Source organism: Hermetia illucens, chromosome 1, assembly GCF_905115235.1.
Source record: "Hermetia illucens chromosome 1, iHerIll2.2.curated.20191125, whole genome shotgun sequence".
Lineage (NCBI taxonomy): Eukaryota > Metazoa > Arthropoda > Insecta > Diptera > Stratiomyidae > Hermetia > Hermetia illucens.
The window spans coordinates 39612840-40144945 of NC_051849.1; the positions used below are offsets into that span (position 1 = coordinate 39612840).

The 532106-nt window shown below is 41.9% G+C and overlaps 11 protein-coding genes and 1 long non-coding RNA gene across 37 annotated transcripts; 6 read left to right on the top strand and 6 right to left on the bottom strand.

The window, feature by feature from the left end:
* Positions 1 to 784: 784 nt before the first annotated feature.
* Positions 785 to 39719, bottom strand: LOC119661704 (oxysterol-binding protein-related protein 9). Its single transcript, XM_038071155.1, has 16 exons — positions 39475 to 39719; positions 24549 to 24677; positions 24266 to 24475; positions 24130 to 24207; positions 23910 to 24060; positions 23590 to 23688; positions 23413 to 23533; positions 2517 to 2885; positions 2304 to 2455; positions 2138 to 2239; positions 1905 to 2079; positions 1712 to 1847; positions 1555 to 1647; positions 1378 to 1496; positions 1215 to 1320; positions 785 to 1151 (listed from the first exon to the last, which is right to left on the bottom strand). The coding sequence occupies exons 1-16, from the start codon at positions 39583 to 39585 to the stop codon at positions 1065 to 1067; spliced, it is 2238 nt and encodes a 745-aa protein (XP_037927083.1). The 5' UTR covers positions 39586 to 39719; the 3' UTR covers positions 785 to 1064.
* Positions 39720 to 51058: 11339 nt separating this feature from the next.
* LOC119646229 (putative fatty acyl-CoA reductase CG5065) lies at positions 51059 to 98791 on the bottom strand. 3 transcript variants are annotated; one of them, XM_038046619.1, is made up of 10 exons: positions 98618 to 98791; positions 98388 to 98485; positions 74454 to 74580; positions 74251 to 74344; positions 52594 to 52757; positions 52440 to 52530; positions 52236 to 52381; positions 51632 to 52177; positions 51313 to 51570; positions 51059 to 51186 (listed from the first exon to the last, which is right to left on the bottom strand). In XM_038046619.1, exons 3-10 carry the CDS (start codon positions 74552 to 74554, stop codon positions 51090 to 51092), a joined length of 1497 nt encoding a protein of 498 aa, XP_037902547.1. In that variant the 5' UTR covers positions 74555 to 74580; positions 98388 to 98485; positions 98618 to 98791; the 3' UTR covers positions 51059 to 51089. The 3 variants fall into 3 exon arrangements, with proteins under 3 accessions (XP_037902547.1, XP_037902546.1, XP_037902545.1); XM_038046618.1 differs by having other exon boundaries at positions 98546 to 98791; XM_038046617.1 differs by having other exon boundaries at positions 98388 to 98791.
* A 14349-nt stretch (positions 98792 to 113140) lies between these two features.
* On the top strand, positions 113141 to 132418 carry LOC119647158 (FMRFamide-related peptides). The gene is made up of 2 exons (XM_038047965.1): positions 113141 to 113214; positions 131132 to 132418. Exon 2 carries the CDS (start codon positions 131153 to 131155, stop codon positions 132074 to 132076), a length of 924 nt encoding a protein of 307 aa, XP_037903893.1. The 5' UTR covers positions 113141 to 113214; positions 131132 to 131152; the 3' UTR covers positions 132077 to 132418.
* Positions 132419 to 164659: 32241 nt separating this feature from the next.
* Positions 164660 to 369410, bottom strand: LOC119646894 (myocyte-specific enhancer factor 2). Of its 20 annotated transcripts, none has more exons than XM_038047545.1 (12): positions 368656 to 369410; positions 327773 to 327839; positions 274788 to 274813; positions 194801 to 194859; positions 185472 to 185851; positions 180998 to 181201; positions 180030 to 180321; positions 179873 to 179983; positions 172799 to 172932; positions 172506 to 172693; positions 172129 to 172457; positions 164660 to 167321 (listed from the first exon to the last, which is right to left on the bottom strand). In XM_038047545.1, exons 5-12 carry the CDS (start codon positions 185523 to 185525, stop codon positions 167188 to 167190), a joined length of 1446 nt encoding a protein of 481 aa, XP_037903473.1. In that variant the 5' UTR covers positions 185526 to 185851; positions 194801 to 194859; positions 274788 to 274813; positions 327773 to 327839; positions 368656 to 369410; the 3' UTR covers positions 164660 to 167187. The 20 variants fall into 20 exon arrangements, with proteins under 20 accessions (XP_037903473.1, XP_037903476.1, XP_037903471.1 ...); XM_038047548.1 differs by having other exon boundaries at positions 179873 to 179971; positions 368656 to 369409; XM_038047543.1 differs by having other exon boundaries at positions 179852 to 179971; positions 368656 to 369408.
* Positions 369411 to 369497: 87 nt separating this feature from the next.
* LOC119646896 lies at positions 369498 to 370571 on the top strand. Its single transcript, XM_038047553.1, has 3 exons — positions 369498 to 369813; positions 369866 to 370103; positions 370156 to 370571. The coding sequence occupies exons 2-3, from the start codon at positions 370089 to 370091 to the stop codon at positions 370477 to 370479; spliced, it is 339 nt and encodes a 112-aa protein (XP_037903481.1). The 5' UTR covers positions 369498 to 369813; positions 369866 to 370088; the 3' UTR covers positions 370480 to 370571.
* Positions 370572 to 375980: 5409 nt separating this feature from the next.
* Positions 375981 to 378831, top strand: LOC119658748 (electron transfer flavoprotein-ubiquinone oxidoreductase, mitochondrial). The gene is made up of 7 exons (XM_038066432.1): positions 375981 to 376292; positions 376474 to 376584; positions 376653 to 376765; positions 376875 to 377446; positions 377498 to 377856; positions 377914 to 378004; positions 378063 to 378831. Exons 1-7 carry the CDS (start codon positions 376265 to 376267, stop codon positions 378598 to 378600), a joined length of 1812 nt encoding a protein of 603 aa, XP_037922360.1. The 5' UTR covers positions 375981 to 376264; the 3' UTR covers positions 378601 to 378831.
* Positions 378832 to 389590: 10759 nt separating this feature from the next.
* LOC119647105 (p53 and DNA damage-regulated protein 1) lies at positions 389591 to 390366 on the bottom strand. 2 transcript variants are annotated; one of them, XM_038047883.1, is made up of 3 exons: positions 390185 to 390366; positions 389880 to 390114; positions 389591 to 389816 (listed from the first exon to the last, which is right to left on the bottom strand). In XM_038047883.1, the coding sequence occupies exons 1-3, from the start codon at positions 390218 to 390220 to the stop codon at positions 389647 to 389649; spliced, it is 441 nt and encodes a 146-aa protein (XP_037903811.1). In that variant the 5' UTR covers positions 390221 to 390366; the 3' UTR covers positions 389591 to 389646. The 2 variants fall into 2 exon arrangements, with proteins under 2 accessions (XP_037903811.1, XP_037903812.1); XM_038047884.1 differs by having other exon boundaries at positions 389593 to 389816; positions 390227 to 390366.
* Positions 390367 to 390441: 75 nt separating this feature from the next.
* Positions 390442 to 399574, top strand: LOC119647104 (protein RRNAD1). The gene is made up of 6 exons (XM_038047882.1): positions 390442 to 390652; positions 397931 to 398122; positions 398178 to 398440; positions 398511 to 399080; positions 399134 to 399321; positions 399379 to 399574. Exons 1-6 carry the CDS (start codon positions 390560 to 390562, stop codon positions 399456 to 399458), a joined length of 1386 nt encoding a protein of 461 aa, XP_037903810.1. The 5' UTR covers positions 390442 to 390559; the 3' UTR covers positions 399459 to 399574.
* Positions 399575 to 400810: 1236 nt separating this feature from the next.
* LOC119661517 lies at positions 400811 to 401492 on the top strand. The gene is made up of 2 exons (XR_005250588.1): positions 400811 to 401085; positions 401248 to 401492. It is a non-coding gene; the product is annotated as an uncharacterized LOC119661517 (long non-coding RNA).
* Positions 401493 to 404337: 2845 nt separating this feature from the next.
* LOC119661513 (peptidyl-alpha-hydroxyglycine alpha-amidating lyase 1) lies at positions 404338 to 416374 on the bottom strand. Of its 4 annotated transcripts, XM_038070889.1 has the most exons (7): positions 415982 to 416374; positions 406504 to 406660; positions 406207 to 406447; positions 405647 to 406146; positions 405258 to 405586; positions 405173 to 405193; positions 404453 to 404652 (listed from the first exon to the last, which is right to left on the bottom strand). In XM_038070889.1, the coding sequence occupies exons 1-7, from the start codon at positions 416063 to 416065 to the stop codon at positions 404596 to 404598; spliced, it is 1389 nt and encodes a 462-aa protein (XP_037926817.1). In that variant the 5' UTR covers positions 416066 to 416374; the 3' UTR covers positions 404453 to 404595. The 4 variants fall into 4 exon arrangements, with proteins under 4 accessions (XP_037926814.1, XP_037926817.1, XP_037926815.1 ...); XM_038070886.1 differs by having other exon boundaries at positions 404338 to 404652; positions 405173 to 405586; XM_038070887.1 differs by having other exon boundaries at positions 404468 to 404652; positions 405173 to 405586; positions 415991 to 416374.
* Positions 416375 to 431024: 14650 nt separating this feature from the next.
* On the bottom strand, positions 431025 to 432219 carry LOC119647164 (serine/threonine-protein kinase Tor-like). The gene is made up of 2 exons (XM_038047969.1): positions 432200 to 432219; positions 431025 to 432003 (listed from the first exon to the last, which is right to left on the bottom strand). Exons 1-2 carry the CDS (start codon positions 432217 to 432219, stop codon positions 431025 to 431027), a joined length of 999 nt encoding a protein of 332 aa, XP_037903897.1.
* A 6902-nt stretch (positions 432220 to 439121) lies between these two features.
* On the top strand, positions 439122 to 526620 carry LOC119653915. The gene is made up of 17 exons (XM_038059075.1): positions 439122 to 439193; positions 485128 to 485189; positions 497631 to 497823; positions 503040 to 503375; positions 503442 to 503675; positions 504101 to 504181; positions 504297 to 504396; positions 504454 to 504572; positions 504641 to 504749; positions 511756 to 512472; positions 512656 to 513282; positions 513660 to 513766; positions 513827 to 514048; positions 514109 to 514199; positions 514262 to 514585; positions 522333 to 522481; positions 525061 to 526620. The coding sequence occupies exons 1-17, from the start codon at positions 439122 to 439124 to the stop codon at positions 525166 to 525168; spliced, it is 3651 nt and encodes a 1216-aa protein (XP_037915003.1). The 3' UTR covers positions 525169 to 526620.
* The last annotated feature ends 5486 nt before the right edge of the window (positions 526621 to 532106 follow it).

The window sequence follows — 532106 nt, forward strand, 5'->3', positions numbered from 1 at the left end:
GTGAAGAGCTTCATAAATTGTAGACAACGATGCAAATAAAAGCGGAGAGGTCACACTTTGACATTGATAATGAACGAGAGTAAGGATTTCCCCGTGCTCAAAATTTTCTTGGGGGGGCTGGAATTTCCTTACGACCCTGATATTGGTATATTTATTGTTCGTTATGCGATGCAGTGGAAATTCATGTCACTAATAACATTGAGGGCAGCTAAAACTATTCTACACTGAAAATCTCCGGTGAGAATTGAGCTAGGTAGCGAAAGATGTAAAGCAACGGCTTGCAGATGAAGTTGATTTACACTTTCTTGCCGAGAGGTTCCAGCAACCATAATTCGTATGAGGCTATCAGTTTTAAAATTCAATGAGGACATAAGTGCTTCGCTTGCGAAAGATGGAAGGGAGGTATACATTAAAAACTTTGCATATGGTAATATTGTATTACAGTTTCCTTTTGAATGCAATTCAAAATTATTAAAATAATTGAAAAGTGATTCAGTCACGTTTCCTAGTAAAATACAATTCATAAAAGCAAATGATATAAAAGTGTTTAAGTAATTATATAAAATATCATAGCAAGCCCACAAAACAATAACGTATGCACGCGTGCATGACCACCTGCATTACTTTACAGTTCAAAAAACCTCGCATTTTTTGGCTTCGCAAATTTTTCTTTAATAATGTCTTTTATATAATCATTTATTATAGTAATTTCAATACTGACGGGTAGTTGAAAGTAAAAAATATCGTTTTCAATAAAAATATAGCGATTGAAATGTTGATTTTCATTGATGTGTAGTTGTTTGACTGATTTGAAAAAATTAAGTGTATTTTTGTGATATTTTTAGAAGTTCTCTTTTTTAAAGTATACTTTAGGTAGTAGTAGATTGCTTAGTTTCATAAAGTTGCACGATGCCGTTGTTCTCCATCGTCCTACTTGGTGACGCTAACTTCGTCTTTTGTGCACTTAACTGAATTACGTTTTATTTTATAGTTCACCAGAACTTGAAAGGGGTGGCTTGTATCTATGTGTGTACTTTCTATGGTTTGCGTGAAGTCTGGGATCACTATCTTTTGTTTTGTTTTTCCTGAACATATAATCTTTGTGATAGCGGGTTAACGTAGATCCACGCATCACCTAATGGCTTGAAATACTGAAACAGAACAAGAAGCAAAATATTAGACTTGACTATTGAATGATGAGAAGTTTAATGTACCTTTGTATCCCAATCACTACCAGCCTCCTTTCGAGCTTTGTTCTCGTCTCGCTGCCTCTGTTCTACTTCGTACTTAGCGTTCGTTGCACGATCAATATCATTCAATCTGTAGCGGAAAAACACATTAGATTCACGAAATGTTATCCTCCCTAACTAGAATTACTTTAGGCCTGCGGTTACTTCTTTCCACACTTTTCTGGACTCGAGATCAGCTTGCTCTGATATGGGCCGCACATGCTTTTTGAAAATTGGAATACTATTTACATCAACAAAGACTCCATTCTATGGGAAGCAAATATTATTATCCACACAACGTATTTGTTTACCCATTTTTTCTTACCGGATTACTGGAATCATGCCACTTTGCCTCCATAACACCACTCCATTCACCACTTATTGTCACAAAAGGTTTTTTCTCGTTAGGCGCGAATACCTATAAAACAAGTGATTTGGAACCATCGTATTTCTGTTGAGAAAGGGATATATCAAAACATTACCTCTGCTGATATTTTATTGCGTTTTCCACCGTAGAATGGCTTTGTCAAGAATTCTATCTCAGCATGGTAGCCCGTTTGTGGTGATTGTATTGTCACTGTTCCTCCTAATTCTATCCACGGTACAGTAAGTATCGATCTAGAGTAGAATTACGTTAGCACTCCAAAAGACGTCCTACTTCATGCAGAGCCTTACCTTGCATAGCCATTTGGAAAAGTAAGTATATACTCCTCGTTTAAGTCACATAACGTTACAATACCCTGACCAATGTTATGCACTCCAATAGACAAACCCAGAAACTTTGATTTGGTCCACACATGAGCGGAAAAGCTAATTTTCTTGTTAACATGCTCAGCATAAAAGGCAGAAACTAGAAAACAATTGCATTGAAGACCAAGTAAAAAAATTCAAGCAAAAGAGTATTTTACTTGGGGGGTGATGCGAAACTTGTTCAGCAAGAAACGTTAGCTGGTCTTTCTTACACCACGGTACGGGTCCATCTGGGACTTGATCGGTATCCAAATTTTTCCCTTTAAAACAAATCATAGTTTTCGTTCTGAGCAGGAATTGTTTATACTGGTTCGTGTTGCTTACCTGGCGTTTCCCAGTAACATTGGAATATTTCACCTAAAATTGGATTGTAGGGTTTCTTTGCTACGGTACTCTTTCGTCCCGCATGATATGCACTTACATACCAGCGGCACACTTGAATCATTCGTTCTCGTGGATCATCACAGTCGGCAATTCTGCCAAAACGGAAATATTTACTTTTAGATGCTGATTCAGCCCGAAAACTAGAAGACTTACTTCAAAAATAGATCCGGATGCGCAAAGTAATCAGCGTACATTTCCAGAAGTGATCGTCTTTCTAAGATAAATGTTGGCAGCACGACTTTGGTTAAATCCATTCCAATTTTCACTTGGGAGAGGAGATGCGTTACTACGGAACCATGGGATTCCATACTAAGATCCGTATCGTCCTCATCTTCGTACAGGGCATCGTAATCGAGGCTCCCATCACTTCGGAACGGTATTGAGTTGCGAGGCTTTGGACGGCCTGCAAGAGTTTGGGCTGATGATGCGTCATCCGGAAGTTGTTCTGATGAATGCGGTATGATAGGCGGTGTATTTTGAGGTTGATCGATCGATTCGGTTCCAACAAGTGTTCGATTATTACTGAAATGAGAGAAAACCAGTTCAATGAAGTCAGCCATATACGATTGAATATTGTTGACATATTAGCAGGTTTCTTGTTTCGGATGATGTTGGACCGGACAAAATGGAAAGCAACTTGCTCTCACGCTTTATGGTCCACGGACTCCTCGTTTGGGGCATAGCACCCAAGAATACAAAATATAGAGACTAACGGTTTCGTCCTGGATAGAGGCAACTAATCAGGCGCTGCCTCACCTCTGCCCTGGGAGCAGCGTGACCGAAAGTCGCAACTGGCGGAAAACACTCCTTTTTATATAATTGCAAAACACGACAAGAATGCGAATTATGTCCAAGCTTAAGCCGCATAGTTTGAGCCTAAGCTAGATTTTTGTTTGGGATATGAGGGAATTCGAGTCCACATCTAATTGATGTTAGACCGGACCTGTTGCTACTTTCGGTCACGCTGCTCCCAGGGCAGAGGCCAGGTAGCGTCTGAGAAACAGCAAGTTGCTCTCCCTTCGGTTCGGTCCAATATAAAATAGATGTGGACTAAGGACCCCTCATATCCCAAATAAAAGCTTATAGCTTTGGCGTAGCTTAAGCTTAAATTATTGGGGTTTAAATATAAGACGCACCCTTGCCATGTTTCGCGATTATATAAAAAGGAACGTTTACCACCTGTTGTCACTTTCGATCACGATGCTTCCAGGGCAGAGGTGAAACAGTGTCCCATGAGTTACCTCGGCCCCTGTCGAAACCGTTAATCATCTTTATATTAGCAGGTGACTTGAGGAAAAAAAAGGGAAACTATACCTACATAATAACAAGTCGGCAAACCGGAAGCTGGACTCTTCAGGTATAAAAGGTTTTGTGTATTTCTTATATAAAGACATTTGAGTGTGCATTTGTTCCATTGGTATGTAGCACGTAATATATGCAAATATTATGTGCGAGTATCTACTTTCGGGTGATATTGACATTCATAGTTTGAAATTTGTAAAGAAACGACAACTTTGACCTGTTATAACTTTGTTACTAATAGTGCGAACCCTACCAAACCTGGTGGGATCATGCTCTATGTTATAGCCTGTATTACTGCAGGATGAACTTAAGGGGGGTTTTGCAGCCAATTACTAAAAATTATAGAAATACTATTATTAACTTTATTTGAAGAGATATCGGTATGGAAGGTATTTCGGAGCTTGGGCATTATAGAGTGGAAGCCACACTTTTTCAGATTTTTCGGTTGGGTATTTTCTGAGAATGCCCGTTAAATAAATGATCACTTTCGACCCCCGCACTCCCCACTTTTCCAACAAATGTCAAAACTAGGACCGGCTTCGAAAAGTACTAGCCGAGACCTTTCATTTAATACACCACATGACTATTTTTGGTGATTTTGCATGTATGGGGACCCCACCCCCCCTTAAATTCGAAGTAAAAGGATGTAACTCACTGTATGCGTGAGCGTTCATAGTTCCCACTTTTCCACCAAATTTGGTGTCAATCGCTATTGCCGTCTTTGAGAAAAACACGTGTGACAGACAGACAATAAACCGATTTTAAGGGTTTTTTTTACACAAAACCTTAAAGATGATTGCCAGAATTAATAATTTTGTTTCGAAATGGGAAAGATTTACACATATTAATATTATCTCAGCCGGATGAATGAATCTGGGCTATGGCGCATCAGTCCCTAGAAGTCGACACCGGGATCGACTGTTGCGCACCGAATAATGAAGCCCCTTGTTTTGCGGGGGCAAATCGCTTCCTAATGTCATCCCAGCACCATCGGCTGGGCAGGTAATCAAAATGCTACCTATAATAAATGACAATAACCTGCCTGCTAAACAATATTTCGTAAGATGTTATCGAAATATTTACCCTAATTACCATCCGATAGATAAAACGTTATTTCCTCATAACAACCGACGCGACATGAGGGACCGTGGAAGGAATGTTGAAAGATTTAAAAGGAAGCCTTTCTGCGATACAGCCTGGCGACGTGGTATTGCTCAGTTGCCGCATCCAATCCGGTACTGATGGGGCAATTCTCTGCCGTGCAATCAGACGAGAAAACGGGAACTACTCTTGCCTTAGCGCTCAATAAACAATGAATGCAAGCGAGCGGACGATCGACTCGTCCGATAAGTGAAGAAGAGCTTCAATGTCCAACTATTCTAGTCTTAACAAGGTTGCTTCTGAAACATGTGGATAAGCATCGTCTTGTAAGAGTATTGGTCTATCTCTATTCACCAGCCTTAGTGGTTTAATTGCGAATTTTTTCACCATTTCTGTCAATATACCTCTGATGTAGTGGATTGTTTCATAAAGATGTAATGCGTAACACCAGGGTTGGATCACCAAACACAAACAGGCACCATCCTTCCTTTGGTGAATATTTTGTTTTGGAGTGTGATCTGGTGCTTCATCCTTATTCAACGTTTACGATTACCGGATGTGATCCATTTTCGGCACACATAACAATGCAATTTAAATGCAAAGAATTTGCTTGTGTTGCTTGGATAAATTATGGGATATCAAACTGCCTGACATTTTTACCTTGTCGATCTGTTTTAATTGTTCATTATGGTTGGAATAGATACATGGGGGGCTTCGCGGGAGGAAAAAGACGACAAAAGCTATGATAGCAGAAATAGTGATAGTGTAAAACAGAAGCGAAGCGGTAACTACGAAATGACCTTGGCCTTGTTTCTGTTAAATTTGTGCTATTTTGTGGAAAACGAAACCCTATTAAAATCGGTTCACTGTCTGTTGTATGCACTTTTCTCAGAATTGGGTATACCAAACACATGAAAATTGATAGAAAGGTTGCAACTGTGAACTCGCACGCATGTAATGAGTGATATCTTTCTATGTTGAGTTGAAGCCGGAGGGGGTGACCATACATGCACTTGGATCTTCATTATTACCAATGATAAAGAGCTACATGCCACGAAAAGCAACCTGCCTAGGTTTTTTACCCAGTTGATCATCATCATACCTAGAGAACTAAATTCAAAATTGAATGTTGTCTTCATAAGATACACTTTGTTCATAAACGATAGAAAGAATGATTTTTTTTGGAACAAACAGAGAGACATCAGAAAATGCAATTGGCATTCGCAGAAAATTATAAAACCTGGGCTAAAAATGACGAAGGCTATATGGACAGATGTGACCAAAATAACGCTCTTTGAATCGGACGGCCGCGAATGCGCGTAGAGGAATTGTGGAGCGAAAATACAACCATATCAGGTAGAGTCCACAGTGACGTTTGCATGGGGCTCAATTCTGGTACATAGTCCTGGTATATAGTACCATACCAGAATTGAGAATCAGGAAGAGGAGCTACGAAATTGGAGAAGATGGAAGGGAGAATGACTGCGGACTCTTACATTAAGGTTCTACAGAATCATTTGTTTGGCACTATGGAAGATATGAGCTTTAATGCTTCCAACACTGTCTTTCAATAGGACAATGTTCCACAGCGCACAAGAAAATGACCACTAAATGGCGTGCGAAAGAAAATTCACACAACACCACCACCTAATCTAACCTAACACTTCTGGAGTGTTCTAAAATGGTTGGCCATATGGGAGTCGAGGATACTGACTGAATCGTGACCAAATGTGCAGGATGCATGCAACACAATGCTGTAGGAAATTTGTGAACACCCTAGTTTGTAGTATGAATATGAGAATCCAGGACGTACTAGATGTCAGATGAGTATATACATAATATTAGCTTTAATTTTTCCATAAAGTCATGTAAAGTCACAAAATTGATCACGTTGGAATGTTACATAACTATTAATAATAATAATAACTCCGCCGTAGCCGGTCCCAAGCCCGGTTATGAAAGGAGGAATGGATAGCTTCAGTCTGAATGGTTGTACGCCACCGCAGGGTCTCAGGGGGTAGGTGAGGAAAGTGCAGGAATTCTGCAGTCTGGCAGATTAGTCGCTGAGGAAGCTATCACCACACTTGGCAACTAGGGATAAAATGCACCACCAAAAATGAGAACAAGGAGAAATTTGAGGTCTGGTACGGATAACCGGCGGGAGTCGTCCGACTTGGTGACTGGGTCGGGCTCCCGTAATGTACCACATAGCGTCGAAACTGCTAGCCGTGGTGCGCTTTATAATTCGCAGCGACACAATGCTGCACTACAGGTAAACACCATGCTGCACTACAGGTAATAGTTTCAGTACTCGCCGAAGCACTCTTTTCCACTGTCCAGCTGGGATTTCCGCTGAGGTTCGGGACGAATTTCAAAGAGCGTGTATAGAATTCTCGGAAATGAATCCTTTGCACAGACCAGGTAATACGGCTCTATGCATCTCCAGCGACTCCAAGAATTCTATCTCAAATCAATGATAAGATTGCATCTCGAATGTGTGCTGATATGTCGCTGCTGCAACTACAATCACTTGTGTATTGTGGTGCAGTTGCGGCTATCAGATTGCACGATCAGAAGGTTCGCTTTCGCGTCATTGGTTTGAGTGACCGAAGAGATCCACTATGGAAAATTTGTCTGGAACGTCGGCGGGACTCACTAAGGCAGGACATTGCTAGGCTGACTTAACTCAGCTCTGGCAATGCCAGCAGACGGGTGAGAAATTAAGTGCAGAAGGTTTACAGGAACTATGCCATTCCCAGTGAGACACCTGTAATTGAAATTCTGGACACACTAAAGCAGAAACTTTCTGTCATATGCTGTCGGTTACGACGGTATGGCGGAAGTCACTCCAGACATGTCCAGAATGCAACATACGCGAAGAACCAGCTTAGCTTTTTCAATTTTTCCATGAATTCCAGCAGAGCGTCTAGACAGCACAGTTTTCGTTGACGGAAGCGAAAGAATACTGGGGTGGACTTTGGGGGTTACCCGACGTAGGCACCCGTCCTGCCAAAAGGTCTGGCATGAATTTTGCAGATATTACTGACAAAGAAGTTCGACGAGTCATAAACAGCTCGAAGAACTGGGGGAGCCCAGGTCTGGATCGGGTGCAGAATTCTGGTACAAAAAGTTCGACTCGGTAGTTGTAGGATAAGCCTGGAAGCCAAAGAAACCTCTTTAGTTGCTATATCGATTATGCCAACGCTTTCGATAGCATCTCGCATACCTGGCTAATCGATGTCCTGCATCTGTATCGCATTGATACGAAACTAATATAGTTTTTGGCGACAGCCATGGAAGGGTCGCATATCACCTTATCAGTGCGTTCATCTGAGGGTGCTAATACCTCAGAGCCCATCCATATGCGGAGGGCATCATCCAGGGGGATTCATTGAGTCCCGTTTGGTTTTGTTTGACACTGAACCCCCTTTCATGGCTACTGAATGATGATGCTAGGTGGAACTGCGGATCAACCCAGCCATAGTACCATTCACTAGGTGGCGTAAGCTTGACCACCTGAGAGTCATAACATTACATGATATAGAGGTGAAACGAGAAACAGAGGTCAAATATTTGAGAATTACGCTAGATCAAAAATTATTCTGGAAGTCGGAAAGCCACGACGTTGTAGATCCATAGCAAGAAAAAAAGGGGGTTGCAGCCCGAAGATACTACTTTGGATATATACTGCAATAGTAAGGCCAATGATTACCTATGGAACGGTAATCTGGGCAGAAAGAACCGAACTCAGCACACAAGCCAGGGAGTTACATAAGCTCTAAAGGCTGGCTTGCGTGTGTAGCAGTGGGGCAATGAGGACATGCCAAACCGCATCCCTGGAGGTCCTTCTGGGATTAAACCCTCTCCATTTTCACATACAGATGCAGGCAAGGAAGGCAACATTCAGGATGGCTGGTAGTATGAGTGAGGCGGGGAGCTGCCTAAATCGAAGGAAGATTGATATTCTTTCTAGGCGGTAAACATGACAACGAGGATTCACTTCGATAAGAAGTTTGAAACACGTTAGAGTAACAAGACAAACTGGGAGAGCGTGGCTGTGACATACGGCTTAAACCAGCAACTGATTACTTAGTACACTGACGGATCCCCCACAGCAGAGGGAGCGGGTGCCGGTGTCATTGCTCCAAGGAAAAAGTACTTTGAGCCAATGGACAGGTACACTAGCATATTCCAGGCGGAAATATACGCCATAGACAAATGTGCCTCCTTCAATCTCCAAAGGAACTATAGGGGGTAGAATATAGCTATTCTCACCGATACCCAAGCAGCGATCAAGGCACTTAGGTCCAACCAGGTGAACTCTAAACTGGTGTGGGAATGCCTTGAGAGACTGAATACACTCGGCTCGTCCAACAAGGTCTGGATATTTTGGGTTGGTTTGGTTTGGTCATACTGGGTTGGAAGGCAACGAGGCAGTGGACGAACTAGCCAAGAAGGGAGCAGGGACGCCTTTACACGGGACAGAACTCTTCTGTTGAATCGGAAACGGTTTCATGGCTATGAATCTAAGAAATGAAGAGGAACGGTTGAGAGAACTATACTGGGCGGGCCTACCAGGGATGAAGCAGTCCAGAGTGCTTATTGGGGGATACGAACCCATGCGCACAAAGGATTGCTTAAACCTCATCAAAAAGAATCTCCGAATCATAGTGGAAATTCTCACTGGTCATTGTCGACTGAACTAGGTGAGAGTTAGCTAGGGATATCTACGGACACTGTCTGCAGGTTTTTTGAGGAGTATGACGAAACCGGTATACACGTCTTGGGACAGTGTCCGGCAACTGTGAAAAGTAGGTCGAGGCATCTGGGTAGAACACTTAATACCAGATGCAAGCTGAAAGATCTAGAAGTAGGGAACATACTAAAGTTCCTGACGATTATAGGCCTGCTTGAGATACTATGATCAATAGGTATCAGTAAAAGGGGCACAATAGTTCTTTAAGGACGCGGTGCGACCTTCCTTTAACAGAATAATAATAATCCATATTGGATAAGGGTCTTGAAGCGTGATAGAGGACTTCATTTAAAACCGTAAAGGCATACTACAGTAATCTGACTCAGATACTCATTCACAGCTGAGTGGACTGGTATCCGACATCGAGTGACGATAGCAAATTTCCCTGCCACGTGTGAGATATGAACGGCGACCTTCCGTTACAGCCCAGCGCTCTAACCACCACCATCCGGACATATAACTACTAAATTTTGAAGAAGATTTTTTTTTTTAATTTTCCTGCTTTTGTTCCTTTCTAATTTATAGTTTAAATATCAAAACGTCTGAGTTTTTAGTAACGTTTTATTCATTAGAAATCGTCACAATCAAATTGCATCAATTGTGCTACGAATTGCAAATCAGTTTAACAACCAAGAAGGCAGTAGATGACGGACTATTTATGCTAAAACGCTTACATTGCAGCTAGAAACTAGAATAATTTAAGAATATAAGCAATTTAGGCTTGAACAAGTATACTTTGACCATGATAAACTTTATTTCATGAAAATCCTGCAGAGGGATGATAAATAAATATTGAACAGCTATTGTTGCAACGGCGACAAATCCTATTCTGCAAAAAATCCAATATGTTCATGTACACGTAAAAGGACAAAACGAATGTCTAAAATGCATAACGCTAGACTGAACCAATGGCACCCCGCCAGCTGTGAGACTATAAAAGTTTACAGAAAGTCAGTCAACGTAGGCAACAAGGACAACTGACGAATATGGACGTGGGATTGTAATAAATTTAAAGTAGAACAGCAAGAGCCTTTCCTATAAATTATAGTCGATGACCGATATATGTGTGTTTACATATGTACATATCAATCGCTCTAAGTGGGCTATGTTCGATCAATACCTGAAATAATGCTCTTCCAGCTACAACTTGCAAAATATAGATGAAAGAAATCTCATAAGATACGAATATAAGTATTTACATTCCAGAACATTTGGTAATTTAAAATCCCCGAAGTATGCTAAACCCCCAAGGATTCACCGCCGAATATGCAAATTAGGAATATAAAGGGAATGTTTGTTACCTTGCCCACTGCGGATGGAGCTTTTCCATGAGAGTCCGCAAAAAAGACATCCAGATGGAATTATGTACCACATGTTACCCAATTTACATATGTACACGAACACGGTCCTTGAATAACTATTTGACTTGCCTTTGACCTTTCAATTATATGGAGCTTGCGATTGTAAATATTATCAACGATTTAACAGGAAAGAGGAAAATTCGGGCGCAAAAAATCCCGCCCTCACTCAAGGCAATTTTCCACTCTGCATGGTCATAAAAACGTGTGGACTTTCATTCCGCTAAAATGAAGTTGCTCGCTTCGCAGGCAAATATTGGCTGTAAGATTTGTTTGCTCCAGTCAGGAGTTAATGGGACTATTTCGAAAAGTCAATAAAAAGTCTGCAATGAATAATACATAATTGCGGTCAATGGTAATTTACATCTCGGCCATGCCTGGGGGACTTGATTTCATGAAAAATTCATCATTCCGGAATCAATTCTTCCATTGAAGCAACCTAAATGCTGGGCATGAGGCGACTCTTACGAATTTCTTAGCGAACACTATGTGATACTAGGCAAGAACTCTCTCAACCTACCTTATACTATTAGACCTCTGAAAAATCCATTTGGCCGAAAACGATTTGAACATATTATATCCTAAATATTTGTACTACCCGACGATGTTGATAAATATTACAAACAACGGCAGCGAAACGTAAACTTTTCCGATTTTCCGGTGATTTTCAAATGGTGTTTTCTATGAAAAACTTTTCGTAAACAGAGAACACATCCGTCCCGCATTATAGGAAAATATTGACGATTTGTGAACTAAAGCGAATACGAATCGTGCTTCTGCGGAAGCGTGTGAAAGTGAGTCTCCGAAAATCTCGAGGAAGCTGTGTAGCACAATGGAAACTCTTGACGGCACTTTGTGAGAAAATTGAGACGAGTGTACTACACGGCGGACGGCGAATAGTCAGCCACCAATGCTTCCGTGACATGGAAAGGAGAGCGTCCACGGCGCAGGTCCACAGAACATCTCGAGGAGGGGGTTAAAATGTGTCGAAATCGGAATAAGAGATGTGCATTTATGCCTTTTGTGTGGCCGTAAAAGCGAATAGGATATAATACGGAGCTAAGACTATGCTGCGGGGTCTATATAATTTTTCATATGATGGAGATTGCTCTTGGCGACTTGATAATCCGTCAGAATATACAATCTACATATGCTATGAATAGGGGGATGATCGATGCTACAAGTACAGCTGGAATTAGTGGTACAGCCCGCACGACTTAACACACGACAGTGTGAAAATTATGAAAGCAAAGGCGACAAATTAAGTTCTGGTATCGGTTTATGCTAGATGTTTACTTTAATTTCATATCGCGCTCCACTTATGATCTTTTCAGTTGGAGAAAACCCTACACCTATCCAATGTCCTTGACTGCGAAAGTGGTCTTGGGAGCCATTTTTGGCGCCTTGTTGTGTGCCAATTCTGCATTGGCGTTACTTTCTCAAGGTCGGGTATTACTGCTTCGCAACACTTTTGTTGATTGCAAGAGGGAGAAGAACTAAAATGGTTTATTTCACGATATCCTCACCAAATAGTGAAGTGAACGATGTCCATTAAAATCGATGTTTCATGAACTGTGACTATTACAACTGAGCTTGAAATATTTCTGGCTCTTGAAGTGTCTGATACTTGGGGGTTTTGTTCATTCTAGTGTCCTAAACAACCCAAAATGACTCCAGTTCCGCAGTAGGCGAGGGGAATCGTCTTTTATTTAGTTTCTGGGGTGAAAAATAATGCATGCCCATGCCCATACCTTATACAAGGCGACCCATAAGTTAACTCCATTCTTTTATTCGCCCATGAATATTTCTTGAAATAAAGTTAGCAGTATATTTAGTATTTATGTGTCCGGATAGCTGAGTGGTTAGAGCGCAAGGCTGTCGTACGGAAGGTCGCGGTTCAAATCTCATTGGTGGCAGTGAAATTTGTATCGTGATTTGACGTCGGATACCAGTCGACTCAGCTGTGAATGAGTACCTGAGTCAAATCAGGGTAATAATCTCGGGCGAGCGCAATGCTGACCACATTGCCTCCTAGTGTACCGTTATGGTCTTGAATGAAGTGCTCTAACACACTTCAAGGCCCTGATCCAACATGGATTGTTGCGCCAACGATTATTATTATTATTATTATTAGTATATTTTCTATGATATTTAAAAAGGGTATTACAATAACTATTTTCGCTATTTATGTTTATAAATATTGAAAGATTCGGAAGCAAAGGGATATAGAGTAACTCCGTCATGTTACCATATTTACATGACATGCTGGTTCCAAGCCCAGGTAGAGGAGAAGGGTTTGCGATAATGTATCTAGTAATATTCCCAGTAAAAAAAAGTATAACTGGAGCTATTCCATCAAAGTAAATCCTATCGGATTTTTGCAGGTGTAACGCAGAAAAAGACGTCAACTACAGCCGACATGGCAAGGCGGGCGCCGCCTATGCCGAAAAATGTGCAAAATTCTTGACACGAGTGCGGGATATTCTCGCATATCAGAGAAAGGTCAGCAATTTTTTTTAACATTACCCTATGGAAAAGAGAGTTTGGAATGCCATTTATTGTTGATAACATTCTTAGGTAACTTGGCTACTTAGACTTCAAAGCTATCAACAAAAGATTTTTTGAGATTCGAATACATTTTTTTTTTGTATCGATTTGTCAAAGCCCTACATCATTGCACCACGAATTGAGTACATCTACTGTGTTAATGGCAATGATAGTATTTCGTTTATCCGCAGCGAATCGCGACCTATAGACGGCAGAAATATTTGAACCAGATATCAAAACAAGAATCTGTTGATCCCAAACTTTCCCGCAAACGCAAGAGTTGGAGTTTAACACATTGGTTCAGTAAGTTCTTCAATCATACTGGGGGAGGCTCCAATATGAAAGGAAAAAGAAAAAGGATTAGAATTCTCTCAAAATATTCCCTTCTTGTCTTCAGAGGAGACAAAAGGGATGACCGTCCTGGGGGTTTAACGCGGTTTTGGATACGGATTGATTTGGCGAATCAGAGTAGAGAGTTTCTCCTCTTCAATTAATGGTGCTGACTTGCGTATTAAAGGTTCTTGAGCTGCTGGGATGTGTAGCATATTTTCTAGAATAACTTAGTAATCTTCTCTTTTATAAATAGGATTTTCAGGGTCCGGTGTCTGCTTGAGTTTCTAACGTACCACGGGGCGAAAATAATTGCTCTCACAATCCTAGACAATGCTCTTTAAAGAATTTCGATGTTGAATATGGGAGCAAATCTCTCTGTCCTTTGACTGAGGGCTTGATATATCGTTAAGTTAAACTTTTGACCGCGCGATGGTTGGAGGGTGTAAAACGTTAGCCTCTCACCTCGTTGCTCTAGGTTCGAATCTTAGTTGTCCTGGATGTCTTTGTTTGTTCCGCTGCTGTGAGCGATCAAAGATTGGATCAATGACCTATAGCCTATTAAGCAGTGACCAGCAAACTCGATGCTAAACTGGTAGTCATGTTCGTTTAGTGAGGATTTTTTGCTTGGTGAAGCATTTCCTGCGGTTAAATACGAGTCAAGGATCTTATAGACTTTCGTCGGTAGCGTTTGCTAGATTGTGGAGGTGAGATCGTCATGCGACACCTCCACAATATCAATCACAATTTCTTTCATTCTTTTTTCCGTAGCATTGTATATCTCGGAATTAACCGATGGATGAAACTGATGGGGCTTTTGCCTTTTTGTAATTGTGTTTATAGGTCGTATTTATTTTAAAACGAACAGGGCAGGTCTCAGGTTTCTAGGCACACGAATGTAAAGTGTTGGATTTTCACCTTCCTTTGAGATCACCGTTATTTCCGACAATCTCCCATAAGCCAAGACATAAGATGCAATTGAGTCTCAGTTGGATGATGGAAAATTTTGGCCGTCATTGATGATTGTCCATAAAAACGTCGATATCCGCCTTCAATCAACAGGATAATCGCTTTGTGTGAATCCTCATACCTTGCACGTTTGAAATAAATCGATTGGGGTGTATTTTTAGAAATCGAAAGTGATAGTTCACCTTACATTAGCTGTAATTGGGGTTGGAAAATGTATCACTTCTTGCCTAGCTGCCGTCCAACGATCGGATTCAAGTAGGATTGGCCTACTGAGTTTCTTCATCACTCTCTTGGGGGGAATAGTTCGTGATGGAAAAATACATTAGATTTTCAAGGAAGTTTTCGGATCTTTATAGTTATCCCTTCCCAATGTCTCGTGTAGCCTTTCCGAATTCCGTGATCTAAACTATTGCTGTTCACGGGTCAGGCTTCGTTTCTTTCTTATAAGCTCGTCGATTCTTTATGAACACTTCAAAGAGTCCTTATAGACTTTCAACATTCGTTCATAAATTTTCTTTGCCTTTAAACGTTCTAAAAATAAAAATTCAATCGCTGCATGATACTTGATTTTTTCCATAGTAAAAATTACTGTGACACGTCGATACTAAATTGTTTGTAAGCAAAGAATGAATTGACAAATTGAAATTAAACTTCACATACGTTCATATGGAGAATGTACCAACATAACAAAAACAAGTCGGGAAACCGGAAGCTGGACGCTTCAGGTACGAAAAGTTTTGTGTATTTCTTAGTACGTAGCACGTAATATATCCATATATTATGTGAGAGTATCCACTTTCGGGTGATGTTGACATTCATAGTCTTCAATTTTCAAAGAAGCAACCAATTTGAGGTATTATAACTTTGTTAGTAATAGTCGATTTCCACCAAACTTGGTAAGATCATGCTCTATATTACAGCCTATATCACTGCAAAATTTCATGGTACTAGGATGAACTTAAGGGGGGTTTCTAACCAATTACAAAAAATTGCAGTAATATACTATTATTAACTTTATTTAAACAGATATCGGCATGAAAGGTATTTCGGAGCCCAGTCGCCATATAGTGGCAGCCTCCTGATTTTTTTCAGATTTTTCGGTTTGGTAGTTTCTGAGAATGGCCCCCTTAAAGAAGTGATCACTTTCAACCGCCCGCGTTCCCGACCCTTCCAACGAATGTCAAAACTAATATCGGCTTTGAAAAGTACTGACTATATTTGATGAAAAAAAATTTTACACCCCCCTTTTGCATGTATGGGGACCCCCCCTTAAATTCGATGTAAAAGGATGTAATTCACTGTATGCGTGAGCGTTCACAGTTCCCACCTTCTTACCAAAGTTGGTGTCAATCGCTATAACCGTCTCCGAGAAAAATGCGTGTGACGGACAGACAGACAAACAGACAGTAAACCGATTTTAATAAGGTTTTGTGTTTACACAAAACCTTAAAAATTGGGCTAGTGGTACCGTCCTCTCTTATTGAACCGCGAAACTTATTGAACAACCTAGTAATTAAGGGGGTTTTCTGGTCAACTTTAAAAAGGTGGTAATATGCTATTACTAAGATTATTTGAGTACATATCGGAAAATTTTTGGGTTGGGTAGTTTACGAGTATAGGTCCTGTCTAATTTTAATTTTGCACATTTTGACCCCTTGCTCCTTATTTTGAAATCAACTTCAGAACTACTAGTGAAAGTACTAATTAAGACCTTTCATTTCAAGAAAAATGCCTTCGACCGACAAACACATATGTATGAATGGTGTGCAGTGTTCCTGTAGCACGTCTAGTGTGCGAATCCATGCAACAAGTTACAAACAATAGTGGAAATTGTAATATCATTCAGATCGGCACCTTCTACAATTGATTTTGCATTTAGCTTTTTTTTAAACAAATGCACGTGCATTCACACCATCACACAAGGGGAAGTCAATACTTCTAGGTGAAAATGTGCAGAATGCATCTGCGATTTTGCCTGAAAAGCTCCACCCACTGGACGTCATTTTTTCTGTCCCGTAAAATATCAACTTTTGTGTATAGTCTCCTTGCTGCCGCGGCAACATTATATGTAGATTGGATGATATTTGATGTGAAAGAATTGTCAAAAGTTCTTTTTATATACATTATTTTGATGCGGTCGAATAAGTTGACTCCAGAATTTGCAGATACAAAGATTCAACACTTAAAATTTAAATAAACAGCATCAACAAGGAACACTCTATCGTTTGGATCGTGTTCTTCAAGGTGTTTTTATGAAGCAGAAGAAAAAAATTTTCTTTTCAACTTGCACTCTCGTTTCGAAGGACCATTTTGTCCCCTTGTCAATAATTGCTGGTAGCACACAAACGAGAAAAATATACATACAATTCTGATGAATAATCGTAATAGCTCTTTCGAATCTTGATATTTCTACAGAACCATCTTAACATCACCGGTCGAAATTTTCAGACATACAAATGATTTTTTGTTTAAATGATCATATTCGAGGTTTCTAAATGGGACTTGTTCGTAACTTTCTCCATAGGGTATTGCGTACAAATTTATCCTTAAAATGTATCAAATACTAAAATTTGGCGTTAACTTTATTTGACAGTATTTGTAAATTGTCGCAAATATTGGCCTACTGAATAAACACACATTGCAAGTTATATTTTCGGCTGTGTAATTTGATTAACTCTTGGGGACCCAGGCAAAAACAGACGAATATCCTCAGGTGGCGTTTGATTCCACTTCGTTTTTCAATGACTTCTTTGGTTTTTTTTTTGTTTTTTTTTTTCCAACAAATAATGATTACCGAATGAAATCATTTTTTTATCATAAAGTAGGGAAATGGAGCTATAATTCCGTTCGTGTTTTTTCCTATTAGATTTTCAATGAGGCTTCAGATTAGTAATTGCAAGTGAGTCTACATCAGCGAACCAGTAAAAAACGAAGACAAATGTTCTTGACCGACCAGGAATCGAATTTGAGGCAATGAAGTCGAAAGACTTAATCAACCCGGCATCGCATCATCAAATCTAAAGTAGATTTTCCCGTGGTACTAAATAAAACTATTGAATTCGGAGTTGAAAACATGTTACGTAACTGCTGCCCTGAGGTTCCCTCCCATTCTTGACGTCCTCAGGCCATTATTTCAGAGGATATCACTATGAAGGGTTTGCGGGGTCAAGGAGGAAGAGAGAGGGAGGAAACTTCAAAGACCGCGCCTCGATTAATATCTGAAGTATTATAGAAGAAACTATGATCGGGATTGTGATCCGTCGTGGATCTTCCCTCTCGATCGCGGCACTCGGGTCCGGAGACTCTCGTTTTTTTTTTATATTTTTCAGTTTTACCTTGTTAGGTTATTAGTTAGGCCCTCGCGAACTCCTCCGGTTTTTGTCTATTTTGAAATCCGGTGCGGACCCACGGATCAGTATAGGCACGTTAATTTTGTATTAATGACACGTGAGGGATCAAAGCGCTCAAAGGACACTCCCCCCCCAACATTCTCGCGCCTGGCTAACACAGAGGCGTCCAAGAACGTGTCGACCGAGCACTTTGATAGAGCTTCAGTCTTTGCGGGCGGACCTTTCGCAAACTTTTTTTAGGTTTCTGGGGTAGCTCTTCCCTCTCGGTCGTTCTCGGCCACTTAGGATGACCGTCTGGTCCTCCTATTCCGTTAACTTCATTACAAATTTTCGAGCCAATTTTCTATGACTGTGCCAATGACTGATCTTATGCACATCGACATCCTCTTGTTCGTTACTTCCTTTCATACCGGCGGTGACTTCCTCTGTTTTCTTTTCTCCAATCCGACTCTTCTACACTAGCACTTCAGCATCACGAAAACCTCTACATCTTATAGCCAAGTCGCCATCGGTAAGTCTACACTTGTGATCTCTCCTTTGACGAGTTGTGTCCGCTATATATTACAATGTATAGAATCCTATGGTATCTTATTTTGAAGATTTCTCGTGTTATGCTAGAGAATCCTCTTTGAAAATGTTTACTTCATTTCAGCCAATTTATCTCGTTACAGTTGGCAGAGGATAATGCATTTAAAAATCTGGTAAAAAAAATGACACGGTATTTATCAGAACTTACCATATCTCTTGCCAAATTCACAAAAAGAAAGTCGCTCAAACCTCCATAAAGGCGATCTGATGCTACACCATCGCCGTTGGCTTTAATCGTTGCTCCGACCGTTTTTCTGCCACCACATTGTAAGCCATATCATAGGATATCGAAGTTCTCGTATATGTGCTCGATGTTTTCTCTGTTCTTCGTTGGTGTACAAGTTTAAATCATCTGTTTGCTCACAGATGGCGTCAGTGAGCATATCAAGCTGTTATGAGCACATCATGTATTTTTTGTTTAGTACGTTATTTGTCAACAATTGTCAATCTATATCATCAGCAATTTCATGCAAAAACATATTTTTCTCTTCAATAATCATGTCCGGTTTTGTTCCCGTAAAAAAAGCCATATTTTTCTCTTCAATAATCATGTCCGGTTTTGTTCCCGGAAAAAAGCATTTGCGGGAAGCTCTACTTTTTTGCTTCAATTTGAACAAATCAGCTGTTGAATTGCATCGAATGCTTGTGGAGGCCTACGATGACAATGCTCTATCGGAAACAACGTGCCAAGACTGGCTCCGTCGGTTCAAAGATGGCGATTTCGATCTGAGCGACAAAGGGCGTGATAATCGGCCCAGGAATTGGAGGCTCCTTTGGAGGAGGACGATACTCAAACGCAAAAAATGCTCGCCAAGTAGTCAGGTGTTTATCAACAAGCCGTTTCCATGCGTCTACGTGTAATGAATTGAACGATAGGCAGATGGAGCGGCGCCAAAACACATACGAAATCTTGTTTGCCAGAGACAAAAGAAAGATGTTTTTGCATCGGAATGTGACTGGCGACGAAAAGTTTATTTCGAGGATCCTAAACGAAAAAAATCGTGGATTGATGCCGGCCAACCAGCGGCATCTTCTGCAAGACCAAATCGCTTCGGACGGAAGAAGATGATGTGTGTGTGTGGGGTCAGCGGGGTATTGTCTACTATGAACTGTTGAAACCTGGTGAAACTGTCGATGCCCACCTTTATCACTAACAACTCATCAAATTCCATCGTGTTGTCAATGAAAAACGACCGGAATATTGGCAAAGACATGAAAAGCTGATTTTTCACCTTGATAGTGTTCCGTCGCACACGTCGAAAAAAGTTCGAAACTACTTATAGACGCTCAACTGGGAGATACTACCCCACCCTGCTTATTCACCAGACCTGGCCCCATCCGACTATCATCTGTTTTCATCGATGGACCACTCGTTCGCTGAGCAGCACTTCGATTCTTACGCGGACGTCCGAAAATGGCTTGATGGGTGGTTTGTCTCGAAAGGTCAACAATCAACATGGTATCCATAAATTACCCAAGAAATGGGCCAGTATTTTGAAAAATGCTTTTTCTGGTTCCTATAAAAAAATTGATTTCTTCAAAAAAAAAAAACAGTGGATTTAAGTTTGTACATCTGGTAGCTTTTTAGAGTTGCCCTCGGGGGGCTACTTTCGTTTGCTACTATCGTTCCGTGTTCGGAGATCCTAGCAAATCACCAGTGATTTATTATTTTACTGGAAAACGACAGCAAGTTGCATAGTCACACATTGACAACATTCCCCATTTTCCTAATACTTCGCATTTTTATTATTTTCATCACCCCACTTTCAATTTCCTGCATCTTGACTCCTCCTCTATACATTTTCGAAATCAGAAATAATTTTTTATTTTTTTTAATAGTTTGGGTCACATGCCCATGGCAGGTACCATTAAATGGATTTTTCCTGACGGAGCAGACAATGGAGAAACATTTATGTTATGAACCTAAAATACCGTGCCTTTGTGAAGAATTTGAGTTTTGCAGCGGTGGACTATTAGAAGACATATGAATTGATTGGTCGACATAGTTTCTTTATTATTTCAATTCTTCAGCATTTCATGTACATTTTGTTATTATAATTTATGACGGTTTAAGCTCAGTGAATACAGTGAAATCCCGATAATTTTACATTCGTACGTAATTTTCTTTATTTTGTACTTCCCATAATTGGTAATTCCAATATTTCGTACCAAATCCAGTCTTTTGACAATACAAATTATCGGGATTCTACTGTATTATCTTGTTAGTTCTTAGTTAATATTATGAGTGCAACTAGCTAATTCCTTGGTTTGAGGATCCCTTTTCCCTGTTCCTCCTAGGACCCAGTGGAATTCACATTTCATAAAGATGCACCATTAATTACTATGGCTACCGTTTAAAATAACATTTTCCGAATGCCAACTTCAGTTTTCTTGAGCCAAATGCAGACGATTTTTTTTTCGTTTTTTTCATTTCGCATTGTATTCGTTTACGAAATTTCAGTTTTTGGTGCGGTATTAATGTACAACGCAATACTTCAGTAGAGCTGCACTTAAGCTACTTCTTGAGTTATGTTTAGGTTTTAGGATAGTTCGGCCATCGTTGCTGACCATAATAAACCTAGATGATCACTTTAATTACCCCTACTTCACTGAGGTTAGCAGAAAGGTACGATACGTACGTATATCCGTGATGTTTCTAGCGATAATAAATGAAACCATGGACGTCGTTTTCTTTCGGTAGTTTATTTATGATTTTTAATTGCAAATGTGATATCGAGTGATTAACTCCCTACACTTTGAGAGAATCCTATGGGAGTGAAGCCTCGCCTCCTCTTTGAAATGGTGTGTAAACCCAAGCTTAGTGTGTGGCTTTCGGCTATACAACATATTCACCGAGCAAACTTCTTCGACTTTTAGAATTTTCTAGCAGAAATGCACTTGGACACCCGTCTTTCGCGACTTCTGTAGAACTGTGCATAGATATAAGGTGAAGTGCATCACTATTTTAGGCCAAGCTTTTGAGTTTTTTTGTTATCTCAGGTTCTTTGCCATTTTAAATCAGCAAATCTAGCGACCTTTTCTAACTGCTGTCGGCGCTGCAGGTGAAAATGAGCCTATGTAAACCCTCCGAATGTCTTGCCATAAACAAAATCTTCCTTTTTTCTTTTTCGTCGGCCTTTGTCCCGTTCGGTCGGCTCGTCGTGATCGGATTCGCCATTTGGCCCTATCATATGCCTGATCTGGATGCAATCTCGAGGCTTTTAAATCTTCATCCAGCGTATCAAGCTACCGTTGTTTCGGCCGGCCTTTTGATCGCTTACCATCGACTTCGATGCTCAGTCCAATCTTGGTAAGTGAATTCTCGACACCGCGAATTACGTGACCATATCACCGAATACGCCTCTCTCTCAGTTTTTCCACGATCGGTGCGACTCCATATCGATCGCGGATATCCTTATTTCGAATGTGATCAAAACATGTCACACCAATAGTCCACCGCAACATCTTCATCTCCATTACCGCAAGACGTCGTTCATTGTTTTTTATAGTCGGTCAATACTCAGAAACATAGACAGCGACAGAACGGGTGACATTAGGCTAAATTTTATATTTGAGACGTTCGTTGATACGTCGATCACAAAGAACACCAGTTATGGAACGCCACATCATCCAGGTTGCGTTAATGCGTGAAGCAATTTCATAGTGAAGTTCTCTATTGGCTGATAGCGTTGACCCGAACTATTTAAATCGCTCAGTTCTGTGCAGATCACTGCCGCTGACAGTGATTGTGCCTATTTCATGGGGATCGGTCGTCGAAAATTTAGTTTTATTCTGATTCAATTTGAGACCGCGTTGCATGAGGCGATCATCCTATTTTTCGGCAAGTTGCTCCAGATCATTTTTGCTATTGGATGGTAAGAAAACATCATCTGCATAAAGCAGTGTATAGGGCGCTGGACGTTGGATGTCCCGTGTGACGGTGACCATAACAAGAACAAAGAGGAGTAGTGAGAGGGCGCTTCATTGATGAACACCTATAGAGACACGAAGCGGTTTTGATACACCAGCTACACTTCGAACTTTACTTTTCGGATCGTGGTAGAGCAATTGAACCCAGCGCACGAGTTTTTCTGGCACGAAGTGTTGTCGTAAAGCATACCAGATGAGTTCGTGTGGCGCACGGTCAAACGCTTTTCTAGACCCTGAAATGCAATGAAAAGAGAACGATACTTCTCACGGTGTTTGTCCATGAGTAACCGCGTTGCGTGTATTGCGTTAGTAGCTCAACAGTTTTTGACAAATCCGGCTTGATTCACGATTATTTCAACGATTTTGGCAATACGGCTGTTAAGAATGCATTAAAAAATCTTCATGGTATGGGATAGTAATTCGATCAGATGGTAATTTGAACATTCTGTTAGACTACCTTTCTTTTTCCATATTGGAACTTTCTTGCCAGTCAGATCACCATAAACAAAATATTTTTTATAATCATTCATTTCACATATGCTTGTATAGTTAAATGCGTGTACTATCATCTCCATCTTATACGCTTTCTAATTGTTCAGGCCTCTATTTGATATCCATCAATATTGAAACTTCTGTCAATTATTTATGCGCCTTTATCTGATGTGAAAGCTACTGTGGTTAATCAAATAACTTGTAATCAATGAAACGAGAAGTTAGCCCATTTGCCTCGGTATACGTTCTCGTTCCCCATTACTTTTGCGATGGGCATATGGGTAATTTAAAGTAGTGAAACTTCTATTATAATAAATATTACTTACGCGACCGGCGAACTTCCTTGACTAACGAAGAGATCATCATTTGCATCGTAAAAGTCTTCTTCGCCTTCTGAACTTGAGTATGATGTTTCGGGAACTATCAATGACATAGCATTCGCTGATCCTATGAACAGAATGATGTACATCAAATCAAACAATTACGTAAAAATCCAAACTCACCCGCTATTGGTAAACCTTTTCTGCTTCCTTCTAAACATTCCGAGCCCAGCTCAACCAGAGAATTGGGAATAATCGGTGCAATTTGTGGCGAAGTTAAAACTGTAGAGAGCAATGGTTTCTTTTAACATAAATTCCAGAATTTGATGAAGATTTGAATGCGAACTTTTCAAAAACGGTCTACATTTCTATTTTGTTAGTTTCTGGGTAGATTTAAAGTATAATTTGGTACTCCTAGCCATAACTAACTTTCATTGAATTCGAACGACCTAACTTAGTGCTATTACTTTAAATAACTAATCAAAATTTTATTAAAATCTTACCTTCATCCTCATCGTCTTCATCAGCGCTTTTATCTGCTTTATTATCTGAACTTTTGATACTTGGCCCTTGATAGAAACCATTGATTGGATGCGCTGTATTTTTGGCAATTTGTAACAAAACTATCGAGTGTTTGATATGATCCAACATTGACTAGAAAAACAAACAAAAAATTCGCTCCACATACTGAACTTATGACTTTTGTTCCCACAAAGCACTCACATTTGCATTATCCTGAATTGGTTTACACTTTGCTCTCTCATCTGGATCTTCCATTTCTAGAATTTTATTTTCAACTTTCTGAAATTGACGAGAACTTAGGGCTTGAATGAAAAATATAAATAGAAAGTTGGATTACACTCGTTTGTTCGATCATGAGTTGTAGATATGCATCAGCTTCGCTTACACGTCTGTCTAGTAATTCTAAATGAATAGAACGTTTTGATGAATTTTGTTGCATTGCACAACTACTACTTTGGCCATCCCATGCACGATTTCTCGTTACGTGACGTCTAATTGTATCTTCAAGTCTACGTACCCACTTCTCGCGTTCGTCGCTATCGCGAGCCTGCACAGAGTTTGAAATTATTATTAGAATTATGCTTTCGTTTGGTTATTCTCTTGAAATTATTAAGACATACTTGGAAGTGAAATGTTTTGTGATCAACTGTGATTGTGAATGTGTTATCTTCTTGATCCTCTATTCCTATTACGGCACCTTTCAGTCTGACACAACCACGACGGACACCTTTCATCATTTTTTCTTTGGACTGAAATTAAAAGTAGAAATTTAAATGAATTCAAAGAGTACTTCATGACTTGGAATTCGAGCAGGTTCACAGTACTATTGTGCGTTTTGGGCAATCAATTTACAAATTCCGAATTTTCATATGTCATTGTGGAAATAAATCATACGCTTGCAGAGAATCACACAAGATAGCTATCAGATACTCGTTTTTCTCCTTTAAAAGCTTCATGTAATCTGAATTTCGATACTTTTTCCTGAGTTTAGTAAATTAAATTTTAAAGATTTCCGCTTGCAGGTTCCAACGAATTTCAATATATTTTTAATGTGCTTCATCTTGAGTCTAAGGAATCCAGACAGCTCTGTGCTTCATCTTGAGTCTAAGGAATCCAGACAGCTCTTTGTGCGAAGCAAGCAGAGGTCGGAGTTTTGACGCCAAATCATCATCATCAACGGCGCAACAACCGGTATCCGGTCTAGGCCTGCCTTAATAAGGAACTTCAGACATCCCGGTTTTGCGCCGAGGTCCACCAATTCGATATCCCTAAAAGCTGTCTGGCGTCCTGGCCCACGCCATCGCTCCATCTTAGGCAGGGTCTGCATCGTCTTCTTTTTCTACCATAGATATTGCCCTTATAGACTTTCCGGGTGGGATCATTGACGCCAAATAACAGTGCCAATAGGTATTATTATTATTATTCAGTTAAGGGAAAGTCACACCGCGTCCTTAAAGAACTATTGTGCCCCTTTTGCTGTTTATAGTGTACCCATTGATCATACTATCTCAAGCAAGCCTATAACCGTCAGCTACTTTAGTATGTTCCCTACTTCCAGATCTTTCAACTTTGCATCTGGTATTAAGTTTTCTCCCAGATGCCTCGACCTACTTTGCACAAGTGCCGGACGCTGTCCCAGGACGTGTATAGAGGTTTCGTCATACTCCTCACAAAACCTGCAGGCAGTGTCCGTGGATATCTCTAGCTTCCCTAGGTGATAGTTTAGCCGACAGTGACCAGTGAGAATTCCCACTATGATTCGAAGGTTTTTTTGGTAAGGTTTAAGCAATCCTTTGTGCGCATGGGTTCGTATTCCCCAATAAGCACCCTGGATTGCTCCATCCTTGGTAGGCCCGCCCAGTATAGTTACCTCAACCGTTCCTCTTCATTTCTTAGAGTCATAACCATGAAACCGTTTCCGATTCCACAGAAGGGTTTTGGCCCGTGTAAAGGCGCCATTGCTCCCTTCTTGGCTAGTTCGTTCGCTGCCTCGTTGCCCTCCAACCCAGCATGGCCTGGAACCCAAAGTATCCAGACCTTGTTGGACGACCCGAGTGTATTCAGTCTCTCAAGGCATTCCCATACCAGTTTAGAGTTCACCTGGTTGTACCTAAGTTCCTAGATCGCTGCTTGGCTATTGGTGAGAATAGCTGTTCTGTTCCCTGTAGTTCCTTTGGAGATTAAAGGAGGCACATTTGTCTATGGCATATATTTCCGCCTGGAATATGCTAGTGTACCTGCCCATTGGCTCAAAGTACATTTTCCTTGGACCAATGACATCGGCACTCGCTCCCTCTGCTGTGAGGGATCCGTACACTGACGGATCAGTTGCTGGTTTAAGCCGTATGTCGCAGCCACGCTCTCCCAGTTTGCCTTGTTACTCCAAACTTCTTACCGAAGTGAAATCTTGTTGTCATGTTATCCGTTGGTATCAGTAATTCGGGATACCGCCTAGAAAGAATATCAATCTTCCTTCGGTTTAGGCAGCTCTCCGTCTCACGGATACTCCCGGACATTCTGAATATAGCCCTCCTTGCCTGCATCTGTAAGTGCAAATAGACAGGGGTTAATCTCAGAAGAACCTCCTGGGATGCCGTTGGGCATGTCCTCATTGCCCCACTGATACGCACGCAAGCCAGTCTTTGGAGCTTATGTAATTCCCTAGCTTGTGTGCTGAGTTCGGTTCTTTCTGCCCAGGTTACCGCTCCATAGGTAATCATTGGCCTTACTATTGCCGTATATATCCAAAGTAGTATCTTCAGGCTGCAACCCCATTTTTTTTGCTGCTATGGATCTACAAGCCATCAGAGCCCTCGTGGCTTTCCGACATGTGTCTTCCAGAGTAATTTTTGGTCTAGCGTAATTCCCAAATATTTGACTTCTGTTTCTCTTTTCACCTCCACATCATGTAATCTTGTGGCTCTCAGGTGATCAAGCTTATGCCTCCTAGTGAATGGTACTATGGTGATTTTGGCTGGGTTGATCCGCCAATAGGTAAGCGCATTGGTCTATTTCTCCAAAGAAGCTATAGGAAGTAGAACATTGCAATCCTACTTGCAGACAGGCGGCCATCAAGTTGTTCAAATCCAACCAAATGAACTCCAAAGTTATCTAGGAACCTTCTGACAAGTTAAATACGCTCGGCTTATACATTATTCTAAACTGGACGCCCTGGGTGCTAGGTTATATTAGGAAAGAATGCGATGAAGCGACAGACGAATTAGCAAAAAAGGAGCAGAAATGTCGCTTTATAGACCAACATCATTTTGTAGGATTGGGTAGGGTTTTTTGTAGATTATGTGGGAGAGGCAATGGTGCATAGTAGCGAAATAAACTGGAAGCATATTAATACCATACGAACGGCTAAAACATCTAGAAATAGGCCAGATTCTAAAATGTTCGTTAGTTATAGGACTGATCGATAGAGTTGTGACAGACACAATAGAACCATTATGCGTTTTGAGCTGGGGTTTAAATACATACCCAAGGTCTGTCTTGTTGTTCTAACAGGCGACTAAAAGGAATAAAGATTTATGGACTAGCAACCTAAAAATTTTGAAACTTTTCCGCTACTGAGACGGCAACAACGCCTCGGATAAGAATTGACCTAACACTACGCCCCGCCCCTTAACTATTAACAAAGTTTTACGATTGGCTTCTGGAACCCAGAATATTCACTTTCTCCAATTTGAGCGAGCATTCCGACGATATAAGCTGGGCATTTTGGGCCTAAGTCAAGTAAGATGGTGGGATTCTTTAGAGTTCTATTCTTCTTCTCGCAGCGTTGTGGCTTTGTACTCTAGGAAGCCTAGTGGTAGTAGATGCAAATCTGGACTATAGCTGATGGCTACCTCAAAGCGCGCTCTCATGATTAGGAATCCGTTTTCCGACAGGATCTTGACTGTGGGATTCAAGTCCAAGTTAACGAGCACCATAATTGGGTGGTGCTACGCAACAATATAGGGGATAAGGATGCTATTTATAGCGATTGCACGTAGTTCAGCTTCGTTAGGGTGATATTGTGATCGTTATTGATGTATAACATGTGATGAGAAGACATGGTCTTAGTAACCGTAGCAACAATGGTGAAACGTTTGTAGGTTTCTGCCTGCCATTTTCATCGCCCCAACACCGGTCAACATTGCTTGAGTACAGGGGCTGCCACATTGGGTTCCGTGTGCTTGGTAACGAATATCTAATTAGATCGATCATATCGTGATCAGCAAGATATTTAGGACTTTTCTTTTGAATAGCCGTAAAAAGGGGTGTTGGTTTCGAACTCGAAAAGCACCTTCGCTTGAGAGTAGCTATTACGTCTGCTCGCAAGGGAGGGTCAGTCCCTCAATATGGGCCGTATCTACGATCCGGCTGTCTTCCAGCAGTGATCAAATTTTTCCTGCTGCGCGAATGACACAAACTGTAAGTATTTCGCGGCAGGATATTGATACTACGCTTTAATCAAAAATGTCTTTACCTTTGACGCCCTAAAAGTCGTTACAAGACCTGCACTTGGAGGCTGATTGATGAACGTACGAAGCGGAAAGTTCTGTTTATGATTATGAGCGGACGTGAGTTCTTTTGTCGAAGTAAAGCACGAGAAGTACAGAGTAGCGTACACCATGATGAAAGGAATTGTGGTTAGAGAAGCCGAAGCTGCTGCAAATACCCACGGTTCTGCTACCGTAGATCGCATCATGAAAGAGCTTGAAGGTTTTCGTAATCCTTAGGTTTCGTAGGTTTCTCATCCACGATGATGGACAGTTGAAGATGTAGAAGCAGCACTTCACCACGATTCGCAATTGTATAACATTTGCTGAAATTCCACTCCATGTAGCATGCGTGATATGGCAATCTGAGGATTAGGACACCCGTCTTGATTGCGACAAGTGGAGGCTTATTTCTATTTGTTTTTATCCTAGCACTAATCAAGGAACACCTTGAAAACTTGATTGAAAGAAATTGTTTATGCTCTGTATCCTGCTACTGACCGCATTAGCACCTTTCGATTCATTACGAAGGAATGGACGTAATTTCGATCACCGCTTCATCTGCTCCCCATCGATTCTGGGAAAACTTTTTACAACATGAACAGAAATTTATATGGAATGCTCTATGCAGGGGGGCTATTTCGGAGGTAATATTTCAGAGGAATTTGGAGTTGACGTCAGGGTAGCATCTTATCACCGATGCTTCATCTCCTCGTAATCAGCGACGTTCTTCAGGCTGGCTTAGCTGGGGGACTAGAGAGTTTAATGCACGGTGTGATATTTCCTCGAACTCTTCGACCACGCTAATGACATTTGCTTACTCTCCCATCGAGTCGTGGACCTTTGCCAAAAGACTCTAAATTTGAAGCAGGCAAGCAGCAAGAAAATAAACAGCAACAAAACCAAGGTCCTCAGTCTGACTGGGCAGGAAGGATACACCTTCCTATTGGCATTAATGGACAGTCCTCGTGTGGTTGTGACGTAATTATTTCGGAAAGTAATTTTATTGCATCTATTTTTTTTGTAATATATGAAGGTAACTTCTAGAGAAGTTGTTTGTTACCATATGGCTACATCGGTATTTGAAGGTGCTTGCAAGTGTAGTCAATTATTGTGACGATTTAGATTGCAGATATGAGTCGGCAGGGATTAATTGACGAGGAAATACGGATGGAGATTTTTGGTGATGAGTCCGAAGAAGAATCTGACTGCGTGGAAGAAGATATGCATTCGATGTAGGTGTCGGCAATCCGCAATAGTATTGAGAGGGAAATATCGGGCAGTGATGATGCTATTGGAGACGTCGAGCGACATATTATAGAAATCGGTTTGTTTATTTTGATAATTTATTTAGATGGGAATGGTTTAAACATTTTTTGATTTCAGAAAGTCCTTCGCGAAAGGATTTGCTTGTCGATGATAAGGTAGAAAAAGAGGCTGGACCGTCAGGATATGAATTTCGTGCTAATCGTAGGAATACACGCTGCCGATAGCGTTTCCTACAACCAGTCCCATTTTCAACGCGATCTTAGGATCTTAGTCGAGTTGGCAACACCACTGCATTACTGAGCGATTTTTCGACCAAGAAATTTTCGCAATTTTAATTTTGCAGAGAAACCTCTACTCGATTCAGAAAGACTTAGGGAAAGATTTGAATATGAGAGTAAAAAAAGGGCATTTATTGGAATCAAGACTGAGGAGCATTGTGAAGGTTCCTTCAAACAAAATGTACTGGGCTCATTCAACCAGAATTGCAACTATGGCGGATATAATGGGCAGGAATAGATTCGAAACCATCGAATCGAACTTCCATTTGAATGACAATACCCAAATGAAACCAAAGACAGATCCAGATCAAGACAAGCTGTTTAAAGTTCGTCCGTTTGTAGAAAAATGCAAAACAAATTTTGCGAAAATCCCACCGAAAGAGCATAAATCGATCAATGGAAGTGTTGATTCCATCGAAAAGCCGTACTTCCAATATCCATTACATAAAAAGTAAACCTCATAAATGGGGAATTAAAATGTTTGCTCGTTGTGGATCAGATGGGACCAAGTATGATTTTGAGATTTATACCGGGAACAATCAAGGAAAAGTAAGATTTGGGAATCAGTGGCGATATTGTCATCAAACTTTGTTCCCGGTAAAAATTTCAAAATTTAGACAGACAATTGGTTTTCCTTCTTCAAGCTTGCAGTCGCTTTGAAAGAAAAAGGATTCTTAACCGTTGGTTCAGTACGACCTAACCAAAAGTGATGCTGTAATGAAGAAAAAGGGTCGTGGTGCCCGTGATTACAGGACCGAAGCAAACCAAAATATATTGGCTGTAAAATGGTACGACAACAAAGCCGTGCATTTGATTTCAACATTTGTTGGCATCGAACCTATGGATACCGTTCGGAGGTGGTCATCCTTCCAAAAGGAATATATTCAGATTCAGCAACAACGGACGGTGGAAGAGTACAACAAAAACTTGGGCGACATGCTAGCAGCACTGTACCGTACGCACTGTACTGGATATAGGAACCAAACGCTATTACATAAGGATATTTTTCGCATTGCTAGACGATTGGCTTATTTATCGGTGTGTTTAAAGGAAAATTGAAAATACTCTTATCTACTGCTCGTTCCTTCGCACACCAGAAGAGCTTCGTCTTAGCACATGAAGAGGTTCATCGAGGGAGCAAAGTCCTTTAGTCGTGCTTGCTCCAAAAAGAGTTTTAGTTCCTCCAATTGAAGATGTACGTTATGATAACATCGGAAATTATACAATTTCCAACTGGAAAAAAGAAGTCGTTGTAAAAATTACAAAAATTAAGTACCTCTTTCGAAAATTAAACCCGTGAAATGTAATGTAGATCTCTGTGTATCAAACAAAAAAGACTGCTTTCTAAATTATTATGTAAAACAGTAATATTAACCACTTCAAAAATGATTCTATAAATATTTTTTTCTCTTGAAATCCCGTTGTAACCATATGGCTACATATCCTTTCCTCCTAGAGAATTAAATTCCAATACTTGGGATAGAAAGGGTTAACAGCACTCATTCATTTCATTCATTTTTGGGAGCGGGCAGAGAGAAAATGAAAGGATACTGATTGCAGGCTCAGCATTCATACTAGTGGATGCGAGGCGCCCTAGTTGAACACCACAACACCACGCTTGAGCCCACAAGGAGCTCTGCTAGCGATTTGGATAGAACTGCAACCACCATGAAACTCTCACAAAGGATTAACCAGAAATAACCGGACTGAGAGCACATCTTCCAGAAATTCTCCTAAAGCATATGTGTTCAGAGGCTCATCCCATGGTACCAGATACCCTCTACCGAAGCTGCGTGTCAAAAGCAGCGTCAGGTCTAATCGTTCTCCTCGAGTACATGGGGAGTGAAACTGGCAGTGGATAGGTAACATATGGAAAGAGGCGAGACTACACCATCAAATGGAATTCACTATCCCAGGATGGCCGGCGAATAGGTCTCCCTCCAAGGACATGGAGTAGAATAGCGAAGGAAGAAGCAAATTTTTCAGATTGTCGTGGGGTAAGCTGAAGAATGTTGCCAGGGACCGACAGCGATGGCCCGCAGGTGTGATTGATGCACTAACATGGGGATTTATGATAAACATTTATAATTTATAGTGAACAAAAATATTACCGATAGATTTGTTTACAAGTGAACGTGCTTTAAATAATTTCTTATCACTTTGTGTTTGTACCCGTTTTCTTTATGCCCCGCTGTTGTAAGCTTATCATTTGCACAGCATTAAGTGAGATAACGGAACTGAAACTTGATTTCAATCAAATCAAATAAGAAAAACATAACAATACGAAAAAAAGACTTGATTAATTAATGAAATTTATGAGGAGCGGCGGATAAGTTCATAGCGATGATTCGTAATCTCCCTGCCTATAACACTCATTGTTGGCATAAATAACGGCTTCTTTTTTGTTTGGTTCATTAACAGTTATCCCTGGAACAAGCCAGAAAACGTATGTCAACAGAAACTCGAAATTTGGTAATTGTGAACTTCGTGGTTTCTGGGGGATTCTGCACCTTTATATACACTGGCGAAAACGTTAGCTCGGCTATTTTTTGAATACAAGTCGGGAAACCGGCAGCTGAAGAGCTTCAGGTATAAAAGGTTTTGTATATTTCTTTTATAAAAACATTTGAGTAGACATATGTCACATTAGTACCTAGCACATAAAATATGTATATATTATGTGAGAATATCCAGAATATCTTTGTTATTAATAGTGCGATTTCCACTAGGTAGGATCAGGGTCTATGCTATAGCCTACATTGCTGCAAAATTTCATGATTCTAGGATGAACTTAAGAGGGGTTTTGCAGTCAATTACAAAAATTATAATAATATATTATTAACTTTGTTTGAAGAGATATCGGTATGGAGGGTATAGGGATTGGATTGGACATTGTCAAATGTCAAAACTAGAACCGGCTTAGGAAAGTACTCATCGAGACCTTTCATTTGATAGCTCACATGACTATAGTTGTTGAAAAAAATTTACACCCCCCTTTTGCATGTATGCGGACCACTCCCCCTTAAATTGCGCGACTTCGAAATATAGTCTGGATTTTGTATAGATACATCACTGTGATTTTTTTTCAGTTTTTTCGGTTGGATAGGTTCTGAAAACGGGACCTATTTTACTTTTGGGACACACATTTTGAGTCCTCACTCCCTTGCTTTTCATCTAATACTAATACTTCACCTAATACAGATACTAATTGTGAGCCCTTTCATTTGATAGCCCACATTACCATATTCTGCCATGAAAGAATATGGCCGACAAAATTATTAAGGCTGACCCTGACCAATATGTGAGACTAGATAAAAGCGATAGGACCACTCTCAAGACCTTTCACTGTCAACAACAGTCTATGACAAGGGGATGCTCTAAATATCGTACATCCTTTTTAACCTGGCCTTGGAAAATTTGATCTGCGACGCTGATGTGAATCCCTGAGACTACCCTCTCCATGTCCACTCAACTGCAACACGCTCATGGCTATAATGGGAAGGACATTCCGAAATGTGCAAACTGTTTTGATCCAGATCGAGCAGGCAGAGATTAAGGCAAGCCGAAGTAATATACATGATGTCAGCGTCAGTGTGGAGAAGCGATACCAGACACCCAAGAGTGCGGCAACCACGAAGCCGAAAAAACAGAAATATCTTAAGTACACATCAACATCTGCTTGAGTACACAACATCTGTTCCCGTGCCTTGGCTTCGGCAATAGTCGCGGCTCCGCCACCCAAATTATTTTAAGTTTATGCGTCGCAACTATAGTCGTCGCCGACAAAAAGTGTTGATTAATCGCGCACGACCAAGGAGATAGCATGGATACGCCAGCAAGCACGAATCCATACTACCGCGCAGCGTTGTCCGAGCTGCTGAATCGAGCGGCGTTGAAGGAGGTTTCGCAGGAGACAATCCAATCCGCATTGTGATTTTATCTATCGAGTCCAACGAAAAATCCGTGGCTTCCTTGGACTTACAGGCATTCGGAGCACCGCTTGCTCGTTTCTTGTGGATTGTCCACGTCGACAAACGAGAGTTTTATTCAATCTCACCCACTTGGCTTCTGCAGTGTGCGTAAAGTTCTACGATTCGAGATGTGAGCGTCCTAATTGGGTCATCGAAACTTGGCGTAGAAATTCCAATATGTATTGTTCGGAAAACACGATTACGCATCTGCCTTGTTCGTTTGCTATATAACGACCTAGTTGGGCGCTCCTCGCATACCCCTACTCCAAGCAGGTTCAGTGTCCGACCATTGAATTGAATATTGAAATCAAATCCCGGAAATTAGATCACCCGCCTTTGACCCCGTGCTAGAAGATCAGGCGGAAAATTGGGTTGCTCTGCAATCAGCGACGATGAGAAGACAACGACCGTAGATGCTCCCCTGCGACCAGGGTTCATAGATTAAGCACAGTTATAGTTTAAATTTCACTTTTTTCTGCTATTTCATTCATTTACTATATCATTATTGATGTAAAATATGTTAGGCGGAAAGATTCGGTGCTACCTTTCTTTTGACCGGGTTCGTGGTCTAGGTTGTTTTTGCGTCCGTATTCTTTCAGTTTCTCTTGATGTGACGTCAGGCCGCTGCTAGGGATGCCGAGTCGATGGAAAATCGGAGTACTTGGAGTTCCCCCTCCCTATTAAGGCAGGCTTAGATGGCTATCGGTTGTTGCACCTTTAATCATCATCCTGGCCCTTATTTCTAGGCTTTTGGGAGGTAACCACGTGCGAGACTGGAAGCCCCAAGACGATAATAAAAAGAACAGACTTTTATGGTATACTAGGGAAAGAAATTATGGGAATCAGGCGAGATGGAAAAGAGGCAAGGAAAATTTCCTTTGTGAAGAAAAGGCGCTTAACTCGCAACTTAGACGAAGAAGTCAAGTATGATATAACTCATCATCATCATCAACGCGCAACAACCAGTATCCGATCTAGGCCTGCCTTAATAAAAAACTCCAGATATCCCGGTTTTACGCTGAGGTTCACCAATTCGATATCCATAAAAGCTGTCAGTCGTCCTGGCCTACTCCATCGTCTTTTTTTTCGACCATAGATAGACGCTTATAAAGTTTTCGTGCTGAATCATCCAAACCCACCGCAACCGAGCCGGATTTTATCCACAACCTGACGGTCATGGTATCGCTCATAGGTGGCTCATAGGCTACGGAATGTAGCGAGCTGAAAATTCTTCGGAGGAGTAATCTCTCGAACGCGGCCAAGAGTTTTTTTTTCTTGCCAAGAACCCAAGTCTCCGATGAATACATGAGGACTGTCAAGATCGTTGTCTTTGACATTATAATGAGACGTTTCGAGCGGAGAAGTTTTTGTAAGCTAAAATAGACTCTGTTGGCAGCCAACAACCATGCGCAGATTTCATCATCATGGCTGTGATTTTCGATCCCAGATAGGAGAAATTTTCAACGGTCTCAAAGTTCTAGTCTCCTATTTTCATTGTTTTCGTTTGACCAGCGCGATTCGATGTTGTTCGTACTTTCGGTTTTGGCGCCGCCGTTGCCACCATGTAGTTCATCTTGCTTTCATTAATGTGCAGCCCAAGATCTGGATGAAGGTAGACTGTACATCTCGGGTAGTTCTTTGCATAATGTCAATATCGTAAGCGTAGGCCATAGTTGGGTGGACTTGAAGAGGATGATGCCTCTTGCATTAACATCTGCATCGCGGATCACCTTTTCCAGGACTAGGTTAAAGAGGACATATGATAGGGCATCCCCTTGTTTCAGACCGTTGTTGATGTCGAATTGTCTCGAGAGTGCTCCTACTACTTTTATCTGGCTTCGCACTTGGGTCAGGGTCAGCGAGATATCTTATAGATGCTGCACTGCGTGATATCTCCTTTTTTACTACTCTCCAAGTATACCTGGAGAGTAGTAAAAAAAACCAGTTCAGGGAATGATTTTCTCTCTAACCGGCAACCATAAAAGAAATTCAAGTACTTTCCAAAAATTCACTTGCGAAGATGGGGGCGGCAATGGTCCTTTTTATTAAGGTTTTGTGTAAAACAAAGCCTTATTAAAATTGATTCACTGTCCGTCTGTCACATGCACTTTTCTGCAAAACGGCTAAACCGATCCGAACGAAATTTTGTAACCATCAAATCCCACGCATACAGTGAGTGACATAAATTTAGGTGGAGTTTGAAGGGGGGCTCCCCATACATGTAAAGGGGGGATATAAACATTTTTTTCATCGAATATATTCGTATAAGATGAAAGGTCACATAAAAGGTCTCGATTAATACTTTGCGAAACTGATATTAGTCTTGGCGTGAATTGCAAAGTGCGCGAGTGAGGAGTCAAAATGTATGCACTTGTGTGAGACAGGACTCATTTTCGGAAACTACCCAATCAAAAAATCCGAAAAAATCAAGAAAGTGCGCTTAGATAAAATCTAGGCCTCAAAATATGTCTCATTCCGATATCTGCTCAAAAAACTTACTTATAGTATGTTACCAACTTTTCGAGCTTTACTAAAAAACCCCCTTTAGTTTATCCTACGAGTACCGGGATAGAGGACAGTCTCGTGCAAACACATGCCACGTTTTATGGAAATCCGACTGATTGTGTAAAACAAAACCTTACTAAAATCGGTTTACTGTTTGTCTGTATCAAATGAAAGGTCTCGGTTAGTACTTTCCGAAGCTTATCTTAATTCATTCAGCATTCGTTGGAAAAGCTTCGAGTTCGGGGTCGAAAGTGATCATTTATTTAACGGGGCCATTCTCCGAAATTTCCCAACCGAAACCAAGAGGCCGCCAATATATGGTGGCTAGGTTTCCATACCGATAATAGTATATTACTATAATTTTCAGTAATTGGCTGCAGGACCCTCCTTAAGTTCATCCAAGCACCACGAAGCAATGTAGGTTATAATATAGAGCTTGATCGTACCAAATTTGGTGGAAATCGCACTATTACTAACAAAGTTATGTCAACTTTGTAACGTAGCGTTGTAACTTCTTTGGAAATTCAGGATTTTGAATGGCAATATCACCCGAAAGTGGATATTCTCACATAATATATCAATATATTACGTGTTAGGTACTAATGGAAGAAATTCACACTCAAATGTCTTTACAAAAGAAATACACAAAACCTCTCATACCTGAAGCGTCCAGCTTCCGGTTTCCCGACTTGTTTATATCTGTTGTAGGTTAAATTCTTTGCATTTGCTAATAATATTAAATTCAGAGTGTGAACCGTATGAGGTTGACCCATTATCAATACACGGCTTTCCATCAAATGATTTATATAAATCGCTTTCTAGAAAATAGAGGGGAATGGGATTTTTAGCTATGTGACACGGAGCTGTCATGCACTCGTCGCTCCTCACATCTTATTCTTTCTCTTCAGCCTTTATCCCGTTCACAAGCGGGGTCGGCTCGTCGAACGATTTCACCATTTTATTTTATCAAATGCCTGATTTGGATGTAATTGCGAGTCTTGAATCCCCAGCCAGTGTATCAAGCCACCGTTGTTTCGGCCGGCATTTTGGTCGCTTACCACTGATTTCGATGTTCAGACTGATCTTGGCAAGCAAATTCTCGTTAGCGTGAATTACGTGACCATACCATTGAAATTGCCTCACTCGCAGTTTTTCCACGATGGAAGCAACCCCATATCGATCGCGGATATCCCCATTTTGGATGTGATCAAAGCGTTTCCCGCCGCTAGTCCAATGCAGCATCTTCGTCTCCATTACTGCAAAACGCCGGTCATTGTCTTTTATAGTCAGCCAACACTCAGAACTATAGAGAACGGCAGACGGATGACATTGCGGTAAATTTTAGATTTGAGACATTCGCTGATACGTGGATCTCAAAGAACACCAGTTGTGGAATGCCCCTCCATCCAGGTTGCGTTAATGCATGAAGCAATTTCATTACACAATTCTCCATTGACTGATAGCATTGACTCTAGATATTTAAATTGCTCAGTTTTGGACAGCTTACTGCCATTGACAGAACTGAGCGATTTAAATGCCTCGAGTCTTCTCACATAGGGAAACACAAAACCTTCTATACCTGAAGTGTCAAGCTTCCGGTTTCGCGACTTGTTTGAGAATGTTCAAAGGTAACATCGAGCTTTGCCAGCCATGAAGGTGTAATGCCATAAAAGTAATAGAAACCAATCCACCTGCTTCCAAATGTGGGTCACTATTCGGCTGGTCTTAGCAATTCCATTCCAATTAACGACGTAGCCCTGGATAAATTATTCCAATTTTTAGCAGAGATCTACCAACTGCACGATGCAGTCCTTCAATTCTATTTCTATTAAAGCTTCTTGGATGGTCTTAGCGTGGATTTTATTTATCACTTCTGGAGTGAATCTTTTTTTATACAAAGGAGGAAAGTGCTCAAATTATTATTGCTTGATCAGAGAATTGCATGCATGGCTAGACGCCCTAAATTCCAAACTTGGAAGCCAGGCAGTAAACCAGGGCAACAAACGACCTAGGATTTAACCTTTGGACGCTGATAAGATGGTGTTGGTCGTCAAGAGAAGCCCCGGTATACAAAGTTGCACGCCAAGTCTGGTGCACTTTGCATTGCGCTAATTCCCAGTGAAAATGCTTTTTCGCAGCTGCAACAATTCGAACCCCATTGAAGACTAATATGGAATAAATTATTTGACGAGTGGATAACTTGTAATTTGCTTTATCATGACGGCTAATTAATCTGAATCGGTTGATTAGTACGACACACTTCCAAGTGATTCACTTGATGCTATTATGATTTCAGAGGAAGGGGCGCGGGCAGTCAAATGACGGACGGCAAACGACAGGAAGGCATCATTGTGTAATCAAGTCCAATGAAAGGGCGAATGCCGTCTTCGTGCCAAATGGCCCATTTGTCTAATGCGGTGAGAAAATGCGCTAACGTTCTCTCCCTGACCTTCCCAAGACTACCCACCCCACTGGGCCTGCACAGAATGATCACCGTAGCTAGGAGGAGAGTTCAATAAGGCGCGTTACTCATTTAGGAGTGCTAAATTTAGGCTTATGAGTGACCATTCAAACGGGGCGCGGAGTTATCAGGCCGGAGCCGCGGCTTATTTGTCTAGACACGTACCAGACGGGGGAGGAAGTGTTCGAACGGATACAATGACAGTGTTCAAGGGGTTAAATTTGCAGTGATGTAACACAGCTCCATGACCGTTGCCGTGCAGAGTTGGTCAACGGAAGAATCTTCTTCCGAACAAATGTTTGCTTATACCTGGCAGGTGACAGTCGCACTACAACCTTCAGGTGAAATGTCAGAACGGCGCAGAGTAGCTGCCGCGGTTCGGGATTTATCTAATCTTTGTTTGAACACGAACCACATGACCAGCTTTCTTTAAATCTTCGGGGTCTGGCTCATCCATTTAAGCTGCACAGCGGTCGGGGGGGAGTCGCCAAAAATCATTGAGGACAGTCGACGACCGGTGACTTCATCATGCAAATAAGCGGAGCCAGGGCGGCCCTGGCCCCAACGACACTCACTGTGTAGTACGAGAGGAGTCCAGCGTTCTCGTCCAGCACAAACCAGCGATACTGCCACCCCTTCATCACGTTCGTCCACTTGTTTAACGTTCCTTCGAGCATTGTAGACATTTCGAACTGCGCCAGACTCTCTAACTTGGCGAAAATTTAACGCGAAACACGAAAATTTACCGCCCGAAACACCAAAACCACAACACGGCCAAAAAGGTCTCCGAGCGGAACTAAATTTTGAAGTAATGCAATGCGAAGTTGTCGATAAATCCAATTGGGTTCGGAATGATATGACAATGGAACATTTGACATTTCATGGTGGGTTTTATGAACTACAAGAATGTGGAACAAAGGCAAAGGTTTAAGGAATAGATGTTGAACGGATTGAGTCCACACTTATGACTGTGCGTCTTAGATACATTTTACAATGGTCTGGGCGTGAGCCAACGAAATAAGAATGTGGCGATGATGCAGATTCTCCAGTAAATAATAACCGCGGAACGCTAGCTAAAGTAGAACAGCAATTAATTTTATTTACATAACATGCTGCTCTCAAGTTCAGATAAAGGAATTATGTGTAGGTCCTAAATTATATCTGCGCTATCTGAAAGAAGTCCTGGAACAGGGAGAGACCCTAAGAAGGCTCAGGATACAAATAAGCCTTCAATAGCGAACTCGAGAAGATTACTAAAGACTTTATCTTCGGCCAGGGGGTCAAGCAGTGCACTGCAGGATAGACTGATGCGGAACATAGCTCCCTGAGGCCAACCTATCTTTCTCTAAGGATGAACTGTCTCTCCTCTGGGACGGTGTGTGCCTTTTCAGGGGCCAAGCCTCTCGTCTACCAAGACCGTTAGTGAGCGGTGATAGCCACACCCTGTACGAGGTGACCCTACTATTAACAAAACGCTACGGATCTAGACTCCAGATCCAGATCCAGGGTGTCATGCGAACCGTGCCCATTGGATAGTTTGCAGTCGGGGGTAACTGACTGTATTCAAACGGAGCCTCACTGATATCTGGTCGCCTCAGTGAGTAAGTTAGATCTTACCGTGTTACGGGGGGCTATGGCACGGCGGACCAAAAACAAAAACCAAAAAAGCCGGGCCCCGTACCGCACCAAAACTGGTTAATCAGGCGGAGGCACGTCTCCGAATTACTGAAAGCCAGAGGACTACACTCAAGAAGGGAGAAGTTGGGACGTCAGGCAGTGGATCCAAGGTGAGCATTGGTATACTGCGTGGACTACAGCCAACGAACACCACTGCTCAAAGAGCAGGGACCAGCAAAAGCACGTCTGAGATAAATATAACAGACGTCAGGAAGGAGACAGGTCTCAGTGGCGCCGGGGTTAAATGGTACCTGCGCTATCTGAAGGAAGGCCTGAAACCAGAAGAGGCCCTTAAGAAGGCTCAGGACAGACCTAAGCCATCTCTACCGGAGCCGAGAAAGCGGGGAGCAGCAGAGATCAGCCCGCATGAAGGGAATGCTTCCAAAAAACCCAGACCTGAACCCACGGGAGGAGAAAACCCCGGCAGGTCAGGAGTGAAGGCAGGACCCAGGAAGCCCGACATTAGCTATGCCAATGCGGTCAAGGGCATTCGACTGGCCATACTGCCAAAAAGGTTTCCCGAACAAATAGTCACTCGGGAGGAACAGGAAATCATTGAGGAACTTGTCGTCAAGCAGATGATCAAGGGTTGGACGTCGAAACTGGTGTTCACCGGGATATGCTTTCGACCAGGCCTTATACCTGTGGACTGCGCGACGGAAGGTACCGCAGAATGGGTTAGAACCATAATTCCTAGATTGCCAGGCTGGGAAGGGGTGGAACTGTCAACATGTGCTGGAGATGATATACCAGGAGCCCATATGGTGACAGTTTTTCTCCCAAAGGCTGCGGCAATAGTAACAGAAGACCTTATGAGACTCCTAATTGCTCAGAACGAAGATCTCCATACTCGACTATGGAGAGTCTTCAGAAGCAAGGTGGAGGGAAAGGGTAAACTCCTCACGATCGGGGTAGATGACCGATCCCTGGAGGCAATTAAAGGTCGGAGTTGTCATATCAACTACCGATTTGGCAACATACCCGTGCATGTGCACAAGGAAAAGCCAAGGAAAAAGACCCCGGAGGAGGCATCGGGTCCCTGAAGAAGTCGCGGAAGCCATAGAGGCGGAAAGAACTGGATCAACCAGGGAAATAGACCTGCTGCCCAGTGAAGAGCAGAAGCTGGACGACCTAGACCTAGGACTCCTAGGGCTCGGGGTGGACAGCGACGCGCAGGAAAGCGCCATGTCGGAGGAGGAGGGTGACACTCCGACAGTGGAGAAGAGCTCCAAACAATAACGGAGCCAATGGCCAGCACTAAGATAGCCCAGATAAACCTCCACCATGCGAGAGCTGCATCTGCAGTGATTGCAAGGGCAAATTCCAAGGAGAACATTGGAATAGTGCTGGCTCCGGAGTCCTGGGTGTACCGGGGGCAGATTCGCGGTCTGCAAGGAGGAGACATGTAGGTAATTTGGGACTCCTCTTGTGAAAAACCAAGAGCTTGCATAATTCTCAAACGTAATTTAAAATACATATGTCTTTCAGAGTTTTTAACCGGGGACCTTGTGGCTATCCAAGTCTCATTGGAAGCCGGGAGGAGCACTTGAGAGGTAGATGTAGCATCGGGATACTTCCCAGGAGACGAGAGCCGGGTTCCACCGGAACAAGTCGCAAAGCTGACGGAGTATTGCGAGGAGAGGGTGTTACCACTTCTTCTCGGCTGCGATGCCAACGCCCACCACGAAGTGTGGGGAAGCAGCGACACTAATCGTAGAGGTGAGTACCTTCTCGAATTTATTCTTAGTAATAAGTTAGAAATATACAACGTAGGGAACACTCCAACATTTGTGACCAGCACCAGACAAGAGGTACTAGATATAACTCTAGGAAATACCCTAATGAACGGGATGGTCAGCAATTGGAGGGTGTCGGATGAACCCTCAATGTCTGATCACAGGATAATCAGATTCGACATTGAGGGTAACTCCGAAATAAAAAGAATAATAAGGAATCCCAAGAGAACGGATTGGGAATTCTACGCAACGCACTTGAGCAACAACATTGCCCACCTTCAAGGGGGCGGTGACATCAGGAGCGAACTGGAACTAGAAACAGTGGTGGAAAACCTCAAAACAGTTCTCATTGACGCATATGGGACCAGGTGTCCAACTAAGCCAGTTAAGTCATCAAGGGATATACCATGGTGGAATAGGAACCTGGCCAGAATAAGAACGGAGGTATGAAAACTCTTTAACCGGGGAAAACGAACCGGGGACTGGCGGAGGTATAAAAATGCACTGACTGCGTATAGCAACGCGATCAGGGAAGCGAAACGGAACAGCTTTAGGGAATTCTGTGAAGGGATTGAACAGATCACAGAAGCAACCAGGCTGCACAAGGCTGTAGCAAAGACGGGGGAATATTCTTTGTCTGCTTGAAAAAGGAAGATGGGACATTCACCGAGAATGAGGAGGACAGGGTACACCTGCTTCTCAGAACTCATTTCCCGGGGTCCTACCCCTCGGCGGCAGGCGACAATAATCTGCCTGACACCCCAACAACGAATAAAAGGGGAAGGAAAGAGAGCTGGAAACTAGCAAAAGAGGTATGCTCAGAAGCTTGGCTAAGATGGGCAGTGGGAACTTTTCAACCAACGAAATCTCCCGGAGTAGATGGCATTTTCCCAGCACTTATCCAGAGAGGCCTAGGAATTATCTTAGAGTCTCTTCTGAGGGTGGTAAGGGGGAGCATAGCACTGGGTTACATACCAAGGGCATGGAGACGGGCAAAAGTGGTCTTTATTCCGAAGGCGGGTAAAAAGGATCCTTTTCACCCTAAATCTTTCAGACCAATCTGCCTAACATCGTTCGTACTCAAAACGGTGGAGAAGGTCATAGAAAACTATATTAGAACTAACGTTCTAAAGCGTAATCCCCTACATCACTGTCAACACGCTTACCGGGCAGGAAGGTCAACTCAAACTGCTCTGTATCAGCTGACAGAGGTACTACGGGACGCCATAGAAACAAAAGAAATTGCACTGTGCGCGTTTTTGGATATCGAAGGAGCATTCGATAACACATCGCACACAGAGATACAGGATGCCCTGAGCCGCAAAGGAGTGGGAAACACCCTGGCACTCTGGATGGGCAAAATGCTAGAAAGCAGACAAATAGAGGTACAAACAGGTACAAATTCTATTATCATGAACACCACTCAAGGCTGTCCACAGGGTGGAGTACTATCGCCGCTGATGTGGAGTATGGTAGTGGATGAACTCCTGGACGTGTTAACTAATACTGGAATACAAGTCCAGGGCTACGCGGACGACATTGTTCTAATCTGTAGGGGCAAATATGAAGATACCCTATGTGATAGAATCCAAACTGGATTAAGGGTTACTAGTGCCTGGTGCAGGAAGGTGGGACTGCGGATCAACCCAACCAAAACCACCATAGTACCATTCACTAGGAGGCGTAAGCTGGATCACCTGAAAGCCATAACATTACATGATATGGAGGTGAAACGAAAAACAGAGGTCAAATATTTGGGAATCACGCTAGACCAAAAATTACTCTGGAAGACACATATCGGAAACACTTGTCGAAAAGCCACGAGGGCTCTGATGACTTGCAGATCCATAGCAGGAAAAAAATGGGTAGCCCGAAGATACTACTTTGGATATATACTGCAATAGTAAGACCAATGATTACCTATGGAGCGGTAATCTGAGCAGAAAGAACCCAACTCAGCACACAAGCCAGGGAATTACATAAGCTCCAAAGGCTGGCTTGCGTGTGTATCAGTGGGGCAATGAGGACAAGCCCAACGGCATCCCTGGAGGTCCTTCTGGGATTAACCCCTCTCCATCTGCACATACAGATGCAGGCAAGGAGATCAATATGCAGGATGGCCGGTAGTATGAGTGAGGCGAGGAGCTGCCTAAATCGAAGGAAGATTGATATCCTTTCTAGGCGGTATCCCGAATTACTGATACCGAGGGACAACATGACAACGAGGTTTCACTTCGATAAGAAGTTTGAAACACGTTGGAGTAACAAGGCAAACTGGGAGAGCGTGGCTGCGACATACGGCTTAAACCAGCAACAGCAAAGGAACTACAGGGGGCAGAACATAGCTATTCTCACCGATAGCCAAGCAGCAATCAAGGCACTTAGGTCCAACCAGGTGAAAGGGAATGCCTTGAGAGACTGAATACACTCGGCTCGTCCAACAAAGTCTGGATACTTTGGGTCCCAGGCCATGCTGGGTTGGAAGGCAATGAGGCAGCGGATGAACTAGCCAAGAAGGGAGCAGGGATGCCTTTACACGGGCCAGAACCCTTCTGTGGAATCGGAAACGGTTTCATGGCTATGAATCTAAGAAACGAAGAGAAACGGTTGAGGGAACTATATTGGACGGGCCTACCAGGAATGGAGCAGTCCAGGGTGCTTATTGGGGGATACGAACCAATGCGCACAAAGGATTGCTTAAACCTCACCAAAAAGAACCTCCGAATCATAGTGGGAATTCTCACTGGTCATTGCCGGCTGAACTATCACCTAAGGAAGCTAGGGATATCTACGGACACTGCCTGCAGGTTCTGTGAGGAGGAGGACGAAACCTTTATGCACGTCCGGCACTTGTGCAAAGTAGGTCGATACATCTGGGAGAACACTTAATACCAGATGCAAAGCTGAAACTTCTGGAAGTGGGGAACATACTAAAGTTCCTAACGGTTACAGGCCTGCTTGAGACACTATGATCAACAGGTACACTATAACCAGTAAAAGGGGCACAATAGTTCTTCAAGGACGCAGTGCGACTTTCCCTTAACAGAATAATAATAATAATCGTCGGCCAGAACGATACCAGCAACTTCGGCTCATACCGTAACACAAAAAATGACTGCCTACAATTCAGTGGTACACCGGCTCTGCATATACCCCTTAAACAAGGATGGCTTCCATGAAGAAAGGTTGTTCATACTTGATACAGCAATCAAGAATGGTTATACCGCCGAAAACTGATTAAGAAAAAGCAAAACCAGACATGGAAGAACCAACACTCAACATTCTTCGAACAAGAAAGCATTCTAGTCGATATAAAATCGGTTAGCATACCATTGTCCAAATACTTTTATAGAATAAAATCCTTCCTAGGTAAATACAATATAAAAGTGGTCGGCTTCAGCAGAAACGCAACACTTCAAAGACAATTAGGGAGCGAAAAGGACCCATTAACGGAGGAGGAAAAAAGTGGAATTTACAAAATCAGCTGCAATGTTTGCGAGATGGTCTACATTGGCCTAACAAAACGCCTCATCACGACTAGGTTCCAAGAACACTTAAAGGAAGTAGAGAAGGGAGAAAGACGAGGAATCAACACGGTGCGTTCATCGCACGAGACCAAATCTGGAGCTGGTACGATAAGTGAATAAGCCACACACCTTGGACGCATGGGAGAGCTTGGAAATATTGCGAAAGGATGCACCAAAATTGATGAACACAGATGGAGTAGCTTAAGTACTGAGGAAGAGAGTAAGTAGCTCCCGAAATACGTATTTACTAACTATTAAAATATATTCTAGTAGGAGAAAGCTACCTAGTTTTATTTTAATTTAGAAGAACTACAAACATCGGAATTATAACTATTTTTCACTATATCTTTCCAAAGCTACAATGACGAAGCCGGGTAGCTTGTGAACCTGTTAATTGCCTAAAATGAGGGTCTTCATATAAGGTTATGGAGAGAGCGGAGAGCAAAGACCAACTCTTTACAATGGGGTTCGATGATCTATCACTGGAGGCTATCAAAAGTACAAGTGTCGCATCAGATTCGGCAATGTTCCGGTGGATGTACACAAGCAGAAATTGAAGAAGAATACTTCTGAGGACACATTAGATGAAAAGCCTACCGAGATCTCCGAAGGAATGGTGGAGGTTATGAAAATAGAGAGGGAAAGACCGAGTAAAAAAGTGGACTTGGTGCCTGTTGAGGAGGCAAAGAGACGACCTACTCTTAGATTTCCTAAGATTCAAGGCGAGGTACAGGAAAGTGTCATTTCGAGGGTGGAGGACGATATCCGGATATTGGAGAGGAGCTCCATGTAATAACGGGGTTGGTAAGCAAAATACCGTTCTTGTTATTAACGCAACATAAGTATTTGATATTCTGTGTGCGTTCACTTCGGCTTTTGGCAAGTCGATACAGATCTCTTTCACCATCCCAAGTGTCCACTTTATCGCAAATATTTTTGTAATGGTCCGCTCGGGTGATAGCGACCGAGAAACTTATGGTAGAGGCGCTTCTTTTCACTGATCTTCATGTCAACATCGTCGAGACAAGTATCTCGCTTACCTGGCTTGGTGACCCCGAAGGTTGCAGAGGCCGCTTTGTGGATCTTGTCTTTCATTTGGTTAGGATGCCAACAAGCAGACACGTATTTGTTTCGTTCGAATTAACTTACTTACGTCATGCATTAAGAACCGTTGCCCATTTCTCGACAGAATCGGGGCCTGTCCTGCCGCGTCGACTGAGGTGGATGCCCTAGCATTTTTGCGAGGCTTATTACCCGATCCGATTATCTTGTTTCTAACGACATTGGATGCATTTTCTTGGTCGGCCTGTCGCGGGACCTGTCACCAAGAGAGATCAGGTAGGATTTAGTATAGTAGCATAACTCCAACTATACTTTATTTATCTTTTTCCCTGATCTCAGTATTTTATTTTTGCGTTACTGAGGATAGTACAAAGTACGTTGCCTCAAACCCTCCTCCTGGGACCAATATACTATGTTAATGCTCTCTAATTCGGCACACAATCTAACCTATCCTTACCACGCGCATGGTAGTCGGTTTAACTGCCAATAATTGCGGTACGTGCCCCCACACAGATCTCCTCCTTTTGCTTTTTGCGGGCCACCGTCGTCCATTACTTAAGTTTATGACTTGCCGATTCTTCCACTTTTGTCGATGTTGAGGCCGTAATCAAGGAACTTTCGCCGACTCAGCTTCCCCTGGTAAAGGAACTTTCTTCTTCTCTTTTATGTGTTCTCCCAGTGAAGGAAATCCTGTTCCAGTCCAGTGCTGCCTTTTACGTTTGTCTTTTTAACCAGTAGCATTAATGACGATTTTGGGACTATCCGCATTTTTTTCCAAGCCTAACGAGGAATCTCGACCGCTGAGCTCTTATGAAAAGGATCCGGTGTGGATCTCACTTCCACTACACTATTATTTCTTGTAGTATTAGATGCCACAGTAGCCAAGTTTTCCACTGCTAAGCCACGGCGGTCACTGTGTCTTGACAGCCTGGAGCCTAAATATAGAACGATGTATGGTTGGGCGTTCTTATATCTAACCGTTCTACCAAATTTCATGTTAATTGGTCTAATCGTTTCTGAGAAAAGTTCATGTGGTATACAGACAGACAGATAGACAATGAACCAATTTTAATAAAGCTTTGTTTTATATAAAAACTTTAAAAAGCTTTTCAAGGTCTTTTCATTCAATGAGAAAACTGGAGAGGAACTGTTAGAGAATCTGCATAACTATTACGGCCGTCAAGCCCATGGGAGAGGGTCAAAGGAATCATTTTTCACACGAGACAGAGACAGTTTACTGCTAATGTTTTTTTCTTTGCTGCTATCTGACAACGGTATATCTCCAAGCTTTCAATAAACCATATTTCATAATCATCACCAACGGCATAACAACCGGTATCCAGTCTAGGCCTGCCTCAATAAGGAACACCAGGCACCGAGGTCCACCAATTCGATATCCTTAAAAGCTGTCTGACGTCCTGACCTACGTTATCGCTCCATCTCAGGTAGGGTCTGTCTCGTCTTTTTTTTCTTCCATAGATATTGCCCCTATAGACTTTCCGGGCTGGATCATCCTCATCCATATGGATTTCATCGTCATAGCTGTGATTTTCGACCCTAGATAGGAGAAATTTTCAACGGTCTCAAAGTTGTAGTCTCCCATCTTCATTGTTTTCGTTTGAACAGTGGGATTCGATGTTGTTCGTTCTTTCCATTTTGGCGCTGATGTAGCCATCGTGAACTTCGTCTTGCCTTCATTAATTTGCAGCTCAAGATCTCGCGCCGATTACTGCCTGCTCGATCTGGATGAAGGCAGACTGCACATCTCGGGTTGTTCTTCCCATGATGTCAATACCGTCAGCGTATTTCAGTAGTAGGGTGGAGTTGAAGAGGATTATGCCTCTCCTTTCTCCAGGGTCAGGTTAAAGAGGACGCATGATAGGGTATCCCTTTGTCTTAGACCGTTGTTGATGTTGAATGGTCTCGAGAGTGATCCTGCTGCTTTTATTTGGCCTCGCACATTGGTCAGGGTTAGCCAAGTCAGTCTTATTAACTTCGTTGGGATACCAAATTCGCTCATGGCCGCGTACAATTTTACCCTGGCTATGCTCTCATAGGCGGCTTTAAAATCGATGAAAAGGTGGTACAACTGATGACCATATTTCAACAGTTTTTCCATCGCTTACCGCAGATAGAAAATCTGATCTGTTGCTGGAGTGAAGCCTCTTTTTTATGGGCCAATGATGTTCTGGGCATATGGGACTATCCGGTTTAGCAAGATAGCTGAGAATATCTTATAAATGGTACTCAGCAATGTGATATGTCTATAATTACTTCACTGCGTGATATCTCCCTTACTATGTATGCCCGTTGCCAGTCGTCAGGCATTGATTCATTCATCAGTTGATGAACTCTTGGTATAGTAGGTTGCCTCCATATTTAATCAATTCGGGTGTAATTCTATCGGCTCCTGGCGACTTATGGTTTTTAAGCCGGTAGATTGCACGGACTGGTTCTTCTAGGCTTAATGTTGGCAGCATTTGTCCGTCGTTTTCAGTTGGTGCAGTTGTTAAGCAGTTCATTCAAATACTGAACCCATCTGTCGGAAATCAGATTTTCCTCTTTGCCTTGGCAGAATGAATATCGAAGTGTATAAGGTTAGTAAAACTTCCGCGCCTGGTGCGGTTGCTCCCTGTACTTTTCCAGTTCAGACTTGTTGGTTCTACCAGGCCTCCTTTTCCGACGGAGTTCGTGATAAGTATCTGCGCGTGTTCGTGTTCTTTGAGAATGCAACATTACTCGGTATGCGTTCCGTTGCTAGCTCACATTCATCGTCAAACCAGCCGTTCTGACTTTTCTTGCGGCTGGGGCCAAGTATGTTTGTGGCTCTATTAATATTTATTTGTTGATGCTTCATCTCCAGGACATCTGTTAGCTGCGGTTATTGCGGCATCCAGTTCCCCCTTATAGGTGTTGCGGAGGGCTGTGTTGTGAATGCCTTCAGTATTTGCTCTAGCCTGATTGCCAGAGGAGATTATAGGTGGTGTCGTAATTCGCGCCCGGAGCACCATGCCAATGAGATAGTGATCTGACTCTATAGTGGCCCCTTATATGTTCTGACATTCATCAAGGCTGAGAGGTGACGGTGTTCGATCAACACGTGATCAATCCAACCAGGTACATCCAACAACCATTTCGTGCGATACTGTTAACTAAATAATCCGCAGTCCGTTATCATTGGTATCCCTATGTAAGATATGGGAGCTGACGTATCGCCTGAATACGGGTTCCGTCACTACTTGACTGTCGAAATCTTCCAGTATAATTTTAATATCATACTTGGGACAGGTTTCGAGGGCCCGCTCAACTGCCTCGTAGAAGGTATCCTTCTCCGACTTTGCAGTCTTCTCTGTAGGGGCGTGCCGTCTGCCGTCCATCGCATCTCTTGCAATGCTGTTACATCGGCCTTATATTGGGACAGGATATCGGTTAGCTGGTCAGCAGCATTCGGTCTGTACAGGGAGCGCATGTGCCATGAGAAAATGCGCAAATCGTTATTCCGTTGTCGTTGCCGGGTTTGTCGTTTTGAAATCCATCCTGTCCTAGGCTCCTTCCGTGGCTGCGCAACTTTGTTTTCCCGTGTAGGGTTTTCAGTCCTACCCAACCCCAAACCTGGAGGACCAGTTGGTACATTTTGTCCCGTTTTTAGGCGCGAGAGGCTCGCCTTCTTCCCTCCCCCTTTTGTAATTTTTCATGAAGAAAGAACTCCCAGCGATCACAACGTGGAGGTGGAGATAGGGTTTGGTAGTAGAGCTGTTGGTGTTGGTTTTATGCGCCATCGTGGGTATCGATCCACATTTCGTCCTGGGACCTATATTACCCTTTGACCACCAACGACAAATGATATTTGCATCGCGTTATCAGGATAGTTTGCCTAAGACAATATTATGCCGGCATACCCGCGGCCATGGTAATCAGAAGATGGAAGTAGCTGTGGATTCTAACAATTCCATTGCGTGTTATGCTATACCGTAAAAACAACTATCGCAGATAAGGAAGAGCTATGCAGCGCAGTGAAGGAGTGGAAGCTGTTTAGGTATTGTGGCGGGCTTAAAGTCCTATGTACAGAAAATCAAACACATAGTTAATAAATTTAAATAAAAACATGTATTTTCACGATAAATACAAAACAGCACCAAATTAAAATAACACACTCCTTTCCGAAATTTATTGCAAATTCTTTTGGCTTTAATTATTGAAGAACATCCTATACAAGAAACATCCTAAATAATAGAGAAGGATTCCAAGGAAGACTGTTTTAACTACTCTATCTACGCAGTACATGCTGAAAATAGGAAATATAGAGGTTAGAAGCCATATAAGGATGAAAAATAGGTATAAGGACTAAGCTTTATCATTACATTTTGAATTTTATTGAGAGCAAAAAGGAAGGAAGCTGATCTCTACTTACACTTTCATATGTTTCCTCGCTTGAGGGATGGTGTCGTCAGGTTCATTCAGGATGTAGCGCCGAGCGCACAGCGTACAAGCTTCGAAATATTCTACTAAATCTACATCAATTTTTTCAATGATATATTTGTGTCGCTCTGTGTCGTTCATCATCCTTCTCAGCTCCAAAACTGATGAGTTATCGAAGTCCCACTGGTTGTTAGCATAGTATTCGAACACTTCGAATCCTTTTTGAATACGTCGATGAACACGACATAGACTAGAAGAAAAAGGTAATTTTATTATCGAGTTTAACGGTTGGGTAGTTAATTGTAGCTTACACTGGAGGATATCTCAAACACCAAAGCAATGTGTCAATGAGCATCGCTGGTATCCAATGGTACAAGATGGTGCACACATAGTGGACGAATCGGTTGGATTTCATTGAGCCACCAGGATACCAAACAACTCCGTTTAGGGGCAGGCGATTTTCTATAACCCATCTACCTAGTTCGATAACCTCCTGCCAGGATACTTTTATTTCGTTCGAGCTCGTCAAATGCCGTACTCTTATGTCGAAGTTCTTCGTGGTGAGGAATTGCCAAGTGACGCAAAGCATGGCATTCACAGCAATATCGACGGGAAGGTAATCTCCATAGCCACTAGAATTACAGTACATTGTTCGAATTACACCCTTTCCAGCTCCAATCAGAAGTCCTGTGGGACCGTTGATGTTATCTGTCCAGCCTGGAAGAGGTGTCTTCCAGATAGGGATAACAATTGATGGTCTCAAGATCACTGATGGCAGACTATCAAAGGTTTCTACGACCAATGCTTCTGCCAAGGACTTTGTGTAGGCGTAGGTGTTTGGAATGTCGCCTAGTACTCTGTGGGAAGAAGCGGGTGGTTTATTATGCACACATTGAAATGAATGGTTCTCGGTACTTTTTCTGAATTGAAGCTACGACATCATCACTCATCCATTCCATTGCAGCTATAACCTTGTGAGGATCAGCTGGGGGAGCGTAGGGTTGCTCCACTAGATGTTTTATGTGTAAGTGACAGTAGGCTGTCGATACATACGTGAATAACTAGACCAAAGAAGAGGCAAATTATTAAACTATTCAATCGCTATGGTCTGTAACTTACCTCCAACCTCTTACATTCTTTGGCAAGTTGAAGAATGAGCTTCGTACCTCGAACGTTGAGAAAAACGGCTTTTTTCAACTCTTCGTCAAACCTAATTAGGGACAGAAGATAAGCTAAGAAATAAAATTTTGCTGAATCTGAAAATTAATATTACCGAATAGTTGCAGCACAATGGTAGATTACTGAAACGTTATCTCGAATAATTTGTTTGTCATCCTCAGACATGCCTAAATCTGGAATAGTTACATCTCCGCATAATGCTTCGCACACGTTCAATATCGATTCTGCGCCACGTTGCTTTTTGACTGTATCGAAAAGCTTGGGAAGAAAAAGTTCTTTATTTTAATATAATGGAACAAAAATGCCATCTGAACTAGGAATTTCACATTATTGGCCTGGGTCAGAGGAGAAAGTTATCCTTTTGTTTTAGTCTCTATTCTAGGCTAACGAAAGAGTTTGGAACCCGGCTAGTGGCAGGGTCATAGGAAAAAAACCTGGGCCCTAGATGAAAACTATCCGTTCTTTCTTGAAATTGACCAATCAATCTAATTTTGTTAGTTTCTTTATTTTGACCGCGGGAAGATCTTTTCGTCTTTAATCCCTTTTTCGAGAAGTTGTTTGACTTTCTTCCTGGGAACGCGACTGAGCACCGATTTATGTCATTTATCAATGTTGAACATATCCTAAGTCCTAAGCAGAGGGGTAATTGCTCCGGTCTCGAACTACAACATCATCTAAAATCGCCTTTGACAATCAGGTGAGAAGGAACACTCAAACCATTCACAACACAGTCCTCCGTAACACCTATAAGGGGGAAATGGATGCCGCAATATCCGTAGCTAACAGATATCCTTAGTCAATGATGTTCAAAACCACCTGAAGTTGATCATCATTGATATGGCCACAAACATACTTGGCCCCAACCAAAAGAAAAGTTAGAACGGCTGGTTTGACGATGATGAATGAATGAAACATACACAGCAATGTTGCTTTCTCAAAGAACACGGGCCTCTGTGCGTCCCCGTGCTCTTTGAGAACTATCACAAACTCCGCGGAATGGAGGACGAAGACTTATACACCTCGATGCTCATCCTGCCGACATAAAGAGGGTAATCTGATTTTTGTTGGGATAGCTGCCTGGTTAGGGCACAAGGCTGTTGTACGAAAAGTCGCGTTTCAAATCTCACTGGTGGCAGTGAATGAGTAAAATCAGGGTAATAATCTCGGGCGAACGTAATGCTGACCACATTGCTTCCTACAGTGAACTGTAGTGCACCGTTACGGTCTTGAACGAAGTGCTCTAAAACATTTCATTCAATGATTATTATTATTATTAATATGATTTTCGATGTAGTGGAGTGATATGTATTTTGATGAACTGCTCAACAACCAAAATATCGGCGAGTTGGAAGTCCCGCCAACTGACGACGACGGACAAATGCTGGCACCACCAAGCATAGAGGAAAAAGTCCACATTCCCACGCAACATCCTCTTTAAGTCCACCCAAGTACTGGCCTATGCTGACGATATTGACATCAAGGGAAGAACAACCCGAGATGTACAGTCTACCTTCATTCAGATCGAGCAGGCGGCGCGAAATCTTGGCCTGCACTTAATGAAGGCAAGAAGAAGTACATGGTGGCAAAAACCAAGGAACGAACAACATCAAGTCGCACTGATGAAACGAGAATAATAAAGATAGAGACCATAACTTTGAGACAGTTGAAAATTTCTCCCATCTAGGGTAGAAAATCACAACCGATAACAGCTACGACGATGAAATCTGGGCACGGTTGTTAGCAATCAACAGAGCCTATTTCAGTTTACAAAAACTGTTTCGTTCGAAACGTCTCACCATAGGGCCAAAGTTCTTACTGTACAAGACTATGATCTTACCAGTCCTTATGTATTCCTCGGATACCTGGGTTCTTAGCAAAAAAAAAAATGCGATCGCTTAGCCGCGTTCGAGAGAAGAATTCTCCGGAGAATTTTTGGTCCCCTACATGGCGATGGACGATACCATGACTGTCAGGTTGTGGATAAAAGCTAGGTCAACAGGCTGCGGTGCGCGGGTCACTTAATCCGTATGGATGAGGATGATCCAGCCCGGAAAGTCTATAAAGGCAAAGGCATCTATGGTAGAAAAAGAAGACGAGACCGACCTTACCTGGGATGGGGCGATGGCATAGGTCAGGACGCCAGACAGCTTTTAGGGATACCGAAGGACAAAACCCGGGTGTCTGGAGTTCCTTGCTAAGCAGGCCTAGACCGAATACCGGTTATTATGCCGTTGATGATGATGAAAACGATGCTTTGTATGTAAAGGCACACATAGGCCACATGTTCCCACCACATTTGCGAGTAAATTGGGTGTGACAGACCGACGGACGGAATCGATTTTAATAAGGTTTTGTTTCACATAAAACTTTAAAAATTAAAAGTAAAGTAGAAAAAATTATTTCCGGAAGGCATTATAGGAAGCTCCGAACGAAATTTCTCCTTATGTGATTCAATATACGTCTATTGTAATGCATTGTTGGCTTACATTAAAATTTGATTGGTGTTTAATTAGAATCGGTTCATTTTTCTTGAACCCCCCCCCCCCCCAAATTTTTTTTGTTCCGCTCGGTTAAATTCGTTTTCTTTGTCTTTCTTGGGTTATGGAAATAAATTATATAGAAATAAATATTTTCGTCTTTTCATTTTATCGTCTCATACGTGTTTAGATGCGGGTTCTTGAAACTTCCTCTCTCCTAAAACAATTTTTCGCAGTGTACCAACAATATTGGCAATGGCATCACGCTACATACATGAGCATGACACAAAATGAAAAAAGAGCAGAGGTGAAATTCTTTTCTTTTTGCTTGAACTGAGGTACTATTTAGTACCTTTTGTCGCATTTTTTAATACCATAATTTTTCCGCTTCCAAAAACACTGAATACTCTACCCAGGAGAGTCATTTTAGAGAAACTTATACCTTTATAATAGCTCAAAGTTTCACGTGTTGCACCGAAGTAAAATCTCCAAAGAAGTTGAAGTTCAAAGTGAAGGTTGTATCTTGTCACCGACATTCTTTCTTCCCATTTCTGGTTTCTCGTTTTTACACTCCTTTGGCTGGAGGACATACAGGGTTCCAACGGAGTATGCCGTCTTTCCTCAAACACTTTTATTATGATGATGACATATGCTTGCTTTTTTATCAAGTCATGAACCTTGGCAAAATTGTTTTGGAATTGGAAAAGGAGGCAAACGGAGTCGAACTGAAGACAAACACCAACAAAACCAAGGTTCTTTGTCGGACGGATTATTGCACTCTTCCTACTTGCATTAATAGGTAGAACATAGAGGGCGTCGGACAATCTGTATACCTGGGTAGGCAGTTAATTTGATGTTGACCGACTCATTAACAACACTAAATTCGTTTCCGCTATTTTGTCCGAAATTTGAGAATCTAGTTATCTCAATAGCAACATCAAGTTGAGACTACACCAAGGGGATGTTTTCCCTGCACTATATGGGAGTAGTATACAGAAAGTGACGGTCACTGCTATTCAAATGCTTCAAGCTTTCATCGATTGGTATCTGCGTCGTGTCATTGGGGTATTCTGGCCTAAGGCAATAGGTAATGAAGAACTTGGTCAAGGGGACGGGCCACATAACCGTTGACGTTTCGGTCAGAAAGCGGAAGTAGCAACAGACACACATCAAGGAAGGACAACAACCATGGAACTTACTATCACGGGATAGCCGACGAGTGGGTTACCCTGGATGTTCTCCAAATGCCCGAAAATGGAACTTGGCCCAAACTCTGGGCAAGGTAACGATCATGTATATAATTTAGTGATAGCAAAGAATGTTTTCACCAAAATTGCAACACCGTAGCTTCTTGGTGTTGAATCGCCATCAGTTGCTATTGAAACTTAGCTGACTGGACGAAGCGTTTTGCGAATGTCAGGGAACTCATACATGAAGAGTTTGACAGACAGGCTTGCTAAGGGTGTTACTTCAAAATGGCGGAACCGGATCCAGCGTTTGGCATCAGGCTATCCATAGCATTTTGATTGTCCTTTAAGAAGTGGGATATGTGGTGCGCCATTTTGATGCCAAAAACTCCTAAGACAATGATTGCTGCGGTAAGAATAAGGGGACAGAGTCCAGTTGGCTCAGGCCTTCAGAGGCAGCACGTAGCATTTACGAAAGAGAGGAGCTCTCCCACCCTGCAGCTGTAGATTTCCATGAGGCCCTCAAAAAATGGTTTACATCGTGTCCGCAGCCTGGCTCTAGCTAGAGCTGAGTAGTCGCAAAGGAAGTGCTTGAGTGTTTCTTCCCCTTCTCCGCGGCTTCGTTAATGCGAATTGTAGGGTAAGCCGAGTCTAGTGGCATGGTACCCTATAAGCTAGGGCCTCGTGTAGACCGCTGTAATCTTGTATGTATTCGCACGCGTGTGACACAAGAGCTCCTTGATTTGACGCAGATGGTGAGCCTTCGCCATCTAGAGTTCTGCCGGATACAGACTGTGCCTGTCGAAGGATTGCCAAGAGTAGAGTCCCGCCTGGCCAGTCCGTTAGTGTGTTCATTCTCCCCTATATTCCTATAACTGGGAACCCAGAGAAAGGTGACCACGAACGTGTCGCCCATACTAATCGGCGCATTTCGGTACTGCCCGTTGAGTACAACGTCTTAATAACCGCTTGGTTGTCGGTCAGAATGGGTATGTTACGCTTGGGGGTCAGATCATGCCTGAGCCATCGACAGGCTTCCAGTATCTCCAGTACTTCCGCTTTGAATACACTGATGAATCCTGGGAGACCATAGGACTCGGATACATTGTGTGTACCCATGGATTTTAACGGATTACTGTTAATCTGAGTGAAATTATGTGGTGTTTCCAACGATTAATTAATTCAAGTAATAAAAACTTGTTGTTTCTTTTTCGTTGGTGCGGATATCGGTATTTGCAAGAATAAATATCCACACCAACGAAAAAGAAACAACAAGTTTCTATTACTTCAATGGATTACTGTTTCTTAAACTATCTCATGGAAAACATTGGAGTGGTAATCTCGAATATATGTAGCCAATATGAGGGAGAGGACCAGACCGTCCTGCAATTCGAATGCAGCTCCCCAGTCTGCTCAGGCTTCAAACCAAAATGCCTTGGTCACTCTCTGCATCTGAAGGATGTTCTCCGATTCACAAAAGCCTCCGATCACTATAAGGCGGGAGGCAGTTGAGTAGGCAACTTTAGGGGATACTTCAATAGGCGTAACAAAAGACATGAATACTGTGCGAGGGTATCTTGTTAGTTGTAAGGTGAGCAACCATTACAGAACCCTGTTAAGGAAACTACTTTCAACGACGTACCTAAGTGCAGGTGGATTAAATGTTAATTTCCGTCAATTTTACAACTGTGAAGTGTAGTCTACTTTCTGGATTCACAAAAGTAATGCCTTGGAAGTCTCTGAGGGCAAGTCAAGCAGTAAATTAGAAAAAATGTTTTTCGGGGGGTCATCCTGTGTGTCGGATCCGCGAAATCGAATTTTTTTTATATATATAGTGTAGAATATATGGACAAAGAAATTTTTTTGACATTCGGAGTTGTTCGGAAATTATAGTGTTAAACACGTGATAAGTCGCATGTCAAATTTATGTCGATCGCCGTAATAAAGCTCGTATTTATTGGTCCGACCGACGTTAGAATGACTTCGCTAAATGGACAAGAATTGAAGCCAAGGCAATACCTGTGTTTCTTGAAAAAACCTAAGGTTTATTGACTAAGTATAGTAGAGTAATGGTCAGTTAAGGTTTTATGGCTAAAAATCACATTTTACGTTTTAAATGCGTTTTTCTCGAAACTGCATATTGAAAATCGGCTGCCATCCTAGTTCAAAATCCATCCAACGAATTTCTTTGAAATTTTCCCAAATTGTTCAGAACATATTTCTACGGTCCTCAAACTAGGATGATTGCAATTGATTCAGTAGTTTTTTTTTATTCATTGCAGAGGCCGTGAAAAAACACCAAAATTCACAAAAAAAGTTTAACAAGGCACCAAAAATTTAGCTTTTAATATTTTTTAATAATCCTAGTTCGCGGACTGTAGTTAAGTCTGTACGTTAAAATGCCGTTTACTTTTTTTCTTTAAGATAATCGCAGCGCTCTCTAGTGTGACGGCAGAAAAACACCTTTTTTTGGAGATGGGTATATAAATTGCTCTGTATTTCAATAACGAAGTATGCAATCGGGCTGGAAAAAAAAATTACTACGGATACTCAAGATATTAATAAATCTATGGTGAAAAATTTGTATGTGTATCTTTATCCAGTTCTTCACAAAAAATTTCTAAAAAAAGCCAAAAAATGGCCTTCACACGGGATTAATCCCCTCAAGGTTTTGTGTAGAACAAAACCTTATTAAAATCGATTCACTGTCTGTCTCTCTGTCGCACGCACTTTTCTCCAAAACGGCTTCACCGATTCGAACGAAATTTGGTGGATAGATGGGAACTATGAAATCCCACGCATACAGCGAGTGATATTAATTTAGGTGGAGTTTAAAGGGGGCTCATACATGCTAAGGGGGGATTTTAAAAAAAATTACACCGGATGTAGTCGTGTAGAGTATCACATGAAAGGTATTGATTAGTGAATTGCAAAGCGCGCGAGTAAGGAGCTGAAATGTACGCACTTAAAGTGAGACAGGACTCGCCCTTTTTTTATATCTGTTGTAGGTTAAATTCTTCGCATTTGCTAATAATCTTAAACTCAGAGTGTGAAACGTATGAGGTTGACTATTATCAATACTGTGCTTTCCATTAAATGATTTATTTAAATCGCTTTCTAAAAACTAGAGGGCAATGGAATTTTTAACTATGTGACACGGAGGTGTCATGCATTCGTCGCTCCTCACATTTTTTTCTTCAGCCTTTGTGCCATTCAGAAACGGGGTCATTTTATTTTATCAAACACCTGATCTGGATGTGATCGCGAGGCTTTTAAGTACCCATCCAGCGTATCTAGACACGGTTCTTTCGACCGGAGTTTTGATCGGTTACCGTTGACTTTGATGTTCAGGCCACTATTGGCACGTGAATTCTCGTTAGCGCGAATTGCGTGACCATACCATCGAAAACGCCTCACTTGCAGTTTTTTCACGATCGGTGCAAACCCATATCGATCGCGGATATTCTCATTTCAGACGTGATCAAAACGTGTCACGTCACTAGTGCAATGCAACATCTTCGTCCCCATTAAAGCAACACGCCGTTCATTGTCTTTTATAGTCGGCCAACACTCAAAACTATAGAGAGGGGCAGACGGACAACATTGAAGTAAATTTTAAATTTGGGACGTTCGCTGATACGTCGATCACAAAGAACACCAGTTGTGGAATGCCACCTCATCCAGGTTGCGTTAATGCGTGAAGCAATTTCATTACGCAGTTCCCAATTGGGTGATAGAATTGACTCGAGATATTTAAATCGCTGAGTTCTGGCAATGGCAGTAACTAGCCCAGAACTGAGCGATTTAAATATCTCGGCTCAATGCTATCAGCCAATGGAGAATTACGTTATGCCCCTCACATAGGGAAACACAAAAATCTTTATACCTGTAGCGTCAAGCTTCCGGTTTCCCGACTTGTTTATTTCTCAATACACTCGACAGATCTGCATACTAAAACGATGTGCCCTGGTCTCAGGTACGACCTTTTGAACAGTTTACTAGAAAACAATAAATAATTAACCCAATCAAGCATATAAGTATCCACCTGGCCACGTATTTAAGTAATCCCCCTATAATTGATTTATTCATTCGAGGTTGCAATGCAATTTTCGCTACTTTGCTAATAAGTGTAAAAATGCAGCAGCATATCATGATCGTTCTGCTTTATGAATCGCTTAATGAGTACCTCGTTGATGTACTTACGTATGAAAGGTACAAAAGTTCAACCGAATAATGGAACTGGAAATTATTGCGCGTACAATTAAATTTATTAGGTTTATCTTAAGTTGTGGTGAATTTTTAAATATTGAATATGAGGTCAATCCTTTCTTCCAAATGGCACTTGCGGGGAACTTCTTCAAGATGCTGCTCAATACCCAGCGTTGGGACTACTGGTATATCCACACTTTTCATGAATTGAAGATATCTGACACGGGACTATGTACTTTCATTTTCAATAATTACTTATCTGAAATTGGTTTTTCTAGTTTCGTGCACTTGGGCAAAATCCAGCCATATCATCAACGAGCACACTAAGCAAGTGCCGATAGTGGATACTTAGCTTCTCAGAATGGTCGTGCGGTACCAACCATTTGGAGAGTTCATGCAGCTCATTCAATTACCTTTCGATTTTGATGATAGGTTGCAACTTTCCTAACACCTCCAATTCCCTGGTTAGTCATGTTATTAAAATCTCAAAATTAATCTTCTCGGAGTTCATCTAAAAGACATAAATCATTTAGTATTGCGACTTTGCAATGTATCTTCTTTCGCAAGAATTTGTTCATGAACCACTTTGGCTTCTGTGGTCGTTTGAGGCTGGATTTCTTTAGCATGGACGCACTTACAACCGGTTCAAACATGGCTCTTAATTTTGGAAATTTTTTATTGACGCAGTAAAGCAAACATGTGCCATAATTTCGAAATTTACATACTTGTATGGGTTTTCTTTGAAATTAAGTCGAATGTTTCTTCCCGTAGTTAGTTAAAGTTGTAAGTTTGGGCAATTACTCAAGCAGATCATGGTACGCATGAATGCACTTGAAGCTCCACGTTTGTCCTATAAAATTGAAGTTACTTTTTTTGTAAACGCAGTAAATGAAGCTAAGCTTATAAATTGCTTTAGATATATTTAGAAAAGGATCCGCCCTCAGAATTTAATTATTTTCGCGTATTTTGTACAGGTCGTCGTAGATGCAGGAATAAGCCTTGCATAGTTTAAGACAGAGAAATTTAAGAGGAAACTTTTTCTTTATTAGGAAAGTGACCCCTGTAATTTACGTATAGTTACGAATCGTTTTGTCTTTTATTAAACATGCCTTGCTGAACATTTTGTTTTTTTATGAAGTTTAGCGTAATCAAAATATTTGGTAAAGTGATCAAATTTGCACTTTTTTGTGATTTTTTTGCTTTTACTTCTTTCGTCTGTCAAATATGCTGTATTTAGTGCTAAATAAAATGAGAAAGATTTTAAACGATCGCTTCACTTGCTTTTCAGAGAGGTATACGAAGTGGGTGATACTATAAAGATATGGTTGCCTTTTAAGGGGGTCATCCCCTGTGTCGGGTTGGAGAAATCGATTTTTTTTTTGAATGAATTATATCTATATATTGTGGAGAATATGTGGGCGAAGGGATTTTCCGATATTCCGAGTCGTTCAGAAATTACAGTGTTAAATAGGTAGGGAGTTTGCAGCCGCAGCTAGAGTACTCGATGAGAAAGAGCATCGAATCTTTTTTTAGCTGTTAGTCTTTTACCTGAGCCTTATAAATTCTAACACAGGTATAAATATAAAAAGATGGAAAACCAATCAATTGTCTAAACTTATTTGCTGTTTGGAATAAAAAGGATAATCCAGTCTAGAGTGAGCACTGAAAGGCGTTCAAGTTATACTCAGTTATATTTTGTTGTAAGTATTGTGCTGTTTGTGTGTTCAGTGATTTTTTTAAATGGATCGTACGAAGGGAGATCGCTTTAACGTTCAACGTCTTGCTCGCACTAGAAAACGAGTATTTCATGGGGATCGATAGTTATCAGAGAAGGAAAAGGACTTCGCATCAACATCAGCAAAGAAACTTTTAGCAAGCACGAACATGGATGTTCCAATTGCGATAAGTTTTGTATATTGTATATTGGATTTTGCTGGAGTTTTCTCCGGTATTTCTGCAAATTTCTACAAATAATAAAATATACGTAGTAGTAAACAAGTCGGGAAACCGGAAGCTTGGCGCTTCAGGTATAAAAGGTTTTGTGTTTCCCTATGTGAGGAGCATAACGTAGTTCTCCATTGACTTATAGCATTGACCCGAGATATTGAAATCGTTCAGTTCTGGGCAGGTTACTGCCACTGCCAGAACTGAGCGAATAAAATATCTCCAAGGGCAGGTTACCGACATTGCCAAAACTCAGCGATTTAAATATCTCGAGGGGCAGGTTACTGCCATTGCCAGAACTCAGCGATTTAAATATCTCGAGTCAATGCTATCTGGCAATGGAGAACTGCGTAATGAAATTATTTCACACATTAACGCAACCTGGATGAAGTGACATTCTCCAACTAGTGTTCTTTGTGATCGACTTATCAGCACACGTCCCAAATTTAAAATTTACTCCAATGCCGTCCGTCTGCCGCTCTCTATAGTTCTGAGTATTGGCCGACTATAAAGGTCAATGAACAGCGTCTTGCGGTAATGGGGACGAAGATATTGCATTGCACTGGTGGCATGACACGTCTTGATTACGTCTGAAATGAGAATACCCGCGATCGAACGGGTTTGCACCGATCGTGGAAAAACTGCAAGAGAGGCGTTTTCGATTGTGTGGTCACGTAATTCACACTAACGAGAATTCAACAACCAGTATTGGTCACAACATCGAAAGCAATGGTAAGCAACCACAAAGCCGGCCAAAACAATGGTGGCTTCATATGCTGGATGGGGATTTAAAGGTCTCAAGATTAGGCATTTGATAAAATAAAATGACGAAACCGATCACCACAGGCCGACCCCGCTTGTGAACTGATGGCTGAACAAAAAGAAAAAAGATGTGAGGAGCGACGAATGCATGGCAGCTCCGTGTAATATAGCTAAAAATTCCATTGCCCTCTATTTTCTAGAAAGCGATTTAAATAAATCATTTGATGGAAAGTCCTGTGTTGATAATGGTCAACCTCATACGCCTCACACCCTGAGTTTAATATTATTAGCAAATGCCAACAATTTAACCAACATCAAATATAAACAAGTCGGAATACCGGAAGCTCGTGCTTCGGGTATAAAGGTTTTGTGTTCATCTTATCTAAGAAATTTCAACGCACATTTTTCTATCCGTATACAGCTACAAAACTACGAGACATACGTACATATTACAGCCGTAGATGTTACGCTCACCCTAAACAAACAAACTGCCTATTTCCGAATACTGTACGCTTATAGGCACGTATATAAATGGATCGTACCCATATTTCCGATTTACTTCTTATATCTATCTGAATTAGGCTCTACCCGCAAAGTTCATTAGCACGCATATACTATATACCTACATACACACATGTCTCGTTGGAATAATTGATATTCATATACAAATGATTAAAGAACTAAAACAAAATAATTCTTTTCTACCCAATTCATACGAACTTACTTCGTATGGTATTCACGAATTGATATATGATGATTACGTCATCAGGTTGTAGAGTGCACGAAATTCACAAAAAATTGTAAAGTTTTACCTCCTATAACTTTGTTAATAATGGTTGGATTTTCCTCAAACTTGACCAAATTGTGCATTATATTCTTCATTATACCCATGCCAAATTTTGTACTTCTGGGACGAACATAAGGGGGGTGCCGGGTAAATTTCTAAAATGTGGAAATATACTATTATTAACTTTATTTGTGCAGATATCGGAACCGGATATATTTTGAGGCCTAGATTTCGTAGAGATGCACTATTGAGATTTTTTTCAGATTTTTCGGTTGGATAGGTTCTGAGAACGAGACCTGTTACACTTTTTGGGGGTCATATTTTGAGCCCTCACTCCCCTATGTTTCACCTAATATTAAATATTGAACCAGTTTCGAAAAGTACTAATTGAGACCTTTCATTTGATACCCCACATGGCCACATTTTATGAAAAAAAATTTTGCACCCTCCTTTCACATGTATGGGGAGCCCCCCTTAAACTTAACACAAAATGGCGGCAGTTGCTGCATGTAAAGGGAACGGCAGATCACATACTCCCACCAATTTTCGTGACAATCGGTCCAGCCGTTTCCGAATAAATCGGCTGTGACAGACAGACAGACAGACAGACAGGCAGACGGACAGACAGACAGACAGACAGACAGACAGACAGACAGACAGACAGACGGACAGACAGACATCGAATCGATTCTAATAAGGTTTTGTTTCACACAAAACCTTAAAAAGGGCTAGGGAGAATTAGATTCTTCTTGAATGGAATTTTAATATTGCACTCGAATTTCAATTATTCTCGTTAATTATGACGTCAGCATCTTATTTGTATGGCTTAGGATGCTGTTAATTAGCACGAAATTGATAAGTTTGAACTGCTATAACTTTCCCACTAATAGTTGGATTTTCATGAAACCTGGCATGTGTATGCACGAGGCTGTCCTCTATGTCGGTGCAAAATTTAGTACACTTAGCATGAACTTAAGGGGAGTTTTTTAATCTATTTCTAAAAGTTGGTAATATACTATTAGTAAATTTTTTGAGCAGAAACCGGAATAGGACATCTCTCGAAGATTAGATTTCACATAAGTGTTTTACACAAAATCTTAAAAAGTGCTGCAGATAAGTAGATTCTTCATAAATGCGACTTTAATATTTCAGGCGAATGTCAATTATTCCGGGTAATTATGACGTCAGCATTTGATTTGCATGGCTTTGGAAGCAGTAAATTCGCGCGAAATTGCTAAGTTTGAACTGCTATAACTTTGGCGTTAATTACCTGATTTCCATGAAATTTAGCACATATATACGAAATATTGTCCCCTATGCTGGTAAAAAATTTGGAAGTCTTAGGATGAATTTAAGGGGGTTTTTCAGTAAATTTCTAAAAAGTAGTAATATACTATTAGTAAGTTTATTTGGGCAGATATTGAAATGGGACATATTTTGAGGCCTAGATTTTATCTAGGCCCACCACCCCGATTTTTTTTCGGATTTTTAGGTTGGGTAGTTTCCGAAAATGAGTCCTGTCTCACTTCAAATGCGTACATTTTGACTTCTTACTCACGCACTTTGCAATTTATGCCAAAACTAATGTCAGTTTCGGAAAGTACAAATCGAGACCTTTCATTTGATACCCTACACAACTATATCCGGGGAAAAAAAATTTTGATTCCCCCTTTGCATGTATGGGGAGCCCCCCTTTAAACTCCACCTAAATTTATGCCACTCGCTGTATGCGTGGGATTTCATAGTTCCCATCTGTCCACCAAATTTCGGTCGGATCGGTTTAGCCATTTTGGAGAAAAATGCGTGTGACAGACAGACAGACAGACAGACAGACAGACATTGAATCGATTTTAATAAGGTTTTGTTTTACACAAAACCTTAAAAAGGAATACGTAGGACATGTCGAGAAAAGAATGGGAAAACAGCTTAGAAATGCAAAAAGGAATCACAAAGGCATTGGTGGAAAAGGAGCTTGAAAACTTACTGATAAGGTTATTACGACCTCACTATATTTTTTGGGCTAGCTATTCGTCGACATGCAAATTCGATAGAAGGAATGAAGCAAGAAATTTGGTCAACTTTCTTCCTTAAATTTTCCACAGACGAAAATCCTCAGCATCAAAATTGTCCAGCAGGCGAGGACAGTTGGTGCAAATGGCGCAAAGCGGAAGCTAAAGGAGAACTGGATAGTTTCCACCACGGGAAGGCACCTTTGACTGAAGAAGTTCAAACAGTCATGAAACCAATCTACGAAGATTTCTCACGAGATTATCTCTTCAACAGATGTTTAAGAGCAGAGACCCAGAATAACAATGAGTCGTTAAATGCATTGATCTCGACTTTCGCTCCTAAACACCTTCATTCTGGGGCGAAGGTCACAGAAATAGCCACTTTTCTGGCTGTAATTATTTTTAATGAAGGATTCAATGGCATTCTCAAAATCCTAGTGACAATGGGCTGTCAAGTTGTCAGGTTTATGCCGACCGCCGTAATGAAACGCGAATTTGGCGGTCCGAACGACGGTCGACTGACCTCGCTAAAAGAGCCAGAATTGAAACCAGAGAGCAACAATCGGCCTTACGAGACTTTTTTGAAGAAACGAACGAGGTATAGCATAATGTAATGGTGAGTTAAAATTTTACTGTTGATAATTACATTTAAATTTTATAATGCGTTTTTCTCGAAACTGCATCTTGAAAATCGGCTGCCACCATAGCCCAAAATATATCTAACCAAATTCTTTGAAATTTTCGCGACTTCTTTAATACATATTTCTACGATCTGCAAACTAGGATAATTGCAATCGGACGGGTCGTTTTTTTTATTCATCAAAAAAGCCGTAAAAAACACCAAAGCCCACCAAAAATTTACCTTTTAATATTTTCTAATTATCCTAGTTTGCGGATCGTGGAATATTGTCCACATTAAAATGCCGTTTAGTTTTTTTCCTCAGATGAGCACAGCGCCCTCCAACGTGGCAGCAGAAAAACACTTTTTTGGAGATGGGTGCATAAATTGACACGTATTCCGAAAACTAGCTACGATATCAAGCTGAAAAATTTATCACATATACTAGAGATATCAATAAACATATGGTGAGTCAAGTATGGTCAAGTATGGTATCAATTTCAAATCATCGTCAAATATCTAACAATTTATTTAAAAAAAAAATTTCCAGTATCCCAATTGCCCTAGAATCCCATCTAATTATCCGAATACATAAATTGCAATGTTGATAAACTGCTCAACTACTAGAACGCCGGCAAGTTGGAGGTCCCGCCACTGTCACCACCATGTATAGAAGAAGCAGTCCGTGCAATAAGTCGCCAGGAGCCGATGGCATTACAGCCGAATTGGAGACGACCAATTACACCAAGCGGGTTATCAACTTACGCTGCCTCCAAATTGCTCAACTTTACCAACTATGTCGGCAAGAAATGCACATCATTTACACTGACTTTGCTAAAGCCTTTGACACTGTAAATCTCAAAATGTTTCTATCTAAACTTTTATCTCTAAGCGTCCCCATACCACTTGTTTTCTGGCTTGCCTCTTATCTTTCCAACCAATCCTGCCGCATTTCTTTTGACGGCTGCACATCCCACTATTTCTCTTTTTCCTTTGGCATCCCGCAGGGATCTATTCTGGTTCCTTTACTACTTTTATTTTTTATCAACAACTCCTAGGGCGGATAGCCCCATACGCCCAGAACATCATTGACCCAAACCAAAGAGGCTTCACTCCCGAGACTATTCGACATCAACAACCGTCTAAGAAAAAGGGATGTCATATCCTGCGTCGTCTTTAATCTGGTCCTGGAAAAAGTGGTCCGTAATGCTGAGGTAAATGCGAGAGGCACCATCCTCTTTAAGTGCATCCTGGCCTATGCTGGCGATATCGACATCATGGGAAGAACGATCCGAGACGTACAAACTGCCTTCATCTAGACCGAGCAGGCAGCGCCAGATCTTGGACTTCACATCAATGAAGACAAGACGAAATATATGGTGACAACGTTAGCACCAAAAGCGAAAGAACCAGAAAGAACAACTAGTCAAACGAGAATAATAATGATAGGAGACTACAACTTTGAGACCATTGATAACTTCTCCTATCTAGGGTTGAAAATCAAAACCGATAACAACTACGATGATTGATATTTATTTGCATAAACCTCATTTTTTTATTGCAGTGAACACCTTCTTGAATTCTGGACATTAACCACTTCCAGCAACATGCCAGTTATCCCTTCCTCCTTTTCCTTCGCACAATAGGCATTTGGCGTTTCATTGCACTCCTTGGCAATATGTCCTTTTCCGCCACACCTTCTGCATCGATCAATGCCGCTGGTGCATGACTTCGCGAAGTGCCCAACCATCAGGCACTTTAAGCACCTCTTTCATGAAACCTGCTTTCGCAGGCGGCAGACAACCCATCCAATTCGACCCTTTCCGGTCGACAATAATTTCTGCGCTGCCTCGACTGGTAGCCGCATTGTGGCCGTTTGAGTGTCACCATAGGTTTTTTTCAAGCTCACGAAGGCTTCTTCTTCTAATTCCTCCAGATTAAATTGTTCTTTTAACGCAGTGCATATTTCTTCTCTGGATGTCACTTCGTCAAGATCCTTGCGATGTATATATATCTCATGCTAAGAGGTTAGATATTGTCTTCTATTTGTAGTCAAGCCTAAAATTGATAGACCAGTAGCTTACTCCAAACTACAATTTGTATTTTACAGTTTTAGGTCGGGGTCAGATTTAATCTTTTTTAGAATCTCTGCGTAAGGAAAATTGCTGGAGATAACGATTGCCTCTGGGCGAGCTTGCTTCTCTGCTTTGTTCTTCGCCTTATTATTAACGACCTTCGTCCATCCATCATTTTCGTTCCCCTTAGGTTTCCCTTCAATTGCTGACGCTCGCTTTTTGGCTTGGCTTTTTCGTGAGACTCTTTTCCTCGTCCTGCGACCTATTACAGAGGATCCTAATGGCTCTCACCATGTTTTTAATAGCTTGGCGCACGTTGTGCTTGTTCGTTGAATTCGGACAGCTTAATTATTTTTGCTCCAAGTTGTTTGAAAGGTTCAGGGTTTTGTTCTCTATGAGTCTTGGCCGGATTACACCTTCTAAACGCACCTTTCCCGTAACATTTAACGTGCTTTCATGTTTTTTATATTTTTCCGTCTTTAGCATTGGTGGAGATCGAAGAATTGAGGGGCTCCTCTTGAATGGGTCAATTTCTTGGCCTCGGAGTGGCTCCTGTGGACGTCCCTCTTGGACAAATGCGGTGGGTGTGGAAACTCGTCGGGCAACGACCCCCTTTCAACCCATCATTTTTTGCTTTCGTTTTCGAGTTTCCAATGTTCGTGGCAAGGTTTTCCTTCGCTTGAACTCCTCCTTCTCTAACTCTAAATTACTTTTAGCATTAGATGTCACGGTGGCCAAGTTGTCCGCTCGAGTGATATTGACAGCTGGGAGCCTGCTTGCTTAATCTCAAAAGCTGCCGGTACTGGGGCTCTGAGCCCTGCACCGTAAGTTTCCTCCTTCTCTCTTCTTCCATGTTGGTTTTATCTTCTGGGTATCCTTTCCATAGGCATGCACCAGAGAAGAGCAAACACTAGCCCATGCACAGTCAAAAAAGAGAAGTATATGAACACATATTTACACATCAATAGAAATGCCCAAATTTGCTAACCGGGGAGATCTGGTCACTCTTCACAAGTAGGTTCAGCCACAGGAGAATACTTTATACTAGATACCAAGTTGAAACACTTGTAAGTTGTGAATATAATAAGGTTTCTATCGGTTATAGGATTAAACGACATACCATAGTTTATAGGTGTACTATAACCAGTAATGGGGTACAATAGTTCTTTTATGGTTTTTTTTCTAATTTACTTTCTGTGTCCTTTTGCTAGCAGATATTAAACAAAATCTCTGTCCATCATTTTCCGGTTGTCAAGTATGTGCAAATACTTGTAACAAAATTATAGAAATAGCGAGGAAACACTAAGTAAGGAAAAAGGAACTAACAGCTCACAAATGGGAAATAATTTCCAGAATGCTAAGTTATCTGCTTGATCTTGGAACGGACCAAATGGAAAGTAACTTACTCTTACTCATTTCAGGCATAGCATCCCAGTATCCAAAAATAATAATAATCCGCCGTAGCCGGTCCCAAGCCTGGTTGTGAAAGGAGGAGGGATGGATAGCTTCGGTCTGAATGGCTGTACGCCACCGCAGCGGGTAGGTGACGAAAGTGCAGGAACTTTGCAGTCTTGCAGATTACTCACTGAGGAAGCTATCTCCACACCTGGCGGTTAGGTATAAAATGCAAATCCATATATGAGAAGAAGAAGAAATTGAAGGTCCGGTACGGATAACCGGCGGGAGTCGTCTGACTTGATGACTGAGTCGGGCTCCCGTAATGGACAGCATGACGTTGAAACCGCTAGTCGGGGGGGGGGGGGGGGGTTCCATGTCTAGGCGCCACCACGATCAGGAGCATTGCTCCGCCTGCTGCAGCTGTTTCGCCACAATCTGTGGCGACCACATCAGCAGGTTCGCGTAGGCAGTAGATGAAGTGGACTGAAGAAATGAACCTCTTCATCATCCGCTCCTACTACGAAATAACGGCGGGGGCGGTTACAACATTTTGCCGCCCCTTGTTGCACCAGAGATTAATCGAGCGTTTCCCGCAATTCGCGCACGTGACTGTGCAACGAATCGCAGACCAGTGCCGCTTTATTACTCACAGCGACACACTTCCGGACACCAACAGGGAGCGTGTTCGACTTGAGGTCATCGAGGAAACTGGTGACCGAGAGTCGATGGGGGCAGAGGCGGTGGCATCAACGACACCACGCCGCACTGCAGGCAACAGGTTCAGTACTCGCCGAAGCACTCTTCTCCATCGTCGCTGAGGTTTCCGCTGACGTTCGGCACGAATTCCAAAGAGCGTGTATAGAATTCTCGGATATGGATCCTTTGCATAGACCGGGTATTCCCAGGCTCTATGCATCTCCAGCAACTCCGGGAATTCTACCTCAAATCAGTGATGAGATTGCATCTCGGCTGTGTGCTGATATGTCGCTGCTGCAACTACAATCACCTGTGTATTGTGGTGCAGTTGCGGCTATCAGATTGCACAGTCAGAAGATTCGCTTTCGTGTTATTGGTTTGAGTGACTAAAAAGATGCACCATGGAAAATTCGTCTGGAACGGCGGCGAGACTCACTAAGACAGGACATTGTTAGACTGATTCAGATCAGCATTGACAATGCCAGCAGACGGGTGAAGAATAAAGTGCAGAGGGTTTATCGGAACTATGCCGACCCCAGTGAAACACCTGTAGTTGAAATTCAGGGCACACTAAAACAGAAACGTTCTGTCATATGCAGTCGGTTACGACGGTATGGTGAAAGTCATTCCAGACGTGCCCAGAATGCAACACCACGGAGCGGAGCTTTTCGGATCTCACAACGAATCCCAACAAAGCGTCCAGACGGTACAGTTTTCGGTGACAGAAGCGAAACAGTATTGGGGTGGACTTTGGGGGTTACCCGCCCAGCATGCTGAGTGGATAACCGCTAAATGCACCCGCCATGCTAATACGCCTGGCATGGATTTTGCGGATGTTACCGAAGAGGATGATGAAAGAACGAGTGGAGAACGACCAGTGCAGAATGTGTGGTTCGGCGTTAGAGACGTTGGATCATCTCATTTCTGGCTGTACTGTTACGGCACCGGTGCAATACATCACCAGGCATAATGCTGTATGTAAGGTTATCCATCGAAACATTGCATACAAGCATGGGCTGATCACGGGAACACGTCCGGTTTACCGATATGAGCCGCAAGCAATATTTGATAGTTCTGCTTACAGCATGTATTGGGACCGGCAAGTTCTAATAGATCGCCATACTTTACATAACAAGCCTGACCTACTGTTAGTTGACAAGACCGGTCGCTACCCCCATAATAGCAACATCGAACGGAAATACGGGGAAAAGAAGGTGAATTATGAGCCACTGGCTTGGGAAATCAAAGAAATTCGAAAGTGCAGGAACTTTGCAGTCTTGCAGATTACTCACTGAGGAAGCTATCTCCACACCTGGCGGTTAGGTATAAAATGCAAATCCATATATGAGAAGAAGAAGAAATCTCGCGCGGGTGGATGTAGTTCCCATACTATTGTCAGCTACAGGTATTGTAACTAAATCCTTCACGGCTTCCCTTGATGTCCTGGGACTTTCGCACAGTCTGGTTCAAACGATGTTGCGGGGAGTTCTCGACGGATTCTCCCATTGACTTACCACCGGGCACCACCACCAGCGCCCCTTTAGTTTTTAAGTAGGTAGGATCGTCCGAACCTAAATGCTTGGCACTTAGTGCTAGTATTAGGGGTTTGAAGTGTGTTAGAGCACTTCATTCAAGACCGTAACGGTACACTACAGTACACTGTAGGAGGCAATGTGATCAGCATTGCGCTCGCCTGAGATTATCACCCTGACATGACTAAGGTGCTGATTCATTGCAACCTTCCGCTACGGTAGCCCAGCGCTCTAACCACTTGAGCTGTCCGGAAACTCTAGTATCCAAAAATAGAAAGAATAATTAACGGTTTTGTCCAGGGAAGAGGTAACTCATCAGTTTTTCCCATTTTGCGTCAATGACCCCACGAACTCTATACTATAATAGTTTTCAGTCTTCATCCTCTCAAGCTAGTGATCACGAATTGGCTCCTTTTTCGTGCCCCTTTCTGGCTAATATAATAGATATGTGCCGACATTTTAGGTTTCTGAAAATTTTCCCTATTTTTCGCCAGTTCTCGAGTATTCATTTTCACCAAGATGAGAAAACATTCAACAAATCATCATCATTGATACATTCATTCCTTGATTTTAGATAGTTAATTTTCTGGAGATCAGAAGTAATTTTATTGCCTTGTAAACAGATACTTAGAAAAGGCCTCACAAGGGGTTTCAGCAATTATTTTTAAAAATAGCTGAAGAGGTTTATAAATTATAAAATGTTAGATCACTTATCTTTCACCACAGGTGGAAAACACCAATATCGTATCTGCATTGATTTATTAATATTCATTTAAGATTTTCAGTCAAATGCATAATAAGTTAATTTTCTAATGGTGGATAGGTGAAGGGTCTGAATGAGCTTTTATGCTCTGCAAATGGCAATAAATTTTTCTTCCGTGTGAACAGAATGATTTATTGCTAATAAAATCACTTTACATAAAAACGCCAGACATGTACATAAATTTTCGATATTGGAATTATGGATATGCGCCTCTAGCTTTGATCACAATTACTTTATTTTAATTGGAACTTGCAATCTCGTGACTCATTTCTGATCGCAGTTTCAGACCATCTTATATAGTGCAACCGTTTTTTATGGAATCGTAAATTTTGGATGCAGTAAGAAAAGTCTCACCTGACCACTTTTTGCTTTGGCAATTGGATTCGATTGCTGATGATTAGGTGTCTTCTACCTTTTGAGAGACCTCCATTTGAATGTGGGCATGTAACCTGTCCGCGGGCAGTTTTTGGTACCTTTCTCACCCAACGGTCGAACTATTAGTTCAGTCGGTCAAGCGCAAATCGGCTCGCGCGATGTCTGCAATCAATTTCAAACTTGTAACCTCTTTTCATACCACCTGAAGGGCAATAGGTCAAGATGATGGTAAAATTGAGATTTAAAAAGCAATCCTATGTATGTGCAGACAATTGGTGAAAAACGGCCGGGCCAGTCTGCTGCCACCAACCGTGACTTGCTCAAATATTTCGAAAACGTTCTTTTTTGTGTAGCTTATAAAGCAGACGCAGCAATAAAGCGGAAATTCTGACTCCTCGTGTGTACCAAGACTTGCACTTACTTTGTAACTAAATTTAGGCAAACAGCGCACTGTAAACTATCTTTAACTGCTCAAATTATAGGCATTGGGGAATATACAGGTTTGGGTAATAGCCGTGTATCGCATGTGTAGAGCACTGGTCCGAGGAACTATTAAGTGCTTGGTGGGCTACTTTGAAAAGAAAGAAAAAATAATGCCAGGAGGTTAGTGGGTAAATAGAAGCTCCACAGAGAATCTAGTCCGGAGAGGAACTGTGAGGTGAATGTCTACGAAATCTTCCTAATTTCTAATTACGAATACTTTTAACGCTTTCTAAATTTGAATGGATGGTTGATTGATGATGGTATTCCCCAAAGTAATGACTAGAATGATTTCTCTACCTTCTCTTCAATTATAGTGGACCCAACAAAAAAAGCTTCCAGCTTGACTATCTAATCTCCCAGCGTATAGGCACTTAATCAATTACAATCACGTCTGAGAGAAAGCAGATGGAAATGTTAATTTTTCATGGGACTTACCACATTATCAAACATCTCTTTAATCCTTATTTGCGGGTCTTTCCCTTTCTTGTTTCTCACGAGCAGGTAAATTTTCTTAATTTCTGGACAGCATCTATAATTGTAATATACGAGTATATCAGGGAAAGATTAGTCTGTGTTTGGGTGTTATGTGACTGATTCCTGGCTTGATGATTGTGCAGGTTGTCACGCCAGTCACGCACCTGAGTAATTTCTCAACGAGCACTTTCCCGAGGAAGCCAGTGCCGCCGGTGATGAAAAGACTTCGTCCAGCATAGCTTTTCGCAATTCTATCCTCCTCCATGGTGACTGTTTGATGGGAAAGCGTATCTGAAAAAAAAATGATGCGTTTTAATCTGATGTTATTTACCACTAAATTCAGTATAATCTAAGATACGTTATTCTGTCACGTGCTATGGAAGCTTGACTAGCTGCCTAGATTTTTTGAGCAGCAATTGGTAGAAACTCTTTAAACGACAAAAAATAACCACTCCAAGCCGAATATGATAAATCTAATGAATATGAACAGTAACCAGGCAAAAAAGCCTAGAAAACTCCAATAATCGCTCAAGCATAATTTTCAAAATTTACTCATATCATAGTTGGACGCAGATGCGTGAAAATTATACTTTTAGAAACACACGCTTTCAACGCAAGTATTGACTGTGTGCGGCGTGAATACATGCAGTGGAATTTGTTAAAAATTGAAAATTTAAAAACAGACGGACAGCCTGGGGCCAAATTTGGTGATATGTAAATTAAATTAAATTTTTGAAAGTTTCTCTCTTATTATCTCCATAATGGTGGTATGTAATGAAAGCAGTATCGTAGTCATATTCAGATAAATACGCCTGTGAGGTATTAAAAAAAATACGGTTTGAATTTTAAATTGTAACTGAAGTTCTTGTAGATAAAATGATATCCAAGTCAGCTTCTACTGGATTTGTAAGTCATTACCCTTTTAATGAAAGTTCAGCAGACATTTGGAATTAAAGTCAACCTCGGGGCGTTGGATAAAAATTAATTTTACTGATTTATAATTTCGAACTGAATCGGTAAATAATGCAAAAAGGCTACGTAAGGAAAGCGCAAGACTGAATTTTTGGTTAATATTCACATAGAAGTTCAATCACATTAACTAATCTAATGAGGTTCTATATAGACGATTTGCTAGGGTTATTTGATTTGAGAACTGAGCTGAACCTGAATGTTCAGTCAGGAGGAGCTCCGTTCAAATTGTTATATGTACCTATATCACTAGACACCCTGTCGACCCTTTTACGGTTTGAAATAAACTAAGGAACATCTGCATAATAGACATCGTTATCGAAGTCATTGTCATCATGGGAGATCGCATGGTCTATCGAGTGGGGAGGCAAGGTTTCTAATAATAAGGGGCTGGTATTGCAGGAATCCTTTTCTTCGCTGGACATTGTGCTTGCTTATACCCGAAGTTCTTATATCTTCCGTAAAGGATAGATAGGCTCAGTAGTAGAATTACCTTCGTAAACAGCGCGTTAATGAGGGATATTACGAGAACACTACATATCAAGCCATACATCATCAACAGTAATCTAGGCCTGCCTTAATAAGGAACTTAAGGCATTCTAGCAATTCAATAACCCTTAAAGTTGCCTGGCGTCCTGGCCTACGTCATTGCCCCATCTCAGGCAGGGTCTTCCTTTTCTACCATAGATATTGGCTTTATAAACTTTTCGGTTTGGGGCACCCTCTTCCATACGGATTAAGTGACACGTCTACCACAACCTATTGATTTGGATTTCAACCACAACCAGACGGTGATCGTATAGCTTATAGATTCGCCGTTATGTAGGCTATGGGATCGTCTATCTTCCTGTAGGGAGCTAAAAATTCTTCGGAGAATTATTTTCTAGAACGCGGTCAAGAGTTGCTAAGAACCCAAGTCTCCGAGGAATACATGAGAACTGGCAAGATTATTATTGTGTACAGTAAGAGCTTTGATCCTATGGTGAGACGCTTCTAATGAAACAGTTTTTGTAAGCTGAAGTAGGCTCTGTTGGCTGCCAACAAGCGTGCGTAAATTTCATCCAGGTAGCTGTTATCGGTTTTATGAATTCTAGTCTCCTACTTAATTGTCCTCTTTTGACCAGTACCATGTGATGTTGTCACCATACATTCGTCTTGTCTTCATTGATGTACAACCCAATAATCCTGGCCTGGCTGAAGGTGGTTTGTACATCTCGGGTCGTTCTCCCCATGATGTCGATATCGTCAGCGTAGGCCAGTATTTGGGTGGACCTAAAAAAATAGTGCCGCATGCATCTACCTCAGCATCACGGATCACTTTCTCCAGGGCCAGGTTAAAAAGGGTGCACGATAGAGGATCTCTTTGTCTTAGGCCATTAATAATAATCATCATCATTGTTGACGCAACAATCCATATTGGACCAGGGCCTTGAAGTATGTTAGAGCACTTCGTTCAAGACCGTAACAGTACATCACAGTACACTGTAGGAGGCAATGTGGTCAGCATTGCGCTCGCCCGAGATTATTACCCTGATTCGATTCACAACTGAGTTGGCTGGTATCCGACGTCAAACCACGATACAAATCCCACTGCTTCCAGTGAGATTTGAACCGCGAACTTCCGTACGACAGCCTTGTGTTCTAACCACTTACCTATCCGGACACTAGGTCGTTGTTGATGTTAAATGAGCTCACACATTGGTCAGGGTCAGCCTAGTCAGTCTTACCAATTTTGTGGGGATAGCGAATTCTTTAATGCCCGTGTAAAGTTTTACCATGGCTATGCTATCATAGGCAGCCCTGGAGTCGATGAAAAAATAGTGCAACTGATGGCCATATTCCAACAGTTTTTCCGTCGCTTGCTGCAGAGAGAAATCTGATCTGTTCCTGATTTCCCTGGAGTGAAGCCTCTTTGGTGTGGGTCAGTAATGTTCTGGGCGTATGGGGCTATCCGACCTAGCAAGATAGCGGAGAATATCTTATAGATAACACTCAGCAATGTGGTATTTCTATAATTACTGCACTGCGTGATATCTCCCTTTTTATGTGTATGCATTATCCAGTTTGAATCTGTGCATGTATTTGAGCCATTTTCTGTGCATTGTCAATCTGGAAATCTATAACATGAAGCCTTGGACGCAGAAAATGGATGATCTACAACCAAAGCTTGATATTCGAAAGTAGTTTGTAGATCTAGGGGTATTTTTTGATTTTTCCCATCGCTGTTTTCACCGACTTATCAACTTCTTTCTTTTCCAGGATGTCTCTCGATATTATTCCAATAATGGCTTGCGCAACGTTTTATCCTGAAACAGTCCAGTCCACTTCGTATGGACGAGGATGCTCCAACTTGAAATACTTTTAAGGATGATATCTATTGTAAAAGAAGAAGACGTGCTAGACTCTGTTTTAGATGGAATGATGATGAACTGCCCAACAACCAAAATATTGATGGGTTGAAGGTCCTGCCAACTGAAGACGATGGACAAATGCTGCCACTACTAAGCATGAAAGAAACAGTCCACGCAATCCACCGGATGAAAAACCATAAGTCGCCAGGAGACGATAGAATTACTGCCGAATTGGTTAAGTATGACCAACTACACCAAGCGGTTTATCAACTTATGCTCAAGATGTGGGACATAGAATCAATGCCTGATGATTGGTAACGAGGCATTATCTATTCCATACAAAAAAGGGAGGTATCTCGTTGCTGAGCATCATCTATAAGATATTTTCCGCTATCTTATTAGGTCGGATAGCCCCATATGCCTAAAACATCAAAGGCCCATGACAAAGAGGCTTCACTCCAGGAAAATCAACAAACAGATCAGATTTTCTCTCTGCGGCAAGCGATGGAAAAGCTGCTGGAATATAGCCATCAGTTGCACCTTTTCATCGACTTCAAGGCCATATATGACCTTCATCTAGATCGAGCAGGCGGCGCGAGATCTCGGGCTGCACATTAACGAAGGCAAGACGAAGAACATGGTGGTAATATCAGCGCCAAAGAACAAAGAACCACAACATCGAATCACACTGGTCAAGCGAAAACAATAAAGATAGGAGACTAGAACTTTGAGACCGTTAAAAATTTCTCCTATCTAAGGTTGAAAATGACAACGGATAACAGCTATGACGGTGAAATTCGCCCAAGTCTGTTGGCAGCTTACAGAGCCTATTTCAGCTTACAAAAACGGTTCCGCTAAACACTCGAAATGTCTCACCATAGGGTCAAACCTCTTACTGTACAAGGCTATGATTTTGCCAAACCTTATGTATTCCTCGGAGATCTGGATTTTTAGTAAAAAAAATTGTGAACTCTTGGCCGCGTTCGAGAGAAGAATCCTCCGGAGAATTTTTGGCACCTTACATGAGGATGGACGATTCCGTAGTCTACATAACGACGAAATCTATGGATGGGTCACTTGATCTGTATGGGAGAGGATGATCCAGCCCGGAAAGTCTATAAGAGCAAAAAGAAGTCGTGGCAGACCCTACCCGAGATGGAGAGATGGCGTAAGTTTGGACGCCAGGCAGCTTTTAGGGATATCGAACTGGTGGACTTCTGTGCAAAACCATGGTGTCTGTAGTTCCTCAGGAAGGCAGGCCTGGAGCAGATACCCGTTGTTACGCCGTTGATGGTGATGATGACGATATAGGCTAAAATGTCAGACAGACTTAGATGGGACACCGGCTGTTGTGCCTTTGGCGATTATAATACAATGCGACTTTCTAAACTGACATTACGCAAAATAGTAAGTAGCTGACTATCTTAATATAACTAGTTTAGGAGTATATCGTCCTTGTCAGCGCGATACTGGTGGTTGATGTTTCAGTCTTGCTTAAAGTCAAAACGTGCCAAAAACGATGCATCAAGCACACCTACGCACTATCGTTGTCGATTCCTGGTAATGTATTTTATTCCCATGCAACTGGTGAAAGTATGGAGTTTTCGAGTAACAGTGGCGATCACTTTTACTGTGCTGTTCCTATTAGCAGCACACAGAGAATGTTGGAGCGGAACAGCCTCAACTTGAATGAATTTTTAGATTTTGGACAAAATAGCGAAGGTGGATTTAACGCCGTTAATGCGTCGAGCAATATTAATATTGGTACCACCTTTGGTGGAAAATATGCCTGCTTTATATAAGAATCGTTGGGGACCTTCGATACTACACTTGTTCAAATATTAAGAGTGAGACACTTGCCAGACTGATAATTTTGGTTTTGTTTGTATTTGTGTTCAGCTCGACTTTATTTGCCTCCTCTTAATCGAGAAGCATTTGGCCAATAACTATGGCTCGATCAGGAAGTATTATATTTGACGAAAGATGATGTGGTAAATTGAAGCTTTCTATGTCCTCCGGACAAAGCAGAATAGAGAACATCATCGTTTGTTACCGATTAATTGCTTTAGCGTTTTCCATATAATATTTAAAGAGCATATGGGTCTGTAATACGTTTTCCAGTTTTAGGTATCGGAACCAGAAATTCCGACTCTCCCATAAAGCATAAAAAAACACGGGGCTAAAGTTATGATGGCTCCTCTATTATCCTCTTAGCTTTAATTCTTTCGTTGTGTGCCTCTAATACCGGATTCCTAAGAGAATTCTAGATCTATAGATAATCAGCCCTTTCTTCCTCCTCTTTTTAAGCCTGAGCAATTTAAAAGTGTACTGCATACCTCCAGCATTCGACATCATCCTCGCTTAGACCATACTGGATGTTGGGTGGATCAGATATTACCCGCTTCTACACTCCCCCGTGGTACTTAAAAAATTTATGAGACCCACGAGAATTATTCGCCTGAAGGTTTACCAGCTTTAGCTGCCAAGATGAGCTTCTTTCACTTCTTTCAAGTTCTTGGCAATGCATGCTCTGTACAATTTAGTTAACGTGCCCGGCCTTGTCTTTACTGTTAGCTTGAAGGCCATATTAAGTGCCGTTTCTTTCCGGGCCTGAAATTTTATTTTCTCATATCCTACTGCAAAGTTCCAGTAGCTCTTCTCTGATTACTACGGCTATTATTATAATGCCCAAAGTTTCCTATGGTATTCACGGTCTTTCTCTCACTGAGGGAATAATCCCTGAATGATGCTAAGATGAACCCATCTTATTCCGTCTGAGCATATGTTCGGCCAACGGGCCAAGCAAAGGTTAGGCAGTTCACTATGTCACCAATAGTTAGATTTTTTGAAGATTGAATCGCATTTTATTCTGTAGAATGTTCATTCTGCGTGGGTTCCTGGCTTAACCACACCTTTTCAAAAGTGTGCAATATGGGAAGAGCTTGACGGTTTTTTTTGTGCCTCTTTATTTTCCCTGTGTTGATTTTCACCCTAGATCTTACTCATTCATTATTTGTACATCTTCCTAAATATGCGATAACAATACTGCATCCCTACATTTCATTTTCTCCTATTAACTTGCAGGTGTTCTAGCCTTCTCTTACAATTAAATTAAAAACTACCAGAAACCATCGATTCTTTTAACAACAATTCCTAAGTGAAAAGAAGTCATTACTATATGGCCAATTCTGTTTTATCCAATACCTTGAATGGTATTCTCGCTTGAATTAGCGATATTACTCCCATCCCGCCATTAGGCTTTATTCTCAGGATTATTATAGTGACCCGGTATCTAACTGGTATCTCTTTATGTCAGGTCAAGCGAGAGGGATAGTGCTATTCTGTACTCCTGAAAACTTAGTTCAATATCTCAAGGAAACCGAATGTACAGTTCTATAAGTAATAAATCAAGAATCTTGAGTTCCGATAACCCCATAAATCTTTGGACGTGTAGTCCACGATGTAACAAAAGGAATTCCACCACTACGTTGGTCAGAGAAGTAGAAGTTTATGTACCTTGAACATTGAACGCTTCGAACAATTTGCCTATTTTGGTTGCATTACGAACTCGATGTACCAGCGCTCGTCATATTCGCTATTTTGTCTAACAAAATTTCGAATGTTGTTAATTCGATTGCCACTTGCCACCACCGGTGTTCTCCGTGGCGGAGTAGGCTTGGATGAGGTCGAAAAAATAATGGAATTGAATTTGAAAAACGAATTTAGTGAGATGTCAATTTTAAGAAAAAGAGTATACACAAAGTTTTTAGTTCCTCTTCCATTTTTTAAATAATAAAGTTATTTAAATAAAGTTTTATGATTGATTTCCTTCTGCGGGGGTTAAACCCGCAACAAGCAACAAGTTTGTAGACATTATAAAAGGATTGGCGAAATCTAGAAGCGTGGTCCGATCGAAACCATATTTATCGCTACCAAGCTGTACTCCTGAAGAAAAGGTTTGACGAATCGAGTTGCATTTAAGTCTTCCGGAAAGCTCAAGATTTCCCCGAGCGAATTGCATTGAAGTCTTGCGGAAAGCTCAATATTTCTTCGAGCGAGTTGCATTGAAGTCTTGCGGAAAGTTCAAGATTTCCTCGAGCGAGTTGCATTGAAGACTTACGGAAAGCTCAAGATTCTCTCGAAAACTTCACAGTTCAAAAGGAGTGTAGACTTCTTGGCTAAATCTCGTAGGTGTTAGTAATTCGTTATGTCCCATTTAAAAAACAATGGTAACTAAATATGTATGTGATTTCAAGCAGATTAAACAGAGGAACAAAATGAGAAGATACTCATAACAACTCCGAGGTTTCTAGATTCCATCTGCTATTTTACAACAGCAAATAATGTCATCTTCAAATCGGTTTTTAAGGACTCCCTTGAGTTGTTCGAAAAAATCTTTTTTCTTTTTATATTGAATCCTTGTAGGTGTTAAAGATGTTGTTAAGTATGACTAAAATGTAATTGTCAAACCAATCGAATATGTTACATAAATATTATTAAATATCAGGCAATAAAACTTGGTAATGCTAGTGGGGAAATAGAGAAGAGATTGAATTATTTATTTGAAAATACTTTTCAAAATCATACATAAGCACGTAATCGTATAATAAATAGTCTAAATGTGTATAATTTTCGGAGCCAGGTTACATACATATACATACATAGACAATTGGATCTACTAAATATGCTTTTCTACTATTTTTCATAATATTTGGAAATATTTCAGGTGGGCGAAGAAACTAGTTTCGTTATAGTAAAAAATGTGTTATAGTGGAAAGTTATTCAGAATTGAATTGATATAGTATATTTTAGGTGAAATGAATCGCAAACTTTTTTTTTCATTCAGCTAAGCGTTTGAGGGTCACTAGTATTCAAATTGCTGCATTTCCGATGTTGAGTATCAGTGATGATGCAATAGACAGGTAGACATTTATTTTTGTTACTATTTGGTTTTAAATGGTAACATTATTTAATTAATTCAATTTTCAAAGTGATTATGCGAAGAAATGAAAAGGCAAAGATCATTTCCCAACCCAGATTCATTTCTTCACGACCAATCTTACTTCTGTTTTAGAATTGACATTAGTAGGTACATATGTACTTGACTGACCCTATTGCTTGGTGAGCTGTATTATATTCACTAAGCCTCATTGGTGTTTTCGGTAGCCATTTAAGGTCTTGATTGCCTTTCAGTGGGGATGGCTTCTCTGGAGAACTCTAGTTAGAATTTGAATTTAGGTAAGAGTTCAAACCGGGAGAGAACATAGATGGGGCACGGGCAGGGCTTCTTGAGAAGCAGGGTATGGTCAAGGGAGTCAAAAGCTCTAAATTGTATGCATATCTTCTCTTTTATCTAGGGATTTAGTGATAATTTTGGTAAACTTTAAAGATTTGTTTACGGTCGAGCATCTTCTTTGGAATGCATGTTACCCGTTCGTAATGAAATGTCTCCAACAAGACATACTGATAAGGGCAGGTAGTTAATGAAGCTTCCCCTTTTCTGTGTAGAAACATGATATTCCTTCCATTTGTTGGGAAAGGTACCTGCAGATAAACTCTTGTTAAAAAGTAACATTTATAAAATGTTAATTTGGCAATGGAAGGAGCAGTCGAGGAACGGGAAGTTCGGACATGAGATCAGAAGGACTTAAAGGCGTTCCTGTTGTGAACAAAAGTAAGGCTTTAAAGTTGACTTTATGGTGAACTACGCAACTTAAACCACGTGGTGGGATGAAAGCAAGGAAGAAGTTCTTCCAAGAAATCATAAAATGCCAAGACAGCCTAAATTTTGAAGGACTACAGTCCAATCAAATGAAAAAAGAAACTTATTTAGGGCTAGCAAATCAGCTCTGTAGAAGCTGATTTTCGAAATTTTGCACCGCGGTTGCACGATGGATCGACCTCAAGAGGCATCGATTTTAAGTTGAGCCAAATCCATGGTGAGGGAAAAACTAGATCCAAGAAATGGTTATTATGATTGTGATGGATTTTAAATAGTATCATTCAGGGAGACAGTTGACATCGAGCATTCCGGATGGGGTGGATATCCGCAAATCTAGTAGCTTAGTTCCGAGATGGTCCCTTTTTTTGGAGTATAATGCAAATGGAAGAAAGTGTACCGCGGCAAGTACCCCAACCTAGGTTCCACATACCTCAAAAAGTCCTCAGTTGATGTCTTGAAAGCTAGTCTCGGTAGGAATACTTATTTGGGGGCATGACAACGCGATGGGCTTCTTCATTTGGAGTGCACCAATGAGTATATTTTTTTTATATGGTTTCAGCAGACAATCCCAGTTTTTAGTTCTGGCCGCCGTTCCGAGTTCATCATCCTGAACACCAAGCTGAATAGGACAGAGCATATCTAATGTTAGATGTGGCTAACGAAAAAGTAGAGAATATCATTCGCACGATTCGCACTGTTCTGGTGAACAGAACCCAGGTTTTGATTTCGATCACTGGAGGGTAAAGTTCATGAATGCCAAGAAGGATCAATCCACGAATGTGAAGGATTTCAGCTTGGTGTTCGAACCGGACCAAAAGTGTTTTAAGGTGGTCAGGAACGTTATCATATGATGTTCTACTTTTTTCTGGGAAGATGGAATTTCAATCATATTAGGAAATTGTAAAGTATCATTTAGGTTTGAATAGCGAAGAATAGTTATCGTATTCGACTCAAAAAAAAACAGTGCAAAATGCAAACATTTCAGTATTGTGGTTCGCACTGGCGAAGGTATTACAAGCTAACTTCTACCTGTTCTTTAACCTTTAACCTTCTCCTACACCTTTAACAGAACAAGTGGAACAACCAGAGCTGTGACATGAACTGAACTGGCTCGATGCCAGTTTATGCAATGTGATCTGTGCTGATGGGACACCGCGAACCAGAGGAGATGTAAATCGAAAAGTAAAGAATGGCTTGGGCTAAGAAAGGAGATCATTTGCAGGCGATGACATAGGCTCTGCTGTACTATCTAATGCAGAAATTCTCAGCGGTCATCTATGATGAATGATCTACAAGACTGAGAGCCTGTGTAGTGTTGTTAAAATTGTTAACAGTACCCATGGTGAGGCAACTCTGCACCCAGGACCTAGTTGTAGTTATCTGACAATACCAGGTTAATGGCAAGAGGGCAAACGTGATAATTTTGAAAACGCTACTAAATCCCTAAGTTCTTGGGTTAGCGAAAAACGCAGGGTATTATAAGGTAAGTACACACCTTATAATACTTTTCGTTCTCCACTTACCCAAGAACTTAGGCATTTGGTAGCGTTTGTAAAATCGAGTGGCCTTGAACTCCTAACGGGTTGTAAAGCGAAATCTTAACATATTTGTTAGGGAAGTAGTAAAAGTCTAGAGGAACGATGCTGTCTTTGTTGTCTTTTTTTTGTTTTCACCTGGTCTCATTACTGTAAACGTGAGGTGCATCCCAAAGTTCATCGATTCTAGAAGAAGTGAAGTAATTGACCTAATAATCAGCACTTCAAAAATATAAGGAATCACATATACACCCCAAACGACATATAATTTCATGATCCACAAGATGGTTATAACGCCGCTCAACGAGGAGAGAAAACAAAGGGGAACGAACTACATCCTCTAAACATCCAAAACCAAGTCGGGAAACTTGAGGCTGGACTTTATTTCAACAGATATTGGTATGGAGAGTATTTTGAAGCCAAGGCACCATAAAGTGGTAGATATTTGATTTTTTCAATTTGGTAGGTTCTGAGAACGGTCCCTTGAAAGAAATTACCAGTCTTTAGCCCGCGCTCTTCCCCTTGTGAATTTAATGTCAAAACCGGGAACAGTTTTGCAAAATACTAATCGAGATCTTCTATTTATTGTGCCACATAACTATACTTTAAATATGGAGGCGACCAGTGTGTGTGTGTGCTCAACGTATGGGACAGCGAATCAATACCTGACGATTGGCAACGAGGCATTATCTGTCTCATACATAAAAAGGGAGATATCACACAGTGCAGCAATTATAGAGGTATCACGTTGCTGAGTACCATTTATAAGGTCGGATCTACTAGGTCGGATAGCCCCATACGCACAGAACATCATTGGCCCATACCAAAGAGGCTTCACTCTAGGCAAATCAGTAACAGATCAGATTTTCTCTCTGCGGCAAGCGATGGAAAAACTATTGGAATATGGACAACAGTTGCACCATCTGTTCATCAACTTTAAAGCCGCCTAAAACTCTACATGGCCATGAGAGAATTCGGTAGCCTGACGAAATTAATAAGACTGACTAGGTTGACCCTAACCAATGTTGGGAAAGTTGGGTTCTTAGCAAGAAAAATTGCGAACTCTTGGCCGCGTTCGAGAGAAGAATCCTCCGGGGAATTTTTGGCCCCCTACATGAGGATGGACGATTCCATAGCCTATACAATGACGAAATCTATGAGCGATACCATGACCGTCCAGTTGTGGATAAAATCCGGCTCAATGGGTTACGGTGGGCGGGTCACTTAATCCGTATGGATGAGGATGATCCCACCCGGAAAGTCTATAAGGGCAATATCTATGGTAGAAAAAGAAGACGAGGCAGACCCTGCCTAAGATGGAGCGATGACATAGGTCCGGACGCTACACAGCTTTTAGGGATATCGAATTGGTGGACCTCGGCGCAAAACCGGGATGTCTGGAGTTCCCTATTAAGGCAGGCCTAGACCGGATACCGGTTGTTGCGCCGTTGATGATGATGATGACATAACTATACTCGTTGAAAAAAAAAAGTGACATCCCCCTTTTGCATGTATGAGAACCGCGCTTCAAATTCCATGTAGCACCATGTAAGGTAATGTATGCGTGAGCGTCCACACTTCCCACTCATCCGCCAAATTGGGTTTCAACAAGTATAACTGTTTCCGACAATTTTTTGTTTTACACAAAACCTTAACAATGGGTAGAACGGAGACATCATCGTGAATCGGGTCCAGATGAAGCTGTGCCAGAATTCAAGGTAACAACATTCCTCGAGAAGGCAAACAAAGAACCAAGAAAATGGGTAACATCAATCTATTCAGCCCTGACGCATAACATCAAAAGGCGGCTGCATAAACGTGGATTCCATCTTAACCAGTAGATTCTATTTACTGAGGACTCGAATACAATCGGTTAAGGACAAAAGGAAGAACACCGAAAAGAGTGGTGTATCCAGTCCAGACTGTAGAATGATTTCATTCAGACCAAACGATTAGCCCACACTCGGATAATAGAATGCAAAAAAAAGGAGTATCAGCAAAAACCCACACATAAAATCCGCGGTTGCCAAACGTATATAGAATGAGAACACCACTTGACCTTGAATAACGCCCAGATCATAAAAGGAATAAAAGATGGAAACAGCTAGACCCGTATGAAACCCTCTACAGATATCTCGAAAATTTCCTAGGAAAAAGATTGAAAATGTGAATTTCAGGAGAGAAAACACTGAAGAAGGGGGTAGTTTGTTCCCGGAATACGGTTATAATTTTTTTCACCAATTTTTTAACCAATAAACAAAATAATCTCCCCAACCCGAATAATTTTATTCGAGATAATTAGACACTGGTGGATGTTAGACGAAGTCTTACCGTCAGACCATCGCTACTTAAAATTTAGTATGACTACTATCGGCGAACAAACCGTAATATAAAGAAAGAATCTTAGGAAAATTAATAGGGCGAAGTTCAATGAACTTCTTGGCAATAAAATGCGGCTCCTTTGGCGTTAGAAGTTCAATGGGAAACCCTGAATTGTACACTTTTAGAGTATTACGAACAGAGTTGCCTTATTACTAAAGGTAAATAAGGAAAACCGGTTCCGTCCTGGTACCGAGAACCGCAAAACAAATCTCCGGAAGACTAGTAAACCACTTCTGGGTCGTGCTTATAATAACAATAAAACTGAAGACTTCAGGACGCTCCAATAGAGAGAGAGAGGCTCGTAAGAGGTTCGAAACAAGACCTCTTTAAAACATTCTGTCAGGAACTGGAAGACGAAAGAGGAACTTCGAGGTTATAGAGAGACTTTAAGTGGATGAGTTGACTGAGCTGGACCTTCATAGAACACCGAATGATAATTTCATAAATTCTAGAGCTGAGTCAGTGCAGACTCTCTTGGAAGTATACTATCTGGGAAGATAGATAACCGAAGTGGGAGAGAGAGGCCCTTCAAATGGGTTGTTAGAGGAATTGAAAAACTGCGAGAGCGGTTGTTATTTACTAGTGAAAAACAAGAGCTATTATCCTATCTTTTGAGCACTTTGAGGATCTGGCATGGATGGCCAAAGGAGGGCATAGAATACCTAGAGGAGGGAGGGTATAGGATACCTAGAACAACTTCTTATTTTTCTAGTATGTCTTGCTCTGGGCTACTTGTTAAGGCTGTTTTCATACTAAAGCGGTTGAAAAAAACTTCAGACAAATCTGTCTAACATCATTCTCGTTGAAATATCTGAAGAGACTGCTAGAGCGAGAAGGCACTAAGGTCGCATCTATTTAATGACAACTAATATGTTAACCGGGGTGTAAGTGTTGTGAATCGAGTCGAAGATGGAGGATGTAACTCTGAAAGGTGAATGTTCTTGGGTATTGAACGGGCTTTTGACTGTACGCCTTTCAAATTTTATGATGCCGCCAGAAAGCATGCTACGTTAACGCAGAGATTGTTCTGTGCTGAATTAGGCGTTAAACGACCTGACGACAGAGGAGAGGAAAAGCTTCCCCTCTGCTATTTCCATTTTTATGGAATATGGTGATCGGCTCACTGCTATGTGAATTGGTAAATCTGCTAAACCATTCCCGAGTTTATGGGGATGACGTGGCTGGTTGATCAAGCCCTTGAAACAGTGTAAAAATATAATGGCAAAGAATCAGATGCTTTCAGTAAGAATTGAAGTATTTTTGCTCGATGCTGTGGCTAATGATCCATGGGTAGAGTTGTTAATAGAGAACTATCTTTCTTCCTGTTTACATGCGTGACTATACCGTGACGGTAATAAGAGAATAATTCATCTTTTTATACAGGAGTCGTTTTCTTGTGCACAGTCCTTTTACATATATGCCAAGAAAAGCGTGAAACTGGTCTTAATTTTCTGTTTGTTGTTAGGAAAAATTCGATATTAGTGGCTATATGTTTTCCAGTTTCTACTTTTACACGGCTGTAATGTCCAATGCCGATTTGATTTCAAAACGTTATTACAGGTTTTAAAGTAAACTCGGAATCTAGCAGAAATGTTTGCTACACACGCTTTGCAGCGAACCTGATTGATTCCATTTGAAAGTAAGTCCTCCGTGTGATCATTGTAACAGTGAACGCATCTAAAATGCGAGAATTGCAAGCATTTGATATATACATTCCATGACTGCTTTTCCATGGTGGAATCCAAAGGGGCTCTTAGAGAGATCTTCAAAATCATTGGGAATCGGGAATCATCCGGAAGCTGGAAGCTGCAGATCCGTGTAGGAGCGATCCAGTTCCTCTATGGACTGCCTACATTTTTTAATTATCACTTGTTCTTTTCTATGACCCTTTCGTGTGAACCTTAAATATCCACACTACCCACATTGCCCTGAAAACGATTCTGTTACATAATTACGAAATATAGTAGTTACAAGTGAAAAGTGGCTGAGCATTTGCTTACGTTTCGAAACTTGCGGCCGCCCGGCCGTTACGGCTTGAGCTCGTGAACAACGAAATTAAACTCGTTTCTAGATAAAACTGAAAGTTGATGATAGTGGATAGTTAACTTACTACACATTTGTATACACAGGAAAATTATTCTTGTACTTGAAAATTCAAGACATTTGGAATAAAGTAGTAATAATAGTTTTGTTGTTTGGATACGCAACGAAAGTCAAATTTGGGGGAAATTAAGCACCTTTTGTGCTTTACTTGATTGTGTGTATGAAGATAGGCCGAGCGTGCAGCAACTTTGACTTGCGAAAAGGGGGTTATTTAGGTTTCTCCATGTTTTATTAGAATTTTTGTGAGGGGCTGAGAAGTCTTCGGTAATCTACTTCCACTATGGTACTACGGATAGATTTCGGTTTTTGGCCTCCCGAAAGATAAGCCTCCCTTCGTCATAGTTATCCGACTGGGCCCTTCAATTTGAAAAACTTAGCAACGGGGTGAACAAGGGACATATAGTAGCTCTCAACCGCCTTGTTGGCTTGCCCCAATATTCGCTTAACAATTTGTCACTTAAAGGCGTTTACTCTGCACCCTCAAGTTAGTGACTGCATACAAAATAGTAGCATTCGAGTGAGGTAAATAAGTACCTAATTCGTTCTACAAATGTAAATCTGCGAAGCGAGATAAAACCCTTCTGGTCTTGGCGCTGATAAGGGGTGACCAATCATGTCATCGTTCCCACGGTTTCTTTGGGATAACAGATATAATAATCTATATCGATGGGCAAGTTATGGAAAGCATGATGTATTCATCTTCAAAATGTGGCAGTTTCAGGTAACTATCCGATTGCGAATCTGCATGATATCCCACACAAGTTGAAAGGCTCTAATGTCCTCACAATCTAATAACAATTTTCGTGCACGAATAACCAGTTTTCTTGAATCAATAGATGCTTGAAACAATCCTTTTGTTGAAAACCTTATTAAAATCAGTTCACTGTCTGTCCGTCTGTTGGTCTGTCACATTCACTTTTCTCATACCGATTGACACGAAATTTGGTGATAAGGTGGGAGCTGGGAACTCCGACACATGCAGTGAATTACTACACGTTGATCTTAAGGGGAGTCCTCATATATTAGGTATATAGCCCTGTGGGGTATCAGATGAAAAGTCTCGATTATTACTTTTCGAATCAGCTTTAGCATTAGCTGCAAATGGGAGGAGTGCGGGGGTCCGAAAAGGGACAATTACTTCAAGGACCAGCTCTTGGAAACTACCCAACCGAAAAATGTGGAAGGAAATTATGGGGTCCGTGCACATGGTATCTAGGCCTTTACGTTACGATATTAGCTCAAATAAAGTTAATAATAGTACATTTTTATAATAATAATAATCGTTGGCGCAACAATGCAATTGGATCAGGGCTTCAAGTGTGTTAGAGCACTTCATTCAAGACCGTAACGGTACACTATAGGATTACAGTATCCTATAGGAGGCAATGTGGTCAACATTGCGCTCGCCCCAGATTATTACCCTGATTTGACTCAGGTACTCATTTACAGCTGAGTTGATTGGTATCCGACGTCAAATCACGATAGAAATAGCACTGCCACCAGTGAGATTTGAACCGCGACCTTCCATACGATAGCCTTGTGCTCTCACCACTCAGCTATCCGGACACCTTTTTATAGACCCCCAAAATTTTGAGGAAGCAGATTTGATGGTAAAGGGCTTTTGACTTGCAAACCGTCTAAACACGCCCCAACAGAGTTTGGATTCCAAGACGGAACTAAACAACTGTTAAATTGAACTTGGAAAGGGGGGTTAATAGCTTCTACTTTTCACGTGAATTCATCATTCGCAACTTGCAAGAGTCCTTCGTAACGACATCTGCGTTCTGTAAGACAATCGATGATGTGGTGCCAAATATTACGAAGAAATACAGAAAAACAGTTCCGGCACTTTGGCAGACTACGGTGCAATGTTGCCAGAATTGCTGCTTCTGAGAGTTTACACGACATCATTGACAAAGTCGTTACCACACTGATCACATAACTGATTTTTTAACCGCCTATACGACGCAGCCAAGTCCACACGTCCGTCCCCTCATTACTCCTTTTTGTTTTTGCCCCACTCTTAAACATTGTTGACATGGACATCCAGCGCCCTACACACTGATTTATGCCCAAAGTTATTGAAGGATCTTACTACAATAAATCTGATCTCGAGCAACGTGTACAAAAGTGAAATGATTACCTAAATCTCCCTAAGTCTCAAATCTAAAATCCACCGCAGCGCAATTTCCTTTGTTGCCCTCTATGGTTCTGAATGTTGACCCTCCATCAAAGACAATGAAAACCACCTCGCGGCAAACAACAACAAGGTGTTGCCCTGGATAAACTGCATAACACTCTATGACCATACACATAAATTCACATTCCACACCCTAAGGCGTATCGTGGGGAAGCTGATTAGAATTTGTTAGCCAAAATATCGTAGTCAGCGGAAAAGGATACAAATGCCGATCGAAGCAACAATCGCTTGATAGTGGTTTGAGAACCCCTCAACTTCATTTGGACCAAGCTTGCTTTTCCCGGTCTTGGAGAACCTGATCTTACTTAACTGATCCCGCTATCAGTTGGGGACAACTCTTCAATACGATCCTCAAATGATCTGAGATAGAGTAACAACAACAATCCAAGTTCTCACGAACACATCCGAATACGATTTCTGGGAAATACAAAACATTTACTTTTAAATAAATACGGCCTCCATGGGAAAATATTTATTTTCCTGTATGCAAGGTCACTGAAATGATTTGAAGATACTAAGAAAACTGCACAACTAAAAAAATGAATGGAAGCTACTGGTGTTCCTTTGAGCAGTGATATTTTGGTTGGTATGATTCCACGACTACTTGACGTTGAACCCTAACTTGCAGGAATCATTGTTAACAAACTCTTTCAAATCCTTCCTTTCTTTCCACACCTTTGGCAAATTCAATAGAAAGGAACTCCACTTTCGCAGTGAAAACGATGGAACGTCGATTCGATGTTAAGATAAACATCAGAGAACGGATCGGATTTCTATGATCAACCTAAATTCCCCAGCATTTTCACAAACTCTGATATCGTCATGTTCGGTGCTATCTATCCAAACATTGTATCCCAAACATCGTAATGGAAATCCTTATATTGTTTCCAGGTGGTAGAAGCTGGTTCTATGATACTACCCGGTAGATAGTGATAACTACAAGCTTCATCTTCCGTGTAGGGTAAACAGTGAGATTTTCATGCGCTTCGCTAGATAGTTCCCATCACCGTATTTCTGATACAACTTTGATTTCGTCATAAGTCCTGCGTGACACTTAAGGGGGTTACCCCGGGTGTCGGATTCGAGGAATCGAGGAATTTTTATCGCCGGAATGAAACCCGAATTTACCGGCTTGCATGATGTATAGCAGATTAATGGTCAGTTAAGATTTTATGGTTAACAATCACAATTTAATTTTCAATCGGATGCCACCATAGCCCAAAATCTATCCAAGAAAACCTTATTAAAATCGGTTTACTGTCTGTCTTTCTGTCCGTCACACGCATTTTCCTCGGAGACGGTTATAGCAATTGACACCAAATTTGGTAGAAAAGTGGGAACTGTGAACGCTCATACATACAGTGATTTTCATCCTTTTACGTTGAATTTAGGGGGGGGGGGGGGGGTCCCCATACATGCAAAAGGGGGGTGTAAAATGTTTTTACATCAAATATAGTCAAGTGGTGTATCAAATTAAAGGTCTCGGTTAGTACTTTTCGAAGCCGATCTTAGTTTTGACATTTGTTGGAAAGGTGGGGAGCGCGGGGGGTTGAAAGTGGTCATTTCTTTAAGGGGGCCATTTTCAGAAACTACCAAATCGAAAAATCTGAAAAAAATCAGGATGCTACCGCTATATGGTGCCTGGGCTCCGAAATACCTTCTATACCGATATCTGTTCAAATAAAGTTAATAACAGTATATTACTATAGCTTTTTGTAATTGGCTAGAAGCCCCCCTTAAATTCATCCTAGCAACACGAAATTTTGGTGGAAATGGCACTATTACAAACAAAGTTATAATACGTCAAAGTTGTTATTTCTTTGAAAATTGAAGACTATAAATGTCAATATCACCCGAAAGTGGATACTCTCACATAATATAGTATATGGATATATTACATGCTACGTACTAAGAAATGCACAAAATCTTTCGTACCTGAAGCGTCCAGTTTCCGGTTTCCCGACTTGTTAATACATTAAAGAAGTCGTGAAAAAAAACTCCAAATCTTACAAAAAAAGTTTAACAAGGCACCAAAATTTACCTTTCAATATTTTTTTAATAATTCTAGTTTGCGAACCGTGGTACAGTCCACGTTAAAATGCCGTTTATTTTTTTTTTAAGATGAACAAAGCACCCTCAAACGTGGTACCCGAAAACATCTTTTTTGGAGATGAATATATAAGTTGCTTTGTACTTTAATAATGAACTATGATATCGGGCTGGCAAACTGTTATTAATAAATATATGGTGAAAAATTTGCATTTGCATCTTTATTCAGTTCTTCACAAATAATTTCTCAAAAAGGCAAAAATGAACGGCCTTCACACGGGATGACCCCCTTAAAGAACCATTTCATCGATACTTGTCTTGCATAACCTATACACCACAGTACATCTAATAGGTAGTATCCACACTCAATGGTGTCGGGCCCTTTATGTCCGATTTCTACACACGCTCTAGTGGTAGTTTCATGTTGAGAGTTGTGCAGGTTCTTCCCTTTCAGTGATCTTTTCAAGTAGATTGCATTCGACTGCAAATATCAGGTGGCTTATGTAAATGGCACCGTGTTGACCAAATGAAGCCATGGTATTCTCCTCTCTTGTTTTTTAAGCGGGGGAGATGAAATTTCAGTACTCACTTCTTATTCGTGAGCGAGGCCCGAAATTGGATTACAAAGCTGAGATTGCGTGACTAATACCTCAACCATTTCGTCTATTCTGTAATTCTCGCACGTGAGTTTGCTGCTAGTCGGAGGCTAGTATCGCTTTATTACTCACAATGACACAATCCCGGCCATCATCAGGGAGCGTGTTCGGCTTGAAGTTATTGCGGAAACTGGTGACCAAGAATCCATGGGGGCATCAACAACACCACCACTGCACGCAACAGTTTCACTATTCGCCGAAGCACTCTTCCCCACTGTCTAGGTGAGGTTTCCGCTGAGGTTTGGGTTGAATTCCAAAGAGCGTGTATAGGATTCTCGGAAATGGATCCTTTGCATAGACCAGGTATTCCCAGGCTCTACGCATCTCCAGCAACTCCGAGAATTCTACCTCAAATCAAGATTTCATCCGGATTGTGCGCTGATATGTCGCTACTGCAACTGCAAACACTTGTGTATTGTGGTGCAGTTACGGCTGTCAGATTGCACTGTCAGAAGATCTGCTTTCGCGTTATTGGTTTAGCCGAAGAGATCCACCATGGAAAATTCGTCTGGAACGTCGGCGTGACTCATTAAGGTAGAACATTCCTAGGCTGACTTAAATCAGTGCTGGCAGTATCACTATACGGGTGAAGAATACAGTGCAGAGGGTTTGCAGGAACTATGCCATCCCCAGACATCAGAAACTTTCTGTCGTATGCAGTCGATTACGATGGTATGGCGAAAGTCACTCCAGACGTGTCCAGAATGCACCATACGCGGGGAATCAACGGAGCTTTTTCAGATCTCTTAACAAATCCAAATAGAGCGTCCAGACAGCACAGTTTTCGGTGACGGAAGCGAAAGAAAACTGGGGTGGGCTTTGGGGGTTACCCGCCCAGCATGCTGAGTGTATCACCGCCGAAGGCACCCACCCTGCCAATACACCTGGCACGAATTTTGCGGATGTTACCGAAGAGGAAGTTCGACGAGCCATAAACAGCTTGAAGAATTGGAGGGGTTCGGGTCTGGACCGGGTGCAGAACTTCTGGTACAAAAAGTTCACCAGTATACATGGTCGGTTGGCACACAGCATAAATTAGGTCATTAGTTGGCCGGAGGAATTTCCACCCTTCCTCACTGTGCGGATTACCTACCTTATTCCTAAAAAGGTCACGGTGCAGGACCCCGCAGATACAAGACCGATTACTTGCTTACCAACCCTCTACAAATTCATAACATCCGAGGGGTTATTGCGCACCTCGAGACCAACAACATTCAGTCCAAGGAGCAGAAGGGCAGCCGAGTCGGGTCAAGGGGTTGCAAATAGCAACTCATTGTCGGCTCTGTAGATGTAGAACAAGTAACATGGGCCAAAGAATTATTTTTAGGTGTTATATCGACTATGCCAAGGCTATTGACAGCGTCTGGCACATCTGACTAATCGATGTCCTACGTCTGTATTGTTTTTGGCGACAGTCATGGACGTTAGAATTCTGTTACGAATAGTGGGTATGTTCAGCCGCGATTTTCCGATGTAATTTGGATTAGACAAGTGTCGTATCCAAGCCATCCGCAAAGGTCGTCACGCAGCATTGGTAACCTTCACATGTGAGCTATGACCGGGATAGCCTTCTATGAATAGCTAGGAATTCTGGAAGGAACCCATTTTCGAGTTGGTTATGTAAAGGATGCTGGTACTGAAATCGCACTTTTCGGGAAAGAATACAATAAGTGCAATGAATGCATTCACTATTCCGTCACTAGCTTACGCATTCGAAATATTACCATAGGCGAAAATCGATCTGGCAAGCGTTCAGTGTTGGATACGGACTACTATATCCAAATTCCAAATGCATGGTCCTAATTCTGCGGTGAAGTGGGTGGACCTGCCTCGTGACATCGGAGGCAGGGGCATGGTTGGCTTGCGGTACAACATCGCTGTGTATTTATTTTTACAGTAAAGAGCAGGCGAGTTCTTTGCATGGGGCTGTTTGCAAGGCAGACTGTGGGCTGACTCCACTTAGAATCTTTCAATCATTTGGGTCAATCATCTGTTCGACAAATGGTTGCCAAAGACAATTCACGTTTTTACCGTACGTTGCCTACGACTTCCATTCATCGATTCGGTGAAGTCAGACCAAGAGCGTATGTAAGGCAATTCACCAAAACCTTGCATACAAGCATGGGCTGATCATGGGAAAATGTCCGGGTTATTGATAAGAACCGCAGCCTGCTTACAACACATATGAAGACCGGCCAGTTCTAAGTGATCACCCTATACCACACAGCAACTTTGACGTGCTGTTAGTTGACAAGACGAGTCGCTCTGCGTGTATTATTGATGTTGACAATCCTCATAATAGCAACATTGAACGGAGAGCCCTTTTATCGTTTATGTAGGTAGGATCGTCCGAGCCTAAATGCTTGGCACTTAGTGCTAATATTAGGTAAATTTCGGCATTTGTCGAGACTGTGACAACTTGGAAATAATAATGTGTTGATCGATGTACAAATACTTACGCAAACATAAAGTAAAATACAGGGAAAGTCGGGAAGGCCAAACAATTTTAATAGCCACACATTGAAATAAAATTAATTTAGATGTAGCTAAATATAAATCCATATTAAAAAAAAGAAAAGTTATATTTTTTACCTAACCTACCTTTCCAACTATCTGTAATTACTTTATGTGTTACACCGGAAAATCCCAGTTAATTACTCAAGAGAATGTGATGCCGTGCGATTATCTTAGATACATAGATAGCTTTTGGCGATTGTTTTATTATTTTATGATTTCTTGAATATTTGGAGTCTCCCTATTATTTTCTGGGTCTTTTTGAGTTATCCCTTCCCGAAATTCTTAATGTGGCAACGGTAAAGTGAGTAGATGTTACAAGCTGATATTTGGTAATTGTCTTGGCTGGCCTTCCATGGAATTTATTTAATTATTTACTCCCAATAAAAATACGGTTCCATTTGCAAAATAGAAGTAAATATCGAAAATTCACAGTTCGCGGTCACTATTTCCATTTATTCCAAATATAATTTGCATTAATTGCTAGACAACGATGTGCATTACCAATTAAGAGCTTGTTTGAGACGAAATTGTTTATTTTTTCCACTGGAAGTTACACAATTGCGGAATAGGATTGTTTGTTGATTGTCTGCACCTTGCACCCGAACTCTTCAAGGTGACCTAAACTTCGTAGCGAATCAGTAGAGCAAAAAATCGGTCACGAAGGAAAAGCTGCAGATTCAGATTATGACCATATATGTATGTAAGTATAGCGCCAGGAAATTTTAACCCGCCTTGCTTTCTATTTGTACCTCGCATCAAATATCTGCATAGCAATTGCTGGCTTGCCAGACAAGTGTGTTGTCCACCTTTCACGACTTCCTTCCTGATATAGTTTTCACAGAGATACAATGTTGGAATACCAGCAAATTGCCTTGAAATTCACGATGTGCAGCTAGTCAGACTCGCTCTCGGAACAAGCTTAATCGTCCATTTCGATTGGGACTATCGACTGCATACTGATAGCAATGATAGTCGCTCGATCTGACTTTTCTAATTGCAATCTGCTTCTCCAACAGACCGCGAAGCGAGTGCCGATACTGCTTTGCGCCGACATCTATTGAGGTTACGGAGGTTCTTCTAAAAACGCGATCCACAGTTCAAACCGCCATGGCTAAGTAATTGCAATTTGCATTAAATTGCTAAAATATTAACGGTAGCACCGCAAGATTGGCTGACGGCAACAAAAAGATATAATCCAATATTTGAAGACTGTCTGGGGTCTGTGAATTATGGCACTAATCCGCGGTTTAATGGCTCACAGGTAGTAAGCCACCGATGTAATGAATAGTCAGAAATTGTCGCGTAATTCTGGGAACTTCTATTTTTTGCTGGCCCCATCGCGGCAAGCTGTGGTAAATTACTGCTTTCTTTCAGAAGCACCGTGCATGTGAGTATGCTACTTACTATGTTATATTCAAGATGAAATGGAGATAGACACGCAAGACACTAAGGTCTAAAGATTAAGTTGCGGTACTCGACTAGGCTGTAATCGTTGGGCATTGTGAAATTAGGTTTAGCATATCAACTGGTATTTCCTAATAAGACCGTCCGGGTTGTCTGGGCTCGGAGTCTACACTACCATGTATGTGCGAACTGAGGAAATTCGATGTTTACCTGCTTTGACTGAATTGAATTCGCCGACGGATGTGAAGCCCTGCAGTTCAGAGATGATGAACACACTAAGTCACAGCCTCTTCACGGTTTTCAAAAACCTTTCAAGAGGACAATTAATTAAAATTGCGAATTTATGAATTTATTGGCCTGTTAGCTACTTTCACTTATACAGATCTTTCTTCACAGGCTTCTTGCGCGTCGCACTTCACTGGTTATAAAACAGTTACTACCTTGTACTGCCGGACGACTTTGAAGCGTAGCCTATCTGAAACGCGTGAATATAGAGGGAACCGCGGAACCTGTGTGGCTTTCTTACCGTTTCTATTCGAGATGTGGATATTCGCGAGTACAGAATGCTACTAGCGGTCCACACCTGGATCCACGGCTTAAGAGCAGCACTAGACTCGCAACTTCGGCCTCAACTCCCAGGCTAGCGTCTTTGGGAAGGTGAAGACTTTTTGGCTGGAATCCACGTGGAGGACTGGTCTTCCAATGGCTTCCACGAGGCTGCTTCGCATGGTCTCAGATGTACACTGGTTGCGTGACCAGTTAGTGTTGGATTGGAATCGCTCCTATTAAAGAAATTTTAATCAATTTGGTTTTTTGATTGTTTTATGGTCACCATAAAAAAGAATCGGTTTCTCTCTCAATAAAAAATTGCAACAAATTATACAAAAATCGCAGCACACGATATAAGACCAGAGTGCATGCATGTATGAATTTTTTGTGGCTGATTTCCGTGTATAGAAAGTCATTTATAGCTGAAAAGAGTATGGAGATCTTTATATTTGAATGTATACATTTGTACAATTTGATAATTCACCTTTAATAGTGTGAGAAATACCATATATTAGCAGTTTTTTGGCAATGCATAGTAAAAGTAATGAAGCAGTAATGAGTGGCAGTTAACATGTTCTTTTGGACGTGAAAATCCCCAACAGTACGACCAGGGTAAATAATCATCTTAAGCCCCATTTAACTCTCTTCAGGGAAATAAGGGCTGAGTTTACTCTGAACAATTTCAACCCCTATTTGAAAAGGAGAAATAAAAATGAACTACTACGTGTATAGTCTGAATGGCCGAGAAACATCTAAATATCTTCCGGAGTAGATGAGAACAAAATCCATGATAAACTCGCAATGAATTAATATTTTACGTCACGATGACTGGTCTAATTTTTGGAGAAATTTGGTTCGACCTCTAAAAATATGTTTTTTATAAAATCTTCTTTTTCTTCAGCGTCTGTCCCGTTCACAAGCGGGGTCGGCTCGTTGTGATCGGTTTCGCCATTTGGCTCTATCGAATGCCTGATCTGGGTGCAATCTCGAGGTTTTTAAATCCCCATCCAGCGTATCAAGCCACCGTTGTTTAGGCCTGTCTTTTGGTCGTTTACCATCGACTGCGATGTTCAGACCAATCTTGGCAAGTGAATTTTCGTTAGCACGAATTGCGTGACCATACCATCGAAGACGCCTCTCTCGCAACTTTTCCACGATCGGTACAACTCCATAACGATCGCGGATATCCTCATTTCGGATGTGATCAAAACGTTTCATGCCACTAGTCCAACGTAACATCTTCGTCTCCATTACCGCAACACGCCGTTCATTGTCTTTTATATTTGGCCAACACTCAGAACCATAGAGAGCGACAGGACGGACATTACGGTAAATTTTCGATTTGAGACGTTCGTTGATACGTCGATCACAAAGAACACAAGTTGTCGAACGCCACTTCATCCAGGTTGCGTTAATGCGTCAAGCAATTTCATAACGCAGTTCTCCATTGGCTGATAGTGTTGACCCGAGGTATTTAAATCGCTCAGTTCTGGGCAGATCACTGCCGCTGACAGTGATTGTGCCTATTTCATGGGGATCGGTCGTCAACAATTCAGTTTTGTTTAGATTCAATCAATGGTTGGTCGAGATCATTTTTGCTATCAGATGCTAGGAAAACATCATCTGCATAAAGCAGTGTATAGGGCGCTGAACGTTGGATATCCCGTGTGACGGTGTCCATAACAGGAACAAAGAGGAGTGGTGAGAGGGCGCTTCCTTGATGAACACCAACAGAGACACGAAGCGGTTTCGATACACCCGCCATACTTCGAACTTTACTTTTCGGATCATGGTAGAGCAATTGAACCCAGCGCACGAGTTCTTCTGGCACGAAGTGTTGTCGTAAATCATACAAGATGAGTTCTGGCACACGGTCAAACCCTTTCTCTAGATCCAGAAATGCAATGTAAAGGGGGCGATGCTTCTCACGGTGTTTCTCCATGAGTAATCGCGTAGCGTGTATTGCGTCAGTAGTTCCGCAGTTTTTGACAAATCTGGCTTGATTTACGGTTATTTCAACGATTTCGCGAATATGATTGTCAAGAATGTGTTCAAAAATCTTCATGGTATGGGAAATACTGAGAGTTTATACTGAGTGCAGGCTCAGCATTCATACCAGTGGATGCGAGGCCTATCTAACACCTCTGCCGCAACTAAGGAGTACGGCACCCGAGTTGTACAGCGCAACTCCACTAGGGGGCCAACCACAAATAACCGGGCCGAGAATACATTCTCCAGGAATTCTCCTGGAGCATATGCTCTCAGAGGGCCATCCCGATTCCCATGGTACCAGATAACCTCCGGTGAGGATTCGTGGCAGAGCCACTTCAGATGAGTCCCTTGCAGACTCGGGTCTGATCGCTCTCCTCGAGTACGTGGGGACGGAAAGTTGCGCTGACAGGTGGAACTGCTCGAAATGTCGGCAAGGATTGTGGAAGTGGAGGATGAGCAAATTCTTCAGTTGAAATCTGTTCGAAGTATTCTCGCCACCTATCCGTTGCGGCTCGACGGTCAGTAAGCAACAGAAGTGTTCCATATCCTGTGTACGTTCGTTACGGCTTCTAGCAAGTCGATACAGATCTCTCTCGCCATCCCGAGTGTCCAGTTTATTGTAAAGATTTTTGTAATGGTTCGCTCGGGTGATAGCGACCGCTTTCTTTGCTTCCCGGTTGTCATTCTTATAAATTTACCAATTAGCAGGCGTTTTATCGTCGAGAAATTTATGGTAGAGACGTTTCTTTTCACGGACCTTAATTTCAACATCATCATTCCAAAGCCAAGTATCTCGGTTGATGTACCGCTTACTCGGTTGGTGATCCCGAGGGTTGCAGCGGCCACTTTGTGGATCGTGTCTTTCATTTGGTTCCATGATTCTTCCACATTCGTAATGGTCGGCAATCGTATGAGTGAGATCGTTTCTTCTCACCAAATCGCCATCATTTGATGCGCCGCGAGCTAGTGCGTTCCTCACGCTGTTTTATCGGTGGCTTAATTCGCAGGACGGCAATCAACGGTCGATGTTGCGGTGCGACGGTCTCATAAGGAATGACTTTGCAATCAGTGACGGTGGTAAAATGTCGGCGTCTTATGAGAATATAATTAATTTGCGTTTTACTGTTCCCACTATAAAGTGTAGGAAGATGAGACACTCGTTTGATGAACCATATATTCATAAGTACAAGGTCATGGGTGTCCGCAAAATCGATTATACGCTCGCCACCCTCATTGCGCGCTCCGAACCCCTTTCCCCCATGGCATCTGTTACCGTCTGCCTTTTCACCCACATTACCATTAAGGTCGCCGGCAATAATAATATAGTCATGTTTTTTATAACATAAAAATTCGGTTCATGGGGTGCAAATGGACCCCACCGCCCGCATTTTTGCTCTAATATTTATGTTTGTAAGGTTCTGTGTGAAACAAAATAATAATAATAAGTCAGCTCACACTAGCTTGGTCGCTTTTCGTCTCTACGCGGCGTACGTAACCACGCTTTTCTCATCTTCTCTGCCTTTCGCAGTTTGTTCTAGATAGATGCGATCATAGATTGACCGCATTCAAATCCTCTTGACGTTCTACCATTCTCTGTACCAGATTTTCTGGTACCAGCACCTCTCCTAAAGTCTCCTCTGAACTCCTCCTTTCTTCCACAAATCCTTGAAAGTGGAAGAATACATGGTCTGGGTCCTCTAGAACTCCATCGGAGTTCGGGTGAGGTGTCCATTTTACACCTGTGCAGATACTGGTGATATCCTCCGTGTCCCGTAAGAAACTGGGTGAGATTAATCTCATCGTGTCCTCCAATCACTCCTTGATGGTAGGGATGAGCCTTTGAGTCCACCGACCCTTTCCCCAGAGTTCCCAGCGCTCTTGCCATCTATTTATGAATCTATCTGACACTGTAGACGACAGTCAGTTTGTTAGCGTTAACTGAAATCCGCGACGCCTCTCTCCAAACTGGGTTCGCATAGAGCATGGTTGAGGTCACGACCCTGGCTATAAGCAACCTAGAGGTATACCGTGGCCCACCCACGTTCGGCATCATCCTTGCCAGGACCATACTTGCAGTGAATTTGTCGCAAACATACTGCACGTTTTGCCCATAACTGAGTTTTCTGTCTATCACCACTCTCAAGTATTTGATGGTCGGTTTGGAAGTGATGATATGATTCCTGATTCTAATACACGCATAATTTCTCTTCCGGCGCTTAGTGATAAGGACCGCTTCCGTTTTTTCTTCCGTAAGTGTCAGACCAGAGCTTTCTAGCCAACTTTTAACAGCACTAATTGCCCCGCCTGAGTATAATTCAGCATCTTCAAGATGCTTTGCAACAACAACCAGCGCTATGTCGTCAGCGTAACCTACCACCGTGGTTTCCACCGGAAGTGAAAGATCGTTGGACATGATGTTCTACAGCAGACGGGGAACGCCTGCGGAAGCAACATATCCTGGGGTCCGTCATCGGTGTCATATCAGAGTCACCTTTCAGCTAAATAACCATCGACGATAGCAACGAGATAGATGGAAATACCAACTTTCCCTAGGGATTTCCGTATTCGATTGCAATTGACCGAATTGAATGCATTTTTCACGTCCAGGATTACTACCACTACTGCATCTTCGGCCAAACCAGTAACCAACTTGATGGCATCAATGGTTGATCTAGCTTTAGAGAACTCATACTGCAGATCTGAAAGGCCTTCTTGGCTCTCAACAGTTGGGAGTAATTTATTATAGATTACCCATCTAACATTTTCCCCACAGTGACTAGAAGACATATGGGTTTGTATGAGGATGTTTCACCTCAAGGTTTACCAGACTTAAGCAAAAGTAACAATTTCTTCCGTTTCCATGCCGCTGAAAATATCCCTCTGGACATGCACGCTTCGAACAATTCAGCGAAAATGTCCAGCAGCTCATCTCTGCTGGCTGGCGGAATTGCCGTCATATTCAGAGGTCGCTGGAATGTGTTGGTGCCCTCCACTTGTTGGGGGAGCAACCCACGGATGATTTTCAGCAAAGAGGGTGGGACACGTGATCTCCTGAGATGAACCGCCTCTGAATCGTTCTATAGGTACTCTCCCACGGGTTTACGTTCGCTTCTTAGCAGAATCACTTAAAGCATTTCTTCTTGCTTCGCTGGATGGTGAACTTGAGGGTTTTGCGGGCTGCCTTATGGGCGCACTCTTTTTACCCCAGAGCGATTCTACTTACCGCCTTCAGAGCCGCTCTTCTGGCTCCATAGCAGTCTGATCGAAGGGTGGCCAGTTCATCATTCCAACAATAGTTTGGTCTTCTATTGGGGAATGAGCACCTCCTAGGTATGGATGCGTCATATGCTTTGGCGATGCATTGGACCACATGGACGTCTGCTTTATCAGGTTGGATTTTTTCAGCTCGAATATGAGATCCCCTTTCTGGGTTCTTCGGATTCTGTTCGCATTTCCACTCAGATCTTTTAGGTCGGGATCAGCTTTGCCCTTTCGTAGTATCTCTGCGTAGGACAGATTTCTCTTAGTGGAGAGATTCTTTTGAGTTTTTTGTTGATAACTTTATTCGAACTTGCTCCATGGTATCGATCATTAGCCCAGCTGATCATTACAGCTTTGAAACGACCTTGTGATTACTAACTCAGATTTTTACGGTATTATTTTACCTACGATTGGTAATAAGGACCACCTTCACCTTCTCATCCCACAGGTCCAGTTTAACCATTCGCAACTATGCTTTGATATCATGAAAGGTTTCGCATCTATGAAGCTCCACGTCCTCAGGATGTATCGCAGCTATTACAAACCAACAATGTTATCTTCTCCTCCAATATGAAGCCTTGGCGAACACCTGCTGTCACAAAATGTTATTTCGGCCCGTAATCCATCTTGTAGTAAAGAAGTCTCCTCAAGAGGTAACTTTCGATTATCCGAGGTAAGCAACCAGCGACACCTACTTAGTCGAAATAAAGCCATTGTTGACATTCTTGATGTTTACCAAAATTTTGGTATCCTATTGATTGCCGAAGGAGCTCGAAAGTGTGCTATTATTAGCGATTAATTGACATTGAAAATGGGGAATGCATCCCCATTCCATTCCGTGGGAGAAATCAAAGTAATCAGACCCAACCAGATGGGGGAGGGGATGGTTCCCCTGTCCTTCGGCCCTTTCCATGTGGAAATTGTGGCGACAAGGACATAGTGCCAAGAAGTGCGATATGACCTCAAATCCGTGTTCTGCGAAGGAGAGGAAGTTTTACATTATGTATTATTGCCAGCGCCAGGTACTCAAATGGCGGCGCAATGGTTGAGGGGATAGAGTGTTCGTCTTTCAATCTCGTTGCTCTATATTAGAATCCCAGCCGCCATGGATATATCTGTTCGGCTTGTGTTTGTCTCGCTGCTGTGTGCTTATCAGTTTCACAACGTTAAATGTGATGATAATGAAACTGAAGCATAGTCTCATTGAAGAATGAAGAGGCAAAAAAACAGGGTCGATAAAGAGACAGTGTGGATGCCCTATTCTTCACTAAGAGTGCATAGGAAACACTGATTATTCAAAAATACGATAAGTGTTAACTGGAACTCGACGTATACCTTTGAAGAGAGGCTCAGGATTTCCATTTTGTATGGATCGCGAATTACACTAGCGAAGCTCTTCCAAGTCTTATATTGACTGAATTCCAACTTGTCTTCCTATGCCAGTAACCGAGAATTATACAAACAAGTATTGAAAATGACAGGCCCGGATCAGTTGTTAGACTGACTTTTAATAGTGATACGCAGAGGTATAGCATGGCGTAGTAATTTAATGAGTATTACCTCCACAGCATCCACCACGCAATTTTATTTCAGCTAGGGAAACACTTCCTATTCGGAATGGGAAGTCGTCAACAAAAGAGGGGGAGATATGGGTCCATCAGGCACCGGCAGAGATAGAGCTTTCTACAGATTAAAATGCATTGAATCAATGCTGAGGCGCATATAACATATCTTAGCAGGAAAATAGGATTTTAAAATAAAAGATCCGGAAGGTTGTTAGGATTCTATAAGATATCTTTTTAAAAACATGTTGAGTCAGAAGGGAGCTGTTTGTTTTTAGAGTTCAGGTTAGGATATATTCCATTGCAGGCTATCGGAAATTTGCAGGGAGCTTTCCAAAAGGCAGCGCGAATTAGACGGGCGATATCTGCCATCCCTCCTCCCCTCTCGCGTTTTGCGAAGTCCTTCTATTCGGAACACAATCCTTGCATCTTCTATCACTTTTATTGTGATGATTAGATTACAGATTCATCTTGTTGGCGCAGCTAGACTACAACTACAAATTTGTTTGAGATGTAGATAGTTTCTGAATGATGATCATTGTCTGATATGGATTAAGCTTATCAGAAGGATTCTTTTAAATCTGTGATAACGATGTGCGGATTGGTGGAGATATTTCCATTTTTGTTTGCTTGCACACATTAAACATTATTTTGAATAAACTTCTCTATCGCAATATGAATCAACAATGTTCGATTTTTTGAATCCTTTTGAAAGTCGTTCATGAAACTAATACAAAAAACTTCGAGGCAACCAAAAGTCACTTTTATTATCCATTTCTCGTCAAGTAATTTGTTTATTGGTTAAAAGATACTCGAACAGGACATTTCTTTCCAGTCACTTCATCTATTTATTTTTGGAGGTAGGTACAACATCCGGTATTCCTTTGAAGAATTTTAATTGACATTCCTGAATTTTCAGTTCGGTTATTTTCAGAAAGTTAACAACTTAACGTTCTAATTCGGCGGTGAGTTGGTCAACTGTATATGTTGGTGATTTGGTGAGAGTTTATTTGTTCTTTCAACTGAATTTTCATTTAGTTGTTCTCTGAGTTAGCATTTTTTTTTCAACTGTAATTCTTGACTGTAATCGTATGGCAAAGAAGGACATAATGTAGTAAATACTCCTTGAATTGCATTATTAGCAATATACCGAGGTTTAAGTAAATAATAGAACAGTGAAGATGAGCATCCTGTCAGATTTGAAATTTTTTGACTATGTTTGAAGACTTCTTAAATTTGAAAAGGGGCGGAATACTTTTATAACAGAATCACAAAAACAAGAAATATCGTATTTATGAGTTCGTCGTTATCTTGAAAAATGTCTGGTCCGGATTAAGATTTTTTCAATGAATATGGGATTGGATATGGGATATCAAACAAAAGGTTGGTTGGTTGCTGTGAGTATGACGTAAATATTGTGAACAAATCTGGTACTGCCTTCCTGGTTCGAGCTGGCATCATAAGGCTTTATTTTCGGTGCTCTTCATCACTTACTTTACTCCAGTCATTATGGAGTAAGTCCCCGAAAGTCCCGTCGGAAAGCAGAAGGTTGGAGCACTACCCCTGCTACATTTTGATAGGGCAACACTAACAATAAAATCGAAAAGAGACTCACTTTCGTTGTTGGTTTTCAATTTTCCCCATAATATGTGTCTTTCGTTGACATTGCCGATTAACAGGTTGGCTTTGCCTGTTGCAAAGAAATTTAAATGCTTTGGCTCCTCCACCAATACCAGTCAGTCAATGCATCCGAGGAAACCTACAAGTCCTTTTCTCCTACCGATTCCGGTATAACCACGGTTAAATAACCGGAAAATAGGTTATCTCAGTGGCAGACTTGGACGAGGCTGCACTGTTGAGTAACAGTTGTTCTCTTATTTATTGATGACGTTGATCGGTTTCCGTAACATTAACATAACATAACATCTTATTTCTTGTGTTAACGCGATCAACTTTCTTCTGCTTAGCTACAGTGGGCTGTGTTCTGTTCGCTTTCGAGACTTTTTTTTTATTGAATTCACTAACAATCGTCTGGTACTTGGTCTCCTTCTTTCTATCCCACTTATTGGCTATAATATGGACCGTTCTCTAGTACCTCCTCTTGAAAAGGACTCCAGTGGAGACCCACTTCTCCAGGGGTTTCCCGCCGGGCCTCACATTTACCAGCTTTAGCATAGGTGCTGCGGTTGGTACCCGCAGCCGCTAAGCCGGCTCCACACGTTCGCCGCTTGCCGCAAGCTCCAAACTTTCACAAATGTTTATCTTAATTTCAGGTATCAAAGATTGTCATCGTTACTCTAGCCATAGACGTGCAACCAAGTTGTTGGTTACAGCGAGACTACACGTCTGTAGGTAAGTTGCGGTTACCCCAACCTGATCGGAAATCCGCAACTGGTCCCTGGATGCGCAATCTCGCTATAATCGCAACTTACCCACAGACGTGGAATCTCACTACACCATCTTGGTTGCACGTTTGCTAGTAACTTATTAAACTGGCTTCACATGTTTGCCGCCTGCCGGAAACTCCACAAACATCCGAGGTAAGCTACAACTCGCTGCCAAGTGCAATGTAGAATGGATGTAGGTCGTTTCATGTCGGCACACACACGCGCACACATTCCAGGAAGATTAGTACATCCTTACTACACCGGTCACACATTTCACTAAATAACATCCAAGCACATGGTTTACAGGATGGCCGCTTTAATATATGGTATAGTTGCTCTGGTGGTCAAAGGGTAGTATAGGTCCCAGGGCGAAACGTGGATTGGTACCCACGATGCAGCATAAAACCTGGGAAACGCCTGCTGAACCAACACCAACAGCTCTACTACTAAACCCTATCTCCACCTCCAGGTGGTGACCGCTGGGAGCTCTTTCTTAACGAAAAGCTATAATACATACGGAGAAGGATGAAGGCGAGTCTCCCGCGCCTAAAAACGAGATAAAATGTACCAACTGGTCCTCCAGGTTGGGGGTTGGGTAGGGCTGACAACCCTACACGGAAAACTGGAATTACGAAGCCACAACACACACACAACGATGAACCCGGCAACGACAACGGAATAACGATTTGCGCATTTTCTCATGGAACGTACGCTCCCTGTACAGACCGAATGTTGCTGAGCAGCTAACCGATACTCTGTCCCAATATAGGGCTGATGTAACAGCGTTCATTTTGAGAATGATGGGGTCCGCACAACTTAATGCTGGACCGGACCAAATGGGGAGCAACTTACTCCCTCTTTCCTGGTCCACGGACCCCTCGCTTAGGGCTTGCACCCAAACTTTCCAAAAAAGCAAGCGATGGCGGCTTTACAGTTTCTTATCAGGGCAGAGGCAAATCGTCAGACGCTGCCTCACCTCTGCCCTGGGAGCAGCATGACCGTAACGGCTCGCAGATGTTGAGTGCTCCTTTATATAATTCATAGAACACGACAGTGTTACAAGAGATGCGATGGACAAGGACCAGTTTCCTGGAGAAGAGTCGCTACAACATATATTATAGCGGCCATCCAGTAAACTCTATGCTCGGAGTAGATTTCTTAGTCAGCCAAAAAATGAAACCTGCTGTTATTGGCTTTGAAAACATAAGCGAACGGTTATGCACTCTGCGCTTGCGAGGCAAGTTTAGAAATATAAGGAGACTGCAGAGTCGGAGAAGGATACCTTCTACGAGGCAGTTGGGCGGACTCTCGAAGCCTGCCTCATGTATGTTATCAAAATCATACTTGGAGATTTCTACAGTCAAGTAGAGACGGAGCCCGTATTAAGGTGATACGTCGGCTTCCATAGTGTACATAGCGATACCAATGATAACCGATTGCGCTTTATCTAGTTAGTAGTATCATACGAAATGGTTGTTGGAAGTACTTGGTTTGCGCGGAAAGCAGTTCACAAACATACATGGGCCTCTCCAGACAGGACCACTTTCAACCAAATTGACCACGTGCTAATTGAACGCCGCCACCTCTCAGCCTTGATGAATGTCAGAACATATAGGGGTGAATACTGAAGCCATCCACAACACAGCCCTCCGCGACACCTATAAGAGGGAAATGGATGCCGTAATAACCGCAGTCAAGCATCAACAAATGATCTTCACAATCACCTGAAGAACGTTATCATTGATACGGCTACAAAGATACTTGGCCCCAGCCGCAAAAAAAGTCGGAATGGCTGGTTTAACGATGAATGTAAGCTAGCAACGGAACAGAAGAATGCTGCATGCCGAGTAATGTTGCATTCTCAAAGAACGCGGGCAGAGACTTTTCACGAACTCCGTCGAACGGAGAAGCAACTTCACAGACGGAAAAAGGAACCCTGGGAGACCAACAAGTCTGTGAACTAGAAAAGTACGGGGAGCAACCGCACCAGGCGCGCAAATTTTTCCAACAAGTCAACAGGATGAAGCCTTATACACCTCGATGCTCATCCTGCCGAGACAAAGAGAGATATCTGATTTCCGACAGAATGGGCATATTGGAGTGATGGGTTGAGTACTTTGATGAGCTACTGAACAACCAGAACATCGGCGAGTTGGAGGTCCCGCCAACTGAAGACGACGGACAAATACTGCCACCACCAAGTTTAGGAGAAACAGTCCGTGCAATTCATCGGCTAAAAAATCATAAGTCGCCAGGAGCCGCTGGAATTACAGCCGAATTGGTTAAATATGGAGGCGACCAGTTACACCAAGTGGTTCATCAACTTGTGCTCAAGGTATGGGACAGCGAATCAATGCCTGACGATTGGCAACGAGGCTTTATCTGCGCCGTAAATAAAATGGGAGGTATCACGCAGTGCAGCAATTATAGAGGTATTAAATTGCTGAGTACTATCTATAAGATATTCTCCTCTATCTTGCTAGGTCGGATAGCCCCATACGATCAGAACATCATTGGCCCATACCAAAGAGGCTTCACTCCAGGGAAATCAGCAACAGATCAGATTTTCTCTCTGCGCGAGCTATGGAAAAACTCTTTGAATATGGAGAGAATTCGGTATTCCGGTGAAATTGGTCAGTCTGACTAGGCTGACCCTGACCAATGTGCGATGCTAGATAAAAGCAGCAGGATCACTCTCGAGACGATTCCACATCAACTTTGTCTAAAACAAGGGCACGCCCTCTCATGCGTCCTCTTTAATGTGGTGCTGGCAAAATGATCCGCGATACTGAGGTGAATGTAAGAGGCACCATCCTCCTTAAGTCCACCCAACTACTGGCCTATGCTGACGATATCGACATCATGGGAAGAACCACCCGAGACCTAAAAACTGCCTTCATCCAGATTGAGTAGGCGGCGCGAGATCTTGGGCTGCACATTAATGGAAGCAAAGTGAAATATATGATGGCAACGTCGGTACTAAAAACCAGCCAACCAAGAACATCGAATCGCACTGGTTAGACGAGAATAATAAAGTTAAGAGATTACAACTTTGAAACCGTTGATAAAAACTCCTAACTAGGGTCGAAAATCACAACGGATAATAGCTATGAAGATGAACCCCGGCATGGTTGTTGGCAGTCAACAGAATCTATTTCAACTTACAAAAACTGTTTCGCTGGAAACGTCTCACCAAAGGATCAAAGCTTTTAGTGTACAAGATAACAATCTTGCCAGTTCCTTTATATTTCTCGGAGACTTGGGTTCTTAGCAAGAAAACTTGCGAACTCTTGGCCGCGTTCGAGAGAAGAATCCTCTGAAGAATTTTTGGTCCATTACATGAGGATGCACAATTCCGCAACCTGCATAACGACGAAATCTGTGAACGATACCATGACCTTCTGGTTGTGGATAAAATCCGGATCAACATAGTGTGGTGAACGGGTCACTTAATCCGTATGGATGAGGGTGATCCAGCCTGGAAAGTGTATAAGGGCAATATCGATGGTAGAAAAGTAAGACGAGACAGAGCTTGCCTGAGCTTTTAAGGATTTGGAATTGGTGAACCTCGACGCAAAACCCGGATGTTTGTAGTTCCTTATTAAGGCAGGCGTAGACCGGATATCGGTTGTTGTGCTGTTGATGATGCACGGATTGAGCGAAATCTATAAAATATCCTTTGTCATATTGATTGACCGCTCACTTCGAGTTGGTTGTGTGTTCCTATCGTGATCTCGTTGCCTTGTTTGGAATCCTAGTTCGCTATGGATCTTTCTGTTCTGCTGCTAAAGTCTTATCACATACGCAGCACTGAGAAACTGAAACCCAGACTCCTTGGAATTGAAAGATCAAAAAACAAAATATAACAATACGAAAGGAGAGCCCCTGAATGTCCTATGCTCCTGAATTGTAGGAGAAATACATTTATGAGCGTATATTCTCTTCGAACATTCACGGTATTTATTTAACCTGTTTACTTATGACATTTAGAGTTAAATATTCTCGTGGAAATAAAAACTTTTACTATGGAATACCAAAAGGAAAGTGTTAAAAGTATCCAATTTCTATATTAAAAAATATTCAGAACTTATAATTACACTTGATCAAAAAGAATTCACCTGAATTATCCAAACATATAGGATTATGTTACGGCATCACTTTGAGTCATAACATTTCATATTTCCAAAGTACTTCAACATTCATTTCAACTTCATATTTGCGAGTTTATCTCCAAAGTAAAAATCGAAATATCTTTTGAAATCGAGACCGTACTTTGATGTATTCGCAGACATTTGTTTAACGACCCTTCCCATGACATGCAGTAGTCATCGTCTATCAATCTTCGAATTTAACAATTTTGAATGTAGTGAGGTAGTGAAAAGGTGTTCTCAATTAAGATACTATTTTTGGGGGTATCTTCTCGCTCAAATTTCAATGTAAATATACTTCCGGAATCAGTTTGAAAGTTAACATATGCTTGCATGCCGCAGTGTAAATTATCATTCAATCTTTTAAGTTATCAATGGAAGTATTTTTCCATGTCTTTTCCTTTCGTATTTCCATTTCCTGGCCACTTCCTCAAGCAACGTCTTCCACCGACTTCAAATTTCCCGTCAAATAACATGCAGGCGCCTGCTATAGCGCCAGGGATAAGATTACACACAGAATTTTCTACATGTTTAACTCGGTCTCAAATTCGAATCCATCATTTACGTAAGTTCATCTTAATCCTATAATTAACCAAGAGTCACCGAAGATTACAAACAAGCTAATATCTGACGCCTTGAAACCGTTACAAGAACAACGTCAACAGGACACCGTGATTTATGCCCAATGCCCACAATCAAACCGCTCGCCCAATGGTAGAACTATCCTTGGCCCAAGTAGAATTAATCGCACGCGCAAATATCCAACATTGCTTTCTTCGCGAACCCACCTCTCGCCATTGTTAAGTCCTGTAGGATATGGACTTGTTGCCCTTTTACTACTGCTTCCTTTCTGTGTGCGCTTTCTACACATTGTAACGGTTCGTATAATATAATATTTGTTACTCCCACGAAATTTTCACTGTCACATGCCTGCGTAAGGGACATGCTTGTGGTAGTTGGCCTGCTCGAAGGAGGCGGCAGGATAAGACGTCGCTATCACTCATATCCTTCTTGGGATGAATATATAAGACATGAACGCAGCGCGAAAAGGCATTGTCAGACGTTGCGAATCAACAGGCAAGGAGCCTCCTAGTCAGTAGCAGCGTCCAAGGAAACTAGCTTCTAGTCCTTCGAAAAAGTACGAAATTTATAATGCATTTAGTATCGTAATTTGAAAGTGTTTTAATAAAAAAGGAAATTGCAAAGTTTTTGCAAATTTCAGTTCAAACTCTGTGCCGTTAACTTGAAAATCCTCTTTTTGTCAAATTTTATAACTTCTGGTGAGTGAGAAGTGAAATTCTTGTTCAGTTTATTTGTGAAGTGCACTTTCCTGCTCTATTAAAGTGATCCATGATTTGCAAGTCATTGGGTACAATTTTGCTGTTTCCTTTCAAGTGGATTTCGCACCTACGATTCCTACTATTCACCTCAAAAGATTAACATACATAAATCCCAAGGAGTATGATTAATGGATGCGTAACTATGAAGCGTTCACAAATATGCCGTGTGATATAGTTCAACAGAATTTTGTAATACCTTTGGAATTTCGGTTTGTAATTTCGGGAGTTGATAATTCTCGAAAAATTGGCTCAATTTAAAATCTATGTCCTTTTTATCTATCTTATTCCTTATAGATATTAAAAAGTATAATATTTCGGCAATATTTATGCCAATCAGAACAAATTCTGCATTCTGCCAAAATGCCACTGACGCTGCCTCAATTTTGAGAAAGGACTAAAATATTTTCTACAATTTTTGATTTTTAGATAGACTTCGATATTTAAAAAATATTTTTTTCCATAATTTCCAAAATTGACAAAATGTTGTAAACTTACAGCATAATGAAAGTAACTGTTAATAGAGCAGGATATCCTTTGATCCTAAGCATAGGGTTGAGATGCGGTGTGGGGGTGAAACACGATGTGGCCAGTGTTCTAGATTTTGAGGAGTTTTTCCTAAATTCCGAAGAAATAGACGATGAAATACGATAAACTTTAAAATCCATTGGACTCCACCATATGGAGGGAATTCAAAACTCATACCCATGAGTTCTCCTTGTATCCTTGAAGTTTATAACACGAAGATTCTTGTATTGTTTCAGTAATTGAACAGAAGATAAGCAAGATCGCATGCAAAAGTTTTATTGGGAATGTACTATAGTTCGTCTGGGACTTTTCCTCAACAGCCTTTTCAATGAAAGGAAATTCAGGACAAATTCGTAAATGCTTGTGGCTCCTTCAATTTCCTTTTGTTTCAGCTTATTCCAGCTCTATATTCACGTTCACCATACTGTTCAATTCTTGCACGTATATACCATATATTACTCCGCTATTTAGGATCTAAACTTTAATTTAAGGTCTTCCTTCTTATGTATTCATGTAGGTTACAGTTTAAATCTTTAAACAATTGTGTTCAGTCGCGTTTATCTGTGTTGTCTTCGCACTTCGGGATAAGGCTATGAATTAACACTTCAATCACTTTGTCGTTATGTTGCTTTGTAGCTGTAATATGTGCTCAGTTTGTAATACATACTGAAGTCTTTGTTTATCGTAAAATAAGTCCTTATCAAATTGTTCATAGAATTCATACCTTTCCATAGTTAGACAGAGTTGATATTCAAGTTAAAGCTGCCCATGGTTATTATAACATTGGATACCAAAACCTGCCAATCACGGGTCTACTATAAATCTACTCAGTATTTTCCACATATCTTAACAGCTTTTGATTCAAACCGAGACTGGATGATGTAAGTAAAGCCACTCACGAATTTCAGAAAAGAAGGAATGAATCCGCCGAGACCAATAGTAGCCTTGAGATATTATTATATTTATAGTTTCATAGTAAATTGTCGAAAAAAAAATCCCTAATCCTTGGATAACTGATAAAAAGTTGCAGTCGTCCGTCAGTAACTAAGGGCAGCTTCGAAAAGGTAACCATTGATGCCTCATTCCATACCTCTATATTCGTATTGATTTATGGGATAGAATCACTTTGCCCGGAATTCGAATTCCGGTCGTCATGGATGTTTGTGTTCGGCTTTGTGCTGACCGTGGTGACCCATTGTACTCGACGCTCTCGTCTATCGTAATATCTTGGGTTTGTTAATGTAGCATGCTATCTGTCATTATGGGAAGCTTGTTGCCATTTTATGAAGACAGATTTAGCCAATGCTACTGATACTCCAATTTTTGGTTCCGGTCTTGACATGGAGGAGATTGAACCCTCTTTTGTTGAAGCATTCGAGATTTCATTTCCCTCTACTCTACAGTGACCAAGTACCCAGAGATAGAATTGAAACATTTTCTGCATTCCTGAACAATTTTTGAGGTGATCAAAGTACTACTTAACGTCCTCACTGTAAAATGGATACCACTGTAGGTAAAATTTTATCCCCAATCATCATCGAATGGTTGGTTTTCAAGAGCGTGCTTTTCAATTTGCCGAAATTTAATATAGGTTTGCAGCCAGCATCGATGTTATCCACTTACCACTCCCTGGGACTTTTCTGTTTAAAATGTACTGGGCTCCCTGGGGGTATACTCATGAGTACATGGGGAAGAGGTATACAACAGATATATCGCTACCATCATCCACTGAATGGAACCTTGCGCTTCCACCACTCCTACGTATCATCGCAAACGCTGCTGATTTAATGTGCTTCAACTCCCTCCAGATCCACCGGAGAAATCCACATTTCTTTTCTATTGTTCTGTTTCAAGTGCTACCCATTCGTCGACAATTCTGTCATAGCGAATTGGCTATGCCTTGCAATGAAATTGTCGCTGTTTTTTAAAATATGATTTATCCACTGCCACTTCTATCTTTTAGTTAACAGGTTTACCGGCACCTGGTCCTTACTTCGACACAGTTGACATGGTAACGAATGTTTGGAGCTTTTTAATTATAGTGGTTCTATTTCCATATGCTGCTCCTGTAAAGTATCACAGAGAGAACGTCGTTGAGAAACAATCTCAACTTGATGTTGATATTTACGTATCTGAAAGCGGATCTAGCACTATTAATACGTCCAGTAGCATCAAGTTCGGTGCCAGCAGAAACGACGCTGCTAAAGCACATAAATAGATCGACCTCTTAAAGCTTTTCCTATTAATACAAATGGCCTGTTAAAGCCTTTTAGGACTTCTGGATAAAGCAGCTTGGAGACCTTTGCCGGTGACGAGAAGCGATAGTATCGGCGACAGCTTTCAGCATTGCTACACCACACTTTGCACTTTTAGATTAGAGCAAGATTTTCCCCTGAACGCAACACTTGATATTTTAGCTATTGTATGGCACTCTGACAACAGCTGCGTTGAGTACTCCAGATATACTCCCTGTTAACACTGTCCAAAATCTTGCCGAAGTAAACGAAAAGCAGGTAAAGTGGGAATCTGAACTGCCTACACTATTCCATAATGGTCCACCATGGTCAGTGCAAGAGCGATCAAGCTTTCGAGTTGTTCTTTAATACACTCATTGCGACCACAGGAAGCACGCAAAAACCTTTTGTAGGAATCTTGACGATGATCCCCTAATTTCACTGATTGGGGAAACGCTTCAATTTCCAGGATTTCCGGATAAGTGGAAAAAGCGGCTCTGCCAGAACTACAGTGGACACGGGCAAGGAATAATTATTTGAGGAGAGCATCAAGCCCTGCACTGATGGCGGAGGTGATTTCATTTCTGTTTGGTGAAGGAGTCAATATCTGCATGTTACGGTGATTACCCATATTTATCTCAAGTGGTAGAACTTTGCTGGATCCTATACGACTGAGAAAGGTGGTGAAATATTCCTTCTAAGTTAAGAAAAGAACTAGGTGTTTTCCTTATGCTTTAAATATTTTTATTTTCCTTCCGCATACAATTGTTTCGGAGACCACGTGCCTCCTTCCTCAGTGCTAGTAACTAATTGTTTCTTCTACCTATCGACCTGACCGCCATCGTGGATATTGAGCACATTCAGAAGACAATGTCTGAATTTACTGTTGATGATGATGTGGTCGATTTGATTAGATGTTCGTTGTCGGTCAATTGACTTTATGGTAGCATTCGTGTTCGAAAAAAATGTACCGCCACTGATGTCAAAAACCTTGCCTTCGCATCACATCTTCCAACGCACCTTACCTCAAACCTCCCATCATGATCACAGTATCATCATTAGCAAGCCTCTCCTCGACCGCATTGAGTTGCTCTTCTGTATCAGGAATCTACGTTGGGGCGCAACATTGTATTATTGAGATATTCTTTATTCTGGATCAGAATCCTACAAATGATATTCCTTCTAATATTATGGTACGTTTTTCCATTTGAAGATGTTCAATGCTTTTTCAGGGCTTTGTATTAAAGTTCAATTTTCACTGCCTTTCATATTCACTTGTAAATCACTGCGTGTCCATGCATCCTTTTACAAAATCTCAACCCTTTTAGGACCAGCTGGCGGAGGATGAAACCAAAGTGACTTTCCGGTGGTAGAAAGAAAATGTTAATCCTGAGTATAAGATAACTAAAGGTTATTGTCAATATGCCAATGAAATGCTTCAAAACTTTTGGAAATCATTTTAACATTATATACATCTACGTAAAGGAAGGCTCGTTCGCAAGTTGTCCTCAAGTAGTATCGTAGAGTAGAGTAGAGAAATTTCGGTTAAATTTTAGGACTCATTTGATGTAAGCCTTAAAACAGTGCACTAAACTCGAAATCGACACCCTAAATCAACATTTAAGAGACTCACTTGTTTTCAAACCGCAAACTGCTTACCGTTCTATCATCGCCTTACATCACAGAACACATTTTCCTGGCACCCACGTAAGTAAGTGTTACATGCAACTCCTTGCAGACAGCTGAGTTCTATGTATTTTCATTCCCTGTGTCGCAATCATAAACCAGTTCCAATGTCCATCTAGTTGTCCATATGGCAGCAACAGCACAACCAGCTGAAAGCAAATTGAAACATTTACTATAAAAATTAAGAATTAGTGAATTAATAAAGTGGATGGCGGCAATACAATGCGAATTAAAATAGAAAATATATAGAAAATATTGCAAGCGTTAATTTTACTATAGTTTGCAGTTCAGGTCAGGTTTTATTTAGATTTACGCTTGGTGTTTTGTGGGAGTTTCACCTTGGCTGCTGTTTGTTTTTTTAATAACTCTGAATAGCTCTTCGAGTTTCGTTTTATTTTTCAATTAGCCAGTGCCCAAGGATGGGGAGGTGTTATATACGGCTCGCGCCCACTGATATGAATATTGTACCTGCACTTGGTGCCAGAAGTTAACCGAGCATTTCTTCTTTCCTATTTCTATTCCTTTCATAGAATTGAAGGTTGCCTTCTGGGAAAGAATTGATTGAAAGCCAACATTGTCTTTATGTTAGCCTTGATATGATAAATTTTGTAGTGTTTTTCTTCGATAGCGCTGCTGCCTGAATTGAGCTCTGGCCTCCCGGATGCATCGCCTTCAATTATCTCGATGCAAAGACCGCGTCCTCCAGTTAAAAAATCTTATTGATTTGCAATCTGCGTCCACTAAGTCCTCCCAACGTTTCCTCCGCTTCCCTTTTAGTCGGCTACCATCGGCTCTACCTTCCAGCATTCTCGGGAATCTTTCTTTCGGTGTGGCAAGCCCATTGCAATTTCCGAACTTTAACTAGTGTTGATGCTGGTGGCTCGTCAAATAATTCATACGAATCATGATTGTATCTGATTCGCCTGGCATCTCCTTCCGTTAAGGCTCCGAAAATGTTTCGGATGACTTTTTTCTGGAAGATATCGATCTGCTTTTCTGACATTTGCGTCAAGGTGCACGTCTCGCATCCATACAGCAGCACGAGACGAATTAATACCTTGTAGATGCCTAGTTTATTGCGTCTGCTTTGTGTTTGATCCACTTGTTCGAAATGATTGTCGCCCATTGCAATGTTCTGTATACCAGCAGCCGCCTTTCGACTTTGGATCATGTATTTCGTGTTGGATTCATTGACCCTGAGCCCCACTTCACTCGATGCTGGCTCGAACACTTCCTTCGCACGAAGCATCGATTGGGCAAGAATATCCACGTCGTCTGCGTACCTCACCAGTTGAGCGATATCAACTGCGTTCACTTTCCTGACGTTTCCGTTGCTTAAGTCTTGACACTATAGGAAACCTTTGTGTCAGTTCATTTTGAATTTTTACCTGGCCTTCGTTATTAATATTGTGGCTTTCACTAGCTTCAGTGGGATTTTTAGCTCAATCATTATTCTGTACAGAGCATTACGGTTTGCACTATCGTACGCCTGACAGAAGTCAACGAACATTTGGTGCATATCGATTTCATATTCCCAGTACTTTTCAAGCACCTGCTTAACTGCGAATATCTGGTCCGTCGTCGATCATCCGTGTTTGAAGCCACCTTGGTATTCCCCGATGATTTTGTCTGTATACTCTCTCAGTCATCATTCGAATACATTCGTCAGCGCCTTATAGCACGTGCACAACAATGAGGCTCCCCTGTAGTTTTCGTAATGCAGACGATCACCCTTTTTGTACACTGGACAAATTACACTTTTCCTCCAATCGTCAGGTATTTGTTCAGTTGTCCAGATTCTGCTGATTAGTTTGTAGACTCGACTGGTGATCTCTGTTCCCCCTTCTTTTAAGAGTTCGACTTATGCTACTTTCACGTTATCCACTGCTGCTGGTTGATGAAAGACGGATAGGTAATATATATCGATTTGTGTGATGCTCCAAAATAGTGGGCGCATAACAGCGGTACCCGTGGAGACAAAATATGCCTTGAGTCCTTCACAAAGACCCATCTTTCCTCCGAATAGTGTCCGAAGAAGTTAAGTGCCATTCGTCGTTAGTCACTTCCCAATTTAGTTACGGTTGGCCAAATTTAGTACATTCTAATATCCAAACATTTTCATCCAAGCCGGTAAACAATTTTATAATTCAAAAAAGAGATCATTCCACGGAAATTAGAATGACAATCTGAAAACCATCCAGATCATCAACCATCAGCACTTTCTCGATAGTGTTTAAAAGATGTATGGCTCAATAAGCTGATAGCTCATCTACAGGTTTACCAACGTCTAAGCTAACATACGTTTTCGATATTCCCATAATTCTGGGAAAATCTCCTCTGCTATATTCTGCATAATTTGGCAAACATATCCACCGGGGTAGCTTACTATCCCACGAGAAGCTAATTTTAGGTAGGGAGCGTGCATCGTCTAAACATTGAGTCTCATTTTGTCCTGTAAAAAGTCCTTTCCTCATTTTTGATGCTATATGGTTTACCGGCACATCTACAAAATTTGCGGAAATGTCACTTTCCCTTGGTGAAATACCTTTTTCTACCCTTGCAAGTTTCCTACTGGTTTCCACCCTACCTGGAATAAAATTGCTTCGGAATAGTCCTCGTTAAAGTGCTATGCACCCACGCTGTACCTACGAATGTCAGTCCCACAACTGAAACAAATTTTCCTTTGCGGTACGTATTTTACTCACTTCTGTTGGCGAACATCATGTTCAACTGCGGAAGTTTAAATAAAATTGAATAAACTACGCTTCCCTGGGTTTTTCCTCGTCATCAGAAACCGTGAGCGTCGGAGAGTAGGCTAAGCATGTTTTTCAACTCTGTCAAAAGAAGACTTGGAGGAGGGATAAACACAAAAGTTACCCCTTGCAATGCCGTATGGTTTGGCCGCCGGCAATTCCATCATTACAAAAATTCCTGTAAGGTTCACTTCGGAAATGGTCTGGGAATGAAAATCTTGAGTGACTCTCCAGAGGCTTGAGTTAAACTAATTTCGTTTTTCGGTTCCATTTAACACCTGCCTCATCTCTGAATATTTGACGCTAGCAGCTATGTGGCTATTATGTAAATTCTTTTCCACCGGTACACCATGGATTTGAGGTCGTGTCCCATATCTTGGCAATGTGCCTGTTATCATCACAACTTTCGCTTTGAAGGACTTTAGAAAGAAAACTTGGGCCCAGAGTGAATAGGACTGTCCTTTCACCATCCGTAGATGATGATGGTGAACAACCGGTATCCGGGCTAGGCCTGCCTTAATGAGGAACTCCAGGTATCCCAGTTTTGCGCCGAAGTCTACCAATTCGATATCCCTAAAAACTGTCTGGCGTCTTAACAAAATTTCTGTGAATTTCAAACACCCTTAGAATTTGTTATACTTTAGCTCCACTCATCTATTCAGGCAAGGTGTGTTCGTCAAAGGAAACAGTAAATGTTCCTTTTAAATCCATAAATTGAAAGTTGAGAAATTAGTTCAGGAATCAACTTTCACCTTATATTTGCTCCTTTCATAATGTATAAGTCTAAAATGACTTCGTCCAAGATGTTTCTGGTCAAAGTCTCGTTAGTGACGGAAATGGAAGATTGCGAGGTGATCAAAAGTGACGGGCTACAAAGTCGCATGAAAACGGTATAATGCCTTGCAATCCTGTATTTCCACATTTTCCATTATTATTCTCATAGCACGTGACTCTAAGCTGAATCCTGACCAAAAGCCGTCATTGTTTGGTGTCATCTTGTAAGGGCAATGACTCTTCCTTATTCATGGGAAAGTGGGCCTTATATGTTATTCATGAGTTTAGCTTTAAGTGAGATATTCATACATTCCAGGTGTACACATACAAGATAAATCCTTTTCTTTTAAATTTCTAATCATCAGCTCCTGGATCCACTACTAGGACTCCTCTTACGCCCTACAAACAGAAGTTTCAAGACCAACTAGTGCATCGACTTTGCAAACATTTCAATGCTCAAAAGTTTATGAGCTTAAAAACCTTATTATTCATCATCGTAAAATGATAAGTACACGTAATTCATCTGACAATTCTTGGAGATAATCCGTGTCCAGCCATTAAGTCCGTCACTCCGCTGATAATCGTATTTGTGCTCATATGGCCGCAGAGCGAGAACAATGGTGGCGTGGCGTAGGTCAAATTTAAGTCGCCTTTTGTTAAACTTTTCACAATTTCCATCTTCCTGCTTCCGAACCGCACATTTCCTTCATTTCCGTCACGAAAAGATACACATCCTTGCGAAAGAAGTTAAGTTACGCGTCTCGTCGCAATCGACCATAAATTCCAGATTATGGCGTGATATACGTACTTTTGAGTAACGGTCGTGCGGAGGAGGCGGGATTGTCCCCCTATACCGTGTAAGCCACGTATATGTAATTGTAATGAAACAGGATATTGTCTCATTAGATGGAAGACCATATGTCCGCGAGGAAAATATAAGCAACGCATCGCTTTCATAGCGTGCCTTCGGTTATCCTCTAAGTCTGAGACAAACACTTTGAATATGATCCTTTGAGGCGATGAATGGTGTTAGGAGGGCAGACCGGCTTCTATTAAAATGTGTAATCGCTGAAAGTTGACTCCTAATAACACTCTTAACGCCTCAGGGTAAGTGGCATTGATTGTAATTATTTTGAAGTAAAGTTTTCTGCCCCGAAGACCACAAGAAGTTGTTACTTGTCCTTCCATGGAATCCTTCTCAGTTCGACCATGTAAAATCAGACCGCCAACAAATCGCACTTCTATAGCCAAATAGGGCGTAGCGGGGGAGGGATATAAATCAAATGTTCTCGGGGAGCTTTCACCGGATGTTTAAAATTTGAAAATTGCGTAAAATTACAGGTTAGACGACAGCGTCTCTAACTTCCTCCGTTTTCTTGGAAGCGAGAAAAGTAAAATATGTAGTGGGGATTTGCCTTGCACCTCGTAGAAGTTTAAAGAGATTTTCCAACGGAAATCGGCGAGGCAGCACAACAGGTCCACATTGTCTATTAAATGGACATAAATATGTTTGCGGCGTTTATTAGTCTCGCCCAGGTAGGAGCTCACCGGGTAGACACAAAACACCCGGCAGGGGAACAGTCTGCATGTCCTGTTTCAAATTTTTTTAATTACATTGCTCTGTGTACGTTGGACTTTTGTTTATTGGACTTGCTTTATTGTTGGATGAATATCCGCGCTGCAGAGCAAGGACTTATTAGCTGACATTTTTAGAAAATACCATAATCCACTTATTTGTCTGCATGTTGAACTTCGTCTCTTGAGTATTTGAATTTAAATTTTTTTAAACGTATTTCTATATGTGGATGTAAAGAATGTTTGATATTAAAACCGACTTTCTGGGATGGGTAATATAATGCTTCCAGAACTTTAAACTACGTAAAACCCTGCAAATAATGAAAAGGAGAAAGTCACACCTCGAATCTTTTTGGATTATAGAAGATACCTGAAATAAAAGTTTGTTTTTAAGGTTTTGTTTGTAAAACAAAACCTTATTAAAATCAGTTCAATGTCTGTATGTCTGTCTGTCTGTCTGTTTGTCTGTCTGTTTGTCTTTTTTTTTTCATCGTTGGAAGGTGGAAAGGTTCAAAACCTACTGCTGGCTCCTGCCATGCAGTTATGTGAGACTCCTACTCACTAAAACTACCTCCTTCTTCTTCGACTCTCCCCACGGGACTGCTATAAGCATTGCATCGTGAGGCTGGATCAGTTCTTAACTGCGGCGCATTATTGTTTGCTCCCTTTCTTGCTTTCTTCGCAGTTCTTCATGCCTTAGCTATTGATGAATCATTTTCAGCTCAATTGCCACTTTATTCCAAGCCTCCGTTGATCCCAACATAAACTCCGCTATATTTACAGGTGTTAAGCGCCTGTCTGCGATTGCCTCCAGCCTAGTTCGGTGTGCTGTAAACCTTGGGCACTCAAATACAACAAGCTCCGCGTTCTCAGCCACGTTACCACATCTTGGGCAGCATGTGGTTCGTCGTGTCCAAATCGATATAGATAAGCCCGATAACCTCCATGTCCACTTAAAAACTGTGTTAGCTCGTAGCTTAGTTCCCCGTGATTCCTTTCCATCCATCTTCGGATGTGTGGAATGATACGGTAGGTCCAACGGCCAGTTTGTGCCTCATTCCATCTCTTTTGCCATTTTGCGATGGATTCCTGCCGTGCTAGTTGCCGTCGAAGTACAATAGACTCCCCGATTGCATACATTTTGTCGTAGAGACGTCGATCTTCATCCGCCAAGATGTCTATGGGGATTGTCCCTGCCCGTACATATGCTGCTTCTCCTGATGTCGTTCGATAAGCACTTCATACCCGGAATGCACTTAGTCGATACGCCATTCCTAGTTTTCCGCAGTTTGATTTGTTTTCCAGAACGGTTGCCCAAACTGGAGCTGCGTAGAGTAGCACGGAACTAACTACCCTTGAAATAAGACTACGTCGACTTTGTCTTGGTCCACCAATGTTCGGCAGTATTCTCGAGATCGTTACAGCGATGGAAGATGCTTTAGTTTCAGCGCACTCAATGTGTTTTTTAAAGTTGAGTCTTTTGTCAATCATTACTCCCAAATATTTAAGCGACTCTTGAGAGTAAATTGTTTTTTCACCAACTTTAATTTTCACGGTCGTGTCTTTCCTTCTTTTGCTGATTAGCACTAGTTCGGTTTTATGTTCAACAAGTGATAAACCGGACTTTTTCAACCAGGAATTGATCTCCTATATCGCTTCATTTGCATAGATTTCGATCTCGTCTAAGCGTTTTGCCACTAATATTACCCCGATATCGTTTGCAAAGCCAATAGTTGTCACGCCGTTAGGAAGGCGTAGCGTCAGTAATCCATTGTACATAAATAACTACAGTAAGGGACCTAAGACAGACTCCTGTGGTACGTTGCACGTCATTGGGAGTAATTTCTCTCCATCCTCCGAGTCGCAATATAATCTTCTTCCAAGAAGAAATGCAACAATGATGCGTACAATGTACTTTGGAGCCTGTAGTTTAGTTCTTAGGCTGGCTTCGGAATAAGTATCAACTTTTGCAGTTTCCATTGCTCCGGGAATTCTTCTTCTCTAAGGCATGCCGTAAAAACTTTGGCAAACATACCTGGTGCTGACCTGGCTGCCACTTTCAGGGCGATATTCGGGATTCCATCTGGCCCTGGGGTCTTATTTTCAGCGAATTTCCTTGCTGCATCAAAAATTTCCTCTTCTAGCACTTCAGGAATTTCGTCTGTCTGTCTGTCACAGGCACTTTTCTCAGAAACGACTATACGGATTGACACGAAATTTGGTGAGAAGGTGGGACCTATGAACCCTCAGACATGCAGTGAGTAACATCCTCCTACGTTGACATTTAAGGGGGTCCCCATACATGTAAAAGGATGGTGTAAAAATTTTTTTCATCAAATATAGTCATATGGGATATCAAATGAAAGGTCTCAATTAGTACTTCTCGAAGCCGGTCTTAGTTTTAAGATTTGTTGAAAAGGCAGGGAGTGGGAGGGGTGCAAAGTGATGATTTCTTTAACGAACCCATTCTCATTAACTACCCAACCGAAAAATCTGAAAAAAATCATGAAGCTGCCTCTATACGGTGCTCAGGCCTCAAAATACTCTCCATATAGATATCTGTTTAAATTAAGTTAATAATAGTACATCATCATATTTTTGGGAAAATTGAGTAAAACCCCCCTTAATTTTATCTCAGAGTTATAAAAGTTGGTAGTGGTATAAAATATAATATGAAGTAATTTCTCTTTTGCTTGGAGGAACAGTCCGTATCTACATGTTACGCTGACTAACCATTTCACCCACAAGAGGAGGTACTTCACCGGATGTGAGAACCGCGGTGAAGTGTTCTTTCGACCTTTTCAGCCGCTTATCATCGTGAATAACGAGTCAACCCTAAACGTCCTTGACAGGACCATCGAAAGATTTACGACTACGTGCAAGTTGTTTCGTTATGCAGAATACACTTCTGAAATCATTGCGTTCTGCGGTATCTTGCGATTTCTTCACCAACGCAATAGCAATTTCCCTATTGTCACGGCGCGTACTACGTTGAACTTCTCAGGATTTTGCTCGGTATCAGAGTTTGAACGCGCCAGGCCCACCATCATTCGTAGCGGTCAACAGAGCCTTCAATCTCTTTCGTTCATAGATTCGTTTCCACGATTCTGCAGTCAGCCACATCCCTTCGGGATATGGCCCACTACCTGCGTGGAACCCGAGAAAAGAACATTTTTGATGGTGGCCCAATGCTCGTAGACATTCACAGGCGGGTTACTCAATATACTTGCGTCCGATCAACACGTTGTGCTGAGCTCTATCTAGAAACGGTCAATGTTGAAGTTGCCGATCATGGCTCTCCAAACCTGCGAAGGCGAGCGAACGTAACCGGTCATCAGATGACAACCCTTTTTGAGGCCGATGTCAGCGCCTCTCTTGTTACACACATCCTAAATATGCTACTCATCATCATCAACGGCGCAACAACCAGTATCTGGTCTAGACCTGCCTTAATAAGGAACTCCAGACATCCCGGTTTTGCGCCGAGGTCCACCAATTCGATATCCCTACTCTTTGTCAAATTGCCAAGAATGACAATTCTTCCGGTATTACGACGTGTTTATCGCTTCCTGCAGATGGTGCCTTAATTGTTTAAATGGCTGCCTTTGGAAGTATAACCTTGTTCTCGATCATTGACGTTTTTTTGAAATTGCAGGAATTTAGCTCTGAATATCTTTATTTCGTCATTCCACCAGCAACACGACGAGTCTCGTCTGCGTTGACAGCACGCTGAATTAGCTGTTTGGACAGCTTTTCTACTAATTTTTGATTTATGCTGGTGGAATTTAGTACCATTTCAAACGCAGCTTTTTCAAAAGACATGAAATTCTGCTATTCACCGCCTGATGATCGCTAAGTGTGATTTTCTCAATAACCACAATGCATCACTAAGTGGAAGTGATAGGTCACCATTTTGAGTCCTTATAGTTTCAGACATCAATTTGAAAAATTCCCTCTAATTTCAGGTTGGTTTTGACACTTTGCAATATATTTAAATACGGCATTTCGCCCCTTTCGGTTCCGTTTGTAACATTTGTTTCTTAGGTGCATTCTCCCTTCTCGTTTTCGCTGTGACTTCCTGTTTTTTTTTCACATTTGGTGGTTTCGGAATTTTCAAACCCTTTTCGAAGGGATTCTTTTCATTTCCCGATTTCACTTTGCCAGTTTTGGTGCTTCCGGCAAGCCTTTATAGGAATGAGCTCAGATCCAGTTCAGTACTAATCATATTATTAGCTTAATGGTGCCGAAGCACTAAGCATTCTTTGAGGTCTGCCAGAATTTTAGAACCTCTATATAAAATCTATGACTCAAAATACATCTCATACTGTATAAATAAAGTTAATGATATCATTTACTAAATTTTTGGTTTTTACCGGAAAGATCTCCTTAAATTCATCCTTCATCCCGTAATCTTTTAGTATGGTGTTCCTGCCCATTCGAAATTGAGGTTTTTTCGAGTATTTTGAAGGGAAGCTGAATATTCTTTGATGGTTTGAAGTGACTGCTTAGTGAAGCAGAACATACTTAGCGTAAGTAGGCGTCGTTGTAATAGCATCACTCTTAAAGATCGTTATAATTGTATGAAGGCAAAGGAACTAGAGTCATACCTGGCGTGTTCAATTTCTCAGATTCAGTCCATGGAGTTTCCAAAATATATCAATTCCCTTGTCCTAATGTTCCAGCTAGAGCTGGATAATCGCAAAGAAAGTATTTAAGCTCTTGTCATTCTCTCCGAAGTCTCGAAAATGCGTACTATAAAGTTTGACGAGTTAAGCGGCATGGTCAATGGCCAATAAGGATTGGCCATGCCTCGTACAGAACGCTATGATCCTGTGCCCGATGGGGTGGCTAAGATTTATGTACTCAGATGTGTGAACTTTGTTGTAGGTGGGCTATTGGTAGTAACCCTGTCATATCTATAAACTAGCAAGTAATATGAATAGATTCCACTCTTCACAGTACAGTACGTCTACTTTGAGTGAACCACCTAGACTGTTCAATTCGTGCCTCTAGTGGCTTATTAGCTAGAAGGGTTCTTGGCTTTAATGCCAGCTGATGATGCCGGTAGAAATAGCTATATTTTTTATGGGAAAGCAATGGGATTCGAATGTGCTGTGTGCTTCTAAGGAATCTCCAAATCTGCAAAGAGCAACTTATAATCAGGTACCATTCACCGATATGAACCGCAGGTAGTGCTTGATAGTTCTGCTAGGCCCGCAAGTTGTAATTGATGGTCACATTCCTTACACCAAGCCTGATGTTCTATTAGTTGACAAAATGGGTCGCTATACATACATTGTCGAGGCTTGCATCCCTCATAATAGCAGCATTGAATGAAAAAAAAACCTACTGGTTTGGGACAGCAAATAAATCTGACGTGTTAAGAGAGTGATTGCTAGTTACAGGTATTCCAGCTAAATCCCTCATAGCTTTTTAAATGTCCTGGGACTCTCGCAAACCTTGCTACTATCCTGCAAACCTGCTCAGTATTCCGAAGGGTTTCGACCGGTCTTCCCATTAATCTACCACAATCATTACCACCAATCTAACTGCTTAGCATTCACTATTGTGCCCCAAAAAGTAAGACCAATTTTTATTTATTTCAAAACACATTTATTTATTCCCTCAAATCGCCTTCAAAATAATCCTCTCCGGACACAATATACTCACGCAAACGTTTTTTTTTAATCCTCGAAACAAGAATTTAAGAATTCGAAACGATATTCTCGTAGGGGTCGTTTCAGTTTCGGGAATAGCCAAATGTCACACTGTGTTAAATCAGGTGAATACGATGGTTGTCAAACGATATGGAAGTTGCGAAGAACGAGTCCAGTAATAATCCGTTTTATGGCCGGTTAAAAGTCAGACAATGTCTCTTCACAAATCTTAACGAGTTTTTTTCCATGAAAATGAGTTGTTTTGGCACTATTTGTGTTTCATGTCCAAAATGGTATTGACAACCTTTCGAAATACTAACAGCAACAGCAAGGTCTCCAGCAGTCGACGATTGACAAGTTCTTTGATTTTCTTGACGTATTGTTCATCGGTAGAGGTTGATGATCTTCCAAAAGGCTCTTAGTCTTCAACACTTTCACGACCTTCTTTAAACTGTTTATGCCACTTGAAAATATTCCTTTGAGACAAAGCATGGTCCCCGAAGTCTATCTTTATAACCCTAGATGTTTTCGCACCCGGCATTTCATTCCATAGACAAAATTTAATGTAACTTCCAAGCGGAAAACAAAAAGTAATGAATGATTTCACACGAAATTTGTCAAAGATGTCAATCACAATGTTGTCAACTCCAACAAAAAAAAAGACTTTTGATGTGCGGTTTGCCCGCGCAATTTAAATTGACAATTAGTGTTATTTTTTGAACACAGTAGTAGTGCTGATGTTAAGTAAATTTCCGCCGAGATTGTGACAATACGAAAATAATAATAATAGCTGTGGCCAGTATCCTGATTTAAGGAACCTGAGTAAAGGAGGTACAAGACAGCGATAACAAGGTTTTGTTAGACAAGGATGCATGCTAATAGCAGTTGCGGGGGATGAAATCCCGGGATCGATGGTTTAGTAGTGAATGACATCGAGTTGGTTTTATCTGGATTTATGCATCCTGCAGCGAACGAATACATTTTTCATAAAGTCAAAATCAGTGTGCTAATGAACCAAAATATTTTTGAACCAATATAATCACATCATCTGTACACGCTACAGCCTTCATTCTTATCCTGGTTGGTTTCCTTAAAATTCCACGCATGATGAGAAGGTGGAGCTTAGAGGTATTTAATAAATCCAGGCAAAGAAACCATATCTTCCCTTGAATAGGAAAAAAAGAGGACTCTATGGAGGAAGAATTTCATAGTAAAAATAAAATCCATATTCGGCTTAAATGACAAAGTTAGATACCGTGAAGGACATAATCTAGATACGATTGAAATTAATATTCATGTTTTTTTTTTACTGTAAATATTTTTATTTTCTTTCCGCATACAATTGTTTCGGAGACCACGCGCCTCCTTCATAAGTACCAGTACCTAATAATATTAGGTACTAGCACTGATGAATATGAAATGATAATATTATTAAGTACTAGCACTGATCAAGGAGGCACGTGGTACCTAATAAAATTAGGTACTAGCACTGACAAAGGAGGCACCTGGTCTCCGAAACAATTGTATGCGGAAGGAAAATAAAAATATTTACAGTATAAGGAACAATATCTAGTTCTTTTCTTAATTTATAGATACAATTGCCATCACAACGGGGTGTTTAATTTAAAGTGTAAAAGTGACATGTGTTTAGAAAAGACGCTCTCCATAAAATTTTTAGAAAAAAAGCAATGCTACCCAGTTAACAATTGAACAATTGATCCTTGGGTGATTGTAATTGCCTTTCGCTTTTTCATAGTGATTCACTTTTTATAAAATATATGATTGAGTTAGATAATTGGCCTTATATAGACCCAAAAAGACGGACACTTCAAGGATGTAAAAAAAGTAATTTCCAGGATTAGTTTCCTCTATTCCCCTCATTCTGAGCCCCCTTATTCTTCAGATAAATTGTTTGCATTTCCAATCCTAGTCACTTTATCCTTTTCACATTTACACCATATCTTTTTCATATTCGTACGGTCTTTATGTGCATAGTCATGCATCCATTCTTAAGATACGAACACAAGCAATTTTGATATAAAAATGTCTCATGATCTTACGGAATGACTATTTGTAAGATGTCCCTGAATTTCGTATCTTCAATTTGTCTGCCAGAAAAGACCAAGCAATTGGTGCTCGCTAGGTTGGCTGTGCAACACCTAAAATGGATTGAAAACCATTTCCTCTGCCTGAAACTTTAAGATTTTCGAATTCAAGATGAAGTTTATGTAGGCTTATCATTTTCACAGTATTCAGTGCGATGATAGTGAAAATGAAGTTAATTTAAAATGAAATAGGAAGACAAGAGTAATAAAGAAAATGTATGTGCCGCACACTTCACAAAAGACTGAACAGGAGACTGATAATAGCATGTACCTTACGGCAATTAGTATGTGATAAGATATCTGTCGAAAAGTTTATTTTATTCAACTTGTGAAGCTCATGTGTCTTTAACGATATCATATTAGAAAACTTATAGTTCTAATCTCAGCATTTTCCTTTTTTTTACAGACTAGCCACATTAGCATCAAAATGTCGTTCCTCCTAATCCTTCTTTTGAGTATATTTCGACTCAGAACCTTGCGCTGTGAAATCCCTGACACCCCAGGAGTGCTAGTGAACTCCGTAGATGACAACGAGCAACCCGCAGAACTAGAAATAACCTCACCGAAACCGTATGACAAATTTTTGCCAGATCTAATTTCGTCCATCAACATTGACTACACAAACAACGCATTGATCCTTCACTTCCGGAAAGCAGGACAGTTCGGCGACGAGAAGAAAAAGTTGGACAAAAACTTCATGCGTTTCGGACGATCAGACTCGGCCCTGATGCGATTTGGGAAGCGACAAGTTGAATTCCTCGATGCTGACCCAGACTACCAAGGAAGAGGTGGGGACAATGGAGCCAGAGATTCTAGGGGTGACAACTTTATGAGATTCGGTAGAGCAAATGGTGATGGTGGAAATTTAATGAGATTTGGACGACAATCTCCTCAGGCTTCAGATCGGACTGATCGCGGCTCAGACGCAAGCATGTTTCGTTTTGGGCGTGGTTCCGACAACTCATTAATGCGGTTTGGACGAGCTGACCATGACTTTATGCGATTCGGAAGGAACAATGGAATGATGCGATTCGGACGCTCCGACAGTTTCATGAGGTTGGGCAGGGCATCCGTTGATGACAAGTTCAGGCAAGCCAACGCTATTGATCCCTACATCTCCCGATATGGACGCAATGATAAAAACTTCATGCGCTTCGGAAAATTGGATCAGAACTTCATGCGATTTGGCAAACGTAGTAACCAAGCAGATGGCGAGAGCGCAGAGCACAAGAAGTCAATTTCAAAATCCGAACCTAATTACTTAGACAACCTATGGAAGACTGACGAATTCACCACGGCCGATTCAAAACTGGACAACGCAGTACAGGACAAGCTGTTTGCATCGCAGTAGGAACGCATTCTGAAACTAACTGAACTTGGCAGGCTTCGAACTATTCAAATAAATGTTTAACGCTCTTATGTGAATGTCAAATGGAACTTTAAATATAAATAAGGATATGTTTAATGTAAATAGTCTCAAATAACTAACCCAATGGAACCTTTTGTATTCTCACAATGGCTGGAGTGAGAATATGCAACGTTTCATATGATCGGAGTAAGAAGTATAATAAATAATTATGTAATACATACGTGAATCCAATATGTTGTGAACATATATATATATATCCAATTTTTTGCAAATAATTGGGCTTTTAATTTTATACAGCAAATAAATTATATCTTCTTGAATGCACTTCTATGTTTTCTAAAGAATGAGGTAAACCAATTAGTCCTCATAACGATCGATATTGCCTTGCACTCATCTAGGAGAAGTTATTAGGAAAGTGTAATTTGCATTGGTGACATTTCGGTAGCTAAGATTGGCCTGAACATCCGAATTGATCGGCACCGACTCAAAGACCTACCGAAACAGTGATGGCCCAGATGTTAATTTGTCCTCTCCACTCCAACTGGATCCAGCCTAGCACAAAAGAAGTGGCGATTTTGATCCAGACAAGACGACTCTGCTGTCAAACGGTTGCAGCATAGATTGGGGAGATGTTAAAGTTGAATTATTAATCAAAGCCGATACCAAAGTCCCACAAGGGGACCAAACACACATAACTGAGCTATAAAGAGATAGTCGGAACGCCCACTCGTTCCTCTTACCTTAGCAGTCTGCAGGTTATGCTCGATATTCATACAAGTGAACTTAAAGGAGCTCTCTCCCGTGACTTGAGGAATCAACTATATGTAATATTACTTATAAAAAGTGAAATAAACTCGAGCCATCAACTCTTCATCGGTCCAGAAGATGCGGTGGACAGGGATCGGTATCTCGGACAAGAGCAACTATACCATATATTTAAGCGGCCATCCTGCAAACCATGTGCTTGGAGTAGGTTTCTTAATCAGGCACAAAATGAAACAAACAGTTATCAACTTTGAAAACATGAAAAAAGGGGTATCGACTCTGCACTTGCTAGGCAAATTTTTAAACATAAGCATCATTCACGCGCCTACAGAAATGACTGGAGAATAGGAGAAGGATACCTTCTAAGAGGCAAATAAAGAACCCTCAAAGCTTGCTCCAGGTATGATGTCAAAGTCATACCTGGAGCTTTTAACAGCTAAGCCGGGGTGAAGCTTGTAGTGAGGCAAGACTCCAGTTAGCATCGCTTGCATAAAACGAGCTATTCAGGTGGTAGTATTGTCACAATAAATGGTTGTTGGTTTGGGCGAAAGGAGGTCCACAAACGAACGTGGGTGGCTCTAGACGGGACCACTGTCTACCAGATTGACTACATGTTAATCTAACCCTGTTAACTTTCAGCCTCGATAGTAGCCGGGTAATATATACTAGGTTCACTATCTCGTTGGAATGATGTTCTGGGCTCAAATAACAACTCACTTTCAAATTTCTTCTAACAATCAAGTCAGAGTAAACGCTAAAATAATCCATAGCAAAGTCCTCCGTAACACATAAAGGGGGGGGGGGGGGGGGGGGATGAAATTTTGATACATGAACTTCACAACCATCGGGAGGACGTTATGATTGGTGCAGTCACAAATATATCTGGTCCTAATCGCACAAGAAAACGGAAACACAAGTTCGATGATGATTGGAAGCTAACCATCAAACGAAAGAATATTAAATATAATAACTGGCAATACAGGAATATCAAATAATGCAAACAAGTACAAAGACTTACCATGAATTACGTTGAGCGGAGAAGTGGCTTTATAGACGGAAAAACGAAGCCTCGAAACTGTTGTCTGCAGTGCAGCATGGTGTTGCTAATCTTTGTCACCAATTTCCGCGATGACCTCAAGTCTAACACGCTCCCTTATATGGCCTGGATTGTGTCGCTGCGAGGAATAAGACGGTACTGGTCTGCAACTCGCTGCACAGTCACATGCGCGAATTGGGGGAAACGCTCGACGATTCTGTGATGCAACAAGGGACAGTAAGATGTTGTATCTTCCCCCGCCGTTATTTCGTAATAGGAGCCGATAATAAAAAGGTTCATTTTCTCAGTACATTTCGTCCGTTGCCTACGCGAACCTGCTGAAATTGTCGCTACAGATTATGACAAAACAACTGCAGCAGGCGAAGCAATGCTCCTGACCGTCATGGCGCCTAGACGTCGAACCGCCCCATGACTAGCGGTTTCGACGCCATGCTGTCCTTTACGGGAGCCCGACCCAATCATCAAGTCAGACGACTCCCACCGGTTATTCGTACCGGACTTTTTTTCTGCTCATTAGATGGATTTGCATTTTATACCTAACTGTCTGGTGTGGTGATACCTACCTTAGTGAGTAATCTGTAAGATTGCAAAGCTCCTGCACTTTCCTCACCTACCCCCTGAGACGCTGGCGTACAGCCATTCAGACAGAAGCTATCCACCGCGATTCTTTAATTTATAGCATAATATTATTGGATCCCTCTGCCCAAAAATGGAATGATCGCCTCATGCCACACGGTCTCAGATTGAATCTAAACAAAACTGAATTTTCGACGACGGATCCCCATGAAACAGGCACAATCACTGTCGGTGGGAATGACCTGCCCAGAACTAAGCGATTTAAATACTTGGAATCAACGCTATCAGCCAATGGAGAACTGCATTATGAAATTGCTTCACGCATTAACGTAACCTGGATGAAGTGGCGTTCCACAACTGGTGCTCTTTGTGATCGACGAATCAACGAACCTCTCGAATCAAAAATTTACCCCAATGTCATCCATCCTGTTGCTCTCTATGTTTCTGAGTGTTGGCCGACTATAAAAGACAACGAACGGCGTCTATTCATTGGTAAACGATCAAAAGGCAGGCCGAAACAACGGTGGCTTGATGCATTGAATGGTGATTTAAAAGCCTCGAGATTGTACCCAGATCAGGCATTCGATAGAGCCAAATGAGGAAACCAATCACGACGAACCGACCCCACTTGTGAAGGGCACAAAGACTGAAGAAAAAGAAGAATCAAGGGGGTCTAATTCAATTGACCTGGTCCTCTGGGTTAAGGGTTAGGAGGCATGAGCTTACAACCCGCCATCAGAAAAAGGATAACAGCCTCGGATAGAATTGATACCACGGAAACCATCACGCAAAAGATCGCCTGACTACGCTCTTGGATCCTCGAGTGGTAGATCACTAAATAAATCCGGTGCTGTCAAAGACCTATTGCAGCAAGTATAAGTCCAGGGTCCTAGCAGTCCAGGAAACCAATTAGAATGGTTGCGAGATAACCGACAAGAGATCAAATACAATCTTCAAAAGTGGTAAGCTATCAGGGAAACATGAGCTTGGAGACAAATTTTACGATAGCCTGGAAAGACTGTCTATACGACTCATTACCCCCGGATAACGTCAAGATATTTCTTGGTGATTTCAATGCCTAGATCACGACTCTGACCACTCTAGGGGAAAGAACATCTACAGATGCTGAATTTCTAAAACACGCGGAATAAAAAAACAATTCACTTTGAAAATTTGAAACGAGAATGGCAAAACTGCTGGAACGAGTAGGCCCTATTATTCAAAATCTCACGTGGACAGATGACACCTGGTATAAGCTAAAACGCGAAAGAATTATCATAGTTGAATATGAATCCCGATGGCAGAGAAATGATTGTTTTTATGTTGAGAAGGAAGCGCTAGACAAGAAAAACGAAGCATACAGACAACATATAGAACGAAAGATAAAGACGAAGAGAGAAAATTACGTAAATCTCCGAGGAATCAAGGGAATTTGACAACTTAGAAAATGTAGCCAACTTTATATACCAACTTAGGTGTATAACTGACGACAGATTAAAATGAAAATGACCAAATAAAATACCGAAATCAGCTCGCAAACAAGTGCATACACAGAAAGCAAAGCTTTGAGTATACAAGACGAAATAAGACCTGTGCTATGCTGCGGATGTGAAACATGGACCTTAACACAAACTTCCGAAAAACTTTTCTATACTTTCGAGAGGAGGGTTCTGAGGCGAATAATACTATTATAGCTAAACGAGAGGACGACCAAGGGCGAATCAGATACCATCAGTTGTACTAAATAATTGACGATCTTGAAGTCTCTAAATTAATCAAACATCATAACTTGCAATCGCCTGACGTATGAACGACACTCCTACACACCTAAAAGGAAATTCGAAGGGAGAAGAGTGGAACGAAAACCGATGGGAAAAACCCGAGGGGGCTGGACAGATTTTGTTGACAAAATTAGCGCATCACTGCTTGGATTTCGAAATTGGAGAACGCGATCGATGGATCGAGATGGTTGGAAGAAGGACATCTTGAATGGCAAGGCCCGAAATGGGTTGAAGAGCCTCGACGACGGCAAGGAACTAGACGAGGTCATCTCTAAGGCAGAAACCTGTAGGTCTTTAGTAGAACAGTTCCGTCACTGTGAAATGTGATGGAGACTTCGAGTGTATATTGTGTGATGAAATGGATGTTCCATAGTGGGCATTATGAGGGAAGCGGCAGGCGCTCTATATTTAAGAAGATGTTAAATACAGAGAGAAAATGACATTGATTCTAATGAGTTTCAATTGGAATTCAAATTAATTATACCAATAAAAATAAAGTCAGCCTAGTCTAGGATACATGAAGACAGAGACCAAAAGCCACTACTGGTGATTCCTCAACCGTGCTGTACAGAATGGGGAAGTCCACTAACGAATGCAACACGCCGCTTTTTGGAACCCTTCTCGCAACTTTTATTGTCATAAATGAATGAAATCGAATACTATACTCAAAGCGATTGACAGCCAAACGTATCCGATCTGTGAATAAAATGGACAAATAAACACTTATAAAAGTTTGTCTGAACAAGAATACCATACCAGACACACCCTCGAAGAGGGGTGCGAGGTACACAATGCATCGTGACAATGCCGAAATGGTATACATTTCCCAGCACCATAAATCTAGATGAATATTCTTGGAAATTTGATGGATGAAATTACTGTCTTTGATAAGAAAATAAGTCGGGAAACCGGAGGCTGGACGCTTCAGGTATGAAATGTTTTGTGCATTTCTTTTATATAATAAAAACATTTTAGTCGACATTTGTTCGATTAGAAGCTTGTAACGAACTAAGGGAATTGCGATGGTCAAACGAGTGGCCGAAGACGACCTAGAGGGAAAAGCTATCCCAAAAACTTAAAAAGTTGGCGAAATTGACCGTGAAAGTCCGCCCGCAGATACTGAAGCTCTATCGAAGCGCTCGATCGACACGTGCTTGTACGCCTCTGTACTAGCCAGGCTGGGGAATGTAGGAGGGGTCCTTTGAGCGTTGCAATGAGAAGAAAAGAAAAGCAATAAAATAATATATAAATAAAAATAATAAAATAAAAACGGTAATAAAGAATGAAAAAAATATAAATGAAATGAATAAATATATAAAAATAAAATAAATAAAAATATAAAAGAAGAAGAAAAAGAACGGGTGGAGAACGACCAGTGCAGAATGTGTGGTTCGGCGTTAGAGACGTTGGACCATCTCATTTCTGGCTGTACTGTTATGGCACCGCTGCAATACATCACCAGGCATAATGCTGTATGTAAGGTTATCCATCAAAACCTTGCATACAAGCATGGGCTGATCACGGGGACATGTCCGGTTTACCGATATGAGCCGCAAGCAGTACTTGATAGTTCTGCTTACAGCATGTATTGGGACCGGCAAGTTCTGACTGATCGCCATACCACACACAACAAGCTTGACGTACTGTTAGTTGACAAGACGGGTCGCTCCGCGTATATTATTGATGTTGCTATCCCTCATAATAGCAACATTGAACGGAAATACGTGGAGAAGAAGGTGAACTATGAGCCATTGGCTCGGGAAATCAAATAAATTTGGCGTCTCGAGCGGGTGGTTGTAGTTCCCATAATATTGTCAGCTACAGGTATAACTCGGAAAAGAAAGATTCTCCCACTGACCTACCACCGGCTACCACCACCAGTGCCCCTTTAGTTTTTAAGTAGGTAGGATCGTCCGAGCCTAAATGCTTGGCACTTAGTGTCAGTATTAGGTAAAATCCGGCATCTGCCGAGATTGTGATAACTCGGAAAAGAAAGAAGAAAAATAAATAAAAATAGATAAGAAAAATTAAAATCTTACGGATTCACCCAGAACTCTGCGTGATCCCGTTCTTGTGTTCCTACAAATGATTGTTGAAAATGCATTTTTGTTATCTTAAATACTACAAATCAGATTACTGATAATACTACACTTCCTTTTAAAATGCCGAGGTATTTACAACCAACCCTTCCCTCTTTTCACTAGCCTCTCCCTTCGTTTTCTCATTTTCGCACCTTCTTAGATATTGCTGAACATCTTCTTTGAATTTTATCACCGGATTTTCTTTTGAGATTATTATTAGAGTCAAGTAAATGCTTTGGCGTGACGAACGATAATTTTTTAAAGCGACCACAAGACACGTTTTCAAATTTGGAGTTCGTTTCCCGCTTCATTGTGTCACCGCTAGAAATCAGAGAGCTTGACTTCACTTACCAATCCGAAATAAATATCTGTTTTTACAGAAATATAGCGGTTTCGATCCGCCCGGAAAATGTTCACGGAATCTTACCATTTTTTGCACCTCGTCGTGAAGTTATCTCTCAATAAAATCTCGCGATTTCGTTCCACTTCACTTTCAAGTGTGATTTCTCGCGGTGAAAATCCTCCTCCTTGTTTTGTCCGCGCAAAGAACAGCACAAATGTCAAATCACAGTCACTTCTAGCAAGTACAAAATAAGAACCTTCTTCACCCCTGCCCATCAGCTGTTTCTAGATCAGCCGCGGTCCCGCTAAACCGGGTCGTGAACTTCTAGAGACCATGTTGCCAGCAAGAGCAGTAGCGCTGACGGATGCGGCAGATCACTCCCCTCTGTCACGATCAATTCGCCCGAATGCATTCAATAATGAGCAATATGCGGCGAAATTTCAGGCAATTGCACACTATAGAATGCATTATTTGATCAAATTAATACCGAAAAAGACGAATGAAATCCCGCTTCCGTCGTAAAGCAGCGGCCACTACAACCTAGCACGTAATATATGCATATCATCATCAACGGCGCAACAACCGGTATTCGGTCTAGGCCTGCCTTAATAAGGAACTCCAGACATCCCGGTTTTGCGCCGAGGTCCACCAATTCGATATCCCTAAAAGCTGTCTGGCGTACTGACCTACGCCATCGCTCCATCTTAGGCAGGGTCTGCCTCGTCTTCTTTTCCTACCATAGATATTGCCTTTATAGACTTTCCGGGTGGGATCATCCTCATCCTACGGATTAAGTGACCCGCCCACCGTAACCTATTGAGCCGAATTTTATCCACAACCGGACGGTCATGGTATCGCTCATAGATTTCGTCGTTATGTAGGCTACGGAATCGTCCATCCTCATGTAGGGGGCCAAAAATTTTTCGGAGGATTCTTCTCTCGAACGCGGACAAGAGTTCGCAATTTTTCTTGCTAAGAACCCAAGTCTCCGAGGAATACATGAGGACTGGCAAGATCATTGTCTTGTACAGTAAGAGCTTTGACCCTATGGTGAGACGTTTCGAGCGGAACAGTTTTTGTAAACTGAAATAGGCTCTGTTGGCTGACAACAACCGTGCGCGGATTTCCTCATCGTAGCTGTTATCGGTTGTGATTTTCGACCCTAGATAGGAGATAATTAATATATGCATATATAATGTGAAATGTCTACTTTCAAAAGGTACTGACATTAAAAGTCTTGAATTTGCACAGAAGCGGCAATTTTAACCTATTTTAACTTTGTTAGTAATAGCGCGATATCCGCCATACTTGGTAGAATTATACTCTATGTTGTAGTTTATATTGCTGTATAATTTTGTGATTCTAGAATGAACTTAAGGGGCGTTTTGCAATCTATTGCTAAAAATTATAGCAATATACTATTATTAACTTTATTTGAACAGATATCGGTGAGGAGGGTATTTCGGAGCCTAGGCACCATATAGTGGCAGCCTCTTGGTTTTTTTTTCAGATTTTTGGGTTGGGTGGTTTCTGAGAATGGGCCCGTGAAAGAAATGATCACTGTCGACCTCCCGCACTACCCACCTTCCCAACAAATGTCAAAAATAACATCGACTTCGTACTAATCGAGACCTTTCAAATGATACCTTACATGTTTATATTTGATGGGAAAAAATGTACACCTCCTTGTGTGTATGGAGACCCCCCTTAAATTCCACGTAGAATGATGTAACTCACTGTATACGTGAGCGTTCGCAGTTTCCACCTTTTCAACAAATTTGGTGTCAATCGATGTAATTGTTTCCGAGAAAAATGAGTGTGACAGACAGACAGACAAACAGCAAACCTATTTTAATAAAATTTTGTTTTACACAAAACCTTAAAAAGAGAACACCAAGTTGATTTATTTTAAATATCTTGTATATATTTATATATATTCTGTTCCACATATAAGTACTGTTTATTCCATAACAGTTTCCATTTACTATTTTTCATTATTTTACATGGCATAACATAACATTGACCATTCAGTATCTAGTTTTGTGTACATATCCAGTTTTTCACATATTTTCCTTCTTCACTTACAACTTATTTAACAGTCGATATCTTTTTCTTATTTTAAAATCCAGCTTGTGGAGGATGATGTCCTTAGTATTGATGGAGTTTCACTGTGAGATCAAAGGAGTTTTTATCGTTTGCAAGGTTTGTTTAGGATTTTATCTTTTCAAATCTACAAATCCGTGGACACCGAAGCAAGAACTACATACTATAGCTGAAAGCATGCAGTCATATTTGTTAGTTTTCCCTTCATCAGTTACCCAAGGACATCTCCAAATTGTTTCTTATGAGATCCATTGTACAATTATTATGGCAACTTCTTTTTGAAGACATTTAATCAATTTATGTGGCGCAACGTAATTAGACTATTTTCTCCCTTCTCTTACCCTTAATAATAACATGAACATAACACCAACACTGTCAAGTATATTTATCTATGTATCCTTTAAATTAGTTTTCTCCTGAAATTAGGAATCGTACAAATATTACATTTTCACACGATTAATGGGTTCGTCATTTCTGGTAGACACAAACTTGCTGGATGAGGGTGGGGGCACAGAAAACAGACAGGTAGGCAGGTAGGTAACAACAATTTTTTTCTTCCACTTTATATTACAACAACAATCACTTAAACAACTAAATTTTCCTTTTAGCGGTAAAATATATATTGAGTGTGTGTATCTAATCGTAGTCATTGTATGCTAGTAGTTTTATGTATAGTTGATGCACGACAGCAAGTCGGTTCAGGTAACCCACATAAAATTTAAACAATCAACTTTTATCTGGTGAAAACATTAAAATTAGATGTACATGTACGAGTACGTCTATGTTACAGAGCCTAGAAATTAATACCAATTCACACTGAACATGGTTTCCTTAACGTTAAAGCAACTCCCTTCAATCGTTGAATAAAAAATATATTCGTACCCCAATTGGTATCCGCCATTCCAAAATGTATCTACTAACAGTTGCGTACCTGCGTCTATACCGATTTTTAGTCATTTTTTACATTTATCTAATAATTGTGCTTTGTTACAGAATTGTAAATACTATTAGGTGACTTTGCTTCAAAATTTCTCCTTTCATCTTCCCTTTTTTATTTACAAAGTGAAAGTCTGTATTGTACAATAATTGAGGTCATGCTTTTGAGTAGTAAATATTTTCGGTTAGGGTGCCACCTCGGCTGTGTCAGTTGGCTCCTTATTTAGAGCCTTCTGAGTCATCTCAAGATTGCTTTTGTGATAAAACAAATGCAGACTAGATCAAAAGTGTGGCAAATTTTTACTAAACAGTCGCAGGAACTTCGATATCCTTACAGAGTTAATCGAGAAGATCGGAGTAATGAATTTGGGGGCCTTCCATAATTCGTATTCTGGGTTGGGTATTTTGCGGTGCAAAGTCCACTTGCACACTTAAACTTGGGTATCTAGCAGATCCTTTAACATAGTTTACGAGGAAGAAAGGAGGATTCAGGCTTGCTTGGAATGCAAAACGCTCTACAGTAAAGGGACCAACGGGACTAAGATAATAATAACCAGAACAAAATACTCACGGAGTTGTTTGACAAAAACGACCGAACGTGAAGATGCTCAAAAAGGAGTGCACTGCAGGATAGACTAACGCGGAACATAGCTCCCTGAGGCCAACCTATCTCTCTCTGAGGATGAGCTGTCTCTCCTCTGGGACGGTACGTGGCTTTTCAGGGGCCAACCCTTCCGTCTACCAAGACTGTTAGTGAGTGGTGATAGCCACACGCCGTACGAGGTAACCCTACTATTAATAAAACGCTACGGATCTAGACTGGGGAATCAAAAAACACATCCTCCAATCCAGGGTGTCATGCGAACCGTGCCCATTGGATAGTTTGTAGTCGGGGGTAACTGGCTGTATTCGAACGGAGCCTCATTGATACCTGGCCGCCTCAGTGAATAAGTTAGACCTTACTGTGCTACGGGGGGCTATGGCACGGCAGACCTTCTAATACCCATGCTCGTGTGAATGAAATGGGTACAAGCAACAAAGAAAAAAACGAAAATCAATAAAGCGGGGCCCTGTAGCGCACACAAACTGGTTAATCAGGCGGAGGCACATCTCCGAAATACTAAGAGCCAGGTGATTACACCCAAGAAGGGAGAAGTTGGGACGTCAAGCAGTGGATTCAACGTTAACATTGGTATACTGCGTGGACATCAACTAACGAACGCCACTCCAAAAGCACTGCGCTATTTGAAGGAAGGCCTGAAACTAGAAGAGGCCCTTAAGAAGGCTCGGGATAGACCTAAGCCATCTCTACCGGAGCCGAGAAAGCGGGTAGCAGCAGAGACCAACCCACATGAAAGGAATGCTCCAAAAAATCCAAACCTGAACACAAGGGGGGAGAAAAGCCGGGCAGGTCAAGGGTGACTCAGGAAGCCCGCCATTAGCCATGCTAGTGCGGTCAAGGGCATTCGACTTGTCACACTGCCAAAAATGTTTCCCGAGCAAATACTCACTCGGATACGCTTTCGACCAGGCCTTATACTGGTGGACTGTGCGACGGAAGACAGTGCAAAGTGGATTAGAACCATAGTTCCCAAATTGCCATGCTGGGAAGGAGTAGAACTATCAACATGTGCTGGGGATGATATACCAGGAGCCCACATGGTGAGAGTTTTTCTCCCAAAAGCCGCGACAATTGAAACGGAACACCTTACGGACCTCCTAATCGCTCAGAATGAGAATCTCCATATCCGACTATGGAAAGTCTTCAGAAGCAAGGTGGAGGGCAAAGGTAAACTTCTCACGATCGGGATAGATGACCGATCTCTGGAGGCAATCAAACGTCGGAGTTGCCATATCAACTATCGATTTGACAACATACCCGTGCATATGCACAGGGAAAAGCCGAGAAAAGATACCTCGGAGGAGACAGCGGGTTAAAAACATATCGAGGCCCCCAAGGAATCTCGAAAGCCATAGAGGTGGAAAGGACTGGATCAACCAGGGAAGTAGATCTGCTGCCCAGTGAAGAACGGAAGCTGGACGACCTGAGCCCTAGGCTCAGGGGGGCAGTGATGCGCAGGAAAGCGCCATGTCGGAAGAGGGGGGCGATACTCCGATAGTAGAGAAGAGCCCCAAATAATAACGGACCCAATGGCCAGCACTAAAATAGTCGAGATAAACCTCCACCATCCGAAAGCTGCATCTGCGATAATTACAAGGGCAAGTTCCAAGGGGAACATTGGAATAGTGCTGGTTCAGCAGTTCTGGGTGTACCGAGGGCAGATTCGCGGTCTGCAAGGAGCAAACATGCAGGTAATTTGGGACTCATCTTATGAAAAACCAAAAGCTTGCATAATTTTTAATTGAGAGTATATATGTCTTTCAGAGTTCCTGACCGGAGACCTTATGGCTATCCAAGTCTCATTAGAAGCTGGGAGGAACACTCGAGAGGCAGTAGTGCTACCGGGATACTTCCAAGGAGACGAAATCCGGGTTCCATCGGAATAAGTCGCAAAACTGGTGAAGTGTTGTGAGAAGAGAGCGTTACCACTTCTCCTCGGATGCGATACCAACGCCCATCACGAATTCTGGGGAAGCAGTGGTACCAATCGAACAGGTGAGTACCTTCTTGAATTATTCTTAGCATAGTTATATAACTTAGGGAACACTCCAACATTTGTGACCAGCACTAGACAGGAGGTACTAGACATAACTCTAGGAAATATTCTAATGGACGGAATGGTCAGGAATTGGAGAGTGTCGGATGATTCCTCTATGTCTGATCACAGGATAATCAGATTTGACATTGAGGGTACAAAATAAAAAAAATAATAAGGAATCCCAGGAGAATGGATTGGGAATACTACGCAACGGACTTAAGCAACAACATTGCCCACCTTCCAGGGGACGGTGCCATCAGGAGTGAACTGGAACTAGAAACAGTGGTGGAAAACCTCAACACAGTCGTCATTGACGCATATGAGGCTAGCTGTCCTGCTAAAACAATTAAGTCATCAAGGGATGTATCATGGTGGAACAGGAACCTGGCCAGAATGAGAACAAAGGTACAAAAACTCTTCAACCGAAAACTCTTCGATCGCTGCTGTGGAAGTTGCGGGAAAATCAGAATTGGTTGGGTGATCTGTAGGATACGAATCCGGCTCGAAGCAAATACCTGCAATAAAAAGGAGAGTTACGTTGTATGCAGGAATTGTGGCGCGTCTGGTGGGAGCGTTGCACACACTGTGAGCTCGGGGGGGTGTTCAGTCTTCAAAGCAGAACTGAAAAGAGCTAGGACGGGATCAACATAATCCGCATCCTGGCGATAAATATGCACCGGAGTGCAACCGCTCACTAGTTGCTGGCGCAGTTCGCTGCGGAGACCAAAACTGATCTAGCGCTCATCAGTGAGCAGTACCGAAACAAGAATCCAGATTCATAGCATTCCGACATATCAGGTGTTGCTGCCATCTGGGTTCTTGTTCAGGGTCGGAAGAACGGTTTTGTCTGGGTTCGGTGTTTGGAGTTAACGTTTTTCAGTGTCTATCTAACGCCGAACGAGACGATGTCGGACTTTCAACGCAGACTTGATGCGCTGGAAGACGCTATCTTGGGCACTGACTTACTGCCTGACTTCTATGGGATGGGATTCGTCGGCAGCTCTATTTAATCACGGTGGATCTCTCTCCAGACAACATTGATGCTGAGAGGCGCTGACAAGTGGAATCGTAGTCGTGATGTGCATTACGTTCTAATTCTTCTCATTGCAAAGAAGATAGAGCTCGACCAGTGAAGGGGCCGGATGGTGGGGAGCTCCTTAAAACGACAGTTCCTTTCCCCTCTTTCCTCCCGTTTGGTGAAAAACTTTCCCTTTTTTTTCGTGCTTGTCATTGCCTAATTAGGTTGACCATAGTGAGATCAGCAGTGGATTTAGGAACTATCTTGTTCTTCGGTAATATGCGCAATAAAAGGGGGAGTTATGTGTTTTGTCTGTATTCACTTGTAGGGGCACAGAGCTTCGGTGATTCAAATTCAATACGGACCACCCCCGTGGTCTAACTGGACAAAATCGACTTGCTACACCAAGATATTTTAAGCGCGATTTTAAGCGCGAATCAAATCTCGGTCACGTTCTAAATGGGTGCCAGAGGATGGGTAAACACGGAAATGTGAAGGTAGATGGGCGAACGGAAAGAATTATACTTCTATGGTTGACGAATGATAATTACGAATTCCGATATGCAGCGCCCCCTCTTGACTCCTTTATGGAGTATAGGACATTCACACAATTTTTTTTCGTGTTGTTATTATTTTTCAATGATTTTGTGTTTCAGTTTCGTTATCATCACACTTGATGCTATGCCAGTGATAAGCCTACAGCAGCGGGACAAAAAATGAACATCCAGACGGACCAGGATTCGAACCCAGGGCAACAAGATCGAGAGATAATCAACTAATCCAACTATCGCGGCGGCGTGTAGTTTGCAGGGTAAGAAAGATTGAAACAGGAAGAGACATAACTAAGAAACAAGTTAAATAAGATTATTTGAAAAGTATTGAGGAATTAGAGGTGTGGAAGCAGTTAAATATTAACAAGACTAATTTAAAACGATTGAAACTGGCTTTTGCAAAAATGGAAGTCAGTACAAGCGATTTGACCATTAAATACAGAAGGTTGATAATAGTCATCGAGACTGACATAGGGGGGTGTATAAGGAGATTGATGAAAGCAACCCAGGTTGTAGAGACAGAGACAAGATAGGACTTAGATTTCTAATTAGGTTGAGCTAATGAAGATAGAATAGGATTTCGTGAAAGTTAATAAAAGTGGATAGGAGAGGGCAAGCGGATTTATTAACAAAGTTGAAACTCGTATTTCAGTAACCCAAACGAAATGGTGTTGAAAGGCCCGCGCAAATAAATACGAATGCCAAAATTCGATTTTTGACCCCTTATGTTTTTGTAGAAAAGGCTTGAGCTAAGAAAGTACACTCATATAGGTCGGCGTTACAAAATTGACCAGCAGTTTGTTGTTTTGATAAGGCTTAAGGTCGTCTTGGGGTATACAGTAGAATCCCAATAATTCGTATGGTCAAGAGACTGATGATTTGGTATCTGGATTACCAATTAACGGTAGTGAAAAACAAAAAAAAATTAACTCCGGAGAACGGCAAATTTGTACGAATAAGCCGGAAATACGAGCATATTACAATGTTACTCAATGATGCTTTGTGTGCATGGGATGTGATATCACGCCGGTACCAATATATATGACCTAAAAGTAGATACATTTTCTTTCTTTTGTTTTGCTTAGCTCTGTGTGTAAGTGAAGAATTCCCATAGTTAAAAGTTAGAAGGTGTATCATCACACACTCTAAATCATTTTTTCCAGTATAAGCCAACCATTAGAACAGGGTATCATAATGCTAACAGATTCGCAAGCATTAGTCGGAATTGGCACTCGACAGTGACCACCGCCAAGTATAGTGTGATCTATCAAACGATACATTACAGAGCTGATGATTAGCGTTTTCTGATAGTTTCTTCTGATGTGTTATTACGTTAGTACGGACATTACAAAACATTATCTATCACAAGAGAAATATCACTTCGCTACGGGATGGTGGTATTATGATGTTGAATGTCGTCGAGGCGTTAAGTGATGATGCGATATTAAGTGATGTTTCCATGCACTGGGATAGTAAAGTGATATTACACTTCTAGGTGATATCACTTAAGGAATATTATATACATCAGCTACCTAACTCTAATCGGAACTTTTCAAGGGCTGAAAAAAGACTTCACACATTAAAAAAGTAACCTAGGAAAATCGGTTAATCTGTGAAATCAATGGGTACAGGGAGCAGTCATACCAGGTGTCGAAATTTTACCAACGAGAATACAAAACGTAGCAGTGTACACCATGTTGCTTCGCCTATACCATGATAAAGAGGGAATCTGATGTACACTATATTAGAGGACGGCTAGAATATTTTGAAGAATTGTTTAATAGTCAACGTGATGAGTTTGAGATTCCGCCGATTAAATAATATAACAATATTGCTATCAACCATAGACAATTCGACAAAAGACTTAGCCTTTCATCGGGAATTTCCATGTAGGTGCAATTCTGTAAGGATATTTTTTAAGTAACTAACTAACTGAATGAGATAAACAGGCATATTTGCCGGTTGAAGACTATGAAGTCTCGAGGGTGTCAGGTGGTAACTTATCTTCCAAAGCTGATGTAAGGGTGGCTGTCATTTTTTATATCAATACGTTTGCAGGCTTGGCAGGATCAGGTGCTTGAATTTACTAAATAAATTCAGGACTAAGTAATAAGCCACACATTTTGGATTTACTGAATTTCTGAGTACTTATGATGACCTTTATAATAGTCGGATTCAGCTCGTCTACTCGCTCCATTAGTACTATGACTCTTGTACTTTTATAGCAAAACTTTCTCTGCATATCCGCGAAACCTTTACTACTCAAAATAGACTCTCGTTTTTAATTCAAACCACTTTGGTCGCTAATTTCATTAAACATCATTAGAGACATTATATATTACTGATGGTCCCAAGACCTTCTTACACCTTGAGAATTCTACGTTACTTTTACTTTGAACGAAACAAAATCTAAAAAAGACAAATTTTGAAAAAAAGATATGGCATTATAGCAAATTTATCGATAGAGTAAGTCATGATTAATTTCTTCGATTCAACTTTAGAAGAGGAGAAACCAAACAAAACATCGAAGGCACGCCCATGGAAAGTAAAATTATAATTTTGCAAAATTAAACTTCAAGTACTAGATTAACAAAAGTATCTACTGATTTCATAAGACATTTTTTAACTTCGTTATTCCCCGTTATCAAGAGGCAACTAACCCTGTGTGTGCAAAAGTACTTTTGAGCTAAAATGCAGTGAAAATGCTCGCTTATAGTTTAACGCTCAGTTTTATAATGATTTATCTAAGTTTTTTGTTTTAATAATATTCGGAACCTTCTATTGGATAGAGTGCCCACAATAATGCGTAAATACACATGCATCAATAATTTATTTTCATAATTCCAAAGCTTTCTGTCCGACACCAACAGATCGGTATACATTCTTGGATTTTTGTCCCCAAGCTGTTATACAAAATACGTTTACTACATCTCTTTGAATGTTTGTATATGTGTAGATGATTTCAATATATATTTATTTATCTATGCCATTGATTTTCATGTATATATATATTTCTATTATTTTTATATCAATCATACAATGTTTTACACATTTTACTTAAATTTTTTTTCTTCGGTATTTTTTCTCTATTCCATTTACATTGAGAGGCACTGTGTTTAAGGCATCTACAGAGTGGAGGTAATTAACATTTACAATTTTATTGTAATTATTAGTGATTATATTAAAAGTTGGAAAAAAAATAAAACGGCAGAGTTGAATCTATTATAATCTATGTAACCACATGGAAGATGCTGCAATAAACATCGGAAAAAGATACTTTTAAAAGTTTCTTGAGATGAATTGGGAGGCTGCAACCCTTAATATTTCTCTTGGCATCCTTGCATTTGTTGTCGTTTTACCATCTTTAGCGACTAATTTATTTTATCCTATTTATCATATTTCAGCGTATATATTGTAGTATTTGATGCGTATTTTAAGGGGGGAAACCAAATTAAAATTTTCCAAAAATCGTTTTTTTTAAATCACATAAGATCTCAAATTGCACTGTCGCATAAGCAAGGCAAAGAGTTTGTATGATGCAGGCATTGCAGATTAAACCTAAAACAAGTTTATCTATATTCTTTCAGTACCTTTCGGTACTGATCAAATTTCAAGTCAGCCTGACCGATATTTCGAACAATTTTTGTTCGATCGAATTAAAATTTTTATTTTAAATTTTCAATGCAATTTTTATTAACAACTTTTGAGAAATTTTTCAATATTTTTTATTATTAATTTTTGTGTGAAAACCACGTCTTTTTTTTGAAAAAGCCAATTAAAAAAACTACTGCAAACTGTCGAAGCTGCTATGATACCTAATCGATTTTTTTCGTTTCAATGCCGTATCTCTGAAATTGTTGCAGTTATGGGTCGGCCTATGAGCTAAGGAACAAGACGGCTCTAAGAGAACGCTAAGAAATCGCCATATTGTTCTAAATGATAAAATTGACAAATCCTGTCCAATACGTCCAATACTCTAATAAACACCTTTTCACCAAATGTTTAAAACTTGTTTTTATTTTTTTTTCAATCCCAAAGTTTTCTCTATTTTTCGGCTTTTACAGTGGTTTACCCCCTTAAGTACGGTATGTATTCAAGCCAAATTGCTAAAATCTTTAATTCTTTATTCAGGAGGATTTCAAAACCACACAGGTAAACTAATAAAAACTATGTTTGGAAAACACCAGCACCCACAAAGTAGTTTTAAAAGGGTATGAGAGACGTTTCTTCACTGATTAGAGAAGAGAGAAATAAGGAAAATACATTTTGAGATAAAATATTCCAAAAGTCCAGCAAAAGATGCATCTAAAATAATTTTCCCAAATTAGCCTATAAAATAAAATTTTAATATTTAATGAAAATACTTTGTTGCTTTGGTTGCGGAAAACATTAATATTAAGAAAGGCTCACTAAAATTTCGACATCAAGGTACTTTCAGGGGAACAATGGGGCATTGAAAGAACGGCAGGCAGATGAAAGTGTGTGACCTTAGTAGAGACATTTGCTGATAGAATCTTCGTATCGGATCTTCGAACTAATTAATACTCGACTTGGAAGCTAGTAAGCGTATGGAATACCTTTAAAATAGGTTCCTTGCCGATTACCTTCCTTGGGGTAGCGAAGCGGCTCAGTAAGAAAGATCCTCTGGGTCTTCTGGAAATAAGAAACGAAACCTCAAGCTAGACAGTTACCGAACTCCAACACTAGGTTGAATGGTAATAGGAATTAAGACGTGTTCGCTATCGATGAACTCTGGGTACCAGGCAACCCCAGTTTCAACTAGCCTTGCCTCTGAAAAAGGGGCCTTACCGAGATATTCAATTGGTAATCAATTCAATTGTTATCCAGTCCTTAACGAGCGAATCAAAACTGACCCTAAGGCAGAAAACTGCCTACAGATAAACCGTCTTCCTCAACAACCCTTCGGGTTGTACCAAGATTGAGGAGAAAGGATCGTCCAGGACATCTGCTGAGGGCAAACCGAAACAGCATCGATCTTCTAACAATTACAACCCGTCAGCCTGAATGGCAGCAAAGGAGGTTCGACCAGCAATAGCTAAAACTTTATTTATCTATCTATCTATCAAAAAACATTGAAAGGGTCTTGTTTGATGAGCCTAATCCATAGTGAGCGGTGCAAACAGCTCTGGAATAAACTGTCTCTGACTTTAAGGACTACATCATCGTCAGGCATCAAGCTTTGCGTTGAGTCAGTAGATTTATATGTATATGGGTAAAATGTTGCAACTAAACTGGACTGACGAAAGTGCCAACGATTGGCTCAGACACTAATGCTCTTTCCTCAACGATGTGTGCGAGGGGATGAGAGAGCTGAGCTGACATCATTCAACGAGTCATTTCCCTGGCTTCTAGATAAGGAGTAGTAACACTAAGACTCTAGAACTAGTTGGTGTTTTGAATAACATCAACACCGCCATCCAGAAGCTGCTAGACAGCAGGGGAGAAAGCTGATAGGCAAAGATGATCCCTTAATATCGCCATCTCAGAGCTAGATATTAAGGTAGTTTGGGACTGTTGGGTCTATTATGAGCTTAGAATCGATACGTTGAAAGCTCCTAACGCCAGCGAAAGAGAAGTGCAACGTATGGAAACCATATGTAAAGCGTAGATGGGGTGCAATATTTTCCAAATAAATTTTCAGCATTATATGATGACCATCCTAATCAGTCGGGTCGCCAGATCTGTTGCCGCAAGACCTTTATGTACCTCATACAAGAATCATGGGTTGTTGGCGGGCAAAACTTTCATTATACTGATCTATTGCATGCCAATGAAAATGCTAGACCCCGCTCCTGCACGGTGTATTCAAAAGGCTATCATGACTAACGTCCTATGTGATGGCGACACCACAACAGTCAAATGGATCATGAAAAGTCAGCAGGAAGATACGGAGAGAGAGAGGATAAGAGTGAAGGATGGAGCTAATAAAACGATGCCTGTTAACGGCTATCACCAGATTGGCCAACGTGCAAACTAGCGCTAAGCGTCCAAGTTATGATCCCTGAAAGATGAATCAAATCCATTACAAAAATTTAGAAAAAATTCAGCTCTCCAAGGAATGGTTATGCACCGTGGTGGAACTCGGATTTCCCTTGCTCTGAAGTGTGATTCAGCTGCTGGCTGCACTTCCCGGGCAACATCGTAAATCAGATAGTCATATGCAGTCAGCAATCCAGAGATCAGACATTAGCGTTCAAAACAGTGCCATTTGAGTAAGTAAAATGGGCATTTAACTCTTGCCATAAAAACGAATCTGGAAACCGAGACGACATCATTCCTGTTGTAGTAATAGAGAGAATAGACACCCTGGGTTTGCATATTCGAAACTTACACCGCACATGCTTGGCAAACACCTATCTTCCAATTATCTGGGATAACGTGAAGGTAATATTTATTCTCAAACCAGGAAAACCTTTTCATTTCTAGGTAATGTAGGCAGCATACCTATCAGAAAGAATAATTCATAGAGGCAGAACTCCACGAGATTATGGCAAACATTGAGCATCCGCTTGTACGATTGACAGAACTTTGATAACAGCAGGAAGCTGCTAGCGTAGCTCCTAAGGTTTGGTTACCTAAGCCGTCAAAACTGTGCTATCTGCGAAACTCGAAGCTATTCTAAATCGTGATCCGATTGGGTGGGGTGAAGCAAACTGTCAAGTGCCCGAGATGTGTCAGCCCGTGCTCGTTCACGGCTTCTAAAAACTAAATTTGTTGAGAGATCCGGCGTTGGCTACCCAGAACACAGCTCCACGCCGGTTAACAATTTCCGATCCTTTGAGTAAGCGCTATTACCTGATCGACACAGGCGCAGACGTCTCAGTTCTCCCGGCATCGTGGAATCACAAACTGATTCCGCATCAACTCAAACTAGCGGCGGCAAATTTTTCAACCATATATACTTACGACTTGAGGCAAATGGACGTAAGTTGGGGACTTCGACGAACGTTCTCGTGGCATTTCTTAGTAGCGGAAATCAGTAGTCCCATATTAGGCGCAGACTTTCTAGGCCATTATGGGTTGCTAGTGGATCTGCAGAATAGGCCTCTTATAGATCCAATCCCGTAACTTCGTTCAGGTCTTCAGGAAAAGTTGCCACCTGCTCTACTGTCAGTCTTTCGATCATTTTTGAAGAGGTAGCCGACTCTCGCATTGTCCCCTGCAGCTTAACGTTTGTACCGTATGTAGTAAAGGAGCGAAAAAAATGTTGAGCGAATGAGGTCTATGTCTACTTGGTTCAATTCCTGAGTGGATACGGTATCTCAGACGCTGCCTCAACTCTGCCCTGGGAGCAGCGTGACCGAAGTGGTAACAATGTGGCATTTACCCCCTCATATATCATAAATTCAAAAACACGACTTGTGTGTGAAATATAACGAGGACAAAAACCGCCTAGCAAAACTCAGGCCTAAGCCGGTCGGAGCTCAAATAAAAATCCAACTTTTTGTGTTAATTGTTCGGATCAGAAAACGCGTGGTAAAAGCGGTGCAATGAAAAAACTAGCTACTAACGCCAGCCCTAATTGAACGGAGATTAACGCATAAAGTTTCATGCAAAGCGGGAGTGCTTGAAGCCCACACATTGGGAATATATTAGAAATAGCATTCTGAAATTGGACTTGCCAAAGGAGCCTATATACAGGACGAGCAAATCCAGTTGCAAAGGGACACGGAATTTGATTGAGTACTTTTCGGATAGAAGAGAGGTAGGTAAGTGAGTGACCTGTAACATATGTAGTTAATGTACTGTGTGGGTTTATCGATGTTGCCTAGATGGTTTTCTTGTGTGTTTCCCTATTATATGCCAGCAAGAAATGGATGCGCCTGAAAGATTAATCTTGAATGCATCTACTTATTTCCTCCTCACTTCCTAGGAGAGCAAACATGGATCAATTGCCGAGAATGTTGCGGGTATTTGCTTCCACTAACCTTCCTATAGAGAAATTGTGAAGCATCATTCCCTCAGTGGTACCATTAAGATCCATTACCATTAATCCCAAATGGATCTTTAAGGAAGCTCTACATTTGGTTCCCGTTGCAATGTGTCAAAAGTAACAGCTGTGCAATGTGTCAAAGGTAGAATAGATTTTGGTTGTGCACGAGTAACTAATTTTCTGTGTTCCATTTGAGTGGCCAAAAAGTTATTTTTATAGGATTTCACACTTCGCTTGTTTCTATTATTATGGCAGATCCTGCCACGTATTAGTAGTAGCTCGCAGCCATGTGTTCTCAACCAGGTATGCGGAAACCAATGCACAGCATCACATACACGACACACCAGCCCTTATCAATGGAATTTTTGTCGCGCAACTCCCATCGCGGTCGAAAATATACAATGATCTTCCATCAACATAGAATTTCAAAGAATACGCTGGGAGTTGAATCTCCTGTATATAGTCTTCTTCGACCGGCCCTTTGAAGTAACTCCAGAATGTTAGTTCTCCGAGAAAAGTGTGGAGCAGTTTAGCCGGAAGGATTCCGGAGTTCATAAGGGATTTCCCCCATTTAAGAAACAAAGACAGATCGACAGACAGTAAATCGGTGTTAACTAATTTAAAAAAAAAACTATACCCAGGAGAGCAAAGTTGTCATCAACAAGGCACCAATTCAGTCAAACCAGTGCTAGAGCAACAAGACTTGGGCAATGAATCAGGTAGACAACTGCCTGGTAAGCCAAGAAACAGATGGGCACATATATTTAACACTACATGATTCCTAGAAACATAACAAAGTTCATGAGGTTTTCTGGTAACTCGGTTTCCTGCTGGCATCGGTCACCTCGCAGTCATTTCTGGACGAGTTGATGGATTTATTGTTAGGGGCTATTTTCAGTCTAGAAAGTATTATACCATATGGAATTAAAATTTAAAAAAAAAATAGTATTTTTCCCTGTTTATACAGACAGAGGTTAATAAATGCCAAGAGAAAATTATCCATTCAGTCCCAATTTCCACAAGTTCATAATTTTCAAATTCCATACAAATTCTGGATGTTTAATAATTTTCAAAATTGCCAGTTAAAGTTCAAAATATTATTCTAGCTGCCTTCATTACCCCGTGTCTCTGATAAAATTCATTTAATTACAATTAAAACTCTTCGCCTTTCAGCATTAATAGGGACACTGTCGTGTACACTTCGTCAGATGATTCTATGAAATATAAGTAAACGTAACAAATTCTAAATGAAATTCATCAAACGGGAAATGTTTAATTGACTTAAAAACTCTTAACAAGATTCCAAAAAATATCTAATATTTGCACTTCGTTTCGAATAATCTTTTTCTATGTTTTAGTTCGTTTTTTTTACGAGAGGAAAGTACACATTTCTTCGATAGGGCACTAGGAGGCATAAAATAATTTTCTGTTTAGGATTTTTTTTTTTGAAAACCATTGTGCACAGCTTTGCGTGGCATTAGTTCAATGTTGTGTCTGTTAATCCTACATTCCTACATTCATATGTACATATCTTGTTTGTACAGGTGATAGCAGATTATACCTAATAAAGTGTAGTTCCATATTTTTAACAACTGCACACTCCGTTTTGAGTAAAATATTGGACTGTACGTTTACTGAAGAGCGCCTGCAGCTAATATACATATATTCATTCACATTCAACAGCTATCTATTTACCTATGTACACTTTCTTATGTAAATTAATTACACCGTATTACACAAACCAGCAACGGTTCTGTAATGTGTTTGGCAAACTTCAAGCAATCAATATCTGGGCGAAAGTCTAGTTTGTTTTTTATTTACTTTACAAATTTGTAGCAAGCAGTTGTGCTAGCCAAAAGCGTATTCTTTTCTCCGCTAATCCTTAGATTTACGTCTTTAACGCCCTCAAAAACATTTTCATGAAGGTCTGTGAAAGCCAATTTATTGTTTTTCCTATTAAAATATCAAGCACTGGTTGCGAAGTTCTTAACATGGCCCATAAGGACGATGGATAAAAATTGCCTATCTACATACCAAAATATGGATTTATTCACGAGTATGCATTTAGAATTTATTCAAATCATAATTCCAACGAAATCCCAGGAAGATCTATAGGAAAGCAACAGCGCCAACTCGAATTAGAAGTTTCAGACAATTCCTATCAAAAAATGGGGACACATTTTACACACATTTGCAACTGTGTACAAAATCTACAATCTACCTAATTGTGATGGTCACCGTTAATAAGGACGAAAGTAACGCGCTAGAGCTCCAAAACTGAGGTGAAACCAATGCAATATATCGTTCACCGTGACAAAACGAAACCTTCCATTAAGCTACTCAAGAAAATAGAAATTGCCGCAAAAAATAATGAAGGGTATATCGGATCATAAAGGAAACTGCAAATGGTTGCAAGTACTTCTATAGTTCAGTCAGAAACGTTACCATTTAAAGTACAAAGCGAAGTCCTCAGGGTTCCAATCAACCACCACCACTTTTTCCTTTGCTTATCTGTAACGACCTTAATCCTGTTTTGACCTTGATGAGAATAGCGGAAAAGGTTCAATGAACCAAGCCATATTTCTTCAAACACAACGACAACGCTAAAGTTAATTAAAAACCCTTTTTTATCCTGTTGTATAGTCTGCAAATTTATCAAGGTAGTATAGCCGTAAGTTCTGCCAGTCCGTTCATGTCGGGAGAAATTGTAGGTCGCACGAAATGGTAACACTGCGAAATGAGAGTACCTACATATCTCAGGTTCCGCAAGCCAGTAGTTCGTTTGATCCGTCACGATGAAGTTCGAAAATCGAGAGAAAATAACGATTATTGCATTGAACACGTGTGGTTCGAGGCCAAAAAAAATCTGTAAGTTGTTAAAGAAATTACCGTTGACCGAACAATTCGTATTTTGTACATTAGCAAGGTACAGAGATACAGCTGGCTCAATATACGACTGCCGAACGTTGTGAACGCTGCTTGCGTAGGCATTCGTCGGAATTTTATACGTCACCAGAAGCGACTAGGAGCCGAAGTGGGCGTGACTACGCGCAGTATCAGCCATATTTTATGCGAAGACCTTCAGTTTTGGCGTGTACAGGCGATGAACTAGCCATTTATAAACTCGACTGAAAGAAATGCGATTAACTCAATGCACTCCTGAAAAGTTTTTCCGGAAAAAAACATCACTTTATCGACGAGAAAATCTTCACAATCGAGGAAAAGGTTAATAAACAAAAAACCCACAGTTTTTAAGACGCGAAGGAGAAAATACCGGGAGTTGAACGAGGTCGGCACCCCACTAGCGTCATGGTCTGGTCGAGAGTTTTTCACCATGTTGTTACCGACATTCACTTGGTTTAGCTAGCGTAAAAACGGATTTCAGAGTATACCAAACCTGGTTGGAAGAAGTCGTTAAACTCCTAAACCATACCTTAATCGCCGGATGGAATTGATGCTTTTAACATTCAGTGCCGGTGCACAAAACCAAGCGAATAATCCAACAATGATTGACAGAAAAGGTTCCCGATTACCCCTTCGCAAATTATCCCGATTTAAATCCTGTGGATCTATCGGCTGTGAACGAGCTTGAGGAGATTCCTTGCGCACGTCGATATTCAACTTTGAGTGGTTTAAAGCTGAGTATAGTGAAGGTTGTCCGAGAATTGCTGCTTCGTATTGTCCGAGAAGTTGTCGTAGTTAGACCACAGAGACGTCAATCAACTTGTATATAGTAATGCGGGAGGCGGTCGTTTTAAATGATTTTTTAATGAAATGTCTATACATTAGATTGTTGCACATGAAATGGCCGATTTGGCAATCAAGTGAAGTTAGTTGCGATTTTCCTTTATCAACCCACCACCAGTCGGCGCTGTTGGTGTCGGATAATGAAATATAAATACTCCTACATTTAACCAAAGAATTATTGCAGTTTTGACCATCGTTGTGATAACAGTGAATAAACAGGAAAGAAGGATCGAAAAGAGCCAAGAACGTATACTTCTTCTGTATGAGTTGAAACTCGGTCATAAACCAGTGGAGGAGGCTATTTATAAACTCGACATTAATAGCGCATTTGGCGCTGATACGGCAAGCGAACGAACCACACGATGGTGGTTCGAAAAATTCCGGTCAGGCGACGTAAACCTTCAAAGTGAGCCACGTGAACATCCTGGACAATCGATTTACAACGACTAGCTGCGCTTGCTAGTCGAATCCGACACACGTCAGTCTGTGAGAGACATTGCAGAAAAACTGGACGTATAGTCTTCGACAGTATCCGGGCAATTGCAACAACTTGGAAATGTGAAAAAACTCGACAAATGGGTTCCGCATGCCCTCACGGAGGAGAACATGGCGGATCGAAAGGAAATTTGCAGTTCTTTACTCTACCGCAACAGAACCGATCCCTTTTTGCACAGAATAGTGACATGTGATGAAAAGTGGATATTAAACGACAATCATCGCCGATCAGTACAATGGCTAGATGCTGATGAGCCACCGAAGCATATGCCGAAACCGAGCCTCCATCCGAAGAAGGTAATGGTGACTGTTTGGTGGTCTACAGCTGGGGTTATCCACTATTCTTTTTTGGCACCTGAAACAACGATAAATGCACAGAAATACTATGCCAAACTTGAGGAAATGCACCAAAAATTGAGTATTCAACGGCGGAAATTAGTCAACAGTGATAGTGTGATACTCCTTCACGACAATGCATGACCTCATGTATCGAGAACAACGGTTCAAAAGTTGAACAAAATTGCAGTATGAGAATTTGCCTCATCCACCATATTCACTGGACCTTTCGCCAACCGACTATCACTTTTTTAAGCATTTTTATCATTTTTTGGCGGAAAAACAATTTAGGAATGAAGAGGCCATCAAAATTGCCTTCGACGAGTTTATCAACACTCGAAAATTGAACTTTTACGAAACTGGGGTACATGCTCTTTTATCTCGCTGGGAGAAGTGTTTTGAATCGACTGGCTCCTATTTTGATTAAATAAATAAATTTTTGTAAGCTTTACAGTCGTTTCAAATTTTCGTACCAAATCGGCCATTCCATGTGCAACAACCTAACATTTTGTCTTTTCTGAATTAATTTGGTTCGTGGCAAATAAACATTTGTTTGACTCGCAGAACTTATGGCTATATTACATACTTCAATACTCACACCTAATTGAGGCATGTGGAAAGTCGCTATCGGTGTTATGCACTTGCAAGTCCTCAACACTCGACAACACTTGCATCTGTCCTGTCGTTGGGATATTCTGGCCAACAAAGACTATAACGGTAAATTATATCGACATAAGGGAATGCAATAAATTATGTTGAGTTTCTAGGGAAGGGCGAATCAAATGAATGTGAGCATCCTTATAGTGCCATGCATTTGTATAATAGGTCGAGAGGGAGCATTTTCTATTCAAGTTGAAGTCAAAGCAAAGTAGTTTAAAAGTACCATTGCAAATATGTGTGTGGTATAGATTAAATTAAAGAGCGGATAAGGACCTATAATGAAACTGGAATGCTGGGTTGACACCCACTGCATGAACCCTTCTTTAAAGAGCAGATCACCTCAAGACCATAACAGGCATACTGTAAAGACTTCGTCCTGGCAGTCGAACAATTTTTGTACAAAGATTCAGGCTGTCGACAATCCCAACAGTGTAAAGGGGACCTTAAAATATGATCTGGAGGACATACTCATTTCGTCTGCACTTAAATTCAGAAAGTTCTGGGATAATGCAAAAAACGTTATCGGCTCAATATGTGTTCCTTTCATCTTTCTTCCATCATTCTTCATTCCGCTTAAAAAATATCCTATTCATTCGGCTAGAGAATATATAGCTCTATGGTAACTACTGAAATCCTACCAAACCTAGGTGTAGGATTATCGCGGCCATTCGATTCTTCTGACACACCCATATTAGCTCTAGTATCAATCTATTGCTCATTGCCTGCAAAGGAAGTGAACATGAGCAACAAAATACTATGCCTTTGTAGAGTCGAGATAGTCAGGTTCATTCACGTTACTCAGAAGAAATCAGACGGCTTGAATGAAGGACCAACAAGGGAGAGCTATTCCAAAAACCTAAATAAGTTAACGAAATTGACTGTGAAGGTCTGGCCACAAATATTGATGTTAACTCTTCCATCAACACGCACTTGCTTGTTTCTTTGCTAGTCAAGCTTGCGAATGTATGGGGCGAGGGGTTATTTGAGCACTTCAGTTCCTCACGTGTCGGCACCGGACTCTGAAAATCCAACAAACATAGGACATTCCGAGATCCTAAAACCGGTTCGACATGCTTGGCATTACAATTTTCGCCTTGCTCGATGTTTGACCTATCCACTACTACTTCGCTTTGTATATTCCATTGGCCATAGTGGGTTCGAACACATGGGGCACCACAGACAGTGGGCAACGATTGTTGTTTATTATTTTATTTTATTTTTGAACTGAATCAACTCACATCATCTACTTGATGGCCCTAAATCGCCACTAGCCAGCCTAATGGTGAACTAACATGACCGGCGCCGATGATGACCCTGCATGAGACAGACTGAAGATTAAGAATTTGTTGTACGTGAATTGAGGTTGGTAGTACAAACTCAGTCAAGGCGGACTTTTAACAAGTCCTTGATCTTGGCTCAAAACACAAACGCCTCTAAGGATTTCAGTTCTCCCTATTTACATATATAACCACGGAGATCGCCTGCAACTGCCGGAGGTACCAGCGTGTATCTATCCGATGCTTCATTGATTCCACTTAATTTTTGACGAATTCTTGTGGAATCGCCTTTCATCCTTCTTTAATGGCTTCTTCCAACTCCTGTGCATTTGCTCGAGTGGCAAAGAAAAACGTTATTAGAATTGTTTCAACGTCTGTCTGTCTGCCTGCCCGTCTGTCACACGAGATTTACTCCGTGAGTAAACACCCGGCCCTGAAGATGGGAACAAGTTGTCCCCGAAATATCGAGATATGTCAAATAAAAACCACAACTAGCGAAATAGACGGTGTCGCGTTTTAATCCTTTAATCTTTTCTCTAGAAACACCGTGACCACATATTGACTACCTAGGTAATAAGGCAAGATTACACTTAAATAAAGAAGAAAAGTTGCTTGACGAGAGCAGAATAGTCTTAAGCAAAATGAAAGGGGTCACCATTGTCCTGGGATAGAGCGATACCGAAAGTGAAACAGCTGGGTGGGGAAAAGGACTACTGTTTCCAATCGGCCTGGTGGCAGGTTGCGACCTCTCTCAGTGTGCCCCACATCGCTCTGCCACAGTCCAACGAAAAATATCCATGTACGCTAAAAATGGAGATGAAATAACTTCTGAAATACATCACATTTCATTGTCCAACAAAGCTATTGGAAGACCGCTGAAGAGAAGTTGAGGAAAAACAAACAGTAAGTGTAATGCCTATCAGCACAAAACGTGGTACCCGCGCCCGGCCAAAAAAAAACGAGATAAAAAAGACGAGGACGACGGAGAACTGCTGTGAAGGATGCCCCAAGAGAAATTACGTGGTTGATTTTGGGGTTCGTTGTGCGGAAAATTCCTGTTTTAGTGTTTACCATAAACCGAAAGAGCCTATGGCCGCTTTTAGGGATAGCTAGGCACATTAGCTAACTTCGACGCGTGATAAATAAACGAACCCAGCAGCATAAAAATATACACAAATGCAACAGCAACAACCTAATTTGGACCCACCACAGCAAAGTTCAAGTCAACTACCATAGCAATAGCGGAAAAAATGGAAAAAACAGACCACGAAGAGAGAGAACTTTTCATCAACCCGAACGATGGAAAATCTTTTTCCAGAAATCCGGAATAGCATCAAAGGTAGATGTCAAATCTACTCGGTGTATTCTCGTTGAACTTAGGTCAGGACTGATAAGAAGAACAAGTTGCCACTCTGAACCAACCTCCTCCATCATCAGCAAGAGGTAGAGAAAGCCATCAAATGGGATTACCCAATTGTCACCAATCTCAAGGTAGGAATGTCATCTGACAATACCAGAGAACAAAAACTGGCCACAGTCTACCAAACCTAGAAGCCAAGCAATTCCTCCATGGCAGAAATAGGAAGATGGTGTGGCTCATTTTCTGGATACGAAGAATGGAGGTTCTGTATGGACTATGGACACATTGGCTGAATAAGTAAAGGGCAGGACAGAAGGACTTCATATTACAAGCGAGCGAGCACATATGGCCAAAATTTAGGCGTTTAAGCGTTTTAAGAATGCTGTGCTCTCCGACAAGAACATGAAAAGAAGGTATGACGATGCTAGGTCTTCAAAGAAAAGCTGCAGAAAGTGTAAAGTTTCGATTCCTACCTCCAGTGAAATGGTTTTGGCGTTGCTTGTGACGAAAACTCTTTTTTTAGTGTTTACCTTAAACCAAACGAGCCTATGCCGATGCCAGAGTCTTTATGTGAGACATCATTTAACCAAACTCACGGAGAACTCGAGTCTTAGCAATAGTCCGAAGACGGGATTCTTTGCATAAATGTTGATAGCATTCCAACATTCTGATATCCTGTTGGCTAGGGCACTATCACCGGCTTGACCTTTACTACAGAAACCTTAGTGCAGTGTAACTATGGAGAGTACTGGAGGATTACATGGCTAGTGATGAATAGTGAGTATATTGCCTTGAAATTAGCCCCACCCAATTTCATGTCAAGCGAATATTTGTTAGGTGGAATGTTCACGATGAGCTAGTGAGTGATATTGATAGAAATCCATTGGGCCCCATTGTTGCAAGCTTATCCCTTGTACAGAATTAATTATGATAGTAATGAAACTGAAGCACAATTTCATTGCAAATCAGTAGAGACCGTGTGGATGCTCTATACTCCCATAAGAATATGAACAGGAGACATGTATACATAAATTAGGCCTCAAGTATAAGTTAGACACCGAAAAACTCGGGGCTCACTGATCAGCCTGTTCTCTAGAACCAGTTAAGATGCTGACAATCGTGCAGGAATTTCCCCTGTCTACGCTATCTGAATCGGCCCTATCAACAAGGAGAGACTTACTTCAGACTACCTATTCTTCACGTTAAAGAACATAATAGCTAGAAGAAGGGTCTTGTCCACGAAGGTTATATTTAGGAATAAACCAGACTTGCTATTCAGCGCGTTCAACTCATATTTGGCAACGAAAAGGTTTTTCTCTTTCGCAGGGACCAAAGCATTGGAAGAGTTATTGGGAGAACTGAATCTAGTTGTCGCAATGCCTTCCGATTCTCAGTTCCCCATGCATCTGTTTAGTAGAAGATATGATGTTATCTTGAAACAAAGAGAAACCTGGGGCGAACCAGAAGAATGCGTGTCAGGATATACTGACGTCTTCAACACCGATGGCTAAAAGGCAGAAAATGGTTCTGGAGCAGGAGTCTACCTCTCGAATAAAAACGAGAAGTGGGCTTTTCCTTTGGGACAATACACAACGGTCTTTCAGGCTGAAGTGTATGATCTTAAAGGCTGCAACCTGGATGATTGACGAGCAGTTGAAGGGCAGGCGCTTTGCAATCTGCAGCGGTAGTCGAGCTGCTTTGTGGGCGTTGAGTAGTACTTTGATCACTTCAAAAATCATCCAGGAATGTAGAAACCGATTGAATTCTGTTTCTAGATTCAATACAGTGGATTTACTCTGGGTACCTGGTTATTATGGTGTAGAGGGAAATGAAATCTCGGATGTCTTAGCAAAAGAGGCTTCAACTTTCCCCATGCCCGGACCGGAACCAGCGATTGGGGTGTCGGTAGCATTGGCTGATGTTGCTATCAAAAACTGTGAACGTGCTTCCCATAATGACAGGTGGCGAAGCCTTAATGCTGCTAGACAAACCAAACTCTTCCTGTCAGAACCAAACAAACATACTGCAAAGTTTATCCCGAAAAGCAGGAAGACTTGCAAAAGTATTGTTGGCATTCTGATTGGCCATAATTCACTAGCTGGGCATATGCTCAGAATAGGAATTATCCAAGATGATACGTGTCCATCCTGTAATAAGGAAGCGGAGTCCACGGAACATTTTCTATGTGAGTGCTGAAGTGCTCCAACTGCAGCGGATAGCATCACATCCACTAACGGAAATCCTGCGATACATAAACGAATCCGGGATATTCCGTTAGACGGGGGGAATCGAGTACAATGGACCACTAAGGTCTGAGTGCTCAGAAACTCTGCTTCTCACCCACCTCAAACACACACATACACACACAAATCAAGCGATCAATCGAGCTATACGAGTTGGTTTGATCAAGACCGAGGAGCAGATTTGGAGCGCAAGGCTGTAACCGAAATATTTGCGATTGGCTTGCTAATGGCGAATGTTGGAAGCAATGTATACAATAGGGGTCGGTTGCTAATGAGCGCTGTTCAGTTCGTTCTTCTTCGCGGTGCCCTTAATAAGCAAGTGTATTACAAGTGCCTAACGCAACTTCAACGATTGGTCTGTATGCTGTGGAGTAGATATATATATATGTATCTCGGAAATGAGTAGGGAGATAAGGAAGCGAACATTCGTAAGGAGAGCACTCTCAGTGCATGGGATAAATCTTGTGAGAGTGGACCGCACAACTCGTCAGAGGGTTGAGACTCTGGTTTAGCCGGAAGCGAAGTAGTCTATCTCAGAACAAATAAAATATTTTGACACAAACTTACCCCTTTTAGAGGAAAAAAGAAGGAAAACCAACTGATTGTAAAGAGAAAATCAAAATGAAAATTTCAACAAAACGTTTTTTTGCATTTTTATATCGAATAAAAATTCACTTAAAACAAACGACTATCATTTTATGTCAAATACAATCTAATATTGAGTATCAATTTAATAATAATTAATATTATTACAATTAAAATTAAGAAATGAAACGTAAAAGAAAACAAATCAAAAGGCAAACAGTGAATAGTGACTACAAAACGTTATTACAAAAAATAACTAACTAATTAAAACAAATTACAAAAAGAAATCTTTGCGACGACCAGAAAATACAATTTTACTGCACTAGAAATATTCATTAAGCTAATTATTTGAAAATCATGTACTTCTAACATTCTATTTGTATTCTCGTTCCACACGCAAGGGCTACAAATCGCATTTTGGTCAACCATTTCAAGCATTTTTTTTATTCATCTCTTCTAAATATAACACGCACGCGATTTCGAAAAAATCGCTTTGCGATCAGAACAAGCACATCCATCGTAAATATGTGTGAGAGTTGTAGAGCAAAAAGTAAATTAAATAAATGAAAATATATAAGAAACACACGTCCTATATTTGAAAATTTCAGCTTAGAGAATAGGGAACTGTCGCGACAGAGAAAATCCATTATCGTGGACCGGATCGGCTTCAACAGGAATTAGCAAAGCACAGTGAAAGGAAAAGCATTTGAGGGGTTTAAAATAATCGCCCTGGAAGGAGAAAGGAGCGGCTACTCTCTCTCTCGGCAAGTCACCCAATACCAGATGAAATTGAGTTCCTTATAACTTTGGTTTTAAATTCCGGGGAACTTTTTTTGGAATTCCGCCTGCTCATCCGATCCTTTATTGCACTAAGTTATAGTGGCCCTAAAAGCCTAATTTATTTTCAATTTTTACTCCTCTTGAATACCGAAAAAATCTGGAAGCCGAGCAAAGGGGGAGTGGATTTTGAGAAAAAACTTCTGAAGACTCGTATTCATCTGTGTTGCTAGCAGTGGATTCTTGTGACAATTTGAGGTTCAGGTTTACATTTGAACTGAGGCATCCCTTACTGCAGTGAGCAATCTCTACTAGACTGTTCCGAATCTACTTCAACTGTTGAGAAGGCGTACAGGTACGCGTAGGTAAGGTCATCCAAGCCTTTTAACTTTCTGATGCATTTCAATGGTGGAAAAATCAAAACCAGATTAAAATAAAGCACATTTTCCCTCGTTCAATGGTATCAAACCCTATCTACTGTGTGTTCTCGCTATGGACCTAAAGTACTCTACGCTCCTGCGCTTGCGACAAATGTCAGATCTTGTATTCGTCATTTCAGTGCTTGTATCTATGTAGAATCGTTTCTATCAAATATAGAAATATATCTCTATCTCTTTATATATTTTTAATATACAATCTGAAAACTATAGTTTGCTTTAAGCATAAAATGGCTCAGAGTTTTTTTCAGATCATTTGATCGATTGTTATTTTATCAATAATTTTTCACTACGTATTTTTGCATCCTTTGCTTGTATTATCTCTAAAAATAACGTTTCTTCTGGCGTCTACTGCATGTAAATAGCTTTTTGTTTGGTTTTGTAATTTTACTCGTTTTCTTCAAATCGCATTTGAAAAGCTATGACACTAAATGGCACTTTAGTGGCGTGAACTTGTGTGTGTGTGGTTGGTCTTTGTAAATAGTGTTTTCCTTACGAACGAACCTCGCTTCCTATTTATTGTAGTGTAGATTGTTTCCTTTCGCCTTCTCTCCGACATAAATATCGACCATTTCGCTAAACGTGTTTCTGCTTCCTCTACTTTCTCCAAAAGTTTTTACAGATTAGTCGTCGACCAGAGGACCAGAGGACGACTCTGCATAAAGTTTGAACACCTTCGCAACTGAATTGATCAATTTTTAAAACGCTTAGTCGTCGTGTCCTTGTTTCACGTTTCAAATTTACTTTACAAAATTCTACCTAAGTAAGTTGTAATAGGGTTTAATATCAATATTACCATATATTCTTTGTAAAATTATGACTTTCGACGAGTTAATTGCACTGTTTTACTTATATCCTTCTGCACTTCCTCCCTTATCGCTTCTACTATGCATTTACGCTAGATTTTTAACATTTACCAAAGAATAATTTTATGTCAGCTTAAAGCCTAAATGTATCCTGAATTTATAACTAAAAGAATCCTTCCATTGCATCCTGGATTGTTGAATTATCCTAATATTTACAATTTTGCAAAACGGTTTATCCTTTTGCCTTAACCACTGCGATTTGCCTAAACTTAGCTAGTTCACTAGATATTACGTTAAGATATGACACGTTTGTTTTGTTTTTACAAATCAACACACCCCACTGTCCTTGCACTCAGCTTGCATCCTTGCATCGAACCTATAATACATCTTCAGTTCACGTGAGTATTGAGGCTACGTCCTTAGCCCTTGCTGTTATATGCGGTGTATCTGCTGCTACTGTGTTGGAGATAGTTTGCTGCTGAAGTTGCTGATAGAGACGATTTCGACCCATTGTAGTTGAAGAAATTGTTGTATTTGGAAATCGGCTATGTAGACCAACCCTCAGAGATGCGTGGCCTCTTGTGAGGCTGGTTCGGCGAATCGTAGTCGGGAAGTTGGGAACTAGATGAATGCCGCAGATCGCTGACTGGTGATGGGACATTTGTCGGCGTCACGGTACCTGAAACAAGAAAAAGGAAATAGCAAAATTATTGTCAAGTTAGATTCCTAATCGATTAAAAAGATAAACGTTGGACCAAGGAAAAATCCTTTAAATTTGTTTTAGATAGATTGGCGTCAGATTGCTTCAGGTGTACGCTATTTTGACCTACTATAACTTTGTTAATAATGGTGGTATTTCCACTAAATGTGACGGGTGTATCAAAACCGTTTCGTGCCTCTGTCGGTGTTCATCAAGGAAGTGCCCTCTCATCAGGAACATCACCTCTTTGTTCTGGTTACGGACACTGCCATCCAGGACATCCACCGTCCAGAGCCCTATACACTGCTTTATGCAGATGATGTTTTCCAAACGTCTAATACTAAAAATGATCTCAAGGAACTTGTCCGAAAATGGAATGATAGCTTCATGCAACACCATCGCAGATTGAATTTAAATAAAATTGAATTTTTGTCGACGGGTCCCCATGAAACATGCACCATCACTGCCAGTGGCAGTGACCTGCCCAGAACAGATCGATTTAAATCTTGGGTCAATGCTCTCGGTCAATGACGAATGCGTTATGAAATTGCTTCACCCATTAGTTCAACCTGGATGAAGTCGTGTTCCACGAGTGGTGTTCTTTCTGATCGACGTAACAACGAATGTCTCAAATCTGAAATTTACTGCAGCGTTGTCCGCCCAATCGCTCTCTATGGTTCTGAGTGTTGGCCGACTATAAAATGCTATGTTGAACTAATCACGTAACACGTCATGATCACATTCGAAATGAAAATATCCGCGATCGATATAGATTGCACCGATCGTGGAAAAATGACGAGAGAGGTGTCTTCGATGGTATGGTCACGTAATTCGTACTAACGAGAATTCACAACCGAAGTTTCGAAACCATAACAGGAGCCTCGGACTGGACTGATAACTCAACGACGAACCCAGCAACGACAATGGAATAACGATTTGCGTATTTTCTCATAGAACGTCCACTCCCTGTACAGAGACACCCTGTCCCAATATAGGGCTGAGGTAACAGCGTTACAGGAGATGCGTTGGACAGGGACCGGTTTCCTGGAGAAGAGCCGCTACACCATATATTATAGCGGTCATCCAGTAAACCATGTGCTCGGAGTAGGTTTCTTAGTCAGCCAAAAAATGAAACCTGCTGTTATCGCCTTTGAAAACAAAAGCGAACGGCTATGCACTCTGCACTTGCGAGGCAAGTTTAGAAACATAAGCCTCATTAACGTTCACCCCCCTATAGAGGAGACTGCACAGTCGGAGAAGGATACCTTCTACGAGGCAGTAGAAAGAACCCTCGCAGCCTGTCCCTGATATGATATCAAAATCGTACTTGGGGATTTTAACAGCTAAGTAGGGAAGGAGCCCGTATTTAGGCGATACGTTGGCTCCCATAGCTTACACCAAAATACAAATGATAACGGATTATTCAATTAGCAGGGTCACACGAAATGGTTGTTGGAAGTACCTGGTTTGCGCGGAAAGCGGTCCACAAACATACGTGGGCCTCTCCAGACGGGACCACTTTCAACCAAATTGACCACGTGTTGATCGAACGCCGCCACCTCTCAGCCTTGATGAATGTCAGAACATATAGGGGGGCCAATATAGACTCGGATCAGTATCTCGTTGGTATGGTGCTCCGAGTTTGAATAGCAACACCGCCCAGAATCCCCTCTGACAATCAGGTGAGAGTTAAAACTGAAGCCAACCGCAACACAACCCTCCGCGACACCTATAAGAAGGAAATGGATGCCGCAATGACCGGAGTCAACAGAGGACCTGGAGATGAAGCATCAACAAATGCTCTTCACAACCACCTGAAGAACGTTATCATGGATACGGCCACAAACATACTTGGCTCCAGCCGCAAAAGGAGTCGGAACGGCTGGTTTGACGATGAATGTAAACTAGCAATGGAACGGAACAATACCGCATACCGAGTAATGTTGCATTCCCAAAGGACGCGGGCACGTGCGGAAATTGATCACGAACTCCGGCGAGCGGAGAAGCGACTTTACAGACGGGAAAAGGAAGCCTGGGAGAAGCAACAGGGCCGTGAACTAGAAAAGTACAGGGAACAACCGCACCAGGCGCGGAAGTTTCACCAACAAGTCAGCAGGATGAAGCCTTACACATCACAATGCTCACCCTGCCAAGACAGAGAGAGAAATTTGATTTCCGACAGAATGGGCATATTAGAGCGATGGGTTGAGTACTTTGATGAGCTACTAAACAACCAGAACATCGGCGAGTTGGAGGTCCCGCCAACTGAAGACGACGGATAAATACTGCCACCACCAAGTATAGGAGAAACAGTCCATGCAATTCATCGGCTCGAAAATCATAAGTCGCCAGGAGCCGATGAAATTACATCCGAATTGATTAAATATGGAGGCGACCAGTTACACCAAGTCGTTCATCAACTTGTGCTCAAGGTGTGGGACAACGAATCAATGCCTGACGATTGGCATAAGATATTCTCCGCTATCTTGCTAGCCCAGATAGCCCCATATGCCAAGAACATCATTGGCCCATACCAAAGAGGCTTCACTCCAGGCAAATCAGCAACAGATCAAAGATTGGAAAGTGTCGTTGGCACATGGCCGAAATTTTCAAGTGCGGTGTGGCGAAAATCGATATTTCGCACGAAAACAAAAGAAAAATCACAAGATCTGGTGCGACGAGATCGTCGATGAATATAAAAAAAATCCTAAATTCGCAACCACTTGATCTCGAACCGGACCAAATGAAGAGCAACTTACTACCACTATTTTTGGTCCACAGACTCCTGTTTTTGGGCTTACTACCCAAGGTTCAAACACTAAAAAGGGCGGCTTACGGTTTCGTACCTGGGCAGAGGCAACTCAACAGACGCTGGGAGCAGTGCTTCCGATGCGGTGCAATTGGTGCAAATTATATCGAACGTAAAACCGCGCACATTCAGACCAGGTTAGAAAAAATATTTGCTTAGGGATTGAGGAGTCCTCCCCTTTTTATAGTTCGCAAAACAACACCTGCGAACCGCTTCGATCACGTTGTTCAAAGGGCAAAAGTAAAGCAGCGTCTGATGAGTTGCCTCTGCCTGGCTATGAAGCCGTAAGCCGTCTTCGTCTACTTTTAGTTATGAATATAATTTATATGTTTTTGAATTTATATAAGCCTTGTAGCACCTACGCGGACATCTTTGACAAACAGAAAGCATACACAGCAGCATACAATTTACAGGCGAAAATGGTTCAAGGCGCCGAAACAGATTTAAATCCCTGATAGACAGAAGAAGTTACGCTCCTGATCTGTTTACATTGCTTTGAACATAATGATTTCGGTCCTCCGCCGCCCTGAACAGAGGCAGCAGAAAAAATAAATGAACGATGGATATCTTCCCATAGCTAGAGAAACCAAAAGTTCTAGAGATTTGTTTTTTCCTAATCGAATCCTTAAATTCACAGTTGGGTTAGGTATATAGTGATGTAAAATGTTGGAGGCTTCGCTGAAAAAATTGAGAGGGGAAAGCAATAGGCGACTCAAGTGGCCACCTGACGACCTCTCCAAGGGGATCAAACCGACAAAGGACTGCATCCTTACCAGAAACTTCTTTTCTCATTGCGATTGAAGCTTAGTCTTTGATAATAGCAATCGTCCTTTCAGGATTTCTTGTCGTTTCGTGAGCTATCTTAATTCGTGAACGGCCGTCACCGAGAAATAAAGGGTAACTTATTGGGCAGTACGGGAGAAGATCCCTTCCCGTTTCCTAGGGAATCCTAGCCATTCTACTATCCCAACCGCCCTCCCCCAACTAACTACCAAATTGAAGCTTTGTTAGTAAAAAGTCAGGGGCTTTGCCCAATACAATAGCTAAAACCCTTGGGAAGCATTCTCTCTCCAGTGGATCCTGTCCGTTATTAAGTGGATGCAAGCGCACGTGAAAATTTTACTGCGGTTGTGGTGACTCGAGGTCGCACCAGTTGTTCCCCTATTGAAGTCAGCAAAGTCGTTGTGGTTTGTGGAAAGGTCATTTCATATGGCTTGGATTAGCGAGCAGCCGAAGAAGTTTAGCTTCGCAATTTTTTCCTGCAAACGTTACTGCACTGGTTATCGATATGCGCTAACACAATTTCACCGGAATAGTACTGAAAGTCTGTTGAATGACGGGCAGTGAAGAGGTAGTCAAGCTTGTCTCACCCCTGTAATAATTGTGATATTTTGTGGTTTTTCCATCAGCCTATCTAGCAAAGGACGCATCCTTCTTCTCATGCAGTTATCCTCGAGTCCTTCAAAATACCATCTGAATACTGTGCAATATTGACCGAATAACATAGAGCAAGAGTTCAATACAAGCTGTTCAATAAAACGCATTTTTCAAGGGTAGCTTTTAATGAAGTGGAAGCGACGAACCGGCAGCGACAGGACAAACATAAAGAAGAAAGGAAACCTTCCATTTAAAAATCCACGTAACTGGATAAAATAGGGAAATGGAGGAGCTAGTTAGTTGACGCTAATCTACATAAATCTCAAAAATCAAATGCTACCGTGCTGTAGTTTTTCAGTACATAGCTTGGTTTGCATATTCAGAAAGGGTGACGACACCATCTGCAATGCTGAAGGTTCTTTTGTGAGGATAACCAGTTTGCCACAGACGCTTTGAAAAGTGGATATTCTGTTCATGATATAATTATTTTTCTAGGAAGTAATCTGACCATTGGACTGTTTCCACTCTCATTTAGTTTTCAGATTTCAGTTGATTACTCTAAGGGCCTTAATTCTCAAAAGTAATCCGAAAGTTTCTTACCTGGTGTCGGTGTCAAATGACCCGTAGAAGACGGTCTTGAATTCATCACAAGATGCTGTGAGTGCAACACTCCCAAATTAGCTGGACTCGATTGATTGCTCACTGATATTACGGCTGCCGTATTCAATGTTGTCCCAGAAAGTCCACCACTCGATGCTTGACTTAACATTGAACTAGAATGCGAATGATGCCCAGTACTTCCATGATGATCGCGAGGCGGAGATACCGGCTCCGATTTCACCTTAACTGATATAGGTGACGTTGATGGCGGGGGTGTGCTATTTGAAATGGTTAAATGTGATAGACCGCTATAGGAAGAAATGAAAGAGCTTAAGTATACTATTAGCTGGCTCCAGTATAAGTCAAATATGTATTACCCCGAATGTGGCACTGATGATAAGCTATGATGTGTGTTCCACGGTGGCAGACCTATTACATCTGATGATCCCATTGAAAAGTCTTGTGGAGCAAATGAACTTAAGGAATAATTGCTTAACCCAGGTATGGGTGTTTGTAGAGTAACCACAGGCGTGTTAAGTGTTGACTGGTTTTGCCGATGTTGCTGCTGAAATAAATTCAATTATTTTTTTCTCCTTCTATCTTAAAACACAAGTTGCAGATCGCAATCTTTAATCTGCTTGAAACAACGGACGAATAGTGTTATACTTACATCCGAGTAACTGATGTCATCTCCTGATAAGTTTGCTTGCATTGCTGTCGGAATTACGACCCTTAAATTAGCGCTTCGCCCACTTTGTCCACCTGGTGAATGTTGCTTGTGGGACACATGCGATATATGGGAGGCTGAAGTAGATACAAAACGTGTGAAAAGGCTCCCCTGAGGATTTTATATGAGAGGGGGAAAACATACAGGGGCACAGAAATCTTTTACGAAATCGAAATCTTAGAAAACAGTTAAGAAAATATTTTGTTTAGCTTTTCTTCTTTAATAAAGCATTCTCGTTAGAAACAATATGGAAAAAACACACTCTTCCAATGTAAGTAAAAAATGGTATTTATATACTTGAAAAACAAATTATTTGTCGAATCAAATAAATATTATTTTCAGAAAAGGGTGTCCCTTAGCTAAGCAAGGAAAATATCTAAAAATGTTCTAGTCTTTGTGAAGCGGCAACAGACTGACTATCAGAACGCTTTAAAGATGTAAAAGTCCTTTGAAATTCAAAAGGACAAGGAATCAACTTACGGCAAAATATAAAAGTTATGAAATAATGACTTTTGACTCCTTCTTTGTCTTTAGCCTTTGCCTCATTCTTCAGCGGGATCGGTTCGTCTAGCTCAAGTCCGCCATTTCCCTTGGTCATAGGCTTGGCTCGAGTGGAGACGAGAGGCGCTCAAATTGCCATCGCCGCTTTGTTCTACTTTTATGTCATTTCCCATTATCTTAGCAAGTGAGTTCTCGTCAGCGCGGATGATATGATCATCCCATCAAAGATGTTCATGCATCTTCATCATACAGGTAGCGCTGATGCGTGAAGCAATTTCATGGTACAGTTCACGATTGAACATCGATCCGAGATACTTAAATCGCCCAGTTCCCGGTAGGTCATTATCCATGACAATGATAGTTACGATTTCATTGGAATCGATCCTCAAAAAACTCTTTTATTCAGTTTCAGATCCTGTTGTATGAGGCGATCTCTTGGACAAGCTTTTTAACATCAGTTTTGATTATGATGCGCTGAGTATCCACTACCAGTGTCGAGACCAGAAAGCTTTTCAAGATCTTTGCCATATCGGAGCATTGCCCATGCAAAAAAAAACATCTCCATGAAATGTACTGCAAATTATAAAAGGGGTGGTGTCGAGAACATTGAACTCTGGGCACCAAGTGTGCTCAGTTTTAATTTACTTTGTCCCTAGGTTTAGATCTTGTCTATTTTATGACACCACAGGAGCCAAATTTATGATCAGAATGTAACCTATATGAGAAAGGCTTAGGGTTGACTAGAATCGACCACAAGGGCAGAGCAATCTAAAAAACTAGAAGAATGACAAATGTTGACTGTGGGAAGATCCACGATCCTCATTCGTTATTTATCCTAGATAATAAGATGCGTCACTTCCCGCCATATCATACAAAAGATGATGTAAGATCGATTTTACACACAAAATCAGTCCTAAGGTACAAATTTTTGGTGAACCATGGGATAAGGGGGAACGTCACTCACTCCATCCTTTCACGAAACGTGATATTACTCTATTACTATCCCATGGTTAATTCCATCAGCTCTTTTTTGATGGTAATTTCAGGCACTTTTATGTCGCCAACTCTGCTGTCCCGGAGGTTCGGTTCGGCTTCAGTACCGTGAGCATTGGTTCCCTAGAAATGATAGGTGGTAAATTCAAATCTTTGTAACAGTCGAAGAATGGGATCTCCTCAGCACGACAATCTGCGCTCCATGAGATGCGTTGTCGGCGTCACTGACGATCAGCATTCTCTCAGGCAATACTGCCTCACTAAAACTTCGATACTCACAGCTTCGCCTTCTTAGGAGGATGTTCAAGACATTCACCCCTTTCAAGAGGAGTGCCCTTTTAGTTCGCTAACATAAGGGAAACATTCTGAAGAAACCGGATTTAATAATGTATAGGAAAACGATAAGAGTGCCCCAAATGAGGGCTGAGAACCGAGTCAGCTGAAAACTGGGAAGAAAGCCATAAGATCGACTAAATGATCACAATAGAGACACTTTTGTGAAAAGAAGACGTCAGGTGGATTAAGGTCAGGTGGCCAGTAACTTCCAACTTGTTGTCACCTATACTTGCAGAAGGTACATTGAAAGCGGTGAAGAAACGACAGAGATGCACCTCTCAGGCAGAATCCAAAACCATTCCTTTGAACTAATATCCAAGAATAGCTCTCAACGCAGCAAATTATGTCACGTGACGAACCAATGGACTCTATGGACTCGTCATTTTGGGAATTTCGTCCAGGGAAGAGACAACTCATCAGATGCTGTTTCACCTCTATTCTGCGCGCAGCGTGTACGAAAGCGGTTACCATGAACGAAAAATCGTCCCCTGGGAAAATCTGCCCGCGATTGTACTTTTCCTTTTCTTCTCCACCATTCAACGGCTTCTGTATGGGTACGGACAATCCAGCCCGGGAAATCTATAAGGACAACAGGAAAAGAAGACGTGGCAGATCGTGCCTCAAATGGAACTATGGCGTAGGCCAAGATGCCAGACAGCTCTTAGGGATATTGAATTGGTGGACCACGGCGCAAAACCGGGATGACTGAACTTCCTTATTAAGGCGGGCCTATACCGGATACCGCTTGCTACGCCGTTAATGATGATTCAAAGGCTTCTTGGAACGCTTAGCTTTCCGATAAACAACATTTTTAATTTACCAAATTTACTTGATTCGGTGCGGATATCTTTTAATGGTGTGAAGCCAAACCACCAATCCCTTTTCGGACGTATCCATCCATGTACTAAGTTACTTGGCTAGGGTAATTTAATTTTGAACTGTAAGTGTTTCAACCTGTTCTACTCTCAAAAAAAGTAATACTACAAATGTTTTGTTACGCCGGGCGCAAGTTGAGATGCACAGTGGAGCAGAGTGATACAAAAATCAGGAGCTGAAATCGTCTGCGAGCAGATGGAACTAAAATTGAGGCGCAGTTCTATCGTCACTGTGTCAATTAGTGTACGGCATACCTGCTTATATAAATGCATATCATGATTGTTTTTTTAAATTCGAAATCTGATTCCTAATATGAATACCGGGAAAAATGAAACAATATTCCCTAGAAACTTTCGGAAAAGTAGTTGTTAAACAAGCCGGAAAGTTCGGCGCTTCAGGTATTAAAGGTTTTGTTTGTTTCTTGTGTGAGAGTATTTGAGTGCAGAACTATCCCATTTGCCCGTAGCACATAACCTATATGCATTTGGCATGTCAGACTACTCACTTTATATTGATATTCAGTACTTTAGGTTGCAGTAAATTTACACGGTAAAGACAACTTTGAGCTACTTTAACTTTGTTAGTAATAGTACGATTCGGGGATAACATACTTCGTACTATAATCTATAATATATTACTGCAAATGTTTATAACTCTAGGATAAACTTAAGGGGGGTTTCTAGTCAATTTCCCCAAAAATATAATAATATAGTAATTAAGTTAATAACTTAATTTGAGCAGATATCGATATGGACAGTATTTTAAGCCCTGAATACTGTATAAAGGCAGCTTCATAGGTTTTTTTTCAGATTTTCCGTTTGGGTAGGTTCTGAGAATGAGTCCCCGCCTCTACAAGGAATGTCAAAACTATAACTGGCAGCGAAAAGTACTAATTGAGACATTTCATTTCATACCCAAAATGACTATATTTGATGAAGAAAATTTTACACTCCCTTTTTGCATGTATGAGGATCCATCTTAATCTCAACGTAGAAAGATGTAACTCAGTGCAAACATAACCTTAAAAAAGATGACGAAGAACTTATCCTTAAGGACGAATTTTCTAATGAAAAATATAAAAACTATCATTAAATAATCCATGAACAATTTTTCGAATCGCATTGATTCCTCAAATTCTAGTTTTCACTTAATGTAGGGAAGAAAAAACTGCGGCATAAACCTGCACACGAACATTTGCTATTTTATTCATTTCCTTGTTTCACAAAAAGCCACAGTGAATCACGTCACCTCAACAAGCTGCGTCTGAACTTGCGCCCGGCCTAAGTGTTGTAATTTATACCTCTTGAATTTACCCATCTAAAAATATGAGATTTAACCAATTGAACACCTTCAAATTACGTCTCTTAAACTACACTGCATTCCCACTAAGCAGCTGGAGAGTTAAGGATGATAAACAGCCTATAAACTGCCTAGTGAAAGGAAGAAGGTGAGTTATGTATGGCAACAATGTATCACTCATCAAGAACAACTTTCATTTGATCCAATTAATTCAATAGATCTAATCTACTTCAAAGAAGAGAATAGCTTCCGCTTCTCCTTTTCCAATAGGAAGCACGAAAACCCAATAAACAAGTGAGAGTTCTCTGTTTAAGGTCACATTCCTTGTAGTAAAACGGTTTCAAGGTTCCTTCTTCTGAAGTGCGCGTACCATCTAATTTAGTGCAATCATCTATCATTTTCTACAAGCAATGGATCTACCAATCTACAGCTCTTTGAGAAAATAACTTTTTAGAAATTATACTATGTCAAAACGTGCAATAGCCATTGCTCGTGGTATAGCATAATTGTCCAAAGCAAACCCCTCCACCACACAATATCAAGAGAGTCATGCCATTTATGGGTAAACAACTAGTAAATTTTACATTACAATAACGGACAGTGGACAATCACAACCCGCAACCGTGCTATCATTAACCACAATTTGCAATGAATACCATCCAACAGCCACTGGGTTTATCTGATTTGTTTCTCTTCCATTTCTATCTGTCCAATAGAGTCAAAGTCCACTACATGGAATAGATTTCAGACGTTGAAAGAAGGTAATGTAAAATCGAAAACGGCTCTGACAGATACGCAAAAATTCCGAGTGTAGAGATGTTTCGACAATGGGACCAAGTATGTTGCAGTCAATAAGTATTACTTTGAAAGAAACAGCATCGATTTTTATATTTTAAACAGCCTAGTGGCAACAAGACCTTTGAAAGTGCAGCCATAGTGCTCAGTCACAGAGGCATTCGAAAGTGGTCTTTCTGTTTGTATTAGAAGAAGCTAGTGTAATCGCACTATTCAAGGTGAACAGCAATAGAAAATAACATCATATACGTCAAGCCAATTGGTATGGAATTTTCGCCAAGTCCTGCGTAAACCCAACCCCTGAAGAAGTGGTCCGCACGTAACTACCAAGCACCCTGGCAGTCGCTAATAAAGAAGAGGATCAAAGATGTGCCTACATAAACACAAATATCCATGACCAAGCGGAATTCGATTCCGGAACAAAGAGATCGAGAGGTTGACACTCAACCAGCACAACAATGGCGCCTTCGCATTTTGCTATGTGAGCAGCCACAGGTCTTCCTACAGAAGCTCTAATGTATCATGCACATGTAGTCTCAACAACACGATGCCATTTGTACCGCAGCTCTTGAACACAATTATTTTTTTTTAGATTGTCAGAAATGGCCCTGACAATTGACCTTCTTGCTCGGTCGCTTTATATGTCTCCTGTTCACTCCTTTCTCGACTATACATGATCCACATAATCTCTTCGTGCTTATTGTTATTTTCCCCCTTTTATTTTGTGAGACTGTGCTTCAGTTTCATTACCATTACATTTAATGCCGTGATAAAGTTACACCAGCAGCGAGACGAACACAAACATCTGTGGCGGCCGAGATTCGAACCCGATGGAACGAGGTCGAAAAGCTGACGCTTAACCAACTCTACTACTGCGTCACCATGAATATCACCGATTCAACGCGTTTAAATTTTTTTCTTTGGGTCTACTCCAAGCTGTTCATCTATGGCAACAAACCAGAAACTTTAGATACAACTCTAAAGTGCACGATAACTAATTGATAATTACTGGAATATTGTCTAAATTATGAAAAAAGATCATGGGAAATTGGAGCTAGTGTATCTGCTTAGGCAATCAGTTTCCTTATGGCATTTGGATGATTTCATATTCCGTAATCAATGGCAGTCTATTTTATTCTACTTAAATCTAAGATAAAAAGTTGTATGAAAATATTGAAGATACTTCTTTTTATTAAAATTGAAAAAAAAAAATTGGACAGTCTTAATGAAAACCCCTAGAAGTAGGGTTTAGAATTATCACCTTCAATAATTGGACTTGAGGGGTTGGCTATTTCCAGCTAAACGTGAAGAAGAGATGGAGACAGTTTCGCCAGTATTTTTTAGATAGCTTATATTTTTCGGTTAAGAATTTCCAACGGAATAACCTCCGTTTCTGGTCCTTGCCTTAGTGCTTAAATTTTGCCCAAGTTCTAATCATACGGCGTTCCTTCAACATTTCACCTTCATTCGGATTTTACTATAATCTTCTCAGGCAGGCTAAGCAACAAAACCATTACCACTAACCGTTGGAAATGCATTCCAGATTGAAGATGTATCTTATCCAACTTCGCAATAAGTAGATGATCGGATGACCCTCGATTTAACACTTCAGAATCATTCCAAGTGTAAACAGATTATGTAGAAATTAGTAATATGACTCACAAGTATCCAATATAAAAAGGTTTCATCGTCGAAAATCCAAGAGCCTTTTCTGCGTTCCAGGTTGACGGAGGATCAAGACAGTTCATATCTCACATTTTATGCAAATTTAAAGTAATCCACAAAAAACGAATTCAGTTTATTTAAAGGGAAACAGGATTGGATGAGCCGACCATGATCTGGATAGACTTTCAGGGCAATCCATCTAAAGTTTAGCTGTGACGATCCTCAAAAAATAGATTTCTTATGGTCATCACGGCTGAGTTCCACAGAATAAGCTGAGTGGCATATCCATTTTCCAATTTCTTTGTTTTCCCCTCACTTTCGTCCTTAAGTTTTGCTACCCGGTCCACTTTCCCAAATCGATCTCGAATTGTATAATTCTGTATAATATTTCACACACAAGAAAAGCATATTAAGGCGCAGATTATCAAACTAAAGCGTTTTCTTTTGAATATGCTCTACACTTAGTATATCTTTTGAAAAACAAAACTCTGGATATCTACATATTAGTACAGTTAGTTGGAGCATGCTTACATTTATTATTTTGATGCCCACCTATACCAGGACTCGGCCCAGGACTAGGCGAGCCACCCAGTGGTGATGCAGACGGCGGATAGCCATTGGACATCTCCAGCATCGCTCCTGAGGGATAAACTGTGAATTTTTCTGTTAAAAGGATAAGTTTGATCCTTAATATCAAGCATATATTTACCTGAATCCGTTTCCGAACTGGATGGTCTCGGACTAATATTCGTATGTGCCATTTGTGGACTAGCTTGTAACATTCCCGACTCACTATAACTTCCGCCAACCGGAACTGATACGGGCATAGTGTAATTTGTACCGGTCATATTAACCCTATGATTGCGTTGCATCATTAATTGAAAGTCTTCATCGATTTTGTTGTATTTGGCTTCAGTTCTTGGTGTCAGCGTGTAGTCAGCTTCCTGTTCAGGTGATTCGGGAGACATGGCTCCGTTCTTATTCTCCTTCTTTGTAAGTACCTGCAAGTGTCAGTGGACGGAGCTCACAACGTAATGGAACAATTTTAATATGAATTTCTGGCTTGTTTTCTGCTCTTTCTCCTTTTCGGAGAATGCCTCATTTACATCAATTTAGTGCCGTATAAGTTTGAAGTACCGAACAAAGGAACAGTGGAGTCGAGTCTTTTAAATGAAAAAGATACAGCGCCAAACGCGCGATATGCAATTGTTCCAAATCATAAACCAAAACTTATACAGCATGACCAATGTGATAATAAACGAATATCTTGTGAAAACAAATAAATACACACCAAAATTCAAACGTAATAAATTCAATAAAATCTGGAAGCAACAATGTGAGGTTTTCTTCTTTGATTTGTTGTTTTAAATTGCCAGGCAATATAAATATAATTAACATTGATAAACAATCAGTCCAAAATGAAAACCGTGGAGTGTTTAGATCTGAGGATTATTCAAACAACACTCAACACATATCAAACGAACATCATGACTCAAAAAGTGCGGATCAAGTTAGTTAAACATTAGTTAAACGATCATTACATTGTGATCAAGATCTTTTAGCCGAAATAAGGTCAAATCAGAACGAAAGACAATTGCCTTTTTTTGCTTTGTGCAACACACAATTATTACAAACTCATCATTCTTAACCAGCACATTGCTGCTCAACATAATGTACCTCTATTATGTTCTTGTTGGTCAGTGACTCGTGCGGTTCATTGTATTCGGTGTATTTGAGGAGGACCTTATCCATATCCGTACTCGCATATTGGTAGAGTTTGTTGCTTGATGAAAATATGATCAGGGCAATTTCGCAATCACACAGTACAGACAGTTCGTAGGCTTTTTTCATAACACCAAATTTCCTTTTGTTGAATGTCACCTGGAAATAAAGAATGAAATATAAGTATTTCAAGCAGGACTCAAAATAGATATTTTTAATTCTAATCTTGCTGCATTATGATTTTTAATAAACGTTGTTGATGTTGGTTTTCGTTGTCCCACAACGTCCCGACAGGCTAAGAGAGAGAGCTCAGTTCTTTGGTACGACCCACGATGACTGTACGTAGGGACGAGAATCTTGAAATTATTAAAGGCTTCCTGGAAGTTCTTATAAGTCATCGATAGACCATTTTTCAGGCATGGGATTGCTTATGACCAAACTATAGGAGGAGAGAGCAGATCTATTGAGCCTTATCAGCTCCTTAGAGGGCAATAGAGCCTTTCTGAACATAAGGGGCGCCTCACCCGCCAGAGCATGAGCCACATGAACACTTAGTTAAAAGTAAGCCTCTTTTCAACTGAGATGCCACAATCGTGGCTATTCTGTTGTCTACGTATTTGGGCATCAAAAGCGTGGAGGCAGCAGCATAATCAAATACTGATCTCACAATGGTCATGAACACGGCTCTCTCGGATTTTAATCCCCATGGGAAACCTGTAGGCCATCCTCAGTAAAACAAAAATAAAATGCTGAAATCAGGGAAGGAGATAAATAGAGTAAAGTTGGAGCTATTCCACTATGCTAAATCCTACCTGATCTCTTTTGGTGACAGGTCCCGCGACAGGCCGACAAAGAAAATGCATACAATGTCGTTACAAACATGATGATCGGATTGAGTCACAAACCTCGGAGAAATGTTAGCGCGTCCACATCAGTCGACGCGGCAGGACGAGCCCCGGTCCTGTCGAGAAATGGGCAAGGGTTCTTGACGCATAGACGGCGTCAGGACGCAAGCAAGTTAGACCGAACCAGACGAACAAAACAAATAATGTGAGGAACGCACTGGCCCGCGGCGCACTAAATGGTGGCGATTTGGTGAGAAGAAACGATCTCACTCATACGATTGCTGACCATTACAAATGTGGAAGAATCATGGAACCAAATGAAAGACATCGTCCACAAAGCGGCCTCTGCAACCCTCGGGGTAACCAAGCCGGGTATGCGGTACATCAACCGAGATACTTGGATTTGGAATGATGATGTTTAAATGAAGTTCCGTGAAAAGAAACGCCTCTACCACAAATTTCTCAACGATAAAACACCGGCCAATTGGCAAATTTATAAGAATGCCAACCGGGAAGCAAAGAAAGTGATCGCTGTCACCCGAACGAACCATTACAAAAATCTTTACGATAAACTGGACACCCGGGATGGCGAGATCGATCTGTATCGACTTGCTAAAAGCCATAAGGAACGCACACAGGATATCGAACACTTCTGTTGCGTTAATGACAAGAATCGTACTAACCGTCGAGCCGCAACGGATAGATAGCGAGAATACTTCGAGCAGATTTGAACTGAAGAATTTGCTCTTCCTCCACTTCCAGGATCATTGCCGAAATTTGGAGCAGTTTCACCTGCCAGCGCAACTGGTGCTCAGAGATGGTGTGAGGAAGAAGAAGGGGCGGCAACCTTGTCGGCCAAACCAAAACCAAGTGGCCGAGGAGAACCTCCATAGTGGGGCCACCAGAAGACGCTGTACTCACTTTTGCTTGCCGACCGTGTTGCAGTAGGCGAATGCTCCAAAGGCCTAATCAGGGCGATCAGACCCGAGTCTGCACGGGGACTCATCTGAAGTGGCAATTTGGTCACGAAACCTTACCAGGGATATACTGGTACCATGGGAACCGGGATATTCCCTGGACTCTCATACTCTCGTTGTATGTGAGTACAGCTCGGTTGTTTGCGGTTGGCCTCCTAGTGGGAGTTTCATGGGGGTTGTGGTTATGCTCAAGCGAGAAGAGACCTTCGGGCCTCGGTGTCGGATTTGTCAAAAACTGCGGAACTACTGACGCAATACACGCTGCGCGGTTACTCATGGAGAAAAACCCTGAGAAGCATCGCCCTCTTTACATTGCATTTCTGGATCAAAAGAAAACGTTTGGACCGTGGGCCACACGAACTCATCTGGTATGCTTTACGACTTAGTGCCAGAAGAACTCATGCGCTAGGTTCAATTGCTCTACCACGACCCGAAAAATAAAATTCGAAGTATGGCGGCTGTATCCAAACCGCTTCGTATCTCTGTTGGTGTCCATCAAGGAAGCGCCCTCTCACCACGCCTTTTTGTTCTTGTTATGGACACCGTCACAGGGAATATCCAACGTCCAGCGCCCTACACACTGCTTTATGCAGATGATCGCCTCATGCAACATGGCCTCAGATTGAATCTAAATAAAACTGATTTTTTGACGACCGATCCCCAGAATTGCCGCTAAGTGGACCATATTCCTATTATTGAATTGGAAAGCGATTCACAGTCATGACAATAAGGAAGCAAGAGGGATCTGCTGAGAAAATTATACCAGAGCGAACTTACCAGGAATGGAAGAGCCCAGTTGGCTCATGGGGAGATATGAACCAAAGCGTTCGCAGGATAGTTTAAATCTCTCCAAGGTGGGCCTTAGAATCATAGTGGAAATACTCACGGATTACTGCAGGCTAAGCTACCGCCTGGGGATGCTAAAGCTATTCGCGGACACTGTCTGAAAATCTCTACAATGTTCAGAGAATACTACTTAAATTTAGGAATGTTTTGGGGAAATCCCGATCAATAGACCAGTAAAAACAGAATTGGTGAGGCCTTATTCACCCTCCGCCGGCATTTTTCTTCTACGTTTCTGGTCATGTATAAATTTTTAGAAAATGGTAATACGACAAATACACATATATTGTTTGTATGCCCTCTATACCATTAAGCAGTAAATAACAATCATACATAAGCATGAACGAATAGAACTTCGACTGGCTCAGCAGCCAAAATATACGTGATTGCAAGAGGTAGTTTTGTGTTAACTATGGCAGTCGATGAATACTATATGTGTACAGCTGGGCTCCCCAAAATCTTATTCCAACAGAGTTCGAGAATACGTTTCGGAGGAGAGTAGGAGGAGGAGAGTCTGGACCAGTTGTTGTACTGACTTTGATAAGGATTGTCGTCAAAGCAACCACATGATAATTTTATTCCAGCTAGAGGAAGAGAAGTTTGTAAACCCACAAAGCTAGAAACTTTTGTAGAGGTGTGGTTAAATCAGGTACCCGCACAAAGAGTATTCTATGGAACAAAATGCAACTCAATGGTGAGATGTTCTAGATTCCTCAGTAGAAAACTTACTTTCCGGTGGTAAAGCAAACTGCCTATTCGCGATTAGATGAAAAGCGCAAAGAAATCATTGGAAGGACCCTGCCCAGAGACAAACATAAAGTACTTGTTTCATCATCATTCAAGGGTTATTGTCTCAGCAAGGGAAAAATCGTGACTGCAATAAGAGACGTGGAAGATAATTGTAGTATTCTCAGTAATCAGAGGGCCGTAGACTTGAGGTGCGGAAGGAAAACCTAATAAGGCCTCCAAGTTCATCGTAAAGACAAGGCATTGCACAGGAGATTTCCCCAGCATTATGTCGTAGGGTCAGTGGTTTCTCGGCATCCGGATCATTTCGTCCTTTTAGTATTGTATTGTGACGAGCGGATGAGTTATTCATTTCCTGGTATGCAACTTATTTCCTTTTCCTCACTTAACTCCCTTTAACAGCTATTCTCATAATTTTATTTATAATACAAACCCTATCACCGTTTAACTTCCCACGAAACACTAAAATTCATTTAAATATTTCAAAGTTAATTCAGAAAACCATCACCAGAGTTAATCATGTTGCATATCATGAAATGCATGGCTAACGCTTGTTTCTGGCTTACGCGAAATATTGTGCACCCGAAAGTTGGAATCTAACGGTACAGCTACTGAATGCCGGCTGGGCTGAACCCGAATTTTCTCTTCCTCTCTCTGGCGAAATGATAAAATCGAGATATCGTGAAACGATTCAAAATAAGCAAAACAGAGTGAAAATACTTAAAAGATTCACTTTATGAATATTTAGTGACGTATAACACGACTCCCCAGTTAAAAGACGAGAAGTTGTTGAAACTCTTTTAAAGGAAATTATATTAACGAACCGAAGGCACACATTACAGATTACAGAATTGTCCAGAGAGGCAAAATACTTGTCTCTTTATGAAAATTTGATAGAAAAAATTAACTTTTTTGCTTCAAAGTAATCTGATTTTATTATAAATCCAATAAGGATTTGAATTATTTTAATCGTACTTTAAAATGAAATATTCCTAAATTAAATAAAATACCACATACCTGTCTATTTCTTTCATCGGTGATGCGAGAAATTTGAATTTTTTTCCTACCCATTGCCGCAATTTTGACAATTTTACTTTGATATTATCTAAAAAATGTGAGCCTTTTGGTGAAAAACTCCTTCTTGAATCACAGAAAATCCTTTTATTCCGATTGTGAGAGGTTACGTGCACGGTTTATAAATTATCCTTATCCAGGCTATATCGTGACGATTGTTCTTATGTATCTCCGTTGTAGTTGTAGATTTTCTTCAGATAATAATAATTACGAAAAGGACGTCAACTAGTAAACAGTCCGCCCGAATAATTTTCCATTTACTCGTAGTTTAAAATTTCATTAAAGCTGCAATAATTATTTATGGTTCATGGACGGCTTTTAACCTGGAAAAAGAAAGAGAATGGAATTGATTAGTTAAGTTGAAGAGTGAGGTATTTGGGTGAGGGTAGTTTGCTTTTATGTATTATAGTCATTGTCATAGTCATTGTCAAAGAAATTTTCGTCATAATTTTGTTACTTATTTCAACGAATCCAAATGGGTTCGACAGCGGAAATGCTTGACGTTGGACCGGACCAAATGGAGAGCAACTTATTCCCACATTTTTTTTTTGGTTTGGAGCACAGCACCCAAGTATACAAAAAGAAAGACTAACAGTTTCTCCAGGCCAGACGCTGCCTCACCTCTGTCCTGGTAGCTGCGAAATTTTATGTGGAAGTCTCCTGCCTATTTGATTTGATGTGGCCGATATTTGAATCCTCAGCACGGGATAAGACGATGCAGGGGCAAAATAATGTTTCGTGATATAACGATAAGCAGGCGAATAAAAGCTCAGATAATCAGGAAATCGTTAATATTACTCGCTGCAAAGTGATCTTGCCGCTTGACATGAGGTTTCTGCCCAAAGGACCCCTTCAGCCTGAGTTGGAAATAGACTCTCTTCAGGCCGAATTGTATTTTTCAACGACAACTTTGGAAAGCAGTTACTCTGCTGAATTTATTATGATGGTCATCTGTTACCATTTCTAATAGGACATAAAGAAAGTATCCTGCATCTCAATTTATTTTCAACCTACAGGAGCATGCAAGGACATATAATATCTCCATTGCTACTCTCAAATTTACCACAACTGGAAAATGACAGATACACTTAGAAAATAAAATTGACGTCTTTGTGAGTGAATATCCTTTGGAAAAGTGTGTCGACAGCAGCATGAAATGCTGCTACATTCAGCGAACAAATTCATTTGAAAACAACATACAACAAACTGTTTGAGATAGAATCAAATTTCGATTTCCTTTTGAACCTCGGTATTATGGCAGTTATATTTTGGACCCCAAGACTTCATTCGCTAAACGGGAATCAAGTACGCCGATTTTTTGGCTTTTTAGAGAACAGAAAATATAATTTCATCATTTTTCTGCAGAGTATTCAATTTCAAAGCATTAAATATTTTTTAAAAAAATAAACAAACTCGAAGAAAATCGTTCTTTATTGATTAGCATTTTTTTTATTTGAAGTAATGAATACTGTATTTCGGGAACCAATTGTACACCCTTCTGAAGTTCAGAGATGTTTTCCATGCACGGCACTTCGTCACAATTCCTCGATTTCAAGCATGATCATCATAGGCCGCAATTTAGATGCCAAACATGGCTGCACTAAACGTTTCCAATTTGAAGCAAGATCTCCCTATTTCAATGGAAGGAACAACCACTCCAACTTGAAATACTTCCTAATTAGCAGATGTATAAAAATCGAGAACAGCGTGATAGTGAAATGATTGAGTTGGTTGAGAATTAGCCTCTCAATCTTTTTGCCCCAGGTTCGAATCCTCGTTGCATCATAGATTTTTGTGTTTGCCCTATTGATATAAGATCTAAGGTAACTATTTGCTCAGCGCTAAGTGTTATGATAATGAAATTGAATCACAGAACGAACTACATCGTTCCTAATCTACTTTTCGAGCCTAAACTTATACCGCATCCTCCTCCTTCCCTCGCTAAAATAATTCCCTCAAAAACAATTGTTCACACCTAAGGAGGAAATCTGGATTGGACGGGAAAATTATGTAGTCCTTTTATGAAATTGTACAATCAACTTAATTTTATTAGAATTCATTCCGGCGCCCTTTGAGAAAGCTCCAGACCCCCCGTTCAACTGCCTCTCGGCAGGCCTACGTGTTGTCCCAATATTCTGTATTACATTTTGGAAGGAAAAGTAAATCACGAAGTTTTGGTTTGGCGAGAAGAGAAGCATGCCGATCGAACTTACGAGTAGAGTAAAAAATCGAATTCAACACCTGCTGAATGCGCATATCTTGAGGGTTTAACAACTACTGAGACACCAGGAGGGTTCCACTTAACTGAGCACTTAAGGCACCCCTTCGAGTACAATGGGCCAACACAGTCCAGACGCTCAGAGGGTATTATTTCTCTCCCCAACACAAATATAAGGCGCATGGATAGCTATCACCTCATGTGCACTCCGCAACCTCAGCTGGCGTATTAATATGTTTATTAACAAAAATATTATTCGAAGTTTTCTCCCACCATTATTACGCAATGAAATCTCAACGGGGCATGAATCTTCGATGAATGGCTTCTGGCCTGAAAGAGAATCATCAAAAATTGGCAACGCATCATCGTAACATGCCTACTGGCCCTGACGTAGCTGACAAGTGGGTCGACTAAGAGTTTCAGACAGCAAGATAATTTAAACTTTGAACTTTTCGGCAAATTAGGAGAAATTTTGAGATACACTTCCAAAAACCATAGGGACTGAGATGTGGAGTTAGTCGATATGATATGTACCTGTTAGCAAGAAGAGAACACGCTACCATTCAGATGGAGACGCTGTAGAGCCGAACTAGAAGATCCATATAAGCGCCTGAAAATGACTACATGGTGGAAATGTTGCAAACGGCTTACAGGATCGAAATGAGAAGAGTGTAAGAATCACCGCAGGTATCCTCCTGTCCACACCATCTCGAAAGAATAATAGCGATTTTATTCGCCATTCTAAAAATTGTGAGAAAAAATAATGGCCTAATCCAACGAGTGCTTGATATTTTCAGTCATGGCGAGGGAGCTACAGAAAATATGTGGAAGGATTCGCGGCAAGTTTTGATGGAACTTCCGAAAAAACTTTGTGGCTGACAGTGATGAGTACGTCAACCACATCATGAAAACTTTCGCCGGGCGCCTAACGGAGGAACATCTCCTGTCCAACGGAATAGAATTTATTATACCCTAAATCTAATAAAACACCAAGAGATCTACCATGGCTATTCGGACGTAATGGAGAAAATGATGGACAGGCTCATTTGCAACAGTCTTCCAGAGATCGTTAAAATCTACAGTAGACTCTCTAAGCAACAGCATGAGTTTGGGCTAACAGCTTATCCCCATGAAAAAGTACACTGTTATGAATCTAGGAAAAAAGTCTCGGACGGACTCACTGATAACTTCAGCAAAGTTTATTCTTTTGGAACTTGGATAGAACTGGAACTCTGTGCGAATTTCCAAATGAAGTTTCTGGACACCAAATCAACATTTTAGTTGTGACTCGGAGTTTTTTTCCCTTATCCTTGGTATAACTCAACGATCCATTCTGGATTGCACTTGGTTGCTTAATGCCGGAAATTTTTAATTTTTTCCTCGGTAGTTTCACCAATAGACAATGTGTGTCTCCAGTCGAACGTTGTCACGGGGTCCACTGTGTTGTTTATGTTTATGGCTTGGTATTAGATATCAGCAACCCTGCTCCATGTACTACTCGCTTGAATCCTTCCATTCTATTTTCTTATTGGCAGATACTCTTTATCATATCTGGGTTCCTTCCAAGACCTCGCCGCAAACTTCAACAGCCACAGCTCTGAGATCACCAATCGTGCTTTCAGAGTGACTGGCTTCATATTGACTCCCTCTCCTGATTTTCACTCTGTACAATACTCCATCCTTATAACAACAGTCACGGTCTTAGGAGTTTGTGGCATCAAAACGGCGCACCAAAGCGCAAATTGGGCTCCTCGGAGCGGCCACTGATACCTACCTACCTACCTACCCCTCCATCCTTCCTACTCTAGAATAACCTCGTTAAAAGCAACCCCAAGAATATTCAGTATTGCTCTATACCTGATATTTCCTGCAACTGTGATAGCCTTGTCCCTGACAAAATTTAACACAAATTTACCACACTCCAATTCTTTAAGAAGAACTTCCTGTCCGTGCACTATACTATCTGTCTCCTCTCTTTTAACCCCCCTTACATACAACTGTATGCACAAGCAATGCTAAAATTTCCGCAGTCCCATTCTCGAAGCTTGAATTCACCCTGAACCCTGAACTCTATTTTCCCCCGATTGCGAGGCTATGTCGATTTTATAACGCAGTATGACTTAGTCTATTGAACTACTCTTTCTACTACAGTTTTATGCGTAGGCTACCCACGTTCCACCTTCTGAGGACAATATTTTCCAGGATTCACTCTGAAAATTCTTCTTTCTAAATAAGTAAATAACATCAATGAAGATCCACCAGCATCCATTATTATAAAGCTGCGAAAATTGCAGTGCAACACCCACGTAAAATGAATGGACACTGAGCGAATACCTAAAACGATACTTCGGGGGCAAAGCCGATGGGAGGCTAGTGGAAAAGTCAAGCAAATGATGGAAAGACACATTGAACGAAGCTAGTAAAAACTGGTGGATGTAGTGGAAGGATTGAGATATCTGCAAGAGGTACCCACGATCGACTTGGCCTATCGAGTGACGGAAACTCGGGGAGCTCAAATTATAAAAGCCTAACCGCAAGCTCATTTTATCAAGGAACATTTAAATCGTGGTCTCGTGAGAGGCGGTTCAAGATTGAGACGTCTTTTTAGTGGATGAATATCCTACATGCTAAAGCAAACGCACCCTTCTAATACTTTTAAATGGCTGTCTCAAGAATAAGCAAGATTGTGTTTTATTGAAAGGTTGTTTCCATGCTGCTTATGCCTAGTCTACTTATCGCTATTAGCAGTAATTTTAGGAGTCGCCTTCTGAGGCTAATGACAGCACCTTTTGTTACGACAGGTGTTGACATCGACTTCGATGATCACTTACCTTCACTTGCGTGCCATTATTGGTTCTGCTCCTAGGGGGCACAGAGCTTCAACCCCCCAATTCAATATGGGCCAGTTATCCAATCCCGCCAACGTCTAGCAGTGAAAAGCTTTTTTGCTGAACATTCGGTGCGAGAATATTGATGAACACTGCCATCAAAAGTGGCTCTATCGGCCACGTCCTAAAAACTGTCTGCGAAAATGTGGACACAGATCGATGAATGTACATAAAAAGCTAATAGTCCTGTTGCGAGCTGGAGCCAGGAGAGTTACCATGGAAAAAGTACCAGAAGTACAGCGTAGTACGCCTTAATAAAATAAATGCCTCCATTGCGATGGTCAGGGAAACAGGAGCCACCACAAATGACGATTTCGTTACTGCATACCGCATTACGAAAGTTATCAGCATTCCGATAGTTCCGAGAGGAACGTTCACGATTGACTTCTCATCTACGATGGTGAGCAGAAACACCCAAAAGTCCCATTTCTTGTGGATGATATGATACTCTTCTGCTCTGCTATGCTCCACTTCTCTAGACAGAAGGAAAGTTATCTTCGTCATCAACGCACTCAAACAGAGTAAAGCCGGCGGCTTTGGCGATCCTCCTGTGGAACTTTTTTTATCAGCGCTTGAAGTCTCCACAAACTTGTTACTTCGCTCGCAGACTCTGGAAATCTTTCCTATTGAATGGAAAGGGATGGTCGTTAAGATTCCGAAGAAAGGCATGAGTGTTGAGGAGTTCGACGTTTGGAGGGATATTTGTGCGCTTCCCGGTGCCGCAAAGATAATAACTAAAATAATTCTGGAACATATCAAAGAACAGAAAAAAAAATCAATCAACAGAGAGCAGGCTAGTTTCGGTCCTGAATCCTTCTGTACTCCCCACATTATTATTACTCCTCGCATCATTGTGGAGCACCATCATCATCATCAACGGCGCAACAACCGGTATCCGGTCTAGGCCTGCCTTAATACGGAACTCCAGACATCCCGGTTTTGTTCCGAGGTCCGCCAATTCGATATCCCTAAAAGCTGTCTGGCGTCCTGGCCCACGCCATCGCTCCATCTTAGGCAGGGTCTGCATCGTCTTCTTTTTCTACCATAGATATTGCCCTTATAGACTTTCCGGGTGGGATCATCCTCATAAGTGACCCGCCCACCGTAACCTATTGAGCCGGATTTTATCCACAACCGGACGGTCATGGTATCGCTCATAGATTTCGTCATTGTGTAGGCTACAGAATCGTCCATCCTCATGTAGGGGGCCAAAAATTCTTCGGAGGATTCTTCTCTCGAACGCGGTCAAGAGTTCGCAATTTTTCTTGCTAAGAACCCAAGTTTCCGAGGAATACATGAGGACTGGCAAGATCATAGTCTTGTACAGTAAGAGCTTTGACCCTATGGTGAGACGTTTCGAGTGGAACAGTCTTTGTAAGCTGAAATAGGCTCTGTTGGCTGACAACAACCGTGCGCGGATTTCATCATCGTAGTTGTTATCGGTTGTGATTTTCGACCCTAGATAGGAGAAATTGTCAACGGTCTCAAAGTTGTATTCTCCTATCCTTATTCTTCTTCGTCTTTGTGTTTCACCAGTGCGGTTTGATGTTGTTGGTTGATTCGTCTTCGGTGCTGACGTTGCCACCATATATTTTGTCTTGCCTTCATTGATGTGCAGCCCAAGATCTCGCGCCTGCTCGATCTGGATGAAGGCAGTTTGTACGTCTCGGGTGGTTCTTCCCATGATGTCGATATCGTCAGCATAGGCCAGTAGTTGGAGCACTATGCGGAGTTTAAAACGCTGATTCACCTGCCCTTCACCGATTTCGAAAGAGCGTGAACAGCGTGCTGTCCAAAGGAGGAGGATTGCGAAGAAAGTGTTGTCAGAGCAACATATGATGGCAGAAAATGTCACATGCCACATCGAATTCAAATCTTAGAGAATTTTAAAATTCAAAGCGGAGTCCTTCAGAATTACATCTTGTCATCTTGTTTTGTTACTTGCTCTCTCACCAAGTAATTGACCTTGACCAAATGACTCTGGATTCAGACATCTGTCTAGTATCTCCGGCTTCGCAGAAGGTGCATTTCTTTCGCTTTGTCCGGTGACGAGTTGACGGGAAACTTACTGAGTGATATGCATCCGTTTTCTTACTTTAATCCATTCAATACCTCCATTACCCTCCTTTCCATTTCCTACTTCCCATGCCGATATCCACTTATTTTGAAGTATTAATTTACAAATTATTATTTTTATTTTTTTGACAAGTTTATTGAAAACCTCTTCCTCCATTTTTAAATTTCTTGAAACCACAACATCTATTTAAATATTTTTAATAATAATAAAGAAATTTTTCAAAAATGATCATTAACCTTTTTGTTGTTTTCACATCATGCTGCGCATTATCAAATGCATTTGTAGCGTTTCTTTCGGTCAACGGCGAATTTTTGTGTTTGTCTCAGCTGGCTCCATTGCCTGGGCTGAAAAATTAATGGAACGGAGGTGGTTTCGACTTTAAATTTTCTCTCAACTGAAGTCGAAACAGTCTTAAAGGATACTAGTGACATTTCCCAAGAGTTCTAGCGCGTGCAGTATTGGTGATTGAAGGAATGAAATTGAACTATTTTTTTTTATTTGAGTACTTCCTCTTTGACCTCCAAAACATGCATAAACGTAATGGGGATCATCCGTTTTTATTGCCTGAATATGCCAAGGTAGGGTGGAAACCCCAAAGTTCGCACCTCTGGTAGATCTGAGGCAGAAGAAGCATCGATTGCTGATGTAAGAAGTGGATCTTCCGGTTCGGACGTCAAGTTTTACAGTTCCAAGTGCGCAGCTAACTAGCACAAAGGTCTGATACTTAGTTTCAGAGAAAAGTTCCAGGAATCCTGTGGATCAAAAACCTGTTCTCCAGGATTTGTTTCTGATTTGTGATTTGCTCCCTTTTGAGAGGTTGAGGTTGAGAGGTGCTGAAATTTTGGGAGGCTTGTGGACTCAATCGTATTTTTTAATTTAATTCCAATAAAAATTCGATACCTGCACTGGATATAAATCTATATTTCAATGATCTTGGGAAGTGGAGTTCTTACTCAGATCTCAAAGTCAAAAGATCTCCTACCCGACAATTTGGTTGGACCTACATCTAATATAGTGACGAATGCTGAGCTTTACCGGCAATTTAACTACCCTTACCAATCCGAGGACCTTTCCTTGCGAAATATAGTTCCCAACAAAGGTCATGACATCCTGTTTTGTCTATTCTTGACATAAAAACAAAAGGAAAAGCTGAAACATCTCAAAAGAACTGAATCCTGCAGAATCACCCTAAATTAACTCAATTTTCCATATAGCTTGCTCCGAATTCTAAATCATTCATCTCAATCATTGACGTCAAAGAGCATTTGATGTCATTGAATTATTTCTTGAAAGCTCACTTACATATTTCACTACACAAAAGACGCCATGGATTTTCCTTTTCCCATTCTCCATTAAATCATTTCCCACAAGCATTCATTCACTCCCATAAGTACATATACCTCTTGTACCTGATCCCATTTGAAAGTACGCATCTATTATTTCGTTTGTACCTTTCAACTTGAAATAGGATATCCGAATTAAATTTTTAGATACAATACACGTGGCCCATGATGATAAGGGACATTTGATACTTAATTGAACTGAAACATTGAATAATTAACTGAAAAGTAACGGCTCCCGCCTACACTAATTGATATAGGAGGAACACATTTAGATAGCAATTTTTCAGAAGTGCGGTGGAGCCTCTATGATGTTTGGAGTATATTTCGAGGACGCCCTTGCCCTTGAATAATCCGCTTTTATGTGTATTTCACTTATACAGAGGACATTGATGGAGCGTGAGCAAAAAAATTGATTTTTGAGAGCTTTCAGCCGAACATATATTCAGCGAGCGAAATACATTGTTTCGAGTTTTATTTCTGCCGTTTTGTATCTTAATGCGCTCACCCTGTCCACCCCACCGGAGGCTTGGATAAAATCGAACAGAAGAAGCGTAATCTAATAAATTGTGATAAATACGTTGCTTGAGTGCTGGCCATCTTTTTCCTTAAAATGAAATATTCCGTCCATATTTCAAGGGTATTAGGAAGGAACAAACGTAAGGCGACCTCCTGGCGCTCTCTGATTCCAGTTCAACTTATTTTGATGAAATTTTTGAGTATCTGAGAAAATCAGAAAAGTAACTTACTGTGCTTCCCTCAATTATGACTAGTCAGGTAACTAATAACGGTCAACATTTCATTACATCTGAAATAGGAGAAGGAAACGTATTAATAAATAGTGCAGGCAATTTGGGTTCTGTTGTTTGTGAGAAAATCTTTTATGTGATTTGGACCCGTGAGAGCACTTGCAAACAAGCCTTGACTTACAACTATTTCTGTCTTAATTGATCCATAAATACAACTTCGCACCGTCAATCAAATTGCGATAATTAAGCAGAATACGAGCAAACGGCTCGCAGATAAATTTTATAAACAAATTGTGCAAAATATTTGTACAATAAATTATAAAGCGTGCTTAATTAGAGGGCTGCTAGCTGTTAGCTGCTAGATCTTTCATCTTTTCAATTATTACATCATACAAATGTGGACAAATAGTCGTACGTAAGCTGGCTATCTACCAGATTAAGCGTATAATGACACCGCAGCGGTACAAGTCCACCGTTCACGAGATTAGATTAGAAAAATTTCATTTTGGGCTTTTCACAGACGCGCGAATTTCATTTTTAACGGACGTTTTGGGATTAGCTCGACGTACGCGGGATATTAAAAAGGAAGCGATAACGTATCAGTTCGCCATTCAAATGTAACGAAATTTTTCATTATACAATGCGGATTGTGGCCGCGCTTATCAGCGATATAGGCGCGTCATAACAACTGCGATTCTGATAAGATAACGGTATTATCGCGATATCAACACTCTCACTATCTTCTGAAGTTTTAACACCAACAAAAAATCTACAGATTTCATTGAAAATTAGAGAACAATAGATGATTATTAGTCCTGATACTTCTTCTGTATCTTATGTGTTTGTGTACGTGACATTTTCTATGAATATATTCATCGTATATCGGCAGACATAAATTTATTCATACATTTCCGAAGGTCAATCTACTGATTATCAAAAAATTTCGATAAACATTTTTTTATATGTATAAATAACAGAATTTACTATAATTAAGCATTTGCCTCGTGGCAAATTTAAAAATATTTCCTGCTTATTTACTGGTCTTTTGTTAGACATGATAGTGCGTACCGGAGAGATGGTCCCAGCATATGAAGATTGAATGGGCGTGTGCCAAACTTGCACGGCAGACGTAGGTATTTTCACGTAACAGTATAATTTAGATGAGAGGGCAGATAAAAAGTAGTCCGACAGACAGGTAGAATGTCCCAAAGAAAGAAAGATAAATTACCTGGCCAGACTGCCTAGTTAGCCCAAATTGCACATGCTGACGTCAAACAGACAGACATGAAGATAGACAGATAAACAAAAGAATAGCAAAAAAAAAACGGATAGACATACAAACAGGCGGACAGAAGAAGGACAGGGAGAGGGGAGTGTGTCTCTAGACGATGTATACAGAAGTTTTCTCTTAGTAAGCAGAACTCCCTCAAATGCCGCTTTAAGTCCTAAGACATTTTGCAGACACTAGCGTAACATATTCTAGTTCGTTCCAGGGAAAACATTTTTTTTAATCCCACGTCTCGGCATGTAGATATATAATAAAGCCTGCTCTAAGGTCCAGTATGGTGGTCAAAGGGTAATATAGGTCCCAGGGCGAAACGTGGATTGGTACCCACGATGGAGCATAAAACCTGGGAAACGCCTGCTCAACCAACACCAACAGCTCTACTACCAAACCCTATCTCCACCTCCACGTGGTGATCGCTGGGAGTTCTTTCTTTATGAAAACTGCAGACGGAGAAGGATGAACGCGAGTCTCCCGCGCCTAAAAACGGGACAAAATGCACCAACTGGTCCTCCAGGTTGGGGATTGGGTAGGGTTGACAACCCTACACGGAAAACCGATGTTACGAAGCCACGGAAGGAGCCTCGGACAAGATGGATTTCAAAACGATGAACCCGGCAACGACAACGGATAAACAATTTTATCATGGAACATGCGCTTCCTGTACAAACCGAATGCTGTTGAGCAGCTAGCCGATACCCTGTCCCAATATAAGGCTGATGTAACAGCGTTACAAGAGATGGGATGGACAGGGACTGGTTTCCTGGAGAAGAGCCACTACACCATATATTATAGCGGCCATCCATTAAACCATGTGCTTTGAAAACATAAGCGAAAGGCGCTTGCGAGGCAAGTTCTATAAAGGAGACTGCAGAGTCGAAGAAGGATATCTTCCACGAGGCAGTTGAGCAGACCCTCGAAGCCAGTCCCAAATATGATATCAAAATCATACTTGGATATTTCAACAGTCAAGTAGGGACGGAGCCCGAATTCAGGCGATACGTCGGCTCCCATGACTTACATAGGGATACCAATGATAACGGACTCCGGATTATTCAGTTAGCAGTATCGCACGAAATGGTTGTTGGAAGTACCTGGTTTGCGCGGAAAGCGATCCGCAAACATACGAGGGCCTCTCCAGACGGGACCACTTTTCATCAAATTGACCACGTGCTGATTGAACGCTGCCACCTCTCAGCCTTGATGAATATCAAAACAAATAGGGGGGCCAATATATACTCGGACCACTATCTCATTGGCATAGTGCTTCGAGCCCGAATTACGACACCACCTACAATCCCATCTGACAGTCAGGTGAGAGTGAATACTGAAGTCATTCACAACACAGCCCTCCGTAATACCTATAACCGGGAAATGGATGCCGCAATAACCGCAGCTAATAGATGTCTTGGAGATGAAACATCAGCAAATGATCTTCACAACCACCTGAAGAACGTTAGCAATGATACGGCCACAAACATACTTGGCAACAGCCGCAAAAAATTGGGATCGACTGGTTTGACGATGAATGTAAGCTAGCAACGGAACGAAAGAATGCTGCATTCCGAGTAATGTTGCATTCTCAAAGAACGCGGGCACGCGCAGAGACTTATTACGAACTCCGTTGAGCAGAGAAGCGACTTCACAGACGGAAAAATGAAGCCTGGGAAAACCAACAAGTCTGTGAACTCGAAAAGTACAGGGAGCAACCGCACCGGGCGCGCAAGTTTTACCAACAAGTCAGCAGGATGAAGCCTTATACACCTCGATGCTTATCCTGCCGAGACAAAGAGGGAAATCTGATTTCCGACAGAATGGACATATCAAAGTGATGGGTTGAGTACTTTCATGAACTACTGAACAACCAGAACATCGGCGAGTTGGAGGTCCCGCCAACTGAAGACAGCGGACAAATACTGCCACCACTAAGTATAGGAGAAACAGTTCGTGCAATTCATCGGCTAAAAAATCATAAGTCGCCAGGAGCCGATGAAATTACAGCCGAATCGGTTAAATATGGAGGCGATCAATTACACCAAGTGGTTCATCAACTGATGTTTAAGGTATGGGACAGCGAATCAATGCGTGACGATTGGCAAAGAGGCATTATCTGTCTCATACATCAAAAGGGAGAGATCACACAGTGCAACAATTATAGAGGTATCACGTTGCTGAGTACCATCTATAAGATATTCTCCGCTATATTGCTAGGCCGGATGCCCCCATCCCTTCGCAACATCACTGGCCCATACCAAAGAGGCTTCACTCCAGGCAAATCAGCAACAAATCAGATTTTCTCTCTGCGGCAGACGATGGAAGAACTGTTGGAATATGAGCATCGGTTGCATCATCTTTTCATCGACTGTGCCCGGCCATGAGAGAATTCGGTATCCCGACGAAATTGATAAGACTGACTGGGCTGACCCTGACCAATGCGCGAGGCCAGATAAAAGCAGCAGCACTTTCAAGACCATTCGACATCAACTACGGTCTACGACAAGGGGATGCCTTATCGTGCGACCTCTTTAACCTGGCCCTCGAAAAAGTGATCCGTGATGCTGAGGTAAATGTAAGGGGTACGATCCTTTTTAAGTCCACCCAACTACTGGCCTATGCTGACGATATCGACATCATGAGAAGAACGATCCGAGACGTACAAACTGCCTTCATCCAGATCAAGCAGGCGGCGATTGCCGCAAGATCTTGGGCTGCACTCAATGAAGACAAGACAAAATATATGGTAACAACATCAGCACCGAAAACCAACCAACCAACAACATCAAACCGCACTGGTCAAACGGGAAGAATAAAGATAGGAGACTATAACTTTGAGACCGTTGATAATTTCTCCTATCTAGGGTCGAAAATCACAACCGATAACAGCTACGACGATGAAATCCGTGCAAACTTGTAGGCAGCCAACAGAGCCTATTTCAGCTTACAAAAACTGTTCCGCTCGAAACGTCTCACCATAGGGTCAAAGCTCTTACTGTACAAGACTATGATCTTGTCAGTCCTCATGTATTCCTCGGAAACTTGGGTTCTTAGCAAGAAGAATTGCGAACTGTTGGCCGCGTTCGAGAGAAGAATTCTCCGAAGAATTTTTGGCCCCCTACCTGAGGATGGACGTTTCCGTAGCCTACACAATATCGAAATCTATGAGCAATACCATGACCGTCCGGTTGTGGATAAAATCCGGCTCAATAGGTTACGGTGGACGGATCACTTAATCCGTATGGATGAGGATGATCTAGCCCGGAAAGTCTATAAGGGCAATATCTATGGTAGAAAAAGAAGACGATGCAGACCCTGCCTGAGATGGAGCGATGGCGTAGGTCAGGACGCCAGACAGTTTTTAGGGATATCCACATGGTGGACCTACTACTATTGCGTGGTTGATTCCATCAGCTCTCTTGTGATGGCAATCTCAGGCACTGTTGCCGACTGTCGTTAATTATTTTTTGCAGGACATCCCAAACCAAACAACTTACGATGGCTTTGGTTTTGATTATGTCTAAAACCCTTGCATCCAAAACTGTGACATCAGCATAAGGGAGGATGAAAACAATGGAAACGTTGCAACGGAAGATTGGAGAGCTTAGGTTTTTGTGTCACCAGCTCTGCTGCCCCGGACTTTCATTTCGGCTTCAGTGCCGTGAGAATTGGTTCCCTAGAAATGGTAGGCGGTAAAGTCAAATTTGGGGATTTGCGAATTTCTTTGTTTGTGGTCTATTTTTCAAATTCGGTGTGGACCCACGCATCGATATAGACACGTCAATTTTGTACTAATGACACGTGAGGGATCAAAGCGCTCAGTGGACAATTTTCGCGAAATAAATGCAGCATCGTGTGTTGTAAATCACTGGCGTCCCAACTCTACCAGGATCGGGAACACTATCAGCAACGTTCATTGACTCCCGCAGATCAACGCCGACAATTTCTAACCATGAAAATACCCCGCACCAGTGTCAGTACCAAATTCGATACGATTAATAAGTAAATATCTGTGTGTACTCTACACCCCCATGAGCAAAAAACATATTCTAGTCCCCATTTTCTACAACCGCATCACCTCATTGAAAAACCTTTCGACGATATCTCTATACAATATCACGTTATGGTATATCGATTGACACGTAATAAAACGTGGCCACAACTGTTAATCATTGTTAATCACAATGTTATCAAAAAGTAACTTCAAATGGCATCCAGAGATTATCATTCTAAAAAATATGAAACAACCTAAAAATACGTCGAAATATCTAATTCTAGGTTCAACGGAAAAAAACAATTGGATTTCGTATTTACTTCTGACGAAACCACTAATCTGATAATTAAGTGAAGCCTGGTCTATGTAATAAATGATCTTATCAGTAGATTACATACTGATAACGGAAGGATTTTGTGTATAAATGGATCAGTTTCAATTTCATTTGGGCTTATAATTAATATGCAGATATCAATTTATTTGTGAATTGCAAATGATGCGTTTGGTATTTTTAGAATGGAGGCACGGCGACGGACTGTAATGATAGAAAAAGCGAAAGGTATTTTTGGGAAGAAACATGTGTAAGGCTATAAAAATAATTCATTGACTTCTTTAAAGGAACAACGCATCAGATAGTCTCCTTGCAGCTGGACCTAATTCTTGAAGCCTTCACCAGACCACCATTTTGCTGGCATAATCCCATTCCCCTTCATCAGTGTGCTCTTTTTCCAGAACAAAAAAGGAGAGCACACTAATGAAGGCGACAGTTGGTTCTCGAAATACCGTATTTGTATATTTTGGCCTTCAAATGATAAACTCTATTCGAAGACGCCTTTTTTGTGAAAAATGACGGGTCTCCAATTTTAACTACCATTTAGTGTTTCGTGTTCACTCGTTAGTGGAGTATAGAGTATCCACACAATCAGACTATGCTTCAATGTCATCACGCTTAGAGAATGCAGAGCTCCATAACGACTGGGATTTAAACCCAAAGCAGCGAAATTAAGCGGCTGACGCCCTACCCCCAACCATCGCGTCATCACTTACAACTTAGTTTATTCATATATGAACCCGCTTATCCGATAGGTGCTCACTTCTGCCGAATAACATGGAAGGCTTTCAAATGAAAGTTTGACCTGGCACCACGAGAAGCGAGGTATTCCTTTGGATATTGAAGTTCGCGAAAGTCTCTTTTTGATATTTGTGGTTATTTGTTCAGGATGATACTCCAAATCCACTTCCATTTCAATCAGATTCCAATCTGAATAGAAGCAAATACTGAAATCTTTAATATCAAGCCTTCAATCTTAATTGATATCAGTCCTTTTTAAGATTTTGTGTGAAACAAAACATTATTAGAATCGACTTGACGTCTGCCTGTTTATCTGTGTGTTTGTCTATCACATCCGATTTATTCGGAAACGGCTGGACCGATTGTCACAAAATTTGATGAGAACGCCTGACCTATGAATCCCTTTATATATAGACAGTGGTGCCATTTTGGGTTGAGTTCAAGGAGAAGACTCCTCATACATGCGAAAGGAGGGTGCGAAATTTTTTCCACAGACCGTGCGGCATATCAATATGAAAGGGGTCAATTAGTACTTTTCGAAACTAGTCCCATATTTGATATCGGGTGAAACATAGGGGAGTGAGGGCTCAAAATGTGACCATCAAAAAGTTTAACAGGTCTCGTTCTCAGAACCTATCCAAACGAAAAATCTGAAAAAAATCAAAGGGGTGTATTTAACTGAAATTTGGGCAACAAAATGCGTCCCTTTCCAATATCTGCACAAATAAAGTTGATAATAGTATATTATCACATTTTACAAATTTAGCCGGAAACCACCCTTAAGTTCATGCAAGAAGTACAAAATTTGGCAGTGGTTTAAGGGATAACATAAGACATAATTTTGGTTAGTATTACATTTTATGTGAATTTCGTACATTCTAAAACGTGTATGACTTATCATATCATATGAATTCCCCCCCACCACAACAAACCCGCGGTAAATCTTCTAAAAATTTAGAGTGAAAAGCATGATTGACTCTCTGGTTCTATAGAATAAAGTTTGAATAAACAGATTTTCCCCCATAGAAGGCTCTTGCACCACGATCTGTCACATATGATCTTGGAGAAAAAAATTGGATTTGTTGTTTTAATTTCTCCTATGAAGCATATCATACTTTTTAAGACATTTTTTTTTTTTTGATTTCGATAGCCGCAGGACCTCCAGAGAGAGGGATTCCATCAGTTGATCCTTCACCTACTGTGGATCGATAAACATTTGAATTTTCGAAGTAGCATCATCCTTATAGGCACTTAGGGATTGAGGAATGATCAGGTGCCCAACTATTGCTAACTAAAAGCGCACCACTATATGTCACTCTGAAAAATTCGCGATTGCGACCTTTAGGGTTGCACAAAACTTCCTGTCAACACGCGTTTTTGGGCCGCTTTGCTAACCAGATCGGAAAGGCCGATACTTGGGAATACTTCTTGGGTTTACACAGTCATTCCTTCAATCCCCATCACGACGACTCACACATTGCTCTATAATAACAGGAAAAAGCAATCGAAAATACTCTCGTCTTCAGTAGACTTCATTTGATATCGAATAAAGCTAAATAGGCACAAAGGATGGCAGAAAGTAAACAACATCAGCCTCCCTCGAGCAATACCTACCTTGCCTTGAGGGGGCTTAATAAGGAAGATCCTTAAGGGAACAAGAATAGAAACTTGGAGCTAAGTCGATGGCTAAATGATCACAGGTGTTACCGGCCACAAACGATGAACCCTAGGTACTAGGAGTCCACAGTTCCAACTAGTTTTGCCCCCACAAAAAGGGGCTCTGCTGAGATCGATCTACTACTACTACTGAACAACTTATTTGATGACGACAACAGAACGCACAAATTAGCAATAAAAGTCAACAGGGAGATAAGAAGATTCTTTGGCGTTCTGCTCATTTTCCCTACGACGAAGACGAAATTCCCAGTGGAACATTCATAGCAGCTATCCAAAGTAAAAGTAAAGACATGGGGGTAATAGAACAACGGTAGCGCCCAAGTCCAAACAGTTAGAATGTTTAATACGGGCCAAGCTACAGATTCTCAACTTGGGTAGTGAATCCGCTTTCTTCAATGCGGTCATGGTGGTTCTTCTGGAAGAGTGGAGAGTATCGAATGATATCACACTCTCAAATCATAGCCATACTGAGTAGGGACCCATTACTTCAATCGCTCCATTTCGAATTCCGCGGAAGGCAGATTGGGCGACTAGAGTTGAGCGCCTGAATTAGAATCTTTGTTAGGTGCATCGAATCCATTACTAGAATTGAGAAAACAACCCAGATAATCACAACTTATATGAGAGAAGCTTTCGCATATACCAAAGAAGGGTGAACACTACCGTAAGACTCGGATTTGACAAAACAGAATAGAACGACAGAGGCACACCTAAACCATACTCTTAAGTCCTATCCAACTGTTGGATAGAATCTGAACTAAGAAGCTCAAAAAGGTCTGAAAAAGAGTATAAGTTTGACTAAACGACCATCATAGAGACACTTTTGCGAAGAGGCTAATTCATTTGAGTCGATTTCGATATTGACGCGGATTTTGAATATAGAACGTACCCCGCAACTGCACAACCTTTATCTGCAGAGCGAGGGATACAATAAAAAGCGATGAAGAAACGGCAAATCATCAACAGATGATAGTAAGTGCACTTCCGATACAGCATTCAAAAACACAGCACAGGACCGATAGCCAGTTCTCAACCCAGAGATTGAAATTTAAAGTGCAATATATTGTCATTTAAGCAAGTAAAGTGGGGCACTGATACAGTCTGTCTATCTATCTTTTTTTGAGTGAAAAAAAAAAAACCATTATGGATACGCATTTGTAGTCGAGCACGCCTAAAACTTCTCATATTTTCCACAGTTTCTCAGCGTCTCTACCGCCTGGAGTTACTTCAAGGGGCTGTTACCTGCTTAGCGTAGTGCAGATTAGAGTAACTTTCCTTCTACGTTCTACGCTGTATCCGATCTTACTATGTAGCTCACCAGATTTTCCATCGTTAAATGGGTCCACAGCTCAGTTTTGAGATTTCTCTTTGAATTTCCAAATTCTGGGCAAGTGAAGAAAACATGTTCCGCATCTTCGGCTACATCTTCACTGGTGGATAATCAGGTGATTCTCCCAAACCTGTAGAGGTACTTTCTATATCCGCCTTGTCCGCTGAAAGCTGAATCCACATATGTATATATTTATAGTACGGAATAAGATCCTGTGTCCACCGATCGTTCTTCGCCTGTTTCCATGCTGTTTAACAGGAAACGCCAATAACCTCGTTCGCTCAGTTGTTTTACTTAAACTCGCTTCTTACTTCTCATAAAAACGATTCGCTGCGTTTAAAATATCTACGAGGATCATGGCTGCAATTACGCATCTGATGTTGTTCGGTAGACCCTGCATGTTCGGAGAGTACTTAGTCGATACGCAACGTGAAGTTGGCTAGGATTTTCTAAGACGTCTAGTGCTGATGCTCACACTGGTGCCGGATATAAAAGAGTAGAACTGATGACTGGCAATAAAAGCAATCGTTGGCTCTATTTCAAGCCACCTATATTTGGAAATACCCTTGCTAATGTTGAGTTGATAGTAGTGGTTTTCTACCTAATAAGCTTTGTGGCGAAAAAGATTTCACAGATGGCTGAGAGCGAACAATACGTTCACAGATGCAAAAGAAAACAGTTTTCTGCTTCCATTGCTTTGTAAAAAGTACCAACCCAGTTTTGTGTTCAACATATTCCAGCCCGAGCCCTTTCGGCTTCGTCATGGTGACGGGATGCCATGACCGCCCCATCGTAATTTGCGAATCCGAGGACATCAGGGGGATTTTTTTTTTTTTTTGGGAGTAGGGTAGGTGAATGCGTTTACGTACGTTGAACTAAACACCTCCCTGTCATCAGAGAACTAGCCTGGAACCGTTTGACACATCACTTCGGGCTAGCCCTCCCGCTCTCCCGGCTTTGGGAGCCTTCAAGTCAGGGAATTCCTTTCACCAATGGGAGGGGAGCGGAGGAATGGAGTTGTTGTTAGTTCAGGGAACCCCTTACAGTCCGATTCCTCTGCCGGTCGAGTTCAATCTTCTTCGTAGTAAGAAGAGCCCGAACATAATGCGCAATACGATTCCAGCTGCCAGCGCTCTTCAGCATCTCCCTGACAATGTTGTCTGGAGAGAGCTCCCCTGCCCCACCTCTCGCAAGAGAAAAAGGTGTGTTCAGCGTCATCCGCCACTCTATTGCAGAACACACAATCAGGAGATCGCGCCTTCCCAACCCTGTGCAGGTAAGACTGAAAACCCCCATGCCAACTTAGAAGTTGGGTAAGGAAGTAATCAATCTCACCGTGCTTTCTGTTCAACCATGGGTCTAATTTGTCGATGAACCGCGCAGTCCACTTGCCCCTTGGCTCATTTTGCCAAGAAAGTTGCCACTCGCTAAGGGTGCGTTGACGGTCTTCACGGGCAACCACTTCTCTTAAGTTTTCGCCCTTACGGCGATAGATAGCTTTGCGCTCCTTGGCAAGGAGGGCAACGGGGATCACTCCCGCAATCACCATCACAGCCGGTTTGGAGACGGTGCGATAAGCAGACGCCACTCGCAAAGCTCCCCGCCTCTGCACTTGAGCGAGGCGTTTACGATGTACCTCCTTGTCAAGGGCATCAGCCCATACCTCCGCACCATAGAGAAGGACGGACTGCGTTGCTCCCATGAGGAGACGTCTCCTAGTTGATCTAGGGCCGCCGACATTCGCCATTAGCCGACTCAAGGCCGCCACTCCTGCTGCAGCCCTGTCCGCGGCTGCTTTGATTTGCTCGAAGAAGCTCATCATCGAGTCGAGCATTAAACCAAGGTATTTAATCGCTGGTTTTGACTCTATAGTCAACTCGCCGATCGATATGGGACGCAAGGTCGGGATTCTCCTTCTGGTCAGGATGACTACTTCGGTTTTTTCCAGCGCAAGGTTGAAACTGTGAGCAGTCATCCATCCGCTTACCCGTCGCATCAATATGCCAAGTCTGCTTTGCGGCTGTTCAACAGTGCGTCCGGCAACAAGTGCCGCAACGTCGTCTGCATAACCGACCAGGCGCGACTCTTCGGGCATATCGAGTCTCAGCAGACTATCGTAGGAAGCGTTCCAGAGGTCCGGCCCTAGGATGGATCCCTGCGGTACTCCCGACGTGATTTCCATTCTCCTCTGGCCCTCTAGCGTCTCATAGAGCAGGGAGCGGTCTTTCAGATAATCCCTCAATATCCGCAAGAGACAGCTTGGCACGTGAAAGGAGTTCTCTAGTGTGCCTAGTATATCTGTCCATCTTACGGAATTGAAGGCATTTCTGACATCAAGCGTTATGAGGAGCACTATCCGTTGAGATCGGCGGCTGTGTGCCCCGGCTCGATTAAACGCATCTACGACCTCCATAACAGCATCCACTTTAGATTTGCCTGTTCTAAACCCTAACTGCCTTGCGGATAAGTCCCCGGCAGCACGGATTGCTTCAGCGAGTCTACCCCTGATGAGCTTCTCGAGCACTTTTCCGGCCGTGTCAAGCATACACAGCGGTCGGTATGCAGACGGGAGCTCCGGGTCTCCTTTACCCTTACTGATCAACGCGAGTCTGGCCACTTTCCAGCGACAAGGAAAAATGCCCTCCTTCAAGCACGCGTTGAACACTTCAAGCAGCAATTCTGGCCGTTGGTGGAACACCAGTTTATAAACTTCCGCTGGGATGGGGATTAGAAAGGGGTTACTTATTTCAAGCACTCATTGTCAGAGACTACTCAACCGTAAAATCTGAAAATATTCATGGTGTGCCTGTCTAGCCCTTAAAATACTCCCCTCACGATATCTGCTTAAATAAAGTTAATAATGGTATATTACTATATTTTGTAAATGTTTTGCGAACCCCTGCTAGAAGTATAAGATTTGGAAATAATATAGAAGTGGATATGCGGAACCATCCTGGAAAGTTTCGTGAAAATCCCACCATTATTAAAAAAATGATAATTGGTCCAAATTGTCTCATTCGAGCGAAATTAAGCTTCGGGCTTGTTTCTTATTGCTTTTTTTCCCCTACTTAAGTTTCAATACACTATACTTCCTTTTCATTATCATTGCACTTAATGTTCAAGCGGCTAACCAACAAGCGAAGTATTAAGATAAACACAAACGTCCATGACGCAACTGAAATTCGAACACGTGGCACGAGATCGACAAGCTGACGCTCAATCAACTCGACCATCGCATCGTGAACACAAATGGAAGGTTGAAGAAAATTCTGTTATTTTCTGTGCTCCCACTCTCTTGCCCTCAGATCCGTATCTGACAAATTTCCATTGTAATAATCAAAATACCGAAATTAAGAACCTCCTGGCAAATTTCTCAAAAAGCTAATTTACAATGGTGTGTTATTCTATTTGCTCAACTTGTTAACAAGAATCTCCACTCTATTTGGTCTCCGGAAAAATCAGTGCTCGCGATCTTAAGGCAGAGGCACATAGTTCTGCCAGATACTTTCGCTACTTCGTCAACTTCTTGTGCCTACCACTAACAAATCATACGACATACGTATCAGATATGTATCTAATTGACGTTTGCATTCGAAATACAGTACACATTGTAAATTTTCGCGTTTACCCACAAATTAAGTGTCTTATTTACAAAAGCAATCAATAAAACGTGGCAAGATGGCATTATATACATTATTTGTCGACAGCAATCAAAGTGCCTATTTATCTCCAATTTGTACTCGACGTATCGTTATCAGACTCCTCAATTTGATAATCGATACCGTCATCCGGCTTTGTGGAGTATGTAATGTTGGCATTGTTCAGGAGCGTTAATGGCAATTTACGCTTCACATCCATTTTGTGTGTTGGATAAAGTTTATACCTTATTTGAATTTTCTTGCTACATTGATTCCTATTACGGTTTCCTGGGAACCTGGCAGGCATCTAGCTTCCATTTGCGGTCGGTTCGGTTCGGTTGCGAAGTGACTTACTTACTTCATTGCTCACAGTCGCATATAAAACGGATAACATACGCATGGAATTGAAGGTGAATTAGACCCCGAGTTCCAGTGCGGTTTCGATGGTATCCTTTGAATGAATGAAAATGGGGCAGAAACTTACGGACGAGGCAAGTGTGAGGTCGACATACATATTAAGCTGGGAACAGTGCACGCAACGATTAACCGTAGACCAATGAACCGAAACAATTATCCTTTTAATGGAAGAAAAACTCTAATGTAGGCTTCAGTGCGTTGGGAAGAAAATTTTCCACGTGTTACCTGCTCAATGGTATTGTTCAATGTGATCGCCTTTGAGCGTAACTTTGTACGTCATCGGTTACCTTTGAACATTTGAACGTGTCGGATATTTGGGTGGTGGGGGTTTGTTTCTTCACTCTTTCGTTTTCAGTCAAAGAAGATTGGATTATGTCCTCTCCATTTGCGTATGTTTACTGGGTTTCTTTGATTTTGCACTTCTCGATGAGTTTAGCAGGTTATGCGACAAATATGATTGTGTGTGCTGCGAAAATATCTTCTAGGTCAGTAATATTTTCTATTTTTTACCACGCCCACGTGTTGGAAGGCTCATTTAGTTAGCGACGTCCAGCACGCTTTGTCCTTGAGGTAAAAATGTTTGTCTTATTATTGGGAGTCCCATGTGGGTTATTCCTTTAGTTGAAGGTCTTATAGCTTAGAATGTGGGGAAATTTCTAGAAGTTTGTGAGTCACATGTTTGAAGTTTTATTCTTTCATGTTTGGAATACGATTTTAAATGAAGGTTTGGTAAACAGCAACATCCTGATTTGCTTTTCTAGATTTATTATTTAGATACTTGTTTGCTGCTATGTGTAAGAATAAGACCTTCTACGAAAAGGAATGTACGTATATTTCGACGAAATTCACTTTGAAAAAATATGTGTGACGTTAATCGAAATCGTAATAATGACAAGTGGCTAGGACATAGGACAGTAGAGCTAATATTTAGTTAGAATACTTGATAACAGATGACTCGAACGTCAGTAAGGAATTCCGTGTCACAGTGGCAAAGGGGTTTTCTACCAAAATGGTCGCATATCTTTCTGGAATACTAAGCGAGGTACCGGAGTCAGTCCAGTTCCAAACTTAGAATGAAATGCCGCGGTTATAAGTACGATTCGAATATAAATAAATACTGAACGGGTTTCTACTGAACGCTACGCAATGCAATGCAGTGATACAGACCCACGGAAATAGTATGCGTAATTCATACGAATGTTGCGAATTATGTGGTAGGATTCCCATTATGGAAGCTTGGGGTTTAGAGTAAGGGGGATTTTTTAAGTCAAACATACACGTTGCAATTCTTGGTCATACAATTACGAAAGAAAACGTAACTACGTTTTACCCGAAAAAAATGGGCTACAAAAGGAATGTGATTTAGCCACGATAATAGAGTTCAACAAGAACAACCAGCGGCCCACCTGGAAAAGTTTCAAGGAGGAGGACGAGTTTATTGGCAGAGCTTCCAGTTGGAAGATGGATGTCTTTACCGTGCCTGGGAAAGTTAAGATGGAACGATTTTACAAAAGCTGTTCGTCGTTCCATATGAAAAGAAATGAAATGATTAAAGGATGCCACAATGAAACAAGCGCCGGACACTAGGGTATAAACAAAACTTTAAAAAAAATTACTGGGTATTATTATTATTATTCTGTTAAGGGAAAGTCGCACCGCGTCTTTGAAAAACTATTATGCCCCTTTCACTGGTTATAGTGTACCTATTGATCATAGTATCTCAAGCAGGCCTATAACCGTTAGGAACTTTATTACGTTCCCTACTTCCAGATTTTTCAGCTTTGCATCTGGTATTAAGTGTTCTCCCAGATGTCTCGACCTACTTTGCACAAGTGCCGGACACTGTCCCAGGACGTGTATAGAGGTTTCGTCATCCTCCTCACAAAACCTGCAGGCAGTGTCCGTAGATATCCCTAGCTTCGCTAGGTGATAGTTCAGCCGACAATGACCAGTGAGAATTCCCACTATGATTCGGAGGTTCTTTTTGGTGAGGTTTAAGCAATCCTTTGTGCGCATGGGATCGTATCCCCCAATAAGCACCCTGGACTGCTCCATCTCTGGCAGGCCGCCCAGTACAGTTCCTTCAACCGTTCCTCTTCATTTCTTAGATTCATAGCCATGAAACCGTTTCCGATTCCACAGAAAGGTTCTGGCCCGTGTAAAGGCGTCCCTGCTCCCTTCTTGGCTAGTTCGTCCGGTGCCTCGTTGCCTTCCAACCTAGCATGGCCTGGAACCCAATGTATCCAGACCTTGTTGGACGAGCCGAGTGTATTCAGTCTCTCAAGGCATTCCCATACCAGTTTAGAGTTCACCTGGTTGGACCTAAGTGCCTTGATCGCTGCTTGGCAATTGGCAAGAATAGCTATTTTCTGCCCCTTGTAGTTCCTTTGCAGATTAAAGGGGGCACATTTGTCTATGGCATATATTTCCGCCTGGAATATGCTAGTGTACCCGCCCATTAGCTCAAAGTACATTTTCCTTGGACCAATGACACCGGCACCCGCTCCCTCTGCTGTGAGTGATCCGTCAGTGTACCAAGTAATCAGTTGCTGGTTTAAGCCATATGTCGCAGCCACGCTCTCCCAGTTACTCCAACGTGTTTCAAACTTCTTATCGAAGTGAAACCTCGTTGTCATGTTATCCCTTAGTACCAGTAATTCGGGATACCGCCTAGAAAAAATATCAATTTTCCTTCGATTTAGGCAGCTCCCCGCCTCACTCATACTACCGGCCATCCTGAATATTGATCTCCTTGCCTGCATCTGTATGTGCAGATGGAGAGAGGTTAATCCCAGAAGGACCTCCAGAGATGCCATTGGGCATGGCCTCATTGCCCCAGTGATACACATGCAAACCAGCCTTTGGAGCTTATGTAATGCCCTGGCTTGTGTGCTGAGTTCGGTTCTTTCTGCCCAGATTACCGTTCCATAGGTAATCACTGGCTTTACTATTGCAGTATATATCTAAAGTAGTATCTTCGGGGTGCAACCCCATTTTTTTCCTGCTATGGATCTGCAAGTCATCAGAGCCCTCGTGGCTTTCCGACAAGTGTTTCCAACATGTGTCTGCCAGAGTAATTTTTGGTCTATCGTAATTCCCAAATATTTTACCTCTGTTTCTCGTTTCACCTCCATATCATGTAATATTATGGCTCTCAGATGATCAAACTTACGTCTCCTAGTGAATGGTACTATGGTGGTTTTGGTTGGGTTGATCCGCAGTCCCACCTTCCTGCACCAGGCACTAGTAACCCTTAGTCCAGTTTGGATTCTATCACATAGGGTATCTTCATATTTGCCCCTACAGATTAAAACAATGGCGTCCGCGTAACCCTGGACTTGTATTCCAGTATTTGTTAACACGTCCAGGAGTTCATCCACTACCATACTCCACATCAGTGGCGATAGTACACTGTGGACAGCCTTGAGTGGTGTCCATGATAATAGAATTTGTACCTGTCGGTACCTCTATTTGCCTGCTTTCTAGCATTTTGCCCATCCAGAGTGCCAGGATGTTTCCCACTCCTTTGCGGCTCAGGGCATCTTGTATCTCTTTGCGCGATGTGTTGTCGAATGCTCCTTCGATATCCAAAAACGAATACAGTACAATTTCTGTTGTTTCTATGGCAGCCCGTAGTACCTCTGTCAGCTGATATAGAGCAGTTTCAGTTGACCGTCCTGCCCGGTAAGCGTGCTGACAGTGATGTAGGGGATTACGCTTTAGAACGTTATTTCTAATATAGTTGTCTACGACCTTCTCCACCGTTTTGAGTACGAACGATGTTAGGCAAATTGGTCTGAAAGATTTAGGGTGAAAAGGATCCTTTCTACCCGCTTTCGGAATAAAGACCACTTTTTCCCGTCTCCATGCCCTTGGTATGTATCCCAGTGCTATGCTCCCCCTTACCACCCTCAGAAGAGACTCTAAGGAAATTCCTAGGCCTCTCTGGATGAGTGCTGGGAAAATGCCATCTACTCCGCTAGATTTCAGTGGTTTAAGTTCCCACTGCATACTGGGTATGATGTCAGCAGTCCATGGCAGACTGGATCGGAACGTGGGTGCAATAGTTCAAAAAGCCCACGGACCCTCTTCCCGCCCAACCGGACCGAGGGGCGACCAACCTAAGGATGGGCTGAAGGCAACATCCAAAGGCCCGCATCACAGCGATGATGCGTTTTAACGCAAAGTGTGTGCGACCATGCGAAAATGTATTGCTACATCTCGATTGTCGCAAACACTTCAGCCAATGACGCGGAGGTCCTACACTACAGAGACATGGATCTTATATTGAAGACAGTGCGGATCAAGACTGAAACCCATTAGGTCAGATTGTTACCGGACAGGACTCTTCGGACTATAGCACAGGTTGCAAGGATAACTGCTTTTTGCATCTCCATGTATAGTCCAGCCCTAAGATCGAGCGTTTTCAGCGCTTTATGTAAGTTCTGCGGGACTAATCCCGTCGCTGAAATTATTACTGGGACTACTTGGATCTTTTGTAGTCTCCAAGTCTGCTTCATATCATCTGCCAAGGGGCCGTAGTTCCGGATTTTTTCGTGCTGTTTTTCAACAGTGTTCCGGTCCAACGGTACGGCTACATCGATTATAAAGCACGCTCGTTCTTCCTTCAGAAGCAGAACTAGATCGGGTCTGTTATGATTAACACTGTGGTCGGTGGCAATAGTGTGGTCCCACAGTAGTTTGACCCGATCATTTTCCAAGATTCTCTGCGGAGTATACTTATAGTAAGGATGGTAGGTTGCCACTAAGTTATACTTCAACGCAAGGTTTTGATGGAGAATCTTGCAGACGGAGTTATGACGATTGGTGTACTCGGTACCGCTCAACATCCTGCACGCAGATGTTATGTGCTGGATGGTCTCCTCTTCACAGTTGCATAACCTACAACTGGAGTTGGTGATTGAGGAGTCGTGAAGAATGTACCGTTTATAATTTTTTGTTGGGAGCGAAGCATCCTGAATTGAAGTTAGGAATGCTTCGGTCTCATAGAAAAGTACACCATTTGTCAACCATTTGTTGGAGGCTTCGATGTCAATGCCTGACAACAACAAATTTTTTATATGACCTCCGTGAATGGGTTTTTCTTTCCACATGTCGATCTTCTGCTGGACTGAAGTAACATTCGACATGGGATCCCATTCTCTGCTTCTCAAGTTCAAAGGAGATAATTTATTATCTGCCATGACGGTAGCCTGATGTATTTGGCTAGAGGATTGTTTCTCGTAGAAAAACTCACGAAGAGAATGCACTTGATTGTAGTGCATCGTTTTTAAATCAAGTACCCCCCTTCCTCCCTGATGACGTGGGATAGTGATCCTCAATTTTTCGGCAGCTCTATTGTGCATGTTGTTGTTTGCAAGAACTACCCTTACCCGTCTATTGACAGATTCTAAATCAGTATTACTCCATTGTATCACACCGAAAGTGTATAGAAGGACGGGAATGGCAAAGGTGTTGATTGCCATGATTTTATTTTTCCCGTACAGCTCAGTTTTAAGGACAAGATCCAGACGCCGCTCAAATTCCCCCAGCAACTTAGATTTGATTATTGCCACAGCAGGTGTTGTTGCTTGCAATATGCCGAGGTATTTGTAGACGTCGTCCGAATCCATGCCCTCAATTCGGATGTTATTTTGGCTGTATCCTTCGTTGTCGGTGTGTTTTCCCCGAACAATTGTTTTTATGCGACATTTCTCCAAACCCAACTGCATGCCGATATCCCTGCTGAACTGGATGGTGATGTCCAGCAAGGAGCGAAGTTGGTTCTCGTCTTTGGCATACAATTTGATGTCGTCAATGTACATTAAATGGCTTAATGTACATTTCGACAATATGCCATGCTTGACTTGGAACCCGTATTTGCTTTCATGCAAAAGATGGGATAGCGGATTCAAAGCCAAACAAAACCACAGTGGGCTTAGAGAGTCGCCTTGGAAAATGCCACGCCTGATTGGTATCTCTCCTGATGTTTGCGAAGATACCGATAGCTTCGTGCTCCAATTCTTCATTACTGTTCTCAGAAGAAGAACAACATTCGGGTTGATTTTATACAAGCGTAACACTTGTAGTAACCACGAATGTGATATGGAGTCAAAGGCTGATTTATAATCGATGTAGGCTGTCGAGATGTTTCGTTTTTGGTGGACAGCCTGCTTTACAGCTACCGTATCGATTATAAGCTGTTCTTTGCAGCCTCGGGAGCCTTTTGCGCATCCTTTTTGCTCCTCAGCTATCAATTTATGAACATCAAGATGTTTTGAGATGTTCGCGCACAGAACTGAAGTGAAGACCTTGTAGATGGTAGGAAGACAAGTAATTGGTCGACATTTTGAAGGGCAAGAGACACCCTGTTCCTTGGGGATGAGGAAAGTTATCCCCTTGGTGAAAAATGGTGGAACTAAATCAGGATCGGCAATCATCTGATTAAATTGATTTGCCAATATCCTGTGAGTGCTCTTGAACCGCTTCAGCCAGAAGTTGTGAATTTTGTCAACCCCTGGCGCCTTCCAGTTACCTGCCTTGTCAAGGACTGCTTTAACGTCGACTTCAGTTACGTCAGGCATGGTCATTTCGGGGAGGGCCTCGCATGAACGCATAAGGTGTGGGAGCCACGCTGCTTCTAAATTGCAACGACTGGATTCGCTCCAAACACTTCTCCAGAAGTCTTCTGCCTGATCCAGATTGAGGTTACTGTCCCTACCTGAGTTGATGAGATTTTTGTAGAATCCTCGTTGGTTCTGGAAGAACAAGGTGTTGTCTGTCCTTCGCTGAAAGCTTTTCTGATACCTACGGATGCGATTGGAGCATACCGCAAGTTTCTGCTTCAGCACCTCGAGGATTTCTTCGATTGGCATATCATTGGACAGATGGTAGTTTCCAATGATGTTCGCAACGCATCTGTGCACTCTTGGTGATGGATTTCCAAGGAGTGCTTGCGTCACACGACCAATCTCCTTTCTCAACTTTTCGACTCTTTTGTTGAGTCGAAACACCCAGAACGGTAAAGTCCTTCTGCGCATACCTCTGTTATTCGCTCTAAGATGTTGGTTATGGAGACGAATAACCGTGGCAGCTGCAACGTAGATCAGGCTGTGAACCTCTGTAGCAGTAATCTCGCTAGCCAAACGATCAGCCAAAATTCTGTCAACGGCAGCAATGATGTTAGTAGTTGCCGAAGTAAACTTCAGTTTTGGGATCCTTGGCCTAGCGTCTGGGAGAATCTCAGCATACTCTGTGAATGCGACCTGGAATGCGGTCAAAGCCTCATTATAAATTGGGTCGACATCCCCAGTTACTAAGCTTCTCCTGACTACTGGATTCATGGAGTGCCTTACAGGTGGAGTACTTGTGTTACTCCTTTGACTAGTCCGGTAATTTGATGACTCCAGCCCGAGCTCAAGTGAAACCTCTTGGAAGATTTGTTGCCTAGTTGGTAAGGCAACTCGGTTGTTATTCACGATCACTCGGTACTGGTTGACGACGTTCTGTTCCGGAACATGACTTAGCTCCGGAAATCGGGTTATGAACGCGTCATGTAGTCGATGTCTGTACCCTGATGGATTCCGTTCCAAATCCGTGACACGGTAATAGGCGCGGACGATAAATTCGTTGAGTTGGTTCGTCCAAACCATACGACGCCTAGGTCTCCCGTCCCTGGTGGTTGACGGCATAACCGCCAAAACATCCAAGGGCGAAGAGCCGCTCTGATGTTGTTGAACGACCCTTAACCGTGTTGGGTACTGTCTTCGTGTCCCTGGGGTCCCATTTAAAGAATTTAAACCAAAGTCCCCAATTTTATTCCCACGAGTAATGGGGAACCAGTCAGCCCTGCAACAGAGCCCCAATGTTACAATGCCCCATGGTTACCTCCAAAGGTAGGGAAGGTATTTGGAGGGGAGCCGCTGAAATACAGTGTAACGTCACTGCAATTCATCCGATAGGCGCGTCGATCCCTTCACCCCGGATTACGGATTTGTTAAGGAGGTTTACTCCCCCTGAACGGGAAGAATCGGTAAGGGAGGACGAACACAAAGGGAAACGTTCTGCTTGTCCGCGGCTACTTATTTACAAGATTAACTTGCGATATTCGTAGCTGACCCGGTGGGTCATGTCATTATCCGCAACCCATGACACGCGCCTGGTCGCATGCAGCTCTGCGTTTGCAACTCAGGTGAGGATAAACCTGGTATATATGTATATATATATATATATATCCAAAACGATATACACATAACCAGGAACGCATGAAGGGAATATTTTTGAGCCAGTAAATCTAAAACTGCATCTAAAGAAACTCGAGCTTAATTCCTGTGATTTTTTTTCATGGAGTTTTGTATATTCGTTGTATTTACAATAACCAATTTTCGTAAATAGTGACACCCTTAAAATTTTCTTTCCTGTTTTAGACAACTGCTGCAGAACTCATGAAATGCTTGTAAGGTTCTCCCAGGCCGCTATCACATTATATATATAAAGTGTACCTAGTTAGTTTAGTTTGGTGGGGGAGCCGCAGTTCCAAGTTCGCAGGCCTTTTGTTATGCCCATTTTATTGTCCCCTAAAGTTGCTTGTGTCCAGATGGCTCAAGTGGTTAGAGCGCTGGGCTGTCGTAGCGGAAGGTCGCGGTTCAAATTTCGCTGGGGGCAGAGGAATTTGTTATCGTGATTGGATGTCGGACACCAGTCGACTCAGCTGTGAATGAGTACCTGAATCAAATCAGGGTAATAATCTCGGACGAGCGCAATGCTGACCACATTGCCTCCCACAGTGTACTGTGGTGTACCGTTACGGTCTTGAATGAAGTGCTCTAACACACTTCAAGGCCCTGATCCAATATGGATTGTTGTGCCAACGATTATTATTATTATAAAGTTGCTTACTCAACAGTCTCTCGCCTGCATCGTCCGAAGGTTTTTGCGAAACTGAGAACATTTTCCAGAAGCAGAGAGCGCGTTCTCCGTTGAAGAGAACCTTTCCGAAGAATCTTCGTCTAAGTTCTGAGGAGGTGGGACGTAAATTTTTGCAACTGCACCCTCCAGAGCAGATTTGTCAATGGATAGATAGTCTGATGCCAAATGCTGACTCTAGTCCCACTATTATGGAGCAAGAACCTTGGCAAGCCAGCCTCTTTTCCTCATCAGTGACATTCGAGTGCCTTGGTAGCCGCACTAGCCACACATACTTCGTTCAATCTTCCTTCAAAACCTCCATTATCCTACTTTCGATTTGTATTTCCTATCCCAATATTATAATACACTAGAAGCCTAATAATCTGTTTTAAAACATTAATTGCCAAATTATGATTTTTATTCATCAGAAACCCCTCTCATTATTTAAATTTCCCAAAACCCTGAGACCCATTTGAATATTTATTATATTTAATAGAGGAATTTTCCAATTTTCAAAAATAATCATGAACACTTTGTTTTTGTTGTGATTTTTTCCATGTATCGCATATGCCATGGTGTATATTACCAGATTCATTTTTAGCGTTTGTTTCGGGAAATTGCAAAGAGTTTATACATACTGCGGAAGCAACTGATATTGCTGGGATTTTTATTGTGTGCGTAGAAGCCGTTTCGGTGAAAGAAGCAGTTCCGAGTTCTTTGTTCGAGAAATTGGAGGAGCTGTTTCCTTGGTTCTTGATAGAAGCCGAGTATGGGGTGGTATTGTGTACTTTTGTTTGGATGGACAAAGGTTACTATAACTTGAAAGTAGAAAGAGAATGGTCTGATTTTTGACCTTCAAATAAATAGCATGGTGAATTGATTAAAGGTTCTTCAACGCATCTTTTATTCTTGGTTCGAGTGGTGTGTGGGGGTTTCGTCGGGTTTGGAATGCGTCGTTATTGTTTGTTGGTTCTTGTCGAAGAGAGTACAGATTTTTTAATTTTGTAATTTCAATCTGGCGAGTCGAATTTGGATTTTGAACCGTGAAATCAAAAATTTTAAATTTGGACTTGAACGTGGAATTTAATCAAGTAAATTTTTGTTTTTGCGTGAATTCGGAAAGCGTTGAAACGTGCATTTGAAAGTTCAAATTCGCGCTAGCCAGCAATTTCAAAAACCTGCTCTACAGTCGGACTGCAAAGGGGACAGGAGGACGGGTCTTCTTTTCTCTAGCCTTATCTCACCAAAATTATTGCAGTCTCAGAATGGTCAGAGTTCTGTAACATCACAACCTTCAGACATTTGGCTCGAATAATATTCCACGTAAACAGGGCGGGCTAGGCAAATTGAACATTCCGCTGCCTGCAAACCAGTCACCCATACCATTTCGTGGCCTGTTCATCATGTGTTTGGAGCCTTGGAGCTTTGGAAGGAGGATTATCGACTTTCATTTGTAGGTTTTTTAGCATTTTTCACCATCTAATAATTATTTATTTATTGTTTTTACTTTTTATTAATTTTTTCTTTTTTCTTTTTTGCACTTTTCATTTTTTAACATCTAATTTAACAAAAGTGCTTCCCCATATTTGTGGCCTGAGGATGCCAAAGAAGAATGGGAACTCCAAAGGCAAAAAAATTTGAGAAGTATCGATTGAGGATGTGATCTGTCGCGGTTTTTGCTATCGATCACGGCACTCGGGTACCAAGTTTAACAGCTCCCGTATTTTTTGTTATTTTCAGTTTAGCCTCGCGTATATTTTCCGATAAGTTCGCGTGATATTCCCTTGTTTATATTTCAGGTTCCAGTGCGGCCCCATTCATCGGTTTAAGGACACCTCAAATTTTATAAAATGACACGTGAGGTACTAAAATGTCCAAAAGAACTCTCCCTTCCGTATTCCCGAGCACAACAGCGTACAAGCACCTGTCGATGGATCACTTCAACTTCAGTATTTGGGGGCGGACCTTTACGGTCATTTTCGCCTTTTGGGGTTTTTGGGACAGCTTTCCCCTTTTAGTCGATGTCTACCAATTAGGATTGTCATTGACCACGGCCAAATCCAAATTCAAAGTTAAGTTTCAGCATCAACTCCACATCAACTGGTTTGATATGGTGTTTCCTCCATGGTGCTTTAATACTGCATGACAGACAGAACAGATTCGGAAAATGCGACCCTGCCATTATTGTTGCAAACATTCTTCTGCTGCCAATAAAATGGCATAGATCTCAGCCTGGAATATGATCGTTATTTTGCGCGGGGTAGAGCCAATTCCATAATCGAGTTTTTCGAGAACACCCCTGAGCGTGATCCACCTTACATGACTGACCTGTCAGTGAAGATTGGTAAGTCTGTAATTTAAAAAGACTACAGGCCATTGGTAGACTATTTGTCTCTTCTGGTGAACATTACAGAGAATGTCTTTTCAAGAATAAATCCTATATTCTACCTATCCAGTGGGGACCATATGATTGGTTGTTTTTGTACGGACTAATTGACTCCGGATAGCTGAGTGGTTAGAGCATAAGGCTACCATACGGAAGGTCGTGGTTCAAATCTCACTGGTGGCAGTGGGATTTGTATCGTGATTTGACGTCGGATACCAGTCGACTCAGCTGTGAAAGAGTACCTCAGTCAAATCAGAGTAATAATCTCGGGGGAGCGCAATGCTGACCACATTGCCTTCTACAGTGTACTGTAGTGTACCGCTACAGTCTTGAATGAAGTGCTCTAACACACTTCACGCCCCTGATCCAATATGGATTGTTGCGCTAACGATTATTATTATAATTGTATCTAGTCTATATGCGTTGGTAGCTGTTTTCCGTTTCATCTGCAAATGATAGTGAAGTAAATCTGGGGTAACTTCGAGTGCCGCCGTGAACGCCTTTTTTTGGGGATAGGTGTATAAATTGCCCTGCATTTCAATAACCAACTATGTGATCGGGCTGGAAAAATTACTATGCACGCTCAAGCTATTAATAAATCTATGGTGAAAAATCCGGATTTGCATCTTTCTATAGTTCTTCACAAAAAATTTCTAAAAAAAGCCAAAAAAACTGTCTTCACATGAGATGCCCCCTTAAACAAAGTCGCCCCGCTCCAGAAAGATCAGAACCACGCTCATTGCCTTTTATGAGAGGCTACATACTATTTTTTGTCTCCTCGCTTAAAAGGAACAACTGGGTCATAATTGGATTCCCCAAGCTTCTGTTACATCGACTTTAAGTATACCCCGGAGAAGTCCTTCCTGACGGCCTTGCAAGCCTGGCAATACTACCCCGGATACAAGAGGATGCTATTTTGAAAACTGATTTACTAAACGTCCGATTATAATACGTAGTTTAGTTTAGTTTAGTTAACTGGGGGGAGCCGCAGCTCCGAGCACTCAGGCGATTGTTAGGCCCATTGTACTATCCCAGTCAGTTGCCTATTCAATGGCTTCCCGCCTATGGTGTTTGCAGGCTTTAGCGAATCTGAGAACATTTTCCAGAGGCAGAGAGTGTGCAGATTCTTCATTGAACAAAAACCTTGCCAAGGTGTCTTCGTCTGAGATCTGAGAATGACGGGCAACTGCATAAAAAGTGCAGGGCCGTCGCCTCCTCCTCCTCACATTGGCTGCACACAGCCGAAACCACCACCCCAATCCTTTCCATATGGTAGTTTAAGGGGCAGTGTCCCGTCAAAAGCCCTACTAGGGTTTTCATGTCCCACTTCGTAAGGGACAAAAAAAATGCCGCTCTAGTGGCCCTAGACTCCTTCACAAGGATTTTCGCCTGCCGGCAAGAGCCCAAATTTCTCCACTCGGTTGCGTGAATCCTTGCAATTTCACCCTTTAGAGTAGACTTAACAGTAGATGGTCGGATTCCAAGAGCTGGTTCTGGCCCCACCATTGTGGATCCAGACCCTCGGCGAGCCAGTCTGTCAGCCTCCTCATTACCGGCGAAGTTAGAGTGCCCCGGCACCCATATCAGGAATGTTTCGTTCAGTCAGCGAAGTTTCAGCAGCACCTGATGACAACTCCATACCAACTGGCTTGATATTTTGTTGCCATTTGATAATGCCGCCCGACTGTCGGAACAGATTCGAATGGTGCGACCCCTCCATTTCTGTCGCAGACATTCTTCTGCTGCCAATGAAATGGCATATACCTCCGCCTGGAATATGGTCGTCATTTTTCCGAGGGGTCAGGCCAGTTCTATAATCGGATTTTCCGAGAACACCCCTGCGCCCGATCCATCCTCCACGACTGACCCGTCGGTGAAGATTATTAGGTCTGTAATCTGAAAAGACTCATGGCCACTTGTCGACCATTCTTGTCTTTCGGTGATTACGACAGTGTATGTCTTTTCAAAGACGAATCTGGAAACCATATGATCGGTCGGCATAATTTCCAGAAAGACGCATGACTGTTTGATTGGCCGCCTTTCCACGCCCCAATGGTATCGAGCCTATATACGTCGTTGGCCGCTTTCCGTTTCACCTCCAAGTGAATGGGGGGTAAATTTAGGATAGCTTCAAGTGCCGCAGTCGGCGTAGTACTCATTGCTCCAGTAATACTTAGGCAACCAAGCCTCTGAATCTGCGTTAGCAGATAAATAAATAATCATTTACGAATTTCGGCGTACTACTCATGTAAAGTACCCTGTATAGGCGCTGTGGAGCGATAGCCTTCTTCCTGGTATCTTTTTTTCTTGGGAAGGAAATTGTTCTCCAGTGTTGATAAGTGGGTATAAACATCGCTCGGTACTCACAAATTTGAACGATTTACATGCGGGCAGCAAGGGAACTGACGGTTCTTTCGCATGGCAAAGTCCTTGTCTGCAAAGCAGGCAATAAATGCAATCCCTGGCTACATTAGAACGCTAACATTGCAAATGATACAGAACAAATTAACAGATATGCATACCAGTCAGAGAATAGATATTAAAATCAAAAGCTACTCGTCTTTTCTTGAATAATACCTTTAATCTCTTCTCCATTGGAAGTAGGTTATTGACTCTGAACAGTACGTATAATAGCTCTGCACCAGAAGCCCATAGGTATATCGGCATATGCACAGCTACGCACACCTGGGCAAGTATGTATGCAAATATGTTCATAATTATTCATGGAAAAAAAAGTATAGTGAATTAGAAACGTCGGGAACATGGTGCCACTAAGATATCACACACTCCGTGCAAACATGGGAGCACGTATGTCGTGTGATACCAAACACTCAAGGTTATCTTCTTATCACTTGACTTCGCGTCTTGATAAAGAGCAAACTGGCTGCCGTCGCATATTCGTACATATACAACGTGTATACGTTGACGCCTACTCAACCAAATAATTTGTATTGCGATTTTCTGTTAATTTGGGCCTTTTTTTGTGGTGGCCACGTTCACCATAGAGAAGAAATTGTCGCTGCTATGAAGCGATTTGGAATGATTTAATTTGACGCATTGAAAAGAGCTGAGATAATCAAAATGTTTACTGATTTGCAAAATACATCAGAGGAATGTCTATATGCGAACATGACAACCCATACAGATGGAAAAATATTGAATTCGCGTTAATATCAATCAGTTGTTTGATTATTCGTCTGTGATTTATCGCAAGAACCGAAAAAATGGCCAAGGAGTAATTTTGCGTACCACTAAATCAATTAAAACTTAGGGGTGAAAGGTTTAGGAAACTACAGCAGTAGATGGATGATATTAAAAGTCGGCCCTTGGGAGTGGGCGGAATTCAGTGCCAAAGACTAGACGAAAAAAGAAGTCCGGAAGGAACCACGAGAAAGGAAAGCCAAGGCACCCACGAGGCTTCCTCCAAAACACATACGGAAAGCTAAGGAAGCTTGACAAAACTTTGTGAGAATGGCAGAGCCAAGCAATAACTTTACGCGTTTGTTAGGGAGACAAGGCTGGCCATGTAAGGGTCAGTGAAAAATCCATTGAGACATAAAGATATAAACTGAAACTGCAAAGATAAAAAGATGCAAATCATCACCGCATATATTTGTAGACAGTATCTGCGAACTTGGGGTTATGGTTCATGTCTGAACGCCGACTTTACTGCCACTTCCCCTGAATCTACATGTGAGCTTCTCCGAAATTATTTTTCTTCAATTTATACTTCTGCTCCGTCATCCCACTCCTTTTTCGACTTAAATGATCCTTCGATTGGCGAATTTCTTATCGACTATTCTGATGTTAACCGCGTTGTGGTTCTGACGGCCTGCCAAATCTTCTCTTAAAAAACTTCCCCTCCGAAACCCATTTAGTACCTTGATGGTCAATCCTTAATAACGATCGAGTTTAACATGGATCTGAAGACGATGTTTGATAGCAAGCTGCTCCATGACCATTACCTTCGTTATATCAACATCCTCAACCGAACTTCCAGAATATCTAGCTTCGTTCTTCCCACCGTTTCATAGGTATCAATTCTCCAGTCATCGTTTTTAATTCTTTAGCCCGCAATCACGCATTTGTGATGCCATTATTTTGGCTTCTTTGAAAAGAATCTTCCCTGATCATGTTATCCTGATCAGCTAGTTTTCGTCAATATGGCACGTTTACAACGCCGAAAAATTTTGATAGATGCTTCCATCACATTAAAGTTTTGTAACACCCTGATATATATCTACATGGTTGCCATTCAGCTCTTTGTGTGATACAGTGCGCCACCACACCTACGCGCCATCGTTCGTAGTTACCTAAAATACCCTTCAATACAGCCTCAACTTGATCTTTGTGTTGAGGTAACTGCATTCCCAGATTCTAGACAAAGCTGCGGAAATAGATCTAATGCTGTTAATACGTCGGGCGACAGCCAGTTTGATACCACCGTCTGCAGAAATCTTCCTTGATATACAAATTGACGGATGCCTTCAATGCTCTGCCTTGTAATACAGATATGGAGAAAGCATTGGCTCGTCAGACTGAGAACCTTGATTTTGTTGGTTTTTATCTTCTATCCAACTCTACCTGCCTTTCTTTTAAAACCCAAAAACATTTGGCCAAGGTCTATGACCTGATGTGAGAGCAAAATTTGAGAAAAAATGTCATGGTTCATCGAACTCCTCCACGTCCTTCGGACAAGGCGGCACCAAGAACTTTACCCGTAACAAAAAGAAATAATGTCGGTGATAAGATCTGTAGAAACTGCAAATGCAACGACAATAATTCTTTGAGGAGACCATCAACCCGAGAGATTTTACTCCGTTTGAGTGCATTGATGGCCTATATGATTTCTCTTTTGCTTGAAGGAACAGCCCATATACACATGATAAGATGACTAGCCATTTCATCCTCAAGAGGAGGAACTTCACTGCATCTGATACGGTTTGACTATGGCGTCGCTCGTCATCATTGATCTAACGTTAACGAATGTTAACGTTCTTCACAGGACCATCAAGATGTTTTCAAGCACATGCAAGTTCTTTCATGTTTCGGTATACACTTCTGAAATCATTGTGATCTGCGGCACGTTCCGCTTCCCTCACCAGTGCAATAATAAATTCCCTTTGGTCAGGGCATGTAGTACGATAAACTTCCCGAGATTTCGCACGGCATCGGAGCTTGATCTCGACATGCTCGTCATCGCTTGCAGCGGTCAATAGAACCTTCAATCCCTTTCGTTCATTAATCCGCTTCTACGATTCGTCAGTCATATGTTGTAACGCCCTTTCGGGACGTGGGCGCCGACCCGTGTAGTGCCTTAGAAAAGAGCAGTTTTGATGGCGGTCCATTACTCATCGATATTCTCAGTCGGGTTACTCAAGGTATCCGCCGTTTGATCAGCAGGATAGAACTCCCACTGTCGAGCGACGGGCGACGAATTTATGGGATCCCAGTTCTCCAACTCTGATAGAAGTGCCGGATGCAACACCCAAGCGAACGTAAACAGCCATCAGATAGTGATTTTTTTCCAAGCCTATGTTAGCGGACCTCTTATACGCACATCTTGAAGACAATTCCTAAATCTACTGCAGGTCGCAAAATGGTCCATCTAATTGCTCGTACGGTGTCGGTTAGTAAAATTCAGTCAGTACAATTAACTCAATGAAAAGCTTGGTGCGCGAACAATGTGCCACGAATGACGAGGCGGTGGAAGCTGTATAAATCCACTAACCTCCTATCATTATCGTTACAATAGTCAGAAAAGATGTTAACAAAGCCCACCATGGTATTCAGATCACTTATACGATGAAAACGTCACGTTTAGGAAGCCTTTTCGAAACTATAAGTTATTGCTCATAGAAAGCATCCTTCTCAACGATATTGCAAATCTCCATTGATGCAATTATGACGCTACTTAACCTGCCCCGGAATCTGAAAGTCAAAATCTTGTCAGAAATCAACTTCCAGGTCAGATTAACAATCCTACATCGGATTCGCATCTCCTACCACTTGGCTTTCCAAAGTACAAACGCCCGTTGCACCACATGCGCAAGAGGGAAAGGATTACACTCTGCAGAGCAACTTAACATATATCGCAGAAATTCTTGTTCGAGTTACAGAAAGCGAGCATTCTAGGGACCCTCGACACCGTTGTCGAAGAACGTGAATACATTCTGGAAACCTATCATAAGCCTTTTTAAGGTGGTTTGTTCCTAACGGAGGCGTTGTTGGTGTTTCGTTAGCTATCCCGCAAGTATCTATCCCTTTCAGTTGCTTTTTATGACAGGCAGGAAAGACTTTAAATGACACCAACTCCCAGGGCACGACATTAATTTTTAACAAAACAAATCATTCCTGGTTCATTATATATTGCGGTTTGGTAATTTTTTGGAAAAAAATGAAATATATGCAAGAAAACTATCTCCAAAGTCATATTGATTAGATTGGATGTGAATGTGTGTGTTTGTTGTGAAAAGAAACATAGCCTCTGAGCGCTCAAACCTTGATGGCCGATTGAAATCAACTCCCCGTCTAACGGAATATCCCAGATTCATTTATATATCGCAGGATTTCCGTTAATGACATTAGAACTAAAGATTTGATGTCTGATTCATTCACATAGAAATTGCTCCGTTGGTTCCGCTTTCTCATTACATTGAACTAATGTCCAGCTAATGGATTATGGTCAGTCAGAATGCCCACGATACCTCTGTAAGTCTTCTTGCTTTTCGACAGTATAAACTTTGCAGTATGCCTGGTTAGGTTTTGACAGAAAAAATTTGGTGTGTCTGGCATTGTCGTCAGCAACGGGTGTGGATAGGCGATCCTTAAGCTGAAAAATGGCTTGAACATAATCGTCGAAAGGCTCGTCCTCTCCCTGTAAACGACTGCTGGTTGTCCAAGTTGCTCTTGCAATTCGTTGCACAATTGATCCCACGGCAGAAGACCAGCCTTCCCCTGACAACGCTAATACCATTCTAATGCTAGTCCCGCTAGCAACAGATGCCGACCCAGGGAATGACACTGACCAGCATGCCCATACGATCCAGAAAATTTCCGATCAATTTGCTTCTCTCGAAAATCTGCTCAGGTCGTTGGGCGATCTTCGACCCAAACTCGCAGATGGCAAATGCAATACTCCAGTTCAAGGAGTGGAAAAGTTCCGATATGGCCGTGGACCTGGTGAATCACCATTTGACATGGTCCCCGGATAGCGAACCGTGTAGTGCGCAGGTGGGAACCTGAGTTCCTGGATTTCCTCTCCTCTCTCCGTTGGCAAACAGCAGAACTGGCGGCACGTAGGACAAATGGGTTGTTGTTTCAGCCACTAACCGAAACATGCAAAATGGAAGCGGTGGTCACACGCTGTCGAGACCAAGGGCTAGTTGAACCTCTACCCTTGACAAATGACACAAAAGTCGATGTCAGCATCCCCCTTGAGCTGCAAATAAACGGATGCTTCCTTTACAGCAATATAAAAGAATACAGAGAAATGTATCGTTGAAGTGTGAATTAATGTGATTGTTAGTATTTGTTATTTTAACGTTACTTCCCCTCTATCCCCTCCTAGAAAACATCAACCCACATACCGATAAAAAATAAGATTCCCATGAAGAAGAAAGCCAACGACCATCCGCAGACCAAGTAAGCAAATTAGCTCAAGGCTATTAAGGAAGAAGAGGATGAGGTTGGGAAACTCCATGTTTTGCGAAGGATTTGATTGGAATTGCAGACCTAAGTCCGTCCTAGATCAGGGTTGGAATGGCAGAACAGCCATCCTCCCACATTCGACCAATCCAGTCAAACCTCAAGACCACAACCCAAACTAGACTCCCATAAAGTCAATAAAACGCAACGTTGAACTTTAATAAATGTAAGTTAAAAATTGAGGTCCATTATACTTCTTTCTACATCCTCCACTCAGGCACCTTAGCAATGGTTTAAGCCGGATATGCAGAGGAATCGGCTGAAGAGGCATCTTTTGATCGATAAATTCGAACTTACAAGAGGATTTTCACTTGGTGAACAAAATCCGAAGGATGATCCTAATACTATCCCAAAAGATAGTGGGAAGGCCACTTTTCAGGCCCCACGTTGGGCGCCAACTCTGTCACCAAGGTTGCCGAGCAGCAAAAACTCCCCAGATTTTCCAGTTGTGAACACCGATCGCGCAAAATAATATTTTGAGTCGGACGGCACTTGCTGGAGTCTCAAACTGCTTGGAGATCTATCGCCACATTTTTTATGTCGCCAAACTAAGTAGATATGTTAACAGCTTGATTAACAAACGAAAAGGACGCTACAATGGCAAGTGCTCCCCAAGCTGCCTATATATCAATCTCCCAAAAGAAGAGCTTTGGAATTTAACGTAAGCTTTCTTTCGTTGAATCAAAAACTGTGGAAACATCATGTGGAAGTCGTTTTCAGCAACACGAAAAGCCAGCTCAAAACTCTTCTGGGATCAACCAAGAACTCAATCGACCAAATGGTCAAGTCCGGGATTTCTTGCACAGGTTGCAAAAACAGGGATAAAGGGAATGTTTAAACTCATCTTGGAGAGCAAATGAAGGCAGAGGTGGCAAGGAAAGAGGGAGCGACAGACTTCAGTTGGAAGGTAAGAGACGCAGTCTACAGGACAATTATAATATCCGTTCTATTGGCGAAACCATCAAATAATAAGTGGAAAGGAGTAAATGAGGATTTAAGAGAGGAGAGAAGAAATAGAAAAATTTTCGATTTATTTTCCCATTTGAACCCAAGCAGTGAAGAATATGATAAGTAATCGGCGCGAAGTATGCATATCTGCGAAAAATAAAAAAACTGGTAAAGCAAAGCCGAAACGGGTTTTGCATATTTTATTCAACTTGTTCATCATATCTTTTCTCTCTGTCTTATGTTAATATACACAAAAACCACTGCGTGCCACCAAAAGAAATATGATTCGTCAAAAACAGACATTATTGAATTACATTGAACCTCATCATTCAAAAAGTAATACTTGTTCAAACTTCTTCTGAAACTCTCTTGAATAAGGACGATTCTAATGTAAAAGTTCAAATTTATTTCCCCACACTTTGTAGTCCTTTTGGATGTTATTTTTCCCACTTCCTTAAAACATGAATCAGCTCTCAAGGAGAGGTGAATGTTAATGGCTTAAGATACCCGTTTTTATTAGAAATTACGTGTAGGCTTTATCTTTACAATTTTCAAGGCACTAGTTTTTTATTCTCTTTCGGAATTCTCAGGAAATTGTTGAATTTGAATCATTCAAAATCTAATCGGAGGGAACTCCTCGGAAATTCCCACAACCTGTTGTTTCTTATCTTCATTTTCTACTTCGTTTTAAATGAAATTAAGTTCTATTACCATATTTGATGAAATGCAAGTGCTAAGCTTTCCGTAGTAATATAGGATACACTAAAAATTAAACGGAAACGTCCCTGAACGTAATCAGAATTTCAACCCGAGGCACGTGATCTTTAGACTAATGCATAACCACCTATCGGCCTATAATTGCTAGCTGAGACTTTATAAATCAGATATCCCAGGAATTTCCATCTTGAGGTCAACAAATGCTCCACTAGTAGTTAGTTAGTTTTAGTAGGGGGGAGCCGCAACTCCAAGCATTCAGGCCATTGTACTATCCACGTAAATCGTCTATTCAATGGCTTCCCGTCTACGGTTTTCGCAGGCTTTAGCGAATCTGAGAACATTCTCCAGAGGTAGAGTTTCTTCATTGAAGAAAACCTTTCCAAGGTGTCTTCGTCTGAGATCTGAGGATACCAGGCAGCTGCATAAAAAGTGCAGGGCCGTCTCCTCCTCCTCCTCACATTGGCTGAACATAGCCGAAACCATCACCCCAATATTTTCCATATGGTAGTTTAAGGAGCGGTGTTCCGTTAAAAACCCTGCTAGGGTTTTCATGTCCCACTTCTTAAGGGATAACAAAAATACCGCTCTAGTGGCCCTAGACTCTTTCACAAGGATTTTCGCCTGCCGGCAAGAGTCCAAATTTCTCCATTCGCTTGCGTGAATCCTTCGGCGAGCCAGTCTGTCAGCCTTCTCGTTACCAGCGATGTTGGAGTGCCCTGACACCGACATCAGGAATGTTTCGTTCAGTCGACCAAGTTTCAGCGGCACCTGATGACAACTCCACACCAACTGGCTTGGTATGTCGTTGCTATTTAGTGCGGATAATGCCTCTCGGCTGTCGGAACAGATTCGAATGATGCGACCCCTCCATTTTTGTGGCAGACATTCCTCTGCTATCAATGAAATGGCATGTATCTCTCGATTGTCGAAGTCAACTCTCAGAAAAACATGATTATATGAGATGCTTCCTACTATTATATATATGTGACGAAAGAAGTATTCGCTGATCAGATGCTCTCTTCTTCAGTGAACTGATTCCCGAAATACATAGAAGGAAAAGCTAATTTCCGAAATATGGTATTTGTTTAGCAAACCACTTGGCAGTCCAAAAATGAGAAACCTTCGATTTCATCTCTTGAAATATTGGCTACCGAAACCCTTCATAATATATCTTGTCTTTAATTCATAATAACTTTGCTAGCTTTTTCAAGCATAATACAAAGATGAGAGTGACCAGGGCTCGAAAAGATGGCGCCAGAAATTTCACAATCGGGTTCAGAGGTTCGCACCGTTACCTAGATACTAATCACTGACTACTAATCAGTGACTTATAATAGGCTTTATTAGGAGGTCAATCACTAAACCAAATTACAACTCGTATATAATGATGTTACCCTCATCAAAATGAAGTTCAAAACTATCACCGGATCAAAGGGTATTAAACATGACGGTGGTTTTGCTAATTTCACCAAATCAATTTTGTATCGAGTAATATGCGAAATAGGTGCTGATTAAATTCCATATGTCATCAAGAAGCAAAGCGCCTAAACATGCAAATCGGATGCGTCTATTATCTAAGTTTATAGTGATCAAATTAATCGGTAGATCTGCAAAATATACTCCTAAAGACAATCGAAACGATATTAGGCAGTAAAAAATTCTAAATAACGGAAACAATGATTTATCATTAATTCCAAAAAAAAAGACTTTTACGGTGGGAATGAGTTGGGAGATCCAGAAACAGCGAATGAATGTGAAGAAAGCTGCGAAACTTGCGAAAGATCACGTTGAATATAATGGGATTTAACTGCGAGCAAACATACTAACCGAAAATAATATTAAACAATAGATGTTTGGCTAGAAGAATTCACTAATTGATTCTGCAGTTAGTATCTTGAAGAGCTGTTAGTTGATAATTACTCACACGTTCAGTTCCTAATCAAGTTCTCTAAGTTAGTATCTTTAGATCAGATTGAAATTCTTAAGCCCCGAAATAATGGCCATTGAAGAGGGAATTATATGTATAAACCAATGAACTAATAACTACTGATCGCAGTAGCTTTTCATGTAGTAAATAACACTGGTCTTTGAATTGTAGAAACTCTCAGCGAAAAGCCCTTTTATTACTTTCCTCAAATAAGCCTTTGCCACCACATTATTGGTCTCTGCAAATTGAAGCGATGAAACCAACCTCTCTGTCATTCCAGATAGATCTCAGAAAATTCCAGCTAATAGCGAACAGAGTCATAGTGGAATATCACAAGACAACTTTGTGAAGATTTAGGATCTAAGAATAGATGATGTGAAGGACTATATTCATCAATTCAGATCAATTGACCAGGTGTTGCGTCAGTACATATGATAACATAAGTTGCCAAATGATAACGAAATATCAGAATCCAAAGTCCTCGAAAAGAATCAGATAAAACATGTAAGCTTTTTACGTTCAGCCCTTGCACATCGTTCATGATATTGTGGCGCAGCAGGGTTAACAACATTCGAAATTTATTTCGAATGTTGTTAATTCGACTGGCAGATGCCATCACCGGTGCTCTCCGTGGCGGAGTAGGCCTTGGATATCTAATTAGAAAAAATGGTAAAAAATAATTAAAGTTGACAACCGTTCACGAGTTGCTAGCGTTTTTTGCCAAAACTTGCCGCATTCATTTATGTGTAATTTTACAGTTGAATTACAAGAAATCTTATCATTTTAAGAAAACAGAAATATAATTCAAAATACAAGAAAGAAATTTCATTTGTCATTCTTTAGAGGTAAATTCGTGCAGATCTGAAAATCCTTAAATCCAAACTAATTTCGTGCATCAGTAGTGAGTATTTGTCAGAAATAATTCAATGTACTCAAGGCATTTAAATTGGTCACCCCGAAGAATTCGCCCGATTGATTGGAACGAGGAAAAAAAGGCAGGTTTGTGCGGCAATTTGCGCAGCCAGGACTTAAGCGAGAGTCGACATCGTCACAGGGCCAGTTTCGGGCTTTTTTTTTTTGTGTGCCGCTCGTTACGAAGATGGCGTAAACCGTGCCCCAGAAGGAACCAGGCGCAGCGCTAATTTCGGGGACGTGACCGCCCCGTAGTTGAATTCTGCCGAGGACGCCCTGTATCAAGGTCGACTGGAAGGTTCATGCCGTTTACTTCGCCGGGAGAAACGCGAAAAATTCGGTTGATTCTCGTGTGCCCCCGATGTCTAGTGCTGAAATCATTCATTAGACCGTTGACCCGCCGGCCTCTAAGAAGCGAAAACTGACGATGACGTCGACTCAGGGAACCGGAGCCGCCATCAAGAATCAATCGCAAGCTCAGGAGCCCCAACCTTTAAAAAACCGCTGTCAGTGCAAGCCGCCGTAGAGAAGACCCAAATAAGGCCACAACGAGGTATTATCAACAACACCACCAGCAGCAACATAATTAACAAGCGCCTCATCAACAACAACTTATATTATTAAATAGGTTAAGTCATTATTCTTTTTGTAATTTTTCGTTAACATTCATTATCATTATAGAACCGCCGCAAGAGGCGGCGACGATATTCTTTTTTAAAAATTCATCGTTGGAGTTCTGCTCTCTTGGTGAGTTTTTTATTTATTTTGGTCTGCGCTTCAAGCGTCCGCTCCGAAGTGCGCCGGTGGTTTCTCTTTTGTCTTTCGTACAGGCATTTGGGGGTGCGGTCTGCGTCGTCAAATTTGGGTCTGCTAAAATTCGTTAGAGCCGCGGATATACAGCTCAATTGGATCAGTTTAAAAAAGATGGCTCTAGTTGCTATAGATGGTTGACAGCGCCAGCTAACTTTTGTCTATCATGTGAAATGCCAATATCTGTCAACCAAATATTGCTTAAAAACCTTTGAATTTTGCACAAGTTTATGTGTTATTGCGTGGAAATGTTCCAAATAAGCACCATTTGCCGGAAGTTTTGATTTTCTGTTTCAATTGGAAGAAAAGCACAGCTGAAGCGAATCGAATGCTGGTGGAAGTTTATGGTGAGTCTACACCATCGAATAAACTTTGAAGAAAATGGTCTCGACATGGTAACTTCATTGTTGAAAGAAAGAAACATCCGAATTAAGCTATAAAGTCCGAAGACGAAGAATTAGAAACATTAATCGACCGAGATTCGTGTCAAATGTAAAAACCACAACAACAATTTCGAAACGACTCAAAGCCGCCGGATACATACAAAAACAAAGACATTTGGTCTCCTGCAAGCTGAAACCAGGGGATATAGAACGATGATTTTCCATATTCGAAATGTTTGTTCCTTGGACAGTATAAAAGAGTCTTTGTTGCATCAAATCATAACTGGACACGAAAAATAGGTTCAGTGCGACAACATAAAATGCCCAGGGTCGTATGTAAAGCCCGGCGAACCAGGAACGTCAACGCCGGAGTCGAATATGCAGAATATCATGTATTTGGTCGGATCAAAAGGGACTGGTCTATTATGAACTTCTAAAGCCTGGTCAATCGACCACGGAAGACTTCTACAGGTGACAATTGATCCGTTCAAAGAAACCTATAGGCGAAGAACCTTCAGAATATACTACTATTTGCAAAATAGCGGAAGGGAAGCTCCGGGTCATCTGCCCAGACCTTGTTCTTTCCGACTACCATTTGCTCCGATCTATGCAAAAAGCTTTGACTGGAATACCCTTCATTTCAGCAAAAGATGTTAAAAATTGGCTTGATTCATTTTTGATTTCAAATCTCTGCAACAGAATCCACAAATTGCCAAAAAGATGGGAGAAAATAGTGACTAACGACGGGCAATACGGATTCATTGCATATTCATTCATGTTGCCTTCAAATAAATGCGTTTTTCTCGATAAAAGTAAAACAACGACCGAATTTTGTTTGTCCAAAGGTGAAGAACTTACGAACCAAATGAAGGTGTTGTCATGATTTTAATGAAAACAGAACGAATATTCATAACAATCAGAGATGTGGAAGAGCTTCCATTTTGAACGATGGATTGGCCCAAAAAGTAGAGAAAGCTTAGCGAATCCTCACGATTGACATTTGATGAACAGACAGTTGAGACTCCGCAACTTATGCGTAAATTGAATTCGGAAACAATTGAAAAAATAACACAAATTAAGCAATTTGAATTGGAAGCTAAGAAATTCCTGAACTCGATTATAGCTAGAAATAAAGCCAGAGTAGCTAATTTCGCTGCTGAGACAAAAAGACTTTCTTCAACATCCTAGCACTGGTTGGACCCTTAATAATCGATAACCTCTCATCATCAACGGCGGTACAACCCGTACCCGATCTAAGACTGACTTAGTAAGGAACTCCAGACATTTTGGTTTTGCGCCACCCAGTAGTTGTTTGGGAGTCCTGGCCTACACGATGACTTCTTCTGAAATAGGTTCTGTCCGTCTTCTTTTTCTCTTTTTCTACTAAAAATGAGGCCCTTATAGACTTTCCGGGACGGATCAAGGCTCTGTTGAACAAAATGAACGACTAAACCTTGAAGATGACTAGGACTACCCTAATCAATTGAAAACTTGGATCTGGAGGCATTGTTCGATCATAGCTTGTATCAAACCGTCAAATAGTGTAAATCATAATAAGAACAGGTAGAATTTTTAAATGCTGTCCAACTTGTCTGTAAGTCCTGAGATTGATTAGAATAAAATAGAGACAGGAGATTTTCTACTCGTAAGCAGCTTGGTCAACGGTAAAACAGAAGATGGTTTCTGCATGGAATTTTTATAGGATGGATACATAACGACAACCTTAAGAATAGTAGGTTGAACTAAGGTAATCATCAAAGTAAGAATCATATTTAGACTCTAAAAAAATATAATTTGGAAGTAATACTTGGTTTTCAATAGGATACAAAGGTAGTAATATATCTGAAGCTGTTGAAGCCAGGTAAAACAGTCACAGTAACATTTGCCTAACAGTTTTTGTCATTGGGCACTTCTTCTTTGAAAGAAGCTAAAAATCGACTCGTAATAAGTGTCAAACTTTTCAAAAATTGGTTTGATTTGACCAAACGAGACTTTCTTCTCAATTGGTGTAGTCTAACATCAAATCGTTATGCGCTAAGCACTTCATGAATCAACGGAAACTTTAGATCCGAACCAACTAATTCATTGCTCGCCAGTAACCGTTACTCCTAGGCCGGAGATGGAGTAGGAACTTACTAAATACTATAAGTAAACTCAGCTTCTTACTTTGGCTTTTCAGCTAAAAAGGTAACTACCAAAAGTGATCTGAAGCCGATGACTGTTTCGACTTCCTTCGTGTACACCAGGTTCACTTAACATTTTGTAGCATCATATGTGGTCGGGTTTGATTTACCGAATACAATAATACTCAAACAAACCAACCAACAACATCAAACACTGGTCAAACGGGAAGAATAAAGATAGGAGACTACGACTTTGAAACCGTTGATAATTTCTCCTATCTAGGGTCGAAAATCACAACCGATAATAGCTACAACGATAGAAGTGAAAACTCCAAGTGCAATGTCTTTGGTAGAAAAAGAAGACGAGGCAGACCCTGCCTGAGATGGAGCGCTGGTGTAGGTCAGGACGCCAGACAGGTTTTAGGAATATCGAATTGGTGGACCTCGGAGCAAAACCGGGATGTCTGGAATTCCTTATAAAGGCAGAGCTAGACCGGATACCGGTTGTTGCGCCGTTGATGATGGTGATAATACTCAGATAAGAAACTGTTCCTCGCATCCACTTCTTTCAATTTATGATAAAAATTACTCCAACTGACTATTTCGTCCAGCACTACAGGTATATTTACCACAGATTGCCTACCCGTTGTGAGCAACACAACTACAATCAGCCGCTAAATAGCGTACACTCGACTCCTATACGCAATGTATAGAAGAGGTCGTGATAAGTGATCAAAAAATTTTTTCGCCCAACTAAGATCGAACTCACTTAATTACGACTGATTCGCAGATTCCAATTGGAGTTTTAAGCTTGCAGCCAACTGCTTCAGGCCACATCGAGTGGAAAAGACTGTCTCTGACATCTTGAGATTTTTTTAAACTAACAAAAAAAACCCTGATGAATATACCCATGATACTGGAAAATTCGCCAGTGCTTTCAAATTACACTTGCGAATTTTCCGGAGATATTTTTTTTTCACTCAATAAGGTTAGATGGGTGAAATGAGATTGGTATCCTTTGCGACCATCGCATCGACGAACTCTTGAAGTCCAAAATCTAGCGCAGCATCACCCATCCTGCCGCAGTCTATGAATTCGGGTATCTAGCAGCGGCTTAAAAAAATGAACGACGCCTCGCGATTATGTAGTTGCTATTGCGTTTTATTAATGGCGTGGCTTGCTATGATCACGTCCGAAATGAAAACGAAATGGCGCCATCTTATTGTCACGCTACCCATTGCCACACAATACGCGATGAGAAATGGCTCCTCACTCATTGCCAAGTATAACGTTGATTTCGCTGATAAAGCACAAACAGAAAAAGAGCAAAATTCAATTTTTGGAGGTAATCACCTAATTTCTAGGGATGATATGGAAACCTAAGGGGAGGTACCTTCTCTGCAATCCTGATGAAAACAAGTGACCCTTCTTACAAAGCTAAGGCACTTCAAAGTGGTTTCGTTAATTTTCAACCCAGCGTCTTAAGTGATATATGTGGAAAGGGTATATAGGAGAAGGCGGAAGGTGCGTTCTAACCCCGTTGAAAAACACAATCCTCAAAGAGGTGGGAAGCGGAAAATGCTCTCTTTCCAACTCCGTTAAAAAATCGCGGAGGTCAACCTACCTTAGAAGCTATTGTGCGTTAAGAGAAGAGAAAGCCTATTTGTATATTATCAGAGAAAAATTTGATTTTTCTAGTCCGTTCCGAAAAGGAATGGTGAAGTTATTCAGAAGGAAAGAAAAGGGCCTCCTCTCTAACCCCGCTGCGAATTCGCAAGTCACCCCGCTTAAAAAGTATCATTTTTCAGTCGAACTTACTTAATTTGGGAAACCCGTATTTTGTTGATCTGGGGTATATAATTTTTTTCAAAGCTCAGATAAGTAAATCTATGCATTCAGTTTCTGGCGACTGAACTAGAAAAGGGCGACCCCCAACGGAGGTACTCAATTTTCAGTTCCACTGTGTCTACAATGATGCAGAAACCTGATTCTGGAATTAAAAAAATTTTGATACAAAAGTGAAGTTTAATAAATTAGTGACAAATTCGAAAATTATCAAAGCTGTAACTCCTGAATTAATGTAGTGCTGGCGGCTTTATGAAAATCATATTTTTCCGGAAAATAATGTGCTCAGAAAAATTTGATTTTTTTATAGATTACAGAAATTTTTTTAAAAGTTAATATTTTTTTTTCTACTACCACGTGTCAAAGAGGCCTCACAGCATGCCCTAGATATGTGTCAACAGCGCAACAAGACCGCTTCCATTAGCCGACCGCAGAATGTTTCCAGGGGGGTGGTCCTTTTGTGGGCCCAGCGAGCTCCAGGACAAATTAAAGGACGGAAAAAAGTTAGAAGACCACAAGCGTTCCAAGAAAAAAATAAGTATGCTGATGAAGGATAAAGTTGGAGTCGGAACAAGGACTGCAACAAAAATGCTCAACCAGTCACCTGAATTCCAGCGTCAAGGTAAAAAAAGCCTCCAAAACTATCGTCAAAGACTACATTATATTATAATAATTATAAAGTTATAATCAAAAAGAACATAGGAAAAATTTTTGTAAGAGATTGATCAACGAAGGTTTCATCTTAGAATATACCGGGAGCAGGAAACAGCGAGCTTGCATACTTTTTACAGATGAATCCCGGATCGAACTTTTTCCAAAACTAAATCGGCAAAATATGCGATACAGGCAGTTTAACGACCTAAAATAATGGTGGCCAACGTGATAAGTTTATATGGAAAATCCAAACTTATCATTATTGATGAAAACTGTACGGTCAATGGCGAGTACTACGGATACAAAATATTGTCAGTATACGGGAAGTACTTCAACAACCGACAGCAATATCGAAAAGGATTATCTCAAACCCTTATAAAAGATGGAGTTCACTGTCACAGCGAAGGCAAAACAGTACTTCTCAAAGTTTTAAACGGATTGGCCAGACAACTCACCTGATCCTAATACTGCTGAAAATGTATAGGCAATATTGAACCTTATTAAACGGGTTCGAAGTGAGTGGGACTAAATAGATGGCGATCATATTTTCAGACTCTGTGACAGTTTTCTAACACGAAAAAATGAATGCTACGAAATTAAAGGACAACACACCAAATATTAATCTAATAAATTATATTGTTTAACATGTAAGTCTACGAAACAATACAGTAGTTTTTTTTTGGAATATTTTAAAAAACAAGTAATACCATACTTTCCCTCCATTCCGTATATAGGTTGAAAAAGTGGCGCCCATTTCCTGCTCCACTCCCTCCCACTGGGCTAAAAAAGAAAAAGAAGGGACTTTCCACTTCCTCTTACATACCCCCTAGCTCCGGGGATAGGGTTGAGATTCCAACTTTTACGATACTGACATAAAAAGAGGCACTTTGAGGTACCATAACTTTTATAAATCGACTGCTCCATAGTTGACAAAAACAATCAAGTCCTACATGACGTACAGCTCTCTCTTTCATATTAGCGTAGTTATAACTTCCAAAATTCAAGGACACTTTCAGGAGCAATTGATGCATTCCGCGTTGCCACTGCATGATAGATTAAGTTCATCGTACCCGAAATAGGTGTTGCTGCTGAAAGGAGAATATAGTGCATAACCTGAATCTTTCACCGAGTTTGACCCAGCATAAGGTTTGGTATGCCGGTCTTATTATCAAATATACTATGTTGCGTTGAACTTGTAGCGTGACACGTTTTGATATCCGAAATGAGGATATTCGCGAATCGTTATGAGGTTGCACCGATCGTGGAAAAACTGCAAGAGAGGCGTCTTCGATGGTATGGTCACGCAATTCGTGCTAACGAGAATTCACTTGCCAAGATTGGTATGAACATCGAAGTCGATGGTAAACGACCAAAAGGCAGGCCGAAACAACGGTGGCTTGATACGCTGGATGGGGATTTAAAAGCCTCGATATTGCACCCAGATCAGGCATTTGATAGAACCAAATGGCAAAACCGATCACGACGAGACGTTTTGTTTCCGCAGATTGTTGATATCGCGCTTAACCCAATGCGTATTCCAAGTTAAATAAAAGTACAACCTCAATGAAAATCATAGCATCAGACCATGTGTGCCTCAGTGGGGTGGCCCTAGGATCATCCTCTATTTTATGTCAATATAAGGTTTGGCTGGTAACGAGCTAACCCTCTTTACAACATTTCGTCACAACACTGCAATAATAAGCACACATGTATGTAAACTCGAAACAGCTCTCTATGAAACTGGCATGTCTTAAACTTAAACTTCAAAAACTTTATATAAATGTCCAACATTAAACTCTAAATTGCTGACCTATGCAGGGTTCTTCCAAATCGTCCAACATAATTCTAAATAATATTTCTGTAAAGCTGACCTACATAAGGATTCAGAAAAAATAATAATACACGAAGAAATTGTATATTGTCACAGCAATCGTCTAGTCAGTCTTAAGAGTCACCCAAGATAATGATATAGACATTTCATAGGAAATCCACATGACAAAATAGAACTGACCGCTCGAAAGAGCACAAACGACTATGAAATATATAAATTCGACAATACACAACAAATTGATCCAATTTATTCAATTTGAACCTATTATCAAAAAAGTTAGACGCGTTTACCTTCTTTCATCCAAGGTAACTGGATACTTCCTCCTCACCTGAGCATACCTTCACGAACTTCTTCGGAAACTGCTCGATGTTATAACTACAATCCGGTATCTACTATGGAAGACTGCAGAACAAGGGGCTGTTTTACATTGATCGCCGCTACAAAATTCATCCCGATGGATCAGCTTATCTAATGTTCTTTCAATAAATTAGGAAGTACACCCGCTAATTTGGAGCACTTCATCCCAACCGTCAAACCCAAGAACTTTCCTCACAATATTGGCGCTAATAAACTCAATTGTCACATGAAACTTCTGCAAAAATCCCAACCGAGTATACCCAAGCGGGGGGCAGATCTTCCAAGAAGTGGTTTACTCACAACATAGGTTTTCAAACGACACCGGCATTTAAAAGATACCACGCAATCTTTAATGAGTTTTCAAAAGGGTCCCTTGCTGATCGGGGCCTGGTGCACCGGTCGGTTATGTACTCTTGTCGGAAGAACTAACAAAAGTGCTACATCATTTTTGGCAAGACTCGAATAAAAATGTTTTCCTTATACCACCGAAAGTGACATTTTTGGGAAATCACATTCATCTTCTGCTTCTATAAGATACAAATCAAGCACATTATCTTGTATTCTAATGTGAAGAAACGAAGTTGTTCATAATTCTCATCAGAGCTTCGAAAACCATCTTTTCAGACTGAATAGTCTAGGAACCTGCAATCAGTTTTTATTAGTCTGGAACTCGCAGCTCTAGATCTCAAAGACTAACCTTTTATTCATTCAAACTACTCAAGCTTCGGTGTTAATTGACAACAATCACCATTTGGGTCATTTTTCCTATTAAAGATTTTTTTCAGGAATTCAAACATGGACATCTATAACAGCATTTTATGAGAAATTCGTTCTGATGCCACCAGTCACCCACTTCATGTAAATCGCGAAATACCCGATAAACCGAAACCATAATCTGCATAATATGCGACACTCTAGAGACTTTGAAGCTGGTAATTTCCATAAACAGTAAAAAGATAATTCCGCCGGCTCTCGAAAGAGCGTTCAGTGCTTTAACAGTAAAGGGTTCTGATTAACAGGATTGCAATTTCGTTAAAGAGGAAAGAATGTTCAATGGACAAAACGCATGCAACATTTTGGGGGTCGACTGCTCCCTTATTCGGAGCGACTGATCGCTGATTAACATGAACCGTCTTCCACTTAAGATACTCTAGCGCGCAAACTAGAATGCAGTTCACTTTAAACAGCAATGAATCAAGCAATTAACGGTCACACTTAAAGCATGGAAAATGTGCATCTTCGGGGCAAGTGCTTAATTTGCATATAAGGCATGGATATTGGCTGGAACTGTACGTACCCGCGGTTCACTACAATAAGTGTTGACATAATCGACTGCTTGTCCTTTGTTACTAGCAATAATGATCACCACCGATAGTCGCATCGCGTAGTATCCAATCTGTTCTAGGCGGATATCTTGCACTGCGAAATCTCCGTTGGTACCGCTCGTTGTCCCACTAGAGTAGATTTCCGCACTTGCACCGCGAAACCACAAACCGCGAACGCACACCACCCGAACACACTCCAACCGCGCGGCCGTGATGATAACAGCTTTCGGCAAACAACCAGAAAAAAATTGAAAATAATGCGATAAAATTGCGGCTCAATATATTTTTCGGTGGATGTGTTGGCTGTCAACAAAGTGTGTTATCACTGCCATTCGTTAGCATATCATCCTCATTCGCGGAGCACTCGCAAGTTGCGTTTGTGTTTGGCGGCCGCCCCCTTGAATCGCGCCCCCGCTTCCTGGGAGGCAGTCAAGTGTATGTGTTGCATACGCGCCGCACTGTCACCTCCACTCCGCGCTCGTATGCACGGCCCGGCTCCGCTTCGCCCGACACTCCGCTCGTCCCCCTCGGCTAATTGGCGCTGACAATTCGCCCCACAAGTGGAAAAACAATCACACACGACCCGCCAGCGGCTCGTTCTCGTCCAACACCCATACGCGGCTGCTTATCGCCACACTTGCACGCACCCGAGCCGCAAATTCGAGATCACAATAAACAAGTTAACTGCGAAACTGCACTGGCGAAAGTATCCTGGCGGGATTCCAACGGCGGAAATCAGGACCCGGGATCTGGAACGCTCCGAGTATAGTGCACGCGCCAACGGACCCGCGGTGCCGGAAGACCCTAAGTCGCACCGAGTGTGCGGTACCAGTTGGGGTTCAGTTCACGTACCTACCTTCCGGCAAAGACGGCAACAGCAGGACTCGGTAGCCCGACGAGAAATCAAGGACACGCCGGAAGCACCTTGGCGAAGTCAAGACGGAAATTACGATTTCACGTAAACACAGAGGAGCCCGAAACTTCGTCAACCACCAACGAGAGCCCGTGCGACTTTGCCAAGCTCGCGCCACAGATAGCAGCCGCTAGAACAGATACGGCGAGTGTGTGAAAGTCGGTAGAGTGGCAGATACACAACTAGCTATCGGTTTTCGCCGTATCAGCAACAGCCCAAGAATGTGGCCGAAAGTCGATTTCTTGCGCTAGAAGCCACGACCAACACTTACTAACACGACTAGCCCCAACTCGGGTGGAAGCTCTCCCGCGACGATGGAGGGACACAAGCTCAGCTCAGTGCCGACACCGAGCCAGATCATGCGCAATCTATAAGATTACGACGATAACGACACAGCGAAAAGTAACCGCTCGTCCGATTTCCGATAGCCAAGATACTGTGCGAGGCGGCGCGACTGCAGTGCACACGCCGGGCCCGTCCGATTTCGAGCAGAACTCGCAGAAATCGGTTCTGGATTTCTTGGGACATTCTTGCAGAGAAAGCCCACCAGCAGGCGGCCAGGCAGCCAGGCAGCAGCGGATCGGGCCAGAACCAGAGGAAGCCACCTCGGGGACGGGCTCATCATCAGCCGCAGCCTTGGTACCGACACATCATAGTCAGCATCCACATGAGATGATGCACAACGGACGGACGCAACACATATCCCACATGTGATACCGGGCATTAGCGAGCAACATGCGAGACAGATAGAAATGCGTCACCGTCTCGTCGGTTCAGATACAGATACACCAAGGGAGGTAAAGGCACTATCGATACTCGAGAAGTATCGAAATTGGAAAATGTACTTTTCTATTGGAAAATTTCACTTTTATTTGACTAAAATGACTGTTGCAGGACGAAATGAACTTTTTAATTGAGGCGCCCAATGTGGGGCTTTAGACAATTGGCGCCCAATGTGGGTTTCTTCCAATAATCAAAAATCAATCTAAAGACCTTCAATCATTCCAGCGTTTCTTCCTTCGTCACTAGTGCTTCGATTTAGCATATTTCCCACCTCTGTGGAACTGTCAGTATCTAGATACCAGATATTTATCCCACGTAGGCGTTCTCAATACAATTTATCGAAATTAAACTGAACTGGAATCGGAAATCAGCAATTGGTCCTTCTGCTACGCAAAACAAGTCGGGAAACCGGAAGCTGCACGCTTCAGGTATGAAAGGTTTTGTGTATTTCTTTTATAAAGTTATTTGGGTGTAAATTTGTCCCATTAGTACATAACACGTAATATACGTATATATTATGTGAGAATATTTACTTTCGGGTGTTGTTGACATTCAAAATCTTGAATTTCCAAAAAAGTGACAAATTTGACATATTATAACTCTGTTAGTAATGAAGTGATTTCCACCAAACTTAGTAAGATCAAGTCCTGTATTATAGCCTACATTGCTGCAAAATTCCGTGGAGCTAGGATGACCTTAAAGGAGGTTCTACAGCCAATTACTGAAAATTATAGTAATATGCAGGGTGCGTACGGTAGTTAAGGACATGAATATATGTCGCTATAATTTCCCGAAATCATGATTTTTCTTTTTGCTCTTTTGCAGATAAGACATGGAGGATTACAACTTAGCTCAAGAAATGAAGAAACATGGGGTTATCGTCGCTATATGTGCAAATCACACCGATTTAGAAATCTCTTATTTTGTTAAGTACGCCCGTTCATTCGTTCATAAGGTTCGCCGTGAATTGGAAGCATCAGGCGGTGATACTTTCTGACACTGTCCGATTTGCAGAATTTATTCAAAGTGCAAATGATCATTGACGAGGACCCTTCAAAATCAATGAGGGCCCTTGCGAGGAACCTCAATGTTTCTAACCGTCTTATCCGTCGACTTGTCTAAGAAGATCTCCGGTATAAATCCTACGTTTTGCGCAGACGACAATTTATGTCGAAGCAAATACGGGAACAGCGAGTTATTCGATCAAAACGCCTTCTAAACAAAATTAAACACCCTGAAGCGCCTGAGATGTTATGGTTTTTTTCTGATGAAAAATTTTTTTGACCCAGACCAAAAGGCCAACCGTAGAAAAGACAGATGGCTCTGTTACGATCGTATAGAGGTTCCTATTGTCATGCGCACGAAGTTTCCAGCTAATGTTATGGTTTTGGGTGTTGTGAGCAACAAAGGGCATGTCATGCCACCTCACTTCTTCACTCAAGGACTTGGAGTGAATTCTGCTGCAAACATCGAGGTTCTAGAGACAGTAGTGAAACAAGACACTGCTCCTACAAACAAAGCGATGGCGACACAAGATTGGATGGCTGAAAATTCCCATGACCACATAACACTGAACTTATGGCCGCCTAGCTCCCCAGGCCTTAATCCTCTGGATTATTACGTATGGGGCGTAGTTGAGCGTGAAACCAACAAACATTCTCATAACACTATTTCTTCTCTGAAGGCTGCAATTATTACCGTTTTGATCAATGTGAACAAGGAGCATTTGATCGAGGAGGTTATTGCAGCTAATGGAAATTCTATTTAATGATTATTTCGATATATAATAAGTTAATGTTGTGTAAAAAAACCGTCAAGTTTTATTCATTCATGTGCAAATTAAAAGCTAATTAGTTTTACTTTCAAGTTGTCCTCAAATATCGTACGCACCCTGTACTTATATTAACTTTATTTGAAGGGATATCGGTATGGAAGGTATTTCGAAGCTTAGCCACCATAAAGTGGCAGTCTCTTGATTTTTTTCAGATTTTTCGGTTAGGCAGTTTCTGAGAGTGGGCCCGTTAAATAAATGATCACTTTCGACCCCACCGTATGCGTGAGCGTTCACAGTTCCCACTTTTCCACCAAATTTGATGTCAATCGCTGCTAGCTAGAGTGGGCAAGCAGGCTCCCGACCGTCGATACCCCTCGCCTCCAGTGCCTCGATGGTGGATTACTTGGCCACCGTTGCATCGAAGTAGCCAGGAAAAAAACGCACTTAAAAGGAGTACATCACTCCCGAGAACGCCTGTTCAAAATACACGGAAAGATGCCCCACAAACTGGTCATTCATTAGCTCATAGTGGGATGACTGCACTTGGTCGGAACATGCCGCAGGACTTAGTGTTTGATCCATTTAGGAGAAGCTCGACGATCCTGCGATCTCCTCCGAAACCAACGTTGATTAAGGAAGGAAATCAGGAAAGCTCCCGGAAGGCTAATAAATACTTAAGTACCCAGTGGGAAAATCAAGCGGAGGAGCTGTGTCAGAATCCGGACGAATAATCGTTTGCCCTACTCGGAGGTAAAATAGTGGGGTTGTCTGAATTTATAAAGGACAAACACAATGTGCACCAGGCCATCAAAAACATGGTCCATACCATGCCTCGAAGAAATCAAGCGTCACCCAGGCAACACAAGTGACACTCCCCCCAAATCCAAAGGACTGTAAACTTGAAAAGAGGAGTAGAGAGGGTGCGAACGATTCTTTCGGATCTTCACAGGACGCGAAAAGGCAAAAAAGTTATCAAAATCGTGGAAACTGCGGCGCCGTCTCCAATCAGAGAAAGACCGGGCTTCGACGAGAAACGGCAAGTATAAGCGAACCTTCGAGGTAAGCTTAAGCAGGCTATACGGACCAGCAAGCGAGAATGCTCAAGGAACTTTGTGCAGAGGGATACCAAAGCCCCTGGGGAACAGCGTATAGGATGGTTATGAAGAGATAAAAGGGCGAACACCACAACTGACCTGCCCGCATCTTCTGCTCGATATCGTGATGGCGCTCCTCCCCCGGATAAAGGGGAGCGCAAACAACACAAGCAAGCATTGGACGTCTATACCATACCTGCGGTAACTGAGAAGGAACTTGCGCAAATTTTCCGGAGAATTGGTGTTAACCCGGACTGGATGCTGTATCCAATAGAGCTCTTATACTCGCTATTAAGACCACACCCGACTGATTTATCAGCGTTTTTGAAACATGCATGGTGGAAGGAGTTTTCCCCGGTGGAAGAGGTAACAACTAGTTTTGCTCTCGAAGCCGCATAAGCACCCAGAACACCCGTCATCATACCGACCGATTTTCTTCATGGACATAACAGGAAAGATGCTTGAAAGGGTCATCTACAATAGACTGCTCCCTATAATTGAATATAAGGATGGACTATCGGAGCGACAATTTGGATTTCGACAAACCGACTCAACGATCGACGCCGTAGACGTTGTTTTGACGCTGGCTCGAGACGCGATGTCGTCTAAAAAATGCTGTGCCGTGGTGACGTTTGACATTAAAAATGCGTTCAATTCCGCTATTTGGGAGTGGATAAAAAGCTCAATAGCTAAAACGAGTGTCCCTAGTTATTTGACTATGCTCCTCGACAGTTACCTTTCGGAGAGGACAGTTTGGTACGACACGAATGAGGGATCCAAGCAGTACACTGTCACCGCAGGAGTACCACAGGGCTCAGTGTTGGGTCCTCTCCTGTGGAACGTCGTATACAATAGGGTCCTTGTCCTTCCCGTGCCAAAGGAGGCCACGATAATCGGTTTCGCAAATGATCTAGCTGTGGTTGTCGTCGCGAAACAACCTGAAGACGTTGAAGTGTAGTGACCTAGCTGGGTGAGGATAGAAAAGTGTCTGGATATCTGTCACTGGGGAACCCAAGTGGCTTTAGAAAGGAGTATCAGAGCACAAAAAACATATAGTTGATGGCAAAGAAAAGAAGCCTATGATGTAGGAGCCTGTCGAGTACAGACAGTTTTCGGGAGTGAACAAGCGGACTCTCGGCAGCTGATATCCCCCTAACTGGCCAACGTAACTTACACTTGCGCCGGAAGGGTCACAAAAAACACTTTAGAATCATCCTGGGAAGCTACTCGATTTTGAAAATACATTCGATGACAAGAGTAACCTTGGAGAAAAGGATCAATCCGATTAAGAAAAATCCCAAAAAAGAAAGTCCTGAGCCCATGATTCATCTTTCATAAATGTGGGAGGAAAGCAAATAGACGTCGAGTTTATCAGGAATAAGGGCAACATAGATCAGGCCAAATATACTGGAAGCAATCAAAGTTATCCACAATCACTCGTGAACAAAAGAGCAAGGAACACCCCGCCTCTTCGTGACTTATGAACAAACAACAAAGGAGGACGAAAAAAAAAGAAAGAGACCTTCTAAATAAACAGCAAGTACCTAAAAAACGAAAACTTTAGATATCAATGTTTTGGTCAAGGATTCTAGCCATTGAACCATTTTCCTTTATTTTTGATTATTATATATCGTGGGTGGCCTATACACTTTTTCGTAATAGAGCCTATCTAGTCGTTGAAACAGAAAATGCTTGCAACAACAACACAACAAATCACACTTAAACACTCTGTCTATTGGGCCAACTGTTATTACGTCATATATCTAAGTTTCAGGACATTTTCATGAGTAAAGGAACGATATTTCAGAGGGTTTTCCCCAGGGACCTGATTACAATACCAATGAAAGCAATGAAAATAGAGAAGAATAGCCATCGTTTTCAGGAAGTAATGGTCTACGTCAAGTGCACGTTTGGCATTCATGTCAGTAACTAAATAATTGTGGATTACCTCCAGAAAAGCTATGGCTAGTTAGTCAAATCGAACGGCGCTAACCAAATTAATAGAACCACAAAAGAGCAAGAAGCAAAACAAATTCGACTTATGAAAGTACATCAAAACTCAGACTACCCGACCATTATGAGAGAAAATCCGGTAATGATTTGTGTCCTCTGTCAAGCCAGGATATATCTGGACAAATAAGTAAGATAAAAATTGGTGTTTATGGTCCCATCGGTCCAGTGTCTTCCCATGAAAGTTTGGTATTGAAGATGGGTATTGTAGTCATCACACGAATTTTATATTTAAACCGCCCACAATTGAGTATTTTCATCTGGAACTCTCCTCTCACTTACTGAATCCAGCCAAATGAATTTTTAAATGCTTTGAAGTTAAATTATTCAAATGTCCAATATTCGGTTGGGGCACATGACCTCTTTTCCCTCATTGGCATCCTAGAATGTAAAGCAACTAATTCTTCGAAGAGTCGACATTAGTTTCTTACCGTAAAGTGAACCACGCGGGCAATATGTAGTAGGAACGGCGACAATAAGATCTCAGGTTTGGATGGCACCTCTAACGGCTCTAAGCTGACTGTGAAGAATAGGCCCGATCTTTTCGTTAGCACCTTCGGAGCGTGCCTAAAGGCAAAAATATTCCCAGCTCAGAGAAAAGCAAAAGTTGGACTTACTTCCCAAACCCAATAAGCCACCTGGAGAGCCACTATCAAAGTGATGGAGAGAATCGTGATCAATCGTGATCCCTGTGATCAATTTCCTTGTTAAAAAAGGAAATAGCCCGAAACAAATTTTTGGAAGAAATGCTATCGGTTCTCGGGGATTCAGCACCTTCATATGCAATGATAAAAAAATGAGCTCAACTGTTTTAACAAGAAAGAGAATCCTGTAAAGATGACCCCAACTCGGGACGCCCAGTGACGGTAGTGGTCGAAGAAAATGTTAAGAAAATTGAACAATTAGTACTGGCCGATCAAAGAATTGAGTTGTAGCAAATAGTGGAAGAATTGCAGACTAGCAAAGAATGGCTTGAAGAGATTTTGCTTGAAAATTTGCACATGAAAAAAATTAGTGCATGTTGGGTACCGCCAATGCTCGACAAGCAACGGAGAATTATAAAAATTTGTTGAGTTGTGTTAAAGTGATTTGGAAGAAATTTGCAATCGTATTGTGACTGTTGGTGAAACTTGGATTCGTCAATATGATCTGAAGTCTAAACAACAATCGATGCAATGGATAACAAAGGGAAAAAGGCCAACAAAGAAATTCAAAGTGGAAAAGTCGGCGTCGAAGATTATGGGTACCATTTTCTGGGCCAGCGAGGGAATTTTGCTAATTATGTACTTACCTAAAGGGACTAAAATGAACGGACAGTACTACGCTAGTTTACTGGGCCAGGCACATGAGGCAGTCGTAAAGAAGAGACGTGGCAAGTTGGCGCGGGGAGTATGGTTTCTGCAGGACAACACACTCGTTTACACCGCTCAGGTTGCAAGAGCTGCCCTAAAAGTTACATGGTTGACAGAACTTGACCACCCATCCTACAGTTCGGACCTAATTCCCGGCGACTTCTTTCTTTTTTCGAATTTAAAGAAGGAGTTACGAGGACGAAAATTTTACAACCATAGCGAAATGAACGTGGCCGTAGAACCCGATTTTAAAGAGAAGTCTAGGGAATATTTTTTCAGTCGCATAAAGGCATTGTATTCACGACGTGAAAAATGTAAATCAATTGAAGGGGGTACAATGAAAAATAAAAAATATAACACCATCCTTTCCTTGCATTAAGTACCTTAGGCAACGAATTTATCAGCCGGCCCTCGTAAGTTTAATACGTTAGAACTATTCTGGGTACCTGGTCACTGTGGCACTAGTGAAAATGAAATCTTTGATGCCTAGCAAAGGAGGCTTGAATCTCCCTCATGTATCGGAATCTGTAATATGAAAAACTGGGCACAAGCTTCCCAAAAGGACAAATGGCAGAGCCTAAATACCACCAGGCACACCGAACTTTTCCTGTCAGAAGCAAACAATCATATTGCAAAATGTATCATGTCGAAAAGCTGGAAGACATACAGAAGTTTTATGGGCATTTTGACCACCATGACTCTCTATAGTCTATAAGGGCAATATCTATGGTAGCAAAAGAAGACAAGGCCCAAGATGGAGCGATGGCGTAGGTCAGGACGCCAGACAGCTTCTCGGGATATCGAATTGGTGGACCTCCGCGCAAAACCGGGATGTCTGGAGTTACTTATTAAGGCAGGTCTAGACCGGATACCGGTTGTTGCGCCATTGATAATGATGATGAGGACTCACTAGTTTGACATATGTTCAGGAAAGAAGCATTAGAAGATGATACACACCTATTCTGTAACGAGGAAGGGGAATCCGTGGAACATTTCCTCTGGGCGTATCAAATGTCAGATTTGAAGTGCTGATGTACTTCAGTTGCAAAGGGTGGCATTTCATCCACCAATGCAAACGCTGCGGTACATAAATGAATACAAGATATTTCATTGGCCGGTGGTGCTGACTACAGTAGCCCACCAAGATGTGACTGAATGTTCAGAGAAATAGCCTCTCTTTAGTGGCTTTATGCAAAGCGAAAGGAATCCTAGATAGAACTATTCGCCTTACTTTTGAACTGACTCTTGAATATTTCAGCAAAGAATACAGACTTAATAGCTAACTGTATTGGTTCCTTGTTAAGACCATTCTTGAATAAAAAAGATATTCAGATCTTTCCGCTTTTCTTACAGAATTTGACTTTAGCTTTACATTCGCCTGTTACTGGGCCATAGTAAGCCTAATATTAACTAAACTTGGAGGCATACCGCTCCTTCCAATAAATTCGACCGATACCCACAATCACATCTAGACATCCCTACACTAACATTCCTGCATATGTTCTAGATTGGCATGAAGTAAGTGAGCGAGGGCATCTACGAAGCTCCTTGTCCTGATGGGAAACACATGGTCCAGCTGAATTTTTTCCTATCCAATAACAAAATGCACCCAAAGTAGACGCTCATCACCAATTCGAGCCCTTGTCGTCCTAATAAGTTTCTAATATCAGCTGGAGGGAGGTAGGATAGTAAAAAGAATCTCTCATGTTCCTTTTTCGCCCCTAACGTTGCAGTAATACAGAATCAATGAAAAAATGCAACAACCGAACCGACTGGCGGACGAGCACCCCTCAGCGATTGTGCCACTTTCGTTGTGTCTTCCGACGTAGATAGATACAAACACTAGAATGTATCGTACTTTTCTAGATAAAAGCGCAAGTTGGAAATTTACAGTGAAAGCAGCTGTGCAACAAACACAAAACATGAATGGAACAGCTGACTGGCCGGAATCAGTTGGTTAGGGGCTGGAGATAGCAAAACTTTCAGGTGTTACCTTCGCGAAAGCTTCGCAAGGGAAAATCCCAAGAATCATCGCTATTATTCCGAAGGGGGCGGGAAGGGCCTCCATACAAAGTAGGAAATATCAGCGGAATAATTATAAACCTTTATGCATTCTCCAGCGAATGGAGGAAGGAAAAAATGGAACATTTTAGCTTAGATTTGCAAAGGAAATTGAATTATGTTTTGCAGGCACTTAAGACGTGAATTATTTGTTCCTCAATTAATTTTTCCTGGAAATTGTAATATATTGAGGCCATGAATATGAGAACAAGCATAGGACCAACCCCAAGGATTGTTTTTTATTAAAAGTTTTAATGACTCCTCGAATTAATTTTTGTGGGAAATATGCCAACGGCATTGAGAACCTACCAAGTTATTATACATAGTTCCCTTTTGTATTGTTGTAATTAGATTCTCGTGAATTCTAGAGAAAAGGCTGAAGGATACATGATCCGTATGTAGATGCAATGGGATGGCATAATTCTTTCATTTTTCCTTAGGAATGCAATGCGCAATTCGAAGACGCTTCATCTTATCACAAAACACGATAAGATATTTTGTTCGTTCGGATTCGCATTCAATGTACAAATATTAAAAGTAAATTAGATATCTTAGAACGAGTCTCGAATCTTAATACTCGAGGAGGGATAAAGCAATTCACATGCCTCTTCTGGAGTGGAATAATTAAGGTGAAGAGCTCGGTGGAGTGAGCAGATAATCTGTATTCAGTCACTCCCACTCGATCAGAATCCTATTTCGGTATAGTTGGAACAACCTTTGTGACATTGAAAAAGTTGTACTCGACTTCTAGATACTTGGAAGAGATAGATAATCGAACGCCTTTTTCACAATGTAACACACTCTGCCTTCATCCTTACAAGAAAACTACGGAAATCATCAAATTAGATATATAGCATAACACATCAATTACTTTATCTTATCCTTAAATCATTGATAGCGTGCGTGCAACATTTCTATCCGAACGACGAGGCGTTTTCGCTTTGTATTAGATTTGAAAACAACTTCATTGATTTTCCATTCGGTTACGAATCCGATTAGCTTTTGGAAGAAATAGATCCATTCCTATATAGGGAACAATACAATCACATACATAGTATACCCGTGGGGCAAAGGTAGATTAAGCACGCTTCCATGAAAAACCAAAAACAGATACAAATAGAACACAACCTAAGACTGATAGATACATTATTGTAACCTCTCCCTGACAGAAAAATGGCTGCCAATCTTAATTAACCTTAAATTGACAAAAAGGTACATACAGCGGACTGCTTTTTTCATATCCCTCTCTGTAGATAAAATCTGTGAGAAATTCTATCGATCCAATGGTTCCATCAACGTCAGCACGGCCCACCATCACTTACGTACGTAAAAGTATCTATCACCTGGAGTTTTCATATGAGAATTGAATATCCGGCTTTTATGTTTTCATACATCATCCCTTGATATCCTTCTTGTAGGCTTCATGCTTTCAAAGAATTCTGAATTGAAGATATATGCAATTGAACACGACATTGTCTTTGGGATAGAAATAAATGGACAGAGCAAGAACAATAAATTAATTTTGGATGAAATAATTGATTGGGCAAAGCTGGAGTGGACATATTAGGAAGAATGATTGATTCGTGTTTTAAAATAAAGATCATCCTTAACGAGAAAGATTTGCAATTCTAGATCTGAGTGCATAAAGTTTACACGGAGCATAAATGTGAACAAAGTTGAAAGATCGATGTCCACTCGAGAATTCAGAAATAAACCTACGCTGATTATTTAATAATCGTCCAAACTTCATTCCCTACAGATGGGAAAGAAAGGGGAGTGTCCTTCCGGAACCCGAAGTTTTCTTGTCGCCCCAGAATAGAAAGACTAACCAGATTAGATTAACTGTGCAATTTCGGGAGGCCCGCCCAATTCTCACTCTGAGCCCTGATTGCGATTTTTTATACTCACATCAACATGTTTATCAGATATTAGAAATCAGTCACTGTAACGTTCATAGTTCACCTCAGTCACCTTTCTCAGAAACATTCAACTTTTGCTTCGGCTAAAAGTAGCCATGACTTTCTCTAAAAATAACGGGATTCATCTCCCTTTCCGTATCTTGTTTTCTAACCTAACATTCGTCCTTCCCCCGTGTGGCATCTAAACCCTTTAGATTAATACATTTGCGTAACGTGGGTATACATACAAACTGGTTAATCAGGTGACGGCACATCTCCGAAATATTGAGAGCCAGGTGATTACACCCAAGAAGGGAGAAGTTGGGACGTCAAGCAGTGGATCCAAGGTCAACGTTGGTATACTGCGTGGACAACAACCAACAAACGCCACTGCTCGAAAAGCAGGGGCTAGCAAAAGCATGTCTGAGATAAATATATCAGACGTTAGGAAAGAGACAGGTCTCAGTGGCGCAGGTGCTAAATGGTATCTGCGCTACCTGAAGGAAGGCCTGAAACCAGAAGAGGCCCTTAAGAAGGCTCTGGATAGACCTAAGCCACCTTTACCGGAGCCGAGAAAGCGGGGAGCGGTAGAGATAAGCCCGCAGAAAGAGAATGCTCCCAAAAAAAAGCCCGCCATTATCTATGCTAATGCGATCAAGGATATTCGACTGGCCATAAAACCAAAAATGTTTCTCGAGCAAATACTCACTCGTGAGGAGCAGCAAACCTTTGAAGACCTTGTCGTGAGGCAGATGTGCAAGGGATGGACTGTGAAACCGGGATACGCTTTCGACCAGGTCATATACTGATGGACTGCGCGAAGGAAGACACTGTACAGTGGAATAGGACCATAGTTCCTAAATTGCCAGGCTGGGAAGAAGCAGAACTATGCTGCGGATGATACATACATGGTGACAGTTTTTCTTCCAAAAGCCGCGACAATAGAGACGGAAGATCTCATGGGCCTCCTAATAGCTCGGAATGAGGATCTCCATACATGATTATCGAGAGTCTACAGAAAGATATATTCACCTAGTATGTTCTACGAAAAAATAAGTTTTACAAAGAGCAGAAAAAGCAGAGTTCACCCAACCCATAGCTAAGAGGAAGATTGTCTAATTGAATTCAGTTTAGGTCATAGATGCTTTGATCTTTGGCTTTGTAGGCTTACTACTTCCACAAGAAACCGAAACATACCCTCGTCAAAAATGAGGTGATGAAAAAGATAATAAGAAGGGACACGCTTTGCCCCACACCCACAACGAGGTACACAGATAACATCTCCAATATGCGACTGCCAAAAAGATACTTTTGATACTTTGAAATAAGAAAAGTCGCCCACGTCATCAAATAGTTAGTGGATCTGAGAGTTAGTATTTTCGAATTTTGACCTCGTCCACGGGAACCAAATATTCAATGTTGCTTTACGTCTGGGCTGCCAAGGTTGGAATGTTTTCAGATGACAAGATCACTATAATTCCTGAAAGATCACATCCAACTGATATGCTCTAGGTGCATAGGTCGCGCCTAAGGTAAAAACCACACTAGAGACCAGAAAATATTGCTGGGTAATTTTTTTGGACGTGATGCAAGCTTCGACGATATTTTACTTAAAAATGTGATCATTAGAACCAGAATGGTGCCCTCAATCGAAGCGCAGAGAGCCACAAAGAGAAAATTCGGGCCCGGAGTGCGTGCCTACCTTCTGCCAGCAGTGGGAGCCAATTGTGGTAGCACTCTCACATATTGACGGCTTGAAAACTTCATTTCTCTCACACCGTTTTGCGATAATGAGTATTGTTTTCTTTTTCTGTTCTCCAAGTTTACCCCCATATCAGTGCAGCCCGACACCTTCAAGATATTTTGTAACCACCACCAAAGCTATTTTTGGTGTTACCCACTACCTCCCCCACTACCCACTACCTCCCAATCTAGTTCTAGTTAGCCCAATTTGATGCACTCCGCATATCCATAAATTTTCAGTCAAGCCGATAGTCAATTTGAAGATTTCAATAGTGGGATCACTTTACAGAAATCAGGCCGCAATCTAAAAAGCTTCTAGCCCATCAGTTTTCCAAAGCAGTAGTTATCCATCTTCACTACAAACTTGGAAGCCTTTTTTGGTTTACGTTTTAGGTCTGCAACCTTGCTTCCCCATATCATACTACAAATTCCCAGTGGCTCTTCTCTGAATATTGCGGGTACTGTTATTGTCTTCCAAATCTCTCATGGCAATCACAAAACTTCACTTACTAAGGGGCAACCCTAGGTTGATTTTCAGCAGAAGATAAGTGCACTCGATTTCTCGTATGACTGTCGAGGTGTTCCATCATAGCAATGACGCAACGCCAATGAGTGTCACTCCCATACTAAACTGAATTCACCCTGTCAGTAAGGAAATATATCACTTTCGTGGGCAAGTAACATATCAACTGACCCCAAAGCTACCAACGGACGTCCCCGCATTGGCTTTTTGAGTTTGCGGAATAGCCAGAAGTCACACGGAGCACGGGTGGTTGCGGAATGACATGAGTCGAGTTTTTGACAAAACAGTCATGAAGAACCAATGCAGTATGGTTCTTTTTTCCAAAAAATTGAGCGATTTTGGGACCAATCGAGGCTTGATCCGTTTGAGACACAAAACATCCTTCACAATAGTTTGGGTTGAGCCAAATGATATTCCAACACTGTCAACGAAGTCTCTAGTTGTCAATCGACGATTTTCAAGCACCAAACCTTTCATTTGGACGTGGCCCTCGTCGGTATACGTTCATGGTCGTCCAGAGCGCGGTTCGTCTTCAACGTGTTCTCGGCCCGCTTTGAACTCGTTATACTACTTATAAATTTTTTTTGTGCTATAGTTTGATCACCAAGAGAAAAATTCACTTTCGGTTATTTACAAAAACATGTGTAACTCGGAGATAATTAAACCTTTTGACAAACAGACGCCTGGCAAAGGTTATAGATAGTCCTACCAACCCAGAAAAAAAAATTTACTTGCCTCCTTATTCTCGGGAGTTTTAAATTACAATTTCACCTTACTTTTTGATCACAGTAGTAAATTTTCCCCCTAACTAGTAACATGCGGTCAGATGTTGACTCCATCGGTCTGATTTATCATCCATACACTATTGCATAGATTTCTGCAGACTTCATGGCGAAATTACTCCGGGAGTAAAAATCCTGCGCAACTTTTGAGGATCATTTTATTTTATTTTTTCCGTTCTATTTAACACCTAGGTATCTGGGGATTTCAACACCGTAGCTGTTATGTAAATCTTCCGTTCCTTCACATAACGTGAACTTAAGGTCCTGTGGAGCTACTTGGCAATGCAATCCCCTTGCCCCCACACATTCTGCATGGCTCAACCGATCCACTTTTTCATGCTTTCGCAAAGTATTGATATGTGAGCAGAACCGTAGAAAGCTCATTCCTAGGCCCCCTTCTATCACACTTGAAGACACATAATATTCTCAGATAATTTCTCTTGGGAACCAAATCCAGTAGAGTTCCAACAAGACCAAGGGACGCACATCGCTGTCAGGACAGCTTAAGAACACTTAAAGCAATAAGCGAACGCGTATTAAAGGTATCTACCACTGGTAAAGAAATACATCATCATTAGAACGGGTTTAAGATTTTATCGACTATTTTCAGCATCCCCTTTAAAAATTTTATCGAAAAGCACATTCGTAACGCTTCAGCAGTTAAGGGCGCTCATGAAAGATATAGATAGCTTTGTCAATGACACCTTCAGTCGAATGTCTAGTTTTCCATGATATGTTTCGTAAGATGTTGGCAGGTGTTCCAGAAAGGCATCTTATGATTCTACAATACTTGTTCTTCTGAAGCAACAATGTCACTTTTGACGCTTATTTTGCCCCTCGTTATATCCGTTTACTGCGTCTTCAATCCTACTATGGAGAGGTATGCAATCCACCTTTGAAGTAAGGCCAAAGTTTAGCGAAGATGGAGGAGGGTGAAAGACTCTTTTTCATATACGAGTATGTGCTTGTCATTGTTAAATTCCCCATTTTCCAGCGTAATTGGACCAGTTTTAAGAGAGGGGTTCCTCATTCAATGTCCCACAACTACCGTTTTTAAGATTTTGTGTAAAACAAAACCTTATTAAAATCTATTCACTACTCTGTCTGTCTGTCACACGCACTTTTCTCCAAAACGGCTACACCGAGCCGAACGAAATTTGGTAGACAGATGGAAACTATGAAATTCCACGCATACAGCGAGTGGCATAAATTTAGGTGGAGTTTAAAGGGGGGCTCCCCATACATGCAAAAGGGGGATTCAAAAAATTTTTTCCCCGGATATAGTCGTGTAGGGTATCAGATGAAAGGTCTCGATTAGCACTTTCCGCTGATATTAGTTTAGTCGAAAAAAAATTTAGGTAGTGCATTTAGATGAAACGTAGGCTTCAAAATATGTCCCACTCCGATATATGCTCAAATAAACTTACTAATAGCATATTACCAGCTTTTAAAAATTGACGGAAAAACCCCCCTTAAATTCATCCTAGGACTTCCAAACAGCACAGAGAACAATATTTTGTATATTCGTACTAAATTTCATGGAAATCAGGCCATTAACACCAAAGTTATAGCAGTTCAAATTTAGCAATTTCGCGCGAATTAACTACTGACGTCATAATTAACGAGAATAATTGACATTCAAGTAAAATATTAAAATTCCATTCCAGAAAAATATAATTTTCCCCAACCCTTTTTTATATCCTATTTAGGTTAAATTCTTGGCATTTGTCTAATAATATTAAACTCAGAGTCTGAAGCGTATGAAGTTGACTATTATCAATACAGGGCTTTCCATCAAATGATTTATTTAAATCGCTTTCTAAAAACTAGAGGGCAATGGAATTTTTAGCTATGTGACGCGGAGCTGTCATGCACTTGTCGCTCCTCACATCTTCTTCTTTTTCTTCAGCCTTTGTCCCGTTCACAAGCGGGGTTGGCCCATCGTGATCGGTTTTGCCATTTTATTTTATCAAATACCTGATCTGGATGTAATCGCGAGGTCTTTAAATCTCCATCCAGCATATCAAGCCACCGTTGTTTCGGCCGGCTTTTTGGTTGCTTACCATTAACTTCGATTTTCAGACCAATATTGGTAAATATTGGAATTCTCTCATTAGCGTGAATTACGTCATCACACCATCGAAAACGCCTCACTCGCAGTTTTTCCACGATTGCTGCAACCCCATATCGATCACGGATATCTTCATTTCGGACTTGATCAAAACGTATCACGCCACCAGTGCAACATCTTCGTCTCTAAAACGCCGTTCAATGGCTTTTATAGTCAGCTAACACTCAGAACTATAGAAAGCAGCAGAAGGACGACATTGCGGCAAATTTTAGATTTAAGACGTTTGTTGGTACGTCGATCATATACCTGAAGCGTCAAGCTTCCGATTTCCCGATCTGTTCATGTATGGAACCCTTTCTTAACTTTGCAGGAGCATCGAATTCCACACAAACATGATGTCTATTAGGTCTCATAATGCCGCTATATTTTCGGAATAAATGACTCAACTGTTTTTGAACTGGCAGGAAGAGTGTTTAACTGATAAAGAGACATTGAACTGATTACGAAGATTTTCTTTGCTCTGTAATAGATACTTTCCTATTTGCGTATTGCAAAAGATTGCAGGCCTCAAACCAATCGCCTGTGTGGTTCTCCACTGCATCACAATTGCTCCCCTTTTCCTGCTTCAGACGTAAAATACATGTGTATCTACATATACTATATAACGTCCAGATTTAAAATTTTTATAATTAAAGTTGGGGAAGGACATGCAAATCCAAAAATATTTGAAGGCACATAATACGCTCCCAATCGTACAGAATACACAATGAAATCATTATAATACCGGGACAACGTACGAGTAACATTCGAGAACTTGTACAAGCCGCTAATAGAGCATATTCTCCTTTTACAATAATAATAACAACGCCATCGAGTATCGGCACTCATATCAAAATTTCTCTGAAATAGAAGCAAAACATCCGAAAAAAACAAAGTATCGAATGCCCGCAATTAAGCTGCCTTTAAGATATTACTTTTACATTAAGGGATCTATTTTAAATCACGGGCAAAGTAACGAAACGAAATGAAAGCATTTTAAAGTATCAATAACTGAAAATGTGGCCTGGCTGGCTGGTGGCCCGGCCGCCTCGGGGGAGTGCCTAACAAACTTATCAAATCATTATTGTTGCCACGTGCTAAGCGACGTCAGCTTTTTATCACCCACGCAAAGTTTAGCTGGCGTACAGCGAACATAATGCTTGATTCTGATGCCATAAGCTCTACCACATCCCCGCCAGATATACCCTACCCGTACTTCCAACCCCCACCTGGCACAAGCCACCCCGGGGCGCGTCCTTCCCTCCCCCAACCCGGCGCATGCTTTAGCGCTTTCGATTGATCGATAATGGACTCTTTTCAATGACGTAATTAGGTAATCAGTTAATTCTCTATTCCCACTATTGAACACATGCTCATACATTCATCAAAATCCTATTATCGCTCTGCAGACGCTCCGGAGTTTCTTTCTTGAAAAATAATATTAACACCTGAGATATTATATAATATTCGGTTCGGAGGAGGCTCGCGTAATGTCGTTTGCTTCCAAGCTAATTGAAGGCGCTCTACGACGTACAAACGTTCTGGGCCGAGGAAGCGCTCGTGTGGAAAATCAATTCATAACAAGAAAAAGCTCATGTTTTCCTTCAATTTGCTACCAAACTCTGGGTCATTACCTGGAAGCACCTGAACCGAAACTGAATAATTCCCAACGTGTTAGTAACGTCGCTTCTGTTATCTTTTCTGACTTTGTTTACACAAATTTAATCTAATTAATTGGATTGTGATCCAGTGCAGCATATGAAACGGCGTGTGTGCCATTCATCGGGGCCGAAAAACGGGAAAAGAAGCTCCAAATGTTCTCCAAAATCGGAGAAGCCACGAGAAACTTAGAAAGTATTGCTGACGACATAAGATGCGTAACAAGCGTGAAGCGAACTCTGGAAGTAAATCAACCCGACACACGTCTCCAAAGTCATAAAAGATGTATCTTTCTGAGTAAAAATTTACATGATTGAAGACGCAATAATACAGTTCTAGATCAATGCTCTGTTTTGGAAGGAGCGAAAATTGAACAATAGAGACACATATATTAGCTGATTTTCTCATGGTGAAGGTTGCATAATGAATAAGTACCACCCTTACACTCTGGTTCAGTTGTTAGGTTAACGGAGGTTTTACACACTGTCAAAGATATCCTTCCTTACATGTCACCTTCTAGGAGGAAGCATCGTCTAACTGTCAGATAAATCGAAGCAGAAATTCGAAATTTGGTTTTCTTGCAGCTGGAGAGGTCCTGGACACATCCCAATCCCACATCAGTATATCATGGAACAAAATACGTAATTATCCACTTACGGAGACCAATTCGAAGCACCTATGAGCCTTCTGTCTACATACCAAATTGACAGTCTCACAGCTCCTTTCCTCGAACAAAGTATCTGAATTTCTAAATAACGACTATACGGAGGATGGCTTGCGTAAGGAGAAACCCATCGGTTTTCAACTAGGGTTAAGCTACTGGCCCCAGCTGCAACTGCTATAGCTCTCAAAGAAGTTGAATAAACGATGATTGGGGCTGAACATCCAACCCAAACCTAGAGTTTTTACAATTCGAAAGAGTCAATATTATTGAAATCGACCACCAAAAGGGATTTCTTTTCAAAATAGCACCGACTCCGTCTACTTAGGTTAACAAGTTCCCAACTAGAAAGCAATTAAAAGAGACCTAACGATGGCCTTGTGCCTATAAATAAAACACACCATCTAAAAACATCAAAATATCAACTACAAAAGCTAGAAAGCAGACAAAAGCTTGGGGATCCTTGAACTAAAAAAACACAGGGAGCAACCGCACCAGGCGCGCAAGTTTTACCAACAAGTCAGCAGGATGAAGCCTTACACACCACGATGCTCATTCTGCCGAGCCAAAGAGGGAAATGTGATTTCCGACAGAATGGGCATATTGGAGCGATGGGTTGACTATTTTGATGAACTGCTCACCAACGAAAATATCGGGGAGTTGAAGGTACCGCCAGGTGAAGACGACGGACAAATACTACCACCACCAAGCATAGAAGAAACAGTCCGTGCAATTCATCGGCTTAAAAACCATAAGTCGGCAGGAGGCGATGGAATTACAGCCGAATTGGTTAAATATGGAGGCGACCGATTACACCAACTAGTTCATCAACTTGTGCTCAAGGTGTGGGACAGCGAATCAATGCCTGACGACTGGCAAAGAGGCATTATCTGTATCATATATAAGAAGAGAGATATCACACAGTACAGCAATTATACAGGTATCACGTTGTTGAGTACCATCTACAAGATATTCTCGGCTATCTTGCTAGGCCGGATAGCCCCCTGCGCCCAGAACATCATTGGCCCATACCAAAAGGGCCTCACTCCAGACAAATCAGCAACAGGTAAGATTTTCTCACTGCAGCAAGCCATGAAAAAATTGTTGAAATATGGACATCAGTTTCACCATCCCTTTATCGACTTTAAAGCCGCCTATGACAGCATAGCCAGGGTAAAATTGTACACGGCCATGAGAGAATTCGGTATCCCGACGAAATTGATAAGACTGGTTAGACTGACCCTGACCAATGTGCGAGGCCAGATAAAAGCAGCAGGATCACTGTCGAGACCATTCGACATCAACAACAGTCTACGACAAGGGGATGCCCTATCATGCGTCCTCTTCAACCTGACCCTCGAGAAAGTGATCCGTGATGCTGAGGTAAATGCAACAGGTACGATCCTCTTTAACTCCACCCAACTACTGGCCTATGCTGGCGATATCGACATCATGCGAAGAATGATCCGAGACGTACAAACTGCCTTCATCCAAAGCAAGCAGGCGGCGCGAAATTTTGGGCTGCACATCAATAAAGGCAAAACCAAGTATATGGTAGCAACGTCAGCATCGAAAATCAACTAACCAACAACATCAAACCGCACTGGTCAAACGGGAAGAATAAAGATAGGAGACTACAACTTTGAGACCGTTGATAATTTCTCCTATCTAGGGTCGAAAATCATAACCGATAACAGCTACGACGATGAAATCCGCGCACGGTTGTTTTCAGCCAACAGAACCTATTTCAGGTTACGAAAACTGTTCCGCTCGAAACGTCTCACTATAGAGTCAAACTCTTACTGTATGGGACAATGATCTTGCCAGTCCTCATGTATTCCTCGGAGACTTGAGACGCCAGACAGCTTTTAGGAATATTCAATTGATGGACCTCAGCGCAAAACCGGAATGTCTGGAGTTCCTTATTAAGGCAGGCCTAGACTGGATACCGGTTGTTGTGCCGTTGATGATGATGATGATGATGATGATGATGATTTTAATTTAGTGGCGTCTACTTACATACCAAATTGACAGTCTTACAGATCCTTTCCTCGAACGAATTATCTGCATTTCTAAATAACAACCAAACAGAAGATGGCTTCCGTAAGGAGAAACCCTTAAGCTGCTCTTGTGTTTGTATCCGGAATGAAAGTCACTCTTGCCTGACTTCCGTGAAGAAGCAAAAATTACTAGGGCAATATGTTCAAGATAAAAGATAATCTCTTCAATAAAAGCAAACATGCAAACAAGAATTGGAGTTTCTATATTGCCGATTTTAGAATTTTTCCGTCGAAAAGTGGGGAACATTGAAAACAGAGCATTAACTTCTATTTTTGAAAATTCTTACTGGTGCCTTGAGGACCACTGTAGTATCCTAAATAGCACTTCAAAGATCAATCTGCCAAAATGTGTTTCCCCACGTAGCAAACCCAGGAAACACTAGCTTTCACGACGAAGTTTGCTAGGATTTGTCGACGCAACCATGTGCCAGATACATTACAAAATCACCTTCTTTATTGTGGAATATTACCGACATAATCATCCCACAAATTACACAATGGTTTGGACTATCTAAGGCATTTCTATGCTTGTCAACCAAAGGTTGAGCAAATTCTTCTCTCCAGTGATTCTACCTGAGATAATTCGACATTTGTATTTTCGTTATTTCAAACGCAGCCTCATCCTCGAGGAAGATGGTCCACATATACCCAATTCGATGAACTATGCTAGTGAATAAATAAACTCTCCCTAATGCGTTAAGCCTCGATTCTTCCATAAGGCAGTGAATTGAAAGAACATTGACAGGCTCCTCAGGATCATGAATTGGATCAGTTCAGCCTTAAAATCTAGAGTGGAGGGAGGTATGGACCAAAGGAGCTTCCGAAATATCAAGAAATGTAGTGAAGCAAATATGAAGATCACTCTGGCTGAGAAAAGGATTGTTGAATAGAACTCTAACCTGGAAGAATTGGAGAATCATTCATCATTGATTTTGGATGGAACGAATGGAACTACGGCTTCAACGGTAATGCATTAAGGCAGGTAACACTCAATCGTATACTCGGAAATGTACGGAAAAAGAAAAGAAAGATCCAATCAACAGGTGCCCAAAAAACCAAATCTAGATAGGGGAGAAAATGGTGCCAAAAAACTAGGGAGCCGAAACCCAGTCGAAAAGAACGTGATGATTAGATTAAGATCGAAGTAAAAAGAGAAAAGAGATTTTTTATGTAATAGTATTTCGGTGCACGATACCTACGTTTGTACATAGCTTGTCCAAACACTATCATCAGTTTTTCCAGGCTTTTGGATTCAGAAGTTACTCTAAGATAAGTGATCTATTTCCCCCGTGTTCACAAACTTTATAACTAGCGTCAAAACTGAGACCTGCTTCAGAAAATGATCGTTTCTACGAAAAGTACATGGGACAGACAGACGGGCGATCCAGTTGAATACATGGTAATCGGTGGAGTGTCCCTAGGATAGGTACTGGACCCGTTGCTCTGGAATGTGACATACGGCCCTATGCCGGCCATCAAACTCCCACGACAAGCTACCTTAATTGGCTGTTTGGACGACATGGGCATGTGAGACATGAAGGGAATGGGAATGTCTGGTATAACATAAGCTAGAGTTGGCGAAACACAAGACTGAGGTTATACTATTCATCAGTTTAGGGGATTTCACGTGGAGTAGCATGTTATAGAATCCAAGCAAATTGTCAAATACTTCCATGTTATCCTGGATGGTCGATTAACTTTCAAGAAACCTTCGACTTACGCGAGCGAAAAAAAAGTAAAAGTTTTAGACCGCATGAAGCCCAACATTGGTCGCCGAGAATGCTGTTGCTAGCCACCACCAGTTCGGATGCAGGCCCTTAACGTTAAGGCGTATAAGAGAGAACTGTCGGCAGTATATCGTCTGATTGGGTTAAGAGTTACTGGAGCATTTCCAACAACGAGAGAGCTGTATTCATAGTTGCGGAAATTGCACCTATTGGCATTTTTGCTGAAGAAATGCGATTGTTGTACAACTGGAATGATGATTCTTCATTTTGTCCTGAATATCTAAGTGAATATGAGAACCTGAGCAGGTGCTCTTCGTGTGCCCCTAGAAGAAGTTACTTCAAGGACAGAAAGAAATCTACACTCTCCAGCAGAACAAATTCAGTTGGACCACAGGCATCTACTGTCAGCTTCAAAAAGACCAATCGGGGCACAGGGATGACGATTGACAACAAAATTTACTTATAAACTCTTGTATTGGATAAACTATACTGCGCATCGGAAAGCAGCCATCTTTGAAAAGATGTTTGAAGTGTCCTTGTACGAACAGCTGCCGAGGCCATGTACAAACGCTTTGTACCGATCTGTTCAATGCATAAAATGCGGGGAAAAGGATCGCACTTCCCGGTAATACGACATGTATCTCATGAGCATGCTGTATCGTGGAAAGTAGGGCCTGGATAGTAGGCATAATGCCAGAAGCGGCATGTATCCTGAGTTCAGATAGACTTGCTCTCATACCTAAGAAGCCAAGTGGCTACATTATACGAACCTCATAAAATCTTTGACAATCATGTATGAGTAGCCGATCCGACAGATGGGGTGGCGTCTTGGGCTTACGGCTACCAAGACTGTATTAGACAGCCTGCAAAGCAAGACGGGCTTCAAATAATTCTGTGCAGAGCGGCTGGAAATTTGTAGCAGGCTTCTTACATAACAAAACTGGCTAGTCCTCTAGAGCTTTAGAGATGCAGACATTGCAGGCGGCTCTTGAACCCGAAAAAAGCGCCGCTCGAAAAAGTGGGTCAGTTGTGTCAGCGACGCACGAGGGTATGCCACACTACAATACTCAACGCAGGTTCCATCATAATAGGAAACCACACTACAGGTGGACACTGCCAACGATGGAAGACGGAACAACGAGAGCTGAAGAAAGAACACTGAGATCTTCATAGTAGCCTTAAAAATACGGGATAGTAAACGAAATTGATGCAGGCGGCTATCCCGCAAGGCAAGTACGAACCTACCTACAAGGTTGTAATGAACAAAATTTATGGATAAAAATCACCACAAGTGACGTGGCGACAATTCTTGGCTAAAATAATTACTATACGAAAGAATTTGATCTCAGCGAAAGATTTGATAGAACGTATTCTCAATTTGGATTGAAGATAATAAAGATGGTTGGCAAAACCGGACCCACCGGTTTATAAGACACATTTGGATGGCGGCATGGCAGAAGAGGCAAAGGTTGTTTCTACCACCAAACCCCCAAAAACTACCTGTCGTGCCCTCTTCAAATTGCTCTATTTACCTTCTAGATACTATGGGGAAGATGGTGGAAAACAGGCCACTTCCATTCGGCGAGGGTCATCGAGTGGTCTATTGTCAAGTTGTCTATCGAAATGGTAGTATAGATTTCAGCAAGCCCGTTCTAAAGTCGATGCAATAGCAATTGCCGCGGATCTGGCTCAGGAGGCGTCACCCTTGTGGAGAGCTGCGCGATGATGCCTTCAATAATCAAGAGTTGCCAGAGAACGGACCGAAAGACAACATTGTGACAGCCCTTGTTTCCCGAAGACCCCCCTCCCAGCGTTGACTGGTTTTACAGATGACTTTACGGGTTTATGGAAACGATTCGCGCCCAAAATCATAGTTACGAATGGGTAAACTGGACTTGGCAAACGACAAGTCGAAGGTGCTCCTAACTACCAATCACAGAAAAAAACCATACTGCCAAACTCTGAGATGGTAATCACGAGGTCGTTTCAAAATCAATCACCGTCACCAAATTGCACTTAACGGGGCACTTAAACTATGGGCGAGAAAAGGCGGTAAAGATTGGTTCACCTCGATAAGGGTAAGTCCTAAAATCAGCACCCCAAAGAAAAGTTGGAGGCTGTTTGCTCCTGTGTGCACGGGAGTTCTGAACAATACAGTGCACCGGAGAAGGGTAGGATCATACCGGCCAACCGTAGGTATGCAGCACAAATAGGACAGTATCGGCTGAAGCAGTGTGGCTTATCACGGAGATGATTCCTTTGGATCTTCTAGCTAATTAAGTCCATTGTATCAGTGATTAAAAGCCACTAAAAGGGTTACTGGGACACTGTTCCCATTTATTAAGAAAAAGGGCGAGCGAAAACACGGAGAATTAAATTGCCACAATTCCTTAAGGGACATGGTGGTTTTAGGAAGTATTTGCATCATTTCGGAATGGACGAATCTCCAATGTTCCACTGTCTGAGATATGTGGATGAGAGAAGACGGTTAAGGATACCTTCGACATGGTCATCGCTTCCAATAATCTCGTGGAGGAGGTGCTGAAGCCGAAAGCAAATTGGAGCGCGGCAGACCTGTATCGAGCCCGGAAAGCGCAACAAAAGTGTGATTTTATCATATATATCGGTATAGGCCAGAGTTCTTCCAACAGAGTTCTACTTCGAGATGGTCACGCGAGACCCTTTTCCGGAAAAGAAGCTCTTCTATAAGCCTGAAAATCTGGTCAAAACTAATGTCGTCTACAACAATTGGAGATACGCTTTCAATGTCCTACTAACAATGGTGTAGATTTATTATAAAATTCCTGTCGTTTGACAATTAGTTCTATCTGCAGCTCCTTCATGACCTTCCCATGTTTTTATTTTTGAAGTGCTTCCAGACCTAATTGGGAGTGTTTTTTTTTTTCGAAGAAGATGAGTTTCTTTCTGGGTATCATTTTTTTAAATGGAAACTCAGAAACATAACCCCGCCATAAGTCGCAGCTACAATGTCTACCGTTCCCTTGACAATCCTAAGCACTTTTTCAAAATTGTCTACCATCTATCCCCAGTAATAGGCCTTCATTTCTAACCTATTTTCAAGTTCAGAGTATCAAAACTTTCTTTTTTTACCGGTGTATGTATATCAACCAACCCTCCCACACAAAACAAAATTACCATAAATTCCTGTTAATCATTCACAGGTTTCATCCCTCTAAATCAATTATATGATCCTGATTCAATTGTAAAACACACCTATCACGTTAAATATATCAATACCTCAGCCATTTCCTCCACTCGCCACTAAATTCAACTTCCCGACACTTAACAATCTCCGCAATTCAATCAAAAGGAATCGTTGAAACTATTTTCTAGTCCTTTGCTCTTACATCCCTTACCTGACCCCAACAAACAGATGCAAGGTTCATCCCCAAATCTATATACCACGGAGAACTTACCGGTGTCAGAAAACAACTTGAAATTCGATTTAGGCGGCACATTCTCCACTCGAGAAACTTACCCCGTCATCCGTTCCCCGGTTGATCCCCTGAACGGAGGACATCTTCCGAAAAAGAGTGGTGTAGTAGGTCGTGGCATCCCCATTTTATTGGTCTTTCTTCCATATAGTCTACGAATTATGAGCCTTAGACAGGATGTGGCGGGCGGCAAATGTGCTTACCTGTAGCACCATCATCTTCATCATCGGCTCGCTTCCATGGAGAAGAAAAGTCGACAAAGTATTGATTACAGATCCTACCAGCACAACCGCCTCCGCAAACGTGAGAATATCTACGGAGTTGCCGCACACCCAAACACTCATTGTACAGGTAACTACGTCGCTAGTTGTCGGTGTATCTCTATCTCTTCTGTATTGAGTTGTTCAATTTATCCTGCTTACAGCTGCTTATGGCAAACGGGAAGCGTGCTTCTAACAAATTATCCGCTGTTGAAGGACTTCCTAAGGACGAGAGGGCGCGGCAAGGAGCATGCAGTTCGCATGGAAAATTTTTGCGTAGTGTCATGACAACGCGGGAAAAAAGGGCAGGGAATACAGAACAACAAACTAGACAACGGAAAAAGGATCTAGACAGAATATTGGCCCCACGCTTCCTGTCAGCTCGAATGAAGTAAGAGTGATGTACCCACGTAGCTACCAACGTATATGACGGATGATTTCCTTTGGCAACGCATATTTATGGCGTAGTCAGTGCTATTTTGATGATTACATTTGCCGGTGTTTCACATTTCACACAGGAGGGGATTCGAATGAGGGAAGGCATATATTTAACATATTCCTGGAAACAGAGCAATTTTTGAAAAGGATTCCAGTTGGATGCAATACTTCTCAGAATTCATTTAAAGTGGATTTTAGTTATCACCATTCGCAATTCTCAGAGAAGGTGGTTACTATATTTATAATAATTGCACTCACCGTTGCAAATAATGTGGAGGTAGAAACAGAGACTTGCAATTCGGGTATAGGAAGCCAAAAGCTGCATTAGCTGGCTAAAGCTAGTAATAAAGCTACATCGACAATGATGCTAAATAAACCAAACTTCCCAAGTTTCTATTTTACTCATAATAATTTCCATAGAAGTTTACTGAAAAAGATAAGATTTTCAAAGCCTACTGGCATCCTGTTACACAATCTAAATTGACCCAAAACATTCGTAACGGTGACCCAAGAATACAAAAAAAGTAAATTTTCTATGGGAGGAGAATCACTTTGTTTTATTTAGAATAAAAGATTCATTTGAACGAATACTTGCAAAGTTAAAATAATTTCAAGCCTTTGGATAATGGAATCCTTGAATAAAAGGAAATTCAAAAAGGAAAATGAGTTCCGCTAAGGGGCCTCAAAGATTTATGTTCAGAATAAGTCCCCAAAAGACAGGGAAGGAATTCGATCTGGATGAAATGCTAGCAACATGAGGCGATTACGGGAACAATCAAATGATCCCCTCAGACAGTTTTAAAAAAGCTCAACACTCGTCAAAAAAGCAAAACAAATTTAACGAAGACAAGATTTTACGCAATAAAAATAGAATGGAAACTGCGAAAAAAGGAAAAATCAAACCAAGCACGGGCAAGCAGTATGGAAAGCCGTTGAAATGATTCTTTCTAGGAAAACATCCTCTTCAGAAATAAACTTGAACTTGAAATTGTTCCAGCAAGTGCCAATAGTGTGAGGACGCTAGAGTAAAAGGGAAGAAAATGATTTTAGTGAAGACCACGGAGAGAGGAGTAGAGAACTGACTCTAAGTTGAAGAACATCTACTTCTTTGATAAAATAATTCTTTCACGTTAAATGCATAGTCTTGAAGCTTTGGAAGAATCGTGTTCGAATGAATTGCACTAATTATATACAGTCAATTCAAAGTAGTCTAGAAAATAACCCTTATTTGACATCACCATTGATCTTATTGACATACTGGAATAGAGTCTGAAACTCTAAGCTCCCTTATTTAATCATATCATTATATAGATTTTAAACCAGAAGGGATAACTGGCCTCTTTGTGAATAGTAAGTATCATATGCTATGTCTATGCCCATAGCAGAGTGCAATTAAGTGCATATTGCCTGACGGATCGCTGCTGGCTAGACGTGTGAAACTATCTCTCGGAACCAATTCTATCCAGATGAAATAACATTTCCAAAATATAACAATGTAATATAATTACTTTTATTTGAGCAGATATCAATATAATGGATATTTAAAGGTCTAGATATCACATAGGAGAATCATCATAATTTTTTTAGATTTTTCCGGGTGGTTAGTTTCTGAGAATGACCCCCTTAAGTGGCTCCGATAGAGAACGGTTACGTATTATTATTATTATACACAAATTTAAGATAAACACTCACAACTCAGGTGCACAACAACCAAATTTTCTAAAAATATGACAATTGTTGGAATATCACAGCTACGATCGGTATCCTCGAACTTCAGCAACAGAAGAAGACATTCTTGTAATAAAAGACTTTTTGGATGAAGACACCACTTCATAATTGACGAAATTGCTTTTTCGGTTAGTTCATTAGCGCCAATATCGTGACTACCACGACTTAGATCCATTGAACTTATTCGATATAATTAGTGCAGAATTTGGCTTCTAAAAAGCCTCAGAAAAATGGGAACCTCGGCTTCTTTCCCTGAATGGAAAAACGCCTATCCTTCGGTTGACTTCCTCTACTATCGTGGAATAGTGAACTCTTATTACAGCTGTCTACTATTCAATAAAACAAAAGCTGCCTTCGGAACACAGGACAATATTTCTCAATCAGAAATATCAACCTCCTTTACGATAATGAGTGGCCTCACAAATCATGTCTAAACAAAATCAAATAGGAAGAAGCTAGAGATAGTGAAAACCATGTGACTCACATTTGTTTGGATCTTTGAAGAAACTCAGAAGTTTAATGGCAGTGAAAAGGTTCGGGTCTTTTATGCGCAATTTATTAGAAGCTCAACCTCTGGGCATTTTTCAAGAAAATGAATTGTTCTGACCCTCGTAGAAGATAGATGAACTACAGAGACCTATCAAGCCATTGTTAGCTCTTCATTGGCAATGGGTACACTACAAAACCATTAGCAGCTACTTTTCAAGGCAATTATGCATCTAGGAAGATACGCTTTCTATGGTGGGGTATTCTAAAGAAACTAATAACTATCACCAGAGTGACATATGATGGCGTAAACTGTCACAGAAAATCTGAATTTGAAATCCAAAGTAGCGTCAGCAATAACATCGATGACATTTATAACTTTGGCCGGAAGGTTTGGAAGGGTTCAATGAACAAAGTCCTGTTTCCTCAACCCCCACGAATGTGCTGATGGTATCTGCTTGTTCTCGCACCAAATCACAGACCCTAGGTAAATGACTGTATAAGCAATAAGATTGGTACAGAATATAGATTTCAACAAAACCAAGATTCTCAGTCTAAAGGTTCATCACGCTTGTCCATTCAGCACCAATGGCCAGCACTTTAAGAAAATTGAACTGTTTGTAAACTTAAGAGTCCAAGGAAAGTAACCGCCATTTTGACACGAAAATTCCAAGCTTCCAAGCATCAGCTTGTATCTGCGTCCTGTTAACGTATGCACGAAATATACGTGGTCGTGTCGATTAGAAAGCGAATATGGCAGATGATGAATTGACAGAGCGCCAGAAAAGCACCATGGCCGAAGATGGGTCAAAACAGTTGAGCAGGAGTGCAAGCTTTTCGAAAGGTTCTGAAGGAAGCTGAAATACATAGCAGAGCATATATGTTGGTCCATGGCAATCAAATACCATAGAATAGTATAGGCCCCAGGACGAAACCCCAGACTGGTACGCACAATAGAGTCGCGATCGACCAACAAAGTTGATATCTCCACCTCCACGTGCTGCTCGTTAAGATGAAGGCAAGTTTCCTGCAGCTAAAACCGATTGGGGTTTGGTGTAGGGGCTGGCTAGTCTACCTGTTCGAAAACCTTGAAATCAGCCTCGAATAGACTGGATATGCAAAGACGGATCCGTTAAAGAAATAGAGCAAACAATTTGCCAATTTCCTCATGGAACGAACGGGATTATTTGAAGGTTTTTACTAAGGCAGGCCTCAACAAGACACGACTATGCAATTATCCTAAAACGCATCAAAAAAAAAAGAAAGCTCCAGCGGCAGAAATCAAGCTAGTTTACGTTCTGGATTCTCATGCACTGACACATGACGTTAGCACCATACAAAGCATTGCGGAGCAATGTACGGAATTCTAATTACCGCTTAACCTGCTCTTCTTCATCGATTTCGAAAATAGTACCCTGCGCTGGAGAAATGTCCCAAAAAAACTAATAGCTATTATTAAAGCAACATAAAGCGGTGCAAAATGCCAGGTTGATTGTAAAATCTCGCAGGGATTTGAAGTCCAAACCGGAATGCGGGAGGGATGCATTATGTCGCTGATGTTACTCTCCCTGACGTAGTACTACGTACTAATGACGTAGAGTGATTAAATGAACCATGACATCTTTCCTTAAACTCTCGACTGATAGTATCTTGTATCGAGTAAAAGACCTTTATGCAGATGATGTTTTCCTAGCACCCAATAGCAAAAATAATCTCGAGCAACTTGTCCAAAAATGGAATGATCACTTTATCCAACATCGTCTCAGATTGAATTTAAATAAAACTGAATTTTTGATGACTGATTCCCATGAAACAGGCACAATCACTGTCAGCGGCAGTGACCTGCCTAGAACTGAGCGATTTAAATATCTCGGGTCAAAGCTATCAGCCAATGAAGAACTATGTTGTGAAATTGCTTCACCCCTTAACGGAATGTGGATGACGCGGCGTTCCACAATCAGTGTTCTTTGTGATCGACGTATCAACGAGCGTCTCAAATCTAAAATTCAATGCATTGTCGCCCGCGCTATCGCCCCCTATAGTTCTGAATGCCGACCGATTATAGAAGACAATGAACGGCGACTTGCGGTAATGGAGATAAAGATACTACGTTGGGCTAGTCACGTGACACGTTTTGATCACAACCGAAATGAGGACATCCTGATCGATGTGGGGTTGCACCGATCGTGAAAAAATTGCGAAAGAGGCGTCTTCGATGATATGGCTTAGCGCTAACGTTACCAGGATTGGTGTGAATATCGAAGTCGATGGTAAGCGTGACTTGATACGCTAGATAGGGATTTGAAAACCTCGCGATTGCATCCAAATAAGGCTTTTGATAAAACAAAATGACGAAACCGATCACGACAAGCCTACCCCGCTTGTGAACGGGACAATGGCTGAAGAAAAAGAATAAATAATAGACCTTAACCAAATGACTCTAGATTTGAATTGAATCATCGCAATCTTTACATCAGCATCAGTGGACAGAGTACCGAAAACTTCGATTAATTTGGCTATCTTAGTATCGTTATTTCTCTTGGTGGTGGCACCGAACTTATGGCTATTTGATACCGTAATAACACTAGACTCGTTTTCGCTGCTTTGTTTCAAAAATCTGGAAATACAAGTAGAGGCTGTGCCAAGCTAGGTACTGACACAACCTCAAAGGGAGATTTACTTTGGCATATGGGCCAGGTGCCGGTAAACATGTTGACTGGGAAGTGGAAGTGGCAGTCGATAGGTCATAATTTAAAAAGAGGTGCAAAATCTCAATTTGGAGTCCGGGATATCGAAGCCACATTTGATTCTCATGATTTCACAAAGGCCCAAGTCATGCAATATGTCAAATTTTTCAATTTTCTTAAAATTAGCCGAGGGGCGAAAAGTACATATCCACAAAAATTGCATGAAGCATAAACGGTTGGTGTCTTGCGACAAATTGTCCCACCCATAAGTTATCCATCGATTTCCATTTGAAAGTAGTTCGCAAAAACACGTGCATATACAACCTCGGAGCTGGGAGAACATCTTTGACCAAGAACATATTTCAAACATAGAAACTAATCAAAAATTCTCCTTGAACATTGAGTACTGGATTTGAAAGTATATACTATCAAAAAACAATGAATCTCTAACTAAAAATAAAAATCTGAAACCGTTTCCTCCTTTACTAAGTTTTTTAATTATCTACAATTATGCATATTTCACCGACTACTTGCAGATAGTGAAAATATTCAGTAAAGCAGGAAACGGCTTTGGATTTTTTTTTAATTACAGAACCTTACTATGATAAAACGTATGACAGTCCGTCACACGCATATTTCTTTGAGACGGTTGTAGCGATTGACACCAAATTTGGTAGAAAGGTGGGAACTGTGAACGCTCACGCATATAGTGAGTTACATCCTTTTACGTCGAATTGAGGGGAGTCCCCATACATGCGAAAGGAAGGTGTAATTTTTTTTCATCAAATATAGTCATGTGGGGTATCAAATTAAAGGTCTCGGTTAATACTTTTTGAAACCGGTCTTAGTTTTGACATTTGTTGGAAATGTGGGGAGGACCCGGGCCCATTCTCAGAAACTACTTAACCGAAGCGCACGTCTAGCTTCCGATTTCCCGACATGTTTGGTAAATGTTAGAACTATGTGGCGTGCAAGTTCTGTTTGAGGAAAAGGGGAAGTGACCGTGGTGGTGCGTCCAAATTTAAACTCTACCGTTAAGGCATGAAATCCCACTTTGTGGCGCCATCACTTTTCCTTTTCCTTTTGCCTTTCTCCTATATTTTTTCCCGACCGCTCTCCTTTCCGGGAGTATGGAAAATTCAAGCTTATCATGATGATATCAAAAGGCCCCACTTTCACACGACATATTTTTTAAAGGAATGTGACCACCATTCGCTTTTATCTTCTCTGTCGATAGCCTACAAAGGGGTAGAGTTGAAAATTTCCCCTCTACCCATTTTTTAATACACTCGAAATTTGAAGTGCTTTTGAAAAATAGATGAAAATCTTCAAATTGTTTACTTGGGCAGAGTCCTTTTTCGCAATTGTTTGCAATTCAGAATCTTTATCACATTGCAAATTGATTACGCAGCTTAAACTCGATTACCCTCCTCTCTACGATATTCCACATATTAACGGGGCAGATTATCTTTCTTCTATTCACCGAGGATCTTTTCTTAAGATATTTGTAAATAAACGTGTTTAAATTTTTAGTTTTTACTTACAGCAGTAGTTCTCTACGTCCGTTTTCCTGAAAAGAAATTAACATGAAAATTAATATAAATTTTTACTTGAGATATAACAGAATAAAGAAATGTATCAGTTCCAACTGTTCATCACAGATAAATATCAAAAATATCGTGAAAAAGGAACCCATGCTTGAATAAAGAAACAGATTTTAGTTCGTAAGATAAAGTTGCAGTTGTTGAATATTCCGATTCAAATATCTTTTCAGAAATGACCACAGATTTTATTGCCAATGATTTCAATCTAATTCCGCAATAATCCGACATGCCCCACATCAGCAAAATCAAGATTGGTCATAGTTTAGGCAAGATTTTCCTAGTTCTTCGTGGGCGACTGTTATTCTCAATATTTCCCAAGAAGTTCACCTCCTGCAAATGTTTCGGTTTCATTGTTTTTATGTTTCTCAGAGGCTAGCTCTGCTGAAATCATTCTCAAGGAAAATATTTTGTGAAAACTCAAATGTTCAGGAGAAAAAAAAACAAAATGCCGCCTCAATTGGAAGACGAAGGCACTACTGTGGACCACGTGAGGTCACAAAGAATAACAGCACAGCCACTCGGTGATTTTTAAATGCATGTGCACCCCGCAAGGGTAGAGCACATATGATGTTAGTATCTTGTATCTGAAAACTATGAAAAAACATATGTACACTTATATGTAAGTAGAGAATCTTTGAGGTATTTCATCGTTCAATGAAGATTTCAAGGAGGCATGGTGTGTATTCTACTCGGCTCATCTGGTTATGTGATGCACCAGATTCCGTTTTATCTTAAGATTAAGTGACTGCCTCTGTTCATCCGGGACAGATATTTTACCTACGGGTTTTCGTGTATCCGAAATTGATACAAATTGGAGGTGATTTTTTAAGTAAATTCGTCACTTAGTATGTACATATGCGTTCAAGCTACTACAGAATCCGTGAGAATCTTTTAGAGAAAATTACCCATAGAATATAACTTCAGGGGGTTTTTCGAAAATTATACTACTACTGAGCGAAATAACTGATACAGAAATAACAGTTATCTGTGAAAATTTCCTCCTTAACCCACCCTCTCTGCAACGAAGAAAAATGTTATTCGCACAAGGAAGGACGGATCCAAAATCCCACCTTTCCCTAAATTTCATTCCAATAGGCATAGTCGCTTCTTAGAAAGGGACATGTGAGAAATAGTAAGACAGGCAAACAAGTAGACAGACAGAAAGAGTGTATTCGAAAGTAATGTTGCTATTGTGTGCAAACAATACGAAATATGCATAGCGGAATATGCAGAAGACAGAAAGAGCAGCAATATGGTGCTGTGGAAGTTGAGTTACAGCAGATGCGAGGAAACACCCAGCGGACAGATTCAGGCGTGTCAAGATAGAAGATATATATTTACAAGCTGTCATACAAAACCGTTTCCCATATTTCATTTAATTGCTGGAGAAACTATCCTTCACTGAAATTCGCTATAATCCCTAAATAATAGCCGGTATCTTAAACGCATGTACAAAAGAATGTGCTAGCAGAGAAACCAATGCAAGGGAACGGACATTGCAAAATATAGTGAACATTCTTTCCACAAGATGTGGCTTCTGGCAGTACATGTCAACCCAGACAAAGTTCCTATCGTGGTAGATGAGAAAATTCTAGCTGCAGCAGGGAAACTTCTCGAAAATAAGACCCCAGGGCTGGATGACATTCCAAATATCGTTCTGAACGTGGCAGCCAGGATAGCACCAGATATATTCGACTTAGTTTTTACATCATTCCTCAGAGATGGAGGATTTCCCGAGCAATGAAGCGACAAAAGATGATGCTCATTCCAAAGTCAGGTAAATCATTGGATGACTCACCCTCGTATAGACCGATATGTCTGGCCAATACCATGGACTGGAAGACTTCGGAGGACTAAAGACCAACAACAACAACCAATAGACCATATCTAACTAACAAAGTTGAAGTGGAATCTCGCCGCATCTTGTCACCGATATTATTTCTTCTTGTTATCGGTAATTTTATTGATGCTGCCTTGTCCAGAGGACGTGGATGAGTTCAATGGACGATGTCACCTTTCCTTAAACCGAATTGAATGTCACTTGACGCATGAACAGCACCAGATGCACTTGCTGCCTTTTCTAAAATCTGCAAATGCAATTATCTCAACACCAAGATCAAGTTGAGACTGTTGTGTTCGTCCTGTGTTGTTATATGGGAGTAGCAGGTGGAAAGTGACTCCAATGTCACTCGAAAGCTCTAAGCCTTCGTCGAAACCTGTCCACCCCGTATCACCGGGGCATGCTGGCCTGATATTACTACAAACGAAGAACTTGGTCGGCGCACAGGCCAATTACCCGTGGACGTTGTAATCAGAAGGTGGTAGTGAGAGGGGCGACAATTCCATTGCTGGCTACGCCATGTAATGGCTACGGGTTGTATAGGCTACATTGGCCTAATATTGTTTCGAATAAAGAACTTGGTCGGCATACATGCCAGTTACACGTGGGCGATGTGATGAGAAGACGGAAGCGGCAACGATAGGTCACACATTAAGGAGGGACGACAATACCATTGCATGCTACATCTTGTAGTGGAACCCACTCTCCCAGGATGGCCAACGAGTGGGTCGCCCCAAGAGCGCCTGTCGCAGAACGCGCAGGGAGAGTGCGGGAATCTCGGAAAATCCTTGATTGAATTAAAGCGCATTTCAACGTACGATGGCGCATAGGCATGTTTTACGAGCTATGTCCCACCAAGAGGCAAGTGGCAACCATATCTATGCCTAATGAGACATAAATAAGCATAGATCTAATGGAAAATATAAAACTTAACTAGAAATGAGAACGACAAGATAAAGGCGAGTAAACGTCGAAAGAGTTACTGGAGAGAGAGAAGAGAATCATGAGAAACATACAACTAAATGGCATCAGACAGTAGGAAAAATAATTTTCAAAAAAAGAAATTCTCAGGCAATCTACCCGTAAGCGGATGGATGGATGGAAAGAGTAAACAAAAAGCAAATGATTTCTGAGGGAACGTGAAAACAAAGAGTCAAAAGACAAGGACTTACAATAAAACTGGTGGTTCAAAACGGCGTAGCATTTGACATCTTGGATTAAAAATAAATCTACAAGAAAAGCGAAGTTTGTATTGTCAAATACTATTATTGGCAAACAAGAAGATACAACGAAACCAATCGAAATGGAGCTTTGACAGACGGCTACTAATCACCGGCCCCCAATAAATTGAACATTCGGCAGAACACTTCAACACCTCTTGCCAGGAAGGGGGTAAATGAATACAGTAGAACAAGGCCCACCAACACACACACTGTGAATTGAATATCATCAGACAGAAGATAACTAGGCCGCTGGGGAGCTATAAACTCCTAAGAATATATATGCTATAGCATGGGAAAAAATCCAACCGGGTCAGATCTGCAGACCCAACCCGAAGAAGGAAAGCAGTTCTTCCACCTTCGCATGGAAATAAGCCGGTCTCTTCTGTCCCAACCAACGGCACTTTCCCACCGCTAATCCTCCACTCCCGTGGCGAGCTCTAAAATGAGTGGAGAGTGGAGAGTTCCGCACCATCTACTCGTCCGCACCCGCAACATTCGAAATAAATTTCAAATGCTGCGGATCCTGCCGCGCCACGAATTTCGGGAGTTGCCCATCTTCGGCTCAAACCTCTCGCTCTGCTGCGAAGACTCGGAAAAGGGACCTCGGCCATACATTCCGGCCACATTTCACAAGCAAGTGTTCCACGCAGTTCACGACTTGGCGCATCCCGGCATCAGGACAACAAATCGGTTAGTCACCGGAAAATACTTCTGGCCCTCCATGAATAAGGATATCAATTCCTGGGCCAGAGAGTGCATCGCATGCCAGAAGTGTAAAGTCTCCAGGCATGTAAGGAAAAAAGTGGGCTCATTCCCCCGCACTACCAAGCGTTTCCACACCATACACCTCGACATAATAGGGTCTTTGCGAGACTCGCACGGTTACAAGTATTGCCTCACAATCATCGACAGGTTCACCCGGTGGCCTGAGGCAATACCTCTGAAAGACATTACGGCGCAATCTTGTGCCGAAGCCCTCTGCCGAGAGTGGATACCTCACTTTGGCGTCCCTGCAGTGGTCATCACTGACCAGGGAATGCAATTTGAATCCACCCTTTTCTCGGAGTTAGGCAAACTCCTGGGTTTTAAACGCCAGCGGACTACTGCATACCACCCGCAATCCAATAGGATGCTAGAAGGTTGGCACCGGACGCTGAAAGCCGCCATTATGGCACGCGACGATCCGTCCTGGACTCAAGTCTTGCCTCTCGTCCTACTCGGCCTACTTACAACCCGCCGAGAGGAATTTGCTGCCAGCCCCGCGGAGCTGGTATACGGGGAGAACCCAAGACTCCCAAGCGATCCGGTTTTCGACAAGAGAGCGGGTCTCACGGAGTCGGGGTTGGTACGTCTGCTGAGGGACAATCTCCGACGCATCAAAGCGCCACTCCCCACTCGACACTCGCCCATACCTGCCTGTTCGCCCAAGGAACTGGACACATGCACGCACGTGCTGATCAGGACGGATGCCGTCCGGAAGCCGCTGCAGCCTCCATATGAGGGTCCGTACCGCGTTCTCGAGAGGGGAGAACATTTCTTCCAGCTCGAGATCGGCGGACGCAAAAAGGCGGTCTCTTTGTCCAGACTGAAACCCGTGTGCGCCCCGAAGCAGCGTCGTGTCCGCTTTGTGGATTAACGGGGAACGGAGTTCCGGGATCGGTCGCCGAAACCCCCCTAGGTTTCGTCTGGGGGCGGAGTGATCTGGCGCGGCAGGATCCGCAGCATTTGAAATTTATTTCGAATGTTGCGGGTGCGGACGGGTAGATGGCGCGGAACTCTCCACTCATTTTAGAGCTCGCCACGGGAGTGGAGGATTAGCGGTGGGAAAGTGCCGTTGGTTGGGACAGAAAAGACCGCATGGAAATAAGCCGGTCTCTTCTGTCTCTAACCGCGGCGGTGAACACACGGGAATTAGAAAAATTTAAAGCGTTGCATTATTAGTATATTTGTTATAACCAATAATTTGACTAGTCAACGGGATTAAAAGTTCTATTTGTGCATAACATTAATAATAATTTATTATATGCCTTAATCGGTATTTTTGTTTTACGGTTCCTTTGTAGAAAGAACCAAACCATCGCGTGATCTCAGGCAGGGTCTGCCTCGTCTTCTTTTTCTATCATAGACTTTCCGGCTCACCTAATCCGTATGGGTGAGGATGAGCACCCATACGGATTAGGTGACCCGCCCACCGCAACTTGTTGAGCCGGATTTTATCCACAACTTGACGTCGTAGTTTTGCTCATAGATTTCATCCAGACTGCAGATTCGCCCATCTTCATGTAGTCACAAATTCTTCGGAGGAGTCTTCTCTTGAACGCGAAAAAGGGTTCGTAATTTTTCTTGCTAAGAAACCAAGTCTCCGAGGTATACATAAGGACTGGCCTGTTCATACTCTTGTACAGTAAGAGCTTTCACCCTATGGTAAGACGTTTCGAGCGAAACACTTTTTGTAACCTGAAGCAGGCTCTGTTAGCAACAATCGTGCGCGAGTTTCTCCGTTATAGCTATTATCGGTGGTAATTTTCGATTTTAGATAGGAGAAATTTTCAACGGTCTCAAAATTGTAGTCTCCTATTTTTATTGTAGCCTACTCGATTTGAATTAAGGTAGACTGTACGTCTCGGGTTGTTCTTCTCATAATGGCAACATCGTCAGTCTCAGCAATTTCGTCAGGATACCGAATTCTCTCATGGTCGTGTACAGTTTTACCCTGGCTACCACTCGATGACCATATTCGAATAGTTTTCCATCGGTTGTCGCAGAGAGAAAAAATCTGCCATGTTGCTAATTTCTCTGGAGGGAAGCCTCTTTGGTATTGGCCGATGATGTTCTTGGCGTATGGGGCCTAGCAAAATTGCGGAGAATCGGAGTTCTTCCACCTTGCTGTACTCAAAGGCGCTTAAAGAATAGTTTACCTAGTGCCCGTGGCTTTGCTCTAGCTTCTTCTTCTCCGTAGCCACGGTAATGCTAATTGTAGGATATGCTGGGTTTGGCAGCTTAGTCCGCTATAGCTCAATGACCCGTAAGGACCGCCGTAACCTTTTATGTATTTGCACGCATCTGGTACAAGAGCTCTCGCGATCAGATCTAGTTATGGGTAGGCCAAATCATCCTTGACTTGGCGCAGGTGGTGAGTCTTCGCCATCGGAAGTCCGCGGCTGCTCAGTAGTGCGAGTAGATTCCACACTTAACTGTCGCCTTTGGACACAGACTGTGCTGAACGAGGAACTGCCAAAAGCAGACTGAGCGCCACTGAGTACACGGTTTTAATGGTCGTTTGACCGTCGGTCAGAATGGCTATGTAACGTATGGCCTCAGATCGTGCCTCGGCTATCGATAGACTTCCAGTATCGCCAGTACCCCCACAAAATATATTATGGAATCTTAGGAGACAGTACGACTCGACTACACTGTGTGTATTCGAGAAAACTCCTGCAACGGCTCCAGACCATCTTTGATATTTCAGTGAAAAATACTGTGTGCCTTGCAACACCCCGCAAGTCTTCCACTCTGCCCTGCTTCGAAAGTCCACATCAAAGTTCCTCATCAAGTTCGACTTGCGTGCGATGTAGTCCATGGGAAATGACCAGAGTTCCCGAGGTACCCGGCTGAAAAAAAAGATCCTGCAACCAGCACTGAATCAAATCGGGATACACAGAACAAATCTCTGTAACATGAAAAAAATGAATAATTGTTCAAGCGATTTAAGGAACTGCAAAAAGTAGTAACAAATTACACTACCAAAATGTGTAAAGAAGACCTTCCTCCTATAATCCACACCATAATAAAACCGCACGTAGAAGCCACCTACGGGAATAACAAGTTCCGATGCGTCAACCACTCAAACATCCTACAACCAATCGCAGAAATTCCTTTTACATTATGCTTGCAGACTTCCAACACAGTCAAAAAAGTTGCAATATGGGGAGATCCTGACAACGAAAGGAATTCTAAACAATATAACATGGTTAATTTAAGAGGACGTGGGCCTAGCCTATACAGTTCTGACTTTAATGAATTCTTTCGATTGACAATGAGGGTTAGAAAACAAGATACCGTCCATTTAGTGCTAGACGAAAAATAGCTAATACATTTGCAACTTTCAGGAATCAAATGAATGACATTCAGTCAACTGAAGGAAAACAAAATGAAATTTGAGGGTGACATAATCCTTCTATGAGAAACTCACTGCAATTATTCGTGAGTAGTTAAGCGTACAGGGAGCAACCCTGCCTGAGATGGAGCGATGGCGTAGGTTAGGACGCCAGACAGTTTTTAGGGATATCGAATTGGTGGACCTCGGCGCAAAACCGGGATGTCTGGAGTTCCTTATTAAGGCAGGCCTAGACCGGATACCGATTGTTGCGCCGTTGATGATGAAGATGATGAGTTAAACGTATCACAAATGTGGATGTACATATACTCGATACAGAGACAACGGGCAATCATAGATCAGGAAGGAAGTTTGGGAAAAAAACCTCCAATTTTAAGCATTTTCTAGGTGAATTGCACTTTTTCTAGCATAAGCAATTCACATCACAAAACTGCGTATTTCTGTTTAATACAAGAGGCCCAAATGAATTGGTAGGATCAAATCCTCATAAATGAAATGCACTTGAATATCTTAGCACCATTGCATCAGAGAACGCAATTGAACTCTTAACCAACCAACTAACAACAAATAATAATGACTTCTCCATTGCAACCTACAGAAAATTCTCAGAATCACATAAGAAAGGATGCAATTGCTAGGACTTCTGCTGTATTTCTTGAGTGCAATGCACTGCATCTCGAATGCATTCAAATGTTTTTCAGTTAGTTGAATTCATTGCACGACACGGGATTCATTTCTCGCATCATTCCCACTGCCGAAGCAGCTGCCTCCAGCTGTTCAACAACATCGACCGCATCACCATCATCCCCTTCAAAGGCAAAAGATACACGAACCTCCTCCAATAGCCGGGAAAGATTTATCCAGCGGATTGCAGTGCCTCTTCTTAAATTACCCGCTAGTCGCTACCGCGGCTGTTGCTGATGCCGCTGTTCTTACGTTTCTTGGACTTTGTCTTGTTTCTTACCGTGCCCAAGGTACACCCACGGCTCCTCAAAGTAAAGACAAACATCTCTAGGGGGTGATGTGTTTTGCATCTCTTCTTCACCATCCAGATACTCCTTGGTATATACAGATACATCTTGTGTACATAGGGTACATACCCTGTGCGATGAAAACTCGCGCCGCTGGCAATTAAACTTATGTACGCAAAGAAGACATAAACGGAAGCAATTAGGATCTTAAGAAGAGGAAGTAGAGTGAACTCGTGCGTGGGCCAAGAATACATACCAGCCCTGCAAACAACGGGGCTCTAGTCGAAACGTGGATTATGGTCTTAGTTTGTCTTTACTTTCGATGTAGGAAAAGGATTACTTCATCCTTGAAAGCAATTAGTGCGTTCTTGTTGATATGTTAGTTACATGGATTTTTACGGTTCAGAAAATTTGTTTGTATTCAGTGTTGAGCGTCTGGAGTTTCAGAGAAAAAAATGAGGAGGTGACTTGGTGCAACATGATGCACATTTTAAACCAAAGAAATGTGCCCGTCATAGACCAAGGATACCAGAAAAGGAGATACGTGCGTCTATAATCTGAAAAACGCACCAGCTTACTAAAAGATTCAAGATCACCAGATAAGCAATATGGTTCGATCGAGGTTCAAAATTCAACTACATTAAATGTTTTGATAATCTTAAGCATCATAATGGAAAATATTCTTCATTAAACTTAAGATAATGGTTCGTTGGATGATTATGTTTATCTCTACTTTCCATTATCAGCTACTCGGCATTCAATTTGAAAATTAAATTGCCTTTTCCGTCTATTTTTATATAAATTTTCTTAAATTAAGACAATCATTTATCTTTCATTTTATTATTAACCTACTAAACGACAGTAGATACTTTTCTATGAATCTCCTATGCGCCTCTTTATGAACTGGAGCTGGCTATGAGCTCAGAAATAGTTGGTTCTTAAGGATGGAAATCCCATTATATTCAAGGTCATTGCCGAATCTCTTGTGGATCCAGAAAATGTTCTTTCAACCCTGTACATCAAGCTGGGTTTATATGAACAAATCAATCAGAATTATGAACCGAGAAGCACAAGCTTTTAAATAATTAAGAGAAAAGTTTCTTAGATGAAATGGTGCAAAAGTCCTCAACATCAACCTGTACAGCATCCTGCGTTAGGCCTACTTTTGGAAAAAAAGGAACCTATGCATGAATCTTTAGAGAACAAAAGAAATAGTTGGTGACAGTACTTCCATTTTCTCCACTCCCACCAATCATGAAGCTGTCAGTGACGAACGCAGAGAAAATTTCCAACAGGATGTATGCTTGTGGATTACTGCTGGCTTCTCTGTAGGGATGCTCCAAAACTTACAAAAGGAAATCCAAAAGACTGTGATCTCATGAAGTCACCAATTCTCAGTAGATTCAACCACCTGGTAGATACTCTTTCATCATCATCATAATTTAAGTTTGGAGGTTATGCTACTGAAATATGCTTTAACTCCCTCAACACTTCCCCTCTAGTGCTCTGGACCAGGTGCTCTTAGGACAAAACACTCGTCGGCCATCTTAGAGAGTGGCCAGCAACGGAATTGTCGCCCCTCTTTAATGTGTAACCTATCCATTACCACTTCCGCATTCCGATCGCATCGCCCACGTTTGACAGACCTGTGCGTCGAGCAAGTTCGTAGTTTGAAATAGTATGAGCCCAAAATTCCCCGATGATACGTCACAGACAGGTGTTGACAAAGGTTCATGTGCTACTTCTATAGGGTGCGGCAGCATAACTTCCTTTTTTAAAATGCGCGCCACTCAGTTAGTTCATGTCATAGCAGAGCGCTAGTGGTCTCGTTCAAGAGGGGATACTGTAAAGTTTTGTCCCGACATGGTTCAGTCGCCATCATGCGTTGGAATAGTGAGGAGCGTGCCTTTGCCGTTGAGGTTTACTTTTCAAGCAGATGTTCGGTTATTGCAACACAGCGTGCATTTCGGAATCGCTTTAATTTAGCGCCATTGGCTCACGTCCCAGACCGCAAATCAATTGTTACATGGGTCACTACATTCAGACAAACTGCAAGTGCGACAAAAGGAAGAACTGGAGTCCCTCGGCCCGTTAGATCACCTGAGAACATTGAAGCAGTGAGAGCGTCAATGTTGCGATCGCCACGGCGTTGTGCGCGCAAACACGCATCTGCCCTTGGACTATCCGATCGTTCTGTGAGAAGAATTCTTCGTGATGAACTTCATTTTCATCCCTATAAGATGGCGATAGTGCAGGAACTTTCAGAACGTGACTTCAATTCTCGGATGAACGCGTGTGAGCTTCTTCTTGATGTCGTTCCCGAGGGTGCTATTGTTTTTTTTAGCGATGAAGCCCAAAAGCCCAAAAGCCTTTGCATTCACCCAAAGTCACAGTGTGGTGTGCAATTTCCTCAGCTGGAATTATTGGTCCCTGGTTTTTTGAGGAAAATGAGATTACAGTGACAGTGAATTCGGACCGGTATGTGAACATTTTTTTTTCCCACGGCTAGAAAATTTGGATTTGGGGGACACTTGGTTCCAACAAGACGGTGCAACAGCACACACTTCAAGAGCATCGATGGCTGTTTTGAGGGAACACTTTCCAGAGCGCCTTATCTAATTTAGAGGCGATTTGGAATGGCCGGCACGCTCTCCCGATCTGTCCCTTTGTGATTTTTTTCTACGGGGTTTTTTGAAATCCCGTGTTTATGTGAATAGTCCAAGAAGCCTACAAGATTTGAAGACCAGCATCCAAGAAGAAATTGCCAACATAACACCTGCTACGCTAACAAGAGTCATGACAAACCCCAGAAATCGGTTTACGCAATGTATGGAGAATGGGGGACGTCACCTAACAGATTTGATCTTCAAAACAATGTTCAATGAGTTTTGAAAAAAGGAAGTTATGCTGCCGCACCCTGTATATATGATAGTAACACAAAAAGAACATTAGCACAAAAGAGTCTAAAGTTGATCTTTTTGTTGAGATAACTGCATTTCTAAATTTTAGACAAGGAAACGAAAGCGGATCTAGCGCTGTTGATGCATCGAGTGACATCCAGTTCGGTTTCACCGTCACCCACTTTGGCAGGAACCACAAAAATTGATCGAAGCCGTCGATGCTCTGCCCATTAATGCAAATCAGTTTGGTGATGTTAGTCGTGTTAGTGTTTTTCTTCAGTCCGACGGAGCCTCCACTTACCTGTCATTTCAAATCCAGAGCCATTTTGCCAAAGTCCATAACCCGGTGAAAGAGGAAACAGATATTTTCAGCGTAATCGAGTTTTTTGTGGAAAAATGGTCCATTGAACCCCTTCACGTTCGAAATAATTAAAACTTGTTTTTTTTTCGATTCGCTGGTCTTATTTGTTGGTATTGAAAATACTGATATTTCAGGAACCACTTGTTTCCTTCATTAGTGCGAACAAGTCTCCTAGAAATACCACGTAATTTGACTCAGATTCCTCCACGTTTTCCGATCAAGGCAGTATGAAGAACGTCACTGATAACAACAATAAGCACTTCATTCAAGACAGTAACGCTACACTACAGGATTACAATACCCTATAGGAGACAATACGGTCGGCATTGCGCTCGCCAGTATTTATTACCCTAATTTGAGTCAGGTACTCACTCACACCTGAGTTGGCTGGTATTCGACATCTAGTGATGACAAATGGCAAATCACACTGCTACCATTGAGATTTGAATCGCGACCTTTCGTACGACAGACTAGCGCTCCGATACCAAAGAGAAATAATATAGACGACAAAATACAACCCTGATGGACTCCGTTTTGGACCTCAAATTACTCCGAAATTTTACCTTGGCGTAGCACATGATATTTTGTGCCATCATATGTCACCTCTAGTCATCATCAATGGTGCAACAACCGGTATCCGGCCCAGGCCTGTCTTAATAAGGAACTCCAGACATCTCTGTTTTGCGCCGAGGTCCACCAATTCGATATCCCTAAAAGTTGACTGACGTCCTGACCTACGCCATCGTTCCATCTCAGGCAGGTTCTGCATCGTCTTCTTTTTCTACCATAGATATTGCCTTTATAGACTTTCCGGGCTGGACCATTCTCATCCATAAGGATTAAGTGGCCGGCCCACTGTAACCTATTGACCCTGATTTTATATACAACTTGATGGTCACGGTATGGGGTACAGAATCGTCCATCCTCATGTAGTGGGCCAAAAATTCTTCGGAGGATTCTTCTATCGAACACAGCCAAGAGTTCGCAATTTTTCTTCCTAAGAACCCAAGTCTCCGAGGAACACATGAGGATTGGCAAGATCATTGTCTTGTACAGTTTTGAGCGAAATAGTTTTTGCATGCTGAAATAGGCTCTGCTGGCTGCCAACAACCTTGCGCGGATTTCATCGAAGTAGCTGTTATCGGTGGTGATTTTCGACCCTAGATAGGAGAAATTATCAAGGGTCTCAAACTTGTAGTCTCCTATCTTTATTCTTCCCGTTTGACCAGTGTGGTTTGATGTTATTGGTTGGTTGGCTTTCGGTGCTGACCATATATTTTGTCTTGCCTTTATCTTCTCTAGTAATAGCTACTAATTTCTCCGGAATGCCCCTTCTGCGTAAAGCATGCCAATTCTCTGTTCACACTGTTGAAAGCTTTCTTGAAATCAATAAAAAGTAGGTGAAGCTAAGATCTCAACTTGGTGTACTGAGGATCTAGAGCTGAAACCAGCCCGCTTTCTGTTAATCAAGCTTTCAAGGTGTCCTTTGATGCGTTTTGAGATTATTTTAGCTATTATCTTTACGACACCAGATGTTCTTCCAATTGTCACTCTCAAAACGGATGCCCTCTTAGGATTCTTAAAGATTATTCCTTCTTTCCACTCTCTCGAAAAAGTCTCGGATTCCCAGGATATCCGTACAAGTCGAAGTAGCAGAAGTACAGAAACTGCAGGTGTGGCAATGAGTAAGCGCGTGGAGACTGTCAAGACCAGAGGTTTTACTCCATTTAGGTGTGTTGATGGCCAAGACGACTTCTGTTTGGAAAAGCAGTCCGTATCCATCCACCTCTTTATGGATCGTGGATGAGCAATCGACCGTTAAGATCTGCGACCACATGCAAGTACTTTCACGATGCAGTATACACTTTTTAAATCATTTCTACGACATCTTATGCTTCCCGGACCAGTGCAATAACGAATTCCCTTTTATCACGGCGAAGACTACGCTGAAAATCTCGGTATCACTTGCGTAGCACCTAAGAAAAGAGATTCTTTGATGGTGACCCAAGCAGGTTACTCAGGATATCTACCGTTCGATCAGCAAGGTAGCTCTCCCACGATCCAACCACAGCTGGAACATACAAGCAGTTGATGTTGAACTTGGGAGTCAGACCTGACCTTAGCTCTTTGCTTCAATGTATCACCAATGAGGAATGAACTTCCCACCATTATAATTTCAGTCGCGAAGAGCGCCTATTCCCATCACATTTCAGAGCAAGATGTTGGCAGAGCCCACAATGGCATTCAGATCACCTATGACAATCAAACAATCAGAATGTCACCTTTGAGAAGCCTCTTCTAGACTGCGTGTAATTGCCCATCAACCCTTGTTGGTGAATAGCACTGTACAATTGTGCTGTTCCTTGACCCTGACCAAAATCTTCTACCAGGCACCTACTCCAAGGACAAGAGAGCCCGTGTTACGGTAGCCGTAAGAAACAACCCGACACTGGATTTGCGTCTGCTATGACTTGGCCAAAAACCAATCATAGTCCGTTTTCGATAGCGAAAGATCTTACCTGTGAGGTCAGTCCCTATGCGAAGCGTTTTAGTAGCAGTAAAACTTCGCAGGTCCACAAATTTCTATTCCTTTTAGTCACCTCTTACGACAAGCAGGGAATACTTTGAGTGTACTCTTAAATCTTAGCTCATGTCCTATAAAATCAACTTGTTTGATGAGAGTCAAGCTTCCTCAGCTTATAGAGTGTGCGAATGTCAAATCCTTTCGCGATTAACAGAAGTTTTCCAAGAACTGATGAAGTTAAATGGAAGGATCGGATTAAGGAAATTAGGAAAAGATCTCCCTAAACAATAAAATATCATAATGAGCGATATACACATAGAATAACTAAACAGTTTTGATCACTTTCTGTATTTGAGATCCTTTCAAGAGGGGCGGGAATAGAAAGGAGTAGATGCAGAAGCGATTACCGAAATACGGAGGTCGGCTGATCGAAATAATGGGAAGCGATGTCTGAAAAAGGTGCGAGTTCAAATTGCCCCGTCGCAACATCGCAAATAAAGAAGTCATTCCTACCTAAATTGGTCTGTTAGTTGAAACGAGAAAGTAGAGCTAACTGGTTGGTTTTCAGCAGATAGTACCAACATAAAGGCTCACCATTGTAATATTCAAACTCATCTATCATCTCAAGAATGACTTTTCCACCAAGCTCCCGTGACACCCGAATTTTAGACTTACTTGCTCGAGAAGCAAAATCAAACCAACATTAGATACATCATAGAATGATCGCCTCATGCAACACAGGTCAATGCTATCAGCCAATGGAGAACTGCGTTATGAAATTGCTTGACGCAATAATGCAATCTGGATGAAGTGGCGTTCCAGAACTGGTATTCTTTGTGATGGACGTATCAACGAACGTCTCGAATCTAAAATTTACTGCAAAGTCGTCCGTCCTGTCGCTATATATGGTTCTGAGTGTTGGCCGACTATAAAAGGCAATGAACGGGGGTCTTACGGTAACGGGGACGAAGATGTTGCGTTGAACTAGTGGTGTCACGCGTTTTGATCACATCCGAAATGAAAATATCCGTGATCGATATGGGGTTGCACCGATCGTAGAAACACTGCGAGAGAGGCGTCTTCGATGGTATGGTCACGTAACTCGCGCTAACGAGAAGGTTGGTCTGAACATCGAAGTCGATGGTAAGCGACCAAAACGCCGGCCGAAAGAACGGTGGCTTGATACGCTGGATGGGGATTTAAAAGATCAGCCATTTGATAGAAGCAAATGGCGAAACCGATTACGACGAGGCGACTCCGCTTGTGAACGGGACAAAGGCACGATAGCACGATAGCAAAGAACGATAGCCTTCGAGAAAAATGGACGATTTCAGAATTTACAGAAAAACAGAACAGGAAGTGTTTGAGTGTTTTATAAAACCCAAGTTTTAAAACTGTGTTTTCTTCAAGGAAGTGCTCAAGCGTACTCCCCGTAGTTGACATACTTCAGGACTAAGGTGGTAAAAAATATCTTTGTTTCATAACACGTGGAGTAAATATCTTTCAATGACGGCGAAGCTTGACCTTCCACCAAAAGATAATTACCATCACTCAGCGCCCACAAAACTTAATAGACACATTTAAGCTAAAAAATATTCAAAACAAAATGTCATTGTTTGTTTGAAATTCTGGATTATAGGAAAACGCAGAGAAAAATCGGTTCATGAAATGAGTCACCCCCAAAGTATTAACACGTTTTACCGAAATGACCATGCGGTTGTATCGTGCTGGGATTATATTCTATTAATTTTTATTGGCCAGAAAAATATTTCCAAGCAAGTAACCCTGGAATTCAGAATCCAATAATCCTTGACTCATTTTTTAACGACATTCCGCGCTAATGTCCTCGCGCTATCGCGTAACAGAGAGGGGCCGATGAAATCAAATAAACAGGGCAAGTGTCGTGGTCGGGGATGACCGCAGTTCCGCTTTGACTGAGTACAGCACGACAATGGACCGGCAGGTGGACCAATTTCAACCCAATCCCGGACTCCCCATGCAGCAAAGCTAAAATTATCCGAAGAGTATACAAGAATTTACACCGAACGTACCTAGAATACGTTTAGATAAAACAAAAAAAAAGATAATAAGAAGAACTATCAGTCAAAAAATCGAAAATAGAAAATATCCATTTGCCTCCCCGCGAGCTCTCTATAAATACGTTTTGCGTTTACGAATTGATATTTTTGATGCCATAAAAATAAAATTTCTAAATTAAAATCGAAATAATTCTAAGTTTAGGATACTCGAATGGAAGCAGAGGTTCTATTTATTCCTTTGGTTCTCGGGCTGCTGCCGCTATTGCTGGTGCCCGTTTTTAAACACTAGAAGAACTTATTACCCGCACTCGCGCGTTCTTCAGTGTTCAGTTCAGTTCACATCTTTCGGTTCTTTCGAAGCTCAATAATTAGGGGAGGCGTGAAAACAACCCCCGAGCAAGTTGTCAGTAGTTCCACTAGTAACGGGTTGCTTTTCCTGATTTTTTTTTGCTGAGTTACTTGGGGGGTTGGAGAAAAGTTAAAGAGGTTGCCTCTACGTACCTTTGTCATCCTGAAGCGTGGATTGCGGCTTCATAGTTCACTTTTGAGTTTTCCTCCCCCGGTTCTTTGAAAATTGGATTTTTTCAGTGGAAACGAAATAGAAAAGTTTAAAAACGTGCCGGCCTGAGGTGGAGGGCGGGTTCCAAAATTCACATAGTGGTGTCTATTCGAAATTGCAACAACAACGACCAACGACCCGAGAAATTTTTTATCAGAAAATAATCACACTTGAAATCTATTTTTTGAATATCGAATCCTTTTTTAGAACACACACGTTCTCTCGTTCGCGGGCGCGATCCAAAATTATCCTTTTATTTATGTTTATAAGTAATAACGTTTAGTTTTAGTGTTATATTTTTGAATTTTCTAAAAAAAACCCTGTATGCCGACTTTTACATATAGAGAGGGGTACTTTTCGACTGATTTTCTGATTTTCTCGCCTGTACCCATTTGTGCTAAATTAAGAACAGAGAAGAAGTCCATTCCAATACCGCCGTCGCGAACATGCGAGGAGGACTTTTCTCAGATTCAAATTTTTTGGGTGTGGATGTGTGAGTGCATCTGTGTGCGGGGATGATGTGATGATGCCATTGGATAGTCGAATCGCGGCGAGGAAAAAAAAATGTTGATCGTGGCGTATTTTCCGCCGCTAGTGGAAACACACCTTATATAACAGGAAAATTCTTGAAAAGCTAAAGTACACAGATACATAGCATGCAGAGCATGTACTCCTGGGGTACATACCCGTGGTATATAACGTGACTCCTCCGTGTTCCAATGACTAATAGAATAACTCGGAGATGTGCGCAAGTGTGGCTGCGACGAGCCAGAAAATTTTGAAACAAGATCGGAAAATCGAGATTTGATTTTATTATTTTTCATTCGTGACTCCCAACACGCTACCTTTCGGCCAGTGCCTGCTGTTATTCACACTTTTACCGGAGTACATAGCACCTTCTTCCCGACACGGGAAACAATCAGAATATGAAACAAAAACTATAAAACTGAAGCTTAACGAGGAAGAAGCAATGGAAGGAAAGGAGTAGTATTCCACGAAAAACAACTGAATCTTGAGGAGAAGCTTTCAGTTGACACGGATTTGAACACATTCGTATATTATCTGTGTAGTTACCACCGAATTGGGCCTCCACATACACGCATATCAGATTACAATCCCATATATAGTGAATTCTTCAGAAAATTGTATTATCTGATACGTAACCATGCAGTAAGGTGAATTTCATAGCTAACGTTTGATGAGTCGCTGTATCTAAGGATTTGTCAAACCTCATGTCTCCTTTGGCGCAGAATCCGTAAAGAAAGTCGAAGCCAAAGCGGCCAAAAAAGTGCCAAATAGTAGTGACATTGCAAACTCATTCAAATTTAATAGAACCTCGAAATATAGAGGATTTGCATTCTATCCCCACATATCGTCCCGTCGAGATTTAAGGATATCCCATTTGCAGCGTCAAAAACACTTCAAAGGGCAAATTAATACAGATTATTCCGGGTTCCTGAATAACTTTATTGCTATTTTGTTTTTGTTGAACGAATTCGTTATTCATCATAGGCTGTAGATACTGAAATTACAGAAATTTGATAGGCGTTATTCATCCAAAACAGTCCGGGACCAGGGTAAAAATTACGCGGACCCACTTATAATTCCTTTATTTCAGTAAATCCTCTATTCCAAGTTCCCCCGGAAACTTCGAAACCAAGAGTATTACCCATTTCTCTCCCTCTCTCGTAAGGTCTGCTTTAGAAAAGAAGCATTTCGGATGTAAAGATTGTAATATTAAGAGTATTATTAGTTGAGATAAGAAACCTGGACTGTCTCCAGGAGAAAACAAGTCGGGAAACCGGAAGCTTGACTCTTCAGATATAAAAGGTTTTGTGTTTCCCTTTGTGAGGAGAATACCGCAGTTCTCCATTAGCTGCTAGCATTGCCTCGAGATAATTAAATCGCTCAGTTCTGTCAATGGCCGTAACCTACCCAGAATGGAGAACTGCGAAATGAAATTGATTCACGCATTAATGCAACCTGGATGAAATGGCGTTCGACAACTGGTGTTCTTTGTGATAGACGTATCAACGAACGTTCCAAATCTAAAATTTACCACGAAGTCGTCTATCTGTCGCTCTCTATGGTTCTGAGTGTTGGCCGACTATAAAATTGCGGTAATGGGGACGAAGATGTTGCGTTGGACTAGTGGCGTGACACGTTTTGATCACAGCCGAAATGAGGATATCCGCTATCGATATGGGGCTGCACCGATCGTGAAAAAACTGCCAGTGAGGCGTTTTCGCGTAATTCGCGCTAACGAGAATCCACTTGCCAATATTGGTCTGAACATCGAAGTCAATGGTAAGCAACCAACAGGCCCGCCGAAACAACGGTGGCTTAATATGCTGGATGGACATTTTAAAGCCTCGCGACATTCAGATCAGGCATTTGATAAAATAAAACTGCGAAACCGATCACGACGAGCTTGTGAACGGGGCAAAGGCTGAAGAAAAAGAAAAAGATGTGAGAAGCGACGAGCGCATGACAGCTCCGTCTCACGTAGTAAAAAATTCCATTGCCCTCTAGTTTTTAGAAAGCGATTTAATTAAATCATTTGATGAAAACCTCATACGCTTCACACCCCCTAGCTAATGCTAAGTATATAACCTACATCAAATATAAAATAAGTCGGAAGCTGGGCGCTTCAGGTATGAAAGGTTTTATGTATTTCTTTTATAAAAACATTTGAGTGTGAATTTGTCCCATTAGTACGTAACACGTAATATACGCATATATTATGTTAGAATATATACTTTCGGATGATATTGACATTCAAAATCTTGAATTCCCAAAGAAGTGACAATTTTGACCTATTATAACTTTATTAGTAATGGTGCGATTTCTATCAAACTTCGTAGGATCAAGCTCTATATTATAGCCTACATGGATCCAATTTCGTGGTGCTGGGGTCCTGTAGCTAATTACTGAGAATTACAGTAATATACTATCATTAACTTTATTTGAAGGGATATCGGTAGGGGAGGTATTTCGGAGCCTAGCTACCATATAGTGGTAGCCACTTAATTGTTTTCAGATTTAAAAGGATATTACTCACTGTATGCGTGAGCGTTCACAGTTCCCACCTTTCCATCAAATTTGATGTCAATCGCGGCCACAGTCTCCGAGAAAAATGCGTGTGACGGACAGACAGGCAGTAAACTGATTTTAATAAGGTTTTATTTTACACAACACCTTGCTGTTAATTCGCAGGAAATTGATAAGCTTGAACTGCTATAACTTTGACACTAATAGTTGGATTGTCATGAAACTTGACATGCGTATGCACGATACAGCCCTCTATACCGGTGCTCCTAGAATGAACTTAAGGGAAGTTTTTTAGTCAATTTCTAAAAGTTGGTAATATACTATTAGTAAGTTTATTTGATCAGATATAGGAATGGGATATCTCTCGAGGCTTAGATTTCACATAAGCGTTTTACACGAAACCGTAAAAAGGGCTGGAGAGAAGTAGATTCTTCATAAATGCGACTTTACTATTTCACGCAAATGTCAATTATTCTCGTTAATTATGACGTAAGCCTCTTATTTGCATGGCTTTGGAAGCAGTTAATTCGCGCGAAATTGCTAAGTTTAAACTGCTATAACTTTGGCATTAATGGCCAGATTTCCATGAAATTTTGCACGTGGATACGAAATTTTATCTATGCTGGTACAAAATTCGGAAGTCTTAGGATGAATTTAAGGCGGGTTTTTCAGTAAATTTCTAAAAGTTAGTAATATACCATTAGTAAATTTATTTGAGTAGATATCGGAATGGGACATATCTTGAGGCCTAGACTTCATCTAAGCTCACCACCTTGACTTTTTCGGACTTTTAGGTTGGGTAGTTTCCGAAAATGAGTCCTGTCTCACTTTAAGTGCGTACATTTTGACTCCTTACTCACGCACTTTGCAATTCACGCCAAAACTAATGTCAGTTTCGAAAAGTACAAATCATTTGATACCCTACACGACCATATCCTAAATTTATGCCACTCGCTGTATGCGTGGGATTTCATAGTTCCCATCTGTTCACCAAATTTCGTTCGGATCGGTTTAGCCGTTTTGGAGAAAAGTGAGTATGACGGACTGACAGACAGACAGACAGCCAGATAGACATTGAATCGATTTTGATAAGGTTTTATTTTACACAAAACCTTAAAAAATGCACTATCGAGAGTGCTCAATACATTCAGAAAATTCACTAGCGAGAGTGCTCAATACATTTAGAAAATCCAATAGTGAGAGTGGATCTGCTTTAAGTTCAAGATAATCTAAGAGGACGGTGAAATTAGCTCTAAATCAACGAGCAATACCATCAAACGTCTAAATATTGGCCAAATTTCTGCCAGGTTAATAAATCAACAAAGCCAACAACAATAAATATGCACTAGCGGAAGTGTCCAGTACGCCCTTCCGAAATTATTCAATTTCTAGCGAACAGCTGCGTCTGCTGCTGGAAGAGCAGAACATCGGTTTCGCAACATACAAATTTTGAAAAAACTCACACACCATCAAAAAGATTGCTTTGCTTTTAGCGCGAATGAAGTTGTCAGCCGCGTCCCAAAACGTCAAAAAAAATCCTGCCTGACTGCGAAAGTTTAGTGACGGGATCTGTTAATTATTGCAAGCCAAGGTTGGTGTAACGCGGAGGAAGTCAATTACCGTGATAAAGTACGAAAAGTGTAGGATAGCCTATAAATTAATAAAAGAAATTCCACCTTTGGTCTGCTCAGAAAAGGAGAAGCTGCCGCATATAATAATGACTTCACTACCGTATACTACATTGGAAACTAATTTGCAGATAACCGTTACTGCACTATGAGCGACGTCAATGACAGACTCCTCATCCCCTTTGATGGTCGTTAAGAATCCACATAATTGGAGAGGTAACTGCTTGCTTCCTGCTGTCGCAAAGATATTGGAAAAAATCCTTAAAGAACACTTCGTAAATCTGATCGCCAGGGATCAGGCTGGCATCTCCTCAGGTTCCTACAATTAGAGTACACTACCAACAATTAACGGCGATGACACATAGGTAGTACTGAGGCGATATGCCCCACGTAGAGATTTGTGGCAACCACAAAATAGACATACAACAAAGAAGCATCCACCAAGTGAAAAGGGTCAATCAACACAAGTAAGAAAAATATTAACCCTAGAAACTTCAAGATCTATTAAAAAAGAGGTTATATCGTCAGTGGTATTGGAACGTGGAAATCGGAGGGCATCCTGAAACCTGGAAATATAAACAGAAGTGACTAAAACAAGAGTTGATTTATTCAAGTCTAAAAATCAAGAACCTTGTAGGTGCTTCAAATCTTAATCAACATAATTCTGAAATTACTTCACCAGGAATCGAGAGACGAAAGCAGAGGTCGACGAAAAACAACATTAGTGAACCAAAGGACGACACTAGACGTTCAAAATACCAAAAGCAAAAAACGAACTCGTCGCAATAATCACTACAGCGTATGGCATGCAAAATGTCAATCAAATTCTTAGATTTTGTAGTTCAAATAGAATGGCTGTCATACAAGAAGTTGTAAAGCCGATATATTTGTGTTTTACTACAGAAAAAAGAAGAAAGTCTTAAAGAAAATGATTTCCTTAGGTGGAAAGAATGCACGGAAAATGAGCTAAATTAGAGTAGTGGAGCTATGATATAATACAAAAACAAGTCGGCAACCCGAAATCTGGACCTTTCAGGTATGAAAGGTTTTGTGTATTTCTTTTATAAAGACATATGAGTGTGCATTTGCCCCATTACTACGTAGCACGTAATATATGCATATATTATGTGAGAGTGTCCACTTTCATGTGATATTGACGTTCATAATCTTGAATTTGCAAAGAAGTGACAACTTTGACCTATTATAACTTTGTTAGTAATAATGTGATTTTCACCAAACTTGGTAGGATCATGCTCTATGTTATAGACTACACTACTAGAATGAACCTAAAGGAGGTTTTGCAGTCAATTACTAAAAATCATAGTAATATACCATACTATTATTAACTTTATTTGAAAGGATACCGGTAGTGGGGTATTTCGGAGCCTAGGCATATAGTAGCAGCCTCTTGATTTTTTTCAAATTTTTCAGTGGGGTAGTGTCTGAGAACAGGGTCATTAAAAAGTTGGTCACTTTCGACCCCCCGCACTCACCACCTTTTCAACAAATGTCAGAGAGTACTAGTCGAGACCTTTAATTTGATACCCCATATGACTATAGTTGGTGAAATAAAAATTACACCCCCTTTGGACGTAAAAGAATGTAACTCACTGTGTGCGGGAGCGTTCACAGTTCCCACCTTTCTACAACATTTTCTGTCAATCGCTACAACCGTCCCCGAGAAAAATGCGTGTAACGGACAAAGAAACAGACAGATAGACTGACAGACAGACAGACACACAGTAAACCGATTTTAATAAGAGTTGGTTTTTTTTTATAAAACTTTAGAAACAGGGGATGTTATCCAAATTAAAGGTATATGCCAAGTTCGGCTCTGACCAACCAGATTAAATTAGTTAACAAAGCGTAAGGGAAACTTCTGATAAAACTATCTTAAGAATAGGCCATACATTTTTCCTTTCTGGGGAGGGAGAGAAGTGCATTTACGCACAAAATACCGGACTCCTCTCTCAGGCAGACTACCGGCTAAAACACCCCGCGTCAAGAACACTAACCCGGAACCGTTTGAGACATTACCTCAGACCAGGCCTATTCCACCCTTTGCCTTAAGAATGTCTTGAATGCAACGTACTGTACTCTATTCCTTGTCCTCACTCTACAGCATGGCTTCAATTATGGTGTCTGGAGGCACTTGACGATCTTCGATCGAAAGGTGATGGACATCTCACTTCTCACTTGCTTACAAAAACAAATTTCGAATGACATTTCCATTTCGAAGAAGCTCATCTTCGTGGTTATCTTGATGCCGAGGATTCATCAATCTGAATAGGGAGAACTGTGGGAACCTTCTCCTTGGTCATCACAACAACTCCGGTCTTCTCCAGAGCTAGGGAGAACCACGTCCAGTTATCCATCTGCTTACTTGCCGCATTAACATTCCCAGTGTGCGCTGAGCTTGCTCAACCGTGCATGCGGTAACTAGTGCCGCAATATCATCCACGTATCCAACCAGGTGCAATTCATCAGGTATATAGGGTCGCAGCAAACTATATATAAAGAGTTCCAAAGAACCATGGATCCTTGAAATAGTCTCTCAATACCTGCAAAAGGTAGCCTACAGTATTGAAAAAGTTTTCCTGCGTCTCAAACATTTGGCACCATCTCGCAGAATTGAAGGTTCTAAAACCATGTTGTTTTGGTGAGGAGTCTCCCAGTGTATTTATTGCATCATTCAGGTTTGGCTTGAGTTTCTTATGTAGGTTCTCGGCTCTGTTCAACATATTCAGAGGACGGCAAGCTCGTCGTTGACACCAGGTGCTTATCAGCGCAGACCTCGCAATCTCTCACTGTAGGATCTACTCATAATATGTTCCATGCTCGTGAGATAATCCAAATTATTATTTCAAGAAAGCACATGGATTCTGTCTCACAGTCTTCGAACCCAGCTCAACAAATATATCACCGGTTCGAGTCTGCTAGATAGATTTAACATCTACCCCAGTGCCTTCACATTTGGCGTTGTTGCAGAGTTCTCGAAAAACTTTCGCGAAAGTGCTCCATTCGTACAACTTTATGGCTGACCTTACATGATCAGCGTTGCATGAGTCTGGCGTCAGTCAGAATGACAAAATTTTGGCAAACTGATCGTCTAGAACATTGTTTGGCAGTGAATGATAGACTAATGAATATTTTTAAATTTTTTAAAGAAAGTATGTCAGTCTGACAGGTGTAGTGCAGTTGCCACTATGTTCTCAATCGAAACATGACTTCCGAATGATCCGGATCTTTAAAAGCATGCAACAAAAATGTTTATACCAAACACGTCGCTCAGTGAGTTTTTCATCAGTCCATTTTTCGTGCATTGGCCTATAGTAGACTGATGAAATACGAATGGTATAAGGTCAGCCCATGAAAATAGCCTCTGACGGTGGTTTCCAACTTCTCTTTCTCTTGGTCTCTTTGATTACCACCCCCGCGCCCTGCTTACTACCCTTTTGGCAGCAGATTCACGCTGTTTTCCCTCGTCTCATTTTATCAATTGTTTGTTCCCCCTCTGACGGGTAAAGGACACCGCGTTTTGTGTAGCTAGTGGCTGCGCTAGCGATGGGTTTTTTCCTCAGTTCCTTTTCGGCTGCCTTCCATCTCCATTATGCCATTTTTTACTTCCATAGAGATGTTTCGTTGGACGACGGTGGCAGCTTTCGTTTTCCGTCATCACCTTTTTTTCAGAGTTTGCCACCTTTTCTCGTGGCGCTTTTTCCAACCTCGAATTCGATGGCGTCTCCCCTTTTTGGCCCCCCCTTTTCTTCTCCAGCTACAGAGTACTCTTTTAGACATGACTACCACTACGGCAAAACACATTTCAAAGGAACCTTTATAAACTACCACCCTGCATACACTGCAAAATATCCCCGAGAACACAACAGCAATTTGCAAGTCAATAATCGTTTCCCTTTGATTATTTTATTTTGCAGATGACATACTATATTTCGGGAACAAGTTATGTATTTCCTTAATCAAACTTTTCCCTACCATTACTTCCATTATTTAAAATATATTTGACCAAGTCTTGGCATTTATGTATACTCATAAAACTCTTTAACATGAATGGCATTTCCACTAGACTTCTGGACAGGAGAGTAACCGCAGCCCACAGTTTTCATCATGAACTAAAACAAGTCGGAATACCGGAAGCTCGCGCTTCGGATATAAAGGTTTTATGTTCATCTTATGTAAGAAATTTCAAAGCACATTTTTCTATCCGTATATAGCTACAAATCCAACATAATCCTTCATATTTTGCCAAACTACGAGACATACGTACATATTACAGCCATAGATATTACGCTCACCCTAAACAAACAAACTACCTATTTCCGAATACTGTACACATATATGCACGTATATAAATTGATCGTACCCATATTTCCGATGTATATATCTATTTGAATTAGGCACTACCCGCAAAGTTCATTAGCACGCATATATTATATACCTACATGCACACATGTCTGGCTGGCAAATAACTAAAAAAACTAAAACAAAATAATTCTCTGCGACCCAATTCATAAGAACTCATTTCGTTGTGGTATTGACGAATTGATATGTGATGATGACGTCATGGAGGTTGTAGAGTGCAACGAAATTCACAAAAAATTGTAAAGTTTCACCTCCTATAACTTTGTTAATAATAATTGGATTTTCTTCAAACTTGACCAAATTGTGCATTATGTTCTTCATTCCACGCATGCCAAATTTTGTACTTCTAGGATGAACATAAGGGGGGTGCCGGGTAAATTTCTAAAATGTGGAAATATCCTATTATTAACTTTATTTGTGCAGATGTCGGAACCGGATATATTTTGAGGCCTAGATTTCGTAGAGATGCGCTACTGTGATTTTTTTCAGATTTTTCGGTTGTATAGGTTCTGAGAACGAGACCTGTTACACTTTTTGGGGGTCATATTTTGAGCGCTCACTCCTCCATGTTTCACCCAATATCAAATATTGCACCAGTTTCGAAAAGTACTAATTGAGACCTTTCATTTGATATCCCACATGGCTACATTCTGTGAAAAAAAAATTTGCACCCTCCATTCACATGTATGGGGAGCCCCCCTTAAACTTAACACAAGATGGCGCCACTTATTGCATGTAAAGGGAACACCAGATTACATACTCTCACCAATTTTCGTGACAATCGGTCCAGCCGTTTCCGAATAAATCGGGTGTGACAGACAGACAGACAGACAGACAGACAGACAGACAGACGGACAGACGGACAGACAGACACCGTCTCGATTCTAATAAGGTTTTGTTTCACACAAAACCTTAAAAATGACTCTGATGCCAAAAGGGGTCGCGGTTTTTCCCAAATTGAAAATCAATTCCATTAGATTAAATTTTCGATTTACTCGTATATCATAATTCGCACATTTTTGAACGAAGATATAGCTAGGAATAAACACCTTTTCTCTGACCAAGGACGGGCTTATTTCCTTATTTACTCTAGGTGTGAGATAAAGCACCAGATCTATACTCATCAAAAATCGTTAAAAGCTTTATAAATACTAAAATTTCCAAATAAATCCTACAAATTTCCTTTCCCTTATTAGATACAGTAACTTCATTAATAAGTAAACCTGATCCTGAAAAACTCGGAACCATGAACGCAAACAACATTCATTGGATTTCCATTAGGCAATCAAGCACAACTGAAATCTGACTTGCCCCGAACGAATCGAAATTACGATGGTGATTTTTAAATGATGCCTTTTAATTGCTGAAGGATGACGAAAAATGGACGGCGACCAGGCAAGCTGCGAGGAGGCTCGTGAACATCTTGCACATGTGGTCAGCGTGCCTATCCGCTGAACAAACAAATTGGCCATTGCGAGTTCTTCCGTCATTTTGTCTTAGAAGGAGCATATGTCCGTCCATAAGAAAAAGAAAAGAAGTCGAGGTGGTGTGTACAGGCCAACATACGAAACAAGTACAATACATACCTAGACTTGTATAGTTCCCGACTAATCGCTCAATACTGAACAGAATCTTCAGAGTTACGAGTACGCTACGCTTGGGGATTAGTAAAGTACGCTCGGCTCAGATCTCAGACGTCATTTCTGACTAAATTATGCAGCGAAATGTCCGACAGGTGTAAGGAGACCATATCGGAAAATGTGTGCGCATGCAACATTTACATCAGATGCAATATTCACGAATGAAAAACAATGAAATGTAACGTTCCGTGAATGTAAAAATTGAATTGTATCTGCTTCCGAGATAGTTAGAAAAATAAGGACATTCCAAGAAACTGGGAAATTCCTGGCTAGTCATTTTCAATTAGATTCGAAACTTTAATTATCTGAATTAGTACAAATTTACCTGTCAATGCTGATACTTTCTTTCGTTAATACAATATCATAACGACCTATGAACAGTAAAGTTATTATCAGGGAAGCAGGGAGAATCTTCGTTGAGGCGATCAAGGATCGGAAAACGGCTCTAGTTTCTAGTTTAGAACTTGATGTTTTTTTAAGGGGGTCATCTCGTCTGAAGGTCGTTTTTAAGGTTTTGTGTTAAGTTTAAGGGGGGGCTCCCCATACATGTGAAAGGAGGCATATCAAATGAAAGGTCTCAATTAGTACTTTTCGAAACTGGTTCAATATTTGATATTGGGTGAAACATAGGGGAGTGAGGGCTCAAAATATGACTATCAAAAAGTGTAACAGGTCTCGTTATCAGAACCTATGCAGTCAAAAAATCTGAAAAAAATCGCAGTAGTGCATCTCTACGAAATCTAGGCCTCAAAATATATCCGGTTCCGATACCTGCACAAATAAAGTTAATAATAGTATATTTCCACATTTTGGAAATTTACCCGGCATCCCCCTTATGTTCATCCCAGAAGTACAAAATTTGGCACGCGTATAACGAAGAACACAATGCACAATTTGGTGAAGTTTGAAGAAAATTGAACTATTATTAACAAAGTTATAGGGGGTAAAACTTTACAATTTTTTGTGAATTCCGTGCCCTCTACAACCTGCATGACGTTATCATCAATTCGTCAATACCACAACGAAGTAAGTTCCTATGAATTGGGTGGAAAAGAATTATTTTATTTTAGTTTTTTAATCATTTGTATATGAATATCAATTATTCCAACGGGACATGTGTGTATGTAGGTATATAGTATATGCGTGCTAATGGACTTTGCGGGTAGTGCCTAATTCAGATAGATATAAGAAGTAAATCGGAAATATGGGTACGATCAATCTATATACGTGCCTATATGTGTACAGTATTCGAAAATAGGCAGTTTGTTTGTTTAGGGTGAACGTAACATCTACGGCTGTAATATGTACGTATGTCTCGTAGTTTTGTAGCTGTATACGGATAGAAAAATGTGCGTTGAAATTTCTTAGATAAGATGAACACAAAACCTTTATACCCGAAGCGCGAGCTTCCGGTATTCCGACTTGTTTTAGAAATTTTTTGTGAAGAACTGGAAAGATACAAATATGAATTTTTCACCAAAGATTTATCAATATCTTAAGTGTGCATAATAATTTTTAATTTTTCCACCCCGATCGCAGTTGGTTATTGAAATACAGAGCAATTTATACACCCATCTCAAAAAAAAGGTGTTTTTCTGCTGCCACGCTAGAGGGCGCTGTAATCATCTTAAAGAAAAAAGTAAACGGCATTTTAACGTACAGACTTAACTACAGTCCGCAAACTAGGATTATTAAAAAATATTGAAAACTAAATTTTTGGTGCCTTGTTAAACTTTTTTTTTGAATTTTGGTGTTTTTTCACGGTTTCTTCAATGAATAAAACAAAAACTACTGAATCAATCGCAATTATCCTAGTTTGAGGACCGTAGAAATATGTTCTGAAAAAGTCGTGAAAATTTCAAAGAATTTCGTTGGATAGAATTTGGGTTATGGTGGCATGCAGATTTTCAATATGCCGTTTCGAGAAAAACGCATTTAAAAAGTAGAATGTGATATTTAGCCATAAAATCCAAACTGGTCATTAATCTGCTATACGTAGTCCATAAACCTTAGGTTTCTTGAAGAAACACATGTGCAGCCTTGGCTTCAATTGTTGTCCTTTTAGCGAAGTCATTCGAACGTCATTCGGATCGATAAATACGAGCTTTATACGGCGATCGACATAAATCTGGCATGTGACTTATCACATGTTTAACACTATAACTTCCAAAAGATTCCGAATATCAAAAAATCACGTTGCCCATATATTCTACACTATATCTAGAGTGGCATCACTTTGGCATCAATTATGCAAAGAAAAAAATTCGATTCCGCGAATACGACACACGGGATGACCCCCTTAAATCCAAGATCTGGATTCAAGTGTAAACGTTAAGAGATAACCAATGAGCGGGTAGGTATAACCAGTGCGAATTCTCGAGGCCAAAAACTCGCTGTGATGGAAGTTGCGAAATAATGTGCCAGAAAATTTCTTAATGGGAAAATGAGAATTGACTGGAATTCTACCCAGATAAGATAAGATAAGATACAAATAGAAGTAGTTCCCACCAATGGTTGCATGTGTTTAGACTATAGACCATCTGTAAAACCTAAATCTGACAACGTTTGCAGCATGTCGTAGATGTAGCTAGGCAAGTCAGAGGACAGTGACATCGATGTACATACTACGCGCTCGTGGTGCAGTCCTGGAAAGAGCTATGACATGGGTAGCATGATTCTTATGTTACAAATCAACATGCATCAGAATGCAATCAGTCGCGAATTGCTAGCACAATTTGCCGTGGAGGTAAAAATGTCCTAATTAGTGCTAATCAGCGAAAAATACTGGAAGAAGAAAACAGCCTTATGGCATCTTGACTCCTCAGATATCGCTGCCATCTGTGTTCGAGGCGCCTCTCTCATCCAAGGCTGCGGAGATGGCTTTTCTGAATTCGGTATTTAGGGATAACGTTTTTCAGCGTCCATCTAACACCAAATGAGATAATATTGGACTTTCGCTGCAGACTTGATACTTGGTAGGTAGCTATCTTGAGCACGAAAGAGCGGATTGTGGTTGTGGGGGCTTTAATACCAGAGAACTTGAATAGGGCATGCCTCATCCAGACTCCATAGGAAAACAATTCTAAAAATGGCAACGGAGATGGATTTCTTAGATTTAAATACCGGATACACGTCAGGCCCCGAAGGAAGCATTCCCAACATAATGTTTATATCGGGATCACTAGTGCTGTCGATGAAAGGTGGCCAGAACACTTCTCGGTAAGCGATTATCAATACATAGTGTTTGAAGTGGTCAAAGGTATCTCCCGACGTGTGTCAAATCAGCGCTCTGAAGGTTGAATGATGCGACGGTGAGTACATCCAAGCTCATGGAGCAGACTAAACCGCACTGAAGAACATTTCTGCGGAAACCTTATTCACTTTATGCTCACCTACTCCCTACCTATTATTCGTTTTGATGCCAAAGCACCAACAGTTAATCACTTTTCATCATTGAAGAGCTTGAAAAGGCAATCCTCGCCATGAAAAATAAGAAGGCTCTAGAACTCGAAGATATCCCGAAAGCGACACATTAACCACCATTGGCCGGTCCTACTACTCAGCACATGCAGTGCTTGCCTAAAAGGGGCATTTTTCCTTGCTCTTGGAAAATGGTAAAGCGAACATTGATTAGTAAAGGCAAAGGAGGCCCTGTCGTTTGCATATCGACTAGCCTACGTACTTGGAACAGCCGACAAGAGCCGAAGTGGTACATGCTGCACTATCTCGGTGGGCGCTCCTCAGAGCAAAAATGCTTTCAGTTCCGTAAAAATGCTTTCAGTTCCGTAAGATTGTGAGATGTTTTAGGCACACTAGAAACTTTTTTGTGGATATTGAGGGATTACCTGAGATACTACTCCCTGCTTTATGAGGCACTGAATGGCCAAAGGAAGATAGAGATCACGTTATCACAGGGATTCATCCTACGGTCGGATCTCTGGAACGTCTTTCAATATATTCTGCCTAGTCTCAGCACGCCAGAAGATTCGCGCATCTTCGGTTATGCAGGTGATGTTGCGGCACGTGTTTTCGGCTGCACTGTTGACCAGGCACAAAGCACAAAGCAGACTTGGCATGTTGATATAACGGATAAGGAGATGGATGACTGTTTATTTTTTTAATCGTGTGCTAGCAAAAAAGAAGTCACCTTGTCTAAAAAGAGAATCCCGACCCTGCCCCCAGTTGCAAGTAAGGGAAGAGGTACGATAATTACAAGGAAAAAATATACCGATTTGGTTACACCTGAAATCTTAGAAAACACAAATGAAGACCAAAAGCCTTACTGGAAAGTGCTTTGAAAGTTGACATAATCGTACAAAATATTTTTAAAAAGATGTTTAGGAGAATTGGCACCTAGTTGAATTTCACCGTATATGCGGCCAGAACGGCATCGATACGTGATGTTTTGGAGGTTTCGTAGAGGATCTGGTTGGGGAGCTCGCACCCACTTGATGTTAGACCGGACCAAATGGAGAACAACTTACTCTATCTTTTTTTAGTCCACGAACCCCTCGTTTCGGGCTTAGCTCCCAAGTTTTCAAAAGTTAAGCAGCGAAGACGACTTTACGTTTTCGTGCCAGGGCAGAGGAAATTCATCAGGTCCTACCTCACCTCTGCTCTGACAGCAGGTTGACTGAAGCGGTTTGTAGATATTATACGCTCTTTTAAATAATTCGCAAAATACGACGTGAAAGAGGAACCGTGTGATCAGTTGCATCTGCCCTGATACGAAACCGTAACGCCGTCTTTGCTGCTTAACTTTTGGATATTGGCTCCATATCATCTTCATTTTCGAATATGATAGATCTCTCTTTCCTTGAAACGCAGCCTTTTTCCATTTGCTAAAAAGTGGTATCGGTCCAGAAGACGAAACCTAAAATCATAATAGGTCGGATTAACTTCTTATAGCACTCGACTTTTAGCGCAGTGGGCTCATTAATGTGGTGTACAGAATCCAGTAATCTGAAAGAGTCATTTGCACGGTTTAGAGCCTTATCGAAATGAGAAATGTTGAATAAGCTTGCGTTTATAGTGACGGTAAGGTAGATAACTTTGCTCACTGTGCGTTTGGAAGATGTATGGATTCTTAAAGATAGTATTTTCGATCATCTTCACCTTTCTATTAAGACGACTGTTTGAAATTTTTTTCAGTAAAGAGAGCTTGCCGAAATAAAAATTCAAACGAACTCCGGTGGTGTTAATACTGAGATCATTGGCATATTGGAAGATTTCGATTGGGTTGGATGTGAGAGCCGATTTCAAGATATCCACAATGAAAAATGGGAAAAGGGTTACGCAGAGGATTGAATCTTGTGGGATTCCGCCTTGATATCTGTTAGGAGAGAAAAGTTGCTGCTGAACTTGTACTTGGGATTGTTACCCTTCTAGAAGGCTTATGATAAGTTTGCAGAAGTAGGAATGGAAGTGATGAATGTTGTTTAATTTATAAACAAATAGATATTAACATACGGTATCAAATCCTTAATTATGTCAAGGAGACAGGCTATTGTAGGCGTGTTGCGATTAATTCCAAGCAAGACGTTGATTTTCAGGACAAAAAGGCGCACTCAGTCAAATGACCCGTTCGGCTGGCAAACTAGAAATCCAGATAGAGTTGTAGTTGTAGCCGTGATAATCTGCCATTGACTTGATGGTCCGAGCGAAAACCTCGCCCAAGGTTAAAAGGATGGAGATAAACCTAAGATATCCGGGAAGAGAGGATTTTCATTTTTCTAACCCGAGGGGAAATCGATGTTCAGCCATGATTGTATAATTTTGACAGAAAAGAAATGAGGGATACAGAGCAGGTTTTAAGGACTCTGGAAGGGATTTTGTCAAGCTCAATCAACTTTTTGCCCTTGCTCTGTTTAACGAATCCTGCGACCATTTTAGGTTTTATAAAGTTGATTTGCGGTATTCAGCCCGTGAGTCTGCTTGGAAGGTGAGGGTACTGGAACAGTCATATCTGGCTGATTGTTTAAGAGTAGGAGGAAGTGAGCATGAAATGGAGCCTTCAATGAAGCATGTGGAGTGGTGGGCTTTCACGGTATTGTTAGCAAGGACTTTTCAGGAGGAAGCATATTGATGTCACTACGGCTGGCAATTTTGCCAAGTCGTGGGGATATTTGCCTGAGCTCCCTGTATGTGTTTGCGTTTAACTCGATACTGGAGTGGCCGTTGCAGTAATGGGTGGTATATAGGGTCAAGGTCCTTTCTTGAATTGAGGTATCAGAAGAGAACAAGAACTTTATTTTTAGGGAAGGATTACTCCGAAGAATATCTATTTCTAAATAGTCTCCGCCGCAAGATTGTCGGGGAGAAAGATGAGGTTATAAAAGTAGAAGGTGCACGTTGGCACTGATTCGCAACATACTTTCTGGATTGCTTCATTATATTCACGAGGGGCATGGTCAATTGTATCATTAAAAAAGTTATGTTATCTGATTGTCGGAGCTGGAACACTCTAGCTTTGAGAAATTGGTTTATAACCTGTCAGTTAGTGTCCCTGAAATTATGTTGATACTGCTGGTTATCAGAAAATGAACGAGGTATCATTGTAAGTTGGAGATACCAGGCTAGAATGTGGAGTATTGCATTCCACACAGTATGCGATCAGCCAGCGATGCAGTTTGCGACCTTTATTGTTGATATAGGCATCCAAACCTGGCGTTTATGTCGCCCCATGGAATCAGGGACCATGATTTGTCTGTTCAACGGAATTGGTCCCCGCAAAAGGATTTGTTAGTGGATAAGTCGTTCTCATCAAAGAATTGCTGAGGCCAATAGACGGAAAAAGGCGTATGAGAAGTCAGAGGTGCATTCTATTGAGACGATGGTAACCTCTAGAGATTTAAGGGTGTTGGCAGCAAAGAAAAGTTCAGTATTGCGATGTCTCCGGCGAAAAAGGTTGAAGTTTGGAAAAGTACGTTTGTATTGGTACTGCAACCTGATGTGAATACAAGAGCACTATTTGTGGAGTGTATTCACTCTTTTCACTGATGATTTGCTGTTTTTAAGATCCATGCTTGGTTGCTACAACGTTGATCATTGTATTGAATGTCATCATGAACAACCAGGATTGTTCAGGGAACTAACAACAATCCGGAATGGCTTAATTCGATAGTAGGAAGAGCGTTAGGACATGGGCTGCCGCTGCTTAATGCATCGACGAACGAAAAAGATGGCCCACTGAAAGAAGGCATTGAAATCACGCACGGTCGAGAGAATGGGATTGATCGGAGTGATGGGTCGGAATAACCGAAATCAACAGAGCTCCTGGAGGTGAAGCATCAACAAATGATCTTCACAATCACCTAAAGAACGTTATCATAAATACGGCCACAAACATACTTGGCCCTAGCCACAAGAAAAGTCGGAACGACTGGTTTGACGATGAATGTAAGCTAGCAATGGAACGAAAGAATGCCGCATATTGAGTAATGTTGCATTCTCAAAGAACGCGGGCACGCGCAGAGACTTATCACGAACGGAGAGGCGACTTCACAGAAACAGAAAGGAAGCCCAAGAGAACCAACAAGTCTATAAACTAGAAAAGTACAGTGAGCAACCGCACCAGGCGTGGAAGTTTTACCAACAAGTCAGCAGGATGAAGCATTACGCACCTCGATGTTCATCCTGCCGAGACAAAGAGGGAAATCTGATTTTCGACAGAATGGGCATACTGAAGCAATGGGTTGAATAAGAACTGTTCAACAACCAGAATATCGACGAGTTAAAGGTGAAGCCACCTGAAGACGGCGTATAAATACTGCCACCACCAAATAGAAGAAACAGTTCGTGCAATTCATCGATTTAAAAATCATAAGTCGCCAGGAATCGATGGTACCACATTGCTGAGTATAAGCTATAAGATAATGAAATGCCGAATAGTGAGTTTTTGATTCCTCATATACCTGTATTTCGAGGACCAGTTGTCCTCTTCCTTTGTAAGTTTTTGTTTTAAGACAAAATTCAGAAATTGAGAAAAAAAATAGGAGTGGACGCCCAGCTTAGTTAGAACGGTTCAAGATACCCGACATGAGGTCGCACGCAATCTTCAAATGTGGGAAGATATCAGGAAAAGTGAGTTTGGAGTGAACCACGATGAATGCGATTCACTTTAACTGAACTAACTGAAGGCGAAGTCAGAGAGGAATTTTACCAGAGCCAAGAAAGGCTATACGACTCATTGCCTCCTCATTGTTCGGTAGATTCGATGAAGTTAGAAACGAGGAGACATATGAGGAAAGACGGTGGGGCATAGCTCTAAGATATATCAAATGACAACGACCAACGCCTTTTTGACTTTGCAGGTAACCGAAATTTAATCATAAACTCTATATACTTCCCACAGAAGCGCATTCACAAAACGACATTAGCGTTCCCAGATGACATTACATTCAACAAGATAGACCACGTTCTGATCACGGTCATCCAATATCACCGTCGTGAGATCAGATCGAGGAGCAAATTGCGACTCCTACCATTATATAGTAAAAAGCGACTGCAGGTGCCGAATTTCACAGAACCTGCAGACTTACAACTAACCAAGGTTGGGAAACTACGAATTGATTCAATAGCGATAAAATACAAAACAAAACTGGAAGAATGATTATGTCCTATTCACCAGAAATTGATGCGGAAGCCTATAGATGACACCTGGTATGACCTAAAATGCTCTACCAAAACAACCTCGGAAAAAGTAGTTGGATGAAATTAGTTAGTAGTTTCGATGATGAATGCCGGGAAGATGCCAGAAAAATGCTGGGAATTCAACATCGATTCCCACTGAAGCAAATTTTAAGAAAGTTGTCTGTGGATACAAAAAGCATGCCGCTCTATAAATCCTACCAAACCGTCGCATATGCAGACGATATTAACATCATGGCGCAATCTTTCAGATCAAAACAACAAACAGCAAACGAAGTTGGTTTACGAATTAACGAAAACAAGACGAAAATTATTACGCAAACGGGAAAAAATGACACCATCAGACAATATATAACGATTAACGCTACAACTTGGAAAATGTAGGCAACTTTAGATACTTAGGTGTACAACTGACAAAAGATGGAAATGAAGTGGGCGACGACGAACACCGAATTCAGCTCCCAAACAGAGCCTTTTACTCGGTTCTGCCTGTCCTGAACGAAGGGATGACCAATGGCAAATCAGATACAATGCTGAGTTGTATCAAATATTTGATGCACCTGAAATCTTCAAAATAATCAAACTTTGAAAGTTACCATGCCCAGTTTTGCCCAGACTCAACGTCTGGACGACAGTCGGATACCTAAAGAGTATTCGAAAGGAGAACAGAAGGACCTAGGCCGGTGGGAAAGCCCCGAAAAGGCTGGGCTGTTGGCGAAGATAGCGCACCATTGCTTGGATTTCCAAATTGGATGACGGGATCGATGCATCGAAACGGTTGCAGAAAGACCTTCCGGAAGTCCAAGACCCAAAATGGGCTGTAGAGCCTCGACGATAACGACCGTGAACATGAGAAGCTTTTATCCACGAGACTTTTCAAAACGAATAGTGTCATCCAATCTTTTTGTTCTATTAATTAATTAAGAATTAATTTAAAATTATTTTCAAAATTTGTAATAGGCTCAAAAACTTCAGAGAACGGATTACATACAAGTAAGTGATAAAATAAGCTTAATACAGCATTATCCATCTTAAATATAACGTGCCTAGGATTCAAAGCAATTGTGGACATAGGAAAGCAATTTCAAAAGACCTCTTGGATTCTGTTTCGACGACGAACAGAATTTTTCGAATGGTGATCCCATCGTTTTGATTTATGGGAAAATGAAGTTTCGATCCCAGTCGCTTAGAGCAAATCTATGATGGATGATATTTTTTAGAATTCCAACATTTCAGACCATGGATCGTTTTAAAGCACTTTGAACACAAAGTGTTCAAACTCGAGCCTCCTCCTGGCTCCACCATTCTACATTTCAGCGTTTGACGATATGATATCTCTGGGCAGCAAATGGCACGTGTGTGATCTATTTTTAACTCCTTCCATGTACCTCTACCGGAGCGAGTCCCAGCGCGATCCAATTCCCCGTCCGTTTCTCAGGAGACTGGGTGGTAAAAAATCATGTAAAGAATCCGTTTCTTGGCAATAATCGAGCACATATGAGTATATAGAGCACTTTCCTTGTGGGGGTTAAAACACGTATAATGATGATGAGTGCGAGCCGCTTGCTCAGTCATTTACTCCTCCGGTAAATACGTAAAAGTTTTTTAGTCCCCCCAGACGATTTTCAGATCTGTTTTTCAGGAAAGAATGTCTACTTCGCTGCGGGAAAGGAAAAAAGAAATAAAAACAAAAAAAAAACAATAGCGGCCAAATGAATGTTAAGCAAGACGAGAAAAAAAAATGTTGAACTTATTTTTCTTTCCTCGTCCGTCTTTCGAACAGTTGAAGATTTTATGTAATCCCGCTTGAGAAATTTTTCACGACGCAACAAAGTTTTTTCCTGAACAATTTACCTTGGCAGGATGCCAAGAGAATTTTGTAGTTTACGTCGTCCGATGTCCGCTCAGCAGTTTCATCTTTGGTCTGGCTGGTTTGGCTCCCCTTCACAGCGCTTAATGGCGTCAGCACATAAGGCTAGGCTAGGAAATATATACGTGTTTGGACGTTGCATGTACAAGATAGTATGTATAACAGGTCAGTTAGGGCATTCAGAGCAAAACGTAAAACAAACATGGCCGCCACTGCAACAACGCACATCTTGTGATATTTCAAAATGGCGGCGATCTTTCGAAGATTCGTCATCATGACGATGGTTTCATGTTAAGATTTGGGAATATAGAGTCTAATTAAGTGGATACTGTTGGTCTATTCAAGTTCTCTATATTTCCACCGTAAATTAAGATAATGGGAAGCGAGCGAGAGATATATGCGTTGACCTCAAAATTACAACAAAAAAACAACATTCTTAAAAGGATAGCTGAGATGAACGAGGAGAGGGTTTTAGTGTCATTTATTTGATTTTCACTTTTTCTAAAGCAATTTCTTTGAGACAAAACATCGGGTGATATATTATATTGACAGCAAAGTGATGTGACCACTAAGAAATTGCATTTTATAAGAAAACCTCTCAAAATTTATATGACTTTTTCGATGGCCAAAACATGTCCATTGCGAAATTAAAGAAATGTCAAACAAACTCATATGAAAGAACATCTACAAATTCCAAAGTAACCACGCTCGAGAGTCCCGCAAAAGAGAGGAGAGGAACAATTGGCAGTAGAAATATTAAAGAGGCGCGGCAGGGAGCGATATTAAACGCTCCTTTCATAAGCTACTAAGGCGATGATGGATGATGACAAATTTTCTTGAAAAAATTGGCTTTAATTCTCCAAACAAGGACGACAATGCAACAAACATCAGCAATCAAGGCGAGGTCATTCATTCTTCATTTAGGCCTGGACTAGAGTAGAACTAGTAGTCTATATGTTGTCAAGATGATCGTTTGCAAGAAGGTGGGTCTCTATCCACACAATTAATTCGAAAATAATAACTTCTCCAAAAATCCAAGAAGTAAAATAAGCAACGAATAACATCACAATCTAAGAAAGAAGAAGAGAAAGAGGTATCGGAAGTGATAATTGCAGCAACCGAACAAAATTGATCTCGAAAGGGGAAGAAAATGAGGATACAGCGAAGCGGAGGAAGAGAAAAGCTGAAAGGGATGAGAACGAGAGAGGGTGAAAGGGCCAGCTACTAGAGTCAATTTTGGCTTCTTCTTTATAATTTTCCTCGTATACATAGATCAAGTGAGTCAAGTCAGACACTTAAGTCACCCTCTATCGCATCAACCCATCGCTATTTCGCCCGATTTTTAGGTAGTCTTCTATTGATTTCAATGTCCAGGCCAATGTTATCTTTTCTTTCACGATTCCCAAATGATATTTTCAATCCTATATCGGCAGCGTATTACATCAAACAAACAGGAGTGCGAGAAGGCGCCTCCTGAATAAACATCGGCAGGGAAATGGAGCAATTTTGATATGGGTAGGTAGGAAGGTATCAGTGGCCGCTCAGAGGAACCCAATTAGCGCTGTTGTGTGCCGTTTTGATGACACAAACTCCTAAGACCGTGATTGCCAGTCTTCTCAGATCTTCAGAGCCAGCTCAGACTCTAGCTGGAGCTGGGCAATCGAAAAGGAAAAGCCTGAGAGTTTCCCCCTCTTCTCCGCAGCATCGGCAATGCGAATAGTAGGGTATACCGAGCCCGGCGGCATAGTCCCCTATGGGCCAGTACCCCGTGCCCGTATGGGACAGCAGCTCTCGTGATCGGATTTTATTAAAAGCGGGCCAAATCCACCTTGACTTGACGTGAGCCTTCGCCATTTTGAGGTCCGCGGCTACTAAGTAGCATCACTAGATTCCGCCCTTGACAGTCGCCAGCGAGACACCGACTGGGCCTACCAAAGGACTGACAAGAGCAAAACCCCACCTAGCCAATCCATCAGCCCGCTCATTCCCCTCTATGTTGCCATGACCAGGAACCCAGAGGAGGGTGGTCTTGAGCGTACCGTCCAAACCAGGCTTTAATGGTCACTTTGTGAAAAAAACTGTGCCATAATTTTGCAACACGCCGCCATTCTTCGACTTTGCCCTGCCTTCGACGCTGCCCAGCATCCGGACTCACGTAGTTTGACGGCATTGTACACTACAACGTATTTAATAAGGAGGTCTAGAGGGAGAAGATCCAAGAGTACGCACCACAAGTTTGTGCATCCAGAGAACCATCCTCGGCCGAAGATCCCATTTCTTTGCAAAGGTTCTCTTGCAGACATAGAACGCTATACAGACCTTCTTAACCCTCAGTTCTATGTTCAATCTCCAATTTAGCTTTGGATCCAGGATTACACCCAGATATTTTACATTGGATTAAAAAACCAATCTTTAGTTGGTGGAATTCCAGTACCCTTGGCTTGGTGGTGAATAGCATCAGTTCTGTTTTGGTTGAGTTTATGTCGAGTTCGCATCTTACGGCCCACAGACACACCGTTCGCAACGCTCCTTCCATGATGTCGCTCATAATGGACGGAAACATCCCTGGCACTAATATCACCAAATCGTCGACAAAGGCCACCTTACCCTGCTGCTATCCAATATTCGCAAAACTTCATCCATCACTATTAACCAGAGCTACGGAAAGACGGCGCCACCCTCGGGCGTGACTCTCTTCACAGCTCTGGTCAAGTGGTTGCCTCCCAGATCCGACTGGATTATTCTGGTTCTTGGCATGGATATACTCCAATCCATAAGATACCCCTCCAATCAATCCAAAGAAAAAGCCCTGTTGCAACCGCCCGGGTAATATAACCAACAAAAGAGTATAGGGCAAAAAGGTGGTCCTTTAGGCAATTAGAACAAAGACAAAAGGATCTACCAACCGTTCCAACAAAAAAAGATCTTATATTGCCTATAGGCAAAAAGTGATTATCATGAAGAGAGAGAGCATCAGAGTATGAGATCAAATTATGTCAACCTTAACTTTATTCAACGCCTGCGACATATGTAGTTGCATCGGCAAAATAGTCTTCACGAAGACAGTACCTAATATCACAGGCCGGCACACATAGCAGGCTTCTATCCAGAGTGGTGCTGCTCTATACAGTACCATATAAGAAGCTGCCCTCTATATATGGGTCATACACCCCTTGGTGGGGTATAGCGCGTCAACCATATCTACAAGGCATCACAACCTTTCCACTGACATGCGCTTCAACTCCTTCCAGGACTTCCCAAGATACCCGCACTCCTTTTCTACAATCCTGCGCTGTTCTCTTACTTGCCTCTCTTTCGAAATCCAGAGCCATTAGGCTAAAGTCCGTGACCCAGTGAGAGAACGAACAGATGTCATCAACGTAGTCTAGGTGTCTGAGAAAAGATGTCATAGTTCAAAGAACTGCTCCGCCTCGTGTGGACATCGTAGCATGATGAACGCCACCGATAACACAAAGGAAAATAATATCGGTGGTAAGATGCAATCCTGGCGGACTCCGCTTTCAACCTGAGTTACCTCCGAGATTTTACTACGATGCAGCAGGTCACATTTTGCTCTGATAATAACTACTAGTTTCTCCGGAATGCCCCTCCTGCCTAACATATCCCAGCAAGGAAATCGATGAAAAGCAGATAAAAGGAAGATCTAAACTCTGCATACTGTTCCAAAATGATCCGCAGAGTGGGGATCCAGAGCAAAATCCAGGCTGTTCTCTGTCGACCATGCTGTCGAGGTGTTCTTTGATACGTTCTAGGAATATTTTATCTATTATCTTTGCGACGGCAGGAAACATGCAAATACCCCTCCAATAATCACACTCAAAGCGAGTGTCCTTTTTTGAAATCGTAACACTCATCCCTTTCTTCCACTCTCTGTAGAAGGTCTTCACGGCTACGCTGAACTTCCTCCGATTTCGCTCAGTATCGGACTCCGAGTGCGTCGGTCTCACTCGCAACGGTCATTATAGCCTGCAGTCCATTTCGTTCATCTATCCGCTTCCACGATTCAGCAGTCGGTCAGATCTTATGACACCTCTTTTAGGTGTATCACCCGAGAAAACAGCATTTGCGATGGCGGCCCAATGCTCATCGATATTCTCAGGCGAATTACTCAGAGTATCTACCGTCCGATCAGCAAGATAATTTTTCCAATGTCGAGTGCCAGATTATAAACGCATTGTAGCTCCCCAGCCTTGCGAGAAGTGGCAGACGCAACACGCAAGCGAAGGAAAGCAACCATCATATGGTGATCTCTTTCAAAGTCGATGTCAGCACCTCTCTCCATGAGACAAACCTTAAATCTACTGCTCATCGCAAAGTATTCGACCAGATTGCTCGTACGGTGTCGATCAGTTGAAGCCCAACTGATCTTATGGCAGACTCTGTATTTGAGCAATGTGCCACCAATAACTAGGCGTTAGAAACTCCAGAAATCCACAAACCTTCAATAATTATCGTCGTGGTTCCCATATCCGAGTAAGGTGTTTTCAGAGCCCATCTTGTCATTCAGCTCACCCATAACGATCGCAATGTCACCTTTAGGAAGCCTCTCCTGAACTGCGTGTAATTGCTTGTAGGAAGCATCCTTCTCCTATATCGGAAATCTCCGTCGGTGCATAGCACTGTAGAATTGTGATACTCCTTAACTTGAACGGAATCTTATAATTAGAATCATGTCAGAACCCGGCTCCCGGGTCTTGTGGTAGTCGTCAGTAACAATCGGTCACCGAATTCGCGTCTTCTATTACTTGGCTTTCTAGAATACAAAAGCACATTGCCTCGAGAGGCAGAGGAGTACTCTCGAGTGTCCCACCCACCATCTTATATTATTGGAATTTCCGCTCGAGCTGAAGGGAGTAAGTATTCTCTCCATAGCCTCACCATCTTCCTTCGCTTAGACCCAGGATGTCCAACTTATATCGTTGGAATTTCCGCTCGAGTCGGAGGGAGCGAGCATTCTGAGCACCTTCACCAGCGTTGTCGAGGAGCGTGCGGTCATTCCAGAAACCAATCATAGTCGGTTTTCGATAGCCAAAGGTCGTAGCCATGAGGTCAGTCTTTATCCGCCCCCCCTTGTTAAGGTTTCGGTAGCAGTAAGGTTTCAAAAGCAGATCGCTAGCCCACAGACTTCTATCCTATTTACGACAAGCAGGGAAGATTTTAAGTGTGTTTTTATGCTCCAACTCACAGGGCAGCCGACAATATTATTCCCAGGAGCACCACAAGAAACCCAGACGAACGAACAATATATACGACTACATCAGGTCACTTTTAGGATTTGGCAAATGTAGGACGCGGTCTGCGGACAGAGTTTTTTGGAGGCGAAGTATTCTGGAACCCAGAGCTCAATTTGGTCTGTCTCCCAATTGATGAGGCCAATTCTGGGGTCTGCCCTTCAGAGTTCGATTCATAAATCGCACAACCGAAAGTTCCGTGCAGGAGCTCCTGAATTGCCTCGCAGAGTTTGAAGGTAAATTTTATTCATCTGATGGCCCACTGTCTTCCTTATGAATCCATTTTACAGGCACAAGTCACCTGCATAGGCATACCGCCATTTTACAGGTCCTACATTATTAGATTACAATATTTAATCGACCACTAGCTGAGCCTCTAACTAATCGAACATTGATTGAAGAAATATTTAGCGATGCGTGGCATATACGAGAAGCCAAAATTTGCAAATAGCATGTTGCTTGTCAGCATGTAGTAAGCCCCATTGAGCTGAACATTTTTGAAATCATCTAGATTTTTTCATATCGCAGTTGGAGCTGCTTGCACACTGTTTCCACTATCCAAACTCCGACGCTACAAGTTCTCAAATTACAACTATTCTTCCCCATTCCAAGTGCTAACAGCCTCCAATATGCACAACCGGCTCCCAACCTTTTGCAGATACATCGCATAGAACTATATTTCCATAGAGAATTCCGGTCATTCTACCAACATTGATCCCATCAAAAACAAAGTTCACTAAGGTTGGAGCCGATTCCCACTTAATTTGAATGAGAATGGAACGCATAGATGTTCCCTGCCTAAGATAGTTAAACGATTAAGCGATACAGTCCCCCGCAGCTGCCGAAACCCAACCGCACGTCCAACCGGAGATCAATAAATTCCAACTACATTCGTAGGTCGAGATTTGGTGAATTCATTTGAATTCTAGATTACGAGGTTAATTTCAATCGAAAGAACTGAAATCTCTCATAATTCTCTTTTTTGTTGGCAAAGTGAATGGGCATCGAAATAATCGCCTGTACAGTGACCTAAACCTTGCTCTTGGCAATCCATTGAAATATGGACCTAGCGTACCTCAATCAAAATTATTCCAATCTTGACCCGTTTTTGGGACTTTTGAAAGAATTTTGCGATTATTTGGGAAAGTCGTTGAAATAAAACTTAATTCGAAATATCTGAAAATGAATATTTTCTCCGTTTTCCTCTAGGTTTTGCGCGACACTAAGTAAGCAAATTGTTTTTGTTTCAAACCAAGAGGCATCTGAAAATTTATAATTTATTCACATCTGGATGTCAGCCAGCAGATGAACAAAAAAAAAATATTAAAAACAATATTTTTTGCTTCTAAATATCAAACGTAACCTACAATTTTTAAATATTCATGATTTAATAAAAAGATATACCGACGGCAGAGATTCATGGTCCAATCCGATATGACTGACAGATTAGATACAAAATACATGTGAGAGGCTACCAATTTGTAGTTTAATTTATAAAAAGTAAATCATCAGTTGAGTAAAATCCATTGCCTAGTGACATAATTTAAGCTTACTCAGTACCTCAATTGCTGGATCTGTTCCCTTCGTCAGCATCCTTTCAAGAAATGCCCGGACCTCGAATCTCTTAATCGAAATTCCCAGTACAAAACTCAATTTCCGCCCACCATCCCAGCAAAAGCTAATTAATTAGCGAACATGATTGAAATTTTGTCTGGTATGACACATTTCAAATTTCTCCCATGAACGTCGGTCAAAGGAGTCCGTCCATGGGTTCTCGTCTGATATACAAAATACATGCTTTCGCCATTTGCCTCTTTCTTAAAATCGACATTAATACGCTATTAGTTCGGCATGCTCGCATTGGGCCAAATGAGCTTGAACGCACATGAAGCCCGCGGAAAAATGATGGTGGCACATAGGAGTTGGACCTGGTCCAAAAATTTGTCTATGTAATCGCAACTGTTTTGGCAAAATACCATTTATCTGAAAGATCGCCGCCGTTTGTTGAAGCACAGCCTTCGCGATGTTGTGATGGAGAAAGGATGATGGAGCATGGTCTCCGCGAGAATGTCTTGGATCTTACACAGTCATCGCTTTCCTACTATCAAATTATATTTATTGTGCTCTGCAGTTGCTGTCTCGAAATTAAATGAATATATTTTTCAGATCTTGTAGAACTCGAGAAAATTTATGGACACATCAATAAAATAATCACGAGGACACCAATGAGCTGACAAAAGAATTACGGAGCTGTGAACCTCCCACCCAAATATTTTTTTACGGATGAAGACCTACATCTTAGAAAGACAACACTACATGGTGTTCATGTCTAGTAAAACCATCCCGCTCTTTAGCTGCCCTTATTCTCCTAAGACCATTGTGAAATATTACTTTACGAGTAGGGCTCTGATATAGACAAGTTTCCTCCTTACTTCAGCATCTAAAACATCGGAACAAGGCCCATCACGTCCCACCGATCCGCAGATTTAGTGATGGGTTCAGAACACTCAAGGCACTCTTCAAAGCCAAAGTAATTCAAATACTTCATAAAGCCATCATGTCTCATAAGGAGTTTCGTCAGATACTAATGCACTCATCAGTACTTTCACTCAACCTATTTCTCAATACACAGGAATAGTGCATTTCATCGTTGCTTCCATCCTCTGGAGAATTCCTTCCTAGCAGCTTTTCGCCCAAATCAATATACGAGTATGATCTCAGTTCTCCAAGCTAGCCAACGTGTCTGCTAAACTTGACTTAGCCCTTCTCGCCCCTGTGTTCAATACGTCGCACTTATTAAACCGAATATTGACAGAAAAAAAAATTTGCAGCATTCCACCCCGTCATATATTAAAATTTAACATTCAAAAAATATTCATTCATGTTCTGATTAATTTCATTTCAAAATTTTTGCCCAACAACCACCACCCGTCAAGCCTACTAAAACACCTCATCCTGTGTAATAACTACACGGTTGACCACTTTTACAAACTCAAATGACTACTTACTGCCCTTTTTTCTTGTAATTAGCATTGCAATGCTATGTAAATGTGCACGCTAGCATACAATTAAATACATTTTGCCTAATGAATCGGCGCAGATAATGGAGAAATTTACATGTGAGCAAAGTTATGAAGCTACAAATGCGCGGCAATTTTTGTATGCCGGAGAGTGCAGTCTGTACTTTTTATTGTTGTGTGCGGATGGTGAATTTCCGATTGCTTGTTCGGAGTAGAGAATTCACGAATTTTGGTTCTCTGTCCCAGAAGACCAATTACGAGACCGATGGGGAAGAACTTAATTAAACAAAATTAAAATTAAATAATTATAATTTTATGTCAGCTGAAGAAAACAGAAAAATCAAAGTTTGTGAGAAATAATAATAATAATCGTTGGCGCAACAATCCATATTGGATCAGGGCCTTCAAGTGTGTTAGAGCATTTCATTCAAGACCGTACCAGTACACCACAGTACATTGTAGGAGGCAATGTGGTCAACATTGCGCTCGCTCGAGATTATTACCCTGATTTGACTCAGGTACTCAATTACAGGTGAGTCGACTGGTATCCGACGTCAAATCACGATCCAAATCCCACTGCTACCAGTAAGATTTGAACCGCGACCTTCCGTACGACAGCCTTGTGCTCTAACCACTCAGCTATCCGGACAGAGAAAGCTTAACTGAAATTATATTAAAATATCTTTCCGGGGGTTTTGAAGATTCTATAATATCGCAATCGCAACAACATGATTTCTCTGCAATTAGGCAGAAAATGCAAAGAATTTGTATCTTTTTGCAAACTGAAAGAGAGTTTTCATTCAATGGGCCGAGTGCTAAAACTTTTGCCATTTTGATCAGTTCAACTGTAATACTATAAATAATTGCCAATGGCACACAGCGAGGGGCTATTGATAATTACTAAAGAAGCTGCCGGTACTATTTTGCCACAATGGTTCGTATCTACACTATTATTGGCTCCAGGGAGCTACATTTTGATGACACACCTGTATCTTTAGCCGTCAACCAGTTCCTTCTCCGCGTCGAATTGTTGATCAACTGAATCCTTCAAGGGAATTGCGAGCTGCTGTTTATTCAGTCACACACCCTCTCCAGAGGTAAATACCAAATTGGTACTAGGACTACCACCAGGCTGTTACATAAATCGTGTTTACCTCTTTTCGTAAAACTCCTCGCCAGTGGCTTAGATTACTGAAATATCTTTGAACTGATGAATGCTGCACCTAACGTCCATGCCAGGATTTCGACAGCTACTACATGTAAAGCTGTGCGGTTCACTACCCGACCGCCCAGAAAATTCCTTATCGCAAACCAAGGCACAATACTACAGGGCCACAAAAGGATGAGTGCTCCCAAGATGAAGTTTACCTCACCTACATCCTGAGATACCTAGGCGTTACATTGTCTACAGTGACTCTTATGTTTTCCTCTATTCAATGAGCTTGACATCGTGTATGGTGAAGTCTGATCAATACCTGATTTCGCAAAAAATGCGTGCACATGATTTTTTTCTGAGAAAGACGTACTTGAATTTCCGAATACGGGTAACAATTTGTCAGATTCGAATCTGAAATTTTGGGCCAGGAACAATTTTCTCGCAGCACTAGATCATCGGAGTCAGACTTGGGATTTGGTGTCCAACGTATCGAACAAAAGGATCTTTATTGACCAGGGAAGGCGAACTTCTTCTTTGAGAAAGACATGGTCGAAATTTCACGTAAGAACGCACGTCCTCAAGTCTGCATAATACACAACTAGAGGATATATTACAGTAGCATTAAACTTCAGGAAGATTCCTTTAAGCGCAGTAAGAAAGTGGACAGCGCCAGTAACTATTCAATTCCATTAGCTGGAGGAGTTAAACAAAACATCCCGAATGAAGGGGACGTCGAAGTATTGAGACAAGAATTAGAAGAAACGTCAAAGTTATAGATAGCTTTCCGGCAATATTCTGTATGGCTTTTCCCGGTAGCGGATAGTTATTAGGAGTATTTCTAATTATCCCCATCATCTGGTCAATAAAAAAACAAGGCAACGCTCAGGAGGAGTCCAACTCACAAAACAATACTATTTGGAGCCGTTGCTGCCTTTAATCGGCCCTCTTTGCCCTACTATCCTCTGATACCTGACGTACAGAGGCAATTTCCTTACTTTCCAGCCAGCGTGGCTCCCAAACTGCACACGTTAGTACAGCAGGTCGAAAGCTTCGAGCCACGTCTCTTAAGCAGGCATTTTCGTCAATTACACGGTTATTCTGTTGAACCTGCAGAGGAGGAGTCTGCAGAATTTGGTGTGCTGAAATTGTCAGCAGATGGGACATTTTACGAACACTGTTGGGACAATCCCCGAGCCGTCTGTTACCATTACGAGATTCCAAGCACGCACAAGCCCCTATGTCCAAGATATAGCGCTTCAGAAACCTACCCGAGTATTTAGGGCGTTGTTTTGAACGCACACGACTGCGAAGCCATTACAACGTCGCCTCTACTACTCTTCCGTTCTCACCAGTCGACTCAGTCATGATATCCATCTATACGCGGATGGGACAATCGTGGGTGATCAAATGTCAGAGCTGGTTGATACCTGAGCTGGCGTAAGTTGTCTGGTTTCGATCGACCCAAATGGGAGAGATCAGCCATCGGTCGCAAGATGTGTCAACTGTCATCACGTTTTATTTGACAAAATCGATGTCATTCGTTCTCATCCTGTCGTTAATGCAGAATTTGTGGGCAGGTTCGAAATCGCAAAGAACTTTTTCGCACTTTGGTAATTTTCTATCCTTCAAGGCTGAGGACTTAGGACGTACATGTCTCCCAGCCTACGTCATCAATGTCGGAGTAGCAAACCAATTAAACAGTTACACCTTTCAGTTTCTCTCGTCATCGAGAAGCTTCTCTGTGCCGGGGTCTATCGAATGCTGGCTTTGGCAGTCATCGAAGAGTCGCAAAATGCATGGTCTTTGCCGGCTACCATTGTAGTGAAACTTGAAGACTAGATTTATGTCAAGTCTAGACTCGGAGAATGCGTTTTGGGAAATTCCACTCGATCAGACGTTTAGGGATCAGGCTGTGTTCACCGAGCGATCGCCCTGTTAATCGGGAAACTTGCTGTTTGGTCTCTGCAATGTACCGCGAACCATACAACACCTAATGAACTAAGTCATTCCGACTCACTTGCGTCATTAAATACTCCTATATATATTTCATTACGAAGACCTTCGACCAGCACTTGCTGATCTTAACGAAAGTGGTTTTCTATGTGAAACGCCGTCAGTTGACATTAACCCTTCCGATAACCAAATCGGTTATGATGGAGGTTCCATATTTTCCACATTATTGGTCGTCAATTTTGCTGGTTTGAGAAACCCATCCTAGCCTTCGTTACTCTCAAAACGAGTCTCTCTTCCCCAGACTTCTCCAAACGTTCTGCCATTCATTGTGATGCAAATGAACATGATGTAGAAGTAGTTCTGATGCAAATGACAGAGGAGACATGAAGTTTTAACAGCGTATATGCCAAAGAAGTATACTCAGGCTCAGCAAAACTTCACTGTCCCTAAACAAGTATATTTGGCAGTGGTGGGGTAGTGCGCTAGTTTCAAGCGTACATAGAAGGCACAACATTGAAAGTGGTAACTAACCAAGCTACGCTTAAATGACTGATCCAGTCAGACTAGCCAGATGGACATTGAAGTTTCAGAGATTCTCGTTCATCATAACAGATAGGAAAGACATTCAACATTTTGCTTTGGATTCTCTTCCTCGCATGATTTCGCCAACGGCAGTGAATGCTGCGAAACGAGAACACCACCTGTCCGTTGGTAAGTGTTGTGCGATGGTAACACTAGCTATCAAGAATGCCGTTTACTCGGCCAAATAGGGTGGGATTAAAAGCACTTCGGTTAAACAAGATGCCCGTGACTACTTGGCTCGATAAATCGAGAGTTACCTCTTGGAGAGGCTTGTCTGGTCCGAGACGGAAGACGGGCCGAAAAAGTACATTATGACTGCAGATTTCCTCAAGGTTCCGTATTGGGGGCCCCGCTGTGGAACGTGATGTTTTATGTACATGAAGGGGAAGGCAACGTTGATTAATTTTACAGATAACATAGCGGTGATCGTACTTGGGAAACATGAAATAGGACATAGAACTCCATTAAGGTGAAACGATTTATGCCATCAAATTATAGTTACGAACCTGGACCTGGTAGACGAAAAGACAAAGGTGGTTCGCAATGAAAATCGCAGGAAAAACAATACTGTCAACACTCGAATTGGTGATTAGGAAGTTGGCTCAACCTGGAGGTAATGATCGATACCACGCTAAGCTTCAAGGGGTGCGTGGGCTATGCAGGAGAAAAGCCTAGAAAGGAAATTTCATCTCTAGCGGAGATAATACCAGAGTTGCTGGCTGCATATCGCAGAGGTGATGAAATCTATTTTGTTATACGCGGCTCCTATTTAGAGGAGGGCATTGGACAATGCTACGAAGCGGAACTGACTGGATCCGGCATTCGGCCAATCGCACTGAGGATGCGTAGCGCGTATAGGACAACATCAGTTGAGACAGAGTATCCCATCGCGGGAATGATTTCCTTTGATCTTCTATCGAATAAGGCGCACTGTCTCTCTTAGAAAACAATGGCGATTTCGTCCAAACGAGACTGAAGCTGCGTAGGAAATGGCAGGAATGGAGGGATGGTTCCCAGCACTGAGCCCGTCATAAGTGACGAAGAAATGAATTACGGCCCTTACAAGACAGAGTGGCAGAGTGGTTACAAGAAGTATTTGCATCGCATCGGATTGGATGAGTTCCCCGATTGTCCCAGATGAAGACCAGGAGCACATTGCGTTGTCCAAGATTCATGAAGGAAAAAAAAGGTTGAAGGACGGTTTCAACATTCGCTTCGGAGATGCTGAAACCGAAGGTGAATTGAATTGCAGTAAACGTCACAATAGCCACGATCTAAAACAAGCTCTAGAAACAGGAGCGAGCTCGAATAGCGCATCAGCCACGTGATCTAAATGTGCTGATGCAAATTGGAGTTTAACCACGAACTAATACTTCGTGGAAGCCCCGGGGAGATATAGGCTAAAGGGTGGGGATAGTTTTAATGGGGAAAATCCCACACACTGCTATAATCTGGTGCCGCAGGTTTTTTTTTAAATTTCCATCGTCGCCTACAAAAATAAAAGATTTTTAAAATCCTGCGAACGCCACAGGTAGAAGGCCGTGGAACAAACGATTTTAATGGAGGACAAGCAATAAGACTCACCAAAAAGAGAGAAGTCAACCGCTTCTCTATCGCGAAGGAAGAGGCCACCGAAAATCATTTCAATTTCTCCGACATCTACATTCCCTGGCCGAATCTTACATCAACGACATTTTTCGAACGATCTGATTGGTCGTCTTCCTGGTGCATGAACGGCCTTGCCCACGATCAAGTCGCAGATTTAGCGAATGCAATCGTCACCTAGGAGTAACCAGGAACGCCACACATTGAAAAAACATTAAATTCAAGGGCTCAAGGCGAATCTTCAGCGTCGAATCAGAGCATCGAATTCGCCGAACTCGCTCTTGGCCTACATAACGAACTAATTGCTCCTTACACTGGGAAATTTCTTCTATTCTATTTCCATACAATATTCATTGTTATCTATGTATTTTGCTGTCAAACACTTTTGACACATGGTGAAAGCGTGGGAGGAATTCACACAGCTTTCACAGACCGCAAGCCGTTTATTTCCACTTGAAAAAATGATAATTCTAAATTGGAAACATAGATAAAGGACATCAACACCTATGGCAAAGTGTGGTTCTTTAGCAGCTTTTCAGATGTGTCAGGCTGCAGGAGTTTCTGAGTAAATTCAGGTACAGAGTCCTCGTTGTTGACATTGTTCTTGCAAATTCTACTGCTTCTTAGGTGCCACAGATTCACCAAAGAGATTTAAGAATCTCCAAAAACCCATAAGCTGTTTCAAAGATATTTGATAGCGTCAATGAATTGGCTCACTCTTCACACAGGGAATCGTCTGATATTTCCTCGTTTTTCCAGATATTTAACAGCTAAGCTTTCCAAACTATGCTGAAATACCGCCGAAGCAGTGCAAGTATCTTTGGAAACCCACTACTTGGTATTCCTATCTTAACTTATGAATAAAAAACCTCTCTTTTTAGCCCACCTGATACTCTACAGCCACCTGACTTGACTGACCACACAATTGATTTCACCTATTATCTCTTGGCACTTAACCATATCATTCATAATATGATAGTTGACAAGTAGTCCCACACTGCTTAGATAGTTAGGTACCTTCTGAAGGAGGAATTGTCTATAGAGTTTAATAACCAGGAACCAGCGAAGTTTGAAATATTTCCAAAGACGTCCCAATAGGTGTATATACAACGTAAAAATATGCAGAATAATATCCTTAAATTATTTTGTAAGTCTAAATCAGGTGCAATGAGCTATTCCAAAGTCATTCAGTTCCAGACAATTTAGAGACGCAGCGTCGAGACACACCTTTCTGCTAGACATCCATTTCCTGATAATCAAAAAAGTCAATAGTATGATTGCGCAAACGTTGGTTGATAGTCCCCTGAGAATTCACACTTCGGCGCTAATCATTACAACAATGGAATTTGAAGCAGCCTCCACGTGCTTCTAATCATGTTTTTGCAATTCTAATCGATTATACACTTGAGATTGTTAACTCCTCAACAGCAGCTCATGTAAGTGTAGAGGAGCCAGGAAAAGCGCGAAGTAATCTTGCTTGGGTAGAGTGGGAAAGCGCAGAGTGGGAGACAATGTAGAGTTTTGTAACTGAATTTAATGGAATTAAATCCTCTAAGTGTTTTCTGTATAATTTCGAATATACTTAAAAAGAAGCTCCCAACTTACCTAATTTACAAGCAACTCCATGGAGCATTGGAATGGGGAACTCCACTCCTAACTATCCGATCGAATTCTGAAAAGAAAAATAGAAACTTCCTTCAATCATTCAATTATTGTTAGTCCACACTCCATGCGGATGTGTCATCCTTTTCGTAAAAGAGGCAATTACAAGTCGTTACATAAACTATCACTTCGAAACCTACGTCAAAGGACAATTCTTAAGTCCCACAAAACGCAGCCATGGGGACGGTACGCTCTGACTTATGGCTGCTAACGTTCTCACCTGTAATATTCTACCAGTAAACTCTCGGTTAATTGGAACTCGAATCACCAATATATTGATTGATTTAGTAACATAATAGCCATTACCGAAAGGAAGGCACGTGCTCGGGATAACAAGGTCAACGAAATTTTGAGAGGAAGCTAAGTATGAGGGGAAACCTGAATAAGAAATGATGGGCTGCCTTGTTACAAACGGAGAACCAGGTGACGTCTTGGTATCAATGGAAGGACATTCATTTTTAATTGATCTCGGTAATGATTTAGGAATGAACAAGTGTAGCGTTTCCTGGCATTGAATGTGGCTGTTTGGTTCACAAATACCAGAGGCAAAAGAATGAGAAATAAGAATATTCTCAGATATATTTTGAAATCCTTCCTGCAAATGATATGCACATAATAAGAAAAGGAAGGACATTTTCAGCTATAAAGTAACCAAACGGTTACCTTTTTATCACCCCATTAAGCTTCTAACCCTTGTCCAGTAATTAAAACTCTATTACCAACCGGTTTTTCCATGGAATCAACTCGACATCATCCCAGTTGTCCTTGACGTCATAATATCTATGGATCTTCCGGTAGAAATGATGGTTTTCTTTTCTGAAAAACTTCTACGGAAAAATTTAGTTAAATAAATAGCAGAAAAGCGATTACTTGATATTGTAAGACACTAACATGGCCCACTCCAATGGAATACCAAGTGCATATTAAAGATGTTTCAGGGGGTGGCATACCACCTTACATATTTCACTAACGTTTCTCGGAAAAATGTATCCTCGTTTCTCATGACTAACTTTCTTCAGTTCAAACTAAATCACTCTCTAAAAAGATACATATATTCGGCACTGCGGTAGCTTCTTAATTTTCAATCTTAGCTTTTCGTATGTGCACAATCTGCGTGCTAACCCAACTAGGTTCCCACTTGCTCATAATGGTGCTCCCTTTTTGAGAGTAGCTTCGCTTTCAAACCAACTTTTTGTACCAAGATTGGCATACGTAAACTACTCCTTGGATACACCGAAAGCAAAGTGGCATTCTCCCCATTGCCGACAATCCACGTAAGTCGCAATAAGGACAACGACCTAGGGGACCGCATCATCAGTCACCCACTCTACTTAGAAGTCACCGATTGGCCAGCATCTTTGCACCCTAATGTCGCCTTCAAAGCACTATGATCACTAAATAAATTTCTTCTATCTTCCCATTTAGAAATGGTCAGCACTCCCACTCCTATTTTTGTTTTCTTTCAATACCATACGGATTCATCACAATTCCCAAACAAGACCTCCAAAAAATCTGAACTTGGACTAAAGAAAAGGAGATCACGGAATTCACATTGGTTTCGAAAACCCATTGCCATCGACTTTCAAGAATGCTCCTACCCATCAACATGCAAGATTCGTCAGATACAGCTTAAAAGCAGTGAGTGAGATAATGAATGAGATAAAAAATCAGGAAAGAGATTGCGGGAATAGTTCAATAACGCAAAACTCTAAAAAGGCGAAAGGCACTCTCAAAAGATTTGCGAAGAGAGAGAGTGACCCCGGGGCTTGCGAAAAGGGAATTGTCTGGAACGTCGGCTCACTAAGGCTAGACTGATTGAGATCAGCACAGGCAATGCCAGCAGACGGGTCAAAAATAAAGTGTAGAGGGTTTACAGGAAGTATGCTATTCCCAGTGAGACACCCGTAGTTGAAATTCTGGACACACTAAAGCAGAAACTTACTGCAATATACAGTACAACGGTATGGCGAAAGTCATTCCAGACGTGTCCAGAATGCAACATACGCGAGGAACCAACGGAGCTTTTTCATATTTCTCAACGAATCCCAACAGAGCGTCCAGACAGTACAGTTTTCGGTAACAGAAGTGAAAGAGTATTGACGTGGACTTTGGGGGTTGCCCGCCCAGCATGCTGAGTAGATCGCCGCCGAAGGCACCCGCCATGCCAATACGCCTGGCATGCATTTTGCGGATATTACCGAAGAAGAAGTTCGACGAGCCATAAACAGCTCGAAGGACTGGAGGGGCCCATGTCTGGATCGGGTGCAGAATTTCTGGTATAAGAAATTTACAAGCGTACGCAGTCAGTTGACACACAGCATAAATCAGGTCATGAGTTGGCCAGAGGAATTTCCGCCCATCCTCATTACGGGGATTACCTACCTTATCCCTAAGAAGGACACGGTGCAGGACCCCGCAGACACAAGACCGATCACTTGCTTACCAACCTTCTACAAATTCATAACGTCTATTATTAGTGGAACCTCGCACCTTGAGATCAACAACATTCTGTCCGAGGAGCAGAAGGGCTGCCAAGTTGGGTCAAGGGGTTGCAAAGAGCAACTCATTATCGACTCGGTAGTTGTAGGACAAGCAACTAGAGGCCAAAGAAACCTCTTTAGTTCCTGTATTGATTATGCCAAGGCTTTTGATAGCGTTCCGCATACCTGGCTAATCGATATCCTACATCTGTATCGCATTGATCCGAAACTAATAAAGTTTTTGGCGACAGTCATGGAAGGGTGGCATACCACCTTATCAGTGCGTAAATCTGAGGGTGCTAATACCTCAGGGCCCATCCGTATACGGAGGGGCATCTTCCAGGGGGATTCGTTGAGTCCCCTTTGGTTTTGTACCCCCCTTCATGGCTACTGAATGAAACTAGAGGGCATGGTTTTGCAATAAAATATGACCTACGTGTTAAGTGCGAACTAACACACTTGATGTACTTAGATGACATCAAGCTGTATGCTGGTACTGACAACCATCTTAGAAGTCTGTTGCGAATAATAGACATGTTCAGACGTGATATTTGGATGAAGTTTGGATTAGACAAGTGTCGAATCCAAGCCCTCGCAAAGGTCATAATGAGCCGCATGCCGGACATAGCATTGGTGAACTCCACATCGAAGCTATGACCAAGACAGACTTCTACAAGTACCAGGGAATTCTGCAAGGAACCCATGCTCGACTTGGTGATCTGAAGGATTCTCTGATGTCGTAAAGCTGGTGCATCTCTCGGGGAAGAATAAAATAAGCGCGTTAAATATATTCGCTATCCCTTCACTTGCTTATGCATTCGAAATATTGCCGTAGATGAAGACCGATCATGAAAACGTCCAGCGGCGGATACAGACAACTATGTGGAACTTCCGAATGCATCGTCCAAAATCTGGTGGTACAACATCATCACCAAGTCGACTCGCTGCGCGCTTATTTTTACAGCAAAGTGCAAGCGAGTCCTTTGCATTTGTCGATTTGCATTTGTCGAACAGATAGCTGCGTGTTGGGGAGCTCTTGAGCTTGCTGAAACGGAGGGCTTCATGTGTGCCACTCAGGATGGCGTGGTCGCCACCCCAACTTATAAAAAGCTCATCATGAAAGAACGGGTGGAGAACGACCAGTGCAGAATGTGTGGTTCAGCGTTAGAGAAGTTGGACCATTTCATTTCTGACTATACTATTATGGCACCGGTGCAATGCATCACCAGGCATAATGCTGTATGTAAGGTTGTCCATCAAAACCTTGCATAAAAACATGGGCTGATCAAGGGAACATGTCCGGTTTACCGATATGAGCCACAACCAGTACTTGATAGTTCTGCTTAAAGCATGTATTGGGATCGGCAAGTTCTAACTGATGACCATCCTGCACATAACAAGCCTGACGTACTGTTAGTTGACAAGACGGGTCGGGAAATCAAAGAAATTTGGCGTCTCGAGCGGGTGGTTGTAGTTCCCATAATATTGTCAGCTACAAGTATTGCACCGGCTTCACTAGATATCCTGGACTTGCGCAGAGTCTGGTTCAAACAATGCAGAAGTACACCATTCTGCATACGTGCTCAATGTTGCGGGGAGTACTCGACGGATTTTCCCACTGACTTACCACCGGCCACCAACACCAGTGCCCCTTTAGTTTTTAAGTAGGTAGGATCGTGCGAGCCTAAATGCTTGCCACTTAGTGCTAGTATTAGGTAAAATCCGGCATCTGTCGAGATTGTATTAACTCGGAAATAATAATGATGGTTGGCGGGATAATTCAATTACATCAAGGCCTTGAAGCGTGTTAGGGCACTTTTTTCAAGACCATTACGATACACTACAGCACACTGTAAGAAGCAACGTAGTCAGCATTGCACTACGTGATTTGACTCAGGTACTCATTCATAGTTGAGGCGACTGGTAGCCGACATCCAGTCACTATACAAATCCCTCTGCCACTAGTGAGATTTGAGCCGCGGCAGCCTAGCACTCTAATCACTAAGCTATCCTGTCAATACTAAGAAAAGGGAAAACTAGAAGAAAGACACAACCGGGGGTGACCATTACTAAGCGATCCCAAAAGGACTCCTTAGGATAGAGGCATATATAAGGGCCAGCGGGCCGAGGATCATTATCAAATGCAAAGAAATTGATGATATGATGAGGACAAGAAAAGCGTATCAAGTTGCAGGTGCTATTCCTAAAAGTTCTGCGTAATGAGGCACAGACTAGAACCACCAGCCTATTCTACTCTGTAAACATTGTGGAGCTAACTCAAATATCATAAAGATTATGGAGCCAAATCCAATGGGAACATATTCCGAGCAGTCACTTATATCCAGAGTACTTAGGGAGTCCCAACGCAAACCCCAATTAGACTGATGCAAATCAATCTCAACCTTACTATCGGTCACCATCAACGAAGAAAATAGCAATGGTACAAGGGTCAGAGACCAAACAATCCGAACACAAGGTCAGGAAAGACAATGAGACCATATTTGTAAGGGCGAAGGTGTGAAAAGTTCACACTTAACATATAGCGCCTCTGCTTCTCCAGTTCAATGCAAGCATATATCAGAAACTCTGAATGCTCTATTACTGGATGCAAGAGGTCACTACCTCAAAAATTATTACTGACGATTTAAATATGAGGACTGTTAAGAGGGGAAAGCGAAAGTTAAAGGACGAGCCTTTGTAAAAAGTTCGTGAAATTACACATATTGCTCACAAATTTCAGGCACACATATACATATTAGTGTGTGTAGAAGGTGGAGGAGAGGCAAAGCCGTTTAGCGTACAGACCATAATCTTACAGAATATTCCGGATTCGCTTATGTATCGCAGAATTTTCATTAGTGGATGTGATGCTACCCGCCGCAGTTGGAGCACATCGACATCAGAAATCCGATGTCTGATGCGACCATAGGCGAGGCACTCACATAGAAAATGTTTCGTCGATTTCGCTTTCTCATTAAAGGATAGACACGTACCATCTTGGAGAATCCCTATTCTGAACGTAACTAGGGCCTGTCAGAATATCAACGATACTTCTGCAAGTCTTCCTACTTCTCAACAGGATAAACTTTGCAGTATGTTTGTTTGGTTCTGACAGGAAAAGTCTGATGTGTGTAGCAGCATTAAGGCTCTGCCACTAGGCATTTTGGGAAGCTTGTTTCTAGGTTTTGATAGCAGCATTAGCCAATTACTGGCTCCAGTCCTGACATAGGGGAAGCTGAACCCTCTTTTGCCAAGGCTTCCAAGATTTCATTCAACTTTACACCACAGTGTAATCACTGTAACTAGAGCAGCTACACCGTATTGAATTTGGAAATAGAGTTCAACCGGTTTCCTGGATGATTTTTTAAGTGACCAATGAGCTTGTCACTTGTCACTTTTTAATCGAGAGGTAGACTCCTGCTCCAGAACTCTATTCTGTTTTTGAGCCTCAGTATATTCCCCCATACATTCTTCTGGTTCGTCTTAATCGCAGAGTTGAAGGGTAGCACCTCTCATCTCTGGAAGGCAAAGACCATTCAGTTTCCTCCTTTTTGTAAATAATACCATTTGTGGTTTTAGTAAAATTTACTAAAAGTTCGCTCCTGAGGCACCAACTGCCAATCAAATCAATAACGTGTTGTATATTTCTACACACCGTTCTGAGATCCCGACCAACAGCTAGCACAGCCACGTCATCCGCATAAGCTTGAGCGTGTGTTATCGGATTTTTCAGTTCAGATAGTCATGAGTCGATCCACATATTCCACAGAAGTGGGGCACCCACCATGGTCTCTGGCTGAATCAAAAAGCTTTTAGAATGGCGTACAGTCAAGCGCCTCTTTCAGATCCTCTCTCTTTAAAACCAAAGAGTAAAAGACAGATTCATAGGACTTTCCACGTTGGTAAGCTGTCGGTTTCTATTTAGTGGGTGCGACCTTAGCACCTCCTCGCGAATGTGACGTTCAACCAGTACCTTCGAATATCTTAGCGAAAATGATGTCTGAAGTTTTTTGAATTCGAATAGGCATCTTTCCCAGACTTAGCTATGAAGACTACTTTAACCTTCAAGAAGTAGGCACGTAGCCCAAAGTAAAACATCCTCGAAAAGTATTTCTTACAATTTGTCCTAAGGCTCTCATCTTTTAGCATCCCTAGATAAATGCCATTCATGCCAGGTGCATTGAAAGAATACATATACTTTTAGACAAAAGGGCCTAGCATTTATGATGCACAAAACATACGTGAATACCGCACTAGCAGGGAACGACTACTGGTGGACTACTTCGCACTGAGAATGAGCACTATATGTTCAGCAACTTACACCGAAAGCGAATGGTCTCTAGGAGACAATTCAACTAGTGGTAAAGGAGTGAAATTGTAGTTATCTGGGTCGCATGATTAAAAAAAACACATTACCAAGGACTGACCAACGGCAGGACTTATACAAGCCGAGAAGAGAGATATAAATCTCGAGGAATGGTTTAAAGTATGTTAATGACAAGACTAAGAAGACAAAAATGTCATCGCTTAAAAAAAAATTATCACTCAGTTTCTACATCACATAAATATCAGAAAGCAAATTATTGAACAATACCTCAGGCCCTGAGAGGGAGCTGTAGGAAATACATGGGAGAATAGGCAACAGCAAAGTCAGATGGTAAGGCTCTGCATAACACTCCTCTTCCTCTCTTGCAGTGCGCTTTTGTATTCCATTAAGGCTTGCATTATAAACATGAATCCGGTTTGAGAGGTTTTGTGTATTGCTTATATAAACATATTTCAATGGTCAATTGCCCCATTTGTATTTAGCTCGTAATATTTATGCAGACTTTTATTTTAGAATCGAGGAATTCCCAAGTCCACCATAGATTAGATGGTCACTTCGTTCACGTTGCTCCCAGTGCAGAGGTGAGGTAGCGTCTGATGAGTTGCCTCTGCCCTGCACGAAACCGCAAGTCATATGTTTATGCACTTAGTTTATCAGACCATAAGTATATTACTGACATTCAAAGTCTTAGAATGCAAGAAATTTGCAGAAAAATGGCGGCGTTGACCTATTATAACTCTGTTAGAACGATTTCTAATAAACTTGGTAACATTATGCTCCATAGTATAGGCTATATTCCTACAAAAGTTTAAGATTTTAGTGTAAACTTAAGGGGGATTCCCAGTCAATTTCTGAAAAATAGACTTACAATAAATATAGTAATATACTATTATTAACGTTATTTGAACATGCATGGACTAGCATATTTCTTTTCAAATAGTTGGGTCGTGTAGAACGTTCCAAGAACGAGTCGTTGAATTAAATGACAGTTTTCGGACCCTCGCACTCCTACCCTTTACAGCCCATATCAGAACTAATATCGGCTCCGTAAAGTACTAATCGAGACCTTTCATTTGATATCCCCCACGGCTACGAGTATACTCGGTGCAAACAAAATATATATGCAAAATATCCTTTGCAGCGGAAATGTTTTTATAAATTGTAGTATACGCGATTTTGAGGTATACATCCTTTAGCACCTCCATTAACCTCTTTTCAAATTCCGAAATGCAATCTGCAGTAGACAAAAAATAACATTGACGTCTTTTAAATATTCGTTATAAATGGAACCCTAAAACCTAAACCTATAATATTATTCAATTACACAAATTTTCAAATATATAATAATCATTAACTCTTTCTTTGTCTTACCCATAAATTCCATCGCCATATGCATGCTCATGGTTATGTAATAGCAAAGGCATTGCTGCTTCACGGATCGGTGCGGGCAATTGCGAAACATTTATATTAACTAATGCATTCTTTCGAAACAGCTGAAAGCATGCTGTGCCTACCAATAATAATTTTCAGCTATTGTCCGAGGAAAGTAACGCTGATGCTTCGACTGACTAGCAGGATCAACTGTGGTAGGAATTGAAAAGTCAGGTGTGTGTTGAAAAATACGACTGGAGAATTAATTTTTCACCGGCGTTTTTCTCGCTTTCCTCGTAGAAATCGACCGCGCAATTATGGAATTAGTGTGCTAGCAGATACACTTCCAATCCTCGTAACGAGAATTAAAGTCGCCTTCCGGGATGGTTTTCAGAACGCATAGCGATCCGCGTTGTATCTTCTCTATCGTCTCAAAACGATTTCCCCGCAGTGGCCTTTTGAGTTTCGAGAATAACAAGTACTAAATCAGGAGAATGCGGTGGTTTTGGAACGGTGTTTTTGGCGAAAAAGTTGCCGAGAACAAGTGCAGTGTAAGAAGATGCAAGGTTGCTTCTGGGAAACGACTTATAACACTCAAAAAATAATATTTGGCGACGGTTTGGCAGATGAAAGTAATTTGAATGATTTTGAATAATCGAAGAAAATTGTCAACATGATCTTGATTTTCGATCGACTTTGACGTGATCTTTTCAGTTTGGTTTCACCTTTTGCACGATATTCACTAGATTGGTGGCTGACTTCCGGATTGTAACCATAAATTCAAGTCTTATCTGCAATAATAATTTTTATGACCGGTTGGCAGTCAGAAAGCATCTCTTCACAGAGCTTAATGCTAAGAAGAAATTGAGTTGTTTTGACTGAGACGTTACATGTTTCAGGCTCAAAATATCTTTTAAAAAGATATTGATAGATTCTTTTGAAATGCCAACAGAATCAGCAAGGTCTCTAGCAATTATTCGATGATTGGCAAGCAGAAGGGCTTCGATTTTCTTGGTAGAAGTTGATGATCGTCCGGAACGCTCTTCGCCGTCACCATTTTCACGACCTTATTTGAACTGTTTATATTACTTGTAAACATTCCTTTACGACAAAGCATGGTTAAGGCTTTTTTTACCATCCTGAACGTTTCGCATCCGAAATTTCATTCCGCAGACAAAATTTCTTTGCTCAATATAATTAGACATTGCGAAAAGCGCCGTACAAAACCAAGCGTAAAACCAAAAGTTTTGAATGCTTTGACATGAAATCTGTCATAGATGTCTGCCACAATGCTGCCAACTTAGAATATTGGTGTGCGGTTTACACGCCCAATTTAAATTGAAAATTGGTCTTACTTTTAGAACACAGCAGGATAAGCCGAGACTTACGCAAGTTGCAGTCCCAATTTAAAAATTGTAAATAACTTTCTAAAAGTCCCTATACATTCGGTAGCTTATAAGATATACAAATTGCTACCATTGATGCCCAAAGACCATTCGGAATATGATTCCTTCATTTGTTTTGCATATTAAGAAAATTCTCTAAAATATTTACTGAATTTACCGGAAAAGTAAATGGTGCCAATTTGTTGGAGATAATTCGCGCATTCAGCGATTTGGACATGATCACAACTGGCTAACATTGCATTCATATTGAGATGGGTCTGGCTAAATTTTATGGAGTCAATCGATACCTCCTAGAACAAAAACCTTTCATTGAATCACTGAAAGATCGAGGTTCAAGGATAATTCCTAATTGCCAATGCACTTTGTTGTCGATTTGAATATCATTTGCAACTTTGCTTGTCGAAAACACAGTTATCGTCCATACGTAACAGTCAACATACAAATTTCCTCCAATATCGGTTAAAATATTCAAAATCTCGAAGCTCCCAGAACATTTCCAATACAAAGCAGAACATTATCATTCAAATTCGACATAAACAACAAAGCATATCACAACAACGGGCACGGTGTCGTGTGAATGCATAAATACGTGAATTAGATAATAAACAAAAGCTGCACAATGTCATGTTATCACCTCCAAATCGGCACAAAAAGTCGCCCCCGGCGTGAAAACAACTCGGAGGATTCTCCGTTCGCCAAGTTGCTCTTTGTGCGAGCCCGGGCCAAGCGCAGAGGCAGCACCTCAAGAGCTCAGGAGGCCCCCCTACAGCAGATACAGGCCATCATATCATCCAAGGCACCTTCAATTTGCCAGAATTCTTTGCGTACAATTTCCGCATAGCGAGCACAGAATGAAAGATGCAAATTATTCAGTGGCGCGTTATTGTGACTTTCAAACGTCTTACAATGCGAGTACCCCAGCTTGTTTTCCTACATTTAGTTTTTTGAGCACTCGCTTTTTTGCCCACCTATGTATCTCTAGGTGTGTGTTCCGCAAACAAAAAGATCTACAAAGGCTTTACCTTTGCAACTATTCTGTGAGGCTTGGGGCCAAGCGGCAGTCGTACAGATACTTTGCAGAGCGAGAATATTCTGGGGTAATTAGTGCAGTACTTTTAGGAAATTGAAAGCATCACGTGCCTGCGAGAGGAGGAAGAGGGTCCATTTGTTGCACATTGGCTTTGAGGCTGTGATGATGACGAGGACACCATCAAATCGACGGGAGCACCATCATCTCGACACACTTTCACTAGAAACAGCGGAACGAAACGAAGAGCTAGAGGATTAGCTTGGTGGCGATGAGAGAGCCTTGAAAGGCTGAGATAATGGTGAACTATCATAGATGGATTGGATAGTCCTCGGATCCTGGTACTATCGCGAAGCAGGCACGCTAATCCGTGACCTGACTCTTTAGCCAATATTGTCAGGAAGCCAAAAGACACTCAGAATAGGAGTAATGTGCACCCCAGGAGCGTTCATAACAGAGAACCAACTGCAACTCTAGATTAGATAAAAATGCCGGAACACGTTACGCGTAAAGTAACTAAGGAACTAAGCAAAACATGTAATATATGTACAATGAGTATTTCCATTTCTTAATAAAAACATTATCCTTCCCAGCGTATCGGTTATTTCCAAGAGATTACCGGCAAAAAAACGTGACAAACATTTTCTTCCTCAGGTCCTAGTCATAAGGAAAATAAGCCAAAGGACACGTGAATTTTAAGCACGCGTTCCCTAGATAAACAGATGACGTAAAATAAATGAATTATTTAACCGAAACAGCCTTTTCATCCAGGAAGAAGGGAAGAGTAACTCCTCTTGAACACATGAGTATAATTGGCGATATCTTGCTGTTCAATTATTTTGGTAACCGAGCATTTAACATTATCTTAGATGGAATGAGCAAATTATTTAGCTAAAGAATTACGTATGGACTAGGTTGAGCCTCACGCAAATTATCAAGATTCATAGATATTTTGGTGACCTCTGGGAGAAAAAAAACTTATAGTGGAATACCAATGAATTCACTTCCATTGTTGCATAAATTTTGTTATATTCCATTCATAAAAAATTCGGTGGGAAAAAATCTAATCACTTTGAAGAAGAGGTCCAAACTGGGTTGACTGGGTCATAGGAACATGCTTCAATGGCTTGGATCTAGACCAATTCTCATAATTCCCGTATGTAGATAACCTTAGTTTTTCTTCCCTAATAGAACAATTCATCCGTCAAACCAAAAATACGGATGATATTATGAACTATGTATATTTATTAGATGCTACAACTCCATTATAAAATCTCCTGCGGCCCTATTTATCGGTGATTGATAGAGATGAGTAGAAGATGAATGTAATATTACAAAAGTGATATCACCTTAAAGTATTATATTACATTACCATCACCGAACGCAACATCACCTAACATTACCACATGACGAAGCATCACCGCATTACCAAACATCACGGCATTACCAAGCACCATCGCATTACCAATCATCATCCCATTACCTAGCATCATCGCATTGTCAAGCATCATCCCATTACCTAGCATCATAGCATTAAAAAAAATTATATTTTAATATAGCATCACTTAACAGTAGCGCTCTTCAAGTCGTGGCGGCAGTTGTCGATGCCAAGGCCAAGTATCCGAGTGGCTTGGGCTTGCTTTAGGTTGGCTCCGGACTGGCTTTAGGCTGGCATCGGGCTAACTTTTGGACTGGTTTCGGACTGGCTGTAGGCTTGTTTTAGGTTGGCTTTTGGACAAGTTTTGGTCTGATTTTTGGTTGCTTTAGGATGGCTTCAAGCTCGCTTCGGGCCGACTTTTCGACTGGCTTCGGACTGATTTCGGGTCTACTTCGAGCTGATTTTTGGTCTGGCTCTGGGTTTGCTTGAGGTTGACTGGTTTTGGGCTAGCTTTGGACCGTTTTCGGTTTGGTTTTGGGCTTGCTTTAGGGTGGAATCGGGCTGGCTTTGGACTGGCTTCGGGCTGGCTTTTGGACCAGCTTCGGACTGGCTTTGGGCTAGAAAATGATTTCGGGTGCATTTGCATATGGGGATGCAGATTCTTGGCTTTAAATTACAGATTGTAATGTTACACGCGGCCGAGGGGACTATCGTGTGCTGATATCGACTATCAGTTGCGAATCTGTTCCCTCGGATAGCTTTCATGTGAAAAGGTGATTTGGATTTTTTGTGTGATAGACAAACTTAATTATGCCAAGCAAAGATAACATCTATGTAAAGTAATGCTCGCTTGCAACAAATCACAATTTCCTTTCTTTGGATGTAAAAATATTGAACTATGTATTATCTTATATCCTTATGGGATCTTTTGTTTTTTTCTCCTCTTGCATGAAAGCGTCATTCCTTCTTCAATGATACTTATTTAGCGCTTGTTACATCGATATAATTTTCCTGGCCACTTTCGAGGTTTAGAGATTCAAATTTGAAATTTCAAATTTGAGTCGTCAAGTTTTGGCCAGGCAAGGAAAATTTGTGGTTGCCCTGCTCCGTTTTCCTGCATAACATGACGGCGGAGTGTCAAGTGGGAGGGAGAGAAGGTTTGAGAGGGTGTACGGGGGATTGGACTCGAGGAAGAAATCCAGATCTCATACAATTATCCTTATCACTTGCGTGGAATATGAGCAAATGTTACATGAACTGGCGTTAGATGCAAGTGTACGATCACCAATTGTGATCGCGGGAGACTTTAACGCATGGTCCACCCAATGGGGAGGCAAGGTTTCTAACAACAGAAGGCTCACATTGCTGGAAGCTTTTCCTTCGCTGGACACTTTCTTGCTAATATCGGAAACACCTATACCGTCCCGAAAGGGAAGATAGGTTCAGTTGTAGATAATACCTTCGTAAGCAGTGCGTTACTGAGGGACATTACCTAGCGAGTTAGTGCACGCATAGCAACCATCAAGCTACACTGTTTAGTGTAGTGGAGAACAGGAGAATTGAGCATCCAAAAGACATAAAGTCATGCCGGACGAAGCAGTGGAGTTCAAAGATATTTGATGGGGAAATGTTCGTTGAGATATTTAGGGATAGTTCCACACCAACAGGTACAGCGGGTAAAAAATTTAAGCAAATTATCAGAAATATGGTCGCAGCCTGTGATGCCTCTATGCCAAGGCGCAGAAATAACTTTCACAGATTACCGAAACCGTGAAATGACGAAATAATACGACTGCGTGTCATATGCCTGCAAGCGAGAAGAAGCTACCAACGCGCAAATGATGAGCAAGAAAAATTAGTCGAAGAGAACGGAATTCCTTTAAAGAACGCTACGAAGAGGACGGCATCAACCCGCGGGGAGGAGTCTATAGAGCGGTAATGGCTAAGTTGAAAGGAAGGAGCGCCCCGCAGAATGCCAAAAATAGTGACCACACATGGCAAATCAAATGCACTATTTGAGTCCAAATGGTCCGGAATGGTGCCCATTGATATTTGGCGTAGTGACCATAATACCGTAGATCGACAACGAGAAAAAAGAGCGCGCAAAATCAGGGTGTGGCAGGAACGTTGGGATAATTCTCATAAGGGGAAGTGGTCGTACGGGCTGATTCCAAATACCAAGCGTTGGATTACGCGCAGCCATGGAGATATCCACCATCACTTGTCCCAATTTCTAACTGGACATGGTGGATACCACAGGTATTTACATCATTTTAAACAAGACGATTTTCCCTTCTGTCCTGAGTGTATAAACGAATACGAGGTCCCGGATTTGCAAATCAGAGGGAACAGCTTCATCTTCTCTTGACAAGACACTTACAACTGCAAACGATCATTCCGCAAATGCTCGAATCCCAAGAAGTGTAGAATGCAGTTAGTGGAACCATCACCTGCATTCAGGAGGAGCTTCGAACGTTAGAGCGCTTACGAAAAAGCAACAGGGAGCAAACAATTCTCACCGTAAGAGTAAACCGATAGGGCTTTAGCCCGCCCCACGATGTAATGTTTCTAGATAGTTCCGTGGGGCATAGCGGGTGAGGAGAGGTGGTTTTAGTGGGTTGATGTCTCACACTGTGGCTTTCGATGCTTTACACCTCTATAACCAAAAAAAACAGACAGACAGTAAACCGATCTTAATAAGGTTTCGTTTTAAACAAAACCTTAAAAATGGTGGCGATTTTACCAAAATGTTTATTTTTTTCGATGTAAACATTTCGACTTTTACGGCGGATGGCGAACAAGAATAAAAATATATTTTGTTCATAAGTGTCAAAATACCTACCGACGCGAGAAGAGAATCAAAAATGTGCTTTCAGGCAGTGAACTAAGTGAAATTTATATCTTCGTCATAACAGGGAGTAGTATTATCAACATCATCAATGGCGCAACAACCGGTATCCGGTCTAGGCCTAGCTGCCTTTTTCTACCATAGACATTGCCCTTATAGACTTTCCAGGCGTTCATCGCCCATACGAATTAGGCAGCTCGACCACCCTAACCTATTGAACTGTATTTTATCAACAACGTTATGGATCGTTATTTTCGCCGCGGAACCACCACAAAGTATTTCATCGCAGGGCTCTAGTCTTTACGTAGCATCTCATCGGCCAAAATGTCGACCAGCATTGCATAAGGCCGCTTCGTCCGAGATGGTTCAGTAACCGCAGCACACTATTAAGGCAGTCTCTCTATAAACCACGCTCATCTTTTGAGCATGGCATGCGGTACGCAATGCAGTTGACGAAATTGGTCCTGCTCTGGCTATAAGCAGCCTACAAGTGCAACGCCATGCCAATATTGAACGCCTTGGTGCAAACATGTTGTAAGTACTGCTTGAAATTCAGCCTCGCATCTATCCAAGGTATTTAATTGCTGATTTTGAAATAATGATATGCTTAGCCATTCTGATACGGACAAAGGCTTCTGCCGCTTCATGATAAGCACCGCCTCTGTTTTATCCTCCGCGAGTGCAAAACCTGCATCTTGCAGTCACTTCTTTATAGCAATGATTGCTTCGGATGAATATAATTCCACATCCGCCTGTTTTTTGCAACAACAATCACCGCTACATCGGCGTAACCCACTATTGTGGCCATGCTAGCAACTCACATGTTGAGGACATTATAATGTATCTATATATTATGTATAATATTCCACAATAGCGGTCCCAGAACAGAGTCTTGTGGAACACTCGCGTTCCATTGTCTGTGTCGTACCAGAGCCTTCTGTCTGTTAAAAAGTTCACTAGCGTTACTAACTAAATGGGTGAACCAATCGCCGCCAATGACCCCCTTATAAGGTTCAAATTGGCGGAGTTGAACGCATTTCGCCCGTCAAGGGTAATCACAGCACAATACTTGCTAGTGCCACCCCTTCTGTGCATCTCATTTTCAGCTAAGCCAGTGACCAGTTTGATAGCATCGACAGTTGATCTGGCCATACGGAAGCCGAATTTTCGATCTGATAAGCCTCCCAGACCCTATACAGCCAGAAACGATCTGTTGTAGAATATTCCCTTAAACATTTTCTTCATAGTGTCTAATACATATAGGTCTGAAAGAAGATGATTCACCAGGAGGCTTACCAGATTTAGGCAATAACACTAACCTTTGTCTTGTCTGGAAAGATCCCATCCCCCAAACATACTTCAAACAACTTTACGAATACGTCTGGTCTCGAATTAACGGCCAGCCCCAGCCTACGGCAAATCTCCAGTACTTATATTGTCGTTACTGGGTGACCAGGTACCCAGAGTAGTTCCACCGTATTGAATCTAAAGATAGAATTCAAACAGTTTGTGCATTCCTGGACGATTCTCGAGGTGATCAAAGGACTAATCAACGCCCTCAATCCAGCTTGGCTATGACTGCAGATTGCGATGCGCCTGCCTTTCAACCGCTCGTCAATCACCCAGTTTGCCGCCCTTAGGATCGCATATATTTCGGCTTGAAAAATCGTTGCATATTGTCCTGAAGGAAAAGCCCACTTCTCGTTTTTATTCGAGAGATAGACTCCGGCTCCAGAACCCTCTTCTGTTTTTGAGCCATGAGTGTGGAAGACTTCCGTATATCCCGCCACGCACTCCTCTGGGACTTCCCAGTTCTCTCTATGCTTCAAGGCATTGTAAGAACTGGATTCAGTCCTCCCAGTAACTCTTCCAATGCTCTGTGCCCCCCACATCTGTTGTTTCCCCATAGATTTAATCGAATTAGTCTATGAGCTGCTCTCATTGCAATGCTTTCAATAAATATATCCAGGGGCTGCAAATTGAGTAGTACATTCAGAGCTGCGCCGGATGTCGTGCTCGTGGCACCAGTGATACCCAGACACACAGTTCTTTGCAGTGCGGCTAGTTTACGGTGAAAACTTTTTGTCACCTTAAGCCGCCACACTACGGATGCATATACGAACATCGGCGCAATGATAGCAACGTATATCCACATTACCACATGAGGCCTGAGTCCCCATGTCGAGGCAAAGGTTCGCCTGCACAGCCCATAAGCTGTGAGAGCTCGTTTCATCTTAACGTCTACATGTTTGTTCCAAAGAAGTTTTTTATCTAGAGTGACTCCCAGATATTTCACTTCTTCGGAGCGTTGAAGGGTAGAACCCCACATCTTAGTGAGGCAAAGTTCATTCAGTTTTCTCCTTTTTATGAATAATACCATTGTGGTTTTATTTGGATTAACTGAAAGACCGGATAGCTGAGTGGTTAGAGAACAAGGCTGTCGTACGGAAGGTCGCAGTTCAAATTTCACTGGTGACAGTGGAATTTGTATCGAAATTTGGCGTCAGATACCAGTCGACTCAGCTGTGAATGAGTACCTGAGTCAAATCAAGGTAATACTCTCGGGCGAACGAGTTTACTACTGTAGTGTACCGGTACGGTCTTGAATGAAGTGCTCTAACACACTTCAAGGCCCTGATCCAATATGAATTGTTGCGCCAACGATTATTATAATTATTAACTGAAAGACCACGTCTGAGGCACCTACACACCGTTCCAAGATCCCGATCAACAGCAAGCACAGCCACGTCATCAGCATAAGCTTGAGCGTGTATTGGCAAATTTTGCACCATGCGCTCTGGCGACATCACAAAGTTTTCGAAAAGGCGCACAGTCAAAAGCCCCTTCAATGTCCACGAACACCTCCATCGGGTACTCACCATTCAAAGCTGCATCCTCTATCTTTGTGACCAAATAATGAAGAGCAGGTTCACAGGACTTTCCACGCTGGTAAGCATATTGGTTTTCATTAAGTGGATGCGACCCAAGTGCGTTTCCACGAATGTGACGCTCCACCAGTCTCTCCAAACATTTCAGCAAGAATGAAGTCATATTGATCTCTCTGAAGTTCTTTGGATTAGATTAGTCATCTTTCCCAGGTTTCGGTATGAAGACTACCTTAACCTTTTGGCAAGAGGAAGGCACGTAGCCCACAGCAAGACATCCTCTAAAAATATTTCTTAGAGGTTGCTCTAAGTGCTCCATACCCTATTTTAGCATTACCGGATAGTTGCCATCCATGTCATGTGCTTTGAAATGTTCAAAGGGCAGTATGTCAGCTCTCACCTTTTCATGGGTAACAACAGATTTCGTAGTGTTCCAGTTCCCATTGCAGCACTTGCGTGTTGAAGGGGTTGCAAGAACCGTCAACTCTCCCCCTGCCACTTCTCTCACCCGTTCTTCCGGATGGTGTTCTTCCAGGAGGGTCTGTACTGAATGCAGTCTGGAGCTCGTGATAGTACTGTCGGGTTTTCTAAGAGAGTCCAACTTGACCGACTCATCCCTTTTGAGGACTCTGCCCAGCGTTGAAGTCTCTCTTTAGCCTTCCAGTTCCTCACAGTACGCTCTAAATGAGTCTCGTTTCGAACACCAAACGAGCCTCTTATATTCACGCTGTGAGTTCCTGGAATTTAACCAGTCTCCGTTCTTATTACTTTTGCAAGCCCGGTTCAGAAGTCGCCTGGTTGATTTCCTGAGTTTTGCAGTTCCCGGTTCCACCGAGGAACCGTTTTACCGCTTTGGCCTCGGAAAATAGGAGAAGCCTCTTCATAACACTCTAACAGTGTGCAGTTCAGAGTTTTCAATTCATCTTCCAGCGCCAAAGGAGTCCTTAGTCGCCTAGGGAACTGTACTTTATTGCCAAGAAGTTCATTGAACTTTGTCCAATCCGTTTTCCTATGGTTCCGTCTTTGTACTGCAGACTGACAGTCAGGTAGTCAGATTGAATTCTAGGTATCGGTGATCTGACAGTGAGAACTCATCTAGCACTCGCCAGTGTGTAATCAACTCTAACGCTTTTGAGGTACAGATTGTTAGGTCAATTACTTCGCTTTTTCTCGGCCACAAAAATGTAGGGGCGCACCCTACGTTTGCGGTCATAAGACCAGCTGAAATGATGAAATCAAATAGCTTCTCTCCTCTTGAATTGCATTTGCTACTGCCCCAACAAATATATTGAGCATTCGCATCGCAACCTATTAAGAGTTCCAGACCACTTGATTCTGCATACGCCACCAGATCCCTAAGCTCTTGCGTCGGTGGAGGATACAAAGAATCATAGGGTAAATAAGCGGAGGCAACTATGATGTTTTTCCTATCGCCATTTATCTGGTATTGTATGATGACCGTAGCTAAGTCCTGGTAACAGTACTGTCTCAGCATGGTCGAACCGTCTTGACATCAGGACGCAAGCTCTCGGTCTTATGGATCTTTTGTTATAGAAGATCCTAGCGGCCTTTACTGATCCAATGCCACAGATTCTGTTAAATCGAACCCACGGCTCTTGCACCAGAAAGGTGTGGGGGAAATCCTGCAGCTCTGTCGTCCTCGCTGCCAACAGGTAGGAGGGAGGTATGATATGCTGCAGGTTGATTGTGTTATGGAAAACAGTTAGAAGCGTATGCGGTACTCCGCGTGTGACGGGGTTTCCCCCACACCGTACTCCCAGAGACTCGATCCCCTCGTGTTTGATTTCTCTGAGAAAAGCCGCACTTGGAGGTACCGCAGTTCCCATGTCTTCATCCATGAAAAATCTCATCTCATCTCCACAAGACTATTACGAATCGAAACGATTTTTCCGCAAATGCACTAATCTAAACCTCAAGTTACCTCTACCCAAAGAAACTGATACGAAGGCCTTAGTTCAAAAAGTCAAACGTGACTGCATCTTCAGTATCCGCAATTGTTTTAAATCCTGGATTATATCATACTAGGATATATGCACCGGGTTACTAATCAAAAACATACGCTCCTTAGAAAGCCAAAATAGCTCTTGTAAAAAATCGTACAATTACCGAATGCAACCCTCTACCTTGATACCGTAGTTCACTCAGGATAATTCAATTTTACATATTCAATAGCTCAAAGGCAAAGCAGCAATAACCATAACTGCCAGCAGACACAAAGAACCCTTGTCTAGCTTTATAGCTATCAGACATAAAAGTCAAACAATGTACTCTTGTTTCTAACATTTTCAATGCATCCAGAATGTACCCCCGTGGAATTTGCCATACGGTCACCATAATGCAAGGATATTTTCGTGACCGCAACCTTCAAATGAAGCAAGGATGAATATATTAAACAGAGAAGGTCAATACTAGCGTTTCAAGCAACAACGTAATGTGGTATGATGGCCATGAAATAAAACTGCAGAAACAAAGGAAATTATGCCTGCGATATGTAACACAGGAAGCAATACATCTTCCGCTTCTATGTTTAGCGTGGATCTAATTACTCGTCTCCAAGGATGCGAAATGTATGCTTAGTACACACGGGATAAATTAAGGAAGGAATATGATGTTTATCGTGGCGTCAGTTCTTTATAACTTTCTCTCAGGAAAATTTATCATGATAAGTTCTCCTCTGTTTGTGTTTCGAGTTGGAGTTCAATTGACTTCCCACCCTTCATCTTCTGTGACTCTTCTAAATTGAAACATCGAAGAGTCATTGTCCAACTGCATTCTCCCCAACCAAAGCAGTCATTACTCTGACCTTGAACCCGAAACAGGGGCAAGTTGAAAGCATACTCCAATCCTGGTGGCTATAAACTCTTATTAAACCCCACCCTCTTCTTCGCTGTGCAGTAAAAATAAATGTTGCTTTCCATTTTTAGAAAATTACAATACAATAAACAAAAAAAGCAACAGTGGCAGCATAAGCAGGACCAGTGAAACCTATAAGCGTGTAACTACTGCTGGTAGCATTTTTAACCGTCCAACGAAAGCACGACTCGAACATTCTAAAAATAATTTCTTCGGAATGACCTCCACCGGAAAAATCAATAGGACCTGAAATTTATACACACTCCTCATGGCGTTGTACGAGGCAAGGATTCCACAGTGTAAATGTTTAATAAGGATTGTGTGTGACAGAGTGGCAGGCAGCTGCTGAGGCTTAAACTTTCCATTCGCTACCCAAAGTGTGTGGGCTTCTATTGATTTTTATGGGTAATACTTCCAAGTGGGGGTTTTTTCGGGATAATTTTGAAGATATGTAGATAGGCATGGAAGCGAGTTCGGTACGCAACGTATTATTAGCCAAAAGGATAACGGAAGGTAGTCACACACAAGCGTTAATCATGTCATAGATTGAGTAGTGGATAATGACCGGAGCAATGAATATTCAATTTAAGTATTTGTCCTGACATTTCTCCTTAATTTCTTTTTCACTTCTAAGGATTGCTTTGGGACAGTTGCTTCTGGTCATTATTCGAATGACGACATCCGGCCTTGAACTGTGTATATTTGTATGTGAGGAGTAATCGGAACCTCTCTGTGAAGATGAACAGTAAACAGAACCTAGTTTACTTTTATTGAAAGCCATTCCGATGCAACTTTGCTTCCCTAGTCAGCCAACCAAGGGTGTATGTGGATAAAGTGAAGGTTTGGCTCAAATGCCTATCGATTTACATAAGCCGCTTGTAAAACTCTAAGAGAACCCACACAGCTAAACCACGGTCCCCAACGGAGATTTACAAATGAAACTATTAACCATGTCGACCAGCATGTATCCAACAGAACCCGGTAACTCCTCTGATACTCAGTCCACACATCCAAATACAAAGCCCCATGCAAATTGGCGATTTTATCAGACCCGTTTCGCTGATTGTGTCTCTTTGCATTGTAAAAGCTCCAGAGTGATGTCATTCGCTAACAGTTTGAATCGTAGGAATGAATGACATCACAGCCCAGTTGTCGTGATCAGTTATCAAGGAGACCGCACTCAAGAACGCTGAGAAAAAAGTTCCGTCCCCTCGTAGGTCATTTCGCGCTAACTACACATGATCCATCGTCTGGCTAATGGCGTGTTTATTAGAGCCACTCACAGCCAAACCACACTTGCCAGTATCAGCGCCAAAACAACAACAAGCTCGACCAGTTTCTCCAGACAATATACGAGTACCAGTACCAGAACTACCACTCTGCATCCAAGCAAGTAACTGTAACCTGATGGCGTTTGATGTTCTTGAGTTTTGGATTAGTTCTTCACCTTGGAGGTTACGACTCCAATAATTTCAGATAATAATTGGTCATTTGAATTTTTATCATAACTCTCTGATTAGGGACCCGAAAACCAGAAGCCCAGAGATGAGAGAAACAGAGTAAACAGTGGGGAATCAATCATCCATTAACCTGGGAATCATTCCGGGCAAATCGAATAGGAAACTATAAATTACCACAGCCGATGTACGCAAGAATGTGTCCTGGAAATAGACACTCGCTTTGAGCGTACTACTACCTGTTCCACGGCAAGGCGGATATTTCTAATCAACCCCAACCGTGTAATTATTGCTCCGTCTATTATTAGGTAATCCTGGCGAACGATAGTTTCCGTACTTTTATAGTAGTGGGAAATTGAGTACTTTTCCACTATTGTAACGTAATGTGGTGGCGCTATTTCGGAAAATTCAATTTTCCACCTTGGCTACTTTGATTTAGTTGGGCACTTCTTCCTAATCTAGAACTACTCAATATCCTGAGAATTAAATCAACTTTTATGGTAACTTAGATATTTGCTCATATTTGGTTAAGAATTATCTGCCTTTAGATACGTGCAAATATCGGATAACATATGAAGCTACACATGTTATTGGGATACGCTTTGTGCAAATATTTGTGGTGCAGGATTATTTTCCCTAGCTTAATAGCACATTTGGTCTACTCTGCAGAGAGGGAGATCATAATTCTAAATCCTCCCCATTCCACGCATCGATCACACCGCATCTCGCTGCCGTGGGCAACAGAAGGAACTAACAAATGCTTGCTTAAAAGCAGCCGTAGGTAGTGCAAAACCAGTATCGAATCAAGGGAGAGCGACATCCAGCCTATTAACAACGTTTCCGAAGATGACGTAGAGTCGGAGTTACCCATGCCATCCGACGGCGAAACTTCAATTCACAGCAACAAATCCCAACGAAGACCAGCGAGCCGAAATGGGAGCTAAATACAATGCAGTATTGCGGCAAATTGAGGATCAGCGCGCTCAAATCGAGCTGTTAACAACAACAACGATCAACGAACTTAAGGATCCCACGAAGTCCCTGCAATCTATATTGACGGCAGTACTTCCAGGTCATACCGAGAAACAGAACGCTGAGAAAGACAATAGAGCGGGAAAAGGACTCCTCAGAGGAGACACCGAGTGAAAAGCATACCGAGGTCCCCGAGGAAGTCTTGAAAGCCATAGAGGTGGAAAGGACGGGATCAACTAGGGAAGTAGACCTCCTGCCCAGTGAAGAGCAGAAGCTGAACGACCTAGACCTAGGGCTCAGCGTGGACAGCGATGCGCAGGAAAGCGCCATTTCGGAGGAGGAGGGTGATACTCCGACAGTGGAGAAGAGCTCCAAACAATAACGGACCCAATGGCTAGCACTAAGATAGTCCAGATAAACCTCCACCATGCAAAAGCTGCATCTGCGGTAATTGCAAGGGCAAATTCCAAGGAGAATATTGGAATAGTGCTGGCTCAGGAGCCCTGGGTGTACCAGGGGCAGATTCGCGGTCTGCAAGGAGGAAGCATTGCAGGCAAATCAGCAACAGATCAGATTTTCTCTCTGCGGCAAGCTATGGAAAAACTGTTGGAATATGGACATCAGTTGCACCATCTATTCATCGACTTTAAAGCGACCTGTGAAAGCATAGCCAGGGTAAAACTGTACACGGCCATGAGGAAATTCGGTATCCCAACGAAATCGATAATACTGACTAGACTGACCCTGACCAAAGTGCGAGACCAGATAAAAGCAGCAGGATCATTCTCAAGACCATTCGAGATCAACAACGGTCTACGACAAGGGGATGCCCTATCATGCGTCCTCTTTAACCTGGCCCTCAAGAAAGTGATCCGTGATGCTGAGGTAAATGCAAGAGGTACGATCCTCTTTAAGTCCACCTAACTACTGGCCTATGCTGACAATATCGACATCATTAGAAGAACCACCCGAGACGTACAAACCTTCATCCAGATCTGCTGCACATCAATGAAGGCAAGACAAAATATATGGTGGCAACGTCAGCTCCGAAGACGAATCAACCAACAACATCAAACCGCACTGGTCAAACACAAACACGAAGAAGAATAAGGATAGGAGAATACAACTTTGAGACCGTTGACAATTTCTCCTATCTAGAGTCGAAAATCACAACCGATAACAGCTACGATGATGAAATCCGCGCACGGTTGTTGCCAGCCAACAGAGCCTATTTCAGCTTACAAAAACTGTTCCGCTAGAAACGTCTCACCATAGGGTCAAAGCTCTTACTGTAATTGCGAATTCCCTGCCGCGTTCGAGAGAAGAATCCTCCGAAGAATTTGTGGCCCCCTACATGAGGATGGACGATTCTGTAGCCTACATAACGACGAAATATAAGGGTTATAGCTATGGTAGGAAAAGAAGACGAGACAGACCCTGCCTGAGATGGAATGATGGCGTAGGTCAGGACGCCAGACAGCTTTTAGGGATATCGAATTGGTGGACCTCGGCACAAAACCGGGATGTCTGGAGTTCCTTATTAAGGAAGGCCCAGAACGGATACCGGTTGTTGCACCGTTGATGATGATGATGATGATTTGCGGTATTCAGCCCGTGAGTCTGCTTGGAAAGTGAGGGTACTGGAACAGTCGCATCTGAACGATTATTTAAGAGTAGGAGTAAGTGAGCATTAAATGGAGTTAATTGATGTATTGATGGCAACTTCAAAACTGCGATCAAGCATGTGGAGTGGTGGGCTTTCACGATATTCTTAGCAAGGACTTTTCAGGAGGAAGCATATTGATGTCACTACGGCTAGCAATTTTGCCAAGTCGTGGGGATATTTGCCTGAGCTCCCAATGTGTTTGCGTTTAACTCAATATTTGAGTGGCTCTTACAGTAATGGGTAGTATACAGTGTCAAGGTCCTTTTATGAATTGAGGTATCAAAAGAGAACAAGAATTTTGTTACTAGGGAAGGATTACTACAAAGAATATCTATTTCTGAATAGTCTCCGCCGCAGGATTGTGGCGGAAAAAGATGAGGTTATGAAAGTAGAAGGTGCATGTTGGTACTAATTCGCCATATACTTTCTGGATTGCTTCATTATATTCACGAGGGGAATGGTCAATTGTATCATTAGAAAAGTTATGTTTTCTGATTGTCGGAGCTGGAACACGTGGACGTGGTCGATGATCCGCATTCAAAAAAATGTGCATTTTTGATGGCGATCCGCTGCTCAACGATATTCTCTGCCGTCCGATCTGCAAAATAACTCTAGTACTGTCGAGCAGCAGCTAGAAGTTCGGTCAATCTCGAACTTGGATCCGCAGTTCTGTAACCCTGCAAAAGTGGCGGACGCAGCACATTAGCGACCATCAGATGGTGGTCCTTTGCGAGGCTGATGTCAGTACTTCTCTTGTTACGCACATCCAGGAGACAACTCCAAAATCTACTGGCCATCGCTAAGTGGTCAATTTGATTGGCAAGCTCTGTGCACGAACAATGTAGCACCAATAACGAGGTGATGGAAGCTGCAGAAATTCACAAACCTTCCACAATAATCGTTACGATTGCCAACACCATACTTCCTCATCACATGTCCTATCATAATTAAAACTATTTACGTTTTCGGTTTATATATTTTTTCTTTTTTGTTTTTACACCAACATCCATAGGGAGAAAAAGTAATAATAACAGTTCTAATATTTACAAAGAAATAAAGAATAATAACATATGTATGTATAAGTTACAACTGGAGGCACTTAATATCATTTGCTCACGCTCTGGAGTATCATTTGGGTATAACGGCTGCGAAACCCAAGGGTTCTCGCCATGCGAAACAGATCGCACTATATGATTCCGAATCAATCTGACAATAACTGTGTCAATTCGCGGCACAACTGCAGCTGCATACATTACATAGTGATCATAGTTTGACGAAGCAGTACTATTAAGCCCAGCAGACATTTCCTTTCTCCATTTGGCTAGCACTCAAATTAATCCAGATAGGACACCCGTAGGTGAACATCGGTCTAACCAAAGTAAGATTGCAAATAATCTTAACCTTCCGGCTAAGATGTGGAGCATAAAAAATTCTTCAAAGAGACATGAATGCCCTGCGAGCGCTTTCTAGCGCGACTTTACGTACTTGTTAAATTGGAGACGCTCGTCAAGACGCACACCCAGGTATCTAACGCACTTCTTATGAGGAATGCGCTCTGAACTATCCTCGTTCGCGACAATTTGGAAATCTCTCCAATTCCTTTTCAAGTTCCTACTGGCGTACGCCAAGGAATTTCGAAACAGAATCGTTTCACACTTTTGCGCATTGATTTTCATCCGCCGGTTGTTCGTGAAGAACTTAATATCATTGAACATCTTCTGAAGTTCAACTTGCACCTCAGTTACCTTCTTGTGTGCCGTGTAGGCTATCACATCGTCAGCAAAGGCACCCAACGACCTTTTAGGAGATTTATTAAACTCGCAAGAGTTGAGTAATTCGCCGGCAAATACTGCAAAAAGTGTAGGCGCAGTCACTGTCCCTTACTGTAATCCATTCAGAACATGAAATTCCCTGCTAGTAGTGAAATTTCCGTCCGTAATGACAAAGCACTTGCCATATAGCATGCTACACATCATCGCTACGAGGTGGCTAGGAAGCTCGTTCTCCACGAGCCTGAAAATCAGGCCATTCAACCAGACGGTATCACAGGCCTTCTCCATGTCTATAAGACAAGCGCCTACGGAGTCACCATTGTTAATCCGCCAGCAAATATCAGACGTTACCTCCGTTATTGCATGTATTATCAAATGTCCAGTTCGACTGTCAGATCCGAATTCCTTCCTCTTGATATGCCCGTTCAAGGCTTTCAATACCAAAACCTCAAACACCTTCCTGGTGTTAGGCGGCAAACTGAATGGGTGGTAGCTCTTAGTACTGGATGAATCCGTCCCTCTCTTTAAGGTCGGGAACACTCAGGCTTTCCTCCAATGTCCTGGAAAGAAAGAATTGCTCAATAAATTATTGAACAAGATGCAATAACTACGAATGGCAATGTCTGATAAATGCCTGAGGACCACGTTGGGAATGCCGAATGATCTCTTATTGTTTTCCCTTTTATTATAAATATGGCGGTTAATTCACCACATGAGACAAAATAATCAAGCGGATTATCACTCGATATGAAATCAGCCTGCAACGCAGAGCTATTTGAAATTGTGAACATCTCGTTCTACAATTTCCGAAAGCCGCGTTGGCTCTAAGTCCGTTCTTCTCCGCAGTTACATTATTGGTGTCTATACCTGAGTCAATAAGGTGTTATATCTCACTACTACCGACTTTAATTCGCGGCACAGTTACTCGTGATTTCTTCCGAAATAACATATTTATCTTTGTAAACATGGAATCTGAATCGCTTGATGAAATACCCTCCCGCCAGTGGGAGTTCACTTCATTTCCTCGTTGCTCAAGTTCCTGTCACTTAGTCCAATTGTACTATCGTTTTCCCCATCAAGAGGTACGAAGCCGGATGCACTCCGGTTCCGCAGTTGAGACAGGTTTTTTCCTTGCCCTCTGCTTCAGTCAGCGAACATTCGGCTGCGGTTTCGCAAGCTCATTTGACAGTTCACTGCCGAATGATCATAGCGCTGGCATCTTCGGCACTGGGCTATTTCGCCCCTCAGCAGGCGCTCAAAATGAATCGCCTTGTAATTAAACGACCTGATGCCGATCAGATCGCTTCCCCGGCTCTCCGAGCTTATCTACACAAGGAAGTGCGGCAGGATTCGTTTTTTCAAAACAGATCTCCTCGTACTAGAACGTGACACTGAGAGGAACTTGACGTCAGTTCCCGTCTCCCGGAGCATTTTGAGCACCCCTCTCTTCCTCCGCATCCAAGCCTTTCAGAAGGAAGGTTTGCACTTTCTCTTCTCTACGGAAAAGCCGTCCATCTGGCTCAATGTATCGCCAAAGCATGTGACGCGTCCATGCCTAGGAGATGCTCATTCCCCAGTAGAAAACCAAACTACTGGTGGAATGATGAACTGACTGGCCTTCGATCAATCTGCCACCGAGCCAGAAGAGCGGCTCAGACGGCGGTAGATAGAGTCGACCAGAGGCAGAAAGAGTGCACCTATAAGGTAGCCCGCTAAACCCTCAAGCTCGCCATCCCGCGAAGCAAGAGGAAATGCTTTAAGCAGTTCTACTCAGAAGCCGACGTAAACCCGTAGGGGAGTGCTTATAGAATCATGATGGGACGATTCAGAGGCCGTTCATCACCACAGATCACGTGCCCCACCATCTTGCTGAAAATCATCCAGAGGTTATTCCCCTAGCAAGAGGAGGACACCGACACATTCCAACCACCTCTGAATGTGACGGCAATTCCGCCAGTTACCATAGACGAGCTGCTGGAGATCTGCGGCAGCATAGGACACAATTAAGTGCCGGGCCTGAACGGAGTACCGAAAAGCGGCAGAAGTTGGTACTCCTGGTAAACCTTCAGGTGAACCATCCTCAATATTGCTCTATGCGACCTCAGTTTGGAGGGAGGCGTTGCGAATGTCACTTAACATTAACAAACTGAGTGCAGTCTACAGGAGGACAACCCTGAGGGTATCATCATCAACAGCGCAACAACCGGTATCCGGTCTAGGCCTGCCTTAATAAGGAACTCCAGACATCCCGATTTTGCACCGAGGTCGACCAATTCGATATCCCTAAAAGCTGTCTGGCGTCCTGACCTACGCCATCGCTCCATCTCAGGCAGAGTCTGCCTCGTCTTCTTTTTCTACCATAGATATTGCCCTTATAGACTTACCGGGTGGGATCATCCTCATCCATACGGATTAAGTGACCCGCTCACCGTAACCTATTGAGCCGGATTTTATCCACAACCGGATAGTCATGGTGTCGCTCATAGATTTCGTCGTTATGTAGGGTACGGAACTGTCCATCCTCATGTAGGGGGCCAAAAAATCTTCGGAGGGTATGCTTTGCCTTTAGAACTGTCTCAGATCAGCATTTGTCATCTCTGGAATGATCCCGATTTCCATTTTGGCAGATGAGATGGCGAATATATACAATGCGAAGCCAATCTATGCCTTATCGCAGACAGAGGACACTGAGAAGGAGAGATCCATATGGCAAGAGCAGTGGGAACGCTCGGGAAAGAGTCGGTGGACTCACAGGCTCATTTCTGCCATCAAGGAGTGGTTGGGGAGACCACAAGGTGAGATTAATCATAATCTCACTCAGTTTCTCACGAGACATGGAGGATATCGCCAATACCTGCACAGGTTTAAATTGGACCCGACTGTGGACTGCGATGGAGTCCCATAGGAGCCAGAGCATGCATTCTTCCACTGTCCGAGATTTGTGGAAGAAAGGAGGAATTTAGAGAAGACTCTAGGAGAGGTGCTGATACCAGAAAATCTGGTGCCGAAAATAGTAGCACATCAAGAAAATTGAGATGCGGTCAATTCCATGATCGCATCTATCCAAACCAAACTGCGAAAGGCAGCGGAGAGGAGAAAAGCACGGTCACGTGCACCGCGTATAGAAGGAAGGTGGCTAAGCTAGAATGAGCTGACTCCACCCCGTGATATAATACCGTATGGTGGTTCCGCGGGGCAGCGAGGGACTCGGGGGTGGTTTTAGTGAGTAAAAATCCCACACGCTGGTGTGTTCAGACAGACAGACAGACATTGAACTGTTTTGGAAAGGAAACCTTAAAAAGGATTCTCCTAATCGAATCGCTTCGAAAAGATGCATTGCACTATCATTTTATCGCTCATATTAAAGTCGCCTAACGGACTGTAGCAGGAAACTTCACTCTGAATTCTTACATGCGGTAAACCTGAGCCAAGTATAAGCACAAAGAAAGTATGAAGGAAAACACGGAGAAGCGGAAATTAAGACACTGTGTGAGTTTAGAGAAGGAACCATTCGTATTATGCATGAATCAATCTCAGAGGACTCAATAACTTACTAGAAAATAATTTACAAGCCGGAGGAGATTCTATTTTTTTGAATGAAATTCTTCAAAGTAGAATCCGTGACGCTTTACAAAGTATATTTCTCGCAGGATTACTTATTCTTGGAACTATTAAAAGCAGTTTTCCTTGATCCCTAGATTGATGAATCAAACGAAACTCACTTTCATTGGGAAAATCGATTTTTCCGAGAATTCGTATGTAAATGCCATATTTCAATTTCCATCGACTGGAATCATAGGTAGGGTTTTAGGAACGCTTTTGCATGTAGGTTGATAGTTGGTTTTTCCGATTTTTACTGTATTAGAGATGTGAGATTCCATTCCTCAGTAATTTTCCTAGAAAGACTGGGATACATTGACTTTTTTTAGTGTACTTTTTGTTCCATAATTTTAAAGCCATGCAATGTTCTTAATCCACCTGAGAACTCTTAATTCAACCCTTATGTACTTGGAAATGAAAGCAAAAAAACGCAAAACAAATTAGTAGAATATCTGGAAATTGGCCTTGACCGGCCACCTATGTACATATGTACTGTACGCAATTTAAGGTTCACACTGTTTGTATTGCCAGATGCCGAAATCGTCCACAGCGGACCAGTTCAGCTTTGGTAGCGAATTGGGATGGACGCATCAGAGATTGCAGTTTTTTAGCAGCTTCTTCAGTATGTTAACCTCAACAAATCAAGACCGAACCTCTAGTAAGTATAAAGCTTGTTGAACCCTTTTCACCGTTCAATCAACAGTTGAAATTTTTTACGTTTGTGCCCCATGTAATTCTAACATGTTTAGTAATTTTGGCGCCAATTTCGAATGAGACATGGGCGGAACCAATTGGCTTAAATTTCATTGCCCCCTTGGAACGGTGCAAATTTGGATAGTTCCTATTCGAAGAGGAAGCGCGAATCAATCTAGTCTAGATTGAGCTTGTCGTCCAAAGGGAAACCGGTAAGCTGCTTTTGCATATTTTAATTCGGACAACTTTGTCTGATCCAGAATGGCTTCTAGGGTTAAAAAAAAAACGAAAAGTTAGGAATGTTGCACTGAAGAACAACATAATCAAGACAAGAACAACGTATCCATTACCAATGGTAACCCCAACGCACAAAAGTTGAACTGCTGGCAATAAAGAAACTTCGCGACCTTGGTAATCATCATCATCATAAGCAAAAGACTCCAAAACACGACTCACAACCACTAAAACCCGCCCAGCGCACCCCGAGGGAGCACACACTCTCTCAGCGAACACCGTGGCGACGCGCCCATGTGTTGGTTCCTGTGCAAAAAGCAAAGCAACAAGTAAACGAGTCGCAAGAAGCAAAAAAACCAGCAAAAAGAGCAACAACAAAAATCAAAGAAAAACAAGTTGACTCCCAGAGCATTGTTGGATATCGTCATGGCATAGAGTGTGGTGGAGCTTTAGGCACCTAGCAACCATATCGACTTGTACGTGTGAGACGGCGCGATTGCGAGTCGCCTAGGCGAAGACGTAGGTGTGACAGAGAAGGGGCGCGACGTGGAGCTCACACTTAGAACTGTGCTGAGAACCGACAACAACGGCAAGGCCGACACGGCGAGAATCAATAACCAAGTATCGACCCGTGGAAAGCAAAAAGCTTGCGACACCTCGCCCCAAGCTCCCCCAGGCCTTCCCTTTCCACGCCGAGTTCAATACAAAACATCACGTTCACGTCACAGTGGACGTCCTCGTGAAAAACCGATAAAGTTGCTGCTTCTGTTCTGCCCACCGTCGCCACACCACCCCACTGGGGGGCTTCCGAACACAGCATTGCCATAATGCCGGTGGGACCGACCGGATATTTGTATGCTGTTTACATTTTCAGGAAGCATGGAAATTTGGCGTAGGTACTGACTCGTATGTCGTGTTGAAATTGCATGCAGTTTACACTTTCTATGGATGCATGTTCTCGTTCAATTCTAGCTGTTGGCACGCCTAGGACATACACGCATGGGGAGGAATGTTTACAGGGTTGCACCTGATGAGTGTGGCGTTACGCTTAGTAAGGGAGACTCAATTTCACATCAATTCAACCTGACTACAAATGGAATTTTTTTAACAGGACATTTTCCCGAGACAACAAAACCTTTGGAGTAAATGACTACAGCCCTACACGCTCCAGAATAACCCAATTCTTTTGGGGATTGCACTTTCTATAATAATTACAGTAAGTTGGAAATAATATAATAATGGTTGGCGCAACAATCCATATTGGATCAGGACCTTGAAGTGAGTTAGAGCACTTCATTCAAGACCGTAACGTTGGAAATGGTTAAGCAAATTTGGCGCACTGAGCCGTCAACATTGGAAGAATAGTATCAAATGTCAAATAAGTCGGAATACCGGAAGCTCGGCGCATCAGGTATAAAGATTTTGTGTTCATCTTATGAGGGCAACTCTCTATGCATAGCTAATAATGCAAAATATTCCGTCATATCTTGCTAAACAAAATATGCGTATGTACATACAAATTGCACAAACGCACGCATGCATTTCCATTTCACTCACATGCCTGTCTCCAGTAATTGATGCTGAGATTGAAATAATTAAAAAAGCAAAGCGAAAGTGTCTCCAGACCCTGCCGTTCATATAAGTTCACTTTATACATATGATGACAACGTCACACACATCCTAGAATGCAATTAATTTACGTGAAAGGCAATGTTTTGGCTTTCAATAACTTTCTTAATAATAGTTGGATAGCATTCAAACTTTCCAGAGTTATGTCCTACATTATCGCTTAAACTAATGCCATGTACTTCTAAGATAAACTTAAGGGGAGCTTTCAGGTAAATTTCCAAAATATGGTAATACCCTATTATTAAATTTATTTGTGGAGACATCGGAATGGGATGCATTTTGAGGCCTAGATTTTGTATAGATGCATTACTGAGATTTATTTTGAGCCCTCACTCCCCTATGTTTCATTTGATACTCCACATGATCATATTCTGTGAAAAAAAAATTACTCCTCCTTTTCGCATATAGGAAGAGCCCCCTTTGAAACTTAATATAAAATGGCGCCACTCGCTGCATGTAAAGAGACATACAGATCACAGGTTCTCACCAAATTTCGTAACAATCGGTTCAGGAGTTTCGGAGTAAATCGGGTGTGACAGCCAGACAGACATTAAATCGATTTTATTAAGGTTTTGTTTCACACAATCTTCTGTGCTTCTTCTTCTTGCTGTTTCACACAATCTTCTGTGCTTCTTCTGTGAGTATATTTGAGTGTAGAACTATTCTATTTGTACCTAGCCCGTTATGTATATGCATTTAGCATGTCAGATTTAGTACATTTACACGGTAAAGACAACTTTGAGCTACTGTAACTTTGTTACTAATGGTATGATTATGATCAAACTTAGATAATACACTTCATATTATATTTTATACTACTGCCAACTTTTATAACTCTGAGATAAACTTAAGGAGGGTTTTACTCAATTTTCCCAAAAATATTTCAATATGCTATTATTAAATTAATTTGAAAAGATATCGATGTGGAGAGTATTTTGAGGCCTGTGCACCATATACAGGCAGCTTCATGATTTTTTTTCAGATTTTTTAGTTGGGTAGTTTCTGAGAATGGGTCCGTTAAAAAAATCATCACTTTCCACCCCTCCCACGCCTTTTTAACAAACCTCAAAACTAAGACCGGCTTCGAAAAGTACTAATTAAGACCTTTCATTTGATACCCCACATGACTATCCTTGGTGAAAAAAAATTTTACACCCCCCCCTTCCCTTTTACATGTATGGGGACCCCCCCCCCTAAATCTCAGCGTAGGAGGATATCACTCACTACATGTCTGGGAGTCCGCAAGGCCCCACCTTTTCACCAAATTTCGTGTCAATCGGTATAGCCGTTTCCGAGAAAAGTGCTGTGACAGACAGACAGACACCGATTTTAATAAGGTTTTGTTTTGCAAACAAAACCTTAAAAATGAACAATGCTTCGAGCATAGATTACATCTCCGCTGAACTCGAAGAATCAAGCGATTCATAAACCATGAAAACTATACATAATTTAGTTCTTTCCATTTGGAACCAAGAACGGATCCCGCAAGAATGGTCCAAAAAGGAGACAAGTTCGTCATACGAAAATTACATAAGTATCTCCCTATTTTGTACGTCCTATAAAGTCTTCACGATGATAATGGTCGATATAAACAAAAACGATCTTTGATATCAGCAAGGAGATTTGTGGTGGTCAAAGGCTAGCATAGGTCCCAGGGCGAAACGTCGATTGCTACCCACTATGGAGCATAAAACCTGGAAAACGCCTGCTGAACCAACACCAATAGCTCTACTACCAAACCCTATCTCCACCTCCACGTGGTGACCGCTGGGAGCTCTTTCTTAATGAACATTTGCAGACGGAGAAAGCTGAAGGCGAGTCTCCCGCACGTAAAAACGGGACAAATTGTACCAACTGGTCCTCCAGGTTGGGGTTTGGGTAGGGCTGACAACCCTACACGGAAAAAAACTTGTTACAAAGCCACAACAGAAGCCTCGAACTAGACGGATAACACAACGACGTACCCGGCAACGACAAAGGTGTAACGATTTGCACATTTTCCCATGGAACGTGCGGTCCCTGTACAGAGATGAAGCTGTCAAGCAGCTAGCCGATACCCTGTCCCAATATAGGGCTGATGTAACAGCGTTGCAGAAGATTGGGTGGACAGGGACCGGTTTCTTGAAGAAGAGTCGTTACACCATATATTATAGCGACCATCCAGTAATCCATATGGTCGAAGTAGCTTTCTTAGTCAGCCAAAAAATGAAACCTGCTGTTATTGGCTTCGAAAACATAAGCGAACGGCGACGCACACTGCACTTGCGAGGCAAATTTAGGAATATAAGCCTCATTAACGTTCACACCCCTACAGAGGAGACCGCTGAGTCGGAGAAGGATACCTTTTACAAGGCAGTAGAACGAACCCTCGAAACCTGTTCCAGGTAGGGAAGGAGCCCGTATTCAGGCGATACGTTGGCTCCCATAGTTTACATCAAAATACAAATGATAACGGACTGCGGATCATTCAATTAGCAGTGTCACACGAAATGGTTGTTGGAAGTACTTGGTTTGCGCGGAAAGCGGTCCACAAACAAACGTGGGCCTTTCCAGACGGGACCACTTTCAACCAAATTGACCACGTCTTGATCGAACGCCGCTACCTCTCAGCCTTGATGAATGTCAGAACATATAGGGGGTCAATACAGACTCGGACCACTACCTCGTTGGCATAGTGCTCCGAGCTCGAATAACAACACCACCCACAATCCCCTCTGATAATCAGGTGAAAGTTAACGCTGAAGCCATCCACAGCACAGCCCTCCGCAACAGCTATAAGAGGGAAATGGATGCCGTAATAACCGCAGTCAACAGAGATCCTGGCAATGAAGCATCAAAAAATGATATTCACAATCACCTGAAGAACGTTATCATAGATACGGCCACACAACCAAACATACTTGGCCCCAGCCGCAAAAAGAGTCGAAACGGCTGGTTTGACGATGAATGTACCATAGGCTAGCGGTCTACGACAAGGGGATACCCTATCATGCATCTTCTTTAACCTGGCCCTGGAAAAAGTGATCCGTGATGCCGAGGTAAATGCGAGGAGTACGATCCTTTTTAAGTTCACCCAACTTCTGGCCTATGCTGACGATATTGACATCATGGGAAGAACAACCGGAGATGTACAGTCTACCTTCATCCAGATCGAGCAGGCGGCGCGAGATCTTGTGCTGTACATCAATGAAAGCAAGACAAAATATATGGTAGCATCGTCAGCACCAAAAACCAACCAACCAACAGCATCAAACTGCACTGGTCGAACGGGAAGAATAAAGATAATTTCTCCTATCTAGGGTCGAAAATCACAACCGATAACGGCTATGACGATGATCCGCGCACGGTTCTTGGTAGCCAACAAAACCTATTTCAGCTTACAAAAACTCCTCCGTTCGAAACGTCACACTATAGGGTCAAAGCTCTTACTGTGTAAGACAAGGATTTTGCGAGTCCTCATGTATTCCTCGGAGACTTGGGTTCTTAGCAAGAAAAATTGTGAACTCTTGGCCGTGTTCGAGAAAAGAATCCTCCAAAGAATTTTTGGACCCTACAAGAGGATGGACGATTTCGTAGCCTACACGACGAAATCTATGAACGATAACATGACCATCAGGTTGTGGATAAAATCCGGCGAGTCATTTAATCCGTATGGATAAGGATGATCCAGCCCGGAAAGTCTATAAGGGCAATATCTATGGTAGAAAAAGAAGACGAGGCAGACCCTGCCTGAGATGGAACGATGGCGAAAATCAGGAAGCTAGACAGCTTTTAGGGATATCGAATTGATAAACCTCGGCGCAAAACCGGGATATCTGGAGTTCCTTATTAAGGCAGGCCTAGACCGGATACCGGTTGTTGCGCCGTTGATGATGATGAATCAGAAAAAATAACGTCCACCGGACAAAATATAACAATTGACGAGTACAATTTGGAAAATGTAGATAACTTTATATACTTAGTTGTACAACTGATGAAAGATGGTAATCAAAAGCACGAAATATAACACATAATTCAGCTCGCAAACACAGTCTTCTACTCAGCCCTGCAGATTCTAGCCAGCTGAATACACAGGAAACCAAACTCCGAGTATGCAAAATGATAATAAGACCTGTGCTATGCTACGGATGTGAAACAACGATCCTAACACAAACCTATGAAAAACTGGTCATACCTTCGAGGGAAGAGTCCTGAGGAGAATTATGTAAGCTAAACGAGAGGATGGCCACTGGCGAATCATGTACAACCATGAGTTATATCAAATATTTGACTACCCTGAAGTCCCCATAAGAACAAAACTTCAGAAGTTGCAATGTGTTGGCCACGTTCAACGTACGGGCGACTCTCAAATACCTAAAAGAATATTCGAAGGAAGATCAGAAGGCCGAAGACCGATGGGAAAAACCCGAAAGTGGTGAGTAGAATCTGTTGACGAAGACAGGGCATCATTATTCGGCTTTCGAAATTATAGGACACGATCCATGGTTGGAGGACGAACATCCGGAAGGCCAAGACTAGAAATGGACTGTAGGGCTTCCGGCACTGTCTTCAAACGAATAAAACGAGGACTCAAGGCAGACATTTTACCAATAAGATATTTGTCAATTGAAATTAACACTGCAAACGAAGCACCGTGATTTTTGTCATTGTTTCGTAAAATAAAATTTAGTCTATGCCCTGTGAGTTGGGTTTTAAGAACAAAGTCTTCCCTGATTTGGTGACTAAAAAGGGATAAAAAATTTTGAGCCAACAATCTGCAAATATCGAAACTTTACTGCTACCGAAACGTCAACAAAGTCTCGGATAGCGCTGACCGCACGATTACAACTTTTGGCTAACGAAAACAGCTCATCATTAGTCTCTCTCGACAACGATGTCCGATGCCCAGAATGATAGGAGATGTAAATTCAATGTTGTATTGTTACTGACGGTTATCACAAATAGCGCTCTCTTGATCTAGGTTTCTGACAGAATTCCGACTGCAAGATGCCGGTCCAGGTCAATTGTACAGTGCTATTCACCAGCAGAGACTTCCGATATAGTGGAGAAGGATGCTTAGCGGTTAGCTGAGGTATCACGAAAATATCAACGATCCAGAGCGTTGCCATCATTACCTGGTGCTAAAAATCAAGGATGTCTGTTCTCCGGACAGTACAACCATCTCATTTCCTCCTATCCTCAAGGCTTCATTCGACCATTCTCCTGTCGATAAGCAAGCTAACCCCATTTCGTCTCGAAGGCAGATAGGACGTGGGGGCACCGTCGGCTACAAGCGGTTGCACATTATCATATCAATTTCGCTGCCTATCAATGAGGATTTGCTACACCATAATAGCAAAGAAAAATACCCCGAAAACGGCACACACATCATAACACCTTGCGTCCTATTTCAGTTAGCCCGATCAACGATGAGCTTAAGCAACACGCTCCAATCGAAAATAAGGAACTAGCTATTCACCCGATATTACTTAGAGAACATTTTCGTAGCTTCAGACGTTCAACATTCATCACCTCCAACGCTTCGCATAAATCCGAGTAAATGAATCTCCGGCAGAAGTCAAATGGAATACCTCGGCTATCGTGCCTTAGCAGATGGTATCCGGTCTGCGTGGCCCAAAATCCAAGACATCGCCGATTTCCCAAAGCCATAAATCTCACCCAAACTCCAGCCAATACAGCGTTCGTCAAGCTACACAACACTAGCCGGAGGAGAAGAAGAACGGGCCCGTTGAATACTGTTATAGGACGTGCCCTTCACCAAGAGCTTGTCTCCTATATCTAGGTCCCACTGGAATCTTTCTGCGCAAAACTGTCTGACAGGGAAAAAACCAAAAACGCCAAAATGCATCAACACAATCGAAGCGCTCTGAAAAATTTCGATTCTCCAAACGCCTGATTCGACCATTTACAAGACCATATGTTAGCCTTGATAAAACTGCCTCATGTTTAAGGGCAACAATATTCATCATCATCAACGGCGCAACAACCGGTATCCCGGCCTGCTTTAATAAGGAACTTCAGACATTCCCGTTTTGCGTCAAAGCCAGTAATTTGATATCCCTAAAAGCTGTCTTGGGTCCTGACCTACGCCATCGTTTCATCTCAGGCAGGGTCTGCCAGTTCTTCCTTTTCTACTATAGATATTGCCCTTATGGACTTTTCGGGGTGGATCATCCTCACCCATACGGATTAGGTGACTCGCAACCTATTGGGCGGGGTTTTATCGCAACCAGGCGGTCATGGTATCGCTCATAGATTTCGTCGTTATATAGGCTACGAAATCGTCCATCCTCATGTAGGAGGCCAACAATTCTTTGGAGGATTCTTCTCTCGAATGTGGCCAAGAGTTCGCAATTTTGCTTGCTAAAACCCTAAGTCTCCGAGGAATACTTAAGGACTGGCAAGATCATTGTCCTGTGCAGTAACAGCCTTGACCCTATGGTAAGACTTTTCAAGCGGAACAGTTTTCTGTCTCGATCAGTCTTCTCAATGGCGAGACAACACACCGCCGTCCACTTCATCACCTCTGGACTCTCAAAACAGAAGCCTCTTGCAATCTACCTCATTAACACGTTGACTGCGGGCGGAGGTAAGCGAGAAAAAACTCGCGGATAGCTCTTTTGTAATCTTGGAAATACCTACTACTTCAAGGTAAAAGTACAAATGCCTATTGTGAAGCAAGTGTCTTCTATCCACAAAAAAAGTGCGTAGGAATACGTCGTAGGCTGTGTCAGAGAAGACGCTTTGAGCGCCATATCATATTCATATCGTGGAAAGTACTTAATAATAATAATCGTTGACAAAACAATCCATATTGGATCAGGGCCTTGAAGTGTGTTAGAGCACTTCATTCAAAACCGTCACGGTACACTACAGTACACTGTAGGAGGCAATGTGGTCAGCATTGCGCTCGCCCAACATTATTACCCTGATTTAATTCAGATACTCATTCACAGCTGAGTCGACTGGTATCCGAAGTCAAATCCCAATACAAATCTCACTGCCACCAGTGAGATTCGAACCGCGACCTTCCGTACAAAAGCCTTGTGTTCAAACCACGCAGCTATCCGGACATCGGAAAGTCCTTGCCAGAGACAAATAAGTAAGAAATGTAAACGTTATCCGTTAACGTTAACCAACCAAGCAAAATTCGAAGTACTTACTACTATAATTGATGGAGATCAAAAGGTTAGATTGGGAGCTGTCACCATGACAAAGATAAACCGAGAAAGGTTTTTATATTTAGTTTATAAGCCAATAAAAACTCTCTGTTCTTTACAAGAATAGACGTACAGTCATGGATAAGAACAGATTGAACATGCTGTGGGCAGGTCACTTGTTCTGAAAGGATGGGGGATTCCCCTCTCAAAAAGTCTATGAGGGCTATGATAAGAGACGGCCATGTAGGCCTGACTTCGGTAAATGCACATACCAGGAGTTTATATTATTAACGAACCAGGCGATTTTGGCGCCAGATTGGGTTGTCTGGCGCTTTCCACTGTGACAGGCCCAGATCAGACACCAATTCTTCTTTTTCTTCAGCCTTTGTTCCGTTCACAAGCAGGATAGGCTCCGATCATATTGTTTGTAACGACATTGTATGCATTTTCTTGGACGGCCTGTCGCGGGACCTGTCATCAAGATAGATCAAGCAGGATTTAGCATAGTGGAAAAACTCCAACTATACTTGATTTATCTCTTTCCTGGATCTCACCAGTTATTGCCCCATTATTCTCTACTGAATAAAATGAAATAGGAAAAAGTGTTCACTCCGTACACTAAGCAAAGTTACTGCTTGTCCTTCTCATTTCCTTCCGCTGCGAACATCAGAACTTTCTAGAACCCAGCGCCCACCTTATGCTAAAAAGTAAGTTCAGAGGTAACATCAAATTTGCCCATTTACCCTGCCCGCACAATTCTCAAATTCCATTCCTGAACCTTCAATTTTGCCTGTTTGAGTGCCTTTGAAAAGGTTCATATTTTGGTTTTATATATAACTATACGCAGCTAAATACATTGTTTACTATATTATTTTAATTATAGATTACGCCTTGCTTCAGTCTCATTATCATTACACCTAATGCTGTGCAACTGATAAACCTACGACTTATCAAACACTTTCAACCTAAATCCCAGTTATTCATGCCGGTGGAGAGGCAAGATCCCTGCCCACACGGCAACCGGGTCATAAAAGATGGATACCATACCTTCCAGGAGTTTTCACTTCCTCTTCGAGAACACTTTGCCGATTTGCTCCAATTCATATGGCAACGCCGACCGAATCAACAACAAATTGAAGCTATCTCGCTCCAACATATGTTCATATATGGCGAACAGCTGGCCGCAATCGACACTCCTTTTCGCACATCGCCAATCAGATCAATATCGCAATTTTGGCCCGTCACGACTGAGCAACTGCACTTGTGGAAAACGCTGGACGACCAACGGCTCCGCACCTTCTCAAATCAAATCCGAACACCAAACACCCCCGGAAGTCAATATGCAGCGGTCGCACCGACGGAAGTAGCGCCACCGTCCGGCCGATTCCCCGCGCACTCCTCGCACACCACAGCGCTGCCAGCTGCCAAGAACACCTTCCTTGCAAATCAGGGATCTACGCGGTCACGGCGATTTTGCATGCAGATCAGGGCCCCCGAGACGGTGACGACAAGGTCCTATTTGTCTCACTCGGCACTTTTTATCGGGCAGGGCCCCAACAGATTTCAACGAATTCGCACTAGGTATCGAGCGCGCCAACGTTTTTATCCACTTCGCAGCGGAAGAGGATTCAGTTCCATCGATCGTCGAGCACGGGCCACGTGTTGAGTTGCCTAGATCGGGCCGTAGCCGTTGCAGTCGAAATCGAGAGGAAAAACTCGTGCAAAACAAATTGAATTCTTCGCAGTGATTTCTTTACTTTCCGGACCGAGCGCGTCGAAAACTTGCACCATGGCCTTCATGTCTCGCGTTCGGGCTTTGCATAAGCGCAAAAACACAAGCGACACATAGAACGCAGCGACACACATCGACAGCCAGCGAGCCGCGATTCGCAATACGTATATCCGCCTCTACAAATACGCACGCGTCGTGCGACACCAACACCGAGGCGGCCATGTCATCGCGATTGATCTGATGGAGGCTCCCCACTAGCCCCCTTTTGGACGCACCGACACGGAGACTTGCCGATACCCCACGATTGCGACAGTCGTCTTATTGGAGTCGTCTTCGGGCCGTCGTCGGAGCCGCTGTTATCAGTCAGCGAAGTTCCAAGTGGGTCGGAAAAGCCTTCGCTACAGCTTTGGGGCTCAAATGCACATTGGGATGGAGCTTTGCAGCCTACACATATTCTCGATGACGTCACTCAGGTAAGACCTGTTGCGTTCAAAAATTAAACTTTCATGGAAAGCTTTCGGTTAGGCTGTGGAAAGACGAAACGGCCGCCGAGCTTGAACACATTGCATATATACACTTGCTGTAATGAATTCGCAGCCGAGGCGGAAAATATCTGGACAGTCCTGCCGTTATCAAGCAAGAGGTAACAGAAAGATATCTTACATTAGAGGAAAAATGAAAGTGTCCCGAGGATGGAAATCCCGTTACGCAAGTATATAATTGGACTTCCTTGCTATATCGGAGAGGGATGGCCGATAACTTGGTAAGTCTTACAAATATGAAGCAAGAATCTTAATCTTTTACAAATATTTCAGAAAGATGCAGCCCCACCGGCACACATACCCCGAGTAAATAGGGTATACGTTAATCGATTTGTGTGTAGAAGAAAAGTTGTGGAGCAATATCGCAAGCTACCAAAAAGGAAGAGGCGTACATGCCGCGAAAGATCAATTGCAATAGACGTTTCACTTTTAACATCGCCATTCTGCAATGCAGCTCAATTGATAACTCAAGTTGCAGTTATTAATGAGAAAACATCTAGCATCGTGTACAACGTTCATCCAAATTTCGTATCTAAAATTTTTCATCCCAGCAATAATCACACTCCGCAGAGAATCTTGGAAAATAATATTTTGTGACCTACAGCACTGAAGGAGGCGACAAGTAGTTCTCGAAATATGAGTATCTGCAATTCTGATAAAAAATACTGGCGAAAAATAAAGATACGTCTTTTTGCGTCTTTCATTTATTTAATCGCTAGAAACGCCGCGGATATATATTGAGTTGACGTCACTCTTAATTCGTCGGTCGAATAGATGCGATTTATATAGCAGTTCACTTATGTGAAGAAGCAGGAGGAAATCTACAACAACTAGTGTCCTTTCAGCACAGATCTAAAGTCCGGACTAATACTGAGTTGAAAAAATCTGTTATATAGATTCGCAGATCGTGCTATAGTTACATTATGTTAGAAATTAGTTTATGCAACTTCAAGCCGATGGATTTTACAACGACAAACGACAACGAAACAGAATAACGATTTGCGCATTTTTTCATGGAACGTGCGATCCCTGTACAGAGATGGAGCTGCCAAGCAGCTAGCCGATACCCTGTCCCAATATAGGGCTGACGTAACAGTGTTACAGGAGATGCGTTGGACAGGGACCGGTTTCCTGGAGAAGAGTCGCTACACCATATATTATAGTGGCCATTCAGTAAACCATGTGCTCGAAGTAGGTTTCTTAGTCAGCCAAAAAATGAAACCTGCTGTTAGCGTCTTTGAAAATATAAGCGAACGGCTATGCACTTTGCGCTTGCGAGACAAATTTAGAAATATAAGCCTCATTAACGTTCGCGGAAGGATACCTTCCCACCCACAGGGATTTTAACAGCCAAGTAGGAACGGAGTCCATATTCAGGCGATACGTTGGCTCACATAGTTCACATCAAAATACAAATGATAACCGACTGCGGATTATTCAATTAGCAGTGTCATACAAAATGGTTGTTGGAAGTTCCTGGTTTGCGCGGAAAGCGGTCCACGAACAAATGCGGGCCTCTCCAGACGGGACCACTTTCAAACAAATTGACCACGTGTTGACCGAACGTTGCCACCTCTCAGCCTTGATGAATGTCAGAACATATAGGGGGGCCAATATAGACTCTGATCACTATTTCATTGGCATGGTGCTCCGAGCTCGAATAACAACACCACCCAGAATCCCCTCTGACAATAAGGTGAGGGTTAACACTGAAGCCATCCACAACACAGCCCTCCGCAACACCTATAACAGAGAAACCAATAACCGCAGTCAACAGAGATCCTGGAGATGAAGCATCAACAAATGATCTTCACAAGCACCTGAAGAACGTTATCATAAATACGGTCACAAACATACTTGGCCCCAGCCACAAAAAAAGCCGGAACGGTTGGTTTGACAATGAACGTAAGCTAGCAATGGAACGGAAGAATGCTGCATACCGAGTAATGTTGTATTCTCAAAGAACGCGAGCACACGCTGAGACTTATTACGAACTCCGGCGAGCGGAGAATCGACTTCACAGATGGAAAAAGGAAACCTGGGAGAACCAACAGGTCTGTGAACTCGAAAAGTAGAGGGAGCAGCCGTACCAGGCGCGGAAGTTTTACCAACAAGTCAGCAGGATGAAGCCTTTCACACCGCGACGTTCATCCTGCCGTGAACTACTGAATAACCAGAACATCGGCGAGTTGGAGGTCCCGCCAACCGAAGACGACGGACAAATACTGCCACCACCAAGTATAGAAGAAACAGTCCGTGCAATTCATCAGCTTAAAAATCATAAGTCGCCAAGAGCCGATGGAATTACAGCCGAATTAGTTAAATATGGAGGCGACCACTTGGTGTAACTAGTGGTTCATCAACTTATGCTCAAGGTATGGGACTGCGAATCAATGCCTGACGATTGGCAACGAGGCATTATCTGTCTCATACATAAAAAGGGAGATATCACCAAATGCACCAATTATAGAGGTATCACGTTACTGAGTACAATCTATAAGATATTCTCCGCTATCTTGCTAGGCCGGATAGCTCCATACACCCAGAACATCATTGGCCCATACCAAAGAGGCTTTACTCCAGGCAAATCAGCAACAGATCAGATTTTCTCTCTGCGGCAAGCGATGGAAAAACTATTAGAATATGGACATCAGTTGCACCATCTTTTCATCGACTTTAAAACCGCCCATGATAGCATAGCCAGGGTAAAACTGCACACGGCCATGAGAGAATCCGGTATCCCAACGAAATTGAAAAGGCTGACTAGGCTGACCCTGACCAATGTGTGAGGCCAGATAAAAGCCGCAGGATCACTATCAAGACCATTCGACAACAACAACGGTCTACGAAAAAGGGATGCCCTATCATGCGTCGTCTTTAACCTGGCCCTCGAGAAAGTGATCCGTGATGTTGAGGTAAATGCAAGAGGTACGATCCTCTTTAAGTCCATCCAACTACTGGCCTATGCTGATGATATCGACATCATGGGAAGAACGACGTACAAACTGCCTTCATCCAGATCGAGCAGGCGGCAATTGAGGCGAGATCTTGGGCTGCACATCAATGAAGGCAAGACAAAATATATGGTGGCAACGTCAGCACCAAAAACCAACCAACCAACAACATCAAACCGTGTTGGTCAAACGGGAAGAATAAAGATAGGAGAGTACAACTATGAGACCGTCGAAAATCACAACCGATAACAGCTACAACGATGAAACCCGCGCACGATTGTTGGCAGCCAACAAAGCTTATTTCAGCTTACAAAAACTATTCCACTCGAAACGTCTCACCATAGGGTCAAAGCTCTTACTGTACAAGACAATGATCTTGCCAGTCCGAAACAATCTGACCTCGCTACTGAACGGGACATAGGTTAAAGAAGAGCCAAATCATTATCAAATTATCAAAAGCCGACACCAGCGCACACAGAATATCGAACACTTCTGTTTCGTTAATGATAAGAACGGTATTTGTTCATCCTCCACTTCCACAAGAATTGCCGACATTTGAAGCAATTCCATCTATCAGCGCGAATAAAGTCGAGAAAGCAGTAAAACGACCTCTAAAAAGAGAAGAGCTGGAACCCAACACTGTGGTTTAGTGAATTCTTTAATCGGGTTATTCAGGAAGGTGAAGCACCATTTGACTGGCAAGAAAACACCACAGTTTCAATATGGGAAATGAAAGATCGTCCAGCATAATGTTCAAATTAGCGGTTCCTATGGTACCAGTATACCCCTGGTAAGGTTTCGTGACCAATTGCCACTTCAGATGGGTCCCCGTGCAGACTGGGGTCTGATCGTTTTGATTAGGCTTTTGGAGCATTCGCCTACTGCATGCCGGCAAGCCAATGCGATAAAGCGTCTCCCGGTGCCACCACTATGGAGGTTCTCCTCGGCTACTTGGTTTTGGTTAAGCCGACAGGGTTACCGCCCCGTCTTCATCACCGCCACCTCTGAGCACCTAGTTGCGCTGATAGAAGGAACTGCTCCAAATGTCGGCAATGATTGTGGAGGTGGAAGATGAGCAAATTCTTCAGTTCAAATCTGTTCGAAATATTCTCGCCATCTATCGGTCGCGGCTCGACGGTTGATAAGCAAAGTACCGTTTTTGTCATTAATGCAACAGCAGTCGAAGCAGATCTCGCTCGCCATCCCGCGTGTCCAATTTATCGTAAAGATTTTTGTGATGGGCCGCTTTCTTTGTTTCCCAGTTGGCATTCTTATAAATTTGCCAATTGGCAGCGTTTTATCGTCGAGAAACTGGTGATAGAGGTATTTCTTTTCACGGACCTTCATTTCAACATGGTTAAAGCCAAGTATCTCGGTTGATGTACGGTTTACCTGGCTTCGTGACTCCGAGGGTTCCATAGGCCGCCTTGTGAAACGTGTTTTTAATTTTGTTCTACAATTCTTCTATGTCTGTAATCGGTGAAAAATGAATAGTGCGATCAGCTGATATACATAATGATGAGCTTCATCAGCGGATCAGTAAATCGTTCTTTAATGGCATTATGAAAACCCTCCGAGATGGTAATGCCAATACCGTATTAAGTGTGTGGGTTACCAAAATAGAAAAGTTTTTAGCCATTTTTACCACACACCATCGGGTTTCTTGCAGAGCGCAGATATCAATGCGCCTTTTCCGAAGGGCTCTTGCGAGGTCCTCGATCTTTCTAATTACAGTGCCAACATTTAGCGTGCAGACACATATTTGTTTTTCTCAGACTAACTTAATTACGTCCTGACGTCGCCCATGCGTCAAGAACCCTTGTCCATTTCTCGACACGACCGGGGCCCATTTTGCGTCGACTGAGGTGAACGCCCTAGCATTTTTCCGAGGCTTGTTACTTGATGGGATCATGTTGTTTCTAACGACATTGGAGGCATTTTCTTGGTCGACCTGTCGCCAAGAGAGATCAGGTAATTTATTAATGGGTAGATTATAAATCAAATACGCGCAATAGTTCTTCAGGACATAATGCAATTTCCTTTGATACTTATTATATTATTATGCACTCCTAATTTATTTTGTCTTCGTAATCGTAGAGTTCTTGTCAACTAATGGAAGTTGCGCCGTTTCTATCTTCATTTCATAAAGTGAGTAGATAATTTCAGGGTAGATCCTGCGGAACTCAGGTGATTCCATTCTCTTTAATTTGCCGCTTCTACTACTAACTGTTGTGACAAAAAAGTATTCTGTTAAAAACTCCTTTACAACAAATTCCTTGTAAAATAAATTTGTCCTTCCACCGTATAGTATCGGCATGGACGGCTACTATGTAATTTCCCAGCCAGTATCAAACAGAAAAGACTTAATCCGAATATCCTTTCTTTCGCGACAATTCGTATCTTTGTTTTCAATGTCACGTGAGAACAAATGTCTCGTATTAAGATTGTGTTTATGCATAGTAAGCGTAGTATGTACTTCATGCCAACAACACTTTTGCTTATCTTTATGGAGGGTGAAGATGCTGTTGAGCTCAATTCTATCTTTGTACAAAACTAAAGTTTGCGACTGCTTTCCCTTAAAATTTGTTTGTTTTTTGTATCAACTTAAATCTTCACTCCATATCCACCCTGATACAAACGGTTAGACATTTCAAAATATAATGCTTTTTCTTCCTTTTTCCCCGCTTTTTAGCAGTTTTCATACTTTCTTGTCGTTCTGCATTTCTTCGGTGCATGATTAGAGGTACGACTGCTCCACAATGAAGTCTCTGCACTTACATCATGAAATGTATTCTTATCTAATCGTATTTTCTTATAAAATCTTAACAAAATGCGTCCTAGATATTCCTGCATAAAACATAATAAAACAAATACATTGTGCACTAATGATTATTAATGGTGCTTCGTTACGCAAGTTGCTCGCTCCGCCACAGTATCAAGGGAAATTTCACTGCATCCCAAAAGAACTATTGCGTTCTTTTGAGAACTAAACACAATAACGGCCTAAACGTCATACTAGGCTTAGCTGTATCCACCTAGCGGCAAGTAGAGGGTCTCCCATGCAGGAAGGTAATGTAGTTCAAATGTTGTTGCCTGGTTTTCACCTCCGACTTCTGGTCTCTCTCGCTTCCCAGCTGGGCCGAGCTGTCAACGAAAATCTTAAAGTGGATTTGGTGTGTTGTGAGTGTTCGTGGTCATAAGGTTCGAGTAGCCGTGCGGTGGCAGCAGTTCGGTTTTATCTTCCTCAGTTTTTAATCAGTTCAGAGTTCTTCATCTTCCAAACGATCCTCATTTCATAAAGTTGATTTTAAGGAATTCGTCAAATTGAAACGACACTCCTAGTGCACCCTCAGCCGATGTGTTCCACTGTACACATTCCTCAGTTGAGAGTTTAAAGTCCAATCCGCCTGCGGAGGAAGCAACCAAGGATGTTCACATTACTCAGAGCCGTCCGAGGTAAGAGTGGACGTGACATTCCCGCAGTTACAAAGTCCAAGAAGGAATGATCTGATGGTCAGCTGCAATGGGATCAAAGTTGATGGCGCGTTACATAACTTCTTTTTGTTCAGCTCTTATGCCCACTATTTTCGACGGAACTGTTTTCAGTGTTAAAACTAGTTTCCCCCTTGATTTCCAGGGACGGGGCTTCGAGCCTGCGGAGCAAGGTTCGCTTCAGATGCGGTCGCCTACCCAAAGATCACCACGCATTACACGGTGTGCCCAAGGGAAAAGGACGAACGATGGGCCGGTAGGAATCAACACTTGATTTCTTCTCCGGTCGATCCCCTCGATAACCTACCTCTATTATCTTTACAGATGTAAACATGGAACGATTCGTTGACGAAGTCGATATTGTGATTATTGGCGGCGGGCCAGCTGGGATGTCGGCAGCGATAAGAGCCAAACAACTAGCCGCCGAACAAGAAAAGGTGTGTACAAGCCATCAATCATGCATGACGAAATGAAGTGATTGGCGCGAATCCAGTCACTAGTGGACTTTGAACATGATAAGATCTTTCATTTTCACATCTATTACAGGAAATTCGAGTCTGCGTAGTCGAAAAATCATCAGAAGTTGGCGGTCATATCCTATCCGGAGCTGTGGTTGATCCAGTATCGCTGAACGAATTGATCCCGGATTGGAAGGACAGAGGGGCTCCCCTAAAAACCCCAGTCAAGCATGATAAATTCTCCCTGCTTACGGCAACCGGAAGGGTGCCAATTCCAATCTTCCCTGGATGGCCTATGGATAATCGTGGGAACTACATTGTCCGCTTAGGGCACCTGGTAAAATGGCTTGGCGAACAAGCTGAAGAGTTGGGCGTTGAAATTTATCCGGGAACAGCCGCAGCAGAAATCCTATTCCATGAGGACGGCAGCGTCGGAGGAGTCGCTACAAACGACGTGGGCATTGCCAAGGATGGATCTCCAAAAGACCTTTTTGCACGTGGCATGGAACTACGTGCAAAAGCTACAATTTTCGCCGAAGGATGCCGCGGGCACTTGACAAAACAGATTATGAGCAATTTCGGTTTGAATGCATCGAGCGAGCCTCAAACGTACGGAATTGGGTTGAAAGAAATTTGGGAAATCCAACCAGAGAAACATCAGTAAGTAAAGCTGCCTTTAGTGTGTTAGTCTCTCTAACCAATCTCTCACAGACCTGGTTTAGTTGAACATACCATTGGCTGGCCTTTGGATAAAAACACATACGGAGGCTCCTTCCTGTACCACTTGAACGAAGACTCGCCACTTATCGCTGTGGGTTTCGTGGTGGGCTTGGATTACAGCAATCCATGGCTCAGTCCATTCCAAGAGTTCCAACGGTTTAAAACTCACCCGCAAGTCCGACAGATTTTCGAGGGTGGCACCAGGATTGCATATGGTGCTCGCGCTATCAACGAAGGTGGCTTCCAATGTTTGCCAAAACTAACGTTCCCCGGTGGCTGCCTGATAGGGTGCAGCGCCGGATTCTTGAATGTGCCCCGTATTAAAGGCTCTCATTATGCGATGAAGAGCGGTAAGCCAATAGCAAGTTTCTGCATTTCAATTTTTCCTATGTGTCCCTAATTTTCAGGCATGCTGGCGGCGGAGAGCATTTGTGATACCCTGTTCTCTGGAGAAACTCAAGAAAAGGCTGGGTTGGAACCGAAAAGCTACCCCGACAAGTAAGGGCGTCAATTTTACTTTGATTTCAACAGAAACAACAGCTTTTCTCACTTTCAGAATTAAAAACTCCTTCATATGGAAAGATCTCTACAAAGTTCGTAACATCCGACCTTCATTCCATGGTGGTCTAGGAATGTACAGCGGAATTCTCTACAGTGGATTTTCAATCTTCATGGGCGGTCGGGAACCGTGGACCCTTTCACATGGAGGAGCCGATAACACGAAACTCCGGCCAGCTAAGGAATGCACTCCTATCGAATATCCAAAGCCCGATGGGAAAATCACCTTTGACTTGCTCTCGTCAGTCGCTTTGACCGGTACCAATCACGAAGGCGATCAACCCGCTCATTTAACCTTAAAGGATGACACTGTACCTGTAAAACATAATTTGGCACTTTATGAAGGCCCAGAGTCGCGTTTTTGTCCGGCTGGTGTCTATGAATTTGTCCCAAATGACGAGGGAGGTAACATGAAGCTACAGATCAATGCCCAAAATTGCATTCACTGCAAGACGTGCGACATCAAGGACCCGTTGCAGAACATCAACTGGGTTGTGCCAGAGGGAGGTGGCGGCCCAGCCTACAATGGAATGTAATTATTTACCTAACACAATTGGGTTTGAATGACTGTACTGCGGTGTACAATCCAGGCAGGCGGGACAATGTAAAATGAGTTTATCATTGGCAAAAGACTTGGAGAATTAAGTAAATAATTAGGAAAATCTACAAAAAATATAAAGTCTGAAAATTTGTATATATACAATTGAAAAAGTCAATATTTTTGCAATATATATCTATTTTACCAACAAAGTCGTTCGAAACTGTAAGAGTTATTTTCACTTGCATGTTTCCCCCTTTTTATTTCCACAAGAGGCAGTAAAAAAACTTTCGAATTTCAGTTGCATTTATTAGTTTTAAGTTGCCACTGATCCTTATACCCCTTTTTTTAATAAAAATTCATTTTTAAACATAATTTTAGCATTTGAACTGCGAACATAGTAAAATTCACATATGCGTCTAATTCGGAGGGCACCAAATGTATGTGTCCCACTTTTTCCCAGCAAGGTATATTCAGATACGGCAGTATTTTATGATCGATGTATCAAGGAACGTCTCAAATATAAAATCTACCGCAGAATCTTGTGCTCTGGCGCCGTCTGTGGTTCTGAGTCTTGGCCAACTGTCAAGGACAGTGAACCGTGCCTCGAGACGCGTTCACGTCTTCGTCTCACAAGCGGAGATTGTTCTGAGCATTGAATCGATGGGAAAATATCCAAAGGCTGACCGAAACTACGACGACTTGATACGCCAGATGGCGATTTGAGTACATCTCCACTCCACCCAGACCAAGCCTATGACTGAGGAAAATAGCGCATTCGATCCGGATACCTTACCCCGTGAACCGGACAAAGTTGGAAAAGGAAGATTTAGGTATTTAAATCCCGTTGGCAAAATAAGAAGAAAGAACAGAGAAATACTATGTATCAAAGGATAGTATAGGTCTCACAGCCGCAGCATGAAATCTTACCCACGATGAAACAAACCTGGAAAACGCCTGCTAAACCAACACCAATAGCCCGACTACTAAACCCTATCCCCACCTACACGTTGGAATCGCTGGGACGAAGAAGAATAATGATTAGTCTCCCGCACCCAAAATGGGGTAAATTATACCAACTGATCAGACAGGCATGACAACCCTACCTATAAAACTATGCAGTGCGAAGCGTTAAAAGAAACCTCGAACTCGATGATTTGCACATTTTCTGGTGTAGAGCGCTGACTGCACAGAATAGGAGCTCCTAAGCAGCTAGCCGATACCTTGTCCCAATATAAGGATGATGTCAACATTAGGCGAGGGAACGGTTTCCGGGAGAAGAGCCACTACACCACATATTAGCGGCCTGTTCTGATTATGTTTCAGATTAAGGTTGCATAATTCGGAAGACCGTCCTCCCTGTGGTGGCCGCTCGACACCATTTTCGCTCGAGCCAGCAGTGTGTCAGACTGGGCTGGGAGTAGGTTCGTCCAACTGACGAAGATGTGCTTACTTGCTGGTCATGTATTGAGGATCTGTCGGGGTATAAGCCAAAGCACTTAAAGAGAAGCAAACAGGACCCCCAAAAGAGGGCAACGCGGCCAATGGGTTGACTTGGTTTTTAGTATGCGGATTCTGAATACCTTGGGCACCTTAGCTTCTAGTAAGACCCTTACCCTGGTAGCCGGGTTAGTTAGAATGGACATTTTTCATGGATTACTCGTGGGTCCAAGACATAGACTCCAAAATAAAAAAATGACCCGAAGCCGTCGACTTAGGGAATATCCCCAAAAGCAAGTGCCGACAAGGATGTTGGCCACCAGAAATCAAGAAAGAAGCGAAGGTTCATTGGATTCCCGCTCAAAAGCCAATACCAGAAGGCCATACATATTCTGAGCAAAATTGCGAACAATAAGGAGGCCGATACTGTCGACGAGCGGGAAAAAAGGACTTCGCTAAATACCAAGCAATTGCCGAAGAATACAACAACAAATGCCAAGAAAACCAGCAGAAGGTGAAGCCTACCGCCTTCAAGCACAATCGACCTCGAGATGAGTTCAAACAGAAACACAACCGGGGCGGAGTTTACAGGGGCTCGGCCACAAAGCAACCTCTGCAACAAATAACAAAAGCCTGCTAATGAGGCACGAACTACGAACCCCTTCCTCTTAAAGGAAAACATCGACGTCGCACTAATACAGGAACCATGGATTGGAGGCGGCCGAATCATCAAACGACTCCGAAGCCAATATTACCATTAATTCCACAGCACAAGAGACACTGATCGGGACAGACCTAGAGCATGTATCTTGGCCAGGTGGAGTCTACACGCTTTTCTGAGTCCGGACCTGAGTTCCAGCGACCTAACGCTGCTCAAACTGGAGCAAGCGGGAGCGGAAAACATGTATATTTCCCCGACTCATATTGGTCACGGCTGATCAGCTCCACCAGAAGAACTGCAACATTTGACAACACAGATTGAAGAGAATTTTTCTTTGCTGGCTGAAATTATTAGTTAGAAATTACAGATCCTGTATTTGAGGAAGCAACTTTCCCCTTAATCAGTATGGAGGATAATAATTAACCACCGGAAACGAAGTCAGCCTGAGTTCATTCTATTAATGATTGATTTGTAACGTGTTGGACCATCCTAGAAGACTACCACAGGGAGATTCGTTTCCCGGCGCATTGCTTGAATTTGAACAGTGCAAAAAAAACATTGCTAATGTTGGACGTTTTTCAATCCTTTGCGCTTGAAAATGCTGCACATCTTTTTGTTGATGTTATTGACGGATGCATAGGATACGGAAACATATACAAAAAACCATGTAGGCATCATCGACACATTTGCCAGTTAGCTACCTCGTATATATATTCTGTGATACCTAGAAACTCGACTTGCTCCTCCTGGAGCGTTGAATGGCTTGCCAACTCAAGGTTGAGCATAGTGGGAAGTCGATGAAGAGAGAGTGGTCGTTAATGCACCGAATGGCCTTATGTAACCGGTATAGAGTTATCCTAACGGCTCCTGGGTAGAGTTAACCGAGCACTTTGACGGAGCTTCAGTTTTTACGGGCGGACTTTCACGTTCAATTTTTCCAACTTTTTAGGTTTCTGGGATAGCTCTTCCCTCTAGGTCGACTTCATCCACTCAGGATGGTCGTTTGATCATGCTACTTCCACTAGTTTCATAACATATTCTTGAAAATGAGCGACTTCTGCGCACCGACATACCGATCGCCGGAGTAATGCAACGCAGATCAACATAGCACAAAAATGTCTGATGCCCCTGAGACCTGTAACACCATGCCATCGATATAAACCTTCGATCATGTCTTTTGACTCAGTATGATACGGCATACCCAGCCAACTACTGGCCTATGCTGATGACATCGACATCATGGTAAGAACGACCCGAAACGTACAAACTACCTTCATCCAGATCGACCAGGCGGCGATTGCCGCGAGATCTTGGGCTGCACATTAATGAAGGTAAGACAAAATATATGGTGGCAACGTCAGCACCAAAAACCAACCAACCAACAACATCAAACCGCACTGGTCGAACGGGAAGAATAAAGATAGGAGAATACAACTTTGAGACCGTTGATAATTTCTCCTATCTAGGGTCGAAAATCACGACCGAAGCTACGAAGTTGGAATCCGCGCACGGTTGCTGGCAGCCAACAGAGCCTATTTCAGCTTACAAAAACTGTTCCGCTCGAAACGTCTCACCATAAAGTCGATGCTCTTACTGTACAAGACAATGATCTTGCCAGTCCTCATGTATTCCTCGGAGACTTGGCTTCTTAGCAAGAAGAATTGCAAACTCTTGGCCGCGTTCGAGAGAAGAATCATCCGAAGAATTTTTGGCCCCCTACACTAGGATGGACGATTCCGTAGCTTACATAACGATGAAATCTACGAGCGATACCATGACCGTCAGGTTGTGGATAAAATCCGGCTGAATAGGTTACGATGCGCAGGTCACTTAATCCGTATAGATGAGGGTGATACAGCCGGGAAAATCTATAAGGACAATATATATGGTAGAAAAAGAAGACGAGGCAGATCCTGCCTGAGATGAGGCGATGTCGTAGGTCAGGATGCCAGGCAGCTTTTAGGGATATTGAATTGGTGGACCTCGGGCAAAACTGCGATGTCTGGGTTCCCTAGACCGGATACCGGTTGTTGCGCCGTTGATACGGCATGTTATACATTATCTTTGGCACCGAGAAGCTCAGCCAGCTCGATAAGAAGCACTGCTTTGAATTGCGCATTATGGCCAGATGAAAGTTGGATGGAGGACGGAAGACGTAGATCCACAGCACATTGGCACCTTAGAGTCAATGTGCTGTGGATCTACCAAACGGGGCAGCAACCCTATCGTCCGAGTCAAAACAAATTGGCCAAGGAAAACCTCTACATGGTGACACCGTGCCCCACGTGGCGCTTCGGCCACGAAGCCTAGCCAGATGTCATCTGCCAGCAAGGGAACCGAAATCGCCCTCTGGGCTCATGTGTCCCTAGAGAGCTCCTGGGCCGGATGGTCACGCCGCCATCGGGGACAGAGAGCTTCTCGCTTCAAGAGTGGACTAGCGTTGTACAACTCGTGTACCGTGTCAGTATAGACAAGTACCGTTGTTGCTTGTCACAGTGGGGCTCTCATTGTGGTCACAAAATCAATCCGTGTCTTAAGGGGACGTGACGGCTTAAATCTTCGTAAATTTTTACTTTTTTTTTTTTTATGATTGATTTTGGATAAAAATACATCGGAAAATATGTGGTAAGAATATGGAAGTCATATCCGATTTTAAAAATCAATAGCCAGTGTATAGAGCGCGGCGGTTTGGCTCTTCAAATAATAATAATAATCGTTGGCGCAACAATCCATATTGGATCAAGGCCTTGAAGTGTGTTAGAGCACTTTATTCAAGACCCTAACAGTACACTACAGTACACTGTAGGAGGCAATGTGGTCAGCATTGTGCTCGTCCGAGATTATTACCCTCTAACGAATCTTCAAAACGTCTGCTTTACATGTGTATGTTAGGTATTCTCGTTTTGTTAACATGTTGCATAAATAAAAGGGAACACTTTGGAAACTGGCAGTTCGCTCCGAGACATCGAAGCGGACAGACGTGGCACGGAGCAGGGAGCACGGTGAAGCGAAACAAGTAACGTAAATAAAAAAAAAAAAAGTGGTGAAGTGTTAAGTGTAGTACTCTCAAAAGGAAGTACAGTTGATTAAAGTATGCAGTGCATCTCAATATTATTGAGACACTGTATACCAAAGTGCAATTATTGTTAATTGTTTTTCTTTAATTTCAGTGAATACTGGTGAAGATTCGGAGGAGAGCTGAGGACGGGCTTGGGGACAATAATGTCCGCCAAGAGGTCTAAAATGGCACTCCCTGGTGAGCTATCGTCTGAGGAGGAGGGGAGCACGGACCCCTCAGAAAATTATGACTACCCGCTGAGGAAGGAGCTTGAAGAGCTCAGAGGCGAGAAAGCAGCCCTCGCACAGCAACTGGAGTGCCAACAACAGCTGATAATTCAGCTAAAACAGGAGGTAGCAGCGCTACAAGAGGCGATGCGAACCAGTGTAGCAAAAAATAGTGTAGCAAGAATTAGTAGTGAACCGATCGTCATCGACAGCGGGGGAGCACCAGCAGCAATAGAGGACTCAACAAGAGCCAACGAAGAGTGCGAGATGGACAGCGTGGGACCATCACCAAACCCCGAAGTCAACGACGAAGGTGACCCGTTCAACTTCGTGCGGAGGAGGAAAAGTAACAAGATAAAGGTTAGTGTAAAAACTGTAACCGCTCCTAAACAGGCTACCCCCCCACAAGCTCCCCAACCTACCAAGTCCAAGAAAATGAGAATCCCCGCTATAACTGGGTACGGTTTAAACGTACCATCTTTTTTAAGACTCCTGAAAAATAAGGGGCTAAAAGCGTCCCTTAAAAATACGAGGGCTGACAGGACCCTCATATTTACGGAAACGGCAGAAGATCACGGGAAGGTCTTCGCGCTTTTAAAAGAACAGGGGCTTAATGCTACCACTAGGACGCCTCCCTCCCTTCGCACCCAGTCTGTAGTTATCCGCGGACTCCACAGGGAAACGGACCCCGTGGACATCCTGGAGGAACTTAAAACAGAGCACCCAGATTTCCAACTGAAGACAGTTGCGAACCTGGTTACGCGCAGAGACAAGTTTCTGCATAGCGAAAATCCGGCCCTCCCGATGAAATCGCAATCGGGATTGTTCATCGCGACTTTCGAGCCCTCTCAAGAGCTCAGCGAGATGATGAAGGTAAAATATATCCTTCATCAAAAAGTAACCTTGGAAAAGGTCAAAAGTTTCGAGGAAGTGCAGTGTTTCAACTGCCAGAATTTTGGGCACATCGCCCAAAATTGTTCAATTGTGCACAGATGTGTCAGGTGCACAAAATCCCATCCTCGCGGGGAATGCGGAAGACAGGCGACCGAAGGGCCTCTTTGCTGCAACTGCGGCCAAGCTGGCCACCCAGCGAGCTATCGCGGGTGCCCAGCCTATAAAGAAATGGTAGCCAGGAAGGAAGCTGCCAAACAAAAGCGAGCCAATGAAAGCTCCCAAGTCAAGCGCACAGTGACACAACTGTCACAAAGCTTGGTCAATCCCAGCGTATCGTACGCTCAAGCTGCCAGAAACACTCAACCAAGAGTGGCAGCACAACCTGCTCCCATCCCCGCACCAAATGCCTTCCGCGAATTGGTGCAATCTCTCGCGTCGGCCTCAACTAATGAGCAGCGGCAATTCGCCGCTATAAAACTCATTATGAATTTATGGAGTTAAAAATCGTCACCTTTAACTCCGCGTCCCTGATCTCACACGCCCAACGTGCCACAGCCCAAGTGTTGATTAACAGTCTGAAAGCAGACTTCTATTGCGTTTCAGAAACGAAACTAAACAGCAGGCATAACGTGCAATTCACCGGGTATAATATTATCCGGAATGACAACAACACTGGCGCTGCCCTTTTAGTCAGGAAAGACTATGAATTTGAGGAAGTCGTCATTGAAAACCTGCTGACCTCTTCCGCCGCGGCGGCAATAGTAAAAACCACTGATGGTAGACGGATTTTGGTAGTTTCTGTCTACATCAAATGCAACTCTCGGAATGAGCAACTGGGACAAGATCTTAAGATCTTGGGCAATCTCCAGTTAAAGTACAAGTACCTCATTTTCGGTGGCGACTTCAACTCTAGGCACACCTCCTGGGGCGATACGGCAGTAAATAAAAATGGGGAAACCCTGCTTAAATGGATCCAAGACCCTTGCTCGCCAGCCTATGTCGATTTGGTCTTACCAGATACTCCGACAAGACCCAGTAGTCAATCAACTATTGACTACTTCCTCCTTTCGGAGGAAACTTCACTGAACTTTCAAGTGATATCGTGCACTACTTTACCAGGCATGTCTGACCATCTCGCAGTACTACTTAAACTTTCCTCGTCCTCCCAACTGCGAAAGCGAGTGATGACTACCGTGAGGTCCTTCGCCCACACTGACTGGGACAAATTCAAGTCAGACCTTGCACCAATGCTGAACTTGAAAAAACTCGCAACTGACCGTAATCTATCAGACATGGAGATCGACGAAGCCATCACCTTGGCCACAGACGCCATTAATACTGCTACACGCAGAAACACAAGGCTCATCAAAGTCGACGAGTTACAATATAACTCAGTCCCTCACGATATCATGCTCCACATGAAAGTCAGGCAAATATGGCGTAGGAAACTCAAACGGATTTTCCACAAACACGGAAATAAAGTTAATGCTGAGTATAAAGCATTACTTTCCCGGATTAATTGTCTGAGTACAATAATTCGGCAAAGAGTGGCGATTTTCCGCAACAAAGAACTAACAAGGAAACTAGCAGATATTAAGCCCGGCCCAGATATGTTTCAGCATATCAACAGGCTAACCGGCAGACACAAATCTCGTAATATCGCTCTCTCCAAGAACGGGGAGCACATCTGCAGTGACGCTAGGAAAGCGCAAGTTCTCGCGGAATCTTTTGAGACTCAGCTCAATTCCCCTCCGCCTCAAAACAACCCGGCTATATCATCGATTGTTGACTCAACAATCAAGGCCTTCGTCTCTGAGAACTCCCAGAAACTCACTAAATTCACCACAACCAACACCTCAGTCAAACCAACGGAATCGCAACATTTTCTGAGTTTACCACAACTCACCGACTTAACCCAAAACCTCAACGGTAAAAGGTCAGCCGGACCTGATGAAATCCCGAACTTTGTAATAAAGAATCTACCCAGAGCCTCATTGAAATTCCTATTAGCAGTTTTCAACAACTGTATTAATAATGGCTACTTTCCATCCACGTGGAAAGTTGCAAAAATAATTGCGATCCGTAAAAAAGGCATTTCCAACGAGCCAAGCAATTTCAGGCCCATTTCTCTATTATCCAACCTTGGCAAACTGTTTGAGAAAGCATGGACAGTTGGGCTAGTCCAGCACTGCAACCTCAACAAAATTATCCCTGACCACCAGTTCGGATTCCGCTCCAAACACGGAACCCAGCACGCACTGAGCTACCTTCACGACACTGTTGTCTCAAGACTTAACGTCAACAACAAACCCACAGTAGCATGTGCGTTAGATTTAGAAAAGGCCTTCGACTCCGTGTGGGTAAACGGACTTATATACAAATTAATAGACAATGAATTCCCAGTCCCGATAATTAGACTTGCGTTAAGTTTCTTCGAAGATAGGCACTTTTATGTCAGCGTGGGGAATGAATTCTCCGATCTCTTGCCGGTAACATCGGGTGTACCGCAAGGATCCATTTCAGGGCCAACATTCTACAACATCTTCACGGCTGACATTCCAATCCCCGATGATGGCGTTGACCTCATCCAATTCGCCGATGATACGCTTATCTTCGCTTCAAACCTCCACCCCAACAGGGCAGCCAAAGCGGTTGAGAACTACATTGTAGTCCTCTGCAGGTACTACCGTAGTTGGGGAATCAAGATAAACGAGGGAAAAACGCAAATCTGCACTTTTAGGAGAAAATCTAGATACTTTGGTTCTAGAAGCATCCACAGGAAAGCTAAACGCTTGAAAATGAGAATCGGGAACACCACAGTGGGCAGATCTAGTTCAATGAAATACTTGGGAGTAACCCTGCATGAACTCCTCAAGTTCAAACCCCACCTCCAGCTCGCTATCAGCAAGGCACGCGGTGCAGTCAGTGGCATCTACTCTCTTCTTCGCAAGACAGTAGGTCTCAGCACCAAAACCAAACTGACACTGTATAAGACCCTGATTAGACCCGTTATCTGTTACGGAGCACCAACTTGGATCTCATGCTCCAACCAAGCCATGGCAAAATGCGAGTCATTCGAACGCCGAATCCTTAGACATTGCACAGGCTTGTCTTACAACTGGAAAACCAGAAAGATCGGCAAAAACGCCGAAGTGTATAGGCGAGTCAAAGTCAAACCACTTCGAGAACACGTTCTCACAATAATGGAAAGGTTCTTCGAAAGAACGGAGGACCACCCCAACCCATTAATTCGGCATCTCTACCAACAGGGTAAAACCTCCCCATTGGCCACATTCTTAAGGCCCTGCCAAATCGTGAATTCATCCCACAGACCGAAAATCCGCACCCTTTTTGAAACTCCCTGCCTGGTAGGAGTGGATAGAGGCTAAGCACAGTCATTTGTAAGTGCTTATTGTATATATTAGATTAAGCTAGATTAAGTTAAAATAAGTTAGGTTAAGTAAGTAAATTTCAACCTTCTCGCGTCTTTAGTGCAGGCGCAGTATTGAAAAGTCAAGATTGTACAACAAATTGTCAAGATCCATGTATGTAAAAAATTATATACTAAGTAAGTAAATTACAGAGAAGGTCGGGTTGGCCAAACAATGTAATAGTCACCCGTTTGATAGAGTTAAGATCAATTAGCCATTATTTAAGCTAGCATTAAGTAACCATTGTCTAGTTGTAAGTCACTATTTAAATAAATGAATTGAATTGAATTGAATTGATTTGGAAACTGGTTTTGCCAGTTATGATTCGGCTTTTGTACTGAAAAGTCACTACTGTCAATACTGTGATACATTTTTCAACGCGTTTTTCCCAAAACACTTGACCATTCGCTTTGAAATTTCAATATGTCATTGTGCAAATAAAGAAGAAAAAGAAGACGAGACAAAACCTGCCTAAGATGGAGCGATGACGTAGATCAAACAGCTTTTAGAGGTATCGAATTGGGGGACCTCGGCGCAAAATCGGGGTGTCCGGGGTTCCTTACTAAGGCAGGCCTAGACCGGTTATTGCCCCGTTGATGATGATTTCCTCTCATAATATAATTCAATATACAGTCTAGATACAACTTTTATGCAACCTATCCAAAACCAGATTGCGCACATCGCAGGATATGAGTTAATGTTCAGATGTATGTATATTTAATCCGTCTTAGAATAAAGTTGCAAGAATAGGAGATCGGTCGTTCACTTAAACTCATGCTTGACCAGGTATATTTTTCCGTCAGCAAGTGCATCGAAGCTTTGGAGACATGGAATTGCCTCACGGAATTTTGCTGGCATGTAAGTTCTGGCGAGTCGTCGTACAAGAGTGATCGTTAAAATCCTACCGATGAAACACCAGCCTAGCACTTCTTTTGGGATTGGACCGTTCTGTGCCTTACAATTTTAGGGCAATTCACTCTACAATAGTGATTTTCATTGAATATAGCCAGCAATGGTTTTTTTTTCTTTGCCACTTCTGCCTTCTAATTAACATCAACATACCGATGCCTAGTTAGTGCTTTAGTAGAACACTAATATTTGTGCTTGGTTTTGTTGATTCCGATGAGTTCCTTTCTCATAAGTTAGTATTTTGACGCGGGACTGCTGATATTAAGCGCAAAGGAAACAAAGAATATTCCAAAGCTGGCACTAAACTAGCCCCTTTCAGAGAAACGCTTTAAAGCGGCTTCTTATCTTTTGTGAATTACAATATATTTTGTTCTAAAAATAATAAATTTTGTACCTTATTCCTACAATACATTAGACACTTCGCTTAATTCCCTAGAGGTAAATTCGCCCTCAATGCAGACATTTCTTTTGAGTTCATTGGTTTCAAGTTCGATCCTTTGAACGGCAGCTTATGTTCGATATCTCTGTGTTCATTGACCAGAATTTTTTGCTCAGACCGGAGTTTGTTAATTTCGCTGTCAATTTGTACTTTATCTGTAACAAAAATTACCATTGGGGCTAAGTATGCAGGCGAAGGAAAGTATGAGTTGACAGTACCTTTCTCTAACATTTCCAGAGCCTTTTTCCGATCCAGTTTAACTAGCATCGATCCAATGGTTGTCCACACTTTCTGCTCGTTGTGTTTGTTTATTTCTCGGATTGCTTCACGAGTTTGCTGCCGACGCTTGTCCAATTGAATGATTTCTTGTTTGTTTACCATGATTTTGTCCGCAACCGTCTCCGATGCGAAGAGCAAATCTAACACTTTCTGGACGCCAGGTTTTGCAGCCATCTGGAAGCAATTATTGTTTTAGCTTAGGGAAATGATATATGAGTACTAGACAAGGCTTTCACAGAATTACCCCTGTAACTACAGCTGTATTCCTGCCATTTTCCATGATTACCTTTCAGTCTTCCGTGACAGCTCTTTATTTTCTAACAAAGTAAACTCCTGGAAAATTTCTGGTAGAATACCACAATAGAAATCTAATTCTTTAGTTAAAGATTGGAATCAAATTCGCTCCACTCCTAACCTGGACGTAAACCAAACACCAAACAAATGAGCATCAGCTGTACATATGTACACATGTCAATTTTCCCGGCGTGGAAGGTTGGGGTTTTATGACAGGAGTGAATTTGGTTTGTTTTCTAATATTCTGCCCCTGGTAAAGTCGCTCGTTTCCATCTCCTTTAGTTATTTGGTCCTCCCAGTGAATTCTTTGCACATTTGCTGACAAATGCACTTTGACGAGGCGACTGTAAAGCGACTTTTAGACGAGTCCTTGCTCATCGTGCGTGAATTCGAAGATCTTATTGATTCCTATGTTCTGGTAAGTATGTTTGTATGGGAAGTTTGGCAAAAAATATATTATCATCATCATCAACGGCGCAACCACCGGTATCCGGTCTAGGCCTGCCTTAATAAGAAACTCCAGACATCCCGGTTTTGCGCTGAGGTCCACCAATTCGATATCCCTAAAAGCTGTCTGGCGTCCTGACCTACGCCATCGCTCCATCTTAGGCAGAGTCTGCCTCGTCTCCTTTTTCTACCATAGATATTGCCCTTATATACTTTCCGGGTGGGGTCATCCTCATCCATACAGATTAAGTGACCCGCCCAGCGTAACCTATTGAGCCGGATTTTATCCACAACCGGACGGTCATGGTATCGCGGTGCGGTACGGAATCGTCCATCCTCATGCAGGGGGCCAAAGGTTCTTCGAAGGATTCTTCTCTTGAAAGCGGCCAAGAGTTCGCAATTCTTCTTGCTAAGAACCCAAGTTTCCGAGAAATATACGAGGACTGGCAAGATCATAGTCTTGTAGGCTCTGTTGGCTGACAACAACCGTGCGCGGATTTCATCATCGTAGCTGTTATCGGTTGTGATTTTCGACCCTAGATAGGAGAAATTGTCAACGGTCTCAAAGTTGTATTCTCCTGTCCTTATTCTTCCTGTTTGACCAGTGCGGTTTGATCTTGTTGGTCGATTCGTCTTCGGTGCTGACGTTGCCATATTCCAACAGTTTTTCCATCGCTTGCCGTAGAGAGAAAATCTGATCTGTTGCTGATTTGCCTGGAGTGAAACCTCTTTGGGCCAATGATGTTCTCAGCGTATGGGGCTATCCGGCCTAGCAAGATAGAGGAGAACATCTTATAGATGGTACTCAGTAACATGATAACTCTATAATTGCTGCATTGTGTGATATCTCCCTTTTTATGAATGAGACAGATGATGCCTCTTTGCTAGTCGTCAGGCATTGATTCGCTGTCCCACATCTTGAGCACAAGTTGATGAACCACTTGGTGTAACTGGTCGCCTCCATATTTAACCGATTCGGCTGTAATTCCATCGGCTCCTGGCGACTTATGATTTTTTAGCCGATGAATTGCACGGACTGTTTCTCCTAAACTTGGTTGTGGCAGTATTTGTCTGTCGTCTTCAGTTGGCGGGACCTCCAACTCGCCGATGTTCTGGTTGTTCAGTAGCTCATCAAAGTACCCAACCCATCGCTCTAATATACCCATTCTGTCGGAAATCAGATTTCCCTTTTTGTCTCGGCAGGATGAACATCGAGGTGTATAAGGCTTCATCCTGCTGACTTGTTGGTAAAACTTCCACGCCTGGTGCGGTTGCTCCCTGTACTTTTCTAGTTCACAGACTTATTGGTTCTCCCAGGCGTCCTTTTTCCGTCTGTGAAGTCGCTTCTCCGCTCGACGGAGTCGTGATAAGTCTCTGCGCGTGCCCGCGTTTTTGAGAATGCAATATTACTCGGTATGCGGCATTCTTCCGTTCCGTTGCTAGCTTACATTCATCGTCAAACCAGCCGTTCCGACTCCTTTTGCGGCTGGGGCCAAGTATGTTGATGGCCGTATCCATGATAACGTTCTTCAGGTGATTGTGAAGATCATTTGTTGATGCTTCATCCCCAGGTCCTCTGTTGACTGCGGTTATTGCGGCATCCATTTCCCTCTTATAGGTGTCACAGAGGACTGTGTTGTGGATGGCTTCAGTGTTCACTCTCGCCTGATTGTCAGAGGGGATTCTAGGTGGTATTGTTATTCGAGCTCGGAGCACCATGCCAACGAAATAGTGGTCCGAAACTATATTGGCCCCCCTATATGTTCTGACATTCATCAAGGCTGAGAGGTGGCGGCACGTATTTTCGTTCAATGTTGCTATCATGGGAGATAGCAACATCAATAATATACCCGGAGGAACCTGTTTTGTCAACTAACAGTACGTCAGCCTTGTGCGGTATGCGGCATTCAGTTATAAATGTCCGGTCCTAGTAGATGCTGTAAGCAGCACTACCAAGTACGGCTTGTGGCTCATATCGGTAAACCGGACATGTTCCCGTGATCAGCCCTTGCCTGTATGTAAGGTTTGGCTGAATCACCTTACATGCAGCATTATGCCTCTTCGTGTATTGCACCGGTGCCATTGCAGTGCAGCCAGAAATAAAACATTCTTCACTGATCGTTATCCACCATTTTTGTAAGCTCGAGTGACGACCACGCCGTCCTCAATAGCACAAATGAATCCCTCCGTCTCAGCAAAGAGCTCTACAGCACAGCCATTTGTTCGACAAATGACTGCCGAAGACAATTCACGTGTTTACCGTGCATTGCCTTCGACTTCCATTCATCGATCCGTTCTTGATCCGACTTCAACCCAATCAGCGGATTAAAAGATCGATCCTTCAAGTTAAGTGGAGTCAGCCCACAGTCTGCCTTACAAACAGCTGTATGCAAGGAATTCGCCGCTCTTTGCTGTAATATAAAGCGCGCAGTAAGTCGATTTGGCGGTGATGTGCCGCCACGTCAACTACATCCCTACCTCCGATGTCACGAGGCAAGTTCATCCGTTCTACGACAGAGTTTGGATGATGCATTCGGAATTTGGACAGTAGTGCATATCCATCGCTGGACGTTCTCCAAATCGGTTTTCGTCCACGGCAATATTCCGAATTCAAAAGCCAGTCAAGGGATAGCGAATACATTCAATGCGCACATTTTATTCTATGCGATTTCAGTAACAGCTTTAGACGTCGCAGGAATTCGGATAGCAGAGCATCCTTCAGATCTCCAACTCGAGCATGGGAATTCCAAGGTATTTTTAGAAATCTGTTTCGATCATATCTTGGATGTGGAGGTCACCAATGTCCGGAACGCAGCTCTCGATAACCTTTGCGAATGGCTTGGATTCGACACTTGTTTAATTCAAATTGCATCCGAATACGACGGCTAAACATATCTAAGGTGGTCGTCAGTACCAGAATACAACTTGATGCCATTGTATATGAATAGCCTCTGAGGTATTAGCACCATCAGATGAACGCACTGATAAGGTGGTATGCCACCCTAAACATATCTAAGGTGGTCGTCAGTACCAGAATACAACTTGATGCCATTGTATATGAATAGCCTCTGAGGTATTAGCACCATCAGATGAACGCACTGATAAGGTGGTATGCCACCCTTATATGAATATCGCCAAAAACGTTATTAATTTCGGATCAATGCAATACAGACGTAGGACATCGATTAGCTAGCCAGGTATGCGAGACGGTGTCGAAAGCCTCGGCATAATCGATATAGCAATTAAAGAGGTTTTGTTAGTCTCTAGTGGCTTGTCCTACAACTACCGAGTCGATAATGAGTTTCTCTTTGCAACCCCGTGATCCGACCCGGCAGCTCCTTCTGCTTTGTAGAGAGTTGGCAAGCAAGTAATCGGTCTTGTGTCTGCGGAATCCTACACCGTATTTTTTTTAGGGAAAAGTTACGTAATTCCCCCAGTGAGGAAAAGTGGAAATTCCTCCGGCCGACTAATGACCGGATTCACGCTATGTGCCAACTAACTGTGTATACTGGTAAATTTTTTGTACCATAAGTTCTGCACCCGATCCAGACCAGAGCCTCTCCAGTTCTTCGAGCTGTTTATGGCTCGTTGAACCTCGTCTTCGGTAACATCTGCGAAATTCATGCCAGGCGTAGTGGCATTGCACGTGTCTTCGGCAGTGATTCTCTCAGCATGCTGGGCCGGCAACCCCCAAAGTCCACCCCAATATTCTTTCGCTTCCGTTACCGACAACTGTACTGTCTGGACGCTCTGTCCGGATTCATTGAGAGATCTGAAAAAACTCCGCTAGTTCCTCGCGCACGTTGCATTCTGAACACGTCCGGATTGACTTTCACCGTACCGTCGTAACCGACTGCATATGTCAGAAACTTCCTTCTTTAGTGTTTCATGGGGGATGGTATAGGTTCTGTAAACCCTCCGCACTCTATTCCTCACCCATCTGCTGGCATTGCCAAAGCCGATTTGAATCAGTCTAGCAATGTACTGTCTTAGTGAGTCTCGCCAACGTTACAGTAGCGACATATCAACAAACTGTCGAGATACAATTTCGTCGTTGATTTGAGATCTGGAGGTGCATGGAGCCTGGAAATACCTGGTCTATGCAAAAGATCCATTTCCGAGAATTCTACACACGCTCTTTGGAATTCGTCCCGAACCGCAGCAGAGATTTCAGCTGGACGGTAGAGAAGAGTGTTTCGTTGAGTCCTGAAACTGTTGCCTGCAGTGTGGCGTGGTGTTATTGATGCCGCCGCTTCTGACCCCATCGACCCTTGGTCACTAGTTTCCGCGATGACCTCAAGTTGAACACGCTCCCTGATGAAAGCCGGGATTGTGTCGCTGCGAGTAATGAAGCGGTACTGGTCTGCGACTCGCTGCACGGTCACATGCGCGAATTGAGGAAAACACTCGACGAATCTCTGGTGTAGAGGGGCAGTAAGATGTTGTACTCGCCCCCGTCGTTGTCCGTTGAGCTATTACCCAACCATACAAAACTGTAAAATTCAATGTCATACAAAATTTTTGAGGTTATATCAAATAATGAAAAAAATGGTTACCGAGGCATTATGCTGGTTCCAATAAGAAAAATTGTAGTATATTTTCTTGGACCAAATAAACTTATTAAACACAAATTTAAGAAATCAGTCATATCACATATTTATAAGTAGAAAACATACTTTTGATCATATTATTCCTAAGGCAGATATGAGGCAGAGTTTTATAGGTTGTATCTACCCTAGACAGAAGCGGCAGTCATTAAATTTTTTGTTTCAATTTTTCGCTAATTTTCTTGGATATCCCAATTTATATAATAAATGGAACTTCGTTCCTGGATATATTTGCTATTTAAGACTGAATGAAAAAACATTGAAGAATGATGTAACTGATTCCCGGAATACGATATTTGTTTAAAAATGTAGCCAAAAAACCCTGTACCCACTTATAAGCTTTTATAACTACGCTTTCGATTCAGCCACGCACCGAAGTGGCCAATGAGACGTGCAATCCATCAACCTCTTGTATCATTTTACCAAGAGAGTTGCCACTCATTTAGTGTACACTGCCTCTGCCCCACATAGAAGGTTTCCCAAGTATTAGCGCTCTCCTGGGCATGGAACCTCGGCAGTGTTAGCTATAACGCAACTCGTCCACCATCGATGGTGATTTCGATGCGAAGGTTACGTCGGGAATGCTTTCTTTTCTACCTGGACGTGTATTCGGTGTTTACTGGAAAAACTACGACGCTTGTTCTAGCCGCCATTCCGAGAATTCGTTTCTGTCTGGAATATGAGTGCCGCATGCCCTATTCAAGGGCCCTAACATCCCCAGAGTATCAAGCCTGCGACGGAAGTTTGGCATCGCCTTATTCGATATTAAATTTACACTGGAAAACGTCACCCCTGGCCACTGAATCTAAACAAAGTCCCGGGCTCATGCAAGAATCCTAAGGCGGGTGCCGCCCTGAACCCAAATGGTAGCGGTACCTAATAAATCGGGGTGCCATGAAGCTGAATTCTTGCTCCAGTACTATTCTCTGATAAGCTGATCTAGTGAGCTTTAGCTCTGCAGCGAACTGGCCTAGCAACTCATGAGCCAGTTGCACGCCGGTGCTTATTGATCTATGAGATGCGGATCATGTTAAGTCTGTCCTAACTCTATTCAATTCAGCTCTGAAGGCTGGATACTCATCCCGAGCCCGAGCAGTATGTGCAACGTCATCACCACCTCCCTGCAGAGAATCCAACTCTCTTTTTCGTTGCAAGTATTCGATTTGCATCTGCGCTATGCTGCCCTCCTCTCAGGGAGATTGCAGACGTGTGCCCATAATCTAAGCTTTTGCCCGAATTCGTATCCTAAATTTTATTCAATCAATGTTTATTTTCGCACACTAAGAAGTTTCTTTGCGTATTGCTCAGTAACTTCCACCACAGCGCATTTGTTCTAGGCTAGAAAACAAACCCTTCTCTCCTAGTAGTCTCTTGATCACTTCACAGTACATACGTTTGTTTGTTGTTTTCGGAAGTAATTCGACGAGGACTCCACCGCCCTTCGTGTTCCGCTTCTGCTCCATTGTCGGTCCTTTAAGGGGTTACACTGAGGAGTTCCGCAAAGGTCTTACAATTCGTCGGCTTGATAAGCAAACCTGATGGTTTATCCCACATAGGACATTCGTCGTTCAGCACACTATACACTGCTTTATGCCGATGATGTTTTTCCAGCGTCTAATAGCAAAAATTATCTCGAGCAACTTGTCCAAAAATGGAATGATCGCCTCATGCAACACGGTCTCAGATTGAATCTGAATAAAACTGAATTTTTGACGACCGATCGCCATGAAGCAGGCACAATCACTGTGAGCGGCAGTGATCTGCCGAGAACTGAGCGATTTAGATATCTCGAGTCAATGCTATCAGCCAATGGTGAACTGCGTTATGAAACTGCTTCATGCATTCACGCAACCTGGATGAAGTGGCGTTCCACAACTGGTGTTCTTTATGATCGACGTATCAACGAAAGTGTTAAATCTAAAATTTACCGCAATGCCGTCCGTGCTGTCGCTGTTTATGTTTCTGAGCTTTGGCCGACTATAAAAGACAATGAACGGTGTCTTGCGGTAATGTTGCTTTAGACTAGTGGCGTGACACGTTTTGATCACATTCGAAGTGAGAATATCCGCAATCGATATGCAGTTGCACCGATCGTGGAAAAATTGCGAGAGAGGCATCTTCGATGGTATGGTCACGTAATTCACCCTAACGAGAATTCACTCGATGAAATTGGTTTGAACATCGAAGTCAATGATAAACAACCAGTAACCGGGCCGAGACAACGGTAGTTTGATCTGCAAGATTGAGATTTGAAAGCCTCGCGATTGCATCCAGATCATGCATTTGATAGAACCAAATGGCTAAACCGATCACGACGAGCCGAACCCACTTGCGAACGGGACAAAGGCTGAAGAAAAAAAAACCTTTGTTTTGGAGCTCCACCATTCGTAGCCGCTTTAATTTTAGGCAGGCGGTTTTCTGACGACGCGGCATGATGTTGTATCTTGTCGCCCTTCACCTTCCTCTTTTGAGCCCTGCAGACTACCTGAGTGAAATCTCTTTTCACTTCGCCTCCCTCCCTCCCTCCTTCGTCCTTAAATTTCGGGTAATATATCATCCTTTATTTATATCTTCTGATTTTTCTGGTTTCTTTTTACCGTATCAAATCTAAAGTGCATTGCTGAAGTTTTATAATATTCTAGGATTTTTATGTAGAAAACCATTGGAATAAACTACCACCATCATGGAGGTCTACATTCAAACATATGCCACCACATGTGCTGAAAGAACTTTTGATTCCTCAATGCGAAAACAGAGTTGTGTGGCCTCTTTCGCTCCTAGCACTTAGGAATATAATTGGTAGATTAGCACTACCAAGAAAATTCAATGTCCAGGTATTGCTATTTCAATCCACACCAGTATCGACTCTTCAAATCATGTAATTCTCAGAATGACAACGATTCCATGAAAAAGTCCCATTATTCAACCCATCCAAGATTGAAAATGTTAATTTCGAAGCAAGTGAAACCTAAAAAGATGCACGAAATGGACAACATGGCAAAACTTTGCGGTGAAAATGCAAAAAAGTATTCAACTGTTTACATCGTTGATTTTGGAGCAGGCATCGGGCACTTAGCGAGGCGCTTGGCATTTGAGCACCATCTGAAAGTTTGCTGCATTGAAATGAAAGGTGAATTTAACCAGCAAGCCAGGTAATTGTAAGAGTCTAGCCAATATGCACCACAAACATAGTTTGGTTTCTAAATTATTTTCATATTCCAGACAAATTGATCAGCAATTTATTGAACGGGGCAAAAAGTACTTACCACCTGAATGTCTTTCTAATTACTCGAAACCGATTCACTTAACAATGACTCTTACAGAAGACATAACACCAGAAGTGTTCATTCAATACATTCGAGATGCCTTTGGTCTAAGCGACTGTGATAACTTCACGTTTGGTATTGTCGGGTTGCATCCATGTGGGAATCTTACTGCAATCCTTCTGAAACTATTCTTACGAATCAAAGAAGCGAAATTCCTGAACATCATTGGGTGCTGCTATATGAAGCTGACTACGAGCACGGAAGGGGCACAATTCAAAGGATATCCTCTTAGCCGGTATTTGTTAAATAGACCAGAACCATTATCTAAATTGTCGTATGAAGCCAGAGAGGCAGCTTGCCATGCAATCGAGAACTATGCAATGAGGCTGGAGACTAGAAATTATGAATATTTGAAGGTGCATGCATATCGTGCTGCTTTGGAACGAATTCTTGTCAAGAACTGGCCGCATTTTAAACATGCGGGGTTGAGAGGAGTGAAGAATACAGAGTTGCTGACCTTTTCAGAGTAAGTACAAAAATCATTCATTTGAAGCAGTTTTCATGTGCTTACCCTCCTAGGTATGCTAAAATGGCAGTAGCTAACTTATCCATTACACTCAATGACGATGAGCTAGAATCAGAGCAAGTGCAATTAGATCTCGAAATATGGAATCATGTAGTGATTTTCTACACATTAAGACTAATGTTTGCGCCTCTTGTTGAAAGCATTATTTTATATGATCGGCTTCTATATCTCATGGAAAAGGGTAACTTGACGAAGATGAACTGGAAAATAATTGAAATAATCATCCTGATTTTCATAGGCTCTGACGCATCGATCAAAATAGTTTTCGATCCAACTATCTCTCCTAGAAACCATATTCTGATTGCTGGAAAAAGGTAACAATCAGAAACGTGGGAACAAATTAGGGTGCTCATCAATTAATTTAGTCGAAGGAAAGATCGCCATGTTATGAACCTTTTCCGAAGAACTCCAAATAAATATGAATAACGACAGAACGGAATGAGTTCAAATTAAGTTTAATAAAGCTTTATATTTTTAAAACAGCGTTTGAATATTTAGTCTTTCTGACGACCACTGTTATATGGTGTCTCCGATTGTGAAATACTTCCAGCATTCGATCCAATGCAGCCTCATATTGTTTTGTTCAAGAAAATAGAGTTGGTTTTGCATACGGTTAGAGAGAGACGTGTGTTAAAAAAAAAACAAATTTTGCGACTTTACCTATAGGCATCGCAAGTTAGAAAAGTTCAAAGGACATGTCCGAATATTTTGCCAATTAAACATCCGAGAGAGCAATGAAAATTATTTCTGAAGTCGTGTAAGTAATAAGATCAAGAGAGATCTGTGTGAAATGCAGAATTCATCCTGCAGAATGAAATCGTAACATTATAACTTGGCTGACGCTCAGTTCATATATATATGCGTTTGCCGTGTAGGACTTAGTACGTCAATCACATCTATGCGTAATAGTAGCCGTTTCTAAGTAATATGATTCAGCTACCCCACGACTTTCGGAAAGATTGCGCTTTTTCTCTATGGGTTTTATGACAGTCAATATTAGGTTGAAGTATTGCTTCTCACGGTGGTTGTGGAAAAAGCCGGGATATCCGTTGCAACTACAACATTTGAAACGAATTGGAATAAAGACACATGCAAATAAGACTATGTCATGAGACCTTTTCATGAACTGGTCAGGCCAGGCCTCCTAGAGATAGTTCTTGTGGATCGACGTCAAAGCGAAGCTCTCAAGTAATTAATTACCTATTGGAGCACGCTTCAGTGGAACCACAAGCACGATCACCACGATTTTACTTGTCCCAAATAATTCGCGGTATCATATTATCACTTGCGAAGATCAATTATCATACCTTATTTAAACCTTAAGCTGATCTCGGCTGAAGAAACTATCAGGAAACTTATCGGCAAAATTTGACTGGCGAAAGACAACGTCGGTAGAGCTAATTTCATTGATTCAACGTTTGTCCATTCAAAATTCCTTTATCCCTTAGAAAGACTGTGCAGTTATCAAGGAGGGGAAGCCCCAGAAAAATAATCTACCTTTCTTTATTAGTATTTATGGGGAGTGTCTGTGAGCACTAGAAAAAGTGGACTACACATTCTGTCAAAAAAGTACTTGGATTTAATAATTTAAATAAACCGCGCTAACGATTTTTCAAATATTTTTGTACAAGCTGGCAACACCATAGTTATTATGCACCATTTGGAAACAATCTGTCAATCAGGTTATTAACAGCAGTTCATTGAATCAGTATATATCGATATTGCGTTATGACTTTTATGATGAATATTAAGAATCTGCCTTAAATATTGCATAGGAAATGGAATTTCGTGTTCAGACTCATTAAAAATGCTAATAAAAGCTTATGGTGATCCAGTTTTATCAAAAACGCAGGCCTACCACTGATACAATGCATTCAAAGGAGACTGTAAACTGGCTGAAGATTTGCATCGTTCTGGACGATCATCAACAGATGAAAACAGAAAGGTGAAGAAAATGAGGTTTGAAACTTGACATTCTAGCTTAGGAAAAGTAGGACGACACCTCAATAGCTCTCATGAGTAGGTTCGTTTGATTTTGGTCCATAATATGGGCACGTCACGTATCGTAGTATACTTGTTCTAAAAGAGTTGAATATTCTTTTAAAAGGTCATCGTAAACACACCTCATTGGACATGTTAGATTGCATCAATTCTTATTCTACATTCATGGAAAGTAAAATAAATGGTGATGAGACATGGGTCTATGAATTTGACTTGGAAGACAAAAGACCAGCCGAAATAAAAAAAAACATTCATTGAAGGAACTGGAAGCCATATCGAAAATCGCCTAGGAAAAATGTGCTTTACATTAGATGGAGCCTGACAGAATAAATATTGCGGAATAATTTAATAGTTTGTGTTTTATTTACAAATTCTGCGTACTTTCTTTGAAGAATGAATGCTAAAATTCGGCATTAAAAATACTAAGGTCAATGTATCCCGATCGACAAAGCAAGCCAAGACATGTCGATCAGGAAAGATGTTTAGCGATAAAGTTAACCTTCCCGAAATTAAATGATAGCGATTTAGTGAGAAAAGGAATTAACTAATTTCCCTTGGCGGTTGCTAACCATTACAAATGTCGAAGAATCATATCAAGCTATCAATCAAGCTTGAGCTAAAAATGATTGAAAAACGCGGCCTATGCATCAAGCCTGGTAAGCGGTTCATTCACTGATATTTGGCGGTGTTGATCTGTGCGATGAAACGCCTCTACCATAAGTTTTTCGTTAATAAAACACTGGCCAATTGGCAAATTTACAACAATGCCAACCAGGAAGCAAAGAAACTGCATCCTGTCGCACGGGGGGCCAGGTTAAAGAGGACGCATGATAGGGCATCCCCTTGTCGTAGACCGTTGTTGATGTCGAATGGTTTTGAGAGTGATCCTGCTGCTTTTATCCGGCTTCGCACATTGGTCAGGATCAGCCCAGTACAAAGGTCATCAATTTCGTCGGTATACCGAATTCTCTCATAGCCGTGTACAGTTTTACCCTGCCTATGCTATCATAGGCGCTTTAAAGTGAATGAAAAGATGGTGCACCTTATGTCCATATTCCAACAGTTTTTCCATCGCTTGCCTCAGAGAGAAAATCTGATCTGTTGCTGATTTGTCTGGAGTGAAACCTCTTTGGGCCAATGATGTTCTGAGCGTATGGGGCTATCCGGCCTAGCAAGATAGAGGAGAATATCTTATAGATGGTACTCAGCAACGTGATACCTCTATAATTGCTGCACTGTGTAATATCTCCGTTTTTATGAATGAGACAGATAATGCCTAATGTCGTCAGACATTGATTCGCTGTCCCACATCTTGAGCACAAGTTGATGAACTACTTGGTGTAATTGGTCGCCTCCATATTTAACCAATTCGACTGTAATTCCATCGATTCCTGGCGACTTATGATTTTTAAGCCGATGTATTGCAGGGACTGTTTCTTGTATCTGTGATGGCAGTATTTTCGAGTTCACAGACCTGTTGGCTCTCCCAGGATTCCTTTTTCCGTCTGTGAAGTCGCTTCTCCGCTCGCCGGAGTTCGTCATAAGTCTCTGCCCGTGCCCGCGTTCTTTGAGAATGCAACATTACTCGGTATGCAGCATTCTTCCGTTCCGTTTCTAGCTTATATTCATCATCAAACCAGCAGTTCCGACTGTTTTTGCGGCTGGGGCCAAGTATGTTTGTGACTGTATTTATGATAACGTTCTTCAGGTGATTGTGAAGATCATTTGTTGATGCTTTATCTAGAGGATCTCTGTTGACTTCGGTTATTGCGGCATCCATTTCCCTCTTATAGGTGTTGTCGAGGGCTGTGTTATGGATGGCTTCATTGTTAACTCTCGCCTGATTGTCAGAGGGGATTCTGGGTGGTGTTGTTATTCGAGCTCGGAGCACCATGCCAACGAGATAGTGATCCGAGTCTATATTGGCCCCCCTATAAGTTCTGACATTCATCAAGGATGGGAGGTGACGGCGGAAAGTGGTGCCATCTGGAGAGGCCCACGTATGTTTGCCCCTGTATTTTTGTGGACCACTTGCCGCGCAAACCAGGTATCTACAAAAACCATTTCGTGTGGCACTGCTAATTGAATAATCCGCAGTCCGCTAACATTTGTATTTTAATGTAAGCTATGAGAACCAACGTATCACCTGAATACAAGCTCCGTCCCTACATGACTGTTGAAATCTCCAAGTATGATTTTGATATCATACTTGGAACAGGCTTCGAGGTTCCGCTCAACTGCCTCGTAGAAGGTACCCTTCTGTATGCAGTCTCCTCTGTATGAGCGTGAACGTTAACGAGACTTATATTTCTAAATTGGCCTCACAAACGCAGAGTGCATAGCCGGTCGCTTACGTATTCGAAGCCGATAACAGCTTTTTTTTTCTGACTAAGAAACCTACTCCGATTACATGGTTTACTGGATGGCGCTATAATATATGGTGTAGCGATTCTTCTCCAGGAAACCCGTCCCTGTCCAACGCATCTCCCGTAACGCTGTTACATCCACTCTATATTGGAACAGGGTATCGGCTAGCTGCTTCATCTCTGTACAGGGAGCGCACGTTCCATGAGAAAATACGCAAATCGTTATTCCTTTGTCGTTGCCGGTTTCGTCGTTGTGTTATCCGTCCAGTCCTGCTGTGGCTTCGTAACTTTGGTTTTCCATGTAGGGTTGTCAGCCCTACCCAACCCCCAACCTGGAGGACTAGTTGGTACAATTTGCCCTGTTTTTAGGCCTATACTATCTTCTAACCACCCAGGTATTACCTGCAATAAAAAAACTTCCCCCCCCCCCCCCCCCCCAACCGACTTGTAGGTAATATCTGAAAATCATAGTTGTAGCTGTAAATATATCCCATCCTCATCTATACAACCACGAGTAGAACGGTTTTAGTACAAACCCGTAATTCGCTCTCTACTCACCTATGGTACCGTCGGCTGGTGTGACCTTTCATCGCAGATTATAGGAAAACTTCGACAATCCGCGAAAGACTATTCGATGATGCCGTTCGTCATGGCTTGTTGTTTCTATCGTGTTCCTTTAAATTGCAGTGAACTAGGGACCGAATTTTCCTGGCGAATTTCTAATCATCAATTTCCAAACTAATGACAGTCTCCTACACTCTAAGTACGGGGAATTTTGTTGTGCATCAGAATACATAGAAAATCAAAAGTAAACAGATTTATGTTTCCGTTCTTTATTTACACCATTCTTAACTCATCACTCCTTCTTTTGGCATATTTTCATATATTGGCGCCTAAATTAAATCAACTTATAATTTGTATGATTGAATTTTAAAATCTAAAATATCTAACGGATAGTTTTCATGCAAATTGTGCACTGGACAATATACTCGTTGAAGCGTCGGGATCTTCATCGCTTGCGTTTTGATCCAATTTCTCAAACCCATGTTTTCGGTCCAGTAAACTCCCCAATTTGAATCCGTCCGTTTTCACGGTCGGGAAGTCCCATGCATGGCGACGTTTATGTGTTCCATATAGCAGGCATCCTTGGAATATAAAATTAGTTCAAGAATAGCAAAACATGGACAATATAATGGGCTACAGTTTCTACAAAGTGCAATGGAATTAAGAGAAACACTCGTGCCTGGTATACAATTAACAATGATCTACAAAGAAAAACAACATCGATATTTTCTATATTTATCTGCCTGCTGAAACTGAACCAGTATCTTCATATACGTGGAAATCAAAGAAAAAGCGGATGCAAAAGCTTCCAGTTCTAGGATAGAAGTCATCAAGTGAATTTCCAGGCCTTTTGGTAAGCGGGAAGTCACTTTTGAACATTGTGCAAATCTGACACAAAAATGAAAAGAACCACAAATAAAAGTTTAAAAAATATATATTTTTTTCTTAAGACCTAAAAAGAGTAAGCACATTGGTCACATAATTTATAAAATTAAGTATAAAGTATTGAATTAATGAAAACAACTCAGCAATCATCGCAAGCATGTTTTGACATCAACTTACTATACTCAACATCACTACTAAGGGCTATGTCCGAATTACCTCTTCTGCGCTGCTTTGAGACTACAACAAATATTGTCATTATGATTAACGCAACAATGAGAGATAGAGCAGCTATAACAAGTACCGACGAACTCATCAAACTCGCCTTCGTCACCACGGATTTGCTGTTTTGCGGCACAACAGACGTCACGTTGGCGGGACTCGATGTTGTGCTATTGACATCGCTCAAAGCGGCATTCTTATATACAAATTTATGAATGCGTGGCGGATCCAATTCGGCTACATAGATCTCACTTCCGTCCTCTGACACGGCGAGGTCATGGGGGTTTGAGAATTGCGACCCATTCGGTCCGAATTTCGAGAGGACTTGCTTTGTCGACATATCAATTATGTATCCTTGAACTTCGTGATTATTCTTATTTTCTGGACCATTAACGACAAACAATTGACCACCTAAGGACACCGCCAAGTTAGAGTTTGCAAAGCATTAAATTTCATGATTGCTTCACTTACCTGAAATCGGAGCATAGCCAACACCAAACAATCTATCACCTACCGTATTGCTGTGATACTGTGAGTGGAATGTCCCATTGCTCGTGTGGAAACATTGCACTCGTCCATTCTCGCGATCCGCTACACACAACAATTCCGCGTCTTTCGTCAACGTTAGTCCATGCGGAATGGCAAAGAAATTGGGCGGTGCTACTTCGTGAGCGTCGCCTTGAAATGAGTTCTCACCCCACGTGAGAATAATATCTCCTTCCTTCGACAATTTTAGAATGCGAGAGTTACAGTATCCATCGGATATGAAAAAGTCGCCATTAGGCAGCACAGCTACCGCCGTGGGTTTGCAAAATTTCTTTACGATCCCTGGTGAAAATGCAGTGCCCAGTACCAGCAGTGGCTTATCGGACGAACATTTAGGCGATAGTTTCATAACTTGGTGTAGAGCGACGTCAGTCACCCAAATATTGTTTTCGTGATCTACTGTTAAGCCATGCGGCATGTAGAACCTAGAAAAAATGTTTGGTATTCACTAACAATAAAAAGATATATTTCGGTAAAAGATTTACAGATTTTTCCCACACTCATAAACAACTTTTCCTGTTTTTCTATCGAACGCAATAATCGTATTCTTGGTGATCGGGCCCAGGCTTTTCTCTTGATACAGATTTGCATAATTAAATGTTCTACCAGTCCATATTCGGTCCACACGATGGAAAACTACCACATTTCCATCTTTATCGAAGGAAACAGCCGACACCGTGCCTAACTTTCTACTAGGATCTGGCCATTCTGGTCGGTATGTATATGCTAAAAAGGAACCATTTCAATATAACAACTAAACCTTGCAACATCTGCAAACGTACTTGTATTTAGTTTGACTGGTTCCTCTTTTGTGTCCTTTGATGACGATTTCGTTGTTGCTGACCATCGCGTAATTGGAGATTCTTGTAAGATTTTTTTAAATCGCTCTGCCGTTATCATGGGATTGTCGTAGGGAGGTAAATAATGTTCAGCGACATTCTGTGTAAAAAAAGATATTTGATGGAAATATATATTGGCAATAACACTGAGAAGATAAAATAAAAGAGATAGGTCTGGAACGAAGAAAGAAAAATTGTAGAATAAAAAACCGGAACAGTTGAGCGATAAATTAAGATAGTTTTGCTCCCTCGACAATTACCTACCTTATCGTGGTGAGGGATCTTAATAAGAAAGATACTCTAGGGAACCAGAGATGACACCTGAAGCTAAGCGGTAATCAAACCCCCAAGCCAAAGTGTGCCTACCATCCCCTCGGCAAAAAGCGGCTCTGCCGAAATCGACTAGCTTTCCCCAGTAAAACTAAAGTCATAGCAGCCAATTATGAAACATTTCAAATACAAAATCTAAACCAAAACAAAGACTACAATTGAATTTCGACCAGGGGCCAGCCCTGGGCTCATCGATGGAGAACATGGATTTAGACTCAGATTCTCCAATTATTCAAGCAGGAAACTATGCAATTGGGACCCAGTCCTTAAAAAACAAGCCGAAATGGGCCCCTTTTGTTGGCACTCCTGATCCCGGCATCCAGTCGGCGTCATCTGCTTCGGGGGGAAAACAGCCTCCGGGCAAACCTTCTGGCAAAACAATGCCTCGGGCTGCGGCAAGGTTGAAGGGAAGGGAGCGTCCAGGACATCTGCGGCTAAGGGCTAACCTCTGACGATCCCAACTCTTCGGCCTAAGGGCAGCAAAGAGGGCTCGGTCAGCAACGGCTGAGTCTTCATTTGCAGCCAAAACGATCGAACCTGATGGACGGGTCTTGTACCAATCCATCCGGAAACTCCTCCTGGCTGCAAGGACGGCATCCTCGCAAGGCACTAAGCTTTGTTTAATGTTAAGGCCAAGCTTTGCCAACGAACGCATGAACGAGTGGCTCGGGTAGTATTGCTGTACTCAATGTATCGGAGGGTGCGCAACTCACACTGAAGAAGGTCTCTGAGCTGCCATAATTAAAAAAGTGCTGGCACCAAGAAGAGAAGCGTAACAAAAATCTAGCGTTAACCTATTTTGGGCTCAAACTATTTATTGGCCGTTTAAACTTGGATATAATTCGCAGCCCTGTCGTGTTTTTGTTATTATATAAAAGAGCGTTTTCTATCTGTTGCCACTTTTGGTCACGCGGTTCCCAGGGCAGAAGTGAGGCAGGGTCTCATGAGTTGCCTCTGCCCTGGACGAAATCGTTAGTCTTTCTTTTTGTATGCTATGCCCCAAATGTGATCTCCGTGGACCAGAAAACGTGGGAGTAAAGGAGGAAACACAACAGGGGAAAGAATGCGTGCGTGCGTAGTGAGAAAGCTGTGAAATGAAGTTCATTACACGAACTTGCACGAAGCAATATACAAGTCCGATGCGCAACCTTGTCATGGACTTTGGAAAGAGGCAAACAGAGTTGGACTGAAGATAAACACCAACAAAACCAAAGTTCTCTGTGTGACGAGGCGTCGCACTGTGCCTATCTCCGTTAATGGGCACCGAAGTCGTCGATCAATTTGTATATCTAGGAAGCATGGTTCCTGCCAAACGGTGGCACTGAACTGGATGCTGCCGACACATTAGCAGCACTAGATCCGCTTTCGCTGTTTTGCCTAAAATCTCGGAAAGCAATTATATCAGCACCAAGAGCATGTTGAAGCTGTTCTGTGGTAGTGTTCTTTCTGTGTTGCAATAACACATGGAAAGTGAATGTCACTCTCTCTATATGGGGCATAGCGCGTCATCTACACCCGCGCGCAATCGCTTTCGGTTGCTGTCAATGTCCATCAACTCCACCACGATATTCCGAGAGGAACTCCTCTTCTCTTCTTCCATCGCAATGTTCCAGAAGGACAATTCGTCGATCAGCCATCTTGGTATTGTGGATTACATTGGATGGCATAACTCGCAATGGAGTTGTCGCCCTACTTCAATGTGTGGCCTATCCACTGTCAATTTTGCCTTCTCATCAACACGTCCCTGGACATTTGGCCACGATTCAACAAAGATCTGGAGGGTGTTAATGTGATCGGTACAAGAGGATCCAAAGTGGAAACCAGGACGCTCTTTGACGATCGAGATTTTGACGTGTTTTTTCATCCATTCCAGTATGATTTTAACCGCACTCGAAACGGATGCCCTTTGGGGGAAAGACCTCAGATTCCCAGGATTTACAAATGAGTGGAAGTAACAACTCAAAAGAGAGTACGGTACCTGCAATCAGCGGTTCCGCAGGGAAACCGTCGGCTTTAATCTACTTATCTACTTGAGCGCGTTAATGGCAAAGATAACTTCACTTCTGTTTGGAGAAGCAGTTCGTATCCGTATGCGACATTCACAAAAGTTGAAACTTAATCCCATGCGTGAAAAGGAAAAGGAAGGGTTCTCTTTGTTGACTACAATTTTTTGGTTAAGCAAACGCCGTATTTTGGGTGGAGGATAATTGACGAACTCAACAAAAAAACAGCAAGTCTCGAAAAAGCTGAAGCAAGGCAAATTCCTCAGACGCACGTTTTTCTGTAGACATATTTGAGATTCAGTGCCCTACCCTAGGTCAAACTGGATCAGGCGGGAGCGAAAAACCTGTATACATCTCTTCAGCTGAGATCGTTCCCAAATCACGGTTAGATACTTTTCAGTTTAGATCTCGCTGTAGAGGTCTCTAACTCTTTTAGAGACCTCAAGGGGATCAACTGGAGGAAGTTTAGTTAAGTTATCAAGAACAAACTCTCCGGTGCGCAAATTGGCAACATTGGCACGACAGAGGAGTTGGGATCAAAGTCTCGTGCTCTGCTATTATAAATATAGCAAGAAGACATTGCCACCGTGGTAGTCCATTTTTTCTTAAAAAATGGGACGGACGGAATTTTTGGTGAGACCCTGGAGCTTCCAGTTCAGATGCAGCGCGCCAGCGCGAAGGATTGTTAATCGAAGCTTTGCTTGAAGGGTATACAGGCCGAGTCCTACGAGATTATCAAGTCGGTAATTACTGAAAATAAATTCGGCTGGGCTATAAACCTAAACCTATAAAGGCTGGTGTAATGCCAGCCATGCTACAGAGACAGTAAGAAAATCGCGTACCGTGGCGTGTCGAGATTTACCTCTCTTTCGTATTGAGAGGCTAGTGCGTATGCTGGGCAACCATGTCAGGGTGATTATGGGGAGAACACTCTTCTCCAAGTATCAGCACGACTGCCTCAAATACAAACACAGAGACCGCTCTTCACGAGGTAACTAGCACTATTGACCTGTCGCTACAGTGTAAGCAATATACTTTAGCTGCTTTCCTGGATATAGAGGAAGCATTCAACAACGTTAGTACCAAGACCATCAAGGAAACTTTAACCAAAATAGGATTGGTATGTGTAATATCCATGCTAAGAACTTAAATACGGTAGCTGGCTGGGTGCAGCGCTGGCAAACAATGTGAGTCCGGATGGCCATAGTAACATCCTAGACGGAGTACCTCGGTTAGTCTGGACGTGTCCAACAAACTACGCCACACGCAAGACGAGCTTTACGTGGACGACTTAGCTGTGGACTTTCCAACCAGGACAGAATGGAAGACCGACGACGTGTTGAAAGGGTATAATACAGTATTTTTCACCAAGGGATCTAAGATCGGCCTCCCAGGATTCGACAGTGTATTCCCAACGGAAGTACTGGCGATACTTGAATAATATGAATAATCTGAGCCCCAAGCGTAACATAACCAATCTGAACGACAACCAAGCAGCCATTAAAGCTGTATACTCAGTGGATGGCTGGATCTCGGCTGGTGGGGCAATACAGGGACGCACTGAACAGTCTGAGCAAAACTCGCTCAAAGTCATCGTCGCTGGGTCCCCGAACATAGAGAGGGATGAGTGGGCCAGCTGGGGCTGTGACCTTGCAGTCCCCCCATGGGCGCAGTCTGGGTTCTGCTGATGACTGTCAGGAGCGGAATATATTCATTAACAATGACCATACTTAGCAGCCATTGAATTTAGATTACGGCGGCTCACCACCTGCGCCAAGTCAAGGAGAATTTGACCCACATAAAATAAGACTCGATCGCAAGAACTCTTGCGCCAGACGCAGGCAAGTGTATTAACAACAACCTGCGTTTTGAGCATTTAAGTAAGTTTTAATTATAAATAAAAAATCCAAACCGTTTCCGTTTAGTTTACTCAATTTTTTTCCGAATGTGCATATTTGGGCGACTACTTGTCGCCTTTCTCAGTGCTTGGGTTTGAACCAAGCGTACAAATACAACAACAGTTCCTTTGCCAATGCCCAACTATAGCTAGAGTCAAGCTAAGGACACTAGATAAACCATTCTATGAGCACCTCAAAAAGATCTCTAGTTACAGAGTGGGAAAACTGCTATACTTCGTGAATACCATGAGTTGGCTTGAATGATGTGAGCCAACTGGACTCTGTCTTCTTGCTCTTATCACAACTCTCATGGTCTTAGGAGTTTATGTCATTAAAACGGCGCCCTATCCCGCTAATTGGGCTCTTTGGAGCTGTCTATATTATACCTACCTACCTTATACTACTCAAAATCTTGAAATGACATGTCACCCCACCCCGCGGTCATCAACAGAGCTCTTTTCACTTTACGCTCAACATTCCCCTTCCCATTTCAGTTGTCGACTAAAGTTTGTGACCTGTTTTTAGGACCTTTCCGATAACTTCATTAGATATAAACACACTTTTAATGGCGGTCTAGTGTTATATACATATATATTCTCGGGAAGGTTATTTAGAAATTTTGATGTTTGCGCAGCAAAAAGTTTTCCCTCTCCCAAAGCAAAAGGAAACGAAGTCCACACGATGGTCTGTTCCAAAGCCGAAGTCGGTACCTCTACATACATTCATACATCAGTAGAGCAATCCTATACCTACTCATCATCGTTAACATCAACAATCGGTACCCGCTCCAGGCCTGCCCCAGATATCCAGATCCAGATATCCCGGTTTTGTACGGAGGTCTACCAATTCGATATCTCTAAAAGATATCTGGGATTCTGACCTTTGCCATACGCTCATCTCAGGCAAGGTATTTTATGTCTTCTTTTTCTACCATAGATAAACCTTCCAGGCTGGTTTATTCTCACCCATACGGAATAAATGACCCGCCCACCGCAAGCTATTGAGCCGGATTTTATTCACAACTGGTCATGGTATCGCTCATAAATTAATCTTTAGCAACAATCCGAGAACGAATTCGCGTCTCCTGCCACTAGGCAGGGTGCAAAAGCACAATGTCTCAAGGAGGGAGAGAGGAAACTACAGAAAAAGGATAACGCAATATACCTGAAACCCTAAAGTGATCAGCGAGGGACACGTTCTTCTTTTTCTTTAGCCTTTGTTCCGTTCATAAGCGGGCTCGGATTGCGTGATAGCTTTCGCCATTTGGTTCTATCAAATGCCTGATCTGGATGCAATCACGAGGCTTTTAAATCCCCATCCAGCGTATCAACCCACCGTTGTTTCGCCGGCCTTCAGGCCATTTACCATTAACTTCGATGTTCAGACCAATCTTGGCAAGTGAATTCTCGTTAGCGCGAATTACGTGACCATACCATCGAAGATGCCTCTCTCGCAGTTTTTCCACGATCGGTGTTTAGTTATAACAACACTTTAATGCCAATTTAGTTATAACAACACTTTAATCTATTTTTTGATATTTTATTTTATTCAATGTATTTTACAACACAATTTTATTTTTCCTTTTTCTTCCGTCTACGACTTCAGTCTGTTAAATCTGACTTTTCACTAATTTAACTCAATTATTTTTTTTTCCTTTAGCATGGCCTGCTCCGCCACGGAGAACACCGATGGCGGCCATTGTCAAATCGAATTAACAACATTCGAAATAAATTTCGAATGTGGTTAACCCCACTGCGCCACATCACTCCGCCCCCAGGTGAAACCTAGGGGTTTCAGCGACTGAGTCCAGAACCGCGTTCCTCATCATACGGCGAAGCGAACGCGACGTTGATTTGGGGCGCAAACAGGCTTCAGCCTGGATAAGGAGACAGCGTTTTTCTGTCCCCCGATCTCGAGCTGAAAGAAATGATCTCCACGCTCGAGAATACGGTACGGGCCTTCGTATGGAGGCTGCAGTGGCTTCCGGACAGCATCCGTCCTGACCAGGACGTGCTGGGCGCGCAGGCAGGTGCGGACGGGTGTCGTGTGGGAGGTATGGCTTTCATATGGCGAAGGTTGTCTTTCAGCAGGTGCAGCAATTCCGAATCTGCGAGACCCGATCTTTTGTCGAAGACCGGATCACTTGGTGGCCGAAATGTATGGCCGAGGTCCCTTTTCGAGTATTTGCAGCAGGGAAAGAGGTTCGAGCCGAAGATGGGCAACTCCCGAAATGGGGTTGGATTTGAGGCTCTGAAGTACTGCATCATCCTCCTGCGCCTTGGCAATAGCCGAAAAGTCGAGTGCGGCGGAGATGTTAACCTCGGAGACACGTGACAAAGCGTCAGCAACTATGTTGTCCTTCCCGTACACGCTGACGACTTATAAAGGTCAGGTGTCGATGCTGACGAGGGGACGCTTTGTCGGGGTTTTGTTTCAAAGCATGCGTGAGCGGCTTATGGTCCGTGAATACTGTGAACGGCCTACCTTCTAGGGAGAAGCGGAAGTACTTAATGCTCAAGTACGCGGCGAGCAGTTCTTGATCGTAAGTTCCGTTGAGAGGGGTTTACTGTCCAAAGAAGAAGCTCTACGGCTACCAGACTTGGTTCACCTTTTGGTGAAGAGCAGCACCTACTGCGATGTCAGAGGCATCAACATGGGTGCATCTTGTTGAGGAAATGCGAAGAGTGTAGCATCAGCCAGTTGTTGTCGGGATTTGTCAAACGCCTGGACAGCCTCTTCAGACCACACAATCTCTCGTGTGTCTTTTGTTTTGGGGCCAGACAAGTACGTGTTCAAAACAGACTAGTGTTGGGCGGCCTTGGGCCGGAAACGACGATAGAAGTTTAGCATGCCCAAGAACCTCCCCAACTCCTTCACGGTTTTCGGACGCGGGAAGCTTGTAATCGCTTGCACCATGTCTGGGTCGGGCTGTATTCCTTCAGTGAATGGAGTGATCGAGGATCTCACCTGTGATTGAAGAAAATTGCATTTTCCAATGTTTAAGACTAACTCAGCCTCAAGGAGACGTTGAAAAATGCACTCGAGGTGGGCTAAGTGCTCAGACTCAGTGGAAGGAGCGACCAAAACATCATCCAAGTACACGAAACAGAAGTCGAGGTTTCGCAAGACCGAGTGAATGAACCTTTGAAAGGTTTGCGCCGCATTGCACTACCCGAAAGTCTCCGCGTGAACTCGAAGAGTCCAAAGGGTAAGCATATTGCCGTGTTTGGAATGTTTTTTGGAACTACATAGATTTGGTGATAGGCCTTGGTTAAATCCAAAGTCGAAAAGATGCGATAATTTGCGAGATGAAGCGCAAAGTTGTGGATGAGTGGGATAGGATATCGGTCTGGGACAGTCTGCTCGTTTAGCCTTTTGTAATCCCCACAGGGGCGCCATTCTCCATTTGGCTTATGGACCAGTAATGTCGTCTAAAAGTACGGCAAATTTGTAACTTGGGTGAGATGCCATTTGGTCCGACGGATTAAGGTTGGTCGTGGGATCTATAGGAGACTTGTTCTGCAAGTCCACCAGCAACCCATAGTGACACAAGAAGTCTGCGCCTAAAATGGGGAAGCTGACATTCGCCAGGATGAATCGCCACGAAAACGTCCTACGCAAGCCAAGACTCACGTCCACTTGCCTGTACCCGTAGGTGTTAATACGCGAGGAATTTGCCATCGCAAGTTTCAACGATTAATGAAATAGCCGATGGTGCCGGGGTACGGGAAGAACCGAAACCTCCGCACCAGTATCCCCGAGATAATTGCGCCTGCTGAGGGACAATCTTCGACGCATCAAAGTACAATGGGCCTAAAAACGGCCTGAGTGCTCGGAGCTACGGTTCCTCCCAGTAAAGTACTATTCCAGATTCGCGTCTGCTACCACTAGACAGAGTGCAAAAGCACAGTGTCTCAAGAGGAAGAGGAAACTACACAATAAAGATAAAACAAAATACCTGAAACCTTAAAGTGATTAGAGACGCATTAACGAACGAAGTGAATGCATTTTCGCTGGGCATGTAGGCACTGAGTGCCAATTGACTTTACAAGACTGCTCTACATAAACTTAGCTTTTCATCTAGGTGCGGTGACCCATCACCAAATCAAACAAGCGAACAAACAAGACGCCACAGCCAAATAGTTCTTAAACATTCGAAACAGTCACAAAATCACTCCGTCCACTTTTATCAATCGTTAACCGTAAAATTAGCAATGGTTTCGATGGACACAAGCCGCACAGAAATGCATATCACAGTCAAGAATGTGTCACTCTGTTGTGCACTTGACTCAACGCACCAGCCTACCCACACTAGGTTTAAGGTCAAGATGTTCGCACGTGCTATATGCGATATATGTTTGTTTACAGTTTAAGACTGATCTACATTCGGCTTTATTTTGAAAGGTACCTTTGATGGGATATAGAACAAATGCAATTTTGCGAGTAACAGAAGGGATATGAAGACAACTGGCCAGAAACGAGTAAGATCCCATTTCAAATCTACACGTTCACTGTGATCGTTAATTTGAGTTTATAATGTCCCCCCAGGCAATCAAAATTGTATCTCATTTTGCTATTGGGAATAACATTTTATCGTGTTCTCTCCTTAGTGAACTAATGAGAATTCAAACCAACAATGAACAAATCACTCAGGAACCATAAAAAAGCGGAAAGTCTGTGTAAATACTGGCACGAATTTGTGATAAATCCACTTGGCCACGCAATTTTAATGGTTCGAAATTTCATTAACTGTCTGTTCTCGTGTGAAACTAATAGAATTAAATGTGACACGAAATAAGGTGCAAACAGAGCGAGTGAGAGGCGGGTAATTGCCGGTTGTGGCAACAATATGCAAGAATAGGTCGTGAGAAAGTAATTTTCCGCAAGATGGAATTAAGAACAGATCCACAAGCAAACGTACATGACTAAGACAGAGCAAGAAATTCATTCTTGTGTTTTGCGGAGGAAAAATCCCCAATTTCCATTGGAAAGAAGAAATCATGCCACATAGCACCCGAAAAATACCGTTCAACGACTATAACTCTGGCACCATAAAACTATTTACAAGAGAAGTTCTCCGATATTTGCACTAAACCAAATCAACCAAGGAGAGTTTTGCGTAGGCACCTGTTGGTAAAAAAATCGATAGAAAATTAACGTAAACATACGCTCTCGCACTTGCACACGTACCTCACTTACCTGCTGGGATTCGATACTTAGCGGAAAAGCAGCCAAAACCAGAACAACACTAGCGAAACATATTGTTCGGAGCATCACAGAAAATTTTGAGATTCCTAAATTACTGACGAAATTCTTGTTTACGTTCACCGCAACTGAGACGTGATGCACTGGCTGCCTAGCAATGGAGCCGGGGGAATGTTTTTCACTGGGTGCTGTTGGTGACTGTACAGTCGGGAACGGTTGGTTTCAGTCTGTTTTCATAGTATTCATTCTGAAGAGGTCGACTAAGCGGGATATGAGTTGAAATTCACACCGAACACTGTACTTTAAATCATAAATATGTTTACTCGTCGAAATGCCTGTGCGTATTGCAGGTGAAGTTACCTTGTTCCGTTTCACGTGTTTCGGTTTTGGTAATGTCAAAGTGTTCTAAGTAGTAAGGGCAGGTAGAATTGACAATTCACAATGGTGCGAAAGTCGAGTGAAGACGAAAATTTCTATTGATTCGAAGGGGGAAAACATTGTTTTTTTAGTAATACGACATCAAGTACAAATAACAATTGAAGAATTCGTGTCGGTGAACAATTTAGGGAGAACACGTTGCGCTGATTAACAAAGAGCTTAAGTACCCACCGGTAAGGGAATTAACTCCTCTAAGAGACAACTTTGAAGGACTTTATCCTAGGATTGATATATGCGCAGGGAAACTGGACATGCCCGACAAATTGATGAAGAAATGCACTATATAGTAACAGAGGAAATCCAGTAAATGTTACTAAACAATGAAAAACTTCTAGATCCTATAAAATGCGTAAAAAAGCAGCCATGTGAAATCTTGTTGTATATGTCGAAACCTATAATTTGACATAATGCTGATCAATATATTCGATGACATAAGAAAACCCTCAAAATCAAAACCGGGAATAGCGTTATCTAGTATATATAATATGCGGCCAAAATCAGCTTAAATAAATGGTGACACTATCTCAGACTCTGATAGTATTCACACACAAATCTCTTTCGTGTACTTTATCCATAAGGTTTGTATGTAATCGGCTCTTGAATTATAAGGATAGCGAAATGGTATGTAAGAAACAACCACAGCAGGTCTGCAAAAAATCGGAGAAAAGTGAAGGCATACTATTAACAGGTCCACAATGGCGAATATTATGAGCAGCCAAAAAGGAGCCATAATGTGGAACCTCTTCTCCCTGTTGATCAGGGAGATCTTCGAACGAAGTTAACTTTATATGATACCAAGGTTTGAAAGAGGCATGTGGACGACTTTTGCGCAATTATCCGAAAAGACGAAGTCAAATTCACCCTTGAGACGGAAAAAAAAGGTAAAATAGATCTGCTGTTGAGGAGAAAGCAAAAGAAATTAAACCTGGATATTTACCATACCAAACAATTCATTCAGAGCACCTCAGAACACGCTCATCAGCACAAAGTTGCTTCTTCCAATAATATAATCTACCGAATGCTGAAACCTTTCCATATCCTCAGAAGGTTTGAAGTACCTTTTTAATTTTGATCAAGAGACGTACTCATGGCCCAAAGTAGGAAAGCTGGCTAGCGAAGCGAAACTGAAAGAAAATAAGAATGATGGTTGAACTAAGGTCGTGAAGAAAAAAAGAAACAAGAAAACAAAAGTGCGAATACGCCCGGAGGCAGTTGTAATCTCCAGCAGAGGACATCTAACGTATGCGGAGATACTGAAGAAGGTGAAATCTGACTCCGACCTAAAAAACCTAAGCGGAAATGTCAGCAAAATCCGGAGAACTCAGAAAAGGGATCTCATGTTTGAGCTAAAAAAATCCAGTGTGGGGAAAATTGGTGGCTTTCGTAACCAAGTTATTATATAAACTCCCTTGGGGAGAATGTTGCGGTTCGTTCCCAAAAACATGAGATCTATATCCAGTGCAAGAATCTCGATGAGGTAACATCCAGAGAAGAGATCTGCACTGCCTTGAAGCAACAATTCAAGTCGGAGGAATTCAACGAAGGATCTATCGTGAGCCTAAGAAAAGCTAACGGCGGTACTCAAACGGCCACAGTGTGACTGCCAGTGGAGTCAGCACAGAAGTTGTTGGCCGTGGGGAAGGTTCGGATTGGATGGGTTGTTTGCCGACTAAGGGAGCAGATCTCTTTAAAGAGGTGCTTCAAATGCCTAATGTTTGGACACTTCGCGAAGGCATGCACTATTGGCATCGATCGGCCCGATCGATGTCGAAGGTGTGGCGAGAAAGAACATATTGCCAAGGAGTGCAATAGGGGACGGGATAACCGGCATATTGCCGGAAGTGGTAAATGCCTGAAATTTAGAAAGACGTTAACTGCAGTGAAAAAATGAGGTTAATACAAATAAACCTTAATTATTGCAGGGTCGCACAAGATTTGCTTGTGCAGACCACTTACGAATCGACGATGGAGGTTGCTATCATTAGTGCACCGTACAGAAATCTCTACGGTGGTATATGGGTCACAGATTCGACTGGTGGAGCGGCGATATGGTCCTGCGATCATCATGCCATAGAATATAGCATGCGTCAGGCGGCTATGGCTTTGTGTGGGCAAAAATAAGCGGGCGGTTCGTATACAGCTCCTACGCCCCACTGACCCTCACACTGCCTGAGTTTGAAGACCTGTTAGACGACCTTGCTCACGACACAAGGGGACGAAGTCCAAAGGTGATAGCCGGTGACTTTAATGCGTGGGCTGTCGAGTGGAGCAGTAAAGAGACTAACGCTCGGGGGCAGTGCTTATTAGAAGCATTTGCCCAGTTGGATGTAGTTCTGGCCAACGAAGGCGATGTGAACACTTATCGGAAAGGAGGAACTGGTTCAATTGTAATCTGATTTTTGTCAGCCCTACACTAGCACGTGACATGTCCTGGCAAGTTAGCAAGGACTTTACGTACAGCGACCACCAGGGAATCACCTTTGAACTAAGAACGGAGCCACAAGGCAGGAGACCTGCACCCCGGAAGCCGAAATCCGAAAGAACGCCAGGATGGGCTGCAAAAGCAATGGATGAGCAAACATTCATAGAGGTGTGGCTAGACTTGCCTAGCAAAGCAGGCACCTCCACGGATAGAGCTCTCCATGTCACATGGAGCATCTCTAAAGCATGTGACGCGTCGATGCCTAGGAGATGCTCATTCTCCACTAGGAGACCCAATTATTGGTGGAATAGTAAACTTGCCAGCCTTCGATCGATTTGCCACAGAGCCAGAGGAACGGCTCAGAAGGCAATAGTAGGATCGATCAAGGGCAAATGGAGCATGCATATGGAGAAGCTCGCAAGAACCTCAAGCTCGCCATCCAGCAGAGTAAGAGGGAATGTTTTAAGGAGCTCTGTTTGGAAGCGGACATAAATCCGTGGGGTGGCGCCTATAAAATCATGACAGGACGATTCAGATGCCGATCATCTGCGCAGATCATGTGTCCTATGCTCTTGTTGAAAATAATTATTTCCCCAGCAAGAGGGGGGAACTGACACCCTCCAGCGCCTCCTGAATGTGATGTCGATTCCACCAGTCACCAGGGACGAGCTGCTGGAGATCTGCAGTCGAATAGACGATAGCAAAGCCTCGGGTCCGGGTCCGTCAAATGTAGACCGGATATGTTTGCGGAGCTGTTCGAAACGTGCATGTCCGAGGGTATCTTTCCTGCACCATGGAAGTGGCAGAAGCTTGTGCTGTTGCCTAAGGCTGACAGACCTCCAGGGAAACCGTCCTCCTATAGACCCATATGTCTTTTAGACACTATGGAGAAAATATTGGAGCGGGTTATTTATAATAGATTACTCCCAGTCGACGAGAGCCAAGGGGGGCTTTCAGATAGGCAGCATGGGTTCCGTAAAGCCTGGTCAACCATTGATGCCATCAATTACTGACTTGGCCGAAAATGCAATTCACGGAAGGGGTTGTACCAGCAAATATTGTGTGGTCGTGACCGTGAGGAATGCATTCAACTCGGCCAATTGGAACCTTATACGAAAGTCTCTGACGACGATTGGTGTTCCCACCGACCTCGCTGTTATTATCGATAGCTACTTGCAAGAGCGGACACTCTGGTGTAATACCGTTAATGGTCAAGGAGTACGTTGTATCCGCGGGTGTCCCACAGGACTCTGTACTGGGTCCACTACTGTGGAACATCATGTATAATGATGTACTTAACCTTCCGGTTCCGGGAGAGGCCGCGGTGTTGGGTTACGCCGATGATATAGCACTGGTTGTGGTCGCAAAGCATCTCGAGGATGCTGAGTTGTACTCAAGCGAAGCAATCAGTGTTGTTAAGGCTTGGTTACAGAGTGCTAAACTAGCACTCGCGGAAAAAAAGACGGAAACAGTCCTCATCACTAAGTGCCGCAAAAGAAATTACGCCTGCATTAGAATCAGGAATCGTATCATCATTTCTAAGCCGGCCATCAAATACTTGGAGGTGATGATAGACGGAGGACTCATTTTTAAGCAGTGCATAGAGCATACTTGTAAAAGAGCATCCACCACCAGTATGACTTCGCAAAGATGATGCCGAACGTAGGAGGACCGCGGGATACTTGCAGGCTGCTCATAGCCAGGGAGGATGCGGGCAGTCGGGGGTGGTTTTAGTGGGTAAAAATCCCACACTCTGGCTTGCCCAGGTCAGAGTCTTTTGAAGATTTGCACTTCCTTAAAAAAAGGAAGCTAAGTATATCTACGGACACTGCCTGTAGGTTCTGTGTGGAGTGTGATGACACCTCTACAGACGTTCTGGGAGAGTGTCCGGCACTTGTGCAAAGTAGGTCGAGGCATCTGGGAGAACATTTCATACCAGACGTAAAGTTGAATGATCTGGAAGTAGAATATACTAAATATACTAAAATTCCTAACGGTTATAGACTTGCTTGAGATACTATGATCAATAGATACACTATAACCAGGAAAGGGGGCACAAAAGTTCTTTAAGGACGCGGTGCGACTTTCCCTTAACAGAATAATAATACGACGTGGATATAGCAATACATTTTCGCATGATCGCCACGCTTGGCACCATTGCTGTGATGCTGTGGCCCTTTGGATGTTGCATCCAGCCCATTTTAAGGGATTGTTCAATTTTTTGCTATATGCATTCAGGAAGGGGAGATTATCATTCACGCTTATACGAATTAACATTGCAATATATGCAATAAGTCCAAGTTGTTACATCACCCTCTCTCCCCCCACCCCTCATCGTATATTGTACATGTTGCTATCCCTTAATTTGCGGTAACGAAAATACGTGCGGGAGAAAATAAACTATTAACGGCGGACTTAAAAAATCAAGGAAATTTAGCATGTAGATAACATTGTCCGAACCGAACAAGTCTTGTTTTGGCTACGAAAATAAAATAAGTTCAAACTTCAATGATATCTAATTATATCATAGAAAACGTTCTCATTAAATATTCAAACTGCCATTTTGGAACATCTTCGCGCCAACATATTCCGCAATTCGCATATTGCATTATGGACTGCGCACTGGCCTCGCTTACACGGATTGCAAACCGTCAATTGAATACGGACGAAATGAAAACGGAACACAATTGCATCTAGTGTGGCCGCATCGGCGTTGATTCCGTTGTTGAACGAAACAGCGACGGCAAGTTGGGTTCAGCAGTCGCGGAGTTGATTACCATTGGAGTCGGACGAAGGTGGTTTTTGTGTAGTTGGGAAATGCAGAGAAGGTCGCTTTTCTTCTCTGTTTCTGCTGTGCGTTCGTTTCCTCACGGCCGCGGTCGGAATTAGTGCATTCGAGAAGTGTTGCTTGCATTCCCGGGTCGTGTGAAAGGTTTTCTGCTGCCTGGCGGGTAACAGAAAAGGTTTTCGGCCAAGGATACAGTTTTGTGTGTTCAGAGATTGGGACTGTGATTGTCGCGGTGACGGGCTACGGAAAGTCTAGCACGGATTTGCCACTTTGCGTCGAATGGTGTCGCCGAGATTAAGTGGAGTGCGGAGTTTGCGGAAATGTCGGGTGAAGCCAGTGCGAAGTAGTGTCGAGCGTTCGTGCAAGTGATTCTAATTGTGAACAGAGAGTTCTGCTGGATCCAACCAGACCATCGTCGCAGTGGAAGCCAATTGGGCCGCGATTGTGGTCCCGCGACCTACCCTGCACCCAGCCACTGGTAAGCTCTTTGTACCTCTATTGCGGTCTCTGCGATTTTCCTCGTGACGAACTGTTTCGCCATCTCGCCAACTTGCACGACCAAATCATTTACTATTATCGGCAGACAATTGGGACACGGTTAGCAGCGCCGCGGCCAGAGGTTTCCTATTGTCGGCCGCCTTCATACACGGCCAGGTTGCGTGCGCAGGTGCCGATTCCTTCAGAGCGGCCTTTCTATAAACGGCATCCGTTCTGTCAATGAACCCGTTAGAATCGTTTACATCTCCATTTCTGGCTTTCGTGGCGTAAACAAATCGCACGACGACGGCGACACAGATTGTGATTGCTTGTCCTTGTGATCGACGCCGCCGCTAACACGGCACTCGCGTGCTGGTGCGAGTAGCGGGTGGGTGATTGCAGTGCGGGACATGCACTGTGAGCGGGGCCCATGATCTCTGGTGCGTTCGCTGTGCGACACGAGAAAACCGTCAACTTCCCGTTAATCGATAATTGCTGTCCCTATTCTTGTCGCTGCCAAATTGTCCATGTGTCGTCGTCCTCGCTGCTGCTCAACAGCAACACCAGCCGGGCTGCGGACAAACACCTCGGAGACCGGTCGCAGGACGAGTTGGCGGGCGGCTGGGCCATGTACGGAACTGTATTTATGTTCCGTTACCCCGTTGCTGTGTTGTTGCCGCCATACAAGCCCGCCTGCCACCCACAATCCCAATCGATAGCGTTCAAGGCTTCGAGCGGGCCCCGTGTCTTTATTTTGGGTGATTGCGACTGTGACTCTGTTTACCAGCCGCGACCGTCGCAGCCGACAAATACCTCGACCTAGAACGGATGTGGAGAGTTTGTATATTCCAGCGGCGAGCAGCTGTTCGCCTCTGATTAGAATTTTTAGAAGGGACAGGAATGCACGTTTCTTGGCGGCGGCGGCTAAGATGTTGCCATGAGAGCGCAGGGAGCGACGACCGGGACATCTGCTCCGGCATTCGGTGGGAAATGTTGGTTTGGATGTCGCAATCGGTTAGGCGAGGTGCATCCTTGTCACGTGAGGATTAACTGCGGATTTGTGGTCTTAGGAAGTCGTGTCGCAGAAGAATGCCAGGAAGTGGTTGGCAGTCGTCTAATGCTTGGGATTATCGGCTGTACCTGCGGATGTACAGCGTGAAAAGGACTCTGTTCAGTGTAAAATTGGGCGTGCATTGCGTATTGACAAATTTTAAAAAGGAGAGTTAGAGGAAAATTCTACCGAAATTGTCTTAGCAGGTGCTAATGAAGTAAATCAAAGAACCATACAAGCAACTTCTTTTAATCAAATTTAGAACGTCAAAAGAGGTTCCTGTTTTGGTTACGCTAGAAAAACATTGAGTGGAATATCCTGTTTTGCGTTCCTAAATTTTTCCGAAGGAAATAATGAGAAAATGACTGATTGGCTGCGTTGAATAGGAAGCGACGAAACCACACTTGAAATCACGGAGCTAGTTCGGATATTGATTGATAAAAATAGAAGAGTTCTATGTTGACTTTTCCCCAGTAGATCTACTCTATTAATGGAAACCCTTCAAAAAATACCCTCACATGCTGAAAAAAATTTCGGAAGATATTCATGGCAAAATCAATTGCAGAGTAAATGACTGCTAGCTTTCTCATGATAACAGTAATGGCAATATGTGCCTTAGGAGGTTTGCAGATTTAACATCAAATAATGGAAAGAGTGCCAAGATCCATGACTCGGTGAGAAAGCAAAAAGATGCCATTAACGTATTCGATGTGTTTGAGGAAAGACGTCATCGCTTATTGAACTCCTCCATGTCCTTCGAAAGAACGTTACCGATAAGAAGAAGAAATAATATCGGTGATAAGATGCAACCCCTGGCGGAATTCTCGTTGGATCTCAAACTCCTCCGAGATTTTACCTCAATGCAGCAAGTGACATCTTGCACCATCATATCTGATTCTGATAATAGCTATTTATCATCATCATCAACGGCGCAACAACCGGTATTCGGTCTAATAAGGAAGGCCTTAATAAGGAACTCCAGACATCCCGGTTTTGTGCGAGGTTCACCAATTCGATATCCCTAAAAGCTGTCTGGCGTCCTGACCTACGCCATCACTCCATCTTAGGCAGGGTCTGCCTCGTCTTCTTTTTCTACCATAGATATTGCCCTTATAGACTTTTCGGGTGGGATCATCCTCATCCATACGGATTAAGTGACCCGCCCACCGTAACCTATTGATTCGGATTTTATCCATAACCTGACGGTCATGGTATTGCTCATTGATTTCGTCGTTATGTAGGCTACGGAATTGTCCATCCTCATGTAGGGGACCAAAAATTCTTCTCTCGAACGCGGCCAAGAGTTCGCAATTCTTCTTGCTAAGAACCCAAGTCTCCGAGGAATACATGAGGACTGGCAAGATCATTGTCTTGTACAGTAAGAGCTTTGACCCTATGGTGAGACGTTTCGAGCGGAACAGTTTTTGTAAGCTGAAATAGGCGCTGTTGGTTGACAACAACCGTGCGCGGATTCCATTATCGTAGCTGTTATCGGTTGTGATTTTCGACCATAGATAGGAGAAATTATCAACGGTCTCAAAGTTGTATTCTCCTATCCTTATTCTTCCTGTTTGACCAGTGCGGTTTGATGTTGTTGGTTGGTTGGTTTTTGGTGCTGACGTTGCCACCATATACTTTGTTTTGCCATCATTGTTGTGCAGCCCAAGATCTCGCGCCAATTAGCGCCTGCTCGATCTGGATGAAGGCAGTTTGTACGTCTCGGGTGGTTCTTCCCATGATGTCGATATCGTCAGCATAGGCCAGTATTTGGGTGGACCTAAAGAGGATCTTACCTCTTGCATTTACCTCAGCATCACGGATCATTTTCTCGAGGGCCAGGTTAAAGAGGACACATGATAGGGTATCCCCTTGTCGTAGACTCTTATTGATGTCGAATGGTCTTGAAAGTGATCCTGCTGCTTTTATCTGGCCTCGCACATTGGTCAGGGTCAGCCTAGTCGGCCTTATCAATTTCATCGGAATATCGAATTCTCTCATGGCCGTGTACAGTTTTACCCTGGCTATGCTAGCATAGGCGGCTTTAAAGTCGATGAAGAGATAGTGCAACTGATGTCCATATTTCAACAGTTTTTCCATCGCTTGCCGCTGAGAGGAATTCTGATCTGTTGCTGATTTGCCTGGAGTGAAACCTCTTTGGTAGGGGCCAATGATGTTTTGAGCGTATGGGGCTATGCGGCTTAGCAAGATAGCGGAAAATATCTTACAGATGGCACTCAACAACGTGATACCTCTATAATTGCTGCACTGGGTGATATCTCCCTTTTTATGTATGGATTAGATAATGCCTCTTTGTCAGTCGTCAGGCATTGATTCGCTGTCCCACACCTTGAGCACTAGTTGATGAACCACTTGGTGTAATTGGTCGCCTCCATATTTAACCAATTCGACGGTAATTTCATCGGCTCCTAGCGACTTATGATTTTCAAGGCGATGAATTGCACAGACTGTGGTGGCATTCTTTGTCCGGTGTCTTCAGTTGGCAGGATCTCCAACTCGCCGATGTTCTGGTTGTTCAGTAGCTCATCAAAGTACTCAACCCATCGCTCCAATATGCCCATTCTGTAGCAAATCAGGTTTCCCTCTTTGTCTCGAAAGGATGAACATCGAAGTGTGTAAGGCTTCATCCTGCTGACTTTTTGGTAAAACTTGCGCACCTGGTGCGGTTGCTCCTTGTATTTTCTAGTTCACAGACTTGTTGGTTCTCTCAGGCTTCTTTTTTCCGTGTGTGAAGTCGCTTCTCCGCTCGCCTGTGTTCGTGATAAGTCTACTCGGTATGCAACATTCTTCCGTTCCGTTGCTAGCTTACATTTATCGTCAAATCAATCGTTCCGACTCTTTTTGCGGCTGGGGCTAAGTATGTTTCTTGCCATATTTATGATAACATTCTTCAGGTGATTGTGAATATTATTTGTTGATGCTTCATCTGCAGGATCTCTGTTGACTGCGGATATTGCGGCATCCATTTTCCTCTTATAGTTGTCGCGGGGGGCTGTGTTGTGGATGGCTTCAGTGTTAACTCTCACCTGATTGTCAGAGGGGATTCTGGGTGGTGTTGTTATTCGAGCTCGGAACACCATGCCAACGAGGTAGTGATCCGAGTTTACATTGCCCCCCTATATGTTCTCACATTCATCAAGGCTGGGAGGTGGCGGCGTTCGATTATCACGTGGTCAATTTGGTTTACAGTGGTCCCGTCTGGAGAAGCCCATGTATGTTTGTGGACCGCTTTCCGCGCAAACCAGGTACTTCCAACCACCATTTCCTGTGACACTGCTAATTGAATAATCCGCAGTCTGTTATCATTTGTATTTTGGTGTAAGCTATGAGAGCCAGCATATCGCCTGAATACGGGCTTGGCTATTAAAATCCCCAAGTATGATTTTCATATCATATCTGGGGCAGGCTTCGAGGGTTCGTTCTATTGCTTCGTAGAAGGTATCCTCCTCCAACTTTTTAGTCTCCTCTGTAGGGGCGTGAACGCGCAGAGTGCGTAGCCGTTCGCTTATGTTTTCAAAGCTGATAACAGCAGGTTTAATTTTTTGGCTGCGCGAGAAACCTACTCCGAGCACATGGTTTACTGGATGGCCACTATAATATATGGTGTAGCGACTCTTCTCCAGGAAACCGGTCCCTATCCAACGCATCACCTGTAACGCTGTTACATCAGCCCTATATTGGGACAGGGTATCGGCTAGCTGCTTATCAGCTTCATCTCTGTACAGGGAGCGCAGGTTCCATGAGAAAATGCGCAAATCGTTATTCCGTTGTCGTTGCCGGGTTCGTCGTTGCGTAATCCATACAGTCCGAGGCTCCTTTTGTGGCTTCGTAACTTCGGTTTTCCGTGTAGGATTGTCAGCCCTACCCAACCCCCAACCTGGAGGACCAGTTGGTACAATTTGACACGTTTTTAGGCGCGGGAGACTCGTCTTCATCCTTCTCCGTCTGCAGCTTTTCCTTAAGAAAGATTTTCCAGCGGTCACCACGTGGAGGCGGAGATAGGGTTTGATAGTAGAGCTGTTGGTGTTGGTTCAGCAGGCGTTTCCCACGTTCTATGCTCCATCGTGGGTACCAATCCATGTTTCGCCCTGGTACCCATACTACCCTTTGACCACTGCCGAGCCGAAATGCAGGGCCGCAGTGGCACCTGCACACGCAGTTCTTTGAACCCTATTAAGCTTGGCTCTATTGTACTTCTTACTCAACGCCTGCCACCACACAATAGAATCGTACGGTGAGGCGAACCGGCGATATGTATCCAAAAAACCATCCTCGGCCGAAGATCCCATTTTCATATAAACTTTCAATTTTATGTTCAGCTTCCAATTTAAGTTAAGATAAAGGATTGCAGCCAGACACTTTCCAAGTACCAATCTTTCTCCATTTACCCGCGGTGACTTGGTGCTTGCCGCCGTTGCCGCTTTCCCTGAGGATAGTAAATTTTTGCTCCGACATTTGTCATTGTTAGAGGAAACTTCCACGGGGTGGCTAAAGTTTCCTTCTACCGAACCTTTCTCTTCCACTTTCTGGTTGATTTACGCAGCACTGCCGGCCGTAGTCGGCTTTTCAGTTTCTGTCATCATAAGAATTGCCATACTATCCTTCCACACAGAATAATTATTTAATATTTGAGCTATGTGGCTATATTACTTCCCGTTAAGAGTGTTCATGACACCGAAAAGGACACCGTCGCAAATAAAAGCACTGCTCTTCCGTAGATTCGGCATTGTTGGAATCCGCCGGCGTTGGTGATTCCTTCAAAAAACGGTGGATTCCTCTGAAGTCCTCAGACCCTCGAATTCAGTAAGAAGATAAAGTAAAGATGGTTTTTCTATAGTAGCCCCGAACAAATATGGTGAACTTCGTACTCCAGGAGAAAATTTCGAAAATACTTGGGGGTTCGCGCGAGCCTAACGAAATAAACACACGCGACCTAAACCTGGAAATAACAATAAAAAAAAGATGATTCGACCGCGCGCGTGGAACCGTAAAACTTCGGACCCGATTGCCGCGATCGAAAGGGTGGATCCATAACGGATCACATGCTCCATCATCCACCTCAGAGGCCGCGCATCACTAAACAGCCCCACTAACACAAAGGCGTGCAAGCACGTGTCAACGGAACACTTCAAAAAGCTTCAAAATTTGCGCTCAGACCCTCACGGTCAATTTCGCGAACTTTTTTTTAGCTTTTTGGGATAGCCTTGCTCTTTAGGTCGTCTCCGGCCACTCAGAGGGATCATTTGACCATCAACAAACCAAAGATTGTCATTACACACTTCTACGCAAGATTTCGGTGTAACTTTCGATGATAAGCTCTGCTTCGACAGACAATGCCTTAATGCCTTAGTTACCCCTGCTGACTTTGTCTTTTTTCAACCCTCCTTAACACTTTTCAACTCCCTCGTTTGAAGAACCTTAGAGTATTGCTCCGTCATCTGTGAAGTTTATTCCAAGGTCTTATTTTAGGAGTATCCTCTTTCGGGAATCGGTTATTTCGTCGCAGAATTTGTACTAATGAAGGGGAACAGTGGTTCCTGGAATACTCCTTTTTCGAAATAGAGAATAATCCCAAATAAATTCTTCTATTTTATTCTCCTTAGTTCTACTCAAGGGAATCCCACTTAACCCAGGCACAAATGCGGCCCCATTAGCAAAACCATTTCCAGGTGGCTGACCCAAAAGTTTCTATCCTTTCTAAGATTATGAAAAGCAGGAGTGCTATTTCTTAATCCTCAACTCATGGGGGAAGTTATTATTTCGGAGTTGGATAATTGATGCATTGAAATAACGAGAACAGTGTCAACAATCTTTTGCCTTTAGGTTGTCACCCCAGCTACCTTTAGAGACATTTCAACGCTGTTCAAGTACCCCCTTCTTCCTCACGCGGGCTGGAACTGCTATTGTTGGAAAGTGCACATGTAGACCAATCTTCCTCCATTTCATTTTATATCTAACTTGATACCCTTGAGCGAATACTGTTTTATGACATTTGCATAAAACATTGCGTGTGCATTGTTCGGCAAGACAACTGGCTTGCAAGAATGTGTCGCACCAACACAATGATGAATAATTTCTGTGCCACGGCGTTATATAACCTGAAGAGCCTGAACTCAAAGTGTCTGCTGCAATTAATCTTCCTTCTGACTGATTAGAATGCCTCTTTGTTGTACGTCCCGGCGAGATGGTCAGTGCTAGATTTATCACAATACAGAATCCATTTTCTCTATCCTACATATCAGGGCAACTTGACACAATTTTAATCGAAACTGAAGTGACTGTGACTCGAGGTAGTTCACGTGAAACTCAATTGAGGCTTCACGTTGCATCCATCCATCCGCTCATTTGATGGAACTTGAAACAATTTGGACCCATTACGAAGGTCTTCTCATAATTTAAGATGCACTAGTTTTAGCCACTCGCAACTAGCCTAGCCGACGTATTAGTTAGTCTAGAGAGTTAGTGTATGAAGGCAGCAAATGAGTAGACCATGATGCGATGATGATCTTCACCTGAAACTGGTACATGAAAATCAGGCCTAGACCTGGCCGAACGCTGAATGCGAGTGCACAGAATGCAGTCGCGTGTGGGCTAAGTGGAAAAACAATTTGTGTAGCGAACGCCTGGAATATCATTAAAATGAAGTGGAAGTGCCTTTAATGAAACATAGCTTCTTGCCATCCATTGCCTGCCTAGTCGCATAAATTATGCATTGGGTCTTGCAGGAAGCAACGGTATCGCCGGATGCTTGCAGTTTGCTGCCACGAAATGCGACTAGAAAATTCAACAACCTAATAATCGATAGAGCTGGCAAAAAGGAGAAAGAATGGAGGAAGTGCATTCTGAAGTCTTCAAGTACGTTTGGCATTCAAGTCACCTGAATTTGAATCAAAGACACACTCACCAAGCGGTCTAGAAGTTACACATATGGCGCGAGGGCTATAATAGGACGTTGTCTATTTGCAATCCATCACGGGACGCACTGTGAGATAGCAGCGAGCACGTAGAGTTTTAGGCACCATAATTTGATAAGAGGTGCTTACTCGAGCTGCTTCTACACATTTGTACACTTCCGGATGGCGTGAACAATCGATAATTATTGATAAGATAGTTGCAATGGGACTCAGCGCACTCACACTATTCTTATCTTTCTAATAATGTTGTTACGGAAAAACAATATTTTATGTTTCATTTTGCTGATGTCTATGTCGTTTCATTCAAATAAAGTAGAGGCTAGAAAGGGAGCTAACCAAAAAATAATTGGGGCTGGTTACCTTCAAAAATCAAAAATTCAATTACATCGAAAAAATTAGGTCACTCCGGCAATATCTTTGAGTCTTTACATGGAAGGCGTATGCAGTATTACGGCAACGTTCGCTACTACAAAACTTCAAGGGCTGGGAGCTGTGAAAAGTCCGAGCTTGCTCGATTAACACAGCTGCTATCATCCACCCAATTTCATGTGGTGTTTGATAATCAAACAATGAACTAGTTGTTCAATTAGTTGCAGACAAGAACATCAAAGAGTTGAAAACTGCACTGATTGCACTTGAAACATACAAAAGGTAGTAGCGGATCAGTAAATGGTGCTCATTTCTCCCACTCCAGAGAACAAGCTCTTTCATATGGGAAAAAGAAAGAATTGAGGAGATAATTCACTATTGAGGGTGATGTTGACATGGAAACTTTCCAGCCTGTTTTTTGCATTCCGATATTTTGAAGTAGGGGACTGAGAGGGTTGTTTTCACATTATGGGTCCTCGCTTTACATGGTAAATTAAGTATTTTTATGGCGCATGGTTTAGAAAATCTTCTAAAGTTTCTCATCATTGGTATTAAATGACTATCCGATCCTTAGAGATGTCGTGCTGGAGAACTCTAAGAATTTGTGGCATTAGTTGAGGCAGGTAGTCTTTGAATTCACATGACAGGGCAATGGCTATATTTTCGATGAGATTGATAAGGGTGGGTTGCAATGGCGTGTTGATTGCCCAGAATTCCTTTACGAGCTTGAAAATGTCCCCCATGTAGCATATGATATGCTGTTTGACAATTTGGATAAGGGTCGACAACTGTTGAAACAAAAATTCCCGCAAATTCATATCTGCTGTACGAATGTTGTCCAGAAGGTTAGGCAGCACTTGAGCTAGGTATGGAACACATTTAATTCCTAAACTTTGGAATATGAATGTAACCGCATGAACGACCATTGTGTGATGTTGCGCCAAAGTAGGATCTCGTAAAATCCTCATGAGCGTGGAAATCGCTACTGCAGGATAATATTCTTCTAATACTGTCTCCATATTGACCAACATTTCAGCAGTTGATAGATCTTGTGCTTCGTTATTTTTATAATCTGATAGCGATATCAAGATAGTGTCTTTCTGGCTATCGATCAACCCTTTGTTCATTTTATGTTTGTAAGGATCCATGGCGTCAAGCAGTCCTAGCACACGAATTGTCTCTCTACGTATTGATCGTCTCTGCTCAGTTTTCAGAAAATTTATCAGGATATCGATAAGAATTGGGTATCTATGATATGGTGTTACAACGCGTCCTGTTGCGCTCACTAGCTGCCTCAATGTCCATAGTGCTACCCCACGTTTGTCTGGATTACCTGAATCACTTAACATCTCCAAAAGTATTGCAAGCAAGTCATCAGCCCATTTCTCTAGCTCTGTAGAACCTCCATTCACTTCCGCTAAGTCACCAATAGCTCGAAGAACATTAAGAATTACTCCTGGATTCGATTCGGGCTCCTTGAGTTTCGGTACTAATATTGTGAGAACTGGTCGCATATATGAAGAGATCAGCCTGGAATGTAGAAAAAGAATTTATTTAGGAAATAATTTGACAATACGATCACACCGAAAATAGGTTAATTTATGAAGTATAAATTTAGTTGATTTAGTGATGAGTTTCCTAGCATATCTGTGTATCTTACGGAATTAAGCCATTTCCGACCTCAACCGTTATGAGGAGCACTATGCGTCGAGATCGGCAGCTGTACCTCGGTTCGATGAACTGCATCTACGGCCTCCAGCATCCACTGTGGACCTTCCTGTTCTGAACTCGAACTCTGCCTTGGCGATAAACCCCCGGCAGCGCGGATCGCTTTAGCGAATCTAATTCTTAAGAACTTCTCGAGCACTTTCCCGGCCGTGTCAAGCATATACAGTAGGTCTCCATTACCGTTACTGATGAGCGTGAGTGGAATGCCACCAGGACTTGGCGTCAGCTGCGATGCTACCATGCCCCGGAGTGCCCCCCAGCGCGGCTCTGTCTGCTCCAAGAGTTTTGACGAACTTGCCGATGTTCATCCTCGCGACATTCCACAGGCGTCAACCACTTCGAAAGCAATTTACTGGTGATCACTTGCCGAGAAGTCTTCTAGTACTCGCCACCCGTCCACCGATGATTCCAGATATTCCGAAGCAAAGTGATGTCAAGAATGTTTCCTTCACAGCCTGGGTGCCGAAACGTTGGTGTGGATCCGATGTTTAAAACTACTAGCCCAGTTCTTGCCGTCATTTCCAGAATTCGTTTCCCTCTGGAGTCTGACTGACGTATTCAAGGGCTTGGGCATTAGAATTAGCACCTACCAGGATTCGCCCCTCCGTGCCCCAAACGGCGTCCTCCAGAGCATCAAGTCGGCACCGAAAGCCCGACATTGTCTCATTCGGCGTCAGGTAAACGCTAAAAAGCATTATCCCTAAACACCGAATACAGACAAACCCATTTCCTCGGTAAGAACACGAAGTCGAACGTCGTCTCGAACCCAGATGGCAGCTGTGTGTCGAGATGACATGAAGTCAGGTCCTTGTTTCGGTATGGTTCGCTGGTTAGCACTAGATCAGCATTTACATCCGCAGCGAATTGTGCTAGCAACTGGTGAGCGTTACACTTCAGTGCATGTTAACTTGTAAAATCCGGATGACAATATGATCAACATATCGAAAATATAATACCTTGGCGCAAGAGAGAAATTTTCTCGACACTTCGGCGTGGCGAAATGATTGAGCTTATTGCGGTGTTATTAGGACATAATTTTTCCAATTTTCTATTACTCTGGTTCCAACTTCATGTCCTTCAAATTTTTTACAACCTCAATGGAATGATTATTTACGACTCGCCGAAAGAAGTAACCCGCAATGTCACAGCGAAGAATACGCCTGGGTTTTAAGAGGTGAGCACGGTACCCAGTACAGAACCTTTTTTGTAGAGGCGAAAATGTTTAAATGAAAGGGCACTGGCCTGAACGCGCCAGTATGTGGCGTTTTTAATCACTAAAACCACTCCCGATTCCTCCTACCGGTGGAATCACCGTTAGGTACTACATCGCGGGACGAAATTATCTTACTTTAGTCCATCCTGACATGCATTGTGTTCGTAACCGTGCCTTCTTGCGGAAACCTTTCTGATTTTCGCAATTTACTCGAATCGTTGCGATCATAGAGTTGAAATTCCATTTCAGCTTCGTATGAGGTCTACTCAAGTAAATTCTGAGCAATCCTGAAATGATTCGGGCTTATTTCATGTTTTCATTGCAGTCAACGTCGGTTAACCCGTCCCTTCGCACAATATGCATTTGGGCTACCTATTGCAGTCGTTGGCAATATGGCCTTCCTCCCAACACCTTCTGTATCGATCGGAGCCATCAGTGCCCCTGGTAAATGTCTTCGCAAAGTGTCAAAACGTGAGGCACTTGAAGCACCTTTTAGATGGCAGACAACCTATCTGATTCGAACCGTTCCGGCTAACAACAATTTCTGCGCTTCCTCCACTGGTAATCGCATTGTGGTGGTTTGAGTACTACCATAAATTTTTCTCAAACTAACAATGGATTCTTCTCTCAGTTCCTCCAACTTATATTATTCTTTCATCGCAGTTCAGATTTCTGCTCTGGAGGTCCTTCTAATGTATAAGCATGAGAGTTTTGAGTTCGTACTGTAACATTCTCCGCAAGTGAGTTCTTAATTTTACTACGAAAGCCATCAGTTTTCCTCAAGCTGGAACTGAACTCAAACATGAGATCGCCTTTCGGATCGAACATCTCCGCCCAGAACTTTCAGGTCGGGGTCAGCTTTGACCTTTGGATATAACAATTGCCTCTGGGCGAATTCGCATTGCTTTCTCCTTCGACTTGGTTTATCCACCATTTTCGTTCTCTTAGATTTTGCTTTGATTGCCAACGCTCGCACTTGATTTTTTTCCTTAGGCGCATGCTGATTCCCTAGAGGATCACCATCTTTCTCCCGCACTATTTTGTATAATGGTAAATCGATGACATTACGGTTACGTCTCACTTGGGTCCTTTGTCATTGTTGGGATGACAGGATTCGGTTTTTCCTTGGCACTTCTTTCCTCCTGTAACCTACTGTTGGGGAACCTAACGGCTCTCACCATGTTTTTGATAGCTTGGTGTACGTTGTGTTTGTCTTTAATAAATTAGGACAGCTCAATTATTTTTGTTCCAAGTTACATGAACGATATTTAATCAAGATCAGGACTCTGTTCTCTATGGGTCTTTTCCTGATTTTGATTTTTGCCATCTTCGACATCGGTTGGAGTTGAAGAATTCTGGAGCTTCTCTTAAAAGGGTTAATTCCTTGGTCTTGGAATGTCTTCTGCAGTCGTTTCTTTTGGACAAATGGGGTGGGTATCGAAACCGGCTTAGTCACCCAGGTACTACGGTCGAGAGATCGACAACTGGGAGCCCTGTTGTTCACTTCCAAAAGCCGCCGGCACTGAGGTTGGGAGCCTTTGCACCATACGTTTACTCCTTCTCTCTTCCATTCATTTTTGTTGACCCACCAGAGTTGAGCAGAGTCGCCAGACATTTTAACATCATGCTGGGGCAAGGAATCATAAAGCCCCTATAGGTGGCTGTAAAAACTATCCTTAATTGTTGCATCTTTATCTTCCTTTGGAGCATGGAATTGATTGGTCAAATTTTTCTCCACTCTAGCATGTGAAGGATCCAACTGATTAACAGCGGTTCGATTCCATTCTGTTTTGCCGCATCTCAAATTGCCACGAGTGAGGCATAAGGCACCTTTGATGTCCATGAATGCCCCTAAGACGTATTCTTTTTAGAACATCGCCTTTTCAATTTTTGCCGTAAGTTTATGGAGTGCTCTCTCCGGGGATTAGCCTTTCTGGTAGGCGTGTTGCCTATGGTGAAGTGGCCACTTAGGAATGTGTGTATCCCTTATGAACCGATCTACTAGTCTTTTTAGTCCTTTTAACAGAAACGACGTTAGACTGATCGGTCAGAAGCTTTTTGCGTCTGTGTCAGTGGGTTTCCCTGGTTTGGGAATGAATAACACCTTCACATCACGCCATTTAATTGGAATATAAGCGTGTGCTAGGCATGCGCGATATCTATTCCGAATATGTAGATCCAGGGCATCCATTCCCTCTATTACTAGCGCAGAAATGATGCCATCCGGACCTGGAGACTTGTATCCATGGAACGAGTCAAATGCCCATTTTACTCGCTCCAGTGATATTACTTTGCATGCCAAATTCCAGTCTCTTGGTTGAGGGCTGTATGCATGTTGGCCCCGAGATTCGATTTTGGATGCTGCCTGGGAAGTGCACTTGCCGTTTCTTCATCGCTTTCTGTGTACCTCCCGGTCTGTAAACGCAAATAACCCAGTTTCCATCTACGTTCTTTAACTAGAATCCGTTGCCGTTGCCTCAAGAGAGTTAGACTCTTCGCAAAAGTGTCTCCATGGTGATCGTTTAGCCGATCTTACGCTCTTCTTTAGAGTCTTCTGTGCCTCTTTATAGCGATTCCAGCTAGCGCCTGAATCACACTTCAGAGCACGATTGAGGAGCGTCCTTGTCGTTCTCCTCTGTTTTGCCAAATCCGAGTTCCATCACGGTGTTTTACCCTTCTTTGGCATCTTGAGTGGACAGCTTTCTTCGAAAGTTTCTCTCATGCTAGTTGTGATCATCTGGGTTGTCTTCTCAATTGCCGCAATGGATTTGATGCGCTTCCCAGGGATCGTGATTCGGGCGCTCAATTCTATTTTATACATAACCCAATTTGTCTTCCGCGGATTCCGAACTGGAGTGGGTAAAGGTGAATCCATGCCAATTACGAAATCAATCCCTCTGTGTTCCAAGAGTGTGATATCGTTTGATATTCTCCACTCTCCGATCAGAGCCGCGATGTCAGGAGATGCCACCGTGATGTCGATTCATTACTCAAATTAAGGATCTGCAAATCGGTTCCTACTAGATACTCCAGTAGTCTCGATCCTCTTGCATTGATGTTGGAACTTCTCCAGCATATGTGGTGAGCGTTGACATCACATCTTACTATTACCCCCATGTCTCTACTTTTGTCATATTGGATAGCTCTGATGAATGTTCCACTGGGAATGTCTTCTGCGTCATAGCGAAAATATGCAGAGCACCATAGTATCTTTTTATCACCCTGTTGACTTTTTATGGTTAGCTTAGCCGATATGGTGTCGCCATCACATAGGTCGTTAACCAAATTAGCCTGGAAGTATTTTAAGACTATCATGCAGGAGCGGGGTCGATCGCTTCCATTGTCATACAACAGGTCAGCATGTTGGAAGTTTAGGCCTCGGAATACCCCACCAACAACCCACGGTTCTTGTATGAGGTATATAATTGTCTTGCAGCTATTGACCCGACAACTGATAAGTGCAGTCGCCACTTTACAATGCTGAAAATTTATTTGGGAAATATGGCTCCTCATCTACGTTTCAGATGAAGATGTCGAGGGCTGCACGTCCACTTCAATGGTTTTAGGAGCCGACACTTGTAACGTGACGGTTCCTAGCCCATAGTAGAGCCGGCAGCCCGATTTTTCCTGAACCTTCTTAACATCGGGTTCGGGAATGCCGATAGCGAGAAAAGTTCCCGACCTATCGGTTCTCTCTCCTGTTTTGGTGCCTAGCAGCAACCAGGTGGAAGTTTTGAGGTTCTACACACCAAGTTGTTCCAGAACCCCAGCACCATTCCGCTCTTCTTCTTGAAGCCAAGAGTAAGTACTTTTTGATCAATGGAGGCTCAAAGATCCTTTTCAAGGTTAGTCACGCACCCTCCCACATATAGCTGAGGGAGGAGCAGTACTGCCTGAGCCACTCGTTCGTGTTTTCGTCGTCAAAGTTCAGCTGTAACATTTTACGGTATACACCTACCGACTCAAAGCAAAGCTTAATGCTTTGTGCGGATGCAGTCCTTACAGCTAGGAGGAGTTTCCTCCTAAGCCGCTCCTTTCTCCTCATTCTTGGCACAGCTCTTGGGTTGTGCGTTGCCCGAAGGGGGTTTCCCGGAGGCGGTTTGCCAGAAGGCTGTTTGCTATCCGTGGACAGGTGCTTACCTATGGGCAAGACTTTAGCCTCATCAGATGGCGCCGATTGGAGCCTGGGGTCAGGAGTGCTGACAGAAGGGGCCTGCTTCGGCTCCTCCGTTAAGGACTGGGTCCCAATTGGATTGGTCCCCACCTGAGCAAATGGAGAATCTGAGTTTAGACTCAGGTTCTCCATCGATTAGCTTAGGGTTGCCCCTTCACTCGGGGTTGGATCGTCACGATCGAGGTTTAATTGTGTTTGCTTAACAGGGTTATGTTTTTGTTTTTTGTTTTTTCATAATTGGCTGCTATGGCCTCAGTTTTATCAGGGAAAGTAGGTCGATCTCGGCAGAGTCCCTTTGTGCCGAGACAAGGCTAGTTGAAGGACGTAACTCACTATTTCCGTGAGCGTTCACAGTTCCCACGTTTTTACTAAATTTGGTGCCAATCGTTACAACCGTCTTCGAGAAAAATGCGTGTGACGGATAGACAGACAGTAAACCAATTTTAATAATCGATTTTAAAAATGAACCTTTCACGCCAGAGAAGAGAAAAATCAGAAGGATGAACGATGATGTTTGCTGTTGTTTTATAATGACATATCACATCGGCACGAACATTAGAAAACATTAGTTATCACAAGAGGAATATCTTCACTTCGATAATGCGGTGATGTTAGGCAATATTGTGATATTTGGTGATAATTAGATTACATTCAATGATGGTAATCTGATATTACACGTTAAGGTGATGTCATTTTTGTAATATTGCATACAATCATCTACTCATCTCTAGTAAATAGTGAGACATACTCTTTGCATACATTACGAGTTATGTACAAATGGAACTATTAAACAACTAAATATTTTTATGTAAAAATCGCCAAAATCTATTATAATTGAAGCGTCGAGTTTCCAGTTTCCAACTTGTTTTTTATACTGAGAAGTCATTGGTTGGCAAACCAATCCCCACCGTGGAGACCAGGTTAATATTTTGTTAATCACCTTGGTGAAGAATTGAAACCAGGTAGGATAGTATGATGAAGTTTTCCCAGTTATGCTGGGCGTCCACGTATACTTTCTTTAACACTTTTCTGATCTCTGCGAAATTTGCCGAGAATAGTATTAGATAAGTTCCCTCAGCCCCTTCACCTTTACCTGGGTTTGGGAACCGCATGCTGCATACACAGTATGACGGAGTTGTTGACGGATTATAATGATTATATTGTCCATTTGTAATTTTTAGGTCACCTTTTAGTCAGAGTCAAAACAACTATAGCTCATAATAAATTTGTTTAATTGATAAATAATATAAAGTCCTTTTTTGTTCTTTTTCAGGATTTGAATCATCAGAAAAACCAAATAAACATATCCAAACATTCTTCCAAGAACAATGGTCACCACACCGTTAAGAGAACATTCCAATGGAAAAATATCATTATTTTAGTACAAATATAATTTTTTTATCTCAAATATGCAAAGAACCTGAAAAGGTTCGTTTGACCTAAAGAAGTCAATGTAATACCCACCCCGAAAGGATATAAATTGTATTGAGGCTATCAGTCCTCAATTAGAGCAACAACGGGAAACAATTCAAGATGGATTTGAGTATAGAATGCGATAGCACCGTCATGGGCAGTTTGTTTCAACAGATTATAATTGATATGAAGGTAAGTTGCTGAAGCTTTTAAACCAAATAAATATATATAAATATCATAATGTGCGAACATATTTATTTTTCAATTAATTATTTCATAAACAAAAAGACGCATGTATACAAAAAGCCATTTACCCAAGGATCATCTGTTTCCTCATCCCTAGTCGTCCATATTTGATGGTCTCAGCTCCCAAACGCGTTTTGTATACAATTCAACGGGCACTGGATCGTTTGATATAAAAATTGGCGCGATTAAACACGGAAATAAGATGTTCTGTTTCTAATGAATGCACTTCTCAGATGCGCTCCAACGAGAATACACCTTTGTAACCGTGTCTATTCAAAACAAGATGCTAATTATATCCCGGACAGTTTATAAACAATTCTATCTTGAAGCTAAACACATAGGGGAGATAACTAGCAACACGGCTAGATAGATAGACGGACGGCTAGATAGATAGTAGACTAGGTACTAAGACCAAGTGAGTAAGCTAGAATTTCCATTCAAATTTTCAAGTCAATGACACAAGGCGAGAGATTAACACAAGATCGTGCTACAATGTCAGTCATGTGAAGAGTGGTAAGTAGGAAAGCAGATGTGAGATCGACACGGCATTATCATAGATAAAAGATGCATCTGAAAGAATAATATACACAACTGTACTGACATATTTAGGAGCTACTGTTCGATCGGGAGCCTATATTTTCACACCAAACATTGGTCCGTACATGTGTTATTCAAGTGGGAATGTGTGCCTTAAAAGCCTAAGCTTAAATTGCCGCAAGTGTTGATATGATATCCAATTCTGTAATAGATATCGCAGAAGTGATATTTTATTTATGCAATTGTACAATATACAATGGATGCATAAAATGCGATGACAACGGCGCGAAACGCGGAAGCGTTTTTCACTTATCGCGAAGGAAAGTCATTTAAGTGTTTCTTCAAGTATCGAATGTCATCTGAAGGGCTGCAGAGTTCTATAAATTTCCATAAATATTTTCAGTAGAGCGCGATTGTGACTTGTCGCATTAGACGATTCGTAACATGGAACGATAAGCGAATGCTTAATTTGGAAACCCCAGATAATTTCGCCAACAGTCATTAAATGGCGTCAAAGCTTCGAAGCTTAAACGAATATTAATGAAAAATAATAACGAAAACAATTTAGAGATATCAGAATTTTGTTGACTATTATACATTTTTATGGAGCAAGTAATTCTAGATATAATTTTGTACAGTTGGAAAGTTTTTTGCTTTGCGACCGGAAATTTTTGCTAATTGATAACCAACTGGCTTTAAGGAGTCGTTTCTTTCTTGATCGGCTATTCTTCTGTCAAGGAATGAAGCACAGCCAGTATGGATGACACAATTGATATCCGTTTGAATATTTCTTGCGTCGCTAATTCTTCCGATATGGGCAACCCACTAATTTTTAAAAAATATTATCTGTGTCGTGAACTTCTCGCCAAATATATGGTTGCTATTGGCCTTTTTATGAGGCATAGTGCATCAGCTACTCCCACTCGTCATCACTGCCTTCCTAGGGCCACCTTAGGATAATGAACTTCACTGTATGGCATAACCACCAACGGAGTAGTGCCCCTTTTAAAATATATGACCTGTACACTGCCACTTCTGAATCCTAGTCAACATATCCCCGGATATTTGGCCAGTGCCCCGATGACACGGCGAAGACATATTTGGACAAAGCTCTAATCCTCCTATATAGCAGCACAGCGAGAACACCGGCACGAAGCAACCTCAATTTACAATTGGTATTGGGGTACTTGCATTGCCAGATTTCGAACAGCAGTTCTAACACTGTTATTTCAGCATATAAAGAGAAAGTGATAACCCGTCAGGCTGAGAACCTTGACTTTATTGATATTCATCTTCAGTGTGATTTTTTTGGGAATCTTTAGTGGGCTTTACCGAACTCGACTAAAATTGGAAGCGGGGATGTTTTTGTGATCATATGCGACATAAAGATTTGCTTGATTTGACGAAGGAGGTGTAATAGGCTGGCACTACAATCACTTCCTCTCCAATGCTATCCGTAGGAAGTATATATCATATATCAAAATCCTTTTAGGGTAGCTTCTCCTTAGGGATGCAGTTGGTGTTTAGGAAGGGTGAAGTGTTACTGGAACGTCACTGTTCGTTTACGGGGGCATTGCAGGTTATGGTGTTATCGTCAGCGATTTTGGGCCGTCGAAATACTGAGCTGTTGATGGAGGTCTTTGAGCTGCTAGACGTAATAAGACACATCTGGAGATTTTCAGCTCAAGCGTTTCGTGATATAATACTTGTAGGGCATCTATAGAGGCAGTACGATGGTGGCTGTTAACATCTATGGTGTATGATCGTACATCACTGCATTGGATCACTCTGTAGGAGTGGAAACACAAGGTTGGAAGGGCTCCCTGATGGAATCTACATTTTTTATTTCGTGGGTGCAAGCTTTCAAGTCCTTGAAAAAGCACGAAGCGTCCTCTAGAATGTGTCTGAATACTAGCTTTATAGCCCATATAAGTGGAAGGAAGATCTTCATGAAAAAGGAGGTGTGAACATCCGACACGAAGCACCGGACACCCAAAGCACCGAGTCGTAGAGTATTTCCATTGGGGATGCTTAAGAATTGTTCTTGAAAATAGTGCAGAGACCAAAGTGTTCTCGGTTCACACAAGAAAACTGTTTTGAGGTTGCACGGACATATTTTATACTACTATGCTATTTGATTATGGAAAGTAGGGCGTAGTGTATGTTCCGGGGACTCTAAGAAGCTATGTTTATTCAGAGAATTGGATGGACTCGAATTAGGTAGCCTGAACTATTGTGATGGTTAAGGACGTCTCATATGGTCTAATCCATGTGCAGGTGGGGACTCTGGTGACGATGATTGCTTTTTGATTTGGTAGATGCTTTTTGCCATCTGATGCACCTGTCCAGGGTAGTGAGGGGATGTTTGATGAAGTTCTTACGCAAATGCTTGAACTGTATGTTCGGTGCACATATACAAGGCTCGCGTGAATTCGTCCATTGGTTAAGATCCTTGTGCTTGCCAGGCTAAATGAACATCGAGGGATTTGGTCGTATGGTTGTTTTGACACTCTGATATGAGACTTTATATGAAGCCTAGAAAAGCGTATATGGTAGAACTGATGTTGAGTGGAGCGTGACTGTTTTTGCTGGTACTTTTGGAAAGTGCTGAAACTATTGGTCCTTATATTGGCATAGGATGATGGTCTCTGGGTCGATGGTGGCGGCGCAAGGCAACGCATTAGCGATCGCGTTATCTTCACTGTTCACGAAATCCCGTTTGATGCTGAACTGTAAAATTAAGTCAAGCTGGCGCGCTTCGTTAAATGGGGCTTTTTTCGAGCCTTGTGATGCTGTGAAAATGCGAGTGGCTTGTGATCTGTGTAGATGGTGAATTATCTGTCATTTGTAGGTCCGGCCGTGATGCAGTAGGCGAATGCTTGAAGCATAAGCAGGCATAATTACGGCGATCAGACCCGAGTTTGCACGGGGACTCACCTGAAGTGGCAATAGTCACGAAACCTTACCAGGGGTATATTGGTACCATGGGAACTGAGATAGCCTCTGAATTTACATACTTCAGGTGAACTCCTGTTGTATGTGCGTTCAGCTCAGTTGTTTGCTGTAGGTCCCCTAGTGGGAGCTTCATGGGGGTTGTGGTTACGTTCAAGCGAACAGAGACCTTCGGATTTCAGCGTGGTGTTGCGTTTCAACAGGGGTGCCGTACTCCTTAGTTCGGTAGAGATTTAGGTATGTCTTGCATCCATCAGTATGAATGCTGAGTCATGCACTCGATATAGATTGATTGTAGTCACAAAATCAATCCATGTACCCACGTAAAACACTGTGACGTAACTGTCATTTTAGATCTTCGGAAAGTTTGAATATTGTCATGCAGATAGCCAGTAGCTTGTAATTGCGACCGCTGGAGAAGAGCGCTAGCAGTCTTTATGTTCTTTGGGGATTTTTATCGAGGCCAACGTTCGAGGTGTTGACGCCACATTGGCTTTACGTATAATGTGAGGTCAGATTTGGAAAAAGCGGTGGTGGCTGCCCCGGAGGTAGCGACTTTGGAAGTGGGGACTACCTGATAATTTTAGATAGTACACTTTTCTGTATTGACTCGGAAGTTGCCGCTGTGACAGACTTGAAAGAGCTGAGGAAGGTATTTCCTGCAGTTCTTGGCAGCAATAATGGTATTTCGGTGTAGTCCCCAGGTAAGATTGCCTAACCAAAGAGAGAAGATCGCGCATATTCAAAGAATCCAAAAGATGTCCTGGCGGCGGTCGTTGGAATGTCTTACTCTGCGAGTCTATAATCGACGGGCATTTTCTTGGAGTAGGTTTTTGATTATCGGGAGAAGGCGATACGGTGTTGTGCATGCGTTGCCTATGACCGTACAAGGTCACTGGAAAGGACCTGTGAGGACGGGTTTAAAAATCGGAGGGCCCGATGGTGGACTGCAGGATCAGGCAATTGGGCTCCTGAGCCATTTGCCGAATTCCTGTGAAAAAGGTCGGCTTGGCTGGAGCATGGAGACCGTTGTTTGAATTCTTGCAGAATACGTATAGTCAATTTTCCGCGGAATTCATGGTTGCGCTCACCTCTAGTTTCTCTCTTTGGTCTAGATTGCAACGAAAAACACGGGGCATAAGACTGTGATCGTGATTAACGTAGACCCAACGGTATCAGCAAATCCTGTTGTCTTTTGCATTGCATGGTCTTCCTTCTATTGATTGGAAAAGATGAATGAAGGCATGGGGATACAAATGGCTGCTACAATCTTCCGCAGATATTTAACTTGGAGAAGCTGGACTGGGGTGATGGTAATGACGCCGATGCTGTGCTAAAGCCAATTTGACGACCAATTTAAGAGTGATGCCCAGAGGGGGAAGATCTAACCACTTGATTCGTTAATAATGGTGTATTCAGCCAGCCCCTTCATGCGATGAAGCGATTGGGACGGCTTGTCATCACCGAATTTGAGATCGTTGAAATGCTTGTACAGCTGCTGGTTTGCAGAGTTCAAAATATATGCCTTGAAGTAGTTGTATTTGCCGGTCTGTGGTAATTGCAGAAGTATGTCCAGGATATCTGGCAAACTTAAATCGAATTTGTTGGTGTCCGAGCGTATTTTGTGATTGATGTGTGATTCTTACAAACCACACTGTTTGGTTGGCATTCCGGAAAGGTGTTTCCTTTGCTGGGTGTTTTTCTTAAGTTAAACAATCCCGGACTTCGTTTTTCATTGTGAAGGCCTCCAAAAATCCTCTACGCGTGCATATTAGCAACATTCATCCATTCAAACACCATCAATACGAACAATGAGAAAGTACTTCCATATTTCTAGTATGGTAGCTTATTAGGATGTTCATCGCCCGAAGGAGACTATAAGGACATGTTAGGTAGGACTTTACTGGCAGAGTTGAACAAGAATTATTCCCCAAATTTTATTACTGTGGGTAATGGAGTCCGCAAAATCGATTAAGCCGATGTCAGCACTTGTAGACCCTTTGTCTACGTACCTCAGGTCATAAACTGAGGCTCAGTTAAAGAGTTTCATGGCCGTACCCCAGCTAGAATAGCTCCCTGGACTGTCTTTTCCACGTCTAAAGTTAATTTTTCCTCGTGTGCTTTGTTAGCTTTATTGTTATTTTCAGAGGGATGAGTATTCCCTGATGGTTTCTTCGGGCACAGTTGATTTACCAGCAATTACTCCAGAGATATCTTCGCTTCTCCGAAATTTAAAGACAATTTTCGAAGAAGACCCAGTTCCGGTGGTGTTTCTCACTTAGATGACACTCTTTCATTGCATCCAGTCTTAAGTTGCATTGAGCTTGCCCCCGTCGTTTTGTTTGAGCATGACTCGATTAACTTTCTCAATTGGACTATTTTCAAGAATGGGACAACAAATGAATCCAAAAATTAATCGTTGATTCTCGAGAAAATTTTTCAAAATTCAATCGATATGAAATTTGCAATAAGGGGGAAGTGACTTTCCTCAAAGTATTACCTTCATCCTCTTGAGCGCGTATTCATCGTCTCATCTAAGAGTTCTTCAATAGCGTACCTGACCTTCTAATATTTCACCTGTAGCCAAGACCATCACAACATCTTATCTATGATCGTAATTTTCCCATTCTTAATGGCGATGAAAAGATTTATGCTCGTTAGACGTTGATGGCCCTTAATGGAAAACTCTCGTCAACCGTAGAAATGGTCCAAGCAGGAAATTCAACCCGACTTTCTCCTACTTACCGTGAATGCATCGCAATCAAACGAAAACAATCTCCAAATTATAGTTGTTTAACACATTGTAATCGGAACTAAACCTCAATTTCGTTTACCTACATAATTCCCACGCAATTTAGAGCAGAGGAAGATGTTGCTGTTAAGCTTTAAAAAGTGTCGCAAACATTCCCTGGGCCGCATAAATTAGCTGCATTCATTCAAAACTTCAATCTGGCGAGTAATGTTTCATTCACAAGAGATGATGGCAAAAACAGCTCCGTAAATTATTCTTCTGCAATCGACTTGCACTTCCTACGATCAAATCCACTCCACATTCCGCGTACAAGAAAGGTAAGAGCAACATATCGAAGGGCGTCCATTTGTAGCTGTTGTTGTTGGTGCTGTGGGACCAACCTAAATGGCATATAAAACGCCAACCAGAGATCGATGAATGAAAACTATCTGTTCAAATTGAAAATGAGTCTTGTTCACATGCCTACTAATGCCAGGTTCCGATCATTTTTAAAGGCCAACCCTTTTTTCAGGCAGCTTTGTGGAAGCAACCGATTACTATATGAATCAGCCGGACCAGAAACTAGATATCCGATGGGGCTGCCTACGTACCTACGGACGGGGTCCTATTCAAAGCGCTGCTGCTGTCTGCCTACGAAACATATTAGTTTTCTTCTATAAACAATGACATGCTGGCGAATTATTATATTGCATGCATGGCAGGCATAGACAGCAACATAGAGAAATGGTGTTGCTGCGGTTGGAATCGATGTTTGGTTGTCTTCAACCGCTTGCACGGAATGGACTCCTACGCGATTTTTTGGGTTGCAGCCGAGACAATCTAGCTTCGGGCTCAGATTTTATTAATACGTGATTGCTCTTGATGTTGCATAATCGCTTCGATAGAGATGCTTGAAACAATATAAATTGTGGAGTTGGGTTGCATTAATTTGTTAGAGACGATTTTGCAAAATTCGTAGTTTTGCAATGGATAAAAGCGTTCACAAGATTTATGATCTTTTGCGTAATGCTAGAAACACCCTTTTATGAGTTGCGCACATATGCTTAGACCGACTTAGCCGAAAAATAGATACTTTCAGCAGTGTATGTTGCCGCAATCATAATCTTGAATTTAATGGTAAGTGCAAAATTTTATTAAAAGCAGTTCGGGGGATATAATCCGCAAGTCACGTTTGAAAAATTGATTATCGAATTTAGGAGCAATGTACGGTTGACTAAAATTGTTAAGTGGTGTTTATGGTTTAACTCCTTTTTATCTGATTTAGAATGAAAGCTTGTTGTGGAGGTTTTTATAACAAATTCAAAGTTCATGGGAAAGACCAAATAAAGAGAGCGTGGGTATAATTTAAGATATTTCTATTCAAAACTACAAAAGTAGAATAATCAATGAAAGAAACGAAATTAACAATCATTTTCTTCTATAAAGGAATAGAGCACAAAGATAGATTAAGATGCTGAATAATGCAGAGGCAAATGCATAATAATGTAATCAGTTTTTTCAAGAAAAATTGATTCCTAATTAACACCGTCGCTATCATCAGACAGTGAAACACCTTTAAGATTGAGATGTGCATTGCGATAGTTGAAACATTGGGGTGCAACGTTCACTAAATAGTCTTCGATTGAATATCTAATTTCCCCTTAAATTGAACAAATGTATGAATATATAAATTTAATCTAAATTCTGGATCTTTAGTCTTCAGATTTTCTCAGCCATGCAGCACGTGAACTCACAGGAAAACTTTAGATATAACCGGACTACTGAATTGAAAGACCTCTCTCTGAGTATATGCCATGTTGCCCCAACTTTCACAAATGACAATACTTTCTTTTTTTGTTCAACCTTTGTCTCGTTTGGTAGCAGGATCGATTGGCCTGAATCGAATTCGTCACTTTTCTTGTTCATAGGTATGGTTCGGGCGGAACCTAGAGGCTCTCTCATATATACATATATATCAAATTAACCGACTCGTCTGCCTGGATTAAAACCTCTCTGGTCGAAAAATGCTTTTGTACGTTGCGTTTCAATTGACGACCTACTATCATCCTAGTAACAATGATTGTTGAGAACTCAAAGATATTTCAATTAAAGAGCAAAGAATTTTATGAAATTAAGGTTGTTCTATCTCTCTGACGGATTGCTGAAGAGCTACATGGTCGGTCTTTCCACTCGGACATCAATCAGCGATGTTGGCATATTGTCAAACGTGAAATCCGAAGAACACAAAATTTTTTCTGCCCAATCTGCAGTGTTTGTTGATCTAAATACTTGCGAAGGATCTCCTTCATTCAGTTTGCTTCACTTGGTATATCCATTTAGCTATCCTCATCCTTTTCGTTCTCTACAGCATAGCGTTTTAAGATTTCTTTTGTTTCGAATTTTTAATTCCTCTACTTCCTTTCTATAATTACAGTAGAACTACAATCAACGGGTCTGTTTGGGACCGATTTGTTGATCGTCATGTCGAATGTAAGACGAATTGGAAATTCGATTCGTTTAAACTCAAATGACATGTCGGCTGGAATCATCGGAATTTTTGGAATGAGGACTTCCTCACCATTGAATTTTTCTTCGAATATCGTTACGTGACGTTACTTATTGCGCACGAATTTTTTCACCACCAAACCCGTTCCATTACATAGTATTCGTTTGTTGAGATTTCAACGTATGATGACCATCGGGTTAGCCTTTAGTTGTAAATTGCCCGTTGGCAAGCCAGGAACATTCATTGAGTTTGTTTCGGCTATGAAGTTAAATTTGTTCACATCTTTCTTTTTAGGGATTGAGGAATCCTAAGTCCGCATCCATTTCATCTCGGACCGGACCAAATGGAGAGCAACTTGCTCCCACTTTTTATGGTCCACGGATTCCTGTTTTTGGGTTAACATCCAAAGTTCAAAAATGAAAAGAGGAACGAAGACTACGGCTTCGGCTAGGGCTTCTTACCAGGGCAGAGGCAAATCCTCAGACGCTGCGTCAGCTCTGCCCTGGGAGCAGCGTGATCGAAGCGGCCCGCTCCTCAATCCCTAAAAAGAAATTGTAACTTCGGTCAAGTTTTGGTCCGAAGTATGGGCGGATTTACACTGAATATAGTTCGTACCCTTGTTGTTTTCTACGAATTATAAAAGGGAGCGTACAACACCTGCGAGCCGTGCCATCAGAAGTGTAATCGAGCCAAAAATAGTGGTGGACGGCCTCAGAAGAATCATCATTGACGCTGACAGTCAAGCCATCAAGGAACGTAGCCAAAATGAGAAAGGAAGTGGGAACTTTTCCAGCGGTGACTGGCAGAGGTACAAAAGAGCACTGACGACGTATAGCAACGTGATCAGGGAAACCAAATGAAACAATTTCAGAGAATTCTGTGAAGTGAGAGAAAAAACCACAGAATCATCCAAAGACAAGGCAATAGAATTCTGCCTGACACCACAATAACGGATAGAAGGGGAGAAAAGTGAATTGGAAACTAGCGAAAGAGGTATGTTCGGAAGCTAGAGTAAGATGAGCAGTGGCAACCTTTAAACCACTAAAATTAGTCGAAGTAGGTGGTATTTTTCCAAGCACTATTCTAGAGAGGATTTGAAATCACCATAGGATCTCTTCTAAGAGTGGTAAGGACCAGTATAGTCTTGGGATATATACTAAGGCCATAGAGACAGGTAAGAGTCTTTATTCCGAAAGCAGATAAAAAGGATCGTTTTCACCCTAAATCTTTCAGATCAATCTGTCATATATTTTTTGCACTTAAAACAATGGTCATAGAAAACTATATTAGAACTAACGTTCTAACGTGTAATTACCTGCATCCATGTCAGCACGCTTAGCAACCCGAACGGTCAACGGAAACTGCCCTGTATCAGTTGAGCATGGTAGTTGTTGAGCTCCTAGAAGAGCTAACAAACGCTGGAATACAAGTCCAGGGTTACGCTGATGATAGTGTTTTAATCTGTAGGGGTAAATATGAGGATTCCCGCATCCGGACGGGGGTTGCGGACTCAAGCGCTTGCAAGATTGTATAAACCTCACCAAGAAAAGCCTTCAGATCATAGTGGAAATACTTACTGGTCACTGGAGGCTAAGCCATCACCTGAGGAAGCTGTAGATTCTGTGAGGAGAGTGATGAAACCTCCACACATGTTCTGGAGCGGTGTTCGGCACTTGTGCAAGATAGGTTCAGGCTCCTGGGAGTTACTTGCCACCAGATGCCAGTTTGAAACGCTTGAAAGTAGGGAATAGGGTTATAGGTTTAAATAACATACTATAATAATTTATTAATAATTTATAACCGGCAAAGAGGCACGATAGTTCTTTTAGGACGCAGAGCAACTTCCCTTGACAATATTATCATTATCACCGCGTATGTCTGTCATCGGGTGAAGTTTCTTAGCATAGCGTCACATAGTCAACGATTTAAGGCAAGCTTTTATTTCATTGCGCCTCCAAAGCATATTGAGTCATTGCCTAGATCTTTCATAGTTCGATTAAGTGCTTCCAAGGCGGATTGTTGTTGTATATAAAGCTTGGTTGCATGGTTAGCAGAATCAGTGGTTTCTCTCTTTACCGTGAATTAGCATTTTTTTTTCAATCGAAAATAAAGACGACCACTACTGTGGATGACTCTACAATATTCTTGAACAAATTCAAAGAGCTTCTACGACGAAGTTATAAAGTGTTTTTTTTATTAGTGCATCAAACTGCAAGATTTTTTTCTGACTCATTTTTTTCCTTCCATCGATTGTTTAGTCCGTTGTCTTCCCCTCGTTGACCTTATTACAAATTTTTTTTACCGATAGCCTTCTATCGAACCTTTTTATCACCTTTGGCCATATATCATATCCCAAATTCCAGTTTTCCTATCTCACTAAATTTTATTAGCAAATTATAACCGGGCAAAGGCAATAATAAACTAAAAGAAAATGAGAACATACCCCACTCCCTTCCTAATTTTAGGGAAAGTTCTCTAAGAACAGATTTCTAATCAATTTATAGAATAATTATGTTTATTGCGAAGTAAAATAATAATCGTTGGCACAACAATCCATATCGGATTAGGGCCTTGAAGTGTGTTATAGCACTTCATTCAAGACCGTAATGGTACACTACAGGATTACAGTAATCTGTAAGGGCAATGTGGTCAGCATTGCGCTCGCCCAAGATTATTACCTTGATTTGACTAAGGTACTCATTCACAGCTGAGTCGATTGATATCCGACATCGAGTCACGATAACAAATCCCCCTTTCATCAGTGAGATTTGAACCGCGCCCTAACCACTTGAACCATCCCGACACTGGAAGGTAAAAGCGGAAGCAAACTCGAAAAAACTCCGTTTCAAACAAAGGGGCTTATCACGAACTCCGTCGAGCGGAGAAAAGTGACTTCATATACGGAAAAAGGAAGCATGGGAGAACCAACAAGTCTGTAAACTAGAAAAGTACAGGGAGCAATCGCACCAGGCGCGGAAGTTTACCACCAAGTCAGCAGGGTGAAGCTCTATGCACCTCGATGCTCATCCTGCCGAGACAAAGAGGAAAATCTGATGGGTTGAGTACTTTGATGAACTGCTCAACAACCAAAATATCGGCGAGTTGGAGGTCCCGCCAACTGAAGACGACGGACAAATGCTGCCACCGCCAAGAAACAGTCCGTGCAATTCATCGGCTTAAAAACCATAAGTCGCCAGGAGTCGATGGAATTACAGCCGAATTGGTTCAATATGGAGGTGACCAATTACACCAAGTGGTTCATCAACTTGTGCTCAAGGTGTGGGACAGCGAATCAATGCCTGACGACTGGCAACGAGGCATTATCTGCCCCATACATAAAATGGGGGATATCACGCAGTGCAGCAATTATAGAGGTATCAGGTTGCTAAGTACCATCTCATTCTCAGCAGGTTTTCGTAGTTTATTTTTGTCCAATCGGTAGGTTTATTTTTGTAGTTACAGATTCTCTAATTCAGGATCAGGTATATTTGGGTGATCGTTTGAACTGCTAACGACCTGCAACTTAGGAAGAAGAAAATGCGGTATTCAATTGGTCATCACTTTTCTATATGTAGCTAGCTGTCTACTCCTAACCCCACGAAACAGGACGTTTCTTGTTTTGTTTCCGTAAAATGGTTTTATACATTTGATTCTTGACTAGAAATGACCTCTGGGTCTCGCATTAACTGAACTAGGGGAGGTGTTTTCAATGAAGTGACTCTTGATTTTCGGTAGTTTAACGATTTCATTGGTTAGATATGAAAACATGTGTACTCCAAGGATTCATTTTTCTTTACTCATTGTGAGCCAGTTGAAAACTTGACAGAGGGCAGCCGAATGTGTCTTACAGGATCATAACCAAAGCATGTGAGGGTCTTTTCCAACGTAGAAATTTTTTCCCCGTTGGTTATTATAGGTCTGATTTCTCATAGTGATTAACGATCTTCGTCCTTAGAATAGCCAGCGAACATTATCACCAAGGAGTTGATTTTCGTAGTTTAAAGTTTGTATCTGAAGATGGTTAAGGCAAACCCAGATAAATAATTAAATTTCCCATGATTTACTTCATAATAATATCTGAGCCTCAATAGAGATGTCTATCAATTACGTTACCATTGAAATTCCATTCGCGTATATAGCGGCCTAGTTGCTAAATTGCTAAATAACTCTCTTTTGAGAAGTATTTGATTCAGAGGAACGATATTGAATGAGTAGCTGTTGACCTTTTCTTCGCAAATTTTGGTAAGTCTTAACAATTTGCAAACTGACATTCAAATTTGTGCTGCCTACATGGAGCATATATACATATACGTATATGCGAAAATTCCAAACAAAATGTTGCGAACCTTCTTTTCAGCATGACTTCATATCAATAATCTTCACACTATCCGTTAGTTGCCTTGACTGATACAAGTCCCTCTCGAATTACAGCTATTAAGCAGTGTTAATCAAAGTGTTAATTCAATTCAGTTTCCATTATTCGATCTCAGTTTACATTATTTATTAATTTCCGACCTTGAGCTTTCATAGCAATGATGAAAAACCAGAAACGACTGGGCATTCTTGTTATGGATGCCTTTTGTTTTCAGACTCAAATTTCCATTCTATCAACAATTTACATGTTTTAAATTTTAATGTAGTCGTAATGGAAACACAATTGAAATCATATTTTATTCATAGTATCAACTGCAGATGAGATTTATTTTCGGTTCCAGATCCATATTTTTACTACAAGAGACTCCTCTGGTCGGTTAAAGGTTAACCGAATGACATAATACTTATGCTATTGCTGGCGTCTATTCCATTCGAGGTGATAGCAGTTGATAGTACGTTAACACTCATCCATGAACACGAGTCAATTTTTTCCAAGTTAAATTGCCTTTTTATGGCAACTTATCTCTTAAGATTTGATGGGGATCGTTTAAAGGTCGCAGTTCAAATTTTTTAGATTAAATTTATACTTTGAACATTTTTCTCCGGCACTTCCTCGAAAACAGTCTAGAATCAACAATTCAAGTAGTATCTTATTTGTAAGTTTTCGTTTCGCTACTCAGGAATTCATCGCAACTAAATATTCTACATCTGATGTAAAATGCAGCTCCCGTGTTCACGCTCTAGCGACATTTTATGAATAATTTAGACATACTTTACGTGTAGATAACATAGAAAATCACTTCACGTATTTAGTGTAAACGAAGTTTTATTTTTATAGCCTAGTAATTTTCAGTTTAATTGAGCAACAAACTAAAGCATTATTAGTCCGTAAAGAATGGAATAATAAGGCTGCATCGAAAGAATTCGCTTCACCTTGCAAACCTCGGTGAAGCAAAAAATTTGAATTTTGGGACGAGTATGGAATTTTAATGTTTAGGATTTCTATGGAAAGTGAGAATTGCAATATGGAATTTATGAAAAGACAATTGAAAGAATATCGTGAACTGTAATCTAACATTGTGGAGAGAAAGATAACTGAGGAGACCTAGAAAATGCATGTAATGTCAACTACGCCAAGTATATACTAAACACGTCCAGAAAGTAAGTGTACTCAATTTGTGTAGACTTCAAAAAAATTATTGAAAATCAGGTCGGAAGACCGGAAACTGAGCTCCGGCTTGTATAGAGGTGTTGCGTTCATCTTCTGTGAGGAATTTTCTATGCACATTTTACAAAATATTTCTTCACATATTCTTCTTTTTTTTCTCCCTTTGCTCCGTTCACAAGCGGGGTCGGCTCGTTGTGATCGGTTTCGCTATTTGGCTCTATCGAATGCCTGATCTGGGTGCAATCTCGAGGCTTTTAAATCCCCATCCAGCCTATCAAGCCACCGTTGTTTCGGCCTGCCTTTGGCCGTTTACCATCGACTTCGATGTTCAGACCAATCTCGGCAAGTTTTCCACGATCGGTGCAACCCCATAACGATCACGGATATTCTTATTTCGGATGTGATCGAAAAGTGTCACGCCACTAGTCCAGCGCAACATCTTCGTCTCTATTACCACAAGATGCCGTTCATCGTCTTTTATAGTCGGCCAACACTCAGAACCATAGAGGGCGACAGTACGGACGACAGTGGATTTTTGTGATTATTTTCAGATTTTTCGGCTGGATTGGTTCTGAGAACGAGACTTGTTTCGCTGATGATCTCTCGCTTTCCTATGTTTCATGTCAAAAATAGCTCCTGTTCGGAAAATTTATAACCGCGCCCTTTCATTTCATAACCCATACGGCTATATTCTCAAACAAAATTGTACCCCTCTTTCCCATGTAAATTCATCATAAAATGGTGCCGCTTGCATGTTTAAAGGGATTCATAGACCTCACTAAGTTCAGCCGTTTCAGAGGAAATCGGGTGTGACAGACAGAAAAACATTGAACCGATTTGAATAAGGTTTTGTTTCACAAAAAACCATAAAAAGGTGATATTTGTACATGTTATTTATTTTTCAACATAGTCCTCATCCATTTCAATGCAGGCGGGGAGGGGTGGATTCATTTATTTTATGGTTCCTCGAAAAAGATTTACGTCTGCTCCTTTATTCACTTCTCCATCTCCCCTCCTCCTCTTTCGTTGAAGACCTTTTTTCACACATGTGCATCGTCAGGTGTCCTATCCAAACGGAAATTGTCATGCAGCAGGCAGGATCGTACCTTTCACTTTCACTTTCATGTCAAAGATGTTCCTCGGTCAGGACGGCCCATTGAGATTACATGGTGACGAATATTCACCATGTCCATGCGCCATCATTTCCAGTTCGACAAACTGCGCTTCAGTTCTCTCCAGGTCTTGCCCGCAGAATTGTAGCATCATGTTCTTCTAGGACGGCCCAGTCATTAGCCATTCTGGGACAGTAGTTTCCACTGCATGGCGTAGCTAGCACTATTCCAGAATCGAGATTAATGGCAAAATTGTAGCAGTGATCAAGTCAAACCAGAAGAGACATAGCGGAAATATTAAAGGTTAATCAAAAAAGTTTGGATATGTAAAGAAGCTCGATATTTGGATTCCTCATGAACTCAAAAGAGTTCGTTTGACGGCGATACGCTATTGAAATGCCAGGAAAACAGCCCTTTTTGGAAAAGTTAATAATTGGTGATGATAAGTGGATCGTTAAAAAGAATGTGCAACATAAATTCTTTTGGTCCCGACATGAGTCTCCGCCTCAAACGACTTCAAAAGCAGAACTTCCGTCAAAGAATGTTATGCTTTCAGAATAGTTGGATTGGAAGGGTGTGTGGTTTTCTGGCAATAGGACAGTTTCTGTGCGTCTCTCATCCATAAACAATTGGAGCTCCTCATACGTAAAGAAGTTGTGTTCACAGACATCCTTGCTGGTCAGCGTGACTATGTCACGCATCAGAAATTATGGGCGCCTGGATGTGATGCGCTGCCTCACTGGGTCGTTAGATTTTCATTTGTTTCACTCTCTTCAAAACTGCTTGAATGGAGTAAAGCTCAGATAACGCGGTAAATCAGCACGTTCTTAGTTTTTCATCAATAAAGACACGTCCTTATACACCGGAAGATAACAAATGGTCATCGAACAAAATGGCGAAAATATCCTTGATTGACCTTTGCTTTTTATGGAAATGAATGACTTTAAAAAAACCTATAGAGAAAACACATTGATATCAACCCGATCGATCGTTATCGATAAACAACCCGATGTATAGATCAATCCTATAACCGACAGACATTTTGGCATGTTTCTTACTTCCAGATGTTTTACCCTATTCAATACCATCTCGCGAATGTATTTTCCTTTTTTGCACAAATGCCAAACATTCTCCCAGAATATGTATGAAAATTTCATTGCTCTCCTCACAGCATTTGCAGACGATGATTTCGGATATTCTTAGTTTCCACCCGTGGTTATTTAGCCTACAACAACTTGCGTGTCTTCCTATCATGATCCTAAGATTATTCTTGGTGAAGTTCAAATTATCCTGTGAGTGCTTTGTGGCTCATATTTTTTTTTCATAAATACTTTGGACTGTCTCATTTCTGGTAAGCTCGTCTTAGTCGTTCATTTTCTTTCCTGAGTTTATGATCATGAACCCTTTTCAAATTTCACATAAGGGTTCTGGCAAATAGAGGGACGTTTCTGCTCCTTTGGAAATCAAAACATTTATACTCTATTGTACAAGCTAAACATATGTAATTTATCAAGACGCTATAATACTAGTCACCTGTTTAAGATCTATGTGCTTTGATAATCACTTGGCTATCAGTTAGGATCGCAATGTTCTATTTGGTGTTTAAAATAGGCGCACCTGAAAGATATTGGTATAGGCCAGTGACTTCTGCAACCCTTTCTTCTACTCTGAGGGCAGTTCATCTGTAAATCTTGAGGTTATCAGGTTAGGATCAGTTGGTAGATCCGGAGTATGGATGACGTAGATCGTTGCCCCAAGGACACTGCTTTGAAGGATTCCAGCTAGGATATTGTACTCGCGAGAAGTATTTCATCCTGAATTTACGCTCCAAGAGAAAACATTAAAAAATTTCATGAAACCGAACAGCAAGTAGCTTCTTTATTTTAAAAATCAGATCTCCGTGGCACACTTTGTCGAAGGCTTACGCACATATAAAAACACCGCTTAGCACTACTTTCCAACCTCCAGAAGTTTGATTGTATCATGCTTCTCCCGAAATCCGAACTGGTGTTGGGGGATCACATTGTTTTCCGCTACTTGCGTTGAGATTTTTGAAAATGGTAGTTTTCCCACATTCCCACATTTCCCACATTTAGGAATTATTGTATTGTTTGAAACATTCCACATCTCGGAGAAATAAATGAAACGTAGAATATATGAGTCACGTGAGTGATTGTGATGGAAGTTCCTTCAACATTTTTCCCGTGATTAGGCCATGAAACTTTCTTTGGGTCCACTTGTTCTTTAAAAACACGAGCAACTTGCTTGCCTCTAAATGAGAAGCTTCCCATCGGCGTAGCCATAAATATTTTTAGAAATTTTGACTCCATCTGGGGGCGAAATATATTTTCCAAGTGTTTTGTAAATGTCCAGCTGCCGTCTACTAATTTCAGTGGTGATCCGTATTAAGCAATTTCCACAGGGAAAAGTCAGCTGGTGCAGTAGGCGATAAACTTCGGTAAGTAGTTTTATAACTCCTATTCTCATTGATCCTGAAGGGTTTCATGGAGTGATCAACTTGCACTGGTTAATTATTTATTAGGTCTGGAGATCTGTGAGCCTTGCGCTTTATTTGGACCAGATTGGCGATACCTAAGCGTGCGGTAGAGAGCTGCACAGCCACGGTCATTATTTTGTTTAATTTCAACAGGACTTTGTCTACTTCACCTCTGGTTTTCAATGGAGTGTTGATTTGCAGATGAACGCTTATATACTTTCAGAAATTAAATTAAACCAGTTTATTGATTTCATTGTTAGTTCCCTACTTATATTGCATGTTATAGGAGGTAGGCTCGCAAATGCCATAATGACGGACATGTGGTCTGAAAACAATTCATAGCACGTCTCGCTCGTTAGCAGCTCCCGTCCCACGTTTTTAGCAACACCAAAGTCAATTGATGAAGCAGATATCGTAAGTTACATATTGTAGTGTGGTGTAATGTCCTTACATACTGATGTAATCCTCGCTAGATAAGGTAAGCATAACATACAGTCCTCTATAGTCTCAGCTTTTGATTCTAGTTTAAATCGGAATTGGTAACAGTAAGAAGTTTGTAGAGCAAAAGAACAAAACGAGTGTGGCAAAAGTTCAGTATATGATCTAGCTATTTCGTCTAATTTGAGGCTTTTAAAGACAGAGATTATTTTATTGTGATGGTTCTGTGGCAGGAACTCATGGTTTTCGGTTGTAATTTATAGGTTACAGTCACTAGTAATTCTTGCAATTGAAGTACTACAATTCTGCCTTGTAAGATTAGTTTGACCACCACTTCTTACTGAAACAAGTAAAAACAAGTATTTTAGGGTTTCGATAATATTATATATTTACTATCATCGTTTCTTCTCATTTGGCTCTATATTTTGATCTCACGGATATACTCAGAAAGGAAGCGAGGGGTAACCAGCACCTCCTTCAGTATTTCATTCATAAAGACAGGTCTTTCTACGAACTGCTTCTGTGCATTATCACTTGCAGTGTGATAAGCGAGACTGAAGCACATACTCCAATAAGGAGTGAAAGTTGCTCCCGAAATATATATCTACATTGAAAACTAAAAATTTTAGTTTGGAGGAAGTTACCTATTTATCAGTTTTAGGATAGACTACAAATAACAGACAAATATCTAATCACGTAGATGATCATCGGAAGGGTTTACTTGGTGTGATTGGAAAGATCCTCCCCCCATATTATTTTTTTTCTCTTCTGGATCTCCACCCAAGGTGTTGTATTCAATATCTGTCTACTTTTTTTAGAATTTACCGATACAAGGCAAACATCTTCCAAACAAATTTTGAAAACTCCATGTCTTTTACAGTACCTTGCCAGATCAAAGAAATGGTTGACTAGTCCGGGTTTATTCTCCACTAACTCCACATACATACATAGGTTGTCTTTTTCCGAGAAAGTTTATTATCTTTTTATTCGACAACAATAAAGTTAGAACAATACAACATAACTGCTTCGTTGATTGCGTTAATCTGAAATATTTCAAATTTCTCTGCCTTTCATGAAATTTATATGCAAAAATTAAAATTCATCAGAAATTTCCACATATCAAGATCTGAAGGACTTAAAATATACAATTTCTGCCCGAATTTTCTGTTGCATTCTTATGATGAATTACAGTGAAAACATTCACTTTCACAGGTTATTCAACGGTATCAATTGTACAAACGTTAACAGCACTCCTGAATTAATGATGCCTTCGACGGATCGGTAGCGAACAACCTGCTGATTACCGTTTAATATTGAATTGATTTTATCTGATTGCTTACGGCAGGAGATTTTTCTCGTATGCCCTCCAGTTGGGTTTGGTTTAACAAAGATGATGTGTTCCGATCATCCGAATTTTGTTTATTCAACAAAAAAGTATCCAAATATATAAAACAGCTGCAACTTTGTGAGAACAAGTTTTTCTTCTCAATTCGTTGTTTTCAAGTTCGTGTTTTTAACTGAATTTATGCATGGAATTGATGAAAGAAATAACAGATTTTGATATATGAATGTTCGCGAAAGCTCTTCACTTTTTTTTATCTAATATTCTGATATAATCTTAGCAAAATGTTTACATAGACAATATCTTTCGGGATTATCCCTTTCGTGGAACATTTAATCTGTTCTAATCATTGAGTAAATCATGCAGAAATGCCTATGAAAAAACGTTGTGGGTTGGTTCAAGTTAGAAAATATTTTTTTCTGGATTTATTAAGTATACTCAGGCGTTTTAGGAAATCGAATTAGTTCTAATTGACAACGGGCATTATTGATAGTTTCACATTTAGCTTTTGGTCTCGATATTATTATGGCAAAAAGCTTAAATATTCCTGAAGACCAACCCTATCTGAGAGCTAGATAACATTTCATTAGCATAGTTATCTTTTCGATGCTTGTAGTTCTTCTAAATAAAAATAAAACTAGGTAGCTTGCTCCTACTACAATATATTTTATTTTAAAATATATTGTAGTATTTTAAAATATATTGTAGTAGGAGCAAGCTATGAGTAAGTTTTCCTCCCACAACTCAACTTAAAGCTAATTCGAAATCTTAGGTAGATTTTCTTTCCTAAAACATGTAGATATTTGTAACTCAGAACATTCTGGAAAGTTTGATGGTTTGGCCTCTTATTATTGTTTTTTTTCCAATTTATTTCCAATGAGATTGCGCTTAAAATCAAGCAGAAACTGCGCCAACACGTCCGCAATTGAAAGCTATAAATATCTCAGCTGACAAGCTATCTTAATTAACAGCAATCGTTATATACTTTTCAACAGCAGCTCTCATCCATAAAAGCAATTTCAACGTTGATAGATGTTGCTTCCATGATATTAAAAAGAAATGGAAAGAAAAATCTAAGCATTAATGCTAATAAGGTTCCACGTCAAACATTAGTAACGGTATTGCAAAGACAACCTTCAATCAACTTTACTTCAATTAGATTGTATAGACGAGACAATCATGAGAGCAATCTAGTATCCTTCAAAGTTTGAATTAAGAGTATTCGCTAAATCCTTCAAAACTCCTAGAAATTGGTTGCTTGTCATTAGGTACCTTAACATAATGTTATGTGTATGGAATTTCGATTGATTACCCCTAATCGCAGATAGTTATGACACAAGTTAGTTCCTATATAAAACATTATCTGAAAAGTTTGATGCATCTTTTAAAAAAATCAACTATTATTTCGTCCAGAACCAAGCAACTCATTATTAGGAGAATTTTTGAAAAACCATATTAAGTTCCGTGTCCGGATGGCTCAAGTGGTTAGAGCGCTGGGCTATCGTAGCGGAAGGTCGCGGTTCAAATCTCGCTGGGGGCAGAGGAATTTGTTATCGTGATTGGATGTCGGACACCAGTCGACTCAGCTGTGAATGAGTACCTGAGTCAAATCAGGGTAATAATCTCGGGCGAGCGCAATGCTGACCACATTGCCTCCCACCGTGTACTGTGGTGTACCGTTACGGTCTTGAATGAAGTGCTCTAACACACTTCAAGGCCTTGATCCAATATGGATTGTTGCGCCAACGATTATTATTATTATTATATATTAAGTTTCCATATTCATAAAATAAAACAACCAAAATCTGGCTGCTGGTTATGGTCACGTTGCTTTTAAAGTAGATGTAAAGCAGGATCTGATGAATTGTTTTGTTTTTTCTCGTGATGTTGCACACGACACCAAAATCATTTTTATTTGCTGTAACTTCTATTTCCGTGCTCCAACGTGCCCTTCTAAATGCTCCGCCGGACTGTTGCCTCAAGTCGCTTCTCACCAAAGCTACTCTTCGAATCAAGGTTGTCTTATTCTACGCCTTTCGACGACAATCTCGACTGTAGCAAGAAAAAAACTGCTCATCTCGGGCGCTTCTCTCTTGTGTGAAGTTGACGAAAGGTGCCACACTCTTTCTTCAAAGTAACGCATCCTCACGGCCTTGACACCGATGCTAAACCTTCCTTTTGGCCGCAGCGCTAGAGGAACAAGCAATAAATCTTGCTAGAGGAATATATTACAAGAAATCGACCAATAGAAATGAATCTTTCATCAGCTGAAAATTCTCTCTATAAAAATGTGGGAGTTCTAAGAACCAAGTTGTACTTCAATCTATCTGCCCAGTTTATCAGCACCACATCTGATTTTGAGTTCTTCGAACGCTATTCAATTTTCAGCTGTGGCAGAATACATCTATTCCTCCTCCTTTTTTCCTTACGACTGTATTATTATTTCTCCATCTAACGAAAGTCCATTTATTATTGCCCGTTTTGGAACCTTTCACCTGTATAAGGAATTGTTCGACAGATTTTTGGGTATCCAGTTTTCCTTTCCCTCTCTTTCATTGTTTGTGAAAACTTCCTATGCTCACTTGGTCGAGCGTTTCCGGCCCTCTAAGATTCCCCCATAATTTCTTTTACCCCCTCTTTTACGCACCTTCATGAATATCTGTGTTGACCTTCATTTCAACTTCACTGAAAACGCAGTCATGATCTTGTTCTCTCTGATCTGCCTGTGCATTCCTTTTCCCAATTACATAATGCTCCTCCTTGCTTATCAGGTTATGTGCAAACTTGCTAAGTTCCACTTTCGATCAATTTCGAAGCTGTGATTTCAGCCCTGGCGACTATTCACTCATTCTCACTCCTTAACCGTAAGACGAAGCGCTCGGCTTTATTTATACTTATAACCTGCTTCCTTTTTACGCCCCTTGCTCCCCAAGTCACACATTATATAGTTCACCTCATACCTATAACCATTCCTGCAGTGTCTCTTTCGATGGTAACATATCCGGTTCCTTATCTTTTCCCTCCTACGGTGTAGCTAAGAGTAACATCCTGGTTCGATTAGTGCTTTTATACTTCAACAACCTTCTACCTCCCCTCATTTCCCTTGCTCGTTTTAAGATGATGACTTTGATCTCTTTTGAACAGTAGCTTCCTTAATAAACTTTGTGTCCCTATGGCACAACTTCGGCGCGCTGATGCTCTATAAAGTAAACGTTAGTAAAAACCATTCAATGTGGTACTCTCTTAAATCCTCTTCGACACTGTTTTCCTATTCTCTTGATGGCCATTCTTTACCAGGTGGATTGAAAAGTTCGTACTACATAGAAAATGTTAGCCTGTTTTTGATAAAATTGGATTTTGTTATTCAATATAGTTGCCTTCGAGGGCGATACAACGATTATAGTGGTCATACAATGTTTCGACACCATTTTTATAGTGTGGTTTATCTTTAGCCTTAAAATAGGCCCCAGTTTCGGCGATTGTTTCTTCATCGGCGCTAAATTTGTATCCAGCGGGCATTCTCTTGAAGTCTGAGAGCAGGAATTTGAAGCCCTATTCATCCAATTTTGCCATCGTTTTCATTGATTTGTAACACGGTGCATTGTCTTGATGGAACATAACTTTTTCTTGAACTGGGACCGTTTTTTCGTGATTTCATTTTTCAAACGCGGTGTTGATAGTTTTTCCCTTTTTGGTGGAGGAAGAGCTTCAAACACTGCTTAGAATCGTCACCTCGTTGTCCTTTCAAGTCGATTCTGAGCTCGCGCAGCATCCACTTTGAACAGAGCTTTCGCATACCCAAATATTCATGCATGATATGTCCAACACGTTCCTTTGATATGTTTAGAGCCTCAGCTATCTCAATCAACTTCACACGATCTGAGGAACCGCTCCCTGCTCTATGAAATGCTAGAGGATCAGAGGAGAATGGAGGTCACGTCAGGGGTAATGCAAGGATCCATCCTAGAGCTGGACCTCTAAAAGGCTTCCTATAATAGTCTACTTAAACTCGACATGCCAGAATAATTGCAGGTGATGTCATGGCGCTTGTTGCCGGACGCACTTTCGACTGACCGCAAAGAGGAGTTGCATATTGATGCGACGGATATGCGGATGGATGACTACTCATGGTTTCAACCTTGCACTGGAAAAAACAGGAGTAGTCAATGGCAAATTTTGGGGGCCATATGTCTAGCAGGCGTCGTCTCCTCATGTGTTCAACGCAGTCTGCCCTGCTCTACGGTACAGTGCTATATGCTGACGCTACTGGTAAGCGTCTCGGGCAAGTATGGAGGCGGTGAGCTTTGCGAGTGGCGTCTGCGTCTCGCATTGTCTCTGAATCGGCCGTGATGGTGATCGCGGGGGAGATCCCTGTTGCCCTTCTTCCTAAGGAGCGCAAAGCCATATACAAGCGCAAGGGAGAAAAGCAACGGAGGTGTTTGCTCGTGAAGAATGGCAACATGCCCCAGATGAGTGGCAACTCTCTTGGCAAAATGAAACTAGAGGCAAATGGACTGCACGGTTCATTGGCAACTTAGATGCTTGGCTGAATCAGAAGCATGGTGAGACTGACTATTTCCTTAACTTCTTAAATGGGCATGGAGATTTTCAGTCTTACCTGCACAAGATTGGAATGGCACGATCTTCGGATTATGTGCTTTGCAACGGAGGTGTTGACGACATTCATCACATCTTTCTTTCTTGCGGAAGGTGGGATGGTATTCGTCAGCAACTGTATTTAAATACAGGGGATCTGTCTCTAGACAACATTGTCGAGGACATGCTGAGGCGCGCTGACAGGTGGAGCCGTGTTGCAGTTTACATTGGGGTCTTCTCCAAAGAAGATAAAACTCGACCGGTGGAGGAGTCGGATGCCAGGGGGTTTCTTGAACTGACGGTTCCCTTCCATCTCTCCCCTTCCGTTGATGTAAAGGAATTTCCTGATTTGAAGGCGCCGCAAAGCGGGAGAGTCCGGCGCTAGCGCGAAGTAATGTGACAAATGGTTCCAGAATAGCTCTCTGACGACGGAGAGATATTTAGTTGATTGTCCGTATCCTTACGGGGGTCCAACACTCTGTACATAAATGCATTCACCTACCCTATCCCCAAAAAAAATGCTTTTGTGCACGGAGTGAAATATAAATGCGTGAAGATGCGTTAGATCAATTTAGAGGCGACATATATATGTATGCATCGTCTTGCGGTAATAGACAATGTTTGTTTATTTAGGACGAACATAGTATTTATGTCGTTGATATGTATGTACATATGTGTACATTGGAGTTTGGCAAAATATGAAGGAATATTTTGTATTCTTAGCTATGTACGAATGGAAAATCGTCCATAGAAAGTTTCTCATATAAGATGAACACAAAACCTTGATACCCGAAGTGCGCAGCTTTCGGTATCCCGACTTGTTTATTTATTAAAGTCAAATTTTTTAATGTATAATAATAAAAAAATAGAATTTTTGGTCATTTTTGGGTCTGGTCTCCCCTTGAAGCTTGTTTTACTCACACTATAGTTACAGTGGCTAAACTTTCTTTTTTAAGGTTTTGTGTAAACACAAAATCTTATTAAAGTCGGTTTATTGTCTGTCTGTCTGTCCGTCACACGCATTTTTTTTCGGAGACGGTTATAGCGATAGACATCAAATTTGGTAAAAAGGTGGGAACTGTGAATGCTCACACATATAGTGAGTTACACCCTTTTACGTTGAATTTAAGAAGGGTCCCCATACATGCAAAAGAGGAGGGGTGTACATTTTTTTTTCATCAAATTTAGTCATGCGGGGTAAAAATGAAAGGTCCTAGTTAGTACTTTCCGAAGCCGCTCGTAGTTTTGACATTTGTTGGAAAGGTTGTGAGTGCGGGGGGTTGAAAGTGATTATCTCTTGAACGGACCCATTCTCAGAATATACACAACCGAAAAATTTGAAAAAAATCAAGAGGCTGCCACTATATGGTGTACATTTTTTTTTTACCAAATATAGTCATGTGGGCTATTAAATAAAAGTTCCTAGTTAGTACTTTCCGAAGCCGCTCTTAGTTTTGAGATTTGTTGGGAAGGTAGGGAGTGCGGAGATCGAAAATGACCATTTCTTTAACGGGCTCATTCTCAGAAACTACCCAACCGAAAAATCTGAAAAAAAATCAAGAGGTTGCCGCTATATGGTACCTAGGCTGAATGCATACAAAATATATTAATTCCGGGGAGTGCAACTCAGAGGAAAACAGATATGAAGACGAAAAAAGAACGGATAACACTCAGGGAGTCCAAATCATGGGTGCCTAACGACAAGCCCGCTCTGAGAAGCAATGTCTGAATAATAGTCAAAGGTCTGAAGAGACCGGGGGTAGTTTTTAGTACATAGTTTATCTTCATTTGCTTTATATAATCCAAGAGTATTATACTGCATTAATTATATTGGGCATATGGAGCAGTGTCCGGATAGCTCAGTGGTTAGAGCACTAGGCTGTCATACGGAAGGTCGCGGTTCAAATCTCACTGGTGGCAGTGGAATTTGCATCGTGATTTGACGTCGGATACCAGTCGACTCAGCTGTGAATGAGTACCTGAGTCAAATCAGGGTAATAATCTCGGGCGAGCGCAATGCTGACCACATTGCCTCCTAGTGTACCGTTACGGTCTTGAATGAAGTGCTCTAACACACTTCAAGGCCCTGATCCAATATGGATTGTTGCGCCAACGATTATTATATTATTATTATTATATGGAGCAGCACTTAACGAGAAACCCATCTAGCCAAACGCAACAGAAAATTTTTAATCTTTTTGAAATAGCTTGAATTGCAAATTATTCGTCCTCATTAGTGCTTAATCTATAAATTGAAAGTCATCCTAAAACTTATTCGTACACCCAATAAGTAAGTGGCCTTTTTTGGAAAGTTTACAGTTAGCTAAAAACCATTAGTTTTCAACACTGCAAGGTCAATTAAAAGTGTCGTTTCACTTCTTGACGTCAATGGCGAATTGTTTATAAATAAATCATCGAAATGACATACACACGAACGCATGACATTTAATGCCTGCCCGAGATTAAAAGTTAAACAAATTAACTGCAAAAAGCGAAGTTGCGACGCCTCCACCTACTGGTAAACGTAAGAGCGGGTGCATGGCGCTGATGAATAATTTATAAATAATATTCGAGGCGGACTGTGGAGTAAACGCGTGCAGACCTGGGACCAAATTCACTTTTAATAAAAGCTCGCTTCGAGCACTGAAGTCATCTCATGGTGACAGGCCAGGGGTAGTTCCATTATAAATATCAAAGAAGTGATTCGTTGCATGAAGTCACATAATATGAAAAGAATGATTAGTTCATTGGGTATTACACCATTGTGAGGAGACAAAGACAATTCTTGGTAGAATGCAGCATTTTGAACAGCTTCGCACCATGCGGTGGTCACGCATTCAAATTCTAGCACCAATGACGAGGGCTATGCCATGGTATCCTATTTTGCTTGTGCACTTATGAAGTTTTATAGTGGAAAATTAAATGAAAGTGCAAAAACGTGACTAGTTCGTAGTGAGTTTAATAAATAATTTAATCCGATTGCAAATAATATTTTATACGGACTTTTTTCCAAGCAAGTGCGATAACCAATAACCACATTGGCTGGCAGAAACCTACACAAATGAGATAAGCAGCATTTTTTTCAAACAGCTCAGACGGGATCAATTGAATCATTTCTAAGTGCATGCAATTGATCTCACGCTTTCTCGTTTCACTTCATACACATGAGAGTATGAAATATGTAAATTATCCAACTAATGATATTTGATACAGCAAAAGGGGAAAAATATCAATGAAATTGTATCACACACTGTCAATCTTCATGCACGGAGTCGAGAAAGTGCGATTGGTATTAGATGGCTCCGCAAATGAAGATATTCAAATAATGCAAATTGGAAGAGTCCCCGTACTCGCGCTCATGTTCTTTCTCCTGCAAACCACATGCTACTAGGTCGATGCATCCATGTATCTGAATTTTGATTGCAACAATGGATGCAGCAGATTATCGCGGATCATACCGATTCGAAACGTACACGGAAATTTCATGGAGATCTCCAGCAGTGGTTGATACATTTAGAAAGACCCCCAGATGTACAAAGCAAGCACGCATTATCTTTGAAATGGCTGGATCACAGCCCCAACGCAGAACTGCGTCAGTAAATTGATTTAATGGGAATGCGAGTCATTCTGCATCAGCTCGATTTGTTTTTATGGAGGACGTTCTATGAAAACACTGATAAAACCCACTGTTTACACTCGTAATTGCGCTATGGCTGTAATCAAAATTAAGATTTTATTGCATCATTCAACTTTTTATGAACAATAAGGCATCTCTGAGTGTGTTATGCAATTTTTTTCGCAAAGCCCCCGTTTGGTTTGGATACATCTCGCCTTACATTCATATGAAATGGAACATTTGAGCGTCTCCTCGAATATCTTTCGCACAGAGAAAAAATCTTTTTATTATGGTATTCGCGCCATCAATTTATTTTCAATTTAAAACAATTTGGGTAATCATCAATTTAAAAAGGAATGAACAAGTTAATTTTTGTTTCTTGAATTGTATCTTTTATGAAGCTGTTAGCCGTTCGGACACAAGAAGGAGAAAACGGGTCATGTGCATGCTGCTTTGTCTTATATTAGCAGAAATTGAAAGCAATAGTAAATTAAATATTTGTGCAGATTTGTGTCGAGTGGAGTTTTTTATGCAGTTTTATTTCGTATATATGAATTTGTGGAGATTACGGTCATCAATTCAATTCAGTGTTGATATTTCTTATTTGGTTGTATGTACCGAGATTACACTTTCATAATAACGAGAAATAACTATCGCCGGAAGTTGCAGTTGATTACAACATCCTTGTTGTTAGGGGAAATGCGAAAAAGATTGTCGAATTTATAATCCACAAATTGAATCCACTCGTACATCCGAAACCAATAATATTGGGGGAGAAGATGAGAGTATCATTGCAAGACCTAAAGGACTGTGTTTTGCCCTTGTTCGCCGATTAACGAGCATTACGACTACAACGTTCTGATGTCGTCCTTGTTCTGGAAATGCGACGTAAAAGTTAAGAAATGAACAAAGACGGTCGGAAGTTTCCAAAATAAATCATCATTAATTTATTGAGAATGTTGTTTCAGCTATCTGAGACACGAAGTCTTCAAATGATTTGAATCACTATAAAGAATTTGAGAAAACCTTGAAACAAGAAAACAAAGAATAGGCTAAAGGATCCTTATCAAAGAATCATCATCATCAACGGCGCAACAACCGGTATTCGGTCTAGGCCTGCCTTAATAAGGAACTCCAGACATCCCGGTTCTGCGCCGAGGTCCACCAATTCGATATCCCTAAAAGTTGTCCTGACCTACGCCATCGCTTCATCTCAGGCAGGGTCCGCCTCGTCTTCTTTTTCTATCATAGATATTGCCCTTATAGACCTTCGGATTAAGTGACCCATCCACCGTAACCTATTGGGCCGGATTTTATCCACAACTTAACGGTTATGGTATCGCTCATAGATTTCGTCGTTATATAGGGTACGGAATCGTCTATCCTCCTGCAGGTGGAGATCCAAAAATTCTTCGGAAGATTCTTCTCTCGAACGCGGCCGAGAATTCGCAATTTTTTTTCCTAAGAACCAAATTCTCCGAGAAATACATGAGGACTAGTAAGATCATTGTCTTGTACAGTAAGAGCTTTTACCCTATGGTGAGAAATTTCGAGCGGAACAGTTTTTGTAAGCTGAAATAGGCTCTATTGGCTGCCAACAACCGTGCGCGGATTTCATCATCATAGCTGTTATCAGTTGTGATTTTCGACCCTAGATAGGAGAAATTATCAACGGTCTCAAAGTTGTATTCTCCTATCCTTATTCTTCCTGTTTGACCAGTGCGGTTTGATGTTGTTGATTGGTTGGTTTTCGGTCCTGACGTTGTCGCAATATACTTTGTTTTGCTTTCATTGATGTGCAGCCCGAGATCTCGCGCCAATCGCCGCCTGCTCGATCTGGATGAAGGCAGTAGGTACATCTCGGGTGGTTCTTCCCATGATGTCGATATCGTCAGCATAGGCTAGTAGTTGGATGCACTTAAAGAGGATCGTATCTCCTGCATTTACCTCAGCATCACGGATTACTTTCTCGAAGGCCAGGTTAAAGAGGCATCCCTTTGTCGTAGACCGTTGTTGATGTCGAATGATCTTGAGAGTAATCCTACTGCTTTTATCTGCCCTCGCACATTGGTCAGAGTCAGCCTAGTCAGTATTATCAATTTCGTCGGGACACCGAATTCTCTCATGGCCGTGTACATCAGTGCTAACATGTTGTTAGCCTAAAAAAGGGAACAAGTGGTTCCCGAAATTTCGGAATTTGCAAGAATAAATATCCACACCAACGAAAAAGAAACAACAAGTTTTTTATTATTTCGGTTGATAGTGTTACCCGGTAAACATGTTGGCATGGATAATGCGTTGGAACGATACCATTCTTGAAAACCATTTTCCACTGTTTTCAGTACAAACGATCTCAGGCAAAATGGTCTGAAAGTATTTAGGATGAAAAGGAACTTTATTTACCTTCTTTCGAAATGCGGACCACTGCTTCCCGCCTCCATGTCCTTTGTATCTATCCCAAGACTGCTCCTTATTATCTTTAGGAGATAGCCTAAAGTGATTTCACTAGTTTAATAGTTCCCACTGTTCATTTTACTCTAGCTTCCGAACATAACTATTTATATATTTTTGAATTTTCTTTTCTCCTCTCTCTGTTATAGAGGTATCAGCCAAAATGTTCTTTCTTTGTCGTGGGATAGGTCTTCAGAAACGAATTTTAAGAAATAATCGTAAATGTACCGTGTATTCCTCATTCTCGGTAAATGTCCTTTTTTCCTTTTTCAGACAAATGGGAAATGTTCTATACTTGGCAGCAATGTTGTATGAATGCTTGAGTAGTTTGTTCAATTCCTTCATCATTTCTATTTTGTTATTTCTCTTTGCTTTTTTGATCACGTTGTTGTACGTCGGTAGTGCATTTTTATACCTTGGCCATTTCCCAGTGTGGTTCGTCCGCTTGAAGGGTTTTCGGACCTCTGATCTTATTCCGGCTAGGTACCAGTTCCACCAGGGTACATCTACTGATGAAGTGACTGTTTTAACCGGACAGCTGGCCTCATACGACCCAATGATGACTCTGTTGAAGTTGTCGGCCACTATTTCCAGCTAGCCATGTTACTGCTCAGATGCCTTACATAATAATCTCAATCTGTTCTTCCAGGATTCCTTATTACACAGTCTGCCTAAAAGTAAACAGGACTTCTTCAATAGGAATATCTATGGCGCCATCTTGATGTGTCTATAGGCGTACGTAGGTACATCTTTCCTCGACTTCCAGTAAAAATTTCATAAGATTTGGTTCACTGGAAGCAAAGTTATTGCGCCCAAAGTGGCAGTTTTCGTTGTCAGGACAAAAATGAGCATTGAGCAAAGAGCCAATATTAAGTTTTATTTTAAACTGGGTAAAACTTTTAGCGAAACGTTTCAATTGATACAACAAGTTTATTGTGATAATTGTCTATTCCGTGGAAGAGTTCATGAATGATATACGCGTTTTAAAAACGCGCACTTTATCGGTCAATCATTCCCCGTATTCGCCTGATCTGGCACCTTGTGACTTTTATTTATTCGGAAAACTTCACTTGCCGATGAAAGGCATGCGCTATACTGACATTCGGGGCACTCAAAAGGCGTATACCGACATCCTCCGAGCTATGCCTCCGCAAATCGGAAGGAAACTATTTTGAATAAAATAAAACAATTTTGCCGAAAAAACTATTTGTTGTTCTTATTTTGAAAAGGTCCTGTTTATTTTTTTTTTATTTCAAAATAACCCTCAACGTTATTATTCTGTGATACAACATAAAAGGTTCCTTGAAAACGCTGCAATTCCTGGCCAGCCCATTCATAAAGATATTATTGTGTACGTTAGCATCGCAGTACTTCACCAGTCTAATAACTTGTTTTGGTGGTATCCAGTTGTAGCACCCGATGCCAACGCTGCCTATCAAGTTCTCCCGGACGCTTTCAATGAAACCTGCATAGCCACGAGATCTCCAGAAAAGCATACATACATACATATATATATATTTTAATTTGGATTTAAGAACGATGCAAAGTCTTGGTTTTTCACAAGAGGTGTCCCACATTGTCTGTTTATTTCTTTCTGGCAGAACATGAATCTGCCCCCGATGCGTCAAGGTTTCTTGAGGGAACAGTCACAGGAGTCCTAGATCGACGAGCCTCTCCTCCTCAACAGGCAATAGGTCCACCTTCTTAGTAGCTCCTGTTCTTTCGGCCACCATAATCTCTCCAGGGGTCTCCTTAGATTTTTCATATATGTCCATTGAAGTCCTTCTTTGGTTCTTTGCGCAGGTGGATCCCTTCAAGTATTAGTCGTCTAGCCCCATTGTGAGCAGCTTGCACTTTCTCTCCGCTCCGGTTCTGTGTTCTTTCCACAGCCGCGTATAGAGAACATCATTTTAGATGACTATCCGGTTCAAAGCTTGGGAAGGATAGCCTGTCACCATCTGTGCCCCTAATATATCATCTCCAGCATATATCGATAATTCTGCTCCCTTCCAACCTGCCAATTTAGAGCCTATGCCCTCCTTTGCGCAGTCTACCAGTATCAGGCATGGTCGAGAACATAGGTCACTGGACACAAGCTTAGCATTTTATCCCTTTCATATTTGCCCGAAGATAAGGTTATCGGTGATTTCCTACTGCAAAAATGATTTAGGTAAAATTGGCCAATTGGATACCCCTCGCGGCGCTAGTTTGTGTTTTATATCGATCATTTATTTATAACTTCTTAGGATATAGAAGGGTTGTTTTTTAGACTGTACAGTTTCCTGACACAACATGCAGTGAAGACAGCAATAAGTCAGTTACATATATCGGCGACCACTCTGTTTGCAGGATCTCGCTTGATTGGCCTGAGTACCGCTTCTTCATCGGCCTCGTGGCCGATCGCGCGCCTTTTCCGGTTATTAGCAGGTGAAGCAGGTGTCAAGTTTCACTCTGCCACACTAGGATAGCTAACACCAGGTCTCCTGGATTCTGCCTTCACCCCTGACCTATTTGAGGTTCGCTGCTTCTTTGGTTCTAGAGTGTTCCTCTCTCTGCTCAGGTCTACTGTGAGCTTTCTTGAACCCTTCTTCCGGTGTCAGGCTTTCTTTCAGATAGCGCAGATGCCAACTAGCATTTGCGCCATTGAGGCCTGTTTTCTCTCTGACATCTGACAGGCTAACCTCAAACGTACTTTTGTTGCATATTAGCTGGGAAGACGAAAATAGTTTAAGTACAATTATAAAATGTTTGAATATCCATTGCAGTATTTTCGTTGGTTTCACTGAAAAGGTTTGCTGATTTCATCAGAGAACAGGAAGTTATCAATGATGGCTTGAATTGCATGAATTCGGCTTGATCGCTTCAAGGTTGTCTTGAGTTGCAGTCGCCACGGAAATTATGTATTTGAATTTTGACTGGAGATTGTCCAAGGTTTTCAAGTGATTGTTAAGTTACTCATTTAGGTTTCTGCATTTCAGCCTGCTATTTATCAGTGGTTTTGACTATTGTCACAGCAGAGATGAAAATTTTCAAAATGTTAACTCCAGGGTTCATGTGCCTTGCGAGTGTGGGGTTGTTACCCACTAGAACCACTTCTCGCTGGGCGACAACTGTGATTTCTCTATTCAACATGGATAATCCCACCACGTTTATCTGAGTGTAATTACGCGGAGTTTCTAGCGATTAATTATATGAAATAATAAAACTTCTTTTTCCTTGTGAGCACTGATGAAAGGGACAAGTGGTTCCCGAATTATCGGTATTTGCAAAATAAAAATCAACACTAGCGAATCAAATCCCAACACCTTTAGTTGGGTTTGTTATGGCGCTGGCTGCTCCTCAAAAGCGTTCGTCCTTAGGCATTTTATCCTTTATGATAGTAAGTCTTTCTGCCTCTTCATATTTTTCATAGGAACATAATCGGAGCATTCGGTATCATTCCAGCCTTCCGGAGCCTTTAGCATGCAGTATATGACTGCTTTCAGAGAATTAACCAAGCCAAGCCACATACTAAACTGTCATAATGGAAATCGGAGTTCAAATCCCAATGGTGAGTGGACCTCACATACCAGTGGATTCAACCATATTTTGAAAGGTGGTAGGGGAAGGATTTGGGACAAGTTGGATAGCAATTTTAGGAAGAAATGTTCTACTGGGTTTGTGCCGTTCCGGTTACTTTTTCGCTTTGCCAGCGTAACTTCTGGCAACCGTGTCTTAATATGGTGGCCACTCGCGGTGCCTAGAGAGACATCCACTTTTATTACAATTTCAGTGGTAAGGTCTTTCTTCCTTGGACCTCAAACATTTCTTTTAAAGCTGACTTTTTGGATACTTAACGCATTTGTGGATCATCGTACTGCTCTTTGTTTTCTGCAATGTACCCGAAGTTCTGGCTGCTAAAACACTGCACTTAATTAATACTCTTGACTGTTCGAAGGATGATCTTCTGATGAAGACTATATTTCACTGTGAAGATTTCGTTATGCTTCTGGGAAGGCTCGAAAGTGGCAATGAACCCCTGACCTTGGGTTCCTACTGTTCTTGTAGAGGACCCGAAAAATGAGGGTATGAATTATTATGTTTAAGGAGGGATTTAAATTTGATTTGATTTAGCCTTAGGATTGCTGCGCTTATAAAACCATTTCATTTTCCCAATCCATTCTGGTCGATAGGATAGAATATTTTGTTATATTCCTTCAGGAACTCAACAAACATGAGGATTTAATCTGCCGTAGTATTATTTAATGTCCCATTAAGGACCTTCTGATAAAGGGATTTCGGAAGTGAAGGTATACATATTTACATTGTATAATCATTTTGCGGCAACTTTGGGTTTCCTAGATGGGAGTTGGGTAGATTAAGAAGGGGCAAATTGAATTCCTGGAAGGATACTTACAATTTGTGAATTATCCTCTTCTTACAGCAATTCAGTTGGACCAGGGTCTTGAAACGTGTTAGAGCACTTCATTCAAGATCGTAATGGTGCACTACAGAATTAGAGTATCCTATGGGAGGGAATGGAGTCAGCATTAAGCTCGCTCGGAATTATTGCTCTGGTTTGACTAAGTTACTCATTCACAGCTGAGTTGACTGGTATCCAACGTCAAATCACGATATAAATCCCACCGCCACCAGTGAGATTTAAACCGCGACGTTCCGTCTTGTGCTCTAACCACTCAGATATCCGGACACTCACTTTAGTGTTACCTCTATCAAATATCGAAAGATGTCAGGAATTCCCAATGTCTTTGAACACATTAAAAGCATCACTTACATGCCTTCTGGCTTCGTCCGTTGATAAGTTGGACCAGGTTTTGTAACCGAAGACCTCTTTGTGAACATACTGAGTCGCGCCGGGACCCCGCTGAAGCTATGTTGCTTACTATAAATATACTATGCTACTTACTATAAATTCAACTTGAGCCATAAAACTGCAGGGAACAGGTTTCACGTATACTATCTCGTTTTTTTTTTCAATTCTGACTGGCAGTTATCAACTTAGTTGTCCGAATTCTATTTATAAATAAACAAAGTGAAAGGAGTTCAGTCGCGAAATGTATGTGTCAATCATATGAGATTCCATTAAAAGTGCAGATAAAAAATTAGAGGTTTTTATTATTAAAGTACAGTCGAAAGTTCTAGTAGAGATTAAATAAATATAAAATAGAATCGAAAGTTGGCACAGATTTAAATAATTATTCATAACAAAAGATTTTTTGCTTCACCTATTTATTCAAATCACAACTCTCGCTATCGATAGTGAACGTGAATACTATCTATCTGTCTTGTATCTTTCATGCTTTATGATGATAAAGCCATCATTCAGCTAGAAACCAGTTTATCAAACTGAAACACAAAAATTCTATGTAGGTCAGCAATCCTCACAAGATTATTAATTCTTATCAACTGGTTTTTTGGATGTATCTAATCGATTTATTGAATACAATAAAAAGTATTATGATACAAAGTTTTATGCAGTAACACGAGTGCAAAGTGACCCAATTCATAGCTAATGCATATACCATTAATGGAAACAAATTTGTTCGGCTGGAGGGAAAGAGGAACGGATAAAAGTGACATGAAATTATATAATGATGAAAAGAATTTTGGCCTCTAAATGACTTTTATTTCATCCATAGATGACTTTTCATTTATAGACTTTTATTTTTATTTTTTGGATTTTTTTGGTATATTGGGTTGACCAAAAAGTATTTTCGGTTTTCAATTTTCGGCTTTTAAAGATTTAGATCAATGTTTTTTCCCCTTGCCATTGTTAATCATATTTAGGTCACTTTAGAAAAAAACTGATAGAAATAATATTTCATATCAAGTTTTCCCGAAAAAAAGGTTTATACATATGTCTGCGAAGAAAAGAAATCTGCTGTGAGCAAATTTGTTAGAAGTGAATTGAAAATTTGCATTCAGGAAAATTTTCATCTCAAATGTTGAAGCCAACCAAATCAAAATTATTATTGATCGTAATGTAGTTTTCCATAAGACTAAGAAAGCGGTTATGGAAAATCAGCTAAAATGTCCAGGTCTAACTAGGATGTAATTTGTTTTTAGGGAGGAACCCTAGGTCCAGCACTTTGATCTTTAGTACGTCCAATGTGGCATACATCTTATCCCCTTTAGATAAAGACAAATATTCAGGAGTGTGGCCGCAATTCGAATCTGGAGCACGACGTCGAGATGGCGAAGATGACGCCCCAACCCAACCAACCGATAGCATGGTAACTATGAGGTAACGATTAAAATGAATAAGTGAGATTCACCAACAGGACGACTTACTAGCGATCTGGAGAGGGAAGAATATTAAAACGGTCTCCTTTTGAAGAACTAATTTCGGCAGAAGTCGATGAATAGATGGTGCAACTGATGTCCATATTCCAACAGTTTTTTCATCGCTTGCTGCACTCGATGAAATTGGTCGCCTCCATATTTAAACAATTCGACTGTAATTCCATCGGCTCCTGGCGACTTATGATTTTTAAGCCGTACGTATTGTACGGGCTGTTTCTTCTATGCTTGGTGTTGGCAATATTTGTCCCTCGTTTTCAGTTGGCGGGACCTCCAACCCACCGATGTTCTGGTTGTTCAGTAGTTCATCAAAGTACTCAACCCATCGCTCCAATATGCCCATTCTGTCCTAAATCAGATTTCCCTCTTTGTCTCGGCAGGATGAGCATCGAGGTGTATAAGGCTTCATCCTGCTGACATGTTGGTAAAACTTCCGCGCCTGCTACGGTTGCTCCCTGTACTTTTCGAGTTCACAGACCTGTTGGTTCTCTCAGTCTTCTTTTTTCCGTCTGTAAAGTCGTTTCTCCGCTCGACGGAGTTCATGATAAGTCTCTGTGCATGCCCGCGTTCTTTGAGAATGCAGCATTACTCGGTATGCGGCATTCTACCGTTCCGTAGCTGGCATACATTCATCGTCAAACCAGTCGTTCCGACTCTTTTTGCGGTTGGGACCAAGTATGTTTGTGGCCGTATTTATGATAACGTTCTTCAGGTGATTGTGAAGATCATTTGTTGATTCTTCATCTCCAGGACCTCTGTTGACTGCGGTTATTGCGCATCCATTTCCCTTTTATAGGTGTCGCGGAGGGCTGTGTTGTGGATGGCTTCAGTGTTAACTGTCACCTGATTGTCAGGGGGGATTCTGGGTGTTGTTGTTATTCGAGCTCGGAGCACCATGCCAACGAGATAGTGATCCGAGTTTATATTGGCCCCCTATATGTTCTGAAATTCATCAAAGCTAAGAGGTTGCGGCGTTCGATCAACACGTGGTCAATTCTGTATTGGCCCCCTATATGTTCTGACATTCATCAAAGTTGAGAGGTGGCGGCGTTCGATCAACACGTGGTCAATTTGGTTTGCAGTTATCCCATCTGGAGAGGCCCACGTATGTTTCTGAACCGCTTTCGGCGCAAACCAGGTACTTCCAACAATCAGTTCGTGTGACACTGCTAATTGAATAATTCGCAGTTCGTTATCATTTGTATTTTGATGTAAGCTATGGGTACCAACGTATCGCCTGGATACGGGTTTCGTCCCTACTTGCTCCCCAAGTATGATGTTGATATTATATCTGGGGCAGGCTTCGAGGGTTCGTTGTACAGCCTCGTAGAAGGTATCCTTCTTCGACTCTGCAGTCTCCTCTGTAAGGGCGTGAACGTTAATGAGGCTTATGTTTCTAAATTTGCCTCGCAAGCGTAGAGTGCATAGTCGTTCACTTATGTTTTCAAAGCCGATAACAGCAGGTTTAATTATTTGGCTAACTAAGCAACCTACTCTGGGCACATGGTTTACTGGATGACCGCTATAATATATGGTGTAGCGACTCTTCTCAAGGAAACCGGTCTCTGTCCAATGCATCTTCTGCAATGCTATTACATCAGCTCTATATTGGGACAGGGTATCGGCTAGCTGCTTGGCAGCTCCATGTCTGTACAGAGAGCGCAAGTTCCATGAGAAAATGCTCAAATCGTTATTCCTTTTTCGTTGCCGGGTTTGTCGTTGTAAAATCCATCCAGTCCGAGGCTCCTGTTGTGGCTTCGTAACAAGTTTTTTCCGTGTAGAGTTGTCAGCCCTACCCAACTCCCAACCTAGAGGACCAGTTGGTACAATTTGTCCCGTTTTTAGGCGCGGAAGACTCACCTTCATCCTTCTCCGTCTGCAGCTTTTCGTTAAGAAAGAACTCCCAGCGATCACCACGTGGAGGTGGAGATAGAGTTTTGTAGTAGAGCTGTTGGTGTTGGTTCAGCAGGCGTTTCCCAGGTTTTATGCTCCATCGTGGGTACCAATCCACGTTTCGCATAGGCAATCGCAGTTGTCAAACTCGAGTAGTTCCTTTCCAGTACAGTCCCAATTGAATTCGATTCCCTAAAGACATTACTGGAATCTGTCATGACCTTTCAACTTGTTAACGAAAAATTACCTAATCTAACGAATTATGAGAAAATCGTACTTGAGTCAAGTTTTTATCAATAAAAAAAAAAATTTAGAAGCACAAAATTGAACAAAAAAATTTTTGACTGACTCAAGCTTATGCCTTGTATAAAATTGATTACAGAAAAACCGAGATTACTTTCCTGTTAACCCAATACATCCAACTAAATGCGCTTGGTTATTCACGGATGATAAAAATATCACATTTCACTCTTACAATTTACGATTTGATTTTTATGACTCCGCTAACAGATAGTGAAACGTGCACTTTTCTGAAGTGTTTCCATGGAATTTAAATCTCAAAAGATATCAAACAAATCTGGGCAATTTTATGGATGAATTTATCGTCAGAATTGGAACATGCAAAAGCGAGAAGCAACTTAATATTCATTAGAGCATTTAATCTCAGCATTCAGAAAGATATCTCCAGCATTCGTTCAATAAAGCTCCATCATCTCAATTTAAGAAAATTAATAAAAGGAACGAAAAGTGGGAGGAAGCGTTTGAGATTGTGAGATGTCATACAATTTCCCTTATAAACTCTGTGTCTTCTCATTTGCAAAGATTAGATATTGAATTAGGGCTTCTTGCCTTCAGTTCAATAGATACGATTAAAATGGATGGGCGTAGGTGCACAAAAGTTTTATAAGATTCTAGCAGAGGGAGAACTAGTTCAATTAGTCCTTAAAATGGAACGAAATTAAGAGAGCCCCCCTCTTTGATCACTGTGTGCTATTTTCGTAACAGTCATGCTGTTTTTAATTGTCTTATACAATCTTTTTCTGATTCGATGGTTAATTGGAGGCTACTGCTGTGATGGTGTTACGAATTAGTCACGGTTTGATGGTTGATCACATGCTACCTGCTTTATTGTTAGCTTAGCGGAACAAGATTTGATTCAATTTCATGGAGACGAAGAATAAAATAGATGACTTGTATGCAGTCTTAATTTAACGTTATTTTTAATGAGTGTATTCACTTGTGTATAAATTGCCTTTGATATATCTTGCTATGATAAATGAGTGACATTCATTATGAGTTTGATATATTGAAAGTATGAACTTGGAATCAACATCGATCCACTTTTCGATATCGCGATAGAACACAGATTCAAAATTCAAGGACAGGAACAATTCATCATTCTGCCTAATTGTGTCAAAATGACGAGATTCCAAATGACTCTCTGATTCCCAGTGGGCTACATATATATTTGCCATGAAGAAGAAGAATGATTGTTTCAGTTGAACCGCTTTCCCCCCGCTTTATATTGAGACATACATTGGCATCTCTAATTTAGTCATTATTCATTATTGAATGACAATTAGAAAGTAGAAAACAGAAGATCCTTAATACGAAAGAAGTCAAACATAGGCGAAATATGTAGGCTACGATGAGCGGATGTAAATATATCAGATTGAGGTAGCACATACATGTCAAAAAGATGACATTTTTTCCCAAAGCTAAGCGTGGCCTATTAGTGAAGCTTGAATTATGAACCACTACAACCCACCTCACAGAGAATACATCAAGAGGAATAGCAGTCATTTTGTTTTATTTAATTCAAATAAATGTTCGCTTTGTAATCAAATGATTTGACAGTGTTTACGTCGTTTAGTTTACATTTGTTACAATTAGCGGACTTTCGACCAATCGGTGGAAATTACCCAACTTCTTTCCCGAAATTGTAAAAACAATCTAATTTTGTTCAAGTTTTTATTCTCAGATTCCCCGGGAAAATTCCGATGTGCCAAATCAAGGAGAATTTGGTCCGCTTATAACATAGCCCGATCACGAGAGCTCCAGCGCCAGACGCGTGCAAATGCATTTAAGATTACGGCGGTCTGCACGGGGCACTGGCCCATAGGGGACTATGCCGCTGGGCTTGGCATACCCTACAATTCGCATTCCCGAGACTGCGGAGGAGGAAGGGAAACCCTCATGCATTTTCTTTGCGATTGCTCAGCTCTGGCTAGAGTCAGGCCGCGGACACTGGAAAAACCATTCTTTGGGGACCTCAGAAAGATTTCTTGCTGTAGGGTGGTAGAGCTGCTTTCTTTTATGAATGCTACGGGCTGGCTCTGAAGATCCGAACCGGTTGGACTCTGCGCTAATTGGGCTCCTCGGAGCGGCCACTGATATCTACCTACCGATACCTACCTCAGTCTTCTTCCTTCTTTCGATGTGCTTCCTTAGACCAACGTACTCATAGATGGCGCAAGGGACTCATCTGAAGTGGCTTTGGCCACGAAGCCTCACCGAAGGTTATCTGGTACCATGGGGACCGGGACAGCCCTCTGAGAGCATAGTTCCAGGAGAATTCCTGGAGGAAGTGTTCTCGGCCCGGTTATTTGCGGTTGGCCCCGGAGGGGGGGGGGGGGGGGGAGTTACATGGTGGTTGTGGTTATGCCTACATCGCGGGCAGATCTCCTTGGAGGTGGAAAATTTGCGTATGAGACATGTTGCATCCCGATTCGTCCCAAAAGACCTAATTTTGTGCAAAAACAACATCGAAAGATGGTTGCTGAAGATACGACGAGCCGAAGCTGAAAAACAAAATCCGATGAGAAATCTAAAGGCGATCCCTTTGTCAACCTACTAGCGGTGCATGGACGAGCGACTAAAACGCTAGCACACGCGTATTGCTCCAGGTGAATATCATTTTGAACGAGACAAAATGAACTTGCCCGGAAATTAAGCCGCTTTTATTTCATTCATAAATTCCTGGTATAATTTTTATCACAGGCTATTTCAGTGTCTCTTGAAGCACTCAACTTTGTGTCAGTCGCTTTTGACATTGCGTGAAGTCCATATCATCAAAGCATGATTAAGAGGATTGTCGAACCTTAGTTTAATACTTTCTAAGCCAAGTTTTAGTCTTGCGACAGTTGTGAGGGAGGAGAGGGAAAGAGGCAAGGTTATAAACAACTTATTTAAATTAAGGACCTGTTCTCATAAGGCTCAAGTTAAAGATGGCTTCTCTTCATCAAAATAACTATTTCTTTCCAGGGTAGCATACGCTACTTCTTCGTATGGGGAAGAGCAAACATTTCTCCTCTTTACCATTCTCATGTGTTAAAGTTACCAAGGCAGCTACCTCGACGACATGATAGCTTCGTTCAAAGTAACCTATCCCTATGACTAATCCTTTTTTTCTGCTCGAAAGGTGTGTTTATCAAAAAGTTCAGGCGTATGCGGGCAATTTCGAGGCTGCCTGCCTGCCACGCCCACTTATGTAACTGATTAATTTACTGTCTCATTATTTTACCAGAATGTTCGGGGTTTGAGAAGTGGCGGCATTTCATTTTTCCCGCGCTGGTTCAACAACATCACATCATTTGTAATTCACAAAGTTGGCTTGACGATAAAATATGAAATTCTGAATTAATTTACACTGTGACATGTGTCGGGCTGAATCACGTAAATCCGTTGGCAGTAGTATTCTGATTGCGACTAAACATCCACTCGAGGCCGAGCCCATCTTCTCCTCCCCTGAAGGTGTATTTCTGTTCAACTTCGTTCCGTTCGTAGTATCTTGAGTTTAGTTTCCCTGTGCTGGTTTCTCTCGTCTAGCCTAATCATCCCAGGTTCCCAATCCTTTTCAATAATCGCTTCCATTTTTCTCTACTTTTTCTTCGTTCATGTAGATTTGTTTTGCTCTCCTATTCAACACCATCAATAAATTCTTGAATCACACTCTCGATATCTCCCTATTTCCCTTGTATTGCCCATCCCCATATGTCAAAGTAGACGCTCGCCATCCAGCTCTTGATCGGGAAGTGGAGCTTTGTCGGTCCAACTTCAATCCTGGGCGAGAATCACAGTTCAAATTCCGCAAAGCCAACTTCGACGCTTACAACCCAACTTTACCATCAATCAACTGGGATCGCATATGGTAGTATCTAACTTAACGTACGATCGGGCTCTTAATAATTTTTACAAAATCCTTGCCGACTCCTCCCCTATTACGTTCTTTCTTCTTCCACATGTCTGTGCTCTTATCTAACTTGGTTCACCATGGAGATTCACGAAAACATTGACCTCGAACATGCATTACGGAAGAACTTTTTGTCTTCCAAAAATGTCACCAACCTTCATACTCAATAATGAAGGTAGTATGTAGCTACCGAAATGGAGCAATATAGACTCAGATCACTATTTCTTTGAGATGGTGCTATCGGCACGAATAACAGCTCCACCTCAGATTTGAAAAATCCTCTGTAAAATCTATGAGGAGAAAATGGATCGATTGAGTATTTTAATGACCTGCTTAACAACCAGTATTGATTAAGTTGGAGATCCCGTCAACTGATAGTAATAATAATAGTGTCCTTGAAGAAATGTTCTGGCCCTTTAGTGGTTATATTAACTGTAGTATGTCGAGCAAGCTTATAGCCAACAGATATTTTAGATGTTTCCTACTTCCTACTTTCAGAGTGGCATCTGGTATTTGATATTTCTACAGGCCCCTTGGCCTATGTATGTATGTATGAAGCTTTCGTCACTCTCCTCACCGAATCTGTAGACAATGTCCGTAGATATCCCTTCCCCAGGTGATAATTTAGCCTGCACTGTGGACTATGAAATTGTTAGTAAGTTTCGTCCAGTAAAGTTCCCTCAGCCGTTCCTCTTTATTCATTGGCGTCATAATCATGAATCTTTTTCGATTTCACAAAAGGTGTTGCTGCTCTTTCCTGGCCAGCTCGTCCATTGCTTTCTAACCTAATATGGATGGATCCCAGGGTATCTTTATTGTTCCAAGCGTATTCAGTCTATTAAGGCCTTCTAGACAGTTTAGGTTAGACCTAAATATAATACATCAATAGCTGCCAGTACCATACTAGTGTGCTTGCCCATTAGTTCAAAGTACGTTTTCTTTCGACCAATGATCCCTACACCCACTCCGTTTGATGTGAGGGATCCATCAGTGTACTAGGTAATCAATTTCTGGCTTAGGCCATGAGCCACTGCCACGCTGTCCCAATTTGCCCTGTTGCTCAAGAAGAAAATATGAAAAACTGTTCGGGTTAAGAACCGTAAGCCGCCAGGAGTCAAAGCAACTACAGCCGAACTAACTAAATATGAAGGTGACCAACTATACAAAGCAGTTCATTAACTCATTCCCAATATTCAAAAGAGCAAATAAAGACCTGAGATTTCACACAGTGCAATAATTATAGAGTTATTGTGGTGCTGAGTATCGTCCAAAAAATATCCTTCGTTATCTTGTTAGGTCGAATAGCCCGTTGTGCGCCGAGAACAACCCCATGGAAAAATAATTGAAAAATTGCCATCTTTTTGTTTACTTAAAGGCCGCCTATGATAGAAGACGTGGCAGACCCTGCCTCAGATCGAGCGATGGCGTAGGTCAGGACGCCAGACAATTTTTAGGAATATTGAATTGGTGGAATCCGCAAAACCGGGGTGTATGGAGTTCCTTAAAAACTGTATCCGACAATGAAAGAATTCGCCATCCGCACAAAGTTAATGTGACTGACTACACTGATCCTGACCAATATACGAGGGCAGATAAAAGTTGCAGAATCATTTACGAGACCCAACACCATCAATATTGTCTAAGACAAAGGGAGGCAAATTCAACACCAAAAAAGAAGAAGAGAACAATAAAGATAGGATAATACACCTTTGAAACCGTTGATAATTATTTCCTATCTTGGGTCAAAAATTACAGACGATAACAGCCGGGTGTCTACAGGGCCAACATCTATCGAACCAGACACTGTCTGGAGGGAGTGACAGCAGTAGCCAGGGCTATCAAAGTGGTGGACTACGAGCAAATCGAGTAGTTTAGAGTCTAGGTCATAATGGAGCCACATGACATGACGATTAGCATGTAATTTTCCCAGGCAACATGTCCGTCCCCAACTTTCATTCAAACCGCCATGCACCCTTTGTTTTGGGAAATTTGAAAACTACATTCAGATATCCAGAATTCTCTATTCTTTGACTGAAGTGAAATATACGACTTTTTATTTTCCACATATCTGTCTATTGCCGATTCGTGAATTACATCAGCACCGAGGAGTCCTTTTCACGCGCAATCCGTATGCTACCAGAAAGATACGAAAAAATAGTGGCTATCGATATACAATATTTTAAATAATCGCATTGCAATAATTTTTTTTTTTCAAAATGAAACTTCAATTTAAAAAAAAATCTTAAAATTAATTTGTACTCATTTGGTAGTTAAGCTCGGTTAACTCTTTTCAAAATTAGCGTTCTGAGAATTTTTGTGTTTTAATGGCCTGTGAAGTTTGCAAATCTTCAACCTTTTAGCCTCAACATATATAAATACCTCACCAACTTATACTCCGCCATTTTCTGGTTTTTTAAGGTTGCATTAGGTAACATAGTTTCACATTGAATTTAAGGGTGGTGTAAAATTTTTCTTTCACCGATTATGAAAGGCCTTGATTAGTACTTTATGAAGCCGATATTAGTTTTGACATTGGTTGCAAAGGAGAGGATCACGGAGATCCGAAATGGGTCAGTTACTTCAAGGGTCGTTTTCAGAAACTACCCAATCCAAATATCTCAGAAAAATATGGGGATTCATATACATTATATCTAGACTTCAAAATACCCTCCATACCCATACCAGTTTAAATAAAGTTAATAATATGTAGTATATTACCATATTCATTATAAGTATGTATTCTAAAAATTGACTGGGAACAACCCCCTGCCCCCTTTATCCGAGTTCTACAGTAATAAAGGCTATACTGTGGAGCATGACACTAGAAAGTTTGGTGGAGATCGCATTATTACTAACAGAGCTATAATAAATCAAAATTGTCACTCTTGTGCAAATTTATTGCATTCTAAGACTTTGAATGTCATTATCATACTGAAGTGAATGGTATGACAAAGTATAAACATTACGAGCTTGGTATCGATGGGTCAAATGCCCACTCAAATATGCTTATATAAGCAATACACAAAACCTTTCATACCTGAGGCGTTTAGCTTCCGGTTTCTCGACTTGTTTATAAAACCCTGTTTATCATCCGCCCTCCTGAATCTTAGAATGTTAATTTTAATTTCATATGTACCTAAAATTGTGTATTTAATTGATTTTTTTTCTATTTCAGAACACCTCACCACTATGGGAGGACTTCGTTGCAAAAGCGAGTAAACTACATGCATGTTTACGGTAAGTGTAAAACATTCAATGCTTTTTTCTAATAGCTGGCAAATGTGCTTTTACATGCACAGTTGCAGCTATTTCTTAGACTAGGAATAAACGATGAGCCATCAAATCGTTTTTAAAAATTATACTTGCAAAAATGAAAGTTGAATTCGATTCAGTGTTTGGAAAACCACTAGATGCGCACATGCACACATATGTGTATATACCCTTTAACTGGGGACCTCTGGCTACTAAATTTAACATGATTGAAAGGCAAAACGATTTAATTCCTAATTTGACGGACACTGTACTCCGTTTTTGATCACGCAATAGATCAAACTCCATATTTCAGAAAAGTTGACTTGGAATCATTCCGAAACTATTGTTTCACATATAACGGTTGCCCACGAAGAGAGAGAGCTTCCATTTCAACATCCCACACTCGACTTAAATTCAGATTTCTAATTAAAAACTCGTTTAGATTATCCATTTCGGCTTAATACGCCATAATCTCATACGTAACGCCACCCATCACCGCCGAAGGTTATTAACCAGATACAAATTTTTATCAAACAGTTGAGTGCATTCAGAATTATTTCTAGTGCAGTCAAGCGGAAATCCATTCGTGTTAAAAGCGCATATCTTCTACTTTTTCAACACAATGGTTCCGTGAAAGGTTCGATGTACTCAAATAATAGAATATAAATAGTTCCATATGTGCTCGCCACCATGCAGGTGGGAACGGAAATAATTCAAACTTTGTCGACAAACAACGGCCGGTGGTGTTTTTAGATAATTACCTACTGACCTTGACGCGCAAACTACACCTTTATGAATGAGTGCAGAGAGAAACAACTAGACGGAAAATCGCCAGCTCCACATTATTATTTAAAAATATAAACACATTACAGAAGCATCCATGGAGAAATTAAAAATAAAAACATCGACCGACATTAGCAAGGGACACATTACGTTTGAAACACGACACATGGAAAAATATCATCAGATTTTGACGATTTTGAATGTGTTTTGTAAGAGAAATCTATTTTCGTAGGAAAACTTTGGGTATGAAGTTATTTCGGTGGCTTGAATATAGTCCAGACGACAAGTATGTCACTTATATCCGCTGCAGAAACTGCGTGAGACTCTTGACTCGTCTTTCTCAGATGTTGAAAATATTTATTTTCTGTAAATTCTGTTGACAAATTTTCAATAGCAATGCGAGCTGAAAGCTTTAGTGGAATTACAAACAGAAAAGCCATTGAAATGAAAATAGAAATATTGAAGGAGGATTTTTTAGAAAGACCTTAACATCCACATTTCAGACATGGAACCTCACAGCAAATTATATTTAAGTAGTTGTCGGGCTATCATTGTGACGATAAATGCCTCAATCACAACCTGGGCAGAATGCAAAGTAGCATTTGCATTGTACCGTCTAGTTGAAATGCAGACGAGAGTCAAGTGATTGACTTGGTAGTTTAGCGCTTTCAACTTTAACTACACTTGGTGAACTCTAGTTTTTTCTCCTTATTATTCGAAATCACTAAAATTTTTTTCTCGCGTTGAACCTTTGATGTAAACCCTTCAGTATTTCACATGTGCGAATACTTTACTACATCATGATTCTGCTAGCAGACCAAAGTGTATATAAATTTAATATATCAGACTATATATAATACTTTAATATAATATTGCCATTTTGTGCTGTCTTGAGGGTAGTAAATTTTCACATATTTAGACAACCATGACAGGGAATATTATACTGGAAAGTTTGATGGAAATCTTACTATTGTTAACAAAGTTGCAGTAGGTTAAAGTACGAGGGTTGTCCCGGCTTGGCATAGAGATGGCGATACTTGTTTGACACAATATATAAAGGATATGTTTCAAATTTGAAGACGCCACGTTGTTTAGTATTTTTTTGGCCGCCATTAATTTTGGACGTTTTCAGACAATTTGTGAAAATGGAGCAAATTGGTCATCGTTATCTGGTACAATACTTTTATTTGAAAGGCCTCAGCACAAGCAGTATAACAGCTGAACTACACATAGATTTAGTTCTGGGTGAGTCTGCTCCTCCGTTTACAACAATAAAATATTGGGTAGCAGAGTTTAAACAGGGCCATACGAGGTGCTAAGCCGAATCTCGCAATGGTCGATCAAATGAGGTGACGACTCCAGGGATGGTGAAGAAAATCCCCAAAGCGGTTAGTTAGTTAGTTAGTTTCGTTAACTGGGGGGAGCCGCAGCCCCGAGCACTCAGGCCATTATTAGGCCCATTGTACTATCCCCGTAGTTGCCTATTCAATGACTTCCCGCCTACGGTGTTCGCAGGCCTTAGCGAATCTGAGAACATTCTCCAAAGGCAGAGAGTGTGCAGATTCTTCATTGAAGAAAACCTTGCCAAGATGTCTTCGTCTGAGATCTGAGGATGCCGGGCAGCTCCTCCTCCTCCTCACATTGGCTGCACACAGCCGAAACCACTACCCCAATCTTTTCCATATGGTAGTTTAAGGGGCAGTGTCCCGTCAAAAGCCCTAATAGGGTTTTCATGTCCGACTTCTTAAGAGACAACAAAAATGCCGCTTTATTGGCTCTAGGCTCCTTCACAAGGATTTTCGCTTGCCGGCAAGAGTCCAAATTTTTCCACTCGGTTGCGTGAATCCTTGCAATTTCACTCTTTAGAGTAGACTTGACAGTAGATGGTCGGATTCCAAGAGCTGGTTCTGGCCCCACCATTGTGGATCCAGACCCTCGGCGAGCTAGTCTGCCAGCCTCCTCATTGCCGGCGATGTTAGAGTGCCCCGGCACCCACATCAGGAATGTTTCGTTCAGTCGGCCAAGTTTCAGCAGCACTTGATGACAACTCCACACCAACTTGCTTGATATGTTATTGCCATTTAGCGCTGATAATGCCGCCCGACTGTCGGAACAGATTCGAATGGTGCGACCCCTCCATTTCTGTCGCAGACATTCTTCTGCTGCCAATGAAATGGCATATATCTCCGCCTGGAATATGGTCGTCATTTTTCCGAGAGGTAGGGCCAGTTCTATAATCGGATTCTCCGAGAACACCCCTGCACCTGATCCATCCTCGTCGGTGAAGATTATTAGGTCTGTAATCTGAAAAGACTCATGGCCACTTGTCGACCATTCTTCTCTTTCGGTGATTACGACAGTATATGTCTTTTCAAAGACGAATCTGGAAACCATATGATCGGTCGGCATCAGGGCTACCGGATGTTTTTCAATGAATTTCCAGATAGACGCATGCCCGTTGGATTGGCCGCCTTTCCACGCCCCAATGGTATCGAGCCTATATGCGTCGTTGGCCGCTTTCCGTTTCACCTCCAAGTGAATTGGGGGTAAATTTAGGATAGCTTCAAGTGCCGCAGTCGGCGTAGTACTCATTGCTCCAGTAATACTTAGGCAACCAAGTCTCTGAATCTGCGTTAGCAGCTTCCTGCTGTTAGCAAAGTTCAGTCTTGGCCACCAGACGATGCATGCATACATCAAAATGGGTTTTATTATGGATGTATACATCCAGTGTATCCGTTTAGGTGAAAGTCCCCAGGTCTTACCTATCGCATTCCTACAGCACCAGAGCAATCTGCAGGATTTCTGATATTGTTCCTGGATATGATGCTTCCACGTTAACTTGGAGTCGAAATGTACTCCTAAGTACTTGACTGTTTGTGCCAGCTGGATTTCCGCCCCTGCTAAGGTGGGTAGCGTATAGCTACCCCACCTGACGTTCCTAGTGAACATAACTAGTCCAGTCTTCCTAGCGTTCACCGTGAGTCCATTGCGGAGGCACCAGCTGTGGATTACATGCAGAGTTGCATTCAAGCGGTCACATACTGTGTCCGCAAACTTGCCGGTAATTATTACGGCTAGGTCGTCCGCAAATGTTTGCGCGAAAACTTTTTTGTCCTCCAGGAGCCACAGCAGAGTATCCATTACCAAGAGCCATAACAGTGGAGAGAGAACCCCTCCCTGTGGGTAGCCCCTGAGACATCCTGCTTCAATAGACTTCTGGCCGACCGATATGTGGATTTTTCTCCACTCTAGCATGTGAAGGATCCAACTGATTAGCAGCGGTTCGATTCCATGCTGTCTTGTCGCATCACAAATTGCCGCGAATGAGGCATAATTGAAGGCACCTTCGATGTCCATGAATGCGCCTAAGGCGTATTCTTTTTCGGACATGGCCTTTTCAATTTTTGCCGTAAGTTCATGGAGTGCTGTCTCCGTGGATTTGCCTTTCTGGTAGGCGTGTTGCCTATGGTAAAGTGGCCACTTAGGAATATGTGTGTCCCTTATGAACCGATCTACCAGTCTTTCTAGTCCTTTTAGCAGAAAGGACGTTAGGCTGATCGGTCGAAAGCTTTTTGCGTCTGTGTAGGTGGGTTTTCCTGGTTTGGGAATGAACAACACCTTTACATCACGCCATTTAATTGGAATATAAGCGTGTGCTAGGCATGCGCGATATATATTCCGAATATGTAGACCCATGGCATCCATTCCTTCTATTACTAGCTCAGGGATGATGCCATCCGGACCTGCAGACTTGTATCTATGGAACGAGTTAAATGCCCATTTCACTCGCTCCAGTGATACTACTTTGCATGCCAGATTCCAGTCTCTCGGTTGAGGGCTGTATGCACCTGTTGGCCCCGAGATTAGATTTTGGATGCTGCCTGGGAAGTGTACTTCAAGCAAATGATTTGCCGTTTCTTCATCGCTTTCTGTGTACTTCCCATTCTGTAAACGTAAATAACCCAGTTTCTGGCTACGTTCTTTAACCAGAATCCGCTTCAGCTTTGAGGTTGCCTCAAGAGAGTTAGTCTCTTCGCAAAAGCATCTCTAAGATGATCGTTTGGCCGATCTTATGCTCTTCTTTAGAGCCTTCTGTGCCTCTTTATAGCGATTCCAGCTAGCGCCTGAATCATACTTCAGAGCACAATTGAGGAGCATCCTTGTCATTCTCCTCTGTTCCGAGTTCCACCATGGTGTTTTACCCTTCTTTGGCATCTTGATTGGATAGCTTTCTTCAAAAGCTTCTCTCACATTAGTTGTGATCATCTGGGTTGTCTTCTCAATTCCAGCAATGGATTTGATGCGCTTCCCAGGGATCGTGATTCGAGCGCTCAATTCTATTTTATACATCACCCAATCTGTCTTCCGCGGATTCCGAAATGGAGTGGGTGGAGGTGGATCCATGTCCATAACGAAATCAATGCGTCTGTGATCGGAGAGTGTGATATCGTTTGATACTCTCCACTCTCCGATCAGAGCCGCGATGTCAGGAGATGCCACCGTGATGTCGATGACCTCTCGCCTGACCACGTTGAAGAAAGTGGGTTCAATACCCACATTTAGGATCTGCAAATCGGTTCCTACTAGATACTCTAGTAGTCTCGATCCTCTTGCATTGATGTTTGAACTTCCCCAGCATATGTGGTGAGCGTTGACATCACATCCTGCTATTACCCCCATGCCTCTACTTTTGGCATATTGGATAGCTCTGATGAATGTCCCACTGGGAACGTCTTCTGCGTCGTAGGGGAAATATGCAGAGCACCATAGTATCTCTTTATCTCCCTGTTGACTTTTTACGGTTAGCTTAGCCGATATGGTGTCGCCATCACATAGGTCGTTAACCAGGTTAGCCTGGAAGTCTTTGGAGACTACCATGCAGGTGCGGGGTCGATCGCTTCCATTGGCATACAATAGGTCAGCATGTTGGAAGTTTAGGCCCCTGACTGCTCCACCAACAACCCACGGTTCTTGTATGAGGTATATAAATGTCTTGCAGCTATTGATCCGACGACTGATAAGTGCAGTCGCCGCTTTACAATGCTGCAAATTTAATTGGGAAATGTGGCACCTCATCTACGTTTCAGGTGTAGATGCCGGGGGCTGCATGTCCCCTTCAATGGTTTTAGGTGGAAGTGTTAAGGTTGTTCTGTACACCAAGTTGTTCCAGAACCCCAACGCCATTTCGCTCTTCTTCTGGAAGCCAGAGAAAGCACTTTTTGATCGATGGAAGCTCAGAGACCCTTTTCAAGGTTAGTCGCGCACCCTCCCACACATCGTTAAGGGAGGAGCAGTACTGCCTGAGCCACTCGTTCGTGTCTTCGTCGGTAAAATTCAGCCATAACATTTTACGGTATACACCTACCGACTGAAAGCAAAGCTTAATGCCTTGCGCGGACGCAGTCCTTACAGCAAGGAGGAGTTTCCTCCTAAGCTGTTCGCACTGCTCAGTATCGTAGCCGGGTGGATTAGAGTCGTCATACAGGACCCATCCATCGGCTTCGATAGCCTTGACTGCAAATGAAGACCTAGCCGTTGCCGGCCGAGCCCTCTTTGCTGCCTTTTGTGTCGAAGAGTTAGGATCATCCGAGGATCGCTGCCGCTTCGGTTTCCCCTTAGCCGCAGGTGCCCCGAACGCTCCTTTCCCCTCAACCTTGGCACAGCTCTTTGGTTGTGCGTTGCCCGGAGGCGGTTTGCCCGGAGGCGGTTTGCCCGGAGGCGGTTTGCCCGGAGGCGGTTTGCCCGGAGGCGGTTTGCCCGAAGGCGGTTTGCCCGAAAGCGGTTTGCCCGAAGGCGGTTTGCTCGGAGGCTGTTTGCCCGAAGGCAGTTTGCTGTCCGTGGACAAGTGCTTACCCATGGGCAAGACTTTAGCCTCAGCAGGTGGCGCCGATTGGAGCCTGGGGTCAGGAGTACTGACAGAAGGGGCCTGCTTCGGCTCCTCCGTTAAGGACTGGGTCCCAATTGAATTGGTTCCCACTTGAATAAGTGGGGAATCTGTGTCTAGACTCAGGTTCTCCATCGATGAGCTCAGGGTTGCCCCTTCACTCGGGGTTGGATCGTCGCGATCGAAGTTTAATAGTGTTTGCTTTATAGGTTTATGTTTTTGTTTTTTCATAGTTGGCTGCCATGTCCTCAATTTTTCCGGGGAAAGTAAGTCGATCTCGGCAGAGCCCCTTTTTGCCGAGACAAGGCTAGTTGAAACTGGGGGTCGCCTGGTACCCAGAGTTCACCGTTTACGGCCACATCTTAACCCCTGTGACCATTCAGCCCTCGGCACGGTAGTCACGCCTTGGCTTGGGGTTTTGATTACCGCTTGGCTTCAGGTGTCACCTCCCGTTTCCTGGAGGATCTTCCTTACTGAGCTCCCTCACCACGACAAGGTAGGCAATCGTCGAGAGAGCCGTTACTGGATGATCGTCGATTTTCAAAAAGTGCGGCACATTGCATATTAGCTGAAAATTTGGGCATGAGAAAGATGGATGCGTTTGTGTTTAGCAAATTTTCATAGGAACAAAACAAAATTTTTGCGTCATACCATAACCATGGGTGAAAATGGGTGCACCACTCCACACCCGAGACAAAAGAATAGTCAAAACAATGGACTTAAAAGGGAGAACCTGCTCCAAAAAAGGCGAAAACCCAATCAATGACGCATATTCTGCTATATTATTGCAACGTTTGAGCCAAGAATCAAGCAAAAACATCTGAATTTTGCTAAGAAGCAAGTACTATTTCATCAGGACAATACACCAGCTCACAAATCCGTTATTGCAATGGCCAAAATTAATGAATTGAAGTTCGAATTGCTACCTCATGCACCATATTCGCCAGATTTAGCTCCCTCAGATTATTTTCCATTCCCAAACTTGGAAAAATGGCTCAGGGGTCAAAAACTTTACAACGAAGAAATGATATAGGCAGTTAATGACTATTTTGCGGAGTAAGACAGTTCCTATTATAGAAAGGGCATCGAACTTATTGAACATCGCTGTGAAAGTGTATAGAGCTGAAAGGAGATTATTTTTTCCAAAATTTTTGCGTTTTCTCTGTTAGGTCAGGTACTTTTGGGGCAACCCTCGTAGCGTCTTACTCGGCAATTTACAGAGACCCTAAGAGACGAAATGTTAGTATCACATTGCAGTAAATAGTCGGGACATATTCAATGCATGTATATTATGAGCTATGTACAAATAAGATCATCTGGCACCCAAATATTTTACATAAAATCTTTTATACCTGAAGCGGCGAGTTCCCGATTCAGCTCCTGCACTCAGGCCTTTAGCAAATCCATTATAGTATATATTTATCCTCTTTAGATAACCACAAATATCCGAGAGCTAGACTGGGATTCGAACCCGGGGCATGAGGTCGAGATCGCGAAGCTGACGCAAAATCGTCTCCACCATCGCGCCACAAAATCATGTTATTCATTGTATGTATGAAATTTCAATCTGCATATATCCACCAAACACCAGTTGAATATATGTATGTAGCCGTTTCCAGTAAGCAGCAGCATCAGCACTATTTTCATATAAAACCTCAATGATTTATATGATTACATGATTAGGAACGCACACAAGCCCTAATTTCCAAAATTTCAATCATGATATCCGTCATTACGTCCAACGTCAGTTGAGAACCCATCAGCGAGCAAGGCTTCATGTTGTCATTGGCAGTTTTCCGTCATTCGAGATGGAAGGCTTAGGGCATACAAGATATGTATATGACACTCCTTATCAATATTGGGTGTAATTAAGTAATTAAGCAGAGATACTTTTCAGTCTCTTCCGTCGTGGAAAAGCTCCTCTATGTAGAGATCGGTCGGATACTGATTTTAGAAGTAATTCAGGAATCGCAAAGCGTAAGGGTTTCGCCAGTCATCCTTGTGATAAAACCTGACAAAGTACGTGAATACACACAAAGGATGCTTATTCCTTACCTTCTCTATTGAGGGAATTTTCAGCCAAAGGACACTAAGGACACTGCAGAGAACGTAAAAAAAGTCGAAGATGCTGTGTGAGCAGAATTAAGAGTGAAAATTACGAATATAGCTGACATCACGGGGACCTAATATGGCAACGTTCAAAGAATCCGTGTGAGAGAATTGCGCATGATAAAGGTCTCCACAGGAGAATCTCGAAAGGTTCCAAGCGAGTCAGGGAAATTTTTTGTTACGTTTTGTGACCATGGCTGAGACTTGGATTCACCATATTCGTTCTGAAGCGTAATAACAATCCACTACTTGGAAACGAACATCAACACCGACGCCGAAGAAATTGAAGTGTCCAAGTCGGCAGGAAAGGTTATGGCATCCATTTTCTGGAACGTTCAACAAATAATTATGATAGAATATTTGGTAACGGGAGGTACTATTACGGGTTCTTACCGGGCAGACCAAATAAGAAGATTGCAAGAGGCCACCAAGAAGGAATGACAGGGCAAACGGAATCGGAATGCTGTTTCACCAAGACAACACTCCGGCTCACAAAGGCGCGGTTTCAATGACTGCTATTCGAAAAATGGAATTCGAACTGCGCGAACGTCCACCATATTCGCCAGATCGAGCGTTGAATTTGTCTCATAAAACTAAACCCTATTCTAACGATTGCTAAACCACATTGAAGCTCCTTTGCTCAGTATTATGCTCTATGTATATGCTAAAGCGTGTTACCTTATACATATATGTTTATGTCATCCGTGAGACGTCTTATATTCGTCATTTTCCTCGAGTTTGCTTTACACTCCAAAAAATGATTTTCAGATTCACATAAAACATGAAACTGGTCATTACTTTGCTGCCCATACGCCTGTACCAAGGAAAGCAGTAAGTCGCGTAAATGAGTTACTCAAGCCATAACTCTAGAGAACCCAATTGCAATGTAACGACCATGGCCATTCCAAGCGCCCAGGCTATTACAAAGCATGGCTTTTGTAAATATATAAATCGCTTAAAGGAAAACTTTAATCTCAGAGAAGCTGGTTTTAAAGAGGCCCAAAAAGACTTTAACAACTCAATAAATATTTCCTACACAGGGTCTGTCCGAAAAACTATCGAACAAATTCATCAAAGGCTTTACTGAATTTTAACGTACAAATAACAAAATAATGCCGTTCCGCTTCGATACAGCGATGCCTGTGCTTTATTCAATACATATTGTCGTCGAAGCCTCTGTGACCGCCTGTATCGTACGTAAGGGTACTTCTTCTAGCTCCTTGTTATTCTTGGAAGCAGAAAAGGTACGGTAGTACTTCTAGACGATACTCCGACAGGAATAACGTTTTCAGGCCTTCCCTGGCAAGAAACTTACACAAGGAGGGAGATGTGGTGTGACGCCTTCACTCTAGGCTTGCTAAGGCGGTAGCTTTCTTTTGGCAGCAAAGAAATTTAAGGTGTCACTCACTACTTTGCTGATCCAGTGGCTTGTAGTAACTCGCGGCAGCATTTCAACAAACGGTCTTTCTTTTGGTTATTGGTTGAGTTTCGAGGCTATTTTGGCGTAAATTTCGTCGTCGACATTTTTTTTTTTTTTTTTTTTTTTAATAATTAAAACTTGCTTTTTCCATTCGCTAGTGTTGTTTATTGGTCTTACAAACACCAATATTTCGGGAACCACTTGTTCCCTTGATCACTGCTACCAAGATCACTAATGAAGAGAGCAAGTGATTCCCGAAAGATCGGAATTCGCAAGACCAATAAATAACACTAGCAAATAGAAAAAGCAAGCTTTAATTATTTCAAATCAGAAGTGTTGAATGCTCCTTTTTATAATTCGTAAAACACAACATGAGTGCGAGTTATGTCGAATGTAAATCCTCCCTACTTAGACCAAAACTTGACCAGATCTAAACAAAAACTTCAAATAGTTACTGCGCACACGCAAAAAATCGTTCGAATGACAGCCACGAATGAACGTCATTTTTTAAACAATACTATTACCGCGGCGAAGTATTGGTATTAGTGTACAACTGGGAGAAAAAACGTCAGAGTGCTGATTAGCATACCCTAACGTCCCACAAACAAAGAAATGGAAGGATGAGCAGTTCAACAATGAAACCATAATGGCAATTTTTCCGCTGCTGTAATCCAAAAGAAGTTTATACGTGTAGAGCAGACGTTAACGTGGAAAAGAAGACCTTTCTGTCCAGGTGCTCCATTATAGCAAAGCTATATTTGCCTTTGTGATTTTACAGTTTCAACTTAACTTTGATAGAAGTTTTTGGTTTTCTAAGATTAAAACCACTCTCAAATATCAACTTTTGCCGACATTGACGCGAACTAAGCCGACGTGACGATCGCTCTGAATTAGATTCCCGTTAAAGTCTTTTAAAGCACTTACCCTACTTTTGAAAATTGCTGGATGTAGGTAATATTTGTCAGGTTTCAGCAAGGAAAGCTAGTCCTTGCTCTGTCAGTGACGTAAAAAGTTGTCACTCATATATGCGTTATGGAGATAACAATTGTAAAAACTTGGTGTTAAGGAATTTTTTTGGACACGCTGCCTAGGCAGGTCTCCTTGATTTTGCTTTGGTTTTCCTTTAGTCCCTGGTTTGTTTTCGATGTTACTTGTTTTAAATTCTACCAGGCGTACAACTATGAAATGCGAATAACATGTTCATTTCAGAAGAATGCTAAAGAAAGCTTATTCAAAGTATGTTTCGTTGCTAGTTACACATTTTCACCGTCATTCGGGCAATTTATGGAGACCACTCCGCCGCGAAACATTCAGTGAGTCAATTTTTCACATCTTTCCAGGAATTAAAGCGTTGCTCAGCGAATACGTGAATAATCGATACAAACAAGTGTTAACTGCTAGGAGCCAAATTCGGTGAATAAGTCGCATAGGCTTCCTTCGTAACACAGACTGGGTGACATGATCGAGCATTGTTTTGAAGGAAAATGGCCTTGTGTAGCCTCTTTTGGTATCCTGGCGATTTTTTAAACAGCGGACGGTTCAAACTATTCAACTCTCGTTGATACCTGCTAGTATGAATCGTTGCGCTGAGGCCACAATATACCATGCCCTCCCCGGCACCACCAAACACAGAATATCGTCTTCCTGCCAAATCAATTCGGTGTTACTGTCGATGAGGATGGTGCAAGCGGGTGTACCCGTGATTTTTTCTGGTTGGGATTCTCAAAACGAACTTAGTTTACATCTCCATTCCCATCTTTTGTATCGTACGAGCAAAATTGCGCAGGAGCTTTTGCGTCTCCATGTTTCTATCGTTCAACTCATATGGTACCCATTTGCCGATCTTCTGAATCTTTCCTATTTTTGTTCGGTGGTTGAAAACAGCTTGTTGACTTACGTGCAAGTATTCTGCGAGTCACACACATTGCATTAACACACCTCAAATCCGCGTTTCATAGTTGTACATCTGATAATTTCCTTTGAAAGGAGGAACTTCGCATCTTATAATATTGCACTCCATTTCCTCTTTAAATTTCTCCCTCAAAATGCGCTCCTATTCCTTAAATTCTTCATAGTAACAAACAGATCGGTCTTAAAAGGTTTCCAAGAGATTTTCCATTTTTAGTGAATTTCTTTGTCTTGTCTTTCCAATGCTCTCTAGTCCCAGATTTGTTTTAATTTCTATTGTAGTAATCATCATTATTCAATAAGTATATTGTTCTATTTGCAGAGCTGTAATTCAAGCGATTGCTTCGTACTTGGACGCATTCCAAAAAATTGCCGATGCTGCAACAAATTCACGAGGGGCTTCGAAGGAAATTGGAACGGCTCTAACAAGAGTATGTTTACGGCATAAAGCAGTAGAAACTCGAATGAAGACTTTCACTTCAGCAATAATGGATTGTCTTATTGTTCCGTTACAAGTAAGTTCTGATTTTGAATAATAATGAAGAGACAGCTTCCGTAATTTGTTCAGGATTTATAATAGTACGCTAATATTCAAATTTGTAAGCTTATTTATTGTAAATATTCGAGAATTTTTTATTAGGTTGTTGCACATGAAATGACCTTTTTGGTATGAAAATTTGAAACTACTGTAAAGCTTACAAAAATTTATTTTGTTAATCAAAATAGGTGCCAATCGATTCAAAACACTTCTCCCAGCGAGACACAAGAGCATGTATGCCAGTTTCGTAAAAGTCTAATTTTCGGGTGTTGATAAACTCGTGGAAGACAATTTTGATGACCTTTTCATTCCTAAATTGTTTTTCCGCCAAAAAATGATCCAAATACTTAAAAAAGTGGTAGTCGGTTGGCGAAAGTTCCTGTGAATATAGTGGATGAGGCAGAATCTCATACTGCAATTCGATCAACTTTTGAACCGTTGTTCTGGATACATGAGGTCGTACATTGTCGTGAAGGAGTATCGCACCATCTCTGTTGACTAATCTCGGCCGTTGAATACTCAATTTCTAGTGCATTTCCTCGAGTTGGGCACAGTATTTCTGTACATTTATTGTTTCTCCAGGTGCCAAAAAGAATAGCGGATAACTCCAACTGTAGACCAAACAGTCACCATTACCTTCTTCGAATGGAGGCTGGGTTTCGGCATATGTTTCGGTGGCTCATCAGCATCTAGCCACTACGGTGATCGGCGTCGATTGTCATATATTATCCACTTTTCATCACATATCACTCAGTTAACCCGTTGGAGAGTTCCCTCCTCACGTACTCCAGGAGGGCGATCAGACCCGAGTCTGCAAGGGACTCATCTGAAGCCTCACCGGAGGTTATCTGGTACCGTGGGAACCGGGATAGCCCTCTGAGAGCATCTGCTCCAGGAGAATTCCTGGAGGATGTGTTCTCGGCCCGGTTATTTGCGGTTGGCCCCCTAGTGCGAGTTTCATGGTGGTTGTAGTTATGCCTGCATCGTCGGCAGAGCTCTCCGGAGCTCAAGCGTGGAGTTGCGCTGTACAACTCGGGTGCCGTACCCCTTAGTTGCGGCAGAGGTGTTAGATAGGCCTCGCATCCACTGGTATGAATGCTAAGCCTGCACTCAGTATAAATCAGTACCGTTTGCTAGTCATAGCGGGGTTCTGATTGTGGTTACAAAATCAATCCGTGTCCGAAGAGGACCGTAGGATTATGCCTACACGGCAGGTATTCACGTTAAACCCACAGGACTTTCATCACATATTACTATTATGCGCTTCTGTTGCGGGAGAGTAAAGAAGTGCAAATTTCCATTCGAAGCACCATGTTTTGCTCCATAAGGGCATGCGGAACCCATTTGTTGAGCTTTTCCACCTTTCCAAATAGTTGCAAGTGCCGGGAAACTGTCGAATAGTGTACGCCCAGTTTCTCTGCAATGCCTCTCACAGACTGACGTGTGTCGGATTCGACTAGCAAACGCAGCTCGTCGTTGTCAAACGAAGGTCCTAGATGTCCACGCCTCCTGGTCGCCTCCGCTGCTTTATGACCGAGTTTGAACTCAAACAGAAAAAGTATACGTTTTTGGCTCTTTTCCATCCTTTTTTCCTTTTTATTCACTGTTATCACAACGATGGTCAAAACTGAAATGACTCCTTGATTAAATATAGGAGTATTTATACTTCATTATCCGACACCAACAACGTCAATTGGTGATGGTTTGATACAGCAAAATCGCAACTAACTTCACTTATTGCCAAATCGGCGACTTCTTCTTCTTTTTCTTCAGCCTTTGTCCCGTTCACAAGCGGGGTCGGCTCGTCGTGATCGGCTTCGCCATTTGGCTCTATCGAATGCCTGATCTGGGTGCAATCTCGAGGCTTTCAAATCCCCATCCAGCGTATCAAGCCACCGTTGCTTAGGTCTGCCTTTTGGTCGTTTACCATCGACTTCGATGTTCAGACCAATCTTGGCAAGTGAATTCTCGTTTGCACGAATTGCGTGACCATACCATCGAAGACGCCTCTCTCGCAACTTTTCCACGATCGGTGCAACCTCATAACGATCGCGGATATCCTCATTTCGGATGTGATCTAAACGTGTGACGCCACTAGTCCAACGTAGCATCTTCGTCTCCATTACCGCAAGACGCCGTTCATTGTCTTTTATGGTTGGCCAACACTCCGAACCATAGAGAGCGACTGGACGGACGACATTGCGGTAAATTTTAGATTTGAGACGTTCGTTGATACGTCGATCACAAAGGACACCAGTTGTGGAACGCCACTTCATCCAGGTTGCGTTACTGCGTGAAGCAATTTCATAACGCAGCTCTCCATTGGCTGATAGCGTTGACCCGAGGTATTTAAATCGCTCAGTTCTGGGCAGATCACTGCCGCTGACAGTGATTGTGCCTGTTTCATGGGGATCGGTCGTCAAAAATTCAGTTTTGTTTAAATTCAATCTGAGACCGTGTTGCATGAGGCGATCATTCCATTTTTGAACAAGTTGCTCGAGATCATTTTTGCTATCAGATGCTAGGAAAACATCATCTGCATAAAGCAGTGTGTAGGGCACTGGACGTTGGATATCCCGTGTGACGGTGTCCATAACAAGGACAAAGAGGAGTGGTGAGAGGGCACTTCCTTGATGAACTCCAACAGAGACACGAAGCGGTTTTGATACACCCGCCATACTTCGAACTTTACTTTTCGGATCGTGGTAGAGCAATTGAACCCAGCGCACGAGTTCTTCTGGCACGAAGTGTTGTCGTAAAGCATACCAGATGAGTTCGTGTGGTACACGGTCAAACGCTTTCTCTAGATCCAGAAAGGCAATGTAAAGAGGGCGATGCTTCTCACGGTGTTTCTCCACGCGCAGCGTGTATTGCGTCAGTAGTTCCGCAGTTCTTGACAAATCCGGCTTGATTCACGGTTATTTCAACGATTTCGCGAATACGGTTGTCAAGAATGCGTTCAAAAATCTTCATGGTATGGGAAAGTAACCGGATCGGACGGTAATTTGAACATTCTGATGGGCTACCTTTCTTTTTCCATATTGGAACAGTGGTACTTTCTTGCCAGTCAGATGGTGTTCTTCCTTCCTGAATAACCCGGTTAAAGAATTCACTGAGCCACAGTGTTGGGTCCCAGCTCTTCGCTTTCCAGAGCTCAGATGCGATGTCGTCAGGTCCTGTTGCTTTCCCCGATTTCATTTGTTTTATTGCCTCCTCGACTTCAGTTGCGCTGACTGGTGGAACTGCTCCAAAATGTCGGCAATGATTGCGGAAGTGGAGGATGAGCAAATTCTTCAGTTGAAATCTGCTCGAAGTATTCTCGCCATCTATCCGTTGCGGCTCGACGGTTGGTAAGCAAAGTACCGTTCTTGTCATTAACACAACAGAAGTGTTCGATATCCTGTGTGCGTTCATCACGGCTTTTAGCAAGTCGATACAGATCTCTCTCGCCATCCCGAGTGTCCAGTTTATCGTAAAGATTTTTGAAATGGTTCGCTCGGGTGACAGCGACCGCTTTCTTTGCTTCCCGGTTGGCATTCTTATAAATTTGCCAATTAGCAGGCGTTTTATCGTCGAGAAATTTGTGGTAGAGGCGTTTCTTTTCACGGACCTTCATTTCAACATCATCATTCCAAAGCCAAGTATCTCGGTTGATGTACCGCTTACCCGGCTTGGTGACCCCGAGGGTTGCAGAGGCCGCTTTGTGGATCGTGTCTTTCATTTGGTTCCATGATTCTTCCACATTCGTAATGGTTGGCAATCGTATGAGTGAGACCGTTTCTTCTTTCTCCTCACCAAATCGCCACCATTTAATGCGCGGCGGACCAGTGCGTTCCTCACGCTGTTTTATCGGTGGCTTAATTTGCAGGACGGCAATCAACGGCCGATGTTGAGGTGCGATGGTCTCATAGGGAACGACTTTGCAATCAGTGACAGTGGTAAAATATTGGCGTCTTATGAGAATATAGTCGATTTGCGTTTTATTGTTCCCACTATAAAATGTGGGAAGGTGAGACAATCGTTTGATGAACCATGTATTCATAAGTACAAGGTCATGGGTGTCCGCAAAATCGATTATACGCTCGCCACCTTCATTGCGCGCTCCGAACCCCTTTCCCCAATGGCACCTGTTACCGTCTGCCTTTTCACCCACATGACCATTAAGGTCGCCGGCAATGATTATGTAATCGTCAGCAGGCACGTGACAAGTCTTTTCATCGAGAAGTTGCCAGAAGGCATCTTTCTCGGCAATAGGTCGACCTGTTTGTGGTGCATACGCGGTGAAGAAGTAAATAGTGCGATCAGCTGATATAATGATGAGCTTCATCAGTCGATCATCAAATCGTTCGACTTCTTTAATGGCATCACGGAAACCCTCTGAGATGGCAATGCCAACACCATATTGAGTGTGTGGGTTACCAAAATAGAGAAGTTTGTAGCCATTTTTACCGCGTTCGCGTTCAATGTCGCAGCTTTTGGCACCAGACCATCGGGTTTCTTGCAGAGCGCAGATGTCAATGCACCTTTTCCGAAGGGCTCTTGCGAGTTCCTCCGTCTTTCCAGTTAGGGTACCAACATTTAGCGTGCAGACACGTATTTGTTTTGTTCGTTGTGTGCAGACTAACTTGCTTACGTCCTGACGCCGTCCATGTGTCAAGAACCCTTGCCCATTTCTCGACAGGACCGGGGCCCGTCCTGCCGCGTCGACTGAGGTGGACGCCCTAGCATTTCTCCGAGGCTTGAGACTCAACCCGATCATCATGTTTGTAACGACATTCTATGCATTTTCTTGGTCGACCTGTCGCGGGGCCTGTCACCAAGAGAGATCAGGTAGGATTTAGCATAGTAGAATAACTCCAACTATACTCTATTTATCTCTTTCCCTGATCTCAGCATTTTATTTTTGTTTTACTGAGGATAGTACAGAGTACGTTGCCTCAAACCCTCCTCCTTTACCTGGGCTTGGGACCAGCATACTATGTTAATAGCATGGCGGAGTTAATCGGCGACTTCATGTACAATAACCTAATAGTATCCTTTTTCTTTTTCCAAAGTTCGGGGATACAAAACTATTTACCTTGTTAGATTTTGCTGAATACATTTTTGAATATTCAATTCATTTGGAACGACCCATTTTCATTCTCATCACCAATTTACAAAAACAATCATAAAATCTACTATTCGTCTTTTTAGGAAAAATTAGAAGACTGGAGGCGACAAGTAGCAACCATCGATAAAGAGCACGCCAAAGAATACAAAAGATGTCGTACAGAGCTAAAGAAACGGTCAAACGATACTCTTCGCCTCCAAAAGAAAGCTCGCAAAGATCAATCAGATACAATCCAATCATTGGTTGATTCGCATATGCAAGATGTTACTCTCAGGCGAGCTGAACTCGAAGAAGTCGAAAGGAAATCATTACGAGCAGCCATGATTGAAGAACGAATGCGGTATTGCAGCTTTGTGAATATGTTGCAACCAGTGGTAAAAGAAGAATGTGAAGTAATGTCGGAGTTAGGTCATTTACAGGTACAAAAAAATTGATAATAACATTTAATGTTTGTTCAAATGCAAAAAATTATGTCACGTCTATAGGAGGCTATGGAATCCATTGCAATGGTTACGAAAGATCCCAATGTTCTTCCACAATCTTCTGAAGAAATAATATTAGAAACTAAATCATCAATAAACCTGTACCCTGAATCACCCGGGGGTGGTTCGAATTCATTAGGATCTCGGAAAAGTTCTGTGTGCTCCATAAGCTCAGTGAATAGTAGTGGTTCAAGTGGGTCACCAGGACATCATCACTATCAAAGATCACTTTCTCAGGTGAGTTAGTTTTTCTACATCTGCCAACTTACATGCTTCTTTCCAAGATATCTATAATTAGTTTATTATCTGCGATTTTCAATGATGGCTCTATTTGAATCAGAAGGAATTAATTGTATTATAGCCAGAAAATGTTCTTATTATTTGCAATGTTGAATACATTAGTTACCTAAAATTATATACTGTTTTGAGGTATTCTTAGCTATTTACTTTCCTGTCTAAGTCGTGTTCATTTGACCTGTTAGAAAAATTGTAGTTGGTAAGGAAAAAGCATTAAAATTAAAGTGTCCCTGTTGAATAGTAATGCTTTCTCTGATAATAAGCTAATTTATACTTGGTAATTGGTAGTTTTTAATTTGCTTCGTTTTCCCAATTCATTATATTCTTTTTAATATATTTTCTATTTCATTTTACTTTTTATTTAGTTAATTTCACCAACAATGCGGTTAAAACCTGGTGAATCGAGTGATAGTGGCTTTTGTTCATCACCAGTGCTTACAACACAGGTCTTCATTATTTTTGTATTTATTTCTTTACGTCTAGGTTTTGCTTTTCAATTTGTACATAGTGCAAAGTGTTTAGTTAAAAGTATTCAATGCATTAAAAATTTCTGAATTACAGTCATCAGCCAGCACAAGCCAATCACATGCGATATCCACATGGCCACCACATTCGCAGGATGTTGTTCAAACCACAGATCGTCCACACACTATATCATCAGGTAAATTACATGAGTTCTAGAGAAAAGCATAAAGTGAAATGTAATTGTCGGTTTCAGCTTATGAAAAAGGTCATCAACGACCTGCCCTTACAGTGTATACCTTCCAGAAACCCGAAACTATCATAGAATCACAAAAGTCGCCTGCTTCCATATCATGTAGACCACCATTACCAGTTGTAAGTAAAACTAAAATGTTTGCTTTATGGTTGATTAGTTTTTTTTTCACGACGTACATATTACCCAGCGATGTTCTTCTTTGGAGCGACCACTACCGTCAACGGGAATGCGAAATTCAAATATTAATCTAACACAAAGGCAGTGTCCATCTCCAATACCTGCATATATAACAAAAGGTAGGTACACCCCTTTCGATTTCATGGTTTTGGTATTTACTACTGGCAGTGCTCGATTGATTTATTAAGATTACAACTTTCGTGACATCAAGCAATTTCGGATACTTTTATCGATAAATTGAGAAGACATCATCATAAAACAAGGCGTTATATAAAGAGTGATGGTATGGTGAATAATTTCCCGAATCTAATGGCGATTTTAAGGAGTGTGAGAATGATTTCATCATCAAAATCAATTAGGGCTAGTAACAAGAAGCAACAAGGTTAGGCTCACTAAATATGGCTTCATTTAATGCATGAGACTACTACGCATTTTCCGAGATTTGCAAATAAAAGTTCGAACTTCGAATGTTAAATAGGAAATAGAGATTAAAGTGCAACTTCTTCTCATTTCTGGGAAAACAACACTGGCATTGATATGTAGGCGAATTTGAAGAATGCAGTCTTTATTGACTGCATCCTCAATGTTTTACTTAATGGTAAGATTATAATGTTCGCATTTAGCTGTCTGGGCAACTTTCAATATGGTTGAAAGTTCAAGTGGTTGAAATCTTTAAAAATAAAACTGGAAAATTTGATCAAAAATGATCGAAATAAATTTCGAATGTTGCTAACCCTGCTGCGCCACATCACTCCGCCCCCAGATGAAACCTAGGGATTTCAGCAACCGAACCCGGAACGGCGTCCCCCATTATTCTGCGAAGCGAATGCGCCGTTGCTTTGGGGCGAAAACAGGCTTTAACATGGACAAGGAGACAGCCTTTTTGTGTTCCCCGATCTCGAGCTGGAAGAAATGTTTCCCACGCTCGAGAACATGGTACGGGCCTTCGTATGGAGGCTGCAGCGGCTTGCGTATACCAGCTCCGCGGGGCTGGCAGCAAATTCCTCTCGGCGGGTTATTCGGAGTAGGGCGAGAGACAAGACTTGAGTCGAGGACAGATCGTCGCGGGGAATAATGGCGGATTTCAGCGTCCGGTGCCAACGCTCTAGCATCCCATTGGATTGCGGGTGGTATGCAGTAGTCCGCTGGCGTTTGAATCTCAGGAGTTTGCCTGACTCCGAAAAAAGGATGGATTCAAATTGCATTCCCTGGTCAGTGATAATCACTGCAGGGACATCAAAGCGACGGATCCACTCTCGACAGAGGACTTCGGCACAAGATTACACCGTAATGTATTTCAGAGGTAATGCGTCAAGCCATCGCGTAAACCTGTCGATGATTGTGAGGCAATACTTGAAACCATGCGCGTCTCGCAAAGGGCCTACGATGCCGTGGTGTATGGTGTGGAATCGCTTGGTAGTTCGTGGGAATGAGCCCACTTCTTTTCATACATGCCTGGTGACCTTACACTTCCGGCATGCGATGCACTCTCTGGCCCAGGAGTTGGTGTCCTTATTAATGGAGGGCCAGAAGTATTTTTTGGTGACTAGCCGATTTGTCGTCCTGATGCCTGGATACGCTAAGTCGTGAACTGCGTGTAACACTTCCTTGCGAAAGGTCACCGGAATGTATGGTCGTAGTTCCTTTTCCGAGTATTCGCAGCAGAGAGAGATCTCGAACATCGATGGACAATTCTCGAAATTTATATTTCGGGTTGGATTTGAGGCTCTGAAGCACTGCATCATCCTCCTGCGCCTTGACGATGGCCGAGAAGTCAAGTAAGGCGGGGATCTTTACCTCGGAGACACGTGAAAAAACGTCAGCAACTATGTTGTCCTTGCCGGACACGTGCTGTATGTTGGACGTGAACTGGCTTATCAAGCTCCGGTGTCGAAGCTGACGAGGGGACGCTTTGTCGGGCTTTTGTTTCAAAGCCTGCTTTCTAGGGAGAAACAGAAGTATTTAATGCTCAAGTACGCGACGAGCAGTTCTCGATCGTAGGTGCTGTAGTTCCACTGAACAGGGTTCAACTGTTTAGAGTTCGCCTATTTCATCTGAAGGCTGCTGAACGGCCGTAATCGTGGGACAGCGTGCACCTCATGCATCTTATCAGCCACGGCAGCCAGCGCCTCCAAAGAACCGGAGACGCACGCGAGAACCGCCTGGGTGCTCTCCGGAAGTCGTCGCAGCCAGAGCGACTTCATCAAGTCGTCGTCGATCTTGCTCCCACCCAATTGCCTCATTTCGCGGAGCAATAAGCTGGGAGTTCGATCTTCCAACGTTAAACCTGCCAGCAAGTGATCCAGCTTAGCTGACTCACGCTTGATCAGCTGTTTTTAACAAATTGTAGGAGGCCGATTTGACACCAGAAGGATGGTCTGCTCATCCAAGCCCACGATGGCGTAGTTAAACTTTGTCGCGTCCGCTGTGATTCCGCGCCCCCAGATGGGCGAATCACAGTTCCGAGTTCCTTCATCAGAAAGGGGGGAAGCACCCAGCAAGGGCGGTCACTTGAGGGTCCGATGGGCCTGCCGCTTCTTTGTTGTCCTGAGACATGACAATAAGTAAGTTAAACGATGCAAGATGAATCGAGGACGCGGCTGTACTGAATTTGAACAGTCCCTAATTTGACGGCGGTAGACCGCACCCCCAAATGCCCGTACGTAAGAGAAAAGAAAAACCACCGACGCATTCCGGAGCGGACGCTTGAAGCGCAGACTAAAATAAAAAAAAAACTCTCCTCGAGAGCGGAACTCCAACGATGAATTTTTTAAAAGGATATCGTTGCTGACTCCTGCGGCGTTTCAACAATTATTATTAATTCAATAATTATTATTCATTCTATAATTATTATTAAATATGGTTAATGCTTCCCGGTAATGTTCGTCTGATCCTGGCACCCTGGCAATCGTCGACGGAGCTGTCGGGCTGGTGCTATCTGCTGGGGATCGAACTGCTACTGGGTTCCTGGCGGCAATCCGTGTCGTCGGCTTTTCTTTGGAGACAGCGCTGAGCTGATGACCTATCCGCTGTGTGGCTGCGGGTCGGAAACGTAGGAGCACTCGCATTCAGCTTCTGTCTGCTGGGCCGGGACTCGAACGCGAATTCTGCTGCACGGCTCTGCCTGATCAGCTTCCGTCTCTCGATCGTGGTTCTGCCAACGCGGATTTGCCGGCAAAATTACGAGTTCACTTCAAAAACGTAAACACGCGCACAACAAAATCCTTCATCTTCGCTCGTTTGCGGAACACCCGGTCGCACTGGGGCTTCTGAACGTGCAATTGATCCTTGACGGCGGCTGAACGCACTGAACAATGATTTCAGCTCTTCCATTTGGTGCAGATACGGGACGTACTTGCAGAATTCAACTACGTGGCTGCTACGTCCACGAAATGAATTCCTTAGGATCGCTCATTCGAAACCGCGTTTGCGGCGCTGCGTCTGGTTCCTTCTGGCGCACTGTTTAGCCACCATACGCCGTCTTCGCAACGAACGGCACACAAAAGACAGCCCGAAACTGGCCCTGCGACGATGTGGGCTGTCGCCCAAGTCTTGCCTGCGCTGACTCGCTCAATCTGGGCACAATCGTCGCAATTGCAACTTCCCGCACAAACCTGCCTTTTCAGCCAGAACTCTTCGCGGCCAGTGGAATTTTTCTTCCGTCGTTGTCACCAATTTAGTACTTTGGAATACTAATCACCACATGGCACACAATTTGCTCTTGTTCACTTGGATTTGCTGTTGTTCTTTGGGCAATAAATTTACAATTTCAATTTAATTTAGTTTAATTTTAAGTTTATTGAGTTAGCAATATTTCACACTATTTAACTTTATAATTCAATTTATAACTCAACTGTAATGTCCGAAAGAATATGCGACCGGCGGGGCTAACGGCTGTGAAGGTAGTAAATTTTCAAAAGCCAGTTGCTTCGAAAACGGATTTTTTTACCGTTGGTTTTCCATTCTCATGGCGAGTTCGAATATGCCACGGAGAGCACCGGTGGTGCCACCTATTCATCGCATTAACAATTCGAAATAAATTTTGAATGTTGCTAACCCTGCTGCGCTGCAAATTAATCTGGGAATGTCTTTTTTACGCAAATCCATTTATCTTTGATGTGTTCAGAGTAGTTTATCCGTTATCTTATAAATTGTTCGTTTTTCTTACTTTTCCAATATTTTTAACGCATCGCAAGCGGTTATTATTCTCGATATATTGCGACAGTTAGACTACATCAAAACTTCGAAATTAATTAGTTCCCTCGATATAAATATTTATTTTTGACTGGCATGCACGTATTTTTGACACATTATATATTCTTCATTAGCGCTTCTTTTACAATGGTTTGTTTCTGCAAATAAAATTGACTTGTGCCTCGATCCTTATCTCCTGCTTGTGGACTAGCTAATTATATTATTTTTGTTTGAATTGTTAATTACCTAGAGAAACAGGTTATGTGGTTGCCATGTGGGGGATAACGCGTCAACCACACCTACGCGCCATTGTTTTCGGTTCTCGATAATCTGTCTCAGTTCTCGAACGACCTACTCGTCGGCCATCTTGGAATATAGGGTTCCACTGCATCGCATAATCCCTAATGTTATTATTGTATTACAATTCCCACTTCTCGTCAACACGTCCATAAGTATCTGGTTGATGCGCGGGCCAGTTCTGCATTTGTTATCGTCTCAGGCGGAAGTACCCCGATAACGCGGCGTAGGCATGAATTGATAAAAGCTTGAATCATCCGAAGTCCATTACTCGAAGAGAAAACAAGCAGACGACATAACGTAGTCGAGGTATACGAAAAATTGCACCTCTTCACGTCCTGAAGCTAAGATAGCATAAAAAATATCACTCATGACAGGAAGGAAAACAATTGTCGACAAAATGCAAAATTACCCCGCATAATATATAGTTGAACATAAATATTTGCAGTACAAAGCGAACTTTTTCCTATAAGAATCTTCGTATGCTGTTCAAAAATTAAATGGCGTGAAATGCAACCATAATACAAATGAAAGCCAACAACAATAAGAGAGAAACTTTCTCCCACTTTTCTCTTCCGTTGCGCCATCAAATGGGTAGCAGACTCAGGGATCCCTCAATTCTAAACAAAAATTATTACAGCTTCGGTTGGCTTCAGTCAAAATTACTATTACGAATAATATCTGATAACCACTTCGGTTAAGCTGCTCCTGGGGCAAAGGCGAGGCAGCATCTGATGAGTTGCCTCCACCCGAAACTCGAAACCGGAGTCGTCGTATTTTTTAAACTTTGGGTTTTAGTCCAAAAAGAGAAGACCATGGACCAGAAAATTGAGAGAAAGTTTCTCTCCAATTGGTCCTGTCCATGCCATGCCATGAACGCTACACAACGCTCCTAGGCTGTCAGTCCAATCATTGAGGCTGACAATCTTGTGCGATAAAGTATGGCCTACGTGCTAAATGCGAGCGGACACTTGATGTACTCAGATGATATCAAGCTGTATGCTGGTACTGACGACCACCTTAGAAGTCGGTTGTGAATAATGGATATGTTTAACCGTGATATTTGAATGGAATTTGGATTAGGCAAGTGTCGAATCCAAGCCGTCCGCGAAGGTCATCTCGAGCCACATGCATTGGTGATCTCCACATCCAAGCTATGGTCGAGGCAGATTTCTGCAAATATCTAGGAATTGTGAAAGGAATCCATGCTCGAGTTGATCATCTGTAGGATGCTCTGTTGTCCGAATTGCTGCCGCTTGCCAGCGGTGGATACGGACTACTTTGTCCAAATTCCGAATTGATCACTCAAACTCTGCCGTAGAATGGATGAACCTGGCTCGTGACGTCGGAGCTAGGAGCGTGGTTGACGTGGCGACACAACATCACCGCCTTGTTTTTACAACAAAGAGCAGGCTATTTGTAAAGCAGAATACGGGCTGACTCCACTTAACTTGAAGGATCGATGCTTCAGTCCTTTGAGTGGGGTAGGTGGGCGAAGCAATGCACGGCAAATATATGAATTCTCTCTGGCAGCCATTTATCGAACAGACTGTGCTGGGGAGCTCTTTGTTATGACGGAGTGGTTTATGTGTGCCATTCAGAATGGTATGGTCGCCGCATGTCTTTAGAAGAAGCTCATAATGAAAGAGCGGGTGGACAACAACCTGTGGAGAATGTGGCGGCATCAGGGACGTAAAGAATGTGTGCTTTGGCGCTTGAGACGCTGAATCATCTCATTTCTGGCTGCACTATTATGGCATCTATGCAATACACGAACAGATGCAATACTGTATATAAGGTGGTTCACCAAAACTTTGCATACAAGCATGGCTTGGTTGCGGGAATATGTCCGGTGTACTGATATAAACTGCAGGCAGTGCTCGATAGTTCTGCTTAAGGCAAGTATTGGGACCGGCTAGTTCTAACTGGATGGCATATAGCGTACAACGCGCCTCACGTCCTATTAGCTGACAAGACGGGTCGCTCCGCATATGTTGTTGATGTTACTATCCCCCATAGTAGCATTGAACGGAAATACGTTGAGAAGAAGTTGAACTATGAGCCACTGGCTCGGTAAATCAAAGAAATTTGGCGTCAAGGCCTCCCTTGATGTCCTGAGATTCTCACACAGGCTGGGACAAATCATGCAGAAATACACCATTTTGCATACGTGTTCGATGTTGGCGGGAGCTCTCGACCGATACTCTCATTAACCTGCCATCGGCCATTATACACTAAATCACATTTTTTCCCGATACTACGAACTTTAAAACAACCAAATTTCCAGAATTTATTGTGGGAGCTTAAATGCAGTTGATTCTCAAGGAATTGAGGATACTTTCAATTTATATGGGGAAATCAGGTTTTTTTTAGTGTTTTTTATATCAAAACTTCACTTAATTACATCATTTTGATAATAGATTCGTTATTATTTATACCACTGACTTCCATCATACCTCATACCGCCGAATTTGGAGGTTGAAAGCTTGAATGACCGCTAAGGTGCGAACAGGAACTGCCCCGAAAATATTCTGTCCTTAAGTTGTTTACTGATGGAAATCGAGCACTGTTTGGAGATGGTAGAAACTTTAATAAACTAAAAAGTAATATTGAATATTCAATATTCATTTCTAGAACTTCCTCAATTCCAACCAACATATGCTAACATGTCCGAATTGGCTGCCATGGCCGCTTTACAAAATACTAACCAACAATTGCATCAGCAGCAACAACTACAACAACTAATTCAACAACAACAACAGTCTCCCAAACAATTGAATTCACCTAACCAATCTACAACATCATCTCAAATCTCTTCTGATTCGTCAATAGGAAACAGCCATCAATTGCACAGTTCCTCCGACTTATCGTTGAGTGCAATGACAACCCATTCGGCTGTTAGTTCAACGCTTGTAGGAAGCGCAACGCCGCCACCGTCCAATGAGGATTCATCGCCTCCGTTAACATCGCAGCTAACATACACTGATCAACAAACTCATTTAACATTGGGGGAAGGAGGAATAAGTGAAACTACCACCGACACTAATACAAAAACTAATCTTGAAGGAGAACTGAAAATAACTGAGACTGATTTAATATCGAATGAGACAACTCAACTTTCTTCTAGTAATAATAAAAGTATTCTATCGCCAGAGGGTGACGACATATCGAGAGCATCTGTGCAGCAAAAGGCTTCGCTGTTTGAGAAGCTTGAAAGAGAACAGAATGCTAATAACAATTTGCCAAATGTGACAACAAATCGATGCCCTCATACTGCTAGTACGGATAATAGTGCAGTAAGTAAGAAGGAAGACATTTACAAGAGCACTGGGTGGAATGAGAAAGATTCAGGTAAATGAAGATTTGCAGTGGAGATGCTTTGATAATTAGCCTTACTAGTAGAAGTTAGCTTTGTTTTTTGATTTTTCCTGGATTTTGATAAGCTTTTGCTTTAAGTTTAGTTGAAAATTCACATTTTGTTATTATTTGATCTTATTGCAATTTATTTTTCACTTTCCCCGACGAAAAAATCAGATAAAATGTATGAAGATTCCATTAAAGAGTTGAACAATCTTATTGGAGAACTCGATTCGTTTCAACGAGAACATGACCTCAAAGAGCTCACTGATAAATCAAAAACTTCAATTCCGTTAATAATTGATAGCAATCTACAAACTGCCTTCAGTGGCGAAAGTATCAGTGATAAAATATCAGTCGGAAGTTTGAGTTCATCCATGCAAAGCATGAACACGAATGAAACTCGGTCAAACTACAGTGATTTAGACGCAAAGAGTAGCATAAATGAGTGCAACATGATTGAAATTAAAACGACAAATTTTACATATTACAACGAGCAGCAGGACAAATTGTCCGTCGATACTAGTGACTCGAGTATCAAAAGGAATCATTTGGACTTGACAATTTGCAGTAACCAAAGTTTGAATGATTCATGTGATATCGACTATCTTAAGGAGAATTCATCGGTCGTTGTTCTCAGATGTAAGGAGCAAAGAAAAATCGATTGCGTGGAGAATGATTTGAATGATTCTAAGCAGAGGTTGAGCTCGTTCCGCTCTGAACCGCAATCCAACGCCAGTTCACCTACATTGGTAACTGATCAACGTTTATTGGGTTCTAAAGAAACAGGTACGATAACTAGAGGTAAATACAATCAAATAAACAAGGAATTCATTGAAATTATACGAAATCAAATCATTAAATGCAGCATCATTTGCCACAAGTCGCATTGTGCGTTATCATCATTTCACCGCAACAAAATCAAATAAACAAATTCAATCTAAATCAGCCATTTTGTCTCGACCAGCCTCATTGTCGTCGGGTTCGTTTGTGTTGTTATTCTGTTATGTTTTCTTTTGTTTTCCATGGTTTTATTTTAATTCTCATTGATTCCGGTTGTTGGGTGTGTTGATTACTCATTTTGTTGTACATACCTTTTCATTGCATATATCATCTCCATCATCGTTTTCATTTATGCTTTATCTTACACACTTTCTGATACTCAATCGTTTACTTTTAAGGCTGTGTATCTAGAATGACGAGGCGGTCATCAAGCAATAGCATAAAACCGCCGCCTCCAGTGCGGAGAAGCTCCTCGGTAACGCCCAGTCATAATCTTCAACCGCCGGTAAAATTTTCTTGTCTTTAAAATAAAAATTGTCAAACTAAAAACCAAATAATTTTTAAGAACTCGCCGAGCTTGGTCCAAGACAATACTATGAATTTATCAACAGAGAGCCTTCCACCCCCTCCTGCTTTTTTGCTAGACCGCACAGCTAACGAATCTCCCACTGTGAATGTTGCTGAAACGGTGAAAGCACTCACGGTTATTCGGCACACGCCAGCAAGCCCAACGATCCTGAGACGTGCTCAAGTTCAACAAAATCAGAATCAAGTTTCTTCGATGCAGGTTTGTGTTATATGTTGATTTCAGCAATCGGAAAAATTTTAACATTTTCATTTCATATAGTCATACTGCACGACGAATTCAGCTCCGTCAGGAGTGTATGCTCAACCAAAACAGGTGGCGAAAATGTCGAGTTTTCGTACACCAAGTCCAGGTATCTCAATTTTTTTCTTACTAAAGATTGTCTGAAAGATTATAACATTCCCAACTTTCCAGGTACGCAGAAAACCGGATCAAATATCCTAGCACAAATTAACGCCAGATTGATGCCAAATAAGCAACACCACCAGCAGCAGCAGCAGCAGCAGCAACAACAACAGAGCAACACATCCAGCAAAAGTATTGTATATCAACAGCAAGCATATCAAGAGAATCGAGGTAGTCAGCAATCGAGCTTTCAACAACCCGTGTATGGATCAGCATCGAAATCGTCCTTGCATCAGACCTACACGCAACCTAAACAATCATTTTCATATCTTGAAGACAAGCAACCCGGTTACTGGCACGAATCCCAGCCGCAACAATCGCAACAACCAGATGGTAACATTCAATATCCATTTCTAAGTTTCTAGCCATATTCACCTAACTGTCGAAACGAATTTTCAAAAGCTCATTTCTATCACCATCACCACCATAATCATCAATCGATTAATCATTCGCATCATCATTCCATTTACTATCACTCTCCTACATCGGTCAAGCAACAAATGCCGTCCACATCTCCGTTAAGTACATCGCAGCAAAGACAATCTCAATCACAGTCACAATTGCTCTATGCACATAATCGTCATACATTGCATCAAAAGAATGTAACGTCGACAAATCCATTTTTAACCAACACCGACGTAAATTGTTCCTCTTCCAGTTATGGAAATAATGTGACGGGAAGTTGTGGCGCGGATCAAAGTAAATGTTTGTTCATTTAGCGAGATTGCCCGGCTTTTTTATTGTCATTTTTGAAGGGAACAGATTTTTTTTGTTTAATGCTTCGTTTTCTGTTTTGGGATATGATCAGGAATACTGTAGTATGAGGTGTGACAAATAAGTATAATATTTATTTTTTTGAAGAACCAAAGCCTGGAAGTGGAAACTTAAGGTCATTTGTTTTGGGTGAAGACGAGCTCCTTAACTGCAAGGTATTTTAAAGGCAACGTTATGTTACTCCCTAGAAACGCATTATCCAGCGATCCTAAATATAGGTCTGATCACGGGATCGGTATTGTATCATATCTTGTTGTTAAGCAAAAGTACAAAGTGCCTCAGGCTTATTCAAAAACAAATTTGACTTCGATCTGTTTTCAAAATCCTTCGCAATATCGTCCAAAATCCGCAGAAGTTCCAGTTTCTCTTATTTCGACTAAAACTCAATGAGTTTTTCTAGAATCGTAGGGTTGCCAACTAAACCGTACAAGACGTCTAATCTGTAGTACTAATGCTTTAAAGTAAGCATTCTTCCATTTTCTTTTGTGGAATCTTTGGAAAATTTCAGTGGTACTTCTGTGAAGCCTAAATTTATGACGGAGGCTGCCGTCACAGCGCAAGCGACAGCTTAAGCCGCAACCAGTTTTCTCATTTGACGCTGCTGTGCCGCCAGGAAGCAGCAACACACGTCACCGTATGTGAGATAGCAGTAGCGCACACAGCGCGGGAGCCTTTTCTTGAACGTCCAACAGTGTAATTTCCATGTTAGAGAAATGTTATAATACGACATTGCTGTATTGGAACAGTTTAAAAGATACTTAAAATGATCTCAAAGTGGCTGCCCCGAACTCTGAACGCGCGCGAGTCCAAAACAAAAACGAAACGCCAGAGATTTCGCGCTCTTACTAGGGAAAAATCTTCTTAAGATATACATCCGCTTCCTTCGAATCGCTCCGCTTTGTTTAGAGAGACATATTTTCGAAGTAATCGTGGTCAATCTATAAAACGACCTGGAGCGATATCGCATGAATTTCCGAGCGATGAAATGGATGCACATTAGCAGCAGCTGTCATTGCATCCACCAGATCATCAACATACGCAGGCAGTCGAGGCGATCGCCAACTGCTGGATGCCAAAATTTTTGAATTCCGCCACATAGCTATGGTTTAAGCAGATCAAGTCGATCTTCAACGTGAACAGAATATGCTCTGGCACAAGTAGGTATGATTTAGTTGTATCAATATTAGATCTGAAGGGGATCCAGGAAATCGCAGACGTACCCCTTACTCCTCCGGCTATCGAAAATTATGAGCACCTAAAGGTCGCATTCCCCGATCTCTTCACCGATTCGGCGGACCTTCTTACAGAGCTAGAGCTCGACGCAAGAAGACTAAACACAGGAGGAGTAAATTAAATGTCTAGGGGCCACAGAATGTCATTGCGTGTTCGTAGGGTACGTAGGATACGAAGTAGCTAACTGGCCCGTGGCTCGTGTGGTTCATGTATTGATGTGTCGGTCGACGGCACCTAGATGGTTTTCTTGTGTGTTTCTCCACCCCACGTGGCAAGCCATAAACGGCTGTGCTTGCAACCACGTGGTCACCAATGCACTACATCACACACACGGCACTAACACCAGGGTGAATGCACGGATTTTTTTCTCGTGCAAGTGATCGATGTAATAATTTTCTTCCACCATGCAAATTCAAACAATGCGCCGGGAGACGAATCTCCTGCGTGTAGTCGGCAATAAAAAGCCTTCACGGATCCTGCGACAGATCCGGACGTAAGCCAGGAAGGCAATTAGAAGAAGAAGGAGAAGACTCGCTATGAGTCAAATGGTTAAACATGCGAATATTAGCAGACTCTTAAAACTGCTAAGAGCCTCGAACCGGTAAGCATCCCACTCTAGTGAATGAGTTTATCGCGACCGATCCGTACGTTTCAGGCGTCGGCACGGCGCCAGCCTAAAAAACATTTTTGACAAAGTCCTCGTGCTCCACTGAAACTGACACAGTTGGCCGCCCTTCGTGTCAGCATGTGCAACTTATCTCTCTCACGAGATAGGACCTGCAGGTTCGAACGACCGTACTGCAGATGCTCTCGAAGCAGGACAATTAGGCATTAACGCACTTGTCGATTCGGATTGGTGTTGATACCTGCGTTTTTGGTATACACGCAGAGAGATGCAGACAGCGCTTCAGCCCCTCACGTGTCATTTAACATACCTTCCATATAGCAGTGCGTGGGTTCGCACCGGAACCTGATGATCAAACAAACATAAGACATGGACATGGGCGCGAATAAAACGAAAGATCAACATGCGAGCTAAATCTGAAGAACAGATAAAGTAGCGGCTCGACCCAAGTTGAATTTGTAAATATGATTGTCAAGATACCTGCTTCAGAGGCAACCAGCATACAGAAAGCCGGTCCCAAAGGAGTTAAAGTGTTTCTACTTTGTATTCATGTTTTAATATGATTATAAAGCATAACATAAAATCCCCAGGCGCAAGAGATCCCAGCAATAAAAAATGTTTCAGGTGGGACAATATATCGAACCTGTTGCCCCTGATATTTGCGAAAATGATTTGTTGATCTGTATTCACATACTCGCCGGTTTGAAAACAAATGAGTCTCTTCCCGTACAGAAGCCATTCCGAATTCTCACGAAAGTTACACATACTTTGGAAGCATTTATAACCACACTTTTACAATGAATAACTTCTTAAATTTTTTTCTACTTCAACTAATTTCAAAGTGCATTCAAAAGGCAAAATATATCCAATTAACAAATAATGATGTAATCTCACTACAATTTAAAGCAGAACCCCAAATAATTTCAGTATGAACTTATATAATTTGGAACACTTCTTTCAATGGTTCTTCTACATTACAAATCATTTTTCACCCAATTTTTAAAATTTATCGGATTAATTAATTAATTAAGTCCAGACTCTTATTTTTAATTTAATCATGGTTAGCGTTTTATTAAACAAATTGATGTTTTGTGAATTTGGACTGGTGAACATCCTTCCTCAGTGCTAGTACCTAAATACCATGCAAACGTTGCCGATCTGAATAAGCACAGGTACACCGCAAATAAATGTTAGAAGCACTCTTCATCCCATTCGCACTAATCTTGCACATGTCGTGAAGCCGCTGACACTAAACATTATAAAAGCAATGATTCAGGAACAAGTTTTGTTGTATAGAAGAGGAAAACCGGATTCCCAGCATTCAGCCTTCAGTAGGCCCAATGAACTGCATATATATAATACCTTCTGTAGATGATAACCAACAGCAATGATCATAGTCGAGATGCTGATATCGCACCGTCCAAAAGCAAATTATTACCTCCTAAGAATTCAAAAAAACAACTAAACTCAATCCTAAAAGATCGTCAACGGCACTCGTGGAGCACTTTGCAAATTATTTCGGAGAGTGCTGTTATGTCCCTTAACAATTTGTTTATTCTAGTCCATAAAATCAGATCCTATTCCAATCCTATCCCACAAAAGGGCATGGAAGAGCTTACAGTTTCTTATTTTTTGGAGAATTGCGTTAATAGGCATTGACATGGTCTTTACTATCTATCTAATGAATAGTTCACAAATTCGCGAAATAAATTAGAATCGTATCATATGTTCGGAACCCTAGGTCTAAGCTTTCAGCGTCACATATTCGGCCCATTGTACTATTGTCTGGTACGCCCATTCTGAAGATTTCCTATCTCCGTCGGCCATAAATTTTTCCAAATTTAGGAACAGGCAGAAGGTATGAAAAAATCTTTTCCGAGGTGCTTTCGTCATAAAATCTGAGGCAATCGGCTGCATACAATATCCAAGGTCGCAACTGCTGGCGATGCTCCTCTGGTGTTATTAACGTTACCAGGATATTGTCGATGTATGAGAAATAAAATTGAAGTGTTCTGTGGGTCGTGTCTGCTTAACACCAGAAAATCTGTGCCCTGTTCGTCTTGCCCGAAGGGAATGATGATGGCTATCTTAGGTACGTTCCTTGATGCTACTAGCATTTAGTAACACGTCCTGGGGAGGTCCAATATTTTAATGATTTCACAGCCCGGCAGTTTTTACGAAAAATCCCACAGGTAAGCGATTAGATAAATGTCCGGTGTGGCGGTACTATTTAGAGTGCAGCGGTCGTTACACGGACGCCAATTTTAATTTTTCATGGACGAGAGGTGGAATGGACTGACCCACTGGCCACCAAAAGGGCAAATTCAGCTTTGGTCTTTTAGAGTTTAATCTGAGCACTCGTTCCGCCACCGGCAGACCTATCGTGGTGGTGTAGTGATACACTCTGCTTTCTGCTATCTTTGTCCTGCTCGTCTGTTGATGAAATGGTAGAGATGGAAGGACCGTGTCTGACAATTCCAAATGCTCATGTTCTAAGACTTTGCTCTTGATCTTTGCTCACTGCCGGCTGGCAATCCACTGCTGCGGAAAAAATCATTTTGTGAATGAGCCGGCGGGCTCACGATAACATGAACTTCGAACGGCTCCTCCTCCACAAGGGTTAATTTAAACAATCAAATATGGCCATCAGCTTTTTATGTGGATCGATCTAATAAATTGATTGCATGGTAATAACTGGAAATAATCGAGCATTTTTGGCGCAAAAAACCCCATGTGGGTGTAAGCCACATCAAATCTATCTATTGTCTCCGAGTTCTGAAGTAATTGCTCAAAGAATCGACATAAACCTTCGTAAGGGGTTTACAGTACAGTACAGTGTTATCATAGCGTCGCAAAACAACAGGAAAAATACTGTATACGGGTTGACTAACAAAAGTTCGGTAGGTTGTCACTTGTTGTAGGTTCTCTGTCATAGTTTAACGATGTTTTGTGTCAAATTTCATAAGGATCAGTGGAAATAGAAACTTGAACACGCACATTTGGAGATTCTTCGGTGCGTTACTCTCTACGGGCTCCGATGTCAGTTGAAGCCAACGCTAATTTTTAATGAATACCAAAATGCAGCTGGTGCGAAAGCACCCTCACTGAATACTATATCCAGATTCCAGGTATAATATTATTCCTTGGAAGACTAACTGCATGAAATCTGCTAATGAACTGTGCTTGAATGACATGGTTGTGTCACGAGTAATACTTGATCGTCATGGGATACCCAGAAAAGAAGTCTCGATGGGTTCCTCGCATTTTAAATGACGCTCAAAAGGAGGCACGCATTTCGCTTAATATTTCTGTGAAAACTTAAAAACGGTTGGTCTAGCATCTTTGACAAAGTCGTTGCCGGTGACGAAGCAATACGATCCAGAAACCAAGAGCCCAGAAGGAGCCAATCTTCTTGGACACAGAAACGCGTTTACCATAAGTTTTCAAAAATTTATTGCAGCCAAGCCAAAAAAGGACTTCGTCCAGCTCCATACTGCTCTGATCTATTGTAGCAACGTGTGATTCTTAGTTAATCCAAAAAAATGAGAGGAATAGCATTTTATTCTAATGAAGTGATTATAAATGCAGTCAAAGTTGAAATTCAGAAGATTCAATAGAACGATTTCAAGAAATGTTTTGAAAGGGTGGTCTATAGACTCGAGAAATGTATTGAAATGAACGGAAATTACGTCGGAAACACACAAACTGATATGGATTAAATAGATGGAAACAAATTACCGTTTGTTCACTTTTTTAAAGTATCTTAGTATGATCGAGTATGATGGTAAATATTATCCCGGAAAGTACTCAACATCGATTGCCAAATGGCGGGTGGGAAACGTTTTTTTACATTTCCTTGATAGCTTTGTGGGTCTATATGAAGATTGGAATATAACAGAAACTGTTAATATTGTGCATACTATTTTCATTTTCGTGAAGTACAGGGTGCGGCAGCATAACTTCCTTTTTTAAAATGCGCGGCACTCAGTTAGTTGATGTCATAGCGGAGCGCTAGTGGTCTCGTTCAAGAGTAAAAAAAAAAGTTTTGTCCCGACACGGTTCAGTCGCCATCATGCGTTGGAATGGTGAGGAGCGTGCCTTTGCCGTTGAGGTTTACTTTTCAAGCGGATGTTCGGTTATTGCAACACAGCGTGCATTTCGGAATCGCTTTAATCTAGCCCCGTTGGCTCCCGTCCCAGACCTCGAAAATTGCATCAAAAGCCTTTGCATTCACCCAAAGTCACAGTGTGGTGTGCAATTTCCTCAGCTGGAATTATTGGTCCCTGGTTTTTTGAGGAAAATGAGGTTACAGTGACAGTGAATTCGGACCGGTATGTAAACATGCTACAAATTTTTTTTTTCCCACGGCTAGAAAATTTGGATTTAGGGGACACTTGGTTCCAACAAGACGGTGCAACAGCACACACTTCAAGAGCATCGATGGCTGTTTTGAGGGAACACTTTCCAGAGCGCCTTATCTCAATTAGAGGCGATTTGGAATGGCCGGCACGCTCTCCCGATCTGTCCCCTTGTGATTTTTTTCTATGGGGTTTTTTGAAATCCCGTGTTTATGTGAACCGTCCAAGAACCCTACAAAATTTGAAGACCAACATCCAAGAAGAAATTGCCAACATAACACCTGTTATGCTAACAAGAGTCGTGACAAACGCCAGAAATCGGTTTACGCAATGTATGGAGAATGAGGGACGTCACCTAACAGATTTGATCTTCAAAACAATGTAAATAAAAACTTTAGACATGTACCTACATTATAAAAAATAAATAAATATTTTCCGATGCATACAGTAGTTTTTATTGAGTTTTGAAAAAAGGAAGTTATGCTGCCGCACCCTGTATATGACGTTCAGATAGTCCCCTATATTTGTTATCATTCCTGATAGTTTCTCCACTATTGCCAATGAAACTATTACAAGTAGCGTTGATCATTTTTCCCCTGAATGCAAACATTAATGCGTAACGGGTGTGCATATCTACACTACTTGTTTTCCATCAAAAAGCGAAGGGTTAGGATTTTATCTTATCTTCTAAAAATTTGTACTTATGTCACACCTCGAACTACTACACAAGAAAATCCTTAGAAGATATTTTTTTCCTTCAACTAACAACAAACGGAATGTTTTGAAGTTTATTTTATTTAGTTTACAATAATGTGTGACTAAACAATTTTGATCGAATTGGATGATTTAACTGGATGAAGTGGAAAACTAAAAAAAACAACAAACCAGATGTGGAAGATTTCTTCATTTCTGCATTTTCATTTTGCACTTTTATGATTTTCAAATAGTTTCTGAATTCAATCTTAACCTTTTTGACTACATTGTATCCTTTCTGTTTCTTCTCTTTTCTGGATATTTTTTCTTGATTCTAGCGTTTCATAATCAGAAATAGATTGAATAAAAATGAAAAATATCAAAAATTTTCATACAGATTATGCACCATCAAATATCGACAAATCTGGAAGTATTTTGACGAAAACCAAAGCGGAGTTTTTACATAATTTAAATGCCAAATTAGCAAAACAAGGACTATCAGGACGTGCATTTGCGGTTAGGAATCTAATAAATAGTAAAGCGTTGGTAAGTGAATTTATTATTTCATAATGTGTAAGATTTTAACGATTGCAGAATTGTGCTGTAAGATTTGATTGCGGTACGAGGTTAGACAATTAAGTAATGAGACTGAGTCCATAAAACCCGTATATTTAAAAATTATTCTACAACACCGCCATCCTCTTCAAAGTAATCCCCTTGGGCAGCTATATAGCGATTCCAGCGCGTTTTCTACTCTTCGTAACATTTCTGGAACGCTTCGCCTGGAATTCCCGCGAGAACCCTCATCACGGCCGTTTGGATGTCCGTAATTGACTCAAAATGAGTTCCTTTGACCACCGATTTTTTTTCTAGGAAACAAAAAAAGTCACACGATCAAGCGGCTGCAATTACATCGGCTCCTGGCGATTTATGATTTTTAAGCCGATGAATTTTGCACGGACTGTTTCTTCTACGCTTGGTTGTGGCAGTTGCCCGTCGTCTTCAGTTGGCGGGACCTCCATCTCGCCGATGTTTTGGTTGTTGAGAAGTTCATCAAAATACTCAACCCATCGCTTTAATATGCCCATTCTGTCGGAAATCAGATTTCGCTCTTTATCTCGGCAGGGTGAGCATCGAGGTGTATAGGGCTTTATCCTGCTGACTTGTTGGTAAAACTTGCCCGCCTGGTGCGGTTGCTCCCTATACTTTTCTACTTCACAGACTTGTAGATTCTCCCAGACTGTGGAGTCGTTTCTCCGCTCGCCGGAGTTTATGATAGGTCTCTGCGCGTACCCGGGTTCTTTGAGAATGCTTACATTCATCGTCAAACCAGCTGTTCCGACTTTTCTTGCGGCTGGGGCCAAGTGTCTTTGTGGCCGTATCAATGATAACGTTCTTCAGGTGTTTGGGAAGATCATTTGTTCATGCTGCATCTCCAAGACATCTGGTAGCTGCGGTTATTGCGGTATCCATTTCCCACTTATGGGTGTTACGGAGGGCCATGTTGTGAATGGCTTCAGTATTCACTCTCATCTGATTGTCGGAGGGGATTGTAGGTGGTGGGTCCTTGAGTGTTTTACGTAGGTACCTGTCGTGAAGACTTAATCCTACGGTCTTCTTAAGACACGGATTGATTTTGTGACCACAATCAGAGCCGCGCTGTGACAAGCAACAAGTGCATGCATTCATACTGGTGAATGCAAGACCTGCCTAAATCTCTACCGAACTAAGGAGTACGGCACCCGTGTTCAAACGCGACACCACGCCGAGTCCCGAAGGACTCTTCTCGCTTGAGCATAACCACAACCCCCATGAAACTCCCACTAGAGGGCCAACCGCAAACAACCGAGCTGTACTCACGTACAACGGGAGTTCACCCAAAGTATGGGAGTCCAGGGGCTATCACGGTTCCCATGGTACCAGTACACTCCTGGTAAGGTTTCGGGACTAATTGCCACTTCAGATGAGTCCCCGTGCAGACTCGGGTCTGATCGCCCTGATTAGGCCTTTGGAGCATTTGCCTACTGCATCATGGCCGGCAAGCCAAAGTGAATACAGCGTCTCCCGGTGCCACCACTATGGAGGTTCTCCTCGGTCACTTGGTTTTGGTTCAGCCGACAGGGATGCTCACCGCCATCTCTAAAACCCCGGCGCCTTTCGATCAGCACGTCGCAATTTGGTTGACAGTCCGTCTGGAGAGGCCCACGTATGTTTGTAGGCCGCGCAAACCAGGTACTTCCAACAACCAGGCTTATATTTCTAAATTTGCCTCGAAAACGCAGAGTGCATAGTCTTTCGCTTATATTTTCAAAGCCGATAACAGTAGATTTCATTTTTTGACTGACTAAGAAACCTATTCCGAGCACATGGTTTACTGGGTGGCGGCTATAATATATGGTGTAGCGACTCTTTTCCAGGAAACCGATCCCTGTCCAATGCATCTCTTGCAATGCTGTTACATCAGCCTTATATTGGAACAGAATATCGGCTAGCTGCTTGGTACCTCCATTTCTATACAGGGAGCGCACGTTTCATGAGAAAATGCGTAGATCGTTATTCCATTGTCGTTGCCTGGTTCGTTGTTTCGAAGTCCATCTTGTCCGAGGCTCCTTCCGTGGCTTCATAATTTTGGTTTTCCGTGTAGGGTTGCCAACACCACTCAACCCCTAACCTGGAGGACCAGTTGGTACTTTTTGTCCCGTTTTTCGACGCGGGAGACTCGCCTTCATCCTTCTCTGTCTGCAGTTTTTAATGAAGAAAGAACTCCTAGCGATCACCGCGTGGAGGTGGAAATAGGGTTTGGTAGTAGAGCTGTTGGTGTTAGTTTAGCAGGCGTTTCCCAGGTTTTATGCTCCATCGTGGGTACCAATCCACGTTTCGCCCTGGGACCTATACTACCCTTTGACCGCCGTTTTTTATCATGGACGGGAATAAGTATAGGAGCTGTATCACTCAGACCAATTAAAAAAAATCCACGCAGTCTTCGCAATTACTTACATACGACTAGCCAATGATTTCCTTCGTTTTCTTCCCTTCTAAGAAGGGGAGTCAGCTCATAATTATATTTCTCACTATACTATGGGGTGTAAACTTTCGATTAAACAATATCTTTTTCTGCATTTCAGCCTGACCCACGAATATGTCACGAATCGCTCATGGATCAGATAAAACGTGGAGCCACACTGAAACGAAATCGAACAATAAATGACAGGAGCGCGCCCAAAATCCGTTAATTAAAATTGAGAATATTTTAACTGAATAATACTAATCAAATAAGTGAACCTAAAGCGTACTGATAGCGAAAGACTATAAAGTAGCACACTAAAGTTTAACACCTAGAGCTCTAGAAAGTCGTATTAGCTTGAATATACATGAATAAACTATGAACATAATCTTAATATATAACACTTTCTCTACGACAAGGTAACATTATTATATACACAATAAAATTTCTATACTTTGTATTGTAACGAGGATTATTGAACTGTACTGTAGTATTTTCAAGAGAGACACATGCATACGTGCGCTTACAAGTTGTTATGAATTTATTCGGGTTTTCGACTTGATTCGTGTTCAATATTTTTACTTCAAGCGGGAGAGTGTGTGTAACCGGGAGAGTAGCCACGTGAAATACGTTTGATTTTTAGAATACCAAAAATCTTGTTAGGGGCCGATATCATGCGTATTGAAAATTTTTTACATATCCATTATATTTGGATATTTTAATGTCGGTGTTGTGGGGAGCCTGAAAATTTATGGATATGATTTAGAAGCACACTAATGAAAGTTTGGCATCAGAATGGGTTCGGCAAATTGCGTGAATTTCACAGAAAAAGCTCATCATTTGCGTTCGCGTAAAGTGGGCTTAGGCCCTGATTTCCTGCGTTGTTGGCTACAAATTAATTTATTTTTTTTCTAGACTGATCAAGTGATAAATACATTTACTATGTGGTTTTCCATTGTTGAGAGCTCACTTTCGTTTCGAAAGCATTCGTAAATCCAAAGTACTCCTTATAAAACTAATAGGATCCGGGTATGCTTTCAGAATAAAGATACGTTCTTAATAATGGAAGACACCGTAAGAGATGTGTTTATTGCTTGATTGCTTCAGATAAAAAATCGCCTCGTTGTGATTCTAAATTTTCATTAGTGTACAAAGGAAAAAGTGTGATTAAGAGTAAGTTTGTGAGAGTAACTTATACAAAACCAGAAGAGGATTGATTTGTTTCATTCTTGCCAAATCCCTTTCACTTGGATATCTTTTTTGAATGAACTCACGGTAATGAATGTGAATGTAGAGGCTAACATTTTTATTATTATTTTTATTTTTGAGTATTTAATGTTATTGGAAATTTAATATGAAAAATGTGTTGATTCTATAGAAGAAGAATATGAAAACCAGAAAAAAAGAATAGAAAATTAATTTGAGTTTTAACTATTATGAATTCTAAATATTATATTTAATTCTTCTTTAGTTTATAAAGAATACCCGCTATTCATATAATATATATTCACTACACACTTTTGTACATATTGTTTTTCTTTTGAAGTTATTTTAAGGTCTCCGAGTGTATATTTCGATGATAATTTAAATGTTTACACAGTTTTTATGTTCACTACTTATACATGCAGATGAAAAAAAAAATCGGAAGAAGAATTCTAATAGAAATAAAAATAGATTAAAATTGTGTGTTTTTAATATTAATCCTTGTGTGTTCTTACGTAACTTGAAAAGTTCGTATGTCTTAATTAATCTAAACGGATGGTCTTTAATTTTAAGTAGAGATGCTATCAGGCATCAATGATCCAAACAGATTGCTCGGTGCCAGATTTATATTTTTAAGTGTGATTTATTCGAATATGGTTTTGTTAGTTTCAACATCGCAATGGTCGGTGGGATATTGTGTGTTCCCTATTACTCAAATTATTTTTCAAGTGAGCACGGAATGACAGTTCTCTTCGCATCAAAAAATTTACAAATTAAGCGCTAGACCCACTGTCGACGGTGGGTGTAAAAGTTCTTAACCACTGATTGCAAAAGAAAATATTCGGTCGTTTCCTATGAAATGAATAAAAAGATCAAATCAAATCTTTCTTATTTAAACTATTTCTAATGAAAGTAATTGTTCATACGCTCAGCACACTTTTGTGATTTTAATGGTATCTATTATATCCCTTTGCCGTTTTAACAGCCTCAGCGAAATGTAATTTTCCCCTGCCAAGAAGTACAAATTTTGAAACAAGTGGTAATCGGTGAGTGCAAGCTCTGACGTGCATGGCGCATGACTGAGAGTTTAGAGTTCCGACTCCTGTAGTTTCCCACGGTCACTTTTGCGGAATATGATCGAGCGTTGTTGTGCAAGAGGATTGGAGTCTATCTATTGGTCAAACTTGGTTGTTCAAGGGGGTCATCCCGTGTGTCGGATCCGAGGAATCGAATGTTTTTGGTATCAATCGTATCTAGATATAGTGTAGAATATATGGGCAAAGTGGTTTTTTGATATTCGGAGTCGTTCGGGAATTATAGTGTTAAACACGTGATAAGTCACATGCCAGATTTATATCGATCGCCGTAATAAAGCTTGTATTTATCGGTCGGAATGACGTTTGAATGGCTTCACTAAAACGACAGGAATTGAAGCCAAGGCTGTACATGTTTCTTGGAGAAACCTAAAGTTTATGGACTAGGTATAGCGGATTAGCTTTTATGGGTAAAAATCACATTCTACTTTTTAAATGCGTTTTTCTCGAAACCACATTTTAAAAACCGGCTGCCACCATAGCCCAAAATCTATCCAACGAATTTTTTTGAAATTTTGACGACTTATTCAGAACATATTTCTACGGCCCGCAAACTAGGATAATTGCGATTCATTCAGTAGTTTTTTTGTTATTCCTTGAAAAAGCCGTGAAAAAACACCAAAATTCACAAAAAAAAAAGTTTAACACGGCACCAAAAATTTGGCTTTTAATAATCCTAGTTTGCGGACTGTAGTTAAGTCTGTACGTTAAAATTCCGTTTACCTTTTTTCTTCAAGATGATCGCAGCGCCATCTAGCGTGGCAGCAGAAAAACACTTTTTTGGAGATGGATGTATAAGTTGCTCTGTATTTCAATACCGAACTATGTGATCGGGCTAGCAAAAGCGTACATAGTAAACGCTCAAGATATTAGTAAATCTATGGTGAAAAATTCGTATTTGTATCTTTATCCAGTTTTTCACAAAAAAAATTCTAAAAAATACCTGAAAAAAACGGCCTTCACACGGGATGACCCCCTTAACTGCAAAATTCCGCTTCGTTTCGTCCAATTGCTTGCAGCGGACATCGCCGTGTTCGATGTGCCACGCTTCATGGAGCTGTAATCGATGATACCTGAGACATACCACCAAACAAATATCATCAATTTCTCTTGGTGGATGTCCCATTTTGGGGAATATTTTGGTGATTCACTTTTGCCCAACCACTGCGATGAATTCCTGCGATTATCGAGCAAGGTTTATTGTTTGCCATATGTAACGATTCGATTTAAGAAATGGTTCCTTTTTATTGCGATTCAGGGAAGGGAATGCGTTGAATCGTGTTTGTTTCTGTGCATCGGGTAAATCGTGCGACACCCACATGTCTAGATTTTTTGTCTTGCCGATTTTCGCCAGTTGGCGCAAAATTGCTTTCTTAGAAACACCGAATAGCAGTGGTAGCTTTCAACGCATCGTTATCCAATTGGATTTCGATCAAACATTTTAAACCAACTATTTACCACGAGCTGTGAAGTGTTCTCAGAACCAAACCCGCCGTTAATATTCGCAGCTGTGTTGGACGCAGCGCTTTTGCGGGAGAACTCGTATTTCATTAACACTTATTTGCTATTTTTACAATTAAATCGTTATAATAAAGGAGTAGGTTTCTTAGTCAGCCAAAAAATGAAACCTGCTGTTATCGGCTTCGAAAATATAAGCGAAAGGTTATGCACTCTGCGTTTGCGAGGCAAGTTTAGAAATATAAGCCTCATTAACGTTCACGTCCCTACAAAGGAGACTGCAGAGTCGCAGAAGGATACCTTCTACGAAGCAGTTGGCCTGTCCCAAGTATGATATCAAAATCATACCTGGAGATTTCAAAAGTCAAGTAGGGGCGGAGCCCGTATTTAGGCGACACATCGGCTCCCATATCTTACATAGGGATACCAATAATAACGGACTGCGCAGTAACCGCAGTCAACAGAGATCCTGGAGATGAAGTATCAACAAATGATCTGAAGAACGTTATCATAAATACGGCCACAAACATACTTGGCGCTAGCCGCAAAAAGAGTCGGAACGTCTGGTTTGACGATGAATGTTAACTAGAAACGGAACGGAAGAATGCTGCATCCCAAGTAATGTTGCATTCTCAAAGAACGCGAGTACGTGCACAGACTTATCACGAACTCCAACGAGCATAGAAGCGACTTCACAGACGGAAAAAGGAAGCCTGGTAGAATAAACAGGTCTGTAAACTCGAAAAGTACAGGGAGCAACCACACCAGGCGCGCAAGTTTAATCAACAAGTCAGCAGGATGAAGCTTTATACACCTCGATGCTCATCCTGCCGAGACAAAGAGGGAAATCTGATTTCCGACAGTATGGGCATATTGGAGCGATGGGTTGAGTACTTTGATGAGCTACTGAACAACCAGAACATCGTCGAGTTGGACGTCCCGCCAACTGAAGACGACGGACAAATACTGCCACCACCAAGTATAGAGGAACAGTCCGTGCAATTCATCAGCTAAAAAATCATAAGTCGCCAGGAACCGATGGAATTACCGTCGAATTGGTTAAATATGGAGGCGACCAATTACAGCAAGTGGTTCATCAACTTGTGCTCGAGGTGTGGGACAGCGAATCAATGCCTCACGACTGACAAAGAAGCATTATCCGTCTCATACATAAAAAGGGGGATATCACGCAGTGCAGCAATTATAGAGGTATGACGTTGCTGAGTACCATCTATAAGATATTCTCCACTATCTTGCTAAACCGGACAGCTCCATACGCCCAGAACATAATTGGTCCATACCAAAGAGACTTCACTCGAGGCAAATCAGCAACAGATCAGATTTTCTCTTTGCGGTAAGCGATGGAAAAACTGGTCAAACGGGAAGAATAAAGATAGGAGACTACAACTTTGAGACCGTTGATAATTTCTCCTATCTAGGGTCGAAAATCACAACCGATAACAGCTATGATGATGAAATTCGCGCACGGTTGTTGTCAGCCAACAGATCCTATCTCAGCTTATAAAAACTGTCCCGCTCGAAACGTCTTGGCCGCGTTCGAGAGAAGAATCCTCCGAAGAATTTTTGGCTCCCTACATGATGATGGACGATTCCGTAGCCTACATAACGACGAAATCTGTGAGCAATGACCGTCAAGTTATGGATAAAATCCGGCTCAATAGGTTACGGTGGACGGGTTACTTAATCCGTATGGATGAGGATGATTCAGCCCGGAAAGTCTATAAGGACAATATCTATGGTAGAAGAAGACGAGGCAGAACCTGCCTAAGATGAAGCGATGACGTAGGTCAGGACGCCAGACAGCTTTCAGGGATATCGAATTGGTGGACCTCGACGCAAAACCGGGATGTCTGGAGTCCTTTATTAAGGCAGGCCTAGACGGGATACCGGTTGTTGCGCCGTTGATGATGATGAATGGTAGTAGATTAAGAATAGCTTCGGTTGGCGTGGTTCTCATCGTAGAAGTACCTAGCATAACGAGCCTTGTTTTTTTGCGGTAGCTGCATTTCTTTTCACAATGAAATGGATACCGTGCAGCTGACTCACTTAATATTCCTAGTGAAAATAACCTTGGTGTCATGTTCTCAGCATTCATGAGCCCGTTGTGAAGGCACCAAACTGTAAATCATCTGCTTACTTGTCCATATGTCGCCCTTAATGTTGAGTTAAGCTTGATGAAAGTTACTACACGAAAAGTACATTCATAGCAGCCCATCCATTCCCAGGAGCCATAATAGGGTAAAGAGAATTCCTCTCTGTAGTCTCTGTGAATCCTAAGACACCTTGCTTTGATAGAATTCCTTCCGAACACAATGTAAATGTTTCTCGATTCGATTCGCCCCTGCCCTATTATAAATCGTTGCGATCGAGACGCAGTTAAATCTGTATTACTATTCAGAAACGGGATCCAAGGCTTTCGTCGCCTTACACCCTAATTTCCATACCAAGAACCCATTTTTAATGCGGCAAATTTGCATCTTATCTATGAAAGAATTTTCTTTACATCCGTTTTCGGTTTATCTGCTCTCTTTTAGTCTGCCTAGCAATTAGTCGGGATGGGATGATTCTGTTCTGTTCCAGAAACTGAACGCCATTCCGACTATCCACAATCCAGAGTTTTACGATGGCAGCGATCCAGTAATCAGCAATATTCTCGGACAGACTGTTCATAATTCTAGTCGTCTGTGCAAAAAAAGGTTTCCAATTACCGACAGCCGGATCCGGAAAGCAATAAGTGTTGAATTTAAGAGTCGAATCTTTCCGCCCTTGCCAGAGAGATCGAGATGAACTCCTACATCTACCGGATGAGCTGACCTATTAGATGTCCATTGCTAACCATGATGAAAGTCTTTGCACAAAGTGTTGGACTCCCGCAGTGGCACGCCGTCAGAGTACCAACTGCCCGTCATCAGAAAACTTGTCTGCAACTGACACACTACTCCGAGTTAGCCCTTCCGCTCTCCCGGCTTAACCAGCCTTAAAGTCAGAAAATTTCTTTTAATAAAGGGAGGGTGAAAAGGAAGGTAGTTCTTTTTTTAAGAACCCCTTACCATTCGGTCCCTCCACTGGTCGAGATCAATCAACCCGTCAACCCGAACGTAATACGCAACACGACTTCATATGCCAGCGCTCCTCAGCATCTCTCTGGCGTCTGGAGAGAGTTTGCCTATGTCTGCAGAAAGTCGCTGATGAAACCCATCCCACTTTCCACAAGAGAAAAAGGTGGGATCGGCGTCGTCTGCCACTCAATTGTAGAACACACAATCAGGAGATTGTCCCTTCCTAATCTTGTGCAGGTAAAATTGGAAGTGCCCAACCCCACTTAAAAATTGGGTAAGGAAATAATCAATCCCACCATGCTTCGCTTCAACCATGGATCTAAATTGTCGAT

Coding starts and splice junctions, on each gene's coding strand:
- LOC119661513 (XM_038070886.1), bottom strand. CDS start 416,065: ATGCTCCGAACAATATGTTTCGCTAGTGTTGTTCTGGTTTTGGCTGCT. Junction 406,448..406,503: donor ACCAGTCAAACTAAATACAA/GTACGTTTGCAG, acceptor GTTCCTTTTTAG/CATATACATACCGACCAGAA. Junction 406,147..406,206: donor TATGAGTGTGGGAAAAATCT/GTAAATCTTTTA, acceptor CATTTTTTCTAG/GTTCTACATGCCGCATGGCT.
- LOC119647105 (XM_038047883.1), bottom strand. CDS start 390,220: ATGGAAAATGGCAGGAATACAGCTGTAGTTACAGGG. Junction 390,115..390,184: donor ATACAGCTGTAGTTACAGGG/GTAATTCTGTGA, acceptor AATTGCTTCCAG/ATGGCTGCAAAACCTGGCGT. Junction 389,817..389,879: donor TCTGGAAATGTTAGAGAAAG/GTACTGTCAACT, acceptor TTTTTGTTACAG/ATAAAGTACAAATTGACAGC.
- LOC119647164 (XM_038047969.1), bottom strand. CDS start 432,219: ATGCAGTTCATCGAACCGAG. Junction 432,004..432,199: donor ATGCAGTTCATCGAACCGAG/GTACAGCTGCCG, acceptor TCTACATTCCAG/GCTGATCTCTTCATATATGC.
- LOC119646229 (XM_038046619.1), bottom strand. CDS start 74,554: ATGGAGGAGGATAGAATTGCGAAAAGCTATGCTGGACGAAGTCTTTTC. Junction 52,531..52,593: donor CATTGTGCTGCAACTATTCG/GTAATATTAATT, acceptor GTCCCTAATTAG/GTTTGACGAAGAGTTGAAAA. Junction 51,571..51,631: donor TGTTTGAGATATCCTCCAGT/GTAAGCTACAAT, acceptor TTTTTCTTCTAG/TCTATGTCGTGTTCATCGAC.
- LOC119653915 (XM_038059075.1), top strand. CDS start 439,122: ATGGATTTGAGTATAGAATGCGATAGCACCGTCATGGGCAGTTTGTTT. Junction 513,767..513,826: donor GTCATAATCTTCAACCGCCG/GTAAAATTTTCT, acceptor ATAATTTTTAAG/AACTCGCCGAGCTTGGTCCA. Junction 522,482..525,060: donor TAATAAATAGTAAAGCGTTG/GTAAGTGAATTT, acceptor TCTGCATTTCAG/CCTGACCCACGAATATGTCA.
- LOC119661704 (XM_038071155.1), bottom strand. CDS start 39,585: ATGTCTACAATGCTCGAAGGAACGTTAAACAAGTGGACGAACGTGATG. Junction 2,240..2,303: donor ATGTTACTGGGAAACGCCAG/GTAAGCAACACG, acceptor TTTGTTTTAAAG/GGAAAAATTTGGATACCGAT. Junction 1,648..1,711: donor GCAATAAAATATCAGCAGAG/GTAATGTTTTGA, acceptor CTTGTTTTATAG/GTATTCGCGCCTAACGAGAA.
- LOC119646894 (XM_038047536.1), bottom strand. CDS start 185,525: ATGGGTAGGAAAAAAATTCAAATTTCTCGCATCACCGATGAAAGAAAT. Junction 172,933..179,851: donor TGGGCATCAAAATAATAAAT/GTAAGCATGCTC, acceptor TATCTACTTCAG/CCTCCCATATATCGCATGTG. Junction 167,322..172,128: donor TCATTTGACACCGACACCAG/GTAAGAAACTTT, acceptor TTCTTGTTTCAG/GTACCGTGACGCCGACAAAT.
- LOC119647104 (XM_038047882.1), top strand. CDS start 390,560: ATGCACTTTGACGAGGCGACTGTAAAGCGACTTTTAGACGAGTCCTTG. Junction 390,653..397,930: donor TTATTGATTCCTATGTTCTG/GTAAGTATGTTT, acceptor ATAATATTCTAG/GATTTTTATGTAGAAAACCA. Junction 399,081..399,133: donor GAGTTGCTGACCTTTTCAGA/GTAAGTACAAAA, acceptor TTACCCTCCTAG/GTATGCTAAAATGGCAGTAG.
- LOC119658748 (XM_038066432.1), top strand. CDS start 376,265: ATGTTCACATTACTCAGAGCCGTCCGAG. Junction 376,293..376,473: donor ATTACTCAGAGCCGTCCGAG/GTAAGAGTGGAC, acceptor CTTGATTTCCAG/GGACGGGGCTTCGAGCCTGC. Junction 376,585..376,652: donor AAAGGACGAACGATGGGCCG/GTAGGAATCAAC, acceptor TTATCTTTACAG/ATGTAAACATGGAACGATTC.
- LOC119647158 (XM_038047965.1), top strand. CDS start 131,153: ATGTCGTTCCTCCTAATCCTTCTTTTGAGTATATTTCGACTCAGAACC.